At 43.0% G+C, this 504,191-nt stretch overlaps 7 protein-coding genes and 4 pseudogenes across 35 annotated transcripts; 5 read left to right on the forward strand and 6 right to left on the reverse strand.

Annotated features, from left to right (window-relative positions):
- Positions 1-226: 226 nt before the first annotated feature.
- TET1 (tet methylcytosine dioxygenase 1) lies at positions 227-148,508 on the reverse strand. 4 transcript variants are annotated; one of them, XM_050805188.1, is made up of 13 exons: positions 148,103-148,508; positions 134,011-136,046; positions 103,986-104,039; positions 57,063-59,358; positions 52,917-53,007; positions 52,256-52,349; positions 35,415-35,626; positions 28,738-28,888; positions 28,300-28,386; positions 20,731-20,820; positions 18,942-19,079; positions 14,360-14,711; positions 227-10,232 (listed from the first exon to the last, which is right to left on the reverse strand). In XM_050805188.1, the coding sequence occupies exons 2-13, from the start codon at positions 135,922-135,924 to the stop codon at positions 9,226-9,228; spliced, it is 6,486 nt and encodes a 2,161-aa protein (XP_050661145.1). In that variant the 5' UTR covers positions 135,925-136,046; positions 148,103-148,508; the 3' UTR covers positions 227-9,225. The 4 variants fall into 4 exon arrangements, with proteins under 4 accessions (XP_050661145.1, XP_050661146.1, XP_050661148.1 ...); XM_050805189.1 differs by lacking the exon at positions 28,300-28,386; XM_050805191.1 differs by lacking the exons at positions 134,011-136,046; positions 148,103-148,508 and adding an exon at positions 104,571-104,588.
- LOC126963175 (40S ribosomal protein S3a-like) lies at positions 26,068-28,384 on the reverse strand (annotated as a pseudogene).
- On the reverse strand, positions 114,582-115,288 carry LOC126963182 (protein GVQW1-like; annotated as a pseudogene).
- A 35,526-nt stretch (positions 148,509-184,034) lies between the features above and the next one.
- On the forward strand, positions 184,035-235,072 carry SLC25A16 (solute carrier family 25 member 16). 5 transcript variants are annotated; one of them, XR_007728969.1, is made up of 10 exons: positions 184,041-184,309; positions 193,099-193,191; positions 201,568-201,701; positions 204,896-204,959; positions 218,387-218,508; positions 218,754-218,820; positions 223,640-223,802; positions 225,697-225,765; positions 229,561-231,179; positions 231,296-235,072. XR_007728969.1 is itself a non-coding variant. In XM_050805241.1 (9 exons), the coding sequence occupies exons 1-9, from the start codon at positions 184,183-184,185 to the stop codon at positions 229,715-229,717; spliced, it is 996 nt and encodes a 331-aa protein (XP_050661198.1). In that variant the 5' UTR covers positions 184,035-184,182; the 3' UTR covers positions 229,718-235,072. The 5 variants fall into 5 exon arrangements, 4 of the variants coding, with proteins under 4 accessions (XP_050661198.1, XP_050661201.1, XP_050661200.1 ...); XM_050805241.1 differs by having other exon boundaries at positions 184,035-184,309; positions 229,561-235,072; XM_050805244.1 differs by lacking the exon at positions 231,296-235,072 and having other exon boundaries at positions 229,533-229,638.
- LOC126963178 (60S ribosomal protein L26-like) lies at positions 209,767-210,645 on the reverse strand (annotated as a pseudogene).
- A 6,481-nt stretch (positions 235,073-241,553) lies between the features above and the next one.
- Positions 241,554-307,173, forward strand: DNA2 (DNA replication helicase/nuclease 2). 5 transcript variants are annotated; one of them, XM_050805204.1, is made up of 22 exons: positions 242,843-242,919; positions 244,105-244,228; positions 244,860-245,042; positions 246,570-246,753; positions 249,110-249,255; positions 255,013-255,144; positions 265,276-265,495; positions 272,819-272,936; positions 274,712-274,874; positions 276,361-276,555; positions 282,071-282,301; positions 286,794-286,910; positions 286,989-287,098; positions 287,333-287,442; positions 288,647-288,871; positions 295,914-296,107; positions 296,200-296,289; positions 296,375-296,579; positions 301,246-301,335; positions 301,928-302,110; positions 304,348-304,494; positions 306,121-307,173. In XM_050805204.1, the coding sequence occupies exons 3-22, from the start codon at positions 244,912-244,914 to the stop codon at positions 306,187-306,189; spliced, it is 3,060 nt and encodes a 1,019-aa protein (XP_050661161.1). In that variant the 5' UTR covers positions 242,843-242,919; positions 244,105-244,228; positions 244,860-244,911; the 3' UTR covers positions 306,190-307,173. The 5 variants fall into 5 exon arrangements, with proteins under 5 accessions (XP_050661160.1, XP_050661159.1, XP_050661161.1 ...); XM_050805203.1 differs by lacking the exons at positions 242,843-242,919; positions 244,105-244,228 and adding an exon at positions 241,554-241,638; XM_050805202.1 differs by lacking the exon at positions 244,105-244,228 and having other exon boundaries at positions 242,704-242,919.
- LOC126963423 (uncharacterized) lies at positions 252,769-252,887 on the reverse strand (annotated as a pseudogene).
- A 6,117-nt stretch (positions 307,174-313,290) lies between the features above and the next one.
- On the forward strand, positions 313,291-377,400 carry RUFY2 (RUN and FYVE domain containing 2). 9 transcript variants are annotated; one of them, XR_007728967.1, is made up of 19 exons: positions 313,632-313,830; positions 315,723-315,896; positions 318,821-318,938; positions 321,422-321,523; positions 323,519-323,642; positions 323,835-323,896; positions 324,787-324,852; positions 332,723-332,792; positions 334,417-334,518; positions 334,655-334,771; positions 337,181-337,348; positions 338,757-338,854; positions 341,294-341,413; positions 355,739-355,868; positions 356,172-356,266; positions 364,777-364,825; positions 374,474-374,551; positions 374,642-374,883; positions 375,490-377,400. XR_007728967.1 is itself a non-coding variant. In XM_050805227.1 (18 exons), exons 1-18 carry the CDS (start codon positions 313,395-313,397, stop codon positions 374,783-374,785), a joined length of 1,821 nt encoding a protein of 606 aa, XP_050661184.1. In that variant the 5' UTR covers positions 313,291-313,394; the 3' UTR covers positions 374,786-377,400. The 9 variants fall into 9 exon arrangements, 7 of the variants coding, with proteins under 7 accessions (XP_050661184.1, XP_050661189.1, XP_050661182.1 ...); XM_050805227.1 differs by lacking the exon at positions 313,632-313,830 and adding an exon at positions 313,291-313,398 and having other exon boundaries at positions 374,642-377,400; XM_050805232.1 differs by having other exon boundaries at positions 313,528-313,678; positions 374,642-377,400.
- Positions 377,401-377,723: 323 nt separating this feature from the next.
- On the reverse strand, positions 377,724-388,600 carry HNRNPH3 (heterogeneous nuclear ribonucleoprotein H3). 6 transcript variants are annotated; one of them, XM_050805238.1, is made up of 10 exons: positions 388,381-388,600; positions 383,427-383,561; positions 382,763-382,901; positions 382,113-382,252; positions 381,530-381,616; positions 381,200-381,315; positions 379,613-379,748; positions 379,250-379,345; positions 379,073-379,165; positions 377,724-378,944 (listed from the first exon to the last, which is right to left on the reverse strand). In XM_050805238.1, the coding sequence occupies exons 2-10, from the start codon at positions 383,536-383,538 to the stop codon at positions 378,868-378,870; spliced, it is 996 nt and encodes a 331-aa protein (XP_050661195.1). In that variant the 5' UTR covers positions 383,539-383,561; positions 388,381-388,600; the 3' UTR covers positions 377,724-378,867. The 6 variants fall into 6 exon arrangements, with proteins under 6 accessions (XP_050661195.1, XP_050661191.1, XP_050661193.1 ...); XM_050805234.1 differs by having other exon boundaries at positions 382,068-382,252; XM_050805236.1 differs by having other exon boundaries at positions 382,068-382,252; positions 388,400-388,582.
- PBLD (phenazine biosynthesis like protein domain containing) lies at positions 387,696-433,993 on the forward strand. Of its 5 annotated transcripts, none has more exons than XM_050805250.1 (10): positions 387,696-387,831; positions 410,096-410,241; positions 420,376-420,475; positions 420,989-421,087; positions 425,044-425,153; positions 425,243-425,272; positions 427,644-427,732; positions 428,002-428,180; positions 431,223-431,285; positions 432,344-433,993. In XM_050805250.1, the coding sequence occupies exons 2-10, from the start codon at positions 410,158-410,160 to the stop codon at positions 432,454-432,456; spliced, it is 867 nt and encodes a 288-aa protein (XP_050661207.1). In that variant the 5' UTR covers positions 387,696-387,831; positions 410,096-410,157; the 3' UTR covers positions 432,457-433,993. The 5 variants fall into 5 exon arrangements, with proteins under 5 accessions (XP_050661207.1, XP_050661206.1, XP_050661208.1 ...); XM_050805249.1 differs by having other exon boundaries at positions 387,723-387,831; positions 410,099-410,241; XM_050805251.1 differs by lacking the exon at positions 387,696-387,831 and adding an exon at positions 388,649-388,740.
- A 50,072-nt stretch (positions 433,994-484,065) lies between these two features.
- Positions 484,066-485,547, forward strand: ATOH7 (atonal bHLH transcription factor 7). Its single transcript, XM_050803181.1, has one exon. It carries the CDS (start codon positions 484,499-484,501, stop codon positions 484,955-484,957), a length of 459 nt encoding a protein of 152 aa, XP_050659138.1. The 5' UTR covers positions 484,066-484,498; the 3' UTR covers positions 484,958-485,547.
- Positions 485,548-504,191: the final 18,644 nt, after the last annotated feature.

Raw genomic sequence — 504,191 nt, forward strand, 5'->3', positions numbered from 1 at the left:
ATCACCACGGGAATTACATAATTTACATAAAGTGTAAGGTTTCTGGCATGTAATAAGCATTTCATAAATGCTAGCCATTTTGATTTTATGGTGAGCACATGCATACGTTTAGTCATCTCCAAATATTACATCTTATAGTCCTTTGTAGTTAAAATGTGTGAATTTTATTGAATATTAAACCTTTTAAATGTGATTTTTAGGAGGAAAGAAAAATTAGACTATCAGGTGCAAAATAGAAGTATAAAATTTATTTAAAACCACCCACAAAGTTCTGTGTAATCAGGAATGATACAATTTGCAATAGTTTTTTTTTAAAAAAACTCATGACAAAGATTTAAAATATATTTTCAATTACAGTATTCATTTAGCCTTATTCAGTTAGAACAATTAAAAAAAACCTTTATGCTCTAAATAAATGACACACAAGGAAAATATAACAATTTCCACAACTACCTTTACATGTATGTTTCAACACTAATACATTTCAATGCATTTTGCTACATAAACATGAAATCATGTACAACTGCTGTGCACCAAAATTTAGCTTAATTAGATCTTTCAAGTAACATGCAATTCCAACTCACAAGTCTTCAAGTACTGCTAGTAAGTGTTCCCTTGTTTGCAGAGGATTAAATGTTGATCATGAATTGACATTATCTTAATTAAAATGATCACTTTCCTTTCTACATGGTGAAGTGCTTTTTCTTTTACTGCTTCCCCCATATGTTAAGAATGAAATCGGATATTTGTGAAGTTTTAAAAGCATTTCCTTGCTAAGATATTTCATTGTAAAGGATACTTAATATAGTGGGATGCAATAGGTAAAAGTCCCCCAAAGCAAAAATTCAAAGGTAAATAATAAATAGTAAACATATCCTGAAGAGAGAAAGAAGTCAGCTAAAAGACAGGAATATTAGCTTATGAAATTAGTATTTCTGTATTGGGAATTCAGTATTATTCTATTTCACCATGGTAAAGAATCTGCTTATATTTTACTCCCACCAATGATAGACATTCTGGCTTCTCCTTTGAATTAAGGTAATGGTACGCAAGTGAATTTACTTGGTAATTAAGCATATAGCATGAGAAAAAGATAAACTAGAAGTTAATGACTTTCTTCCTGCCAAATAGCTTTGCAAGTTTCTTGTTAGAGAACACTTCATGATTTCTTAATAACCTAACTAAATATGACCATCCACCCACATATCACAATGTAAAAACTGCCCTTAGTTTATACTATAAACCACTTCTGGAAAAATATTTATCTTAAAGCACCTATCACAATGTTATTTCATAAAAGTTAAAAAAAATATGAACATACATTGCAATAAAATATTTAATTTTTTTCAGGAGCTATTTTTGTAAAGTCCCAGTTGTCAACTATTTCATCATCACAAACAGGCATTGATGAGGACAGGCAGTTACTGAACTGAATCACCAAAAGGGGAATTTATTTGAATATCTAGAGTTGTTTGGCCTGTTTGTGTGTGTGACTCAGAATGTGCTAATTAGATAGCCAAAACATCCTACCTCTTTATATTTATAAAGATATTTATATTTATAAAGAGGTTATTTTAAAATTTACAAATACATCTCATTTTTCATTATTTAAAAATTTACAAATACATCTTATTATTTTTCTTAACTCTCTGAGCAAATCTCTGGGTTAGCCTTTGACCCACAGATTTTATGTGGCAAGAATCAAAGCAAAGCAAACAAAACGAATTCAATTAAGTGGGAGACACTACTATCTCTTAGAGAGGGAGTCTTGCTCTGTCTTAGAGATACCAACAATTTGGCTTTTTTTTTTTTTTGAGTTGGAGTCTCACTCTGTCACTCAGGTTAGAGTCCAGTGGCACAATCTTGGCTCACTGCAACCTCCGCCTCCCGGGTTCAAGCAATTCTCTGCCTCAGCCTCCCAACTAGCTGGGATTACAGATATCCGTCACCATGTCTGGCTAATTTTTGTGTTTTTAGTAGAGATGGGGGTTTCACCATCTTGGCCAGGCTGGTCTTGAACTCCTGACCTCGTGATCCACCTGCCTTTGTCTCCCAAAGTGCTGGGATTACAGGCGTGAGCCACCACACCCGGCCCAATTTTGCATTTTTACGATCAGGAATTGGGAACTAAATTGTTTACCTACCACATTTCCTTCAAAAACCCCTGCATTTCAAGATAACAAATACATTAAATTTTGATTGTGAGGTGCTTACCCTAGTTTTTAAAAAAAGTGATATTAAAAAATATATTATTTAGGAGATTTCTCCCTGTTTTAGTACTACAGGGATATTTTTTATAAAAAGAGCTTTTTATAAGGAGGAAAAAATATAAAACTTCATAAATCTAAGCCCTATTGTGGAATTTAGGTAATTTGGGAGACCTTCTTTAGTACACATAAGAAACTAGCTGGCTAAATAAATAATGGAAACAAAATACTTCAGAAGCATGTTTTTTGCAAATGAACAAATTTTATATTCTCAGATCAGGTGTGACAAAATTTCTACTCAGCAACATCCTCTCCAAGTCATTGTTCATGATGCAGAAATTTAGCAGTCTACCAGTAATAAATATTTTAGTCTCTGATTGATTGACTTGCTGTGTAACTTGGAGCCAGCCATTTACTATTCTTGCCATCTGCACATTCCTCACCTCTAAGATGGGAACAATGTTCTCCGTCTAACCCTCAGTAATGGGCAGAAAAAGCTCCACATAGTAAAGCAGTTTGATAATCTAAAACATTATATAGCATGAGGATTATACCTTTGATTACTACCGTTGCTTTCAAAATGGTTCCTAAATTTTAGCAGCAATTTTTCAGATAAAATTAGTACAGAGTGGAGAGAAGAAATATTAAAAATATTTCTTGCTTTTAAGCAGGTAGAGTTAACCCTCAGATTGCTGATAGGAGCATAATGCTTCTTCCGTTCTGTCCCTTAATTTCCCCTTCTTATGGTCAAAAGCGTTTCTGATGGTTTACTTGTGCCTCCTCTTCCAATTACTTTCAGTCCATTTCCTAATCCTTCTCACCCAGATTATAGAATAATCCCTATCCCTGCCAAAAACCAAAGAATTCCAATGGAGTAAATTTACATTAGATGTAGTAAAGCCATACAGAAGAACTTAGAATATTTAACTTCATACACAATTTTTACATAAAACACTCAAAAACTAATAAATAAGAGTTAAACATTGTTGGGATTGGTAAAGTAAGAGAGAGCACTCAATATTAACCTGTGGTCTTATGGCTGCTTAACTATTATTCCTAAAAATGGAATTTGCCTAAAACTGAAAAGAGTTGAATACAAGTTTGTGATTTCTTATGATATTACACCTAAAAGAACTTGCGGGACACAATGGAAAAGACAGCTTTACCAAGATGGTTGCTATTTTTTAAATGAACCACGTGTATTTGTGTAGGGGATCAGAAGAATTGGAGACAGGACAGAGAAGGGGAAGCAACAGATTTTTAATTTAAAGAAAATCAGAAAAATAACACTGTAAAAAGAATGAAAGTGCGCTTAGTGATATTGCAGCTTCAGTAAAGTGAGAAAAAAGAAAAATAACAAGTAGAGTGTCTAGTCAAGTGTTATAAGGTTCATACCTTGCCAAATGGAGAAGAAGCCAAATTAGTTTCCAACATTGTTTCTCCTAAAATGAAAATCTGACAGCTGTAAAATTTCTTTCTTATGAACAAGACAAGGGTCATGACTTACATAGCAGCTGCCAAGGACAAAATTTCTATTTTTAGGAAACCTAGCTTTATACTGTTAACGAAGGGTTTTCAAAGTTGCACTAACATAAATTGGTTAAATCAGCTAATGTTTTACATCTAATAATGACATTCCTACCTTGGACCTAGTTTTGCTCCAACATAAAAGACATCTATAGCTGAACAAACTAGAAGAAAACTCATGACCCAGGCAAGATCGTAAGTATTACAGTAAAGGTAGGAAAGAAGTACAGCTGATAAAGAAGTGATTGGCGGGGCGCAGTGGCTCACGCCTGTAATCCCAGCACTTTGGGAGGCTGAGGCGGGCAGATCATTTGAGGTCAGGAATTTGAGACCAGCTTGACCTACATAGTGAAATTCTGTCTCTACTAAAATACAAAAATTAGCCGGGTGTGTTGGCGGGCACCTGTAATCCCAGCTACTCGGGAGGCTGAGGTAGGAGAATCGCTTGAACTCGGGAGGCGGAGGTTGCAGTGAGCCGAGGTCACGCCACTACACTCCAGCCTGGGTGACAGAGCAAGACTCCCTCTCAAAAAAAAAAAAAAAAAAAAAAAAAAAAAAAAGAAAGAAAAGAAAAAAATAATTAATGATGGAATTTTAGAGCTAAAAATATTAAATGTTGCATACTATCAAATGAGAAATTAGAACATACTATAAAGGCCCTTAAAGAGAAGTGAAAATGAGGAGTGGCAAAATTAGGAATGTCTTTGGATTACTTGAGTAAAATATATCCCTTTTGAAGCAAACAATGGTATATGATTGGAAGCCCAGAAGAAACAGAGAATTAAAAAGTCATCCAGACACTGAAAGGTAGAAAATTAAAATTTGTAGCAAAAAAAAAAAAATAATAATAATATAAAATTTGTAGCTATCAATGCGCAAAAAAATAGTGATGATATCCTGCATAAAAGTCAGCTCTACCATCTCAGGAAGTAATAAAGGAACTCAGTTTCCACTTTATATATATAGGAAAAGCAAGAACATGCCAATAAATCTCAATACATTCTAAGAAAACACACAAATTTAATTTCTGATGAAGGACATACTGACTCTGACTTTCCGAATTGCATTCCAGAGCAATGGATGACATCATTTTCTAAAGCTGTTAAAACTTAGCTCAACATGGAGCATAATTTGATTTGGATAAATGCAGACTCCTTCAGCAATTATGTATTGATTACATTCACTTGGTTGAGTGTGCCACACAACTGGTGTTCAATATACTTATGGGCACGTTTAGGAGCTATGTGCAATAAAATAGTATTCCAATACATGTAGACAGCTACATCAAAATAAACTATGCTGGGACTTAATTGTGAGGCTAACTAGGCAAAGGGCATGAATGAACTCTGTAAGCATGGCTGGGTCGTATATACAGTGGAAATACTTTCCTTAATTATTTCAATCATCCACGCCTTTATAACTTCTTGTATATGCTTAACACTAGTTTCAGGGGAATTGAAAGTCTATACAGTATAAGCATTTGATACTTGTTTATTTCCCAGTGGTAAAATACCCTTTGGGTAAGAAAATCAAGTTTCCCTACAGTTCTCAACACAAAGTGGCCTTCATCAGTTTAAATTCTAACTACAATCTAGCATTAAGATTTACTCTCTGGGCCCCAGTGATTCAACTATGTGATTTCTCAGCTGTCTTCCATTGCTATGAAAGGCCACTACTATATGAACTTATTTCAAAATTCTGTTGACATAAATCTCTATAAAAGATCAAAACTCACAGTTGTATTAAATATAGATAAAAAAGATTTCCATGCATCAAGGTGTGAAATTGAAGGTAATAACTATATATCTATTAAAGGTCGCAAACAGCTACTGATTTAGTTGGCATATGCAAAGGAAATGCTATGCCCACTGTCAATGGAAGTTTCATGCAATAAAGTCCCACGTCCCAGATAAAAAGTCAATATAATTTTTGTTTTAAAAACTGGTCCAGGGTTATTTTCACACATGCTATTGTGAAATGGTATCAGTAGAAGTCCACTGTAATAATGTTAGAAAGTAGGTTAGTCGTGTGAATTAAATCAGTAGCTTATTTACACAGGGTATGTATTCAATTAAATATGTATTGAGGTTATGTCTTAAGTAAATTACTTATGGATCTCATCTAGTTGAAGTTCTATATTTAATAAATGAAATTATCAACATGCAGACTGAATAACAAAGATGTTGGAATGTTATTTAAGATGTAAACATGTTGCAATAATTTGCCTACAGCTATGCCTTTTCATATAGCCTCACTTTCCAGTAAAATGTATTTCAATTATGTTTATGACCTGGTCTATTGGGTACTTTGTAGATGAATTGGAAACAAGAGGTAGGTGAGACTGACAAGCACAAGAAAAAAAAAGGAATTTCAACAATGGCTCAAGAGCCATTAGAAATGGAATTTCAGGCCAGGTAGAGTGGCTCATGCCTATAATCCTTGCACTTTAGGAGGCTGAAGCAGGAGGATCGCTTGGGGCCAAGAGTTTGAGACCAGCCTGGGCAACAGAGCAAGACTCTGTCTCAAAAAAAAAAAAAAAAAAAAAAAAAAAAAAGGAATATCAAGTACAGCATGATATTTTGTAGGATTCTGCAATAGGCAGGAATTGGAATTATTCTCTCATTAAAGTTGGTAAGTTTGTAGCATATTATGAACTGAGTGGGCTAATGAGGTCATGTATCAGCGAATTCAATGATCATACTATGAACAAACACAGATTTAAAATCCAATTTAAGTGTTATAAGAGAAGTATAAGAAAAGGTGATCATTACAGTAAAACATAATAGAGGGGTAGAAATAATGTTAGATGACCAGTTTTATGAGAGAAAATGTCATTTCAAACAAATTTATTTCCTTGCTTCATGAGAAAGAGCATTCTAAAAGCGGTGTAGCCAGCATACAATCACAATGCTGCAGAACATCGAATAAGCTTTTAAAAAATCACAGGGCAGAGAATGGGATGGTAAATTGTTAAAATCAGGAAATAGAGTCCAACAAAGTAGGAATCCATTTGGTTCCCACAGTGGGGTAATCAGCTTAGGAAGTCCATTCATGATGTTAACTACAACAATGGAATGGAAACATTTCAGTTGATACTAGATATTTTCAAATACTTGTTTTGGTAAACTGCAACAAGCATCACAAATCCCAACAGTTCCAAAAATTAACATTGATGTTTCAAGTTTAGATTGTTAAGAAACCTATTCAGAGACAGATCAATTTGAATTACTGCATACGTTACCATGGATTATCTTGAAGATAATTTGTTACTTCTTTTAAAAATATTTCTGAGGGTAGTTTTTATTCTTCAAGTTTACTATGTCATAGGTGGTGATTCAAAGAAAAATAAAAGTGATATTTAGATTTTGCAGGCGTTCAATAAGTGTAGACTCGAAGAATGAGTAGATGAGTTGATGCATAAAGAGCCATAAAACTTTATCCATTAAATCTGGTGAAGAAATAATTTCTAGTGGGAGCTAAGGCCTAAAATCTAAAACATAATCTCGCAAGGGTGTATTCCTGATAGTCTAATACTAGTAAATATCTTGTTGAAGCAGCTGAAGCAATAAACAATCACTTATTTATATACTTATATGTATATAAGAAACCTTAGGCTCACAAAAATATACATGTCTTAAAACAGAAATCTAAGGCACACAAAATACTAAAACAAGTCAATGAATTACCCTATTTTACATATTCAACAAGCAGAAATCTACTTGTACACGATGGTCTATCAATGGACATTTTGTTATTTACAATCCCTTCATATTCCTTTACTTGGATTAGTCAAAAGCTCAAAACAGATACTTTGCACCATATATTATTTTAATAAGTTACAATGAGTTTTTCTTTAGAGAGCCTGCTGGAACTGTTTACTTTTGCACCAAAATTGTAAGTGTTAGCGGTTGTGGGCTTCCTATGGCATTTCCAAGGGAGAAGCACCATTAGGTTTTCCATACTCCCAAGGAATCTGACACTTTGAATGTTATAGCACCTCTGCATTTTAACAGAATCAAGTATTTCATTGAAAATTCTCCTTGTTCGAAACATGTTGTCCGGGTAATCCTTTTTGTTTTGCAATAAAATGAGTCAATAAAGTAATAGGAAGAAAATGGGAAGACTAAAATAAACTTAATGCCTACTTTCCTGTTACCTAGAACATAGGCAATTATCAGAAAAGATGAGTTATCATTTTCCCAAATCTAGTATGCTAAGATAAACAAATGAATTAGCTCTTAATGGACAAAGCCATGTTTACAGTACCATTCCTCTTGTTTGACTTGGGGTAGGGGAGGCATGTGATGATAGTAGGGAATTTGTTTTCAAAATATTTCAACAAGAATTTGTTTTTTCCTAATTCTGTATCAGACTTCAGTACAAAATATCTGTCTACTTAGTTTTTGTATTTTATCACCTTGAGACATTAGAAGCATTTGACTCTTCTGAAACCTATCCTGTACCATCATCTCCTTTTGGAAACACCTCTCATGGATTATACTAAGAACGGTGGGATGAAACTAAATTGAGGTTGTTCAATAAGAAGAGACCACTCTTACCTAGTTCTAAAAAAAAAAAAAAGTTAATCAATATTGGTGATATGCTTCCTAATTCCAATTTTAGAGATAATTAACAACTTCTCATTATCTAACTATTTTATATACTGCAAGTTGCTAATACTTGAAAGTGAGAGGACACAGTAAAAGAACACAAACCATATACATGATTAGAATACATACTGCAGTTAACAAGATGGAACTCTACACAGCAAGGATAAATGATTTCTCTTGTATGCAAATATGCACAAACAATAGACAATAGGATTCTTATACTATATTATTTCAAGTTACTTTTAAAAATAGAAAGTGCTTTTAAAATATATATTTACAATTTATGAACAGCCTCCAACCATTACTAACAACAATGATGTATTTTACACAGGAGAAATATTTTAAGAGAGAAAACATTTCATAAGTTTATTTCAAAGGAATATGCCAATTTTCTAGCAATGATTGGAAGATGTTGGAACGATGGCACCATGAAATAATAATTCAGCTTATTTTTAACTGTGTGGATGTGGTTAAGCACCAGAAGCTGTGTAGAGTTAACACTGTGTGTCTTGATTTTACATCATAGAACATGAACCTGTTAAAATCCTCTAAAAATGACTCTTGTTTCATAGTAAACAGACTTAATTTAAAGCACCAAACTGAGTGATTCTATCAAGGTTAATGCCTAACTGAAACATTTCTTTATGTATTTAAAACTATAAAACTTTTATTTTTGCTTAAAATGTGCACCTTCTACCAATTGTCAAAATATAGTCACAGTTAAGAATACCCACCCCGTTTTGTTATCATTATTATTTTTTTACCTCAGACTTGAAATGGGTGAGATGAAGATATAGTAAACGACAACATGACTTTCTTTTAACAGCACCTTGAAAAAATACACTGCACTAGCAAAGGCATTAAGAGGGGGAGAAAAGCCTTCAGACCCAATGGTTATAGGGCCCCGCAACATGTGTGAGAGCATAAGGGGACACGGTGACAACATTGTCATGGGTTAATGTTAATGCTTTATGAGAAGGAATTTGGTTCAATTCATTTACTTCAGAGGACAGTTCTGGACCTTCATTAGCTGCCTGGTCTTTTTGCTCTGAGGCCTTCATTTTCTTATTCTTAGCTTCTTTAGCCTCAAACTTAATCTTGTTTAGTTCAAAACCGTGTTGGGGCTTATTCAGGTTTTTGTGCTGGTAAAAGACAAGGGAGAGGCGGGTTGGATGATTACGGTTGGGGTGCTCAACAGGAGTGGTAGCGTGCAGCTCGCGCCGGGCACACTCAATCAAAACCGAGCCGTGAGCAGGTGCGATGGCCACCCCACCAATATTTGCATCCAAAAAGATGTGCTCACTGTCTGACCAATACTCATCAATGTGGGGCAACTTCTCCTCAGCAGGTGACAGGGGGTCATCAGATAGGGGTTCGTCTGATGGAGGCTCATCTGCTTCAGAATGCTGCTCATCTTCTTCCATTGGAGAAGAGTCAAGGTCTTGAGGAGAGGTGAGGAAGGAGGGCTGGTGGTTTGGCTGATGAGATGTTAGCGGCTCAGTCACACCAGTGGGAGGCTCAGAATTAACGAGGGGCTCCATCACAGGAACAGACAGGGTGGGGAGAGGAGCAGCTTCGCCAAGCTGTGAAATGCCAGGGCCTTCAACAGCGGCTGCATTGGCACCACTGAGTCTTCCCGAAGACATTGTACAGTGGGGAGCGCTGCTTCTTTCTGAAAACCCACACGAGGCTGCTGCATCATTCTTCAACGGAGCTGGTGTGGCTGAAGCAGTCTTCGGGGACCAGGAGAAAACTGGAGATGCCTCTTTCACTGGATGAGGAGTGGATGGCATCAGCGAATAAGTTTTAGTGTTGTCTGAACTTTTTAAGATAAAATGGGGTTCGGTTTCACTTTTTACTTCAGGTTGCACAGTCTCAGTTTTACTCCCTAAACAAGGACACCAAACGTGAAGAAAAATACAAATTACTTTTGGTAGGGGTTGTCTTTTAAAAAGTATTTTCAAAGACAGGTACAGAGAATTTTATAAGAAAACACTGATGTTGTGTTGGTCGGTTTTGTTCTGCTCATTTCAAATCACACACAAATTAAAAATTTTATGTAGTTTCGTATACTTTTTCATCTAGTAATTTTCCTTAAAGAACTCTTCCTTTGGGAAAGAGGCACAAATAAGTGCAAAAATCTAGCCAAAAGGATGGCTGGTCATTGTTTGAAATAGTAAAATATTAGAATTGACCTAATTTGGTAGGAAGTAAATAATACAACTAAATGTTGTAATATTGTGCAGGTATTATAATACAATGATATAGAGCAATATTTAACTATTCAAAGAGATATTTAGATACACTTAAGGCATAGTATGACCCTATATTTTAAAAAGTAAAAATAAGTAATAGTTTATAAATATTTCTTTTTTTTTTTTTTTTTTTTTTTTTTTTTGAAACGGAGTCTCGCTCTGTAGCCCGGGCTGGAGTGCAGTGGCCGGATCTCAGCTCACTGCAAGCTCCGCCTCCCGGGTTTAGGCCATTCTCCTGCCTCAGCCTCCGGAGTAGCTGGGACTACAGGCGCCCGCCACCTCGCCCGGCTAGTTTTTTTGTATTTTTAGTAGAGACGGGGTTTCACGGTGTTAGCCAGGATGGTCTCGATCTCCTGACCTCGTGATCCGCCCGTCTCGGCCTCCCAAAGTGCTGGGATTACAGGCTTGAGCCACCGCGCCCGGCCGTTTATAAATATTTCTAGGTAACAAAACCATCATAACTGTCAAAGTCCAAGATTAGGCAGAGAGAAGTCAAGCAAAACATTGTAGTTGAACATAAATCTTTGTGACCCTCAAAAGCAAGAGTATTTCAGCTTAGTGTCCTTCTCATTAAGGAAGTAGAGCATTACTCTCAAGATGTCAACTGTGGGTTATTTGCTCTGACACATCCACACAAATGTCACATCCAATGGGAATATTTTCCTTGGGGACATTCTCCCTGTTATGAAGTTCTTTTTTTTTTTTTTTTTTTTTTTGACGCGGAGTCTTGCTCTGTGCCCCAGGCTGGAGTGCAGTGGCGCGATCTCGGCTCACTGCAAGCTCCGCTCCCCCGGGTTCACGCCATTCTCCTGCCTCAGCCTCCCGAGTAGCTGGGACTACAGGCGCCCGCCACCTCGCCCGGCTAATTTTCTTGTATTTTTAGTAGAGACGGGGTTTCACCGTGTTAGCCAGGATGGTCTCGATCTCCTGACCTCATGATCCGCCCGTCTCGGCCTCCCAAAGTGCTGGGATTACAGGCTTGAGCCACCGCGCCCGGCCGAAGTTCTTTTTTTTTTTTTGAGATGGAGTCTCAATCTGTCGCCCAGGCAAGAGTGCAGTGGTGCGATCCCGGCTCACTGCAATCTCTGCCTCCTGGGTTCAAGTGGGTCCCCTATCTCAGCTTCCCAAGTAGCTGGGACTATAAGCACACACTGCCACACCTGGCTAATTTTTTGTATTTTAGTACAGACGGGGTTTCCCCATGTTGGCCAGAATAGTCTCAATCTCCACCATGCCTGCCTGGCTAATTTTTTGTATTTTAGTAGAGACAGGGTTTCACCACATTGACCAGGATGGTCTCGAACTCCTGACCTCGTGATCTGCCCGCCTCTGCCTCCCAAAGTGATGGGATTACAGGCGTGAGCCACCACGCCTGGCTCCTGTTGTGAACTTCTAAAAAAAATATTTGGAAGTGCAAAACTAGCAAATCTTAGGACCAAGAAAAGGTAAAGCAGCCATGTTTTAAAGTAATTAAAAATATAATACATTGATAATATAATAAACATTGATCAATTTCAGAAGCTCTGCAGTTCTCCTCTCAGATGCTACAACCTGGAGTCATGAGAGCTCTGACTTCTAAAGATAATGCATATGTAAGATCCAGCAATGGTACATCAGGAAACCTCTGCTGTTATCAGTGGCACTATTACTATAGAGGTTAAGAAGCCCACAGAAGGTAAATGATGGGAAGGAAAGACTAAATGACCGAGGGGTAGAATTACAAAAGAAACAGACATTATGGCCCAAGTATTGCACATTATGCTTACAAATATCTGGGACTATACATTTCTTCTCAGTATTTGTCTGTATTACATTTCTTTCAGCATTATATAAATGCCTGCACTGCCAACTCTGCGCATGTTATAAAAACAAATAAACAACTACTCATAAATGTAAAAATGAAAGAAGCTAAGGAATACATTATAATGTTAATTTTGAATGTCAGTATGAATTCATGTTTTTTTTGTTCCTTCTATAGGCTTATCAAAGAAACGGCTGATTTTAAATATGGGGCAGAATTATATAGATGAGCCTGGAACAACTTGTTACAGAAATTAAGAAAGCTATCAAAGACAATTGAGATTGTGGCAAAAGAACTGAGAAGCCGGCCTGGCGTGGTGGCTCACACCTGTAATCTCACCACTTTGGGAGCCCGAGGTGGGTGGATCACTTGAGGTCAGGCGTTTAAGACCTGTCTGGCCAACATGGTGAAACCCCATCTCAACTAAAAATACAAAAATTAGCTGGGCATGGTGGCGGGCACCTGTACTCCCAGCTACTCGGGAGGCTGAGGAAGGAGAATCACCTAAATCAAGGAGGTAGAGGTTGCAGTGAGCCGAGATGGTACCACTGCACTCCAGCCTGGGTGACAGAGTGAAACTCCGTTTCAAAATATATATTAGGTGAAAAGCTGATAAGAGCCAGGTGTGGTGCACACCTATACTTCTAGCTAATAGAGAGGTTCCCATGGGATCCCAGGAGTTTGAGGCAGCATTGTGCTATGATTGTGTCTGTGAATAGCCATTGTGTTCCAGCTTTGGCAACATAGCAAGACTCTGTCTCTCAAAAAAAAAACCCCAAAATCCAAAACCAAAACTAATGAGACTTTATAATCAACAAATCAAGCCAGGCGTGATGGCTCATGCCTGTAATTACACCAATTTGGGAGGATCATGTGAGTCCAGGAGTTCCAGATCAGCCTGGGAAACAGGTGAAACTCTATCTCTATAAAAAATACAATAATTAGCTAGGCACAGTGGCACACGCACTACAGTCTCAGCTACTTGGGAGGCTGAGGTGGGAGGACTGCTTGAGCCTGGAAGGTTGAGGCTGTGGTGAACAAAGATCACGCCACTGCATGTACTCCAGCCTGGGCTACAGAGCAAGACCTTGTCTCCACAAACAAAAACAAAACAATTGGCTGGGCGCGGTGGCTCAAGCCTGTAATCCCAGCACTTTGGGAGGCCGAGGCGGGCGGATCATGAGGTCAGGAGATCGAGACCATCCTGGCTAACCTGGTAAAACCCCGTCTCTACTAAAAAATACAAAAAATTTGGCGGGCGCCTATAGTCCCAGCTACTCGGGAGGCTGAGCTCGCAGTGAGCTGATATCAGGCCACTGCACTCCAGCCTGGGCGACCCAGCAAGACTCCGTCTCAAAAAAAACAAAACAAAACAAAACAAAAACCCAAAACAACAACAACAAAAAAAACAAAAACAGCAGCAACAACAACAACCCACAATACCACTGTTGAAAGTGGCGTTTAGTAATATTTGTTTAATTATTGCTTAAATTGAGGGTAAAGGTGATCAAGGACGGCATCCAGAAAGTCATGTCTCTTATCTATGCCAACAACAATGAGCAGGGCTTCAAATTAGATGGGGAAATTCACAGGAAAAATGATAAGAACATGTTAAAATTAGCTGGACACAGTGGTGTGTGCCTGCAGTTCCAGCTACTCTGGAGGAGGCTGAGGTGGGATTATTGCTTAAGCCAAGGTGTGCCAAGCCAGCCTGGGCAATAAAGTGAGACCCTTCCCAATGCCATAAAAAAGAATATGTGAAAGTTTAAAAAAGGATAAGTAGAAAAAATTACCAAGAAATACTGATGGGTCACTTTTTTGTTGACTTTTGCTTCTGGCATATGTAAAAATATATTCAGTGTCTTAGTTTCAACTCTAAACAAATAATGTGCAAGGCAAAATCCAAACACTTCTATCCATCAAAGTTGTGCAGAGATTAGCAGGTTCCACAAGGCTCACCTAAGGCTGGCAGTGACGAAGCCTTACTGTTGTTTGTTGTTGTTGAGTTATTCTTCCGCTTGACTCGGGGAATAGGTTTCTTCTCCACTGCCCTTATCTTATGCGCAAGAACCTCCGTCATCATCGCAGCCCTCTTCTTCCCAGAACGGGGAACAGGCTGAGTGAAACACGTTCTTTTTTTGCGGCGGGGTGCCAGGACCTCGATGGCCCCAGATTTGATCTTGGCTTCCATTCCCTCTTTGGAGCCAAACTCATCTGTGTCTGAAAGCTTATAAAGAGGTAGCACATGGAGCTGCTCATCTTGAGGAATAACGCCCAAAGAGCGGTTATCTTCTCGAGTTAAAGTACACACCTGACAGGGAGAAAAACATGAAAGGGGAAAGATATAGGGGCCATGCACATTCATTGTGGCTATTCCTACCTTCGTTTTGTTACCTTTGGGAAAGAGATTTGTATTCCCATTTTATATTCAGTTGGTTGATGATGGTATATTATTTTATATCAAGCCACCCAACTCTGTTCAATCATAGTAACTTCCCAGCTGTTTGTAGGCAGATCAGAGTAATATTTAGTTAATTTTCTAAGTAAATTATAATATTACAAAATACTTACCTATTTTTTTATATTAAACATTCTTGTTACATTTCATCTTACTTCATTGCCTAAATTAAGGAACGGCTATTGAACTGTGTTTATTGTGTTCATATTAACTTTTTTTTTTTTTTGAGACGGAGTCTTGCTCTGTCTCCCAGGCTGGAGTGCAGTGGATCGATCTCCACTCACTGCAAGCTTCGCCTCCCGGGTTCACGCCATTCTCCTGCCTCAGCCTCCCGTGTGGCTGGGACTACAGGCGCCCGCCACCGCGCCCGGCTAATTTTTTTGTGTGTTTTTAGTAGAGATGGGGTTTCACCGTGTTAGTCAGGATGGTCTCGATCTCCTGACCTCGTGATCCGCCCATCTCGGCCTCCCAAAGTGCTGGGATTACAGGCGTGAGCCACCGTGCCTGGCCCATATTAACTATAACTTATTAGGAAGATACGATTTTAGCTCACAGAGCACCCTATTTCCGGTATTTCAAGAATGTCACATTCCTTGATAGTGGGGACATAACTGATTTCTCTTTCCAGAAAGACTTACATGCTAACAGTTAAAAAAAATGTTTTTAATTTTCTGTTCCATTGTTGCTCTATTCCAGTGAGGAGCCATATCAATAAATATCAATAAATTTGCCTTTCTTTGGATATGAAATATTAATAGCCAATTTTTTAATCTTAAATGCAACCTATTTTAGCTCTCCTCCTTACATTAAAGGTTATATTTATTATAGAGAAACGAAAATACAGAACTAGAGACACTATAGTGATTCCTGACTTTTGATACCTAATATTAATATTCTGCTTTAAAAACTAATATTTTATTATAAAACTATTTTAATTGTAATTAATTTTCCTTAAGTGATCTGCCCACCTCGGCCTCCCAGAGAGCTGGGATTACAGGTGTGAGCCACTAGGCCCAGCTAAATTAATTTTCAAATATTAAAAATCCAGCAGAAACCTATCAAATGTTTTCTTTATTTTATATTAAAAACACATATCCTGGAGCTATAAAACCTTTCAATGAGAGCAAAGACTGGAGATAAAGGAAATAAACAGATTTGATTTCCAAAGCATTTTTGGATTCATGATAGAACTTGATAGATACCAAGGTAAAGCAAAGTTAAAGGTTAAAAAATTTCAGTTTTTTAAAAAAATATATCTATAGTCACATTTTTCAGCAAAGTCTAAAATATAAATATATGTTTCAGCCTCAAACTCCTGGGTTTGAGTGTTTCTCCTGCCTCAGTCTCTCGAGTAGCTGGGAATACAGGTGTGTATCATCGTGCATAGCTAATTTTTTTTTTTTTTTAATTGTAGAGACAGGGTCTCACAAAGCTGCCCAGGCTACACTCAAGATCCTGGATTCAAGCAATCCTTCCACCTCAGCATCCCAAAGTGCTGGGATTACAGGCATGAAGGCATGAGCCATGGTGCCTGGCCAAAGCCTGCAATATTAAACTGTCATGGTAGTAATCTGTTCATACTTAATAACAGTCATGCTGAAAATCAGAATGTCACATCAATAAATGTTTACTGGAACCAATTTAATTGGCCACAGAGAGACTAAGAAGCACATAAGGAGTTGACATAAGGAGCATAATTAGAAAGGATAGTTACCACAGGAGTAGAAAGTAAACCAATTAAAAAAAAAGAAAAAGAAAGAAAGAAAGTATGGTAAAACAGGGTGAAGGGAGAGGGAGTGGTAGAATTTCAAGAGTTCACATGTTTGAAGATGGGGGAATTTGGAGTGATGTCAAGTTCTGGATAAGACCCTCATTGCGTGAGTAATACAGGCACTGGAAGTCAAAGGGCACAGAGAGGAGAAACTGAAACTTAGCTTGACTCTGAACTGACTTCAACCTGATCACAGATATTCTGTAATTCAGGTAAAATGTCCCGGCCAAGTGATGGTGATGAACCACTGCCTGGTTCATATTTACCAGGCTGGATTTACATAACTTCAACACTTGGAAATAACATTGGTCTCAAAGATCTACAAAACATTTTTGTATACAGAAATGATATGCAAAAAAAAAAAAAAAAAAAAAAAAAGGAAAAAGGAAAAAAAAAAAGGTTATTGTGGCTTAATCTATCACTAATACTCTTCTACAGACAGACCAAGCAAGGAAGACTGCCTGTTGATAGATCCAATCATATACTTTCGATCACACTATAAGATGTTATAGCTAAATCTAAAAAAAAGGCCGGGCGCGGTGGCTCAAGCCTGTAATCCCAGCACTTTGGGAGGCCGAGATGGGCGGATCACGAGGTCAGGAGATCGAGACCATCCTGGCTAACACGGTGAAACCCCCTCTCTACTAAGAAATACAAAAAATAGCCGGGTGAGGTGGCAGCGCCTGTAGTCCCAGCTACTTGGGAGGCTGAGGCCGGAGAATGGCGTGAACCCGGGAGGCGGAGCTTGCAGTGAGCTGAGATCCGGCCACTGCACTCCAGCCTGGGCTACAGAGCGAGACTCCGTCTCAAAAAAAAAAAAAAAAAAAAAAAAAAAAAAAAAAAAAAAAAAAAAATTTTTTTTTTTAGGCCGGGCGCGGTGGCTCAAGCCTGTAATCCCAGCACTTTGGGAGGCCGAGACGGGCGGATCATGAGGTCAGGAGATCAAGACCATCCTGGCTAACACAGTGAAACCCCGTCTCTACTAAAAAATACAAAAATCTAGCTGGGCGAGGTAGCGGGCGCCTGTAGTCCCAGCTACGCGGGAGGCTGAGGCAGGAGAATGGCGTGAACCCGGGAGGCGGAGCTTGCAGTGAGCTGAGATCCGGCCACTGCACTCTAGCCTGGGCCACAGAGCGAGACTCCGCCAAAAAAAAAAAAAAAAAAAAAAAAAAAAAAAAAAAAAAATTTTTTTTTTAAATTGTATATTTTAAAGAGACGGGGTCTTATTGCCTAGGCTGGTCTAGAACTCCTGGGGCTCAAGCAATCCTCCTATCTTGGCCTCCTAAGTAGGTGGGATTACAGACGTGAGCCAACATGCTCATCCTGCAGCCAAGACTTAATGAAGGTTTCAGAATTATCTGGCAAACCTAAAACACTGGTGCAGCAGAAAAACAAAAGCAATTGCTCTCTATTGATCTCGCTTTACTAGATGACAGGAAGATAATTAGGTGAAGCAAACAGACAAAAAGACTATTACAAGATTTTCCACTGGGTCTTCTGCCTAATTTACGTATTTCTTAATTGACTTCAGGCGATGGACATGTGATGATTTATGTAACTATAAACATAGTAGGCATACCTGAATGCAAATATTGATGATAACTGGCATAGTTGCCTCACAAAAACCCTGAAGTGCAGATGGCAAAAGCAAATATTAAGTAACCTGCTCAACTTCATACCTATTAGTTTGATAGCAGAGAACTGTTACTTTAAAAAATTGGCTGGTCGCGGTGGCTCACACCTGTAATCCCAGCATTTTGGGAGACCAAGGCGGGTGGATCACGAGGTTATGAGAACAAGACCATCCTGGCTAACACAGTGAAATCCCGTCTCTACTAAAAATACAAAAAAATCGGCCGGGCATGGTGGTGAGTGCCTGTAGTCCCAGCTACTCGGGAGGCTAAAGCAGGAGAATGGTGTGAACCCAGGAGGCAGAGGTTGCAGTGAGCTCAGATTGCACCACTGTACTCCAGCCCGGGCAACAGAGTGAGACTCCATCTCAAAAAAAAAAAAAAAAAAAAAGTACTCCTGCCTCCCACCAAACACACCACAATTAAATATATAACATAGACTTTCAACAAAATGTTTGAGGCTGGTCCTGTTACTTTTTAGAAGTACAGAGATAATGTATTTAATGAAGACCTGCACTATACACTTATTTCTTATTTTTTAACTTTTTTTCTTTTTATTTATTTCTAATAGCACATAAATTAAGATTTCTCACAGTAATAATCATCATAGTATACTTAAGGACTGCAGCCTAAGCATATAGTGATGGAGCTTTTAGAATACAAATTCACACAGGTACATACCACAGTGCTTCCATTATTCATGTTGTGAATGTCCCTGTGGGGATGAGCACAGAAGTCCAGGCAAGCAGTGACCCCAGAGAAGGGACGACCTTCCTTACTGCCAAGCCGACATTCTCGGGCAACATTTTCGTATTCCACCTAGAAAAGAAAGCATGGAGCACAATCTTAAGAGAGAGAAGGGAATCACCTGCCTTCAGTAAAGAGTAAGAGTAAAAATAATTTCCTCACAAAGTTTCTAATTAATTATACTTTGTAATTTCTGAGACTAAGTGTATTATTGTCGTGAAGGTGTAGTTTAGCAACATTCGGGATAAAGCACTTGACAATACACGGAGTAAAAGGAAAATCAATGACTTTACAAGGGAAGGCAGGGTGAGGATACTAATTGTTGTTGGAGATGAAAAAGCAAGTAAAACAGACTCAATCATTCCATTAGAAAGAAAGACCAATAAGGCCGGGCGCAGTGGCTCACGCCTGTAATCCCAGGATTTTGGGAGGCCAAGGCAGGCAGATCATGAGGTCAGGAGATTGAGACCATCCTGGCTACCACGGTGAAACCCCGTCTCTACTAAACAAAATACAAAATATTAGCCGGGCGTAGTGGCGGGCACCTGTAGTCCCAGCTACTCAGGAGGCCGAGACAGGAGAATGGTGTGAACCCGGGAGGCAGAGCTTGCGGTGAGCCAAGATCAAGCCACTGCACTCCAGCCTGGGTGACAGAGCGAGACTCCGTCTAAAAAAAAAAAAAAAAAAGAAGAAAAAAAAAAGAAAGACCAATAAAAGCGCAAGTTTTCAATATCCATAAAAAGAAGATACACACACATTTCATGAACTATTCTAGAAAGTGAATTTGTAACTCCTTTTAAAATGAAAAGGTGGAGGCTGGGCGGGGTAGCTCATGCCTGTAATCCCAGCAGTTTGGGAGGCTGAGGCGGGCAGATCACTTGAGGCCGGCAGATGACTTGAGGCCAGGAGTTTGAGACCAGCCTGGGAAACATGGTGAAACCCCATCTCTACTAAAAATACAAAAATTAGCCAGGTGGCGCATGCCTGTAGTCCCAGTTACTCGGGAGGCTGAGGCAGGAGAACTGCTTGAACCCACTGGGAAGCGGAGGTTGCAGTGAGCCAAGAGGCTGACTCCAGCCTGGGCAACAAGAGCAAGACTCTGTGTCAAAAAAAAAAAAAAAAAAGAGTAGATCAATAAGTAGATTATATATATGTATGTTAGATATATATGCTATGTATGTATATATTTGTTCAAATTTGAAAATTTTTCTATTAACAATGACCTTTTTTTTTTTTTTTAAAGACAGTTTCGCTCTGTCACCCAGGCTGGAGTGCAGTGGCATGATCTCAGCTCAATGCAACCTCCGCCTCCTGGGTTCAAGTGATTCTCCTGCCTCAGCCTCTTGATTACCTGGGACTACAGGTGCACATCACCATGCCTGGCTAATTTTTGTATTTTTAGTTGAGATGGGGTTTCACCATGTGGGCCAGGCTAGTCTTGAACTCCTGATCTCAGGTGATCCGAATGCCTTGGCCTCCAAAATTTCTGGGATTAGAGGCGTGAGCTAATGAGCCCGGCTAACAATGACTTTTTAAAATATAAAACAGTCTGGCATATCTGTAATCCCAGCATTTTTGGAGGATGAGGCAGGAGGATCACTTGGAGTTTGAGCTTAGGAGTTTGCAGTAAGCTTTGATCATGTCACTGTACTGCTGCCTGGGCAACAAAGCAAGACCCCATCTCAAATTAATAAATAAATAAAAAGTTCATACCAATACATACCTGATTTTGGTAAGCTACTGGAGCATACTGCTTATAAATTGGAGCTAATCGTGTAGCCAAACTCTGTAAGTTATCTTCAAGGTTTTTTTCCTATAGGAAAACATAATCCATTAGTTATTTTATAATTGCACCTTTGTGTGTTTAAGGTACAACTGAACCATAAATCATGGGTGATGGTGGTTAATGCACAATTCATTCTTACCCTGATGAAATAGCTACCACAGAAAATCGCATTGCTTCTTTTCTCCATCTAAACTATTAGACATTGTTATGTTTTAATGAAGTCTTTTGAAATGAAAATTCTGTTGTAATTAGAAATTTAAATAGTGTTAGAGATAAATTACAATACTATTCATGTTGTGAAAAATAAATATTTATATTTATTCAATAGTATTGGGCACTTGGAATAAATGAAAACAACGTTCCTGCTGGCAAGGGGAAATGGCAAGTAATTTGGTTACAATGTTAACAATTTTCTATAACGAGAAGAGAGAGTACATATATAAAACACCTACTTTGTGTGACATACTGTTTCAAATGGAATCCATATGTCTTTATGAATTAAGCACGTGTCCTTATGGACCATGAAATAGGAATATTATGCATGATCTCTACAAAAGAGCAAGGTCAGGATAACTGAGAGGTTTAGTAAATACCTGCAGATCAAAGGAAGTAAGTGGGCAAGTGGTTGTCTACAGTTCTCTTTTCCACACTATAATAACTACAAATAGGCCGGGCGCGGTGGCTCAAGCCTGTAATCCCAGCACTTTGGGAGGCCGAGACGGGCGGATCACGAGGTCAGGAGATGGAGACCATCCTGGCTGACACGGTGAAACCCCATCTCTACTAAAAAATACAAAAATTTAGCCGGGCGAGGTGGCGGGCGCCTGTAGTCCCAGCTACTCGGGAGGCTGAGGCAGGAGAATGGCGTAAACCCGGGAGGCGGAGCTTGCAGTGAGCTGAGATCCGGCCACTGCACTCCAGCCTGGGAGACAGAGCGAGACTCCGTCTCAAACAAAAACAAAAACAAAAACAAAAACAAAAAAACTACAAATTGAAGAAGACTTGGAAGGACTATGAGGACCATTAACACTCAAGAAATCTGGATTGCTACTGATAGAGACGTCAGATTTTTTCAAAGGAAAACTATCACAAAAGTCTCTATTAAAAAAATCCATGATGACAGTATGAGAAATGAAACAGAGAAGGGAGCCTTTGGAAACACAGATAGTTGAAAGAACACTGAAAGTGTTTCAGAAATGATTACATTCTGCATCAACTTAGATATCTGGTAAAGGAACAGTCACCTCTTAGGAAATCAATTGGAAGGGTATAGAGGGCCAGGCGTGGTGGCTAACGCCTGTAATCCCAACATTGTGAGAGGCCAAGGTGGGTAGATCACTTGAGCTCAAGAATTTGAGACCAGTCTGGGGAACTTGGTGAAACTCCAGGCCGGGCGCGGTGGCTCAAGCCTGTAATCCCAGCACTTTGGGAGGCCGAGACGGGCGGATCACGAGGTCAGGAGATCGAGACCATCCTGGCTAACATGGTGAAACGCCGTCTCTACTAAAACATACAAAAAACTAGCCGGGCGAGGTGGCGGGCGCCTGTAGTCCCAGCTACGCGGGAGGCTGAGCCAGGAGAATGGCGTGAACCTGGGAGGCGGAGCTTGCAGTGAGCTGAGATCCGGCCACTGCACTCTAGCCTGGGTGACAAAGCAAGACTCCGTCTCAAAAAAAAAAAAGAAAGAAACTCCACACCTCTCCAAGAAGTAAAAAAAATTAGCCAGTCGTGATGGAGCCTACTTGTAGTCCCAGCTACTTGGGAGGCTGAGATGGGAAGGTTGCTTGAACCTGGGAGGCAGAAGTGGCAGTGAGATGAGATCATACCACTGCACTCCAGCCTGGGTGACAGGGCCAGATCTTGTCTAAAAAAAAAGAAAGTATAGAGAACATGGACTAAAAAGTGTGAGTGAGGCTTTTGCCTCATGTGCTCATGTGAGATTTGGTGGAAGGAGATGCCATCAACACAGAAAGGAGACAATTATATGAATCAATTAACCTTTGGTATGCATCAAATTATTATAAAAGCCAAAGTTATACAATAATTTAGACACAACAGTTCAATTATTTAGTGGTTTCTGACAACCCTCAATCTTAGCAACCGTAAAGTGTGACTCATAATCATTTTGGTTTCCTATTGATTTATATTGACTTGATTATACAAAAAAATTCATAGGATCCATTCACAGATTTGTCTGTTAATCAGGCTACTTTTATCCTACCCATTGTAGTTTAAAAACCAGGAAAGTCAGCTGGGCACAGTGGCTCATGCCTGTAATCCCGGCACTTTGGGAGGCTGAAGTGGGCGAATCACCTGAGGTCAGAAGTTCGAGACCAGCCTGGCCAACATGGTGAAACCCAGCCTCTACTAAAAATACAAAAATTAGCAAGGTATGGTGGCATGTTCCTGTAGTCCCAGATATTTGGGATGCTGAGGCAGGAGAATCTATTGAATCTGAGAGGTGGAGATTGCAGTGAGCCGAGATCATGGCATTGCACTCCAGCCTGGGAGAAAGAGGCAGACTCTGTCTCAAAAAACAAAAACAAAAACAAAACAAAACAAAAAACCAGGAAAGTCATGACCTTACTTTAAAAACATGCCCTAGCTAAACTCTCACACTAATTATTATGTTTATTTGGGAGAAACTTTAGAATTATGATTTAAATACCCATTAAAACAATTCTATTTATGTCTTCAATCATTGGAAGTATCCAGTGGGCTGGGTAACCCCGTTTTACTACCAGTGGAATAATGCAGAGAAATATTAACAGTTGTGTACTGCTATTGATATGAACACTGCAAAAGTCACATGTAAATTCTATACTTTTTGTATGCAGCATCAGGTTTAAATTCTTCAATATTCTCACATCACTTTATTCTATTTTGTAATAATATTTATTCTGTTATGGACCACACAGAGTCACAAGTCCTACTGAGGAACAGGTCAACTCAAATTACCTCATTTATTCTGTAGAAGCACTGAAATAAAGTAGACGACTAGAAGCAACTCATAGCTTGTACAGTTCACTGTGATTATTTTTCTTTTTTCTTTTTTTTTTTTTTGAGACAGAATCTTGCTCTGTCGCCCGGGCTGGAGTGCAGTGGCCGGATCTCAGCTCACTGCAAGCTCCGCCTCCCAGGTTTACACCATTCTCCTGCCTCAGCCTCCCCAGTAGCTGGGACTACAGGCGCCCGCCACTTTGCCCAGCTAGTTTTTTATATTTTTTAGTAGAGACGGGGTTTCACCGTGTTAGCCAGGATGGTCTCGATCTCCTGACCTCGTGATCCGCCTGTCTCGGCCTCCCAAAGTGCCGGCCCCACTGTGATTATTTTTCATTTTTTAGTTTTTTGAGATGGAGTTTCACTCTGTCGCCCAGGCCGGAGTACGAGTGCAGCAGCACAATCTCGGTTCACTGCATCCTCCACCTCCCAGGTTCAAGCAATTCTCTTGCCTCAGCCTCCTAAGTAGCTGGAATTACAAGCATGTGCCAGCATGCCTGGATACTTTTTTTCATTTTTAGTAGAGACGGGGTTTCACCATGTTGGCCATGCTGGTCTTGAACTCCTGACCTTAAGTTATCCACCCGCCTCGGCCTCCCAAAGTGCTGGGATTACAGGTGTGAGCCACTGTGCCTGGCCCTATTAGTATTATTTTACTATTACAGGCTTATTATTCATATTGTAAAATCCTGACTTTCTAATTATTTCATTAGAATGAACGTGCATATCAGATACAGGGGGAATTACGTATCAGATATGTTCCTATTGGTGGTCAAGATTAACTCCCTCTCCTACCTTATTTTGTGTGTGTGTGTCTGTGTGGTGGCGGGGGTACAGTGGTGCAATCTCAGCTCACTGCACCCTCGGCCTCACAGGTTCAAGCAATTCTCCTGCCTTAGGCACTTGAGTAGCTGGAATTACAGGTGCCCACCACCATGCCCGGCTAATTTTTTTATTTTCAGTAGAGACAGAGTTTCACTGTGTTAGCCAGGCTGGTCTCAAACTCCTGACCTCAAGTGATCCACCTGCCTTGGCCTCCCAAAGTACTGGGATTACAGATGTAAGCCACCACACCAGGCCTCTGTTAGCACTCTTGTCTGTATCTAATCTCTAGGACCATCATATCATCATCCATAGCTATAATTACCACTTAGACCATTTCTTAAGTTCCAGATTCCCATTATTATTGACCTGACATTCCCATGTAGATTTCCCTTAGGAATTTCAATACCAATATATCCAAAGTGAATTATTGATCCCCCACTCTACAAACCTGGTCCTATTTCCAGTGTGCCTGATGATAAAGATGAAACCCCTCCTTATAATTTAAGTCACCACTATCCCCTCCATGGATTGTGTTCATGGATAGTTGGCTCCTCTTGCTAAATCTACACTTGGTTACATTTAGTCTATTGTTCAAACAGCATCTAGAGGGATCTCATTCAAGGGCAAGTTTAAGTATGTCACTCTTCTCCTTAAAACTCTTTGATTCTGGCTGGGCGTGGGCCAGGCACAGTGGCTCACATCTATAATCCCAGCACTTTGGGAGGCGGAGGAGGGCAGATCATCTGAGGTCGGGAGTTCAAGACCAGCCTGGCCAATATGATGAAACCCCATCTCTACTAAAAAGAAAAAATACACATCCTGGCTAACACGGTGAAACCCCGTCTCTATTAAAAATACAAAAAAATTGGCCGGGCGTGGTGGAGGGCGCCTGTAGTCCTAGCTACTCGGGAGGCTGAGGCAGGAGAATGGTGTGAACCTGGGAGGTGGAGCTCGCAGTAAGCCGAGATTGCGCCACTGCACTCCAGCCTGGGCAACAGAGCAAGATTCCGTCTCAAAACAAACAAACAAACAAACAAACAAACAAACAAACAAGGCCAGGCCAGGCGCGGTGACTCATGCCTGTAATCCTAGCACTTTGGAAGGCCAAGGTGGGTGGATCACGAGGTCAGGAGATTGAGACCATCCTGGTGAAACACCGTCTCTACTAAATATACAAAAAATTAGCTGGGTGTGGTGTTGGGCACTTATAATCCCAGCTACTCAGAAGGCTGGGGCAGGTGAATCGCTTGAACCCGGGAGGTGGACGTTGCAGTAAGCTGAGATCAAGCCATTGCATGCCAGCCTGGGCAATAAGAGTGAAACTTTAAACAACAAAATAGCTTTATAAAATAGCCTAGGTATTAATTGGGCACCTGGCAAGGAGTAGGGACTGTCACTGATCTTGGGCCAAATATTTTTCCTTAAACAGCCAGAGAGGGCCGATTTTATCTTAATTTCTAAAAAGCTGCCTGACCACTGTGTCTCATGCCTGTAATGCCAGCACTTTCAGAGGCTGAGTCAGGCGGATCACTTGAGCTCAGGTCCAGTGAGTGAGCCGAGATCACACCACTGCACTCCAGCCTGGACGACAAAGCGAGACCCAGATTCAAAAAATAAAAATAAAAAAATAAAATAAAATAAAACTACATGGATAGTTTGCTGCTTTAGCCTTCATCTTCAAAATCGTCCCATCCGTTCTTAAAATGAGCTATCCATTTGTAAACTGCAGATTTCTTTATGACATTGCCCATAAGCTTTTTAGAAGGCATCAACGAATTTATCATTCTTCCACCCAAGCTTCACCAGAAATTCGATATTTGTTCTTGCTTCAATTTTAGCACAATTCATGTCGCTCTGATAGAGGCAGTTTATAAACTGACATGTTATCCTTCCTAGTGCTTCAAATGAGACTCCATTCAGGCATGTTACAAGTTAGTATTTTATTTTGGTAAAAAAATATTATGAAATCCATGCATAGTTTATTCATAATATGCATTTTCCTTGAATGTTTTGAAGATCCTTTATATTTATAAACTAACAGATACTTCTTTCCCCCCACAAATATGACTTTTTATTTGCCACTATTATAAGTCTGAACTTTAAACAGATTCTTGGACTGGTGGTTCATATCCATCAGCTCGTTCTACTTTAGCACCTGTTTCATCCTCAGCGGCTTTTCCAGAGCTACTACCTTCACAATAAGCTCCAGGAGTTTCCCCAATTCAAAGCTAGGCTTCTTCAGCACTTTAACCTTTCTAACAAAGACATCATGGAGAGGACAGATTGGCAAGAATTTTTTCTGTCTTTTCCAATCCTCAATTTATTGACCACTTCTTTCAAGTAATTTGTCTGCACCTCTTGGGTCATGATTTCCATCATCTTGTTCTGGATTTGGCCGAACCGTTGGTGCTAAGCATAAGAGGTCTTCCGTATCCGATTGTTGCATTTTTTAGTAAAACCAACACAGAACACATGAAGCAAGTAAGCACCAGTCGTCTTGATATTGACATGAGCTTCAATCATTGTCTGCCATTTCTTGACCATGGAACACATTTTGTCATGGGTAAGATCCATGCCAGGGAAGCTAATCAGGCAATTATTGCCCTGAACATCTTCAGTAATCAGCTTGAATTTTCTAAATGCAACTTTATCATTCTGCAAATCAGAAAGACTCACTTCAAACACATGACCCTTGAGGCCATCAGATTCAATTATGGTTCCTTGGGTTCTGGTGACTTGTGTCTTCCCAATATTTCTTATATTGAACACGGCAGATGCTTTCACATTATACTAATCTTTCTTAGAAAATGGATCAAGCACTTTCTTCTTGGCTCCCTTTGTGCCACCTTTCATAAGGGGCTTATTCTTGCCAACAACCATGGTGCTGCTCAGAGAGCCAAAAAGAGACAGATACTTTTATCATATAATATTTAGAAAGAAAACCTAGCTGGTTGGCTCAAGACAACCTCCCACCTCAGCCTCCTTAGTAGCTGGGACTACAGATCTCACCTGAGATCCAGAGTTCAAGACTAGCCTGGCCAACATGGTGAAACCTCATCTCTACCAAAAATACTAAATTTGCTGGGCATGATGGTGGTGCATGCCTGTAATCTCAGCTATTTGGGAGACTGAGGCAGGAGAACTGCTTGAACCTAGGAAGTGGAGGTTGCAGTGAGCCGAGATCATGCCTTTGCACTCCAGTCTGGGCAACAAGAGTGAAACTCTGTCTCAAAATAAATAAATAAAAATTAAAAAATCTGATTAAAAATGCATCATAGAGACTCTTAGAGAGTAACTACAATGATATTAACCTTTTAAATATTTTAATGTTACTGTTGGTACATGTAAGAAAGGAAGTATTGTTTTCAGATAGGTCTAATTATTTCCTTATGTCTATGTATGTGTATAGTGGCTTGTAATATAAAATGTTTTTACTCTTGGTCACTACTCAAAGATTAAAAGATATCAGTCTTATAGTTAATCAATATATAAATCCTCACTACACAAACAAAGCATAACACATTAGAATACTTAGTTCCTATTGGTGCCCCACCCCCTCCCACTGCCTACCCACCCACAAGCTGATAAAGGCTTATGGAGTTATAGGTTATTTTTATTTAAAATATATAAGTATTGAACTTATTTAACTTAACACCAAGTTTGACTAATTTCTTTGCTCACCATGGCCTCGTGTCCCGGACTGATTCGTTCCGGTTTCATATATCTTCTTTCTGGATTACGTCCTTTAGTAATTCTTTCATAGTAGGTCTGTGGGTAGTAAACTTTCTGAGTCTTTGAAATTTTGGCAAATGGGTTTTTCCTATTTTGGTTGAGTATAAAATTCTAGGTTCTTTTAATGATGATTTTGCTGGGGTGGGGTAGTAGAGCAGGAGGAGGAAGCCAGGGACAATTGGAATTTGGGGTGATAGCTAAAGTCTTTACCTAATTTGTTTAGAGTCTTAATTTATTTACTTATATAATAGAAATATAATTTTACTATTTGATTACTACTTTTCAATATTTAGTTGTTATAGTGTTTCAGAAAATGTTAAAGGAATGCACTTAAATATTCAATGTGTAATTCAAAAATAAATTATTTGAATAAAAAAGAACACTTACATGTAAGGGAGAGCTTGGATCAATTCTAAATCTCCTGGGGCTTGGGCTTCTACCAAACTTACAACCATTAAAGTACATACTCCATGAACAGCCAAAAGAGAATGAAGCTCCACAAGTCTCTGGATCAATTCCTTGACATGTACAGGTACGACTGTAAGATTGGAATTACAAGAGAGTGAATTGATGAAGCATTACAACACCTCAGACACAACATTCCAGGTTTATATAGTTTTAGAAGGTTGGATGGCTAAAGAACCGGTTATAACACTTATCTATTATATTACTTTTTTTTTTTTTTTTTTTTTTTTTGAGACGGAGTCTCGCTCTGTCGCCCAGGCTGGAGTGCAGTGGCGCGATCTCGGCTCACTGCAAGCTCCGCCTCCCGGGTTCACGCCATTCTCCTGCCTCAGCCTCCCGAGTAGCTGGGACTACAGGCGCCCACAACCACGCCCGGCTAATTTTTTGTATTTTTAGTAGAGACGGGGTTTCACCGTGGTCTCGATCTCCTGACCTTGTGATCCGCCCGCCTCGGCCTCCCAAAGTGCTGGGATTACAGGCGTGAGCCACCGCGCCCGGCCTATATTACTTATTTAAAGTAGTTTAATGTTAACAATAAAAAGCTAACTTTTGTTTTTTCAAGAAATCTGACTAGGGGACCAGGGCTAACTATACTTTATTATAACCAAATTTTTAGCAAAAATACTGGTCATGATTGCAATTCCAAATAAATGGGAATAAACTATACAGATCTAAAATATCCACAATATTGTTTGATTTGGAGATGTCTGAGATAGGGAAATAAAGAACCTGGGTTTTTCTTTTTTTTTTTTTTTTTTTTGAGATGGAGTCTAGCCCTGTCACCAAGGGTGGATTGCAATGGCACAATCTTGGCTCACTGCAACCTCCGCCTCCCAAGTTCAATCGCTTCTGCTGCTTCAGATCCCTGAGCAGCTGGGATTACAGGTGTGCACCACCATGCCCAGCTAATTTTTGTATTTTTAGTAGAGACAGGTTTCACCAGGTTGGCCAGGCTGGTCTCAAACTCCTGACCCCAAGTTATCTACCCTCCCGAAGTGCTGGGATTACAGGTGTGAGGCACTGAGCCTGGAAAGAACCTGGTTTTTAAATCTGGGTTTTAAATCCTGGATTTGTTCCATATCACAAATGAAAATTAGAACATTTTATTACCTCTTTGGAATTCAGCTGCTTTATATCTAAAATGAGACTGATATAATTTTCTGAGGATTGAAAAACAATATATATTTTACATAAAAACAGTTTCTTGGCAAGGTGTGGTGGCTCACGACTGTAATCCCAACACCTTGGGAGGGATCATGAGGTCAGAAGTTCAAGACCACCCTGACCAACATGGTGAAACCCCATCTCTACTAAAAGTACAAAAAATAGCCTGGCGTAGTGGCAGGAGAATTGCTTGATCCCAGGAAGCTGAGGTTACAGTGAGCCGAGATTGTGCCACGGCACTCCAGCCTGGGTGACAGAGCAAGACTCCATCTCAAAAAACAAAAACAAAAACAAAACAGTTTCTCAATTTTAAAAACTTTAAAAAGTGCATAATAGAAAAAAATGGAGCAGAAAACCAGTTTCATTTAATTAAATCTTAAGCGTATAACTTTTAGGGCATTTCTTTCTTTTCTTTTTTTTTTTTTTTTGAGACGGAGTCTCGCTCTGTCACCCAGGCGGGAGTGCAGTGGCCGGATCTCAACTCACTGCAAGCTCCGCCCCCCTGGGTTCACGCCATTCTCCTGCCTCAGCCTCCCGAGTAGCTGGGACTACAGGCGACCGCCACCTCGCCCGGCTAGTTTTTTGTATTTTTTAGTAGAGACGGAGGTTTCACCGTGTTAGCCAGGATGGTCTCGATCTCCTGACCTCGTGATCCGCCCGTCTTGGCCTCCCAAAGTGCTGGGATTACAGGCTTGAGCCACCGCGCCCGGCCATTTTAGGGCATTTCTAAAGCCTTAAACTAAACTATATGGTAAGAATGACAATGAAATTGGCATATATTCTTCTTGCAGTTATAAAACTGTATGCTCTTCCAATCCCATTGCTGGGTGTATACCCAAAGGAATATAAATCATTCTATCATAAAGACATATGCATATGAATGTTCACTGCAGTGCTATACACAATACCAAAGACATGTAATCAACCTAAATGCCCATCAATGACAGACTGGATAAAGAAAATGTGGTACACATACACCACAGAATAGTATGGAGCCATAGAAAAGAACATACTCGTGTCTTTTGTGGGAACATGAATAAAGCTAAAGGCCACTATCCTTATCAAACTAACACAGGAACAAAAAATTAAATACTGTATGTTCTCACTTATAAGTAGGAGTTAAGTATGAGAATTCATGGACAACAGACACTGGGGCCTACCTGAGGATGAAGGGTGGGAAGAAAGAGGATCAGAAAAAATAACCATTGGATACTAGCTTAGTAGTTGACTGGTGAAATAATCTGTACAACAAACCCCTGTGACATGAATTTAGCTAAATAAACAACCTGCAAACGCACTCTTGAACCTAAAATGAAAGTTAAAAAAGGATCGCAAGCTTTTAAATTCCATCAGAAAGAAAGGACAAAAATAACATTAAAAGAATAATTAAGTAAAAAATAAAATAAAATTGCATAATGCTTACAACTTAGTATACATTGTACTTATGTAGTGATTAAAATATACAAACAATAAAGAAACCAAATATTATTTTTAAAAAGTGAAAATAATATAAAAATTCAGAAAAAAACTATTTTTTATGTTTTCACTATGAAAGTCTGGAAAATGCCTGATATGTAACTTAACATCGCTTATAAGAAAGACTACAATGAGCTGGGCGCGGTGGCTCAAGCCTGTAATCCCAGCACTTTGGGAGGCCGAGACAGGCGGATCACGAGGTCAGGAGATCGAGACCATCCTGGCTAACACGGTGAAACCCCGTCTCTACTAAAAAATACAAAACAAAAAAACAAAAAAACAAAGAAAAAACCTAGCCGGGCGAGGTGGCGGGCGCCTGTAGTCCCAGCTACTCAGGAGGCTGAGGCAGGAGAATGGCGTAAACCCGGGAGGCGGAGCTTGCAATGAGCTGAGATCCAGCCACTGCACTCCAGCCTGGGCAACAGAGCGAGACTCCGTCTCAAAAAAAGAAAAAAAAAAAAAGAAAGACTACAATGAAATTCACTAAATGAGATGCAAATGGAATGGTTAAAAAATTTTGAATAGAAAGATATAGATATATAGAAAGATATTTATTCATATCATTGAAAACCAAATAGAAAGATATTTATTCATATCATTGAAAAAGACACGGGAGGAGAGAAAAATGTTGTTTTACTATGTACTACTGTTTTAAAAATAAAACACAGAGGAAATATGATAAGTTGTGAGATCTAAAAGAGCATCCTCAGATTATTTTAAATGGTCAACAACACCAATAGTGGGACAAATTGCACTCAGTGTAATAGTCCAGGTTACATTTCATTTTTTAAATTTTTTTTCTTTCGTTTCAGCCATCTTTGGCTATAGGTTGTATTTCATAGCCTGACTTGAGAAACAGAAGTCAAGAAGAAACAGATAAACCAAATTGATTAACAGTCTACAGAATTAGCCTTTTTGCTTCAAAAATTTCAACGTCATGAAAGACAAAAACTGAGAAAACAAAAAGGATTAAGGGAGCAAAAGGACAAAATAACTAAATGCATTGAATCATGGACAGGGGAAAATTATTGGGAAATGGATGATACTTGAATATGAACTCAGATGAGATCACAGTATTTTATCAAATTTAAATTTCCTGAATTTGATCATTATATAGGAATATACAAGAGAACTATATCCTCATTTTTAGGATAAATACATTCAAGTATTATTTAGGGGAAAAGACAAAGTCTACATCTAGCTCTCAAATGATTAAGAAAGAAATAAGTCAACAACAGTAACGTGTTTATATGTGTACATAAACAAATGTAACATAATGTTAACAGTTGTGGAATCTAAGTAAGGGTATATAAGAGTTCACCGGGCCAGGTGCGGTGGCTCACGCCTGTAATCCCAGCACTTTTGGAGGCTGAGGTGGGTGGATAATGAGGTCAAGAGTTCGAGACCAGCCTGGCCAGCATAGTGAAACCCCATCTTTACTAAAAATACAAAAATAAATAAATAAATAAATAAATAAAATAAAATAAAATAAAAAATTAGCCGGACATGGTAGCTGGCGCCTGTAATCCCAGGTACTTGGGAGGCTGAGGCAGGAAAATTGCTTGAATCCAGGAGGCGGAGGTTGCAGTGAGCTAAGATTGTACCACTGCACTCTAGTCCGGGCTACAATGTGAGAATCTGACTCAAAAAAAAAAAAAAAAGAGTTCACTGGGCTGGACGCAGTGGCTAGCACCTGTAATCCCACCACTTTGGGAGCCTGAGTCGGGCGAATCACAAGGTCAGGAGATCAAGACCATCCTGGCTAACATGGTGAAATCCCGTGTCTACTAAAAATACAAAAATTAGCCAGGCATAGTGGCGGGCGCTTGTAGTCCCAGTTATACTTGGGAGGCTGAGATAGGAGAATGGCATGAACCTGGGAGGCAGAGCTTGCAGTGAGCCGAGATTGTGTCACTGCAACTGAACCTGGACGACAGAGTGAGACTCCATCTCAAAAAAAAAGATTTCACTGGAGTATTCTTACATCTTTCTGTATTTGTGAACTGTTTTTTTGGGGGGTGGGTTGGGGGAAGACTTGGTCATGCTCTTTCAAGTGCACTGGCAAAATCATAGCTTACTTTAATGGCAAACTCCTGGCCTCAAGCCATCCTCCCTCCTCAGCTTTCAAAGTAGCCAGGAACACAGGCACACACCCCTATGCCTGGTTTTAAAAATGCTGTGTAGGGATAGGTTCTCAACTCCTGGTTTCAAAAAATCCTCCTGCTTTGATCAGGCATGAGCCACTACATCAGGCCCATGAAGTTCAATCTCTCTCTCTCATTTTTTTTTTTAAAGAGACAAGGTCTTGCCATGTTGCTCAGGTTGGAGTTCAGTGGCATCATCATAGCTCACTGCAGCCTCAAATTCCTGGGCAACAGCTACCTTTCTACCTCAGCCTCCTAATTACCTAGGACTACAGACATGTGCCACCATTCCCAAACAGTGTTTTTTAAAAAATACTTTTGTAGAGATGGAGTCTTACTATGTTGCCTGGTCTGGCTTTTAAACTCTTGGCCTCAAGTGATCCTCCCTTGTCGGCCTCCCAAAGCGCACGCCTGTAGTCCCAGCTACTCAGGAGGCTGAGGCAGGAGAATCACTTGAACCCGGGAGGCAGACGTTGCAGTGAGCCGAGATCGCACCACTGCACTCCAGCATGGTGACAGCAAGACTCTGACTCAAAAAAACAGAACAACAAGAACAACAAAACTTATCTCCTCTTACAACTATTCACTGGTGATTCATGAAATGTATGAGAGATTTAAATTTCAAAAATTTATATTTTAAACAAGTATAGTCATTTCTCACTTGATGTCAATAGGCTGTTGGAAACCGTGATTATAAGTGAAACCACATACATCAGTTCCCCGAATATCGCTCAATATTGCTACAATATTGATAAGAAAAATATTGGTTTCATTATATATTGCTTTGCTTAAAGTCACAAAAAAAATGCCTAAATACCACTCGAGATCCAGACCCAAATAAGGAAAAAGATGGGTATGTTTGATTGCATTAAAAACAAAACCTTTTGCGGGAGATAACATAGTTAAAGGAAAAACACAAACTGAGAAAAATATTTGCAAATTATATCATAGAGTAGAGAGAAAATAGATAAATGGAAGAATTCTCTGCAAAAATGGGCTAGGTTATTTAACAGATGGTTAAAACAAACTAACAAAAAGCCAAATGGTTCTTAATCATATGAAAAAAACACTCTCATTCATAAGAGAAATTCAAGTCAAAATCACCCTGATGTCATTTCTCTTAATAGGCAAAGACTCACATTTGCCAACATAATCATTGGTAAGACTACAGAAAAACAGATACTCTCTTACATTGAATAGAGGAAATGCAAAATGATATGACACTCCTGTGGAAGACCATTCTTTTAAGTCAAAATCCCTTTCCTCCAGACTCTTCCCAAAAAGGGAAGCAATGAAATAATATTCTTTCCTTTTTTGTTTCGAGACAGAGTCTTGCTCTGTTGCCCAGGCTGGAGTGCAGTGGCACGATCTCGACTCACTGCAAGCTCTGTCTAACAGGTTCACACCATTCTCCTGACTCAGCCTTGCAAGTAGCTGGGACTACAGGCGCCCACCACCTCACCTGGCTAATTTTTTGTATTTTTAGTAGAGACGGGGTTCCACTGTGTTAGCCAGGATGGCCTTGATCTCCTGACCTCATGATCCTCCTGCCTCGGCCTCCCAAAGTTCTGGGATTACAGGCGTGAGCCACTGCATCCGGTCACAGTGAAGTAATATTCTAAAGGAGAATGATTTAAACTGACCTTAACTCACTATAAAATATTCTCTCTGTGCAGAAATGTTCATTCTTTTTTAATTCCACAATACTCAAATCCTATTCTCTCATATAATATACATAGTTGGTAGCTAAATAACATTTTACCATTATGTAATAGAGATCTGAATGGCAAGGCAGTATACAGCAGATTTAATTACTTTTCATTGAGGGTGCATCTTCTGTCGGTAGGGTGCCCATTGTATGACTTTAGATTCTCTGTGAGCTCTGTGTATAACCTGTCAGCCATTGGAAGAGGGATGCCATCCCACACCATGATGAGCACCACCATCACAGCAGTTGGACAGTGGTGGCCTGTACGCTGCCGGACCAAGCAAAGAACTTTTTCTTCATCACTGCTTCTTCTTAAAACCTGAAAAAACAGAATATATTCATCTATGGAGACAAGTATGCCAAATTTGAATGCAATGGATATTCCTTTTGACGTTCTGCATGATTATATTTTAGTTTATTTACTTAATTTATACAATTTGTTCTACAGACGGGGTCTAACTATGTTACCCAGGCTGGTCTCAAACTCCTAGCTTCAAGCAATCCTCCTTCCTTGGCCTCCCAAAGGTCTGGGATTACAGACATGTGCCTCCATGCCCGGCCATATTTTAGTTTTTTTAAAGTTACTGCTTCTCAAGGGATAAAAGCCTATAGGACTTTCCACTGCCTCAACAGTTCCCTCTCCACGAGACTCATCACAAGAGTACCTCAGCCTATATGACTAACAAACAACAGGCAGAACAAAAATCTGTGATATGTGGTTATTATTTGTAGAAGTAGTAAAAGGCAGTCTGTGTTTTATTTCACTGCTGTTCTAGTTTGCACAGCAGACAAGAGAGGGCTTGGTAGAAAACTTAACTGCACTGAAATTCCACGAATGTCACAAAGGAACAAATGTGGATGATCGAAAAAACCATCTAATGTAATCAGATGGAAATAACCAAGAACTCTCAACATTAAAAATAAACTTGACAACTGAATTTTGGCCATCTGAGGAATGTCACAGATTTTCCTTTGGGTGACTCATTTTACTATCAAGAATTAATATACAGAAAGGAATGCCTCTGTGATTTTTGTGATTTTTACATGCTATTGGAAGGATGCATTATATGCTTTTAATTCATAAGACTAATGTGGTCTAGTTGACTTGGTGAATGCAAAATAGAAAAATTAATTGTAAATATTTATTTATTTATTTAATACTGCATCCAATTATTGGGATGTTAAAAAGGCTTCAGCAGTATTTAAAATTTGCTTAGTGGTCCGAGTGTTAACTACAAAAAAAAAAAAAAAAAAAGTCTATACAAATGTTGTCACCACATAAAACCATCCAACCATTTTAAACTGCCTCCATTTATCAAAAATTTACAAAGTGCAGAGATTGACCACATTAATCAGCACATAACCAGAACATGATGAAAATGCCCATCCATGTGACCAGAATGGACCAACCAATAGCATAATTTTTTGTTGCTATAATAATATTACAAAACTTGAGATGAAACTTCTTAAGAAGTTAGTTACCCAATATCACTTTCTTCTGTCACTCCAGATGGTTAACAATCATTGCTACCAAGTCATTCCTTGAGTAGAGTTGGCTTTAGGACCTTCCCCCTAGACACAATTATTTACATTAAATTTTTTTTCTGTATTTATATGTCCTCTTACAGCCAAATAATAACACACTACTTGCAAATAATCTCAAATACAAAATTATATATATTGTATCAAAATTATATTGGTTAATATTCAAGTTGTCAAAATTAACAACAAATTTATATTAATAACATTTTTGTATGGGAAATGCTAAAAAGCTTTTTACTGATGATATTTGTGCCTTTTCTGGATATTCCAAATTTCCATCAGTGTACAATAGAAAATTAAGCACAATGGTTAGGAGTCTTTAAATTCAAATCTGAGTTCAATAAACTGCTTAAATATTAAATCTGTCTGGGCCAGGCGCGGTGGCTCAAGCCTGTAATCCCAGCACTTTGGGAGGCCGAGACGGGCGGATCACGAGGTCAAGAGATCGAGACCATCCTGGCTAACCCGGTGAAACCCCGTCTCTACTAAAAAATACAAAAAATTAGCCGGGCGAGGTGGCGGTCGCCTGTAGTCCCAGCTACTCGGGAGGCTGAGGCAGGAGAATGGCGTGAATCCGGGAGGTGGAGCTCGCAGTGAGCTGAGATCAGGCCACTGCACTCCAGCCTGGGCGACCCAGCGAGACTCTGTCTCACAAAAAAAAAAACAAAAACAAAACTAGCCGGGCGTGGTGGCGGGTGCCTGTAGTCCCAGCTACTCAGGAGGCTGAGGCAGAAGAATGGCATAAACCCAGGAGGCGGAGTGCAGTGAACTGAGATCCGGCCACTGCACTCCCGCCTGGGTGACAGCAAGACTCCGTCTCAAAAAAAAAAAAAAAAAAAAAAAATCTGTAAGACCTCTGGAAACTAAAAATATTATTAAAATAAACAAAGGTCTAACTATATGCAGAGGAGTATAAATTCATGGAATAGACATTATTATAATTATGTCAGTTTTCCCAAAATTGATCTCTAGATTCAATGCAATCCCAATCAAAACCCTATCAGAGGGGTGTGTGTGTGTGTGTAAACTGACCAATTGTTCCAACGTTTATGGAAGAAAATGAATCTTGACCCCTACCTCACACTGATCAACTTGAATATAATGTATATCTAAACACAAAAAATAAAGCAATGAAGAATTTTAGAAGAAAACATAGTCATGACCTACGGGTGGGCAAAGCATTTTAAAATGGCTTACCAAATCTGCTAATTGAAAAGATAAAAAAGGCTGGGTGACGCAGCTCACGCTTGTAACGCCAAGATTTTGGAAGGTAGAGGTGAGAGGATTGCTTGAGGCCAAGAGTTCGAGGCCAGCCTGGGCAACATACTGAGACCCAGTCTGCATAAAAAATAAAATAAACCCGGCATAGTGGCATGTACCTGTAGTCCCAGCTACTTGGAAGGCTGAGGTGGGAGGATCCCTTGAACATGGGAAGCCGAGGTTTCAGTGAGCCCAGATGTCACCACTGTGCTCCAGCATGGGAGACAGAAACTCTGTTCCCCCCCAAAAAATATAATAAAAAAATAAAGAAGGCAAGCAGGAGGATTACTTGAGATGGAGAGTTCAAGGCTATCATCATGAACTTCAGCCTAGGCAACAGAGTTAAAAAAAAAAAAAAAAAAAAAAAAAGCAGGCCAGGCGCAGTAGCTCACGCGTGTAATCCCAGCACTTTGGGAGGTGGTTGGATCACTTGAGGTCGGGAATTTGAGACTAGCTTGGGCAACATGGTGAGACCTTGTCTCTTTAAAAAACACAAAAATGAGACGGGTGTGGACACCTGCCTGCAGTCCCAGCTACTTGGGAGGCTGAGGCGGGAGGATCCCTTGAATCTGGGAAGCCAAGGTTGCATTAAGTCCAAATCTTGCCACTGCACTCCAGCATGGGTGACAGAAACTGCCTCAAAAAATAAATAAATAAATAAATAAATAAACAAAGAAGGCAAGCAAAAGGGCAGGAGGAAATATTTACATTACATATACTTGACATAATATATATATACACACATTATATATATTTACATTGTATATATTTGGCATAATATATATGATACAACATACACAGAGAATTGCCTCCATAGAAAATTGGCAGAAAAAAATTGAATAGGCACTTCATAATAGAGAATACGGAAATAGATGATGAGCATATGAATATATGCCCAACAATATTCGTCACCTAGCAAAGTAAAACACAGTAAAAAGGAGCTACCCAGGACAGCACCGTGGCTCATGCCTTTAGCACTTTGGGAGGTGGAGGTTGCCGCGAGCCAAGATTTCACCACTGCACTCCAGCCTGCACGACGGGAGCAAGACTCCATCTCAAAAAAAAAAAAAGAAAAAGAAAAAAAAAAAGGAGGTACCTATGTTGGTGGAAAGAAGAAAGTGTTGTTATAAAGATACTATTAAATTTCCAAGAGGCAACTGTAGCTAAGATTATTCTTGAATACTCAATGCTTGGGACAGAAGCAGCTCAAAGCCCCATAGAGGTTTTTGTTATAGCAGGCAAATTTGGCTTCTAGTCATGTCACATCCATATAGGAAACAGAAAAACCAAGTAGTTAAATAGCTTTTTAATTACCCTGCTTACAAAAACCAGGAGAACACTGAAGGTATACACATTCTAGTTGTTTGTACAAAAATACACTATCTATTCCTAATGTCAATGAATACTGTGGTGACATTTAATTATTTTTCTACTATATTCACTAACTTCTTGCTGGTATACAGACTTCATAATTGTTCTACAGTCCTATTTGAAACAGATAATATGATATATGACTGGTATTAAAATAAAAGGACACAATTATTATAGCTATAATAGTCTTTCTAGAATATTTTTCAAGATAATCACAGAAAAATCTACTTGATTTTTTTTTTTTTTTTTTGAGACGGAGTCTCACTCTGTCGCCCAGGCTGGAGTGCAGTGGCGTGATCTCGGCTCACTGCAAGCTCCGCCTCCCGGGTTCACGCCATTCTCCTGCCTCAGCCTCCCGAGTAGCTGGGACTACAGGCGCCCACAACCGCGCCCGGCTAATTTTTTGTATTTTTAGTAGAGACGGGGTTTCGCCGTGGTCTCGATCTCCTGACCTTGTGATCCGCCTGCCTCGGCCTCCCAAAGTGCTGGGATTACAGGCGTGAGCCACCGCGCCCGGCCATCTACTTGATTTTTAAAGAGAGTAAAACAAGTAGATTCCTATATACTGAAGATACAGTAGCTTTACTACATACCAGGAATAACCAGATAGAAGTTTGATTTAAAGGCTGATATCTCAGTAAGGTTGTTAAAAAACAGAAAGATGCCAAAAACATAAGAATAAAACTATAAAAAATATAAAGAGAAGGTTATAAAAGAAAGTTCACTTGGAAGAACATGACAGTGTTCCTAAATGAGAAAGCCAACCCTAAATGTCTAGCCACAAATCTCTCCCGCAATCTATTCAAATTTAGCGTGTTTCTAAGGTTCATATGGAAGGGTAAATGCGCATCATGTCAGGAAAATTTGTTTTTAAAGAATTAGAGGGTACAAGCGCAGTTTTTTAACATGGATATATCGGGCAGTGGTGAAGTCTGGGCTTTTAGTATACTCACTTCCAAAATAGTGAACATTGTACCCAATAGGTAATTCTCCAACCCTCAAGAGAAACATTTTCTAAACAAATAAGGGAATTGCTCTTCTAAATTGAAGTTTGTTCTTTTAAAATTGTTCTTTTTTTTTGTTTTCTATTCTTTTTCTTTTGGAGGCAGTGTCTCACTATGTCACGGTGGCTGGAGTGCAGTGGCTTGATCATGGCTCACTGTATGCAGCCTTTAACATCATTTAAAAGCTCTCCGGGCTCATTTGATCCTCCCAGCTAACCCTCCCAAGTAGCTAGAACTACAGGCACTTGCCACTGTCCTTGGCTACCTTTTGGCATTTTTGGTAGGGACGAGGTCTGGCTATGTTGCCCAGGTTTGTCTCAAACTCCAGGGCTCAAGTGATCTGCGCATTTCAGCCTCCCAAAGTGCTGGGATTACAGGTGTGAGGCCCCACGCCCAGCCATGATAAAACCAGCCATGGTCTATTATACATATACATATTATACATATGTGGTCTATTACACATATTTACAAAAGTGTAATAGAAGATAACCTAAAAAAAGGTTATGAAGAGTGAATTCATGGAAGAAATTAAAATTAATGATTAGTAAAGACACCTACCTTTGCTAGTTACAATGCAAATTGAATCACGATGTCAAGTTTCACCTTAGGTGTACAATGACAAAAATTATCACTCTTAGCTTAGTATTTTGTTTCTATTTTTTTTTAACTATTAACAACAGGCCAGGTATGGTGGCTCATGCCTGTAATCTCAGTAATTTGGGAAGTCAAGGCAGGTGGATCACTTGAGGTTAGGAGTTCGAGACTGGCCTGGCCAACATGGTGAAACCCTGCCTCTACTAAAAATACAAAAATTAGGGCAGGGCACAGTGGTTCAAGCCGTAATCCCAGCAATTTGTGAGGCCAGGGCAGGCGGACCAGCTGAGGTCAGGAGTTTGAGATCAGCTTGGTCAACATAGTGAAATCCTGTCTCTACTAAAAATACAGAAGTTAGGCAAGTGTGGTGGTGCAACCTATAGCTCCAGCTACTGCGGAGGCTGACGTATGAAAATCACTTGAACCAAGAGGTTGCAGTGAGCTGAAATCGTGCTGCTGCACTCCAGCCTGAGCGACGACAGTGAAACTCCATTGCAAAAAAAAAAAAAAGAAAAAAAATTTTTTTAAATTAAAAAACCCACAATACTTTTTTTTTTTTTTTTTTTTTTTAAACAAAGGAAAGAAAAGAAAAAAGTTCTGGCCGGGCATAGTGGCTCATGCCTGTAACCCCAACACAGCAGGCCGCGGTAGGATTTCTTGACCCTAGGAGTTAAAGGCCAGCCTGGGCAATGAAATGAGACCCTGTCTCAACAAAAAAACACAGAAAACTAGCTGGCGTGGTGGTGAGTGCCTATGGTTTCAGCTCCCTGGGAGGCTGAGGAAGGAGGATTGCTTGAGCCTGGGTCGAGGCTGCAGTGAGTTGTACCACTGTACTTTAGCCTGGGTGACAGAGCAAGACCCTGTCTCAAAAACCAGAAAATTTTCACAGCCTAACTCTTAGTTTGAGTATACCCAAACTGCTAAAAATTATAATCTCTAAGCACAGGCTAAAATTGTAAGGGCTTTTAAAATTTGAAATATATCCATAATGTGTATATATAATTTTTAAATTTAAAAACTAATATTAGAAGGAACAAGATTACACAATTTTAAAAAATTTTAAGGTTTAAAAAGTAAAAAAGGCCAGCGTGGTGGCACACACATGTAATCCCAGCACTTTGGGAGGCCGAGGCGGGTGTATCACCTGAGGTCAGGAGTTCAAGACCAGCATGGCCAACGTGGTGAAACCCCATCTCTACTAAAAATACAAAAAAAATTAGTCGGGCTTTGTGGTGGGCACCTGTAATCCCAGCTACTTGGGAGGCTGAGGCAGGAGAATTCCTTGAACCCGGGAGGCAGAGGTTTCAGTGAGCTGAGATTGCATCATTGCACTCTCGCCTGGGCAACAAGAGTGAAACTCTGTCTCAAAAAAGTAATAATAATTTTTTAAAAAGTAAAAAGAAAAAAAAACTGGCCAGGCACACCTGTAATCCCAGCTACTTAGGAGGCTGAGACAGAAGAACTGCTTGAAACCAGGAGACAGTGGTTGCAGTAAGCCCAGATTGTGCCATTGCACTCCAGCCTGGGCAACAAGAGTGAAATTCCGTCTCAAAAAAAAAAAAAAAAAAAAAAAAAAAAAAACGTTAAATTAAAAACCAAACTAAGTTGAAGTATACAAGCTGTAAATTATAATTTTTTAAAAAAAGATTATTTTTTAAAAGCAAAAAATAAGTCCCTGTAACACAATGTTATTTGTAAGGTTTCCAAAGGGAACAGGGTGCTTTGTCAGTGCCACAAATGTAGCATACAAATTCCAGATCAGATTCAGATCTAGGAGCAACATTCATGTCAAGTGTAGCGGGATCGTATCTTTCCAAAGAAACGTCACTTTTGAGTTTTATCAATAATCATACAAGAGACAAAGTAGACTAAATTTTTCAAAACAAAATTATGGCGGCCAACCCCTCCCAAGAAGTCACCAGTTAACATCATTTAAAGCTATCTACATATTACAAGAAAATGAGACTTTTACAATACAATTCAACCTTTGTAAAGGGGTTAATGACTGAGTTCACACAACGGGGTTCTGAAGTTTTGGTAATGTCTTGATCTGGCCAATGGTCACATGGGTATGTTTACTTTGCACAACTTCACTAGGCTGTACCTTATGATATGCACACTTTTCTGTGTGTATGTTATACTTGAATTAAAATTTCCTTAAAAATGAACTCTATAAGCGAGTAAACAAACTAACATAAAAAGAGTACTAATGGGCCGGGCGCGGTGGCTCATGCCAGTAATCCCAGCACTTTGGGAGGCCAAGGGAGGTGGATCACTAGAGCTTGGGAGTTCAAGACCAGCCTGACCAACATGGAGAAACTACTAAAAATACAAAGTTAGCCAGGCATGCTGGTGCATGGCTGTAGTCCCAGCTACTCGGGAGGCTGAGGCAGGAGAATTGCTTGAACCTGGGAAACAAAGGTTGCAGTGAGCCAAATTCGTGCCATTACACACCAGCCTGGGCAACAAGAGCAAAATTCCCATCTCAAACATAAATAAATAAATAATAATAATAATAGTAAGTCAGTTTAATATTATCGACAGTTAACATTAACTTCTTGCTCACTGACTAAATTTTATCACTGACAAATAAAATGGCTAGCTCACATTAGGAAGATATCGTAGGCACCAAACAAGTAGCCCAGGGTACCACCTCATCTCTTTATCTTCCTGTCATGATAATATACAAGGAGGTGCCTTATTGGGCAGAAACAAGCAGCACTATGGTATAGTTCAAAGATAACCAAGGCAGGTAATTAGGTAGAACCTTAGAAGAACTAACAAAGACAACAAAAAAGGGAATGGTTTTGAAGATTGGATAAATGTATAAATCCAAGAAAGACGTTTTGAGGACTTTTGCATACTTTAGCTTCACCCCTAAACTTGGGTCACATCAGACAAGAGGGGTAAATATAACATTCTCTTGCTGGGCGCAGTGGCTCATGCCTGTAATCACAGCACTTTGGGAGGCCAAGGTGGCTGGATCACTTAAGGTCAGGAGTTCAAGACCAGCCTGGATAACATGGTGAAACCCCACCTCCACTAAAAATACAAAAATTAGCTGAGCGTGGTGACACATGCCTGTAATCCCAGCTACTTGAGAGGCTGAAGCTGGAGAATGGCTTGAACCTGGAAGGCAGAGGGCCAAGATCACACCACTGTACTCTGTCCTGGGCAACAGAGAGAAACTTCATCTCAAAAGAAAAAAAAAGAAATCACTTGTAGGTATTCATTGCCACACCTGCTCTATTGACTAATACACAATTCCACAGAGGGGAACTAATCATACGATGCCCAATGTGAAGCACTCAGGCATTGGAGCCAACGAGGCCATCCACTGTTTGACTCTTCTCCCTACTTCTGCCATTACCCCAGAAGCTCAAGAGGGGAAGTATACAGTTATACTCCTGCCTCAGCCTCCTGAGTAGCTGGGATTACAGGCTCACACCACCACGCCCGGCTAATTTTGTATTTTTAGCAAAGACAGGGTTTCACCATGTTGGCCAGCCTGGTCTTGAACTCCTGGTCTCAAGTGATCCACCCGTGTCAGCCTCCCAAAGTGCTGGGTTTACAGGTGTGAGCCACCGCGCCTGGCCAGCTGGGAAATTCTTAAATGTGATTTACTCATGACATCCAGCTAATTTTTAAAATACTATTTTTTTGTGTTTTTTTCTTGAGACGGGCTCTCATGCTATCACCCAGGCTGGAGGGCAGTGGTGCAATCTCAGTTCACCGCAACCTCTGCCTCCCAGGTTCAAGCGATTCTCCTTGAACATCTAAGGTGCATCTAAGAAACTACACTACCGCCGGGCGCGGTGGCTCACGCCTGTAATCCCAGCACTTTGGGAGGCCGAGGCGGGCGGATCACGAGGTCAGGAGATCGAGACCATCCTGGCTAACACGGTGAAACCCCGTCTCTACTAAAAATGCAAAAAATTAGCTGGGCGAGGAGGCGGGCGCCTGTAGTCCCAGCTACTCGGGAGGCTGAGGCAGGAGAATGGCGTGAACCCGGGAGGCGGAGCTTGCAGTGAGCCGAGATCGCGCCATTGCACTCCAGCCTGGGCGACTAAGCGAGACTCTGTCTCAAAAAAAAAAAAAAAAAAAAAAAAAAAAAAAACTACACTACCTTTTTCTTCAAAATCTACTGAAGTACAAGATAACTTGTTCCTGACAAGATCCAAAGTGACAGCAGAGAAAAAGAGTCAAAAATCTCTGCCAAAGAGTATAATTATGTGAGAGTATTAATGACCACCTGGCAAGGAAACATTTCAAGAGAAGAATAAAACAGTGTTGAGAACATAGTCAAAACAATGTTAAGAATGGCTCAGAAAATGGTGCTAGCCAGTTAGAATTTTCTGTTAGACTTTTTGTGTGTGATCATTAAAAAGAGAAGTAATAGATCTCTCTTTGAAACAAAGAAGACAAGAGGGCTGTTGCGGTGGCTCACGCCTGTAATCCCAGCACTTTGGTAGGTGGAGGCCGGTGGATCACTTGAGGTCAGGAGTTTGAGACCAGCCTGGGCAACATGGTGAAGGCTGAGGCAGGAAAATTGGTTGAACCTGGGAGGCAGAGGTTGCAGTGAGCCGAGATTATGCCACTGCATTCAAGCCTAGGCAACAGAGCAAGATTTAAAAAAAAAAAAAAAAAGGAAGACAAAAGAAACACAACTTAAAAAAAAAAACAAAAACAGGCGGGGGGCAGTTTAGGATAGAACTCTAAAACTACTAACAAATCTAATCGTATACATGAAGATTTTAAAAAATGAAAGCATGAAATGATGCTTGATATAGATTAATGTTTTATAACAAGTACATCAAAAATGTACACTATCCAAGATGAAAAGTAAATTTGGAGCAATGTAATTCACTGACTGCATGTGTGTATTCCATTTCTTAGTTCAAAATTTTTGACCTTCATTTCCTCCCTCACCCACATATAGTCCACCCAATTGCACTAGTGTCATTCAAAATAACCTCACGGTAAAGTTCTACAAACTATGTAGAATACAGACAGATATAATTCTCTTTTTAAATTGTTTTGAAATTTTTCCCACCTTCCTTCATGGACTTTTTTAAATTCCAATTTTCATTCAACCTCTACCTAAAGTTCAAGCGTGGGGTGGACAAATCCAGCAGATTCCCAGCTCTAATCTTCAGTTTCTCATGCCTCAGAAAATAGCTAATGAATACCACAGCCATACTATTTAAAGATACCAATTCAAATTCAAGATACTCAACTTTCCGTTCTCTCTGTAGGCAGGGCTCATTCTTTCACTCAGGCTCATTCTTTCACTCAGGCTCATTCTTTCACTCAGGGTGAGGGAGGAGTGTAGTGAGGGAGGAGTGTAGTGGCCCGATATTGGCTCACTGCAACCTCCTCCTCCCAGGCTCAAGCAATCGTCCCGCCTCCCGAGTAGCTGGGACCACAGGCACACACCACCACAGTCGGCTAATTTAAAAAAATTTTTTGCCGGGCACAGTGGCTCACGCCTGTAATCCCTGCACTTTGGGAGGCTGAGGTGGGAGGATCACGAGGTGGGGAGATGGAGACCATCCAGGCTAACACGGTGAAACCCCGCCTCTACTGAAAATACAAAAACAGCCGGGCGTTGTGACGGGCACCTGTACTCCGAGCTACTCCGGAGGCTGAGGCAGGAGAATGGCGTGAATCCAGGAGGCGGAGCTTGCAGTGAGCCGAGATCGCGAGATCGCGAGATCGCGAGATCGCGCCGCTGCACTCCAGCCTCAGTGACAGAGCCAGACTTCGTCTCAAACAAACAAACAAAACAAAAAAAATGAAAAAAACAACCAAAAAAACTTATTTTATTTTCATAGAAATGCAATAGTATTGCTTGGTTTTGTTACCAAGATTACACTTTTGAATCGTCATTAGTAGACAGAAAATTTTTCTTTTTTCTTTTTCTTTTTCTTTTTTTTTTTTTGAGACGGAGTCTCTCTCTGTCGCCCAGGCTGGAGTGCAGTGGCCGGATCTCAGCTCACTGCAAGCTCCGCCTCCTGGGTTCACGCCATTCTCCTGCCTCAGCCTCCCGAGTAGCTGGGACTATAGGCGCCCGCCACCTCGCCCGGCTAGTTTTTTGTATTTTTTAGTAGAGACGGGGTTTCACCGTGTTAGCCAGGATGGTCTCGATCTCCTGACCTCGTGATCCGCCCGTCTCGGCCTCCCAAAGTGCTGGGATTACAGGCGTGAGCCACCGCGCCCGGCCCAGAAAATTTTTCATTACGTTGCTCAGCAGCTGTGCTTTATTTCATTTCTTATCATTGGATTATTTTTGCATTTGTGAAAAGAGCCAGGTATACATTAGTATACACTAAGGTATTCTCATTCTGAGAAGACATATTGCACAAGAGAAAATAAGAGCAATTTAAATACACGTGCTTCACGAAAAATGCCAAATACCTCTTGTACCTAATAATCCTAAGGATTTAAATAGAATGTTGCTGCTGGGCATGGTGGCTCACACCTATAATCTCATGGCTTTAGGAGCCTGGGGCAGGCAGAGGCTTGAGGCTGGGAGTTCAAGACAAGCTTGGGCAACATAGCAAACCTCGACTCTACAAAAAATAAGAAAAAATTAACCAGGCATGGTGGCACACCCCTATAGTCCTCGCTACTTCACAGGCTGACATGGGAGGATCACTCGAGCCTGGGAGTTCAAGACTGCAGTGAGCTATGATTGTGTTAGTGCAGTGATCACCAACCTTTTTGACACCAGGGACCCATTTCATGGAAGACAATTTTTCCACGGAGGTGGGGCCAGGGGCAGAGGTTTTGGGATGATTCAAGTGCATTACATTTATTGTGCACTTTATTTTTATTACTATTACATTGTAATATGTAATAAAGTAACTATACAACTCATCATAATAAAGAATCAGAGGTAGCCCTGAGCTTGTTTTCCTAAAACTAGACGGTCCCATCTAGGGGTGAGGGGGGACAGATTCAGCATCAGATTCTCATAAGGAAAGCACAACCTACATCCCTCACATGTACAGTTGACAAGAGGGTTTGCAGTCCTATAACAATCTAATCTCATTGCTGATCTGACAGGACTCAGAGCTCAGGTGGTAATACTAGCAATGAGGAGTGGCTGAAAATACAGATGAAGCTTCACTTGCTGTCCTGCCGCTCACCTCCTGCCGTGAAGTCAGGTTCTTATTGGCCCATGGCCCAGGGGTTGGGGTCCCCTGGGTTAGTGCACTCTAGTTCAGGTAACACAGACAGATGGATATCCAAAACCAACAAATAAAATTTCACTAGGGAAAAATACTAAATAGAAAGTTGCTACCAAAATCTTTAAGCTACAGGGTTTATATTTGCCTTCTTAAGGAAAAAGAAAAACCCAAAAAACTATACATTACAATTATTTACATCACTGTTGTTATTATTATATTAGAAAAGGTTTTAAAGACAGGAAAAAGAAATCACCCCCAATCCCACCAATAAGCCTAGTTGCCTTTCCTTCAGACTCACTGTAGGAGAAGCCAACTGCCACATTACGAGGACATATTCGTTCCTTGCCACTTAATAGACAAAGGAGTGAACAATTCAGAAATAGCTAACAGATACAGCTCAACAAATCTGTAACAACTATCAGCCCCAGATATTGGGAACCAATTGTGTGATTTATTTCAAATATACAAGGTATTATGGATAGGCCAGACACAAAAGAACAAAACAAAATAAAACTGTACTGTTTGAGAAATATATAACTAGCAGGGAAAGGTGGAGAGCAAGAAAATTATTACCACAAAGCCAGGATGGGAGATTTATAACTGTGGCTTCTGAGAATCTAGTTGATTTTCTTTTGTTTTTTTGTTTTTTTTTTTTGTAAAGCGATGTGGGGTCTTGCTATGCTGCTCAGGCTGGAGTGCAGTGGCTGGCTATGGATTCACAGGAGCCACCATAGTACACTGTGACCTTGATCTCCTGGCCTCAACCTCTCGAGGTGATAAAAGACACTGTAGTTTCCTCCTTGCTCTCTTTTGATCCACTCACTCTGGGGGAAACCAAGCTGCTGTTTTATGAAAACATTTAAGATGAGGAGGAACTGAGGCCTCCAGCCAACAGCCATCAAAGAGTTAAGGTCTCCTGTAAGAGAGCTTGGAATTGGGTCCTCTAGCTGCACCACCCTCCCCCCGTCAAGTTTTCAGATGATTGCATCCTCACAGGAGCCTATGCCAGAGGCACCACTTGGATTCCTAACCCACTAAAAATGAAGAGATGATACCTGTTTACTATTCAAAGATGCTGAACAGTGACAGATAAAGAATACAGGTTTTATCAGTTAATTCCTTAAATACTATATATAAAACATAAGCCAGATAACACATCTCTATCTAAAATACTTATAAGTTTTCATGTTACTCATGGGCTAAAACCGCAGCTCCTCACTATGGCCTACAAAATCATTCACCTTTTTACCCCCACCCAGTTCTATTAACTATCTCCTTAATTTCGTTTTTCGTTTTTTGTTTTTTGTTTTTTTTTGAGACAGAGTCTCGCTGTGTCGCCCAGGCTGGAGTGCAGTGGCCGGATCTCAGCTTACTGCAAGCTATGCCTCCCGGGTTTACACCATTCTCCTGCCTCAGCCTCCCAAGTAGCTGGGACTACAGGCGCCCGCCACCTCACCCAGCTAGTTTTTTGTATTTTTTTAGTAGAGACGGGGTTTCACCGTGTTAGCCAGGATGGTCTCAATCTCCTGACCTCGTGATCCGCCCATCTTGACCTCCCAAAGTGCTGGGATTACAGGCTTGAGACACCGCGCCCGGCCTATTTTGGGTTTTTTTTTGAGACAGAGTCTTACTCTGTCGCCCAGGCTGGAGTGCAGTGGCTTGACCTAGGCTCACTGCAACCTCCACCTCTTGGTTTCAAGCGATTCTCCTGCCTCAGCCGCCAGAGTATCTGGGACTACAGGCTCGCGCCACCACATCCAGCTATTTTTTTATTTCGAGTAGACACGAAATAGTTTTACCATGTTAGCCAGGATGGGCTCCATCTTCTGACCTCTGGTGATCTGCCCCCCTCGGCCTCCCAAAGTGCTGGGATTACAGGTGTGAGCCACTGCGCCCAGCCTATCCCCTTAATTTCAAATGACTCTGCTTAGATTTTTTTAATGTACTCTTATTTCTTAACCCAAGACCTTTGTTCGTGCTGTTTTCTCTGCTTAGGAGTGCTACTCCCTGCATATCCTCTGCGTACTTAGCTCCTTTTTGTCACTACTTTCTCAGCTTAAATGTTACCTTCCCTGAAACGCATTCCCTGACAACCCACGCTTTTTTTTTTTTTTGGAGAGTTTTGCTCTTGTTGCCCAGGCTAGAGTGCACTGGCCTGATCTTGGCTCACTGCAACCTCTGCCTCCCGGGTTCAAGCGATTCTCCTGCCTTGGTCTCCCAAGTAGCTGGGACTACAGGTGCCCACCACCATGCCCAGCTATTTTATGTATTTTTAGTAGAGACAGGGTTTCACCATGTTGGCCAGGCTGGTCTCGAACTCTGACCTCTGGTGATCTGGCCGCCTCAGCCTCCCAAAATGCTGGGATTACAGGCCTGAGCCACCGTTCCGGCCAACAACCCACACTTAATGGGAAAACTCTGGAAACATCCCCATGGGAAGAGAGAAACAAAGTAAGGAGACCATCATTACTAAAGCAATATAAAATTAGAGTTAGTCTGTTGGACTAACTGTATTAGAGGATACACAAGAGAAATATGTACAAAAACAAGAAACATGTAAATTCTACCTTAAATAAATTCTATCTTAAAACAGTCCTCAAGGACAAAAGAAGGCATACGCAAATGGAAAGATGCAATATGTGGAATAGGAAGACTGAACATGAAAATATATGTAAATTCTCCAAATTCTATTAATATGATTCCAATAAAAATACCAATAGAATTTTATTCTTGTAATGAAACATGGTGTTTATACATTAATATGATAAAATAAACCAGAATGGTCAGACCACTTTTGAAAAATTAAAAGGAATTAGCCTATTAGACATGGAAACATTATAAAATCTAAATAGAGCAATCTCATGCTGATTAAAGACAATAATTTAACACAATAGGGAATCTACACATATAAGCAAATACACATCAATAATGAAGGGATGTACAATTAAATGAGTGGTGTTGGATAACTGAGTAGCCATCTGGAGAAGTGTACATAGCTACCAATGCTCTAAACCAGGATAAATATAAAATACTTCAATATAGAAAAATAAAATAAAATCATTAAAATACTACAAAAGGAAATGAGAGATTTATAACCTACAAGTGGTAAAGGTTTTTCTAATTAAGACACAATATCCTAAAGCTATAAAAGATGAAAAAGCTGATTACAGTTAAAAAAAAAAAAAAAACTAACTGGTAAAACCACAACAAACTGAGAAAATATATTTGCAACTTTCATCACAAATGACCAATTTTCTTGAAAATCTATCAAAAAATCTGGCCAAGCACAGTGGCTCACGCCTGTAACCCCAGCACTTTAGGGGACTGAGGCGGGAGGATCACTTGAGCTCAGATGTTTGAGACCAGCCTGGGCAATGTAGCAAGACCTCCTCTCTACTTAAAAAAAAAAAAAAAAAAACGGCCGGGCGCGGTGGCTCAAGCCTGTAATCCCAGCACTTTGGGAGGCCGAGACGGGTGGATCACGAGGTCAGGAGATTGAGACCATCCTGGCTAACACGGTGAAACCCCGTCTCTACTAAAAAATACAAAAAACTAGCCGGGCGATGTGGTGGACGCCTGAAGTCCCAGCTACTCGGGAGGCTGAGGCAGGAGAATGGCGTGAACCCGGGAGGCGGAGCTTGCAGTGAGGTGAGATCCGGCCACTGCACTCCAGCCTGGGCGACATAGCAAGACTCCGTCTCAAAAAAAAAAAAAAAAAAATTGCTGGGTTTGGTGGCAAGTGCCTATAGTCTTAACTACTTGGGAGACCAAGGTGGGAAGATTGCTTGAGCCTGGGAGATCAAGGCTGCAGTGAGGTGTGATTGCACCACTGCAATCCAGCTGGGGCAACCAAGACTCTGTCTCAGAAATTAAATAAACAAATGAATAAATAAAATAAAGCTCACTCTGGCTATTGTAAAAGTATAAATATCAGCTCTGGAATAACAAGCTTCAAAAAAATATATATAAACAGGAAATACTTACCCACTTAGCAATTGGACACCCATGAGAGCTTTTCCCTTCTTTACCGGTGTACACTACTATTTCTATCCTTATTGCGTTTCCTTTTTGACCATACCTGAGTATAAAACACAGTGAAGGGAATGTACTAATTAATTGCAATCTGTACTTGAAGGCTTTGGCTTTGAAGATCTTAATGTATTTAAGATATAGATGTACAGAAGCTCAAAAATCAAACACTCCTCATAATTTACTTTTGTTAAACATTTGCTTTTGTGTGGCAGGTATTTTAATTTGTTAACCAGTCCTACTCACTTATCCTTAAAGATCACTCTTTAAAAAATAGGCTGACTGCAAGACAAGCAATGGGAATGTAGGGTATGCAGTGTCAAGGGTGGTAATTTGACCTATTTCTACCATTATACAATAATATAAAAAGTACTTCTGAATTTATCAAAGACAATTAGTCTTGTTTTGTGGGTGCTCTTTTATGTGCCCAACAGCTTGTATGATGGGTGGCTCAGTAGGGACATGAGGACACCCCTCTTTTGTTGGGCCCTAAGAAACATCCAACCCATACTCCTGAATGTTTTTCAATCACGGCGTTTGTTCTTAGGGATGATTTATCTCCATTGAGTCAGATTCACAGTAAAAATGATTTTAACAGGGAAGCGTATTTCCTCACCTATTCTCCATGATTTCCCTGACAGCAGCAACACTTGGTCCTGCCCCAAGGTGTGTATAATATGGGCCTTTGTCTTTTTGTATAACTCGATCTGTGGAAGGAATAAGATTATTAGACCCAAAGCTTTACAGAATTGCATAGGGGACAGGAGAAGCTATTTTTATACTTTTTGTTCCCCCTCAATTCAGAACCACGAATCTTGACAAGGTTTTGGTAAGACTTGATAATTAAAGTCAAGGACAATAGCCCATGGAATTTAACTTTTAATGTTCCTTTCTTCCTGCCCCTAACGAATTCTTTCTTCCTCTGAAAATCAGAGGAGAAAAAAAATATTTTAAGATGTGGGTCATATTTATACTCCTATCTCCTGCTTAAAAAAAATCTGTATTAATTGAGGTGTGATATTAAAAGTTATCCAAGAACAATGTTAAAGGTTGCCCTCAGAATCCTATTAAAAAATTGAGCAATTTCATTGCAGACAATTTTATTCAACTACACACTTGCACAATTACAAAAGAATGTTCCTTGTTACCAATATTTGTAATATCAAAAAGAGCAAAACACTCCTAACATCTGTCAATAACATGTGGTTTAAATAAATTATGGGATGTTTATATAGTGGAATACAATAAATCGATTGAAACAATAATATTTATAAAACATTTAAAAATCCATGATATCATTATATTAGAAAACCAAGTAGAAAGATTGTTTTAAATGTTTGTAAAAATGGAAACAAAATTAAAATCAATAATGTTCTTTTGTATAGAATGGGAGTATGGGAAGATGTTTGCATCATATTTCTGCACCACTTGAATTTTTGTGAGCATGAATTTTGTTTCTTAAAAAATGCTATTTTTAACTTGGCCCCTTAGACTCATGTGTAACAAGAATTACTGGGGAATTACTGCATTTCATGAATTTCTAGCCATGAAATTCTACACCAAAAACAGCTGAGTCCACTGCAGGTACTTATTCAACTCTGAATGCCCAGCTGTCTATTTCTGTATGCTGTGACTAGTTATTTTGCATAAGGAAAGGGTCTTCAAACTAGACAATCATCCTTTTAGAACCATGCACATAGGAAAAGCAGTCTAGCTCAGGTATATAAACTTTAAAGGCTCGTATTTGTTGAACTACAGGCCTTATTTCCATTTGTAAGGATATTTAGAAAAGTGTTCTCTCCCCCAACCTTTTCCTTTTTTTTTGAGATGGAGTCTCGCTATGTCGCCCAGGCTAGAGTGCAGTGGCGCGATCTCGGCTCACTGCAAGCTCTGCCTCCCAGGTTCACACCATTCTCCTGCCTCAGCCTCCCGAGTAGCTGGGACTACAGGCGCTCACCACCATGCCCGGCTAACTTTTTGTATTTTTTAGTAGAGATGGGGTTTCACCGTGTTAGCCAGGATGGTCTCAATCTCCTGACCTCATGACCTGCCCGCCTCAGCCTCCCAAAGTGCTGGGATTACAGGCGTGAGCCACTGCACCCGGCCGAAAAGTGTTCTCTCTTATATAATTCACATTTATTAAGCACCAGAGTGTACGTTATAAGGATTGGTTTTGGAGTTGAGACTGCTGTCTCTGAGTCCCAGTTCAGTTACTGGACAGCTATGAAATTCTCTGTGCCTTGGTTTCTGCATTTGTATAATGGGGATAATAAGCCCTCCCTTTGAAGAGTTGCTGTGAACATTACAAGTCAAAGCAAGGCACAATATCAGACTTGTAGTAAGAGCTCCAGAATGGAAGCCATTATCATGATCATATTCTTCTCTCCTTAATTCAAGGACCTTGTTCTCCCAATTCAACTCCACTAGACAGCATTGTCACTCTTTCCAAATTGTGAGATTCTTCTCAGAACAGCCTATCCTTGGTAACTGGCACATGGTAGTTTGTCAAAACTGTGCGTTAGCTGGTGTGGTGGTTCACGCCTGTAATCCCAGCACTTTAAGAAGCTGAGGCACGAGGATCACTTGAGCCCAGGAGTTCAAGACCAGTCTGAGTAACAAAGTGAGACCCTATATCCACAAACAAACAAAACAAAAACCTAAAAAACATTATGTATTGAACAATGAGCAGAGAAATGGAAGGATATTATTTCAGAACAATGTGTACTTCGGAAAAACAAGAATTCAGTATTATTATTACTACACAACACTATTTTTTCTACTGTTGTTAAAAAATCAGTGTGAAGGCCGGGCGCGGTGGCTCAAGCCTGTAATCCCAGCACTTTGGGAGGCTGAGACGGGCGGATCACGAGGTCAGGAGATCGAGACCATCCTGGTTGACACGGTGAAACCCTGTCTCTACTAAAAAATACAAAAAAAAAACTAGCCGGGCGAGATGGCGGGCGCCTGTAGTCCCAGCTACTCGGGAGGCTGAGGCAGGAGAATGGCGTGAACCCGGGAGGCGGAGCTTGCAGTGAGCCAAGATCACGCCACTGCACTCCAGCCTGGGCGGCAGAGCGAGACTCTGTCTCAAAAAAAAAAAAAAAAAAAAAAAAAAAAAAAAAAAAAAATCAGTGTGATGTACTTATCCTTCCCATTGAACCACCCACTTCTAATAAAAACATCACCTTTGGTCAAGGCAAATCTTGAGTCTTTGTGATTTGGAGCCATATTTTAAGTAAGACTTCTAATAACTAAACCTATTTGGATGAGGTTCAAAACAGATTTTTTCACAAAAAATTTATTCTATCATAGTTGTATGGTAAACAAAATAATGGGGCTTCAAGCAGCCTAACGAACTTTAATGACACAATCTATTTAATTTCCCTATTTTTTACAGCTATATTAGAGTCAACAGGTTTCTTAGAAGAGTGCTTACCTGAAATTTGACCACACACAGTAACTAATCAGTACAGGATTCAAATTAAGCTTTCACATGTTTCAAATACTGAGGAAATTTCTCATAAGATCTGCCTGAGAATCTTTACCCAGCAAGATTTTCTCAGAGCTTTTAACACACTACTAAAACTAATTGGTTCAGAATGTTCTCTTTCAATGACTCCTAAGGCACAAAAATGTAGAAATACATTGGTTAGGGATCAGTCCATGAGTCAGCTATTAGCACATGACTCATGTTAGCACACTGGTTATTCTTTGATTTTTTGAAATAGGAAATCAGTATTAAACAAATTTGTTAATATGTTAAAATTCAAAAAGGTTTATGAATTCTTCAAGTGGCCAAGATTATGGAATTTCTTTATACGCAGGTACACTTTGTATTGCAGAGAAATAGAAATATATTATTTCAGAATATCAAGTGCTCTTTGGACAAAAAAGACAGTATTAGATCTTGTACTGGATAGAGCATAAAAGCACTAGACACTGAAAAAGACATAAACCAGCTTCAATTCTAGAGTAGGATGGCAACTGCCAGCTATATATTTTATAACTGTTAACTTATACATATGTTTTACATTCTCTATATGTATCTTCTATTTCACACACAAAAAAATATAATGAAAGGCTTGTAAGTTGAAATTTGTTTGAATATAGGAAAAATAAATAAACCGTAATAAACTATTAAGTTATCTCTTTTTTTTTTTTTTTGAGACAGGGTCTCGCTCTATTGCCCAAGCTGGAGGGGAGTGGTGCAATCTCGGCTCACTGTAACCTCTGCCTCCTGGGTTCAAGTGATTCTCCTGCTTCAGCCACCTGAGTAGCTGGGATTGCAGGTGTGCACCACCATGCTCAACTAATTTTTGAATTTTAAGTAGATACAGGGTTTCACCATGCTGGCCAGGCTGGTATCGAACTCTTGACCTCGAGTGATCCATCTGACTTGGCCTCCCAAAGTGTTGGGATTACAGGCAAGAGCCACTGTACCTGGCCTAGGAAATTCATTCTTATGCTACGCACAATAAATTGACAGACATTCAGCCTTGAGAGAAATATCAGCCTATTTTTCCACTTCAGCAGGTTTACCTTTTCCAAATTTGTTTTTCCAAATTATAAGTTGAATATTCCATTCTTGTGAGCAGAACCAAAAGGTCCCACAGAAAAATGGTTATAGATTTACTTAATCCATCTTAGTTAGAGTAAGAATGGGGAAAAAATATCACACAAAAAGAGATGAATCAGAATTTGCTTGTCATGATTGAGGTAATTTGTGCAGGTGAAATAAGAACACATCCACACAAGTACTCACCAAGACAGTTGCAGGTGGGCAGTTCAGAATCTTTAGTTACAGACACTAGGTTTTTTGTAGGGTTAGTAAAGAAGTTCATAGCATAATCATTAAAATTTTTCTGTGCACTGTCCACTGTGGAAAACTCTGATGTTCCAACACTGGATGAACACACTTCCTCTTCACTTTTGGTAGAAACCACTGTAATTCCACCTGAACACACTACATTTACATTCCTGAGAGTTAGTGCTGACTCCGGTAAGGGTGTTTCTTGAGAGATACCAGGCAAGGTTGGTAGTCTCTGATCCATGAGTTGCTCCTTAACAACCTGCTGAAACCGTATTTGGTCATCGCCTGCCATCACGTTAGCACACTGGTGAGGCGGAGAGGAGGGCTGGGTCAAAGGATGGGCTTTCTGATTGGCATTCACCGTTAACTGTACCTGAGAATTATAAGCTTTATCAGTGAATGCCTTCCCGTTGGATTCCGTTTTAAGATGAAATAAGCTGAGTGAATCCAATGGTTCAACCTTCATCTTTTCCTCTGCTGATTCAGGGTATCTCTGTAATTTTATCTGAGTGAGTGGAGGAAATACTGTTTTGGGTTGCATAATGGACCTCGTTTGAGCCAGTGGTTTCCATATTTTGGTTGAGGAAGAAATTTTCCCAAATACAGTAGGAAAATCATGGGGACAAAATTGCCCAAAATTTTGAAATTTCGATGCTATCCAAATGTCGCATATTGTGCCATACATGTAGGACAACTTTTCCCACTTCTGCTGATCATTTTCTTGATAACTTACAACTGTGGGCTTCTTTTTCCGCCGTTCTCTTGATGGGGTGGATTTTGTCTTTTTCTGGGTTGGGTTCTTTTGCTTTGTTAATGATGAACCATGATTATTGTGTACACTTGAAGGCGGTTTCTGTTGTATTGTGCCCTTCTCCTGATTGTATTTTTGCTGTGCATTACACGTGACAAGGCTTGTTGGTGTACTTTCAACATTTTTGTCCTCTGATTTTATGTAATTGAACTTAATTATTGAAGCAAGTTGTGTCAACTGTGTTGCAACGTCTTCCTCAATTTGAGTATGGGTTGCATCCTGGCATGATAGATCATCTGAGTCCAAATTTTTGCTGCTGTCCAGTAACTGGTTGCAATACTCCACTTCATTATTTCTTGGTGGCAATTGATGCAAATCATTGGAACAATTGTCAAGAGTTATTATCCCTTGAGCAATACTTTTATTGGTGTCAATCTTGGGTGAATTTGATTTTGGTATAAAAAGAGATAATGAATTGGTGACTTTTGAATATTCATGTGACTTTGTGGATGCTTGGTTAGTAGCTGAGCTGATATGTGAGTTGGCTTGCCCATTGAAAACCACCGTGTTGCATGAACTTTGTTTTTCCAAAGATGGACAGTGATGAAGTTTTTGTGGCTCTCCTTGTAAGTTTGGGTCTTGGAGGTCTTTTCTTACAGTGTAAAGGATAGCTTTGCAGCTATTAAGCAAACTGGCTGTTCTCTGCTCTGATTCTTCATCCTTCTCTGACTTTGATGGGGAGGAATTCTCTGACGGGGCTTCTGAGAGTTGAGTCAGGGCCTCTATGGCTACCACTTGCTCCAATGTTAATCTCCTATCTTTCATTAACGATAAGAGACTTGGTTGAACGGGAGATCCATCTTTTGGTTCTTTACTTGTTATATTCTCAGGAGTTTTTGGTTGATCACCTTCATTGTGTATACTAGCATGACGATGTATGTTGGAGTGTGAAGAATGTGGAATGGAATTGCAGTTAAAGCCAGGCTGCTGGAAAACTAAAACGTTACTTCTCCCCTTGAGATGATCACAACTCATATCAGTAGCAACGGAGCTCATAGCGTTATTATGGTTTGCAGTGTCTTTTAGGAATTTATAAGAACTGTTTTCCAATGTCTTGCCGAATTCTTCAATGTTGAATTTTTTAAATGAAACATTTGTTTCAGCTGGTAAATAGTGTACATGTTTAATGCCATTTCTTATGGTTTGTACAAACAATTTTGGAGATTTGGTTTGTTTCTTGTCAACTTCAGAGTTTTTCGATTTTTCAGCTTCTGGGACATTAGCACTAAAATCTCCTTTCACATGATCAGTTAAATGTGATTTCTTGTTTTGTGTCCACTTCTCCACCTCGATGCCTGTCATGCTGTCTTCATTTTTAGTTACATTTTCAACAGGATGTGGGTTCAATTCCAATTTTTGTTCTTCCCCATGACCACATCTACTGTAGTCCATGGATTCTGACTTGGGGCCATTTACTGGTTTGTTGTCAAAATCTGCCTGTAAAACACAGAAATTACTCATGTCATCTACTTAAATATCTGAATAACAGCCATAAGAAGATTAAAATGTAATAGCAAGTAAATGTAAAGCCCCTGTGGATACAGCCTAAAATATTATTTTCGCTTTTTACATGTTCAGTGAAGTCATAAAATACCAAAAGGGCATAATATACAAAAAGAAAAGACAACTAGGGTAGGCGTAGTGGCTCAACACCTGTAATTCCAGCACTTTGGGAGGACAAGATGAGAGGATCGCTTGAGCCCAGGAGTTCAAGACCAGCCTGAGCAAGATGGTGAAACCCAGTCTCCAGCAAAAATACAAAAAAAAAATTAGTCAGGTATGGTGATGCACACCTGCAGCCCCAGCTACTCGGGAGGCTGATGGTGACAGCATCGCTTCAGCACAGGAGGTGGAGGTTCCAATGAGCCAGAACTGTGCTACTACACTCCAGCCTGGGTGACAAAGTGAGACCTCTTCTCCAAGAAACAAAAGCAAAGGCCAGGGGTGATGGCTCACACCTGTAATCCCAGCACTTTGGGAGGCCGAGGTGGGCAGATCACGAGGTCAGGAGTTCAAGACCAGCATGGCCAATATGGGGAAACCCTGTCTGTACTAAAACTACAAAAATTAGCAGGACGTGGTGTAGTCCCAGCTTCTTGGAAGGCTAAAACACGAGAATCGCTTGAACCCGGGAAATGGAGGTTGCAGTGAGCCAAGATCATGCCACTGTGCTCCAGCCTGGGCGACAGAGCAAGACTCTGTCTCAAACAAACAAACAAACAAACAAACAAAAACAAACCCCACAGAACTATCAAAATATCATACCTGCTGATATTTTGATGTGTTCATTTTTCCCCCAAATAGTATTTTTAAAGTTAAAAAAAAATTAAAATAAAAAGTTTCTTTGTAGAGACAGGGTCTTACTATGTTGCCCAAGCTGTTCTCTAACTTGTGGGCTCCAGCAATCCACTCACCTTGGCCTCCAAGTAAAAATTTAAACTAGGCCACGTCTGTACTTGACCTAGGAGGCAGAGGTTGCAGTGAGGCGAGATTGCTCTGCTGCACTCAGGCCTGGTGACAGAGCAAGACTCCAACTCAAAAAATAAAAAATAAATAATAATTTAAAAAATTTAAACTATAGGCTGGGCCCAGTGGCTCATGCCTGTAATCCCAGCACTTTGGGAGGCTGAGGCAGGCAGATCACAAGGTCAGGAGTTTGAGACCACCCTGGCCAATATGGTGAAACCTCATCTCTACTAAAAATACAAAAAAAATTAGCCAGGCATGGTGGTAGGCACCTATAGTCCCAGCTAATCGGGAGGCTGAGGCAGGAGAATCCCTTGAAACTGAGAGGTGTTGGTTGCAGTGAGCCAAGATTGTGTCATTGCATTCCAGCCTGGGTGACTGAGTGAGACTATCTCTTAAAAAAACAAAAAACAAGCCAGGCGCGGTGGTTCAAGCCTGTAATCCCAGCACTTTGGGAGGCTGAGACGGGTGGATCACAAGGTCAGGAGATCGAGACCATCCTGGCTAACACGGTGAAACCCCGTCTCTAATAAAAAATACGAAAAAATAGCCGGGCGAGGTGGCGGGCGCCTGTAGTCCCAGCTACTCGGGAGGCTGAGGCAGGAGAATGGCGTGAACCCGGGAGGCGGAGCTTGCAGTGAGCTGAGATCCGGCCACTGCACTCCAGCCTGGGTGACAGAGCGAGACTCCGACTCAAAAACAACAACAACAACAACAACAAAAAACCCCACAATTTAAACTACTTTTACATCAGTAATGTTCATTAGACAATATCTATTTTATTTATTTATTTTTATTATATGTTTTAATTAATTAATTTTTTTTTTTCAGACAGAGTCTTGCTCTGTTGCCCAGGCTGGAGTGCAGTGGTATGATCTCAGACCACCGCAACCTCTGCCTCCTGGGTTCAGGCAATTTTCCTCCTCAGCCTCCCAAGTAGCTGGGATTACAGGTGCCCGCCACCACACCGAGCTAATTTTTGTATTTTTAATAGAGATGGGTTTCACCATGTTGGCCAGGCTGACCTCTGGTGATCTGCCCACCTCAGCCTCCCAAAGTGCTGGGATTACAGGTGTGAGCCACCGTGCCTGGACATACCTATTATTTTGACACAAACTGTTTTCAAATAGAACATACACATAGAAAGGTGTACAAATCACAAGTATACAGCTTTTTAAATTTTCACAAAATGAGTTGTTAAGTATACTTATAGTCCATTCTCATTGTATAGTAAGTTCACTGATTAAATACATAACAAGGTTATCATTTTTTCTGCTGGACATGGGCATTGGGTTATTTTTAGTGTTTGGGTCTTTAAAGTAACTGCTATAGTTTCAATTTCCTTCCTTCCTCCCTCCCTCCGTCCCTCCTTCCTTTCTCAGGGTCTCACTCCGTCAAAGGAAGGAGTGAGTGCAGTGGCACAATCACGGTTCACTGTGGCTTCAACCTCCCAGGCTTACATGTTCCTCCTAGCTCAGCGTCCCGAGTAAGCTGGGACCACAGGTACGTACCACCATGTCTGGTTAATTTTTCTGTATTTGTTGTAGAGACAGGATATCACCATGTTGCCCAGGCTGGTCTCAAAACTCCTGGATTCAAGTGGTCTGCTCACCTTGACCTCCCAAAGTGCTGGGACTACATGCATGAGCCACTGCACCCAACCTAATTTTTCTTATTGAGATGAATTTACATGACATGAAATCCATCACTTTACAATTGAAAAGTATACAATTCAGCTGGGCGTGGTAGCTCATACCTGTAATCCCAGCACTTTGGAAGGCCTAGACAAGCGGATCACCTGAGGTCAGGAGTTCAAGACCAGCCTGGCCAACATGGCAAAACCCTTCTCTACTAAAAATACAAAAATTAGCTGGACGTGGTGGCGGGTGCCTGTAATCCCAGCTACTCAGGAGGTTGAGGCGGGAGAATCGCTTTAACACGGGAGGCAGAGGTTGCAGTGAACCAAGATTGTGCCATTGTACTCCTGCCCGGGCAACAAGAGTGAAACTCAGAAGAAGAAGAAAGAAGAAGAAGGAGAAGGGGAAGGGGAAGAGGAAGGGGAAGAAGAAGAAGAAGAGGAGGAGGAGGAGGAGGAGGAGGAAGAAGAAGAAGAAGGAGAAGAAGAAGAAGAAGAAAAGTGTACAATTCAGTGGTTTTTAGTTTATTTGTACTGTTATGCAACCATAGCCATTCTCTACTTCCAGAGCATTTTCAAAACCCCAAAGAGAAATGCTGTGCCCTGTTTAAGCAATAGCTCCCTATTCCCTCCTCTAATCCTTATTTATCTACTGTCTTTTCTTTTTTTTTTTTTTTGAGACAAGGTCTCACTCTGTTCCCCAGGCTGGAGTGCAGTGGCACGATAACGGCTCACTGTAGCCTCGAAGTCCCAGGCTCAAGTTATCCTTCTACCTCACCCTCCTGAGTAGCTGGGTCTACAGGCGCCTGTAACCATGTCTGGTTAATTTATATTTTTCCTATTTTTTGTAGAGACAGGGTCTCTCTATGTTGCCAAGCCTGATTTTGGAGTGCTGGGCTCAAGCAAGTCTCCTGCCTCAGCCTCTAGAGAAGCTGCGACTACAGACTAATTTTGAAAAACCTTGAAACAGCTCATCAGATATACCACAGGAATTGAGACAGTGGAGTGTTTCCATTGATATTAATTGTAAAAAGAATGATAACTCCAATTACACAGTATATACACATTTGAAAACTTCATATTGTACACGATAAATATATACAATATTTCTTTGTAAATTCAGTAAAAGAATGAATGAAAAAACAATGAGCCAGGTGCAGTGGTATGAACCTGTAGTCCTACCTGCTGGGTAGGCTGAGGTTAGAGGATCCCTTGAGACTGGGAGTTCAAGGCTGCAGTGAGATACTATTATGCCACTGTTCCCCAGCCAGGTTAAAAAAATGAGACACCATCTCAATAAATAAATAAATAGGCCGGGAGCAGTGGCTCATGCCTGTAATCACAGCACTTTGGGAGGCAAATGCAAGTGGATCACGAGGTCAGATAGAGACCATCTTGACCAACATGGTGAAACCCCGTCTCTACTAAAACACACAAAAAAATTAGCCAGGCATGGTGGTGCACACCTGTACTTCCAAGTACTCGAGAGGCTGAGGCAGGGGAATCGCTTGAACCTGGGAGGCGGAGACTGCAGTGAGCAGAGATCACACCACTGCACTCCAGCCTGGCGACAGAGCGAGAATCCGTCTCAAAAAAATTTAAAAAATTAAAAAATGGTAATCTCTTGGGAATAGGAGACCACTAGACTAGGTTGCCTAAGGAGATGTGAACTGGCCTAGGTCACAAACATAGAAATTCAACACTATAACTGATCAGTGATGGAATCACTGCACTCCAGCCTGAGCAACAAAGTGACACCCTGCCTCTTAGGCAGGAGAATCACTCGAACCCAGGAGACAAAGGTTGCAGTGAGCCAAGATTATGCCATTGCACTCTAGCTTGGGGAGTAAGAGTGAAACTTCATCTCAAAAAAAAAAAAAAAAAAAAAAAAAAAAGAACAAAAATGCCTAAGATTAAACAGATTATCATGTTGCCAAAAGACACACTGTTTACACCAAGGTTCAGCAAACTTTTCTGTAAAGGGTCAGATAGTAAATATTTTAGGCTTCATGTGCCATACAACCTGTCACAATTACTCCTGTTGTATCTAGTAAGCAGCCTCACAAATATTATGCAAACTAATGAGTGTGGTAGTATTGCAATAAGTCTATTTATGGACACTAAAATGCAACCATCATATAAATATTACATGTCACACACATACACAAGAGATGTAAGAAAAGGAATATTCATGCCTGCAATCCCAGCACTTTGGGAGGCCGAGGTGGGCAGATCAGAGGTCAGGAGATCAAGACTGTCCTGGCTAACACGGTGAAACCCTGTATCTCCTAAAATACAAAAAATTAGCCGGGCATGGTGGCGGGCGCCTATAGTCCCAGTTACTTGGGAGGCTGAGGCAGGAGAATGGGGTAAACCCTGGAGGCGGAGCTGGTAGTGAGCCGAGATCGTGCCACTGCACTCCAGCCTGGGCGAGAGAGTGAGACTCTGAGAAGAGGACAGGACAGGACAGGACAGGACAGGACAGGAAAGGAAAGGAAGAAGGAAGGAAGGAAGGAAGAAAGAGGGAGGGAGGGAGGGAGGGAAGGAAGGAAGGGAAGAAAGAAAGGAACAAAGAAAGAAAAAGAATACTTAGTCCAGGCATGGTGGATCACGAGAGGTCAGGAGTTCAAGACCAGCCTAGCCAAGATGGTGAAACCCCCTCTCTACTAAAAATACAAAAATTAGCTGGACGCAGTAGCAGGTGCCTATAATCCCAGCAACACGGGAGGCTGAGGCAGGAGAATCACTTGAACCTGGGGGCAGAGGTTGCACTGAGCCAAGATTGAGCCACTGCACTCCAGCCTCAGCGACAGAGTGAGACTCCGTCTCAAAAAAAAAAAAAAAAAAAAAAAAAAAAAAACTTTAAAGGTAGAGAAAGTCTTCCAAAGCATGAGTAAAAGGTGAGACGCTATAAAATAAATGACAGGCAGGGCATGTCGGCTTCCGCCTGTAGTATCAGCACTTTGGGAGGTCGAGGCAGGCGGATCATCTGAGGTCAGGAGTTCAAGACCAGCCTGACCAACATGGTGACACCCCCATTCTACTAAAAAGACAAAAATTACCCGGCGAGGTGGCACATGCCTGTAAATCCCAGCTACTCGGATGGTAAAGCATGAGAATCGCTTGAACTCGGGAGAAGGAGGTTGCAGTGAGCCGAGATAGCACCACTCCACTCCAGCCTGGGCGACAGGCCGAACCTCCATCTCAAAAAAATAAAAAGTTACTAGTGTTTAACACTAATAGGATTGCAAAAAGAGAAGTCTTAGTTTTTGACTCGATACTTTCAATTTTACAGATGTGCATATCCAAGAACACTGAGAACTTCAATGTTTGTATTTATCTATAAGAAAGATCTTGAGGTCCTTCTAAGATTTGTGTACGTAAAGGGCGGGACACAGCAGCTCACACCTGGATTCCCAGCACTTTGGAAGGTCGTGGCAGGTAGACTTGACTCCAGCATGCTTGAAGTTTGAAACCAGCCTGGGTGACATAGTGAAGCTCGGTCTCTACTAAAAATTAGCCAAGCGTGGTTGTGCTCGCCTATCGTCCCGAAGCGGGAGGATCACGTGAACCAGGGAGCCGAGGGCGAACCACTGCACTGCAGCCTGGGCGACAGAGACCCTGTCTAAAATAATACTTCTTCTTCTTCTTCTTCTTCTTCTTATTATTATTATTATTATAGTAATCTCCGAGACGGTCTCGCTTATTATTATTATTATTATTATTATTATTATTATTATTATAGTAATCTCCGAGACGGTCTCGCTCTGTCGCCCCGGCTGGAGTGCAGTGGTGAGATCTCGGCTCACTGCAACCTCCGTCTCCCAGGTTCAAGCGATTCTCCGACCTCAGCCACCCGTGTAGCTGGGATTACAGGCTCGCACGACCACACCTAGCTAATTTTTGTGTTTTTAGGAGGGACTGGGTTTTGCATCTTGGCCAGACTGGTCTCGCACTCCTGACCTCAGGTGATCCGCCTGCCTAGGATCACCACTACACTCTAGGCAGGCGGATCACCACTACACTCTAGCCTGGGCAACAGAGTGAAACTCTGTCTTAAAAAAGAAAAATCTTCATAAGACATTCGCATTAATTAATGAGCTTAATTAAGAACTCTTGAGCTTTGTTATTAGTTATATTTCATATCTTTTTTTTTTTTTTGAGACGGAGTCTTGCCCTGTCGCCCAGGCTGGAGTGCAGTGGAGCTATCTCAGCTCACTGCAAGCTCCGCCTACCGGGTTCACGCCATTCTCCTGCCTCAGTAGCTGGGACTACAGGCGCCCGCCGCCACACCCGGCTAAATTTTTGTATTTTTAGTAGAGACGGGGTTTCACCATGTTAGCCAGGATGGTCTCGATCTCCTGACCTCATGATCCACCCACCTCGGCCTCCCAAAGTTCTGGGATTACAGGCAGGAGCCACCGAGCCCTGCCTGTTTCATATCACTTTTAAAAATTATCCTAAGACGAGAACTTGCTCTGGGACTATCCTACCCACTCTGAATCAAGAATAATGCTGAACTCCTTAGATCAAGTCTGGGTCTAGTAGTTCCCAAGCCTGCTCCATTTTCTCACTTTTCCAGATTCCCATTGTCTTGATAATCTTATACCCAGTCTAAAGGAGCAATGTGGTGTTTTATTCTGAAATGACCAAGTCATTTGAACAGAATCTGACTATAGCCCCTCCGCCACGAACACACAGACACACACACAGTAAACCGAGATGGCACCACTGCACTCCAGCCTGGGGGCAACAGAATGAGGCTCTGTCTTTAAAAAAAAAAAAAAGAAAGAAAGAAAGAAAACAACTGGCTACCCACCGAAGATTCACCTAAGGAGAAATCTAAAATGAACATTTAAGGCAAAAACAACAAAAATATCTTCAAAGAAGACCTGTACAACAGTTTTTCCCAAAGTTTTTCCAACAACTTTATTTTCCCAAAGAAGTGAAATGAACTAATTTGACTAATTCAGAATTTCAGCCATCAATTTATTTTTCCTTTTTTTGGGATAAAAAGAAAGCTGTCCGGGAGCAGTGAATCATGCCTATAATCCCAGAACTTTGGGAGGCCGAATCACCAGAGGTCAGGAGTTCAAGACCAGCCTGGCCAACACAGTGAAACCCCATCTCTACTAAAAACACAAAAATTAGCCGGACGTGGTGGCACGAGCCTGTAATCCCAGCTACTTGGGAGGCTGAGGCAGGAGAATCACTTGAACACGGGAGGCAGAGGTTGCGGTGAGCCGAGATTGTACCACTGCACTCTAGCCTGGGCGACAGAGCGAGACTGTGTCTCATACATACACATACACACACACACACACACACACACACACACACACACAGAGTAAAATAATAGAAAACAAAAGAATTCAGCTATTAAACCAAGTGTCGAATACCTAATATTCTTGGAGCTTTGCCTCTGATCTGTTTCCCTACTCTGACTATAGCCATCAGCTGAGAGATTCGAAGTCCATAGAAAGTCAGGGTCAAAGAAAGTGCTGCCCCAAAGGTGGGTCTGAGAAACTGTGTGGCCCTAGACTCCACTCTCCTTACCTTGGTGATACAGGGCCTCATGGCTCCTCCACATCTAGGCTGGATGGGAGTCACAGCAGAGACTTCAGAAGTTTCCAAAATCTCTTCACTAAAGCCAGGCTTCTTTTCTTTTCACTTTATCACCAGGGTGTAGTGCAGTGAGAGGATCCCAGCTCACTGTAACCTCAATCTCTTAGGCTCAAGGGATCCCCTGAAGCTCAGCTACTTTTGCTTTTGTAGAGACAAGGTCTCACTATGTTGCCCAGGCTAGTGGTGTCAAATTCCTGAGCTAAAGATATCCTCCTGCCTTGGCCTCCCAAAGTGCTGGGATTACTTTGATATTCTAATTTTCTCATTCCTACCCCCAACAAGAACTCCACCCTCATCTGGCCAGGGCGTCTTAGAACTCAAAAGAAATCCTTTCAAATCAGGGGTGGGGTGAAGGGCGGAGAGGAAGTTGAGCAGGTCGTTAATCGAGGGAGGGATCAAAAACCTCTATTTTTCTTTTAATGTGGAAATTAAAGATTGGCTCCAAATGTGTAGAAAATCATGACTGACCTAAGAGCTAATGCTCTCTGTTCACAGGTATTCTTGGCCATCCTCCTTTTTCTTTGGGGCTATGAGCCAGTATAATTTATTCCCAAAGGAGGAAAAACCTAAGACCATCCAATCTGCCTCAAACTGTCATTCTACTAATTTCCCTCCTTATTCAAATATCTTAAACTTCTACCCAAATTATAATTGAATTATCAGTCAGATTCAATCATTTCTTAAATACCACAGACTTAACTTGCTCACGACCCCTTAAGGGTCTGGTTTGTAGACCTCCAAGGAGAATTTTCACTTAAAACTCTCTAAAATGTAGATCTCCCTTGAAGCTTCACTGTCACACCTCTTGGCCCCTTGATGAACCTACTCCTGGAGGACTCTACTTTATTTTCACTTTTTTGTTGTTTTGATTTTGGTAGAGACTGAGTCTCAGTTTGTTGCCCAGGCTGGGATTACAGGCATATGCCGCCTTGCCCAGGCCCTAGCGGACCCTAAAGCAAAACCTAACTTCTCATTCTTCACACTTTCCACGAACAATCCTCCACCCATGCTTAAGGTTAATAACCAACTCTGGTGATTAGTGTATTATTCTTTTTAGTATCTTAACTATTTTATATATTTTTAAGAACATGGGTTTGGCAGGAATCAAACAACAAACTTTGGAGCAGAGCTAGTAATAACATGTATTAAAGAGGTTCATTGTGAGGATTACATGAATCAACATATTCCTATAAACTGTGGGTTGTTGTTGTTAAGAGACAGGGTCTTGCTATATTGCCCAGGCTGGTCTCAAACTCCTGGGCTCAAGCAGTCCTCTCACTTCAGCTTCCCAAAGTGCTGGGATTACAGGTGTGAAACACCAGACCCAGTCAAATTGCTGGACTTTAGTATATGTTGAAATGAACTGACTTATTTAAAGGAAAAATGCGTATTAGATAGTTCTTCCTTTTCTACTTGTCCTCCAACGTTTAAGAAAAACCTAGTAATTCTGGTCTCAAACTCACAATTAATAAAAGAATATTGGGCCAGGTACGGTGGCTTATGCCTGTAATCCCAGCGCTTTGCGAGGCTGAGGTGGGCAGATCACGAGGTCAGGTGTTCGAGACCAGCCTGGCCAACATGGTGAAACCCAGTCTCTACTAAAATATACAAAAAATACAGCCAAGTCTCTACTAAAATTACAAAAATTAGCTGGGCGTGGTGGCACACATCTGTAATCCTAGCTACATGGGAGGCTGAGGCAGGAGAATTGCTTGAACCTGGGAGGCGGAGGATGCAGTGAGCTATCACAGCACTGCACTCCAGCCTGGATGACAGAGTGAGACTCCATCTCAAAAACAAACAAACAAACAAGAATATTTATGAACACCTATTATTATGTACTGAGAATCTACTACTTGCCAGGTATCATTATGAACAGCACTTCATAGGAATTCTCTCATTTGCATCTCCTACTAAGTAATATCAGTATTTCCACTCACTGAACCTTTCTTATTCAGATCAGCATCAAAAGCCAGGCTTCAAACCAGAGGTCTAACAACAAGGTCCTAATGTCTAGCCCCCAGGCACTGTTCTAAAATTAACAATTCAGTAGTGAATAATAAGTGTTAACATTCACAATGAATTCCACTGGATACTAATGCTAACTAAGATGCACTGAATTAAAGTTACAATGAATGAATTAAAGTTACTTTTTTTGGTAGTTTACTTTCTTAGATTGTACGGATTATTAAATTTCCAAATCCACTGGCCTGTTTTATTCATTTGTGTGTGAAAGGATATTAACTGTGAGTTGTAGGAGTATAGCATTGCTATTCAAAATATTACCATCTTAAGTCCAAAATCAATATTTACAGTAACACTGAGCTCAGAGCAAGCTGTTATGGAAAACGGGTAAATTTGAACTCAATTTAGAATCCAATTCTTAACTAGGTGCGGTGGCTCATGCCTGTAATGCCAGCACTTTTGGAGGCCGAGACAAGAGGATTGCTTGAGTCCAGGAGATCAAGACCAGCCTAGGCAACATGGCAAAGCCCCATCTCTACAAACAATTTAAAAATCAGCCAGGTGTGGTGGTGTGTGCCTGAAGTCCTAGCTACTCAAGAGGTTGAGGCAGGAGAATCGCTTGAGCCCAGCTGGTCAAAGCTGCAGTGAGCTGAGAATGAGACTGTCTCACAAAAATAATCCATTCCTTGAGGATGTGGTCAAAGGTCGTAGTCCATTTTCCCTCCAAATATTTCTTGGACTACAACCCTCCTCATTTCTGCATAATCCTGATATGTTCTATATTTTTATCTTTTTCTTCATATTTTATCATTTCATATAACTGGGAGACTAAGATCCAGTGAAAACTTATTAGCATTAAAAAATACCCCAGGGCTGGACATGCCTGCAATCCCAGCACTTTGGGAGGCTGAGGTGAGCAGGTCATTTGAGGTCAGGACCAGCCTGGGGTTTCACCTTCAATATGGTGAAACCCCATCTCTAAAAAAATTTTAACAGTAACAGCAAAAACTGCAGTTACTTTTGCACCAACCTGATACAAAAATTAGCCAGGCAAGGTGGTACATGCCTGCAGTCCCAGCTACTCAGGAGGCTAAAGTGGAAGGGATCACTTGAGTCTGGGAGGCAGAGGTTGCAGTGAACTGTGGTCACACCACTGCACTCCAGCCTGGATGACAGAGGGAGACCGTCTCTCAAAAAACAAAACAAGACAACAAAAAATCCCCAGTATAAATTTCCATATTAATTTTTAAAAAACCAAATTAAAAGACCATACAATTGTAGATTAATCAGACAAGATTAAATCACACTAGTTTTACAAATGAGGTTTACGTTCACTCATACTGTAAAGGCTCAATATAGAAGGCAGACTTCAACAACCCTTTTTTTTTTTGAGACGAAGTCTCACTCTGTCACCCAGGGTGGAGTGCTATGGTGATCTTGGCTCACTGCAACCTCCGCCTCTTGGGTTCAAGTAATTGTCCTGCCTCAGCCTCACTAGTAGCTAGGATTACAGGCGTCGGCCACCACGGCCAGCTAATTTTTGTATTTTTAGTAGAGACGGGGTTTCACCATGTTAGACAGGCTGCTCTTGAACTCCTGACCTCACGTGATCTGCCCTTTTTTTTTTTTTAATTCAAATACCATTTAAATGCCCCTTAAGAGCTCAGGAGATTCTTCTTATGACAAATCTTGTTTTCTTAAGATAATTGTTTTTTCTTTTTTTTTGAAAGGGAGTCTCGCTCTGTCGCCCAGGCTGGAGTGCAGTGGCGCGATCTCGCCATCTCGGCTCACTGTGAGCTCCGCCTCCCGGGTTCCCGCCATTCTCCTGCCTCAACCTCCTGAGTAGCTGGGACTGCAGGCGCCCGCCACCACGCCCAGCGAATTTTTTGGATTTTTAGTAGAGACGGGGTTTCACCATGTTAGCCAGGATGGTCTGTATCTCCTGACCTCGTGATCCGCCCGCCTCGGCCTCCCAAAGTGCTGGGATTACAGGCATGAGCCACCGCGCCCGGCCAGATCCTGTTTTCTGCTAGGGTTTAGCCAGTATCAAGTCATCCTTCGTGGAATGCTCCCTCATGATCAAAGATAACTTTCAGGGACCTTGCCTAACTCCAAGCAGAAGGCCATCAGATAACTAGTTAATTCATGATCCGACAAGGCACCAATCAAGGTTTAGGCTTTTAGTTCTTTCACTGTTGGCCCTGTGGTCTTGAGTCTCTAGTCAGTTCCTCTAATGTTACCCCTTAAAGAAAAAAGTAGTGTCTATTTATGTCTCAGCTTTCTAAGAACATTAGCTGCAAGAATACTGAGTATTTATTTACCATCAGCACTTAGCTGGTGGTAATATGCACAGAAGTGTTTACACATTCCTAAGAGAAAAATCAGAGAGCTTTCTGGAGCCAAAGTTTGGAGATCTGTAAATCTTCCCCTGCTGGCTCTTTCCCCACAGACAATAACAAGCAAGTCTTTCCTATCTTAAGAAAACAAAACCTGGGTGGTGGTTCACGCCTGTAATCCCAGCACTTCTGGGAGGCTGAAGTGGGCGTATAAGGAGATCCAGACCATCCTGACTAACACGGTGAAAACCAGCTCTACTAAAAATAAAAAAAGAAAAGAAAGAAAACAAAATCTTCTGGGGATAGTTAGCTAATACCCTACCACATCGCACCATTTTACAACCAAAGTCCTCCAAATAATTGTCTGCAGTCACTGTCTGTATAACATGCACTCTTCGATCTACTACAATTAGGATTTTGTTCCCACCACTACATTGAAACTATTCAAGATTCACCAACGTAGTCCCCACTGCCAAATTCAATGAAATGCCAGAATCATCATATATATATATATATATATATATATATATATATATTCTTTTTTTTTTTTTTTTTTTTTTTTTTTGAGACAAAGTTTGGCACTGTTGCCTAGGCTGGAATTCAGTGGCAGAATCACAACTCACTGCACCATTGAATTCCTGGGTTTGAGCCTCCTCCTGCCTCAGCCTCCCAAGTAGCTGGGAATACAGGCACGCACCATCATGCCTGGCTAATTTTTAAATTTTTTGTAGAGACAAGGTCTCATTATGTTGCCCACGCTGGTCTCAAACTCCAGGGCTCCAGGGATCCTCCTGCCTCAGCCTCCCAAAGTATTGGGAAAAAAGGCTGAGTGCCCCCGCACCTGACTAGAATATATTTTGTTACTATTATTCACTTCTTTAGGATCCTCGCTTCAATTCTCCACTCTTTATTTCCCTTAGCTTTGCTGGCTCCCATGTCCACCTATAAACGATGGTGTTCCCCTTTGCCCTCTGTCCAATCTTTCCACTTGTCCACATACTTGGCATAAACCTACACTTATTTGCTGATAACTCCCCTATCAAGACAAGATCTTTCTCCTGAATTCTGAACTCAGTCAACCACCAACTGGATATCTTGGCCAGACACAGTGGCTCATGCATGTAATTCCAGCACTTTGGGAGGCCGAGGCGAATGGATCACCTGAGGTCAGCAGTTCGAGACCAACCTGGCCAACATGGTGAAACTCCATCTCTACTAATAAAACAAAAATGAGCTGGGCGTGGTGGCAGGCACCTAAAATTCCAGCTACTCAGGAGGAGGCTGAGGCAGGAGAATATCTTGAACATGGGAGGCAGAGGTTGCAGTGAGCCAAAATAGCGCCACTGCCCTCCAGCCTGGGCAATAGAGCAACACTCCGTATCAAAAGAAAAACACACACACACACAAAAAAAACAAAACTCAACCATGTCTAAAAGTTATGAGTAATCTCTTTCCCATACCTGCTTTAATCCCAAAACCCACTTAATAATAACCCAAAACTCCTCAAAATATCCCCATTCAGCCACCAAGTTCAGCAGTCGATCTATTTAGCACCTCTTCCATCCAGCCCATGTCCTCTACTCATACTCCTGCCTCAGTGCCTTCACTCAACAAATGTAGAGTACCTAAAACATGCTCTAGAAATGGTTAAGAAAATAAAAAAGATACCAGATTTATGGAGATCACACTCTAGTAGTTGTTCTGACAAACATTTTCCGAACCTAATCTTCTATCAACTCACACCCTTTCAGGATTAGTCTCAGAATTGAGTGTGGCTTTAAGTATGTAGCACTTCCAATCATTCATATTGTTTTAAGTAAGCACTGTCCAACAGAACCAGATGAAATTAATATTAATAATATACTTTTGGCTGGGTGCAGTGACTCATGCCTCTAATCCCAGCACTTTGGGAGGCCAAGGTGAGTGGATCATAAGGTCAGGAGATTCAGATCATCCTAGCCAACATGGTGAAATCCCCTCTCTACTAAAGTACAAAAAATTAGCCAGGTGTGGTGGCAGGGGCCTGTAGTCCCAGCTACTTGGGAGGCCAAGGCAGGAGAATCGCTTGAACCCGGGAGGCAGAAATTGCAGTGAGCCAAGATCACACCAAGGCATTCCAATCTGGTGACAGAGGGAGACTCTGTCTCAAAAAAATAATAATAATAAATTAAAAATAATAATATACTTTTATTTAAGGCAATATCAAAATATTATCAACATTTCAAAAATACAAACTAAATATTTGATTGTATTTCTATATATATTTTAAAGTATAAGTTACAATTAATACATCTCAATTTGATGCTAAATTTTTATTTATTTATTTATTTTGAGACAAGATATTTCTCTGTTGCCCAGGCTGGTGTGCAGTGGCATAATCTCGGCTCACTGAAACCTCTGTCTCTCAAGTTCAAGCGATTCTCCTGCCTCAGCCTCCCAAGTATCTGGGGTTACAGGCACCTGCCACCACACCCAGACAATTTTTGCATTTTTAGTAGAGATGGGGTTTCACCATGTTGCTCAGGATGATCTCAAACTCCTGACCTCAGATGATCCCCCCACCTCAGTCTTCCCAAGTGCTGAGATTCCAGGCATGAGCCACCGCACCCCGCATACATGCTAAATTTTTAGTGACTAAAATAAAATGCAGTGATACCGAAATGATGAAGTTCTGTTTTAGAGAAAAATGTTTTCTATTGCTTCAGTTTTCAAATTTAAATTGATTGAAATGAAATCACAAAGTCAATTTCTTAGCTGCCCTACCCAAATTTCAAACATTAGATTGCAGTTTTAAGGGGCTCCTTCTAATATGAAACTCTCATTCCTTCAGGCTGCATTCTGCATTTAGCACCTGGCTAAACATCAACATCACCAAGGGGGGCGTTTTAGAAAACCGCAGCCTCTGCATGAATTCCTTAGGTCTGGAGCCTTGCCAAATGTTATTTCAAGCAGCCTGGCTTCAAGTCCTAGTTATTCGACCCTTCCCCCATCCAACAGCCCCAAAATCACCCATTCATCTCTAAGAACTGGACAAAGGTGACAGTAAACTATGCATTTCTTAACCAGCTTCAGTTAGATTAAGCAACCCTCCCTTTACTATCTCTACACAGCCCTCTATCAAATCCATTGATTGTACTTACTGATTTGATTGCAATGCTATCCCTTCCTGGACTTCAAGGGCAGATCTTGGTGCTTGTCCCCAGGCTCAAAATTGTTTTATTTGGGAAACAACTGGGGAAATCTAAGGATGAACTTTGATAATGTAAAGGAATTGTAATACTGGCATAATCATGTAGAAAACTCTTATTATTAAGATATTTAAACTTAATGATGACACCTTCCAGCCATTCACACAGAGAAAAAGACTTGTTTTCTTGAGATAAGAGATATAGTGGCCTTTATTGCATTCTTCTCTCAATTTGTTTTTATGTTAAAAAACTGTCATTTCAGCCAGGCGCAGTGGCTCATGCCTGTAACCCCAACACTTTGGGAGGCAAAGGCGGGCGGATCACCTAAAATCAGGAGTCCGAGACCAGCCTGGCCAACATGGCCAAACCCATCTCTACTAAACTCTACAGAAAATTAGCTGGGCGTGGTGGTGGGCGCCTGTAATCCCAGCCGAGTCAGCCACGATCACACCACTGCACTCCAGCCTGAGCAACAGAGTAAGACTCTGTCCCCCCCCAAATAATAATAGTAATAATAATAATAAATGTTTGTATACTCATAAGAACATAACCAAATGTATGTTATTTGGTAGTGGGGTAATTACCAGGAACTTTTACTTTCTACATCATATATTTTGATGGTGTTTAATTAATTTATATAATGACACTAAATAATTTTATAATAAACCTGATTAATTTTGTAATCAGATAAAATCAAATACAAATTTTATGCAAAAAAACACTGTGTTTTGACTACATGCCCATGCCTAGGAATCTTTCCTCTGGGAATTTAGCCCAAAGAAATCATAATACTTAAGAACTACATTGTCAAACATCCATTTAGAAATGGTAAGACGTGGGCCGGGCGTGGTGGCTCAAGCTTGTAGTCCCAGCACTTTGGGAGGCCGAGACGGGCGGATCACGAGGTCAGGAGATCGAGACCATCCTGGCTAACACGGTGAAACCCCGTCTCTACTAAAAAATACAAAAAACTAGCTGGGCGAGGTGGCGGGCGCCTCTAGTCCCAGCTACTTGGGAGGCTGAGGCAGGAGAATGGCGTGAACCCGGGAGGCGGAGCTTGCAGTGAGCCGTCTCAAAAAAAAAAAAGGTAAAACGTTATATAGACGACTAAGTGAGACCAGGCGCTGTGGCTCACGCCTGTAATCTCAGCACTTTGGGAGGCCGAGGACGGCAGACCACCAGAGGTCAGGAGTTGGAGACCAGCCTGGCCAACATGGTGAAACTCTGTCTCTACTAAAACTGCAAAAATTGGCCGGGCTTGGTGGCAGTGCCTATAATCCCAGCTACTCGGGAGGCTGAAGCATGAGAATTGCTTGAACCTGGGAGGCGCAGGTTACCATGAGTCGAGATCAAACCACTGCACTCCAGCCTGAGGGACAAAGTGAGGCTCTGTCTCCAAAAAGAAAAAAAAAGAGTAAGAGAATGATTATCGTATCAAGACGAGCCTGCCCAACATGGTAACACCCTGTCTCTACTAAAAATACAAAAAGGAGCCAGGCAAGGTGGCGGGCGCCTGTAGTCCCAGCTACTCGGGAGGCTGAGGCAGGAGAATGGCGTAAACCCGGGAGGCGGAGCTTGCAGTGAGCCACTTGGAAGGCTAAGGCAGGAGAATTGCTTGAACCCAGTAGGCAGAGGTTGCAGTGAGTGGAGTTCGCACCACTGCACTCCAGCCTGAGTGAGAGAGTGAGACTCTGTCTCAAAAAAAGAAAAAAAAAAAAAGAAGTAAGTTTCTTATGGATTAGAAGGAAGACAATATGGGAGGGAGACATACATAGAGGATTCAACAATATTGGCAATGTCCTATTTCTTTTGTGCGTGTTTTATTTTTTGTTTTAAGACAGGGTCTCACTCTGTGAACCTGGATGGATTGCAGTGGCCGGATCACCGATCGCAGCTCCATGCAACTTCAACCTCCTGGGCTCAAGCCATCCTCACACCTCAGGCTGCAGAGTAGCTGGGACTACAAGCACATGCCACCACACCTGGCTGGCAATGCTTTCTTTCTTTCTTTTTTTTTTTTTTTTTTTGAGACAGAGTCTCTCTCAGCCGCCCCGGCTGGAGTGCAGTGGTGCGATCTCAGCTTACTGCCTCCACCTCTCAGGTTCAAGAGATTGTGCCGTCTCAGCCTCCCAAGTAGCCGGGATTACAGGCATCCGCCATTATACCCGGCTAATTTTTGTATTTCTTTTTAGTAGAGACGGGATTTCACCGTGTTGGCCAGGCCGGTCTTTAACTCCTGACCTCGGGTGATCCACCCGTCTTGGCCTCCCAGAGTGCTAGCGTTACAGGTGTGACCCACCGCGCCCGGCCGCTTTATTTCTTAACTGCATGGTGATTGAGTGTTCTTTTTACTTTTTTTTGAGACGGAGTCTTGCTCTGTGACCCAGGCCGGAGCGCAGTAGCGTGATCTTGGCTCACTGTAACCTTTGCCTCACGGATTCAAGCGATTCTTCTAACTCAGCCTCCGGAGTAGCTGGGATTACAGGCGTCCAGCACCACACCCGCCTAGTTTTTGTATTTTTATTTATTTATGTATTTACTTATTTATTTTTTGGAGACAGAATCTTGCTCTGTCACCCAGGCTGGAGTACAGTGGCGTGATCTTGGCTCACTAAAACCTCTGCCTCCTGTGTCAAGTGATTCTCCTGTCTCAGCCTCCTGAGTAGCTAGGATTACAGGCACGGACCACCACACCCAGCTAATTTTTGTATTTTATTAGTAGAGATGGGGTTTCACCATGTTGGCCAGGCTGGTCTTGAACTCCTGACCTCAGGTGATCCACCTGCTTCGGCCTCCCAAAGTGTTGGGATTACAGGTGTGAGCCAATATACCCATTCAAGTATTCTTTTTCTAATAATTCTTTTCTTTCTTTTTTTTTTTTTTTTTTTTGAGACGGAGTCTCGGTCTGTTGCCCAGGCTGGAGTGCAGTGGCCGGATCTCGGCTCACTGCAAGCTCTGCCTCCCGGGTTTACGCCATTCTCCTGCCTCAGCCGCCCGCCCCCTCACCCGGCTAGTTTTTTTGTATTTTTTAGTAGAGACGGGGTTTCACCGTGTTAGCCAGGATGGTCTCGATCTCCTGACCTCGTGATCCGCCCGTCTCGGCCTCCCAAAGTGCTGGGATTACAGGCTTGAGCCACCACACCCGGCCTTCTAATAATTCTTAACTGTACAAATGTCTTATAGACAGACTTGCATGAATATTTCACAACCTAAAGTTTAAGCCTCGGCAATAGAATGAGAATATCTCAAAATTAATAAATAAACAAATAATAAAATAATAAGGGGCCAGGTGCGGTAGCTCGCATCTGTAATCCCAGCACTTTGGAAGTCTGAGGGCAGATCACTTGAGCTCAGGAGTTCAAGACCAGCTTGACTAACATGGTGAAACCCCGTCTCTACCAAAAATATAAAAAATCAGCTGGATGTGGTGGCACGTGCCTATAATCCCAGCTACTGGAGAGGCTGAGGCAGGAGCACTGCTTGAACCCAGGAGGCAGAGGTTGCAGTGAGCTGAGATCATGCCACTGTACCCCAGTCTGGTGACAGAGCGAGACTCTGTCTCAGAAACAAAATAATAATAATAAAATAATAAAATATATATATATATAAAAGAAAAAGACAATAATAAATGTCTAGGCCCAGTGCAGTGGCTCACACCTGTTATCCCAGCACTCTGGGAGGCTGAAGCAGGAGGATCCCTTGAGGCCACGAGTTGGAGGCCAGCCTGGGAAACATAGAAAGACTCTATCTACATAAACAAACAAAATAAACAGCAAATAAATAGTATCTAGGTCCCAGCTGCTCATGCCACTGTACTCCGGCCTGGGAAACAGAATGAGATCCTGTGTCCAAACAAAACAAAACAAAACAAAAAACAAACAAAAAAAAAACGAGTAAAAAGAGAGAGACAAAGTAAAAAAGAAAGAGTTTTTAAAAGATATTAGACCATACAGAAAAGGACACCGTATTTTTCCTCCCCCTTTAAGTATTTCTTTTTTTTTTTCCTTTTGAGATAGGATCTCATTCTCACTCTGTTGCCCAGGCTGGAGTGCAGCGGCACAATCTCGATTCACCTCACTCTGGACCTCGTGGGCTGAAGTGATCCTCCCACCTCAACCTTCTGAATCCATGGGACTGCAGGCATGTAGACATCATGCTGGGCTTTTCTGTATTTTGTAGACACTGGGTCTCCTCATGTTTCCCAGGTCGGTCTCAAACTCCTGGGCTCAAGCGATCTACCTGCCTCAGCTTCCCAAAGTGCTGAGATTACAGGTGTGAGGCATTACACTTGGTCCACTCTTAAGTATTTCCTCAAGGATCATAAACAGAGAAATTCAAATCTGGGACTGCATTACTTCAATATTATGAATTCCATAGGCCCAAAAAGATTGGTGTTACAAAACTAAAAACAATTAATCTTAAAAACATACAATCAAAGGAAGGTTGCAAAGACCAACACAGCTGAGTGTAAGGCTTTTTATGAAAATAAGTAAAAATAACACCAGAAAACCATGTGATTTCCTGATATGCGAATACTGAAGGTTTTCTGTTAAAGTTACAGCCTGACCCTAAAATATCTTTAATCTACACCACTGTGGAATGTTGCCAAGTAGCCTTTTGTGACCTGCTTTTAAGTGACTTTGGTGCCTGCTAACAAATGAGATGATAGCAGCAAAAACTAATGGGACTTTTGAGAACACAAGGTTCCTGTGTGATGAAGCCTCGGCAGGCATTGTACATTTGAACATTAATAATAAAGCAAGTTCTACAAGGCTTCTTGGTATTTTCTTTGCAAAACTGATACAAACAAATCTGCTTGAGACAGTGCAATCATAGGGACTAGATATTGGATCAAATACAGTCAACAAAGAACCCTTGCCAGGAGTGGGCAAACGGCTAGTAGAAATTCAAATAAAACCTAAGACCTTCTAAATTTAGCAATTAATTGAAAACGAGTAAAATACAAGTGTTGGGCCAATAATAAATGAGACCGATAACTACAGGCTACTAAAAGGGAAGAAAATTTAACCGACGTAGTAAGAGAACATATAGTAAGAAAAAGAAGCCGGGCGCAGTGGCTCACGCCTGTAATCCCAGCACGTTGGAAGGCCGAGGTGGGCGGATCACGAGGTCAGGAGATCCAGAACATCCTGGCTAACGCGGTGAAACCCCGTCTCTACTAAAAATACAAAAAATCAGCCGGGCGAGGTGGCGGGCGCCGGTAGTCCCAGCTACTCGGGAGGCTGAGGCAGGAGAATGACGTGAACCCGGGAGGCGGAGCTTGCAGTGAGCCGAGATCGCGCCGCTGCACTCCAGCCTGGGCGACAGAGCGAGCCTCAGTCTCAAAAAAAAAAAAAAAAAAAAAGAAAAGAAAAGAAAAGAAAAGAAAAAAAGAAAATAAGGCCAGGCACGGTGGCTCATGCCTGTAATTCCAGCACTTTGGGAGGCCAAAGCGGGCTGACCACCTGAGGTCAGGAGCCCGGGGCTAGCCTGGCCAAAATGGCGAAACCCTGTCTCTACCAAAAATCTAAAAACACAAGAATTAGGCCGGGCGCAGTGGCTCACGCCCGTAATCCCAGAACTTTGGGAGGCTGAGGCGGGCGGATCATCTGAGGCCGGGAGTTCCAGACTAGCCTGACCAATATGGAGAAACCCTGTCTCCACTAAAAATATAAAATTAGCTGGGTGTGGTGGCACATGCCTGTAATCCCAGCTACTCGGAAGGCTGACGCAGGAGAATCGCTTGAACCCAGGAGGCGGAGGTTGTGGTGAGCCGAGATTGTGCCATTGCACTCCAGCGTGGGCAACAAGAGCAAGACTCCGTCTACAAAAAGAAACAAACAAACAAAAACAAAACAAGAAAAACCACAAGAATTAGCCAGGCGTGGTGGCACGCTCCTACAATCCCAGCCACCTGGGAGGCTGAGGCAGGAGAATTGCTTGAACCCGGGAGGGGGAAGTTTCAGTGGGTCGAGATTACGCCATTGCACTCCAGCCTGGGCAATAGATCGAGACTACATCTCAAAAAAAAAAAAAAAAAAGGAAAGAAAGAAAATATGTGTGTTAAAACTATTATATTATATTGCTTTATGAAAATATTTCACAAATGGGGATGGCAGGAAACATGTACACAAGTCAGCTGAAAAATATGGAAATGTCTGGGGGAGAATAATCCAAGGCTGAAATTCAAAGGAAAAGTGCTGGAAAAGGATTTGGGGTGGCAGCAGACAACACATCACACAGCAGTGTAGCTGTTATTAGAAAACAACTCCAGAAAATGAAATAATCTTCTTTATACATGCCAAGGAAAAGTCGCTTTGAGTTACTTTGGCATTGGTAATATTGAGTCTTGCAAGTGAGAGGTCAGCTAAATGAGTGTGGTGGAATCGTCAGGGATGGTCTGTTTCCATCATTTACACTGAATTTCTACACACCTTACCCTTGCCTGGTGTTCTTGCTGGATTTTACTAATTATGTGACAGATACACCAGAGGCTAACCCTGACTATGCAAGCTTAGTAGTTATGAAGTGGCCATCTGTATTTTCTGCTTAAGCCGTTGAGAGGATCTCAAAGGTAGAAGAGACCTTCAAGGGCATCGAGTCCATCTACTGATGCCAGGGGTGTACTCTGTTAACTCTATTAAGTGATTCCTCAACCTTTGCAAGTATCCAAAGCAACAGGAAACTAACTACCTCGAAACAGTATGTAATAGGCTGTTTCCTCCTCCCTTCTATCCAACAGTCTTATTTTTATACTTTAGAACCTGAGATGTCAAGTCAAAAACACTCTTCTCTTTAACCTTTCATATATCTGTCAGTAATAGTTTATAGCCCATAGAATAAAATAAATAGCTATAAGTTTATACTATACTAATATAACAAATACTTGATGAATAAAGAAATGGGAGAAAAAGGACAGCACTTTTTTACAGTAGAATTTCCATTAATAGATGTAGAAGGAATGGTAGAAACAGAAAATGACCATTTGGTGAACACCACATTAATAAGTGTTGGAGGCAAAGTAGATGCTAAATACAATTAAAGGACTTGCATAGTCTCCACATATCTCCCCACAATATATTAATATTTGTTAATTACAAGGGGAAACAGTAATTTTACAGAGGTGAAACCTGGCCAAAGATCTCTGTAAAACCCTTAAGCCAAGAGATCAAAGTTAACTCAGATAATGTGATTTTCTGACATGATACACAGCAGGGCACCTAACTCCTGTGGATTATTGCCAAAAATGCATATCCTAAATTTAATTATGAGGAAGTACCAAACAAGCCCAATTAGAGTAGCCAAGAGCACTAACTCATGCCTGTAATCCTAGCACCCTGGGAGGCTAAGGCGGGAGGGTCCTTTGAGGGAAAGAGTTTTATACCAACCTGGGCAACACGGCGAGACACTGTCTACAAAAATTCTCTTAAAACCAATTTCAGGGACATTCTACAAAATAACAGACCAAGATTCTTTAAAACTGCCAATGTCATGAAAGGCAAACACTGAGAAAACTATGTTGAAAAGAGAACTGTGGAACTGTTCAGCACTGAGGAACTGTGTGGAACTATGTTGGAGATCAAGGAGAAATGACAACTAAATGCAATGAGGGGCCGCGTGTGGTGGCACACGCCTGTAATCCCAGCACTTTGGGAGGCCGAGGCAGGCAGATCACCTGAGACTAGGAGTTCCAGACCAGCCTGGCGAACATGGCGAAACCGTCTCTACTAAAAAAAAAAATACAAAAATTAGCTGGGCCTGGTGTCAGACACCTATAATCCCATCTACTCTGGAGGCTGAGGCAGGAGAATTGTTAGAACCTGGGAGGTTGAGACTGCAGTGAGCTGAGATCATGCCACTGCACTCCATCCAGACTGGGTGACAGAGAAAGGCCTTGTCCAAAGAGGGAGGGAGGGAGGGAGGGACAGAAGGAAGGGCATAGGTATCCTACATGGAATCCTGCACCCAAAAGAGGACATTCGAGGGAAAATTGCCCAAATTTGAGTTACATCTTTAACATAGTTAATAGCACTGTGTTACTGTTAATATCCTAGTTTTGATTGACAGTGAGGTTATGTAAGATAACATTTGGGGATGTTGGGTAAAGAAATTCTTTGTACTATTTTTGCAATCATTTTATAAATATCAAACAACATCCAAATAAAAAAGAGACAAACATATAACTATCTTAGCTTAGAGCCCATACTCCCATTCCCACGACCATTTTTCTCCCTCAAGGCTTAGGTTTAAACAGAACTTTTATATATAGGGAAAGGATTTTACAATGTACACAATGTTGATCACTCAGTTCTTTAATCCCAAGGTTAGCCTTTGTGTTTTTCATTATAATTTGAAATTTCTTTGGTTTTATTAAAATCTCACTACAGAAAAAAATTGAAAATGCAACAGATGTAGAGAAGGTTTAAGAAACACCCCAAATCATCTACTCAGGGGAAACTAGTATTTAATCAGCCAGATTCCTTTTTATTTTATTTTATTTTGCTTATTTTTTTTTAGATGGAGTCTTGCTCTGTCACCCAGGCTGGAGTACAATGGTGCGATCTCAGCTCACTGTACCCTCCGCTTCCTGGGTTCAAGAGATTCTCCTGCCTCAGCCTCCTGAGTAGCTGGAACTTCAGGCAAACACCATCAAGCTCAGTTAATTTTTGTATTTTTAGTAAATACGGGGTTTCACCACGTTGCCCAGGCTAGTCTCAAACTCCTGAGCTCAGGAGGCTGAGGCAGGAGAATGACTGGAACCCAGGAGGTGTAGGTTGCTGTGGGCCAAAATCGCGCCATTGAATTCCAGCCTGGGCAACAAGAGTGAAACTCCGTCTCAAAACAACAACAACAAAAACACAACACAACACCTAGACTCAAGCAATCCTCCCACCTTGGCTTCCCAAATTGCTGGGATTACAAGCATGAGCCACCATGCCTGGCCAACCGTTTTTAACACCAAAACCTTAAGTACCCAAAGAAAAAGCTAAACTGAACACCACCAAAATTATGATACCATAACTAACAGAATGTGCAAACCACACATTTGATATAGGACTTGTGTGTAGGACACATAAAGTACTATTATAATTCAATAAACAGTCAAATGGCTCAATTTAAATATGAATAGACAGTTCTCCAAAGAAAACATACAAATGGCCAAGAGGTACATGAAAAGAAGCTAAATACCATTAGCTATTCAAGATACCAGTTTGCCACCTACTAGGTAGGAGGCTAAAACTTTTAAGATGGGCATTAACAAGTGTGGGCCAGGATGTAGAGAAACTGAACCTTTCATCCATTGGTAGTGGGAACGGAAAAGGATGAAGCTGCTTTGGAAAGGTCTGGCAGTTCCTCTTAAAGTCAAGCATAGAGTTAACATAGGAACCAGTAATTCCACTCTTGGTATGTACCCAAGAAGAATGAAAACATGTCCACACAAAAACTTCCACATAAATGACTATAGCAGGATTCTTCATAGTAGTTAAAAAGTGTGTGTGTGGGGGGAGGGGGCGTGGTGTACAAATGGCCAACAACTGGAGGATACAGAAATAAAATGAGTTATATAGGTAATACATACATTGAAACATTACTCAAGAAAAGTCGTGATATATGCTACAACATGGGTGAACTTGGAAAGTGAAAGTCTGTCACAAAGTATCATGTACTATGTATGCCAGTTTGAAATGTCTGGAATAGGCAAATCCAGGGACAGGAAGTATACTAGTGGTTGCCAAGGGCTGGGGTGAATGGAGGGATTGGGGAATGACAGCCAAGGAGAACAGGGTTACTTCGTGTGGTAATGAAAATGTTCTAAAATTGATTGTTGTGATAGATGCACATTGGTGAATGTACTAAAAGCCATTGAATTGTACACTTTTGCCGGGCGCGGTGGCTCAAGTCTGTAATCCCAGCACTTTGGGAGGCCGAGACGGGCGGATCACGAGGTCAGGAGATCGAGACCATCCTGGGTAACACAGTGAAACCCCGTCTCTACTAAAAATACAAAAACTTAGCCGGGCGAGGTGGCAGGCGCCTGTAGTCCCAGCTACTCGGGAGGCTGAGGCAGGAGAATGGCGTGAACCCGGGAGGCGGAGCTTGCAGTGAGCTGAGATCCGGCCACTGCACTCCAGCCTGGGTGACAGAGCGAGACTCCGTCTCAAAAAAAAAAAAGAATTGTACACTTTATTTTATTTATTTATTTATTTTTGAGACAAAGTCTCACTCTGTCGCCCAGACTGGAGTGCCTGGATCACTGCAATCTCTGCCTCCTGGGTTCAAGCAATTCTCCCTGCCTCAGCCTCCCAAGTAGCTGAAATTACAGGCCCCTGCCACCATGCGTGACTACTTTTTGTATTTTTAATGGAGACGGGGTTTCACCATATTGACCAGGCTGGTCTTGAACTCCTAAACTCAAGTGATCTGCCCAGCTCGGCCTCCCAAAGTGCTGGGATTACAGGCATGAGCCACCATGCCCAGCCTGAATAGTACACTTTTAATGAGTGAACTGTATGGTATACAAATCATATCTCAATGAGACTAGGGAAACCAGTCATCAAAACTCACTGAGTAATATACGTGTGATCTGAGTATTTCACATTATGTAAAATTCACTTCAAAAACTAATGACACCTGCACAGCATGGTAAATATAACTATCAGTGCATTGTGTACTGCAAACTTGCTGAGAGAGTACATTTCAAATATTCTCACCATAAGTTATTTAAGTTGATAAACATGTTAATTAGATTAATTTTCCACATTGTATTCATAAAAATGCAATGTTGTTTTTTACCCCATAAATATATGCAACTATTGTTTGTCAATTTACAATGAAAATAAACTTTAAAAATAATTCTGCCATTCAAAATGAATGAGTGTGGGTGAGTCCATTTGACTCACACCCGTAATCCCAGCACTTTGGGAGGCCGAGGTGGGCAGATCGCTTGAGCTCAGGGCAAAAAAGTGAGAGACACCTTTGTCTCTACAAAAAATATTGTGAAAAGCCAGGCGTGATGGCAAGCATGAGTGTTCCCAGCTACTTGGGAGACTGAGGTGGGAGGATCACTTGAGCCTGGGAGGCGGAGGTTACAGTAAGCTGAGCTTCTACCACTGCATACCAGCCTGGGTGATAGAGTGAACCTCTGGCTCAAAAAAAGAACAACGGAAGGGGTGGACACATGTGTCTATACTACACATATGTAACTATAGAGATATTTGTATGTATATAGACTATACCTAGAAGCATACCCACAAAACTGTCAAGACTATGCACCTCTGATATATGAGACTAAGATTGAAAGAAGGAACAAGTATACAGGAGAATGTTTACTTTTCCTTTGTACCTTTAATTCCTTTCAACAGTGTTGTCTTCTATAATTTTTTTTTTTTTTTTTTTTTTTTTTTTTTGAGATGGAGTCTGGCTCTGTCGCCCAGGCTGGAGTGCAGTGGCTGGATCTCAACTCACTGCAAGCTCCGCCTCCCGGGTTTACGCCATTCTCCTGCCTCAGCCTCCCGAGTAGCTGGGACTACAGGCGCCCGCCACCTCGCCTGGCTAGTTTTTTGTATTTTTTAGTAGAGACGGGGTTTCACCGTGTTCACCAGGATGGTCTCGATCTCCTGACCTCGTGATCCGCCCGTCTCGGCCTCCCAAAGTGCTGGGATTACAGGCTTGAGCCACCGCGCCCGGCCTGTCTTCTATAATTTAAAACTACTATTCAATGAATTCACTGAATTTCGTTTTACTTAATTATTTGTTTGCTTTTTAAGAGACAGGGTCTAGTTCTGTCATCCAAGCTGCAGTGAAGTGGCAAGATCATAGCTCATTGCAGCCTTGAAATCCTGGGCTCAAGTGATCCTCCCAGCTCAACTTCTGAAAGTGCTGAGATGACACCATGAGCTACCAGGTCAGGCCCAGATTTTCTTTTCAATCATACTGATTAATCTGCATTTTCTTTCATAACAAATTAACTTTGACTACACTTTGACATGTCGCCCTTGGATCATCAGTTGTACATAGGATTGTACTATACTTATGCTATTATAATAAGCTAAAAGTTTCACTCAGAGGTAATTTTTGTGTTTGTACATGCCCTGAAGGGCATTTTCTGCTATTTGTTTCCTATCTGGTACATAAATAAATCTTTTTTCTTTTGTTCACAGCTAGGTGGTCCCAGATTGGAGGTGTAGGTTGTCACTGATTAATTGGTTATCTTCTATTTTACTTTATCTCCATTGACTTTCAGCATTGGGCTTCTTTTGTTTGTATTAAGGTCCTGGTAAGATAAAGTTGTGTGGAAGATAAGAGCAGGAAGGGCAAGATAAAGAAGGAATGAAGTCTATGTCACATTCCCTTGGAATTCTATGCCTAGTTAGCCTCATTCACTAATACCTTTTTCTTTTTTCCAACATCCCAGTTACTACAGCCACATTTTACCACACAGTAACCTGACTCCAACTTTCTCAAACCAAACTTAGCCATTTTAACTACACTGTGTAATCGGATATTGATTGAGGGTATAAACTAGATTTCATGAGTGGAGTGACACAAGAAGCCATAAGCATTTTTCACTATTACTTAAAAGGTTTACTCCTTTACTCTTAAAAACTCAAGAGATACCATTTCTATGCCCTCCCCACCCCCAAAATTCAAAGCCAGGTATGGTGACTAACGCCTGTAATCCCAATACCTCAGGAGGATCACTTGAGCCTCCATAACATTATGTGTCTCCAGATATCATGCTGCAGATATCACAAACACACTTCTGTGATATTCTTGTGAAAATGCATAACTTGAATGTAATCATCAGCAAATGCAAAACTCAACTTGAGGGAAATTCTACAAAAGGAGGGAAATTCTTCAAAAATAGCTAACCTATACGCTTGGAAAATATCAGATAGAAAGACTAGAGATCTAGGAACTGAAAGCAATGCATAATGAGCATCTGAAGTACAAGGTATTAGGACAATTGGTGACATCTGAATAGGTTCTGATGCGTAAATTAGATAATAGCATTGTATCAATGTTAATTTCCTTATCAGTACATTAGATAATACAGCATTGTATCAATGTTCATTTCCTTAATTTGATGATTGTACAGTAAGCTAAGTAAGATGTCCTTATTTACAGGAAATACTCTAGTAAGGAGTTTAAAAAACACCTTTAGACTCGGCGTGGTGGCTCACACCTGTAATCCCAGCACTTTGGGAGCCCGAGGCGGGTGAGGTCTCCCAAGGCGAGTCCGATCTCCTGAGGTCGGGAGTTTGTAGACCAGCCTGACCAACATGGAGAAACCCAATCTCTACTAAAAATACAAAATAATCTGGGCATCAGTGGCACATGCCTGTAATCCCAGCTACTTGGGAGGCTGAAGCAGGAGAATCGCTTGAACCTGGGAGACAGAGGTTGTGGTGGGCCAAGATCGCACCATTGCACTCCAGTCGGGGCAATAAGAGTGAAACTCTGTCTCAAAAAAATAAAAAATAAAAAACACCATTCTTGCCCGGATATGGTGGCTCATGCCTGTAATCTTAGCACTTTGGGAGGCCGAGGCAGGTGGATCGCTTGAGGTCAGAAGTTCATGACCAGCCTGGCCAATATGGCGAAACCCCATCTCTGCTAAAAATACAAAAATTAGCCAGGCGTGGTGGTGGGCGCCTGCAGTCCCAGCTACTTGGGAAGCTGAGGCAGGAGAATTGCTTGAACCTGGAAGGTGTAGGTTGCAGTGAGCTGAAATCGTGCCACTGCACTCCAGCTTGAGTGACAGAGCGAGACTCCATCTCAAAAAAAAAAGAAAGAAAGAAAAGAAACACCATTCTGAAACTTACTCTCAAAGAATTCAGGATAAAAAACTATGTGTAGAGAGAGAAAAAGAAACCTCAGGGAAGGGTATAAGGGAATACTGTGTACCATGCCAAGAATACTGTGTACTATGCCAGGCTGGGCACGGTGGCTCACACCTGTAATCCCAGCACTTCGGGAGGCCGAGGCAGGTGGATCACGAGGTCAGGGGTTCGAGACCAGCCTGGCCAACATGGTGAAATCCTGTCTGTAATAAAAATACAAATATCAGCCAGGCATGGTGGCACACGCCTATAATCCCAGCTATTCAGGAGGCTGAGGCACGAGAACTGCTTGAACCCGGGAGGTGGAGAATGCAGTGAGCCGAAATCATAATATGTTGGAGTGCCAACATGGGCAAAAAAGTAAAACTCAAAAAAAAAAAAATGCCATACGAATTTTAAATTTTTACTGAAACACAAAAGAAAGAAGTGAGATGAGAACGGCTAGGTGTGATGGCTCACGTCTGTAAGTCCAGGAGTTTAGGAGGCCAAGGTGGGTGGATTGCTTGAGTTCAAGAGTTTGAGACCAGCCTTGGCAACATGACAAAACCCTGTCTCTATAAAATATACAAAAATTAGCCAGGTGTGGTGGCATACACCTGTAATCCCAGTTACTCGAGAGACTCAGGCACGAGAACTGCTTGAACCCGGGAGGTGGAGAACGCAGTGAGCACACCTGTAGTCCCAGCTATTCAGGTGGCTGAGGCATGAGAATCGCTTGAACCTAAGAGGCGAAGGTTAGGTCGCAGCGAGCTGAGATCGTGCCACCGTACTCTACCCTGGATAACAGAGCAAGACTCTTGTCTCAAACAATAAAGGAGTGAGAAGACAGGATGCTTTTTCATTTCAGAATTTAGCAAATCACATTTCTTGGGCAGTGAATTTGACTGAGTTTTTTGAAAAGTCAGGACAGAAAAATAAATTTTTTCCTTTCACCACTTTAGAAGGAAAACACAGTATTTATACTGTCTTTTATTTCTGACCATGAATAGCACATAAATTAATCTTTAGTATTTCCCCCTAGAAATTCTATTGAGCAGAAATTAGCTGTTAGACCTTATAGTATAATTGTATCATTTGTGATAACGTATAGCATCTTAGAAAATGTGGCCCAACTAAATCAGCATGGTCAGCATGGTCCTAAGCTGTTTTAGTGAAGTGATCAAATATCAGAGGCTTTAAATAAACCCTGGACAGGTGGATTAAATTTCTCATGAAATGTTCCAATCTTCAGTTCAGCTATTTTATACTGTCCGTTAAGTGAGAGCATAAACCAGATTTAATGGGTGGAGGGACAAAATTAACATTTTGAAATAACTTCTACTTATCTTAATCAAATAAGGTTCACCAAAATACTTCAACCAGTAATTTTTTTATTTTTATTTTTTTGAGACGAAATCTCGCTCTTGTCCCCCAGTCTGGAGTGCAATGGCGTGATCTCAGCTCACTGCAACTTCTGCCTCCGCCTCCCGGGTTCATGCCATTCTTCTGCCTCAGCCTCCCGAGTAGCTGGGTTTACAGGTACGTACCACCAAGCCCACCTAATTTTTTGTATTTTAAGTAGAGACAGGGTTTCACCATGTTGGCTAGGCTGCTCTCGAGCTCCTGACCTCAGGTGATTCACCCACCTCGGCCTCCCAAAGTGCTGGGATTACAGGCTGAGCCACCGCGCCCAGCCGACCAGTAATGTTTTTGTCAGTGCTTCCCCATTACTTTATCACCACTTTTTTTTTTTTCATGTTGTTTTCTCAAATAGGCATTCTTTTATCTTTATTCCCCGAAACCACCTGGGGTGGATGCAGCAGATCAGTTTAATCTCTGAATTTACCCAATTACATTGTTTTTTCCAATCTGCTAATCTCCTGTAATTAGGAACTTTGGACAGTCTCCAACAAAGACTCCAACAGTTAAACATAGATTGGACAACCTACCTGAAACCTACTGAAATTTACTGTCAGTTACCCAAATCAATTGACCTTCAAATCAAAAGATTTTATTACAAAATGGGACAAGTAGTCTATGTAACCATCACGAAAAGAAAGACAACTTTTATGTAGGTTTGGGTCCTTTTAAATGTAACATGTCAGAGAAAAATTAATCACATTAAAATAAATGTATTAAATATGTATCTTGATTTGCCATAGCAATTAATTAGAGACTATCAAGTCTGGAACAATGATTTGAGGAACTAGTTTTTCCTTTATACCAAGATGCCATTACACAAATTTTGTAGTTCTGACTTAACTGACGAAAGTGAAGCTATAATGTGTATGAATTCAATTATTCATTAAAAAGATAAATGCATTGAGTTGTAAACACAAGATATTCTGTTGAAACTATGGAGAACACAGAGGTGAATACTACTCTACCCTTAAAGATTTGTAATGATTAATAAAAGCAGCCAGGTGTGATGGGTCATGTCTGTAATTCCAGCACTTTGGGAGTCTGAGGTGGCCAGATCAGTTGAGCTCAAGAGTTTGAGACCAGCCTGGGCAACATGGTGTAACCCCGTCTCTATGAAAACTACAAAAATTAGCTGGGCATGGTGGTGTGTACCTGTAGTGCCAGCTACTTGGGGGACTGAGGTGGGAGGATCACTTGAGCCTGAGAGGTGAGGCTACACTGAGCCGAGATCTCGCCACTGCATTGTGGCCTGGGTGACAAAGTGAGACTCTGTCTCATAAACAAAACAAAAACAAAAAAAACCCACACGCATAAAATAATAAATGCAATTAAAAACCTAAGCAAATTAATAGATTAAAAAGGACTTTATTTTATTTTTTAGTTTTGAAACAGGATCTCAACACGTTGCCCAGGCTGGTCTCAAACTCCGGGGATCAGTGGATTCTCCAAACTTAGCCTCCCACACTGCTGGGATTATAGGACTGGGTCCTAGCATCTGCTGATCACATTAAAACAAATGACTGGCTGGGCCCGGTGGCTCATGCTGGTAATCCCACCACTTTGGGAGGCTGAGGGTGGTGGATCACCTGAGGTCAGGAGTTCGAGACCACCCTGGCCAAAATGGTGAAACCTCATCTATACCAAAAATGCAAAAATGAGCTGGGTGTGGTGGTATGCGCTTGTCATCCCAGCTAGTCAGGAGGCTGAAACAGGAGAATCACAAATCACTTGAACCCAGGAGGCGGAGGTTGCAGTGAGCCAAGATACAGCCACTGCACTTCAGCCTGGGTGACAGAGTGAGACTCTTGGCTCACTGCAAGCTCCGCCTCCCGGGTTCACACCATTCTCCTGCCTCAGCCGCTGGAGTAGCTGGGACTGCAGGCGTCCGCCACCACGCCTGGCTAAGTTTTTGTATTTTTACTAGAGACAGGGTTTCACCGTGTTAGCCAGATGGTCTCAATCTCTTGACCTACTGATCCGCCTGCCTCGGCCTCTCAAAGTGCTGGGATTACAGGCGTGTGCCATCGCGCCCTGCCGGAAATATTTTATTTTCTTTTTCCCTCCCTGCCTCCCTCCCTCCCTCCCTTCCTCCCTTCCTCCCTTCCTCCCTTCCTTCCCTCCCCCGCTCCTCTCCCCACCCCCTCCCCCAGCTACTCAGTAGACTGAGGCAGGAGAATCACTTGAACCCGGGAGGCAGAGGTTGCAGTGAGCCAAGATCACACCATTACACTCCACCCTGAGCAACAGAGTGAGACTCCCTCTCAAAAAAAATAATAAAGAAAGAAAGAAAAAGAAAAAAAAGAAAGAAAGAAAGGATCTCTGACAATTGGCCTAGGCTGGAGTGCAGTGGCATGATTACAACTCACTGCAGCCTGGAACTCCCAAGCTCAAATGATCCTCCCACCCTAGCCTCCTGAGTAGCTGGAATGGCAATCATTAAGCCACTATGCCCAACCCACTTGTGTTTTTCTTGAAGAAATGGAGTCTTGCTGTGTTGCCCAGGCTGGAGTGCAGTGTATTTTCACAGGAGCTCTCACAGCATACCACAGTCTTGAGCTCCATAGTTCAAGCAATCACCTTGCTTTAGCCTTCTAAGTAGCTAGGACTACATGAGTGTGCCACTGTACCTGGCTGAAATCCACATTTTTTGGAAATATCCCTTTTTTTTTTTTTTTTCCGAGAAGGAGTCTCGCTCTGTCGCCCAGGCTAGAGTGCAGTGGCACGATCTCAGTTCACTGCAACCTCCGCCTCCTGAAGTCAAGCGATTCTCCTACCTCAGCCTCCTGAGTAGCTGGGATTACAGGGGTCCACCACCATGCCCGGCTAATTTTTGTATTTAGTAGGCGGGGTTTCACCATGCTGGCCAGGCTTGTCTCGAACTCCTGATCTCGTGATCTGCCTCCTTCAGCCTCCCAAAGTGCTGGAATTACAGGCATAAGCCACTGGGCCCAGCCTAGTTCACTTAATATTTTTATGAATATAAATTACACCTTTACTTGTAATTATAATCACTATCAAAAAATTACTAGTTGGGCAAGGTAGCTCATGCCTGTAGTGTTAATACTTTGGGTTTGCTTGAGCCCAGGAGTTTGAGACCAGCCTGGGTAACATGGCAAAACTTCATCTCTACAAAAAACATAAAAATTAGGCGGGTTTGGTGGTGCACACCTGTGGTCTCAGCTATTTAGGAGGCTGAGGTAAAAGATCAATTGATCCAGGAGGTCAAGGCTGCAGTGAGCCATGATCACACCACTACACTCTAGCCTGGATGACCAAGCAAGACCTTGTCTCAAAGGAAAAAAAAAAAAAGTAAAAACAAAGAAAACCACAGAATGCCAAGCTGTTCTAAACATTTTTTTATTTTTATTTTTTATTTATATTTATTTATTTATTTATTTTTTGAGACGGAGTCTTGCTCTGTGGCCCAGGCTGGAGTGCAGTGGCACGATCTCGGCTCACTGCAAGCTCCGCCTCCCGGGCCCACGCCATTCTCCTGCCTCAGCCTCCCGAGTAGCTGGGACCACAGGCGCCCGGCACCGCGCCCGGCTAATTTTTTGTATTTTTAGTAGAGACGGGGTTTCACCGTGTTAGCCAGGATGGTCTCAATCTCCTGACCTTGTGATCCGCCCGCCTCAGCCTCCCAAAGTTCTAAACAGTTAACGTATTTTTATTTTTGTGTTTTTCTTATGTTTTGAGAAGGAATCTCCCTCTGTCACCCAGGCTGGAGTGCAGTGGGTGATCTCAGCTCACGGCAACCTCCAGCCCCTGGGTTCAAGCAATTCTCCCACCTCAGCCTCCCGAGTAGCTGGGACTACAGGCAACCACCACCATGCCTGGCTAATTTTTGTTAATTTCCTTTTTTTCAGTAGAGATGGGGTTTCACCATGTTGGCCAGGGTGGTTGAGCTCCTGACCTCAAGTGATTCACTGCCTCGGTCTCACAAAGTACTGGGATTACAGGCAATGAGCCACCGTGCCTGCCTTTTTTTTTTTTTTTTTTTTTTTTTTTTTTTTTTTTTTTTGAGACGTAGTCTCACACTGTCGCCCAGGCTGGAGTACAGTGGCGCAATCTCGGCTTACCGCAAGCTCCGCCTCCCGGGTTCACATCATTCTCCTGCATCATATCCTCCCACGTAGCAGGGACTACAGGCGCCCGCCATCAAGCCCAGCTAATTTTTTGTATTTTTAGTAGAGATGAGGTATCACTGTGTTAACCAGGATGGTCTGGATCTCCTGACCTCGTGATCCTCCCGCCTCGGCCTCCCAAAATGCTGTGATTATAAGCATGAGCCATCGTGCCCGGCCTTATTTTTTGTAAATACATAAAGATGGAGTTTTGTCATGTTGCCCAGGCTGGTCTCAAACTCCTGAGCTCAGGCAACCCACTAGTCTTAGCCTCCCAAAGTGCTGGGATTACAGGTATGAGCCACTGTGCCCTGCCTAACATATTTTAAATAATTCACCCAACAACTCCCCAATAATCCTATGATATGGTGTATATGTACATAAAATATTTAAAAATAAATAAAATATTTTAAAATGCTCTCACACTGTGTGTGTGTGTGTATATATATATACACACACACATATATACATATATATACATATATATATATAAATAAAATAACCAAACTCCTAGAATAAGTTTACTATTTAATATCTGGTTTCCTAGAATTCTGAAAATAATCTATGCTTTAATCAAATTCATGTGACATCACTAAATTTTACACATAGATGATAAAGACTTCAGAAGTACAGAAAAGGAGTTACTATTTAAAACTATGGGCCAACACTTGAGGAGGCTAGGGCAGGAGGATTGCTTAAGCCCAGAAGTTCAAGATCACCCTGAGCAACACAGTGAAACCTGGTCTCTGCAAAAAAAAATTTTAAAATAGTCAGTCTTGGCAGGGCACGGTTGCTCATGCCTGTAATCCCAGCACTTTGGGAGGCCGAGGAGGGCAGATCACCTGAGGTCAGGAGTTTGAGACCAGCCTGACCAACATGGAGAAACCCTGTCTCTGCTAAAAATACAAATTAGCCAGGCGTGGTGGCACATGCCTGTAATCCCAGCTACTAGGGAGGGTGAGGCAGGAGAATCGCTTGAACCTGGGAGGCAGAGGTTGTGGTGAGCCAAGATCACGCCATTGTACTCCAGCCTGGGCAACAAGAGCAAAACTCCATCTCAAAAACAAAAACAAAAACAATTAGGCTTGGTGGCACACACTTGTCATCCCAGGTACTCAGGAGACTGAGGTGAGAAGATCACAAGAGCCCAGTAGGTTTCTGCTGCAGTGAGCAGAGCCACTGCACTCCAGCCTGGGTGACAGAGTGAGACCCTGTCATAAAAACATATAAACCAACAAACAAAACTATGGGCCAGGGACGGTTGCTGATGCCTGTAATCCCAACACTTTTGGAGGCCAAGGCAGTAGGATCACTTGAATCCAGGAGGTTGAGACCACCCTGGGCAACATTTGAGACCCTTCCTTTATATTAAAAAACTTTTTTTAAATTAAAAAATAAATATGGCCACGCATGTTGGCTCATGCCTGTAATCTCAACACTCTGGGAGGCCGAGGTAGGCAGATCACCTGATGTCAGGAGTTGGCGGCCAACCTGGCCAACATGGTGAAACCCTGTCTCTACTAAAACTACAAAAAATTAGCTGGGCATGGTGGCACATACCTTTAGTCCCAGCTACTCAGGAGACTGAGGCAGGAGAATCGCTTGAACCCAGGAGGCGGAGGTTACAGTGAGCCAAGATCCCACCGCTGCACTCCTGCCTGGGTGACAAACCAAGACTCCATCTCAAAAATAAATGAATAAATAGGCCAGGCGCGGTGGCTCACGCCTGTAATCCCAGCATTTAGGGAGGCCAAGGCGGGTGGATCACGAGTCAGGAGTTCAAGACCAGCCTGGCTAAGATGGTGAAACCGCATCTCTACTAAAAATAAAGAAAATTAGCCGGGCGTGGTGGCGGGCACCTGTAATCCCAGCTACTTGGGAGGTTGAGGTAGAAGAATCGCTTGAACCTGGGAGGCGGAAGTTGCAGTGAGCTGAAATCATGCCACTGCACTCCAGCCTGGGCTACAGAGTGAGACTCCATCTCAATAAATAAATAAATAAGACACTATTGGCTGGGCATGGTGGATCACGCCTATAATCCCAGCACTTTGGGAGGCCGAGGAGGGTGGATCATGAGGTCAAGAGATTGAGACCATCCTGGTCAACGTGGTGAAACCCCAGTCTCCACTAAAAATACAAAAATTAGCTGGGTGTGGTGGTGTGCACCTGTAGTCCCAGTTACTCCAGAGGCTGAGGCAGGAGCCTCTGCTTGAACCCAGGAGTTGGAGGTTGCAGTAAGCCGAGATTGTGCCACTGCACTCCAGCCTGGTGACAGAGTAATACTCTGTCCCCCCCCCCAAAAAAAAGACACTGTTACCTCTGTTACCCACATTCTCTTGCATAGGCCATTTTGGTTGGCAAACCTTACCATCAAATGGTTGAAAATTTAATATATATATGTATATATTCTATATATAAAGAGAATATATACATATATATGAATGACATTGAAAGACATTCCATTATTAAAATTATTTCACTTAAAAATGAATTAAGAAGGCCAGGTGCAGTGGTGCATGCCTGTACTTTAGGAGCCTGAGGAGAATGGATCACTTTGAGCTCAGAGTTCTAGACCAGCCTGGCAAAACTGTCTCTACAAAAAATACAAAAATTAGCCGGGCATGGTGGCGTGTGCCTGTGATCCCAGCTATTTGGGAGGCTGAGGCTACAGAACCTCTTGAACCTGGGAGGCAAAGGTTGCAATGAACCAAGATTGTGCCACTCCACACCAGCCTGGGCAACAGTGAGACCTGTCTCAAAAATAATAATAATAAATAAATAATTAAGATCCAAACAAAAATTCAATAAAGTTATTAGTTGACTCTTTTTATCTGACTCATGAGAATATATTCTAGTCAGTAAATGGAGAGCTATACAGTAAAGAAAGTACAACTCAGAAACAGTATGAATCCGGCACTATCAAAATACAAACACATACCATATGAGCCTAAGTATTCAAGATACAAGGCATATGCTCTTTTGTGGACTAGGAAGAATTCAAGTCTTTTTTTTTTTTTTTTAAATAGCCTGAATGAAATTTTCCTTAAACCCGTCCAACTCCATTTGGCTTTTATTCACTTTGATTCTCTGTTTGGGATCATTCCTAGAAATCACAGAATGGACATGAGTCTTGAGTCACTGGAAATATACATGCTCCAGTGATCAATGAATGCCTGTGTTTGAGCTGGCTTAGTGAGAACTCAGCCCTGAAATCCAGTCTGATCTCCGGGCAAAATGCTGTATTACAATTTCTGGGTATACAAACCAGAAGCCCATGTGTGTCTTTGATTGTGTGAATAAACACTGATGGGTGAGCACACGTCCTTAACAGTTTTTGCCAGTTTATGACAAAATGAGTTCAATAAAGACCATGTGTTGTCATAAAACTAAATTATTAAATTTCTATGACCTTCCTGTGTTCTGATATTATCTTCTCATTAAAAAAAAATAAAGCTGGTATCCCCTTGTGAATACTTTCAACACCCACTCTGAATTTTTTCCTCACTGGCCCATTAAAACCAGAAGTCTGGGATTAGTTGCCTGGGACTATAAGGAACTATCACAATGATACGGTTTTTCTTTGTTTTGTTTTTTCCTGAAGGATGGTCAAGCTTAGTATTTGATCTAGTACTTAAATTTGCAACATGTTGCTACAAGTAATAGAATGTTGCATTATAACCCTCCCTTTAAAAACTCTAAAGAAATTACTTTACCAGTGATTTATTTTACTAACTGAAACAATGTTATAGACAAATAAGCAGAAGAAAATCATTAGCAACTATGTTGTCTTTCATTCCTAGGGTTTTTTTGTTTGTTTGAGAGGGAGTCTCCCTCTGTGGCCCAGGATGGAGTGCAGTGGCACAATCTCGGCTGACTGCCACCTCCGCCTTCCATGTTCAAGTGATTCTCCTGCCTCAGCCTCCCAATTAGCTGAGATTACAGTCACCTGCTACCACACCTGGTGAATATTTGTATTTTTAGTAGAGACAGGGTTTTACCATGTTGGCCAGGGTGGTCTTGAACTCCTGACCTCAAGTGATCCACTCGTCTCGGCCTCTCAAAGTGTTGGGATTACAGGCATGAGCCACCGCACCTGGCCTATTTATAGCTTAATAGAATTTTAAAATAAACAACGTAACTCAATTGTATCTAATTTAGTAATTTTAGCAGGGGAGGGTAGCTGTAATCCTAGCTACTCAGGAGAATGAGAAAGGACAATAGTTTGAGCCCAGGCGTTGAAAACCAGCCTGGGCAGCACAGCAAGACCTCAGCTCAACAAACAAACAACAAACAAACATAACCAGCATATAATTTAGTCCTTTTAAACCAGCACTGGTCTAGTATATATAAAAATAATTTATGGGCTAGGCATGGTTGCTCATGCCTGTAATCCCAGCATTTTGGGAGGCTGAAGTGGGTATATCACTTGAGGCCAGGAGTTTGAGACCAGCCTGGCCAGCCTGGCAAAACCATGTCTCTACTAAAAATACAAAAAAAAAAAAAAAAGAATTAGCTGGGCGTGGTGGCACATGCATGTAATCCCAGTTACTCAGTAGGCTGAGGAAGGAGAATCATTTGAACCCAGGTGGCAGAGGTTGCAGTGAGCCAAGATTGCACGACTGCACTCCAGCCTTAGCGACAGATTGAGACTCTGTCTCAAATAAATAAATAAATTCAATAAAAACAATTTATAAATTATTGGAACATTAAGTAACTTTCCCTGGATGATGTTTTCCTTCATCATCTCAGCAATTTTTGCTTGTTTCCTCACTGTAACCTCCACCTCCTGGATTCAAGTGATTCTCCTACCTCAGCCTCCCGAGTACCTGGGATTACAGGCATGAGCCACTGCGCCTGGCTAATTTTGTATTTTTAGTAGACATGGGGGTTTCTGTCTGTTGGTCAGGCTGGTCTCGAACACCCGACCTCAGGTGATCTGCCCGCCTCGGCCTCCCAATGTGTTGGGATTACAGGCATGAGCCACTGCGCCCAGCCCCACTTGTTCTTTATCAGCGTCATCAAGGAATGAAGGAAACAGAGAAGAACAAGTCAGTGCCAAACCCTGCAGGAAGATCCCTTAGTTTCCATTTTGCCTTTCTAAAATCAGCCTCTGGAGACACTCTCCTGGTTTAATATTCACTGACATTTCTTTATATTTGTTCACCCAGCTCTTCCAAATACTACTGTGATGATATTTTATAATTAAATAGCTAGAAAATATTCCTTACCAGCCAAAAAGACTAATTACAGAATGTAGAAATGCATCCCCTCAAGGATGCTCATGCTTATTTTGAAATAATTTTAGATTTACAGATGAGTTGCAAAAATAGTATAGAGTTCTTACATACTCCTCAGCCATCTTTGCCTAATGTTACCATCTTACGTAATCATGGTTCTAGTACTATTGTTCACCCTACCATGCTACCCCTGTGGTCAGTAGTCATGCTCAGCATGTTGTTTTCCCTTCCAGGCCTACATTCCACCTTCCATAACCCTCTTACACGTCCCAGAAGGCTGACCAGCGTGTACTGCATCAGAAGTCTCCCCTTTCACTCTGGCTCCCCATTGGGATCAACCAGTCAAAGCAGCAAGAGACTGGAGAGCAGGGCATTTATCCCACACCCACCCCCTCCTTGACTCCTTGCAAGAGCATCTCTTTACCAAAGGTTCCAGCCCATGCTTCCTCTACTCAGCTGGAGCTACATTACCTGGTTCCCAGTCACCATCCCCCTTCAGGCCTAGGATTAGTAATAGCTCTGGCTTCATTAGACCTGGACTTCTTCACCATCCTTAGTTCTTTCCTTAACCCTCCCCACACCATTTAAAGTAATTCATTTATATTAAACTCTGTTCAAACCCCCAATCGACTGTGCTGTCTGATTTTCTCTGGGGACAACGACTAACAATCTAACAAAATTAATATCACCTTAAAATCGACTTTCTTAAAGGGAATATACACTCCTACTTACCTGCCCCCACCACACACACACAAAGTAAAAGTTTTTGTTTGTTTGTTTGTTTGTTTGTTTTGAGACGGAGTCTTGCTCTGTCACCCAGGCTGGAGTGCGGTGGCCGGATCTCAGCTCACTGCAAGCTCCACCTCCCGGGTTCACGCCATTCTCCTGCCTCAGCCTCCCAAGTAGCTGGGACTACAGACGCCCGCCACCTCGCCCGGCTAGATTTTTTGTATTTTTAGTAGAGACGGGGTTTCACCGTGTTAGCCAGGATGGTCTCGATCTCCTGACCTCGTGATCCACCCGTCTCGGCCTCCCAAAGTGCTGGGATTACAGGCTTGAGCCACCGCGCCCGGCAAAGTAAAAGTTATTTACACAAAGGTTTCTTCCAAGAGGAATTCTAAACCACATCACTTAAAAGGCCAAGTTCATCATTCAAGGACTGGAATTAGACCACATCTCTACCTAGATCAAGAGTCAAGGAAATGCTTGTGTTTCCAATAATAACATTGCTAACAAGATGTCATCTATGTATGAAAATAACTAGTGATCACCAATAGGTTTGAATAGGAAGCTGATGCTGAGCCACCCCCACCCACCACTGGTGCACCATTAGCTGATACCCATTCTGGCCTTTAAAGTGCTTTGGCCAGAACTATCATTTCAGCTACAGGAAGAATCTCTAATCAGGATTTAGATCACTATTTAGTTTTTAATTTTGAAGTACAATAGAATGAATATAGGTATAAATAAGGATAATAGTTTCCTTTTTTTTTTGGAGACAAGGTCTGATTCTACCACTAAGGCTGGAGTGCATATAGCTCATGTGATTATAGCTCACTGCAGCCTCCAACTCCTAGGCTCAAGCGATCCTCCCTCCTCAGGCTCATGAGTAGCTATGACTACAAGTGCATGCCATCGCATCCAGCTAATTTTTAAATTTTTCATAGACACAGGATTTTGCTATGTTTTGCGGGCTGGTGTTAAACTCCTGGCCTCAGGCAATCCTCCTGCCTTGGCCTCCCAAAGTTCTGGGATTACACGGATGAGTCATCACACCTGGTGGATAATAGGTATGTTTTTAAGAGGAGAGGGATACAAGACATTCCAGCCAATTTCAGCCCCACAACTAGATTCAGTAGTTATCAGGTTCAGATCAGTGTAGGATGAAACAAGTCTCAAATTCTATACCCAACTTCTTGAATCACGTTCTTCACCTATCCAACTACTTTCTAACACATGATGAAAATGAAAAGTCAATCAGGATACCTGCAGCATCCACACTGACAAAGAGTAAATGATCCAGGAGATTTCACAGGAAGCAGACTAAATTTCTGGAATAATGCCAAATGTAAAGACAGCAAATTATGATGGAAGATCAAATCATAACCTGTGAGATTCCCATCACTGGTCCCCCAGGAAGCATCCTCCTAGAACGTTGAAGTCCTCACTCATAAAACCTTAAGCTGATAGTTGTATTCCTCTCCCACTCTCCTTCCCAAACACAGGTTTCATTTTCTTATGTCTCCTATAGGATTATATAATATTCTACATTTGCTCTATGAATTTTATACACATCAAGCTAAAATCCAGAAGTTTTTTTTTTTTTTTAGCATTTCTACTGTGAAGCAGAGAAACAAAGCTTTCTTTGGATGAGAAAAAAATTATGTCTAACAGAAAGTGTAGAAAAACATTTTTAAATGCCAACATCAGAAATTTTTTTCCTTTTAGAATATTTTCCTGCTCTTGTACAACAATTGCTAACTATAGAGGAACGTGAGCAACAATTTGGTTCTGCTTGCTGTTGCAGATGAAATGTGGCCACCCACAGGTACTTTTTTTCTTTTTCTTTTAAGTCAGAGTCCACTACCATGATTCCAAAAAGCAACACATGGTATATTTACTTTTTAAATTTATTTCAGGTGACAGGACACTCACAATCTAACAAAATAAACATAGAATTAAATTGCATTCTCAAAGTCCAATTCTACTTCCTAGCCAAGGCAGGAGAAGATATAGATACTAGGCTTGGTCTGTATTAGTTTTCTCCATGTAGTCTATCCCTTTCTCCTGCTAACCCCCATCGACAACTCCAACAAATGAGAGCCATTTATAAGAGTAAGACTACAACTATTTCTCACAAAATGCCTGAGATGGATATAGCCAAGACAGAAAGTATAGAAGGAGGTTTTAATGATAAACTTCTATCTTTGTTGGAAGGAAAAGGAGAAAAAGGGAGTTGATGGATCAGCACAAAGAAGAAAAACAGAAAAGGGTTTAATTTACCTTGAGAATAACCATGATTCTATTTGTCCAGGCCCAGTGAACATTTGTGTCAAGCAATTTCATTCATTTCACAGTGCCTAGCACATTGCTGACTGTGTGGTAAATATTAAATAAATACTTGTTGGTTGATGAAACTGGTACATGAAAACGCTGTATATACACAGGAAGCAGAAACTCAATGTGGTCAGGCAAATTTGAAAGCAGGGCAAGGTTTGGTTCTCCGTGTCAACATTTTCAAGTTACACACTGGGGCAACAAATGAAATAAAATTCTGCCACATTCATAGTTCAACATGTTGTTCCTCTTTGAGTGCTAAAACTTTATATGTAAAAAAGGAAAGCTAGGATTAGGTAAAACTATTTTAAATTAAATGTACACAAAATAATTAAAGACAAGTCATTTTATTGCTTAGTATTTCTTCATGAATTTAAAAGGTGGCTTGCAAAGGTTGCTTACATTTCTAATAGCAATACACCACTTGAAATCTTAAACACATAAGCACCTATTTGCTAGACTAAAGCTAGCCTTGAACTTTTAGTGATGCCATATGCTTTTAAATTAACCCTTCTAAACACTGTACAAATCTCATCACACAGACTGTGAGCTTATAACTGAATTAGGTTACCACTAAATACTCATCAGGCAAACTACAGAAAATAAAGAAAACATGCATATTCTTATGGCTCCATGAAAGCCAAAATTAAAGATGATATTATGAGAATTTGAGATTAAACAACTATAATTTGGCTGTAAGATCTCCACGACTTACACATTAAGTTTAACTAAAATCTCTAAGGACCTTTTTCTTTGGAAAAGAATCATACATTTTAAAATAGCCTTTAATGGACAGTCTATTAAAATCACAATGGATCATAGATGTCAACTTCAAATAGTGCCTTTCTTCTAAAGGGCTTAAGTTTACACACTGGTGCAACACCACAAATGCAGATGCTACAAAGGGAGCTATAAAGAAAAACAAATTTTATTCACAACCCTCTGCATACAAACTTTTCCTTCTGTAGACTTGTGTGGAGTTGAAAATAAAGGATGCTAATATGCACATTATGCAGCACATCAAAAAAAAAAAAAGAGAAAACACTTTAGTTGAGTGGAAATTCATCCATCTACTGAAAATCTGGGAGAATTCACATATACTGTACTCCAAATATACCCAAGTGCAGAAAAATACTATATGAAATGGAAAAATAATGAAATATTATTTAATCAACAGCTGATTACCTTTAAAACTTTGGGCTTCTTTTCCCTCTGGGGCCTCTTGTTTTCCTTTATAACCTAAAAAAAATCAAATTGCAAAATGAGCCTCTGTTTAAGAAATAAAATCAGCTCCCACATCCCCAAAATTTTTGGCTATTTCTCTGTAAAACTATTTACACCATTTAAAATCATCAACATGTTTGCTAGGCAGAACCTAAAGAGCGTATGTAAAATGTATACTTTAAAAGTCACTAAAAAAAATCTTGCATAAATATTGAGTAGGGAAATACCCTTTTTTCCCCTTAAAGTCTGTCTTAATTAGCCTCTGCATTCTTCACAGCGAAGCCCACGAGGTAGCCATCTTGCTTGCTTCTGCAGAGGAAGCCTCTACAGTGGAACAGTTCTGCAAACTGCTTTTTGGTATTATTATCATGGTGTTTAAAGGCAGCCCTGGCCTGCCAGCACTGTAGACGTGCTGGGCATGCCTTTTGCAAAAACAGCCCCACAAAGAGTGCAGCCAATGGCAATGCAGAGCTTAGCAACTCCAAAGTGATCTTCTCAGCCTAGCCCTTCCTAGACAAAGGATCTCCTGTGCGGCTCGGCTCTCACCACAGGACACAGGCAGCCACAAGCTGCGACATGGAGTTCGCTGCAGAGGATCTGGTCGCGCCGAAATCACAGGAGGCTTCAGCAAAAACAATGCACACAAATCCCCCAGGTCACCACCATTGGATCGATGGCAGAGCCTTCCTGATTAGTAACCTCTTGGCGGCTCCGAGAGCAGGTCTGCATGGGGGAGGGGTGCGCTGCTGTGCCTCCAATGTACAGGAGACATAACTGAGCCTAGGGGGGCATTTGGGCTTGCTGAAACTCTGGAAGGTATTGTGCATTTTTACTTTATAAGGCAAGGCTAAATATTGGCGATATTTAAGGCAGGGAGGTTATGTGAGGACAGTGTAGGCTCAGCTGTTGGGCTGCATGTCTCATTCCTCGGGAACCACACCTCTTTGCAGCAGGCGCCTTGCCCAGAAACACAGCAATTTGATTTCTGTCAATAAATGTCCAATGACAATGGCAAATTAAAAAATAACAGTAAAGCCACTGAAAAGGAAAAGGACAGGATGAGGACAAAAAGAAGGGGAGGAGTTTTCAAAATACACTTGCCACTCTGAGTGGCTAGAGAGAAAGGACTTTCTCTCTCTTGCTCTGGGCATTTCTGATGACCTTCATTTCCAAATAAAAATTCTCCCCTACCAGAAGGAAAATTAGGACTCATATCTTCGGGATAAACGGATACCTTTGGCTCTTCTGTCTCCCAAGATCAACTGTCACTGAGCATCTATATCCGCAGACCTGCCAAGCAAGTCCGTGGGGCCGGTCTGTGCACCAGACTCGCGGTCAGACAGAACCACCCACTTCCTAGGGATCAGGACCTGAGCCAGGGGTAGAACAAGCCACCATCTCCCAACACACACCTGGACTGCCCCCACACACAGTGGGTGGTAGGCAGTGGGACAGCTGGCACCACAGCTGGCACCTGCCAGACACTGGGAAAGCTGGACCAGGAGCCGTGCCCCCCACCACCCCTCTTAGCCACCTGGCATTGCAACAGCGGCAGCAGAGCAGGACAGCTGTGGTGAGCTGGCTGGTCTCAAGGTCACTGCCAAAATGCAGTGCAGAGGGCAGTCACAGTCCCATCACAGCCACCTTGACAGCTGCATAGATCTGGGGAAGACAGCCCTAGCTCCAGCCTTGCAGGGCCAAAGTTTCAGCAGCACATTTGGGGGATTGGCAGGAGGGCCTCCCCGGCTGCTCAGCCAAAGATGGGTTTTCCACTTGCAGTTGGATTCAGAACAGATTCCCACAACCAGAAATCGGGAACAGAGTGAGGGCCGGAAGGCCTGCATTTCATCACCCTTGATTCCTAGCCTTTCAGTTTGCCACAAAAGCATGCTTTTCATTTTGGAACGTGAAGTCCAGCATGCGCTGTTTTTCCACTTTTAAATTACCTCTCACTCACCCACTCCTCACCCACATTTTTAACAATCTCATGTAAGAAAAAAACTACTGGCCGGACACGGTGGCTCATGCCTGTAATCCTAACCCTTTGGGAGGCTGAGGCAGGAGGATCATCTGAGGTCAGGCGTTTGAGACCAGCCTGGCCAACATGAAACGCTGTCTCTACTAAAATACAAAAATTAGCCGGGCATGATGGTGGGTGCCTGTAATCCCATCTACTCAGGAGGCTGAGACAGGAGAATCGCTTGAACCCGGGAGACAGTGGTTGCAGTGAGCACCACTGCACTCCAGCCTAGATGGCTGAGCGAGACTCCATCTCCAAAAAAAAAAAAAAAAAAAAAAAAAAAAAAAGAAAAATAAAGCCTAATGGATAGAATATGGAGTTCTCAACTCTTCCTTCAACACTTGTAACAAAACCAATTGGACTCTGAATTATGCACATCAACCAGTGCAACTTTGAACACACTAAGCCCACACTACCTCTAAGAAGCTCTCTGTGAGGAATAAAGCAGCATTGAAACAGGCAGAAAAATCATCAAATACAGTAAGATTTGAAAATAGGTACTGGCCGGGCGCGGTGGCTCAAGCCTGTAATCCCAGCACTTTGGGAGGCCGAGGCGGGTGGATCACGAGGTCAGGAGATCAAGACCATCCTGGCTAACATGGTGAAACCCCGTCTCTACTAAAAATACAAAAAACTAGCCGGGCGTGGTGGCGGGCGCCTGTAGTCCCAGCTACTCGGAGGCTGAGGCAGGAGAATGGCGTGAACCTGGGAGGCGGAGCTTGCAGTGAGCTGAGATCGCGCCACTGCACTCCAGCCTGGGTGACACAGCGCGAGACTCCGTCTCAAAAAAAAAAAAAAGAAAGAAAATAGGTACAAAATCTTTTAGCTGTACATCCCCCCATTTTTGGTGATTAAAAAAAAAAAAACTGTGATGAAATATACATAACATGAAATTTATCATTAACTTTTTTTTTTTTTTGTTTTGAGATAGAGTTTCACTCTTGTCGCCCAGGTGCAATGGCATGATCTTAGCTCACTGCAACCTCCGCCTCCCAGGTTCAAATGATTCTCCTGCCTCAGTCTCCTGAGCTGGGATTACAGGCATGCACCATCACACCTGGCTAATTTTTTGTATTTTTAGTAGAGACGGGGTTTCGCCATGTTGGGCAGGCTGGTTTCAATCTCCTGACCTCCGGTGATCCGCCCGCCTCGGCCTCCCAAAGTGTTGGGATTACAGGAGTAAGCCACCGCACCCAGCCTCATTTTAACAACTTTTTTTTGAGACGGAGTCTTACTTGGTCACACCGAGGCTGGAGTGCAGTGGTTGCGATCTTGGCTCACTGCAACCTCTGTCTCCCAGGTTCAAGCAATTCTCCTGCCTCAGCCTTCCAAGTAGCTGGGATCACAGGCACCCACCATCATGTCTGGCTAATTTTTTGTATTTTTTAGTAGACACGGGATTTCACCATTTTGGTCAGGCTGGTCTTGAACTCCTGACCTCAGGTGATCCACCCACCTTGGCCTTCCAAAGTGCTGGGATTACAGGGGTGAGCCAACATGCCTGGCCCATTTTAACTATTTTTAAGTGTATTGTTCAATGACATTAAGTACATTCACAATGCTGTGCAACTATCACCTCTCCATTTCCAGAACGTTTTCCTCCTTGTAAACAGAAACTCCATACCCATTAAACAGTAACTCCTCATTTGCCTTCCCCCAGCCCATACTAACTTCCATTCTACTTTCTGTCTATGAAATGGACTACTCTAAGTACCTCCTATAATTGGAATCATATAGTATTTTTCGTATAGTATTTTTCTTTCTGTTTCTCTTTGCTTCACTTATTAATAGCATAATATTTACAAGGTTCATCCATGTTGTAGAATGTATCAGAATTTCATTCATTTTGAAGGCTGAACAATATTTCTTTGTATGTACATAACACGTTTTGTTTTTCCATTATTCTGTTGTTAGACATTTGGGTTGTTAGTACTTTTTGGTGATTGTGAATATTACTGCTATGAATATAGGTGTACAAGTAGGTATACAAGTAGTATATACCTCAGAGTGGAATTGCTGGATCATATGATAAGGCTATGTTTAACTTTCTGAGGAACTACCAAATTGTTTACCAGAGCAGCTGCACCGTTTTACATTCCCATCAGATATGCACAAGGGTAGCCCTACGTTTCTTGAAGTGCCTTGCATTTCAGTTACACATTATGCCTCTTCTCTTGAATGTTTGAATATAACTTTAAAAACATCAGGCCGGGCGCGGTGGCTCAAGCCTGTAATCCCAGCACTTTGGGAGGCCGAGGCGGGTGGATCACGAGGTCAGGAGATCGAGACCATCCTGGATAACACGGTGAAACCCCGTCTCTACTAAAAATACAAAAAACTAGCCGGGCGAGGTGGCGGGCGCCTGTAGTCCCAGCTACTCGGAGGCTGAGGCGGGAGAATGGCGTGAACCCGGGAGGCGGAGCTTGCAGTGAGCCGAGATCGCGCCACTGCACTCCAGCCTGGGCGACACAGCGAGACTCCGTCTCAAAAAAATAAAAAAATAAAAAAAAAAAAAATAAAAACATCAACATTTTTTCCAGGTTAGTTGTTCAACATTTAGTAAAGTGGCCATGGTATATTATGATATAATTGTATAATTTAAATCAATCAGCCAGGTGCGGTGGCTCAGGCCTGTAATCCTAGCACTTTGGAAGGCTGAGGCAGGTTGATCACTTCAGGTCAGGAGTTCGAGACCAGCCTGGCCAACATGGTGAAACCCTGTCTCTACTAAAAATACAAAAATTAGCCAGGAGTGGTGGTGCACACCTATAGTCCCAGCTACTCAGGAGACTGAAGCAGGAGCATCACCTGAACCTGGGAGGTGAAGGTTGCAGTGAGCCGAGATCGTGCCACTGCACTCCAGCCTGGGCAACAGAACGAGACTCCATCTCAAAAAATAAATAAATAAATAAATAAATCCCTTAGCTGTGTGTTCACTAAAATAAAATAAAATGAAACCAGGCTCAGAGGGTTAGGTGTACAGAATATCTATATTGGTGAGAGGTCTGTTTTTTAAAGACCCAAAGACAGGTGTTTTCACTGTATAGAACACTCATGAAGCCATACAACATTGCACTTGACAACCTAAGCAAACATCAAAGGCCTGTGTGCACTCTTCTGTAAAATTAGATAATAAATAAAGCCAAGGCTCATCCTAGCTATATATGAAAGTTAATGAACGTGACCAGAACTAACATTAACTTCAAATATCAAATTGACGCTTCACCATGAAGATCTATACTTGTTTGAACACAGAATGGATTGGTAATCTCTATCAGGTGTTTCAATTCCTATACTAAGTGATTTGATGGTCTGAGCTCTGGGCGAGTTTTGATGCGAGAGAATAGTCAGAAATTCTGAGCAGAGGCCAGGTGGCTCACATTTGCAATCCAAGCACTTGAGAGGCCAAGGTTGGAGGATCACTTAAGCCCAGGATTTCAAGGCCAGCCTAAGCTACATAGCGGAGACTGCATCTCTACCAAAAAATTAAATATTAGCTATGAAATAATTTCCAGAGGCCCAAAGAGGTAAAAATATCTCAGCTTGCATAGCAGGTTAGAACTTGACTTGAGCATGTACCATAAGATGTTTATTAATATACAGAAAAAATATGAAAATATATAGAACTTGAGTTGCTCCCCACTTCTAACCATCTATACAGCTCTCTCTACAAATTCTCTTCATTTTCAATATCCAACAAAACACATTTGTTGGCCGGGCGCGGTGGCTCAAGCCTGTAATCCCAGCACTTTGGGAGGCCGAGACGGGCGGATCACGAGTTCAGGAGATCGAGACCATCCTGGCTAACACGGTGAAACCCCGTCTCTACTAAAATACAAAAAAAATTAGCCGGGCGAGGTGGCGGGCGCCTGTACTCCCAGCTATTCGGGAGGCTGAGGCAGGAGAATGGCGTGAACCCGGGAGGCGGGGCTTGCAGTGAGCTGAGATCCGGCCATTGCACTCCAGCCTGGGCAACAGAGCTAGACTCCGTCTCAAAAAAAAAAAAAAAAAAAAAAAACACATTTGTAAATATCCTAAAATAACCTTAAAAGAAATATCTTCGGCTGGGTGTAGTGACATGTGCCTGTAATCTCAGCTACTCGGGAGCCTGAGGCAGGAGAATTGCTGGAACCCAGAAGGCAGAGTTTGTAGTGAGCTGAGATAGCGACACTGCACTGCAGCCTGGGCAACAGGACGAGACTGTCTCAAAAGAAGAAGAAGAAGAAGGAAAAAAAAAAAAAATATATATATATATATATATATGTTTTGGCCAGGTGCAGTGGCTCACGCCTGTAATACCAATACTTTGGGAGGTCACTGCAGGCCGATCACAAGGTTAGGAGTTCAAGACCAGCCTGACCAACATGCTGAAACCCTGACTCTACTAAATATACAAAAATTAGCCAGACATGGTGGCGCTTGCCTGTAATCCCAGCTACACCGGAGGCTGACGCAAGAGAATTCCTTGAAACCGGCAAGGGGAGTTTCAAGCAATTCGGCAAGTAAGCCGAAATCACGCCAGTGCACTCCAGCCTGGGTGGCTGAGTGAGACTATACCTCAAAAAAAAAAAAAAAAAAAAAAAAAGTGTGGGTCGGGTGCGGTGGCTCACGACTGTAATCCCAGCACTTTGGGAAGCTGAGGTGGGAGGATCACGAGATCAGGAGATCGAGACCACCCTGGCTAACACAGTGAAACCCCGTCTCTACTAAAAATACAAAAAAATTAGGCGGGCGAGGTGGCGGGCTCCTGTAGTCCAGCTACTCGGGAGGCTGAGGCAGAAGAATGGCGGGAACCCGGGAGGCGGAGCTTGCAGTGAGCTGAGATAGCACCACTGCACTCCAGCCTGGACGACAGAGCGAGACTTCGTCTCAAAAAAAAAAAAAGAATGTGTGTGTGTTATGCCCTCAGGATTAAAACTATGAATAATTCCAAAACTGTACTTCTCTTTCTGGGTATATGCACCTCTGGATCAACAAGAAACTCGAAGTACAAACTATTTAGATTAAAACAACAGCAGCATACTAGGAGAAATCTTCTTCCAGATTAGTCTCAGGAGTAATTCACCTTTCCTCAAGACTGAAGACCGAAACACAGTATCATTCCAATGTGTCCTGCACTCTCCTCTCCCAAGAAATCCTTTATTTTTCTTCTGATTTTGGGGGCTACAACTTTTGCAGTGATAACTGAAGATATTCCAAGTACCATCTATTATAAACTTCCAATCAATAAGAATAAGTACACACACGTACTATGTACCCATAAAAATTAAAAACTTTAAAATAATTTAAGGAATAAGAAAATAATGTCTCGTACCTTTCAGATTTTTTTTTTTTTTTTGATAAGGTCTCACTCTCTTGCCCAGGCTGGAGTCCAGTGCTCCAGTCATAGCCCACTGCAACCTCGAACTCCTGGGCTCAAGTGGTCCTCCCATATCAGTGTCCTGAACAGAACTGTGCTACCATAACAAGCTAATTTTTTTTCTTCTTCTTCTTCTTCTTTTTTTTTTTTGAGGTAGTGTCTTGTACTGTTGCCCAGGCTGGAGTACAATGGTGAGATCTCGGCTCACTGCAACCTCTGCCTCCCGGGTTCAAGCGATTCTCCTGCCTCAGCCTCCTGAGTAGCTGGGATTATGGGCACGTGCCACCACGCCTGACTAATTTTTGTATTTTTAATAGAGATAAGGTTTCACGATGTTGGCCAGGATGGTCTTAAACTCCTGACCTCAAGTGGTCAGCCCACCTCAGCCTCCCAAAGTGCTGGGAGTACAGGCGTTGAGTCACCGTGCCCGGCCTTTCTCATAGATTTAAAAAAGCTGGTTTGGTTTTATTTCCTGTGACACATAGGAACCCGAAAGACTAACACTGGAGAATCTCCTTGCAAGACTGTGTTGAGTACATAGTCAGAATGTAAGTGGTTGGTCCCCTAGCAGAGCCTTTCCTGATGGATCTCTCCCTGACCCCTTTCCCTGAGGCTACTCTTGCTCTTCCCCCACCCTCCCAAGCGGCCAGATCTACCGATTCCCTCCAGCAGTTCTACTTACTGCTGGTAAAAATAGCTGTTCCTTGGTGGCTCTTCTAAAGCAAGAATTGAGGAAAAAGTAGGTGAATAATCTTCAACAGTTACCGAGTCAAACTGTTGTAAGAATGGGGCTGAAATTATTGCCTCTCCCAAATTTCTCAACTCTTCTTTGTACCAACTAGAAAGTGGAAGGCCTACTCCCTGTGTCAGTCTAGATTCAAAATTTGGACAGAAAAATCCAATAACAGGGCTGGGCACAGTGCCTCATGCCTGTAATCCCAGTACTTTGGGAGGCCAAGGTGGGAGGATCATGTGAGGTCAGGAGTTTGAGACCAGCCTGGCCAACATGGTAGAACCCCATCTTTACTAAAAATACAAAAATTAGCCAAGTATGGTGGTGCATGCCTGTAGTCCCAGCTAGTCAGGAGGCTGAGGCAGGAGAATCACTTGAATCCAGGAGGCACAAGTTCCAGTGAGCTGGAATCTTGCAACTGGACTCTTGCCTGGGCAACAGAGAGAGACTCTGTCTCAAAAAAGAGAAAAAATAGCTCAGGCGCGGTGGCTCATGCCTGTAACCCCAGCACTTTGGGAGGCCAAGGCAGGTGGATTGCCTGAGGTCAGGAGTTTGAGACCAGCCTGGCCAACATAGTGAAACCCCGTCTCTACTAAAAATGCAAAAGATTTACTGGGCGTGGTTGTGGGCGCCTGTAATCCCAGGTACTTAGGAGGCTGAGGCAGGAGAATGACTTGAACCTGAGAGGCGGAGGTTGCAGTGAGCCAAGGTTGCACCATTGCTCTCCAGCCTGTGCAACAAGAGCGAAACTCTGTCTGAAAATAATACTACTACTACAAAAGTTAGCAGGGCATAGTGGCGCACACCTGTAGTCCCAGCTACTCAGGAGCCTGAGGCAAGAGAATCCCTTGAACCCTGGAGGCATAAATTGGAGTGAGCAGAGATCTCGCCACTGCACTCCAGCCTGTGCAACAGAGCGAGACTCCATCACAAAAAGTGAAAAAATTAAAAATTAAAAAAAAAAAAAAAGAAAAAACACTTTATTTTTTCCCTTCCGTTTCAGAGAACTTAAAATTATTGAAGAACCTTAAAAGACCCCAGGTCCAAAAATGTTTTCTTTAAAATGTATTAATTTGTTTTTGACAATGACCTTCCCCATTTAATAACCAAAACCCCTTAAAACAATGTAATATATGTTGAGCACCTCTTTTTTTTTTTGAGATGGAGTTTCACTCTGTCGCCAGGCTGGAGTGCAGTGGCGCGATCTCAGCTCACTGCAATCTTCACCTTCCAGGTTCAAGCTATTCTCCTGCCTCAGCCTCCCGAGTAGCTAGGATTACACGTGCGTGCCACAACGCCCAGCTAATTTTTTGTGTGTATTTAGTAGAGACGGAGTTTCACTACGTTAGCCAGGATGGTCTTGATCTCTTGACCTCGTGATTCACCCGCCTTGGCCTCCGAAAGTACTGGAATTACAGGCATGAGCCACCGTGCCCCGGCCTTGAGCACCTCTCTTATGCAGACATAGTGCTGAGTGTATAACTGGAGGAATGTCATTGTTGCCACCCACCCGGAAACTACCATCTTATAAGAGACACAAACAAATAACCACATATTCATGACGTAATGTAGAATGAGATGAGCCCAGGAGGTATATAGTACCCAGGAGGCTTCCCAGGGGAAGCAACATTTCCCTCTGAAACCCAAGGCTGGGCAGGTAGGAGTTGGCAAGATATAGAGGGATGGAAGAAAGCAGTGTGCCCCACATGGAGGTAACAGCACCCATAAAGACACTGGAGCACTGTGGTTGCTGAGGTAACATTCCAGTGTGGCTGCTAAGGGGCCATGGGGAGATATGCATGTCAATAAATATGCCACCACTTGGGTGGCAAGGTTATTGAGCATGCATATGAAGAGATACCAGCCTTTACTTCTCTACCATTCCCATTAGAATTATTTTTGTTGTTCTGTCTTTCAGTTGTCCATAATTGTTTCTTTGAGAAGCCAAGAATAATGCACCTGTTAAGATGATTATCAAATATACAAGTTACCTTTTCAAGAGGAGAACTAAAGAGAGGTGATTGGTTTGTCCCAGACCTGAAACTCTTTTGTTTTTAAGCTAGAAAACACCCTTTTATAACTAAGTCTCCTAATCAGAAGAAAGCAATTATTTTGAGAATAGCTATTATGTAGGCTGTATTTTGTTTTTTGAGAGGGAGTCTCACTCTGTCACCCAGGCTGGAGTGCAGTGGCACGATCTCGCTTCACTGCAAGCTCTGCCTCCCAGTTTCATGCCATTCTCCTGCGTCAGCCTCCCGAGTAGCTGGGACTACAGGCACCCGTCAGCACGCCTGGCTAATTTTTTGTATTTTTTAGTGGAGATGGGGTTTCACCGTGTTAGTCAGGATGTTCTTGATCTCCTGATCTCGTGATCCGCCCGCCTCGGCCCCCCAAAGTGCTTGGATAACAGGCGTGAGCCAGCGCGCCTGGCCTTTATGTGGGCTGTTTTTGTTGAGATGAGACCAGTTATTCAGAAAGGGTTTACTTCTTTAGTTTCTAAACTCATTTACTCGAGTTTCAAACAATTTATGGAGAAGCAAGATTTGACTGCCGACAAATGAGTTACTCTCTCAGCTGGATGACCCTGTACTGCACAGATGCTTCTGATGCTGGAAGTAGGGGATGCTCTTACTTTGTTCATTCCAGAAATAGAATACAGGACACCAGCTATGTTCAAGGACACTGCTTAATGGCTGTCGTTCTTACTGAATAGCACTTTTCCATGGAACATAACTCAGACAGAAAAAAGAGAGGAACCAAAAAATAAAAAGACCTATCATTGAACTCATAATATTTACAACAGTAGAACTCATAATATCTACAATTAACTTTCCAAAGTCTGCATGATTCTCCTAATATCCAAATAGTCAATGACACATTAGCTCTTTTTGTTTAAAATGCATAAATGGGATGTGGTGGCTCATGCCTGTAATCCCAGCACTTTGGGAGACCAAGGCAGGTGGATCACCTGAGGTCGGGAGTTTGAGACCAGCCTGACCAACATGGAGAAACCCCATCTCTACTAAAAATACAAAATTGGCTGAAGGTGGTGGTGCATGCTTGTAATCCCAGCTACTTGGGAGGCTGAGGCAGGAGAATCACTTGAACCTGGGAGGCGGAGGTTGCAGTGAGCCAAGGTCATGCCATTGCATTCCAGTCTGGGAAAGAAGAGCAAAACTCTGTCTCAAAAAAAATTTTTTTAAAAAGAAAGAAAATAACTTTATATTTTCTTAAATTATTTATTTATTTAGAAGCAGGGCCTTGCTCTGTCCCCCAGGGTGGTGTACACCAGTGCAGTCATGGCTCAAGGCAGACATGTGGTGAACTCCTGGGCTCAAGTGATCCTTCCGCCTCAGACTCCAATTCTTTTTATGTTTTGTAGAGACAGGGTCTCAATATGTTGCCCAGGCTGGTCTCAAACTCCTGGCCTCAAGTGATCATCCCACCTTGGCCTCTCAAAGTGCTAGGATCTTATACAAGATGAGTATATCCTTGGGGAGATCCAAATCCCAGTGATGGGACCATGAGCAAGTCAACCTCCAGTAGACTCAGTGAGGGGAAATGCTAACATTACAGCTATATGCAATATTGGATATGGAAAGCATGTAGTAGCTGGGCGTGGTGTCTCATGCCTGTAATCCCAACAATTTGGGAAGCCAAGGCAGGAGGATTGCTTGAGCCCAGGAGTTTGAGACCAGCCTGGGCAACATAGTGAGACCCATCTCTAAAAAACAAAAACAAACAAACAAAAACACTAGCCGGGCATGTTGGTACATGCCTCTGGTCCCAGTTACTCAGGAGGCTGAGATGGGAGAATCACTTGAGTCTGGGAGGTGGAGGCTGCAGTGAGCCATGGTCACACCACTGCACTCCAGACTGGGGAACAGAGCAAGACCTGTCACTCACACACACACACAAAAGAAAAGCATGTGTATGGCACTTGACTCTCAGTCTGTGCAACTGCAGCTATGGAGAACTATGGCTGTAACTAATTAAGAAAACGATGTACACGTAAACCATACAATGAGCAGTTAAAATTCATTTAATATAAAAATTGGAAGGCTGGGCATGGTGGCTCACACCTGTAATCTCAGCACTTTAGAAAGCCAAGGCAGGCAGAAGGCTTGAGGCCAGGAGTACGAGACCAGCCTGGCCAACACAGTGAAGCCCCATTTCTGCTAAAAATACAAAAAATTAGTGAGCATGGTGGTGCATGCTTGTAGTTCCCGCTACTTGGGAGGTAGAGGCATGAGAATTGCTTGAATTCGGGAGGCAGAGGTTGTAGTAAGCCGAGATGTCATTACTGTATTCCAGCCTGGGTGAAAGAGTGAGACACTGTCTCCAAAAAAAAAAAAAAAAAAAAAAAAATTGGAGATATTAACATTAAACATTACAGCATTTTGGGGCACTGGAACCTCTTCCAGATAAATAGAGTACTAAGGCTGGGGTCCTGTAAGCCCAGCACTTTGGGAGGCCGAGGCAGGTGGATCACTTGAACCCAGGAGTTCAAGACCATCCTGGGCAACATGGTGAAACCCCATCTCTTCTTATAAATTTCTTTTTAAAGTATATATATACACGCATATAGATATATACATCTAAGTATTAAACAAGTTTGCTGCTAGTGTCGGGATAGGCTAGCTCCATGCTAATTGCATCATAATATAACCTTACACTTACTAAGTTAAAGAGAATAAGAAACTTTCACTTCTACAGATAATGAAATTGATAATTTGGGAGAAACCTCCTGCTGAAGACAATTAGAAAAGTTGGAAAGGGCCGGGTGCGGTGGCTCAAGCCTGTAATCCCAGCACTTTGGGAGGCCGAGACGGGCGGAGCACGAGGTCAGGAGATCGAGACCATCCTGGCTAACACGGTGAAACCCTGTCTCTACTAAAAAATACAAAAAAACTAGCCGGGCGCGGTGGCCGGCTCCTGTAGTCCCAGCTACTCGGGAGGCTGAGGCAGGAGAATGGCGTAAACCTGGGAGGCTGAGCTTGCAGTGAGCTGAGATCCGGCCACTGCGCTCCACCCTGGAGACTCGGTCTCAAAAAAAAAAAAAAAGAAAAGTTGGATAGAACACAAAGTCATCTTCTTTTTTTTTTTTTTTTTTTTTTTTTTGAGACGGAGTCTCGCTCTGCCGCCCAGGCTGGAGTGCAGTGGCGGGATCTCAGCTCACTGCAAGCTCCGCCTCCCGGGTTCACGCCATTCTCCTGCCTCAGCCTCCCAAGTAGCTGGGACTACAGGCGCCCGCCACCGCGCCCGGCTAGTTTTTTGTATTTTTTAGTAGAGACGGGGTTTCACCGTGTTAGCCAGGATGGTCTCGATCTCCTGACCTCGTGATCCGCCCGTCTCGGCCTCCCAAAGTGCTGGGATTACAGGCTTGAGCCACCGCGCCCGGCCAAAGTCATCTTCTTGAAGGAATTGGAGAGTGAATCATTACCATGATAGTGAAGAATTACCAGACCATGATTCAGAGGGAAATAAGGTCCAGGGAGTGTAAAAACCTTTTTTTTTTTTTTTTTTTTTTTTTTTTTGGAGACAGGGTCTTCTGCCCAGGTTGCTGTGCAGTGGTGCAATCATAGCCTACTGCAGTCTCCATCTCCTCAGCTCAAGCAATCCTCTCACCTCAGCGTCCCTACTAGCTGGGACTACAGACACTCACCACCATGCCCAGCTAGTTTGTATATTTTTTGTAGAGATGAGGGTCTCAGTTTGTTACCTGGGCTTGTCTCAAACACCAGGGCTCAAGAGATCCTCCTCTCTCAGCCTCCCAAAGTGCCGGGATTACAGGTGTGAGCCACCACACCCGACCTATATATACACATTTTTTTTTTTTTTGAGACAGAGTTTCACTAAAAGTATTTTAAGTTAAATTAAAAATGGAGAGAAAGAGTTAAACACAGTTAAAGGAACACCTTAATATTAAAATACAGCAGCAGTAGAATGACAAACTCAAAGAGTTTAAGTATTTAAATCATGTTAACATCTTTGGTTTTTTGTGTGTGAAATGAACCTATAAGATGCTAACATCTCTCCAAATTTAACAAGTCTAAAATATGACAGCAATAACCTCAGCATGACTTATTCCTTAACCAGTCCACCTCTCAGTCTCACTATTCTCCATCCTCTGGGCCCTTCACCTTTTCCTCATTGCTTTAGCTCAGAGATATGGTAACTAAAATGAACACATACCGTTCAACCCAGGGATTCTAATCCCAGATCAACTATGTTCTTAAGCAAGTTACCTGACCTCTCTAAGCCTCAGAGTCTTACTTTATAAATTAAAGCAGAATGTATATTTCATAGGATTGTTGTAAGATTGTATAAGACAATGAGCATGTGTTTTCTTAATGCTATACTGCTCACTTAACAAATACTGAATAAGGCTGGGCATGGTGGTGCACACCTGTAATCCCTGCACTTTGTGAGTCTGAAGTGGGTGGATTGCTTGAGTCCAGGGTAACATGATAAAACTCCATGTCTATTTCTACATATAAAAAATAAATAAAAGCTGAGCACAGCGGCTGACGCCTCTAATCTCAGCACTTGGGAGACCTAGGCGGGTGGATCACTTGAGGTCAGGAGTTCAAGACCAGTCTGACCAACATGGTGAAACCCCATCTCTACTAAATATATAAAAATCAGCCAGGCGTGTAATGGTACGCACCTATACTCCCAGCTACTTGGGAGGCTGAGGCACGAGAATCTCTTGTACCTGGGAGGCGGAGGTTGCGCCACTGCAATCCAGCCTGAGTGATAGAGTGAGACTGTCTCAAAAAACAAAACAAAACCAACAAGATGTGTTTCTATTTCCCATTCTGCATAATGAGAACCCGAATGCTTATACCTCATGGGTTAGGGTTACTGTGAGCAATGAATACAGTAATGGAAAGTCTTATCACTGTGTCTGGCCCTCAAAAAAATGTCAGTTTCCTTCCACCTTCCTTTCCTTTGCCAGCTTCCTGTGTGTGTTTCAAGCAGTTTCAATTTTGTTAAAATTGCGTGTAACTAATTAGTAATGAAGTAATGTGAATTAGTAATGTACCTAATTAATAATAAAGGTTATTGGTTCTTTAAAAAGGAAGAAAAAAAGGTAGAACACTATTTTGATTTTCGTGTTTTATTAGTCTGTTTGTTTTACCAACTCATAATGCAGTATCAGGGTCTCTAGAAAATGGGAAATAAGGAAAGCAACTTAACTTCTATGTTGCCCAGTAGACAAATCTCTCTGCAATTCTGTAATAACTCCTGTACAAATTACTTACTCCTCTAAGGATAGAAGAAACCAACAGACACCCGCTTTTTTCTCTAAATCTAACCTATATCCACTCCATCCAAAATTCCATGGCTTGGATCAACTCTGGCCTTCCACTGTCTTGTCCTCCCACTTCCTCCTCCCTTGATCCTACTTTTACAGAAAACTCACCACAATATGGTGTTGCGTATGAAATATGATATGAAAATGAGCTGTATAGTGTAACTGTCTAGAACACAGTAGAAACACCAAAACCCTCTTATTATACAAGCACAAGAAAATAACTGTGGCATAGTCATCTCGCTGGAAACCACAACTATAACTCTGCATCACATGGGAACAGTGAAACCAATTCATTCATAAAGTATCTTAATCCTCCAGCAGAAAAATGCTTTTGCAGATACTGAGAAATGGTACATATGGAATACTTAGGAAGACTTAATTACTTTCCTCTACATAACATGAATAAAATGGCAAGATGGAAAACAGGTGAAAGTAATGAAATAAATACAAAAATCTCTTCAAACATATGTAATACCCACCACTTTTAAGCACCTATTGTATAGCAGACGCACTGCAAGACACTTTACAGACATCATCTCTGCTCCTCATGGCATCTCTGCTTTGCAATACGACTATCACAATGTTACAAGTAGGTCCACTCTCACACTGATTACCATATAGGAAATAACTAAATTCTTAGCAAACTGTTTTCTCCTTAACCATACAAACAATACTCAATTGCATTCCTTCAAATCCGTTAAAAAACTGATGTGAGGCTGGGCACGGTGCCTCATGCCTGTAATACCAGCACCTTGGAAAGCTGGAGGAAAGATCACTTGAGGCCAGGAGTTCAAGACCAGCCTGGGCAACATAGTGAGATCACATCTCTACAAAAAAATTAAAACAAAAACAAAAAACGTTAGCTGGCTGGGCGCAATGGCACATGCCTGTAATCTCAGCAACTTGGGAGGCCTAGGCGAGCAGATCACCTGAGGTCTGGCGTCTGAAACCAGCCTGACCAACATGGTGAAACCCTGTCTCTGCTAAAAATACAAAAATTAGCTGGGAGTGGTGTTTGGCACCTGTAATCCCAGCTACGAGGGAGGCTGAGGCAGGAGAATCGCTTAACCCCGGGAGGGACTAATTGCAGCAAGCCGAGATTGCACCACTGCACTCCAGCCTAGGCAACAGAGCAAGACTCCTTCTCAAAACGCAAAAACATAAGCCAGGCATAGTGGCACACACGCATAGTCCTAGCTAGTTAGGAGGCTGAGGCGGAAGGATCCCTCGAACCCAGAGGTTTAAGGTTACAGTGGGCTATGATCACCACTGTAGCCTAGCCTAGGGACAGAGCAACTCTATCTCAAAAACGTATTTTTGTTTGTTTGTTTTTTGAGATGGAGTCTGTGTCGCCAGGGTGGAGTACAGTGGCGCGATCTCGGCTCACTGCGACCTCGGCCTCCCGGGTTCATGCCATTCTCCTGCCTTAGCCTCCCGAGTAGCTGGGACTACAGGCGTCCGCCACCATGCCTGGCTAATTTTTGTACTTTTAATAGAGACGGGGTTTCACCACGTTGGCCAGGATGGTCTCGATCTCTTGACCTCGTGATCACCCACCTCGGCCTCCCAAAGTGCTGAGATTACAGGCGTGAGCCACTGTGCCCGGCCCAAAAAAATTTTTTAAGTGGTCTGATTCTTTCATTTCTTTTTATTTCAGGGAGTGGACATACGATTTACTTTCTCTGAAATCTAATACAAGCTATGGGTAATCTCACCATAAAAAATGCATATAAAGGCAATATGCTGCATATAATTCTGAGGGGGTGGGATCACAGACCATTGAAGCCTATCCAGAAAAAGAACCTCTGATGTAGAAGTTGCAGTTTTATGATTTCTAAATCATATGAAAGAATGATGTTGGAATCATTTAAACTAGGATCAAATTCATCTAGAAATACTTGGCCAGGCACAGTGGCTCACACCTATAATCCCAGCACGCTGAGAAGCTGAGGCAGGCGGATCACCTGACGTCAGGAGGTCAGGACCACCCTGGTCAACATGGTGAAATCACATCTCTATTGAAAACACAAGACCTGATGCAGCGCCTCACTCCTGTAGTCCCAGCACTTCGGGAGGCTGAGATGAGAGGATCACCTGAGGTCAGGGGTTCAAGACCAGCCTGACCAACATGAAGAAACCCTGTCTCTACTAAAAATATAAAATTAGCCTGGCATGGTGATGCATGCCTTTAGTCCCAGCTACTCGGGAGGCTGAGGCAGGAGAATCGCTTGAACCCGGGAGGCAGAGGATTCAGTGAGCCAAGATTGCGCCATTGCATTCAAGACTGGGCAACAATAGCAAAACTCCGACTCAAACAAAACAAAACAAAACAAAAACACAAAATAATAAGCTGGGCGTGGTGGCAGACGCCTGTAGTCCCAGCTACTACGGAAGCTGAGGCAGGAAAATTGCTTGAACCCAGGAGGCAAACGTTGCAGTGAGCTTAGATCTCACCACTGCACCCCAGCCTGAGCAACAGGGCGAGATTTTGCCTCAAAAAAAAAAAAAAAAAAAAAAAAGATAAGAGGGATATGTGCAGAATAAACTCATATAGTGTTGTTTTGGTGTACTAGCTGCTATAGTATACTACATATGGAATAAAATGTATGGTTTACAGTATACTTTTTTTGTTTTTTCCCTGAGACGGAGTCTCACTTTGTCACCCAGGCTGGAGTGCAGAGGCGCGATCTCAGCTCACTGCAACCTTTACCTCCCGGGTTCAAGCAATTCTCTTGCCTCAGCCTCCGGAGAATCTGGGATTACAGGCGCATGCCACCACACCTGGCTAATTTTTGTATTTTTAGTAGAGATGGGGTTTCACCATGTTGGCCAGGCTGGTCTCAAACTCCCGGCTTCAAGTGATTCGCCAGCCTTGGTCTCCCAAAGTGTTGGGATTACAGGTGTGAGCCACTGCACCCGGCCTGCTTGCTTTCTTTCTTTCTTTTTTTTTTTTTTAAACAAACATCGTCATATGAAAAATAGGCTGACTCATGTATTTGTAAGATTTTATTCACTCATGGCCGGGCGCGGTAGCTCACACCTGTAATCCCAGCACTTTGGGAGGCTGAGGCGGGTGGATCACCTGAGGTCAGGAGTTCACGACCAGCCTGGCCAACATGGTGAAACCCTGTCTCTACTAAAAATAAAAAAAAAATTAGCTGGGCATTGTGGGGTGTGCCTATAATCCCAGCTACTTGGGAGGCTGAGAGAAGAGAATTGCTTGAACCTGGGAGGCAGAGGTTGCAGTGAGCCAAGATCTCGCCACTGCATTCTAGCCTGGGCGACAGAGCAAGACTCTGTCTCAAAAAAATTTTACAGGCCGGGCGCGGTGGCTCAAGCCTGTAATCCCAGCACTTTGGGAGGCCGAGACGGGAGGATCACGAGGTCAGGAGATTGAGACCATCCTGACTAACACGGTGAAACCCCGTCTCTACTAAAAAATACAAAAATTTAGCCACTCGAGGTGGCGGGCGCCTGTAGTCCCAGCTACTCGGGAGGCTGAGGCAGGAGAATGGCATAAACCCGGGAGGCGGGGCTTGCAGCGAGCTGAGATCCGGCCACTGCACTCCAGCCTGGGCGACAGAGCGAGACTCCGTCTCAAAAAAAAAAAAAAAAAAAAAAAAAAATTTTACAAAGAGGCTGGGTGCGGTGGCTCACACCTGTAATCCCTGCACTTTGGGAGGCCGAGGCGGGCGGATCACAAGGCCAGGAGATCAAGACCATCCTGGCTAACACGGTGAAACCCCGTTTCTACTAAAAATACAAAAAATTAGCGGGTGTGGTGGCGGGCGCCTGTAGTCCCAGCTACTCGGGAGGCTGAGGCAGGAGAATGGTGTGAACCCAGGAAGCGGAGCTTGCAGTGAGCCGAGATCGCGCCACTGCACTCCAGGCTGGACGACAGAGTGAGACTGCCTCAAAAATAAAAAAAATAAAAAAAAAAATAAAGATGTTATGCACTCACTAATTCAATCATTTGTTCGACAAATATTTCTTGAGCACCTGTTATGTGCTGCTAGCACCCCCTAAACCCAAGGCTTGGGCTTTGGAAGTTAGCATAAGCATGTCTTTTTCTTTTTTTTTTTTTTTTTGGAGACAGAGTCTCTGTCGCCAGACTGGAGTGCAGTGGTTCAATCTCACCTCACTGCAACCTCCACCTCCCGGGTTCAAGCGATTCTCCTGCCTCAGCCTCCCAGGTAGCTGGGACTACAGGTGCACACCACCACACCCAGCTAATTTTTCTATGTTTAGCAGAGACGAGGTTTCACCATGTTAGCCAGGATGGTCTTGACCTTTTGACCTTGTGATCTGCCCACCTCGGCCTCCCAAAGTGCTGGGATTACAGGTGAGAGCCACCGTGTCCGGCCAGGCATCTCACTTCTAGTGCTCTTTCTGCAGGAGAACATCAGGACCTTCTTTCAAAACAGTGACTTGGTGTTAATGGTGCACAATTAAATCAGTAAAAAGCAAAATTTCTCTTTTGTTGCACTCATAGCAGACATGAAAATCTGATGATAATTAGCCAAAGCCTTCTGGATATGTCTTGAGCACTGGGTCTCATTGTCAAGGTAGTGCCCTGAATTGTTTAGATTAGTCTGATTCATTTGGAAGTTGTGTCTTATTTTAGTATGATAATAATACAAAAAGAGATGCTTTCTCCTATCCTTCCTGGTAACATTTGTGCCATTATCCATCATAGTCCCATAATGGCTGGCTACTTGAAAAGTACTTTTGCATCTTTGATATAGTCAATTCTTGAAATACCACTCTGGAATAAAAAAACCAAAAGGTTGACCAACAAAAAGAGATCTGAATTTAAGCTCTGTAGCAAAATAAACATGTACGATAATAGGGTGCTCAATATTACATCATAGTGTAACTTGGATTATGCTGACACTGGATGAAGATGTTGGGCAGTTTTTTTTTTTTTTTTTTTTTTTTTTGAGACGGAGTCTCGCTCTGTCACCCAGGCTGGAGTGCAGTGGCCAGATTTCAGCTCACTGCAAGCTCCGCCTCCCGGGTTCACGCCATTCTCCTGCCTCAGCCTCCGGAGTAGCTGGGACTACAGGCGCCCGCCACCTCGCCCGGCTAGTTTTTTGTATTTTTTAGTAGAGACGGGGTTTCACCGGGTTAGCCAGGATGGTCTCGATCTCCCGACCTTGTGATCCGCCCGTCTCGGCCTCCCAAAGTGCTGGGATTACAGGCTTGAGCCACCGCGCCCGGCCGATGTTGGGCAGTTTTACAAATTTTTCTTCCTAGAAAAGATAATACATACAAAATGATGGGTAAGATTTGAACTATTGTGACAAAATTTCAGAAATTAACACCCATGGGTCAGAGTCAGTCAACATGCTTTTATATTCACATACTTGGAGGTTATACACGAGTATCTACTAAACAACAAAAGTTTGGTGTTTTTTATTTTTTTTCCCCAAAGTCCAGTTCTGTGGTGCAGTATGCTACTGAAGTCTCAGTAGTGATACAAAGAGATTCCTTAAAGACATATTTAAGTACATATAACATCTGCCCTCAATTGAAAGAGTTGGTAGCAAAAATTGTTCCATATGCCATATGTAACATATGCCAAAATGAGATACGGCTGTTTGAAAACTGAGAAAAGCAATGGCCAAGAGAGGCTAGCCCCGCCCCCACTACCACCAAAAGGGATAAAATGATATGAGTGTGTCAAGCAATTCTGAAATGACAGCCCTGGAGCTAGACTATCAACACATGGAAAGATCTGCACATAAAATAGTGGATAGTCAGTGGTTCAATTTGTATCATACTAACACTACTTAACTTTTTAGCTCCTGAGACACAGCCCATGTAGGTATTACAATTTTTTTTCCAGTGGAATTTGCATTAGTTAAGAGGCTATCGTGGTAATGAATATGGCGCATTAGATGACTTAATAGTGTCATCTAAGCCCAGGTGCGGTGGCTTACCCTGTAAACCCGGCATTTTGCGAGGACAAGGTGGGCGGATCACCTGAGATTAGTTCAAGACCAGCCAGACCAACGAGGAGAAACACTGTCTCTACTAAGAATACAAAATTAGCCAGTCATGGTGGTGCATGCCTGTAATCCCAGCTACTCGGGGTAGTGCATGCCTGTAATCCCAGCTACTCGGGAGGCTGAGGCAGGAGAATTGCTTGAACCCAGGAGGTGGAGGTTGCAGTGACCAAGATCATGCCATTGCACAATAGCTTGGGCAACAAGAGCGAAACTCCATTTCCAAAAATAAAAAAAAAAGTGTCATCTAATATGCTGCTATTTAAACTAACCAAGTACACAATAGCCCTTTAATATTTTAGACAAAAAATACACTAACCAGAGTAAATATGAGAGATTATTTCAGTTTGACTAAACTTGCAAACTAATTGTCCAGTCATTCAATGAAAGTTAATTAAATGCATGATACTACACCAAAATTACCTGGCTAGAGATATATAAAGACCCTGTCTTTAGAGATACAGTCTACAACTTTAGATTGCTTTCCCTTTTTTTTTTTTTTGAGACACAGTTTCTGTCACCCAGGCTGTAGTATGATCTCAGCTCACTACAACCTCCACATCCTGAGCTCAAGCTATCCTCCTGCCTCAGCCTCCTGAGAAGCTGGGACTATAGGCACATGCCACAATGCACAGCTAATATTTTTGTATTTTTTTTGGAGAAACAGGGTTTCACCGTGTTGCCTGGGCTGGTCTCCAATGCCAGGGCTCAAGTGATCTGCCTGCCTCGGTCTCCTAAAGTGGTGGGATTACAGGCATGCGCCAGTCCCCCATGGCCAATTTTGTTTTCTTTGGCTTTCACACATACTAAAAATTACTTGTGAAAGTGTAGTCTAGCCAAAGCACCTACTCTCTTTATATATATATATATATTTTTTTTTTTTTTTGAGACGGAGTCTTGCTCTGTGGCCCAGGCTGGAGTGCAGTGGCGCAATCTTGGCTCACTGCAAGCTCCGCCTCCCAGGTTCACGCCATTCTCCTGCCTCAGCCTCCTGAGTAGCTGGGACTACAGGTGCCCACCACCACGCCTGGCTAATTTTTTTGTATTTTTAGTAAAGATGGGGTTTCATCGTGTTAGCCAGGATGGTCTCGATCTCCTGACCTCGTGATCTGCCTGCCTCAGCCTCCCAAAGTGCAGGGTTTACAGGCGTGAGCCCCCGTGCCCAGCCCAAAGCAGCTACTCTCTAATGTCTGCAAATAGCTCTACAATCCCCCCTTCCTTTTTTGTAACAATCTCTCACTGTTCAATAAACAGGGTAGTGCATATATTTCAAAATGCTAAATTACAAACGCACAGGAGGAAAACCCCAACTGAAAGCAAATTCCTAGATGACTGAGCGTGACAAAGCTAGCAGTTTTAATTATCTGTAATTCTGAATATCAAGAAGAGTAAGCTGAATTAGGCTTGACAGATGACAAATTAAGTTTTCTGGCCGGGCGCGGTGGCTCAAGCCTGTAATCCCAGCACTTTGGGAGGCCGAGACGGGCGGATCACGAGGTCAGGAGATCGAGACCAGCCTGGCTAATACGGTGAAACCCCGTCTCTACTAAAAAATACAAAAAACTAGCTGGGTGAGGTGGCGGGTGCCTGTAGTCCCAGCTACTCGGGAGGCTGAGGCAGGAGAATGGCGTGAACCCGGGAGGCGGAGCTTGCAGTGAGCTGAGATGCGGCCACTGCACTCCAGCCTGGGCGACAGAGCGAGACTCCGTCTCAAAACAAACAAACAAACAAACAAACAAACAAACAAACAAAAAGACAAATTAAGTTTTTTTCAAGACCAAAAGATACCTCTCAGAAGATTACATAACACGCTGTCATGCAATTAAAGAATGGGAGACTACAATGTAATAATCTATGTTTACGGGCTAAACATATTTTATTTCTTACAGGCAACCCTCAAACAAGAATAAATTCAGAGAGACTCCTTCAGAATTTTTCTGTATTTTCTGAGACACAGTCTCACTGTCACCAAGGCTAGAGTGCAGTGGAGTGATCACAGCTCACTGCAGCCTCAACCAATCTGCCACCTCAGCCTCTTGAGTAGTTGGGATCACAAGTGTGGGCCACCACCACGCCATATATATACACACACACACACACACACACACATATATATATATATATATATATTTTTTTTTTTTTTTTTTTGAGATGGAATTTCACTTTTGTTGCCCAGGCTGGAGTGCAATGGCACAATCTTGGCTCACCACAACCTCCATCTGCTGGGCTCACGCCATTCTCCTGCCTTAGCCTCCCGAGTTGCTGAGACTACAGGCGTGCCCCACCACACTCGGCTAATTGTTTTTGAATTTTGGGTAGAAACGGGTTTTCACCATGTTGGCCAGGCTGGTCTTGAACTCCTGACCTCAAGTGATTCACCTTCCTTGGCCTCCCGAAGTGCTGGGATTACAGGCGGGAGTCACCATGCCCAGCCTTCTACAAAAGATTTTTAAGCTGGCCAGGCATGTGCCTGTAGTACCAGCTACTGGGAGGCTAAGGTGGGCGAATGACTTGAGCCTGGAGGTCAGGGCTGCAGTGAGCCATGATCATGCCACCTCACTCCGGCCTGGGTGACAGAGCAAGACTCTGTCTCAAAATAAATAAATAAATAAATAAAATTGAATATAATAAAAATGCATTGGTTCATACTGAAAGATAAGATAAAAATAATAAAATAGGCCAGGTGAAAGAGTGAGACTCAGCCGGGTGCAGTGGCTCACGCCTGTAATCCCGGCACTTTGGGAGGCCGAGGCGGGTGGATCACCTGAGAACAGGAGTTTGAGACCAGCCTGACCAGCATGAAGAAACCCCATCTCTATTAAAAATACAAAATTAGCTGGGCGTGGTGGTGTGCGCCTGTAATCCCAGCTACTAGGTAGGCTGAAGCAAGAGAATCACTTGAACCTGGGAGGCAGAGGATCCAGTGAGCTGAGATCGCACCACTGCACTCCAGCCTGGGCAACAAGAGTGAAACTCAGTCTCAAAAAAAAGAAGGAAAGAGTGAGAGTCTGTCTCAAAAAAAGAAGACAGAGAAAGGAAAAAGGGCATGACTAGGGCCTGGAGACTGAGGCAAGAACGTGCACTGGGGGAATGTATGCAGTCGGATACTGCTGCAGCAAGTAGAAAGTGAAGATACACGAAGGCAGAAAAGACAGAAGTGAGTTTTGCAAAAATCTTAAAGGTCCTGTATTCCCTGCTAATGAATCTAGGCTTCATCTAATCATTCGAAGGCCCTGAAAGTTTTGCTCTATTTCTTTTGTTTTGTTTTGAGTGAAATATATCACATAAACAGAACACTACATGTAGTTAGATCGAAGAATCATGTTTTTCAGAAGGAAAACTTGAACTACCCTAAGGAGAGCTTATTATTCAGCTTCCTGATTTCCCTGGTGGCTAGAATGCTCATGATTATGTTTCCAGTGCATAGCCTAGGAGAAGTGCAATATATACTTGTTGATAATAAAGATAGCACTGAAATTATCCTGTTTAAGAAATAAAGGCCTCACTATAGCAGTGGCCAAGAAAATGGAGAGGTGGTAGTGTTCAGAACTTGTAGAACAAAAGAATTTGGATGGATGAACAAAGGAGGCGAAGATACTGAATATTCTATTTTGGGTGATCATGTGTTAATGGCACTGAACCAAACATGTAATGCAAGAGAAAGAGCAGGTTTGGGAAAGAATAGAACAAATGTGTTCATATCCATTAGAGATACAGTGTTTTTTTACAATGATGTCATTTGGCAATGCTACAAACCAGTAGCTTACAAGGGAGGTCTCTCTACTAGAGATATTGCTAAATGTTACTTTACCAATATCTTTAGTAAACCGTCAGTAACTGGCCACATTTTATCTGTTACCACATGTGTGAAGTGACTTGATTGAGTGAAAGAAGATTATACATTTCAGTAAGGTAATTATTATTATTATTTTTTCAGACAGGGTCTTGCTTGCTATGTCACTCAGGCTGGAGTGCAGTGGCACGATCATAGCTCACTGCAACCTCAGCTTCACAGGTTCATGCAATCTTCTCACCTCAGCATCCCGAGTAGCTGGGACCACAGGCATGAGCCACCACACTTGGCTAATTTTTTCTTTTTTAAAATTTTGGGGCTGGGCGTGATGGCTCATGTCTGTAGTCCCAGCACCCCAATTTAGACCAGAAATCAGCAATTAGCAACACTATTCAAAGCAAAAGCATCCCCTCGGTCCCCCAGGTGTATCCATCACTCAGCATCAAACAAGATCTTTCTCTATTTTGCTCCTAAAAATGTCTTTAACGGGCAGCTTTGTCCAAATCCCAGCTAAATGTAAAAATTCTTATCAGGACTCACTAAAAACTTCAAAATCTGTCCTTGCCATGGTCAGGGCTTTAAAAAAAGAATAAAAATATTATAAAGAATCAAAAATCAGCCAGGCGCAGTAATCACAGCACTTTGAGGCTGAGGCAGGCAGATCACCTGAGTCAGGAGTTCATGACCAGACTGGACAACGTGGTGAAACCTCATCTCTACTAAAAATGCAAAACTTAGCTGGGCATGGTGGCAGGTGCCTATAATCCCAGAATAAAAAAAAAAAAAAATAAATATAAAATAATAAAATAATAAAATAAATAAAAAAAAAAAAAAAAAAAAAATAAAAATAAAATAAAAAAAAAAAAAAAAAAAAAAAAAAAATAAATAAAAAAAAAAATTAATATAAAAAATAAAAAAAAAAAATAAAAAAAAAAAAAAAACTACTCGGGAGGCTGAGGCAGGAGAATGGCTTGAACCCGGCAGTTGGAGGTTAAGTGAGCTGAGATCAAGCCACTGCACTCCAGCCTGGGTGACAGAGCGAGACTCTTTCTCAAAAATAAATTAATTAAATTACATTAAATTAAATTTTGGTGTAGAGGCGTATGTCGCTATGTTGCCCAGTTTATTTATCTCAAAGTCTTGGGCTCAAGCAGTCCTCTTGCCAGCCACCACTCCCGACATGCCTTGGCCTCTCAAAGTGCTGGGATTACAGGCTCAGTAAGCTTTTTGACAAAGTATTTTAGAAACACTTTAAATGCCCATCAATACATGATTTATTAAATGTCTGATCTCTCATTTGCAGTGTCTCAGACAAATAAAAAATCAGCGTTATTTATTTATTTATTGAGACAGGGTCAGGCTCTGTCCCTGAAGCTGGAATGCAGTGGTGCCATCATAGCTCACTGCAGCCTTGAACTCTTGGGCTCAAGCTATCCTCCCACCTCAGCCTCTCATGTAACTGGGAATACAGGTGCATGCCAACATACCCAGCAATGTTTTTTTTGTTTCTTGTTTTTTGAGACAGTGTCTTGCTCTGTCACCCATGCTGGAGTGCAGTTGCGCAATCTCGGCTCACTGCAGCGCGCCCCTCCAAGTTCAAGAGATTCTCTTGCCTCAGCCTCCTGAGTAGCTGGGATTACAGGTGTGCATCACCATGCTCTGCTAATTTTTGTATTTTTAGTAGAGATAGGGTTTTACCATGTTGGCCAGGCTGGTCTCAAACTCCTGACCTCAGGTGATCTGCCCACCTTGGCCTCCCAAAGTTCTGGGATTACAGGCGTGAGTCAATGCACCCGGACCACCTATGTGGTTTTTTTTTTTTTTTAAATGAGGTCTTGCTATGTTGCTTATATTGGTCTCAAACTCCTGGCCTCAAGTAATCCTCTCCCCTCAGCCTCTCGAAGTGCTGGGGTTACAGCCGTGAGCCACCATGAGCAGCGAAAGTCAGCATTTTTTTTTTTTTTTTGAGATGGAGTCTTGCACTGTCGCCCAGGCTGGAGTGCAGTGGTGCCATCTTGGCTCACTGCAAGCTCCGCTTCCCAGGTTCACGCCATTCTCCTGCCTCAGCCTCCTGAGTAGCTGGGACTACAGACGCCCGCCACCACGCCCGGCTAAGTTTTTGTATTTTTAAGTAGAGACGGAGTTTCACCGTGTTAATCAGGATGGTCTCAATCTCCTGACCTCGTGATCCGCCTGCACTGGCCTCCCAAAGTGCTGGGATTACAGGCATGAGCCACTGTACCCAGCCAAAGTCAGCATTTTTAAACTGATAATTTAAGTCAAGAGTGAAATAGAAGGCCAGGAACAGTGGCTCATGCCTGTAATCGCAGCACTTTGGGAGGCTGACGCAGGCAGATCAACTGAGGTCAGGAGTTGGAGACCAGCTTGGCCAACATGGCAAAACCCTGTCTCCATTAAAAATGCAAAAATTAGCCAGGTATGGTGGTGGGCGCCTGTAATCCCAGCTACGCAGGAGGCTGAAGCAAGAGAGAATCACTTGAACTTGGGAGGCAGAGGTTGCTTGAACTTGGGAGGCAGAGGTTGCTTGAACTTGGGAGCTGAGATTATGACACTGCAGTTCAGCCTGGATGACAGAGTGAGACTCAGAAAAGAAAATGAAAACCAAAAAAGAAATAGAAACAGTTTACTGAATTTTAAGTTCACAATCCTTTTTTTTTTTTTTTTCTTTTTGAGACAGGGTCTCATTGCTGTCACCCAGGCTAGAATGCAGTGGCACCATCACTGTTCACTGCAGCCTTGACTTCCCAGGCTCAGGCGATCCTCTCACTGCAGCCTCCCAAGTAGTTGGGACTACAGGAACGTGCCATCATCCAGAGCTAGTTTTGTATCTTTAGTAGAGATGAGGTCTTGCCATGTTGCCCAGGCTGATTTCGACCTCCTTGGCTTAAGCAGTCCACCTGTCTGAGCCCTCCCAAAGTGCTGGGATTACAGACATGAGCCACCATGCCTGGCCTAAACCTCACAATATGTTTTTTTTTTTTTTTTTGAGACAGGGTCTCTCCCTGTTGCCCCTGCTGGAGTGCCGTGGTGCAATCTCCACTCGCTGCAACCTCTGCTTCCCAGGTTCAAGTGATTCTTGTGCCTGAGCCTCCAGAGTAGCTGGCACTACAGGCATGCACCACTACTCCTGGCTAATTTTTATATTGTTAGTAGAGATGGGGTTTCGCCAGGTTGGCCAGGCTGGTCTCGAACTCCTGGCCTCAAGTGATCTGTCCACCTCAGTCTCCCAAAGTTCTGGGATTACGGGTGTGAGCCACCGTGACCGGCCTCACAACATTTTTATTTATTCATTCATTTATTTATTTATTTTTATTTTTTGAGATGGAGTTTCACTCTTGTTGTCCAGGCTGTAGGTCAGTGGTGTGATCATGTCTCACTGAAACCTCTACCTCCTGGGTTCAAGCGATTCTGCTGCCTCAGCCTCCTGAGTAGCTGGGACTACCTGTGTGCACCATTATGCCCGGCTAATTTTGTAATTTTAGTAGAGATGGGGTTTCACCCCACGTTGGTCTCGAACTCCTGACCTCAAGTGATCCGCCACCTTGGCCTCCCAAAGTCCTGGGATTACAGGTGTAAGCCACCATGCCCGGCCACAATACTTTATTTATTTATTTATTTATTTTTGAGACAGAGTTTCGCTTTTGTGGCCTAGGCTGGAATCTTGGCTCACTGTAACCTCTGCCTCCTGGGTTCAACTGATTTTCCTGCCTCAGCCTCCAGAGTAGCTGGGATTACAGGCAACTGCCACCACAACCAGCTAATTTTTGTATTTTTAGTAGAGATGGGGTTTCACCATGTCGGCCAGGCTAGTCCCAAACTCCTGACTTCAAGTGATCTGCCCGCCTTGGCCTTTCAAAGTGTTGGGATTACAGGCATGAGCTACCACACCAGGCCTACAATACTTCTAAGTCCATCTATTCTACTATACCTGCATTCATAATAGACATAATAAACATAACTTTAATGTGTAATCTAAAAATCATAAAACATCATATTTGACAGGTGTTTCAAAAGGCCAAAAAAGTAATATTGAGTTTTAACCAAGCTCCCTAAAAGTTTTTAAATAAATTCTAAATCAACAGATCCTTTAACTACCTTAGGTTCATTAACTATAATAAGAACTAATGTTTGTATATTACTTGAGTTTACAAGCCATTTTCCTTTAATCCCAACAACCCTATGAGGTTAGTAGAGCAGGTAGAAATCACTCACCAAAAGTTGAGACAAAAGCTGTATTATTGCTATATCTCCAAAGCAAAGTTTCAAGATTAGGGATGCAACTGTATTCTTTGAAAAGGAAAGATGTTTAATTCCTCTGGTTTTTCAGGCTGCTATGGAGTTAATGAATTTGTTCCACTCTTAATTTTTAAATCTGTGACTGCCAAAAAAGACACACAACTAGCCAAAAGAGGCATAGGGGAAATCTTTGCAAAACCACATTTCATACAATTTCTCTACATTTCCATCAAATCCTGTAATGAGAAAAAACTGTATGTTCTAGTTTTCTGGGACAAATTCTAAAAATAAGCTAGCTAAGGCATCACTGCATAAGACATACTTCAGGTAGGTCCAGGAATTCTTGTATGGATAACTTAAAGTAACATTGTACCAAAGTAAAAATACGTAATAGTGAAACAATTCACGATTACACAGAGACACTAGAGGTGTCTCTGCATATAGATCACTACACCAAGTATCAGCTGTCTCCCCGCCCTTTGACTGTCTGCTTACCTCCAGAGGCACAAGGACAGATGGTTTCTTTTTCAGCTCCTCACATTTTCTTTTCTTACAGATCTGATGGCTGTTCTTTCTGTTCTTGCAGTAAGTACATTCACCACAGTTGGTCTTCTGCTGGCAGGGTTCACAGACCCCACATCGCTTTCTTTTCTTCTTTTCCAAAGTGGGTAGCAAAGTGGTATAGGAAGAAGAGGAGGTACTGACCATTGGCACTGGCATAGTCACCACTGTGGTGTTGACAACATGAACTGTGCTGGTTACACTGACCTGGGAGCTCCCTCTGTCTGATTTGCTGGGACCAGCCTGAGAGAGTTGGGCCACACCCAGGGAAGCATGGAAGAGTCCTCTCTCCGGGGCTAATGGGAACCCCTGAGTGTTAGCTGGCAGGAAGCTTATATGAACCTGCTTCTCATTTTCTACATTGCTTATAGCCATTACTGGAGGTAATGAATTTTTCTCTGAGATTGATGATGATTGAGGAGTGTGTCCTGAGCCCAAAGGCAAAATCTGTATAGCACCCTGGACTGCAAGTCCATATGAGACAGCGCCTTGGGGCTCAGGCCATTTGGAAGGAGCATTAAAGGTAGCAACTGGATTTGGAGAAACAGGAAGGAAGACAGGCAAGTCTGGGACAACACTCCCACTCATACCAAGAGTTTCCTGTTGGTCTAAAATAGTACCAAAGACCTCTCCTTGGACTGGAATAGCACCACGAATCTCTGGTAGATCTGGGGTCTCACCCAGGGCCTCACCATGAACTGGGTCAGCACCAGGAAGTTCCCATTGATGTGGGATAGCACCAAAGGCCTGTCCTAGGAAAGAGGTGGTATCAGAAACTTCCTGTTGATTTGCAGTAGCTTTGAAGGCCTCTTGATGATCTGGTTTAGCACCAAGGGTTGCTTGTTTTGAGCCTGCCAAGAGGAATTTTATTACAGAGGTAGGAGACGTAGACCCACCAAGAGCCAAGCAGTTTCTAAGGTTCAATTCAGGTATAACCTTATTAAGACTGGAGGTGGGGTAGCAATTATGTTCACTTTTAATGGGATCCAGGTAAGAATCAGATAACTTAAGAGATTCTACTCGTGAACCCAACTCTTCTAACTGAATGCTGGGGTTTCCTTGAGAGGTAACTTTGGGGGTTGCTCTTTGGGGAAAAGGAGCACACACTGTGTCCTGAGCAAACATTTTTGGGGAACCACTGGTATCATTAAATGTCTCTTCAGAGAATAGTCCTTCATCACAGCATGTCCCTTCCAGTGGCCCAGGAAGGATCTCAGCTGCAGGGCCACTGTGGGTAGGGATATTGATTTTGGAATCCTCAACTCTTTGGGACCAAGACTGAGTTGTCTCTTGGCTCTTACCTTTAAGTAAAGAGGGATTTTGTATACTGATTAGAGTCTCTATATCAGGAAGGACTTGGGTGTCTTGCATTGGAACCGAATCATTTTCTGAGTGCTTTACTCCCAAATCAGGGAGTATCTTATAATCACAATCATGTTGCTTTTCTAAACCCTTAGAAAGTGGAACCTTTTTGGATTTGGCTATGACCAGTGGGGGTTGGGAGAGTCGCCTGCTAAGAGAGGTGCTTCGTAGCGCCATTGTAAACCCATTGCAGGTTAAGGACTCTGGGTTCTGAAAAAGAACCTCAGTCCTATCCGAATTCATGCGTGCTGCTCCAGCTCTTGTCAGAAGGCTTCTGACTGGCATGGGTGGTTTAGGTTCTGTTTTTTTCTTAACATCTCTTTCTTGAATTAATTGCTTTAATTTTCCAGGGCTTAAAGTCTTGACTGATGCCACATTTTTGTTGGCTCCCTTGGTTGTCTTTCGTAGTTGGCTGTTTTTCTTTTTTTTGTTTACATCTTCCTTCCTGACTAATCTGGAAGGCCTTGCATGGCGGGATCGAGACATAGCTACAGAGTAGGAAAAAATGAAAGGGCACAGGAAACAGAGTCATTGGTCCTTTGGAAAGTCTCACTTCTGAGGAGAATCTGGATGCACTGCTCTTGAGCTCAGTCACACAAGGTTTTGGTCTGAAATAACAACAGAAAACACTGAAGTGAGTCTTTTTCCTATGCATTTCCCTATATGAAATAGAATATTCACTACTAATTATTTTATTTTATTTTTTTGAGACAGGATCTCATTCTGTTGCCCAGGTTGGAGTGCAGAAGCATGATCACAGCTCACCACAGCCTGGACCTCCCCAGGCTCAAGCAATCTTCCCACTTCAGCCCCCCAAGTAGCTAGGACTGCAGGCTCACACCATCACACCCAGCTAATTTTTGTATTTTTTGTAGAGACTGGTTTTCGCCATGTTGCCCTGGCTGGTCTTTAACTGGGCTCAAGTCATCCACCTACCTTGGCCTCCCCTAGTAATGGGATTACAGGTGTGAGCCAGCATGCCCGGCCACTTAAAAGCAAGGACCAAGAGCGGTGGTTCATGCCTGTGATCCCAGCATTTTAGGAGACTGAGGCAGGAAGATAACTTGAGGCCAGGAGTTCAAGACCAGCTTGGGCAACATAGGCAGACTCCATCTCATAAAAATAAAAATAGCAGCCAGGCGTGGTGGCTTATGCCTGTAACCCCAGCACTTTGGGAGGCCAAGGCAGGTGGATCATGAGGTCAGGAGTTCGAGACGAGTCTGGTGAACATGGTGAAACTCCGTCTCTCCTAACAATACGAAAATTGCCAGGCGCGGTGGCTCACGCCTATAATCCCAGCACTTTGGGAGGCCGAGGCGGGCAGATCACAAGGTCAGGAGATTGAGATCATCCTGGCTAACGCGGTGAAAACCTGTCTCTACTAAAAATACAAAAACTTAGCCGGGTGTGGTGGTGGGCACCTATAGTCCCAGCTACTCAGCAAGCTGAGGCAGGAGAATGGCGTGAACCTGGGAAGCGGAGTTTGCAGTGAGCCGAGATCGTGCCACTGCACTCCAGCATGGGTGACAGAGACAGACTCCGTCTCAAAATAAATAAATAAATAAATAATAAAAATTAAAATAGTGGCCAGGCGCGGTGGCTCACGCCTCTAACCCCAGCACTTTGGGAGGCCAAGGTGGGCGGATCACGAGGTCAGGAGTTTGAGACCAGCCTGGCCAACATAGTGAAACCCCGTCTCCACTAAAAATACAAAAAAAATTAGCCGGGCGTGGTGGTGGGCACCTATAATTCCAGCTACTCGGGAGGCTGAGGCAGGAAAATGGATTGAACCTGAGAGATGGAGGCTGCAGTGAGCTGAGATCGTGCCATTGCACTCCAGCTTGGGCAACAAGAGTGAAACTCCATCTCAAAAAAAAAAAAAAAATTGCTGGGCATGGTGGTGCGCACCTATAAACCCAACTACTCAAGAGGCTGAGGTAGGAGAATCACTTGAACATGAGAGGCGGAGGTTATAGTGAGGGGAGATTGTGCCATTGCACTCCAGCCTTGGTGACAGAGCGAGACTCCATCTCAAAAAATGAAATGGAATGAAATGAAATGAAATGAAATGAAATAACAGGGCTGGGCGTGCTGGCTCATGCCTCTAATCCCAGCACTTTGGGAGGCCGAGGTGGTTGGAACATGAGGTCAGGAGATCGAGACCATCCTGGCTAACATGGTGAAACCCCGTCTCTACTAAAAATACAAAAAATTAGCCGGGCGTGGTGGTGGGTGCCTGTAGTCCCAGCTACTCCAGAGGCTGAGGCAGGAGAATGGCGTGAACCCGGGAGGCGGCGCTTGCAGTGAGCCGAGATCGCGCCACCGCACTCCAGCCTGGGCGACAGAGTGAGACTCTTGTCTCAAAAAAAAAAAAAAATTTTTTTTTTTAAATTTTTCGTAGAGACGGGGTTTCACCATGTTAGCCAGGATGGTCTCCATCTCCTGACCTCGTGATCCGCCCACCTCGGCCTCCCAAAGTGCTGGGATTACAGGCGTGAGCCACCACGCCCGGCCTAAAAAAAATTTTTTTTAATAATTAAAATCATGGAACTGAGAATTGTTTACTGCAAAAGAAAATATAGTCAACACAGAAAGTACTAAAATATCCCAAGAGAATTAATGCAGAAAACCAAATATCTTTTGCTCTCACTTATCAGGTACTCATGGGTATAAAGATGGCCATAATAGACACTGAGGACTACTAGAGAAGGAGGGAGGGATGAAGACAAGGGTTGAAAAACTATCTGGTACTGGCTGGATATGGTGGCTAATGCCTGTAATCCCAGCACTTCGGGAGGCCGGGGCAGGTGGATCACTTGAGGTCAGGAGTTCGAGACCAGCCTGGCCAACATGGTGAAACCGCGTCTCTACTAAAAATACAAAAATTAGCTGGGCATGGTGGCGGGCACCTGTAATCCCAGCTACTCAGGAGGCTGAGGCAGGAGAATCACTTGAACCTGGGAAGCAGAGGTTGCAGTGAGCCAAGATCGCACCACAGCACTCCAGCCTGGGTGACAGAGCGAGACTCCATCTCAAAAAAAAAAAAAAGAAAAACTATTGGGTACTATGTTCACTACCTGGGTGACAGGAGCAGTTGCACCCCAAACCACAGCATCACACAATATTCCCATGTAACAAACCTGCACATGTACCCCCGAACCTAAAAGAAGAGTTGAAATTATTAAAAAAAAAAAAAAAAAAAAAACTAAAGTATCCTTTAAACCTTAGATTCACTATAAAGCTTCTTTAGTTGGCTCAACAAATGATTTAAGTTGATGAAGTTCCTCAAATAAGGTAAGCATGGGGTTTTCTCTGTATTAGAAACCACACCCCTTGTAGTTTCATGCATGATTTTATTGATTTTTATGTATTTTTTTTTTTTGAGACAGGTCTCCCTCTGTTGCCCAGGTTGCAGTGCAGTGACATAATCATACCTCACTGTAACCTTGAACTCCTGGCCCCAAGCAACCCTCTCTGCCTCCCAAAGTGCTGGGATTGCAGGTGTGAACCAGCATGCCCAGCCATTATATGTGTTTTAAAGCTTAAATCCCAATCTTTACAAATGTGGATACTTTAAAAATTATCTCTTTCCTGAGCACATCCCTATACAGGGAGAAGTATCATCTGTTTGACAGTAAAGCTGGTTAAACCAGAAGAAGAGGTTTATATAACGTAAGAAACTCTCCTCCCTGGAGATCCAACACTTCCTACCACATTCCAATTAACAATCCACAAATTTTGAGCTTTTCACATGCACACCAAAACAGCATAAAGTCTCAGGAGACAGTATTGACAAATTAGGTTACAGATAAGACACACAGGTCCAATACATCTGTTGAGTACCCGCTATGTCTAAGGAAGGCATTGTGGTGGACACTCCCCAAACCCAGAAATGTCCCTCTTTTCTTTCTCCTGACTCAATTCAAAGACTGCTGGTTCTAAAATTCCTTCTAAAAGATCCCACAAGTCTTTTTCTTTCTTTTTTTTTTTTTTGAGAGAGGGTCTCACCCGGACTGGAGTGCAGTAGTGCAAACTCAGCTCACTATAGCCTCAACCTCCTGGGCTCAAGCAATCCTGCCATCTCAGCTGCCCCAATAGCTGGGACCACAGGCATGTGCCACCATGCCTCCTGAGTAGCTGGGACTACAGGTGCCTAACACCACGCCTGGCTAATTTTTTGTATTTTTAGTAGAGATGGGGTTTCACCGTGTTAGCCAGGGTGGTCTCGATCTCCTGACCTCGTGATCCACCCGCCTCTGCCTCCCAAAGTGCTGGGATTACAGGCGTGAGCCACGCGCCCGGCCAGGAGTTTCGCTCTTATTGCCCAGGCTGGAGTGCAATGGCACGATCTTGGCATGTTGAGCAGGCTGGTCTCCAATTCGCGACCTCAGGTTATCTACCCACCTCAGCCTCCCAAAGTCTGAGAAAAATTAAAAATAGATTAAAAAAACAAACCCGGTCAGGCACAGTGGCTCATGCCTGTAATCCCAGCACTATGGGAGGCTGAGAAGGGCAGATCACCTGAGGTCGGGAGTTTGAGACCAGAGTGACCAACATGGAGAAACTCCATCTCTACTAAAAATACAAAATTAGCCAGTCGTGGTAGTACATGCCTGTAATCCCAGCTACTTGGGAGGCTGAGGCAGGAGAATCACTGGAACCCTCCCCGGTTGAATCTGTTTAAAAATTACTGATCTGACCCAGGTAATCCTGGGACGCACTGGTTAGTTTCAGGTCTAGAGATGATCTCACATCAAAAAGTCCTGGGTTTGAATCTGTGATCACCAGCTATGTGTCCAGAGAACTACTTAATAGAGTCCATGTTCCTTCATCAAAAATGAGGTAGTTTTGAGGTTTCAATAGGCTCCCACAGGAAAAACCTAGTGGCATTGGTTTCATCCTTGTGGTATCTGTGGTTGAGTGTAAGGGGACATGGGTAGCAGAGTAAAAAGATGGACGTTGGAAGTAGGCTGACCTGGGTTCAGTTTTCAGTTTATAAATATTAGTAGATTGTGACAAGTTTCTTGGTATCTTTATACCTATGTTTCTTCGTGTGTAATACAAAAGAAAGTCTAATAGTGTTGACCTCACTGGGTTATCATGAGAATAAAATGAAATAATATGTGTAAAGGCTTAGCACAGGGCTCGCGCATGATAGGTGTTTCATAAATAGGAGCCAAAAAAAAAAAAAAAAAAAGAAGGCTGTTTGCAACTTCAAAATACAAAAAAAAAAAAAGAGAGAAAGAGAAAATAAGTGGTAGTTATCATTATTATGGAACCAGTTTAACCCAGACTTTGTTATATTCTCCAGACCAAGATCTCCTTTTGGTTCTGTTCCCACCTTACGCACTAAGTAGGTTACACACATAAGAGTTCCCAGAGCACACTACATTTAGTCAATGTAATGTGTCTTTAAGACTTTTAAAATAGACATTAGCGATAACATCAAATACACAAAAAATAACATTTTGATAAATCTGTACTAAATACAAACACTAGGCCAGAGAATACTTCACTTGAATTCTTGGCATCTAAGCTTACTGCTTTCCCCTTCTTCCAAAAAAAAAAAAGTTTGGCTTGCAGTAATTCAGTCTTTGGCTGTGAAAAACTGAAGGATATTTTCTCCAAAGACCACTGCTTTTTGTACAACATTTTCAGAAAACAAGACATTCCAATTTGAATTTCCAAAAAGTCAACAAATACCTTTATCAGGATGCATTTTTCATTACAAAAAGCAATTCATTTTTTTTTTTTTTTTTTTTTTTTGAGACTGAGTCTGGCTCTGTCGCCCAGGCTGGAGTGCGGTGGCCGGATCTCAGCTCACTGCAAGCTCCGCCTCCCGGGTTCACGCCATTCTCCTGCCTCAGCCTCCCAAGTAGCTGGGACCACAGGCGCCCGCCACTTCGCCCGGCTAGTTTTTTGTAATTTTTAGTAGAGACGGAGTTTCACTGTGTTAGCCAGGATGGTCTCGATCTCCTGACCTCGTGATCCACCCGTCTCGGCCTCCCAAAGTGCTGGGATTACAGGCTTGAGCCACCGCGCCCGGCCGCAATTCATTTTAATCTCTCAAAATTCAACACTATCATTAAAAGCATGCTTTATCTCTTGTATCAAGATTATACTGCTGGCCGGGCGCGGTGGCTCAAGCCTGTAATCCCAGCACTTTGGGAGGCCGAGACGGGCGGATCACGAGTTCAGAAGATCGAGACCATCCTGGCTAACACAGTGAAACCCCGTCTCTACTAAAATACAAAAAAAATTAGCCGGGCGAGGTGGCGGGCACCTGTACTCCCAGCTACTCGGGAGGCTGAGGCAGGAGAATGGCGTGAACCTGGGAGGCGGGGCTTGCAGTGAGCTGAGATCCGGCCACTGCACTCCAGCCTGGGCAACAGAGCTAGACTCCGTCTCAAAAAAAAAAAAAAAAAAAAAAGATTATACTGCTAAAAAATTATTAGGAGTATATAATCTAGTCATTGCAATCAGCCACAAAAATTAAAATTCATATACGTAGGCAAGTAATCTGGGTATGCCAGAGGGTGTCATGGGATCTGCTTTGAAAGTGGTTTACAATTTGATCTCTGTCTCTCCTATATTCTTTTATATTTTTAAATTGAAGTGCTTTAGAAATTCAGACTTGTCAGCCGGGCACGGTGGCTCAAGCCTGTAATCCCAGCACTTTGGGAGGCTGAGACGGGCGGATCACAAGGTCAGGAGATCGAGACCATCCTGGCTAACACGGTGAAACCCCGTCTCTACCAAAAAAATACAAAAAACTAGCCGGGCGAGGTGGCGGGCGCCTGTGGTCCCAGCTACTCCGGAGGCTGAGGCAGGAGAATGGCGTAAACCCGGGAGGCGGAGCTTGCAGTGAGCTGAGATGCGGCCACTGCACTCCAGCCTGGGCGACAGAGCCAGACTCAGTCTCACAAAAAAAAAGAAAAAAAAGACATTCAGACTTGTAATTAAGATAATCTTGGCCGGGCGCGGTGGCTCAAGCCTGTAATCCCAGCACTTTGGGAGGCCGAGGCGGGCGGATCACAAGGTCAGGAGATCGAGACCACAGTGAAACCCCGTCTCTACTAAAAATACAAAAAAAAATTAGCCGGGCGCGGTGGCGGGCGCCTGTAGTCCTAGCTACTCAGGAGGCTGAGGCAGGAGAATGGCGTGAACCCAGGAGGCGGAGCTTGCAGTGAGCCGAGATCGCGCCACTGCACTCCAGCCTGGGCAACAGTGTGAGACTCCGTCTCAAAAAAAAAAAAAAAAAAAAAAAAAAAAAAAAGATAATCTTTATCATTCAAACCCTATCTCCTAAAAAACAGCCTGTCAAGGAAATAGAAAAGGTATGAACAACATGGATTGCGAAGATGTGGCCTCTTTAAATGGTAACAGCCTTTTTACGAGATCACGAAAGAGGCCAATGACCCCTGAAAAACCCAACTGCAGGGGAGAAAATCACTGAGTACCACCCAGCCAAGGAATCAGAGACAACCAGAAACAAAATAAGGACTCCTTCCGGCAAGACCCTGATTTTTATCACTCTTGGCTCCACTATTGAAACATAAACTTCTTTTGTGACAAACTAAGTTGTCCCAAGAGCCGAACTCATGGAGTAAGGGTAGCAAGCTTATCCTGAAATTTGTGGAGGCAAGGGGAAGAGAATGTAGTCCACTCCATTAAATAGGTCCACATTTAAATATGGAATTACCTCAAAGACCTCTGGAAATTAATTTCTTTTTTGTAAACATTATTAAATGATTTACTTCCATTTTTAGTGCTTCTATCATAGAGTATTCAATTCATACAAAAATGTGTGTGTGTCTGTGTGTGTGCATGCATATATATATATATATATATTTTTTTTTTTTTTTTTTTTTTTAACAGGGTCTTGCTCTGTCGCTCATGTGTATCAAGGATCACTGTAGCCCTGACCTCCTGGGCTTAAGTGATCCTCCCACCTCAGCTTCCCAAGTAGCTGGGACTACAGGCACGTGCCACCACACCAGGCTAATTTTTTCTTTCTTTTGTGAAGACTCACTATGCTGCCCAGGCCACTCTCAAACTCCTAGCTTCAAGTCATCTGCCCTCCTGAGCCTCTTAAAGTGCTGGGACTACAGGTGTGGGCCACCATGTCCAGCAAAAATGTGTATTTTCAAATAAATACTCACATGAACTAAAATATTTCCAGCAGTCAAATCTCCCCTGTGTACACTCTTCCCTAATTCTACTTCCATTTTTCATTTCTGATAAAAATTGATATTTCAATGCCTCTCAATATTCGTTTTTTTTTTTTTTTTTTGAGACAGGTCTTGCTCTGTTGCCCAGGCTGGAGTGCAGTGCTGTGATCACTAACTATAGCCTTAAACTCCTAGACTCAAGTGATCCTCCCATCTCAGCCACCCAACTACAAGCACAGGCCACCATGCCTGGCTAAGTTCTTTTTATTTTTTGTAGAGATGAGGATTGATCTCACTATGTTGCCCAGACTGGTCTCAAACTCCTAGCCTCAAATGATCCTTCTGCCTCAGCCTCCCAAAACACTGGGATTACAGGCATGAGAAAGTTACTTTTATTCTAACCTGGAATGTCTTCAAGAGTCTGTGAAAGTGCTGCAGAGATAGCTTCATGATAAAATGATATGAGAAGAAAATAAGACTGGAGACCCTGTTATTAAGTATATATCATTGGCCCAAGAGGGGAATCGTGTGCAATTAATGGACACCATCCTGTGAGTTCTTACTGTCATGGAAGGGAAAAACGAAAAACCATTTCTGTGATGTAAAACATTACTCAATCAACAGATCTTTACACCAGAGAGCACCAAGACCCCCAAACAACAATAGAACATTATTTTGGTCAGGCACGGTGGCTCACGCCTATAATCCCAGCACTTTGGGAAACTGAGGCAGGTGGATCACTTGAAGTCAGAAGTTCGAGACCAGCCTGGCCAACATGGTGAATCCCTGTCTCTACTAAAAATACAAAAATTAGCCGGGCATGGTAGCACATGCCTGTAATCCTAGCTACTTGGGAAGCTGAGGCAGGAGAATCACTTGAACCCAGGAGATGAAGGTTGCAGTGAGCTGAGATCACACCACTACACTCCAGCCTGGGCCACAGAGTGAGACTCTGAAAACAAAAAAAAAGGAAAACAATAGAACATTTTCCCCCATAAAATGTCTTTGTGACAAGGGAACTACAGAGTATGCGATCCAAAATTATAGGCCAGGAGATAATAACCCAACTAAATTTTTAAAATAATTACCTTGCTTAGAGAATGAAAAGCTGGCTCCTTAAAGTGTAAGGGTTTTCTGTAGAGAACTGGCGGGTGTGGTGGTTCTTGTCTGTAATCTAAGCATTTCGGGAGGCCGAGGCAGGCGGATCACCTGAGGTCAGGAGTTCCAGACCAGCCTGGCCAACACAGTGAAACCCTGTCTTTACTAAAAATACAAAAATTAGTCAGGTGTGGTGGCACACGCCTGTAATCTCAGTTACTCCGGTGGCTGAGGCAGGAGAATTGCTTGAACCCGGGAGGCAGAGATTGCAGTAAGCCAAGATCACACCACTGCACTGTAGCCTGGGAGACAGAGACTCAAAAAACAAACAAACAAACAAAAAAAACAACAAAAAACAAACAAACAAAAAAAACTAGTATTGATAGCAACATGTCAGAAAGATCCTCTCCCACCTATATCTGTCCTTTTTCTGGATTCCCCCAAAATCCTCTGGGCAAAAATGCTTAATTGATGTAACGATCCAGCCTTCATGTTAATTTAAAGTCATATTTCAATTCTTTCCACTACCAGCAGTGGCCAAAAACGTGGTATTTGCACACATAGAGCTAGTTGCAACAGACTGATTTCATAGTCCCTCCATTCAGCTCCACAGAACTTAAAGGCTCTTGCACTTGGCTGAGAAAAACAAGATTTAGAACATTTATTTTAAAAAGGCAGCACCCGGCTCAGTTTCCTCCAGCAACTAAGTTCTACCTCTAAACGAAGAGTAGGCAGGCAACTGCTTGCAGTTCCTAGATAGTTTTCTACCACAGGAAGTGTAAGAGCCCTCGGCACATGTAAAAGCTGTTCAGGGAAACTCACTAGAATGCCAGCACATTTAGTCAATGGCTCCTTCCATATGTAAAACACCCCTCTGCCCTGCAGAGAGGAAGGGGGAAAAGGGGGGGAAAGGGCCAAGAAAAGGGAAGGGAGACGTTAGAATGGACATAGAACGGTCCTTCCAAAGACAAGAAAGGCATAAAACACATTAGGAGGAAGTAGAAGAAAAAGCATGAGAAGGAAGAAAGTGCCCAAAAAGAAAACAAAAAAGGCCAAAAACGAAAGAAGGGAAAGAATTTTATAGTAAAAAACTGAGGAAGGGGAAAAATTACTTAGAGTAAAAACTGAGGAAGGGGTTCGACATCTATAGTAATAAAACTAGAACATTAAAAGACAACTGAGATCAAAAGGCCAAAGACTAAAAGACCAAGGGGAGAGGGGAAATCAAGTGTGCAGGAAAGGAAAGATACGGACGCTCAGAAGGTGGGGGAGGGGAGACAAATCAGATGGGAGAAGGAAGAGAAACAAAGGGCAGGGACAGTGGAGACCCAACCCTCCCACCCATCCATTCTGGAAGACCAGCCCGGAGAGCGATAGTTAACTCTCATTAAAATGGAAAGTGGCAGTCCCAGAGTTGTAAGCCTGGACTCCTCATCTTTGCAAAGAGAAAAGGACACTGTCTGCCATTTCCCGTATATCTTGATTCTGAAATTTGATTGAAACTACAACTTAGCTTTAAAGACAGAGAGGTTGACAAGCTAATTAAAACCCCTTAATTGGGGAAAAGGGGGACCCCTATGACCAATACCGATAAAATCGGGAAACACACCAAAAACCACCTAAGTCTTTTGATTCTTGGTTTGATTCACCTAAGTCTTTTGATTATTAACTCATACTAATCTCCTTATTTCCGTACCTATCTACATGTACCCCTGCCCCTGGTTTAATTGTAGTCATAAATTCGTAATATGCTCCAAATAACCGTTGCCCTAACTGGTTAAGAAGCTCCTTTTCCATATTTTTTCGTATCCTGAGGCCTAATTAAACCATTGCTTTTATTTTACTTTATATTGGGGGTGGGGACGCCGAGCACACTCAGGTCCAGGGGAGACCTGGGGCTGCTGCTATACAGCGCCGCTCTTCCCAGTGGCGCGCGCGGCTCACCCCGCCGGCCCAGGTCTATGTACCTAATCCTGTTCTCGCTCCAAGGTCTTAAAGCACTTTTCAAACATTTCTTCAAAAACCGGTCATTACTAGGACGTATTGTGCAGCTCGTTTAGTGCCCCAGAGTGGAACCAGGGCGGAGGGGAAGAGGCACCCTAAGAGACGTATGCAGAAAGGTTGGTTAATTTGGGAGAAGGACGAGTTGGGGGCGCGGGAAAGACTCCGAGGCTGAACCTTTAAATGTTCTTTTGGAGACACTTTAGTTTTTAGTGGATCAGAAATGCCCAGCGTGGGTTTCTCGTTCACGTGGAAAGATTACCAGCGCCGGTCAGTCCCCTTCCAGACCACTTCTTGTAGAATATATATATAGAGAGAGAGAGAGAGAGACAGAGAGAGAGAGAGAGAGAGAGAGAAAGACAGAGAGAGAGAGAGAGAGAGAGAGAGAGAGAGAGAGAGAGAGAGAGCCCGGGGCGAGCGAGAGGGGACCGGAGCCGGGGAGAGGGAAGGAGGGAAGCACAGAGAGGGGAAGAGCATTTTCTCTCTGGGGGCGGTAGATTGCGCGGCAGCCTCCTAGCCCTCGGGCGAGGACCAGGCCCCTCACGTGCTGCACGACTAGCCCCAGCACCAAGCTCCGCGCACCTCCCACCCTCAGGGCCCGCTCCGGGATCCCGCCAGATGGGGACTGATGGGATCGCAACGCCAGCGCGTCCTGCGACCCAGTGGTGTTCACAAATGAGTTTCTTAAATGCCATTTTGACAGAACACACTCTACTCCGTATTCCCTGCTTCCCTGATCCTTAACAACTCCAAGCCAACTCCTAGCAAGACTCCACCACTGCCTCCACTCCAAACGTTTCATCCCTGGAGCCGTCCTCCCACAACTCTCGGGGAGACAGGCGCCAAAGCGTTTCCCCATCAACCTGTCTCTCATATAAATATGGAGGGAGGAAGAAAACTTGTTTGGGGGTACGCTTGAGCACGGGACAGCCCGGGCTCCCCACTCACAACTTGCACAGACTCTAGCCTCTCCTTATCCCGAGGCGCCCGGACCTCCAACTCCCCAAAGGGGCCAGGGAACCACTGGCACATTCAGCCGTCTCCCCCAAGCCACACTTGCCCTCCCCCAGCCCTTTTTCAGCGCAGCCCGGGGTCAGAGCCCCAGTCGCCCCCGCTGCCCCCCACCCGGCGCTGTGTCGGGGCCTCCCGGGCGGGTGGCCGAGACCTCCGGCCGGGGGCATTGTTTACCTCCAGCAACAAAAGCGTCCCGAGCGTCCCAGGGTGGGGGGTCGCGGCGGGGAACGAGCCCACCCCTGCGGCCGCGGGAGAGCCAAGGACGCAGAGCCCTGGCCAGTCCAGCCCGCGCCGAGCGCCGCCTCCCGGACCCCCCTCGGGCCTCGGCGTCGGAGTCCTCCCTCCCCGCACCCCTGCCCTCTGCCCCGGCCCCAACTCACCGCTGGCCTGGTCACACTCCCAGGGCAGCACACGGCCCCCAGCTCCAAGCCTGCATCAGCCCTCGGGCAAACTTTCCAACTCGCGCTCCTCCCCACAACTTTGGAGCCCGGGGCCCCGGCGGGCGCGAGAGGCGCGGGCGGGTAGGGGAGGGCACCTACTGGCTCCCAGTACAGTCAAGGCCGGAGCCCCTGAGGTGGAAAGTCGGTTCCCAAAGGTCCACAGTGGAGAGGCAGGTAGGGCTGCATGACTTGGGCGGGGCAGGGGGGTGTCCCGGGGGGCAGACCCGGGAGTAGAGGGGCCAGCGGCTGCGCGCACAAAGCGGCGCCAGAGCAGACTGCGCGGCCACTCCCCGCCAGGTCAGCCCCCCGGAGCAGCAGTGTCTCCCCAGGACAGACCTCAGGGAGTGAAGCTGGGGCTCTGCCTTCGCTGGACCCTGCACAGTTGAGCGACAGGCAAAACGCGAGCTGGATTTACCCAAACTGGAGCTGGAATCCCTCCTCGACTCCCTCTCGACCCCCTCCCCTCCCCCTCGTTCTCCACCTCTCTCAACACACACACACACTCTCTCTCTCTCTCTGTCTCCGAAGAAGTAGTAGAGAGGTGTCAAGATTTTGTCATTACCTTTTTTCCCAGGAGAACTCTAGAAAAAGTTTTTAGGATCTCTAAATTGCATGTTTATAAACGTATGAAGAAGGTGCCAGGTCAGAGATGACACCATTGAGCAATATCTAGGTCGCCAGCAACGGAAAACCGCCCTCAACACCAAAGAGAGAAACCAGATGAGGGCTGTGTTCCCTGACTCTGGGCTGGATGTCTGCAAAGTTCATCATAATGTTTCTGTTAGCTATTTGGCCCTGGACCTCAGTGGTGGTCGTATTCACTTTATGAATGAAGAAATGAAAGTGCAAGAAGAGCTAAGTTTTCCGAATGAGGAGGAATAACCAGTGGCATTATGCCAGAATTAAGACTGACTAGGGCATCTGAATTTTTCTCTAAATGTTTGATGGCTATTGCTTCTTCCAGCAGTCATGACACAGACAAGGGAATCCAGGACTTTAATGGGGTCACTGTGGTAAGGAAAATGCTGTTCATGGAATCTTCATTCCTTCCAGGTCAAACTTCAAGTGAAGAGAAAGGATTCAGTCCCTCATTACCTTTCACACCATTCTACCCCCATTCTGCACTTAGATTTTATTCTTATACACATAAGCATAACCAGGCTGTTCTCGGAAAGATTCCTAAACTTTTAACCTTCTTCACGGATTGATTCATACAAATGTATTCTTACACTACAATGTAGGCATAGAAGAGAATTTACCTCCTACACAGAAAGAACAGAGATTCCAGGCTGGCAGAGCAAACTGATGACTGCACTCATGTTTTCAATGGCACAATCAGACAAAGTACCTTGGCTGAATAAAATCAGAAATGTGGCATTTGAAATCAATCTTTTTTTTTTTTTTTTTTCCTTGAGACGGAGTTTCACTCTTGTTGCCCAGGCTGAAGTGCAATGGCGTGATATTGGCTTACTGCAACCTCTCTCCCAGGTTCAAGTGATGCTCCTGTCTCAGCCTCCTGAGTAGTTGGGATTACAGGTGTGCGCCACCACACTCAGCTAATATATATATTTTTTCTTTTTTTTAGTAGAGACAGGGTTTCACCTTGTTGGTCAGGCTGGTCTCAAACTCCTGACCTCAGATGATCTGCCTGCCTTGGCCTCCCAAAGTACTGGGATTACACGCGTGAGCCACCGCACCAGGCCTGAAATAATTTTTTTTTTTTTGAGACGGAGTCTGGCTCTGTCACCAGGCTGGAGTGCAGTGGCCGGATCTCAGCTCACTGCAAGCTCCGCTTCCCGGGTTTACCCCATTCTCCTGCCTCAGCCTCCGGAGTAGCTGGGACTACAGGCGCCTGCCGCCTCACCCGGCTAGTTTTTGTATTTTTTAATAGAGACGGAGTTTCACCATGTTAACCAGGATGGTCTTGATCTCCTGACCTGGTGATCCGCCCGTTCTCGGCCTCCCAAAGTGCTGGGATTACAGGCTTGAACCACCGCGCCCGGCCTGAAATAAATTTTATATGACCTGTTGATGGTATAGTGGTTAGCATAGCTGCCTTCCATGAAATAAATCTTATGGACAAAAATTGACCCTTCTAAATCAATACTTCAAAAAGCTTACTTATTAATACCTTGTTAGAAACATTCTACCTAGGCCAGGCACGGTGGCTCACGCCTGTAATCCCAGCACTTTGGGAGGCCAAGGTGGGTGGATCACAAGGTCAGGAGATCCAGACCATCCTGGTTAACGGTGAAACCCCGTCTCTACTAAAACTTCAAAAAATTAGCCGGGCCGGTGGTGGGCGCCTGTAGTCCCAGCTACTCAGGAGGCTGAGGTAGGAGAAGGGCGTGAACCCGGGAGGTGGAGCTTACAGTGAGCGGAGATCGTGCCACAGCACTCCAGCCTGGGCGACAGAGGGAGACTCCCTCTTAAAAAAAAAAAAAAAGAAAGAAACATTCTACCTAGATTAAAAAAAAAAAAAAGGAAAGCAGGGAGAGTTTGACTTAAAAACTTGATTTTCAAGGCTGGGCACACACCTATAATCCTAACACTTTGAGAGGCTGGGGCAGGAGGACTGTTTGAGCCCAGGAGTTTCAGGTTGCAGTGAGCTTTGGTAAAGCCACTGCACTCCAGCCTGAGTGACAGGGCAAGACACTGTCTCAAAAAAAATCCTTGGCCGGGCGCGGTGGCTCAAGCCTGTAATCCCAGCACTTTGGGAGGCCGAGACGGGCGGATCACGAGGTCGGGAGATCGAGACCATCCTGGCTAACATGGTGAAACCCCGTCTCTACTAAAAAATACAAAAAACTAGCCGGGCGAGGTGGCGGGCGCCTGTAGTCCCAGCTACTGGGGAGGCTGAGGCAGGAGAATGGCGTAAACCCGGGAGGCGGAGCTTGCAGTGAGCTGAGATCCGGCCACTGCACTCCAGCCTGGGCGGCAGAGCGAGACTCCGTCTCAAAAAAAAAAAAAAAAAAAAATCCTTACTTTCAGGTGGGCATAATAGTGCATACCATCCCAGCTACTTGGGAGGCTGAGGCAAGAGGATTGCTTGAGCCCAAGAGTTTGAGGCCATCCTGGGCAACCATAGCAAGACCCATCTCCCTGCCCCCAAAGGAAGGAAAAGGAAAAATCCAACAAAACGTAATTTTCATGAAGAACAAAAGGAAAAGGACTATCATAAAATAGCGATATCATGGCTTTTGTCAATTAACTGGATTAACTTTAAAATGTATTGAAATACAAAAATCATACCACTACATAGAATGATGTCCATGGTAACACTAATTCCCCTAATGCACCTTGAGTCCCTACTTAGTGCCAGACACAGTTCCAAACTTGGGGAAACAAAAGTGAGCAAAAGGAAACCTCGGTCCTTGCAGAGCTTGCATTCCATCGTGTTGTAGGAGTTGAGGCACAGAAAATAAAGAAAACAAATGAGCAGAATATATAGTTTATCAGATAGTGATAGCACCGGGATAAAGTGGGGGAGAAAGGCAGGGAAGAGGACGGGGAATGCTGGGGAAGATTGCAACTAAAAAAAAAAATAGCCAGGTGCGGTGGCTCACGCCTGTAATCTCAGCACTTTGGGAGGCCAAGGTGGGCAGATCATGAGGTCAAGATCAACTCCATCCTGACCAACATGGTGAAACCCAGTTTCTACTAAAAATACAAAACTTAGCTGGGCGTGGTGACACGCACCTGTAATCCCAGGAACTTGGGAGGCTGAGGTAGGAGAATTGCTTGAACCCGGAAGGCGGAGGTTGCAGTGAGCCAAGATGGTGCCACTGCCCTCCAGCCTACAGCCTGGTAACAGAGCAACACTCTGTCTCAAACACACACACACACACACACACACACACACACATATACAATACACAGGGCTCAGGGCTCAGTGGCTCATGCCTGTAATTTCCTCACTTAGGGAGGCAGAGGCGGGAGGATCACTTGAACCCAGGAGATTGAGACCAGCCTGGGCAACTTAGTGAAATCTCTACTAAAAATATAAAAATTAGCCAGGCATGGTGGTGCATGCCTGTTGTCGCAGCTACTCCGGAAGCTGAGATGGGAGAATCAACTGAGCCTGGGAGGTAGTTGCAGTGAGCGAAGATCGCACCGCTTGCATTTCAGCCTGGAAGAAAGATCAAGACCCTGTGTCAAAATAAAATAAAATAAAATAATAAAATACCCAATGAGTGCTTCTAAAAGGATTCTAATTGCATGTGTGCTTCTAAAAGAATCGTGTGTGTGTGTGTGTGTGTGTGTTTTGTTTTGGGTTTTTCTTTCGAGATGGAGTCTTGCTCTGTCACCCAGGCTGGAGTGCAGTGGCCTGATCTCGTCTCACTGCAACCTTTGCCTCCCAGGTTCAAGCAATTCTCCTGCTTTAGCCTCCTCAGTAGCTGGGACTACAGGCACGCACCACCACGCCTGGCTAATTTGTGTTTTTTTTAGCAGAAACAGGATTTCACCTTGTTGGTCAGGCTGGTCTTGAACTCCTGACCTCAGGTGATCCACTTGCCTTGGCCTCCCAAAGAGCCAATGCACCTGGCCTGTTTGCTTTTGAGAGGGAGTCTCACTCAGTGGCCCAGGCTGGATTGCAGTAGTGCAATCTTGTCTCACTGCAACCTTCACTTCCCAAGTTCAAGCGATTCTTATATCTCATCCTCCCAAGTAGCTGTGATCACAGGCATGAGCCAATGCCCCCGACCAGGATTGTAATTTTGAATTCAGCAATCAAGGAAGACCACATTGAGTAGATCTGTAAAAAGTAAGGGAGGAAGCTGGAGGAAGATTTCAGGCTTAGGAAAAAAGCAAGTGCAAAGGCTCTGAAGGCTCAATTGTGTCTGCGTAAATAAAATATTTTCATCATGTTTCACAGTGGTGAAAAACTGGAAACCATCTGAATGTCCATCAGAAAAGGACAGGTCCCTCCCACTGGCCAAGTCTGGGACAATTTCGAGTTTGGGAAAGAGTTATCTTGGAGAAACAAACTGAGAGTCCTCAGCATGTAGATGATATTAAAAACCACCTTGGCAGCCAGCAACCTGATCGGGCTCCTCTATCAGGAAAGGGGCCAGATGTTTCCATAAAGTCTAAAAGGTTTAACAAGTCATGGGAAATTAAACTATAACATGAGGTGTCTACTCAAGGAGAAAAAAATAAAGTGCAATTCTTTCTGGACATCAATAACAAAGAATAAATGTTTAGGCAATTTTCCACTATCTTTTTTTTTCTAGATGGAGTCTTGCTCTGTCACCCAGACTGGAGTGCAGTGGCGCATCTCAGTTCACTGCAGCCTCCACTTCCCGGGTTCACACCATTCTCTTGCCTCAGCCTCCCAAGTAGCTGGGACTACAGGTGCCCGCCACCAAGCCCAGCTAATTTTTTGTATTTTTTAAGTAGAGATGGAGTTTCACCGTGTTAGCCAGGATGATCTCGATCTCCTGACCTTGTGATCCATCCGCCTTGGCCTCCCAAAGTGCTGGGATTACAGGCGTGAGCCACCGCGCCCAGCCTCTACTATCCTTATAATTAACTTACTCCATTTTCTCCCCCAAGTAACAGCAAGAATTCATGTCTTTTTTCCAGTCACCTCTTTTAAAAAGAGGTGTGAGGCCGGGCGCGGTGGCTCAAGCCTGTAATCCCAGCACTTTGGGAGGCCGAGACGGGCAGATCACGAGGTTAGGAGATCGAGACCATCCTGGCTAACACGGTGAAACCCTGTCTCTACTAAAAAAATACAAAAAACTGGCCGGGCGCGGTGGCTCAAGCCTGTAATCCCAGCACTTTGGGAGGCCGAGACGGGCGGATCACGAGGTCAGGAGATCGAGACCATCCTGGCTAACACGATGAAACCCCGTCTCTACTAAAAATACAAGAAAATTAGCCGGGCGAGGTGGTGGGCGCCTGTAATCCCAGCTACTTGGGAGGCTGAGGCAGGAGAATGGTGTGAAACCGGCGGGGCGGAGCTTGCAGTGAGCCGAGATCGCGCCACTGCACTCCAGCCTGGGGCACAGAGCAAGACTCCGTCTCAAAAAAAAAAAAAAAAAAAAAACAAAAAAAACTAGCCAGGCGAGGTGGCAGGCGCCTGTAGTCCCAGCTACTCGGGAGGCTGAGGCAGGAGAATGGCGTGAACCCGGAAGGCGGAGCTTGCAGTGAGCTGAGATCCGGCCACTGCACTCCAGCCCGGGCGATAGAGCGAGACTCTGCCTCAAAAAAAAAAAAAAAAAAAAAAAAAAAAAAAAAAAAGAGGTGTGAAAATTATGTCATAAGGGTATTGGAACTGCACTTATCTAACTCATCCAAACCTAACTCAGGTTCCCTCTAAAGTTATTTCTCATTTTACTATTGCTCTATCTCTAAAACAGCTTAGCTACTCTCCTTACTAAATTGTCTTGGTTAGTGACCTGACAGGGGTGGAAATTATATGTATAATATAGCATAACCTCCTCAAACACACATATACACACAGAGTTTCTTTCCTAAAGAATATAACCTCAGTGGGGTATCGTGGCTCACACCTGTAATCCCAGCACTTTGGGAGGCCAAGGCAGGTGGATCACGAGGTCAGGAGCTCACGACCAGCCTGGCCAAGAAGGTGCAACCCTGTCTCTACTAAAGATACAAAAATTAGCCAGGCATGGTGGTGGGCGCCTGTAATCCCAGCTACTGGGGAGGCTGAGGCAGGAGAATTGTTTGAACCTGGGAGGCAGAGGTTGCAGTGAGCTGAGATCACACCACTACACTCCAGCCTGGGTGACAGACCAAGACTCCGTCTCAAAAAAAAAGAATATAATCTCCATTGGACAAAATTTTAAAATTTGGCAATACTAAGTGTTAGGAATCTTATATGGTCCTAGTAGTATAAATTATATAGTAACTAAGGAAGACAGACTCATTATTTCCTATAAGGTGATCAGGGTCTGATTAGATAGAGAGAGAGAGAGAGAGAGAGAGAGGGAGAGTGAGAAATGAATTGGGGCTAGATGGCCCATGCCTGGGGACCAGCTACTTAGGATGCTGACATGGGAGGAGTTTGAGACCAACCTGAGCAACATAGGAAGACCCTAACTCAGTAAATAAATAAATAAAATAAAAAATAAAATAGGCTGGGCGCCATGGCTCATGCCTGTAATCCTAGCACTTTAGGGGGCTGAGGCGGGTGGATCACGAGGTGAGGAGTTTTGTGTTTTGTTTTGTTTTGTTTTGAGACGGAATCTCCCTCAGTCGCCCAGGCTTGAGTGCAGTGGCGTGATCTCAGCTCATTACAATCTCCGCCTCCCAGATTCAAGCAATTCTCCTGCGTCAGCCTCAAGAGTAGCTGGGACTACAGGCGCACATCGCCACGCCCAGCTAATTTTTTTTGTATTTCAGTAGAGACGGGATTTCACCATGTTGTCCAGGCTGGTCTCAAACCCCTGAGCTCAGGCAATCCACCCACTTCAGCCTCCCAAAGTGCTAGGATTACAGGCGTGGGCCACAGCGCCTGGCCACGAGGTCAGGAGTTTGAGACCAAGAATAAAGAAGCAGCAGAAGCCAGCAGTAGCATTGGTAAAGATCTAATGCTGTCAGATCGGCTAAGAATCCAAAGGAGAAAGAAAAATTTCAAGTAGAAAAAACTCAAGGAGGCCGGGCGCTGTGGCTTACACCTGTAGTCCCAGTTACCCAGGCGGCTGAGGCGGGAGGATTGCTTAAGCCCAGGAGTTGACGGCTGCAGTGAGCTATAACTGCACCAGTGGGCTCCAGACTGGGTGACAGAGCATGACTCTGCCAAAAAAATAAAATAAAATGAAAAAATTCTTAGAAAAGAGGCCATGCGTGGTGGCTCAGGCCTATAATCCCAGCACTCTGGGAGGCTGAGGCCAGTTGCTCACCTGAGGTCAGGAGTTCAAGACCAGCCGGGCCAACATGGTGAAACCCCGTCTCTACTAAAAATACAAACTATTACCCGGGCGTGGTGGTGGATGCCTGTAATTCTAGCTACTCGGGAGGCTGAGGCAAGAGAATTGCTTGAATCCAGGAGGTGAATGTTGCAGTGAGCCAAGATCGCACCATTGTACTCCATCCTGGGCAACAGAGTGAAACTCCATCTTGGGGTGGGGGGGGGAAGAAAGGACCCAAGGGAATGACCAGAGAACTACCAGAGGAGAGAACTTGCACTGAGCAGATGTTTAAGAATTGGCATTTATTGGTCACAAATTAAGGGAAAAAAGTTTTTTCTCTCTACTCGCACTGAATGCAGCTCAGAATATTTATCAAATGTATGGGGGTTTTCACACACACACACACCAAAACTCTCCAGCAGATGCCAACTGGGTATCCTCTAACTCAATTCAATTCTGATGCTATCTGGAGCCCGCAGATAGGGGCTCAGTCCCACAAGACTGCCGCCATTTTGAGACACCAATTACATGTCCCAGACAATGACCTGTGCTTCTGACTGCCTATAAATCAGGGGTCCCACTACCCTGCTCCTCGAGTTTGATAATTTGCTAGGATGGTTCACAGAACTCAGGGGAAATGCTCTACTTACGTTTACCAATGTATTATGAAGGACACAGATGATCACTCCAAGAAGACATGCAAAGGGCATGATTGTAGGAGGTGTCACAAAGCTTCCGTACCCTGACTGCGAACAACAACCTCCCAGCAACTCCAAAGGTTCAGCGACTCCCTGTTCAAAAGTCTTTATAGAGCGTCCTCTCCGGAACCCCTCCCTTCCCCACCCCCTCTGCCTTTCCAATCCTCTAATCACCCGTTGAGCAGCCCCAGCCTAAGGCTACCTTGGGACCCCACCCTGAATCACTTCTTTAGCATAAACTCTGGTGTGATGAAGGGGTTTGCTAAGACATTCCTAGCACTCAGGAAATTCCTACGGTTTTAGGAGCTGTGTGACAGGAGCTGGGGACTCAGACTAAATGTATTTCATATCACAGTAGTTCACTCCTTACCAGAGGTCGTCAGTGGTCTCATAAGATTCCATGGAAAATTGAAGAAATAAACTATATATATATATATATATATATTTTTTTTTTTTTTTTTTTTGAGACGGAGTCTCACTCTGTTGTCCAGGATGGAGTGCAGTGGCGCGATCTTGGCTCACTGCAACCTCTGCCACCCTGGTTCAAGTGATCTCCTGCCTCAGCCTCTCGAGTAGCTGGGATTACAGGGGCCTGCCACCCCGCCTGGCTAATTTTATTTTATTTTATTTTATTTTTGTAGTTTTAGTAGAGAAGGGGTTTCACTATCTTGGCCAGGCTGGTCTCGAACTCCTGACTTCACGATTCACCTGCCTGGGCCCCCCAAAGTGCTGGGATTACAGGCGTGAACCACTATGCCTGGCCAGCAATAGGTTTTAAAATACTTATTTTATCTTATTAAATAATAAAATAAATTTTAAATAAAATAAAATAAAAATTGCTAAAAATCAAGTTTCGGCCAGGTGAGGTGGCTCACACCTAAAAATACAAAAAAATAACTGGGTGTGGCCGGGCATGGTGGCTCACGCCTGTAATCTCAGCACTTTGGGAGGCTGAGGCAGGCAGATCACGAGATCAGGAGTTCAAGACCAGCCTGACCAACATGGTGAAACCCCATCTCTACTAAAAAAAAAAAAAAATACAAAAATTAGCCAGGCGTGGTGGTGCATGCCTGTAATCCCAGCTCCTCAGGAGGCTAAGGCAGGAGAATTGCTTGAACCTAGGAGGTAGAGGTTGCAGTGAGCCGAGATCGGGCCACCGCATTCCAGCCTGGGCGACAGAGCAAGACTCCGTCTCAAAAAAAAAAAAAAAAAAAAAAATTAGCCAGGTGTGGTGGTGGGTGCCTGTAGTCCCAGCTACTGGGGAGGCTTAGGCAGGAGAATCGCTTGAACCTGGGAGGCGGAGGTTGTGGTGAGCTGAGATCTGGCCACTGCACCCCGGCCTGGGCAACAGAGCAAGACTCTGTCTCAAGAAAAAGCAATAGTTTCTAGCTGTCATCCAGGCTGAAGTACCGTGTGTGATTATAGCTCACTGCAATCTCCACCTCCTAGACTCCAGTGATCCTCCTGCCTCAGCCTCCTGAGTAGTGGGATGACAGAGATTTCTTACTTACCTTTCTTTCCTTTCCTCAGCGTGCAATTTCTTTTCTTACTTGAAGTTTCTTCTCTATGTTATGTGGCTGCCCATTAGCTTGTATCCTTGAACCCATAGCTTCTATGTTACTTTATCTAAGCACCTCTTACTCCATTAATGAGTCCCTGTCTTTCTAGCATTGTCACAGTCTCCTCTTCATTAATTCCTTCTCCTCTGCTGTTTATAGGTCTTTTGTGCTTACCATTCCCAGGTGGTCCCTTTACTTGACCTTGTTTTCTTATTTCTTTCCCTGAGAATCTCTCCCGCAGCTCCTCTCCCCACCCCTCCCCTTCCCTTCTCTCTCTTTGACAAGGTCTCTTTTGTAGCCCAGGCTGGAGTGGACTGGTATGATCACAGCTTATTGCAGCCTCAGCCTCCCTCCCAGTTTCAAGTGATCCCCCGCCTCAGCCTCCCAAGTAGCTAGGACTACAGGCAAGGCTAATGCCCAGCCTAATGTTTGTATTTTTTAGTAGAGACAGGGTTTCAGCAGGGCGAGGTGGCTCACACCTGTAATCCCAACACTTTGGGAGGCCAAGGCAGGCGATCATCAGGTCAGGAATTCAAGACCAGCCTGGCCCACATGGTGAAACCCCGTCTCTACCAAAAATACAAAACTAGCCTGGCATGGTGGGGGGTGCCTGTAGCTGCCACCTCCCCACCCAGCTACTCTGAAACCTGAGGCAGGAGAATCGCTTGAAACCAGGAGGCAGAGGTTGAAGTGAGCCAAAACTGCACCACTGCACTCCAGCCTGGGCAAAAAGAGTGAGACTCATAACCAAAAAAACAAACAAACAAAAAAAAGAGACGGGGTTTCCAGGGTTTCACCATGTTGGCCAGGCTCATCTTGAACTTCTGACCTCATGATCTGCCCGCCTCAGCCTCCCAAAGTGCTGGGATTAGAGGTGTTAGCCACCACACCCGGCGTCTGACAGAGCCAGACTCTATCTCAAAAAAAAAATTTTTTTTTTAAGAGATGGGATCTTGCTCTGTTGCCCAGGCTGGTCATGAACTCCCAGCCCCAGGTGATCCTTCCACCTCGGACTCCCAAAGTGCTGGGATTTACAGCCGTGAAGCCATTATGACTGGCCAAGAATTTCTATTTGCTGCTTCTTTTTTCTACAATACTCATTTATTCCTGAGTCCACTGTTGCACTCTCCTAAGGCTATAGTCACCACATCTTCATTCTCCTTTGTTTAAAAATGCTTCCTCCCTGGATCTCTGTGACAGCTAATAGGCCACCTACATGTCCAACCAAATTGTCTTCACCATCTTCTCTCTCTACCTGCTCCCTCCTTTGGAGACTTCCTGGTACTGCAAGCCCTTCAAGAGTACTGGTCTCAGAAGACTTCTGAAGCTGAATTTCTAGTCCTGGTTTGTAGCTCTGGTATTACCACTAACCTCTGAAGCCACGTTTTGTGTTCCTGCTCTATTTTCCGTTCATTTTCACCTGAGTGTTGCTGAGACTTCCTCCCCTCTGACGCTTCATTTATGTTGTATGTGGTAACCTCCACACATGCCTATTCAGGCACTAAAAATGACTGAATGAGTGGCCAAGCAATGGCTCACGGCTGAAATTCCAGCACTTTGGGAGGTCCAGGTGGATGGATCGCATAAGCACAGGAGTTCTAGACCAGACTGGCCAACATGGTGAAACCCTTCCTCTACTAAAAATACAAAAGTAGTTGGATATGGTGACAGGCGCTTGTAATCCCAGCTACTTGGTAGGCTGAGGCAGGAGAATCACTTGAACCCAGGAGGCAGAAGTGGCAGTGAGCTGAGATCATGGTACCGCATTCCAGCCTGGGAGACAGACCTTGACAAGACCCTGTCTCAAAAAAAAAAAAAGTTATCTTAATAAAACCTATCTTAGTTACCTCATGAGTTTCTCCTAACATTTTCTCCGGCTTTGTGAATGGAGATGATGGAAATGTTGGGACAGAGGGACGGATGCAGATCTGCCTAGAATGTCCTTCTTCCTCCTGCCTGTCCTCTTCTTCCCTTATCTAACTTTCTTTTTTTTGTCTCTTTTTTTTTTTTTTTTTTTTTTTTTGAGACAGAGTCTCGCTCTGTCGCCGGGGCTGGAGTGCAGTGGTGCGATCTTGGCTCACTGCAACTTCCACCTCCCAGATTCAAGTGATTCTCCTGCCTCAGCCTCCTGAGTAGCTGGGATTACAGGCATGTACCACCATGCCTGGCTAATTTCTGTATTTTTAGTAGAGATGGGGTTTCACCGTGTTGGCCAGGCTAATGGCTAATCTCGAACTCCTGACCTCTTGATCCACCTGCTTTGGCCTCTGAAAGCACTGGGATTACGGGCGTGAGCCACCACGCCTAGTCTTCATCTTCTTCTTCTTTCTTTCTTTCTTTTTTTTTTTTTTTTTTTTTGAGACAGAGTCTTGCTTTGTTATCTAGGCTGGAATGCAATGACACAATCTCAGCTCACGGAAACCTCCGCCTCCCCAGTTGAAGTGATTCTCCTGCCTCAGCCTCCTGAGTAGCTACGATTACAGGCACGTACCACTGTACCCAGCTAATTTTTGTGTTTTTAATAGAGACGAGGTTTCACCATGTTGGCAAGGCTGGTCTTGAACTCCTGACCTCATGATCCACCTGCCTCGGCCTCCCATAGAGCTGGGATTACAGTATAAGCCACCATGTCCAGCCTATTTTTTGTATTTGTAGTACAGACACGGTTTCACCATGTTGCCCAGGCTGGTCTCGAACTCCTGAGCTCAGGCAATCTGCCAGCCTCAGCCTCCCAAATTTGCTAGCGCTACAGGCGTGATCCACCATGTCCAGACTAATTTTCGTTCTTATCAACCTGGAAAACTTGTCCTTATTCCTCAAAACCCGACTCACAGAGCTCCAAGTCTGTGAAACCTTATATAATTACTGAGGCAGAATTAGGAGCTCCATAGCCTTATGGATCTCTGAGCTGCTTCTGCAACATTTCTATGTCTCTCTCATTGCAATTCTCACACATTCTACTCCAGTTACTCACCAAATTGTATACGTTGCATGGGGTTGTCTTTTCTTTTTTTTAAGATGGAGTCTTACTCCATCACCTTGGCTCCCTGTAACCTCCACCTCCCAGGTTCAAGCAATCCTCCTGCCTCAGCCTCCCCAGTAATAGGGATTACATGTACATGCCATCACGCCAAGCTAATTTTCATATTTTTAGTGAAGACAGGGTTTCACCAGCTTGGCCAGGCTCACCATGGATCTCACTATGTTGCTCAGATTGGTCTCAAACTCCTGGACTCAAGCAACCCTCCTGACTCAGCCTCCCAAAGTGCTGAGATTAAAGGCATGAGTCACCATGCCCATTTGTGGTGTTAGATATTTAATGTATAGATTTGGTGGGCTGTAGAAAAAGACTTAACCAAAACATGTCCCGTTTTCATTTCATTTTATTTTATTTGAGGCAGGGTCTTGCTCTGTCACCCAAGCTGGAGTGCAGTGGTGCAATCTTAGTTCACTGCAATCTTGAATTCATGGGCTTAAGCCATCCCCTCCTACTCAGCCTCCCAAGTAGCCGGGACTACAAGCACATGCCACCACGCCCAAGTTTTTTTTTTTTTTTTTTTTTTTTTTTTTTTTTTTTTTTTTTTTTTTGCCGAGATGGGATCTCAATATGTTGCCTAGGTCAGTCTTGAACATCTGCCCTCAAGGGATACCCCTACCTTAGCCTCCAAGGTGTTGGGATTACATGCATAAGCCACCGTGCCTGGGCAGTTTTCTGTGTTTTTTTTTTTTTTTTTTTTTCTGAGACGGAGTCTTGCTCTGTTGCCAGGCTGGAGTACAGTGGTGTGATCTCGGTTCACTGCAATCTCCGCCTCCTGTGTTCAAACGATTCTCCTGCTTCAGCCTCCCAAGTAGCTGGGACTACAGGCACGCACCACCACACCCAGCTAATTATTTTGTACTTTTAGTAGAGACAGGGTTTCACCATGTTGGCCAGGATGGTCTTGATCTCTGGACCTCATGATCCACCCGCCTTAGCCTCCCAAGTTGCTGGGATTATAGGCGTGAGGCACTGCACCTGGCCGGGGCAATTTTCATGAAAAAAATATAATAATAACCATATTACTCAAGCCAAAATAAAAGATAAATCTGAAACTTTTTAAGTCCCAGCTTTCAACTGGGTGCAGTGGCTCATGCCTGTAATCCCAGCACTTTGGGAAACTAAAGGCATGTGGATTGCTTGAGCCCAGGAGATTGAACCCACCTGGGTAATATAGTGAGCCCTCCTCTCTACAAAACAAAAAAGGAGTTGGGGCTGGGTGCAGTGGCTCACAGCTGTAATCCCAGCAATTTGGAAGGCCAAGGCAAGTGGGTCACTTGAAGTCAGGGATTCAAGACCAGCCTGGCCAACATGGTGAAACCCCGTCTCTACTAAAAATAAAAAATTGGCTGGCCATGATGGCTCACGCCTGTAATCCCAGCACTTTGGGAGGCCGAGGCAGGTGGATCATGAACAAGGTCAGGAGTTCCAGAGCAGCCAAGCCATGATGGTGAGACCCCGTCTCCACTAAAAATACAAAAATTAGCTGGGTGTGGTGGTGCACGCCTGTAGTCACAGTTACTCAGGAGGCTGAGGCAGAAGAATCATTTGAACACAGGAGGCGAAGGTTGCACTGAGCCAAGATCACGCCACTACACTCAAGCCAGGGCAACATAATGAGACTCTGTCGCAAAAACAATGTGCAGCTCCTCATCTTTCATTCATCCCCCTCCTCAGAGATCATGATGGCTGACAAATTCTTGTGTATGCTTCTGGGATTTGTCATGTCATTTCTTCTGATATACTAAAATCCTGTACTTTATGTGGCTATAAAAGAGAATGAAGACATCCTGTTTCTTTATTATTATTATTGAGACAAAAAGTCTCGCTCTGTCACCCAGGTTGGAGTGCAGTGGTATGATCTCAGCTCACTGCAACCTCTGCCTCCTGGGTTCAAGCGATTCTCCTGCCTCAGCCTCCTGAGTAGCTGGGATTACAGGCGCCCACCACCATGCCCAGCTAAAACGGAGTTTCCCTCTTGTTGCCCAGGCAGGAGTGGAATGGCAGGATCTTGGCTCACTGTACCCTCTGCTTCCCAGGTTCAAGTGATTCTCCTGCCTCATCCTCCCGAGTAGCTGGGATTACAGGCACTTGCCTCCAAGACTGGCTTTTTTTTTTTTTTTTTTTTTTGTATTATTATTATTTTTTTAAACTAGAGATGGGATTTCCCCATTTGGCCAGGGTGGTGTCGAACTCCTCACCTCAGGTAATCCACCTACCTCAGCCTCCCAAAGTGCTGGGATTACAGGCGTGAGCCACTGTGCCCAGCAGATCCCCAATTTTTTTTTTTTTTTTTTTGAGACAGAGTCTTGCCGTGTTGCCCAGGCTGAGGTGCAATGGTGCGAATTCAGCTCACTGCAACCTCCACTTCCCAGGTTCAAGCAATTCTGCCCCAGCCTCTCCAGTAGCTGGGATTACAGGCAGGCAGCACCATACCCAGATAATTTTTTATATCTTTGGTAGATGGGGTTTCACCATGTTGGCCAGGCTGGTCTCGAACTCCAGACCTTGTGATCTGCCCGCCTTGACCTCCCAAAGTGCTGGGATTACAGGTGTGAGCCACCGTGCCTGGCTGTTCCCTAAAGTTTTTTAAATGAATAAGGCATCTGTAATATATGATGCTTATTTCTGATAAATATAAATAAATAAAAGTTAATAATGAGCCGAGCATGGTGTCTCACACCTGTGATTCCATCACTTTGGATGGCTGAGACAGGAAGATTGATTGAGCCCAGGAGTTTTAAACTAACCTGGGTGACATAGAAAGACAATGTCTCTAATTTTTATTTATTTATTTAGGCAGAGTTTCGCTCTTGTTGCTCAAGCTAGAGTGCAATGACACAATCTCGGCTCACTGCAACCTCCACCTCCCGGGTTCAAGCGATTCTCCTGCCTCAGCCTCTCGAGTAGCTGGGATTACAGGCACGTGCCATTATGCCTGGCTAATTTTTTGTATTTTCGGTAGACATGGGGTTTCACCATGTTAGCCAGGCTGGTCTTGAACTCCTGACCTCAGGTGATCTGCCTGCCTCGGCCTTCCAAAGTGTTGGGATTACAGGTATGAGCCACTTTGCCCGGTCGGCTTATTTTTATTTATTTTTTAAGACAGAGTTGGCCAGGCGCGGTGGTTCAAGCCAGTAATCCCAGCACTTTGGGAGGCCAAGACGGGCGGATTACGAGGTCAGGAGATCGAGACCATCCTGGCTAACACGGTGAAACCCCGTCTCTACCAAAAAAATACAAAAAATTAGCCGGGCGCAGTGGCGGGCGCCTGTAGTCCCGGCTACTCGGGAGGCTGAGGCAGGAGAATGGCGTGAACCCGGGAGGCGGAGCTTGCAGTGAGCTGAGATCCGGCCACCCAGCCTGGGCGACAGAGCGAGACTCCGTCTCAAAAAAAAAAAAAAAAAAAAGACAGAGTCTCACTCTGTCACCCAGGCTGGAGTGCAGTGGTGCAATCTCAGCTCACCACAACCTCTGCTTCCTGGGTTCAAGCGATTCTCCAGCCTCAGTCTTCTGAGTAGCTGGGACTACAGGCATGCACCACTGCGCCCAGCTAATTTTTAAATTTTTTTTTTTTTTTTTTTGAGATGGGGTTTTACCATGTTGGTCAGGCTGGTCTCGAACTCCTGACTTCCTGATCCGCCCACATCAGCCTCCCAAAATGCTGGGATTACAGGCGTGAGGCACTGCGCCCGCCTCTAAGTTTTATATTAAAGAAAATGAATTGGCTGGGTGTGGTGGCTCATGCGTATAATCACAGTAATTTGGGAGGCCAAGCTGGGTGGATAATTTGAGGTCAGGAGTTCGAGACCAACCTGGCCAACATGGGGAAACCCCATGTCTACTAAAAATTAAAAAATTAGCTGGGTGTGCTGTCGCACACCGGTAATCCCAGCTACTCATGAGGTTGTGGCAGGAGAAGCTACTCATGAGGCTGTGGCAGTTGAATTGCCTGAACCCAGGACACGGAGATTGCTGTGAGTTGAGATTGTGCCACTGCACTCCAGCCTGGGTGGCAGAGCAAGACTGTTTCAGAAGAAAACAAAATAAAAGAAAAATTAATGATCTGTGGTCTAAAAGAGACTGCATAATAGAAGACAAAGATAGCTAAGATCCGGCCAGGTGCGGTGGCTCACGCCTGTAATCCCAGCATTTTGAGAGGCTGAGGCGGGCGGATCACCTGAGGTCAGGAGTTCGAGACCAGCCTAGCCAACATGGCAAAACCCAGTCTCTACTAAAAATACAAAAATTAGCCAGGCGTGTTGGTGGGTGCCTGTAATCCTAGCTACTCAGGAGGTTGAGGCAGGAGAATCGCTTGATCCCGGGCGGCAGAGGTTGCAATGAGCTGAGATTGTGTCACTGAACTCCAGCCTGGGCACCAGAGCAAGACTCCATTTCAATTAAAAAAAACAAAAACAGGCTGATGTGGTGGCTCATGCCTGTAATCCCAGAACTTTGGGAGGCCGAGAAGGGTGGATCACCTGAGGTTGGGAGTTCGAGACCAGTCTGACTAACATGGAGAAACCCCGTCTCTACTAAATATACAAAATTAGCCGGGCATGGTGGCACATGCCTGTAATCCCATCTACTCAGGAGGCTGAGGCAGGAGAATCTCTTGAACCTGGGAGGTGGAGGTTGCAGTGAGCCAGATCGCGCCATTGTACTCCAGCCTGGGCAACAAGAGCGAAACTCTGTCACAAATAAATAACAAACAAACAAAAAAGATAGCTAAGGTGCAAGATAATACTTATTAAAAGATACACAATTTCCCCCCATTTCATAACATGTTGGGGTACGTGTCAAATGAGGGAAAGCTTTCAAAGAAGGCTTTTTAGGTAGTTTTTTTTTTTTTTTTTTTTTTTTTTGAGACGGAGTCTTGCTCTGTCGCCCAGGCTGGAGTGCAGTGGCCGGATCTCAGCTCACTGCAAGCTCCGCCTCCCGGGTTCACGCCATTCTCCTGCCTCAGCCTCCCGAGTAGCTGGGACCACAGGCACCACCACCTCGCCCGGCTAGTTTTTTGTATTTTTTAGTAGAGACGGAGTTTCACCAGATTAGCCAGGATGGTCTCCATCTCCTGACCTTGTGATCCGCCCGCCTCGGCCTCCCAAAGTGCTGAGATTACAGGCTTGAGCCACCGCGCCCGGCCTTAGGTAGTTATTGTTTTATATGGCCTGTATGGTAATTTTATGTTGTCTGTACTCAAAAGTCGTTTGTCATTTTGGGGATAAGAATAACTTTATTTGAAATGCTAATTCGCTGACTAACCCCGAGTCTGGGAATGCCTCCAAAATGTCTAGGTGATGTATTACTCTTTATATAGGATACCTATTCATTGTAAGTTTCACCTTTCCTTCAAAGCAACCCTTGGTACATCGTAGCCACCTACGAATTCCTTCCAGAGCACAGTTACCTTTCCCCAAGATCTAAGCCCTGGACCTGGGGGTTTGAGGTGAAGAGCTCTACCTGTCTGTAGCTGCCCAAGACCATGCTTCTGTCTGTAAATTCTCCCAATAAGTCATCCCGTACTGACAAACTGGATTTATCTGCCCCCTTCTTTAATTTCTCAGTTCTTCTGCATTTGAGGGTGGCTTTGCATATACAGCCCTTACATGAAACAAGTGGTGATCCAGCCAGGAGCCAGGAAACCAAAGCATGAGCAAGAAGAAAGAAGCATCCCTGGGGAAATCCTGGGGATTTGTAAAAAGCCATATGACTCACTGTGGTGAGAAAGGTCAGTGAGCTGCTATGACAGTGACTTGGCCACTGTTATGGTCTATTTCAGCGACCATAGAAGTACAGGTAGCAGCTACAGCAAATATCTGAAAGTTAGAAGAATTGCAATTAGAAAGGGATATAAGAACTTCCACGCCAGGCACAGTGGCTCCTGCCTGTAATCCCAGCACTTTGGGAGGCTGAGGTGGGTGGGTCACGTGAGATCAGGAGTTTGAGACCAGCCTGGCCAACCTGGTGAAACCTCATCTCTACTAAAAATACAAAAAAATTAGCCAGGCGTGGTGGTGTGAGCCTGTTATCCCAGCTACTCAGGAGGCTGAGGCAGTAGAATCGCTTGAACCCGGGAGGCGGAGGTTGCATTGAACCACCATTGCGCCATTGCACTCCAGTCTGGGCAACAAGAGTGAAACTCCGTCACAAAAAAAAAAAAAAGAAAAAAGACTTCCACATCTGTGTTAGTTTCTGGTTTGGCAGATAAGCTTGAAACACAGGAGGCACAGTTGGAAACCTTAGCTTGACACTTTGTACAGTTGGGAGGGAAAAAGCTGTGCTAATGCAGGCTGCCCTTGCCAAACCAGACTGGGATGCAAATATTTGGAATTGTTGGGAACCAGCTAGTGAGCCAGATAAAGACACAGAGGTTATCTGGGAGGTGGAGGATAATTATCATCCCCTTTTGAAGGCATGCAGCAGAAAGCAAAAGCCCAATATGTACATCCTGGCCATAAGCAACAGCCTTTGCAGGAATCTTCGATGATCCAAGATTACTCCTCAGAAGAATTATTAGAGCTAGCAAAAATGTCCAAACAGCTGCTGAGAGAAAGTTCAGCCACATGGATGGTGCGGCTATGGGACACTGGTAGGGATGGCATTTCTCTAGCAGAGAACGAAGCTGAAAAAAATGATTAATATAACCAACTCATCTCACTTTGAGACAGTGTTTGTATTATGCTAGAACTGTCTTGGGTAACCGTAGACTTGTGGACTGGGATTATAGCGACCATGAGAGAGGCTCAGTCAAATAAAAGAGACTTCTCTGGACACAGCTCACCATGGGAATCTTTGGAAGAAGCACAGAGCACTTTAAGAGAGTGGGGCATGCAGTAGGCCCAACACATTTTTTTTTTTTTTTCCCTGAGATGGAGTCTCACTCTGTCACCCAGGATGGAGTGCAGTGGTGTGATCTCAGCTCACTGCAGCCTCTTGCCTCCCTAGTTCAAGAGATTCTCCTGCTTCAGCCTCCCAAGTAGCTGGGATTACAGGTGCCCACCACCATGCCCTGCAAATTTTTGTATTTTTAGTGGAGATGGGTTTCACCATGTTGGCCAGGTTGGTCCCAAACTCCTGACCTCAAGTGGTCCTCCTGCCTCTGCTTCCCAAAGTGCTGGGATTACAGGCATGAACCACCTTGCTCAGTCAGCCACTGGGTCCAGCCCCGACAATTTGAAGGACCAGAAAAGACTGTGCTTACCACAGGCGTGAAAAGAAAATTGTTACAGAATGCTTCCCAAGAGTGGCATGGCCTTCTCTTATCCCTCTTGAGCCCCCTTATGGGACAAGATATATATAATGTGCGATAAACCATAGCTAATCTTGGAGAGACAGAACAAGGAAAAGATAAAGTCAGATTGGTTACTAGAAAATTTAATTTAATTTAATTTAATTTAATTTAATTTAATTTAATTTAAAAACCAAGTCTGCTAGACCAAAAAGGGAAGCCAAAAAAGCCCAATTAGGATTACCAGGAAACAAATGTGGTATAATTTGATTTCACCCAAGATAGAAAAAGATAAAATAGGCTGGGCACAGTGGCGCATGCCTGTAATTCCAGCACTTTGGGAGGCCGAGGTGGGTGGATCATGAGGTCAGGAGTTCAACTAGCCTGGCCAAGATCGTGAATCCCATCTCTACTAAAAATACAAAAATTAGCTGGGCACGGTGGCAGGCGCCTGTAATCCCAGCTACTCAGGAGGCTGAGGCAGGAGAATCACTTGAACCCGGGAGACAGAGACTGCAGTGACCCGAGATCAGGCCACTGCACTCCAGGCTAGGTGACAGAGTGAGACAAAGACAAGACAAAAAAAGGGAAAAAAGAAAAAGAGAAAACAGATCCACAGCCAAATGCAATGTTGGTGGGCCTTTGGAAAGACCTGACTCTTGACCAACAAATTAGGCCCCTCCCTAGTGCCCCACCAGGAAAGGGGAAAGTAACAAAAGAAACTCCATGTAAAAAACCCTAAACTTGGTCAGTCGCAGTAGTTCATGCTTGTAATTCCAGCACTTTGGGAGGTCGAGGCGAGCAAATCACCTGAGGTTAGGAGCTCGAGACCACCCTGGCCAACACAGCGAAACCCTGACTCTACTATAAATACAAAAAACAGCATGGTGGCATGCACCTATAGTCCCAGCTACTCTGGAGGCTGAGGCAGAAGAATTGACTGAACCTAGGAGGTGGAGGCTGCGGTGAGCCGAGGTTGTGCCACTGCACTCCAGCCTGGGCAACAGAGTGAGACTCTGTCTCAAAACAAAATAAACAAACAAAAAAAGAACCATCCTGGCTAACACAGTGAAACCCCGTCTCTACTAAAAATACAAAAAATTAGCCAGGTGTGGTGGCACACGCCTGTAGTCTCAACTACTTGGGAGGCTGAGGCAGGAGAATTGCTTGAACCCGGGAGATGTAGGTTGCAGTGAGCCGAGATCATGCCACTGCACTCCAGCCTGGGTGACAGAGGGAGAATCCGCCTCAAAAAAAAGAAAAAGAAAAAGAAAATCCTAAACTCTGCATTCCAAGATTCCAAAGGTGGACTCCTCTCCAGCCTGAAGACCAGGGATGGGGCCAAGGTTACCTCCACCTACAAGCAGTAGGGGGCAGCCATAGGTCCCATGTGGAGCTCACAATCTATTAGATTCCAAAAAACACACAGAGAACCTTGACTTTAGTGGACACAGGTGCAGAATGCAACTAAACCCATGTCATGTTAGATTTCCCTAAGGTCTTTTTTTTTCTTTGAGACAGAGTTTCACTCTTGTTGCACAGGCTGGAGTGCAATGGCATGATCTTGGCTCGCCACAACCTCTGCCTCCTGGGTTCAAGCAATTCTCCTGCCTCAGCCTCCCGAATAGCTGGGATTACAGGCATGCGCCACCACGCCTGGCTAATTTTGTATTTTTAGTAGAAACGGGGTTTCTCCATGTTGGTCAGGCTGGTCTCGAACTCCTGACCTCAGGTGATTTGCCTGCCTTGGCCTCCCAAAGTTCTGGGATTATAGGCGTGAGCCAACGCACCCAGATGCTAATGTCTTCTTCTCCTTCTTCTTTTTTTTTTTTTTTTTTTTTTGAGACAGAGTTTCACTCTTGTTGCCCAAGCTGGAGTTCAATGGTACAATCTCAACTCACTGCAACCTCTGCCTCCTGGGTTCAAGCGATTCTAATGCCTCAGCCTCCTGAGTAGCTGGGATTATAGGCACTGTCACCACGCCCAGCTAATTTTTTGTAGTTTTAGTAGAGACGGGGTTTCATGATGTTGGCCAGGCTGGTCTTGAACTCCTGACCTCAGGTGATCTGCCCACTTCGGCCTCCCAAAGTCCTGGGATTACAGGCGTGAGCCACCACACCTGGCCATTAGTGTCTTCTTTAGCATCCCTTTGCATCCTGACTCACAGGACCAATTTGCTAGGGTTTTTTTGTTGTTTGTTGTTGTTGTTGGTTGGTTGGTTGTTTCGAGACAGAGTCTCATTCTGTCGCCTAGGCTGGAGTATAGTGGCGTGATCTTGGCTCACTGAAACCTCCACCTCTCGGGTTCAAGCAATTTTCCTGTCTCAGCCTCCTGAGTAGCTGGGACTACAGGCAGGCACCACCACACCTGGCTAATGCTTGATTTTTAGAGGTGGGGTTTCACCATGCTGGCCAGGCTGTTCTGGAACTCCTGACCTCAGTTGATCCACCCATCTTGGCCTCCCAAAGTGCTGGGATTACAGGTGTGAGCCACCGAAGCCTGGCTGTTTTCGTGTTTTGTTTTTTGAGATAGAGTCTCCCTTTGTGGCCCATGGTAAAGTGCAGTGGCGTGATCTCAGCTCACTGTAACCTCCACCTCCCTTGTTCAAGTGATTCTCCTGCCTCAGCCTCCTGCGTAGCTGGGATTACAGGTGTGCGCCACCATGCCCAGCTAATTTTTGTATTTTAGTAGAGACAGGGTTTCACCATGTTGGCCAGCCTGGTCTCGAACTGCTGACCTCAAGTGATCCTCTGGCCTTTGGCCTTCCAAAGTGCTGGGATTACAGGCATGAGCCTCCATGCCTGGCCAATTTGCTTTTACTTGGGACAGCCGAGATGGACATTTCAAGTGTTGCCCCAAGGTTATTTACATAGACTCACTATTTGTCATGGTGTGATTGTTAGAGGTTTGACTCTATCTCCACCACCACTTGCTGTCAGATGGTTTCATTACGTTGGTAATATTATGCTAACCTCTGAAGATTTGTCAGTGTTACAGCAACAGCTTGACACTTGTGCACCCTTCTCCAATCCAGAGGATGGGCCATCAACTTGCAAAAGATACAAGGGCCAGGACCATCTGTAAAGTCTTTAGAGTGTCAGTTGATCGGTTAAGACACACCTTATCCCAGGCACAATCATTGGCAAAATATAAAAATTTTCCATGCCTAAAACAGGGAAACAGTTACAAAATTTCCTCAGTCTTTTGGGATACTAGCAGACATCATTCCACATTTAGCTTAATGTTTATATCCCCTACACTGACTAGTAAAGAAGGTATCCAGTTAGTGCTGGTATAGAAAACAAGAGGAAACATTTGAGAAGGCTAAAATGCTAGTGGTTCAGGTAAAAGCCTTAGGTTCCCCTTTTCCAGGATGGCGATGTCTTTAGATGTGACCATAAATGCTGAGGGGACCAGTTGGGCCCTCTGGCAAGTCCAACATGGGAAAGCAGTTCCTCTAGGATTTTGGTCACAGCTCTGGACCAATAGTGCTGAAACCCACTAATTCCCCACTTGAACAACAGATCCTGGGGGATGTAGCAAGTGAAACCCAGAACTGCTGCTTTGCCAATAATAGTAAGGCCGAGTCTCCTCGCCAGGCATGGTAGCTGAAACCTGTAACCCTAGCACTTTGGGAGGCTGAAGGGGAAGGGTCACTCGAGGCTGTGAGTTCCAGGCTGCAGATAGCTTTGATGGTGCCACTGCACTCCAGCCTAGGCGACAGAGCAAGACCGTGTCTCAAAAAACAAAAACAAAAACAAAACACACACACACACACACACACACAAACAGGTTTCCCTATCAAAGGCTGGATGGAAGTGTTGTTTGCCAGGACTGCCTCAGCTATTGCCCAGGCCTCCACTTTACAAAAGTGGCATGCATACCTGCAACAAGGTAGTGCCCTCTCCATGAGTCCGTTGAGAGACGAATTGCATGCTATCATTTTTTTTTTTTTGAGACGGAATTTTGCTCTTGTTGCCCAGGCTGGAGTGCAATGGTAAGATCTTGACTCACCGCAACCTCTGCCTCCCAGGTTCAAGTGATTCTCCTCCTGAGTAGCTGGGATTACAGGCATGAGCTACCACAGCCGGCTAATTTTGTTTTTGTTTTTTTTTTTTTTTGTTGTAGAGACGGGGTTTCACCATGCTGGTCAGGCTGGTCTCAGACTCCCGACCTCAGGTGATCCACCCGCCTTGGCCTCCCAAAATGCTGGGATTACAGGCGTGAGCCACTGTGCACGGCTGTGCATGCTATCTTAAAGCTAGTACACTATGAGACCAGGGCTGCCCCTATTGCAGAGTGTGTACATGGAGGCATGACCCTCATTCTTGAAAACACTTGGTACTGAGATGGGTTGAGCAGAGGTAACCTGTATGGATGGACACACAGTAGCTGCAGCTGCCCATACACAGGCAGATACCTTATAGTTTGAGAATGCAGCAAAGCAGTCAATAGGCAGAACTTTGAGCTGCACAATTGGTTTGTACGATGGCCATGAGCGATGGCCTATAGTTCTCTGTACAAATAGTTGCGCAGTATTCAGTGATCTTTGCCAGGAGTGGTGGTTCATGTCTATAATACCAGCACTTTGTGAGCCAAGATCACTTGAGCTCAGGAGATTGAGACCAGCCTGAGCAAGATAGTGAGGCCCTCGTCTCTACAAAAAGATTAAAAATTGGCTCTGTGTTGGCCAGGCGCAGTGGCTCAAGCCTGTAATCCCAGCACTTTGGGAGGCAGAGGTGGGTGGATCAAGAGGTCAGGAGTTCGAGACCAGCCTGACCAACATAGTGAAACCACGTCTCTACTAAAAATACAAAAATTCGCCAGGCATGGTGATGGGCGCCTATAGTCCCAGCTACTCGGGAAGCTGAGGCAGGAGAATGGCGTGAACCTGGGAGGTGGAGGTTGCAGTGAGCCAAGTCATGCCTCTGCATTCCAGCCTGGGTGACAGAGTGAAACTCTGTTTCAAAAAAAAAAAAAAATTGGCTCGGTGTTGTGGTGCATACTTGTAGTCCCAGCTACTAGGGAGACTGAGGCAGGAGGACTGCTTGAGCCCAGGAAGTTGAGGCTGCAGTGAGACATTATTGTGCCAGTAGACTCTAGCCTGGGTGACAGAGCAAGACCCTGTCTCAGTTAAAAAAAAAAAAAAAAAAAAAAAAAAGGACCTTATAACTTGGCTTGCCCGGTTGGTTGGAATGACTGGCACATACTGTGGGAAGCTGCCATGTGGAAAGATATTTGGGAAAAGCTACAAGAACTCACTGCAAATCTAACTATGTATCACGTTTCTGCACACCGGTCAGATTCAACCCCCATCCCCCACCCCTGTAACATGGAGGCTGGTACCATGGCAAAAATTAGAACCCTGGCTCCCTTGCAATTCTCTGAGCTAGCTAATTGGCACATAAATACAGTGGGCATCACAGTGTATGAGTGGAATGGCGAATAGCAAAGGGAGCAGGGTTGCCCCTCTGCTATGCAGATTTAGCAGCAGCAGTACCACACTGTTCGGTTTGCTCCCACCTGTGCCCCCGCTGCATTCCACATAGATCTGGACACATATATGGGACAGCCACTCCTGTGAGAGGCTTCAGATAGACTACAATGGACCTCCACCAGTAAGGTTGGGATAGAAGTACATACTAACATGGAGACACCACCACAGGGTGATTACAGGCCTTCCCTTGTAAAAGGGCAAACCAAATAGCCACCATTAAGGGCTTGGAACAACTCAGTGTAATATATGGATACTCTTGATGCATTTGTAGTGATGTAGGCACACATTTTACTGGGCATGATGTCCAAGATTGGGCACTTGAAAGGGATATAGACCAGAGATTTCATTTGCCATATAATCCCCAAGTGGCAAGGTTTATTGAAACAAAAAATAGCAATTTGAAGGCACACAGTGAATATTTTTGCAACCCAGAACATTGCATGGGGGGGAGAAGGTTTTGCTTCAGGCAAACCTTAATTTGGCCTTAATTAGAAACCTTAATTAGGGCCGGGTAAGATGGCTTATGCCTGTAATCCCAGCACTTTGGGAGGCCAAGGCAGGCGGATAACTTGAGGTCAGGAGTTCGAGACCAGCCTGGCCAACAAGGTGAAACCCCGTCTCTACTAAAAAATACAAAAATTACCCGGGCATGGTAGTGTGTGCCTGTAATCCTAGCTACTCAGGAGGCTGAGGCAGGAGAACTGCTTGAATCTGGGAGGGGGAGGTTGTAGTGAACTGAGATCGTGCCACTGCATTCCAGCCTGGGAGGTAGAGGGAGACAACATCTCAAAAAAATAAAAGAAACCTTAATTTGGGCCAGGGGTGGTGGTTCACATCTGCAATCCCGATGCTTTGGGACGCCAAGGTGGGAAAATTGTTTGAGGCCAGGAATTGGAGACCAGCCTGCTGGGCAACATAGTGCAATCCTGTCTCTACCACAAAAAAAAACAAAAAAGAGAGAGAGAGAGAGCGAGCTGGGCATGGTGGTGGCACGCAACTGGAGTCCCAGCTACTTATGAGGCTGAGGCAGGAGCATCACTTGAACCCGTGAGGTCTAGGCTGCAGTTAGCTATAATGGCACCACTGCACTCCAGCTTGGGCCACAGAACAAGACCCTATTTCCAAAAAATAAAGAAAAAAAAAAAGAAATCTTAATTTCGTTGAAATACATTCTGTGCTGGTATCATACCATGGACTCAGTACCACCACTGGGGAGGGTCTATTGACCACACTTACAAAAAAAGTCTGGGCTGGACGTGGTGGCTTATGCCTGTAATCCCAGCACTTTGGGAGGCCAAGGCAGGCAGATCACAATGTCAAGAGATCAAGACCATCTTGGCCGACATGGTGAAACCCTGTCTGTACTAAAAACAGAAAATTTAGCTGGGCATGGTAGTGCACACCTGCAGTCCCAGTTACTCGGGAGGCTGAGGCAGGAAAATCGCTTCAACCTGGGAGGCGGAGGTTGCAGTGAGCTGAGATCGTGCCACTGCACTCCATCCTGGGTGACAGAGTGAGACTCTGTCTCAAAAAAAAAAAAAAAAGTCTGACCAGATGCATGTCTACCAGTGCTGATAACAGGCCAACAGCAAATGTTATTTAGGACTCCCCAAGACCTTGATCCAGAGGAGGAGACACTTTTTTTTTCTTTTTTTTTTTTTTTGGGGACGGATCTCGCTCTGTCACCCAGGCTGGAGTGCAGTGGCCGGATCTCAGCTCACTGCAAGCTCCACCTCCTGGGTTCACGCCATTCTCCTGCCTCAGCCTCCCAAGTAGCTGGGACTACAGGCGCCCGCCATCTCGCCCGGCTAGTTTTTTGTATTTTTTAGTAGAGACAGGGTTTCACCATGTTAGCTAGGGTGGTCTCGATCTCCTGACCTTGTGATCTGCCCGTCTCGGCCTCCCAAAGTGCTGGGATTACAGGCTTGAGCCACCGCGCCCGGCCTCTTTTTTTTTTTAAGACGGAGTTTCGCTCTTGTTGTCCAGGCTGGAGTGCAATGGCATGATCTTGGCTCACGGCAACCTCCGCCTCCTGGGTTCAAGCTATTCTCCTGCCTCAGCCTCCCAAGTAGCTGGGATTACAGGCATGTGCCACCACCCCAACTAATTCTGTATTTTTAGTAGAGATGGGGTTTCTCCATGTTCGTCAGGCTGGTCTTGAACTCCTGACCTCAGGTGATCTGCCCACCTTGGCCTCCCAAAGTCCTGGGATTACAGGTGTTAGCCACAGCGCCCGGCAAGGGGAGGAGACACTTGAATGAGGGTTGGACTGGCAACTTACCCCAGGTTGAATAGGGCCTTTCTTGCCAAAGAGCAAGGGATTTCCTGGCCAGTGTAAGTGGTCTGCATTGATCCTGTTGGAGTCTGGGCCAAAATGCTCCACATGCCAATACATTGGAACAAGGCTTCTTTTAAAGAGAACCTCGGTCAGCCGTCTGACATGGTCTTTTGCTGCTCCTGTAGCCTTACACATAATACTGGCACCTTCGTCCCTTGGGCAACATGTTTGGTATGCACCCCCAGCCCATAATCCTCAGGCTGCCTGTGTCCTCACTAACAGAGATGAAACTACCACAGTCATTCTGCTTGATGGAGAAGAACTCTCCCACCAAGTATCCACTAAGCATTTGTATTTCCACTCATAGTCTTCTGTTCCTCCTGGTGCTCTGCCCTACAGAAGGAGAAATGAACCTCTTTCTAGAGTGTGTTTCTCTACCCTTTCTTTCTCCCAGTGGCTCTCCTCCTGGTTTGGCTACGGGTAAACGTGGTGACAAAGGCATTTTTAATTCTGTGCCTTATATTTAACCTATGATATCTTGTCTGTTGTATTGTTGCTGCAGTCTCTGCTTACAACTAGAAAACAAACTGAGGCAACATGTCACCCACGCCATGGAAATAACTCCCACAAAGCTCAGGGGCCATTGCAGAAGAAGTAGGTGCATCAGATTATAATAGATGCATTAGAGGGGTAGAGTGTGGGGACAAGAGTGATTTTATTTTGGCCAGGTGCAGTGGCTTACGCCTGTAATCCCAGCACTTTGGGAGGCCAAGACGGGTGGATCATGAGGTCAGGAGATCAAGACCATCCTGGCTAACATGGTGAAACACTGTCTCTACTAAAAAAAAAAAAAATACAAAAAATAAGCCAGGCGTGGTGGCGGGTGCCTGTAGTCCCAGCTACTTGGGAGGCTGAGGCAGGAGAATGGCATGAACCTGGGAGGCGGAACTTGCAGTGAGCCGAGATCATGCCACTGCACTCCAGCCTGGGCGACAGAGCGAGACTCTGTCTCAAAAAAAAAAAAAAAAAAAAAAATTAGGGGATGATGGCGTGCGCCTGTAGTCCCAGTTACCCGGGAGCCTGAGATAGGAGAATTGCTTGAACCCAGGAGGTGGAGGTTGCAGTGAGCTGAGATTGTGCCTTTGCACTCCAGCCTGGGTGACAAGAGCGAGACTCCATCTAAAAAAAAAATACACACACACAAAAAGTGTGTGTGTGTGTATATATATATGTATGTGTGTGTCTGTGTGTATACACACACACATATATATACACATACAAGAAAATTAGCTGAGTATGGTGGCTTGTGCCTGTAATCTCAGCTACTCGGGAGGCTGAGGCGAAACAGTTGCTTGAATCCAGGAGGCGGAGGGTGCAGTGAGTGGAGATCGCGCCATGCACGCTAGCCTGGTGACAGAGCGAGACTCCTTCTTAAACAACAACAACAACAACAACAACAATAATAATAATAAAGGACAGAAAAGAGATAGTGAATTATGGTAGGGATTGGTAATTTTATTTTATTTTATTTATTTTTTTGTTTTTTGTTTTTTTTTTTAGACGGAGTCTCGCTCTGTCACCCAGCCTGGAGTGCAGTGGCCAGATCTCGGCTCACTGCAAGCTCCGCCTCCCGGGTTTACGCCATTCTCCTGCCTCAGCCTCCCGAGTAGCTGGGACTACAGACGCTCGCCACCTCGCCCGGCTGTTTTTTTGTATTTTTTTACTAGAGACGGGGTTTCACCGGGTTAGCCAGGATGGTCTCGATCTCCTGACCTCATGATCCGCCCGTCTCGGCCTCCCAAAGTGCTGGGATTACAGGCTTGAGCCACCGCGCCCAGCCGGGATTGGTAATTTTAAATATCGTAGTTAGGCAAGGTCTATTTCAGGTGTCATTTTGTATAAATACTTGGAGGGGAGAGAAGAAGTTACAAGGAATATCTAGCAGTACAGGCAGAAGACATAGCACATGCATAGGCCCTGAAGGAAGCATGTTTGGTGTTTTTGAAAAACAACAAAGAGACCAGCATGACTGAGAGGAGTCCTAGCTGTGGAGGTCAGAGATTTAGTAGGAATTCACAAAGTCATTGTAAGGATTTCAGCTTCCTCTATGTAGAATGGGAAGCCATCAGAGGGTTTTTTTGTTTGTTTATTTTTGTTTGTTTGTTTGTTTGAGACAGAATTTCGGTCTTGTTGCCCAGGCTGGAGTGCCATGGCATGATCTCGGTTCATAGCAACCTCTGGGGTTCAAGCAATTCTCCTGCCTCAGCCTCCCGAGTAGCTGGGATTACAGATATGCACCGCCATGCCTGGCTAATTTTGTATTTTTAGTAGAGATGGGGTTTCTCCATGTTGGTCAAGCTGGTCTCCAATTCCCGACCTCAGGTGATCCGCCTGCCTCAGCCTCCCAAAGTACTGGGATTACAGGCGTAAGCCACTGGGCCTGGCCGCCATCAGGGGGTTTTGGGATGAGGAGTGATGAAATTTGGTTCAAGTTTTGGAGAATTGCTTTGAGGTCTGGCACAGCAGCTTGTGTCTGTAATCCAAACACTTTGGGAGGCCTACCCAGGCAGATAGTCTGAGCCCAGGAGTTTGAGACCAGCCTGGGTAACATGATGAAACACTGTCTCTACAAAAAGTACAAAAATTAGCCAGGCTTGATGGCGCCTGCCTGTAGTCCCAGCTACTCGGGAGGCTGACATGGGAGAATCACTGGCACCAGGAGGAGGAGTCTGCAGTGAGCCGTGATCTTGCCACTGCACTCCAGCCTGGGTGACAGAGCAAGACACTGTCTCAAAAAAAATTTTTTTTTAATTAAAAAAATTAGTTTTGGATGTGGTAAATAGATGCCAGTTAGATATACAGATGAAGATTGTGGAGATATGAATCAATGGAGTTGGGGAATAGAGTGAGAAGGACTAGAGATATGGGAGTTCTCATGATATGGATGTTATTTAAAACCATGATTGTGGCTCATGCTTGTAATCCCAGGACTTTGGGAGGCCGAGGCAGGCAGATCATGAGGTCAGGAGTTCAAGACTAGCCTGGCCAACATGGTGAAATGCTGCCTCTACTGAAAATACAATTAGTATGGCATGGTGGCACATGCCTGTAATCCCAGTTACTCCTGAGGCTGAGGTAGGAGAATCGCTTGACTCCGGGAGGCAGAGGTTGCAGTGAGCAGAGATTGCGCCACTGCATTCCAGCCTGGGCAACTGAGCAAGACTCTGTCTCAGAAAAACAAAAACAAACAAACAAAAACAAAACAAAACAAAAAAAAGCTATAGTTGGAGACCGGGCACAGTGGCTCACACCTGTTATCCTAGCACTTTGGGAGGCTGAGGTGGTATTACTTGAAGCTAGGAGTTCAAGACCAGTCTGGGCAACAGAGTGAGACCTTGTCTCTACAAAAAAATTAAAAAACAGGCTGGGTGGCCGGGCGCGGTGGCTCAAGCCTGTAATCCCAGCACTTTGGGAGGCCGAGGCGGGCGGATCACAAGGTCAGGAGATCGAGACCACAGTGAAACCCCGTCTCTACTAAAAATACAAAAAAAAATTAGCCGGGCGTGGTGGCGGGCGCCTGTAGTCCTAGCTACTCAGGAGGCTGAGGCAGGAGAATGGCGTGAACCCAGGAGGCGGAGCTTGCAGTGAGCCGAGATCGCGCCACTGCACTCCAGCCTGGGCAACAGCGTGAGACTCCGTCTCAAAAAAAAAAAAAAAAAAAAAAAAAAAAAAAAAACAGGCTGGGTGCAGTGGCTCACACGTGTAATCCCAGCATTTTAGGAGGCCAAGGTGGGCAGATCACCTGAGGTCAGAAGTTCAAGACCAGCCTGGCCAACATGGTGAAACCCCGTCTCTACTAAAAATACAAAAATTAGCTGGGCCTGGTGGTGGGCGCCTGTAATCCCAGCTACTTGGGAGGCTGAGGCAGGAGAATCGCTTGAACTCAGGAGGCAGAGGTTGCAGTGAGTTGAGATCATGCCATTGCACTCCAGCCTGGGTGACAAGAGTGAAACTCTGTCTGAAAAAAAAAAAAAAAAGAAATTTAAAAACAAATTAGCCAGGCATAGTGGTGCACGCCACTAGTCCTAGCTACTTGAGAGGCTAAAGTGAGAGGATCACTTGAGTTCTGGAGTTTGAGGTTGCAGGGAACTGAGATCTCGCCACTGTACTTCAGCCTGAGCAAAAGGCCTTGCCTCAAAAAAAAGAAATAAATAAATTAAAAAAATAAAAAATAAAAAAAGAGGGGTCGGGTGGGGTCGGGGGCAGTGACTCATACCTGTAATCATAGAACTTTGGGAGGCTAAGGATCACTTGAGGTCAGGAGTTTGAAACCAGCCTGACCAACATAGTGAAACCCCATCTCTACTAAAAATACAAAATTGGTCGGGCATGGTGGCTCAAGCCTGTAATCCCAGCACTTTGGGAGGCTGAGACAGGTGGATCACGAGGTCAGGAGATCGAGACCATCCTGACTAACACGGTGAAACCCCGTCTCTACTAAAAAATACAAAAAACTAGCCGGGCAAGGTGGCGGGCGCCTGTAGTCCCAGCTACTTGGGAGGCTGAGCCAGGAGAATGGTGTGAACCTGGGAGGCGGAGCTTGCAGTGAGCTGAGATCCGGCCACTGCACTCCAGCCTGGGTGACAGAGCGAGATTTCGTCTCAAAAAAAAAAAAACAACAAACAAAATTAGCCAGGCGTGGTGGCGCATGCCTGTAATCCCAGCTACTTGGGAGGCTGAGGCAGGAGAATTGCTTGAACCTGGGAGGTGGTGATTGCAGTGAGCTGAGACTGTGTCATTGAACTCCAGCCTGGGCAACACGAGGGAAACTTCATCGAAAAAAGGAAAGAAAAAAGCCACGAGCTTGGGCGAGATCTCTAAGAGCAAATATAATCATAGAAGAGAAGAGACGCATAGACTAAGCTCTGGAACACTGGAACATCTGCAAATGCACATTTTGCAGAGGCACATGCACAGAAAAAGACAGAGATCAGTGTCTGTAAAGGGAAGGCTGAAGTATTTAGTAAAAATATAATAGGTAATTTCTGAAAGGGAAGATAAAAGTTCAGTACAACTTTGGTCACAAAGATTGGGAATGAGTTTTGTCCAGGCTGGAACTGATGTGGGGTCCACAGTGAGAGAGAAATGCTTGTAAATGGTGGTTAATAAATAGAGTCTTGGACGCAGTGGGACCAGGGAGATGAACCTGGAAGTTTCCTCAGAGTTTAGGGCAGAGACTTGAGGTTGGTAGGAAGCAGAGCTCAGTGGAATTTGTAAAAAGTAAAATAGAGGTTCCTCTTCAACGACTTTCTTCCCCGTCTAATTAGGAATAAATAATAACTTCTCTTTCTTTATTTTGAGACAGAGTCTCACTCTGTCGCCCAGGCTGGAGTGCAGTGGCGTGATCTCGGCTCACTGCAAGCTCCGCCTCCTGGGTTCTCACCATTCTCCTGCCTCAGCCTCCCGAGTAGCTGGGACTACATGTTCCTCTTCCTTATTTAAAAGTGTTTTTACCTTTCTCAACATTCCACAAGTTACTTACTCCTTCCTTTGTTCCTCTCTACCTATGCCTCTTTTAAAAAGTTCTAAGTTACTAGCCAATTGAAACAAATACAAAATGTGAGGTCCTGTTCCAGTCAATGGAAACTAGACACAGCAGTAAGGTAGACATGACAGGTCATAAATGACCCTGTACACTGCTGGCGAGTGTACCCTTTCTGCAAAAAGTAAAAATGGCCTTACTAAATAAATTAAATTTATATTCAAGTGCTATTTATTTACGGCACCAAAAAACAAACATTTCAAACAAATTGGAGAACTAAGTGGAAGACAGATTCAGGATTGCCTGAAAAGGCAGAACTATTTGTGAAATGTATAGAGCCAAAAAGAAAGAATCACCTGCTTTAGCAAGATATTATATACATATATATATATATATATATATTTTTTTTGAGACAGAGTTTTTCTCTTGTCGCCCAGGCTGGAGTGCAACAGTGGGATCTCAGCTCACTGCAACCTCCACCTCCCAGGTTCAAGCGATTCTCCTGCCTCAGGCTCCCGAGTAGCTGGGATTACTGGCACCCACAGGCACCTACAACCACACCCGGCTAATTTTTGTATTTTTAGTAGAGACAGGGTTTCACCATGTTGGCCAGGCTGGTCTTGAACTCCTGGTGGTCTGCCAGCCTTGGCCTCCCAAAGTGCTGGGATTACTGTGTGAGCCACCGCTCCAGGCCTGGTTGTGATATATTTTTTAAAATATTTTGTAGAGGTGGTAGGGGTGGAATGGAAGCTTAGTGGGGACTTAGGGAGGGCAGAAACTGATGTTCAGTGAGGAGCTCTGACAAAGCAGAGCTGATTTGGTGGGAGATGAAAGCAAGTCCAAACATGCCTGAAAAAGCGAGAAGCCGCAGGTTAGAAAGGCTGTATCCTAGGGAGGTCAGAATACAGCTCGGAGAGGCGGGCGCAGAGGCTCACGCCTGTAATCCCAGCACTTTGGGAGGCCGAGGAGGGCGGATCCCATGAGGTCAGGAGTTTGAGACCAGCCTTGGCCAATACGTCAAAACCCCTTCTCTATTAAACATACAAAAATTAGCCAGGGGTGGTATCGCATGCCTGTAATCCCACCTAGTAGGGAGGCTGAGGCGAGAGAATTGCTTGAACCCAGGGGGTGGAGGTTGCAGTGAGCGGAGATCTCGCCACTGTACTCCAACCTGGGCAATAGAACGAGACTCTGTCTCAAAAAAAAAAAAAAAAAAAAAAAAAAGCGCGATAGGCGATTACTGGATTACTGGTCAGTGGTCAATATAGGTCAAGGGAAGAGATGGGAGAGAACTTTCTAAAAAAAGTTGTGGGCTTTTTTTTTTTTTTTTTTCCCCTGAGACGGAGTCTTGCTTTGTAGTCCAGGCTGGAGTGCAGTGGCGCGATCTTGGCTCACTTGCAAGCTCCGCTTCTCAGGTTCATGCTATTCTCCTGACTCAGCCTCCTGAGTAGCTGGGACTACAGGCGCCCGCCGCCACGCCCGGCGAATTTTTTGCATTTTTAGTAGAGACAGGATTTCACCGTGTTAGCCAGGATGGTCTCTATCTCCTGACCTCGTGATCCATCGGCCTCGGCCTCCCGAAGTGCTGGGATTACAGGCGGGAGCCACCGCGCCTGGCTGCTGCTGCTGCTGCTTCTTTTTTTTTTTTTTTTTTTTTCTGAGGCGTAGTCTCGCTGTGTCGCCCAGGCTGGAGTGCAATGGCGTGATCTCGGCTTACTGCAACCTCTGCCTCCTGGGTTCAAGCAATTCTCCTGCCTCAGTCTCCCCAGTATCTGGGATTATGGGCACCCACCCAACGCCAGGCTAATTTTTTGTATTTTTAGTAGAGACGGGGTTTCACCACGTTCGCCAGGCTAGTCTTGAACTCTTGACCTCAGGTGATCCGTCCGCCTGGGCCTTCCAAAGTGCTGGGATTACAGGCGTGAGCCACTGCGCCCGGCCAGGTTGTGGGTTTTAATGGGACGGTCTCACTGCCTACCGTTCCCTTTTTCCGTCCGAACAGAAGGGGCCTGAGCAGTAAACTGACAGAGGCTATGCCGGGTGAGGCGCTATGGGGAAGTTTACGAGCCTGGGTGACGCCCCCTTCCGCGTCCTGGCCCCGCCCCTCCCGCTTGAGCCCCTTGGCGCGTGACTCAGGTCCCGCCCCTGCTGTACGCCATCAGCTCGCGCCGTGCCGCCGGGTGTCACTCTGCCCCGCCGGCGGGGCGGTCAGCGTCCTGTCACCGCCTGTTCGGGCTATGGTCCCGTCCGGTGTTTTGTAAGTTGGCAACCTCGGCTGCTGACGCGACTCTGGTCCTGATGGCGGCGGCGGCCGCGGCAGCCCTGGCGGCGGCCGATCCCCCTCCTGCAATGCCGCAGGCGGCAGGGGCCGGAGGGCCCACAGCCCGCAGAGACTTCTACTGGCTGCGCTCCTTTCTGGCCGGAGGTGGGTCCATGCCACGAAGAGCCAGCCGCGCTCTGGGTGGCGGGGTCAGGATTGTGGGCAAGTGGGATGCAAGCGGCCTTTATGACATTCCTGGACTCTGGCTGCTTCAATGCTCTGCTAGACGTCTGCCCTGACCTGCTGTAACCTCTTTCTAGTAATCACTTGACTAATGACAGTCAGATAATGGGGAGTGGAACCTTTGGCTCTCCGGCAAAGGCTGGGGAGGTGGAAGGTCTGAATCAGGTACCCATTTTTCAGGGCTGGATAACAGGGAAAAGAGGAGGATCCCTTACAGAGACCCTGGGGTTTTAGTGAAACATGCGGGGCACTCCTTTCTTTTATAAAAACCACGAGTGACCCAGTGTAGACTTGGATTTTGCTGTTTGCTTAAAGGAAAACAAATATTGGAGATCAGCTTTTTAATGACGACTGGAAAATTGTGCAAAACTATCTAGAGCCAAAACTGGTTCCAGTGATTCTAGTAAACTGTGCCACAGTACTTGACAAGCCCTATTATTGGTGTGACTTTGGGATCAAAAAGTTCATATTGTCGCTTAGGAATTTCCTGGGCCTTCAAGCTCTACCCTTCTTTAATTACTTCTCTGGGTTGTCATTACTTATTTAAGATTCATAAATTTAAAAATTCCACATTGAGGTTGTGTGCAGTGGTGCACTACTGTAGTCCCAGTTACTAGGGAAGCTGAGGCAGGAAGACTGCTTGAGCCCAGGAGATTGAGGCTCCAGTAAGCCATGATCATACCACTATACTCCAGCCTGACCTACAGAGAAAGACCCTCTCCTAAAAGAAGAAAACAAACAAACAAACAAACAAAAGATAAAAATTTGCTGGGCAGAGTGGCTCACACCTGTAATCCCAGCACTTTGGGAGACTGAAGTGGGCAGATCACTTGAAGTCAGGAGTTTGAGACCAGCCCGTCCAACATGGTGAAACCCTGTCTCTACTAAAACTACAAAAATTTGTCAGGCGTGGTGGCACTCAACTACTCAGGAGACTGAGGCAGGAGAATCACCTAAACTGGGGAGGCGGAGGTTGCAGTGAGCTGAGATCCTGCCATGCACTCCAGTCTGGGCAACAGAGCCACACTCCATCTCAAAAACAAAACAAAACAAAGCAAACACTCACATGAGGATTTGTAGAAAGATCATTTCTGAAGACTGCAGCAGTATTAAGTTTTTGTTGTTGTTGTTGTTGTTTTGAGACAGAGTCTCACTCCCACACCCAGGCTGGAGTGCAGTGGCATGATCTTGGCTCACTGTAACCTCTGCATCCTGGGTTCAAGTGATTCTCCTCACTCACCTTCCCAAGTAGCTGGGATTACCGGGGAATGCCACCAGGCCCGGCTATTTTTTTTTTTCTTTTTCTTTTTCTTTTTCTTTTTCCAGATGGAGTCTCACTCTGTCAGCCAGGCTGGAGTGCAGCGGCACGATCTCTGCTCACTGTAACCTCTGCATCCAGGTTCAAGTGATTTACCTGCTTCTGCCTTCCAAGTAGCTGGGATTAGAGGCGTGCACCACCATGCCTGGCTCATTTATTTATTTATTTATTTTTGAGACGGTGTCTCACTCTGTCACCCAGGCTGGAGTGCAGTGGTGCCCTCTCAGCTCACTGCAACCTCTGCCTCCTGGGTTCAAGCGATTCTCCTGCCTCAGCTTCCCGAGTATCTAGGACCATAGGTGTGTGCCACCACACCCAGCTAATTGTGTATTTTTAGTAGAGATGGAGTTTTACCATGTTGGCCAGGATTGTCTCGATCTTTTGACTTCGAGATCCACCCGCCTTGGTCTCCCAGAGTGGTGGGATTACAAGTGTGAGCCACCGCGCCTGGCCCTAATTTTTATATTTTTAGTAGAAACAGGGTTTTACCGTGTTGGCCAGGCTGGTCTCGAACTCTTGGCCTCAAGCAATCTGCTCACCTCTGCCTCCCAAAGTGCTGGGATTAAAGGCGTGAGCCACCAATCCAGGCCTCAGAATTTAATTATTTTGTTCTTCTGCTGATAAAATGACATTTAGGCCAGGTGAGGTGTCTCACACCTGTAATCCCAGCACTTCAGGAGGCTCAGGTGGGGAGATCACCTGAGGTCAGGAGTTCAAGACCAGCCTGGCCAACATGGTGAAACCCCATGTCTACTAAAAATACAAAAAAAAAAAAAAGCCAGGCGTGGTGGCACATGCCTGTAGTCCCCGCTACCTGGGAAGCTGAGGCATGAGAATTGCTTCAACCTGGGTGGTGGAGGTTGCTGTGAGCCGAGATTGCTCCACTGCACTCCAGCCTGGGCAACAGAGCGAGACTCCCTCTCAATTAAAAGAAAAAAAAAAAGAAATGACATTTATTCACATGGAAATGAGTCCCAGCTATGTGTCTCCAACTTGCTTGGTATAAATCAGAGAACAAAAGATCTATCGCTGGGTGCAGTGGTTCAGGCCTCTATATCCAGCACTTGGGGAGGCTGAATCGGGTGGATAGCTTGAGCTAAGGAGTTGGAGACCAGCCTGGGCAACATGGTGATACCCAGTCTGTACAAAAAATACAAAAATTAGCCGGGCATGGTGGTGCCCACCTGTTGTAGTCCCAGCTACTTGGGAGACTGAGGAAGGAGAATTACTTGAACGCGGGAGGCGGAGGTTGCAGTAAGCCCAGATCGCACCGCTGCACTCAGCCTGGGCAACAGAGCCAGATTCCATGAAAGGGGAAAAAAAAGAGCTATCATTGTTGGCTAAGTAAAATGCACTTTGACAAACATGTTGTGTAATGACCACCACAGTCAAGATATAGAGTAGTTCCAAAATATTTCCACTTTTCCTTTTTTTTTTTTTTTTTTTTTTTTGAGACATTCTCGCTTTGTTGCCTAACCTGGAGTGCAGTGGCCTGATATCACTGCAACCTCCACCTCTCATGTTCAAGTGATCTCCTGTCTCAGCTTCCAGAGTAGCTGGGACTACAGGTGGGTGCCACCACTTCTGGCAATTTTTTTTTTTTTTTTTTGAGAAGGAGTCTCACTCTGTTGCCCAGGCGGGAGTGCAGTGGTGCAATCTTGGCTCACTGCAACCTCCACCACCCAGGTTCAAGCGATTCTCCTGCCTCAGCCTCCCAAGTAGCTGGGACTATAGGCATTTGTCACCACACCCGGCTAATTTTTTGTATTTTTAGTAAAGATGGGGTTTCACCGTGTTAGCCAGGATGGTCTTGATCTCCTGACCTCGTGATCTGCCCGCCTCGGCCTCCCAAAGTGCTGGGATTACAGGTGTGAGCCACCGTGCCTGGCCTAATTTTTGTATTTTCAGTGGAGACTGGGTTTCACCATTCTGGCCAGACTCAAATTCCTGACAAGTGATCCACCTGCCTTGGCGTCCCAATGTGTTAGAATTACAGGCATGAGCCACTGTGCCGGGCTTTATTTCCACTTTTCTTTGACATTCCTCTCCTCTCATCTGCAACCCCTGTCAACCACTGATCTGTTTTTCTATCTCTATAGTCTTGACTTTTCCAGAAAGATATATAAATAGAGTCATACAGTATGTAGCCTTTTGAGTTTGACTTCCATCACTTACCTTAATGCATTTAAGATTCATTCACATTGTCCAGGCTGGAGTGCAGTTGTGCTATCTCGCCTCACTGCAAGCTTCGCCTCACTGCAAGCTCCGTCTCCCGAGTTCACGCCATTCTCCTGCCTCCGCCTCCCAAGTAGCCGGGACTACAGGTGCCCGTCACCACTTCCGGCTAATTTTTTGTGTTTTAATTAGAAACTGTCAAAGTATTTCTAAAGTGTCTATTCCATTTTGTATCCCCACTGCCTTATTGGCACTTGATATTAAATGTGAGTATGTGTGTGTCTGTGTGTTCCTTTTTGTTTTTTTTTTGTTTGGAGACGGAGTCTCACTTTGTCACCAGGCTGAAGTGCAGTGGCATGATCTTGGCTGACTGCAACCTCTGCCTCCCAAGTTCAAGCGATTCTCCTGGCTCAGCCTCCCGAGTAGCAAGGACTGCAGGCACGTGCTACCACGCTGGCTAATTTTTTGTATTTTTAGTGGAGACAGGGTTTCACCTTGTTAGCCAGGATGGTCTCAATCTCCTGACCTCACCATCAGCCCGCCTCAACCTCCCAAAGTGCTGGGATTACAGATGTGAGGCACCATGCCTGGCCCTTCGCCTGGCTAATTTTTTTTTTTTTTTTTGAGACTGAGTCTCCCTCTGTCTCCTAGGCTGGAGTGCAGTGGCGCGATCTCAGCTCACTGCTCACTGCAAGCTCTGCCTCCCGGGTTCACGCCATTCTCCTGCCTCCGCCTCCCGAGTAGCTGGGACTACAGGCACCCACCACCGCGCCCGGCTAATTTTTTGAAGTTTTTAGTAGAGGGGGTTTCACTGTATTAGCCAGGATGGTCTCGATCTCCTGACCTCGTGATCCGCCCGCCTCAGCCTCCCAAAGTGCTGGGATTACAGGCGTGAGCCACCTCGCCCGACCTTTTTTTTTTTTTTTTTTTTTGAGACAGAGTTTTGCTCTTGTCACCCAGGCTGGAGTGCAATTGTGCGATCTTGAATCACTGCAACCTCTGCCTCCCGGATTCAAGCGATTCTCCTACCTCAGCCTCCCGAGTAGCTGGGACTACAGGCATTCGCCACCACGCCCAGCTAATTTTTGTATTTTTAGTAGAGATGGTGTTTCTCCATGTTGGTTAGGCTGGTTTCGAACTTCCGACCTCAGGTGATCCTCCTGTCTCGGACTCCCAAAGTGCTAGAATTACAGGTGTGGGCCACTGCGCCCAGCCTAATTTTTCTATTTTTAGTAGAGACAGGGTTTCGCCAAGTTGGCCAGGCTGGTCTTGAAATCCTTACCTCAAGTGATCCTCCCACCTAGGCCTCCCAAAGTGCTGGGATTATAGGCGTGAGCCATTGTGCCCGGGTGAATTGCTTATTACAGATTGTCTATCTAATATTTTTTGAACATGGATGACTGGTGGTAACTGAAACTGCAGAAAGTGAAATTGCAGATAAGGGGGGACTACTGTAGTGTGAAAGCAAGGTAAGACACTATTAAATAGGCTGGTTGTGGTGGCTCATGCCTGTAATCCCAGTACTTTGGGAGGCCGAGGCGGGCAGATCACGAGGTCAGGAGTTCAAGAACAGCCTGGCCAACATGGTGAAACCTCGTCTCTATGAAAGGTACAAAAAAAAAAAAAATTAGCTGGGCGTGGCAGCGGGTTCCTGTAATCCCACCTACTCAGGAGGCTGGGGCAGGAGAATCACTTGAACCTGGGAGGCGGAGGTGGTAGTGAGCCGAGATCATGCCATTGCACTCCAGCCTGGAAAAAAAAAAAAGATACTATTAAATAAAACTACTTATTGAATACATTCTAAACAATTTCTCTCTCTCTTTTTTTTTTTTTGAGACGGAGTTTCATTCTTGTCACCTAGGCTGGAGTGCAGTGGTGTGATCTCGGCTCACTGTGACCTATGCCTCCCGGGTTCAAGCGATTCTCCTGCCCCAGCTTTCCAAGTATCTGAGATTATAAGCATGTGCCACTACACCCAGCTAATTTTTGTATTTTTAGTAGAGATGGGGTTTCACCATGTTGGCTAGGCTGGTCTTGAACTCCTGACCTCAGGTGATCTGCCTGCCTCGGCCTCCCAAAGTGCTGGGAGTACAGGCGTGAGCTACTGCACCTGGCCTAAATAATTCATTATACAGTTAATTCGTACACAACTGAGAAGATAATATACAATATTCTAAAACCAAATGCATATTATTTTTAGTTTATCCATAATTTTGGATAGCCATTATTATGATTTACTCTTTTTTTTTGAGACAGAGTCTCACTCTGTCACCCAGGCTGGAGTGCAGTGGCGCAATCTGAGCTCACTGAGACCTCTGCCTCCTGAGTTCAAGCAATTTTCTGCCTCAGTCTCCTGAGTAGCTGGGATTACAGGTGCCCACCACCACACCTGGCTAATTTTTGTATTTTTAGTAGAGACAAGGTTTCACCATTATGGCCAGGCTGGTCTTGAACTTCTGACCTTGTGATCCACCTGCCTCAGCCTCCCAAAGTGCTGGGATTACAGGCATGAGCCACTGCACCCAGCCTTTTTTTGTTTTTTGAGACGGAGTTTCGCTCTTGTTGCCCAGGCTGGAGTGCAATGGCGTGATCTCGGCTCACCACAACCTCTGCCTCCCAGGTTCAAGTGATTATCCTGCCTCACCCTTCCGAGTAGCAGGGATTACAGGCATGCGCCACCACGCCGGGCTAATTTTGTATTTTTAGTAGAGACAGGGTTTCTCCATGTTGGTAGGGCTGGTCTCGAACTCCTGACTTCAGGTGATCCGCCCGCCTCGGCCTCCCAAAGTGCTGGGATTACAGGTATGAGTCACTGCGCCTGGCCAGCTATTATTTTCATTAGTTTGGATAAGAGAACTTTGATATGGAAACATAGTAGATATAATATTTGAGTATAAATATACATTTTATTTATTTATTTATTTATTTTGTTTGTTTTTTTAGACAGAGACCCACTCTGTTGCTCAGGCTGGAGTGCAATGGTGTGATCTCAGCTCACTGTTACCTCTGCCTCCTGGGTTCACACAGTTCTCCTGCCTCAGCCTCGCAAGTAGCTGGGATTACAGGCATGCACCACGATGCCCGGCTAATTTTTGTGTTTTTAGTAGAGATGGGGTTTTACCATGTTGGCCAGGCTGGTCTTGAACTCCAGACCTCGTGATCTGCCCGCCTCAGCCTTCCAAACTGCTGCAATTACAGGCGTGAGCCACCGCTCCCAGCCACAATTTATTTTTGGATATCTCAGAATGTGGATTTTTAAAGTTAAAATTTTATTTGTGTGTGTGTGTGTGTGTGTGTGTGTGTGTGTGTGTGGTTTTTTTTTTTTTTTTTCCTTTTTTTTTATTTTTTTATTTTTTTTTGAGACGGAGTCTCGCTCTGTCACCCAGGCTGGAGTGCGGTGGCCGGATCTCAGCTCACTGCAAGCTCCGCCTCCCGGGTTCACGCCATTCTCCTGCCTCAGCCTCCCGAGTAGCTGGGACTATAGGCGCCCGCCACCTCGCCCGGCTAGTTTTTTGTATTTTTTTAGTAGAGACGGGGTTTCACCGTGTTAGCCAGGATGGTCTCGATCTCCTGACCTCGTGATCCGCCCGTCTCGGCCTCCCAAAGTGCTGGGATTACAGGTGTGAGCCACCGCGCCCGGCCTTTTTTTCCTTTTTTTAAGATATAGTCTCTGTAACCCAGGCTGGAGTGCAATGGCGTGATCTCAGCTCACTGCAACCTCCGCCTCCCGGGTTCAAGAGATTCTCCTGCCTCAGCCTCCCGAGTAGTTGGGATTACAGGCAGCCGCCACCATGCCTGGCTAATTTTTGTATTTTTAGTAGAGATGGGGTTTCACCATGTCGGCCAGGCTGGTTTCGAATTCCTGACCTCAAGTGATCCGCCTGCGTTGGCCTCCCAAATTGCTAGATTACAGGCATGAGCCACCGTGCCTGGACTTGTTGTTTTTTAAAGACCGGGTCTTGCTCTGTTACCCAGGCTGGAGCGAAGCCGTGCAATTATAGCTCTCTGCGACTTCCAGCTATGGGCTCAAGTGATCCTCCAGCCTTAGCCTCTGAGTATTGAGGCATACCACCATGTCTCGCTAATTTTTTTTTTTCTTCTTCGAGACAGTTTCACTTTGTTGCCCAGACTGGAGTGCAATGGCGTGATCTCGGCGCACTGCAACCTCAGCCTCCTGGGTTCAAGGGATTCTCCTGCCTTAACCTCCCAAATAGCTGAGACTACAGGTGCCTGCCACCATGCCTCGCTAATTTTTTTTGTATATTTAATAGAGACGGGATTTTACCATGTTGGCCAGGCTGGTATCGAGCTCCTGACCCCAGGAGATCTGCCCGCCCCAACCTGCCAAAGTGCTGGGATTACAGGCATGAACCACTGCGCCCGGCCGATTTTTAACATTTTTTTTATAGAGATGAGGTCTCACTGTGTTTCCCAGGCTGGTCTCAAACGCCTAGTCTCAAGTAATTTTTCCACCTTGACCTCCCAAAGTGCTGGGATTACAGGTGTGAGCTACTGTGCCTGGCTTATTTTTCACCTTTTTATAAGAGGAGCCACCCATTTTATCAAGTCATTACTAGATGTACAATATTGTAGAGAAGTCTATATAGTTGATTTAGAAGCATGCCAAGCTCGAGGGGCTGGCCTGGACTCTGACCTATGCTAAAGCCCATGTATGCACTTTATTCTACTTTCATCTATACTTTTTCCCAGTGGCACATGGTAGGGTCAAAATACATATTTGCTGAATGTATAAATGAATGACTAATTTTATGGGTAAAAGTTGGTTGTTTCAATGAAAAAATGATCCAGAAGAAGAGGAGGTTACTTCAAACAGAACCTGGCAATCGGATAAATACCTTCAAGTGTCTGTCTCCATACAAATCTTCCAGAAGAAGAGGAGGTTACTTCAAACAGGACCTGGCAGTTGGATAAATACCTTCAAGTGTCTGTCTCCATAATCACATTTTAGCAAGATTCCCAGTGTTCCTCAGGTATTAGATGCTGATTTACACAATAAAACTTACTAAAGTAGTGTAATCATGCTCACTTATTAAGTTACAGGGAATGGGGACCAGGCATCTGCATGTCCATGCTGTAGGCAGATTTACTCATGGAGACTAAATTAGAGATTAGAGGGTTTGCTGGCTGAACAACTAATGATTTCTATCTGGAAAGAAATGGTACGCAATTTCTTCCTGACCTTTTGAAAAATTTTTAGGTATTGCTGGATGCTGTGCCAAAACAACAGTTGCTCCATTGGATCGAGTAAAGGTTTTATTACAAGCTCACAATCGCCATTACAAGCATTTCGGTGAGTTAATAGATGCTAAAGATAAAAATGAATGAAAATATTGTGGAAAGTGGGCAAAAAAGGGAATTTAAGTTTGGGGATGCAAAAAGTAAAGTAGAGGTTCCTCTTTAAAGACTTTTTCCCCATTTAATTAGGAATACATACTAACTTCTTTTAAAAAGCAAAATTTATTCAAAGACTTGTGCTAACATTCTTAAATATCTGCTAGCCATGATAAAAAAAAATCAAAGTACTTTATTTTCTTAGCTCCCACAATTTAGTGTAAATATTTGCCCTGGCATGCTTATTCTGCTCCAAGCAAGCATTAGGTCATAGCCTGTTCCTCTTCCTTATTTGAAGGTGTTTTGCAAGCATTAGTCACAGCCTGTTCCTCTTCCTTATTTAAAGGTGTTTTTTGACCTTTCACAGGATTCCACACGTTAATTTCTCCTTCCTTTGTTCTCCTTTGCCTCTTTTAAAAAGTTCTAAATTGCTAGCCAATCGGGACAAATATAGGATGTGAGGTCCCATTCCAGCCAATGGAAACAGGACACAACAGTAGGGTGGACAAGTCAGGTTATAAATGACCCTGTTTCTCCTTTGTTCGGTGTACTCTCATGGCAAAACTGCTGGCGAGGGTACCCTTTCTGCGAAAAATAAAAATGACCTTGCTAAGTACTTTAAATATATGTTCAAGTACTGTTTCTTTACGGCACCAGGAAACAAGCATTTCAAACGGGCAAATTTGCTCTTTGTTTTTTCTCTGTAGATTCAGGAACTTGAAAGGGGGCAATTAAAAAAAAAAGGAAAGGGGGCAAATTTTCCAAAGAATATTTTTCTTATCCATTATAATCCTTTCATTTGCAGTAGTGGTTATGTATATTATCATTTTAGGATGCTGATATTTTCCTAGCCCAAATCTTGGAATAATTGAAGTAAATGTTACGTGTTTATTGGGATTAATTAGTCACATTGTTCACAGGCACACATAACAACTCAGTCTGATTTTTTATTATTTATTTATTTATTTATTTATTTATTTATTTATTTATTGAGACGGAGTTTTGCTCTTGTTGCCCAGGCTGGAGTGCAATGGCGTGACCTCGGCTCACTGCAACCTCTGCCTCTCAGGTTCAAGTGATTCTCCTGCCTCAGCCTCCTGAGTGGCTGGGACTACAGGTGTGCGCCACCATGCCCGGCTAACTTTTGTATTTTTTAGTAGGTATGGGGTTTCACCATATTGGCCAGGCTGGTCCGGAACTCGTGACCTCATGATCTGCCCATCTCAGCCTCTCAAAGTGCTGGGATTACAGGTGTAAGCCACCACACCCAGCTTATTATTATTACTATTTTTTTGAGACAAAGTCTTGCTCTGTTGCCCAGAGGCTGGAGTACTGTGGCATGATCTTGGCTCACTGAAACCTCCTCCTCCAGGGTTCAAGCCATTCTCATGCCTCAGCCTCACGAGTAGCTGGGATTACAGGTACCCGCCACCATGACTGGCTAATTTTTGTATTTTCAGTAGAGACAGGGTTTCGCCATGTTGGCTGGCCTCGAACCCCTAACCTCAAATAATCTGCCTGTCTTGGCCTCCCAAAGTATTGAAATTATAGGCATACGCCACTGCTCCCGGCCAAAACATTATTTGTGTTAGTTTTTTTCTTTCTTTCTGAGATGGAGTCTTGTTCTGCTGCCCAGGCTGGCTCAGTCTCAGCTTACTGCAACCTCTGCCTCCTGGGTTCAAGCTATTCTCCTGCCTCAGCCTCCTGACTAGCTGGGATTACAGGCGTGTGCCACCATGTCTGGTTAATTTTTGTATTTTTACTAGCGATGGGATTTCACTGTGTTTACCAGGCTGGTCTCGAATTCCCAACCTCAGGTGATCTGCCCGCCTTGTCCTCCCTAAGTACTGGGATTAAAGGCATGAGTCACCACGCGTGGCCACTGTGCTTGATTTTTATAATATCGTTTTATAGAAAGATGTTTAACAGGGTGAATAACAATCAGTTATTTTTCCAACTGCATTTTAAAAGTGTCATTCTTACAATCCTGAATGGATATTTATGTAGTATATTAATTGTAATTCATTTTCTTGTCAATATTTTTTCTTTTCTTTTTTTCTCTCTCTCTTCTTTTTTTTCTTTTTTTGAGATGGTCTTGCTCTATTGCCCAGGCTGGAGTGCAGTGGCGCGGTCTCAGCTCATGGTATCGTCTGCCTCCTGGGTTCAAGCAATTCTCCTGTGTCAGCCTCCTATGTATCTGGGATTACAGGCATGCACCACTGCGCCCAGCTAATTTTTGTATTTTGGTAAAGACAGGGTTTCATTATGTTTGACCAGGCTGGTTTCTTATTTTTTATTTAAAAAAAAAAAAAGAGAGTAGGTCTCACTTGTTCCCCAGGCTGGTCTTCAACTCATGACTTCAAGTGATCCTCCTGCCTTGGCCTCCCAAAGTGCTAGGATTACTGCGTGGGACCTTACTGCCCAGCCAAAAAAATTTTTTTTTGAGACGGAGTCTCGCTCTTGTTGCCTAGGCTGGAGTGCAATGGCGTGATCTCAGCTCGCTGCAAACTCCGCCTCCCAGGTTCAAGCGATTCTCCTGCCTCAGCCTCCCGAATAGCTGGGATTATAGGCACCTGCCACCATGCCCAGCTAATTTTTTGTATAGTTAGTAGAGATGGGGCTTCACTATGTTGGTCAGGCTGGTCTTGAACTCCTGATCTCAGTCGATCCACCTGCCTCGGCCTCCCGAAGTGCTGGGATTACAGGCATGAGTCACCACTTCCAGCCCCAGCTGACATTTTTAATACTGAGGAAGTCTGTACTTTGAAATAGGAAAATTGCAACTATCTTCATATCCAGGAGTGAATTATCATTTATCTTTAATTTAGTTTTTATTAGACTTATTTATGTATTTATATATGTATGTATGTATTTATTTGCGACAGGATGTCTTAAATTTTTTGTAGAGACAAGGTCTCTCTATATTGCCAAGGCTGGTCTCAAACTTTTGGGCTTAAGCTGTTTGACCCACCTGCCTTGGCCTCCCAAAGTGCTTTGATTACTGGCATGAGCCACTGTGCCCTGCCTCTGCAATGAATTCTTCCTCACACAGTTTATTGCTCATGTATACAAAGAATCAAAATTAAATATGTGTAAGCCTAGCCAATACAGTGAAACTCCGTCTCTACTAAAAATACAAAAATTGTCCAGGCATGGTGGCGCAGACCTGTAATCCCAGCTACTGAGGAGGCTGAGGCAGGAGAATTGCTTGAACCCAGGAGGTAGAGGTTGCAGTGAGCCAAGATTGTGCCACTGTACTCCAGCCTGGGCGATAGAGTGAGACCCCATCTTAAAAAAAAAAAAAAAATTAAATGTGTGTGGTTGCATGTGCCTGTAGTCCCAGTACTCTTGGGAGGCTGAGGTGGGAGGCTTGCTTGATCCCAAGCATTTGAGGCTGCAGTGAGCTGTGATTGTGCCACTGCACTCCAGCCTGGGCAACAGAGTGAGACTCTGTCTCCAAAAAAGAAAGAAAGAATTAGACCTGTGAACTTGTTGAGAGATTATAAAAAACTGGAAAGGAAGGAAATTATTTTCTTTTGTTGTCTAGATTGAGGATAAAATGGAGAAGAATGATATTACCCAGTGTCTTGGGGTGTTTTACAATGACCCTGCGTATCTGTGTGTCTGAAGTGTCTGAACAGGATTCTTTTTTTTTTTTTTTTTGAGACAGAGTCTTGCTCTGTCGCCCAGGCTGGAGCGCAGTGGCCGGATCTCGGCTCACTGCAAGCTCCGCCTCCCGGGTTTACACCATTCTCCTGCCTCAGCCTCCCGAGTAGCTGGGACTACAGGCGCCCGCCACCTCGCCCGGCTAGTTTTTTTTTTTTTGTATTTTTTAGTAGAGACGGGGTTTCACTGTGTTAGCCAGGATGGTCTCGATCTCCCGACCTCGTGATCCGCCCGTCTCGGCCTCCCAAAGTGCTGGGATTACAGGCTTGAGCCACCGCGCCCGGCCTGAACAGGATTCTTTTATTCCTTTAACCTCCTCCCTGTGCTGATGTGTGTTGTTTTGTTTCCTGATTTGCAGTCATTAGGTTACATATTCATATTAGATTTCACGCTCTATAGGGCTACATGCTGTGGGTTACAGTGTACCCTGGTTACAGTATACCCTACAAGGCGTATAAAATTTGGAGTGAATTCCTGGAGTGCAACAGTGAACTATTATAGTAGTCTTTGGAATGTCCTCTATTTTTAATATATACAAGCCCCCTCAAAAAAATAAATCTGTTTTGGTGGCTTTTAATTTAATTTAATTTTTCTTTTTTGAAACAGAGTTTCACTCTTGTTGCCCAGGCTGGAGTTCAATGACATAATCTTGGCTTACTGCAACCTCTGCCTCCCAGGTTCAAGGCCAGATTCTCCTGCCTCAGTCTCCCAAGTAGCTCAAATTACAAGTGCCTGCCACCAAGCCCTAGTATGTTTTGTACAGATGGGGTTTCACTATGTTGACCAGGCTGGTCTCAACTTCCTGACCTCATGATCTGCCGGCTTCGGTCTCGCAAAGTAATCCTGTAATCCTGGGATTACAGGAGTGAGCCACTGCACCCAACCTTTTTTTTTTTTTTTTTTTTTTTAATGCTTTTAAGCATTTTATTCCAGGTACCTCTCTACTTTTTGTAGGTATAAGATAGTTTTTTAAAATTTTGCTTTTTTCGAAAATTTTTTTCATGTGTTTATTTATTTTGAGACGGAGTCTTGCTCTGTCGCCCAGGCTGGAGTGCAGTGGCATGATACCGGCTCACTGCAACCTCTGCCTCCCGGATTCAAGCAATTCTCCTGCCTCAGCCTCTCGAGTAGCTAGGACTACAGGCACATGCCACCACGCCTGGCTGATCTTTTGTGTTTTTAGTAGAGATGGAGTTTCACTGTGTTAGCCAGGATGGTCTCGATCTCCTGACCTGGTGATCTGCCCACTTCGGCCTCCCAAAGTATTGGAATTACAGGCGTGAGCCATTGCGCCCTGTCCATTTTTTAATTTTTTGAGATGTAGTTTCACTCTTGTCACCCAGGCTGGAGTGCAACGGTGCGATCTGGCTCACTGTAACCTTGGCCTTCCAGGTTCAAGCAATTCTCCTGCCTCAGCCTCCCGAGTAGCTGGGAGTATAGGTGCTCACCACCACACCTGGCTAATTTTTTTTTTTTTTTTTTTTTTTTTTTTAGTAAAGACAGGGTTTCATCATGTTAGCCAGACTGGTCTCGAACTCCTGACCTCAGATGATCCACCCACTTTGGCCTCCCAAAGTGCTGGGATTACAGGCGTGAGCAGCCCCAGCTGCACCCAGCCCCTAAAATTTTGCTTTTTTAAACATGATTTTTCACAGATGATAAAGATACGTTATTGGACAAAACTATTACTTCTACTCCAACTTCTTATAAAAAGTGTGACATTGCTTCCAAGGCATCAAAGACGTGTTTTTATTTTATATGTCTTTTATTTATGTATTTATTATTTTTTGAGATGGAGTCTTGCTCTGTTACCCAGGCTAGAGAGCAGTAGTGCGATCTTGGCTCACTGCAACCTCTGCCTCCTGGTTTCAACCTTAGCCTCCCAGGTAGCTGGGATTATAGGTGCGTGCCACCATGCTGGGCTAATTTTTGTATTTTTAGTAGTGACGAGGTTTCATCATGTTGGTCAGGCTGGTCTCATGGTGGCGCTTGCCTTTAGTCCCAGCAATTCAGGAGGCTGAGGCAGGAAGATTGCTTGGGCCCAGGAGGTAGAGGCTGCTGTGAGCTGTGATCACACCACTGCACTCCAGCCTGGGTGACAGAATAAGACCATGTCTCAAAAAAAAAAAAAAAAAAAACTGTATTAAAAAAAGACGGCCGGGCGCGGTGGCTCAAGCCTGTAATCCCAGCACTTTGGGAGGCCGAGACGGGCGGATCACGAGGTCAGGAGATCGAGACCATCCTGGCTAACACAGTGAAACCCCGTCTCTACTAAAAATACAAAAACTTAGCGGGGCGAGGTGGCAGGCGCCTGTAGTCCCAGCTACTCGGGAGGCTGAGGCAGGAGAATGGCGTAAACCCAGGAGGCGGAGCTTGCAGTGAGCTGAGATCCGGCCACTGCACTCCAGCCTGGGTGACAGAGCGAGACTCCGTCTCAAAAAAAAAAAAAAAAAAAAAAAAAGACAAAGGCCAGGTGCAGTGGCTCACGCCTGTAATCCCAGCACTTTGGGAGGCTGAGTCAGGCTGGTTGGTGTCAAATTCCTGGGGTCAAGCGATCCTCTCACCTTGGCCCCACAAAGTGCTCAGACTATTGGCATGAGCCACTGTGCCTGGTTGTACTTCTTATTTTAGATTAAAATTATTTTCCTCAAATTATAAGGAAGGAGTATATTTAAAATTTCTCCTTATCCCAATTTGTTTTGTTTTTTTGAGACAGAGTTTCACTGATTGCCCAGGCTGGAGTGCAGTGTCACAATCTTGGCTCACTGCAACCTCCGCCTCCCGGGTTCAAAAAGTTCTCCTGCTTCAGACTCCCTAGTAGCTGGGATTACAGGCACCTGCCACCACTTCCAGCTAATTTTTGTATTTTTAGTAGAGACAGAGTTTCATCATGTAGGTCAGACTGCCTTAGCCTCCTGAGTACCTGGGATTACAGGCGCAGGACACCATGCCTGCCTAATTTTTGTATTTTTAGTAGAGACGAGGTTTCACCATATTGCCCAGGCTGATCTCAAACTCCTGACCTCAGGTGATCCACCTGCCTTGTCTTCCCAAAGTGCTGGGATTACAGGCATGAGCCACCACGCAACGCCAGGATTCTTCTTAACAGAATGTTAGTACATTTAGATATCTGCTTATTGTGAGATACTTTTGGGATATATCTTTTGGATGTTAATAAGTACCTACAATTTTAATTACTGAGAAGGGCTGAAAAGGTTATTTGCAGTCTAAAATTTGAAATGAGCCTGGTGATTTACTTTCATATTTTTTTTTTTTTTTGAGATGGAGTCTCGCTCTGCCGCCCAGGCTGGAGTGCAGTGGCCGGATCTCAGCTCACTGCAAGCTCCGCCTCCCGGGTTCACGCCATTCTCCTGCCTCAGCCTCCCCAGTAGTTGGGACTACAGGCGCCCGCCACCGCGTCCGGCTAGTTTTTTGTATTTTTTAGTAGAGACGGGGTTTCACCGTGTTAGCCAGGATGGTCTCGATCTCCTGACCTCGTGATCCGCCCGTCTCGGCCTCCCAAAGTGCTGGGATTACAGGCTTGAGCCACCGCGCCCGGCCTACTTTCATATTTGATCAAAAGTTTGCTTGAAAAATTTGAAAGGGAACTTGAATTTAAATTGTTGAATAATGGAAGTAGTCATGTGTTTTTGAGAAGTCTGTATACTGCTTGTAGGATTAGTGACCGATGTTAATAAAGTAATAAAGATATCACTATATATAGATGTATCTATATCTATATTTTTTACTTGTCAGTTAGAAAGCTCAGAATATCACTGTATATAGATTACAACTGAGCCCTTTGTTTATCATTATTCCTAAAGTGTCCTAATAATGAAAATTTGCCCCCACACTTACAGAGTATTAATAGGTAATCTTTTTATTTGCTTGTTTTATTTAAAAGTCTCTTTATGTAAACAAACAAAACACATGTATCTGGGTAGGCCTCTGAAACCTGCCTTCATCCTTCCAGATAAGAGTAGATCATCTTCAGGGCCAGGCATGGTGGGTTACGCCTGTAATCCCAGCACTTTGGGAGACCGAGACGGGTGGATCATGAGGTCAGGAGTTCGAGACCAGCCTGGCCAACATGGTGAAACCCCGTTTCTACTAAAAATGCAAAAATTAGCTGGGCGTGGTGGCGGGCACCTGTAATCCCAGCTACTTGGGAGGCTGAGGCAGGAGAATCATTTGAACCTGGGAGGCGGAGAGTGCAGGGAGGCGGAGGTTGCAGGGAGCCCAGATCACACCGCTGCACTCCAGCTGGGGCAACATGAATGAAACTCTGTCTCAAAAAAAAAAAAAAAAAAAAAAAAAGAGTAGATCATCTTTAGTGCAAACCTAGACCTTGCATATATTTCTATTGTTAATATTTTTTAGATTGCTATAGTTTAATATAATTTGCTATTATTATAAATAGAATTTGTTGTAATTTGTAGCTGTTTCTACAGTAGGTTTTATATTATATGGGGTGTGCTTATTTATATTATTTGGATATATTTTGTATTTTTAGTAGGTTTAGCTGTTTTATAGAAATTACTATTCATGTAATCCCTTAAGCAAAATTATATCCCAAGTGATGGCACATTAATCTTTATCTGTGGTTGTCATGAAAAATTAGATTTAGGTAATTTTCTCTGTTTTAACAGCATTTTTCCTCTAAAAATAGGAGTATTTTCTGCATTGCGTGCTGTTCCTCAAAAAGAAGGATTCCTTGGATTGTATAAAGGAAATGGTGCAATGATGATTCGAATCTTTCCCTATGGTGCAATCCAGTTTATGGCATTTGAGCATTATAAAACGGTAGTTAAACTTTGATCTTTTCTCTTTTGCATTCTTGAATATTGTGCATGCTTGACCAGGCATTTGCTTTGGACATTTAAAAATATGTAAAAGTTTCATATTTTAAAATTTTAACTATTTTTTTTTTTTTTATTTTTGAGACAGAGTCTCGCTGCCCAGGCTGGAGTACAGTGACACTATTTTGAAAGGCTCACTGCAACCTCCACCTCCTAGGTTCAAGCAGTTCTCCTGCCTCAGCCTCCTGAGTGGCTGGGATTACAGGCCTGTGCCACCATGCCTGGCCAATTCTTGTATTTTTAGTAGAGACAGGACTTTGCCATTTTGGCCAGGCTTGTCTCGAACTCCTGGCCTCCCAAAGTGTTGGTCTTGCAGGCATGAGCCATGATACCGGGCCAAAAAGTTACTTTTGATATAGCAATGCCTTTTTAAAGGAATAAGACTTGTGATAGCTTAAGCTTTTAAATAGAAATTGTCTTTGGAGTTACTGATTCCAGAATTGTTAGTCAGTTATGAGTTATTTATTTATTTATTTTTTGAGACGGAGTTTCACTTTTGTTCCCTAGGCTGGAGTGCAATGACATGATCTTGGCTCACTGCAATCTCTGCCTCCTACATTCTTACAGGCATGTACCACCATGCCTGGCTAATTTTTTATTTTTAGTAGAGGCGGGGTTTCACCATGTTGGTCAGGCTGGTCTGGAACTCCTGATGTCAGGTGATCCCCCGCCTTGGCCTCCCAAAGTCTTGGGATTACAGGCATAGCCACTGCACCCGGCCAAGTAAATTCTTTATGTTCACTCCTAATGAATGAAAGCTAGAGTATCTTTAAAGAAGATAATAAATCCATAAAATATTAATATATTTTTAATGTGTTTCCCTTCCCTCCTTCCCTCTATTCTATTCTATTCTATTCTATTCTATTCTATTCTATTCTATTCTATTCTATTCTATTCTATTCTATTCTATTCTTTCTTTCTTTCTTTCTTTTTTGAGATAGTTTCTCTGTCTCCTAGACTGGAGTGCAGTGATGTGGTCATGGCTTACTGCAGCCTTAACCTCATGGGCTCAAGCAGTTCTCCCACTTCAGCCTCCTAAGTAACTGGCACTAGAGGCATGTGCCACCACCCCCAGCTAATTTTTTTTTTTTTTTTTTTTTTTTGAGACGGAGTCTCGCTCTGTCACCCAGGCTGGAGTGCAGTGGCCGGATCTCAGCTCACTGCAAGCTCCGCCTCCCGGGTTCACGCCATTCTCCTGCCTCAGCCTCCCGAGTAGCTGGGACTACAGGCACCTGCCACCTCGCCCGGCTAAGTTTTTGTATTTTTAGTAGAGACGGGGTTTCACTGTGTTACCCAGGATGGTCTCGATCTCCTGACCTCGTGATCCGCCCGTCTCGGCCTCCCAAAGTGCTGGGATTACAGGCTTGAGCCACCGCGCCCGGCCAATTTTTTTTTCTTTCTTTCTTTCTTTTTCAGTGGTGGAGAGGAGGCCTGGCTAATTTTTTTTTTTTTTTTTTTTTTTTTTGAGACGGAGTCTGGCTCTGTCACCCAGGCTGGAGTGCAGTGGCGCGATCTCGGCTCACTGCAAGCTCCGCCTCCCGGGTTTACGCCATTCTCCTGCCTCAGCCTCCCGAGTAGCTGGGACTACAGGCGCCCGCCACCTCGCCCGGCTAGTTTTTTGTATTTTTTAGTAGAGACGGGGTTTCACCGTGTTAGCCAGGATGGTCTCGATCTCCTGACCTCGTGATCCGCCCGTCTCGGCCTCCCAAAGTGCTGGGATTACAGGCTTGAGCCACCGTGCCCGGCCCGGCCTGGCTAATTTTTTAAAAAACATTTTGTAGAGGTGGGGTCTCACTGTGTTGCCCATGCTAATCTGGAACTCCTGGGCCCAAGCTATCCGTGGGCTCCAGCCTTTAGTGTGCTTTTTGTTACTCAATTGTAGGAGAGGAACACTGTGACTTTGGATTTTCTTATTAAATAAAATAGTGAAACTGGCTGGGCGCAGTGGCTCACACTTGTAATCATAGCACTTTGGGAGGCTGAAGTGGGAGGATCAGCTGAGGTCAGAAGTTCGAGACGAGCCTGACCAATATGGAGAAACCCCTTCTCTACTAAAAATACAAAATTAGCCAGATGTGGTGGCACATGCCTGTAATCTCAGCTACTCAGGAGGCTGAGGCAGGAGAATCGCTTGAACCCAGGATATGGAAGTTGCAGTGAGCCAAGATTGTGCCATTGCACTCCAGCCTGGGTGCATCACGAGGTCAGGAGATCGAGACCATCCTGGCTAACATGGTGGAACCCAGCTACTCAGGAGGCTGAGGCAGGAGAATGGTGTGAACCCAGGAGGCGGAGCTTGCAGTGAGTGGAGATCCCGCCACTGCACTCCAGCCTGGGCGACAGAGCGAGACTCCATCTCAAAAAAAAAAAAAAAAAAAAAAAAGAACAAGCAGCAGAGATGGGAGCAACATTCTAAGCTAGTCAGCCAGAGAGAATTGATACCATTTGTATATCAGGACTTCATTGTCTATAGAGCATTAAAAAAAATAAAAATAAAAAATTAGGCCAGGTGTGGTGGCTTACACCTATAATCCCAGCACTTTGGGAGGCCGAGGTGGGTGGATCACCTGAGGTCAGGAGTTCAAGACCAGTCTGACCAATATGGTGAAACCTCGTCTCTACTAAAAAATAAAAAATTAGCCAGGCGTAGTGGCATGTGGCTGTAGTCCCAGCTGCTTGAGAGGCTGAGGCAGGAGAATCTCTTGAACCTAGGAGGCGAAGGTTGCAGTGAGCTGAGATTGCACCACTGCAATCCAGCCTGGGACACAGAGCAAGACTCCGTCTCAAAAAAAAAAAAAAAAAAAAAAAAAAAAAAAAGTAACAATTTATTCCTACTACCCTCAGTCACTTGTTAAGGGCTTGTGTTCCTTAATACACAGTATCATATATTTAGCAATTCTAAGCTAGTTTGCTTCTGCAGAAACACAAAAAATTAAAGCAGAGACTGCAGAGGAAACATCCCCTTTGCTGTGATATAATACTGCCAAGCTGTATTTAATTGTGCTCATTTCGTTCACATTTATTATTAATTTTCTTTTTATTAGTCCTGTAACTCTTGAAATAAATCTTCATTATTAAACAGTAAAATGGGCAGCATTTAAAAAATATCTCATTTAATTCAGTGTTCTTGTTTTCTAGTTAATTACTACGAAGCTGGGAATTTCGGGTCATGTGCACAGATTAATGGCTGGATCTATGGCAGGTAAGAGGAGTTAGGTATATTTTATTTTTGACAAATTAATTTTCTGTTAAAATACTTAATTTGGTTTAGATTATATGAGTGGCATTGAGGAAAGCACAGGTTGCAGGTGTCCTGTGACTTGTATTTTTTCCTGGGTGCATCCTCAAAAAAAGTTATGTATTAAAATAAAAAGTGTGACATTGATTTAGTAGCACACATTTGTTGTTTTTCTATATTCAGTTATATATATGAAATTACCATACGCCAACTGAAAAATAGTCCTTTTACAGTAGAGGATAAGGAGTAGTCTCAATTTATAACTATGTGAAAAGCTTGCATTCTCTTTGACAGTTCTACTTTTGGAAATGTTTAAAAATTTTAAAAAAATTTTTTGAAGGCTAGTCATGTAATACAGTGTGAATGGAGAAAAAACAAAGAAAACTGTAACTGATTGTGATCAATGAGTTTTAAACATCACTGCACTTCACTTGGACCAGCCATTACTTTTCAAAATTTATCTTTTTTCTTTAAAAAAATTGTAACGAATTATGACTATAGTAATAACTACTCCTATACAGTAAAAATAGTTGCATTCCCTAGAGACAACCATGATTAGCAATTCCTTTCCTTCTCCTTTCCTTTCCTTCTCTTCCCTCTCCTCTTCCCTCTCCTCTCCCTTCTCTTATCCCCTCCCCTTCCCCTCCCCTTCCCCTCCCCTTCCCCTCCCCTTCCCTTCCCCCTCCCCTCCCCTCCCCTCCTCTCCTCTCCTCTTCTCTTTTTTTGAGACAGGGTCTGGCTCTGTCTCCCAGGCTGGAGTACAGTGGCGTGATCACAACTCACTGCAGCCTTCACCTTCTAGGCTCAAGCCATCCTCCTCTCTCAGCCTCCCAAAAGTAGCTGGGACTACAGGCACATGCCACCATATCCAGCTAATTTTTGTATTTTCTTTTTTTTTTTTTTTTTTTTGAGTCGGAGTCTCGCTCTGTTGCCCAGGCTGGAGTGCAGTGGCCGGATCTCAGCTTATTGCAAGCTCCGCCTCCTGGGTTTACGCCATTCTCCTGCCTCAGCCTCCCGAGTAGCTGGGACTACAGACGCCCGCCACCTTGCCCGGCTAGTTTTTTGTATTTTTTAGTAGAGACGGGGTTTCATCGTGTTAGCCGGGATGGTCTCGATCTCCTGACCTCGTGATCCGCCCGTCTCGGCCTCCCAAAGTGCTGGGATTACAGGCTTGAGCCACCACGCCCGGCCCTTTTGTATTTTCTTTATTTTTATTTTTTAATTTTTTTGAGACCTAGTCTTGCTCTTACCCAGGCTGGAGCGCAGTGGTGTGATCTCGGCTCACTGCAAGCTCCGCCTCCCGGGTTCACGCCATTCTCCTGCCTCAGCCTCCCAGTAGCTGGGACTACAGGCCCCCGCCACCACGACCGGCTAATTTTTTGTATTTTTAGTAGAGATGGGGTTTTCCCGTGTTAGCCAGGATGGTCTCGATCTCCTGACCTCGTGATCTGCCTGCCTTGGCCTCCCAAAGTGCTGGGATTACAGGCGTGAGTCACTGCACCCGGCCAATTTTTGTATTTTCTGTAGAGACGGGCATTTGTCATGTTGCCCAGGCTGATCTCAAACTCCTCAAATTCTCACCTGGCCTATTTCTGTTTTTTAAATATTCTTTTTTTTTTTTTTTTTTTTTTTTTGAGACGGAGTCTCACTCTGTCCCCCTTGCTGGAGTGCAGTGGCCGGATCTCAGCTCACTGCAAGCTCCGCCTCCTGGGTTCAGGCCATTCTCCTGCCTCAGCCTCCCGAGTAGCTGGGACTACAGGCGCCCGCCACCTCGCCCGGCTAGTTTTTTTGTATTTTTTAGTAGAGACGGGGTTTCACTGTGTTACCCAGGATGGTCTCGATCTCCTGGCCTCGTGATCCACCCGTCTTGGCCTCCCAAAGTGCTGGGATTACAGGCTTCAGCCACTGCGCCCGGCCAATATTCATTTTTTTTTTTTTTTTTTTTTTTTTTGAGACGGAGTCTGGCTCTGTCGCCCAGGCTGGAGTACAGTGGCCGGATCTCAGCTCACTGCAAGCTCCGCCTCCCGGGTTCACGCCATTCTCCTGCCTCAGCCTCCGGCGTAGCTGGGACTACAGGCGCCCGCCACCTCGCCCGGCTAATTTTTTTTTGTATTTTTTAGTAGAGACGGGGTTTCACTGGGTTATCCAGGATGGTCTCGATCTCCTGACCTCATGATCCGCCCGTCTCGGCCTCCCAAAGTGCTGGGATTACAGGCTTGAGCCACCGCGCCCGGCCAGCCAAAATTCATTTTTATGAGTTTGGGAGGTGGGACGTTAGTTCTTTTTCTTTGAGAGATTGCTAATATTTTATTTCCCAGTTTTAGATTTGACCTTTGGTTCTATGATTTTTTAAAAAAAATCATCTAAGATTTTTTTCCCTATACAGACGTTTTACATGGCCAAACATGTTAGTTTTTTCCTCTGTTAAACTTCTAAATTTTGTGTTGTGTGTAGAAATTCATTCCCCATTCTAAGTTAAAGACATTTAGTCATGTTTTTCTTTTTCTTTTTTTTTTTTGAGACAGAGTCTTACTATGTTGCCCAGGCTGGGGTGCAGTGGCACGATCTCAGCTCACTGCAACCTCTGACTCCCAGGTTCAAGCGATTCTTCTGCCTCAGCCCCCCAGTAGCTGGGATTACAGGCTCACGCCACCATGCCTGGCTGATTTTTGTATTTTTAGTAGAGATGGGGTTTCGCCACGTTGGCCAGGCTGGTCTCGAACTCCTGATTTCAGGTTATCCACCCGCTTTGGCCTCTCAAAGTGTAGGATTATAGGTGTGAGCCACTGTGCCCAGCCCTAGTCATGTTTCTTTACTAAAACTATTTGTTTTGGCATGTTGATCTTATGTTTACTTTTATAGAGGGAGTGAGGGATGGATGGAATAAGTTTTACATATGACTTGTCAGTTGTGCCAACATTATTCACTCACATAACTTTTTTGCCAAAAAAAGGTTATTTTAGAGATGGAGTCTTGCTCTGTTGCCCAGGATGGCTTAAACTCCTGGATTCAAGTGATCTTCCTGCCTCAGCCTCCCAAAGTGCTGGGACTAGAGGCACACACTACTGCACCCATTTGAAAATTCAAATTTTGAGTCAAATTCTCCCAACATTCCTTTCCTTTCCTTTACCTTCCCTTCCCTTCCCTTCGCTTCCCTTCCCTCCGCTTCCCTTCCCTCCCCTCCCCTTCCCTTCACTTCCCTTCGCTTCCCTTCGCTTCCCTTCCCTCCCCTCCCCTCCCCTCTTTCCCTCCTCTCCCCTTCTCTTCTTTCTCTCCTTTTTCTCTCTTTCCTTTTTTTTTTTTGAGATAGGCTCTTGTTCTTTCACCCAGGCTGAGTGGTGGGATGAGTTTGCACTCAGCCTGGCTGATAGAACTCTTGACATATAATATTTGGACACTCGACATGGAGTCCACAGGACAACATTATTAGGAAAGCTCTATGATTTGTCTTCAGTTTACAGAAGAGCAATGTTAGAAAGTTTCCAAATTTTACGATGTGTTATTTTGTATATCACTTTTTTTTTTTTTTTTTGAGATGGAGTCCCTCTCTGTTGCCCAGGCTGGAGTATAGTGGCACAATCTTGGCTCACTGCAACCCTCGCCTCCTGGGTTCAAGCCATTCTTCAGCCTCAGCTTTCCGAGTAGCTGGGATTACAGGCACGTGCCACATGCCTGGCTAATTTTTGTATTTTTAGTAGAGACACGGGGTTTCACCATATTGGCCAGGCTGGTCTCGAACTCCTGATCTCAGGTGATTTGCCCACCTTGGCTCTCCAAAGTGCTGGGATTACAGGCAGGAGCCACCGCGCGCATCCTGTATATCGCTTTGCAATTCTCGTTTTTCTTGTTTTTTTTTTTGAGACGGAGTCTCCCTCTGTTGCCCAGGCTGGAGTGCAGTGGTGGGATCTCAGCTCACTGCAACCTCTGCTTCCTGGGTTCATGAGATTCTTCTGCCTCAGCCTCCCGAGTAGTTGGGATTACGGGCATGTGCCACATGCCTGGCTAATTTTTGTATTTTTAGTAGAGACGGGGTTTCAATATGTTGGCCAGGCTGGTCTCAAACTCCTGACCTCAGATGATCTGCCTGCCTCGGCCTCCCAAAGTGCTGGATTACAGGTGTGAGTCTCCGCACCTGGCCTGGTTTCGAACTTCTGCCCTCAGGTGATCCACCCGCCTCAGCCTCCCAAAGTGTTAGGATTACAGGCGTGAGCCATGGTGCCTGGCCTATAATCAGGTTATAATCCTCCTGTTAAAAATTTAATTCAGGGCCAGGCACGGTAGCTCTTGCTTGTAATCCCAACACTTTGGGAGACCAAGGCGGGTGAATCACCTGAGGTCAGGAGTTTGAGACCAGCCTAGCCAACATGGTAAAACCCTGTCTGTGGTAAAAATAAATAAAATTAGCCAGGCATGGTGGTCGGCGCCTGTAATCCCAGCTATTTGTTTTTTTTTTTTTTTTTTTTTTTTTTTTTTTGAGACGGAGTCTCACGCTGTTGCCCAGGCTGGAGTGCAGTGGCGCGATCTCGGCTCACTGCAAGCTCCGCCTCCCGGGTTCCCGCCATTCTCCTGCCTCAGCCTCCTGAGTAGCTGGGACTACAGGCGCCCGCCACCGCGCCCGGCTAATTTTTTGTATTTTTTAGTAGAGACGGGGTTTCACTGTGGTCTCGATCTCCCGACCTTGTGATCCGCCCGTCTCGGCCTCCCAAAGTGCTGGGATTACAGGCTTGAGCCACCGCGCCCGGCCAATCCCAGCTATTTGGTAAGCTGAGGCAGGAGGATCGCTTGAACCTGGGAGGTAGAGGTTTCAGTGAGCCCAGATCGCGCCACTGCACTCCAGCCTTGGCAACAGAGCTAGACTTTGTATAAATTACAATTTATAGTTTTCTCCTGTGATTGAAATGCTTGAACTGGATCTTATGATTAATTTATGTCTGGTATCTTTGCTCCTCTACTTTTGATAAGGCTTCTAAATGTAACTTCGGAAATTTTATATTTGCTAAAGTAAAAAGTTGTGTTTTTTATGATCATTTTAACGTAGCTTATTTTAAAGCTTTTTAAAAACTTTTTTCCTGTCCCTCGTCCTACAACTACAATCCAATACATACTAAATCTCAGTTGGCCAGCAAAAGGAAACCTATAGATTGAGATCAAGGTTTGTATTTTCTTTTTTTTGTTTCAAGTTTTTACCAAAGCTTGTATATAAGATTACTTTATTCCTGCATCTTCTCAATTGTTTCTTCCTTGTATTTGCCCTTTTCCTTTCCTACTTGGTGAGATTTGGCTTTCTGTTCAAGAATCTTTTTGCCATCTTTGTCCCGTTTTAGCCTAGTGAGAACCACCTTGCTGTGGTGAACGTCTACATGGACAGTTGTGCCATTAGCCTTTTCCCGTTGCACCCATTCATTGTAGATGACATGTTTCTTCCTGTAAGCTTGGACTACTTTGCCAATTTGCTGACTTTTATAGTGTCCTCATACAACCTGACCTTCATCAAAACCTTTCGGATAGGCGTGGATCACACATTGTACTTCTGTCTCAGCTCTTTGGAAAGAGGGGAAGACATAATCTTCCTGCTAATGTTGGAAGTTGCATTGAAATGCCTTTTGCAGTTCTTGCCTCGATTGGAAGTCACAGAGGGATTGAATTTCATTTTGGCTGCTCCTGCTTCGGTGATGGCTGCAGAAGGGAAGAGAAGGGTTTGTATTTTTAAGGAAGGTCTCCTTTCCCCACATATGTTTTAGTTGTCTGAAATCCATCTGGCTCTGCCAGTTTCCATGGAACTAAACGTGACAAGATAAAGAGTAGAGAAAAAAGAAGGAAAGTGTTACAACCTAGAAGTGATGAGCTGAGTTCCGCTTGTTGCGCTCTTTGGTCTGCTCCTACTTGATGTTCCGGTCCAAAGCTTGGTGGTTGAGTGGACAGAACACTTGCTGGGATCCTGCCTGGCCTCCATTACTCACCTTCCCTTTGACCATGGGCAGATCACCCAAAACCTCTGTAACTTGCCTCTATGTTTGTTAAAGTGGAGCTTGTGGTTTCTCTCGCTCTCTTTCCCACAACCCTTCTTTTTCCCAATCTTTCTCCTCTATCTCAGTTGTTCTGAGGGTCAGTGTAAAGAATTGCTGTAAAAACAGTCTGAGAGATCTGAAGTCCTCCATGAACACAAGGGAATGTTATTAATCCTTCCATACCAGTGCATGCTTTTAAGTCAGCAACCTGAATTCTTTATTCTCCTTTTCGTTTCATTTGTAATGTAGGGAATATTTTAGTTGTAAATAATGGTGATATTCAAAATATTTAACAACGACTATGGCAAAGGCAGTAGCCGATCACAGCAGAGGCTGGACATCTGCAATCAGATGACTGTACGGTATACTCCAAAGATTATTAGAACCACATGCTCACTGGACTTTGAGAATCTCAAAGAGGCTTGGAGGCACCTTTCCCAAATAAATTTTGTTTTCTTTTTTTCAGAGACAGGATTTTGCTCTGTTGCCCAGGCTGGAGTGCAGTGGTGAGATGCTAGTTCACTGCAACCTCTAACTCCTGGGCTCAAGCAGTCCTCCCCGCTCAGCCTCCTGGGTAGCCGGGACTGCAGGCACATGCCATCGTGCCTGGCTAATTTTAACTTTTTTTGTAGAGACAGAAAAAAAAAGAGGTTATGTGGCTCACACTGGTCTTGAACTCCTGACCTGAAGCATTCCTGCCATCTCAACCTCCCAAGTAGCTAGGACTACAGACACATGCCACTGCACCTGGCCTTCCAAATACTTTTATATTTAAAAGGGAATTCTAGCCGGGCGCGGTGGCTCAAGCCTGTAATCTCAGCACTTTGGGAGGCCGAGACGGGTGGATCATGAGGTCAGGAGATCGAGACCATCCTGGCTAGCACGGTGAAACCCCGTCTCTACTAAAAAATACAAAAAACTAGCCGGGTGAGTTGGCGGGCGCCTGTAGTCTCAGCTACTCGGGAGGCTGAGGCAGGAGAATGGTGTGAACCCGGGAGGCGGAGCTTGTAGTGAGCTGAGATCCGGCCACTGCACTCCAGCCCGGGTGGCAGAGCGAGACTTGGTCTCAAAAAAAAAAAAAAAAAGGGGAATTCTAGGTTGGGCACAGTGACAAAATGAGACTGTCTCAAAAAAAAAAAAAAAAAAAAAAAAAAGAAAAAGTTAAAAAAAAAAAAAGGGGGAATTCTATCTCCCTTGAGCTCTGATCCAGAATTCAAAAGCAACAAGCTTCCTACATGTTTGGAAAAATTGCTCTTCTGAGCTGGTAGTCCAATTCTTGAATTTTTGAAAATTGGAATGTAGGTAAGTCCCAATTAATAGAATTTGAGTCCTGATTTGTGGGAGTGGGGGAGTGGCATGATGCTTAGACCTCTACTCTTAAGCCCTTTGGGTTTTTGACTTACATTGTACAGGTATTAGAGATCTGTGATTTCTATGTGAGAATCCTGTACAAAAGGCATATACTCTATAAACCCAGTTCTTTGGGAGGCTAAGGAGGGAGGATTGCTTGAGCTCAGGAATTCAAGACCAGCCTGGGCAACACAATGAGACCCCATTTCCTCAAAAATAAAAATAAAGGCAGGGCACGGTGGGTAATCCCAGAACTTTGGGAGGCCAAGGTGGGGTGGATCATGAGAGCAGGCGTTCAAGACCAGCCTGGCCAACATGGTGAAACTCCATCTCTACTAAAAATACAAAAATTAGCCGGGTGTCTTGGTGCACGCCTATAATCCCAACTACTTGGGAGGCTGAGGCAGGAGAATTGCTTGAACCTGGGAGGTGGAGGTTTCAATGAGCCGAGATCACATCACTGCATTCCAGCTTGGGTAACAGAACAAGACTCCATCTCGGGGAAAAAAAAAAATGTTAGAAGTAAGAAGAAAAAGATGTACAGTTATTCATTTGTGTTATAATGGTTTCTATTGTGGCTCATGAGTGTCATAACTGAATTTTTTCTACCTAGAACCTACTCTAAGAACATAATTTTAGTTGTCATACTCATCAGAGATTGCACACAACTATCGACAGGTGTATTTTGGTTGTTCATAACTGATATTTAGTCAACCTCAAAGTAGTAACGTGTTTCCAAGGGACAAACTATTGTAGAATTGGACTTCCTTGGACTCCTACTCCAGACCAATTTGCTTAGCTTTGTGGCTTAGCTTTTGTATCTATGATGCTTGGAGCCCTTCTTTTGTCTAAAGTATGTATTTAGAATCTATGTATTTTTGTTATACTTTAATCTCTTTGAATATGTACATGGACTCTGGATGCTGCTCCCACTATGTCAGCCTCAGATGGAGATGGAGGGTGGTGAGAAGCCATCTTTGAAAACAAATCCACTACCGTATTCATTGAGAAGTTGCAGAAAAGGATGAATTGATGAGGGTCTGTAAATGTCCTGTATTATGCAATTTCTAATATTGATTTCTTCTTTCCTTTTACTCTCTCTTTGTAATGTTAGTTCCTTTTTTAAGAAATCCTTTGTAGCTGGGTGGGGTGATGCACACCTGTGATCCCAGCAACTTGGGAGGCTGAGGTAGGAGGAACATTTGAGCTCAGGAGTTTGAGGCTGCAGTGTACAGTGATCACACCACTGCATTCCAGGCTGGGTGACAGAGCGAGACACCATCTCAACAAAAAGAAGAAAAAAAGTGTTTTGTGTTTCTTTCTGGAATGCAATAAATAATTCATATTTACCATACTTTCTAAATATGATCCCTAATGTAATTGCTGGTTAAAATATATTCTCAGGTTTCCCATAACTCCTGGGATTCTAGACTATAGAGACAGTAAGATGATGAGAATTTAGAGAAAAAAGTCTGACTTTGTTTAGATTCATCTTTATGTCCTCAGTTTCTTGACTTAAGGGAGGGAAAGAGAAGAGTTTGCACATTCATAAAAATTGAAAGCAAGTCTCAGCTTGATTGAGTCTCATTGCTTCCTGGTAGGTAAAGATATTCTACTATTTGTATTGGATTGTAGTTGTAAACTGAGGGAAGAAGAAAGCTGTTACCATCACTATTCAAGGTAAGTAATTTCTGATTTGCCTTATTTGTTCATCGAGGGCTTTTTTGGCCTTCTTAAAAGAACTGTTAGATAGAATAGTAAGGAGTGTGTGAATGGAGAAAAGAGGCCCAATGGGAGACTGTAGCTTCATGAATTGAAAACCTCAGTCACCCTCTGAATGATTGTTATGGATGTCAGTCTGAATACTAGCACCAGGCAAGCTGAATTCCCACGTTGTTACATATTCTTCTTCAGTAATTCTCTGATTGTGCTTCCCTTTTAATTCAAATTTGTAAGCTTTGATATGCAGGAAACAGATGGGGGGCAAGGGGATGCAAGAAGAGGAGACAAATAAATTGGTTCTCAAAGGAAAGGATAAAAAAGTACATAGTTTCAATAGAATACACTGGAGAATAATAGCTAACACTTATATGTAACCTTTACTATGTACCAGGAATTATTTTAAGCATTTACATATGTTAGCTCACCTAATCTTTACAAAACCCTGATTTAGGTACCCACTTATTATAATACCCATTTGACAGAAAACAGAATTGAAACCCAGATTAAGTAACTTGATCAGGGTCGTATATCTAGTTAGTGGTAGAGTCTAATTTGAAGCAAGGAGGTACACTCTAGAGTTTATACTCTTCTCTTTTTTTTTGAGACATAGTCTCACTCTGTTGTCTAGGCTGGAGTGCAGTGGCATGATCTTGGCTCACTGCAGTCTCCGCCTCCCAGGTTCAAGGATTCCCTGCCTCAACCTTCTGAGTAGCTGGGATTACAGGTACCCACCATCACGCCTGGCTAATTTTTTTTTTTTTTTTGAGACGGAGTCTTGCTGTGTCACCCAGGCTGGAGTGCAGTGGCGTGATCTCGGCTCACTGCAAGCTCAGTCTCCCAGGTTCATGGTATTTTCCTACCTCGCCTCCCCAGTTTTTGGTAGAGACAGGGTTTCATTGTGTTAACCAGGATGGTCTCGATCTCCTGACCTTGTGATCCGCCCGTGTCGGCTTCCCAAAGTGCTGGGATTACAGGCGTGAGCCACTGTGTCTGTCCCTAGAGTACATACTTTTTTAACTTTTGACCATTTTGGTCAATTCTGATTATAAGTAAAAAGTTAATAGTTTATTATTATTATTATTATTTTTTGAGACAGAGTCTGGCCCTGTCACCCAGGCTGGAGTGCAGTGGTATGATCTTGGCTCACTGCAACCTCTGCCTTCCAGGTTCAAGGATTCTCCTGTCTCAGCCTCCCGAGAAGAGTAGCTGAGAATACAGGTGCCCACCACCACACCTGGCTAATTTTTGTATTTTTAGTAGAGACGGGGTTTCACCATATTGGCCAGGCTGGTCTGGAACTTCTGACCTCAAGTGATCCTCCTACCTCAGTCTCCCAAAGTGCTGGGATTATAGGCATGAGCCACTGCACCCGGCCTATTTTTTAAATGAATACAAAGTTTTGCTATGTTGCCCAGGCTGTTCTCAAACTTTTGGACTCAAGTGATCCATTTACCTCAGCCTCCCAAAGTGCTGGGATTGAAAGGATTGAGCCATGGTACCCACCCACTCGAAAATAAAAATAGATAAGGGTATTTGGAAAGAGGGTGGGGTAGGGTGGAAGAGGGGTAAAGGGTTTTTTTTTTTTTTTTTCTTTACCTTTACAAATTTCTGGATATTCTTGTTTCCTACCAATTCATTATTTAACCACTACATTAACTCCCACAGTGACCTCCCCTCCCCTCCCCCTCCCCCTCCCCCCCCCCCCCTCCCCCCCCCCCTCCCCCCCCCCCCCTCCCCTCCCCCTCCCCTCCCTCCCCCCCCCCCCCCCCCCCTCCCCCCCCCCTCCCCTCCCCCCCCCCCCCCCCTCCCCTCCCCCCCCCCTCCCCTCCCCCCCCCCCCCCCCCCTCCCTCCCCCCCCCCCCCCTCCCCCCCCCTCCCCCTCCCCCCCCCCTCCCCCCCCCTCCCCCTCCCCCCCCCCCCTCCCCCCCCCCCCCTCCCCCCCCCTCCCCCTCCCCTCCCCTCCCCCCCCCTCCCCTCCCCCTCCCCTCCCCCTCCCCCCCCTCCCCTCCCCCTCCCCCCCCCCTCCCCCCCCCCCCCCCCCCCCCCCCCCCCCCCCCCCCCCCCTCCCCCCCCCTCCCCCTCCTCTCCCCTCCCCCCCCCCCCTCCCCCCCCCCCCCCCCTCCCTCCCCTCCCCCCCCCCCCCCCCCTCCCCTCCCCTCCCCTCCTCCCCCCTTCCCCTCCTCTCTCCCTCCCCCTCCTCCTCCTCTCCCCCTCCCCTCCCCCTCCCCCTCCCCCCCCCCCCCCCCCCTCCCCCCCCCCCCCTCCCCCTCCCCCCTCCCCTCCCCCCCCCTCCCCGTCCCCTCCCCTCCCCCTCCCCCCCCCTCCCCCTCCCCTCCCCTCCCCCCCCCCCCCCCCCCCCCCCCCCTCCCCCCCCCCTCCCCCCCCCCCCCCCCCCCTCCCCTCCCCTCCCCTCCCCCCTCCCCTCCCCCCCCCTCCCCTCCCCCTCCCCTCCCCCCCCCCCCCCCCTCCCCCCCCCCCTCCCCTCCCCTCCCCTCCCCCCTCCCCTCCCCTCCCCCTCCCCCCCCCCCCTCCCCTCCCCTCCCCTCCCCTCCCCTCCCCCTCCCCTTCCCCTCCTCTCTCCCTTCCCCTCCTCCTCCTCCCCCTCCCCTCCCCCTCCTCCTCCCCCCCCCTCCTCTCCCCTCCCCTCCCCTTCCCTTCCCTTCCCTTCCTTTCCTTTCCTTTTTAGATGCAGCTTTACTCTTGTCACCCAGGCTGGAGTGCAATGGCATGATCTCGGCTCACTGTAACCTCCGCCTCCTGGGTTCAAGTGATTCTCTTGCCTCAGCCTCCCAAGTTGCTGGATTACACGTGCTCGCTACCATACCCGGCTAATTTTTGTATTTTTAGTAGAGATGGGGTTTCACCATCTTGGCCAGGCTGGTCTTCAACTCGTGACCTCAGGTGATCTGTCCATCTCAGCCTCCCAAAGTGCTGGGACTACAGGCGTGAGCATGCCCAGCTCCCACAGTGATTTGCTATTAAACCTCCTTTTCCTTTCTTTTCTTTCCTTTTCTTTTCTTTTTTCTTTCTTTTCTTTTCTTTTTTCTTTCTTTTCTTTCTTTCTCTCTTTCTCTCTCTCCTTCTTTCCTTCCTTCCTTCCTTTCTTCTCTCTTCTCTCTTCTTTTCTTTTCTTTCATGGACTCTCACTCTGTTGCCAGGCTGGACTGTAGTGGCGCCATCTTGGCATACTGCAACCTCTGCCTCCTGGGCTCAAGTGATTCTCCTGCCTCACTACAGGCATGTGCCGCCACGCCCAGCTAATTTTTGTATTATTAATAGAGACTGGGTTTCACCGTGTTGGCCAGGATGGTCTCAATCTCTTGACCAATCCACCCGCCTTGGCCTCCCAAAGTGCTGGGATTACAGGTGTGAGCCACCACGCCTGGCCTATTAAACCCCTTTCAGCCAGTAACCAGAAAACTTGGAACATGGGAAAAGGAATTAAGAAATGGAGTTGGGCTAGGTGTAGATTACTTATTTTTTTTTTTTTTTTTTTTTTGAGACAGAGTCTCACTCTGCCGCCCAGGCTAGAGTGCAGTGGCGTGATCTTGGCTCACTGCAAGCTCTGCCTCCCGTGTTCACGCCATTCTCCTGCCTCAGCCTCCCGAGTAGCTGGGACTACAGGCGCCCGCCACCTCGCCCGGCTAGTTTTTTTGTATTTTTTTAGTAGAGACGGGGTTTCACCGTGTCAGCCAGGATGGTCTCGATCTCCTGACCTCGTGATCCGCCCGTCTCGGCCTCCCAAAGTGCTGGGATTACAGGCTTGAGCCACCGTGCCCGGCCTAGATTACTTATAATACCTAATATAATGTAAATGCTATGTATATATTTGTTATACTATATGGTTTAGGAAACAGTGACCAAAAAATCTGTACATGTTCAGTACAGATGCAACCATTGTAGACCTCACTACATTTTCCATCAATGGTTGCTTGAATCCGTGGATGTGGAAACCATGGATCAGGAGGACCTACTGTGTTTCCTTTCTGATGTCTTAACTGGGAATACATAAATAGTAGAATAATTGTTTTAAAAAAAATCTCATGATTCCCTTACACTGTACACTGTACCATTTTGGTGCTGACAGTATAACTTCACAGTGAGAACTTGAAAATATTTTTTGCAAACTGACCCTTCACTTACTAGGTTGTTTTTGCATCTAATGATATGGTATAATTCTATCAGTAATATCACCTTTGATTTTATTGGGTTTTCACCATTGCCATAATATTTAGAATAATACTAATGATAGAGGAATATATGTATACATCAAATTTTTTTTTTACCTTTAAGTTTCTACTTTCTTTTCAGGTATGACAGCAGTTATCTGTACTTACCCACTTGACATGGTTAGGGTCCGCCTAGCATTCCAGGTGAAAGGGGAACACACCTATACAGGAATTATTCATGCATTCAAAACAATTTATGCACAGGTATTTCATATTTACCTTCCTCATCTATAACATGCCCTTTTATACTTAGGAAAATATTTTGAATGTCATATAAATAATTATTCTTTTACTTATTGATGTTAATAACAATAATTATGAAAGCACATCTTTGTGTTTCAGGGTGGATCCCAGAATAATTTTTCTGTTATAAAGTGTGATTTTGTTCTTTGATGTTTATGATAATGAGCACAATGTAATCTCACTTGCAATTTTCCTTCACTCAAAAGGAAGGTGGTTTCTTTGGATTTTACAGAGGTCTGATGCCTACTATTTTAGGAATGGCTCCATATGCAGGTATGTTTCAAATTTGCCAGAATCCTAATTTGCATGTTTAAAATTTGTTACCTTTTTTTTCTTTTTTTTTCTGAAATGGTAATATAAAAAGATGCTGTCTGTTAAGTACTTTTAATAGGAAATGATTTATGCATGGTCACATAATAGTAATGTCTTGGATATAAAGATGACTATTTGTATATGATAAGTAGAAAATTACTTTACATCTTTTTCTTAATATCTGAGCCAGCTGTAGTCTTATTAACACACACTTACGTTAGATGATGTTAAACATTTAGTTTTTATGAACATGTTAATTAAAAATAGGAGTTGAAAAGTGGTTTTTGTCTCATTATAAATAATGAAGACTTATGGGAAATTTTGACAATATAGAAAAGTAGAAAGAAGAAAAATAAGGATACCTGTAGTTCTCTAGTCTCCATTATTACCTTGTTTTTTTTGTTTTTTTTTTTTTTTTTTTTTTTTTTTTTTTTTTTTTGAGGCCGAGTCTCGCTCTGTCGCCCAGGCTGGAGTGCAGTGGCGCGATCTCGGCTCACTGCAAGCTCCGCCTCCCGGGTTCCCGCCATTCTCCTGCCTCAGCCTCCCGAGTAGCTGGGACTACAGGCGCCGCCACCACGCCCGGCTAATTTTTTTGTATTTTTAGTAGAGACGGGGTTTCATTGTGTTAGCCAGGATGGTCTCGATCTCCTGACCTCGTGATCCGCCCGTCTCGGCCTCCCAAAGTGCTGGGATTACAGGCTTGAGCCACCGCGCCCGGCCTATTACCTTGTTTACAGTCCTGTTTTTTTTTTTTTTGAGGCGGAGTTTTGCTCTTGTTGCCCAAGCTGGAGTGCAATGGCGTGATCTCGGCTCACCGCAACCTCTGCCTGCTGGGTTCAAGCGATTCTCTTGCCCATGGTCAGGCTGGTCTCGAACTCCTGACCTCAGGTGATCTACCTGCCTTGGCCTCCCAAAGTGCTGGGATTATAGGTGTGAGCCACTGTGCCCGGCAGTCCTGTTTTTTTTTTAAACTAAACTTTTTATTTTGAGGTAATTGTGGATTTACATACAGTTGTGTTACAAGACAAAGTTGCAGCCAGTTTAGTTTAAACATCTCAGTTGGCTTTATTTGCAATTCTAGAATTGGGCAATACTTCATTTCATAAAAATAGAGTAAGAGTTGGAAAGACTAGACCCGAAGGAGTTGATTTTATATAGAGAAAGGGTTGAAGAAAGCAGAAACAGTGAACAAGCAGGTTGCTCAGTTCAAAGTTACTATCCTTGTAAGTTGGGGACAGGAATAAAATAGAAAAATCACTAGTTAACTTAAGGTTATATTAGGCTACCTTTTTTGTGTAAGTATTAAAGCAAAAGGAGCCGAGTGTGGTGGCTCAAGCCTGTAATCCCAGCACTTTTGGAGGCCAAGGCGGGTGGATCACCTGAAGTCACGAGTTCGAGACTGGCCTGGCCAACATGGTGAAACCCTGTCTCTACTAAAAATACAAAAATTAGCTGGCTTGGTGGCGTGTGCCTGTAATCCCAGCTACTCGGGAGGTTGAGGCAGGAGAATCATTTGAACCCAGGAGGCGGAGGTTGTGGTGAGCCAAGATCCCGCCACTGCACTCTAGCCTGGGCAAAAGAGTGAGACTCCATTTATAAATCAGTCAGTCAATCAATCAATCAAGCAGAGAGAAATTTACTATCAAGCTTATTCAAGATTGAAACTGGCCTGTTAGAGAAAGTAGCTGTCACTTCTTTCTCCTAATTTCTCAGGAGGTCAGGTAACAACTAGTTTTAGTTTGGTAGTATGGAACTTAAGCATGGGTGACTCTGTTTTGATTTTTAGTCTGGTCTGTTAGGGCCTAGTGTAGAAGCTTCGTCCAAAAGAATGGACACTCTCCTGGGTGACAGAGTGAGACCTTGTCTCTAAAAATCAAACAAACAAAAAAGCAACAAGGGCCGGGTGCGGTGACTCATGCCTGTAATCCCAGCACTTTGTGAGGCCAAGGCAGGCAGATCACCTGAGGTCAGGAGTTTGAGACCAGCCTGACCAACATGGAAAAATCCCATCTCTACTAAAAATATAAAATTAGCCGGGCGTGGTTGCACATGCCTGTAATCCCAGCTACTTGGGAGGCTGATGCAGGAAAATTGCTTGAACCCAGAAGGCGGAGGTTGCAGTGAGCCGAGATTGCGCCATTGCACTCCAGTCTGGGCCACAAGAGCAAAACTCCATCTCAAAAAAAAAAAAAAAAGCAACAACAACAACAAAAAAAAACAGTGCACTAATAGCAAACTAAAATGTGCTGTGGCCAGACATGGTGGCTCACACCTATAATCCCAGAACTTTGGGAGGCTGAGGCAGGAGGATTACTTGAGCCTGGGAATTTGAGACCAGCCTTGGCAACATGGGGAGAATCTGTCTCTACAAATAATTTTCTAAAATTAGCCAGGCTTGGTGTGAGGCGAGAGGATTGCCTGAGCCCAGAAGGTTGAGGCTTCAGTGAGCTGTGATCATGCCACTGTACTCCAGTCTGAATGACAGAGTAAGACCCTGTCCCAGTTTGAAAAAAAAAATTGTTTTTTAAGCTGTTCTAGTGGTTCAGAAATTCCAATTTTAAGGTAGTTGAATGTATCAATCTATTCTTTTATGGATAGTCTTTATTGTGTCAAGAAATATTTTCTTCTGATAATGATTTTTAACGTTTAGCATTTTATATATATGCCACTAATCTCTCTGGAAGTATTTATTTTCTTTGTTAAGGAAGTTGTTTTTTTTTTTTTTATCCCCTTCAGTTTTGACTTGGCACCATTTTATAGTATCTTCTTGGCTGGGTGCAGTGGCTCATGCCTGTAATCCGAGCAGTTTGGGAGGCCCAGGGGGAGTGGATCACGAGGTCTGGAGTTCGAGACCAACCTGACCAACATGGTGAAATGCCGTCTGTACTAAAAATACAAAAATTAGCCAGGCGTGGTGGAGCACGTCTGTAATCCCAGCTACTCAGGAGGCTGAGGCAAGAGAATCACTTGAACCCGCGAGGTGGAGGCTGCAGTGAGCCAAGATCATACCATTGCACTACAGCCTGGGTGACAAGAATAAAACTATGTTTCCAAAAAAAAAAAAAAAAAGTATCTTCTTTTCCCAGTCATCTTAAAAAAATAACATAATGCAGAGTTGTTGTTTTTTTTTTTTCTTTTTTTCTTTGACATAGAGTCTTGCTGTGTTGCCCAGGCTGGAGTGCAGTGGTGCAATCATAGCTGAGTGCAGTGGTGCAATCATGGCTCACTACAGCCTTGACCTCCCTTGGCTCAGGTTATCCTCCCACATCAGCGGCCTGAGTAACTGGGACTACAGACAAGTAACACACTGCATCTACCTCCTTTTAAAAATTTTTTGCAGTGACGAGTTCTCACTATATTACCCAGGCTGGTCTCAAACTCTGGAGCTTGAGCAGTCCTCCCACCTTAGCCTCCATTAGTGTTAGGATTAGAAGGATGAGCTGCCTGGGCTAGGGCAGTTTCACAATGAGTCTTTATATTTGGTAAGAGAAATCCCTTGTGAATCTTTCTTTTTTTTGAGACAGAGTCTCGCTGTTGCACAGGCTGGAGTACAGTGTTGTAATCTCGGCTCACTGCATCCTCTGCCTCCTGGGTTCAAGCAATTCTCTTGTCTCAGCCACCTGAGTAGCTGGGACTACAGGCGCACACCAACACACCCGGCTAATATTTGTATTTTTTGTAGAGATGGGGTTTCACCATGTTGGCCAGGCTGGTCTCAAACTCCTGACCTTGTGATCCGCCCGCCTCAGCCTCCCAAAGTGCTGGGATTACAGGCATGAGCCACTGAGCCTGGCCAATTCAATAAACATCACAATATCTCGAGTAAGGCTTAGTTGGGAGGAATGCTTGAATTTCATATCTATTTACTTTTTTCCCCTCCCTGAATTTCATTCCTAATTTTATTAATAAATAATGATTCTAGTAAAATCATGTAATGTTTAACAAGCACTATCTGCATACTATTTTTATTAGATTCTGCGTGTTTTGTGAATTAACATAAACGCTTCTGTCATGGTCACAATTCTTCCTTGAAGACAAACTTAGACACTTAATTAAAATAAAAATTCTTTTTCACTTCTTAATTTTTGCCTGTATCTTACATTATCACCATCACTGTTTTTTTGTTTTGTTTTGTTTTGTGTTTGAGATGGAGTTTCGCTCTTGTTGCCCAGGCTGGAGTGCAATGGTGTGATCTCGGCTCACTGCAAACTCCGCCTCCTGGGTTCAAATGATTCTCCTGCCTCAGCCTCCTAAGTAGCTGGGATTACAGGCATGCACCACCACACCCGACTAATTGTGTATTTTTAGTAGAGACGGGGTTTCTCCATGTTGGTCAGGCTGGTCTGGAACTCCTGACCTCAGGTAATCCGCTCACCTCAGCCTCCCAAAGTGTTGGGATTACAGGCGTGAGCCACCGTGCCTGGCCATCATTGTTATTTTAAATGTAAGTTGTCACATTTCCTTGTAATTAATAGTCATGAATTTAATGTTTCTCATGTGAAACCTTGGAAAACGTTATTTTTTTCACATATAAAGTGGCATTATATCCACTATAGCCTCCGTCAGTGCAGTAAACTGCAGTGGTGCATGAAAACCAAAGCTATAATTTTTTATTGGTGGTAATTTCGTCATCTTTCGGCTATTTATGTACACAAATCTTTCTATTTTAAATTAAGCCAAACACCAGAAATTAGGAAATGTGTTTATTATTTAAGAATGGTGTCTTTTTCACAGCTCATGTTACGTTAAGCATCATGGTGAATTTATTATTTTTTTTCAGGTGTTTCATTTTTTACTTTTGGTACCTTAAAGAGTGTTGGTCTTTCCCATGCTCCTACCCTTCTTGGCAGACCTTCGTCAGACAATCCTAATGTCTTAGTGTTGAAAACTCACGTAAACTTACTTTGTGGCGGTGTTGCTGGAGCAATAGCGCAGACAATATCGTAAGTTTCTTCACCAACTTAATTTAATCAAATTATGGTTACCCAATCCTGATTTTCAACATTGGTTAATCATTTATTTTTTCTAATAGATTATTCAAAAAGAGGATCCCTTGCAAAATATAAGTATCAATTTAATACATTTTTCCAGATGTGTGTGCACTTTAAGCATATTATAAATAATTACATGTTCGGATGGAGTAGTGCTGCCTGTTGTCTCAACTACTTGGGAGACTGTGGCAGGAGGATTGCTTGAGCCCAGGAGTTTGAGGCCAGTCTGGGAGATATAGCGAGACCTTGCCCCTAAGAAAAAAAGACAGAGGGCGGGTGCAGTGGTTCACGCCTGTAATCCCAGCAGTTTGGAAGGCCGAGGCTGGTTGGTTGGATCACAAGGTCAAGAGACCATCTGGCCAACATGGTGAAAACCCGTCTTTACTGAAAACACAAAAATTAGCCGGGTGGGCCGGGCGCGGTGGCTCAAGCCTGTAATCCCAGCACTTTGGGAGGCCGAGACGGGAGGATCATGAGGTCAGGAGATCGAGACCATCCTGGCTAACACGGTGAAACCCCGTCTCTACTAAAAAATACAAAAAACTAGCCGGGTGAAGTGGCGGGTGCCTGTAGTCCCAGCTACTGGGGAGGCTGAGGCAGGAGAATGGCGTGAACCCGAGAGGAGGAGCTTGCAGTGAGCTGAGATCCGGCCACTGCACTCCAGCCTGGGTGACAGAGCAAGACTCCGTCTCAAAAAAAAAAAAAAAAAAAAAAAAAAAAAAATTAGCCGGGTGTGGTGGCGGCCCCCTGTAATCCCAGCTACTTGGGAGGTCAAGGCAGAGAATTGCTTGAACCTGGGAGGTGGAGGTTGCAGTGAGCCAAGATTGCATTACTGCACTCCAGCCTGGGCGACAGAGTGAGACTCCGTCTCAAAAAAAAAAAAAAAAGGCCGGGCGCGGTGGCTCAAGCCTGTAATCCCAGCACTTTGGGAGGCCGAGACGGGCGGATCACGAGGTCAGGAGATCGAGACCATCCTGGCTAACACGGTGAAACCCCGTCTCTACTGAAAAAAAAAAAAATACAAAAAACTAGCAGGGCGAGGTGGCAGGCGCCTGTAGTCCCAGCTACTCGGGAGGCTGAGGCAGAAGAATGGCGTAAACCCGGGAGGCGGAGCTTGCAGTGAGCTGAGATCCGGCCACTACACTCCAGCCTGGGCGACAGAGCCAGACTCCGTCTCAAAAAAAAAAAAAAAAAAAAAGAGATTGCATTTGTATATTGTGTATTTAATTTCAGGCAGTTATCTGTATTATTAGTTTTAGCCCTTATGGAAAATTTTGTATTGGTCTACTGTATTCAAGGGGACTTGCTGCATAACAGTAGAGCAGTTCTCAACTGGTGGTGGTTTTACCGCCAGTGGACATTTGTTAATGTCTGGAGACATTTTTGGTTGTCACAGCTGGGAGAGTGCTACCGGCATCTAGTGGGCAGAGGTCAGGGAAGTGCTTAAATATCTCTAGTGCACAGGACAGTTCCCTACAACAAAGGAAGATCCAACCCAAAATGTCAGTAGTGCCAATGTTGAGAAACTATATATTAGTGTTCAACAGTGAAAAGCAACCAGTTTGTTTCTTCAGGAACTGGCATTTCATTTGGCCTTTAGGAATAAACAGAACTTGATATTACGGTGATGGGAGAGAAGAATCCTCTAATCAGAGGGATCACATAAGCAAAGATCTCTATATTGTTAATTGATTTTATTCATATGCCTATATCCTGACTCCTAGGTTAGACAGAACAATAAGAGCAGTAACACATTATTTCTTTGAGTTTATAGGGCTTTGTATTCAATAGTTGTTGAGTAGAAAACCAAAAATTTTTATTCTTTATGCCTTTTTTCTTCTTTTAGCTACCCATTTGATGTGACACGTCGGCGAATGCAATTAGGAACTGTTCTGCCAGAATTTGAAAAGTGCCTGTAAGTTCATCATATGTCATTGTTCATTTTCTTTAGGAAATGTAACATTAAACTCAGTAAGGAGGTATGACTCTAGTTTGACCAATAGTCTGTATCTTCCATTTTATCTCCCAAAGTTTATTTTGGAAACTTTATAAGATTACAATCAGGCAATCAGTTTCTTTTTTTTTTTTTTTGAGATGCAGTCTTACTCTGTCATCTGGGCTGGAGTGTAGTGGCATGGTCTTCGCTAACTGTAACCTCTGCCTCCCGGGTTCAAGTGATTCTCCTGCCTCAGTCTTCCAAGCAGCTGGGATTACAGGCACCCACCACCATGACTGGCTAATTTTTGTATTTTTAGTAGAAACAAGGTTTCACCATGTTGGCCAGACTGGTGTTGAACTCCTGACCTCAAGTGATCTGCCTACGTGCCTGGTCTATAATCAGGTTCTAATCCTCCTGTTAAAAATTTAATTTAGGGCCAGGCACGATAGCTCATGCCTGTAATCCTAGCACTTTGGGAAGCCGAGGAGGGCATATCACCTGAGGTCTGGAGTTTGAGACCAGCCTGGCCAACATGATGAAATCCCGTCTGTACTAAAAATACAAAAATTAGCCAGACGTGGTGTCGGGTGCCTGTAATCCCATCTACTAGGGAGGTGGAGGTTGCAGTGAGCCAATTAGGTGACAGACGGAGACTCCGTCTCAATAAAACAAAACAAACAAACAAACAAAAAAACAAAAGATTAAATTTAGGCTAGTCGTAGTAGCTCATGCCTGTAATCTGAGCAATTTGGGAGGCCAGGGTGAAAGGATCACTTGAACTCAGGAGTCCAAGACCAGCCCAGACAACACAGTGAGACCTTGTCTCTTAAAAAATATAATAATATTTTAGAGCTGTTTTTTTTTTTTTTTTTTTTTTTTTTTTGAGACAAAGTCTCACTTTTGTCCCCCAGGCTGGAGTGCAATGGCATGATGTCAGCTCACTGCAACCTCTGCCTCCTGGGTTAAAGCGATTCTCCTGCCTCAGCCTCCCTAGTAGCTGGGATTATAGGTACCTGCCACCATGCCTGACTAATTTTTTTATTTTTAGGAGAGACAGGGTTTCACCATGTTGTCCAGGCTGGTCTGGTACTCCTGACCTCAGGTGATCTGCCTGCCTTGGCCTCCCAAAGTGCTGGGATTACAGGCGTGAGCCTCCATGCCCAGCCAGTTTTTAAAAATAGTAATATAATGTGAGCTACATGTTTAACATTTTTGGTAGCCAAATTTTTTAAAAGTATAAAAAGAAATATTGCTCGGGAGGCTGAGGCACGATAATTGCTTGAACCCAGGAGGCGGAGGTTGCAGTGAGCCGAGATGGTGCCACTGTACTCCAGCCTAGGTGACAGAGTGAGACTCTGCCTCAAAAAAAAACAAAAGAGGCCTGGAGCAGTGGCTCACACCTGTAATCCCAGCACTTTGGGAGGCAGAGGTGGGTGGATCATGAGGTCAGGAGTTCAAGACCAACATGGCCAAGATGGTGAAACCCGTCTCTACTAAAAATACAAAAACAATTAGCTGGGCATGGTGGCAGGCATCTGCCATGCCGGCTACTCAGGAGGCTGAGGCAGGGAATTGCTTCAACCCGGGAGGCGGAAGTTGCAGTTAGCCAAGATCATGCCGCTTCACTCCAGCCGGGGTGACAGAGCGAGATTCTTGTCTAAAAAAGAAAAAGGGCCGGGCGCTGTGGCTCACACCTGTAATCCCAGCACTTTGGGAGGCCGAGGAGGGAGGATCACAAGGTCAGGAGATCAAGACCATCCTGGTCAACATGGTGAAACCCTGTCTCTACTAAAAATACAAAAAAATTAGCTGGGTGTGGTGGGGCGTGCCTATAGTCGCAGCTACTCGGGAGGCTGAGGCACAAGAATCACTTGAGCCCAGGAGCAGAGGTTGCAGTGAGCCGAGATCGTGCCACTGCACTCCAGCCTGGCAGCGAGACTGCGTCTCAAAAAAAATAAAAAACAAAAAAAAAAAAAAAGAAAAAGAAGAAAAAAAAAAATTGTGAAAAATATTTTTTGTTAAACCTAAAATGTTATCACCTCAACATTTCGTTGTTTTGTTTCTTTTTTTTTATATGAAGTATTTGAAATCCAGGATGTATTTTACACTCACAGCACATCTTGATTTGGACTGCCACATTTCAAGTGCTTAATAGCCATATGTGGCTAGTGGCTGCTGTGATTGTAAAGCACAGCTCCAGAGTTTTCTTTATAGTGATTTAAAATCATTCCATTTGATTGGTGATATGTTGTCTCTCAGGGGAAGAGCAGAACATTTGTTCATGAATTTGGATTGCCTTATTTATCCAAAAGATTTTTTTGGCCATGAGCATTGCCCTGTGCTTGTAGTATTCAGCTACTTGAGAGGCTGAGGTGGGAGGTTCACTTGAGGCCAGGAGTTTGAGATCAGCTTGGGAAACATTGTAAGACCTTGTCTCTAAAAAAATTTTTTTTAACTAAAAAAAACATTAACGAGGCATGGTGGTGGTATGTGCCTATAGTCCCAGCTACTCAAGAGGCTGAGGTGGGAGGATTGCTTGTGCCCAAGAGTTGGAGGCTGTCGTGAGCAACGATTGCCACTGCACTCCAGCCTGGGCAACAGAGTGAGAACCTGTCTTTTTAAAAGAAAAAAAAAAAACTGGCCGGGCGCAGTGGCTCAAGCCTGTAATCCCAGCACTTTGGGAGGCCGAGACGGGCGGATCACGAGGTCAGGAGATCGAGACCATCCCGGTTAACCCGGTGAAACCCCGTCTCTACTAAAAAATACAAAAAACTAGCCGGGCGAGGTGGCGGGCGCCTGTGGTCCCAGCTACTCGGGAGACTGAGGCAGGAGAATGGCGTAAACCCGGGAGGCGGAGCTTGCAGTGAGCTGAGATCCGGCCACTGCACTCCAGCCTGGGCGACAGAGCCAGACTTAGTCTTAAAAAAAAAAGATTTTTGAAAAGATTTCAGTCCAGATTGCCTGTTGAAAGGGGAAGGCCAAGCCCAAATTATTGGTTTGAAAGGAAAGGAACAACTCTGAAACAGGAAAGTCTTCTTGGCTGAAATCTGAAAGATAGTCCTTCAAGCTTTAGTTCTATAACCACCTGCTGTTGGTACTGTGCAACTTCAGCTATAATAAAGGCTTAAAGGGCAACTGGACATACATCCTTTAAAAGGATTGCATTAATATTTCAAATATAAGTATGAAATAGTGTTGTCCAATAAATGTCATAGACATAGTACAAACAAAATATGTTGTGCTAATGAGTCCTGAAATGTGATGCATAATGCTTGTACTTGTTTGGAATGATTTGCCTTTTCATTATGAAAAAAGTTTCGCTTGTTATAACATTTGTCTTCCTAAAGCTATTCAAGATGGCATTTAAGCTTCTTTAAAAATTGATATTATGGCCTGGGCGCGGTGGCTCACATCTGTAATCCCAGCACTTTGGGAGGCCGAGGTGGGTGGATCACCTGAGGTCAGGAGTTCGAGATTGCCCTGGGCAACATGGAGAAACCCCATCTCTACTAAAAATTACAAAAATTAGCTGGGCATGGTGGCATGCGCCTGTAATCCCAGCTACTCAGGAGGCTGAGGCAGGAGAATCACTTGAACCTGGGAGGCAGAGACTGCAGTGAGCTGAGATCGTACCACTGCAATCCACATTCCCACCTGGGTGACAGAGCAAGAGTCCATTTAAAAAAAAAAAAAAAATTGATATTATGGATCCTGAAATTGTTTCTTCATGAATGGGCATAGAGGTGTCATCATTTAATCATTGTCTTTCAGTACCATGCGGGATACTATGAAGTATGTCTATGGACACCATGGAATTCGAAAAGGACTCTATCGTGGTTTATCTCTTAATTACATTCGCTGTATTCCCTCTCAAGCAGTTGCTTTTACAACATATGAACTTATGAAGCAGGTTTTTCACCTCAACTAAAAAAAAAAATTATGGTTGGTTTTCCTTAATACATTCTCAGAGGGAGAAATGAAACGTTACTTTAATTGTTGGGGGAACATTACTTGAATGGGGATATTTACACTGTCACAGGAGCCACTGGTATTTTAGTACTTGATTATTTTTTCTTTAGTCACAAATCAGAAGTGCTTACCATACTTTTTGATGCCAAACATTATACCTTAGAACATTGAAAAAAATATTCCTAAGCTGATGCTGGCTAAACCGCTTTAAAGTTTTATTTGGAAGTAGAACTAGCTTTAAAACGGGGTTCAAGAGGTTGCCATTAGCTTTGTCATGCTGTTCAAAGTTTTTAATTGTTATCATGGTTTTTAAAAGACTGACAGTGTTTATTATTATTAAAATAAGCAGGGTTGGTTATATTGCAGTAGAATAATGAGAACTGAATTTTTAAGTTCTATAAAACAGCCAGCATTGACATTTTATTTTTGTTATCTCTCTTCTCACAATTATGCTCCACTGGATAATAGGAAAAACACTTCTTTCCTTCATTTTTTAAATAAAATTAATGTTGTATTTAAAAAGTAGCCATGTAGAGACACAAAAATAAATGAAGAAGCTGGGCATGGTAGGATGGGCATGTGGTCCCAGCTACTCTGGAAGCTGAGGTGAGAGGATCACTTGAGCCCTGGAATTCCATGCCAGCCTGTGCAACATCGTGAGACCCCGTTTAATAAATGAATGAACGACTAAGTCTTGCTCAATTGTTATTACTAGGTACTATGAGTGACTTACGTGTGTTTGAAAATGTCAGTGTGTTTCCCAGAGGCAGAAATAAAAATACTGAATATCTTTGCTCTCAAAAACAAAGTAGCACTGTAGATTTGTTTTTGTTAGATGATTCACTCTATACTAGAATATTTATTTAAGTAGACTGTGAAATATTTATTAATGTAGATGTGAATATCAAAAAATGTTTCTAAGGTATTATGATGCATCAACTAGTTCTTCCATGTAAAATAATTTTAGTGCAATATGAAGACGTAGAAATGTAAAATATGATTTGAATTGTTATCCTTTATATTAAGAAAATGTTTTAAAATGTAAGAATTCCATTTATTCTCTTTAGAGTGCTTTTATGATTTATTATAAATAAGCATGTCAGAAATGGGAAGGGAATATTTAAAGTTCTGTCTTCAGAAACAGTAATTTGTAGAATTGATGTGACTTTTTTTTTTTTTGAGACAGAGTCTTGCTTTATTGCCCAGGCTGGAGTGCAGTGGTGTGATCTTGGCTCACTGCAACCTCTGCTTCCCGGGTTCAAGTGATTCTCCTGCCTCAGTCTCCCAACTAGCTGGGACTACAGGTGCCCACCACCACGCCAGGCTAATTTTTGTGTTTTTAGTAGGACGGGATTTCACTGTGTTAGCCAGGATGACCTCGATCTCCTGACATCATGATCTGCCCACTTTGGTCTCCCAAAGTGCTGGGATTACTGGCATGAGCCATGGTGCCCGGCCCTTTGATATGACTTTAAAGACATTAGAAGTCTAGGCGTGGTGGCTCACGCCTTTATTCCCAGCACTTTGGGAGGCCGAGTTGGGTGGATCACCTGAAATCAGGAGTTTAAGATCAACATGGTGAAACTCCACCTCTACTAAAAATACAAAAATTAGCCAGTGTGGTGGCTCGTGCCTATAGTCCCAGCTACTCACGAGGCTGAGACATGAGAATTGCTTGAGCCCGGGAAGCGGAGGTTGCAGTGAGCTGAGATTATACCACTGCACTCCAGCCTGAGTGACAGAGTGAGACTCAGTCTCAAAAAAATAAATAAATAAATAAAAGACATTAGTAAACTAAGTTGAGGCCGGGCATGGTGGCTCTTGCCTGTAACCCTAGCACTTTGGGAGGCTGAGGCAGGAGGATATCTTGACCTCAGGAGTTCGAGACCAGCCTGGGCAACATAGTGAGACCCCGTTTCTTTCAAACAAAAGAAGGAAAACTAAGTTGAAAGTGTTATTTTTGCTTCAATTTTTATTTCTTTACATAAAAGGTTTCTTGTGATACCTGGGTAAAAATTTGATGAGCTGGTTTCATTTTGAAACTCTTTATTTTAAAAATAAGTATGTATCTTTGTATGATTTATAAGTGTACCAGTAGGTAGAAATACATGTGTTCTTGGCCAGATGTGGTGGTGCACTCCTGTAATTCCAGCATTTTGGGAGGCTAAGGTGAGTGGATCACCTGAGGTCAGGAGTTGGAGACGAAACTGGCCAACGTGGAGAAACCCCGTCTCTACTAAAAATACAAAAATTAGCCAGGCATGGTGGCAGGTGCCTGTAATCCCAGCTACTTGGGAGGCTGAGGCAGGGAGAACTGCTTGAACCCAGAAGGCACAGGTTGCAGTGAGCCAAGACTGCGCCATTGCACTCCAACCTGGGCGGCAGAGTGAGACTGTATTAAAAAAAAAAAAAAAAAGAAAAAGAAAAGAAATACATGTGTTCTTAAAACCATTTGTATATTTTCATTTGTAGACCACACTGTAGCTAATTATTGTTATTAAATCTTAAGATTTAAGTATATAAAATAAGTATCAGGCTGGGCACAGTGGCTCACACCTGTAATCTCAGCACTTTGGGAGGCCGAGGTGGGTAGATCACGAGGTCAGGAGATCGAGACCATCCTGGCTAACACGGTGAAAACCCATCTCTACTAAAAATACAAAAAATTAGCCGGGTGTGGTGGCACGCACCTGTAAGTCCCAGCTACTCAGGAGGCTGAGACAGGAGAATCGCTTGAACCTGGGAGGTGGAGGTTGCAGTGAGCCGAGATCGTGCCACTGCATTCCAGCCTGGGTGACAGAGCAAGACTCCATCTCAAAAAAAAAAAAGAGATACCTCAGTTACGTTATCAGTAAAAGGGCATTGCAAATATTCTTTTAAATAAAAATTTGCATTCTATATGTTATAAAATACAGAGGATATTAAAAATAAATTTTATCCATGTTTTGGCAATTTCTTTCTTTTAATTGTTTACATATTGAAGCACAAATGCTAAACATAAGTCAGAATGGAAGAATATTTAAAATAATGACTGTGTTTATATCTGATTTATTTCAGATAGATTACCCAAAGTGCATCTTGCCAGGTTATCTTCCACTTGAAGATTGACATTTTATTTCTTTTTTGATCTTTATTGTTCCTGTCTTCCACCTCTCAGTGGGTATAGCTCTCTGGTCTGTAGAATGGGACAGTGATCTGGTTTCCGGATTGATAAGTGAGGTATACCTCCTAGTCTTCAATGATTACCTGTAGAAGGTGGAGAAGTTACTGGATATGTTTAATAATATCTCATTACGTTCTCTTTTTTTTTTTTTTGACGACAGAGTCTTAACTCTGTTGCTCAAACTGGAGTGCAGTGGTGCGACCTCAGCTCACTGCAATCTCCACTTCTGGGTTCAAGCGATTCTCCTGAGTCATCTTTCCAAGTAACTGGGATTGCAGCCATGTGCTACCATGCCCAGCTAAGTTTTGTATTTTTCTTTCTTTTCTTTTCTTTTTTTTTTGAGACAGAGCCTCACTCTGTTGCCCAGGCTCGAGTGCAGTGGTGTGATCTCAGCTCACTGCAACCTCCACCTCCTGGGTTCTAGCGATTCTCCTGCTTCAACCTCCCAAGTAGCTGGGATTACAAGCACCCACCACCACGCCCAGCTAATTTTTGTATATTTAGTAGAGCTGGGTTTTGCCCTGTTGTCCAGGCTGGTCTTGAATACCTGACCTCAAGTGATCTGCCCACCTTGGCTTCCCAAAATGCTGGGATTACAGGCATGAGCCAGTACTCCTGTTCTCATTCCATTCTTCACCATGGTACTGACCATCCATTTATTCAGCACCAATTGTGTGCCAGACCTTGTGTCAGCATTATGGAGGACTTCCCTTGGTAGGCTTGTTAGCTGTACTTGCAATCTGATTTGGATTCCCAAATCAGCATATAACACCAGGTATTTCTCTAATAGAGTACGTGCCATACTTTATAACTGCCTGTTTATCAATGTCCTCACCTCCCAACATCTGGTTCTTTCAAGGGCAGGGAGCACTGGGTATGGTGTCAGAGTGGTACTCAGGGATGTTTACTGGTGGGTAGAAAGAAGGGTTAGTCCCTGTTTTTGAAGACTTTATGTTCTAGCAGGGAGAAATGAAGCACAAATAGTTCAAGAAATAAACAATTTAGAAATAAAGTCATTTGGTTTGTTTCGCAGAAATGTCTTATTGCTGATTTGCCAGCTTGAGTGGCAAATATATAATAAAACCTGGCCGGGCGTGGTGGCTCATGCCTGTAATCCCAGCACTTTGGGAGGCCGAGGTGGGCGGGTCACGTGGTCAGGAGATCAAGACCATCCTGGCTAACATGGTAAAACCCCATCTCTTCTAAAAATACAAAAATTAGCCGGGTGTGATGGCAGGCACCTGTAGTCCCAGCTACTTGGGAGGCTGAGGTAGGAGAATTGCTTGAACCCAGGAGGCAGAGGTTGCAGTGAGCCAAGATCGCGCCACTGCACTCCAGCCTGGGCGACAGAGTGAGACTCTGTCTCATAAATAAATAAATAAATAAAATACATAAAATAAAAATATATGTGTATATATATCATTAAAAAAATATATATATATATATAATAAAACCTATGAATAGTTTTTATGGCTGGGTGAAGTGACTCATGTCTGTAATTCTAGCCCTTTGGAAGGCTGAGCAGGGAGGATCACTTGAGCCTAGGCATTTGAGCCCAGCCTGGGCAACATTGCAAGACTTTGTCTCATTTTTTTATATAAATTTTTTTTTTAAATCCTATATACAGTTATTTATTTTTTTCCCAAGGATTATTCCCAAACTACATACAATTAATGGATTGCCTTGCAGAGTTGGATCAATAATACCTGACACACTTGTATAGCAAGCATACACTTTACACAGTTCCTCGCATCTATTCCTTGAATCCCAGACACCGTATTGGGCACTAGAAACCGGTGATAAATAATAACAGTTATGTACATTTCCTGAAGAATTATGTGGCATTCTTTGTTTTAACCACTTTTGATGCCTTAACTCAATCTCTATTACAATACTATGATATGAGTATCATTTAATATTTCTTTTTGGCAGATGGGAATAATCGAGGCCTAGGGAGATTCCTAGGGAGATTAAACTACTTGGCCAGGTTCACGTAAGTGGTGGATCTAGGATTCAAATTCAGCCGGTCTGAATCTAGAGCCTATTCTTTTAGGTATGATGCTATACTTTAATACAGTAATACACTGTTCAAATGAAACTGTAACGTGTTATTAAATTTGAACATGTCAATAAACATACCAAGCAATAAAATAATTACAGCTTGTGGAAAGTGCTTATGAAAACAGTAAATAAGCTACTTGAGAATGGTCAAGGAAAGGTTTCTTTGATGTGCTATATATACATTCAACAGACACATGGAGGATAAAAAGTAAACAGCCATGCAAAGAGTTCTGGGGAAAGACTGGCCCAGGTGAAGAGAAAGCCAGGTACAAAAACCCCAAAACAGGAAAAACTTTGGTTTGACAATGGAATTACCAAAAGACCAGTGTGACTGAAGTATTGTGCATGAAGGAGTAGCAATAGATGGGGTTAAAGTAATAGACAAAGGCGGCGGGGCATGGTGGCTCACACCTATAATCCCAGCACTTTGGGAGGCCGAGGTAGGCGAATCTCGAGGTCAAGAGATCAAGACCAGGCCAGGCACGGTGGCTCACCTGTATTCCCAGCACTTTGGGAGGCCAAGGTGGGCGGATCACAAGGTCAGGAGTTCAAGACCAGCCTGGCCAACATAGTGAAACTCCGTCTCTACTAAAAATACAAAAATTAGCCGGGTGTGGTGGCATGGGCCTGTAGTCCCAGCTACTTGGGAGGCTGAGGCAGTAAAATCGCTTGAACCTGGGAGGCGGAGGTGGCAGTGAGCTGAGACCATGCCATTGTACTTTAGCCTGGGTGACGGAGTGAGACTCTTATCTCAAAAAAAAAAAAAAGAAAAAAGATCACGACCATCCAGGCTAACATGGTGAAACCCCGTCTCTACTAAAAATACAAAAATTAGCTGAGCATGGTGGTGTGCACTTGTAGTCCCAGCTATTCGGGAGGCTGAGGCAGGAGAGTCGCGTGAACCCAGGAGGCGGAGATTGCAGTGAGCTGAGATCGCGCCACTGCACTCCAGCCTGGTGACAGAGTGAGACTCCATCTCAAAAAAAAAAAAAAAAAAAAAAAAAAAAGAAATAGACAAAGGCCAGATCATGTAGCCATCTACAGGAGATGGTAATGATTTTGTCTTTTATTCTAAATGCAATGGGAAGGCCGGGTGCAGTGGCTCACGCCTGTAATCCCAGCACTTTGGGAGGCTGAAGCGGGTGAATCACCTAAAGTCAGGAGTTTGATACCAGACTGGCCAATATGGTGAAACCCCATCTCTACTTAAAATACAAAAAATAGCTGGGCATGGTGGTGCATGTCTATAATCCCAGCTACTTGGGAGGCCGAGGGAGGACAATTGCTTGAACCCAGGAGGCGGAGGTTGCAGTGAGCTGAGATCACGCCACTGTACTCCAGACTGAGTAACAGAGTGAGACTCCGTATCAAAAAAAAAAAAAAAAAAAAAAAAAGAATACAATGGGAAACTATTGAAGATTTTCAGCTGGTGAGTATCATTGTCTGATTATGTTTTTACAAAGATCACTGCTTTGTCAGTGATGGTTTGCAGTTAAAACAGAAATAAAAGGCCGGGTGCGGTGGCTCACACCTGTAATTCCAGCACTTTGGGAGGCCGAGGCAGGTGGATCACCCGAGGTTGGGAGTTCAAGACCAGCCTGACCAACATGGAGAAACCCATCTCTACTGAAAATACAAAAATTAGCCAGGTGCGGTAGTGCATGCCTGTTATTCCAGCTACTCAGGAGGCTGAGGCAGGAGAATTCCTTGAACCCAAGAGGTGAAGTTTGCGGCGAGCCGATATTGCACCATTTCACTGCAGCCTGGGCAATAAGAACGAAACTCTGTCTCAAAAACAAACAAACAAAACCAGAAATGAAAATAAAAAAGACAATAGAGAAAATAAACCCCAAATCTCAAGAATGAGAAAGAGGACATCATTGTGGATTCTACAGATGTTTAAAAGATATTAAGGGCCAGGCGTGTGTGGTGGCTTATGCCTGTAATCCCAGAATTTTGGGAGGCCAAGGTGGGTAGGCAGCTTGAGCTCAGGAGTTGGAGTCCAGCCTGGCCAATATAGCTAAACGCCATCTCTACAAAAAATACAAAAATTAGCTAGGTGTGTTCGCACGCACCTGTGGTCCCAACTACCTGGGAGGCTGAGGTGGGAGGATGGCTTGAGCCTGGGAGGGGAAAGTTGCAGTGAGCCAAGATCAGGCTGCACTCTAGCTTAGAGAGTAGAGCCAGAACCTGTCTCAAAAAAGAAAAAAAAAAAAAAAAAAGAAAAAGAGAAATTTGATAATTTAGATGAAATGGAAAAATACTTTGAAAAATTCAACCAAGACTGACATAGATGAAGCAGAAAATCTGCATAGCCAATTAAAGAAAGTGAGGCCAGGCATGGTGGTTCATGCCTGTAATCCCAGCACTTTGGGAGGCCAAAATGGGAGGATCACTTGAGCCCAGGATTTTGAGACCAGCCCAAACAACATAGTGAGACCCTGTGTCTGTTTTTAAAAATATACCTGGGCATAGTGATGTGCACCTATAGTCTCAGCTACTTGGGAGGCTGAGGTAGGAGGATCAACTGAGTCTAGGGAGGTCAAGGCTACAGTGAGTTGTGATTGCAGTACTGCATTCCAGTCTGGGTGACAGAGTGAGACCCTGTTTCAAAAAATTAAGAAATTGAGTGCTGGGCGTGGTGGCTCACACCTGTAATCCCAGCACTTTGGGAGGCTGAGGCAGGTGGATCACCTGAGGTTGGGAGTTTGACAGCAGTCTGACCAACATGGAGAAACCTCGTCTCTACTAAAAATACAAAGTTAGCCGGGCATGGTGGCACTTGCCTGTAATCCCAGCTACTTGAGAGGCTGAGGTAGGAGAATTGCTTGAACCTGGGAGGCAGATGTTGTGGTAAGCCGTGATCGTGCCATTGCACTCCAACCTGGGCAACAAGCGCAAAAATCCGTCAAAAAAAAAAAATCATAATCAAAAACCTTTCCACAGGGCTGGGCGCGGTGGCGCACGCCTGTAATCCCAGCACTTTGGGAGGTCGAGGTGGGTGGATCTCAAGGTCAGGAGATTGAGACCATCCTGGCTAATATGGTGAAACCCCATCTCTACTAAAAATACAAAAAATTAGCTGGGTGTGGTGGTGGGCGCCTGCAGTCCCAGCGACTTGGGAGGCTGAGGCAGGAGAATGGGGTGAACCCAGGAGGGGAGCTTGCAGTGAGCCGAGATAGCGCCACTGCACTCCAGCCTGGGCGACAGAGCAAGACTCCGTCTCAAACAAACAAACAAAAAAACGTTTTCATGAAGAAAACTCCAGGGCTAGGTAGTGTATTGTACTAAATAGCTAAGGAATAATCTCACAAACTTCTAGAAATTAGAAGAGAGCACTTCCCAACTCATTTTATGATGCCAGTATAACCCTGATACCCAAACCTGACAATGTTGTTACAAAACAGAAAATTACAAATCAGTATCCTTCAAGAACATAGATGGGCTGGGTTTGGTGGTTCACAGCCATAATCCCAGCACTTTGGGAGGCTGAGTTGAGAGGATTGCTTGAACTTAGGAGTTCAAAACCAGTTTGGGCAACACAGCAAGAGCTTGTGTCTACTAGAAATAAAATATATATATTAACTGGGTGTGATGGCACACTCCTGTAGTCCCAGCTACTTGAGAGGCTGATACAGGAGAATCACTTGAGCCTGGCAGATTGAGGCTGCAGTGAGCTGTCATTGTGCCAGTGCACTACAGCCTGGGTGACAGAGCAAGATCCCGTCTCTAGAAGCAAAAACAAAACAACCAAAAAACCAACATAGATGGAAAAATTCTTAACAGCAGAGCAAATCAAATCCAGCAATACCCAAAACGTTTATTGTATGACCAATTTGGGTTTATCTTAGGAATGGAAAGTTTTTTTTAACATTGTGAAATCAACGGTAAAGCTTCTCATAATAGCAGAATAAAGGAGAAAAACCATACAGTCCTTCTATAGATGCAATAACTGCTTGACAAAATCCAGCATTGATTCGTTATCAAAATGAATCATATTTAGAACAGAAGAGGTCTTTCTTAATCTAATAAAGGACATATTGGCAGATTATATCTTTATACTTTCCAACAGTGACCAGAACACATCCCAATTCATATGGTTTTATTTTATTTTGAGATGGGAGTTTCGCTGTTGCCCAGGCTGGAGTGCAGTGGCACAATCTTGGCTCACTGTAACCTCTGCCTCCCAGGTTCAAGTGATTCTCCTGCCTCAGCTTCCCAAGTAGCTGAGATCACAGGCGTGTGCTACCACGCCTGGCTAATTTTTGTATTTTTAGTAGAGATGGGGTTTTGCCATGTTGGCCAGGCTAGTCTCAAACTCCTGACCTCAGATGATCCATCTGCCGCAGCCTCCCAAAGTGATGGGATTTCAGGTGTGAGCCACCAGGCCCCATATGCTTTTCTTATGTGTCATTGACACTCATCCCATCAAGAGGTAGGAACTGTGTCCCCCTTCCCTTGAATCTGACTGAGTGGGCCTGTGACTACTGTGATGTTATGTCACTTGCAAAGGTAGGTCATAAAGCTAAAACAAGGTCCACGTGGTCTTCTTGGAACACTTGCTCTTGGAATCCAGATAACATGCTGTAAGAACACCAAGCAGCTCCTATACAGGAATTATCAACTTGCTAGCCATCTGAGTAAATCATCTTCAAATTAGATCCTTCAACCCTTAAACTTGCTTCATGGAACAGAGACCAGCCTTCCCCACTGAGTCTTGCCTATATTGCAGATTCATAAGCTAAATGAATGATTGTTATTTTAAGTCACTAAATTTTTGAGTTTTGTTGTGTTCTGTTTTTTTTGTTTTGTTTTTTGAAATGGAGTCTTGCTCTGTTGCCCAGGCTACAGTGCAGTGGCACAATCTTGGCTCACTGCAAGCTCCGCCTCCCGGGTTCACCCCATTCTCTTGCCTTATCCTCCCGAGGAGCTGGGATTACAGGCACCCACCACCACACCCTGCTAATTTTTTGTATTTTTAGTAGAGACGGGGTTTCACCGTGTTAGCCAGGATGGTCTTGATCCCCTGACCTGGTGATCCACCCACCTTGGCCTCCCAAAGTGCTGGGATTACAGGTGTAAGCCACCGTGCCCAGCCTGTTGTGTTGTTAGTTTTGCTTTTGTTTTTATAAAGCATTGGGTAACCATAAAAGGCATCCATGAAAAACCTTCAGCTAGCATCATACTTATTGTTGTAATAATGAATTCTTCCTAAGGTCATGTAGAAAGTAAGGATGTCCAGTGTTACAACTTCTATTTAACCAGTGAACCTAGGCAAAATAAAATAAAATAAAATAAAATAAAAATATAAAGATAAGTGGAAACAAATTTTATAAATTTTATTCAAATAAAACTGTAAAACTAAATAGAAAATAAAATTTAAAAATGAAAAAGTAAAACTGCTTCTTTTCACAGATGACACAATTATTTACACAGAAAGTCTTTTTTTTTTTTTTTTTTTTTTTTTTTTTTTGAGACGGAGTCTCGCTCTGTCGCCCAGGCTGGAGTGCAGTGGCCGGATCTCAGCTCACTGCAAGCTCCGCCTCCCGGGTTTACGCCATTCTCCTGCCTCAGCCTCCCAGTAGCTGGGACTACAGGCGCCCGCCACCTCGCCCAGCTAGTTTTTTGTATTTTTAGTAGAGACGGGGTTTCACCATGTTAGCCAGGATGGTCTCGATCTCCTGACCTTGTGATCCGCCCGTCTCGGCCTCCCAAAGTGCTGGGATTACAGGCTTGAGCCACCGCGCCCGGCACAGAAAGTCTTAATGGATCTACAAACCAACTATTAGAAATTATAGGTGGTGCTTGCTATGGCAGCACATACACTAAAATTGGAACAATGCAGAAAAGATTAACATGACATAAATATTCATGAAGTGATAAGTCAAAGATAGCAAAATGAGGCCAGGTGCGGTGGCTCAAGCCTGTAATCCCAGCACTTTGGGAGGCTGAGGTGGGTGGATCACCTGAGGTTAGGAGTTTGAGAGCAGCCTGGCCAACATGGCAAAACCCCATGTCTACTAACAATACAAAAAAATTAGCCGGTGTGGTGGCAAGTGCCTGTAATCCTAGCTACTGGGGAGGATGAGGCAGGAGAATTGCCTGAACCCAGGAGGTGGAGATTGCAGTGAGCTGAGTTTGCGCCACTGCACTCCAACCTGTGAGACCCCGTTTCACACACACACACACACAAACACACACACACACACACAAACACACACACAAGAGAAAAAAGGATGGGCTGAGTGCGGAGGCTCACACTGTTCATCCGAGCACTTTGGAAAGCCGAGGATGGCAGATTTCTTGAGCCCAGGAGTTCTTTGCCTCAGCCTCCCGAGTAGCTGGGACTACAGGCTACACCTTGTTTTGTTGAAACAGCTCATAAAACATTGTACCACAGGTATTGAGACAGTAGAGGTATTTCTGTTGATATCAGGGACAAATACTAATAGAATAACTCCCATTCCAGTGTGTACATATTTGAAAGCCCATGTACATGATAAATATATTAACCTTTTGCCAATTTTTTTTTTTTTTTTTTTTCAGACCGAGTCACTCTTTCACCCAGGCTGGCGTGATCTCAGCTCACTGCAACCTCCGCCTCTCAGGCTCAAGTGATTCTCCTGCCTCGGTCTCCTGAGTAGCTGGGATTACAGGTGTGCACCATCACACCCGGCTAATTTTTATATTTTAGTAGAGACTGGGTTTCACCATGTTGGCCAGGCTGGTCTTGACCTCCTGACCTCAAGTGATCACCCACCTCAGCCTCCCAAGGTGTTGGGATTACAGGCCTGAGCCACCGCATGCGGCCCCTTTTGTCCATTTAAAAAATGAATAACAAAAATAAGGATAACCGTTATACCACTGATATTTAACATGGCTCTGGATGTTCTAGTCGATGCCTCCAGAACAGAGAAGTATATAAATATGAAAAATCGGTGCATACCACCGCGCCCAGCAAGGAAACATCTTTTAAAAATGGGAGACACCAGGCCATATTAGAGGCTCAATCCAATAGTGAGGGTGAGGCCGATGATACAAGAGAATGAGGCAATAATTGAAGAAGCGATGCCCTTGAGAATGTTTGAAGCCCTGGGATGCCAAGTGCAAGTGGAGCAATTGCCCTTTAACCAGAACACTTTGTCTGCTATTGAAAAAAAGTGGAAAGAGGTTATGAAGAGTGGTTCAGATATCAGAAGTTTTGCAGAATTTATTTATTTATTTTTTTGAGACTGATTTTTGTATTTTTAGTAGAGACGGGGTTTCACCATGTTGGCCAGGCTGGTCTTGAACTGCTGACCTCGTGGTCCTCCCGCCTCAGCCTCCGGAAGTGCTGGGATTACAGGCGTGAGCCACCATGCCCGGCTAGAAGTTTTGTAGATTTAGCCGTGGCATGATCAAGGAGTTCCTATCTGACAGTTTCTATTTTCTCAATGAGTTTTCCGAAGAAAAGGGGAGAGGCTGTTTCCCAGGGAGTGCGCAGTTCTGAAGGCTAACCAGGGACGCCTGGTTTTGGGCAACTACAAATGGTTGTGTTCAAACTAAGCGTGTGTCAGACACGGGTTGGAGTGTCAAGAGAGAAGGCAGGCGCGTTTAGTCTGCTTCAGATATGAAGACTCCCTGTATCCCCAAGGCGGCGGCCAGAGGCCTGCTGCTCAGGAGAGGCGCCCCACGTGGAACGTGCCGGCGCAGGAGGGGCGGCCTGGCGCAGGTCATTTGGGACCTCGGCGGGTTGGCGCATGCGCGCGAGACGCGCAGGCGCGCGCCCCTTTCCCTTTTCTGAGTTTTCTGTGTCACCCCGGTTCCGCTGGTTTTTCTGGCTATAGTTCGCCGGTTTTTCTGGCCATAGTCCCCGCGTCCAGCATGGAGCAGCTGGACGAACTGGAGCTGCTGATGGAGAAGAGTTTTTGGGAGGAGGCGGAGCTGCCGGCGGAGCTGTGAGCGGAGCGCGGGGGAGGGTGTGGGAACAAAGCGGGAGATTTGAAAGAAGGAGCGGGAGAGGCCGCGTCCGCACCTCCGCAGACTGACCGGGCCCAGGGCGCAGGGGCCCGGGGCAGCTCCCTGGGCACCCGACGAGCCTCCGGAGTCGGGGCCCGCCTCCCAAAGTGTTCTTTGGGGCCACCCTCAGCCAGAGCCTGGACTTTCCCTCGCCCAGCAGTTCATTGCTTCCCTTGATTTCACCCGTTTCCCTAATTTGAGGAGCTTCGGCCACTGAAATGTTTTTATAATAGGAAATTGCGACCGCCCTAGGCTTTTCTCGATGTTTAGTTGGATGAACTTATCCTTGGGAGATCTCTGCACCCTCAGCCTGGTGTATATAAATGATCAGAGGAAGTTAACCACGGTCATAATGTGGAATTACTTTCAATATAATAGCAATAATGCTAATTAGCGTTGAGGGATTTTTGCGTTTGGGCTTTTGATCAGCAATACCTTTTGAGAAACATCTTTAAGGCATCATAGCCAATCTTGGGAAATTCATGGCCTGAGGCTAGGTGGAGTACATGAATAAAGCGTTTGCAAAATAATAGAACGGTCACATAACAAAAGATAACTTGTAGGGTAATGTGAAAGGCATTTGGTGTTGTCACTGGAGAGGTAATGACTTTGGACTCTCGGTTGGTCCCTCACTGATGCCGCAGTCAAACGGGGAAGACTTAAGAGGTACTTAACAGGAGAAGGGCTGTTTTCTTGAGGAGAGATTATTATTTTGCATAATTTTAGACGGCTTGGACCGATGGATGAAAGTATTGAGAAATTGACTTACCCACTTTAAATATAAGGAATAAAGTTCTGAATTACTATGTAAAGGATTGAGCTAATTCGATACGTATTAAGCTTGCGTTCTGTCCAGTGAGATTTTATCGAAAGATTTCCGGCATTACGTTAGCAGGTTGGACTAAATTATTTCTAAGTACAATTCTGTGGCTCATGGTAGGACTTTCAGTGAACCACGGACACTACCCTTTTCCATAACATAAGACTCATATTTACAAAAAGGATCTTGTCCAAAACATCTCCTTTTACTTGTACTTTGGGAAGGCTTGCACCAATGGTAGAAATTTCTTGTTTAATAATATCCAATTTATACTTTCCTTTCTTTTTCTTTTTTTCCCCCCCAGAAACGGAGACTTTTTCTGTCGCTCAGGAAGGGGCGCAGTGGCATGACTGTATCTCACTGCCGCCTCAAACTCCTGGGCTCAAGCAATCCTTCCTCCTCAGCCTCTTGAGTAACTGGGACTACAGGTGTGCATCATCATGCCTGGCTTCCAGTGTATTCTTTTTTTTTTTTTTTTTTTTTTTTTTTTGAGACGGAGTCTCACGCTGTTTCCCAGGCTGGAGTGCAGTGGCGCGATCTCGGCTCACTGCAAGCTCCGCCTCCCGGGTTCCCGCCATTCTCCTGCCTCAGCCTCCTGAGTAGCTGGGACTACAGGCGCCCGCCACTGCGCCCGGCTAATTTTTTGTATTTTTAGTAGAGACGGGGTTTCACTGTGGTCTCGATCTCCTGACCTTGTGATCCGCCCACCTCGGCCTCCCAAAGTGCTGGGATTACAGGCTTGAGCCACCGCGCCCGGCCTCCAGTGTATTCTTAATCCTCATTGTAATGGGTATCCCACAGAACTCCTTACAGAAATTAAAATGGAAAATCTCATATCATGAGCATGTTTGAAATGGCATTACTTCTGGGAAGTTTTTATAATAGGAATTGTGTGTCTTTGCTCTCTTAATTTTACCTATTTTGGCTAAATGTCATTGCAATAAGCTTTTCAGAAGAAAGAAACCTAGAAAACTGGAAGATTGGTTTGTAGATAAAACAGATTGGATGGCTTCTTATTTCATGGTTGTGCTAAAATAGTTTTGTATGTGTGTGCTTTAGATTTCAGAAGAAAGCGGTAGCTTCCTTTCCCAGAACAGTTCTGAGCCGAGGAATGGATAACCGGTACCTGGTGTTGGCAGTCAGTACTGTACAGAACAAAGAGGGAAACTGTGAAAAGCACCTGGTCATCACTGCTTCACAGTCACTAGAAAATAAAGAGCTATGCATCCTTAGGAATGACTGGTAATTTTTATGTGACTTTGAGCACTGATTCGAGTCTTAAGGGTACCATCGTAAAACTCATCAAATGGCTTCTGTGAATGTTACTATAATTTAATTGTTTAAAAGAGAGTAGATTTGATCCTAGCCTAATTCTGCATGAAAATTGTATCTATTACTCTTGTATCTCAAGTATCATATTCCAAAAATTGACTTTTGTTGTCATTTGAAGATCATGTGGGCCAGACATGGTGGCTCACACTTGTAATCCCAGCACTTTGGGAGGCCAAGGTGGGCGGATCACCTCAGGTCAGGAGTTTGAGACCAGCCTGACCAACATGGAGAAACCCCATCTCTACTAAAAATAAAAAAAATTAGCGGGGCGTGGTGGTGCATGCCTGTAATCGCAGCTACTCTGGAGGCTGAGGCAGTAGAATCGCTTGAACCTGGGAGATGGAGGTTGTGGTGAGCCGAGATCGTGCCATTGCACTCCAGCCTGGGTAACAAGAGCAAAACTTGGTCTCAAAAAAGAAAAAGAAAAGAAAAGAAAATCACGTACGAAGAGCCTTATTAATGACTACTTCCTATTTCCCAGTACATTCTAAGATTGCAGCTTAAACGCATGTTAGTGTTAACTAAGAGCAAAATTAATTAACACATATGAACATTCTTAGGCCTTAGATTTCTCTACTCAGAATGTGGTATGTGAGGGGTGGAGTGTAGATGCAGAAAAGCTAGAGGTCTAACTTTGGCTCTTTGTTTAAGCTGTGAATTAGTTTGTTTTTGTTGTTGTTGTTGTTGTTTTTGGAGATGGAGTCTTGCTCTGTTGCCCAGGCTGGAGTGCAGTGGCGCAATCTCGGTTCACTGCACCCTCCACCTCCCAGGTTCAAGTGATTTTCCTGCCTTAGCCTCACAAGTAGCTGAGATTACAGGCGTCCGCCACCATGCCCGGCTGATTTTTGTATTTTTAGTAGAGACAGGGTTTCACTATGTTGGCCAGGCTAGTCTTGAACTCCTGACCTCAGGTTATCCACCCTCCTCGGCATCCGAAAGTGCTGGGATTACAGGCATGAGCCACCGCGCCTGGCCTAGTTTGAACTAGTTCAGTATGATTTTATTCTTGCTACACTGGGTTTGGCTTCATGCTTCAAGACTTATAGAAGCTGTAGATTTCCTATAAGTCTTAAGAAAGAATTATTAAAACAACCCAATTCATAATTGGAGCTATATATATTACATTAGCAAAGGTTTTTTGATAGCTTTTGCAATAGACTTTACTGGCACTAAGTTGTTTTTCTCTTTGGGATTTATAGAAGACTCTTGAGTATTCTCAGATGTGTTTGGCACGTAGAAAGGGATAGAGTGACTAGGAGTTGTTTTAGAAGACTTTATCCTGGTATTTTATTTTATTTTTTTGAAGACCCAGAAATTTAGAAATATTTTTTTCTTCTTCAGATAAAATACTCATTTATTTTTTTGAAGCCTCCCTAATGTGTTTAAATGTAGGAACCTAAGCAATGTATTTATACTTTAACTTTGCTTTATTTTCAGGTGTTCTGTTCCAGTAGAGCCAGGAGATATCATTCATTTGGAGGGAGACTGCACATCTGATACTTGGATAATAGATAAAGATTTTGGGTATTTGATTCTGTATCCAGACATTCTGATTTCTGGCACAAGCATAGCCAGTAGTATTCGATGTATGAGAAGAGCTGTCCTGAGTGAAACTTTTAGGGTAAATAATAGTAACAGTTAATGTTTCTGCAGGGTCTGAGAGTGTTACAGAGCACTTTTACATTTATTATTTCAGTTAATCCTCCCAGCAACCCTATAAAATAAATGGTATTAATTAGCTACATTTTATAGATGAGGAAAAATGGGCTCAGAGAGGTTAAGTGACTTGCCCCGCAGCCACATAACTACGAGGTGGCAGTGCGAGGACTAAAGGCCAGGTTCCTGAGTCCTTCAAATCTTGTTCAGGGCTTAATAAGTAATTATAGTAAGAAAATTAATTTAAATGATAAACTTTTAAATTTAAACACAGCTAGACATTTCCAAACTTGGCTTCATGTGATTCCCACTAAACTAAAAATAAATGTGTAAATCACTGTTTAAAAATGTATTTTGGTAGAAAAATTAACCAGGTGTGGTGGCATGCGCCTGTAGTCCCAGCTACTCAGGAGACTGAGGCAGGAGAATCGTTTGAACCCGGGAGGCGGAGGTTGCAGTGAGCCGAGATCAGGCTACTGCATTCTAGCCTGGGCGGCAGAGCGAGACTCTGTCTCAAAACGAATAACAAACAAATTGTATTTTGGGCTATTTCAAACATACTAAGAGATGATTGTAATAAACTCCCATGTACTCAACACCCAGCTTTTAATTTATTTTTCTTGAAACATGCAGTTTTATTTTAAAATAAGTCTCAAAAAAAAGTGTATTTGGGGGCTGGGCGCAGTGGCTCACGCCTGTAATCCCATCACTTTGACAGGCCGAGGTGGGAGGATCACGAGGTCAGGAGTTCAAGACCAGCCTGACCAACATGGTGAAAACCCGTCTCTACTAAAAATACAAAAATTAGCCAGGCATTGGGGTGCGTGCCTGTAATCCCAGCTACTCGGGAGACTAAGGCAGGAGAATCGCCTGAACTCTGGAGGCGGAGGTGCAGTGAGCGGAGATCCTACCACTGCACTTCATTCAGCCTAGGGGACAGAGTGAGACTCCATCTCAAAACAAACAAAAATGTATTTTGGGCTATTTCAAACATACAAAGAGATTATTGTAATAAACTCCCATGTACCCAACACCCAGCTTTTTATTTATTTTTCTTGAAACATGTACTTTTATTTTATTTTGAGTCTCACTGTGTCACCCAGGCTGGAGTGCAGTAGGTCACCAAAGCCTTGACCTCCCAGGCTCAAGCAATCCTCCCACCTCAACCTCCCGAGTAGCTGGAGCTATAGGCATGAGCTACTGTGCTTGGCCTGAATATTAAGTTTTAAAAAACTTTTTGGGCCAGGCGCAGTGGCTCACGCCTGTAATCCTAGCACTTTGGGAGACCGAGGTGGGCGGATCACGAGGTCAGGAGATCGAGACCATCCTGGCTAACACGGTGAAACCCCATCTTCGCTAAAAATACAAAAATTTAGCCGGGTGTGGTGGCAGGCGCCTGTAGTCCCAGCTACTCGGGAGGCTGAAGCGGGAGAATGGCGTGAACCTGGGAGGTGGAGCTTGCAGTGAGCCGAGAGAGAGAGCGGGCCACTGCACTCCAACCTGGGCGACAGAGGGAGACTCCGTCTCAAAAAAAAAAAAAAAAAAAAAAAGGGTCTAGCCTAATACAAGAGTTAATCAAGAAATGAAGTATGAAGTAGTTTTTCTTTTTGAGTAGAGAAAAATTCTTTGCCAAAAATCTCTGCTGTAGGTTAAAAAATATTTTTTTCTTCCCAAACATTACTGTTAAGTAGGTTTAACTTTTATATTTGAATAGTATCTTTTACTTACATGAGTTTATCAGCTATGCCTTTATTGACTTTTCTATTGGGTGGATTATCAAGTGAAATTAGAGTATAATACTTTAAATATTATTTGAGAATATTTTGAATTTTTAAATATTGGTTAATTTTTTTTCAAAATGGAGAACATTGATTTTAAAAGTAACTCATACTCAGCCTGGCCAACATGGTGAAACCCTGCCTCTACTAAAAATACAAAAAATAAAAGTTAGCTGGGCATGGTGGCACACACCTGTAATTCCAGTTACTTGGGAGGTTGAGGCATGAGAATCATTTGAACCTGGGAGGTGAAGGTTGCAGTGAGCTGAAATTGTGCCACTGTGCTCCAGCCTGAGTGTCAGAGCAAGAGTCTGTCTCAAAAAAAAAAAAAGTAACTCATGCAATAATAATTCAGACAATTCTGAATAGAAGAAAGTGAAAGTCACTTATAATTCCACCCACCAGAAAAAAAATTGTTTAATATTTTGGCATTTGTCTTACCAGTGCATTTTGGCTATGGTGGTTTAATAGATTAGATAATAAATATATACAATTGTGTCTGTTAATATGTTGTGAAATAAATTGTGTGATTTGTTTTTGTAGAGCTCTGATCCAGCCACTCGCCAAATGCTAATTGGTACGGTTCTCCATGAGGTGTTTCAAAAAGCAATAAATAATAGCTTTGCCCCAGAAAAGCTGCAAGAACTTGCTTTTCAAACAATTCAAGAAATAAGACATTTGAAGGAAATGTAAGTAGTTATAAGAGGAACTGCAGGTATAATTTTATTATATAACTTCTGTCCTAGAAACTATAAAGTATTTGTATAGACTATCCAATATAAATTAGTGTAATCTAAAATGCAGATTTCACAGTTCCAGTACACTGTTGGAACTCTGTGTAGAGTTTTTGAAATTGCCCAACAGGATCTTTTTGGGTAAAAATATCTAAATATTTTGTACATGTGCGTAACAGATTCCTTAACTACTTTCAGAGAATGTATAAAGAACTTTTTTTGCATTAGTTCTAGAAACAGTGTGATATACTGAGAATTATATGGGGTTGGGAATAAGATGAAACTAGTTTCAAAATACAGCTTTATGACCAGGTGCAGTGGCTCACGCCTATAATCCCAGCACTTTGGGAGGCTGAGGCAGGCGGATCACCAAGTCTGGAGATTGAGACCATTCTGGCTAACACGGTTAGACCCTGTCTCTACTAAAAATACAAAAAATTAGCTGAGTGTGGTGGTGGATGCCTGTAGTCCCATCTTCTCGGGAGGCTGAGGCAGGAGAATGGTGTGAACCCGGGAGGCGGAGCTTGTAGTGAGCTGAAGTCACACCACTGCACTCCAGCCTGGGTGACAGAGTGAGACTCTGTCTCAAAAATAAATAATAAATAAAAATAAAAAATGTAGCTTTACAGTATTTTTTTTTGGGGGGAGATAGGGGTCTTGCTATGTTGTCCAGGCCTTACTCAAACGACTGGGCTCATGTGTTTCTCCCCATCTCAGCCTCCTGTGTATCTGAAACAGGTACATGTCACCATGCCTGGCCTGCCTTACCAGTTTTTGTTTTGTTTTTGAGACGGAGTCTTGCTCTGTCGCCCAGGGTGGTGTGCAGTGGCTTGCTGTCGGCTCACTGCAGCCTCCACCTCCCAGATTCAAGCAATTCTCCTGCCTCAACCTCCCGAGTAGCTGGGATTACAGGCATAAGCCACCACACCTGGCTAATTTTTTTGTATTTTTAGTGAAGACGGGGTTCCGCCATGTTGGCCAGGGTGGTCTTGAACTCATGACCTCCAGTGATCAACCCACCTCGGTGTCCCAAAGTGCTGGGATTACAGACATGAGCCACCATGCCCGGCCTAAAATTTTGATACATATTACCAAATTGCTCTCTATAGACATTGTCCCAGTTTACATTTGTACTGGCAATATATGAGACTTTGTGAGACCGTATGGTCATCTACATCATTTTTAATCAACTGGAAACTGCCTGATTTCAAACAGCCTTTTGCAAGGATAACCTTCACTTTCAGTAGTCCAACTGTGTGTTTCTCTAGATCTTTTTGGATGCTTTGGTATTAGCAGTTGCTTCCTGGCTTGAAGAATTTCAGCTTCTCTTTCAACCTGCGGCTGCTATTTTGCTTAAGACAATTTTGGCAGAGCTAGCATTGTTAATTTTGTTTTCTCTATTGGACTGGCTCTCTCAGAGCTGACACAACTCTGCTCTGTCAGTCTTGGTAAGCTGGAGGTGGCAGAAACCTAGGAAAGTAACAGCTTATTAAATCTGGTATTAGAAATATTGCACAGTTATATGGTAAATGTGTAGTGTCCTAAAGTCTCAATGTCTCATGAATGTGTTATTATGCTGCTCCCTTGAGCAAGTGAGAAAAATTATAAGTTGTATCTTTTTTTTTTTTTTTGAGACAGAGTCTCGCTGTGTTGCCCAGGCTGGAGTGCAGTGGCTCACTAGGCTCACTGCAAGCTCCGCCTTCTGGCTTCACGCCATTCTCCTGCCTCAGCCTCCTGAGTAGCTGGGACTACAGGCGCCTGTCACCATGCCCGGAACAGTGCTGACCTATAGTTAGCACTGTATTTGTTGTTATCATCATGGTCTTTATACCTTAATGATTTTCTTTTTTCTTTTTGAATCTCGCTCTGCTGCCTAGGCTGGAGTACAGCACCGCGATATCCTCTCATTACAACCTCTGCCTCCCAGGTTCAAGCGAGTCTCCTGCCTCATCCTCCTGATTAGCTGGGATTACAGGCGTGCGCCACCGCGCCCGACTACTTTTTTTGCATTTTTTAGTAGGATGGGGTTTCACCATGTTTGCCAGGCTGGTCTCGAACTCCTGACCTCAGGTGATCCACCCTCCTCAGCCTCCCAAAGTGCTGGGATTACGGGTGTGAGCCACCACGCCCAGCCTATACTTTAATGAGTTCTTATCATCAGCTAAGTGCTTTACATACATTGTTCTATAATCCTCAGACTAACTATGTAAGGTAGTTATTATCTCCTCCTTACAGATGAGGAAACAGGCTTAATTAACAGTGACTTGCTCTTAGTCATATATCTGGTAGTGCAGAGTTAGGATTCAAACCTAGGTGTGATTTTTATATACAAACTGATAAGCCCCTACCACCCTAGAGTAGTTACTAAGATTGGGGAGCTTAAATATAAAGAAGGAACTGGAATAATCATCCTGGGAGGGTAAGTTTATAACAGCAGTTCTCAAAACTTTTGCTCTCAGGACCCCTTTACACTAAAAAATTATTGAGGACTGGAAAGAGCTTCTGTTTATGTGGGCTATATCTATGATTAATTACTGTACTAGAAATTAGAACAGATGTTTATTAATTCATTTGAAATTAACATGTATATTCATTTATTTTGTTGTTGTTATTGAGACAGTCTTGCTCTGTTGCCCAGGCTGGATTGCAATGGCATGACCTCGGCTCACTGCAACCTCCGCCTCCTAGGTCAGTCGATTTTCCTGCCTCAGCCTTCCGAGTGGCTGGGATTACAGGTGCCTGCCACCACGCCTGGCTAATTTTTGTGTTTTTAAGTAGAGAGGGGGTTTCACCATGTTGGCCAGGCTGGTCTTGAACTGACCTCAAGTGATCCACTCCTCTCGGCTTCCCAAAGTGTTGGGATTACAGGCATGAGCCACCGCACCTAGCCTAAAATATATATTCATTTAAAAATATCAATCTATGCTTGTTAACATAACATTTTAATGAAAAAAACTGTTGTAAAAAATATATAATGCATGTCATTGTTTTACGTTTTTTCAGTTTCTTCTTTCTTCTTTCTTCCTTATTTATTTTTTTTTTGAGGTAAGGTCTCTCTCTGTTGCGCAGGCTGGAGTGTTGTGATGAAATTATCACCCACTATAGCCTCAAACAATCCTCCAGCCTCTATTTTTTTCTTTCTTTCTTTCTTTTTTTTTTGAGATGGAGTTTTGCTCTTGTTGCCTAGGCTGGAGTGCAATGGCATGATCTCAGCTCACCGAAAACTTCCGCCTCCCAGGTTCAAGCAATTCTCTTGTCTCAGCCTCCCGAGTAGCTGAGATTACAGGCATGTACCACCATGCCTGGCTAATTTTGTATTTTTGGTAGAGACGGGGTTTCTCCATGTTGGTCAGGCTGGTCTTGAACTCCCCACCTCAGGTGATCCACCCGCCTCGGCCTCCCAAAGTCTTGAGATTACAGGTGTGAGCCACAGAGCCTGGCCGTTTTTTTTTTTTTTTTTTTTCCTTAAAGCTACAGCACCCAATATTCTCAGGTGGTCTCCCATCCAAGTAGTAACCAAGCTCAACCCTGCTTAGCTTCTGAGATAAGATGAGATCAGCTGCGTTCTGGGTGGTATGGGTGTAAACCAAGCCTCTATTTTTGCAAATGTTTTAAAGTATGACTTCATAGAAGATCGTGGATTCTTGTGTCTGCTTCTGCATTCAAAATATTTCTATATTTTATGTCATGTAGCCTCAGAAAATTCAACTGTACTGTCATGAAAGGAAAATGATAAATAATGTATTCATATTGTTATGACATAATTTTGACCTTGTAAGAACCCTGAAAAATTGATAGTTGGGTTTTTTTGTTTCTGCATATTTCTCACGTAAGAAGTTAACCTTCCTATATACTGTCCTTTGATGTTGTAAGACTGTTACTACCTTTCTGTCCATATGACCCTTTTTCCTCTTTAACGTTTCTACTTTCCATTGCTTGGTTTCAGGAGCAATATCTCAATTTTTTTTTTATATCCCAAAGGTATAACTGGGACTCTTCCAATTAGACCATGGTATGAATTAGAGCAAATTATCTGAAATTTGATGTCATGTCACTGTTTCAGTGTTATTTGGATTTTTTTTTTTTTTCAGACAGGGTCTCACTGTCACCCAGGCTGGAGTACAGTGGTGAGATCACAGCTCACTGTAACCTCAAACTCTTGGGCTGAAACGATCCTTCCGCTTCAGCCTACTGAAGAGCTGGGACTATAGTTCCACACCACCATGCTTGTTGTTATTTGGATGTTTTTTAAAAATTGTGGTTAAATACATATAAAAATCACTGTGTTAGGCTGGGCGTGATGGCTCACCCCTGTGATCCCAGCACTTTCAGAGGCCGAGGCAGGCAGATCACGTGAGGTCAGGGGTTCAAGACCAGGCTGGCCAACATGGTGAAACCCCATCTTTACTAAAAATACAAAAATTAGCTGGGCATGGTGTCGTATGCCTGTGGTCCCATACAGGCATACGACATACAGGCATAGTCACTGAGGGGACTGAGGCAGGAGAATCACTTGAACCTGGGAGGTGAAGGTTGCAGTGAGCCGAGATTGCGCTAGCTTGGGCAACAAGAGCGAAACTCCATCTAAAAAAAAAAAAAAAAAAAAAAAAAAGATTACCTTATTAGGTCACGCGTGGTGGCTCATGCCTGTCATCCCAGCACTTTGGGAGGCCAAAGTGGGCAGATTGCTTGAGCCCAGGAGTTTGAGACCAGCCTAGCCAACATGGTGAAACCCTATCTCTACTGAAAATACAAAAAAATTAGCTGAGCATGGTGTTGTGTGCCTGTAATTCCAGCTACTCTGAAGGCTGAGAGGGGAGAATCACTTGAGCTTAGAAGGCAGAGGTTGCAGTGAGACGAGATCGCGCTACTCTACTCAAGCCTGGGTGACAGTGTGAGACCCTATCTCAAAAAATAAGAAAGAAAAGAGATAAAGAAAAAGAAGAAAAAAAATTACAATTTTAACTTTTTGTGGGGATGTGTGTTTGTGATGGAGTCTTGCTGTCTTGCCCAGGCTGGAGTGCAATGGCGTGATCTCGGCTCACTGCAACCTCTGCCTCCTGGGTTCAAGCAATTCTCCTGCCTCAGCCTCCCAAGTAGCTGGGATTACAGGCATGCACCACCACGTCTGGCTAATTTTTGTATTTTTAGTAGAGACAGGGTTTCACCATGTTGGCCAGGCTAGTCTCCAACTGCTGACCTCGGCCTCCCAAAGTGCTGGAATTACAGATGTGAGCCACCGTGCTCTGCCTGTGTTAACCATTTTTAAGGGTATAGTTCAGAGGCAAAGTACATTCACCTTGTTGTGCAACCATCACCTATCTATCTCCAGAACTCTTTGCATCTTCCCAAACTGAAGCTCTGTGCCCTTGAAACAATAACTTCTCCTTTCCTCCTCCCAGCCTCTGGCAACCCCCATTCTACTTTCTGTCTCTGTGATTTTCACTGCTGTAGGTGCCTTATATGAATATTAGTCCTTTTGTGACTGGCCTATTTCACTTAGCATAATGTCCTGAAGGTTATTCAATGTTGTAGCATATGTCAGAATTTCCTTCCTTTTTGTAGCTGAATAATACTGCATTGTATGGAATATGCCACATTTTGCTTATCCATTTATTGGCTGATGAACAGTTGGGTTGCTTATTTGTGTTTTTGTCCTCATTTACTTTTCTAATATTTATACTTTCATATTTACTATCATATTTTTGGCAGGTACCGCTTAAATCTAAGTCAAGATGAAATAAAACAAGAAGTAGAGGACTATCTTCCTTCGTTTTGTAAATGGGCAGGAGATTTCATGCATAAAAACGCTTCGACTGACTTCCCTCAGATGCAGCTCTCTCTGTAAGAAACACATTTTGTTTATATAGTCTTCTTATTTTTAGACCAGGATGCTATTCTGTGTGTTGAATCAAAGTTTTTAAAAGATTGAGCAATTACAATTAGCTGTTTTGCTTGCTTACTTTATAAATTACTGTCCTAAGTATCTTTACATGACAAAAAAGAAACCAGTGAATAGAAAATTTTATTTTCATTATTATAAGATAGCTTATTTTTTATACGTAGATATGTATTTTCTTTTTCTTTCTTTTTTTTTTTTTTTGAGATGGAGTTTTGCTCTGTCACCCAGGCTGGAGTACAGTGGCACTGATCTTGGCTCCCTGCAACCTCCGCCTCCCTGCAACCTCCGCCTCCCACGTTCAAGAGATTCTCCTGCCTCAGCCCCCCAAGTAGCTGGGATTACAGGCGCCTGCCACCACGCCTGGCTAATTGTGTATTTTTAGTAGAGACGGTGTTTCACCGTGTTGGCCAGGCCGGCCTCGAACTCCTAACCTCAGGTGATCCACCTGCCTCGGCCTCCCAAAATGCTGGGATTATAGGCGTGAGCCACTGCGCTCAGCCTTTCTTCTTTTTTTTCTTTTTTGAGACAGAGTCTTGCTTTGTTGCCCGGGCTGGAGTGCAATGGCATGATTTAGGCTTACTGCAACCTCCGCCTCCCGGGTTCAAGCAATTCTCCTGCCTCAGCCTCCCAAGTACCTGGGATTACAGGTGCCCACCACCACACCTGGCTAATTTTTTGTATTTTTAGTAGAGATGGGGTTTTGCCATATTGACCAGGCTGGTCTTGAACGCCTGACCTCAGGTGATCCACACACCTTGGCCTCCCAAAGTACTGGGATTACAGGTGTGAGCCACTATGCCCAGCCTGTATTTTCTTATAAAGTAATCAATTTTTGGCATCCTAATTTTTTTCATTTGATTCTTTTTTTTTTTTTAAAATGAAGTCTCATTCTCTTCCCCAGGCTGGAGTGCAATGGTGTGGTCTTGGCTTACTGCAACCTCCACCTCCCGGGTTCAAGCTATTCTCCTGCCTCAACCTCCTGAGTAGCTGGGATTACAGGTGTGTGCCACCACACCTGGCTAATTTTTGCATTTTTATTAGAGATGGGGTTTCATCATGTTGACCAGGCTGGTCTCGAGCTCCTGACCTCAACTGATCCTCCCACCTCGACCTCCCAACGTGCTGGGATTACAGGCATGAGGTACTACGCCTGGCCTCATTTGATTTTTTCATGTGTATTTCTCTGTGTTACTAGCATATAGTCTGTGTCATGTGTTGACTGTCATATGGATGTGCTATGTATTTAGTATGTTTACCCATTTAATGCTGTTTGGCGTTACGTGTATTTTCAAGTTTTTTTTTTTTCCCTCAAAGTGGCATTATTATAATTTTATAGGGGAGATATGTTTTTTTCTGTTATTCATTCAGCAAATATTTATTGGGTGTCTAATATGTGCCAAGTAATGTTTTAGGTGCTTGGATCATGGTAGCAAAAAAGAAAACAAAACATACAACCACCTACTTTCTGGAGTTTCTATACTACTGCACAGGTAAACAGCAGGGGACCAGACCGTGATTAATGTAGTGCCAAACAATGAGGAGGGTAAGAAGAAAGGGAGAATAGGTAGGTAGTGATGGCAGGGGTATTCCATAGAATCTTCATGGAAGGCCGGGCGCGGTGGCTCACGCCTGTAATCCCAGCACTTTGGGAGGCCGAAGCGGGCGGATCACAAGGTCAGGAGATCGAGACCACGGTGAAACCCCGTCTCTACTAAAAATACAAAAAATTAGCTGGGCGCGGTTGTGGGCGCCTGTAGTCCCAGCTACTCGGGAGGCTGAGGCAGGAGAATGGCGTGAACCCGGGAGGCGGAGCTTGCAGTGAGCCGAGATCGCGCCACTGCACTCCAGCCTGGGCGACAGAGCGAGACTCCGTCTCAAAAAAAAAAAAAAAAAAAAAAAAAAGAATGTTCATGGAAGGCCTTTCTCATAAGGTAGCATTTGAGCAGAAGCTTAAAGGAAATGAAGTAGTGAGACATACAGCTGTCTGTCGGAGGAATGTTCCAGGTAGAGGAAACAGGGCAAAAGCCCTGTGGCTGACACATACTAGCTGTGTGTGCAGTATTTCAGCGAGTCAGTGTGATGGCTAGAGCAAAGTGCAGTAGGAGAAGAGCAGCAGTAGTTGCCCTGGAGCCTCATCATCCTGGTCAGGACTTGGATGCTGCTCTGATTAGAATGGAAGCCATTGGAGGGTTTTTTTTTTTTTTTTTTTTTTTTTTTTGAGACGGAGTCTCGCTGTGTCACCCAGGCTGGAGTGCAGTGGCCGGATCTCAGCTCACTGCAAGCTCTGCCTCCCGGGTTTTTACGCCATTCTCCTGCCTCAGCCTCCCGAGTAGCCAGGACTATAGGCGCCCGCCACCTCGCCTGGCTAGTTTTTTGTATTTTTTAGTAGAGACGGGGTTTCACCGTGTTAGCCAGGATGGTCTCGAACTCCTGACCTCGTGATCCGCCCGTCTCGGCCTCCCAAAGTGCTGGGATTACAGGCTTGAGCCACCGCGCCCGGCCCATTGGAGGGTTTTTATCTGATTTCCTTTTTTTTTTTTTTTTAAAACAGGCAGCATTTTATTTTTCTTTAAATGGGCACAACTTCCATGTATACTAATATTCTCAATGTTGTCTCAATATTTTCAATATTTTGTAACATTTTGTGATCTAAAAAGTTTGCTTTAAGGGTATCCAGGCATGGTGGCTCATGCCTGTAATCCCTGCACTTTTGGAGGTCAAGGCGCTGTGTCAGCTGAGCTCAGGAGTTTGAGACCAGCCTGGCCAACATGGTGGAACACCATCTCTACTAAAAATATGAAAATTAGACAGGCATGGTGGTGGGTGCCTGTAATCCCAGCTACTCGGGAGGCTGAGGCAGGAGGATCGCTTGAACCAGGAGACAGAGGTTGCAGTGAGCTGAGATCATGCCACTGCACTCTAGCCTGGGCAACAAAGCGAGACTCTGTCTCAGAAACAAAAGAAAAGCTTTAAGATTTGTGAGTCAGAAAGATTTGGAGTAGTTAGTTCTTTGGACCTATTCCCTGTGGTTCGAAGGATATAATGAGCCTGGATGTGAATCCCAGTTTGGCCATAATTTGGCCGTATAACTACAGCAAGCTCCGTAAGTTGTGTGTGCTAGTTTCTGCTTTGATCTCATTTACTTTTTTTTTTTTTTCTCTCCTTTTTTTTTTTTGAGACAAGGTCTCACTCTGTTGCCTAGACTGGAGTGCAGTGGTGCGATTTAGGCTCACTGCAACCTCTGCTTCCTCCTGAGTTCAAACAGTCCTTCCACCTCAGTCTTCTGAGTAGCCAAGACTGCAGGTGCACACTACACTGCCTGGTAATTTTCGTATTTTTTGTAGAGATGGTGTTTCGCCATGTCACCCGGGATGGCTAGTCTTGAACTCCTGGACTCAAATGATCCTCCTGCCTTGGCCTCCCAAAGTGCTAGGGTTACAGGCATGAGCCACCTTGCCTGGCCCTCTAATGGGATTTTCATATGTATTTTTAAAATATTTAGTAGTTTAGAAAAAGGCTTGTCTTGATGTTAGAGTTGAGTTTGTTTTTTTTGTTTTGTTTTGTTTTGTTTTTGAGATGGAGTCTCACTCTATCACTCAGGCTGCAGTACAGTGGCACAATCTTGGCTCACTCCAACCTCTGCTTCTCGGGTTCAAATGATTCTTGTGACACAGCCTCCTGAGTAGCTGGGACTATAGACATGAGCCACCACGCCTGGCTAATTTTTGTATTTTTAGTAGAGACGAGGTTTCACCATGTTGGCCAGGCTGGTCTCGAACTTCTGACCTCAAGTGATCCGCCTTTCTTGGCCTCCCAAAATGTTGGGATTACAGGCATGAGCCACTGTGCCTGACTGAGTTTGTTTTTCATATTTTTTATTTCTGTAGTGGTCGTAAATTTTTCACCAGCTTCCTACACTTAGAAAAAAGCTAGAGTGAGTAGATTGTTTAGCTTTTCTTGTGTTTTAAAAATAAATTTACAGCCGGGTGCGGTGGCTCACGCCTGTAATCCCAGCACTTTGGGAGGCTGAGGCAGGCGGATCACAAGGTCAGGAGTTCGAGACCAGCCTGGCCAACATGGTGAAACCCCGTCTCTACTAAAAATACAAAAATTGGGTGTGGTGGCATGTGCCTGTAATCCCAGCTACTCAGGAGGCTGAGGCAGGAGAACTGCTTGAACCGGGACCCGGGAGGTGGAGGTTGCAGTAAGCCGAGGAGATCACGCCATTGCACTCTAGCCCGGGCAACAAGCATGAAACTCTGTCTCAAAAAAAAAAAAAAAAATATATATATATATATATAATATATATGTATGTATGTACGCATGTTTCATTCTTTTCATTCTTTGTTATTTCTTTGGAACAGATTGACATAGGGGATGGATATTGGGCTTCACTATGATAAACTATGTTTATCAAGTAGTCATCCTTCACCTAGTTCCTTGCTTTGCTTTATAATATTTCTGTCATTCTGGTCTCTATCAATGTTCTGTGACACTAAGAAAGTTGATTTTATTGGCCGGGCGCAGTGGCTCATGCCTGTAATCCCAGCACTTTGGGTGGCCGAGGCGGGCAGATCATGAGGTCAGGAGTTCGAGACCAGCCTGGTCAAGATGGCGAAACCCCATCTCTACTAAAAATATAAAAATTAGCTGGGCATGGTGGCGGGCACCTGTAATCCCAGATATTCGTGAGGCCAAGGCAGGAGAATCGCTGGAACCCGGGAGGCAGAGGTTGCAGTGAGCCGAGATCGCGCCACTGCACTCTAGCCTGGGTGACAGAGCAAGATCCCATTTCAAAAAAAAAAAAAATGTTAATTTTATCTTCAACTGCTCCTAATTATTTATCCTCATTTACCCTCCTTTCTCCTCCCTCCCTTTTTTCCCCTTCCTTCCTCCTTTATTTCTTTTTGTCATTTACATTTGCTTGAAATTTTTTTTTTTTTGAGATGGAGCCTCACGTTGTCGCCTAGTCTGGAGAGCAGTGGCGCAGTCTTGGCTCACTGCATCCTCTGCCTCCCAGGTTCAAGCGATTCTCTTGCCTCAGCTTCCTGAGTAGCTGGGATTACAGACGCCTGCCACCATGCCCGGCTAATTTTGGCATTTTTAGTAGAGACGAGGTTTCACCATGCTGGCCAGGCTGGTCTCGAACTCCTGTCCTTAGGCAATCCACCCACCTCAGCCTCCCAAAGTGCTGGGATTACAGGTGTGAGCCACTGCACCCAGCTGCTTGACATTTTAAATTACGGTAGATGTCTATTTTTGTAGTTTTTTTGGACATGAGCTTTTCTTTTACTTTTTGTTAATTGTTTTAGCATCCTGTCTGCATGTTTGCTTGCTTGTTTGTTTGTTTGTTTTCCTTTGGTGGAGTCTTAACCCAAATGTGTTTTTTTCTTTTTGGTTAAAATTAACCCATTGTTTTTACAATGATAAGCATGATTCTCAGAATTCTGGGTTAATAAATTCTGCAAACATTTATTCAATGCTATATATGTGCCAAGGATTATACCAGGTACTGTTGTTGTAGGGATAACCAAAGCCCTCAGGAACTCAGTGTATTGGTGGTAGATGAAAATAATAAAAGTGAAGGGGTTTGCTGGTGGAGAAAATGTAGGTGACAAAAGCAGCATGGAACCCTTGGAGGTAACAGCATATAAGGGACAGAAGGACAGAATAGTATCTGTTGAAGGAGGCTTAGGATAGGTCAGCAAGGGATTTGCAGCCTGGAAGAAGGGCATCATAGATGCTAGGGAAAGAGGGTGGAATTCAGACTCATCTTTGACTTGCAAAGAATCTTTGAAATAAAATCCTACATTTTTTGGTCAAAATACAAAATTATATACATTTTATATACAATGCACTCATGCTGGCTTAATGATGGGGATATGTTTTGAGAAATGTGGTGTTAGGCAATGTCATCATTGTGTGAATGTCAGAGTGTACTTGTGCAAACCTAGATGGTGGAGCCTACTACACACCTAGGCCATATGGTATAGCCAGTTGCTTCTAGGCTACACACTTGTACAACATGTTACTGTACTGAATACTGTAGGCAGTTGTAATAACGGTTAGTATTTGTGTATCTAAACATATCTAAATATAGAAAAGATAGTGTGTTGCATTACCACCATAGCTAGATGTCACTAGGCAATGGAATTTTTTAGCTACATTATAATCTTATGGGACCACCATCCTATGTTGATAAAATCATTGTTATACAATGGATGACTGTATATATAATTTTTCAAGTCACACAGAACTTTTATTGAAATAGATGATGCATTATGCCATAAGGGAAACACCAATAAATTTTAAAGGATCAGTAGTATCTTAGAGACGATATTCTGCAACTGTACTGTAACAAAGTTAGAATAACTTTGATTCAAAGTTAGATAACAGGCCGGGCGCGGTGGCCCAAGCCTGTAATCCCAGCACTTTGGGAGGCCGAGATGGGCGGATCACAAGGTCAGGAGATCGAGACCAGCCTGGCTAATACGGTGAAACCCCGTCTCTACTAAAAAATACAAAAAACTAGCCAGGTGAGGTGGCGGGCGCCTGTAGTCCCAGCTACTCGGGAGGCTGAGGCAGGAGAATGGCGTAGACCCGGGAGGCGGAGCTTGCAGTGAGCTGAGATGCGGCCACTGCACTCCAGCCTGGGTGACAGAGCGAGACTCCGTCTCAAAAAAAAAAAAAACAAAAAAACAAAAACAAAAAAACAAAAAAAAAAAAACAAAGTTAGATAACAAAAGGATATCTAAAATTCTCATGGTTTGTAAACTAAGGAAATGTTGATAAATGTTTTAAAAGGTCAGTCATAAAGGAAATTAACACATTTAGAATAGGTGGTTACATACCAAATTTTGTAGACTATAGCTAAAGTAGTACTTAGAAATTAATTTTTGTTACCATTTAAAAAAATTGTGGTGGCTGGGTGTGGCGGCTTACGCCTGTAATCCCAGCACTTTGGGAGGCTGAGATGGATAGATCACTTGAGGTCAGGAATTAGAGACCACCCTGGCCAACATGGTGAAACCTTATCCCTACTAAAAAATACAAAAATTAGCAAGGCGTGGTGGTGCACGCCTGTAATCCCAGCTACTTGGGAGCCTGAGACAGGAGAGTTGCTTGAACCGGGGAGGTGGAGGTTGCAGTGAGCCGAAATTGCACTACTATACTCCAGCCTCTGCGACAGAGTGAGACTCCATCTCAAAAAAAAAAAAAAAAAAACTGTGGTAATAAACATATAGTGGCCGCGCATGGTTGCTCATAACTGTAATCCCAGCACTATGGGAGGCCAAAGCAGGAGGATTGCTTGAGACCAGGAGTTCAAGATCAGCCTGGGAAACATGGTGAGAACATAGCTCTACAAAAAAAAAAAAAAAAAAAAAAAATTGGCTGGGCCTAACAACTGATGCCTGTAGTTTCAACTACTTGAAAGGGTGAGGCGGGAGGATCTTTTGAGCCCAGGAGGTCAAAGCTGCAGTAAACTGTGTTCGTGCTGCTGCATTCCAGCCTGGGTGACAGAGTGAGACTCTGTCTCAAAATAATAATAATAGTAAAGCCACATTGCTTCTTTTTCCAGGGCATTGGATTTTAGTAACAACTTTAAAAGTTTTTTTTCCCTGTATTCTATTAGGTATAGATGTGACATTTCATAAATAATAAGTTTTGCCTTATTTATAAAAGCATATCTGAATATACACCATGAACAAATAACAGTGAGAGAAGATAAATATTTAAGAAATTTCAGACCAAGTGCGGTGGATCATGCTTGTAATTCCAGCACTTTGGGAGACCAAGACAAGAGGATTGGTTGAGTTCACCATGTTGCCCCACCTTTTGTAGACTCTGTCTCTACAAATTTGAAAATAATTAACAGGGTGTGGTGGTGCACACCTCATCCCAGCTACTTGGGAGGCTGAAAGAGAAGGATTGCTTGAGCCCAGGGGTCAAGGCTACAGTGAGCCGTGTTCATGCCACTGTTCATGCTTGGGCGACAGAGAGAGACCCTGTCTCACTAAGACAGAAAAAAAAAAAAGAAATTTTAGATAAATTATGACTTCTCTGAATTTCACTATTGTGTTCAACGATTCTGGAAGGATGCATATCTTCCATGAGATTATATATGAAGCATCTTGAAATAGTTTTTTTTTTATGAAAAATTGTATGGGGAGGAGGTAAGGGGGAGGGATAGAGGGATAGCATTAGGAGATATACCTAATGTATAATGGCTACAGCACACCAACTGGCACATGTATATATATGTAACAAACCTGCATGTTGTACACATGTACCCTAGAACTTAAAGTATAATAAAAAAAAAGAAAGAAAAATTATTTAAGACAGCATTTTTTTTTCTTGGAAAATATTCTCATTTGTTAAAAAATTGCTGTCCATGGCCAAGTGTGGTGGCTCATGCTTGTAATCCAGCACTCTAGGAGGCCAAAGCAGGTGGATCATTTGAGGTCAGGAATTTGAGACCAGCCAGGACAACATGGCAAAAGCCTGTCTCTATTAAACAAAAAAAGGAAGAAACAGCTGTCCAAAAAAAGAAATGGGGTTGACCATAATAATATGAACTAAACAAAAATCAACTAAATTATCTATTCTAACAATTAGAATTATTCTATTTTTAAAAATCTTCATTTTGATATGATAGGAAATGTTTTATTACTAGAAAAGTCATCTTTTTCATGTAAGATTTCCACTAGATTTAGTATTTTATGTGGCTGGCTTTGAATCTAAAAGTGTAAAATATTTTCCCAGTAGATAGTATTAATAAGAGGTAACACTTATCTTTCTTTTCTTCTAATCTCTTCTGCAGAATAAGTGTAACTGCTCTGAAAATGAGTAAATCTTAGATAAGAGAGGAGATTTGTAAGTTATTTCCACCTCTTCTCATTCCTTCAACATTTATATATTCCCTTTTTTTCTCCTTCCTGTGCTCATGGTTTATTTGCCAATTAAGAGATTAAAGTCAGAACCTTTTTATAATAAAAAAAATTGAGTACTTACTTTAAATATTGATAGTGGCAGACATGGTTTCGTTTAGTTATTAAGTAAAGAAAATGGGACACTTGGAAGTGACCATGAGCTCCTTTGAAGATTGTCATCTGGGGGTGTGTGGATGAAGTGTTGGGTGAATGAGCCCCAGACTTCATAGATGATGGAGATAGCCAATTTTTTTTTTTTTTTTTTTTTTTTTTTTTTGCTACTGAGTCTTGCTCTGTCACTCAGGCTGGAGTGCTGGAGTGCAGTGGCACGATTTTGGTTCACTGCAGCCTCTGCCTCCTGGGTTCAAGCGATTCTTCTGCCTTAGCCTCCCGAGTAGCTGGGATTACAGGCATGTGCCACTCTGCCTGGCTAATTCTTGTATTTTTTTTAATAGTGATAGGGTTTCGCCATGTTGGCCAGGCTGATCTTGAACTCCTGAACTCAAGTGATCTGCCTGCCTCGGCATGAGCCACCAGGCCCAGCAGACAACTCATTCTTAATCAGTGTAATCTAGTGTTATGTGAAGGAATACATCTCTCATTTTTTAGGGTGCAACCTCATGCAAGCCATTATATATACTAATTTGCATAATAATTGTATATCAGAATACTTAGATTGGAATTGTGGCTGTAGCAATTAAAGTAGCAAGACGGTTGTAATCTAGGCCTGAGAAAATAAGGGCCTGAGTTAAGAAGATTATAGTAGGAATGACTGAAAGGAACAGATGATAAATACTGAGAAAGACTAAATTCCATGAGCAGAACCTGTAGGACAGTGGTTCTTAAACTTGAGCATGCATCAGAATTGTGGAGGGTTGGTTAAACAGACTGCTAGGCCTCACCCCTAGAGTTTGTGTTTGAGTAGGTTTGGAGTGGGTCTTTGAGGATATACTTTTATAGCAAGTTCTCAGGTGATGCTGATGCTACTGGTCAAGGGATCACAGTTTGCAAATCACTGCTGTAAAAGTAGGTAGACTCTTTCCCTCCCCACATTCTCTGTGTGTAATAGACAGTCAGAGCCAGCAGATGTGAAATGAGCTAAGTGTTCTAATTAAGTGTTTTTGTGCTTTTTTTTTTTTTCAGGCCAAGTGATAGTAGTAAGGATAATTCAACATGTAACATTGAAGTCGTGAAATCAATGGATATTGAAGAAAGCATTTGGTCCCCTAGATTTGGATTGAAAGGCAAAATAGATGTTACAGTTGGTGTGAAAATACATCGAGGGTGTAAAACAAAATACAAGATAATGCCGCTGGAACTTAAAACTGGCAAAGAATCAAATTCTATTGAACACCGTAGTCAGGTATAAATGTTAATAAGAACATTGTCTGTTTTATACTTTTAAAGATGCAGTCTGCTTTGTATATTTTGGTTCAATTCAGGTCATTTTTATTTCAGTTTCATGTACTTTTCCATTTACATACATTTAGGGTACTCAACTTGTTTTATAAATATATACATGCTACAGTAGAAATGTTTATCAGCCAAGTAATGTAACAGCTGAATTTGTAAGCCAATGTTGCCAGATTCAGGCTGCCAAACGAATCTAAGCAGATGCTCCTAAGAAAAATAATTATTGGCTTGGTGTGGTGTTGGGAGGATCAGCTGAGCCCAGGAGTTCAATACCAGCTTGGACAACATAGCAACACCCCGTCTCTACAAAAAAATCAAAAACAAAAAAATTAGCCAGGCATGGTGGTGCACACCTGTAGTCCTAGCTACTCGGGAGTCTGAGGCCAGAGGATAGCTTGATCCCAGAAGGTTGAGGCTGTAGTGAGCCGTGATTGCCCCAAAGCACTTCTGCCTGGGCAAAAGAACAAGACCCTGACTCAAAAGAAAAAAAAAGATACAAAATTAGCCGGACGTGGTGGCGCATGCCTGTAATCCCAGCTACTTGGGAGGCTGGGGCAGGAGAATCATTTGAACTCGGGAGGCGGAGGTTGCGGTGAGCTGAGATCGTGCCATTGCACTCTAGCCTGGGCAACAGGAGTGAAACTCTGTCTCAAAAAAAAAAAAAAAAAAAAGAAAGAAAAATTGATGTAAATTTATTCTTTTATTTCCAACCTTTATGTGATTTTATATTGATTTTTATCTGAGATGAAATACAGAGATCTGTCTTACCATTATGTTAAATTCAAGTTTTAAAAATTATTTTAGGCCAGGCGTGGTGGCTCACCTCTGTAATCCCAGCACTTTGGGAGGCTGAGGCGGGCACATCACTTGAGGTCAGGAGTTTAAGACCAGTGTGGCCAACATGGTGAAACCCTCTCTCTACTGAAAATACAGAAACTAGCTGGGCGTGGTGGTGTGTGCCTGTAATCCCCAAGGCTGAGGCAGGAGAATCACTTAAATCCAGGAGGCAGAGGTTGCAGTGAGCCGAGGTTGCACCACTTCACTCCAGCCTGGGTGACAGAGTGAGAGTCCATCTTTAAAAAAAAGTTATTTAGCCGGGTGCGGTGGCTCACGCCTGTAATCCCAGCACTTTGGGAGGCCAAGGCGGGTGGATCACTAGGTCAAGAGTTGGAGACCAGCCTGGCCTCCGTGGTGAAACCCCTTCTCTATTATAAAATACAAAAATTAGCCAGGCATGGTGACTCATGCTTGTAGTCCCAGCTACTCTGTAGGCTGAGGTAGGAGGATCACTTGAACGCAGGAGGCGGGGGTTGCAGTGAGCCGAGATCATACCTCTGCATTCCAGCGTAGGCGACAGAGTGAGAATCCGTCTCAAAAAAAAAAAAAATTATTTAAAAAATTACGGTGGCTCACGCCTGTAATCCCAGCACTTTGGGAGGCCGAGGCGGGAGGATCACAAGGTCAAGAGGTCGAGACCATCCTGGCCAACCAATATGGTGAAACCTCTTCTCTACTAAAAATACAAAAATTAGCTGGGGTAGTGGCACACGCCTGTAGTCCCAGCTCCTTGGGAGATGGAGGCAGGAGAATCGCTTGAACCCGGGAGGTGGAGGTTACAGTGAGCTGAGATCGTGCCACTGCACTCTAGCCCGGGCGACAGAGTGAGACTCTGTCTCATAAAAACAAAACAAAACAAAACAAAAATTGGCCGGGTGCAGTGGCTCACGCCTGTGATTCCCAGCACTTTGGGAGGCCGAGTGGATCATGAGGTCAAGAGATCGAGACCATCTTGGCTAACACAGTGAAACCCCGTCTCTACTAAAAATCCAAAAAAATTAGCCGAGTGTGGTGGCAGGCGCCTGTAGTCCCAGCTACTCGGGAGGCTGAGGCAGGAGAATGGCGTGAACCCGGGAGGCGGAGCTTGCAGTGAGCCGAGATTGTGCCACTGCACTCCTGCCTGGGTGACAGAGCAAGACTCCGTCTCAAAAAGAAAAAAAAATTATATTTCTCCTTGATAAACAATTTTCTGTTGTCCTTCAAAATTATTTTTAATTTACATTAATTATAGTGATTTAACAAATCAGTTAACACTAAGTTGTGTTTTATTTTCTGATTATCGTTATCCCCTCTGCCGATCTCTGCTTTGTCTATCTGTAGTATGTCTTCATAGAAACTTTTTTATTTTTTATTTTTTTTATTTTTATTTTTTTTTTATTTTTTATTTTTTGAGACGGAGTCTCGCTCTGTCGCCCAGGCTGGAGTGCAGTGGCCGGATCTCAGCTCACTGCAAGCTCCGCCTCCCAGGTTCACGCCATTCTCCGGCCTCAGCCTCCCGAGTAGCTGGGACTACAGGCGCCCGCCACCTCGCCCGGCTAGTTTTTTGTATTTCTTAATAGAGACGGGGTTTCACCGTGTTAGCCAGGATGATCTCGATCTCCTGACCTCGTGATCCGCCCGTCTCGGCCTCCCAAAGTGCTGGGATTACAGGCTTGAGCCACCGCGCCCGGCCTATTTTTTATTTTTGAGATGGAGTCTTGCTTTGTCTCCCAGGCTGGAGTGCAGTGACGGATCTCGGCTCACTGCAACCTCCACCTCCTAGGTTCAGGTGATTCTCCTGCATCAGCCTCCCAAGTAGCTGGTACTACAGGCATAGGCCGCCATGCCCAGCTAATTTTTTTGTATTTTAGTAGAGATGGGGTTTCACCATATTGCTCAGGCTGGTATCAAACTCCTGAGCTCAGGCAATCCATCTGCCTCGGCCTCCCAAAGTGCTAGGATTACAGGCGTGAGCCACCAAGCCTGGCCTGTAGAAGCTTTTGTTTTTTTATTTTGTTTTATTTATTTATTTATTTTGAGATGGAGTTGCACTCTTGTTGTCCAGGCTGGAGTCCAATGGCACGATCTCGGCTCTCCACTACCTCTACCTCCTGGGTTCCAGCGATTCTCTTGCTTCAGCCTCCCGAGTAGCTGGGATTACAGGCATGGGCCACCACACCTGGCTAATCATGTGTTTTTAGTAGAGATGGGGTTTCTCCATGCTGGTCAGGCTGGTCTTGAACTCCTGACCTCATGTGATCTGCCTGCCTTGGCCTCTCAAAGTGTTGGGATTACAGGCGTGAGCCACCGCGCCCGGCCCATAGAAGCTTTTAAATCAGAAAAGATAAAACTAAAAGATAGTAACATTATTATATTTTTATGATATAATATTTGCTAAGGGAATAAATAATAAAACAAGAGTTGATAATAAATCAGATATTAAAGAGACTTTCTCTATTAAATCTTTCTTTTTTTTTTTTGAGACAGAGTCTCGCTCTGTCGCCCAGGCTGGAGTGCAGTGGCGCAATCTTGGCTCACTGCAAGCTCCGCTTCCCGGGTTCACGCCATTCTCCTGCCTCAGCCTCCTGAGTAGCTGGGACTACAGGCGCCCGCCACCGCGCCCGGCTAATTTTTTGTATTTTTAGTAGAAACGGGGTTTCACCGTGGTCTCGATCTCCTGACCTTGTGATCCGCCCGCCTCAGCCTCCCAAAGTGCTGGGATTACAGGCGTGAGCCACCGTATTAAATCTTTCTTGCAGGCTGGGCGCGTTGGCTCATGACTGTAACCCAACACTTTGGGAGGCCGAGGCGGGCGGATCACCTGAGGTCAGGAGTTTGAGACCAGCCTGGCTAATGGAGAAACCTTGTCTGTACTAAAAATACAAAAATTAGCCAGGTGTGGCAGCGGGTACCTGTAATCCCAGCTATTTGGGAGGCTGAGGCAGGAGAATTGCTTGAACCACCTGGGATGCAGAGGTTGCAGTGAGCTGAGGTTGCGGCGCTGCACTCCAGCCGGGCAGCCTGGGTGACAGAGGGAGACTTTGTCTCAAAAAAAGAAAAAAAGAAGTCTTTCTTTCTCTTCTTTTTCTTTTTTTTTTTTTTCTGAGACAAGATTTGGTTCTGTCACCTAGGCTGGAGTGCAGTGGCTCGATCTTAGCTTTGCAACCTCTGCCACCCGGACTCAAGCCATCTTCCCACTTCAGCCTCCCAAGTAGCTAGGACTAGAGGTGCACACCACTACGCCTAATTTTTTTTTTTGAGACTGAGTCTCATGCTGTTGCCCAGGCTGGAGTGCAGTGGCGCGATCTCAGCTCATTGCAACCTCTGCCTCCCCGGTTCAAGCGATTCTCCTGCCTCAGCCTCCTGAGTAGCTGGGATTACAGTCCCCTGCTACCATGCCCAGCTAATTTTTTGTATTTTTAGTAGAGACGGGTTTCACTATGTTGGCCAGGCTGGTCTCGAACTCCTGACCTCGTGATCTGCCTTCCTCAACCTCCCAAAGTGCTGGGATTACAGGCATGTGCCACCGTGCCGGCCTTATGCCTGACTAATTTTTGTATTTTTTGTAGAAATTGAGTTTTGCCCTGTTGCCCAGCCTGGTCTCGAACTCGTGACCTCACATGATACTTCCACCTCGGCCTCCCAAAGTTCTGGAATTACAGGCATAAGCCACTGCACCCAGCCTTTTGCTATTAATTGTGTACCAAATACTGAAGGTTTTCACAAGAACTTTACATTTGGGAATGAAAAGTAGGGTAACTTTGTTTCACCTATTATTAGATTTTGTGTAGGTGTTGGAAGTGGAAGAAAAAATATTTCCCCTTTTTAAAGACTTTAAATTTTTACTTTGATAATACAGAAATAACTGAAATTACAAACTTAAATACTTGGCTAAATTACAACCCTCTTGAGAAAGGAAAATTATGCCAATAGAAGAAAGGCTGTTTTTGAAGTCAAAGATCAGAAGGAATGTGTTTTGTGTATATGAGACTGAAATTTTTAAATTGATTTTTAAAATCACAAGTTTAAATGAAATCACTTTATAATGCTAAACAGGAGCTAAATATAAAAGCATTTTAGACTGGCACAGTGGGTCACGCCTGTAATCCCAGCACTTTGGAAGGCCGAGGTGGGCAGATCACTTGAGGTCAGGAGTTTGAGACCAACCTCACCAACATGGTGAAACCCCATCTCTACTAAAAAAAAAAAAAAAAAAAAAAAAAAAATTAGCTGGGTGTGGTGACATGTGCCTGTGGTCCCAGCTACTTGGGGGGCTGAGAATTGCTCAAACCAGGGAGGCAGAGGTGGTAGTGAGCTGAGATCGCGCCACTGCACTCCAGCCTGGGTGACAGAGCCAGACTCCATCTCAAAAAAAAAAAAAAAAAAAAAAGCATTTCAATATCTTAAGTGATATCTAGATTCCAAGACTTTTTTCCATTGAGATTGTTGCTCTAATTCGCCATTGCTTCAAGGTAAAGAATATTACTGTATTTAATTTTGTTCAGTTGGAGATTTTATTTTTGCAAGAAGTGCAAGAAAATTTTAATAATAAAGTAGTAATTCTTGTATTAAAAAAATGAGGAAATTTGCTAGAACAAGGCTTAAAAAATTGGAATTTATATTGCATATTTATTATGCAAGAGACAAGACATTGAAAAATTAATTATGATAGTTCATTATTATGTTGGGTATAAGGAAAAAACCAAGGTTCCCTGCTTAAAAGATTTGACTTTTTAATTTTGATAATAAGAAAAGGTTTAAGAAAGTTTTTTTTTTTAGATGTGGTCTTGCTATGTTGACTTGCAGCTAAAGCTGTTACATGAGCTAAAAGGACTATTTTTAACTTGTCTTAGATGGTTTCTCCCAAGAATTTCATGAAACCTAAGGTGGTTAATGACATTTCATACTCTGGAAAAACAAACTCTGTAGAGTTAGTATTACTTGTCATAGTAGCTATCATGTAAATGATAGTCATTTTTGTTTTGGTTCATTTATTTTAAATGGAGAAAATAGTGTCTACAGACTGTTAACTTCAAAATGTAAATCATAGTTTGATTAATTTCCTTCTTCAATTTATTGGATATCTAAGTATTTGCTTTCTAAGAAAATTCTCTATAGGATTCTTGGTTGTCCAAGTAAAACTGAGAAGCAGAACTATGTTTGTTTTGTGTAAATTAAATTTTTATTTTTTTTTAAGACAATATCCTTCTGTTACTCAGGCTGGAATGCAGTGGCACGATCTCGGCTCACTGCAGCCTTTATTTCTCAGGGTCAATCAATCCTCCCACCTCAGCCTCCTGAGTAGCTGGGACTATGGACGCACATCACCATGCCCGGCTAACTTTTTTTTTTTTTGAGATGTAGTCTCCTTCTGTCCCCCAGGCTGGAGTGCAGTGGTGTGATCTCGACTCACTACAATCTCCGCCTCCCCGGGTTCAAGCAATTCTCCTGCCTTAGCCTCTCAAGTAACTAGATTACAAGCATGTGCCGTCATACCTGGCTAATTTTTGTATTTTTAGTAGAGACAGGGTTTCACTATGTTGGCCAGGCTGGTCTCGAACTCCTGACCTCAAGTAATCTGCCCGCCTCGGCCTTCCAAAGTGCTGAGAGTTTAGTTATGAACCACCACGCCCAGCCGTACCTGGCTAATTTTTAAATTTTTCTACATACATCTCTTTTTGTAGAAATGGGGGTTTCACTATGTTTTTGTTTTTATGCTTTTAAATTTTTGTTGGCACTTAGTAGGTGTATACATTCATGGATTACATGAGATATTTTAATACAGGCATGTAATACGTAATAATCATATAATGGTAAATGGGGTATCCATCCCCTCAAACATTTATTATTTGTGTTACAAATAACCCAGTTATACTCCTTTAGTGATTTAAAAATGCACAGTTAAATTATTTTTGACTACAGTCACTCTGTTGTGCTAGCAAATACTAAGTCTTATTCATTACTCTTTTTTTTTTTTTTGTACCCATTAACCACCCCCACTTCTCCCCCTGACCACCCTCACTATCATTCCCAGCCTCTGGTAACCAACCTTCTACTATCTGTCTCCATGAATTCAATTGTTTTAATGTTTTGCTCCCACAAGTAAATGAGAACATACGAAGTTTTCTCTGTCTGGCTTTTTTTACTTAACATAATGACCATCAGTTGGTCTCACTGTATTGCCCAGGCTGGTCTCAAACTCCTGGGCTCAAGTGATCCTCCTGCCTTGGCCTCCTGAAGTGTTGGGATTGCAGGCCTGAGCCACCATGCCTGGCCTAGATTAAATGTTTGACATCAAATTTGTCGTGTTATCTTTACCAGTTTGGCTCATGTTACTTTTTAAATAGAAATAGCTTTATTGATCTTTTGACTTTAAAATTATGTGTTGGTTGCAAGACAATGTAGGGAAATACAAGAAGTTATAGTTTTGTTTGAGCAAATGTCAATGTTTGCACAGGTTGTTCTGTATACTCTCCTAAGCCAAGAGAGAAGAGCTGATCCAGAGGCTGGCTTGCTTCTCTACCTCAAGACTGGTCAGATGTACCCTGTGCCTGCCAACCATCTAGATAAAAGAGGTTGAGCTGTTTTCTTTTAGTTGTACTTCTTTGCCCATCCCCCACTTCAGCTTCTGGTGATACATATTTATACCTGACAATCTACTCACAATACTTACTAGGTTATAATTTGTAGCTGTGGGTTTTTTGTTGTTGTTTTGTATGTGTGTATTTTTGTTTTTGTTTTTTGAGATAGAGTCTCACTCTGTTGCCCAGGCTGGAGTGAAGTGGCACAATCTTTTCTCACTGCAACCTCCACCTTCTGGGTTGAAGCAATTCTCCTGCCTCAGTCTCTTGAATAGCTGGGATTACAGGCATGTGCCACCATGCCTGGCTAATTATACTTTTAGTAGAGATGGGGTTTCGCCATGTTGGCCAGGCTGGTCTTGAACTCTTGGCCTCAGACCTTGATCTGCCCGCCTTGGTCTCCGAAAGTGCCGGGATTATAGGCATGAGCCACTGTACCTGGCTAATTGTGGTATTTTTTTTTTTTTTTTTTTTGAGACGGAGTCTCGCTCTGTTGCCCAGGCTGGAGTGCAGTGGCGCGATCTCGGCTCACTGCAAGCTCCGCCTCCCGGGTTCACGCCATTCTCCTGCCTCAGCCTCCCGAGTAGCTGGGACTACAGGCGCCCACAACTGCGCCCGGCTAATTTTTTGTATTTTTAGTAGAGACGGGGTTTCACCGTGGTCTCGATCTCCTGACCTTGTGATCCGCCCGCCTCGGCCTCCCAAAGTGCTGGGATTACAGGCGTGAGCCACCGCGCCCGGCGATTGTGGTATTTTTTAAAAAGAATTTTAATAATATACTCCATAGTTAGGCCGGGCGCGGTGGCTCAAGCCTGTAATCCCAGCACTTTGGGAGGCCGAGGCGGGCGGATCACAAGGTCAGGAGATCGAACCACAGTGAAACCCCGTCTCTACTAAAAAATACAAAAAATTAGCCGGGCGCGGTGGCGGGCGCCTGTAGTCCCAGCTACTCAGGAGGCTGAGGCAGGAGAATGGCGGGAACCCGGGAGGCGGAGCTTGCAGTGAGCCGAGATCGCGCCACTGCACTCCAGCCTGGGCAACAGCGTGAGACTCTGTCTCCAAAAAAAAAAAAAAAAAAAAAAAAAAAATACTCCATAGTTGAAAACATTATTAATCTTTTAAAATTTTATTATGCAAAACTTTATTTCAAACTTTCTATTTTATATTAAAGAAAGATATTCTAGATAGCTGTATTTATCCTCAGCATTCAGCTAATACCAACTTCACGATGCTTACTAGTTATGAAATACATAGTTTAAAGAACTTATAAAGTGAACAGAAACTTAAAGGAAATGTACCAACATGTTGTTATTCTAGTATAGTGGGAAATATGAATACTGTTTTCTCCTTTTTAAAATGTTTTTATTTTTATTTATTTATTTATTTTTTTGAGACCGAGTTTTGCTCTTGTTACCCAGGCTGGAGTGCAACGGTGTGATCTCAGCTCACCGCAACCTCTGCCTCCCGGGTTCAGGTGATTCTCCTGCCTCAGCCTCCTGATTAGCTGTAACACAGTCATTCGCCACCAGTCCCGGCTAATTGTGTATTTTTAGTAGAGACAGGGTTTCACCATGTTAGTTAGGCTGGTCTCGAACCCTTGACCTCTGGTGATCCGCCCTCCTCGGCCTCCCAAAGTGTTGAGATTGCAGGTATAATCCACTGCACCCGGCCCTGAAATGTTTTTAAATCTGAAAGTTTTACATATGTAGTGAAAAATACATAATACACTTTATTTAATTCTTAAAAAGACATTAACCTTTTTTTCATAGAATTATTAAAGCTAAGAAACCAGATGGCATTCTCATTGTTTCACCGTATTAGCAAATCTGCTACTAGACAGAAGACACAGCTTGCTTCTTTGCCACAAATAATTGAGGAAGAGAAAACTTGTAAATATTGTTCACAAATGGGCAACTGTGCTCTTTATAGCAGGTAAGTATTGTCTACCAAAGGCATTATTTCTAGTTGAGTATGAACTCAACTAAATATATTTAAAATTGGTGGCCAGTCCAGCATTGGTAACATCATTTTCGTTATTTTTCCTTTATATTTTCCTTTGTGTGTATTATTTCTAAAATTAAGATAATAGGGGAAAAAAAAAAAAACAGTACTTTTTTTTTTTTTTTGAGACGGAGTTTTGCTCTTGTTGCCCATGCTGCAGTGCAATGGTGCGATCTCGGCTCACCGCAACCTCTGCCTCTCCGGTTCAAGCAATTCTCCTGCCTCAGCCTCCTGCGTAGCTGGGATTACAGGCATGCGCTACCATTCCTGGCTAATTTTGTATTTTTAGTGGAGAAGAGGTTTCATCATGTTGGTCAGGCTGGTCTCGAACTCCTGACCTCAGGTGATCCACCCATCTCAGCCTCCTGAAGTGCTGGGATTACAGGCATGAGCCACTACGCCCAGCTAATTTTTTGTATTTTTAATAGAGATAGGGTTTCACCATGTTGGCCAGGCTGGTCTTGAACTCCTGACTTCAAGTGATCTGCCTTGGCCTCCCAAAGTGCTGGGATTTTAGGCTTGAGCCACTGTGCTAGGCTGAAGTTAACATAAATACTTTTTTTTTTTTTTTTTTTTTTTTGTGACAGAGTCTCACTCTGTTGCCTGGGCTGAAGTGCAGTGGTGCAATCTTGGCTCACTGCAGCCTCTTCCTCCTGGGTTCAAGCAATTCTCCTGCTTCAGCCTCCCGAGTAGCTGGGACTACAGGTGTCCACCACCACTCCTGGCTAATTTTTTGTATTTTAATAGAGACGGAGTTTCACTGTGTTGCCCAGGTTGGTCTCGAACTCCTGAGCTCCGTCAATCTGCCCACTTCGGCCTCCCAAAATGCCAGAATTACAGGCGTGAGCCTCTGTGCTCGGCCTTACATAAACACTCTTTAAGGTGTTTTTTCAAGGGATCTCTTAATGGCAGAGGACTGTGAACCATAGGAAGTCTGGGCACATTTCTTTGAAATCTTATGTTTATTGTCAGTGTTTTGTATGCTGTCCTATAGCATGTTTGTTTCTATAGAAAATATTTTAATCTGGTATTAAGTAAAATCCAAATGATTCTCCATGTTTTTATGTGTACCTACGTCACTGAGCTGGGTGTACAGATTGTGATTTTTGAGAAATGAAGTTGTATTAAAAGCCAAAACTTGTTGCATATGGGAATGAAGATTAGAGTATACCCAACCTGAGTTGTTTGGGGGATAGTCACTGAAGGCAAAATAATGCAGTATTGAGTTTCTTACACATTTTGTTTTATAAAAAGCCATATGGCTTATAAAATGTTGAAATGACTTTTAAGGAAAATTAGGGGCTGTGGTTATGAGTTATGATGATCATATATGTGTTCTTATTTTGGAATTATCTCACTTCATGCCCAGCCAGGGAAATGGTTTATAAGCATCTCTAACTTGGAACTTTATATTTAGAGCAGTTGAACAACAGATGGATGGTAGTTCAGTCCCAATTGTGATGCTGCCCAAAATAGAAGAAGAAACCCAGCATCTGAAGCAAACACACTTAGAATATTTCAGCCTTTGGTGTCTAATGTTAACCCTGGAGTCACAATCAAAGGATAATAAAAAGAATCACCAAAATATCTGGCTAATGCCTGCTTCGGAAATGTAAGTAGTCCATTTATTACAGTAAGATTTCAGCAGTTTGGATTAGTTAGTGAGGTGGTATTTGGAATTTATGACAAATACAGGTTATGTAGCATGTTATAGATAAGTGATTTCATTTATTCATGACAACTGCAGATAGCTCTTAGTTGTTGCTAACAAGAGCACCATTCCTGTGTATCCTATGTGCTACAATGATTGCTAGTTAATAATAAAGTTTCAGTAGACTAGATATGCCTCAAGAAATATTGTTGTTTTTTTTTTTTCTTTTTTTTTTGAGACAGAGTATTGCTCAGTTGCCCAGGCTGGAGTGCAGTGGCGCGATCTCAGCTCACTGCAAGCTCCGCCTCCAGGTTCACACTATTCTCCTGCCTCAGTCTCCCAAGTAGCTGGGATTACAGGCACCCGCTGCCACGCCTGGCTAATTTTTTGCGTTTTTAGTAGAGATGGGGTTTCACCATGTTAGCCAGGATGGTCTCGATCTCCTGACCTCGTGATCCACCCGCGTTGGCCTCTCAAAGTGCTGGGATTACAGGCGTGAGCCACCGTGCCCAGCCAAGAAATACTGTTTTAAAAATTACTTTTCTTTGGGAGGCCGAGGTGGGTGGATCACCTGAGGTCAAGAGTTTGAGACCAGCCTGGCCAACATGGCGAAACCCCATCTTTACTAAAAATACAAAAATTAGCTGGGCGTGGGGGCGAGTGCCTGTAATCCCAGCTACTGTGGAGGCTGAAGCAGGAGAATCGCTTGAACCTGGGAGGCGGTGGCTGCAGTCAACCAAGATCGTGCCATTGCACTCCAGCCTGGGCAACAAGAGCAAAACTGTCTCAGAAAAACAAAAACAAAAAATTTGCTGGGCGTGGTGGCAGGCGCCTATAATCCCAGCTACTTGGGAGGCTGAGGCAGGAGAATTGCTTGAACCTGAGAGGCGGATGTTACAGTGAACCAACATTGCACCACTGCACTCCAGCCTGGGTGACAGAGCGAGACTCTGTCTTAAAAAAAAAAAAAAAATTACTTTTGTCGGGGTGGTGGGTCATGCCTGTAATCCCAACACTTTGGGATGCTGAAGCAGGTGGATTGCTTGAGCTTTGAGTTTGAGACCAGCCTGGGCAACATGGCAAAACCCTGTCTCGGCCGGGCGCGGTGGCTCACGCCTGTAATCCCAGCATTTTGGGAGGCCGAGGCGGGCGGATCACAAGGTCAGGAGATCGAGACCACCCTGGCGAACACGGTGAAACTCCGTCTCTACTAAAAACACAAAAAAAATAGCCGGGCATGGTGGTGGGCACCTGTAGTCCCAGCTTCTCTGGAGGCTGAGGCAGGAGAATGGTGTGAACCCGGGAGGCGGAGCTTGCAGTGAGCCCAGATCACGCCACCTCGCTCCAGACTGGGAGACAGAGCGAGACTCCATCTCAAAAAAAAAAAAAAAAAAAAAAAAAAACCCTGTCTCTACAAAAAATACAAAAATTACCTGGGTGTGGTGGTGCATGCATGCCTGTAGTCCTAGGCTGAGGTGGGAGGATGGCTTGAGCCAGAGGTGAAGGTTGCAGTGAGCTGAGATTGCACCAGTGCACTCCAGCATGGGTGATAGATCCAGACCTTGACTCAAAAAAAAAAAAAAAAAATTATTCAAAATCCTGTTAAAAGTTTTCAGTATATACTTTTTCATTGGTGATAACATTATAAACTTGAGTATATCTTAAAGTGAATTGTTATATAGTGTATATATTGGTATAATGCAAATTAGTGTGGCATTAACTTGATTTTTTTTTTTTTTTTTGAGACGGAGTCTGGCTCTGTCACCCAGGCTGGAGTGCAGTGGCGCGATCTCGGCTCACTGCAAGCTCCGCCTCCTGGGTTTACGCCATTCTCCTGCCTCAGCCTCCTGAGTAGCTGGGACTACAGGCGCCCGCCACCTCGCCCGGCTAGTTTTTTTTTTTTTGTATTTTTTAGTAGAGACGGGGTTTCACCGTGTTAGCCAGGATGGTCTCGATCTCCTGACCTCGTGATCCGCCCGTCTCGGCCTCCCAAAGTGCTGGGATTACAGACTTGAGCCACCGCGCCCGGCCTAACTTGATTTTTTAAATACTCGCTTTTAAAAAATTTTTTTTTAACTTTTTTGAGATGGAGTCTCACTCTGTCACCCAGGCTGGAGTGCAGTGGCACGATCTCAGCTCATTGCAACCTCTGCTGTCTGGATTCAAGCTATTCTCCTGCCTCAGCCTCCAAGTAGCTGGGATTACAGGTGCCTGCCACTGCGCCCGGCTAATTTTTGTAGTTTTAGTAGAGATGGGGTTTCACCATCTTGGCCAGGCTGGTTTTGAAGTCCTGACCTAGTGATCCACCCACCTTGGCCTCCCAAAGTGATGGGATTACAGGCATGAGCCACCTTGCCTGGCCTAAATACTCATATTTTAAATGTTTATATTTTCAGTAACTTTTGATACAGATGCAAATTTTCTAAAGGTCCATTTCATAGTCCTTGTGGGATTCACTTAAAAAAAAATAAGTCACTTGTAAAATTAGAATTTTTTTTTTTTTTTTTTTAAAGACCCAGGGTCACAGTCTACTGCCCTGGCTGGAGTATAGTGGTGCAATCATGGCTCACTGTAGCCTCGAACTTCTGGGATAAAGTTCACAGTCTTCCTGTCTCAACCTGAGTAGCTAGGACCATAGGTGTGCACCACCAAACTTGGCTAACTTTTTTTTTTAGAGATGGGGTCTTGCTATGTGCCCCAGGCTGGTCGTGAACTCCTGGCCTCAAGTGATCTTGATCACCCAAAGTGCTGGGCCACTGCATTACAGCTGCGAGCCACTGTGCCATGGCTAATTTTTTTGTTTTATTTTATTTTACATTATTGTAGAAACAGGGTCTTGCTATGTTGCCCAGTACAGTCTTAAATTCCTGAGCTCAAGTGATCCTCCCATCTTGGCCTCCCAAAGTGTTGAGACTATAGGTATAAGCCACTATGCCTGGCCTAGAATTTATCTTTGCATAGTATTTTTCTTTATGTAAAATTTCATTGGTTTAGCTTCATTTTTTCTTTGCAGAATGAATATTAATGATGTGACTTTAGAAATAATTGGATCATCATTTCCCTAATATTAGACTTTAACACAAGGAAACATTGCAGTGGAGAAAGTTTATGTAATTGTGGATAGACTGCGTATGTGTAGTGAGTATACTATACATATGTAACATTTATGTAAAATTTAATTGCTTTCATTTTTTTAATCTCAGGCCTTTTGTAATATGTAAAACTTTTTTTTTTTTTTTTAGACAAAGTCTTGCTCTGGGCCGGGTACGGTGGCTCACGCCTGTAATCCCAGCACTTTGGGAGACTGAGGGGGGCGGATCACGAGGTCAGGAGATCGAGACCATGCTGGCTAACACAGTGAAACCCCGTCTCTACTAAAGATACAAAATATTAACTGGGCATGGTGGTGGGTGCCTGTAGTCCCAGCTACTCCAGAGGCTGAGGCAGGAGAATCCCATGAACCTGGGAGGCGGAGCTTGCGGTGAGCCAAGATTGCGCCACTGCAATCCAGCCTAGTCAACAGAATGAGACTCTGTCTCAAAAAAACAAAAAAAAATAAATAAAAAAGTCTTGCTCTGTCACCTAGGCTGGAGTGTCTCGGCTCACTGCAACCTCTGCCTCCTGGGTTCCAGTAATTCTCATGCCTCAGCCTCCCAAGAAGCTGTGATTACAGGCACGTGCCACTACGCCTTACTAATTTTTGTATTTTTAGTAGAGACAGGGTTTTGCCATGTTGACCAGAGTAGTCTCGAACTCCTGGCCTCAAGCAGTCTGCCCACCTCAGCCTCCCAGAGTGCTGGGATTACAAGTGTGAGCCACTGCACCCAGCCAAATTTTTTTTTTTTTTTGAGATGGAATCTCACTCTGTCGCCTAGGCTGGAGTGCAGTGGCACAGTCTCGGCTCACGGCAACCTCTGCCTCTGAGATTCAAGCGATTCTCCTGCCTCAGCCTCCCAAGTAGCTGGGATTACAGGCATGTGCCACCACGCCTGGCTAATTTTGTATTTTTAGTAGGGATGGGGCTTCTCCATGTTGGTCAGGCTGGTGTTGAACTCTCAGCCTCACGTGATCTGCCTACCTCGGCCTCCCAAAGTGCTGACATTACAGGTGTGAGCCACCGCACCCAGCCTCAAGATTTTTTAAATGTAAAACTTAGTTGTTTTAGTTTCATTTTTTTCTTTCCAGAATGAATTATTATTATTATTATTTTTTGTGCGGGACAAATTCTTGTTCTGCTGCCCAGGCTGGAGTGCAATGGCATGATCTCAGCTCACCACAACTTCCGCCTCCCGGGTTCAAGTGATTCTCCTGTCTCAGCCTCCTGAATAGCTGGGATTACAGGTGCCCACCACCATGCCTGGCTAATTTTGTATTTTTAGTAGGGATAGGGCTTCTCCATGTTGGTCAGGCTGGCGTTGAACTCTCAGCCTCACGTGATCTGCCCACCTCGGCCTCCCAAAGTGCTGAGATTACAGGCATGAGCCACTGTGCCTGGTTATAATTTTTTTTATATTACATTTGGGAGCAGGTTATTATGTTTTGTTTTCTGTAATGGTATTATATGTATCAGCCCAAGAAGTCGGGGTATCTACCCTTCAGGGATCAAAGTGCCAATAAAACACCGTGTTTGGAGATCCCAGCCTGTGGGTGCAACAAAGGTGGTGTGCTCCCTAACACTTTCTTGCAAGACTGTTGTTGAGCAATTAATGAAAAACTAATAGAGGGCTGAGCATGGTGCCTCAGGCTTGTAATCCCAGCAACTTGGGCGGCTGAGTCTTGTGGGTCACTTGAGGCCAGGGTTTCGAAAGCAGCCTGGCCAACATGGTGAAAACCTGTCTCTACTAAAAACATAAAAAATTAGCTTGATATGGTGGTGTCTGCCTGCAATCCCAGCTACTCAGGAGACTGAGGCATGAGAATCGCTTGAACGTGGCAGGGGTCTGAGGGTGTCTCAAAAAACCCAGAAACTAATAGAATGTTTACTTAACATTTCTAACATTTTTACTGTAGGTTGTGGAAAATGTAAAAATGACAGGCTCAATATTAGTTTTTTAAATTTTTTTGTTTCTTTTTTTGAGATGTAGTTTTGCTCTTGTTGCCCAGGTAGTTGAGCAATAGCGCAATCTTGGCTCACTGCAACTTCCACCTCCCAGGTTCAAGTAATTCTCCTGCTTCAGCCTCCTGAGTAGCTGGGATTACAGGTGAGCACCACCACACCTGGCTAATTTTTTGTATTTTTTATTTTAGTAGAGATGAGGTTTCACCATGTTGGCCAGGCTGGTCTTGAACTTCTGACCTCAGGTAATCCACCTGCCTCATCCTCCCGAAGTGTTGGGATTACAGGCATGAGCCACCACACCCGGCCTCAATAATACTTTTTGGGAGTCAGATGAACAAATAAGTTGTTGGAAAATACAGACACAATACTTATGTATGTAATATAAACGGAAGTTTTTTCTCTTTGGTCTTTTCATAGGGAGAAGAGTGGCAGTTGCATTGGACACCTGATTAGAACCGAACATGTAAAGACAATTTGTGATGGACAATATTTACATAATTTCCAACGTAAACATGGTGCCATACCAGTCACAAATCTACTGGCAGGTGACAGAGTTATTGTAAGTGGAGAAGAAAGGTCACTGTTTGCTTTGTCTAGAGGATATGTGAAGGAGATTAACACGACAACAGTAACTTGTTTATTAGACAGGTAATGAAATGTTACTTTTTTTTGAGAATATCTTTATTGATATATAATTCACATCTGTGTAGTTCATCCATTTAAAATGTACAATTCACTGGTTTTTATTATATTCACAGCATTGTGCAGCCATCACCACAATTAACTTTGAGTATTTTCATCACCCCAAAAAGAAACCCCCAAGGAAGAAGCCCTATACCCTTTAGTAGTCGCTTCTCATTTTCCTCCAATTTCCCCAGCCCAAGGCAACCACTAACCTGCTTTCTGTCTCTGTAGATTTGCCCATTCTGGACATTTTATATAAATGGAATCATGCAATATGTGGTCTTTGGTGACTGACTTTTTTCATACAGGACACTGTTTTTGAAATTCATCTTCATGTTTTAACATGTATCAGCATTTCATTCTTTTTTTTTTAAAATAAATTGAGGTAAAATTCATGTAACATGGGCCGGGCGCGGTGGCTCAAGCCTGTAATCCCAGCACTTTGGGAGGCCGAGACGGGCGGATCACGAGGTCAGGAGATCGAGACCATCCTGGCTAACACGGTGAAACCCCGTCTCTATTAAGAAATACGAAAAAAACTAGCCGGGCGAGGTGGCGGGCGCCTGTAGTCCCAGCTACTCGGGAGGCTGAGGCCGGAGAATGGCGTGAACCCGGGAGGTGGAGCTTGCAGTGAGCTGAGATCCGGCCACTGCACTCCAGCCTGGGTGACAGAGCAAGACTCCGTCTCAAAAAAAAAAAAAAAAAAATTCATGTAACATAAAATTGATCATTAACCATTTTAATGTGTATTATTGAGTGGCGTTTAGTGTATTTCCAATATTATGTCGCCATCATTTCTGTCTATTTCTAAGACACTTTTATTACCCTAAAAGGAAACCTCATTCCTATTACGCAGTCACTTCCCACTCTCTCCTCCCTGAAGTCTCTGGCAACCACTAAATTGGCTTTGTTTCTGTATGGATTCATCCATTCTGGATATATGATATAAGTGGAACCATACAATATGTGACCTTTTGTGTCTTGCTTCTTTCACTTAACCTAATGTTGGAAAGTTTATTCATGTTTTAGCATATATGATACCCTCATTTTTTTTATGGCTGAATATATTCTGTTTTATGGATATACCACATTTTGTTCATCCGTTCACCAGCTGATGGACATTTGAGTTGTTTCCACTTTTTTGCTGTAATGATTAATATTGCTATGAACATTCACATGCATAGTTTTAGGTAGACATATTTTCATTTCTTTCATTTTCTTTGTAGTTACCTAGGCATGAGTCATGTGCTAATTTCGCATTTAACATTTCGAGGAACTACAAACTGCTAAAGTTTTGTTTAGTACATTATATTCCATAGTGATGATGTGGACGTAATCTTATCTAATTCTTACAACCGCATGTATAGCAGACAGCATAGATGCCATCCTGTGTTAGCTATAATGCTTATTTCTCCTTGCATGCTGGGCACTTACTATTTTGTTCTCTCCTTTTTTAAATAAAAATGTTTATTTTTGCCATTTATAGTTGTGATATAAGTATACCCATTTCAGTTACAACAAAGTGGCTGGTTTAAATAAAAATATGTAGGCGGGGCGCAGTGGCTCATGCCTGTAATCCCAGCACTTTGGAAGGCCGAGGTGGGCGGATCACAAGGTCAGGAGATCGAGACCATCCTGGCTAACATGGTGAAACCCGGTCTCTACTAAAAATACAAACAACTGGCTGGGTGTGGTAGCATGTGCCTGTAGTCCCAGCTACTCGGGAGGCTGAGGCAGGAGAATCACTTGAACCTGGGAAGCAGAGGTTTCGGTGAGCCGAGATCACGCCACCGTACTCCAGCCTGGGCAACAAGAGCGAGACTCAATCTCAAAAAAAAAAAAAAAAAGAGGTTGAGGCTGCAGTGAGCTGAGATCACACCTCTGCACTGCACATAGCCCGAGTGACAGAGTGAGACCCTGTCTTAAAGAAAAAAAAATTGTGGCAGAGAACAATATCCAATTCATTAATAATCCATATTCCCTCTTCTTTCACAGTCAGCTGGATTGTGTTTTCCAGCATTTCTTACAGCTAATACAGGCATGCCTGACCATTTCTTAATGGATAGAGGTCAGCAATTGGGACTCAGTTACATCTGAGTAACTGTAATGGAAATGTCCAGGCTTGTTCCCTACTGATCAGTAATCTTAGTTGAGTCATAACCACCCCTTGTCTAGATGTCATGATATATTCCAGTTGTCTGCTCAGATTTGTGTATCCTTTGCAGTATTTATTTAGTGTCTACCATGTATTAAGTACTTTGCAAATCCTTGAGGAATTTACGGTCTTGCGTGTAGACATACGTATTTTCTTTTTTTTTTTTTTGAGACACGGTCTCACTCCAGCCCAGGCTGGAGTACAGTGGCATGGTCACAGTTCACTGCAGCCTGGACTTCCTGGGATCAAGCAATCCTTCTGCCTCAGCCTCCTGCATAGCTGGGACCACACATGCATGCCACCATACTCGGCTAATTTTTAAATTTTTTGTAGAGATGGGGGTCTCACTATGTTGCCCAGGCTGGTCTTGAACTGATGGGCTCAAATGATCCTTCTACCTCAGCCTCCTGAAGTGCTAGCATTATAGGCGTGAGCTGCTACACCCAGCTTATTTTCAATCTAATATGATATGTGTTCAAATTGATAGGAACACAGAGGAGAAGTATTTAATTCAATTTTAGGAGGCTCAGGGAAGGCTTTTTTTTTTTTTTTTTTTTTTTTTTTGGAGACAGTCTCACTGTTGTCCAGGCTGGAGTGCAGTAGCGCAATCTCAGTTCACTGCAGTCTCTGCCTTCTGGGCTCAAGCGATTCTCCTGCCTCAGCCTCCCGAGTAGCTGGGATTATAGGCATGTGTCACCATGCCCGACTAATTTTTATATTTTTAGTAGACACGGGGTTTTACCATGTTGGCCAGTGATCTCAAGTGATCCTCCCATCTCAGCTTCCTGAAGTGTTGGGATTACAGGCGTGAGCCACCGTCCCTGGCCAAGGGAAGCCTTTTCGAAGAGCTAATTCTGAATCTTCATCCTGTGGATTAATAAATTAGTCTGGTGAAACAGTGTGAGAAGAGAATACTATACTGGGCAAACCTGTTGCACAAAGGTGTGATGTAGTGTGACATGAAGCATTCAGGAAAATGCAGGTGATTATGTTATTTCTGGAATATAAAATATAAGGAAGAGAGTTATTAGAGAGATCAGGTCATAGAATGTCTTATATACCATGTTAAAAAGTTTGCCATTCTGGGCCACATAGTGAGACCCCCATCTCTCCAAAAAATTAAAAAATTAGCCAGGTGTGGTAGTGTACATGTGTAGTCCCAGCTACTCAGGGGACTGAGGTGAGATAATTGCTTGAGCCCAGGAGTTCAAGGCTGCAATGAGCCATGATCATGCCACTGCACACTAGCCTAGGCAATAGAGCAAGACCCTCTCTCAAAAAAAAAAAAAAAAAAAAGTTTAGATTTTATTTATTCTGATGTATTGAAAGGTTTTAAACAGAAGAGTAGAAAATCATTGGATTTGCATTTTCCTTTGGCTACATTATAGAGAATTGAGTTAATTAATGGAAGAAAAACTAAAAGCAAACCTGGAAGCTGTTGCAGTGACCCAGGCTAGAGGCAACTGAGGCAGGGTAGTGTTGGCAGAGCGAATGGAATGACTTTGAGAAGTATTTAGAAAGTAAAATTGGCTGACGTTTGGATACTGATTGGGTATGCGGGTTGGGGAGAGAATGAGGGAGAGGGAAGGATCAAGACAGCAGTGCAAATGCAAATGCCATTAATTGTGATCAGGACCAGAGAAGGAGCATCGGGTTCAGCAGGGATGAGGAGGAGTTCTGCTTTGAAGGTACTGTGCTTTCATAGCCTGGGTTTAGCTAAGTGGAGAGATTTCACTGCCTACCAAATATCCAGACCCAAAGCTTGGGTGAGGAACCAGGTGGGAGAGGAGTGTGAAGTCAGGCCTAAAGATGGAATTTGGAATTTGGAGGTACGTGAGGGCCTGGGACCCTGGGGAAAACAACGAGAAAGAGTATTACAATGAACCAGGGAAGGAATTCTAGGGAATACCAGGGATTAAGGGACAGATAGAAGAGCGGGAGAAGGTGGCAGGAAAGAAGCCTGCACTCCAGGTTAGAGGAGGGAAGAGCCATGCATTCAGGATCACTCTGGGGATGGTGAACCCATGTTTGATTGCAAGGGTAAGTGAATTTTCAGCAAATGTTGCAGGTTCCCAATTATTAATTGCTTTGACCTTGGTGCCTTGTACCTTCCCCTTCCCTCTGCCTTTTCCCACCAATCCAGGGCCTCATGCTGTCCTTGATTGGCAAGTGTGACTGAGGACTGGTAGCTATTTTAATAGCTATTCTGGCCCATTTATTATTTTAGCAGATAGCAGGATATTTCTTATACAGACTATGCGAAACAGAAAACATTCATGCATATTTGTTTTGTTGTTTTAGAAACTTGTCGGTCCTTCCAGAATCAATTTTGTTCAGATTAGACCAGGAAGAAAAAAGTTGTGATATAGAGACCCCATTAGGAAATCTTTCTAAATTGATGGAAAACACATTTGTCAGGTTTGTAACAATGAGCAAATTTGAATTTCACTCCACTTTTCTAAGGAATATTACTAAAAGTGCTTTTTCACTTTTCAGCAAAAAACTTCGAGATTTAATTATTGACTTTCGTGAACCTCAGTTTACATCCTACCTTAGTTCTGTTCTTCCACATGATGCAAAGGATACAGTTGCCTGCATTCTAAAGGGTATGCTAAAATCACCATGTCTGCTTTGATTAATTTTTCTTGTTTCTATTTGATTTATACTGTGGTCTAATATCTTGATTAGACTTGCAATTACAATGTTTAGACCAAGACTCTTTGGAAATGGTTTTGTATTGAAGAATAGACTTGAATAGAGACTGCTTTTCTGATAAAATAATTAACTTTTCCTTTGAAATTCAACACTCTTTTTCCTGTTATTTTTGAATTTAAATGTAGGTTTGAATAAGCCTCAGAGGCAAGCGATGAAAAAGGTACTTCTTTCAAAAGACTACACACTCGTCGTGGGAATGCCTGGGACAGGAAAAACAACTACGATATGTACTCTCGTAAGATTATTATTCTTCTGCTTAGAAACGAAATATTTGTATCAGCTTCTCCTCAGTTCAGAGGATGTAATATTTAATATCAAAAGGGCTGAATTTTAATTCAAACTGTCATTGTTTCAAATGAACTTTTTGGAATGACATGAGAAATAGTAAAGCCGAATCACAAACAGTTGTAATCATGTTGTAGGTTTCTTGCATTTAGAATTTTCTAAGATCTCTTTCCGTTAGTGGTATGTGATATATATCACTGTATGTTTTCTTTTCCCTTTAAAGATGATGTTAGAGGCTGGGCATGGTGGCTCATGCCTGTAATCCCAGCGCTTTCGGAGGCTGAGGCAGGCAGATCACTTGAGGTCAGGAGTTCGAGACCAGCCTGGCCAACACGGTGAAACCCCATCTCTACTAAAAATACAAAAATTGGCCGGACGTAGTGGCGGGCGCCTATAGTCCTAGCTTTACTTGGGAGGCTGAGGCAGGAGAATCACTTGAACCCAGGAGGCGGAGATTGCAGTGAGCCAAGATCATGTCATTGCACTCCAACCTGGGCAACAAGAGCAAAGCTCTGTCCTAAAGAAAAAAAAAAAAAAGTTAGAGATTTTTCTTGGATTTTTTTTTTCCATGTCAGTAAATTTCTTTTTTTTTTTTTTTTTTTTTTTTGAGACGGAGTCTTGTTATGTGGGCCAGGCGAGGTGGATCATACCTGTAATCCCAGCACTTTGGGAGTCTGAGTCAGGAGGGTTGGTATTTGAGACCAGGTTGGAATGCAGTGGCATGATCACAGTTCATGCAGCCTCAACCTCCTGGGCTGAAACAGTCCTCGTTCCCGAGCCTCCCAAGTAGTTGGGACCACAGGGGTGTACCACCTCACCTGGCTAATTAAAAAAACATTTTTTTAAAAGAGATGGGATCTCACTTTGTTGCCCAGGCCAGTCTTGAATTTCTGGGTTCAAGTGATCCACTTGCCTCAGCCTCCCAAAGTGCTGGGATTACGAGCATGAGCCACCATGCCTGGCCTATGACATATTATTGATGTATTATTAATAACATATAATATTGTCATGTGATTTTTGTAAAATGTTTTGGCTTCATAATTTTTTTAAAATCAGCTCTTAGATATGGTTCTTGTTAAATTTATAAACATGTTAAAAATTATCTGGAATTAAAAGTAAGGCTGTTTTTTCTTTTTTCTCTTACCCATTATTAGGTAAGAATTCTCTATGCCTGTGGTTTTAGCGTTTTGTTGACCAGCTATACACACTCTGCTGTTGACAATATTCTTTTGAAGTTAGCCAAGTTTAAAATAGGATTTTTGCGTTTGGGTCAGACTCAGAAGGTTCATCCAGCTATCCAGCAATTTACAGAGCAAGAAATTTGCAGATCAAAGTCCATTAAATCCTTAGCTCTTCTAGAAGAACTCTACAATAGTCAAGTAAGCACAATTATTGTATAATAATACTAACAGTTAATGTCCACAGCCAGAATGAGGGGAGAAACTCTGGTGATTTTAGTCACATTGACTGAATTTGCACATGTTATATGTACTATACGACCAGTTTATTGCCTTATAGTTTGCTGTTTCCTTCTGAACTGAAATAAGATTTTGGGTTTATTATTTAGGGCTCTCTTCTAGTTTCAAATATCCTAGAAAACTGGTAATTATCAGGATTTCAGCCAGGCGTGGTGGCTCACGCTTGTAATCCCAGCACTTTGGGAGTCCGAGGTGGGCGGATCACGACGTCAAGAGTTCGAGACCAGCCTGGCCAATATAGTGAAACCCTGTCTGTACTAAAAATACAAAAAAAAATTACCCGGGTGTGGTGGCGGGTGCCTGTAATTCCAGCTACTTGGGAGGCTGAGGCAAGGATAATCGCTTGAACCTGGGAGGCAGAGGTTGAAGTGAGCCGAGATCGCGCCACTGCACTCCAGCCGAGGCGACAGTGTGAGACTCCAGCTCAAAAAAAAAAAAAAAAAAAAAAAAAAAAAAAAATCAGGGTTTCTTAGCAAGTTTGAATTAGAAGCAATGGTACTTAATAGTCTTGTGATGACTGTCTCTAGGCTTTTATATAGAACCTAACTTTTATTTTATTTTGTTATTTAATGTTTATTTATACTGGCAGTTCTTTTTTTTTTTTTTTTTTTTTTTTTGAGACAGAGTCTGGCTCTGCCGCCCAGGCTGGAGTACAGTGGCCGGATCTCAGCTCACTGCAAGCTCCGCCTCCCGGGTTCACGCCATTCTCCTGCCTCAGCCTCCCGAGTAGCTGGGACTACAGGCGCCCGCCACCTCGCCCGGCTAGTTTTTTGTATTTTGTAGTAGAGACGGGGTTTCACCGGGTTAGCCAGGATGGTCTCGATCTCCTGACCTTGTGATCCGCCCGCCTCGGCCTCCCAAAGTGCTGGGATTACAGGCTTGAGCCACCGCGCCCGGCCTATACTGCTGTCGCCCAGGCTGGACTGCACCAGCGCAATCTCGGCACACTGCAAGGTTTGCCTCCCGGGTTCACGCCATTCTCCTGCTTCAGCCTCCTGAGTAGCTGGGACTACAGGTGCCCACCACCACGCCCGGCTAATTTTTTTTTTTTTTTTTTTTTGAGACGGAGTCTTGCTCTGTCACCCAGGCTGGAGTGCAGTGGCCGAATCTCAGCTCACTGCAAGCTCCGCCTCCCGGGTTCACGCCATTCTCCTGCCTCAGCCTCCCGAGTAGCTGGGACTACAGGCGCCCGCCACCTCGCCCGGCTAGTTTTTTGTATTTTTTAGTAGAGACGGGGTTTCACCGTGTTAACCAGGATGGTCTCGATCTCCCGACCTCGTGATCCGCCCGTCTCGGCCTCCCAAAGTGCTGGGATTACAGGCTTGAGCCACCGCGCCCGGCCTTAATTTTTTTTTTTTTTTTAGATGGAGTTTCGCTCTTGTTGCCCAGGCTGGGCAATGGCGCCATCTCAGCTCACCACAGCCTCTGCCTCCTGGGTTCAAGTGATTCTTCTGCTTCAGCCTCCCAAGTAGCTGGGATTTACAGGCATGCGTGACCACACCATGCTAATTTTGTATTTTTAATAGAGGTGTGGTTTCTCCATGTTGGTCAGGCTAATCTCGCACTCCCGGCCTCAGGTTACCCTCCTGCCTCGGCCTCCCAAAGCGCTGGGATTACAGGCGTGAACTACCGCGCCCGGCTTTTTTTTTTTTTTTTTTTTTTTTTTTTTCTCTTTTAAGCGAACCTTCCATCAAGTAGCTGGGATTATGGGTGCGGCTGTAGTGCCTGGTTTAACTGATATTTTTGTCTTTAAAAAATTTCCCAAGAATTAGATTTAATAGATTGTTCCTTTACCTTTACCTCCTTTGTCTAATGCTAGCATATTTTTGTCTAATATCTGTTCCTGTTATTTATAAATTTAGAACTGGCTAAGGCCGGGTGCGGTGGCTCACGCCTGTAATCCCAGCACTTTGGGAGGCCGAGGCGGGCGGATCACAAGGTCAGGAGATCGAGACCACGGTGAAACCCCGTCTCTACTAAAAATACAAAAAATTAGCCGGGCGCGGTTGTGGGCGCCTGTAGTCCCAGCTACTCGGGAGGCTGAGGCAGGAGAATGGCGTGAACCCGGGAGGCGGAGCTTGCAGTGAGCCGAGATTGCGCCACTGCACTCCAGCCTGGGCGACAGAGCGAGACTGCGTCTCAAAAAAAAAAAAAAAAAAGAACTGGCTAAGATGTATATCGGGTTAACATTTTTATTAAATTAAATGTTTTATTTTAAGGTAATTGTAGATTCACATGTAGTTGTAAGAAATACTAGAGAGACCTTGTGTCGCCTTTATCCAGTGGTGACATCTTGCAAATCTGTAGTACAATGTCACACCCAGGATGTTGACATTGATACAGTCCCTATTCTATTACCACAAGATTCCTTGTGTTGCACTTTTTTAGTTGTATCCACTTCTGTCCTGCCTTGCCCCTCTTTAACCTCTGACAGCCATAACTCTGAGACTCTGATCTCCATTTTCATAATTTGGTCGTTGGAGAATGTTACCTAAATGCAGTAGCCTTTTGGGATTGGTGTTTTTCACTCAGCCTGATTATCCGGAGCTTCCCCTAGATAGTTGTATCTATTAATAGTTTGTTCCTTGTTGCCAAGTATTTTTCCAAAATATGAATGTACTGCATTGTGTTTAAGCATTCACCCTCTGAAAATCTGGATTGTTTCCAGTTTTCAGATATTATGAATAAAGCTGCTGTAAACACTCATGTTACAGGTTTTTGTGTAACGTAAGTCTTCATTTCCCTGGGATAAATTCCCAGTAGTACGATTTCTGAATTGATTAGTAGTTGTGTGTTCATTTTTTTTTTTTTTTTTAATCTGCCAAACTGTTTTTCTAAGTAGGAACATTTTACATGTATGAGTGATCTCCTCAGCATTTGGTGGCGATACTATTTTTTTTTAATTTTTTTCTGAGATGGAGTCTCGCTCTGGCACCCAGGCTGGAGTGCAGTGGTGCAATCTGAGGTCGCTGCAACCTTCGCCTCCCGGATTCAAGCAATTCTGCTGCTTCAGCCTCCTGAGTAACTAGGATTACAGGCATGTGCCACCACGCCTGGCTAATTTTGTTGTATTTTTAGTAGAGATGGGGTTTCACCATGTTGGCCAGGCTGGTCTTGAACTCCCGACCTCATGATCCACCTGCTTTGACCTCCCAAAGTGCTGGGATTAGAGGCGTGAGCCACCATGCCCAACTGATACTATTTTTAATTTTAGCCATTTTGGTAGGTGTTTGGAGATTTTAATTTGCATTTACCCAGTAGTTAAAATGTGTGTGTGTGTGTGTGTGTGTGTGTGTGTGTGTGTGTGTGTATGTGTGTATGTATGTTTGAGACAAGGTCTTGCTCTGTTGCCCAGGCTGGAGTGCACTGGTGAGACCACGGCTCACTGCGGCCCTGACTTATTGGGCTCAAGTGATCTTTCTGCCTCAGCCTCCTGAGTAGCTGGAACTATACAGGCATGTACCACCACGCCTGCCTAAATATTTTAAATTTTTTAATGTTGTCCAGGCTGATCTTGAACTCCTGGGCTCACGTGATCCTCCTACCTCTGTCTGCCTCCCAAAGCGTTGGAATTACAGGTGTGAGCCAGTGTATCCAGCCATAATGTGGTGGATTTTTTTTTGTTTTGTTTTTGAGACGGAGTTTCCCTGTTACTGCCCAGGCTGGAGTGCAGTGGCGTGATCTTGGCTCACTGCAACCTCTGCCTCCCAGGTTCAAGTGATTCTCCTGCCTCAGCCTCCCAAGTAGCTGGGATTACAGGCATGCGCCACATGTTTTTTTTTTTTTTTTTTTTTTTTTTTTTTTTTTGAGACGGAGTCTCGCTGTGTCACCCAGGCTGGAGTGCAGTGGCCCGATCTCGGCTCACTGCAAGCTCCGCCTCCCGGGTTTACGCCATTCTCCTGCCTCAGCCTCCGAGTAGCTGAGACTACAGGCGCCCGCCACCACGCCCGGCTAGTTTTTTGTATTTTTAGTAGAGACGGGGTTTCACCATGTTAGCCAGGATGGTCTCGATCTCCTGACTTCGTGATCCACCCGCCTCGGCCTCCCAAAGTACTGGGATTACAGGCTTGAGCCACCGCGCCCGGCCTTTTTTTTTTTTTTTTTAGTAGAGACAGGGTTTTACCATGTTGGCCAGGCTGGTCTCGAACTCCTGACCTCAGGTGATCCACCCGCCTCAGGCTCCCAAAGTGCTGGGATTATAGGCTTGAGCCACTGCACCCGGCCCATAATGAGGTTTTCATGTGCTTATTTGTCATCTGTATCTCCTCTTCATGTTTTTGCCCATTTTGGATTATATGCTTTGTAGTGTTGAGTTTTGAGAATTTTTAAGATGTATATTCTAATAGTAGCCCTTTAATGGATATGTGGTTTGCAGGTATTTTCTCTCACTCTATCACTTGCTTTTTATCCTCCTCATAGGGTCTTATGCAGAGCAAAAGGTGGTTTTATTTATTTATTTATTTTTTGAGACAGACACTTACTGTGTCACCCAGGCTGGAGTGCAGTGGTGTGATCTCCACTCACTGCAACCTCTGCCTCCCAGGTTCAAGCAATTCTCCTGCCTCAGCCTTTCAAGTAACTGGGACTACAGGCATGAGCCACCATGCCTGGCTAATTTTTGTATTTTTAGTAGAGATGAGGTTTCGCTGTGTTGGCCAGGCTGGTCTCAAGCTCCTGACCTCAGGTGATCCTCCTGCCTCAGCCTCCCAAAGTGCTGGGATTACAGGCATGAGCCACTGTACCTGGCCGCAAAAGGTTTTTTTTGAGGAAGTCCGGTATATAAATTTTTTCCTTTTATAGATTATACTTTTGGTCTCAAGTCTAAGAACTCTGTCTGGCCCCAGATGCTGAAGGTTTTCTTTTTTGAGACAGAATCTTCCTCTGTCACCCAGGCTGGAGTGCAATGGCCCGATCTTGGCTTGCTGTAACCTCTGCCTCCCAGGTTCAAATGATTCTCATGCCTCAGCTTCCCAAGTAGCTGGGACTACAGGCATGCACTACCATGCCTGGTTAATTTTTTGTATTTTTATTAAATACAAAATATAACCACCTTGCTCTGATGAGTACCCACATGGGCGGTTGCGCTGTTGGCCTACTCATGCTGCACCTGCTTGATGTAGATGACATATTTCTTTCTGTACACCTGGACTACCTTGCCAATTTGCTGACCTTTGTAGTGTCCTTGAACTACCTGGACCTCGTCATCCTTGCGGATGGACATGAAGTGGACATTGTACTTCTGCCACAGCTCCTTGGAGAGCGGGATGACATGATCTTCCTGTGCATGTGCAAGGAGGCATTGAAGTGACGTTTGTGGTTTTTGCTGCGGTCCAAGGTCACGAAGGGATTGAACTTCATGGTGACCCTCTGGCTACCAGCAGCCTCAGGCTTGTTTTGTTTTGTTTTGTTTTGAGACAGTGACTCACTTTGTCACCCAGGCTGGAGTGCAGTGGCATGATCATGGCTCACTGCAGCCTCGACCTCCTTGGCTCAAGTGATCCTCCTGCCTCAGCCCTCCAAGTAGGTGGGACTATAGATGTATGCCACCATGCTCAGCTTATTTTAGTATTTTTTGTAGAGACAGGTTTTCACCGTGTTGCTCGGGTTGGTCTCAAACTCCTGAGCTCCAGCAATCTGCCCACCTTGGTCTCCCAAAGTGTTGGGATTACAGGCGTGAGCCACTGCGCCTGGCCCAGTTATCATATTTTTAGTTCTAAAATTTCCATTTGGCTCCTTTTATCTTCTATTTATTGACCGAGACTTTGTTTTTTGATTCATATTCAAGTGTGTTCATAATCACTCGTTAAAATGTTGTTACCATGCCTACTTTAAAATCTTGGTCAGATAGTTCTGACATCTCTGTCATTCTGGTGTCGGCATTTATAGATTGTCATCTTTTTTCATTGAGCTTGAGATTTTCCTGGTTCGTCTTATAATGATTGTTTTTTTTATTGAAACATGAGCATATTTTATTGTGACTGAAAACTTCTGTTTTAGCTGGCTTCCTCTCACACTGCCGTGGTGGGGGAAGAGGGGGTACCATTTCATTACTGCCAGGTGGGAATCAGAGTCTGGGTTCCCCACTCAGTCCTCTTTGACCAAAATGTGAGGTTCCTCATTACCGCTGGGTCTGCTTGGTAGGGGTGGAAGTCTAGGCTTCTGATGTGGTCTCTACTAACATGTGGGGTTGGTACCAGTTACCAGTCATCAGGGATGAAAGACCTGACTCTACTTGGCTTTCTCTGACACCAGCCTGGTGGGGTGTGGGGCACCTTGTTACAGCCTTGAGAAGGGCAGAGATCTACCCTCCTCAGTGTTTGCTGGTGTCTGTGGTTATGGGGCTATACTTTTTTTCCTGCGATATGTGGCTAGAGTGGTTATTGTGTGAAAATTTTCTGTCTAGCTAGGCTTTCCCTTTCCTGTTCCTTCAGCTAAAGAGAGCAGACTTTGGTTGCAGCTGTTTTTAGTCAGCACCCGCTGGTGTTTCTGGGTTGTGGCTCTCTCAGTTCCAAATCTGGGATCTATGAGGCAAAAAGAAAGCCCAGGGAATCAACTACCATGTTGTTTCTTTGGTCCTAAGCTCCCTAGCTAGTCTGCCTTCTGTCCACCTTTCAGAGTCTTCTTTTGTTTGTTTTATATACATAATGCATAAGGATTTTAGTTGTGTTTGTGGAAAGAATAAGGCAAAGTACTCCATTTTCCCAGAAGCAATGTCCTGGTTGACATTAAGAAAAAAAAAACAACCTAACTAACTTACTGCCTCTTGAATGTTCCAGATTTCCACAGGGAAATATCCGAATGTGAGCATTGGAATTAAATAATATCGAAGAATTCCTGATGCCATAGAACAAAAACCTTTTGATCTTTTCATTTCAAAAATGAGAGAAACAAAGCTACATTTCTTTTACATATTAAATAACTGATCTGTTTTCCTTGTTTTCAGCTTATAGTTGCAACAACATGTATGGGAATAAACCATCCAATATTCTCCCGTAAAATATTTGATTTTTGTATTGTGGATGAAGCCTCTCAAATCAGCCAACCAATTTGTCTGGGCCCCCTTTTTTTTTCACGGAGATTTGTGTTAGTGGGGGATCATCAGCAGCTTCCTCCCCTGGTGCTAAACCGTGAAGCAAGGTAGGCAGACATTTAAGTGTTAATTTTGAACCAGATTCTTTTCAAGGAGTATATTTAGTACACTGATAAATCTGAATCTGATTTGTTGACAGAGCTCTTGGCATGAGTGAAAGCTTATTCAAGAGGCTGGAGCAGAGTAAGAATGCTGTTGTACAGTTAACTGTGCAGTACAGAATGAACAGGTATTTGTAACAGTGTTAGCTGGGAGTGGTTTTCATATTTGTTTCCGTCTGCCGAAACTAACATTATCTTTTGTAATTCCCTTAGTAAAATTATGTCCTTAAGTAATAAACTGACCTATGAGGGCAAGCTGGAGTGTGGATCAGACAAAGTGGCCAATGCAGTGATAAACCTACCTCACTTTAAAGATGTGAAACTGGACCTGGAATTTTATGCTGACTATTCTGATAATCCTTGGCTGATGGGAGTATTTGAACCCAACAATCCTGTTTGTTTTCTTAATACAGACAAGGTAAAAAAAATTTTTTTCTCTTTAGTTTTTGTCATTTTGTCTTATTTAAATTTCTCAGTTTGCATTAGCATATGCCCTGATTAGAGCTTATCAGTTAAAAGGCAAAACTAGGCCGGGCACGGTGGCTCACACCTGTAATCCCAGCACTTTGGAAGGCCAAGGTGGGCGGATCACAAGGTCAGGAGTTCAAGACCAGCCTGGCCAACATGGTGAAACTCTGTCTCTACTAAAAATACAAAAATTAGCTGGACATGGTGGCAGGCGCCTGTAATCCCAGCTACTCAGGAGACTGAGGTATGAGAATTGCTTCAACCTGGGAGGCAGAGGTTGCAGTGAGCCGAGATTGTGCCAATGCACTCCAGCCTGGGTGACAGAGTGAGACTCCATCTCGGGGGGGAAAAAAAGGCAAAACTAATGTACTTCTCACACTTCAACCCAAAATAGTCTTTTCTTTCTTTTTCCTTTCTTTTTCTTTTTCTTTTTTTGAGACACAGTCTTGCTCTGTTGCCCAAGTGGCACGATCTTGGCTCACTGCAACTTCCTCCTCCCAGATTCAAGCGATTCTTCTGCCTCAGCCACCCAGGTAGCTGGGATTACAGGCACCCACCACCACACTGGCTAATTTTGTATTTTTACTAGAGATAGGGTTTCATCATGTTGGCCAGGTTGGTCTTGAACTCCTGGTTTCAAATGATCTGCCTGCTTCGGCCTCCCACAGTGCTGGGATTATAGGTGTGAGCCAATGTGCCTGGCCCGAAATAGTCTTTCTTTCTATAGGTTGAATATTTTTGGGGGGAGGTTTATTCTGGAGGTCAGTAGATGTCAAAATTGACTTTTGAAGAAGGAAAGCCACAAAGTGAACTCAAGGATATAATTCTATTTCCTAGAAAAGAAATTTGCACTGATACTATCAAAGGGCTGGGTTTACAAATGGACAGTGAGTATAATAAATCGATGTCCTTTTAAAGACTGTTTTAAAAATAGACTTTAAGGCCGGGCACAGTGGCTCATGGCTGTAATCCCAGCACTTTAGGAGTCCGAGGTGGGTGGATCACCTGGGGTCAGGAGTTCGAGAACAGTCTGGCCAACATGACGAAACCCCATCTCTACTAAAAATACAAAACTTAGTTGGGTGTGGGGCGCCTGTAGTCCCAGCTACTTGGGAGGCTGAGGCAGGAGAATTGCTTGAACCTGGGAGGCGGAGGTTGTGGTGAGCTGAGATCACACCACTGCACTCTAGCCTGGGTGAAAGAGTGAAACTCCGTCTCAAAAAAAAAAAAAAAAAAGGTTTTATTTTCTTTTGGAACAGTTTTAGGTTCATAGCAAAATTATGTGGAAGGTACGGAGGTTTCTTATAACCTCCCTCCCCCACAAATGCACACGAAGACCTTTTTACAAACCAATCATTAAACAGAAATCTGCATAAGGACTTTTTTTTTTTTTTGAGACAGAGTCTTGCTCTGTCACCCAGGCTGGAGTGCAGTGGTGCAATCTCAGCTCACTGCAACGTCCACCTCCCAGGTTGAAGCAATTCTGCCTCAGCCTCCCAAGCAGCTGGGATTACAGGCAAACACGACCACGCCCAGCCAATTTTTTGTATTTTTATTAGAGACAGGGTTTCACCATGTTGGTCAGGCTGGTGTCAAACTCCTGGCCTCAAGTGATATGCCCTCTTCCACTGCCCCAAGTGCTAGGATTACAGCCGTGAGCCACGGCGCCTGGCCTTTCACAAGGACTTTAAATGACTTGATTCTTATTTCTGGGAACTAAGAATTAAGTTTTTACCCTATATTTCTACATTTTGCTTTATGTAGTGTTTCTCAGCATTGAGTTGGAAGTCTTTACATAAGTTCAAATAAAAATATAGTAACCATCTGGGCTTGGTGGCTCATGCCTATAATCCTGCAACTTTGGGAGGCTGAGGCAGGAGAATCACTTGAGGCCAGGAGTTCAGGGCCAGCCTGGGCAACATAGTGAGACCCTGTTCCTAAAAAAAAGAAAAAAAATTTCTTTATAAAATTATCTAGATGTGCCTGGGCATGGTGGCTCATGCCTGTAATCCCAGCACTTTGGGAGGCTGAGGCAGGCGGATGATTTGAGTTCAGGAGTTCAAGACCAGCCTGACCAACACGGTGAAACCCTGTCTCTACTAAAAATATAAAAAAATTATCCGGGTATGGTGCTTGCCTGTAGTCCCAGCTACTCAGGGGGCTTGAGGTAGGAGAATCGCTTGAACCTGGGAGACAGAGGTTGCAGTGAGCCAAGATCACGCTGCTGCACTCTAGCCTGGGCGACAGAGCGAGACTCTGTCTCCGAACTTAAAAAAAAAAATTATCTGGTGTGGCATTGTGCACCTGCAGTCCTAGCTACTTAGGAGGCTGAAGCAGGAGGATCACTGAATTCCAGAGGTTGAAGCTGCCGTGAGCTATGATTGTACCACTGCAATCCAGCTTGGACAACAGAGCAAGACCCTGTCTCAAGAAAATAAAATAAGGATATAGCAACCAATTATATGAGCATATTACTCTAAAATCATTGTCTCCTGTTATTAAGATGGATGGCTGGCGGCCGGGCTCAGTGACTCATGCCTATAATCCCAGCACTTTGGGAGGCCAAGGCAGGCAGATCACCTGAGGTCGGGAGTTTGAGACCAGCCTGACCAACGTGGAAAAACCCCGTCTCCACTAAAATTAGCCGGGTGTGGTGGCACATGCCTGTAATCCCAGTTACTTGGGAGGGTGATACAGGAGAATTGCTTGAACCCAGGAGGCGGAGGTTGCAGAGAGCTGAGATTGCGCCATTGTACTCTGGCCTGGGCAACAAGAGTGAAACTGTCTCAAAAAAAAAAAAAAAAAAAAAAAGATGGATGGCCGGCATGCCTGCAATCCCAGCACTTTGGAGGCCGAGGCAGGCAGATCACCTGAGTTCAGGAGTTTGAGACCAGCCTGACCAACATGGTGAAACCTCGTCTCTACCAAAAATACAAAAATTAGCTGGGCCTGGTGGCACATGCCTGTAATCCCAACTACTCAGGATGCTGAGGCAGGAGAATCGCTTGAACCCAGGAGGCTGAGGTTGCAGTGAGCCGAGATCACGCCACTGCCCTTCAGCCTGGGCGACAGAGCGAGACTCCATCTCAAAAACATAAAAATAAAATAAATGAAAAAGATGGATGGATGGAGCCAGCTTGATATATGTGTGTGTGTGTGTGTGTGTGTGTGTGTGTGTGTGTGTGTGTGTGTTTAATGCCCTTGTCTGCATTTCTCAAAGCTGGTTGTTAAAAATAGGGCTCTACTACATGTCTGTGATGGAATTTTCATCTCATAGATACTACCCTTAACAACTCAGGTTGAAGAATTTTATTTTATCTTAACACCTAGGCGTAGGCAGACTTTGGAAAACTGATTCAGATAAACTCATTTCATAAATGACTGCTTTCTTTTTTTTTTTTTTTTTTTGAGATAGAGTCTTGCTCTGTCGCCCAGGCTGGCGCGATCTTGGCTCACTGCAAGCTCCACCTCCCAGGTTTACGCCATCCTCCTGCCTCAGCCTCCCAGGTAGCTGGGACTACAGGCGCCTGCCACCACGCCTGGCTAATTCTTTGTATTTTTGGTAGAGACAGGGTTTCACCTTGTTAGCCAGATGGTCTCGATCTCCTGACCTTGTGATCTGCCTGCCTTAGCCTCCCAAAGTGCTGGGATTACAGGCGTGAGCCACCACACCTGGCCACAAATGACAGCTTTCATAAACCATGATTCTAGCTTACTAATTGTAAGTTGCATTTATTTCCTTCACCAGTGATCGCTCAGAATCTTTATTTTTGCTACTTGGATTTTCTCTTTTTTACCATCAGGATTCCAAGTAAGTTGTATTAAAAATAATCAAGTTTGCTTAGGGATGATGTAGGAGGAAAGTAGTCTTTGAAGAGATGTATCAGGTATGGCAGCAGTTTTATCTGCTCCGTTATTTGTATAAAAGGGGACAAGAAAATGGAAAGAGCATAGATATGAGACCCAGATCTAAGTTTGTTTGTTTCTGAGACAGAATCTCACTCTGACTCCCAGGCTGGACTCCCAACCTCCGACTCCCAGATTCAAGCGATTTTCCTTCCTCAACCTCCCGAGTAGCTGGGATTACAGGGACGTGCCACCACGCCCAGCTAATTTTTGTATTTTTAGTAGAGACGGGATTTCACCATGTTGGCCAGGCTGATCTCGAACTCCTGACCTTGTGATCCGCCTGCCTCGGTCTCCCAAAGTGCTGGGATTACAGGCATGAGCCATCGTGCCCAGCCACCCTAAGTTCAAATACTAGTGCCACAGTTTATTGTGAGGCCTTGGGAAAGTTACTTATTCTTTTCTGCCTTTGATTCCTGTAAAATGGGGGATAACAAAGTAAAGTATGTGAAGTTCAGTGTGTGATCAGCTTTCGTAGGTATTTTAGCCTCAGTCATAGCATGTTTAAGATAGATGGCCTCTGCGTAGCTTTCTGAAAGTGACTAATATTAATATAATTCGTTTTTGTTGATTCTTTCACCTTCATCTTTTAGACAAAGATATTTTTCATCTCCAAATCAGTAGTACAGTCTTAATGGCCACTTGCTTACTTATAGTACTCTTTACTTTAGAGATTGTATTATCAGCAGGCTGTATATTTTTCTACTTAGGTTCCTGCACCAGAACAAGTTGAAAAAGGTGGTGTGAGCAATATAACAGAAGCCAAGGTCATAGTTTTCCTAACCTCCATTTTTATTAAGGTAATTTAGAATTTTCAAGGCTAATAAATATTAAAGTACAGAATAATAGAATATTAGACTGTAAGAAACTTCTGATCTGACATTAACTCTCATTTATTAAGATAAGGGGATTGAAGCCCCATTGTTTTTATTTTGAGAAAATGTATCTAAGACATGTAATATTTTATAATGACATTTGGAGTTTTCATTTACGATAATAACTTTTTGTAATGTCAGCTGATTCTAATTGCGACAATACTGTGACTATTGTCACAGTAGGGATTGGGGATTGGAAACTTTTCTGTGAAATAAATAGCAGAAGGTGAAATGTATTTCTTTGTACTGTGTGTGTGTGAGCACTGTTTTAATGGCATATAATCCATTACATTGCCATGAAACTCTCAAAATTAAGGGAGCAATGTCTAAGGAATTATTTCATCATGGGAAATACGGACAAATTTAGAGCAAATTCAGTAATTGTATTCAGTCTTTGAGATAGGAAAGTGTTATAAATATCAGTTGGTCATATAATGTAAGCATTTAATTATTAAATTCAGACAAGTTTAACTTAATCAGGATTTCTTTCTTTTAAATTGTGTCTTTTTCTATTTAGGCTGGATGCAGTCCCTCTGATATTGGTATTATTGCACCGTACAGGCAGCAGTTAAAGATCATCAATGATTTATTGGCACATTCTTCTATTGGAATGGTCGAAGTTAATACAGTAGACAAATACCAAGGAAGGGACAAAAGTATTGTCCTAGTATCTTTTGTTAGAAGTAATAAGGATGGAACTGTGAGTTAATTGTGTTTGCTACTGATTGATTTGGGGCATTTCTCTCTCTTTAAAAAATTGTGGGCCGGGCGCGGTGGCTCACGCCTATAATCCCAGCCCCCTGGGAGGCCGAGGCAGGTGGATCACCTGAGGTCAGGAGTTTGAGGCCAGCCTGACCAACATGGCGACACCCCATCTCTACTAAAAATACAAAAATTAGCTGGGTGTGGTGGTGTGCGCCTGTATTCCCAGCTACTTGGGAGACTAAGGCAGGAGAATTACTTGAACCCAGGAGGTGGAGGTTGCAGTGAGCAGAAATTGCACCATTGTACTCCAGCCTGGGCAACAGAGCAAGACTCTGTCTCTAAAAAAATAAAAAATAAAAAATAAAAAAATAAATAAAAATTGTGGTTTAACATTGAGAACACGTGGACACAGAGAGGGGAACAACATATACCATGGCCTTTAGGGGCTTGGGGGTGAGGGGAGGGAACTTAACCGACGGGTCAATAAGTGCTGCAAACCGCCATGGCACATGTATACCTAGGTAACAAAATTGCACATTCTGCAGATGTATTCCATTTTTTTAAAAAAATAAAATTGTGGTTTAAAAGAACACATAAAATGTATATCTTACCATTTTTTTCTTTTCTTTTTTCTTTCTTTTTTTCTTTTTTGAGACAGCATTTCCACTTGTCACCCAGGCTGGAGTGCAGTAGTGCGATCTCGGCTCACTGCAACCTTTGCCTCCCAGGTGCAAGTGATTCTTCCGTCTCAGCTTCCCGAGTAGCTGGGATTACAGGCATCTGCCATCATGCCTGGCTAATTTTTGTACTTTTGTAGAGACTGGGTTTCACCATGTTGTCTAGGCTGGTCTCGAATCCCTGACCTCAGGTGATCCGCCCGCCTTGGCCTCCCAAAGTGCTGGGATTCCAGGCCTGAGCCACCGTGCCCGGCCCATCTTACCATTTTTAGGTGTACGGTTTAATTAGTGTTAAGTACATTCACACTGTTGTTCAACAATCTCTGGAACTTTTTCATTTTCAAATCTAACTCTGTATTCATGATTAACCACCCACTTTATTCTTCCCCAAGCCCCTGTAACCACCATTCTACATTCTATCTCTGAATTTGACTAATCTAAGTACCTCATATAAGTAGAATCGTACAGTATTTATCTTTTTGTGACTAACTTATTTCACTTAGCCAGCTAGTTCATCCTGTTGTAGTATGTGACAGGATTTCTTTCCTTTTTAAGAATGAATAATACTCCATTGTCTCTATGTACCACATTTTATTTATCCATTCATCTGTCAGATGGAATGGTTGCTTCCACCCCTTGGCTGTTGTATTTGAGGCCTGTTTCGTATAATATCTTCCTTGTATACTTTCAAATTTATAGATAATTGAGGTTTGATTTTTTTTTTTTCCCCAAGACAGGATCTGCCTCTGTCACCCAGACTGGAGTGCAATGGCACAATCTCGGCTCACTGTAATGTCCACCTCCCTGGCTCAGTGATTCTCCCATCTCAGCCTCCTGAGTAGCTGGGATTACAGGCATGCACCTCCACACCCAGTAAATTTTTTAATTTTTTTGTAAAGATGGCGTTTCGCCATGTTGTGCAGGCTGGTGGGCGACTCCCGAGCTCAGCAATCCTCCTACGTTCATCTCCCAAAATAGTTTTTTTTGTTTGTTTGTTTTCTTATTTTTACCTCTCCTTAGTTCATTTTTCTCAACTGTATAGTATATCCATATGGTTTTAAAATATACATAATAAAAGGTTTCCTTTGTACTCCATCCCTCATCTACTCAGTTCTTACCTCAGATAGTCTCCTTTTTTTTTTTTTTTTTTGAGACAGTTTCCCTTTGTCACCCAGGCTGGAGTGTGGAGGCATGGTTATGGCCCACTGCGTCCTTGCCTTGACTTCCTGGGCTCAAGCAGCCCTGGCTCAGTGATCCTCTCATCTCAGCCTCCTGAGTAGCTGGGACCACAGGTGCGCACCACCACGCCTGGCTAATTTTTGTATATTTTGTAGAGATGGGGTCTCACTGTGTTGCACAGGCTGGTCTTGAACTTCTGGTCTCCAGTGATCTACCTGCCTCAGCCTCCCAAAGTGCTGGGATTACAGGCATGAGCCACCATACCTGGCCTCATTCTATTCTTAAATTTGCACAGTTGTCCATTGTATAGGGGTGTGTTATAATATATTCAGCCATTCCTTTGAACTTGAATAATTGAAAATTATATTTCTTACAGGTTGGTGAACTCTTGAAAGACTGGCGACGTCTTAATGTTGCTATAACCAGAGCCAAGCATAAACTGATTCTCCTGGGGTGCGTGCCCTCACTAAACTGCTATCCTCCTTTGGAGAAGCTGCTTAATCATTTAAATTCAGAAAAATTAATATCCTTTTTGTTTTGTATATGGTCACATTTGATTGCACTGTTGTGAGTATTTATATACTTGTTTAAATTAAAACTCTATGTTGCATAAGCTGGTCTTGAACTCCTAAGCTCAAGCGATCCCCCCGCCTACGCCTCCCAAAGTGCTGTGATTACAGATGTGAGCCACGGCTCCCGGCCTATAACCTTTTTTTAACCCGGAACAAATGATTAGATTAAAATGGAGTATTATTTATTTTTTAAGATTTTTTTGTTTGTTTTTGTTTTTTAAATACAGGGCCTTGCTTTGCCACCCAGGCTGCAGTGCAGTGATATGATCAGAGCTCACTGAAGCCTCAATCTCCCAGGCTCAAGTGATCTTCCTACCTCAGCCTCCCCAGTAGCTGGGCCCACAGGTGCATGCCACCATGCCCAGATAATTTTTGTATTTGTTTTGTAAAGACAGTGTTTCACCATGTTGCCCAGGCTGGTTTTGAACACCTGGGCTTAAGTGATTCACTCGCCTCCTCCCAAAGTGCTGGGACTACAGGTATCAGCCACCACACTCAGCCTTTTTTTTCCCCAAGAAGTGGTGCCTAACTTCACTCAGGCTGGAGTGTAGTGGTGGGATCACTGCTTACTGCAGCCTTGACCTCCTGGACTCCCACCTTAGCCTTCCCACTACCTGGGACCACAGGTATGTACCACCATGCCTGGCTAATTTTTAAAATTTTTAGTAGAGAGGAGGTGAGCCACTGCACCTGGCCTTAAGATAAATCATTTTTAAAAAATGTGTATGGGCTGGGCGCGGTGACTTACGCCTGTAATCCCAGCACTTTGGGAGGCCGAAGCAGGTGAATCGCAAGGTTGAGATTGAGACTATCCTGGCTAACATGGTGAAATCCTGTCTGTACTAAAAATGCAAAAATTAGTTGGTCATGGTGACGTGCGCCTGTAGTCCCAGCTACTCAGGAGGCTGAGGCAGGAGAATCGCTGGCACCCGGGAGGCGGAGGTTGCAGTGAGCTGAGATTGCGCCATTGCATTCTAGCCTGACGACAGGGCAAGACTCCATCTCAAAAAAACAAACAAACAAAAAAAGTGTATGAAGTTCTTAGGCTTCATAAGAACTTTGTACTTCTTATGAAGGTATGAATTAGGCTAAGATAAATAGCTGAGGCCAGGCGCAGTAGCTCACGCTTGTAATCCCAGCACTTTGGGAGGCCAAGACAGGCAGATTACCTGAGGTTGGGAGTTTGAGACTAGCCTGACCAACATGGAGAAACCCTGTCTCTACTAAAAATACAAAATTAGCTGGGCATGGTGGCACATGCCTGTAATCCCAGCTACTCGGGAGGCTGAGGCAGGAGAATCTCTTGAACTCGGGAGGCAGAGGTTGCGGTGAGCCGAAATCGCACCATTGCACTCCAGCCTGGGCAACAAGAGCAAAACTCTGTCTCAAAAAAAAAAAAAAAGAAAAAAGATAAATAACTCTTATGGCTTAAGGGCGTAATTATTCATAGAATGCCATAAAGATCTGTATTTTTTTTTTGTGGTCCTGTAAATCAGATTACAAAATATTAAATAATAACGTCATAAATTTATGCCATTCTGTATTGTGCTAAATATTTCTTCCTTAATTTATTTTACATCATTGATCTTCCATCAAGAGAACATGGAAGTCTTTGCCACATATTGGGTGACTTTCAAAGAGAATAAAACACTATTTCCCTTGCCTTTTCATACTAGGGCAGTATCTCCTCTAGCTCGTGCCTATACAGAAAATTCTATCACCATACAAAATTTCATGCAGTATTTATGTTTTTAAGCACAGGTGTACCCAAAACTGTGAAAAGTCTAAATTTATGGGTTCTATACATGTATTTTTGCCTGACCTAGAGAAAAAGTTTGATAAATTTTTACCAGCTTTGAAGATGGATTAACTTTTGACTTTGGGCTTTAAACTTTTAAGTCAGACATTTCAGGACTAATTTGATTTTGTAGATATCATTGTAAGAACTTTATATGAAAGACTTGATAAAGGGATTTGATTTGTTTTCATCATTTAAGCACAGTCTTGTGATGATGAGAATGTAAGTGTGATTCTTTTCTGTATTTTGAGGTCCCTAATCCAAAGGCCATTTTGCTAGGAGTTTTTCTGCTATCAGATGTGTTTTCACTCTAAACCTAGTCTTTTATGACATGAATCGATTACTTCCTGTTAATTTTCTATCCTCCCTTACTATCCCCCTTTTTTTGTTTTCAGTATTCAGTATTTCGGTATTTTAGAGTGGATTTTGATATAAAAGAAAATAATTCTTACATCATCTTTTGCAACAAATATTGTTTTCTGAATTGATAACAAATTTAAAAAGTAGATTCCTATTTTCACATATGTTCATATGCCCCTATGTTTGGGGGCATCACTCAGTTTTCCCTTTTTGTGTAAAGATGTTTTGTAAAACAAAATAACCTCAAGATGATTAATTATTTATATGGGAACAGATTTTAACCTTTAAGGTTAAGGTTAACCTTTAAGGTTAAAATCTTGGGGTAACAGATCTTCTGGGGGTTGGAAATCTTCCATTTCTCTTGAGGGTTTTTTTTTAATGAATGCTAAATATGTTAAAATTTTTGTTTCTACCTCATGTGTTTTTTTAAATTATTACTTGAAGTTTTTTAATAAATTTTTTTACTAATGGATCTTACTGTGTCAATTATTAATACTGAATAGTAATTAAACTCAGGGTTATCATAGTGACAAGTGAATAGTTTAATAGTAATTAAACTCAGGGTTCTAATAGTGACAAGTGAAGTATTGATCATGCTGGAAAGCTGAAACCAAGCAGCACTGATATTATTAAGAGATTTATGAAGGGCACCCAGGATGGGCTTGTTCGTGGAGAGGTTATAGATCAGATAGGACAAACGGGAGAGGTTGCTGTGATGAAACGTAAATATTGGTTAGATATAATGAGAGTATAAATCAGGAAGGAATCTGATAGTAATTTCAGTTTCTGGGAATGAAATGAATAAGAAAGTCCTTTTGCTTCATTACGGGTTCATATGGCTGGAAAAGTAAAGCTCCATAGAAGAGAACCTGGGGATGTGTTCTTTGTTTCCTTTTTTTTTTTTTTTTTTTCTTGTTGATCTGTCTTGGTGATAAGAGTTTAGCCATTTAATTGTTTAAAAGAGTTAGGAAGCTGGGCATGGTGGCTCACGCCTGTAATCCCAGCACCTCGGGAGGCTGCGGCAGGTGGATCACCTGAGGTCAGGAGTTCGAGACCAGCCTGGCCAACATGGTGAAACCCTGTCTCTACTAATAACACAAAAAAATTAGCCGGGTATGGTAGTGGGCGCTTGTAATCCCAGTTACTCAGGAGGCTGAGGCAGGAGAATTGCTTGAACCGGGGAGGTGGAGGTTGCAGTGAGCCGAGATCACACCACTACACTCCAGCCTGGGTGACAAGCGCAAGACTCCATCTCAAAAAAAAAAAAAAAAAAGTATAAAGCCACAATGCAAAGGCAATGTGGCTGTTCCAGTGGCCCCTCTCCTGAATCAGTTCAGAGTTCCTGTCCCCCTCCCCCTGACTTCCCTTTTGCTGCTGTCTCCAATTCCTTTCTTTTCTCTTTATTCCTGGCTGTCTAACAGTGGGTTTTCCCCAGAGCTCCAAGTCTGGTTTGGTCCTCTTCTTTCTCCTTGGACAGTTACTGGCTTCACCCATCACCCATGTGGCTGTTTACTAAACCTGTACTACACCCTGTCTTCCAAGTTCTAGTTATATAGCTGCCTTCCAGCCAATGCCTTCAGAATATTCTGTGAACATTTTAGACTTAGTACAAAGAAATTGGAAATTTCCATCTTCATTTAATGCCTTCCTCCTGTGATCCCTATTTCTGTAAATGACATCATCTCACAGTTCTCTGTGCTTAAAGATCTTGGCATAATTTTTCTTTCTTTAAAACATTTTTGGCCTGGGTGCGGTGGCTCATTCCTGTATTCCCAGCATTTTGGGAGGCCGAGGCGGGTGGATCAGCTGAGGTCAGGAGTTCGAGACCAGCCTGGCCAACACAGTGAAACCCTGTCTCTACTAAAAATACAAAAATTAGCTGGGTGCGGTGGCGGGAGCCTGTAATCCCAGCTACTTGGGAGACTGAGGCAGGAGAATCACTTGAGCCTGGGAGGCGGAAGTTGCAGTGAGCCGAGATTGCGCCATTGCACTCCAGCCTGGCCAATAAGAGTGAAACTCCGTTTCAAACAAAACAAAACATTTTTCCCCCTCTAATTACAGAGCAGTACATATTTTAGTAAGAATTTCAAACACTACATATTTTAGAAAATGAAATTTCCTTTTTTTTTTTTTTGAGATGGAATCTAGCTCTGTCACCCAGGCTGGAGTGCAATGGCAAAATCTCAGCTTATTGCAACCTCCGCTTCCCAGGTTCAAGCGATTCTCCTGCCTTAGACTCCCGAGTAGCTGGGATTACAGGCACCTGCCACCATGCCAGCTAATTTTTGTGTTTTTAGTAGAGTCGGCGTTTCACTGTGTTGGCCATGCTGGTCTCGAACTTCTGACCTCATGATTTGCCTGCCTCGGCCTCCCAAGGTGCTGGGATTACAAGCATGAGCCACCGTGCCCGGCCAGAAAATGAAATTTATTTGTAATCTCATCCTTTAGTAATTACATAGTTTGGTTTATGATGATCTAGGCTAGTATTTAAACCAAAAATACCACACCCGCAATAAGAAAATCCATTTTACATCATGACTCAATGTAAATTTGTATATGCATATGCATCTGAAACAATACTGCCATAAGACAATATTTACCCTTTGTGATATACCCTGGTATGTTCCACTCTATTCCATTAAAAACAAAGTGTGGCTGGGCACGGTGGCTCACGCCTATAATCCCAGCACTTTGCGAGGTTAAGGTGGGCGGATCGCTTGAGGTCAGGAGTTCAAGACCAGCCTGGCCAACATGGTAAAACTCCGTCTCTACTAAAAATAGAAAAGTTAGCTGGGCATGGTGGTGCACGCCTGTAATCCCAGCTACTCGGGAAGCTGAGGCACAAGAATCACTTGAACCCGATTCAAGCAGGTGGAGGTGGAGGTTGTAGTAAGCCAAGATCATGCCATTGCACTCCAGCCTGGGTGACAGAGTGAGACTCTGTCTCAAATAAAATAAAATGAAAAATAAAAACAAAGCTAATTGCAACCTGTTAAAATTGCTTTCATGTCCCACTAGTAGGTCGGAACCCATGGTTTGTAACAGTGGTTATTCTTTAATGGGGTCTTTGTGTATTGGTTGTAACCATATGAAACTATTTTTGCTGTTCCTGTGCATGCCTATTCTGTTTCCCATTTGATCTGCTCTCTAGATTTGTCTGTTCTTCCATCACCATTTAGGCATCTCTACCCACTTAGAAAGACTTTAAGGTGCCACCTTCTCCAAAAAGCCTTTTCTGATTTTTCTCCCAGCCAAAAGAATTATCTTCATCTGCATACAGTACTATAATAGTACCTATATGGAGCTTCATAGTATTTACTGCTTTTATTTATTTATTTCTTAAGAGATGGAGTCTCTGTTGGCCAGGCTAGAGTGCATGGCAGGATCATAGTTCACTGCAACCTCAGACGCCTGGCCTCAAGTTGTCCTTCTGTCACAGCCTCCTGAGTAGCTGGGACTACCAGTGCACACCACTACACCCCGCTAACTAGAAAAAATTTGTTTTTAGAAACAGGGTCTTGCTATGTTGGCCAGGGTAGTCTGGAACTTTAGGCCTCACGCAATCCTCCTGCCTCAGCCTCTCAAAGTACTTGGATTACAGGCATGAGGTACCACATCTGGCTGTTTACTGCTTTTTTTTTCTTTTTTTTGAGATGGAGTCTCACTCTGTTGCCCAGGCTGGAGTGCAGTGGTGAGATCTTGGATCACTATAGCCTCTGCCTTCTGGATTCCAGTGATTCTCCTGCCTTAGCCTTCCAGGTAGTTGGGATTACAGGCATGCACCACCATGCCTGGCTAATTTTTTTATTTTTAGTAGAGACGAGGTTTCACTGTGTTAGCCAGACTGGTCTCGAACTCCTGACCAGGTGATCCTCCCACCTTGGCCTCCCAAAGTGCTGGGATTACAAGCGTGAGCTACCAAACCCGGCCTGTTTACTGCTTTTTTAAAGCAGCAGTTGTAATTAGTAGGATACTTTAATATTTATCAATATTTTTCATGGATATTTTCTCAAACCCTATAGAGAACCTAGCATAGATAGTCTGTGTTAGCATATGACCCCATGGCAAGTCATTGCCAGAACCCACATTTTCTGATTAGGAATTCTGCAGTTTTCCCGGCCACTATGTGTATCTCCCTTCCCCTGCACCGCCCGGCGTGGTAACATCTTCCAGGTGCTATACAAATGTTCAGAAGCATTACAATTGTCATTGTAAGAAAATCATGTCATGAGCCAGCTAAGGCTAAGGCTGAAAGCTCTGTGGCATGATGTGACAAGGTGGTCCATCTGGATTCAGTGGACCATATTGCTCATGAAAAAGATGACTTGTAGGCTGGGTATGGTGGCTCATGCCTATAATCCCAGCACTTTGGATGGTTGAGACAGGAGGATCACTAGAGGCCAGGAGTTTGAGACCAGCCTGGGCAACATAGTGAGACCCCATCTCTATAAAAAATAAAATAAAAATTAATGGTAGCTAAATAACTCATGAAACACAAAGATGGGAAAAGAAAGGCCAGGTGCGGTTGCTCATGCCTGTAATCCCAACACTTTGGGAGGCTGAGGTGGGTGGATCACTTGAGCTGTGGAGTTCGAGACCAGCCTGGCCAACATGGTGAAACCCTGTCTTAAAAAAAAAGGGGGGAACAACAGACACTGGGGTCTACTTGAAAGACGAGGATGGGAGGAGGGAGAGAAGTAGAAAAGATAACCATCGGATACTGGACTTAACTGGGTGATGAAATAATGTGTACAACAAACCCCCACGACATGAGTTCACCTATGCAACCAACCTTCACATATGCCCTCAAACCTAAAAGTTTAAACACACACACACACACACACACACACACACACAATAGTTTAGGGAAAAAAGTAATCACAATGCCCCCACCCACACATTGTAACTATTAACATTTTCAAGTACTTTACTCAGTCTCTTACCTATGCATTTATTTTTCTAACTATATATATACGTATATAGGTATATATTCATATTGCTGTATTTATTGGTAAACTAAAAACTGGGATCATAAGATGTATATATATATAACTTTTTTTTTTTTAATAAAAAGCACAAAAATACAAAAAATTAGCTGGGTGTGGTGATGAGCGTCTGTGGTCCCAGCTACTAGGGAGGCTGAGGTGGGAGGATCACTTGAGCCTGGGAGGTGGAAGTTGCAGTGAGCTGAGATCTTGCCACTACTCCAGCATGAGTGACAGAGTGAGACCCTGTCTCAAAAAAAAAAAAAAAAAAGAAAAATCTCTTGTAGCTAATAGGATATGCCTATCTAATTCTACTTGAGTCACTACTGGCCCTTAAGGTGACTAGGGCTCATAACCCTGGGAAATGTGAACCAAGATGGATCCAGGGATGAAGTCTGACTTTTTTTTTTTTTCTCTGACGTAATCTTGGTATTACAGGCATGCGCCACCACGCCCAGCTAATTTTTGTGTTTTTAGTAGAGATCAGGTTTCACCATGTTAGCCAGACTGGTCCCGAACTTCTGACCGGGTGATCCGCCCGCCTTGGCCTCCCGAGTAGCTGGGACTACAGGCGTGTGCCACCAGGTCTGCCTAAATTTTGTATTTTTAGTAGAGACGGAGTTTCACCATGTTGGTCAGGCTGGTTTCGAACTCCTGACTTCGTGATCTATCCAACTTAGCCTCTCAAAGTACTGGGATTACAGGCATGAGCCACCGCACCCAGCCGAGGTCTGCATTTTAGTGCTTGTGTGGATATTGCTGTAGCACATAATGAAATATTTTTGAATTGTTTTCTTTCTTTTTTCACTTTAGCTTTTTGTAATGAGTTTTATCAACTTGCTTTAGGACGGGCTCTGTGGCTCGGGCCTGTAATCCTAGCACTTTGGGAGGCCGAGATGGGCAGATCCCCAGGTCAAAAGATCAAGACCATTCTGGGCAACATGGTGAAACCCCGTCTTTACTAAAAATACAAACATTAGCTGGGCGGGGTGGCGCTCGCCTGTCATCCCAGCTACTCGGGAGGCTAAGGCAGAAGAATCCCTTGAACCCGGGAGGCAGAGGATGCAGTGAGCTGAGATCGCGCCACTGCACTCCAACCTGGTGACAGAGCGAGACTCCATCTCAAAAAAAAAAAAAAAAAAAAAAAAACCCAAAAAACAAAAAAAGTCGTAATTTGGGGCTAACTAGTTTTAGTAGGTTTCTGCCTGCTGTTAATTGCTTCAGATTTTCTAAATTCTTTTGGTCCCCTTTGTGTTTGTGAAGGTGAAGGGGCAGTAGTCAGGCGTGTTATTAGATCAGGCCCCGCCAGCCCGGTGGAAGCAACGTTTGCGTGTGGCCGGCCGCCCCTTGAAATCCGGCCTTCGCGCTCCGGCGAAGCCCCCGGGGCACGGGACCGAGGGCCCAGCACTCTGGCTCCTCACACCCGTGGTTTCCATCACGTTCCTTTCCTTCTTGCGGTCCCAGCGGATGCGAGGAGGCTTAGAGACAGGGGGCTTGCTCTCCCGCCCGCCAAAGGCTCCGCGGGTCCCCGCCCGACCTGGGGCGCCGCTCCCCCTGGGGCCGCCCGGGCGCCCTCCCGCCGCCGGGGGCGCTGTGGGCCGCAGCGGGCCTGGCTGCAGATGCGGTGGTGGCCGCCGAGCGCCTGGAGGGAGCTGCTGGCCAGGCCAAGGAAACCCCAACCCGAGATCGCACAGCCGCCGCCGCCGCCATGGGTAAGGCGAGCGGGCCGAGACCGAACGCTCGGCCCTCAGTCCCGGGCCGAGGGCTCCGGCCAGGCGGGGTGGACCGTGAGCTGTGGGAGACGCCGAGGCCGGCAGTCGGAACTGGGGCCCGAACCCGGGATGGGCGGGGACTGCCTGGGACTCGGGGGCTCCCGGGGTCGTCATGGCAACGTGCCCCCTCCCTTGTTCCGGCCCGTTCCCGCCCAGGTTCTGAGGCATAGTGGCCGAGGGCTCGAGGTGCCACGGCGTCCAGGAGCGAGGACTGGGCCGGGCAGGGTGTCACTCCGGAGTCGGGAAGCAGTCGGGGAGGGGCGATGACTTTTCAGGTTTGGGGGTGGCGGAGGGAAGACGCATCTCAGGTTTTGGCCTGGGTGCCTGACGCCGAGGGCGGGAGACGGGGAGTGCTGACGCGCAGGAGCCTGGGTGAGCCCGCCGCGATGGTCCTGGGGGCCCCCAGGCCTCTGGGCAGCCTTGCTGGGGGGAAGGGGCAGGAAGAGAAGCAGGGAAGGGGTTGGTCCTGGCAAGGTGCGGGCACTGGCCCTGGGAGTCCTCGCGCGCCTGCGGCCGGGTTTGGGGGTCACGTCCCGGCCGGAGGAGTCCTGGAGCGCAGCCGGGGCGTGGCCGCGGTGTGAGCGCCCCTCGGCGTGGGAACTGCCAGTGCCCAGCACCGATCTGCCTCCCAGCAGCTGCAAAACACCCTTTGTGTGGTTGTGGCATCGCACGTTAGGAATTATGATGGGCTGTGTTAAAAATGAGAGTTGCCACGGATTATGAAACATCAAGTGGTTTCACTCCTGAAAAGTAGTGGGAGTCAGACCACGATGTAGATTTAAAGGAATGTCGTGTGTGGACATTTTTCCACCAGGCAGTTTGGCCCCAGCAGTTGTGGCTGTTTGCATTTTAGGTTGCTTGGGATTCAGTGTCAGTCTTCATGCCTAGCTATCTAGAAATCAGAGCTAGAATACTAGATCTTTGGAGACTCTAGGTTTTGTTGTTGTTGTTGTTCAGTGAAGGAAAAACGGACACATTGATGACTTGTACATTTGTCAGAGATTATGAAGTGTTATATTAAGTGCTTTGTTTTTCCACACCTTAGTTTTGTCATCTGTGTTTGTTGAAGGTATTTCCACCAGTCACAACAGTGACGAGATGATGGGGAAGCGTCTGAATTTCTAAGTAAACAGAATAAAATTTGTGGGAAGGAGGACAATAGTTTTGTGAATTGAAAACATCTTGCTTGATGATACTGTGTCTTAAAAATATCAATTAAAAATCAGGCCTTTTGGAATATACATCTATTAACTTGATATTCAGACTGGCGCTGTGGCCTTCCTCAACTGTGTGGATGGCTGAGAAGCATTAATGTAAAACTGGTCTCTGCTTTTCTCTTTGAAAATAAAACAGTCATGCAATACAGAACTACAGTCAGAATGAAGAAGCCAGACAGAAAGAGGATAGACTGAAAGAATTGGACGGCTTCTCCTGTCTCCCCTTACTTGTCAGTGTATTTTACCTATCATGTTTGTTGTGGGTGACAGTGGAATCGTAGAATTTTAACTACCTTTATTTTATTGCCAGTTTATTCTGAACATTTTTGCCTTGGAATTCATCCGTAGATGGTACCTGCTATTCACCTTTTGCATGAGGCCCTTAAACATGTTGTCTTTCAGCCCAAATTTATCTCCACAGAAGATCATTTTAAAAACTCATTCTCTATGAAGAGGTACCAGGAAAGTTAAATAAATACAGGAGAATGACAGATTTGCAGGATCTTGAGAATAATTCATAAACTTTGGCTGGAGTGGTCATGGAGATTTTCTGTTTTCTTTTCTTTTTTTTTTTTTGTGAGACGGAGTCTCGCTCTGTCACCAGGTTGGAGCGCAGTGGCGCGATCTCGTCTCACTGCAACCTCTGCCTCCTGGGTTCCAGTGACTCTCCTGCCTCAGCCTCCCAAGTAGCTGAGATTACAGGTGCACACCACCACGCCCAGCTAATTTTTGTATTTTTAGTAGAGACGGGGTTTCACCATGTTGGCCAGGATGGTCTCAATCTCTTGACCTCGTGATCTGCCTGCCTCGGCCTCCCAAAGTGCTGGGATTACAGGCGTGAGCCACCGCGCCCGGCCGGAAATTTTTTACAGTATATGTGAGAGACATAAAGAGAAGTTAATCAAGGGTGTAGTTTAGCTGGGGAGAATTTGTCAACCAAGGAACAGCAAACTACTGTTGGTTTTTATAGGAGAAGGGAAGGGTTTGTGTATTTTTTTCATTGTCATGTCTTGCAAATGATGTTGGATTCCTTTCTTGTGTTTTCAGCTACAAAAGACCCCACAGCTGTAGAGAGAGCAAACTTGTTAAACATGGCTAAACTGAGTATCAAAGGACTTATTGAATCTGCCCTGAGCTTTGGCCGCACTTTGGATTCTGATTATCCCCCCTTGCAGCAATTCTTTGTTGTTATGGAACATTGCCTGAAACACGGTCTTAAAGGTATTGTGAGATTTAAAAAAATTAATTCATTTCAGAATTTCCCTTTTTCCATTTTAAGTGCCCTTGAGAATGGGTTATTTTTTGAGGCCATAATTACTATTACTATGAACTAAAAAATATTGAGTGGATTGATTTTGGGAGAAAATATCTCTTTATGTTTTCTAATAATGGTCTAATAATGATCTTCAGAAAATGCTTAGTTGTTAATGTTTTGTAAACAGAATATTTGATTTTTAAATTTTTTAAACTTACATAATCTGAACTGGTTTCTGTTTTCTAGAACAATTATAGAGTCATATTTTAAAGCTAATGATACTGTTATGAGCTCATTAATACTTCAAACCCTGTTGAAAAGTACATTGAAATAGTAGATTGTTGAAATAGAAACCTCCTAGATACATACACGAACATATGTAGAAATATCTTCTGGATGGAGTTATTGTAGAAATGTGAGCCATCCCTGAAGATGATAACAGCAGATATTGTATTCTACTATCAGCACATATTGAATTATTGTTACATATAAAATGTTTGTTTTATATTTACTTTAAAATATTAATTGCATAATAACTGTGCTTTTACTTATAATAATTGTTCACAGTTTTGGCCTCTAGTTCATATGATGAGTATCTATGTAGAGGGCTGTGTAAGAGTTGTACACTAGAGTGACTATTATAGAGTAAAAGAAGCTTGACTGGCCGGACATGGTGGCTCATGCCTGTAATCCCAGCATATGCCTGTGGTCCCAGCTATTCGGGAGGCTGACGTGGGAGGATCACCTGAGCCTGAGAAGGTCGAGGCTTCAGTGAGCTGTGATTTTACCACTGTACTCCAGCCTGGGCAACAGAGACCCTGTCTCAGAAAAACAAAAACAAAAACAAAAAAACCAAAGATTTACCTAAACCTTGTTTTAATAAAAAGTACTTCAAAACAAGAAGGAAGCCTTGACATCAAAATTTGAGAAAATCCTATGTGATGTTATTAGCATACTCGTTTCTTTTTCTTTAAAGACTTAAAGCAATTTCTTAAAATATATAAACACTAGCAAAATACACTCTTTTTGTACGTGAATCAAACAACAGAGAAGTACACAGAGCAAAACACGGTTTTTATTCATTCTCTTTTATTAATTTATCTAAAGGAAATTGGGCACCTGTAATCCCAGCACTTTGGGAGGCTGAGGCGAGTGGATCACTTTGAGGTCAGGAGTTTAAGACCAACCTGGCCAGCATGGTGAAAACCCGTCTCTACCAAAATATACAAAAATTAGCCAGACTGGTGATGTTCACCTGTAATCCCAGCTACTCAGGAGGCTGAGGCAAGAGAATCGTTTGAACCTGGGAGGCGGAGGTTGCAGTGAGCTGAGATTGTGCCACTACCCTCCAGCCTGGGGCTACAGAGTGAGACACTGTCTCGAAAGAAAGAAAATGGGAGAATTAGATATTCTCTTATCCCTTTTCTGTTTTTTTTTTTTTTTTTCTTTTCTTTTACTCTAATTGTACTCATGCTATTATTCTGTGACTTCCTTCTTTAAAAAAAAAAATGGCTGGGTGCAATGGCTCATGTCTGTAATCTCAGCACTTTGGGAGGCTGAGGCCGACAGATCACTTGAGGTCAGGAGTTCGAGATCAGCCTGGCCAGCATAGTGAAACCCCATGTCTACTAAAAATACAAAAATTAGCTGGATGTGGCACTGCATGCCTGTAGCCCCAGCTACTTGGGAGGCTGAGGCAGGAGAATTGTTTGAACCTGGGAGGCAGAGGTTACAGTGAGCTGAGACCGTGCCACTGCACTCTAGTCTGGGGGAGAGAGTGAGACTCTGTCTCAAAAAAAAGAAATAAATAAAAAATAATAATATAGCTTAGAGATCTTTCCATTTACATAGATGTCTATATCGGAATTATATCAGTATATATATGGCATATTTTATTTAACCATAACCATGCTCCTCTTTTTTTTCTTTTTTGAGATGGGGGTCTCACTCTGTCACCCAGGAGTGCATCTTGATTTTCCCCAAGCCTACTGAAATATAGTTTGCCAAATTATAGCCAAAATAGTTAAATTTAAAACTAGTTTTAGACTGTATTATCCTTTACTTCACAATATATGTTGAACCATGTCCTAGCAGTTATAGGCTTATCTGGATAAATCATTGTAAAGCTACTTTGTGTGTGTGATTTTTCTACCCCCGAGAAAAATTGCCTATCTTGGTTATCCTTGGGTGGTGTATATGATAGGCACCCTTTTTTGCAGGAGATCTGGTCAGTGATAACAAATAAATGTATGGCAATTTCATGGTTTTATATTGACTAAATCTCAGAATAAAATACAAGGAAAAGGAAATTAACAATTTTTCATATTTAAAATTAAAATAACTTCTTAGGCCGGGTGTGGTGGCTCATGCCTGTAATCCCAGCACTTTGGGAGGCTGAGATGGGAGGAACACTTGAGGCCAGGAGTTCAAGACCAGCCGTGTCAACATAGCAAAACTCCATCTCTACTTACTAAAAAAACAAAAAGCAAAAGCATTATTATAAAAAATAAAATAACTTTTTATTTGTGCTATGTTTATTTAATAAACTTATAAAGATCAATCAGCTAGGGCCACTAGCCTTTATTTTGGTACTGGTAGAGAATGAGTGCAGGTATTTTTCACTTTAATTGCCTGACTGCCTATTTGATATGAAAGAATGGTCACTGTGCCTTTTTATCATGCAGGAAAAAAATAGCAGGATGGGCAACAGGATCCTACTTGCACAGGCTCCGTATCCACTGGGATATGTAGTGGATAAAAGAGAGGAAAGGTCTCTGAATAATTGTATGTTAAGTTAGAAATGTTGAAACTAAATATTTAAAAATAAGTTACTACAGTTTTATATGTTGACATTGTGTGTATTATGTGTTTTATGTGTTCTTTTTTTCAGTAAGAAAATCATTTTTGAGTTATAACAAAACCATCTGGGGCCCTTTGGAACTGGTGGAGAAGTTGTACCCAGAAGCAGAGGAAATAGGAGCCAGTGTCCGGGATCTGCCTGGTCTGAAGTAAGGAGGCCTATTACTTGTTCATCCCTAGCCACAGAAGCGTATTCATTGTACCTCCAAAGTACCTCACACTCTAGCTTATTGTCTTCTCTTAGTCTTAAGTCCCCTTTTTCTAATCCTCTTCTAAAAAAATTATGTTCATTCTTTATGGCTCAACTCAAATCCCATTTCCTTTATGAAGTTTTTCTCAGCCCCTTCAATCAGAATTAACCACTCACTGTTCTGCCTTGTATTGTAGGAAATTGAAAGTCCTTTTAAGATAGGATATATCAATTATGCATCTTTGTTTTCTGAGTGTTAAATTAGTTTGACTGTAGTAGAAAGTCAGTAAGTGTTTGATAAAAGACTGATTTAGGCTGAATCCAGGGCACAGGCTCAGGAGATTCCAGTTCTCAGATAAGCCACTTATATACCCTAGGACTGGTGTAAATTACTGTGCTTCCTCTGAAAATTGGTACCTATAATGTCACCAGCCTGTTTCATCAGACAAATGTATGTAAAATATCCTAAAAGTTGGAGTATGTTAGCTAAGAACTCATAAGTATTGAAAATTTTTTATAGGTATAAAGTGTTAAGTCTCAGTTCTTACATTCTTTTTTTTTTTTTTTTGGAGACGGAGCCTTGCTCTGTCGCCCAGGCTGGAGTGCAGTGGTGCGATCTTGGCTCACTGCAACCTCAGCCTCCTGGGTTCAAGTGATTCTCCTGCCTCAACCTCCTGAGTAGCTGGGACTACAGGCACCCGCCACCACGCTGGGCTAATGTTTTTGTATTTTTAGTAGAGATTGGGTTTCACCGTGTTAGCCAGGATGGTCTCGATCTCCTGACCTCTTGATCCGCCCACCTTGGCCTCCCAAAGTGCTGGGATTACAGGCGTGGGCCACCGCACCCGGCCTACTTGGCTAATTTTTGTATTTTTAGTGGAGACAGCGTTTCACCGTGTTGGCCAGGCTGGTCACGAACTCCTGACCTCAAGTGATCCACCTGCCTTGGCCTCCCAAAGTTCTGGGATTGCAAGCGTGAGCCACCATGCCAGGCTGCTTTTGTTTTTAATAACAGATAGAACTTGGGTAAGAGAGGTATGAGATTTAATTTCCTAAATGCAACCGGATTAAAGAAACATTTGAAAACCAGTAAGCAGCACAGTGATTTCTCTTTAATTACTAGCCTGGCACCCTCTTAGCTTTGTTATGATTTCTAGAATTCAGATATAATGTTACCTATGTTTTTGAAGACATTATGGTGCTTTATTGTTGAAACAATTTTTTTTTTTGAGACTGAGTGTTGCCTTGTTGCCCAGGCTGGAATGCAATGGTGCAATCTTGCCTCACTGTAACCTCCGCCTCCTGGGTTCAAGTGATTCTCCTGTCTCAGCCTCCTGAGTATTTGGGATTATAGACACCCACCACCAAGTCCAGCTATTTTTTTGTATTTTTAGTAGAGATGGGGTTTCACCATGTTGGCCAGGATTCTTTCGAACTCCTGACCTTGTGATCTGCTCGCCTTGGCCTCCCAAAGTGCTGGGATTACAGGCATGAGCCACTGAGCCCAGCCTGGTGAAGTTTTAATATTTATTTTTAGAGGGCTAAGCCCATTCAGGCTAAATATTTCTTTTCTTTTTTCTGAGACAGTGTCTCACTCTGTCGCCCAGGCTTGAGTACAGTGAATCACTGTTCACTACAGCCGGTGCCTACTGGGCTTAAACAGCCCTCCTGCTTCAGCCTCCTGAGTAGCTGGGACTATAGGCACATACCTGGCATTTTGATTTTTTAATTTTAATTTTTTTGACTTAATTTTTTTTTTTTTTATAGAGACAGGGTCTTCCTATGTTGTCCAGGCTGTCCTCTAACTCCTGGACTCAAGTGATCCTCCCACCTTAACCTCTCAAAGTGTAGGGATGACAGGTGTCAGCCACCATGTCCACCTAAACATTTCTTATAGAAGTATTCTCACCACAGTCCTGCACTGCATAACATTTCATTCAATGATAGTGGTTCCATAAGATTATAATACTCTATTTTTACTTTACCATTTCCATGTTTAGATATACAAATACTTAACAATTGTATAGCAATTGCCTACAGCATTCAGTACAGTAGCACGCTATATAGGTTTGCAACCTAGGAACAATAGGGTATACTATATGGTGTAGGTGTGTATACCATCTAGGTTTGCAAATGTACACTCCATGATGAAATCACCTAACAACGCATTTTTCTGAACGTATCCCTGTCATTAAGCGACACACTACTGTGTTTAGAGTGATTTTTTCCAAGACATTAAATAGTACCTACATGTCCTACAGGAGGAGCAGATTTACCCAGCTCTCAGGGATTGGTCTGTGTGCTCAAAAAGATAAACCTATAAAAATGAAAACAAAACTATTATAAAAATGCCCTTCTTCCTTGTTAATGTGTACCTCTCGAGATAGAAGATGTGATCTTTGGGCTAGGGCTGTTTTCTGATCAATTGGTTCTTCTCTTTAGGACCCCTCTGGGTCGAGCAAGAGCATGGCTTCGATTAGCCCTTATGCAAAAAAAAATGGCCGATTACTTACGTTGCTTGATTATTCAGAGGGATCTCTTAAGGTTAGTACTATTAAGTCGTGATCTTTTCATTTTTAATTTTATTTATATGCTGTCTTCCAAAAAGGATTTAAGATGTAATATGAAAGGATATGTAACATATAATAAAATGATATAAAATAAAAGGAGGAGCAAAATGAGACAGAAAAACATGATGGAGGCATAACATGGATCAGGAACTAGCCTTATATATGAATACCATAAGCTTGTTATCAGCCAGGATGGGGAAATTTATATATATTACATTTCTTCCTCTTTGTTTAAAATTTTTTTCTTTTCCCCTGCCTGGAAACTGCTATATATAGTACATTTCTCAATTAGTTTTATTTTTCTGAATATGGTTAATTCTATGGATAAAAATTTGTGTTGGAATTTGGGGCTTTAATTTCATAGGCTTTTTGTTTTTTGGGTTTTTTTAGAATTTGAATATCCATATTATTACTTCAGCTGTATTGTGGGCACACTTTAAATTGAAGGCCAAACATTTATTTTGGCTGGGTGTGGTGGCTCATGCCTGTAATCCCAGCACTGTGGGAGGCCAAGGCAGGTGGATCATTTGAGGTCAGGAGTTCAAGACCAATGTGGTGAAACCCCGTCTCTACTAAAAACACAAAAATTAGCTGGGTGTGGTGGCACATGCCTGTAATCTCAGCTACTTGGGAGGCTGAGGCAGGAGAACTGCTTGAACCCGGTAGAGGGAGGTTGCAGTGACCTGAGATTGTGCCACTGCACTCCAGCCTGGGTGATAGAGTGAGGCCCTGTCTCAAAAAAATAAAATAAAATGAAGGCCAAACATTTATTTAAGACAGACTTTTAGAGCAAGGCAATCAGTTCTCCAAGGGAGTGGGCCCATGGTGGCCCTCCATTCATTCTTGTTCTGTTAGAGTGCCTCTCTGATGTTGTGGAGAATTTAGTCCTGGTTTTGGTTTTACTTGTGACTCTGATTTTACATTGTGGTTTTCCCAGTTGTTAAATGAGAATGACCATATGTTAAGTACCCACAGCTTCTCAGTATTCTGAAGGATAATAAAAGTGATTAAATAATGTACATGGGACTTATTAAAGAAGGCATGAAACAGTGATAACTACTTCTCTGAATGTATGTTGATGAGATTTAGTTTTTGGACCATCGTATTTCTTTCACAACTCTCTTTTTGAACAGTTTTTAGAATGTAGATATCCCAAAGTGTCTTTAATTTATAATTATCTATTAAGATTTATAATACACCTATCAAATGCATTGACTTGAACATGGGCTTTGAAATGTTGCATATGTTCATTTTCTTCGTTAGTCTTTATCCCAAGGTCTTAATAAATCTGAGGATTGAAAGTTTAACTTTAATAAAATATATCATAATCAGATCAGCAGCAGTCACTATATCCGCCTGAGTCAGAAATATCCCAGGGCTTAGTGTTGCCTCTCTTTATTTTTATTTTTTTGAGACGGAGTCTTGTTCTGTTGCCCAGGCTGGAGTGCGGCGGCGTGATCTTGGCTTACTGCAACCTCTGCCTCTTGGGTTCAGGCAATTCTCCTGCCTCAGTCTCCTGAGTAGCTGGAATTACAGGCATGTGCCACTACGCCTGGCTAATTTTTGTATTTTTAGTAGAGGTGGTGTTTCACCATGTTGGCCAGGTTGGTCTTGAACTCCTGACCTCAAGTGATCTTCCTGCCTTGGCCTCTCAAAATGCTGGGATTACAGGCATGAGGCACCGTGTCTGGTGCCACTTTTTCTTTTCATCCCTTTTTGCTCCTCTTTTCTCTCTCTCAAAACATTTTTTCCTCTTTTATCTCCTTCAGTCCTTTTGATTTTTCAATAGAGATATTTAAATATAAAAAATATAAAAAGTTATTCACATGTGTAAAGCCTAATTTGAAGGTACCTAACTGAGATGGCTTCCATTTCTGTAAGGCAGAAGATTAGGAAGATAACGGTGATTTTAAATTTTAGTTTTTGAAATAAATTTGTGATTTAAAGTCCTTATTTTTTAATTTCACAGTGAGTTTTATGAGTATCATGCACTAATGATGGAAGAAGAAGGAGCAGTAATTGTTGGGCTGCTGGTTGGCCTGAATGTGATCGATGCTAATCTGTGTGTGAAGGGAGAGGATTTAGACTCACAAGTAAGTGGAAGTGATTAGTGCCAAATGCAGAGTGTTTTCAGTTTGCACAGTTCCTCCTTGATCAGGTGTCATTTGAAGTTGTAAACAGGACTGTTAAACACTAAAGGAATATTAAGAGTGACATTCAGTAAAGGTACTTCTGATAAAGTATTTTCTCCCCTTTAAATAAAAAAAAATCTTTATTTACTTCAGGTTGGAGTGATTGATTTTTCTATGTATTTAAAGAATGAAGAAGATATTGGAAATAAAGAAAGGTATGCTTTTCATAAGTTATTTCACATATTGGGTTCTTTATATAGCTCTTTACAAATCATTATAAGATCCATCTATCTACAGTGTGGTTTTATTTTGTTGTTTTCCCCCCTGTGACTTCTTCATTTCATTTTCACTTCCATTACAAGCTTTACAAAGCAGATTATGGAAAATCACTTAGGAGAAGGAGATTTTATTAATTGTATGAAGTGGGACCGTTGGTTATAACTGTAGTTTCTGAGACCCATTTTAATAACTGTTTTTTGGAATAAAAGAGATGAAAGCTTATTATTTACAAGTTTGCAAATACTGGTTTACTTCAAGATCGAACTATGTTTTTTTTTTGTTTGTTTTTTTTTGTTTGTTTCTTTTTTGAGACAGAGTCTTGTTCTGTTGCCCTGGCTGGAATGCAGTGGTTCGATCTTGGCTCACTGCAACCTCCGCCTCCTGGGTTCAAGTGATTCTCCTTCCTCAGCCTCCCCAGTAGCTGGGATTACAGGCACCCGCCACCATGCCTGGCTAATTTTTGTTATTTTTAGTAGAGACAGGGTTTTACCACGTTGGCCAGACTGGTTTTGAACTCCTGGACTCAAGTGACCTACCTGCCTTGGCCTCCCAAAGTGCTGGGATTACAGGGGTGAGCCACCGTGCCTGGCCCTAATTATGTTTAAATTTAAAATACACTAATGGTATTGTTAAGTCTATTATTGACAAGTGATTTATTCAACAAAGGTTATAGATTCTTAGTACATAGCTTACTGTTATTCTTATGTTTTATTTTAAAGGCAAGACACTTTTATTATTTTAGTTTTATAATTTTAGATGATTTAGATTTTTTTTACTTAATAAATACCTTTTAAACTAGCACAAAGCTACTTTTTTCCTCATTTAGGAATGTTCAAATTGCTGCCATATTGGACCAAAAGAATTATGTTGAAGAATTAAATAGACAACTGAAGTAAGTATTATGGATACTTAGCACATTGATGAATATTGTCTTAGGTTTTTGTTTTTGTTTTTTTCCCTTCAGTTCAGCTTACCCTATTCCTTTCTTCTAAGAGTCTTTGAGAAGGGGTTGAGGGGATAGAGAGAAAATGGAAAGTAAGAATACAGATAATTATTGGAGATAATTCGTTTTAAGCAGAAAATGAGAGTCAGGTTTTTTTTTTTTTTTTGAGATGAAGTCTCACTCTTGCCAGGCTGGAGTGCAGTGGCGTGATCCCGGCTCACTGCAACCTCTGCCTCCCAGGTTCAAGTGATTCTCCTGCCTCAGCCTCCTGAGTAGCTGGGACTATAGGCGTGCACCACCACGCCTGGCTAATTTTTTTTTTTTCTTTTTTTTGTATTTTAGTAGAGATGGGGTTTCACCATGTTGGCCAGGATGGTCTCAATCTCCTGACCTCATGATCCGCCCACCTTGGCCTCCCAAAGTGCTGAGATTACAGGCGTGAACCACCACGTCCGGCCCGAGAGTCAGATTTTAAAAAAGAATCTTCATCGGATTTAAATAGAACTTAAAACTTATTGCTGTACCCTTACAAAAAAGTCTAGATAAGGTAAAAGTTTGTATCATTTTGATTATTCAAAAATTCATTTTTCCTACTTCAGAAGGCTTCATATGTAAATGTGGCTGTCTGTCATCATTCTATGGTGGAAGTTTTTGCCTTCTTACATCGTCAGCTGGTCTTTTTTTTTTTTTTGAGACGGAGTCTCACTCTGTCCCCCTGGCTGGAGTGCAGTGGCCGGATCTCAGCTCACTGCAAGCTCCGCTTCCTGGGTTCAGGCCATTCTCCTGCCTCAGCCTCCCGAGTAGCTGGCACTACAGGCGCCCGCCACCTCGCCCGGCTAGTTTTTTTGTATTTTTTAGTAGAGATGGGGTTTCACTGTGTTAGCCAGGATGGTCTCGATCTCCTGACCTCGTGATCCACCCGTCTCGGCCTCCCAAAGTGCTGGGATTACAGGCTTGAGCCACCGCGCCTGGCCGTCAACTGGTCATTGAAGCCATCAGTGAATACTCTTGTTGCGAATTTTTGAGACCTGTATGTAAAATAGTAAAATGCAGTTCTAATAGAAATATACGAGATGCAGCCAGGTGCAGTGGCTCATGCCTGTAATCCCACTTTGGGAGGCCGAGGCAGGTGGATCACCTGAGGTCAGGAGTTCGAGACCAGCCTGACCAGTATGGTGAAACCTCGTCTCTACTAAAAAATAGAAAAAATAGCCAGGTGTGGTGGCAGGCACCTGTAATCCCAGCTATTCTGGAGGATGAGGCAGGAGAATCGCTTGAATCCGGGAGGTGGAGGTTGCAGTGAGTCAAGGTTGTGCCATCGCACTCCAGCTTGGGCAACAAGAGTGAAATGTGAAACTCCGTCTCAACAAAAAAGAAAGAAAGAAAGAAATACATGAGATGCATAGGGTTTTTTTTGTTGTTGTTTTTGTTTTTGTTTTTTTTGAGGCGGAGTCTTGCTCTGTCGCACAAGCTGGAGTGCAATGGCACCATCTCAGCTCACTGCAACCTCTGCCTGCCCTCAGGGTTCTAGCTACCCCCAGGATTCTCCTACCTCACCTTCCCGAGTAGCTGGGATTACCATGCCCACTACCACGCCTGGCTAATTTTTTTGTATTAGTAGAAACAGGGTTTCTCCATGTTGACCAGGCTGGTCTCAAACTCCTGACCTCAGGTGATCCACTCACCTCTGCCTCACAAAGTCCTAGGATTACAGGCATTAGCCACCATGCCTGGCCTTTTTTTTTTTTTTTTTTGAGACAGGGTCTCACCCTGTTGCCCAGGCTGGTGGGTGGAGGGCAGTGGCACAATCAGGCTCACCACAGCCTTGACCTTTCAGGCTCAAGCGGTCCTCCTGCCTCAGCCTCCAAAGTAGCTGGGACGACAAGTGTGCACCACCATGCCTGGTAATTTTAGATTTTTTCATAGAGATGGGGTCTCATTGTGTTGCTCAGGCTGGTCTTCAACTCCTGGGTTAAAGCAGTCCTCCCATCTCAGGCTCCCAAAGTACTGAAATTATAGGCATGAGCCATTTTGCCCAGCCACATAGGTAATTTAAAACTTCTGGTAACTACAATAAAAATTAAAAAAAAAAAACCCAAAAAATTAAAAATATATTTTAGTTTACCCAGTATTCCCCAAATATTATTCCAACATGCAATCAATATAAAAAATTAGGGAACAGGCACAGTGTCTCACTCCTGTAATCCCAGCACTTTGGGAGGCCGAAGTTTGTGGATCACTTGAGATCAGGAGTTTGAGACCAGCCTGGCCAATATGGTAAAACCCTGTCTCTACTAAAAAATACAAAAATTAGCCAGGCATGGTGGCATGTGCCTGTAGTTCCAGCTATTCGGGAGGCTGAGGTAGGAGAATCGCTTGAACCTGGGAGGTGGAGATTGCAGTGAACCAAGATCACGCCATTGTACTCCAGCCTGGTGACATAATGAGACTCTATCTCAAAAAAAAAAAAAAAAAAATAGGCCAGGTGTGATGGCTCACGCATGTAATCCCAGCACTTTGGGAGGCTAAGGCAAGAGGATCTCTTGAGCCCCGGACTTCAAGGCTGTAGTGAACTATGATCGCACCACTGCATTCCAGCCTCGGTGACACAGTGAGACCTTGTCTCAAAAAAAAAAAAAAAATTATTATTAGCCTGGCATGGTGGTGCATGTCTGTAGTCCTAGCTACTTTGAGGCTGAGGCGAGAGGATCACCTGAGCCCAGGAGTTTGAGATCAGCCTGGGCAACATAATGAGACCCCCATCTCTTAAAAAACAATTATTATTGATAACATATTTTACACTCTTTTTTTTTGGCACTGTATACAAAGTCCAATATGTATTTTACCCTTATAGCACATTTCAATTTGGACTAGCCACATTTTAAGTGTTTAGTAGCCACATGTGGCTCATGGCGGCCATACTGGACAGCACAGGTATAGTGAGTAATATGTGCTATCTAATTAGAAATGAACTGTTCTCGTTAATTACATTTAATAATTAGTAAAATATCTTTCTTTGGGTGATAGGATTATGAATAATTTTTATTTTATTCTTTGTACTTTTCTATATTTTCTGAGTACTACTCAATGAATATGTATTATAATCAGAAAATACAATTAAACATTTTCCCATTTTAGGACAAGAAACTAATAAGCTGTGACTCTTGCTTTTCTTCTAAAATTGTAGAAATAGGAAAGACTTCATATCGATCTTTTTTAAATGGAGTTTTAATAGAAATCATAGGAAATACACGTATATTTTGTAATTTGTGTTTCTGAGATTGTATTTCTAAATGCAAACTTGTAGTTGCTTAATTATGTTAAAACTTCTAATCATTTTTTGGTAACAGGTAATATTAATATATTTATATGGCTCAAACTTCAAAAGGCACGAAAGGAACATAAAACTAAAGTCTCCCTCTCCCTGATCTTCATCCATCTAGTTTCCCTCTTCACAAGCAATTAATATATTAAGTTCTTGTGTATACAGAGATACTTTATGCTCATAGCAATAATATGTATATATATTCTCATATCTCTTCCCCCTCCCTCTTCTTGCGTATTAGGTAGCACACTTTCACACTACTCTATACCTTACTATTTTCACTTAACTTTTTTTTTTTGAGACAAAATCTCTTTGTGTTGTCCCTGGCTTGGGTGCAGTGGTGCACTCTCAGCTCGCTGCAACCTCCACCTTACTGGGCTTAAGCGATCCGCCCGCCTGGGCCTCCCAAAGTTCTGGGATTACAGGTGTGAGCCACCATGCCTGGCCAACAATTTATCTTGGGGTTATTCCACTCAGTTCAAAAGAATTTTCTTTTTTTTTTTTTGAGACAGAGTTTCACTCTTTCACCCAGGCTGGAGTGCAGTGGCGTGATCTCGGCTCACTGCAACCTCCGCCTTCCAGTTTCACATGATTCTTCTGCCTCAGGCTCCCGAGTAGGTGGGATTACAGGTACTCGCCACCATGCCCGGCTAATTTTTGTATGTTTAGTAGAGATGGGGTTTCACCATATTGGCCAGGCTGGTCTTGAACTCCTAACCTCATGATCCACCCGCTTTGGCCTCCCAAAGTGCTGGGATTACAGCGTGAGCCACCGCGGCTGGTCCAGTTCAAAAGAATTTTCTCATTCTCAGTTGTTTAAATCATGTGTGTTAATCAGTTACAGCAATACTGGTGTCTGACTTTTGTATACCTTATGTTTTATAAATGTTTCATTGCACCAGGAGCAGTGGCCCATGCTGTAATCCAGCATGTTAGGAGGCTGAGATAGGAGGATCACTTGAGCTCAGGAGTCTGAGACCAGCCTGGGCAACATGGTGAGACCTTGTCTCTATACACCCAAAACAGTACAAAAAATTAGCTTGTCATGGTGTTGTGCGCCTGTAGTGTCAGCTACTCAGGAGGCTGAGATGGGAAGATCACTTGAACTTTGGAGGTTGAGGCTACACTGAGCTGAGATTGTGCCACTGCACAATAGAAATCATATTGATCATTAAATCATTTATTTATTTATTTCAAAATAAATAAATAAATAAAGATAAAAGTGTTTCATTGCTTTTGGTTTTTCTTTTTTTTCTTTCTTTCTTTTTTTTTTTTTTTTTGAGACAGGGTTCTCACTCTGTCAATGCAGGCTGGAGTGCAGTGGCCTGATCTTGGCTCACTGCAACCTCTGCCTCCAAGCTCAAGCGATCCTCCTGCCTCAGCCTACCAAGTAGCTGGGAGCACAGGCTCGCTCCACGACACCCAGCTAATTTTTTTGTATTTTTGATAGAGCTGGAGCTTCAACATGTTGCCCAGGCTGGTTCAAACTTCTGAGCTAGGCCATCTGCCCACTTGGTCTCCTAAAGTGCTGGTATTATAGATGTTAGCCACTGCTCCTGGCTTTTCATTGTTTTTCTAATAAAGAGTAGTTATTGTACATTTAGACTATTTCAAAAGTATAGAAAACATATAGAAAAAAGTAGAATTCACTTTTTTTTTTTTTTTTTGAGACGGAGTCTCACGCTGTTGCCCAGGCTGGAGTGCAGTGGCGCGATCTCGGCTCACTGCAAGCTCCGCCTCCTGGGTTCACGCCATTCTCCTGCCTCAGCCTCCCGAGTAGCTAGGACTACAGGCACTCGCCACCGCGCCCGGCTAATTTTTTTTGTATTTTTAGTAGAGACGGGGTTTCACTGTGGTCTCGATCTCCTGACCTTGTGATCCGCCCGCCTCGGCCTCCCAAAGTGCTGGGATTACAGACTTGAGCCACCGCGCCTGGCCTGAATTCACTTTTTAATAGAGTCTTGGTCTTGTCGCCCAGGCTGAAATGCAATGGCGCGATCTCAGCTCATTGCAACCTCCACCTTCCAGGTTCAAGCAATTCTCCTGCCTCAGCCTTCCAAGTAGCTGGGATTACAGACATGCACCACCACACTGGGCTAATTTTTGTAATTTTAGTAGAAACAGGGTTTCACCATGTTGGTCAGGCTGGTCTCAAACTCCTGACCTCGTGATCCACCAGCCTCAGCCTCCCAAAGTGCTGGGATTACATATGTGAGCCACCATGCCTGGCCTGAATTCACCTATTATTCCTCACTCAAAACTACTATTGAGGGTTTGTTTTCAAAGTGCTTTTATTGATGATTATTGCATCCTCACATAAAGGCAGGGTGAATATTATTGTCCAATTTTGTAGAAAAGAAACTGAAGCTCAGGAAGGTTTTGCAACTTTCTTTTATTTTTATTATTATTTTTTGAGACAGAGTCTTCCTCTGTCACCCAGGCTGGAGTGCAGTGGTGCGATCTCAGTTCACTGCAACCTCGGCCTCCTGGGTTCAAGCGATTCTCCTGCCTCAGCCTCCCGAGTAGCTGGGATTACAGGCGTGTGCCACCACGCCCAGCAAATTTTTGTATTTTTAGTAGAGAGGGAGTTTCATTATGTTGGCCAGGCTAGTTTTGAATTCCTGACCTCGTGATCTGCCTGCCTCGGTCTCCCAAAGTGCTGGGATTATGGGTGTGAGCCACTGTGCCTGGCCAGTTTTACAACTTTCAAGGTGACACAATTAGGAAGTAGAAAAGCAGGGCCCTTAGTCTTACGTCTCCTAGACCTGTGTTTGTCTGTCGTACCATCAGGACATCCTGGTGCTATTTGTGAAAAACTCAAGTTGTCTACCTAAGAATGATTATGTCTTAAAAATGATTTAATATGATTGGAAAAACATTTTTCTTGTTTCACTAGTAAAATTAAAATACCAATACTTGTTTCCGAGGCTGGTATAAAATTTATTGTATCTATTATTGATTTTGCTGAAACATACTATATATAGAACGTTACATTTTATTAGAGAAGGTTTTGAGATGGTAGTATCAAGCAGGCCTTGGACAACATTCTTGTTTTTTTGAGATGGAGTTTCGCCCTTGTTGTCCAGGCTGGATTACAGTGGCATGATCTCAGCTCACTGCAACCTCTGCCTCCCAGGTTCAAGTGATTATCCTGCCTCAGCCTCCCAAGTAGCTGGGATTACAGGCTCCCACCACCATGCTTGGCTAATTTTTGTATTTTTAGTAGAGATGGAGTTTCACCATGTTGGCCAGGCTGGTCTCCAACTCCCGACTTCAGGCGATCCGCCTGTCTCAGCCTCCCAAAGTGCTGAGATTGCAGGTGTGAGCTACCACGCCTGGCCAACATTCTTAATAAAATATACAATAATGTCCAGTCTTGATTCATTTAAATAAAAATGCAAGAAACAAGTGTGTTCATCTGGCATAATCTGACCTTCGACTATTTCCTTTGAAAGACAGCGTGTTTAGCTGCCAGATACTTGTTACTAAGAACCTGATGCTGGGTATCTTGTCTTCATATTTCTCAAACCATGGTTGACTTTGGACGTCTCTAAGTTCTCATGAAAATGGATAGGGGAGGGGGGAGGGGGGAGGGATTGCATTGGGAGTTATACCTGATGTAAATGACGAGTTGATGGGTGCTGACAAGTTGATGGGTGCAGCACAGCAACATGGCACAAGTATACATATGTAACAAACCTGCATGTTATGCACATGTACCCTAGAACTTAAAGTATAATAATAATAAAAAATAAAAAAAATAAAAAGAAAATGGATAGGGGAAACAAAATGGAGCTTGAATTAAAGACCATTGTTTATATACTTCATCAAACCACATAATTATAAAGTAGACATTTAAAGTTCATCCTTTTAAATATAATTTTAACAATACTTAGTAATCTTTGTGTGAAATTTTTATTCCCAAATATTTTCAGTTAAATTTAAGAAGGACCCTAAGAAGACAATGTAAAAAAATGAGTAGGCTGGGTGCTGTTGCTCACGCCTGTAATCCCAGCACTTTGGGAGGCTGAGGTGGGTGGGTCACGAGGTTAGGAGTTCGAGAACAGCCTGACCAACATGGTGAAACCCTGTCTCTACTAAAAATGCAAAAATTAGCCGGGCATGGTGGCATACGCCTGTCAACCCATAGGCTGAGGCAGAAGAATTGTTTGAACCCGGGAGGCGGAGGTTGCAGTGAACCAAGATTGCGCCACTGCACTCCAGCCTGGGCAACTCCGTCTCAAAAAAAAAAAAAAAAAAAAAAGAATCAGTAGCACCAAATGGAATTTTAATAGAAATATTATTTTGCTACACTCTTTGTTGCCCTCCTAGCTAAATCAAGTTATCTAAGTTAATGAAATTTTCCACACCCAGAAATGTGGACAAGGCAGTTGGTGCCTGTCGGTAAACATAGTAAGTCTAGGATAACATATTTTTTTGTGCTTTTTTGAGTTTGTGTGATTTTGAATGAGTTTTTTTCTTTCTTAATTTCAGCAGCACAGTCAGCAGCCTCCATTCAAGAGTTGATTCATTAGAAAAGTCAAATACTAAGCTGATTGAAGAGGTATTGTTTAATGGATAAATGTATTTCATGGAACTAGTGTTTGTGATCCTTTTCCATTTTAAGTATGAGTGCATTAAACATATGCACACACGAACATACACTCATCATTGTGATGCGATACTTGTAATACAGTTGTAACTGATGATTATACGTTCTAGAGAAACTATATTCTTAGGCAAATCCTCAGTTATAAGAATCTGTGAGATACTACATTTGAAATACTCAACTTCTAAAAATGAGCCTCAGAGACTCTTCAGTAGATAAGCTGTGATTTTCATTTTAAAATCTGGATGACCTATATTTACCTAGTGTAATCACCTGTAGTTAGAAATTCTTGTTAAGTGCAGTAAACCACCATGGCACATGTATACCTGTGTAACAAACCTGCATGTTCTGCGCATGTATCCCAGAACTTAAAGTATAGTACAAAAAAATAATAATACACATTAAAAAAAAGAAATTCTTATTAAAACGATACCGTCCCTCTGTTCCACTGTTCCACTAGTCAGATTACTTTTCTTCACAGGCATCACTGCATGATCATGGTGACCTTTTTTCCACCATCCCATGTGTAAAACTCATCCCACGTGCTCTGGTTTGAGTGTATTTGAAGCAGACCCAGAAATTTATCTCAGCTCTCTTTTTTGTAGAGTTGCTTCTAGGTGTGTTGTTTGTTTTTTTTTTAATCTATTAAACCAAAGAATTATTACTTAACATATTTTCAGAAATATTTAGGCTTCTGTTATTTGTATTGTGAACCCTATTTTCCGTGTTAATTAACATTCTCATTTCTTTTAAAATTGGCCCAATTTTTCCAAACCAAGGAACACATGATAACTTACATGACTGCAGTTAAGAATGCATCTTTATTTTGATGGTTGGGCTCCTGATCAGGACCATTATAGAGCTGCTCACTAGTTTGCGCCTCTTATTGACTTTAGTAGGACTGTGAAGTTCAGGTTGATCCCTGATAAAGTGTTCAGAAATGTGTTAATTGCAAACCATCATTAGGGAATGGTCTCTGCTTTGCTTTCATAGGATCTCTCTTTCCATTCTGGGCCTCAGAGTCCCACCACTTAATCATGCATGTTTAACTCATGGTGAGAATTGTCTCTTGTTTGTCATAGTCACTTAAGTTCCTGTTACATGTCTAGATTTCATGGGGTGTCCTACTCAGTTACCACAAATGTCTGTATTACATTTTTCAATGATAGCACAACCTCCTTTCCTTATATGTGTTTTTATCTTTACACAAGTCTTTAAAGCCTTTGTTATTTAATGCATAATTCTCTATTTGTTTACTCAGAAACTTTGTATTCTGGACATACTGTAAATCATACAGTAAGCATAATATGTTTATTATAAGCATAACAAATTAGCCTAATGTGTTTCAACTATAAAAGGAAATAGGAATAGTTCAAAAGGAAATAAGAGTTTAATTTTTAAAATTGGTATCTTGGGATAATAATGAGCATATTTTTCTTATGAACGTTTCTTTGAATGTGACAGACCTTTTGCTAGTTGTGAGATTTTATTTTCTGTTGTTTATGGCCATGCACATAACCTGGAAAGCAAGTATAAGGGTGTTTAAAATCTTTTTTCTTGCCCGTTTCATAATTTTTAGTTAGCAATAGCAAAGAATAACATCATTAAACTCCAAGAAGAAAATCATCAATTACGAAGTGAAAATAAATTGATTTTAATGAAAACACAGCAGCACCTAGAGGTAAGTATAGACTGCTTTCAAGCAGACAATCTCATGTCAGAAATTACTATTTTTAGGGACTTTTGCATGAAGTAGGTATTTCTGTGCTGTATTAATAGTAGTGATTATAGAATGAAAAATTTTGTTTTCTTCCTAGGTTACCAAAGTAGATGTGGAAACTGAGCTTCAAACATATAAGCATTCTCGTCAGGGGCTAGATGAAATGTACAATGAAGCCAGAAGGCAGCTTCGAGATGAATCTCAGTTACGACAAGTAGGTTATATTGAAAATTATATTAGCAAAATCATCCTGGGAGTAATTTACTCTCTAGCAAGCACCATTTAAAATCTCTTTCAGCCTTATCCTTTTTGGTGTGGTATATAGCAAGTTCACCCCTTAATCTTCTCAAATTTTCTAAGCTTCCACTATATCAATGTTTTGTTGTTGTTTTGAGACGGAGTCTCACTCTGTCGCCCAGGCTGGAGTGCAGTGGTGCGATCTTGGCTCACTGCAGCCTCTGCCTCCTGGGTTCAAGTGATTCTTGTACCTCAGCCTTTAAAGTAACTGGGACTACAAGGCATGTGCCACCATGCCTGGCTAATTTTTGTATTTTTTGTAGAGACGGGATTTCACCATGTTGGCCAGGTTGGTCTCGAACTCCTGGCCTCGAGTGATCTGCCTGCCTTGGCTTCCCAAAGTGTTGGGATTATAGGCATGAGCCACTGCGCCCGGCGTATTATTGTTTTGAGACAGAGTCTCGCTCTGTCACCCAGGCTGGAGTGCAGTGGTGCGATCTTGGCTCACTGCAGCCTCTGCCTCCCAGGTTTAAGCAATTCTTGTACCTCAGCCTCCCAAGTAGCGGGACTACAGGCATGTGCCACCATGCCTGGCTAATTTTTGTATTTTTTATAGAGATGGGGTTTTGCCATGTTGGCCAGGCTGGGCTGGAACTCCTGGCCTCAGGTGATCCACCTGCCTTGGCCTCCCAAAGTGCTGATATTATAGGCATAAGCCACTGTGCCTGACCTGTATCAGTGTTTTTTAAACTGTAAGTTACAATATGATTGTGAATGAATGGGTTGTGACCAACGTTATAGTAAATGAAACAGAACAACATATTCAAATATTAGGAAAGTCATATTTAAAATTAACTTTTTTTAACCTTTGAAATTGTGAAATATAATGCCAACAGAAAAATATGAATATACAGCTTAATGAATTATAACGCAAATAACCTGTGTAACCACCACCCAGGTCAAGAGAATATTGCCCATCTTTTTAATCATCTTTTCTCTTTGTCTTTAATGTTAATAAATTTCTTTTCCTTTCTTTTTTTTTTTTTTTTTTTTTTTTTTTTTTGAGATGGAGTCTCCCCCTGTCGCCCAGGCTGGAGTGCAGTAGTGCGATCTCGGCTCACTGCAAGCTCTGCCTCCCAGGTTCACGCCATTCTCCTGCCTCAGCCTCCCGAGTAGCTGGGACTACAGGTGCCTGCTACCACGCCTGGCTAATTTTTTGTATTTTTAGTAGAGACGGGGTTTCACCATGTTAGCCCAAATGGTCTCGATCTCTTGACCTCGTGATCTGCCCGCCTCGGGCTCCCAAAGTGCTGGGATTACTGGCATAAGCCACCTTGGCAGGCCAATAAATTTCTTAAGATAAATCATAAGAAACTTTTTAATTCTTCTGATAAAAAATTCTTAAGTAATTAAACTAGTTGCCCAGGTGCGTTGGCTCACACCTGTAATCCCAGCACTTTGGGAGGCCGAGACTGGTGGATCACAAGTCAGGAGATCGAGACCATCCTGGCTAACATGGTGAAACTGTGTGTCTACTAAAAATATATATATAAAAAAAAAAATTAGCCAGTCGTAGTGGCAGGCCCTTGTAGTCCCACCTACTCAGGAGGCTGAGGCGGAGAATGGCGTGAACCTGGGAGACGGAGCTTGCAGTGAGCCAAGAATGCGCCACTGCACTCCAGCCTGGGCGACAGAGCGAGACTCCATCTCAAAAAAAAAAAAAAAAAAAAGGAAGGAAATTAAACTGTGCTTTGAGTTACTTTGGCCTTTACTTGTATAGACCACTTCATTTCCTTTTGTTTAAGGAAAATTAATATTCAATTTATGAAGCACAAAAATGATTAATTCTTGTACCAGTAAAAGAGTAATGATTAACAGAATATAGAAAATGCTTTCATTTTAGCAAAAACTGCATTTGAAAATATTTACTTATTTTTTGAGACAGGGTCTTACTCTGTTGCCCAGGTTGGAGTGCAGTGGTGTGATTTTGGCTCACTGCAACTTTTGCCTCCTGGGTTCAAGTGATTCTCTCACCTCAGCCTCCCTAGTAGCTGGGACTACAGGCGTGTGCCACCACACCTGCCTAAGTTTTTGTATTTTTTTGGTAGAGACGGAGTTTCACCATGTTGGTCAGGCTGGTCTCGAACTCCTGACCTCAAGTGATCCACCCACCTCGGCCTCCCAAAGTGCTGGGATAACAGGTATGAGTCACTGCACCTGGCCCTGCATTTCAAAATGTTTATTGTGTTGTTAGAGGGCCTGGTTGATTCCCTTTAGTGGACTTAAAAAGTGTAGTCTGTATATTGAATGGACAACCTTTATTAAAGTATATCTAATTTTTACATCCTGAAGTAGCATGTGAATTGAGGATATATTGAAATTGCAGGATGTAGAGAATGAGCTAGCAGTACAAGTTAGTATGAAGCATGAGATTGAACTTGCCATGAAGTTGCTGGAGAAAGATATCCATGAGAAACAAGATACTCTGATAGGCCTTCGACAACAGCTAGAGGAAGTTAAAGCAATTAACATAGAGATGTATCAAAAGTTGCAGGTAAGGATTGTTCTTAAATTTCATTTTATGGAAATTGAAAGTGAATATTTGTAGAAAGGTTTTGGTTTTTAAGAGATGAGCCCATTTTAACTGTGCCGTATTAGTTATGAAGGCCAATGTCTTTTTTTTCTAAATGAAAGCTCTTAAATGTAATGAAAAAGGTATCAACAAACAAAATATCCCCTGTCTATCCCTGTCTAAATTTTTAATGTTGAAAGGTTAAGAGTATGAAGATTAAATCTTTTGGGAAAACTCTCAATTTAAACTACAAAACATTTTTGTGAACTTCCTTTTACAGTGTAGTCCTAAGAAATATTTAATTTTGGTTGAAATGCTACACTATCATAATAGTAAATTTTCTTTTTTTTTTTTTGAGACAGAGTCTTGCCCTGTTGCCCAGGCTGGAGTGCAGTGGTGTGATCTTGGCGCACTGCAACCTCTGCCTCCCAGCTTCAAGCGATTCTCCTGCCTCAGCCTCCCTAGTAGCTGGGACTACAGGCATGTACCAATACACCCGGCTAATTTTTGTGTTTTTAGTAGAAATGGGGTTTCACAGTGTTGGCCAGGCTGGTCTCGAACTCCTGACCTCAGGTGATCCGCCCACCTTGGCCTCCCAAAGTGCTGGGATTACAGGCGTGAGCCACCATGCCTGGCCCATAATTGTAAATTTTCTAAGATGATATTGCTATTAAGTAGACTTGTTGCCAAAATCCTTTATTTAATTAATTTGAAAAATATCATATTTTACAAGAATGTATTCTGTCATCTTCCAAAAATATTGAAGGTGGAGTTTTTTTCTTTATTATACTTTCTTTTTTAAATTTTTTCTTTTTTTCTTTTATTTTCTGTAGAGATGAGGTCTCACTATATTGCCCAGGCTGGTCTCAAGAGATCCTCCCACCTTGGCCTCCCAAAGAGCTGGGATTACAGGTGTGAGCCACCACACCTGGCCTATTACATTTTAAATGAAGACTAATAGAGGCCAGGTGCCATGGCTCATGCTATAATCCTGGCAGTTAGGGAGGCCAAGATGGGAGGATTGCTTGAGGCCAGGAGTTTGAGACCAGCCTGGTGAACATAGCAAGACCCCATCTTAAAAAAAAAAAACAGAAACAAAAACGACTAATAGCACTAATACACAAAAATGACTAATACACAATTATTTTATGTATAAAGTAACTCTGTTCATTTCAAAGTAACAGTCCCATAGCAAAATGGTATAAGAAACTTATAAATACTCAGGTTAAAAGATGAGAACTCTACTTGGGAGGCTGAGAGGTGGGATAGCTTGAGCCCAGGAGTTCAAACCCAAACTGGGCAGCATAGTGATACCCTGTCTATTAAAAAAAACCACACACACAGGAAAAAAAAAATCAAAAGCACTGTAGCTTTTTTTTTTTATAAATAGGGTTCTGAAGATGGCTTGAAAGAAAAAAATGAAATAATTGCCCGACTAGAAGAAAAAACCAACAAAATTACTGCAGCCATGAGGCAGCTGGAACAAAGGTACAGCATTTCCAGTCTTAGTTTCTTTTTTTCTTTTCTTCTCCCCTTTTTCTTTATTCAGTTCCGACACCTGCCACAAAAACCGTTAGGAAGATATAGATTAGGACACGTTTTTTGTTTAAGCCCAGCAGGATTTTGTGTTTTTGTTTTGGTTGTTGCATGGAATCAAGTTGCTTTATATTATGCTGAATCATTTGAAGTTGTCATATTGTAGATTTTTCTTAGAGGCCTAATATCAGTAGTTTCATGTTATTCAATTACATAAAACAAATACACAAATAAAAACGTCAAAAAAAATAAAAATGAACAAACAGAGTGAGATTATCCCTAATTGATTTCCATGCATGTTAATTATCGTATTCTTTGCCATTCGCCATCTGTTTATATGAAATCAAGCATTCCGAATTGGTGGTTTAGTTTTGTTTCTTTGAGCTAGGACCCTCAACCCAACCGAAGATATAATTTTGTTTAAATTGAATTGTTTTATATTGGCATTTTTCACTTTTATTGTTGGAAAATGTAATGTATTTCCATTGCCCTGTCATGTTGGTGTCAACATATGTCTTTTATCATTGCTTTCTTTGAATCTATTTATGAAAAACATAACTATTAATGCTTTATTGACATGAATATTCTTTTATTGACATCCTCTTTCTTCTTTTTTCTTTTTTGTTTTCTTTATCCCCATTTTTACATTTTGGACATCTTTATTACCTTTTTCTGTCTTTGATTTCTTTCCATTCCATTATGAAGTGATAACGATTTGTTAACTCAAACTAGGACAATTGCAATGTCATTGGTGAAATGTGCCAGCAGTGACACGCAGGACCAGTACAAGCTGGTCAAAGATATATCTTTCTGAAGACCACTTGTATTTAAACAGACTAAATGAAAAGAGAATCAACAATTTTATAATACATTAAATAGAAAGGAGTCTATGCTACTAAATATTCTAAAAGGGTGTTAGGAACCCTGCACATTTCTTGGTCAGCTGCTATGGTAATACACTGCCATTAAGCAGAGTGGGTGCACTTGGATTTCTAGACATACATTCCTCAAACCTTGTGCACAAAGGGTGATTTGAGTATTGACCCTTTGGAGGTCAGGATTTTCAAATGCAGTTTTATCTTTTTAGCTACTTTTTGATGAAAAATATAAAGATTGTTTAAAAATAACTTAACCTTTGGTTTTATACTGCGTTGGCACAGATATTTTTTTCTCATTGGCCCACTCTTTGCCCAACGGTTCCCTTACTGATTTTTACATATGCTTCAAAATAACTTATAACCCAGACTGGCCAACATCCTGTGCTTCAGCTTCTCAGTTTTCCAGTTCTCCCTTGCCCTCTTCTGTGATAGCACAACTTCAAGGCCTACCTCACTCTTTTATTTTCCTTTTTGTAACCTTAGAGAAAAGCTTGGGTCCATCCCCAGCACCTGAATATTTTAATTTAATCTTAGATTTGGATATAACTTGAATGATAGCTCTCCTTTCCTTGGAAGCAGCATTTATACCCCTGAAATATGTGAGGGTTGCTCCATTGGTATGGTTTTAAGGAAGAAAGGAAGAGGAAGAGTTTTTTTAGTTAGTTGAACCGAAATTTCTCTTGTGATTTCCTGCAAGGAGTTAATATCCTTTGAATCTTGGTAAATATTTTCTTATAAAAATATTGAAGTTAAATGTAAGAAATCCTAGACGGCCAAAGAAGGCAGGGAGTGGAGCTAAGCACAGGAAAATGCAACGACTTACAAATAAAAACAGGAAAGATGAAAATATTTTAGCTAATTTTTAATATTAAATGGTGAGGAACAAAAATGATCTCTAGTGAATGATGCCAACTGGCACCAAATTCTTTTTGAATCTTAAACATGTATGCACACGTGCACACACACACATGCATAGAGCTTCGGCATAATTTAGTAAATGCATAAAGATGCTGTAAGAAGGAGTTGGCTCTCATTTGGAGTAATTGCAGGTCTTTGCTCTTGGCCTTGTAGCACACTTGATTCCTGGCATACACATCCTAGCTTAACATATAACAGTGTGGCTTCTTCACCTAGTGTAGGCATAAATCCTTTACTTTTCATGGTTTTGAAAAAAGGTAGTAACATACCTATTATGCTTTGAAATTTGATTCATTATGCTCTGCATAAGTGGTAAAGGCTGTATTGCTTTGCACTGTTAATTATGAACAAGAAATAAAACAAATTTGAAGATAGTATTCTGGGCATACTACATGTTATATTGACAAAAAAATCACAGAACAACTTCTAGACATTGTGTGACTCTTTCACGTTTGAGTTTGTGAGTTTTTCCCCAAACTTTGTTTTCATTTAGAAATGTTTCTATTTCCCCATTTTTCTTTTATTTGTCTTCTTCACCCTTTTACACCCTAGTTCTAGCCTCAGTTTTACCCAAAGTTGATTTGAATTACACCAGATTGCAGCAAGCAGAGAAGGCGCAGATGGAAGCTGAAGATGAGGATGAGAAATATCTACAAGAATGTCTCAGTAAATCTGACAGTCTGCAGAAACAAATCTCCCAAAAGGAGAAACAGCTGTGAGTATTTCACTCTTAGAAACAAATACTTGTGTTAACATAACCCCCTCATTTTTTTGCACATGATGATAGAATACCAATATTTTTATTTATCTAATGATACCAGCTAGCTTTTAGTGTTTACTTTCAAAAACAAAAAAAAGGCCAGGCGTGGTGGCTCACGCCTGTAATCCCAGCACTTTGGGAGGCCGAGACAGGGAGATCACGAGGTCAGGAGATCGAGACCATCCTGGCTAACATGGTGAAACCCCGTCTCTACTAAAAATACAAAAAATAATTAGCCGGGCGTAGTGGTGGGCGCCTGTAGTCCCAGCTTCACGGGAGGCTGAGGCAGGTGAATGGCGTGAACCCGGGGGGGGCGGAGCTTGCAGTGAGCCGAGATCGCGCCACTGCACTCCAGCCTGGGCGACGGAGCGAGACTCTGTCTCGAAAAAAAAAAAAAGAAAATATAATTGTAATAATACTTATGTTTTTACTCCCTTTATGATTTACAAAGTACTTTCAACTCTGTTTTGCTGTCTTCTTGCTCTAGGAGAGTTTATTCATTCTTCTGTTATTTAACATTAATCTGATGGTCATTATATTTCTAGGTGCTGAGTATAATAGGCTTTTGTAACTACAAGAAACTTATATTATTAAAGGACATGCTGTTTTCTGAGAATATATATGTATATATTTTTGAGATGGAGTTTCACTCTTGTTGCGCAGGCTGGAGTGCAATGGCATGTGACCTCGGCTCACTGCAACCTCCACCTCCCAGGTTGAAGTGATTCTTCTGTCTCAGCCTCCTGAGTAGCTGTGATTGCAGTTGCCTGCCACCATGCCCAGCTAATTTTTTGCATTTTTAGTAGAGACGGGGTTTCACCATGTTGGCCAGCCTGGTCTCAAACTCCTGACCTCAGGTGATCCACCTGCCTCGGCCTCCAAAGTGCTGGGATTACAGGCATGAGCTACCGCACCCGGCCGAGAACATTTTTTTAAAATCAACTTTTTTTTTTTTTCCTTTGAGATGGAGTCTCACTCTGTCGCCGAGGCTAAAATGCAGTGGCATGACCTTGGTGGCTCACTGCAGCCTCTGCCTCCTAGGTTCAAGCAATTCTCCTGTCTTAGCCTCCTGAATAGCTGGGACTACAGGCTTATGCCACCACACCCAGCTAATTTTTTGTATTTTTTAGTAGAGATGAAGTTTCATGATGTTGGCCAGGCTGGTCTCATACTCCTGACCTCAGGTGATCTGCCCACCTTGGCCTCCCAGAGTGCTAGGATTACAGGCATGAGCCCCTGTGCCTGGCCAACTTTTTTTTTTTTTTTAATTTTCTCTGATTTTTTTTTTTTTTTTTTTGAGACAGAGTCTTGCTCTGTCCCCTGGGCTGGAGTGCAGTGGCGCGATCTCGGCTCACGGCAAGCTCTGCCTCCTGGGTTCATGCCATTCTCCTGCCTCCGCCTCCTGAGTAGCTGGGATTACAGGTGCCCTCCACCACTCTCGGCCAATTTTTTTTGTATTTTTAGTAGAGACGGGGTTTCACTGTGTTAGCCAAGATGGTCTCGATCTCCTAACCTCGTGATCCATCTGCCTCAGCCTCCCAAAGTGCTGGGATTACAGGTGTGAGACACTGTGCCTGGCCAGTTGTCTTTAATTTTTTTTTTAACTTTTATTTTAGGTTTGGGGGTACATGTGAAGGCTTGTTACTAGGTAAACACGTGTCATGGGGGTTTGTTGTGTATATTATTTTATCACCCAGGTATTAAGCCCAGTACCCAATAGCTATCTTTTCTGCTCCTTTTCTTCCCCCCATCCTCCCCACTCAGATAGAACCCTGTATCTGTTATTTCCTTCTCTGTGTTCATAAGTTCTTTTTTTTTTTTTTTTTTTTTTTTTTGAGACGGAGTCTCACGCTGTCGCCCAGGCTGGAGTGCAGTGGCGCGATCTCGGCTCACTGCAAGCTCCGCCTCCCGGGTTCCCGCCATTCTCCTGCCTCAGCCTCCTGAGTAGCTGGGACTACAGGCGCCCGCCACCGCGCCCGGCTACTTTTTTGTATTTTTAGTAGAGACGGGGTTTCACTGTGGTCTCGATCTCCTGACCTTGTGATCCGCCCGCCTCGTAAGTTCTTATCATTTAGCTCCTGAACATTTTTTTTTAAATTGTGGAAATGGAGTCTTGCTATATTGTTCAGACTGATCTCTAACTCTTGGCCTCAAGCGATTTTCCTGCCTCAACTCTCGAAGTGTTGGGATTACAGAAGTGAGCCACCATGCCCAGCTTCTGAGAACATTTTTATTAGTACTTTGCATGATCTATATATCACCAACCAGGAAGGATGTTAGTATATGTCATTGTGCTGAAAAAAAGCAAGTTGCAGACAGTATGCCAAATGTGATTCAATTTAAAAAACAAAATTAAAACCATGTATGCATATATATTTATACATAGAAAATATTTTAAAGAATACAGGTTCTGGGGAGTGGTTATTTCAGGTGAATGCTGGTAGGTTGAGGTTGACAGGGACATTTTAGTTTTATTTTATAAATATCAGTATTTTTCCCCCAGTTAATATGTACCAATTCTGTTATTAAAAGAAAACAACAGTAAGAACAAACAAACAAAGCAACAATGGAAAGTAGTTATTTATTATATTAACAGATCATTAAAACAAGACCACATGCCGTGTATGAAGTATAAGTTGCTAAGCTGCCTTTATACCCATTGAAGTGTTTGTTAAGTTCTTCTCTATCCTTGGTGATTTTCTGTCTAGTAGTTTTAATTATTGAGAGAGAATTTGTTGAAATATCAAACTGTGATTGTGGATTGGTATATGTATTTTTTCAATTCTGTTTTTGCTTATTGTATTCTAAAGCTCTGTTATTTGATGCCTACATATTCAGGACTGTTAATATATCTTCTTGGTAGAGTGACCCTTTTGTCATTATATGATGTACTTCTCTGGTAATTTTTTTTTGCTCTGAAGTTAATTTTTCTGATATTAATATAGTTACTCCTGCTTTCTGTTGATTAATGTTTGTATTTTTCCTTTTTTTTTTTTTTTTTACTTTCAGTGTACCTTTGTAATGTTTGAAGTTTCTTTTTTTTTTTTTTTTGGAGAGACAGGATCTTGCTGTGTTGCCCAGGCTAGCCTTGCACTCCTAGCTTCAAGTAATCCTCCCATCTTTGCCTCCCAAAGTGTTGGGATTACAGGTGTGAGCCACCATCCCCGGCTTGAAGTTTCTTTTCCTTTTTTTTAAAGACAGAGTCTCACTGTGTTGCCCAGGCTGGAGTGCAGTGGCATGGTCATAGCTCACTGCAGCTATGACTCAAGCAATCCTAGGCTCAAGCAATCCTCCCAACCTCAGCTTGCAGAGTAGCTGGGACCTTAGGCGTTGTGCCATCATACCCAGCTAATTTATTTTTATTTTTATTTTTTAGTAGAGAAAAGGTCTTGGTATGTTGCCCATACTGATCTTGAACTCCTGAGCTCAAGTGATCCTCCCACCTTGGCCTCCCAAAGTGTGGGATTACAGGCATGAGCCACTGCTCCCAGCCTGAAGTTTCTTATAGACAGCATATAGTTCATGTTTTGTTGTTGTTGTTATTTGTTTTTTAGAGACAGGGTCTTGCTTTGTTGCCAGGTTGGAGTATAGTGGTACCATTATAGCTCATTGCAGCCTCTAATTCTGGGCTCAAGAGATCCTCCTGCCTCAGCCTCCTGAGTAGCTAGGACAACAAGCATGTGCCACTGCACCTGGCTAATAAAACAATTTTTTTTTTAAGAGATGGAGGTCTTGCTATATATCCTAAGCTGGTCTGGAACTCCTGGCCTCAAGTGATCTCTCTGCCTCAGCCTCCTAAAGCATTTGGATTACAGGCATGAGCCATCGTGCTTGGCCTGCTTCATGCTTTTAAAATCAATTCTCCCAACTCTGTCTTTTCATAGTATGTTTAGTCCATTTATATGTATTGTAATTATTGATATAGTAGAGCTTAAGTCAGCCATTTTGTTGTTTAATTTGTTTTTCCTATTTGTTGTTCCTCTGTTTAATTTTTCCTGCCTTCCCATAAGTTACATGAACATTATTTAGAATTCCGTTTTGATTTATCTGTAGCACTTTTGAATGCATCTCTTTGTATAGATTTTTGGTGTTTGCTGTGGACATTATATTACACATATGCTATTTTTCCACAGTCTGTTGGCATTAACATTTTACCACTTTGGATGAAGTGTGAAAACCTTACCTCTATTTAAGTATTCATACTTTCTCCCCTCTTTAATATAATTTGCTTAATGATCTCTTTTACATATATTGGGAATCATGTTAGACAATATTGTAATATGTTGTGCAACCATAAACAGAATTTAATGTTTAAATTTAATCTAATTTAGAAAACTTCATTATTCTTTTTTATTCCTGAAGCTCCAGGTTTTTTTGTGTGTGTCTGAACTTTCTTTAAACATTTTTTTTTTTTTTTTTGATACAGGGTCTTGCTCTGTCAGCCAGGCTGGAGTGCAGTGATGTGATCACAGCTCACTGCAGCCTTGATTTCCTGGGCTTAGTAATCTTCCCATCTCAGGCTCCTGAGTAGCTGAGACTATAGGTGCATATCACCACACCTGGCTAATTTTTGTATTATTATTTTTTTTTTTTGGTAGAGACGGGGTTTCTCCATGTTACCGGGAATAATCTCGGACTCCTGGGCTCAAGTGATCAGCCCACCTTGGCCTCCAAAAGTGCTAGCATTATAGCTGTGAGCCACCGTGCCTGGCCTCTTTTTTTTTTTTTTTAAAGAGAGAGGCGTCTCACTGTGTCACTGAGGCTGGAATACAGTAGTGTGATCATGGCTCACTGCAACCTCGAGCTCCTGGGCTCAAGCAATGCTCTTGCCTTTACCTACCAAGTAGCTGGGACTATAGGCATTAGCCATCATGCCAACTAATTTAAAAACTTATTTTATTTTATTTTTTTGAGATAGGGTCTTATTTCTCTCTCGCCCAGGCTGGGGTATAGTGGCGTGATCATAACTCATTGCAGCTTTGAACTCATGGGCGCAAAGGATCCTCTCGCCTCAGCCTCCTGAGTAGCTAGGATGGTAGAGCATACCACCACACCTGGCTAATTTTTATAGGGACAGGATGTTGCTATGTTGCCCAGGCTGGTCTTGAACTCCTGGCCTCAAGCAGTCCCTCTGCCATGATCTTCCAAAGTGTTAGGATTACAGGCGTGAGCCACTGCACCTGGCCTTAAATTTTTTTTTTTTTTTTTTTTTTTTTTGAGATGGAGTTTTGCTCTGTCACCCAGGCTGGAGTGCAGTGGCCGGATCTCAGCTCACTGCAAGCTCTGCCTCCCAGGTTCACGGCATTCTCCTGCTTCAGCCTCCCGAGTAGCTGAGACTACAGGCGTCTGCCACCACGCCTGGCTAATTTTTTGTATTTTTTAGTAGAGATGGGGTTTCACCATGTTAGCCAGGATGGTCTCGATCTCCTGACCTCGTGATCCACCCATCTTGGCCTCCCAAAGTACTGGGATTACAGGCTTGAGCCACCGTGCCCGGCCAAATTTTTTTTTAGAGATGAGGTCTTATTATGTTGCTCAGGCTAGTCTTGAATGCCTGGCCTCAAATAATCCTCTGGCGTCAGCCTTCTGAGTAGGTAGGATTACAGGTGTGAGCCACCATGCCAAGCTCTTTAGCCATTCTTTTCGGGTATGTCTGTTGGCAGTAAATTCTATTTTACCTTCATTTCTGAAGGATATTTTCATTGGGTATAGAATTCTGGGTTGGCAGTTCTTTTAGCACTAGAGAAATCTTACACCACTTTCTCTTGGCCTTTATGGTTTTCTGATTAAAAATACACTGTCATTTGAATTGTTTCTCTTTAGGCGTTAATGTCATTTCTGTCTTACTGCTTTCAAAAAAATTTTTTTTGGGGATTTAACCTATTTAGGATTTGATCAGCTTCTTATATCTGTAGGTTTATGTCTTTGTCAAATTTGGGAAATTTTCAGCCATTACTTTTTCAGATATATATTTTTTTAGTGTCAGTTGCCTTCTCCTCCCCTTCAGAGACTCTTGATACCATGAATGTTGGGTCTTTTTTTTTTTTGAGACGGAGTCTTGTTCTGTCACCAGGCTGGAGTGCTGTGGTGCGATCTTGGCTCTCTGCAACCTCCTGGATTCAAGTGGTTCTTCTGCCTCAGCCTCCTGGGTAGCTGGGACTACAGGCGCGTGCCACCATGCCCAGCTAATTTTTTTTTTTTTTTGAGGTGGAGTCTCAGCCTGTCACCCAGGCTGGAGTACAGTGGTGCGATCTCAGCCCACTGCAACCTCTGTTGCCTGGTTCAAGCGATTCTCCTGCCTCAGCCTCCTGAGTAGCTAGAATTACAGGTGCCTGCCACCAAGCCCGGCTAATTTTTTTTTTGTATTTTTAGTAGAGACGGGGTTTCACCATCTTAGCCAGGTTGGTCTTAAATTCCTGACCTTGTGATTCACCCGCCTTGGCCTCCCAAAGTGCTGGTATTACAGGCGTGAGCCACTGCGCCTGGCCTTTTTTTTTTTCCCGAGATGGAGTCTCACACTGTCGCGTAGGCTGGAGTGCAGTGGCATGATCTTGGCTCACTGCAAGCTCCGCCTCCCAGGTTCATGCCATTCTCCTGCCTCAGCCTCCTTAGTAGCTGGGACTACAGGTGTCTGCCACCACACCCGACTAATTTTTTGTAGTTTTAGTAGAGACAGGGTTTCACCATGTTAGCCAGGATGGTCGCGATCTCTTGACCTCATGATCCGCCCACCTTGGCCTCCCAAAGTGCCGGGATTATAGGCGTGAGCCACTGTGCCCAGGCGATCTTTTTTTTTTTGTTTTAGTAGTCCCACCAGTTCCTGTTCAGATTGGATTATTTCTGTTGTTATATTTTCAAATTCATTCATTCTTCCCTCACCATCTTCATTCTTCTCTTGAGCCCTTTCAGCAAGATTATTGTATTTTTCAGTCCTAAGATTTCCATTTGATCTATTTTCTTTTGTTGTTTGTTTTGTTTTTGTTTAGTTTTGAGATAGGATCTTGCTGTTGACCAGGCTGTAGGGCAGTGGCATGATCATGGCTCACTGTGAACTTGAACTTCTGGACTCAAGTGATCCTTCTGCCCAAGCTTCCTAGGACTACAGGCATACACCCCTATGCTTGGCTAATTTATTTTTGTTTTTATTTTTTGTAGAGATGAGGGCTATGGTATATTGTCGAGGCTGGTCTTGAACTCCTGGTCTCAAGTGATCCTCCTGTATTGGGCTCCCAAAGTGTGGGGATTATAGATGTGAGCCATGGTGCCTGGCCAGGCTCTTTTTTATGTTTATTTCCTTTCTTCTTTCTTTCCTCATGATTTTTCAGATGTGTCTTAATTGGTAGTGGGAGCATTTTAATGGTGGCTGCTTTAAAATTCTTGACAGATAATTCCACCATCTGGATCTATGATGTTAGCATCTGTTGATTGATGTTTCTCACCTAACTTGAGACCTTCCTGGGCCTTAGTATAACAGATGTTTTTCAGTCGCATCCAGGATACTTTGGGTAGAATAAGACTCTGGATTTTATATATTGTTTTGGCAGGCCTCCACTGAAACCACACTAGTAGGGGGATGTGGACAGTAACCCTTTACATCAAATGGAGTTGGAAGCCCAAGACCATTCCAGGTGGGATGGAATAGGGTGCCTAATAACTGCAGGGATTGAAATCTGAATCTTCCAGTCAGCTTACACTGATACTGTGGAGAAGGGGAGTGGTGCCATGTTACTGTTGGCGGGTAGTGGAAGTCCAGGCTCTCCTCTTGGTTTCTGCTGAAACCATCTTGGAAGAGAGAGGACGAGAAGCCTCATTACCACTGGGTGGAGGTAATCCAGGCTCTCAATTGGCTTTCACTGATACTGTGGGGGTGGTTAAGAAATGCCTTGTTAGGCCAGGCATGGTGGCTCACGCCTGTAATCCCAGCACTTTGGGAGGCGGAGACGGGTGGATCACCTGAGGTCAGGAGTTCGAGGCCAGCCTGGCCAACATGGCGAAACCCCGTCTCTACTAAAAATAGAAAAATTAGTGAGGCGTAGTGGCTGGTGCCTGTAATCCCAATTACTCGGGAGGCTGAGGTGAGAGAATCACTTGAACCTGGGAGGCAGAGGTTGCAGTGAGCCAAGATTGTGCCACTGCACTCCTGCCTGGGTGACAGAGCAAGACTCTGTCTCAAAAAAAAAAAAAAAAAGGAAAAGAAAAAAGAAATGCCTTTTTACTGCTGCATGCAGATTCAAGTCCCAGGTTACTCTTCCATTGTTACCAGTGAGGTTGCTTGAGAGACACTTTGTTTTATTTTTTCTTTGTTTTTTCCCTTAGATCCAGGGATAGACTGCATTAGTTTACTTTCTGTTTTTCTGAGACAGAGTTTTCGCTCTGTTGCCCAGGCTGGAGTGCAGTGGCGCAATCTCGACTCACTGCAACCTCTGCCTCCCGGGTTCAAGCGATTCTTGTGCCTCAGCCTCTTTAGCAGCTGGGATTACAGGCGCGTACCGCCATGCCTGGCTAATTTTTTGTAGAGATGAGGTTTTGCCATGTTGGTCAGGCTGGTCTCGAGCTCCTGACCTCAGGTGACCCACCTACCTTGTCCTCCCAAAGTGATGGGTTTACAGGCATGAGCCACTGTGCCTGGCCCAGATTAGTTTACTTTCTGTTGATATAACTGGGTACCTGAGACTGGGTAATTTAAAAAGAAAACAGGCTTATTTCTTACAGTTCTGGAATCTGGGAAGTCCAAGATTGGGCAGCCACATTTGGTCATCTTCTGGTGAGGGCTTTGTGCTGCATCCTAACATGGCAGAAGACATCACAGGGCAAGAGGAGTGTACTGAGAGTCAAACTGGCTTTTGTTTATTATTTTTATTTATTATTTTTCTTATAGAGATGTGGTCTCACTATATTGCCCAGGCTGGTCTTGAACTCCTAAAGTGATCCTCCTACCTTGGCCTCCCAAAGTGCTTGGATTACAGGTGTGAGCCACCATTCCTGGCCTACCAAACTGACTTTTATAACAGACCCATTCTTGTGATAACCCATTAGTCCACTACCCTGTTAATTCATTCATGAAGGCAGAGACCTCATGAGCCAATTACCTCTTAAAGGCCTCACCTGTTTGTTTGTTTTTGTTTTTTTTGAGACAAGGTCTGGCTCTGTTGCCCAGGCTGGAGTGCAGTGATACGATCTCAGCTTACTGCAGCCTTGACCTCCCCAGTTCAGGCAATCCTCCTGCCTCAGCACCCCTAGTAGCTGGGACTATAGGCACACACCACCACACCTGGCTAATTGTGTTTTTTGTAGAGATGAGGTTTCACCATGTTGACCAGGCTGGTCTCAAACTCCTGACCTCAAGTGATCCGCTTGCCTTGGCCTCCGAGAGTGCTGGGATTACAGGCGTGAGCCACTGTGCCGGCAAGGCCTTACCTCTTATGCTGTTAAACTGGGCATTAAGTTTCAATGTAAGTTTTGAAGAGGACAAACATTCAAACCATAACAGATGCCTTATTACTGCTGGGGGTTAGGAGGGTTCAGGCTCCCACTTGACATTTTCTGATACTACCACAGCAGGGTGCAAGAAGGTTACCTTATCATTGCCAGGCAAGAGTAGAAATCCAGGCTCCTCACTCAGCTTTTGCTGACTGAGGTTTGTTGCGGGGGCATGGGTTTTTTCTCAGGTGTTTTGCTGGAATAGGACATTTATTGTCCAAAGTTTTCTGTCTTGCTAGGCTATTTCCTGGCCCTTTGGCATGGGAACAGCTCTTCTTGGGGCTTTTTTTTTTTGTCTATGCCCATTAGTATTTAATGGGTTGAGGGCTTCATCAACACCTAATCTGACCTATATGTGAGACAAAAAGAAACCTGAGGTAACTCATCACCATGTTGTTCTTTGATTCCTGGAGTTCCTAGCTGATCAAACATCTTCTCTTTACTTTCTGAAGTCTTCTTTTGTTGTTGTTGTTTTGAGGTGGAGTTTCACTCTTGTTGCCCAGGCTGGAGTGCAATGGCGCGATCTCGGCTCACTGCAACCTCTGCCTCCCGGGTTCAAGCGATTCTCCTGCCTCAGCCTCCCAAGTAGCTGGGATTACAGGCATGTGCCACCATGCTCGGCTAATTTTGTATTTTTAGTAGAGACGGGGTTTCTCCATGTTGGCCAGGCAGGTCTTGAACTCCCGACCTCAGGTGATCCGCCTATCTGGGCCTCCCAGAGTGCTGGGATTACAGGCATGAGCCACTGTGCTTGGCCTTGGAGTCTTCTTATGTATATTTTACATATAATGTCCAGAGTTTTTAACTGTACTTAGTTGGAGGGATAGGGGTGCTTACTTCATCTTTTCCAGAACCAGAATTCTGTACTCCATTTAAATCTACCACAAATATAATAATTTGAGGAATTTGAGGAATTAATATGTAGAATTCCCTGGCTTTAGTCCAGGGTATATTACTGTGATTAAAAACCTACAGACCGAGCCTGGTGGCTCACGCCTGTAATCCTAGAACTTTTGAGAGGCTGAGGCAGGTGGATCACGAGGTCAGGAGTTCGAGACCAGTCTGACTAACATGGTAAAACCCCGTCTCTACTAAACATTTTTAAAAAATTAGACAGTCGTGGTGGTGGGCGCCTGTAATCCCAGCTACTCAGAAGGCTGAGGCAGGAGAATCGCTTGAACCCAGGAGGCGGAGGTTGCAGTGTGTCGAGGTCGCACCACTGCACTCCAGCCTAGGTGACAGAGCACGACTCCATCTCAAAAAGAAAAGAAAAGAAAAGAAAATCCATATTATTTCTACACTGTGAAAACTGTGAAACTGAAATCCACTCCCAAAGCCAAAAGCAGGGCCGGGCGTGGTGGCACATGGTTGTAATCCCAGTGCTTTAGGAGGCTGAGGCGAGAGGATTGCTTGACGCCAGGAGTTTAAGACCAGCCTGAGCAACATAATGAGACCCTGTCTCTACAAAAAGAAAGAAAGAAAGAAAAAATTAGCTGGGTGTTGTGGCACACACCTGTAGCCCCAGCTGCTCAGCAGGCTGAGGCAAAAGGATTGCTTGAGCCCAGGAGTTCAAGGTTGCTGTGAGCTGATTGTGCCATTAAACTTCAGCCTGCTGGGTGGCAGAGTGAGTTCTTGTCTCTAAAAACAGAACAAAACAAAAACCCCAAAACATTCAGAAAAAACAATTCCTCTTAATTTTAAGTTACAAGGAGCATTTAAGTCATCAGATTTATTAATGGTGCCCTGGGTTTGTTGTGTAAGTCTCTGTGCCTTGTCAAATGAAGCACATGAAGAACACGACTGGGATACTTGGCCCATCAGTAGAATAGTCTTGAAACTCTGGTACTCTGTTACTGAATTACCTTTCTAGTGTTTGACAAAAGCATGGGTAAGACAATCTGATATTCTGCAGTAATGCAACTTATTCTGTAGTGATAACCCAATTTTTTTTTTTTTTTTTTTTTTGGTCACAGTGGCGCGATATCAGCTCACTGCAACCTCCACCTCCTGGGTGCAAGCAATTCTCATGCTTCAGCCTCCCGAGTAGATGAGATTACAGGCACCCGCCACCATGCCCAGATAGTTTTTTGTTTTTAGTAGAGACAGGTTTCACCATGTTGGCCAGGCTGGTCTCAAATTCCTGACCCCAGGTGATCCACCCGCCTCGGCCTCCCAAAGTGCTGGGATTACAGTCATGAACCATAAATATATATATTTTAGAGTCTCACTCTGTTGCCTAGGCTGGAGTGCAGTGGTGCGATTTTAGCTCACTGCAACCCCTGCCTCCAAGGTTCAAGCGATTCTCGTGCTTCAGCCTCCTGAATAGCTGGGATTAAATGTGTGTGCCACCACGCCTGGCTAATTTTTGTATTTTTAGTACAGACAGGGTTTCGCCATGTTGGCCAGGCTGTTCTCGAACTCCTGACCTCAGGTGATCCACCTGCCTCGGCCTCCCAAAGTGCTGGAGTTACAGGCATGAGCCACTGTGCCCAGCCTGAAAATGTTTTCTAAGTTTATTGTTTAGTTTAAAATTTTGATTATAGTGGTTTTTATTTAGACATTTTAATTCTTTATGTACTTACATCTTCCTTTTTCTTTTTCTTTTTTTTTTGAGATGGAATCTTGCTCTGTCACCCAGGCTGGAGTGCAGTGGTGAGATCTTGGCTTACTACAACCTCCGCCTCCTGGGTCCAAGCGATTCTCCTACCTCAGCCTCCCAAGTAGTAGCACACCCGGCTAAATTTTGTATTTTTAGTAGAGATGGGGTTTCACCATGTTGGGCAGGCTGGTCTTGAACTCCTGGCCTCAAGAGATCTGCCCGCTTTGGCCTCCCAAAATTTTGGGATTACAGGCATGAGCCACCATGCCTGGTACATCTTCCTTTTTTCCTTTTATGGTTTTTGCTTTCAGTATTCAACATGTATTCTGACAATATATTTATATAACTTAAAAACAAAATTTTCCTTTGCTTTTTCATTCACTTTTTTTTTTGATTCTGGATGATGAGGCCATTCAACAGGGTACTGTGTGCTTTGGTTACTTCAGTGTTTGTAACATACACAGTAAGTCCTCACATTATGTAACATACACAGTAAATTCTCACTTAATGTCATTGACAGGTTCTTGGAAACTCTGACTGAGTGAAATGATGCTAAATGAAACCAGTTTTATCATAGGCTACTTGATGTGAAGAAGAGTTAAGTTTCTACTGCATAATTATTTTCACAAAAAATCACTAAACTGCTAACTAAAGACCTTCTGGTCTTCTAGTATTAAATATTGAAGTAAATGTGAGTTATACATACATTTAAGGAAAAATGAATAAAAACGAGTAAGCTCATTCTTTGCCCAATTATTACAGTTCGGGCTCACTGGTGGCCGGAGCCTATCCTGGCAAGTTGGGCACCCAGTGGGAACTAGTCTTCCACAGGACACTATTCCATCACAGGATGTACCCAAACACACCCACACTCAGGCTGGGACAATGTAGATAATGCCAGTTCATCTAATGTGCACATCTTTGGAATCTGGGAGGAAACTGGAGTACCTGGAGAAGACTTACACAGACATGGAGAGAACGTGCAGACTTCACACAGACAGTGGCCCCAGTGGGAATCAGTTTTTTTTTCTTGTCAATGTTATAAGGAAGTAACAGTTGAAGAGATGCTGTTCAAATTTTAAATTTGTAGTAAAATAGTATTTATCAATAATTTGTAAATTCCATTTTCAGGTACTCTTCTCTTCAACCTGAATTACAAAATCTAAAATTTATTCCACTGGAAAATATATGGCTGTATATGGAAATGCTAACTATGAGGAAATAAAAACTAATCTAAATATTAACACAAAAATATTAAAATAATGTACTCAACATTATAATGTTGCAATTAAAATATAAAGTATTAGTAACTGTAGTATTGTTAGTAGATAAATGCCTCACTTGTTATAACTGTTTATGAGAAATAATCATGGAAGTGATTTGTGTTCTTTTTTTTAGTCAGCTTAAAATGTGGAAATTCAACTATGTTTGCTTTGCCAGCTAGCACCTTTAGAATAATTCAGGAGTTTTGGTGGCAGGCCTATAGTCTCAGATGCTGAGAGGCTGAGGTGGGAGGATCACTTGAGCCCAGGAGTTGAGTCCAGCCTGGCAACATAGCAAGACCCTGTCTCCAAAAAAAAAAAAAAGAAGAAGAAGATTGCAGGAATGCTTTCAGAATTGGCATTTCCAGGCAGTGTGGACTTTCTCCCAATGTCTGCTTGGTTTTAGGTCTTTCATGTAATTGGTCAGCTTCCAACAGTAATTTGCAAACTAGCACTCTGCAGCAGGGCTGATTTTGCCGTTACTGAAGTTAAACTGATTTAGCAATTGCTATAATTCTTATATTGGAATAAAGTTTTTTTGTAAAATTTTTCACATGGCATAGAAGTGTAAGACTATTAGAATCTTATGTTCCTCCTCTTAGTTCCATTCCCAAGATGTAACCAGTTTTAATATTATGGTGTTTGCCTTTCCAAGGCATTTTCTATGCTTATGCAATATTTATGTCTATGGAATTAATTAATGATGTAAATGGTTTAGCAAGGATTGTTTCATGGCTAGCAAATGAGTCAATATTTTGTGGTTGGAAAACCCTGTGCTGCTGGACTTGTTTACCGAAAAATATTTGTGAAAGAAAATGTCTGAAAAATGCATTACAAAGGCCAAAGTAGTAAACCAAAAGGGTGATTTTAGTAAAGAATACATAACAACTGTCATGTGAGAAATAGCACTGAGCTTCTGTGTATTATTTGTCATTCAAGGGTGCAACTGGAAACTGACTTGAAGATTGAGAAGGAATGGAGGCAGACTTTGCAGGAAGATCTTCAAAAGGAGAAAGATGCCTTATCTCATCTTAGAAATGAGACTCAACAAATCATTAGTCTTAAAAAAGTAAATAGTGGTAAAACTTTAAAAATTCTATCTTGACAAATGTTAACTTATTTAAAAAGATAAATTATAATTTACATTATACCAAGGAAATGGATGTACTAGTCATCTTAAAAAGTATCAGTGAAGAGATTAAGTAAATGGAAAATAGTTGATACATATAGCAGCTAGGAAAGACCTTTGGACACAATTTGTTTCTTTTAAAAAGCTAAAGGATGTTTGTTTCTGATTAATGGTATATATACATTCTGGAGTTTCTTGTTTCTTTCTTTTAAATTGCATTTTCTGTCTTTTATTGTTCTGAAGGAGTTCCTTAACCTCCAGGATGAAAATCAGCAGTTGAAAAAAATATATCATGAACAAGAGCAAGCTCTTCAAGAACTCGGCAACAAACTTAGCGAGTAATTTCTTTTTTTCCTTCAACTAAGTAGTCATTATTGACTTTTATGAAAGATGTAAGTGTGCCAGATCTATTAGGGAGAAAAGTTTAGATACAGGAAAGATATGAACTAGGCAGGGCGCGGTGGCTCACGCCTGTAATCCCAGCACTATGTAATTCTGGGCCAAGGCGGGCGGATCATGAGGTCAGGAGTTCAAGACCAGACTCGCCAATATGGTGAAACCCTGTCTTTACTAAAAATACAAAAATTAGCTGCTTGTGGTGGCGTGTGCCTGTAATCCCAGCTACTTGGGAGGCTGAGGCACAAGAATCGCTTGAACCCAGGAGGTGGAGGTTGCAGTGAGCTGACTCCAGCCTGGCAACAGAGCAAGACTCTGTCTCAAAAGAAAAAAAAAAAAAAGAGAAAGATATGAACTATTAAACAAAACAAAAACTATAAAGATTAAAAAATGAGACTAGACTAGAGAGATTTTATTTAAAGTTTTACTCATTTTAGTAGACTTAGCTTTGAATATTTCCCAATAGATGAAAACTAACACTCTTGTTCAATTTCTTCAATATCAGAGAATTCAGAAGTTATTAATATATTTTTCTTAGAAAAACAGAAGCTGAGGTTTCAAAATATCCAGGGAGCTGTCTTTCAGATTGTTTTGAGAAGAAGCCAGCATCATGAGAAGTGGAGGTTGTTTCATGCCTCCCGGAGACAGGGCTTAACTTCATACAGTTTGGCTTTGTTGAAGTAAAATGTCATTGGGATCCTGTAAAGACAAGATGGAGAAATGGTGTTCTGCCTTTCTCACATTTCCTTTTTTTTTCAAAGACAGGGTCTCGCCTAGGCTGGAGTGTAGTGGTATAATCATAACTCACTGCAGCCTTGACCTCCTGGGCTCAAGCAACCCTTTCACCCTTCAGCTTACCAAGTAGCTGAGACTACAGGCATGCACCATCATGGCCTACTAATTTTTATTTTTATTTTTATTTTTATTTATTTATTTTTTTTTTGAGACGGAGTCTGGCTCTGTCTCCCAGGCTGGAGTGCAGTGGCCGGATCTCAGCTCACTGCAAGCTCCGCCTCCCGGGTCCACGCCATTCTCCTGCCTCAGCCTCCCAAGTAGCTGGGACTACAGGCGCCCGCCACCTCACCCGGCTAGTTTTTTTTGTATTTTTTAGTAGAGACGGGGTTTCACCGTGTTAGCCAGGATGGTCTCGATCTCCTGACCTCATGATCCACCCGTCTCGGCCTCCCAAAGCGCTGAGATTACAGGCTTGAGCCACCGTGCCCGGCCTAATTTTTATTTTTTATAGAGATGGATGGGGTCTTGCATGTTGCCCAGGCTGGTCTCAAACTCCTGACCTCAAGCAGTCTTCCCACCTCAGCCTCCCAAAATGCTGGGATCACAGGTGTGAGTCACTGTTCCCAGCCACATTTTCCTTTTGTTCCCCGCCACATTTTCCTTTTGTTCCCCATGGTCTGTGTTTTGGGTTAGCAGCTTTGTGCCTGATTGAACATACTACCAGATATTTGGAATAAGCTCAAGGAGGTTTAATTTAGTATTGAATGTACCACTGCCACATTTAAAAAATATAGTCACTTTAAATTTTTAAAATTTATTTTTATTTGATTTGAAACAAGTCTTTCAAGTTGCCCAGGCTGGAGTGCAGTGACGCAGTCACAGCTCACTGCATCCTTGATCTCTCAGGCTCACGCTGTTCTCTTATCTCAAGCCTCCGGAGTAGCTGGGACCACAGACGCACACCACCTTGCCTGGCTAATTTTTTTTAAATTTTTTGTAGAGTTAGGATCTTGCTGTGTTGCTCAGGCTGAACTCCTGGGCTCAAGACATCATCCTGCCTCAACCTCTCAGAGTGCTGAGATTACAGGTGTGAGCTACTGCGCCCAGCCCACTTTTTTAAATACGGAAAAGTAAAAATAAGAAAGCTACAGTGTCTCATAATCTCATTACCGATACAAATCTCTTTGATGTTTTATATGATTAGAACATTCAAATAGTACATAAAGGTTTAAGATAAAAAAGCAAGTACTTCCCTTCTCCTGAGTGTTAATCCCCAAAGTTTAGCTAACCTCAAACAATTCTATATGTAAACATCTTGTCATTGATTTAGATAAAATTAGTTAGATGGACATATATGTCATTTGTATATATTCAATTAAGTAGAAATCATACTAGAATGGAGACTTAGTTGCTAAAGGTGGGATTCCATTAAAAGATAATGCAACCAATTTCCAAGGACATAAGAAGGAGTAATTCACTAGAACCACAAAAGGAAATATTAGATCTCAAAAAGATAAAGCTGTTTTTGTCTTTACAGCTTTTCAGAGAACAATTCGCATTGTGGTTCTGATAAGCAAGATTTCAATTCCAATCTAGCGTCTATTTATTGAGCACTTTGAGGCAGACCCTGTGCAAAGTGCTTATTACCTTATTTTCCATTTATTTATTGACAGACACTGAGCTTCTACTATGTGCCAGGCACTATACTAAGTGCTAGACACTCAACAGTGAACAATCCTCACAATAAAAAATAAGCATCTTTGCATTTACTAAGATCATAACGGTTTAATATTAAAACCATGGAATAGTAAACCTAGGAATATGTGTTACTTTTCACCCATTCCCCAACTAATACTTTTTTGTGTGTGTGTGAGAGGGAGTTTTGCTCTTGTCACCCAGGCTGGAATGCAGTGGTGCTGTCTCAGCTCACTGCAACCTCTGCCTCCTGGGTTCAAGTGATTCTTCTGCCCCAGCCTCCTGAGTAGCTGGGATTACAGGTGCCCGCCACCACACCTGGCTAATTTTTAGTAGAGACAGCATTTTACCATGTTGGCCAGGCTAGTCTTGAACTCCTGACCTCAGGTGATCTGCCCACCTTGGCCTCCCAAAGTGCTGGGATTACAGGCATGAGCCACCACGCCCGGCCCCTCACTTCATACTTAATAGAGACTTTATAGTTCTATTACAGGCATGATCATATAAATGTCTAGATGTTGCCTTTATTTATTTATTTGAGGCAGGGTCTCACTCTGTCACCCAGGCTGGAGTGCAGTGGTGTGATCTGGGCTCACTGCAACCTCTACTTACTGGGTTTGAAAATTGAAATATTTACTCTTATCAGCTTATTATTGAAAGATTATTATTGTTATTATTATTATTTTTTTTTCCGAGATGGAGTCTTCCTCTGTTGCCCAGGCTGGAGTGCAGTGGTGCTGTCTCGGCTCACTGCAAGCTCCGCCTCCTGGGTTCACACCATTCTCCTGCCTCAGCCTCCACAGGCGCCTGCCACCACACCCGGCTAATTTTTTTTGTATTTTGGTAGTAGAGATGGGATTTCATCGTTTTAGCCAGGATGGTCTTGATCTCCTGACTTCATGATCCTTCTGCCTTGGCCTCCCAAACTGCTGGGATTACAGGCATGAGCCACCACGCCTGGCCTGAAAGATTATTTTTTTAAAAAAATTAAATAGAGACAGAGTCTCACTATGTTGCCTAAGGCTGGTCTCAAACTCTGGCCTCAAGCAGTCCTCTCGCTTTGGCTTCCAAAAGCATTGATATTACAGGTGTCAGCCACTACATCCAACTTGAAGGATTCTTTTTTACATTTTTATTTATATATTTTATATGGAGGTGGAGTCTCACTCTGTTGCCCAGGCTGATCTCAAACTCCTGGGCTCAAATGAGCCTCCCGCCTCCTCAGCCTCACAAAGTGTTGGGATTACACGTGTGAGCCACTACACCTGGTCTGAAGAATTCTTATAAAAAGATAGATTTGGGCCAGGTGCTGTGGCTCACGCCCGTAATCCCAGCACTTTGGGAGGCTGAGGTGGGCAGATCACTTGAGGTCAGGAGTTCGAGGGCAGCCTGGCCAACATGGCGAAACCTCATCTCTACTAAAAATACAAAAATTAGATGGGCATGGTGGCATGTGCCTATAGTCCCAGCTACTTCGGAGGCTGAGACAGGAGAATATGTATATATGTATATATGTATACACATGCGTACATATATACATATATGTATATACATATATACGTATAAACATGTATTTATATATGTGTGTGTGTATATATACACATATATGTATATATTTCCTTTTAAGCTTATTTTCATTTTCTTAATTATTAAATTAGACGTCTACTGTAATTATACAGAAGAATAGTAATTACTCAGAAGAAGAGTCAATGTTTAAAGCATTCCAAATCTATCTTTTTTTTGGAGACAGAGTTGCTCTGTCACCTAGGCTGGAGTGCAGTGGCGCAATCTCGGCTCTCTGCAACCTCCGCCTCCTGGGTTCAAGCAATTCTCCTGTCTCAGCCTCCTGAGTAGCTGGTACTACTACTATATATATTTTTATATATATATATATATACGTATTTATATATATAGTATAAATATATATATACTATATATATTTATATAAATATAAATATATATACTATATATATTTATATAAATAAATATATAATATATATTTATATAAATATAAATATATATTTATACGTATATATATACACACGTATATATATAAATATATATTTATACGTATATATATACACACACGTATATATAAATATATATAGTAGTAGTACCAGCTATATATGTAAATATATATGTATATATACAAAATCTCCTACCTCAGCCTCCCAAGTAGCTGGGATTACAGATGTGTGCCACCACATCTGGCTGATTTTGTATTTTTAGTAGAGGTGGGATTTCACGATGTTGATCAGGCTAGTCTCGAACTCCTGACCTCAAGTGATCTACCCACCTTGGCCTCCCAAAGTGCTGGGATTACAGGCGTGAGCCACCGTGCCTGGCTGAGAAAGGTATTCTTGTACATTATGGTTATTGGAATTGTAGCTGATGCTCCTTTCTTTAGGACACTTAGGCAATATGTATCATAGAGAGGCTTTTTTGAGTCCATATTTACGAATAAGGGCATTTAAATCAGAAATCTATCAATATCAGTAAATTTTCATAAAAAAGTATTTCCCAGGCCGGGCACGAGACCAAGTGTCGCTCTGTCATCCAGGCTGGCATGCAGTGGCATGATCTTGGCTCACTGCAAACTCTGCCTCCTGGATTCAAGTGTTTCTCCTGCCTCAGCCTCCAGAGTAGCTGGGATTACAGGTGTGTGCCATCACTCCCGGCTAATTTTTGTATTTTTAGTAGAGACAGGTTTTACCATGTTGGCTAGGCTGATCTCGAACTCCTGACCTCAGGTTATCCGCCTGCCTTGGCCTCCCAAAGTGCTGGAATTACAGGCATGAGCCACTGTGCCCAGCCAAGAAAACATTTTCTGTGGTGAATACCATTAAGCCATTTTAATTCCATATTCAATTTTTCTGTACAGCACAATTAAATCATCACTGTTGTGGCCACTATTCCCAACAGAGTCAGTTTTCCTGAGGCACATTTTGTAGATGTGAATTTAGCCAAGAAAATGTGATTATTATGTCAGTATTTTTACAGTGTGTAGTTTTACATTGATTATTTCCACCATAAGAGTCAATATGAGATAGGTGAAAGACTCACACTTCATTTTTATGTCTTGGAATGAAGAGCATTTTATAGGGCAAAGCAGATTTTTAATGTTCTGCTTCAGTAGTAGAGGCTTTAGTATCTGATGTATCATTTGATTCAGAAATTTCATTTATAAGAGAATTAATACTGATGTTTTAGTCATTCCAATTTTGTTGTTGTTGTTTGGTTTTTTTTTTTTTTTGGAGACAAGAGTCTCGCTCTGTTGCCCAAGCTGGAAGGCAGTGGTGTGATCTTGGCTCATTGCAACCTACACCTTCCAGGTTCAAGCAATTTTCCTGCCTCAGCCACCTGAGTAGCTGGGAGTACAGGTGCATACCACCATGCCTGGCTAATTTTTGTATTTTTGGTAGAGATGAGGTTTCACTATGTTGGCCAGGCTGGTCTGGAACTCCTGACCTCAAGTGATCTGCCCACCTCGGCATCCCGAAGTGCTGGGATTACAGGTAGGAGCCACCATGCCTGAACTAGTCATTGTAATTTTAATAAACAACTTTTGTGGTGAAAAATTTGAAACACGTTGAAAGATTAACAGTAGATAATAATTATATAAACTATTTTATATTCTTTTTCATTGTATATACCAAGTAACCATTTACTATAGTGATGTGGCAGATACTCAGTAACAAGTCAGTAGCTGCAAGCTGTTCAGGATATATTGTGAAAATAGCTGGTTATGGAAAACTATGTAGATAATTATTCCATTTAAAATATATACACAGATGTATAGAGAAGATTACCTCTGGGTAATGGGATCACAGGTAATTAAATATTGTTTTTTATAATTTGCATTTTCATTAACATATGTATTTTCTTTTTTAAAGAAGAAACAAAATTAAATTATACCAATTGGGGCTGGGCACGGTGGCTCACGTGTAATCCTAGCACTTTGGGAGGCCGAGGCGGGTGGATCACCTGAGGTCAGGAGTTTGAGACCAGCTTGGCCAACGTGGCAAAACCCCATCTCTACTAAAAATACAAAAATTAGCTGGGTGTGGTGGCGGGTGCCTACAATCCCAGCTGGTTGGGAGGTTGAGGCAGGAGAATCGCTTGAATCTTGGGGGCAGAGGTTGCAGTGAGTCGAGATCATGCTATTTCACTCCAGCCTGAGTAAAAGAGCAAAACTCCGTCTAAAAAAAAAAAAGTTATACCACTTGGTAGTAAGTTGATTCCAATACATGTATTTTCTTTTTTCTTTTTCTTGTTTTTTGAGGTGGTGTCTTACTCTGTTGCCCAGGCTGGAGCTCACTGGCACAATCTTGGCTCAATGCAACCTCTGCTTCCCCGGTCCAAGTGATTCTCCCTGCCTCAGCCTCCCGAGTAGCTGGGATTACAGACGCCCCTCACCACGCCCAGCTAATTTTTTTGGTATTTTTAGTAGAGATGGGGTTTCACCCATGTTGGCCAGGCTGGTCTTGAACTCCTTCCTGACCTTAGGCGGTCTGCTCACCTCCGTCTCCCAAAGTGCTGGGATTACAGGCATGAGCGACTGCACCTGGCCCAACATACATATTTTCAAAAGGTGGAAAAGTGCCAGGCTTGGTGGCTCACACCTGTAGTCCCAGCACTTTGGGAGGCCAAGATGGGCGGATCACTTGAAGTCAGGAGTTCAAGACCAGCCTGGCCAACATGGTGAAGCCCTGTCTCTACTAAAAATACAAAAATTAGCCTGGGAGTGGTGGCGGGTGCCTCTGATCCCAGCTACTCAAGAAACTGAGGCAGGAGAATCACTTGAACCTACGAGGTGGAGGTTGCAGTGAGTTGAGATCGTGCCACTGTACTGCAGCCTGGGTAACAGAATGAGACTTCATCAAAAAAGTGGAAAAGTATTTGCAGCTGTGTCTTTCACAGTATTTTCTTTTTTGTTGCTTTTTTTGAGAGATGGCGTCTCGCTCTGTCACCCTGGCTGGAGTGCAGTGGTGTGATCTTGGTTCACTGAAACCTCTGCCTCCTGGGTTCAAGCGATTCTCCTGCCTCACCTTCCCAAGTAGCTGGGACTACAGGTGTGTACCACTATTTCCAGCTAATTTTTGTATTTTTTTTTTTTTTTGAGACAGAGTTTCACTCTTTTTGCCCAAGCTGGAGTGCAATGGCGCGATCTCGGCTCACCACAACCTCCGCCTCCTGGGTTCAAGCGATTCTCCTGCCTCAGCCTCCCGAGTAGCTGGGATTACAGGCATGTGCCACCACCCCGGCTAATTTTGTATTTTTAGTAGAGACGGGGTTTCTCCATGTTGGTCAGGCTGGTCTTGAACTCCCAACCTCAGGTGATCCACCTGCCTTGGCCTCCCAAAGTGCTGGGATTACAAGCGTGAGCCACCGCGCCCGGCCTAATTTTTGTATTTTTAGTAGAGATGGAGTTTCACTGTATATTGACCAGGCTGATCTCGAACTCCTGAACTCAGATGATTCACCCGCCTTGGCCCCACAAAGTGCTGAGCCACCACACCTGGCTCACAGTATTTTCTTCCTTAGCACTTCTGTATTTGCTAGAGAAATAGCGTGCATAATGGTTAGCATGTGCCCTTTGGGGTCACAGACAAGGGTTTGAATCCTGGCTCCCCCAGTTGCCAGCTCTGTGACCTCTTACAAGTGACTAAACTTCATCAGACATTTCTTCATCTTTAAAATAGGTTTTTGTATAGATTACATGAGATATGCATGCAAAGGCACAGAGTAAACCTACAATAAATGATAGCTATTAATATTGTCATGATCACATGAAAATGCCAGTATTTCTTAAAAAGCAAGTTTTAAACCTAAAATATTTTTGCTTTAGGACATTTAGAAAATATAGGAGAATATGAAATATTCCACTAGCCAGAGAAGACCATAAAGATCATATACTATACATAATTTTGTATCCTATGAAATACCAATACCTACTGAAATACTGAATGTTCTATATTTAAATATGTGTACTGAAATTTGGACCTATTTGTAATCTTTTTAGATCAAAACTTAAAATTGAAGACATAAAAGAAGCCAACAAAGCATTGCAGGTGAGTAGAACGTTTTCCTAAACTGGGAAGGTATGTGAAAGTCTCCAATGGAAGGTAAAGCCCTGTGTGAATCTAATGTATTATTGATGAATCCCAGGATATATAGATGCCAAAGCACTGAATGAGGAGCTTGGATGCTGGGAGTTCATCTCTTCCCTGTACCACTAGGGTCACATTATTAATAACATTCCTTTAGAAACTGACCTTAGAGGCTGGGTGCAGTGGCTCACGCCTGTAATCTCAGCTCTTTGGGAGGCCGAGGCAGGTGGATCATTTGAGGTCAGGAGTTTGATATCAGCCTGGCTAACGTGGTGAAACCCCATCTCTACTAAAAATACAAAAATTAGCCAGGTGTGGTAGTGGGCGCCTGTAATCCCAGCTACTCAGGAGGCTAAGGCAGGAGAATTGCTTGAGCCCAGATGGTGGAGGTTGCAATGAGCAGAGATCATGCCATTGCACTCCAGCCTGAGCAACAGAACAAGACTCTATCTCAAAAAAAAAAAAAAAAAAAAAAAAGAAAGAAAGAAAGAAACTGACCTTAGAAATAATTTTACTTTCGGCCGGGCGCGGTGGCTCAAGCCTGTAATCCCAGCACTTTGGGAGGCCGAGACGGGTGGATCATGAGGTCAGGAGATCGAGACCATCCTGACTAACACGGTGAAACCCCGTCTCTACTAAAAAATGCAAAAAAAACTAGCCGGGTGAGGTGGCGGGCGCCTGTAGTCCCAGCTACTCGGGAGGCTGAGGCAGGAGAATGGCGTGGACCCGGGAGGCGGAGCTTGCAGTGAGCTGAGATCCGGCCACTGCACTCCAGCCTGGGAGACAGAGCGAGACTCCGTCTCAAAAAAAAAAAAAAAAAAAAAAAAAAAAAGAAATAATTTTACTTTCCTACAAAGTATGGCATGATAGAGTGAAATTGCCTATGAACTTGAGAATCTTGAGTTCCTACGCCAGTCTATTACTTACTTTCAGCAAGTCATGTATCCTTATTGAGCCTCAGCCTCCTCTTCGGAAATAGGCTGATGATTCTGCATAGGGTTGCTCTGAATATTGAGTAGGTTAATACATGTGAGTGAAAGTGGTTGGTACAGCTTACCAGTATGGTTGTGAATGTGTCTGAATCCTTGCTACAACATAGAAGAAAGGACAGTGTCTGTGTGATCACTTCAGTGACAGGTGGCTTCCTACCCAACAGCTTCATTTTTTAAAATCAAGAAGTGTTACATGATACTGGGTGTGGTGGTTCACACCAGTAATCCCAGCACTTGGAGGGGCCGAGGCAGGAGGATTGCTTGTGGCCAGGAGTTCAAAACTAGCCTGGGCAACATAGACCTTGTTTCTACTAAATAATAAGAAAAAATTAGCCAGGTGTGGTGGTGCAGGTCTGTAGTCTCAGCTACTTGGGAGGCTGAGGTGGGAGGATTACTTGAACCTGGGAGAGGTTGAGGCTACAGGGAGCCTTGATCACGCTACTGCACGCCAGCCTGGGTGACAAAAAAATGTTACATGAAAATCATTAAAAAAAAATAATACTAAGAAGATTTAACACCAAATAATAAACAATAAATAATAATAATAATGATGATGGTAGCAGTCTCTTGTTCTTCACTCCCTTGTCCTTTATCTGCCCTAGCTCCTGCCACCCAAAGGGAGCTACTTTCAGTTTTTTAGCTGTTTCTTCTGGCATTTATCCCTGTATTTCTAACTAATATTCAGTATGTACTATTTGCTGTTGATTCAGCAGTTTTAGACTTATATATTAACTTCTTCATATGGTGGATGTAGAGTTTTGCTCACTCTCATTTTGGTCTTTCCGGTCTCCCAGTATAATTAAGTAAAGTTTTTTGTGGCATTCATTTACTTTATATATATATTTTATTTATGTTATTTTATTTATTATTTTGTTTGAGATGGGGTCTTGCTGTGTTGCCCAGGCTGGAGTACACTGGCACAATCATAGTTCACTGCAGTCTCACACTCTTGGGCTTAAGCTGTCCTCTTGCCTCAGCCTCCTGAGTAGCTGGAATCACAGGCGCGTGCCACCTCGCCTGGCTAATTTTTACATTTTTTGTAGAGACAGTATCTGCTGTGTTGTCTAGAGTGGTCTTGAACTCCTGTCCTCAGGCAGTCCTCCAGTCTTGGCCTCCTGAAGTGCTGGGATTACAAGCATGATCCACCACACCTGTTTTATTCTATATATTTTTTTGAGATGGAGTCTTGCGTCTTCACCCAGGCTGGAGTGCAATGGCATGATCTCAGCTCACTGCAACCTCTGCCTCCAGGGTTCGGTGATTCTCCTGCCTCAGCCTCCCCAGTAGTTGGAATTACAGGCACCTGCCACCAAGGCCAGCTATTTTTTTTCTTTTCTTTTCTTTTCTTTTTTTTTTTGAGACGGGGTCTTGCTCTGTTACCCAGGCTGGAGTGCAGTGGCACGATCTCAGCTCACTGCAACCTCTGCCTCCCGGGTTCAAGCGATTCTCCTGCTTCAGCCTCCCGAGTAGCTGGGACTACAGGTGTGTCCTACCACACCCGGCTAATTTTTGTATTTTTAGTAGAGACAGTTTCGCCATGTTGGCGAGGCTGGTTGCAAACTCCTGACCTCAGGTGATTCACCTGCCTTGGCCTCCCAGAGTGCTGGGATTACAGGTGTGAGCCACCGCTTCTAGCCCCTACTCTGAATTTTTTATTATGCTATTTAAATGTTGTTCCTTGCTGAGCCAGGTACTGTGATTATGTTTTCTTACTTGAACTACTTTATTCTTCCTGTGGAGTTAATAATTGCCCTCTTTTTTTTTTTTTTTTTGAGATGGAGTCTGCCTCTGTTGCCCAGGCTGAAGTGCAGTGGCATGATCTCAACTCACTGCAGCCTCCACCTCCCAGGTTCAAGTGATTCTTCTGCCTCAGCCTCCTGAGTAGCTGAGATTACAGGCACGTGCCACCTGATTTTTGTATTTTTAGTAGAGATGGGGTTTCACCATATTGACTAGGCTTGTCTAGAACTCCTGACTTCGTGATCCGCCCACCTCAGCCTCCCGAAGTGCTGGGATTACAGATGTGAGCCACCGCACCCAGCCGCCCCTCTCTTTTTAAAAACAAATTAGTTGTATAACATTTGAGTTTTCTCATACCTTGAAACACGTCTATTAAAAAAAGCTTCTTGATAAAGTTTTCCACGTGGTAAAATATATCAGGTAATTGGTTAGGTCATTATTTTTTCTTGATGCCTTGCCTCCAACTTCAAGAGTTCTCCACTTTACTGCTCATGTTTCCCTTTGCTGGTATTCTCAGAATTTCCTTTACCTTCTCTCTTTGTGGGAGCTCCTCTTGCCTGAATTCTATAACTTCTCTCTTGGTATACTCCCTTATTTTGGGCAACACATCTTTCAGTAGCTTCCTGAAAATGGTGAATGAAGATAGAGATTGTAAGAATTTACACATCTGGAGACTGGGCATGGTAGCTCATACCTGTAACCCCAGTGCTTTAAGAGCCTGTAGTGGGAGAATTGCTTGAGGCCAGGAGTTTGAGACCAGCCTGGGTAGTATAGCAAGCCCTTGTCTCTACCAAAATTTAAAAAAAGAAAAAAATAGTAATTTGTGTATCTGAATATACCTTTATTTTATCCTCACGTATTTTTTTTTTTTTTTTTTAGAGACAGTCTTCCTCTGCCACCAAGGCTGGAGTACAATGGCGTGATCTCGGCTCACTGCAACCTCCCCCTCCTGGGTTCAGGCGATTCTCCTGCCTCAGCCTCCCAAGTAGCTGGGATTACAGGCACCCACCACCATGCCCAGCTAATTTTTATATATTTAGTAGAGATAGGGTTTCACCATGTTAGCAAAGCTGGTCTCTAACTCCTGACCTCAGGTGATCTGCCTGTCTCAGCCTCCAAAAGTGCTGGGATTACAGGTGTGAGCCACCTCGCCAGGCCGTATCCTCACACTTTTTAAGAAGATGGGGCCGGACGCAGTGGTTCACACCTGTAATCCCAGCACTTTGGGAGGCCAAGGTGGGTGGATCACAAGGTCAAGAGATTGAGACCATCCTGGGCAACATGGTGAAACGCCGCCTCTATTAAAAATACAAAAATTAGCTGAGCGTGGTGGCACGCACCTGTAGTCCCAGTTACTTGGGAGGCTGAGGCAGGAGAATCACTTGAACCTGGGAGGTGGAGGTTGCAGTGAGCTGAGATCATGCCACTGCATTTCAGCCTGGGTGACAGAGTAAGATTCCGTCTCAAAAAAAAAAAAAAAGATGGGTGGAGGCTGGGCGCAGTGGCTTATGCCTGTAATCCCAGCACTTTGGGAGGCCAAGGCAGGTGGACCACAAGGTCAGGAGTTAGAGACTAGCTTGGTCAACATGGTGAAACCTTATCTCTACTAAAGATACAAAAGAAAAAATTAGCCGGGCGTGGTGGGACATGCCTGTAATTCCAGCTACTTGGGAGGCTGAGGCAGAAGAATTGCTTGAACCCGGGAGGCGGAGGTTACAGTGAGCCAAGATCGCACCATTGCGCTCCAGTCTGGGCAACAGGGTGAGACTCCGTCTCAAAAAACAAACAAACAAACAAAAAAGATGTGTGCATACATGGATATTTGCCGAAACCATCATTATGTAAACTCTAAAAAAAAGTTTTGTGAAATATGCATATGAGAGTGCATATATAGTACAACTTAAAAACACTTGTGGGGTCAGGCACGGTGGCTCACGCCTGTAATCCCAGCACTTTAGGAGGCCGAGACAGGCAGATCACCTGAGGTCAGTAGTTCGAGACCAGCCTGACCAACATGGAGAAACCTGTTTCTACTAAAAATACAAAATTAGCCAGGCATAGTGGCACATGCCTATAACCCCAGCTACTCAGGAGCCTGAGGCAGGAGAATTGCTTGAACCCGGGAGGCGGAGGTTGTGGTGAGCTGAGATCATGCCATTGCACTCCAGCCTGGGCAACAAGAACAAAACTCTATCTCTAAAAAAACAAAACAAAACAAAACAAAAACTTGTGTATTCTCTGCTTAGGTTAGCGATAATAGAACATGACCAGTACCTTAGAAGCCCCATCTGCTTCTCAGTTGCACTCTCCTCTTTATAGTATCTCTCCTGTATTTTGTGTTGTTACTTTGTTTTGCCTTATACTTATTACTCACATCTATCTTTAACAGAATATTATCTGCTTTTCCCAGTTTTTTTATGTGGAAACTGGATTCATATGTGAGTTGATTTTTTTCTTTTCCATGCTATTGACCAGCTGAAGAGTCTGGAACAGCCATCCTAAACAGTTTTTCACATTCTGGATTTTCTCTGAATGTTTGTAGTATTTACTTGTTTCTGTCTACTTGTTGCCTGTGAACTGGAAGTTAAATCTAAAGCCTTGATTAGGCCAAGCACGGTGGCTCACGGCTGTAATCCCAGCACTTTGGGAGGCCGAGCCAGGTGGATCGACCTGAGGTCAGGAGTTCGAGACCAACCTGGCCAACATGGTGAAACCCCATCTCTACTAAAAATGTAAAAATTAGTCAGGCGGCCGGGCACGGTGGCTCACGCCTGTAATCCCAGCACTTTGGGAGGCCGAGACAGGCGGATCACAAGGTCAGGAGATCGAGACCATCCTGGCTAACATGGTTAAACCCCGTCTCTACTGAAAATACAAAAAATTAGCCGGGTGTGGTAGTGGGCGCCTGTAGTCCCAGCTACTCGGGAGGCTGAGGCAGGAGAATGGCATAAACCCGGGAGGCGGAGCTTGCAGTGAGACCAGATCGTGCCACTGCACTCCAGCCTGGGTGACAAAGCAAAGACTCCGTCTCAAAAAAATAAAAAAATAAAAAAAAATAAAAATTAGCCAGGCATGGTGGTGTGCGCCTGTAGTCCCACCTACTTGGGAGGCTGAGGTAAGAGGATCATTTGAACCCGGGAGGCGAAGGTTGTAGTGAGCCGAGATCCTACTACTGCATTCCAGCCTGGGCGAGACTCCATCTAAATAATAAAATAAAATAAAGCCTTGGTTGGATTCAGGTGTAACCTTCTGTGGGATATTTTTTCTGCAGGCATATTTTTAACATGCAATGGACTATTATTTGCTAATTTTTCCTTTAAAAAATAGCATCCTGTCATATTTTGTGTTTGATATTATCATTAAAAAATGTTTTTCTTTAATTAAAAAATTTTTTTTTAGAGAAAGTGCCTCTGTTGCCCAGGCTGGAGTGCAGTGACTCCATCCATCATAGTTCACTGTAAGCTTGAACTTCTGGATTCAAGCAATCCTCCCTCTCAGCCTCCTGAGTTGCTAGGACCACAGGTATACATCACCATACCCCACTAATTTTTATTTTTTAGAGATGGTGGGGGTCTCACTGTGTTGCCCAGGCTGGTCTCAAACTCCTGGGCTCAAGTGATCCTCCCACCTCAGTCTCCCAAAGTAGTGGGATTACAGGTGTAAGCCACTGTACCCGGCCTCATTATTGATTCTCTGAAGTTTTCTCAAATGTTGTGATATCCCCCAATTTCAATAAAAGGCACAAATAAGGGTTATTGGAAACCTTGTGTGTATGTTGGTTGGGTGGGTTGTTGTAGACTAGTAGGCCTCACCATAGAGAAATCTGCTGTGATTAGTGAACTATTGGGTACCCTCTGCTTATGTTTAGTATTTACAGTACTTTTCTCTGTAGCAGTGAGTTTCTCCAGAGAAGAATCCCATAGTATCCTATCTAGGGGGTGTAAGTCTAGCAGCTAACATCCTGGAATTGGGCAGAGAAAAATTGCTGTTTATTTGCAGAGCAAGAGGTTGTTCCGTTCTAGTCTTAGCTCTTCTGGTAAACGGCTGTTTCCTTGAGCAGGCAGCTTCAGTTCTCTAGGCTTTAAATTTTCTCATGTGTAAAATGAGAGGGCTACAGGTGCTCATGTCTGAGATCCCTTCACAGGGACACACTAGGCTTAGCTTAAAGTGAGCTTCTCTCCCTGGGAGGGCGGCAGGTAAGTTCAATGAAAAGAAGTCTCCAAAGGCCTAGTCTCAAGGTCTAGTCTCCAAAGTCCTAGTCTCAAAGTCAGCAAGGTTGTTTCAGAACCTAACGCTCTTACAAGCTGCTTCCACTAGGTGGCTTTGGGACATTTGGCAAATCACTTTCCTTTGTATGGTTTTCATCAAGTTAGATTATCTTTTAGGGTCCCTTCCTGCTGCTGCCTTTTTTTTTTTTTTTACCCTCAGAGACAGAGTTTCCTCTGTTTCCCAAGGCTGGAGTGCAGTGGCATAATCATAGCTCACTGTAACCTTGAACATCTGGGTTGAAGCAATCCTCCCACCTCAGCCTCCCAAGTAGCTGGGACTACAGGTGCATGCCACCACACTTGGCTAATTTTTTTTTTTTTTTTTTTAGAGATGGGGTCTTGCTATGTTGCCCAGGTTGGTCTTGAACTCCTGGTCTAAAGAGAGCCTCTCACCTTGGCCTTTCAAAGTCTCCAAAGTGCTGGGATTACAGGTGTGAGCCACTGCACCTGGCCCCCATCCTGCGTTTAAAAAAAAAAAATATATATATATTCTATGATTCAAGCCATCTGACTCTTTGCTGGTGTTTGTCTGATATGAACTATCTAGTTAAAAAAAAAAAAAAAGCCCTTATAATCCTGTGTTCTAAGGAGACTTAGGCTTCCTCACATGCAGTAGCCAACACTGTATTATCTCTGCTGTACAATAAGTGCTAGTTATTAAGACTGTGAATGAAACAAAAAGACCTGAAATTAACCTTGTGATCTTGATCTGTGAATGCTTAGTCTTTTTTTTTCTTCAAAGAATTCTGCTTTTGGAAAAGTCTTTTAAGAAAACTCATGTTTTTAGAAATGTGTCTATGGGCCTTTCTTTCTTAGAGAATTTTTCTCTCTAAGGTAATAGGGTTCCTGTGATAGGTAATAAAGGTTCCTGTGCTTCAGTAGTAATTTATAGGTTGCAGTTGCTCCATGTCCAAGTTGGAATCTTCTGTTATACTTGGGTTCTTTGGTCTGGGCTGTTTTAGGAACATGTTCTAGGAAATCAATCAGTATTGAGTCTCCTCCTTCATCTGGGTCTTCTCATTGTAAAGCTGATAATCATCTAACAAAGTTGCCTTCATAGGGGAAAAAAGGTCTTTCTAGCCAAGATTGGTTAAGCAAGCTGGTTAACAATGGGTCAAGTAGGCTGGGCGTGGTGGCTTATGCCTGTAATCCCAGCACTTTGGGAGGCCGAGGTGGGCGGATCACCTGAGATCAGGAGTTTGAGACTATCCTGGCCAACATTTTGAAACCCCATCTCTACTAAAAATATAAAAATTAGCTGGGCATGGTGGCGTGTGCCTGTAATCCCAGCTACAGGGAGGCGGAGGCAGGAGAATCACTTGAACTCGGGAGACAGAGGTTGCAGTGAGCCGAGATTGCACCACCGCACTACAGCCTGGGCAACAGAGTGAGACTCTGTCTCTTTTCAAAAAAAAAAAAAGGTCAAGTTGTTATAAATACTGCCTAAGACTACTTACATCCATTTTTTACTAACGTTTACATAGCAGCTATTAAATATGTTATAAAAGTTGAGGGAAATAGCCATGTAAAACTTAAGGTGAGGTCCTTTTTTTCCCCCACCTTTTTTCTGGAGACAGGGTCTCACTCTGTTGCTCAGGCTCGAGTGCAGTGGCACAATCATAGTTCACTGCAGCCTCAAACTCCTGGGCTTAGGCGATTCTCCCTTCTCAGCTTCCAGAGTAGCTGCAACTATAGGCTTATGCCACGCAGCCTGGTTAATTTTTTTGTAAAGATGGAGTCTGTGTTCCTCAGGGCAGTCTTCCCGGCCTCAAGCAGTCCTCCTGCCTAGGCCTCCTAAAGAGGTCTTATAAAATAATGAACTCCAATATCTGATTTCCCTAATTTCCTTCAAATTTTAGGGTCTTAAGGTATAAGTTATACATAATGCCAACCTATTGCATTTCACACAGTGAGAATTTATCTTTAAACATTGTTGGACTAGAATACCCCATTCTCCATGATGTGCTTATTTCACATCGCATGCCTGTATCAAAACATCCCATGTACCCCATAAATATGTAACTACTATGTACCCACAAACATTTAAAAAATAAAATGCTGTTGGAGTATTTTTAAGGTTCTTTTAATCTTTAAGTTTCTTTCCTGAAGAGAATTCCCATCAGTAACAGATTTTTACCTCTTTAAAGCATTTTTACATGTGTATATTCTAACATACACAATTGTATAGAAAGAGTAAAATGAACTATTGCCTATATTCAATATTTATCATGTGCAGTCCTGATTTTTCATTTTTTCAATTTTTATTTTTTAAGAGACAGACTCTATGTCGCCCAGCTTGGTCTCGAACTCTAGACTGCAAGCGATCCTCTCACCTCAGCCTCCCGAGTAGCTGGAATTACTGGTGTGAGCCATTGTCGCCTGGCTGCAATCTTGTTTTTATACTTAATCCACATCCCCGTCCCCCACCCAGAATATTTTGAGGCTAATACCATACATATTTTATCTACAAATATATACATCTCTCAAAGAAAATAACTTATTTTCCATTCTTCATATATCTATCCTATAAATAATGTTCTTGGGGGAAAAGTTTTCACATATAATTTTTAGCGTTACCAATTTGAGCATTAATATTTTCTTCCTACTAGGGACTGGTTTGGCTGAAAGACAAAGAAGCAACACATTGTAAACTTTGTGAAAAGGAATTCTCACTCTCTAAGAGAAAGGTAACGGAGGTAGGAAGTGAGTCCCAAAATTTGGGGTGCAAAAATGCTTCTTATTAAAGTTTTTTTTTTCCCCTCTGATTTATTTAATAGCACCACTGTAGAAACTGTGGGGAAATTTTCTGTAATGCCTGCTCTGACAACGAACTACCTTTGCCTTCTTCACCAAAACCAGTACGGGTTTGTGATTCCTGTCATGCATTGCTGATTCAGAGATGTTCATCTAACTTGCCCTGAGACTCCAGAACTAAATCCTTATGTATGAAATTACCTACAATGAATGTTATGATGTTGTATACAAAGGTAACCAGACAGCTCTTCTTAAGCGGCTTTCGGTCAGTATTTGGTACCAGTTTATCTTCTACATATTCAGATCATGGAAATTACAAGTTATATGATATTTCCTTCCCCATTGTTATTCAAAATGAATTTTCAACACAGCATGCTTAAAAATCATGTAACTCATTAAAAGGCCAGATAGCAGAGTTAACACAACTTGCCTTATCTTGTAAAGGCCTTTTTAAAAATAAGGCTTCAGATTGTTTTTTTCTTCTGAATTCTGTCAATTTGGTGGTGCCTGCAGTTCTCTTAATGCACTTTAAAGCTTCACAGTTCTGAGACTGGAAATGCATAAAACTTTTTAGAAGTATTAATATTCTAATTCAACAGATTTTCATTGTAAGATTTCAACTATATTTATTTGCCCTTTCTTCTCCCCCTCTCCCATTGCTTCTTTTGCATTAGACAGGGCCAATATTTTGTCCTACAGAATTTCCTCTTGGTCTTTTTAAAAATCAGTTATTGTGCTTGCTGCTGATTTTCAGCTACAGTGGGTTAAATTAAAAGAGGCATTATTTGGCCTCGGCCTCAACTTTTTTCCTTCTAATCTTGAAAGGAATTTACATATAACCATCTTTCTTTCTTTTTTTTTTTTTTTTTAGACGGAGTCTCTGTTGCCCAGGCTAGAGTGAAGTGGCGAGATCTTGGCTCACTGCAACCTCTACCTCCTGGGTTCAAGTGATTCTCCTGCCTCAGCCTCCTGAGTAGCTGGGATTACAGGCACACACCACCACACCCGGCTGATTTTTTATTTTTAGTAGAGATGGGGTTTCACCATGTTGGCCAGGCTGATGTTGAACTCTTGACCTCAAGTGATCCGCCCGCCTCAGCCTCCCACATATAACCATCTTTCTTTCCCTGATTTATAGATCTTCCCATATGCTGTTTCACTAAATTGCTATTTTTTAAGGGGTGACTCAGACCCCAATTCAAAGATGAAAACACAAATCCCTCCTCAGAAAAAAAAGTATGTAATAATAGGAGATATTACAGGCTCCTTATAAAGATCCTCTCCTCTAAGCATTAAAAGTGAGGAAAAAAATCAGAACTTTGCTTTGGTAATGTATTAGAGTTCGGTTCAAAAAATTTTGTATTAACATTTTCATTGGAGTAAATTTTAGGAAGCATCACATTGTAGTGGCCTACCTGTATACATCCACAGTAAAATTTCACCATGTCCATTGAGCACCTCTATGCCAAGGGCATTGAGATGATGAAATATATGTACTTGAGCTATTTCTTTTTTTTTTCGAGATGGAGTTTCACTCTTGTGTAGGTTGGAGTGCGATGGCACGATCTCCACCTCCCGGATTCAAGCAGTTCTCCTGCCTCAGCCTCCCAAGTAGCTGGGATTAGACATGTGCCACCATACCCAGCTAATTTTGTATTTTTGGTAGAAAAAGGGTTTCACCATGTTGGCTAGGCTGGTCTCGAACTCCTGACCTCAGGTGATCCACCTGCCTCAGCCTCCCAAAATACTGGGATTACAGGAATGAGCCACCGCACCTGGCCAGTACACTTGACCTATTTCAAGCTGACTCAATGAACACTAATCCAAGTTATATTGCTTATGGCATACCAAGAATTTAACTTGTATAAATTACCTCTGAATAGTCACATAAACACTATCACCATTCAGTATCCTATTTTTTACATTAATTTTTAACTGTGCACTTTAAGTTTGTGAGCCTATAAAAAATACATAGCAAATTTATGGATTAAGAGCATTGTATTTAGTGGTTAATCCTAGGTACCTCCCTGCCCACAAAGGAGTTGCTTATTAATACTGCAGGATCTTTTCCTCATGAATATATACTTCTATGAAATTTAAAATTTTCTGAATAGCCTAAGTATACTTGAAGATCTATTTTCTCCAAAACCCGTAAATTTCCAGTCAGCTTTTAAGGTGTCAGATGTCACACAGATTTTTAGATGGTCTTTCTCGAATACTGATAGAAATGTCCTCAAGATAGAAATTATATTCTTGAACCATTTTATATTGATAGGTGGGATGGGCTAACATTTTTATGATTATTGAATAAGCATAAATGAAAATTTTCAAATAGGCTTTTTTATTACTGTGCTTAGAACAAATTTTTAAATGTGACTTAAGTTGCTTAAATTCCAAGGCTGATTTCATTCACCAAACCAAGATTTTTAGTCACCCTTTAAGTTTCTCACTTTTCAAAACTCATGTATCACCACTGACTTTTTTTTTTTTTAGGCAGCTTTTATGACAGCAACTTGCTCCATGTAGTTTTGGCTTATTTAAAAACTATGCTAACTTTGGATTTTTTTGTTACAGAACTTTTAACAATCTGTATTTTGTGATTGTGAACTCGTATTCGTTTTACATTTCAAAACAGACTTAACATACCATTCCCTCACCTAGCAGTACTACCACAATATTGCTATCAATCATGGTGCCAAGGAATTACAATTGTAATTCTTCTAACCTATGTTTAAAAAATAAAATGTGAATTTTATGAATTAAATAAAGATTTGGAAAATTAGCCTGCTTTAAAAGGGCAACTTTGGTGTCATTAATACTGTATATACTTTTACTGCTTATGTTAAGAGGGTAATCCTGGGAAAATAAAACACATGTAACTTTCAAAAAAGACAAGTGGTGTATGCCCTATTATTTAAATTGCTCATTAAAGGAAGTGGGTACAAGCATTAAGATGAATCATAGCTTCCATCAAGAGGCTCCACATATATAGGCTGCCCCAGGGCTCCCTCTCCTAAATCGTAGACATCGTATGTAGTACCTTCTACCAATCTGATTTTTGAATTAGTAACTGACACAAAGCATTCTAGGACAGACGCCATACTATTATTATCTCCCACATTGACATTTATTAATAACATTTCTGGCAAAAACAAGTAACAAGTTCAAGAACTGATTTCACATCAACAGGTTTCATTTTGATCCATTAGCCAATTTGGAAAAAAGCCATATTGATCAAAGGGATTAAAATTAAAAAGCACCTTTTCCTTGCTACATATAGATTCTTTAAACTAAAACTCCAAGCAGATATCAGATACAAAACCCAACTGCAGGATTGTTTTAATTGACTATGACATGGACTTGTTGCTTACATTTTTTAAAAGTCATCATTTATACAGTTATTTAAAAACCATATGCTCTATTGGGCAGAAAACTTAAAATACATTTGTGAGAATTATACTCCATAGTAAATACCTATGTACTTATACTGAATTCTTGTGTCACTGAGAACCTTAACCCTACTCTTAAGACATCTTGCAATAACCTGCAACTATCAATTTTTTGGAGACATTTTTGGTATTTCGGTCAAGTGCTGAAGGGATTTTACTCCAAAATCTAGGGCTAGAACAAACTTCCAACACTCCCATACCCAGGTAACACAATTATGAATATTCAGAAATCAATACCTCTTAGATCGTTTCAGAGCTATGCCTGATAAATGACATTTGAAAAATAATAATATAGAAATAATTAGCTGAATTTATACTCCTGAAGCCACTTCATCTTGAGGCTTTATATTTACAGTGTTGTCCAGGAGGAATTAAAGAAAAAAGTTACACTAATTATTTGTCAAGCTCTATTCCAGATGTCTGCTTAAGACTTGCAGTTTATGCGAAGGTGAACCATTATCTTCTAAAATTACACCACACTACGTCTTGTAGAACTAATAGTAAAATACATCAACCCAAATCTTATGAAGGCAGCACATCTTTAGGAGTAACTAGTATATAAAAAGTATCAACATCAGTGGTTTGAATATAAAAATTTATTTTTAAGTCAAAGTATGCAACAAATAAACCTACAGAAAACAGATTTTCCCATCACAATCTGTTGCTTTACCAAATAATATTTTGAAAACACATTCCTTCAGTCATTATAAAGTTCTTAAAATACAAAAGAAATTAAATCTGTAAGAAAGTCTAGTAGACCAGATGCTGTTGTCAAGACTTGTATGTTGGTGTTTTTGCTTTCAGTACATCCCACGCCATCCACCTCCACTCATGCCACCTTGCCCGTAGTAACCTCCACTGCCTCCACCACCACGGCCTTAAGAAAAAGACATTAAGAATCACTCAGCAGGAGATATCTGTGCATAAAGTAATAAAAGTAATACCTGCACTTTAAAGTTTGCACTACATATGGGGACTAACACAAACTGAACTAGAGATACTCACCATAACCACCCAAGCCATCAGGAGTACCATATCCTCCACTGTAATTGTTTCCCATTCCCATTCTTCCAACTGATCCATAGCCTCCCTGATTATCTTTAAAAAAAAAAAAAGAAAAGAAAAAAAATTGAGACTCATTGATAAGTAGCTAACCCTGCATATTTTAAAAACTTTACATACCCATTCCATCTCTTCCGTAGCCTCCCATTCCAGAACCTCCCATGCCAGAGCCGCCTCCAGGAGTAGAATTCAAGAAGAGTTCAATATATCGATGTTCTTTAAGAAAAAAAGAGTAACAGGGGAGAAAGGAATGATGGATCAAATTCATCAATACAAGCTTTCTAAAAAACATCAGTTAAGTAATATTAAACAAAGTATGCTTATCAATTACTAGTACAGCGATATATAAAGCCCACAAAAAGCCATTATAGAGGTCAAATGGTTTTAGATCCCAACAATTGCCAAGCATTGCCTACACATCTTAGAGCCTCTTACTTTGTAAATTCACGTCTAGGAAATAAGCGTGCCAAAGACATCACTTACGCATGTTATTTTTATCTTTAGACATGGCAGCTACTGCATCTTCATGTGTCACAAACTCTACATCTGCTTCTCCTGTGGCTCTGCCATCAGCTCCAATATCAATATGAACTCGTATTGGATTTAGTGGTGAGAAGAACTAAATAAAAGAAAACACCTGTTACTTTTCTATTGAGAATATTAAAAGTAAATTACCACATACTTTGATTTTTCCTCATCAATTAGGAAATTGCCCTGCCAGACTAATAACTTAAGTCAACTACAAAGGTTCTGTGAATATACAGAGTATACACTTAGGGATAATGTAAAGAATTTACTGCTTTTAAAATAAGGAGATAGGCGGGATACCGTGGCTCATGCCTGTAATCCCAGCTACTCAGAAGGCTGAGACAGAGAATCGCTTGAACCCGGGAGGAGGAGCCTGCAGTAAGCCAAGATCACGCCACTGCATTCCAGCCTTGGGGAGACAGAGTGGGAGACTCCGTCTCAAAAAAATACAGAGAGAGAGAGAGAGAGAGAGAGAAATGGGGATATCATGATTTGGAACCATGGGGTTTGAATAAACCTACTATTTAAAACTATATGAAATTGTTCCCCAAAAGGTATCATTTGGTTCTAATCACAAGGTAGCCAGGTTTTAAACTATCATTAAAAGCACTTGGAACTCAGGCCAATTGATTCCCAGTAAGATCTAGAGCAAACTATTGCATTTAAAGCCAGATAGTACTTTTGGCTTGAATGGCCATTGGGTCTCTAATGTAACTACTCAACAGGTAAAGGAATGGTGTGACCGGATTCAGCCCGTCAACTGAAGTTTGCTGACCTCCTAACAAATCTGAAACCAACCAGTTTCACATCAATGACAACAGCAGTATCTGTTATTTTCAACTCCTCAGTTTCTAATCACTATCTAGCCTAGAAAGCCAAACCAAATCATTAATACTTATATATTCACTCTTTCAAAATCTAATACAGACCAGGTGTGGTGGCTCACGCCTATAATCCCAGCACTTTGGGAGGCTGGGGCAGGCAGATCACAAGGTCAGGAACAGCCTGATCAACATGGCAAAACCCCGTCTCTACTAAAAGTACAAAAAATCAACCAGGCACGGTGGAGTGTGCCTGTAATCCCAGCTACTCAGGAGGCTGAGGCAGGAGAATAACTTGAACCCGGGAGGCAGAGGTTGCAGTGAGCCGAGATCACGCCACTGCACTCTAGCCTGGGCGACAGAGCAAGACTCCGTCTCAAAAAAGAAAAGAAATGAAAACAAAAAATAAAACAAAAAAACAGTACAACAAAAGACACCAGCACAACATGGTATACAGTCATCACCATTTTATGCGGATCAGTCTTTCATTATATTCTTAACTGGACTTCATGAATGTAGCTTTTTACTTGCTTGAATCCTATGTAGGTTAACACACAATGGATACAAAAATATCCATCAGTGATTAGAGTTAAAGGTAGATCTATTTTTATATTCAAGGGATTTTGGTATTAAGCTATAAACACGAGACCATTAAGAATGCTTAAAAATGTAGATACCAGGATAAGTATAAATCCACTAATAGTTATTAAAAATTACTCACATTAGCAATGTCATTTTCAGTTGCACGAAAAGGCAACCCTCTCATATGTACGAAATGACCACCATGAAAACCTGAACTTGCATCACCAGCTCCACCATAGCCATGTCCTCCCATACCTAGAAAACACAATTTGCCAAGATTATAAACTCTTACAGATCTAGGTAGGGAAGTATACATACATACTATACAAGGTATAAAGCTCTGTATAGGAATGCACTGAAATTTATCTGAATTACCTTTCTTATACAAGTTTCCTATATTACCACTGAGCTTGCAAAGCAAATACTAAAATTTACCTATGAATAAAAATGTCTTTAATATTTATTTTACCTCTTCCATCTCTCATTCTGTCATCAAAGCCATCATTCCCATAGCCGTAATTATTATAGCCACCATAGTCATCAAAACCTCCATAACCTGTGTAATTTAAGGAGAAATACATGACTACACACTTTCCAGAGATAAATTTTATAATCCAGTTTACAAAAACATTTTGTGGTAAACAGTATGTGTAACTTGATTGCAAGTTTGCAATTTCCAACTTAAAGTCTATGAAAAAAGCAGTCAACATGTGATGGAAATTTAAACTCTCAAAAGGTTAAGTTCAGACATGTAAATTAAATTTCATCCTTAAGCAAAAAAAGGTCAAAATACGCCAACATCTAAATTTTAATTTCTGTGTAAGTTTTCTAGGTGCCAATATGTGCATCAATCAAGTCCCACAGCTAGCCATGGGAATCCATATTTTCATGAACAGGTTTTAAAACCTAACAGGTACTGAAATTACTGCCATTTCTGTATTTCTTGACAAAGTGTCAGGAACATTAAGAAAATGACAACAGAACCTTTGTTCATTAGATACACATACCACCATCATATCCATCACCTCCTCGTCGCATTCTGTCATACATACTTCCACGCCCAGCTCCATAATAACCCCCTCTTCCTCCTATTGGTCTATCATATGGTCCCGGTCGCTGTCCCAGCAATCTTCTTGGTGGATCATAAAATCCTTTGATTTCACTCCTGCTACTTCTGAAGATCTCAATATACCTATTTAAAAATGTTTTAAGGTACAGGTTTCAGCATAAATGTATTAGTGTAAATTAGATACTGGGCAAAATGCAGTAAGTTTTTCTACATCTAGATACATAACCCAATTTAAATTGCCTAAATACACCGTAAGTTAACAGTTTAAACCTACAAACTTAGTTAAATATTTAAGTTTTACAAAGAAATTAGTCACTGAAAACAATTCATAAAGTATAAATATATTTTTACTTTGTCTCTTTTAGTAAATAGGTGTTTTAAAGGAAATAGGTGATTATACAAAAGCATTTATCAACAACATCCTACAGAGAAATGGAAACAATCTACTTTTAATTTAACTATTAGCATTAATTCCCCACCCAAATCTGTAGTTTCCAAGTTAAATTTAGATTAATTATCAATTCTTTTAAACTACCCCAGAAAAATGTTATGGCTACCCCCCCATTTAAGCAATAGTGACCCACAACCCCCAAAAATAAAAATTTAACACCATCCCAAACTCTCCATCCCCACCTGTGCCCTATTCTTTCCTTGTGTTTCCCCAGAGCATTTTCTGCTATCTCCTTTGAAGCAAACTGCACGAAGGCCTCCCCTGTGCTTCTCCCCTGGTAGTCCATCGTCAATGTTATCCCATTTGGCACGATTTCCAACCCTTTAACCCAAGGACAAATAACCCCATCAAGGGGAACAGTGTTAAAGGCTGAAACATTCCCATCTGAATCAAATATTTAAAACAAGTCTAAACAAAACAAAACAAAAAAGCTTAGTTTCCCATCACCCCATAAATACAAATGAAAGATTTTTTTCAAATAATACTGGATTAAATAAATCTTTTTTGCGACCAGTGTAAAAACACTGTGTAATTACACATACTCTAAAAGCCCACCTATATTACACGAAAAAAGGCTACAAATCGAATATATGCTCCATATACTAATTCACGGTTCATTTCATCACAATTCTCAAATATGTTACTGCACATTAATTAGGTTTTACATATTCTACACATTCTGTATTGAATATTAATTGGAGCATATTATCTTAATACATTAACCAAGACTATCATAGTTAAACTTCAAAGTTCCAAAATCAAAATGGGTTTTACAAATTAAAAACAGTGAAACAATACAAATATAAAATTACAATATTACTAAACTTTGACTAATACTAGAGGTACCTTGAAAGAACTGAACTATTTCCTCTTTGCTGCAACCAAATGGTAGTCCACGAAGTCGTACTGTCCCATCACTAGCGTCATTTGGACCATTATGTTTCATAACCCAATCCATCTCAATACCGTTTGATTTAAATGCTATAAAAAATAAACAAGCACATAGAGCAGTCAATCAAAACATACTCTTGTCAAGAGGTAATGAAGAAACACCTCTCAGAGGTGCCACAAGAGGAAATGTAACATGGCGCCAACTCCCGTGACAATGCCATGACAAAACTGTAGACCACCTTTCATATTTTGGGGTAGGGAAAAAGCAATGAGACCTGAGCCCTCCTACGGAAAAGTACTGAATTTCTTAGTATCAATATTATGTATTGCCTAATTTTAAGAAAACTTGCATAATTCTACTACCAGAGTCTTCAAACTATTTGACTGTGTCCCCTGAATGCCAACTCTAGCCTTTCCTTATCTCTCAACTTTTGATTCACCACTTTTCAGGTTTTTATTCACCTGATTATTCAAATTCTTTAAAACTTATTCAGAAGTTGCATATAATACCAGTATCCACTAACATCAAAAACCTAAGTAAAAAATGCAATGAGTACTGACTCATGTTGGAAAAACATCACATAAGTCTAACCCTTTTAAATGCACTACAATTTTGAACACATCAAACTGTCTTTGAAGGGCCAACACTCTCACCTCTATTTTAGCCAAATCTAGTTTAAACTCACCAAGAGTAAGATTATAAAATGACTGAATTAGATTAAAACTGAGGTCAAAGGCTGCTCAAAAGTGAATGCCTTCCAACAGTACCTGTGTTTTTGAAGCCACTGGACAGTGTATAGAAACCAGTTTACTCAGCTTTTTAATCAAATAGATTTAAACACAAACTTTAAAAAATACATAATATACTTTTTAATAAAGCATAATAGGTACATCTAGAAGCCCCCCTTCCCCTCCTAAATGACTTCAGTTCCCAGTTCCCTTCCCCAGAGGCAACCATCCTTCCGTTTAAAATTACATAGTATTTACAAAAGAGGCGAATGCAGAAGTCCTTCAGCTGCAGAAACTTACCAGAACCTTACAAATTTCACTATGCAGCTGTAGGAATCCTACTCACCTGAGTATTTCAAACCTTTCCCTCACCACCTCCTCCCCTGTAAACAAAACAATTTGTTCATTTGATTCCTTTATGTTTGAAGATCATATTTCGTATCAACAGCATTCACTAATGCTTAATTTCATGTCATCTATTTGTTGGTGCAACTCTTAGGGGTGGCATCTGCAAAGGGTAAAGTTTTTTTTTCCTAGAATTCATGCATTTAAAATATGCACACAAATAAATAGTATGAATCCCTATTCTGCCGTTCACTGGTTACCTAAACCACTTAACCTCTGAGCCTCTTCAATTGTAAACTATAGCAGTGGTATCTATACCTCACTGCACTCTTCAAGTGCTTGGTCTGCCTCATGTTAAGCATTTACTGATGGCAACTGTTACTGGATTTTAAGGGGCCCTGCAAAAGCCAACAAGATATACCATACACGAAATATGTGAACCTTAAAGGACAGAAAACAATTCAAACCTCGAAGAGAACTGAGAATTGTTAAAAATTTTATTTCCCAAAGCCAGCGAAGGCTTTTAAAAGTTTAATACTGAAGAGTAGCTCTGAGAGGAGGAGGCCCCAACCCAGTTTGAAAAAAAAAAGTTCAGAGATGTTTTGAAAACGCCTAGCGTTTTATTTTTTTAAAATAGCACAAACCTAAAAAATAAGTGTTTCCCATAAAGGGGGATTTACACATAACGGAAAAAGTGGTACAGATCTACCCTCACTGGTTCATGAAAAATTTAAGAACTCTGCAAATTCAACCTTAATCTGTTGTGAAAGGATCTTAGTAGTTTGCATTTAAGGAGCAAATGCTTAAAAAAAAAAAAAAAGAAAAAAAGAAAAAATTACTTTACTCATAAATCTTACCAATTCACAAGAAAAAAATACCAGCAAGCCAATTGGATTTTTGGATCGGTCTGTACCAATTATAAGACCCAATGAAAACAAAAAAGTGTTATCGATGTTATCTATAATAAACACTAAACTGTTAACACAACTTTTAATCGCGTAAAACCCAACCAAATTCAAATTCGGAACACTTAATCTATTTTACAGGGTGACCCTGTATGCAAAGCACATACAATAATGAGAGCCTCACTCTACCAACCCCTTCAAAACTAAAAATCCTACCTACAAAACAAAAACAAGAAAAACTCTAAGGGCACAGGAAGAAGCAATCTGCTCTAATAAGGCTGTCAGAAACTACTTAAAACACTTTACTAATTATTCAGGATAATCCACCTCAACCTTTCTTTGCAACAATGTCATGGCTAATCACTACTCTGCTTTAAGAATTCTAGGTGCTAGTAACAATAAAATATACCACAGTTAAAATATGAGGATGGCTTTGGTCAGTTTTATGAGACTTTAAATATAATTTTTTAAACATTACACCAAGTGAAACAAGCCAGTCACAAAAGACTACATATTGTGTAACTCCATTTGTATTCATGATTGTCTGAGGCTTGACGGGAGGGAGAATGCCAGCAAGGGGAATGACCAGTAAAGGGTATTGGTATCTTTTTGGAGTGACAAAAATGTTATAAAATTAAATTGTAGTGACGGTCACACAACGCTGTCAATGTACTAAAATCCACTAAAATGTACATTTAAAATTGGTGAAGTTTATGGTATGTGAATTATATACCGAAGTCATTAAAGAAAAAACATCCACTAGAGAACAAATGAAATAGAGAATCCTCTTAACACGGAGGCACAGCTTATCTTCTGAAGTAATGCATAAACGACTTTATGCATCAATAAATAACTTTCTAAATGGCAGCCTAGTGGTCAAGAAATGAGAATGAATTTTATTTTTTGGAAAAAGTGCTGATGATCTAAGTTTAACAGAAAATGTACATCATTCCTTCCCAATGGGCTTGCTCTTTAAAAAAACAAAAACACTAGACACGCCCCTAACAGCTTAAGGAGGTACGGTCTTTAAAATGTTAGTTTACTATGAACCATGTTTTTATCTACTGCAATTTAGTCAGTTGTTTACCAATACAACGAAATCAAAGATAACATTATTTTAAAAAGACAGTAAGATGGACTTCCAGATAATGGCACAACTGAAAAAGAGGACAGAAAAAAGGTGTGTGTGTGTAGTCCAATCCAATTAGTAAAGCTATTTGTTACAGCATTTATAACTTTATAGGACAGTCTGGACTATCTTTTCAAAGGGCCACTCAAAGCTACTGTTTCAAGGTAAGATTTTCGTAAACTTTTCCTTGGCAATCTTGACAAAGCATCACTGAACATCTTCAACAATAGTAAGTTTTTGTTTTTAGAGCTGGAAAAGTAGGTAACAATATTCTTAAAAAGTTTTACATGAATTATCAGAAATTCTTACTCTCAGGCCTTTCCCGTCCCTTTTGCACTGTGTCTTCAATGAAAATTACGGATCCAGTTCTCAGGACCCTCATCCGAATCACACCACCACCACGTGACTGGGTTTACAATTTGTTTTTCTGTTTAATAGGCTTATTCCCTTGTTTAAAATACGATTACAGTGTATTATACTCCTACATTAAAAAAAAAAAAAGGCCTAGACACCAAAAGAAAATAAGCCATAACCGTATTTTGAAGTATTTTACTTCTAGAGCCTTAATGCCAAGAAAAAAAAACTGCACAAAATACAACTCTTGGAAGATTTAATATCGAAAGGAACTCAATTCCCATACATACACATCTACCATCACTGGGTTAACTGTTTCCCAAAAGTGAAACTTAAAAACAAAGTCTAATATAGATGCCAAACTACGCAAAACAATTGCTACATCACCCACCCCCACCCCCAAAGTTCAAAAAGCAACAATCACAGTTCACTGGGCCCAGACGACCTACTTGAAACATGCCCATTTCACATTCCTATTTGATAAATCACCCACTTTTCTGCTTACAAAAACACCCCCGAAGTCCTTATTAACGTTTAAACATGAAAAAAAAAAAACCCCTTTGGAAAATCAGTACGTACTCTTTTCGAAGTTCCAAATCTGGAATATAAGGGCCGGCTAAGCGTCCTTTATTCCTCCCAGGAGACTTTCCGTTTATCTAGCTGCCCTAGAGACCAGAGAGCTAGGGAGAGTACGCCCCTTCCCCCACCCCCCAGCAGCCAAGCCTGGCTTAAAACCCTTCGCCACCGGGCGGCGGAATTACAAAGGAGGCCGTCTGCCTCCTTTGTCCTGGATTTGAGAGTTGAGCACCTTCGTCGCCATTGGCTTTCCTCCCCCAGCTCCAGCCTCTCTCATCTTGGGAATCTGCGTCAGAAGTCACTCGCAGTCCCGTCAGCCCAGGTAGCCCTGCCGAGACTGCGGAGGAAGGGAGGCCACGGTGGGAGGCCAGGCCCATCCGGCGCCATTTCCATCGGGAGCGCGCCCGGCAACCCCGATCCTCCCTCCACCCAACTGCCCGGTCTTTCCCTGCTCGCTTCACTACCCACCCTCATCCCTTCCAGGGAGCTTTGACCACCCCCTCCCCTGGCCTTCTGAATCAGTTTTCGGAAGCTGGGAGACAAAAACTAAAAAGAGCGGGGAAGGGCGGGAAGCCGAGGTGGCCGCGCCACTGTACCCAAAATGGCGGAGGCCAAGCCAGCAGGGAAAGGGGGAAATGCTGGATGTCCCCTACTTCGGGCCTCGGCGTCGTCCACTGAGTTCCACCTGAGCAAGTCCTCCCATCGGCAGGCTGCCCTCCTTGAAGTGGGAGATGGTCCGGGAGGCGCAACCCCGCCGCTTCCAAGCGGCGGCCTCCGAGCGGCGACCACCGCACTACCCCCCAACCCAGCCCCTCCCGGCCTCTTTCGTCCTTCTCCCGACTCCGCTCTCGAAACCACCAGCCCAACCTACCCCCTTTTACTTCAGATACCCTGTCAGGCGATAGTTACGCCGACTCTGCTGCTCGCGGGGTCCAGTCGAGAGAAGGGAGAAGTTGTTTGCCTCGTGTAGCGCTCACCACAACGGTTCTCCCAACCGTCTCCAGCGGTGACAACCGCTTAGGGAGCTGCGCAGCACAGCAACTGCCTTGGGGGGATGGGAGGGAGCGAGCAAGAAGTGGGGGGCGGAGCGAGAACTGCGAAGGCGGCCGGCCCCACTCTCGCGAGACGGGAAAGTCAGGTTCGCCTGGCGCTGGCAGCACGAAGCGCGCCTGCGCGGTGGTGGGCTGCCCAGCTGTTGGGGGCGAGGTAGACAGAGCAGAGGCTGGTCCAGGTAAAGAGCTGTCGTGTGTGCAGTCTTTCTTGCTTACGGTAGAACCATCTAGTTTTCGGGGCATACCATTCTGCCGCCTCGGGGCGATGGCAATGAAAGTTCTGCCAGTGTGTAGAAGGAACTGTGCTGTCGCGGTCTGGAGAAGTTCTCCAGTGATCTGCCCCCACCGTGAACAAATTCCGTGAGGGCCCCGCCCTTGCTCGGCATCGACGGCGCGGAAAGGGCGCCACGTGGTTCGGCCGGCAGACGCGGGGCGGATTTTCTGGTCCACCATGTTTGCATTGTGCAATGAAAAATAGAAGTGGTTCTGGGCCGCGAAGATGAAAACGTCCACCGAGGCCGATTTCGGCTGTCGGGCTGGGTGTCCGCCTTCTTCTGGCCCGGAGCTGCTGGCCGTCCCCCAGCGCGCTTCGTCCCGGTGCGCCGCCCGGGACCCGGGTTTCTTGGGTGAATTCCTGTACACGTTTCCGTTCTCTCTGCAAATCCTTCCTCTCTTTCTCCTCTGGCCTTCGCATTTTCATCTCTCCCGCCGTCAGTGCCTCGGGGACTGATTAGCCTGTGGAGGCCGACGTTGGGTTGTTTTCTATAGTTTTGCGTTGTTGAAAATTGCGCTTCCAAGTGACACCTAATAAGTACATTTTGGTTTTGCAGTCATGCCACTAAGGTTCTTAATGACACATTATGGCCTTTTTTTTAAGTTCCAAAAAAGGCCGGCCGCGGTGGCTCACGCCTTTGAGAGGCCGAGGCGGGAGGATCGCCTGAGCCTAAGGGTTGGAGACCAGCCTGGGCAACATAGTGAGGCGCTGTCTCTACAAAAAATACAAAGATTAGCTGGGCGTGATGGCAGCGCACGGGAGTAGATGGGACTCCCGAGTAGTCCCAGCTACTCGGGAGGCTGGGCAAGAGGATGGTTTGTGCCCTGGAGGTTGAGGCTGCAGTGAGTCGTGATTGCACCAGTGCGCTCCAGCCTGGGCGACCTTGTCTCAAAAACAACAACAACAAAAAAAACCCGAATTTCTGCGCGAAGAGTTAAGGGGAAGCCTGGGAAAGAGATCAGTGCAAGTTCATCCTGGCTAACACGGTGAAATCCTGTCTCTACTAAAAAAAAAAAAAAAAAAATTAGCCGAGCGTAGGTGGCTTGCCCCTGTAGTCTCAGCTACTCAGGAGGCTGAGGCAGGAGAATGGAGTGGACCCAGGAGGTGGAGCTTGTAGTGAGCCGAGATCGCACCACTGCACTCCAGCCTTGGTGACCGAGCGAGACTCCGTCCCACACCCTCCCACACACAAAAAAAATCAGTGCAAGTTCCAGTGCAAGGCGTCAGGAAGATGGCATAATGTTAGAAATGTGGGTGAAGCTAGATTGTAGATAGTCTTCAATGTCTGGCCAAAAGACTTTGAACTTTGTGGTACAGACATTGGGAAGTCTGTTGGAGGTAGGGTGAGAGGTGTTAGCAACGTAGGAGGATGTATAATTTTTTCTCCCATGAGATCTGCGGTGTGTAGGATGTAAGACATTTTAAGGCTTTAATTCATCCTCAAACCTGCCTAAGACGAGTGTGGGGCAGTAAGAACATGGTGCTCACATACCCACAATGGCCCACTCCCTAAAAGTACTGAGTGGAAGGCAGAAAGGACAGTGTTATCACAATTAAAAGAGATGGAAAACCAAACAAGGATGCTGTGATAACAATGGCTCATATTTATTTTTCAGGGTTGTAAAGAGTCAGCAAATTGAGTATAGTGTGTAGCATAACCTACACACTGTACTCTTACAACCCTGAAAAATAAGTATCTTCATTTTATAGATGAAGTGCCTAAGTCCTAGAGAAGTGAAAATAGTTGCCCAAGGTCACACAGTTGAGTGGTAGAGCTAGAATTGGAGCCCATATGGTTTTACCCAAGGGCCAGGGTCTTAAAACACTATGAACCTTCGTGAGGTTACAAATATCTATAACTTAAGGAAACAGACATCGTTTTTGGAAAATTGAGGTTATGTCACCTAATTAACACTGGAGTTACCATTTCAGGAGACCTGTGGTTACTAGCTTATTGGCTGGAGACTTTTTGAACAGGCCTGAAACTTTATAGTCCCATTATCACTGACACTGTGAGTCCCAACCCCTCTCCCTCCTTTTAAAAAAATAATTGCTGTATTAATAAGACTCTAAGCTCCCACAATTCTGATGGAGTTCTTCCCTTGGTCCTCCTGGGTTCAAGTTACATGGCTATTTTTATCCTTTCGGTCTTTCAAACTGATTTGGTAGATAGAATTCTGTAATCTCCTTCACTCCTTGCTTGAATTCAATTTGTTTTACTGCCTGACTGAATTTGGCATTCCTGCCGCATATTTTGTGTGGTTATGGGTCACAATCTGAAAATCATTCTAATGACATGAATGATTTTTCACTACCAAACTGCTGCTTGCTTGCTTGCTTGCCATAATTTCTTTGGATTACGCACTCTTTGCCAATGTGCATGCTCAGTAAGGACTTGAAATTGGTTTACACATTCCCTTTGCCTTTTTATTGTTACAGTAGGAAGTTTTGAGTTAAAAAATACACTATATAGGCTGGGTGTGGTGGCTCATGCCTGTAATCCCAGCACTTTGGGAGGCTGAGGCAGGTGGATCACGTGAGGTCAGGAGTTTGAGACCAACCTGACCAACATAGTGAAACTGTCTCTACTAAAACTACAAAAATTAGCTGGGCATGGTGGCACATGCCTATAATCTCAGCTACTTGGGAGACTGAGGCACAAGAATTGCTTGAACCTAGTGGGGCAGAGATTGCAGTGAGCCGAGATCGTGCCACTGCACTCCAGCCTGGGTGACAGAACGAGTCTCCGTCTCAAAACAAAAAACAAAATGCTACATAGGCATAAATGTACATTTTATTTGGCTTCCTACTTTACTACTTCTCTTAAAACAACAACAACAACAACAAAATCTTGTCAACTATTCCCATTTGCAAGTTGTATCCTGTAAATAAGGCTTGGTGAGACTGGCTCACCACTGCTCCAGTGATCCCTACAGAATTGTTTCCAGACCTATCTCTGTGGAATTGTTTCCATAGAGATGGTTAGAACCAAGGACTCCCAGCTGCTTTTGGGACTTTCTTTGTCTTCCTTTCCATCATTCCAGTGCTTTCCTGTTAGCACAGAGATCAGAGGGACCCTGGAGAGGATCTTGTTAGAGACCATAATGAGAGAAAAGATGAAAAAGGAAAAGGAAATAGAAGTACCCATGCGACCCAGAGGAAAACAAGACAACGAACACGTGATCATGTGTTACACTATCAGGTTGAAGAGGAGAGGAAAATTCCGTGCAGAGCCTGAGAGAAAAAAAATAAAGAGAAATGGAAAGAGATTATACCCTTGGGGGGGAGGGAAGGCACATAAACGAAAATTTGGTTAAGATATTTGTTCACATATCCCCAATGGCATTGTAAAGTACCATAAAAACTGGATTATCATAATCTTTTGCCTATATGAAAAGCAAATAAGCTAAAAAATGTAACAAAATCCACTAAATCTCATCTAATTAAGGTAGTTAATACCTTTTAAACACTAAGTTTGTGTAAGACTGTGAAATGCTTATTCTTTGGTTTACATCCTATATCTATTGTCTTTAGAAAACACTGATCTCGGCCGGGCGCGGTGGCTCAAGCCTGTAATCCCAGCACTTTGGGAGGCCGAGACGGGCGGATCACAAGGTCAGGAGATCGAGACCAGCCTGGCTAATACGGTGAAACCCCGTCTCTACTAAAAAATACAAAAAACTAGCCGGGTGAGGTGGCGGGCGCCTGTAGTCCCAGCTACTCGGGAGGCTGAGGCAGGAGAATGGCGTAGACCCGGGAGGCGGAGCTTTCAGTGAGCTGAGATGCGGCCACTGCACTCCAGCCTGGGCGACAGAGCGAGACTCCGTCTCAAAAAAAAAAAAAAAAAAAAAAAAAAAAAAAAAAAACACTGATCTCCTTTACTATGGTTCAACATTGTTTCTCAAGACAAGGCTGAATTACACAGTTTATATTCTTGATATTTTTTTGTTTCTCTGAGTCACCTAAGTGTTCTTTGTGAATCTGGCAACCAAAAGACCTATTCAATCTTAATAATTATACTAAGTAAACAAATGAAAACTCAAAAGGAAGAAAGCACCTAAACACATTTTTTCTCTAATTTTTGAAAATAAACATTCTTTTTGTTCCAGTGAATTGCTGTGAAGGCTAGGGAAAGCGGCTTAAAAAGATAGCTACTTAAATAATTGAAATCAAATTATTATACTGCTTTTCATATGTCATAAGCACATTAATAACTTCGAAAATACAGCATTGATAATACGGTAATAGACCATTTCCCCCAACATGATTTTTTTTTTTTTTTTGAGGTGGAATCTTGCTCTGTCGCCCAGGCTGGAGTACAGTGGCATGATCTCGGCTCCCTGCAACCTCCGCCTCCTGGGTTCAAGCAATTCTCCTGCCTCAGCCTCCTGAGTAGCTGGGATTACAAGCATGCGTGACCACGCCCAGCTAATATTTGTATGTTTAGTAGAGATGGGGTTTCACCATGTTGGTCAGGCTGGTCTTGAACTCTTGACCTCGTGATCCACCTGCCTCAGCCTCCCCAAAATGCTGGGATTACAGGCGTGAGCCAGAGCGCCCGGCCCCAACCAGATTTTAAGCTTCTTGGTGGTAGATAAAAATATAGCTCTTGTTATTCATATACCTATGTTTTTCAGTCTACAGACAATAACGATGGTCACACTGGGGGCAGTAAGTAATTCATTTTCACTGCAGTCTTGCAAAGTTATTGTTTCATGGACCAAGAAATGAAAAAACCAGGAGATAAAGTAATGTTTCAAAGTTTACCAAAAAAGTAAATGGCAAAACTTAGACTTGACTTCGTAATCAGGGAGTCCCAGTTCTGACACTAGCTACCAGTGAATTGATTCTGAACCAGTTAACTTTTCTGAACCCCAGTTTTTTTTTTTTTGTTTTTTGAGGTGGAGTCTTGCTCTGTTGCCAGTGGCGCGATCTCGGCTTACTGCAACTCTCGACTCCCTGGTTCAAGCGATTCTCTTGCCTCAGCCTCCCGAGTAGCTGGGATTACAGGCGTGTGCCACCACACCCAGCTAATTTTTATAGTTTTGGTAGAGACGGGGTTTCACCATGTGGCCGGGATGGTCTCAATCTCTTGACCTCGTGATCTGCCCACCTCAGCTTCCCAAAGTGCTGGGATTACAGGCATGAGCCACCATGCCTGGCCACCTCAGTTTCTTAATCTCTAAAATGGGTTGTTAGGTTATTGGAGATTAGTAATTGAAATAATGTTAATTCTAGTTCCATGCTGTTTTATTTATTTGTGTTTGTCAGAGCATTGTTAATGAATCTGGTTCATTCCTGCTAAACTCATTTAATAACAGTGAATTTAATAGAATTTTTAAAGTAAGTACAGTATCCTAAGAACTATATTGGGAGCTAGGAAATTATTTCAGTGAAATCTGTAACTCATATGAACTATTCTGTGGGCAGAATAAATAATATTTCACATGTAATGTACTGCTGATTTTCCAATATAGGCAGATGCAGCTGTTATTAATAAATGGAAATTGATTTGAGAGCATTACTGAATTCCTAGTAGGTCAGCATATGTTTCCATCCATCCATAAAAACTACAAGTACAGCTTGGCACAGCGGCTCATGCCTGTAATCCCAGCACTCTAGGAGGCCGAAGCTGGCGGATCACTTGAGGTCAGGAGTTCAAGCTCAGCCTGGGCAACATGGTGAGACCACGTCTCTACTAAAAATACAAAAATAATTAACTGGGCATGATGCTGCACACCTGTAGGCCCAGCTACTTGGGAGGCAGAGGTTGTAGTAAGCTGAGATCGTGCCACTGCACTCCAACCTCTGCAACAACAAGACTCTGTCTCAAAAAACAAAAACAAAACAAAATAAAAAACCAAGTACATTCTATAATGTTGGATGAGCTAAAAAAAAAAAAAAGAAAAGAAAAAATGCAAGTACATAATGCGAACCTGTCCCTGACTTTCAAGAGCATACAGATACATTCCATTACATTAAACTATAGCAAGTGATAAAATAGGGTAAGCACAGAGTATTTGGGGAGCGTAGAATCTGGCCATTCACACAGTCTAGGGCTTCAGAGAAAGCTTTCTGAAGGAGACAACTCCTGAGCTAAGTGTTGGAGGATAAGTAATATTTAGCTGGGCAATGAAAAATAGGAAAAGCATTTACAGTTGAGGACGCAGTAAGATCCAAGGCATGGATGTACAAAATAACTTGGCAGAAGTGGAAACTCTAAGCAGGTGAAACATTGTAAAATAAGGAAGTAGATATGAACCAGATCTTGGAGAAGTTTGTGTGCTACCCTATGGAGCTTGAATTTTAAGATTGATGATCAATGTAGTGTTTTTTGGGGTTTTTTTTGTATTGTTTTTGAGATGGAGTCTCACTGTGTTTCCCAGGCTTGAGTGCAGTGGCATGATCTCAGCTCATTGCAACCTTTGCCTCCCAGGTTCAAGTAATTCTCCTGCCTTAGCCTCCTGAGTAGCAGGGATTACAGGCATACACCACCATGCCTGGCTAATTTTTGTATCTTTAGGTAGACACGGGGTTTCACCATGTTGGCCAGGCTGGTCTCAAACTCCTCACCTCAAGTGATCCACCTGCCTTGGCCACACAGAGTGCTGGGATTATGGGCATGAGCCACCACGCCTGGCCAGTGTAGTGGGTTTTTGTTTTGTTTTTTCCCCCGAGATGGAGTCTTGCTTTGTCATCCAGGCTGGAGTGCAGTGGCACAATCTCGGCTCACTGCAGCTTCCGCCTCCCAGGTTCAAGCAATTCTCCTGCCTTAGCCTCCTGAGTAGCTGGGATTACAGGTGCCTGCCACCACACCCAGCTAATTTTTGTATTTTCAGTAGAAACAGCGTTTCACCATGTTGGCTAGGCTGGTCTTGAACTCCTGACCTCGTGATCTGCCTGTCTCGGCCTCCCAAAGTGCTGGAATTACAGGCGTGAGCAACTGTGCCTAACCCAATGTAGTGTTTTAATTAGATAGTTCTGATTAAAGTGTGGAGAGTTGGCCGGGTGTGATGGCTCACACCTGTAATCCTAGCACTTTGGGAGGCCAAGGCAGGTGGATCATTTGAGGTCAGGAGTTCAAGACCAGCCTGGCCAACATGGTGAAACCCTGTCTGTACTAAAAATACAAAAATTAGCCGGGCAGTAGTGGCGCATGCCTGTAATCCTAGCTGCTTGGGAGGCTGAGGCAGGAGAATTGCTTGAGCCTGTGAGGTGGAGGCTGCGGTGAGCCGAGATTGTGCCACTGCACTCCAGTCTGAGCAGGTGAGACCCTTGTCTCCAAATAAATAAATAAATAAATAAATAAATAAATAAATAAAGTGTGGAGGGTAGATATTGGGAGGGTAAGAAGAGAGAAGGCTAGGAGAAGGACCAGTAGAGATGATAAGCGGAGGCTGCAGTGAGCCAAGATTGTGCCACTGCACTCCAGTCTGGGCAAGTGAGACCCTGTCTCTAAATAAATAAATAAATAAATAAATAAAGTGTGGAGGGTAGATACTGGGAGGGTAAGAAGAGAGAAGACTAGGAGAAGGACCGTAGAGATGATAAGCACTTAAACTAGAGCAATGGTATTAGGGATAGATACAGGAGGCTCTCTTTAAGAAATATTTGGCTGGGCACAGTGGCTCACACCTGTAATCCCAGCACTTTGGGAGGCCAAGGCGGGCGGATCACGAGGTCAAGAGATCGAGACCATCCTGGCCAACATGGTGAAACCCCATCTCTACAAAAAATACAAAAATTAGCTGGGCATGGTGGCACGCACCTGTTACACAGGCACCTGTTATCCCAGCTACTTGGGAGGCTGAGGCAGGAGAATCGCTTGAACCCGGGAGGCAGAGGTTGCAGTGAGCTGAGATTGCACCACTGCACTCTAGCCTGGCAACAGAGCAAGGCATGGTGGCGCATACCTGTAGTCCCAGCTCCGTCTCAAAAAAAAAAAAGAAAGAAAAAAGAAAAATTTAGGAGCTATTTATCAGCAGGGTTTAGTGCTTGAGTAGAGAGCCTGTGCATGGGTGAGTAAAAAGAGGTCAAGGATGAATTATTTTTGGCTTAGGGTTGGTTGCTGAGAATTGTAACTGACATAGGAAATATAGGAATATTGGGTGTGTTGATTTTGAGATGCCATGTACTGTCTGAGTGAATGTGTCTAGTAGGAAATTAATCTGCGATAGGAATGTAGATTTGGCATTCATTGACATATATTTTGCTTTTATACTTCAAAATAAGTTTTTTGGGATGGCCTTAGGCTAAGTAAATTTGCTGTGGAATCTGTTGTAAAAACCAGAATGAGAATTTATTATTTACAATGAAAAATATAACTGTCAAACAAATGGAATGCAAATTGTCCCACTGTTTTTGTGGGGGATACTTCTGAATATTCTACGTGAAAGGAAGTATACTCTATTAGTTATTATTGCCGTGTAACAAATTGCTCCAAAACTTAACAGCTTAAAACAACAAACTTTTATTATTTCACAATTTCTGTGGGTCAGAAATCTTGGGGCAGCTTAGCTGAATGCTTCTAGCCCAGGATCTCTTTTTCTTCTTTTTTGAGATGGAGTCTTCCTCTGTCCCTCAGGCTGGGGTGCAGTGGTGCCATCTCAGCTCACTGCAACCTCTGCCTCCTGGGTTCAAGCTGTTCTCCTGCCTCAGCCTCCTGAGTAGCTGGGATTACAGGCGTGCTCCATGAAGCCTGGCTAATTTTTGTATTTTTAGTAGAGATGGGTTTTCCCCATGTTGGCCCAGCTGGTCTTGAACCCCTGACCTCATGTGATCCACCCACTTTGGTGTCCCAAAGTGCTAGGATTACATGTGTGAGCCATCCCATGCCCAGCCTAGGGTCTCTTATAAAGGTATAATTAAAGCGTCAGCTGGACCTACAGTTATCTCAAGGGTTAACTAGGGTAGGATCTGCTTAAAAACTCACTCCCATGGCTATTGGCAGGCCTCAGATCATTAAAAAAAAAAAAAAATTTAGATTTTGGAATAGTTGTAGATTTACAGAAAAATTGCAAAGATATTACATAGAGTTCCTATATGTGGCTCACTCAGTTTCCTCTGTTAGCATCTTATATTTGGCTGGCACAGTGGCTCACACCTGTAATCCCAGCACTTTGGGAGGCCAAGGAGGGAGGATTGCTTGAGACCAGGAGTTTGAGACCAGACTGAGCAACATAGTGAGATCTCATTTCTGCTAACAATTTTTTTTTTTTTTTTTTTTTTTTTAATTAGCCAGATGTGGTGGTGTGTGCCTCTAGTCCCAGTTAACGGAGAGGCTCACTTGAGCCTGTCCAAGGTTGCAGTGAGCTATGATTCTACCGCTGCACTCCAGCCTGGGCAACAGAGTGAGGCCCTGTCTCAAAAAAAACAAAACAAAACAAATCTTACATTGATGGTAGTAGCTATGCTACATTTGTCACAAGTTATGAAATTACACTGGTCCATTACCTTTTTTTTTTTTTTTTTGAGACAGGGTCTCACTGTGTCACCCAGTCTGGAGTGCAGTGGTACAATCATGGTTCATTGCAGCCTCGACCTCCCAGGCTCAAGCAGTCCTCCTGCCTTAGCCTCCCAAGTAGCTGGGACTGCAGGTGTGTGCCACCAAGCCTGTTTTTTTTTTTTTTTTAATTTTTTGTCGAGACCAGATCTCTGTATGTTGCCCAGCCTGGTCTCGAACTCCTGGACTCCAGTGAGCCTTCTACCTCAGCCTCCCGAAGTGCTAGGATTACAGTTGTGAGCCACCATGCCCAGCTCTGATCCATTGCTATTAACTAAACTCCAAATTTTAGGTAGAGCTCAGTAGTTTTCCCCTAATGTCCTTTTTCTGTTCCAGGATCCCATCCAGGATACCACATTACATTATCATCATGTCTCCTTAGCATCTGTTGGTCAGGTATTTTGTGGAATATCCTTCAATTTGGGGTTTTTCTGATGTTTTTCTCAGAATTAGACAGGGGTTATAGATTCTTGGGAGGAAAACCACAGAGGTAAAGTGCCATCCTCTTCACATGGTAATAACATGACTCTTTACCTTGATCACCTGGCTGAGGTAGTGTTTGCTAGGTTTCTCCACTGTAAAGTTACTCTTTACTGTCTTTCCATACTGTGTTATTTGGAAGCAACTTACTGAGTGCAGCCCATACTCAGGGTCCAGGGGAAGTTAAGCTCCATCTCCTGGAAAGGAGATTAGGTAGTTAGCTAGATAAGCTATTTGGAATTCTGTAAGGAAGTTTGTCTCTTCTCCATTTATTTATGTAGTCTTTCATTTATGTGAGTATGGGTTATGGATATTAATTTTATCTTTGGGTTATAGTCCAATACTATGTTGCTTATTTTGTTATTCAAATTGTTCTTGCTTAGGCCATTGGGAGCTCTTCCAGGTTGACTCCTGTATTCCTTTTTATTTATTTTTTTGAGTACTGGCTTGCTTTGTAGTACTAGAAGAGATTCCAGCCTCACCTGCTCTTTTCCCTGCACTTATGCTACAATCAGTCATGTCTCCAGGAAGCTCCAGGTCTTTTTACTATTGGAGAATGTTGTTTAATTTCCACATTTTTTTGAATTTCCCAAATTTCCTTTCCCATCTGTTATGTAATTTCATTCTGTTGTGGTTGAGGGACATGCTTTTTATTATTTCAGCCCTTTACATTTATTGAGACTTCTTTTATGGGCTAACAAATGGCCTACTCTGGAGAATGTTTAATGTGCTCTTGAGGAGAAGTGTTGTCTGCTGTTGTTGTGGAGTGTTCTGTAGGCGTCTGTTGGGTCTAGTTGGTTTATAGTGTTACTCAAGTCTTCTGTTTCCTTGATGATCTTCTGCCTAGCTGTTTCATCCACTGTTGAAAGTAGGCATTGAAATCTCCAGCTACAGTCGGTTCTCTGTACCTGTGGATCCTGTATCTGTGGAGTTAATCAACCATTGATCAAAAATACTAAAAGAAGAAAGAAGGAAAAGAAAAAGAAGAAAGAAAAGAAAAAAAACCTAAAAATATTAAAAGGGGTTGGGGCTGGGGTCGGTGTCTCATGCCTGTAATCCCAGCACTTTGGGAGGCCGAGGTGGGTGGATCACCTGAGGTCAGGAGTTCCAGACCAGCCTGGCCAACGTGGTGAAACTCCATTTCTGCTAAAAGTACAAAAGTTAGCTGGGCGTAGTGGTGCGTGCCTGTAGTCCCAGCTACTCGGGAGGCTGAGGCAGGAGAATTGCTCAAACACCGGAGGCAGAGGTTGCAGTGAGCTGAGATCATGCCATTGCACTCCAGCCTGGGCAACAGAGTAAGACTCTGTCTCAAAAAAAAAAAATGGGGGGTAGATAGAGCACAATGGCTCACGCGTGTAATCCCAGCACTTTGGGAGGCTGAGGCGGGCAGATCACCTGAGGTCAGGAGTTTGAGACCGGCCTGACCAACATGGAGAAACCTGGTCGCTACTAAAAGTACAAAATTAGCCAGGCATGATGCCACATGCCTGTAATCCCAGCTACTTGAGAGGCTGAGGCAGGAGAATTGCTTGAACCCTGGAGGCGGAGGTTGCTGTGAGCCGAGATTGTGCCACTGCATTCCAGCCACTGCATTCCAGCCGGGGCAGCTAGAGCGAAACTCCGTCTCAAAATAAATAAATACATAAAAATAAATAATAGCTGGGCGCGGTGGCTCAAGCCTGTAATCCCAGCACTTTGGGAGGCCAAGACGGGCGGATCACGAGGTCAGGAGGTTGAGACCATCCCAGCTAACACAGTGAAACCCCATCTCTACTAAAAAATCCAAAAAACTAGCCGGGCGAGGTGGCGGGTGCCTGTAGTCCCAGCTACTTGGGAAACTGAGGCAGGAGAATGGCATAAACCTGGGAGGCGGAGCTTGCAGTGAGCCGAGATCTGGCCACTGCACTCCAGCCTGGGCGACAGAGCGAGACTCCATCTCAAAATAAATAAATAAATAAATAAATAAATAAAATAAAAAAGTTTGTGTCTTGTGGAAAGCATTTAGTTAGTTTTTTGTTTCGTTTTGTCTTTTTCTTTTTTTGAGACGGAGTCTTCCTCTGTCACCCAGGCTATAGTGCAGCGTTGTGATCTCAACTCACTGCAAGCTCCGCCTTCCAGGTTCAAGTGATTCTCCTGCCTCAGCCTCCTGAGTAGCTGGGTTTACTGGCACACACCACCACACCTGGCTAATTTTTTTTTTTTTTTTTGAGACGGAGTCTCGTTGTCTCCCAGGCTGGAGTGCAGTGGCGCCATCTCGGCTCACTGCAAGCTCCGCCTCCCGGGTTTACGCCATTCTCCTGCCTCAGCCTCCCGAGTAACTGGGACTACAGGCGCCCGCCGGAACGCCCGGCTGATTTGTTTGTATTTTTAGTAGAGACGGGGTTTCACTGTGTTAGCCAGGATGGTCTCGATTTCCTGACCTCGTGATCCACCCGCCTCGGCCTCCCAGAGTGCTGGGATTACAGGCATGAGCCACCGCGCCTGGCCAATTTTTGTATTTTTAATAGAGACGGGGTTTCACCATGTTGGCCAGACTGGTCTCGAACTCCTGGCCTCAAGCAGTCTACCTGCCTTGGCCTCCCAAAGTGCTGGGATTACAGGCCTGAGTCACTATGCCCAGCAAATTAGATTACTTTTTAAAATGCAGTGTACTGATCTTTGCCCTTTGTTTGGAGAGTTTAAGCACTTAAACGTAATTACTGATAAGGTAGAGTTCCTGACTGCTATTTTGATGTTTGTTTTCTATATGTCTCATGTCTTTGTTGTTCCTTTTACTCCTGCATTACTGCCTTTTTTAAGGTAACTTGATATTTTCATCCTATTTTTTTCCACTCTCCATCAGTTTAGTCCCAACTAGATATTTTCTTGTGTACCATTGTTATTTCTCTTTCCTTCTCCTCCCTCCCTCCCTCCCTCCCTCCTTCCCTCCCTCCCTCCTTCCCTCCCTCCCTCCCTTCCTTCCTTCCTTCCTTCCTTCCTTCCTTCCTTCCTTCCTTCCTTCCTTCCTTCCTTCCTTCCTTCCTTCCTTCCTTCCTTCCTTCCTTCCTTCCTTCCTCCATTTCTTCTTTCCTCTTTCTTTCTTCTTCTTTGAGACAAAGTCTCACTCTGTTGCTTAGGCTGGAGTACAGTGATATGATCATACCTCACTGCAGCTGTGAACTTCTGGACTCAAGCAGTCCTCTTGCCTCATCCTCCCACAGTGTTGGGGTTATAGATGTAAGCCACTGTACCCAACTCACTTCATTTTCTATATATTTTGAGTCATTTTCTAACGGTTGCCTGGAGAATTATATTTAACATTTAAGTTTATAATAATCTAGTTTAGATTAACAGAAACTTAATAGTATAAAAAACTGCACTTATATAGCTCCATTCCCACCTCACCTGTTTGTGATTTTCTTGCCATTCAAATATATCTTTTTACATTTTATGGGCATCAATACAGATTTATGACTATTGCTTTATGTAGTTGTCTTTTTTTTTTTTTTTGAGACAGGATTTCACTCTGTTACCAAGGCTACAATGCAGTGGCATGATCATATCTCACTGCAGCCTCCAACTCCTGAGCTCAAGGGAACCTCCAGCCTCAACCTTTCATGCCACCCTCCCTGGCTTTTTTTTTTTTTTTAAATAAAGGCAGGGTCTTGCTGTGTTTCCTAGACTGGTTTTGAACTTCTGGCCTCAAGCAGTTCTCTCACCTTTCTCCCAAAGGGCTGGGATTATGGGCACTAGCCACCTTGTCTGGTCTACTGGTGCTCTTTATTTACTTTATTTTTTTATTGTGGTAAAAACTACCTAACATTATATTTACCCTCTTAACCATTTTGAAGTTAAACTCAATAGTAATAAGTATATTCATATCATTGTGCAACGAATCTCTAAACTTTTTGTTTTTTTGTTTTTCATGGGACAGGGTCTTACTCTGTCACTGCCCAGGCTGGAGTGCAGTGGTGTGATCTCAGGTCACTGCAACCCCCGCCTCCTGGGCTCAACCAGTTCTCATGCCTCAACCTCCCGAGTAGCTGGAATAACAGGCACACACCACCATGCTCGGCTGATTTTTGTATTTTTAGTAGAGACGGGGTTTCACCATGTTGGCCAGGCTGGTCTTGAACTCCTGACCTCAAGTCATGCACCCTTCTAGGCCTCCCAAAGTGCTAGGATTACAGGTGCAAGCCACCATGCCTGGCCATCAGAGCTTTTCAAAACCACTTCTGGACATCTCATTCCCTTGCTATTTCTTATCAACTTTTGATTAGCCTATCATTTGCCTTAGCTATTATCCACTGACTTAGGCAGCCATGGTGCTATTAAACAGTTGCTGTTTGTTTTTGACAAACAACCCTGGAGGAGAGGCTGTTTGTGTTGGGTGAGCTTTGACTCAGGTCAATAAAGATAAGCCACAACTGGGCGTAGTGGCTCACGCCTGTGATCCCAGCACTTTGGGAGGCCGAGGCAGGTGGATCACCTGAGGTCAGGAGTTCGAGACCAGCCTGACCAACATGGCAAAACCCCGTCTCGACTAAAAATACAAAAACTAGCTGGGCATGGTGGCAGGTGCCTGTAATCCCAACTACTTGGGAGGTTGAGGCAGGAAAATCGCTTGAACCCGGGAGGTGGAGGTTGCAGTGAACCAAGACCGTACCATTGCATTCCATCCTGGGCAACAGAGTGAGACTCTGTCTCAAATAAATAAATTAATTTAAATTAAAAATAATACAAAAATCAACCTGGTGTGGTGTCGTGCTCCTGTAATCCCAGCTACTTAGGAGGCTGAGGCAGAAGAATCGCTTGAACCTGGCAGGCGGAGGTTGCAGTGAGCCGAGATCGCGCCACTGCACTCCAGCCCGGGTGACAGAGTGAGATTCTGTCTCAAAAAAAAAAAAAAAAAAAAGGCAAACCTTGTTAGTAAGGGTCTTCCAGGAAACTACCAGATGAGTCAAATGACAATTCTCTATGAATGCAGCTTTGAAGAGACTTCAACCACATCCTGTCCCTTCTAGTAGTAGCTATCAGGTGATTGCAGGATGGTGGTTCTCAAGGCTATCATGTAGTTGGGGGGAGAGGATCAACTAGGGGAAGAGTGACAGATAATGTCTTTTCCTAAAGAATATGTGGACCCAGTTTTCCTCATTAATTTCAAGATAGAGCAAAACTCCACCAGTGCTTTATAAAAAGATTCATAAGTCTTTAACTGTGAAACTGCAAATTCTAAGTTTAGGCTGGGTATGGTGGCTCACGCCTGTAATCCCAGCACTTTGGGAGGCTGAGGTGGGTGGATCACCTGAGGTAAGGAGTTTGAGACCAGCCTGGCCAACATAGTGAAACCCCATCTCTACTAAAAATGCAAAAATTAGCTGGGCGCAGTGGTGCACGCCTGTAATCCCAGCTACTTGGGAGGCTGAGGCAGGAGAATCGCTTGAACCTGGGAGGCAGAGGTTGCAGTGAGCCAAGATTGTGCCCCTGCACTCCAGCCTGGGTGACAGGGTGAGACTTTGTCTCCACAAATAAATAAATAAGTAAAAATAAAAATACAAATTAAGTTTAAAATATAAACCTCCAGTTCAATTTGATTGTTAAGTACAGCTTCCTTAATAGAGCAGCAGAAAGAACCTAAACAATTTGTGGCATATGGAAAAGGGCTTTTTTGTTGTTGTTGTCTTTTTTTGGCATGTGGTAAAGGTTTTACCACTACAAACAAAGTACTAAACCATGTTTTCTTATTTAGAAAGCATCTTAATATCAATTTATAACTATTTTCTGAAGTCCCTTCCAGGCCCTTGAGCTTTTGAGGAGCAAGAATGTGGATCTTAACACCAAAGTGTTTTCATAAAATTTGTTTGGTAAATGGTAAATCATGATGATAATATGAGAATCCTAAATTTTAGCAGAAAAGTGAAAAAATTCCCAAACATCAGGTGTTTGAACATAAATCCGGTTGAGGAATTCAGAACTAACCTATGAACATTTTAACAAAGGTGGTGTTCGGAGCTTCTGTGACGTCCAGGAAGTATGCATAAAAGTAAACACAAAGTAGTTGAACACTACATATATAGTATTTGAATAGATCTATATTAGTAGCTAGGTGAAACTAATTTAGAAGTTAATTTTCTTCAGGCAACAAAACAAAAAGTAGACAAATGGGATTACATTAAACTAAAAAGCTTCTGTACAGCAAAGGAAACAACAGAATGAAGAGACAAAGTATGGAATGGGAGAAAATATTTGCAAATTATACATCTGATAAGGGATTAATATTCAAAAAATATAAGAAACTCAGCCAGGCATGTTGGCTCATGCCTGTAATCCTAGCACTTTGGCAGGCCAAAGCAGGCAGATCGCTTGAGCCCAGGAGTTTGAGACCAGCCTGGGCAACATGGCGAGACCCCCTCTCTACAATAAATATAAAAATCAGTCAGGCGTGATGGTGCATGCCTGTAGTCCAGCTACTCAGGAGGCTGAGGTGGGAGAATCACCTGAGCCTGGGGAGGTCGAGGCTGCAGTGAACTATGATTGATTGCACCACTGCACTCCAGCCTGGGTGACAGAGTGAGACCCTGTCTAAAAAAAACGGCTGGCCTGGTGGCTCACGCCTGTAATCCAGCACTTTGGGGGGCCGAGGTGGGCAGATCATGAGGTCAGGAGATCGAGACCATCCTGGCTAACATGGTGAAACCCCGTCTCTACTAAAAATACAAAAAAAAAAATAGCCAGGCGTGGTGGCGGGCGCCTGTAGTCCCAGCTACTCGGGAGGCTGAGGCAGGAGACTGGCGTGAGCCCGGGAGGTGGAGCTTGCAGTGAACCGAGATTGGGCCACCGCACTCCAGCCTGGGGGATAGAGCGAGACTCCATCTCAAAAAAACAAAAAAAAAGATAAAGAAAAAAGGAAGAGAGAGAAAATAAAGAAACTCAATAACAGAAAGAAACTCAGTAACTACTGTTTAGAAGGACGGGGTTTCACCATGTTGGCCAGCCTAATCTGGAACTCCTGACCTCAGGTGATCCATCTGCCTTGGTCTCCCAAAGTGCTGGTATTATAGGCGTGAGCCACCGCGCCTGGCCAATTTTAGTTCAGTGCTTCAAAGTGAAAACACACTGAAAGCCCAGTGTGCTTTCAGCGGTATACGTTAATGGTGTGTACCCATGCAACCATTTTGCTTTTTATTTTCAGTATTCAATAAATTACATGAGATATTCAGCACTTTATTATAAAATAGGCTTTGTGTTAGATGATTGCCCAACTGAAAACCAATTTAAGTGTTCTAAGCATGTTTAAGGTGGGCTAGGCTAAGCTATATTGTTTGGTAGGTTGGGTATATTAAATGCATTTTCAATTTATGACATTTTTAACTTACAATGGATTTGTTGAGATGTAACCCCATCAAAAGTAGAGGAGTGTCTATATTTATGCAATAGAATATTATTCAGCCATAAAAAGAAGAAAATCCCATCATTTGCATCAACATGGGTGAACCTGGAAGGCATTATGCTAAGTGAAGTAAGCCAAATGCAGAAAGACAAATACTGCATAATCTCACTCATTGAGGAATCTAAGAAAGTTGACATCATAGAAGTAGAGAGTAGAATGGTGGTTGTCAGAGGCAGGGGTGGTTGGAGGAGGGGAGTGGGTGGGGAAATCTGGCCAAAGGATACATAATTACAGTAGATAGGAGGAATAAGTTCAAGAGATCTATCGTATAGCACCATGACTATAGTTAATAAGACAATATACTGTATTCTTGAAAATTGCAGAGAGTGGATGTTAAGTGTTTTAATCACAAAAATAATAATTATGTGAGGTGATGCATTTCTTAATTAGCTAGATTTAACGATTTCACAATGTGTGTATATATATATACACTTAAAAACATTATATTGTACATGATAAATATTATTTTATCTGTCAATTAAAAGAAACCATAAAGTAAAAAGAAAATTTTTCTTTCAGATTTTGATTTAAAACTTACTTACACTTTGTAATGCTTTTTGATACTTATTTTCTTTTCACCAACTGAAAAAAAATAAATGGTGTTTGGATACACTTTGAATGCCAGTACTCTATTATTAAGTGTATTTTCTTTCTTTTTTTCTCTTTTTTTTTTTTTTTTTTTTTTTTTGAGACAGAGTCTCTCTCTGTCACCTAGGCTGGAGTGCAGTGGTACAATCTCAGCTCACTGCAACCTCAGCCTCCCGGGTTCAAGCGATTCTCTTGCCTCAGCTTCCTGTGTAGGTGGGATTACAGGTGCCTGCTATCATGCCTGGCTAATTTTTGTATTTTTAATAGAGACGGGGTTTCACCATGTTGGCCAGGCTGGTCTGGAACTCCTGACCTCAAGTGATCCACCCACCTCAGTCTCCCAAAGTGTTGGGATGACAGGTGTGAGCCACCTTGCCTGGCCTACATATTTATATTTTCTTTTTCTTTCCTTTTTCTTGAGACAGAGTCTCGTTCTGTCACCAGGCTGGAGTGCAGTGGCGTGATCTCGGCTCACCGCAACCTCCAACTCCCTGTTCAAGTGATTCTTCTGCCTCAGCCTCCCTAGTAGCTGAGATTACAGGCATGCACCACCACGCCCAGCTAATTTTTGTATTTTTAGTAGAGACGGGGTTTCATCATGTTGGCCAGGATGGTCTTGATCTCCTGACCTCATGATCCGCCTGCCTCGGCCTCCCAAAGTGCTGGGATTACAGGCATAAGCCACCATGCCTGGCCAATATTTATTTTTTTCAAATAACTCAACTGATATTTATTAATGAGTAGCCTAGTTTTGAGGCGGAAGTCATAAGCAATAGTGAAGTGGCTTCTTTTTTTTTTTTTTTTTTGAGACAGAATCTCACTCTATTGTCCAGGTTGGAGTATAGTGGCATGATCTCAGCTCACTGCAACTTCCGCCTCCCAAGTTCAAGCAATTCTCCTGCCTTGGCCTCCCAAGTAGCTGGGGTTATAGGCATGAGCCACCACACCTGGCTAATTTTTTAATATTTTTGGTAGAGATGGGTTTCACCACATTGGCCAGGCTGGTCTCGAACTCCTGACCTCAAGTGATCTGCCTGCCTCGGCCTCCCAAAGTGCTGGGATTACAGGCATGAGCCACCGCTCCGGGCTGTGAAGTGGGCTCTTTTGTGCTAACAGCTACAGAATAACAGGAATTTGCGGTGACAGGAAAACTGTAAACAAACTAAGACTATTACAGAGGGACAAATATGTCTCACTCTCCGCAGGAACATCCATAGGCAGGTTTAATGACTAAGCTATTTGGACAAGAGATTTTCCTACATTTACATGGCACATGGAACCAAGATTAAAATTCAAGAGAATGGTCTCAAAACACACACACACACACACACACACACGCCCCATGCAGGCCAGGTGCAGTGGGGCACACCTGTAATACCAGCACTTTGGGAGGCCTAGGTGGGAGGATCACTTAAGTCAGGAGTTCTAGACCAGCCTGGCCAACATGGCAAAACCTCGTCTCTACAAAAAATACCAAAAGATTAGCCAGGCATGGTGGCACATGCCTGTAATCCCAGCTACTTGGAAGGCTGAAGCAGGAGAATGGCGCTTGAACCCAGGAGGCAGAGGTTGCAGTGAATGGAGATTGTGCCACTGCAATCCAGCCTGGGTGACAGAGTAAGACTCTGTCTCAAAACAAAACAAAAAAAAGAATAATCTAAGAAATGCAAATGAAAACAAGATATTTTAAAATCTATCAGATTGGCCAGGTGCCATGGCTCACGCCTGTGATCCCAGCACTTTGGGAGGCCAAGGTGGGCGGATCACGAGGTCAGGAGATCGAGACCATCCTGACGAACACGGTGAAAATACAAAAAAATTTAGCTGGGCGTGGTGGCAGGCGCCTGTACTCCCAGCTTCTAGGGAGGCTGAGGCAGGAGAATGGCGTTAACCCGGGAGGAGGCGGAGCTTGCAGTGAGTGGAGATCGTGCCATTGCACTCTAGCCTGGGCGACAGAGCGAGACTCCATCTCAAAAAAAAAAAAACTATCAGATTAGCAATTAGTCAGACACTCTCATATACTGTCTAAATTGGTATACTTTTTCTGCAGATAAATTTAACTGTTTAAGTTAAAACATCTGTACACTTTGACCCAGGGATTTCACTTTTAGGAATATATATAAAATAATCAGGAACACAGAACAAAATTTACATTCAGCAGGTTTGATCACTGCATTATCTTTATAAGTGAAAAATTAGAAACAATTTAAATATTCACCCAAAGGGATATGGGTAGACAACTTAGAGCATATCCATAAACATATTGTAAATCATTAAAATGATGTTTTTGAAGCATTTGGTGTCTTTGGAAAATACTCATGCTATACAGTATTTTCCAATTGTATTGGAATGGCCCTCCAATTATGCTATTTTATATAAGGGACTTGAGCATCTGTGGGACTATGGTATCCTCAGGGGGTCCTGGGATCTATCCCCTGTGAATGCAGAGGGGCAATTTACTGTTAAGTGGGTAAAAATTCTGATAAAAGCTATACATCCAGAACATTCATAATGTTATTGCTAATTTGTGCACTTATGGGTCTTTATTTTCCAAGTGTATTATAATCAGCATATTTTAAAATTAAAAAATGCATTATTTTAAAAAAGGGTAATAATATTCATTGGGAGACTGTAAGCAACATACATGCCTCTTGGACGTTTCATGGACTTCATTAAAAACAGAGCCTAAGCTAGTTCTGGCTACTCTAAGAAAGACTATGATTGTGCGGCTAAGTTCTATGTATAATACGAAAAGTCAGTACAAAATATGGGAAAAAAATCAATTTAGCCAGTATTTTAAAATGAATTTCATTTTAGAGGTTTTAAAAAGTTAGGGGATTGGCTGGGCACAGTGACTCACGCCTGTAATCTCAGCACTTTTGGAGGCCGAGGAAGGCAGATCACCTGAGGTCAGGAGTTTGAGACCAGCCTGGCCTACACTGTGAAACCTTGATGCTACTAAAAACACAGAAATTAGCCAGATGTGGTGGCGGGTGCCTGTAATTCCAGCTACTCGAGAGGCTGAGGCAGGAAAATCACTTGAACCGGGGAGGCAGAGGTTTCAGTGAGCCGAGATCAGTGCTACGGCACTCCTGCCTGGGAAACAGAGAAAGACTTTGTCTCAAAAAAAAAAGAAGTTAGGGGATTATACGACTTTAAATATAGTATGTTTGAATAATTGCTTGACTTTGTGTCTGGGAACCGTTCTTTGCGTCTGGACACCAAGTAAAACATTAACTTTTTGATTTTTTTTTTCCCAAGAAGAAGACATAAAGCAGGCTACCAGCAATTTTGAGAACTTGCAAAAACAGCTTGCAAGGAAAATGAAGCTTCCTATTTTCATAGCAGATGCATTCACAGCAAGAGCATTTCGTGGGAATCCTGCTGCTGTTTGCCTCCTAGAAAATGTAAGTGCTTGGTTTTGAATTACAGTACCTGCAATTCTAGATTCCTGTAGAAACAATTACTTATTTTAAAAGACTGGTTTCACCTGTTCGTTTACCAGTTTGGTTTGTGTGCTTTGCCATCATATCAGTAATGTTCATGTATGCAGGTTGATTTTGACCAAAGTATTTGATAAAAATGCCTATGCCTCAGGTACGTCCAGTGAAATGAAGATTCAGATAAAGAGGAACTAGAGCCGATTTTAAAAAAGGAGAGCTACAGCTACCTTTTAGCCATCAGGTTTTCATTTAGTTAGCACCAAGTGTTGAGGAGAATGAAATTAGATGAGTTCTGTGTGACTAGACATAGCCGATTTCACATTTAGCATGACAGATCCTAGCTGAGTATCTTTAACCTTACCTATAGCTCAGGCAATTAGAAATTCTTTTCAGGATCAAGAAAACGAGACATTTTGCAAGGAATTAAGTAGTTAAGTAGAGAGGTAGAAGGAATTAAGCTATAATATATAAATAACTTATTGAAAGACTCATTTTTAAAGTGGCTTTTTGATTAGGATAAATATTAATGGAATAGTTAAATGTTAATGGAATAGTTAAATATTAATAGAATAGTTAAAAAGATAAATATTAATGGAATAAATAGTTAAATATTGTTAATAGTTAATATTTAAATATTGACCCTCAAGGTCAAGGAATATTGACCTTGTGTTGGTCCCTAAGTAGTAAGAAACAAGGTAAGGTGTCCTTTCACTCAGAGCAGTTAGCACAGAAGTAGATTATCTGAAAATTACTTCAAGAGGACAGTTAGCAATTGATGATCTTAAATAAGTCATATTAAGTTGGGCAAAGTGTGTGTTGGGGCCTTCAAGGACAGTGAATCTCAACCTGGCTATACATGAAAATCACCCAAGGAACTTTGAAAATGCTGTCTTCTAGACCAATTACAGCAGACTCTGGGAGTGGGGGGCAGCAGTGTTTTGTTTTGTTTTGTTTTGTTTTTGAGATGGAGTTCTGCTCTTGTTGCCCAGGCTGGAGTGCAATGGCGTGATCTGAGCTTACTGCAACATCTGCCTCCCAGGTTCAAATGATTCTCTTGCCTTAGCCTCCCGAGTAGCTGAGATTATAGGTGCCCGCCACCATGCACAGCTAATTTTTTGTATTTTTAATAGAGATGGGGTTTCATTATGTTGGCCAGGCTGGTCTTGAACTCCTGACCTCAGATGATCCACCCACCTCAGCCTCCCAAAGTGCTGGGATTACAGGCATGAGCACTGTGCCCAGCCAGCAGTGTTTTTTTAAAGTTTCCCAAGTGATTCCAGTGTGCAATCATGATGGAGAACTGGGCTGGGTACGGTGGCTCTTGCCTATAATCCTAGTACTTTGGGAGGCTGAGGCAGGAGGATTGCTTGGGGCCAGGAGTTTGAGACCAACCTGGCGAACATAGTGAGACCCTGTCTCTGAGAAAAAAGAAAAAAAAAAAAAGGAGGACTGCTGAGGTGAACATTGTTTTCTTATTGCTGTTGTTGTGTTTTTTAATTTTTTAAAAATTTTTTTTATAAAACAGAAATGGGGTCTCGGTATGTTGACCAGGCTGGTCTCAAACTCCTGGATTCAAGTGATTCTCCCATCTTGGCCTTCCTAAGTGCTCAGATTACAGGCCTGAGCCACTGCACCTGGTGGAATATTATTAATTGACTCCTTTTCACACTTCTCCCTCAAGTGGAGCAGTAAGATGGCCATCCAAGAGTCCTTGTCTTACCTTAACTCTACATTCATTATGCAGACTTGAGCTGGTGTTTTCTCTCCACAAAATGCAGAAGGTAATAAAGTTAATAAACTTTGTCCATTATTACAAGAGCTTGGGAAGATTAATATGAAAACGATTAACCACATTCCGGCCGGGCGCGGTGGCTCAAGCCTGTAATCCCAGCACTTTGGGAGGCCGAGACGGGTGGATCACGAGGTCAGGAGATCGAGACCATCCTGGCTAACACGGTGAAACCCCGTCTCTACTAAAAAAATACAAAAAAATAGCCGGGCGAGGTGGTGGGCGCCTGTAGTCCCAGCTACTCGGGAGGCTGAGGCAGGAGAATGGCGTGAACCCGGGAGGCGGAGCTTGCAGTGAGCTGAGATCCGGCCACTGCACTCCAGCCTGGGCGACAGAGCGAGACTCCATCTCAAAAAAAAAAAAAAAAAAAAAAAAAAAAGAAAACAATTAACCACATTCCAAATCATGACTTTTCTTCAGAAACAATCTGGCAGACACAACTTCCTGTCAAGGAATTGTGGAATTGACTATAACTGCTTGTCAAAAGTCTTAATACACTTGCCCCATGTCCCCATGTAATATCCTTGAAGAGTTTTGACAGTAGTTTATATTGAATAGAATATATTCCATTTTTATCAGATAACAAGAATTGGATTATTCTCCAACTTACTCCTTTTATTTCCAGTAAATTCACCAAACATCAGATTTATAGGATTGATCTCTCTCTCTCTCTTTCTTTCTTTTTTCCTCTCTCTTTCTACCTATGTCTCCATTAAAACATATTTTGTGTGTTAATTATATATTTGGAAAAACTGGGAAATAAAAATTTAAGCAAAGAACTTGTAGTTTAAAACAACATGCTTTAGTATGAATGGAAGAAGGAAAAAGAAGATAAGGAAGTCCATGATTTGGGGACGCTCTCTAAAAAGTTTTCCAATTCACTTCTTTTGAGGCTTTTGGGCCTGTGAGACCAGGATAATTTCATGGCCTGTCAGGGACACCTGAATAGGTATCTAAAGATTAGTTTGCTAGGCCTCTTAGTCATGCTTTTCCGCTCTTTGGATGTGAGAATCTTGTCCTCCTGGAGGCGAAGGTAGCACTTTTCCTAATTCATAATCAATAAAAATTATAATAGAAGTATAAATGGTGGTGTCTGCCCTTGGGTTCGTTGTCCTGAGATGGTGGAGAGAATACAGGTGGCCACAGGAAAATGTCAGAGATAAATAAACGCTAAACCTTATAATATTGACCACAATTCATTCAGCCAGGCTCTGGGCTAGGAGCCAGAGGTACAAAGGTTAACAAGTGCACCCGCCCTTGAGGTGCTCAGAGTCTAGTGCGGAAAATGGGCATGTAAACTGATCATTATTCAGTAGTCACCACAGAGGCTAAAAGACCTGAAGGTACCAGGTACAAAGGTACCAGGACTCAGAGAATGGAATAATGTTAGGTTTTATGAGGTAAAAACACTTCAGATTTTAGGTAAAAACACTTCAGATTTTAAGTGCAGGGCTTCAGAGGAATTTTTTTTTTTTTGTAGCTTTGTTTTAAATTATTCAAAATTTGACCAGGATGAGACTAACCACAGGAAAACCTGCTGGATAGACTAAAGACTAGGTAGGTCATGGTGCTTTGAGCTTTTTGAACATTTGATAAAAGACTACTAAAAGTAAAGTAAAAACTTCTGAGTAATAAAGTTCAAGAGCTTCTATAATATTCTAAAGGATTTTTTGTTTGTTTTCAAGACAAGTCCGTTTTTCAACTTTTTTTATTTATTTATTTTTTTTGAGATAAGCAATCTTCCCACCTCAGCCTCCCAAAGTGCTGGGATTACAGGTGTGAGTCACCATGCCCAGCTGACATTTTTAAATTTTTAAATTTTTCACATGAGAAGCATATAACACTATATATTAGGTGAAAACAAAAACAGATTAAGGTCTAAGTGGAACATAAAACAAATATTTGAAAAAAATTTAATAAAAATTGTCTGGGTGCTGTGGCTCACACCTGTAATCCCAGCACTTTGGGAGGCTGAGGCAAGCAGATCACCTGAGGTCAGGAGTTTGAGACCACCCTGGCCAACATGGTGAAACCCCATCAAATTAGCCAAGGTTAAAGACCAGCCAAAAATTAGCCAGGTGTGGTGATGTATGCCTGAAGTCCCAGCTACTCCAGAGGCTGAGGCAGTAGAATTACTTGAGCCTGGGAGGCGAAGGTTGCAGTGAGCTGAGAAAGCACCACTGCACTCCAGCCTGGGTGACAGAGTGAGACTCTGTCTCAAACATAAATACATAAATAAATAAATAATTTAAAAAATTAATGGTGTCCTCAGATGCCTGACAATCCGTTTGACAATAGAGACCTTGTAGAAGCATGGAAAATGTGTAGAAGCAATGTAAAAACGAAAACAGACACATTATGATGACAGCTGGTAAAAAACTAGAGGGACCCATGACTAGCTGCTGGTTGTGGTGGCAATAACCAGTGGTGCTTTTCTTTTTAATTGTATTTTTTTTTTTTTTTCAGAGACAGGACCTTGCTCTCTCCCCTAGACTGGAGTACAGTGGCACGATTATAGCTCACGGCAGCCTTGAACTCCTGGGCTCAAGCTATCCTCCTGCCTCAGCCTCCTGAGTAGCTGAGACAACAGGTGTGCATCACCACGCTCAGCTAATTTTTATTTTTTGTAGAGACAGGGTCTTGCTCTGTTGCCCAGGCTGGTCTCTAACTTCTGGCCTCAGGGGATCCTCTTACCTCAGCCTCCCAAAGTGCTTGGTCAAGAGCCACTGCACCCAGCTTAGTGTTTTGTAGATTTTAGTTTACAAGTTTTCCACTTCCTTGATGGTTTTAGAACTTTCTCCATCCAGGTGTGTTGACTTTACTGGAATCTTGTCTACAGCAGAGGGACAAATGAACAATAAGGACTGATAAGTCAGGGCTGTCATATTCAGGCTGCCATATTTCAAAACTGCCACAAGATGGGAGTATTTTAAACCTTTACTCTGATTTTCTGATCATTCATCTTTGTGGGTCATAGGGTGATGGAGCCTCAGTATCCCAAAGCAGTGCACTGGAACTCAGAAAGGCAAACATCACTCCGTTTTTGCTGTTGGAAATTTGATTCACATGAGACGGCCAAAGGGAAATGGATATTAAAGCAAGGGAATTCATAACTGTTGGTTTGCGACTGTTTTGTGCAGTGTTTGAAAAGAAGCTTCTAGTGTAAAATGGAAAAATTGTTGGAAAGAAAAGCCAATATTTTGAACGAACGCATCCTCTCTCTTTTGTTTGTAAGGCTTTCAAAGTTGAAGTCTTTCCATGATTCACCATTGTCTTGACCTTTGGTTGCAGTGTAGGAATTCAGTGAAAGTCCAGCTGCCAGTGGTACATGTTGTGGGCCGCTACTGTTAAACTTTCCACGTGTCTGTGGTCCCTCAGGCAAATAGCAGGTGCATTTTTCATTGTCCTGAAATAGAAGTTACAGTTATATAAATTCAAATTGCAAGAAACGCAGTATACCAAGGTAGAGAGGATTAAAGAGCTGGTGGGCAGTGGAGTTTGCATCCTAGCTAATGTGTGAAAGGGCCCATTTGCAAAGAAATCTATTACCAATAGATGGTGAGCTTCACTACAACGTAGGTGTTTTAATACTTTTAAAGACTTATCCTAAAGGTCACAGGGAGCTATAGACAAAGAAAGTAAGGACAAAGATGGGAAATTTGGCCAGATCAGATAGAGGAAGGACTAGCAGGCACTTTAGGTTTCTGCAGGCAAGAAGGCAAGTCCAGGAAGGCCAGCAAAGGCTTTTCTTGATCACTTTTCGATTACCACTGAGACCTGTGATTGCAGACTCTGCACTAAGGGGCTAAAATACCTCCCAGTTTCTATCAGGTGTCGTGTGCATGGGCATCTGGACCAGTTTCCACAGAAAACATTCAACAGGCCATGGGAGGTGCTTGAGTTCAGTTGTTAACATTGTTGTCTTGTTGACTGGGACTTTCCAGCGGCCCCCTCTACTCCTCTACTTAGGTGGGATTTCTCACTTATCCAGACCCATAGGTGCCCACAGGTGGGACAGGTACTCATCCCACCACATTTTCATCATCCTATTTCTAGAATTCTAGAGTGTCCGTTATGTTAAAGTTTAATCTCTGATTTAACAAGAGAACAGGCGGGTGCAGTGGCTCATGCCTGTGATCTCAGCACTTTGGGAGGCCGAGGTGGGCGGATCACCTGAGGTCAGGAGTTTGAGACCAGCCTGGCCAACATGGTGAAATCCCATCTCTAATAAAAATACAAAAATCAGCTGGGTGTGGTGGCACGCACTTGTAATCCCAGCTACTCAGGATGCTGAGGCAGGAGAATCACTTGAACCTGGGAGGCGGAGCTTGCAGTGAGCTGGATCGCACCACTGCGCTCCAGCCTGGGTGACAGAGCGAGATTTCCTCTCAAAAAAAAAAAAAAAGAGAGAGAACAGAAGTGAGATCAAGAAACTTGCCTAAGAAGCTATCCTAATACAAAGCTCTTTGCACACACTTTTCTGTCCAAATCACCGAAATCTCCCCTCTTTTCTAAGTTCACCACAAGGCCTTATCTTTAAAGTTTTAGAGTATTTATTGTGAAAATCTATGTGTCTCAATTACATATTCTCTAGTATTGTTCACAGTTGCTGTCTGTGGCTGTCTTGACTCCCCACCTAGATGCTAGATCCATGGCTTATACACGAGGGTTTCTCAAACTTTAATGTGTACACGATCACCTGGGGAGCTTGTAAAAATGGAGATACTGATTCAGAAGGTCAGAGGCCCAAGATGGGGGGCCTTGGACTCTGCATTTCTAACAAATCCCCTTAGTTGTGTTGCCATGCTCCTGGCCCACACAGCACTCATTAATTGGTTGATTGCTGTTCTGTCTTAGAAACCTTTTGGGGGTCCATTTTCTCTGCTAGACATTGGTTTTCCCTGTCTGTAGCATGTTAAAGGGTTAATAATCGTTTGTCTTTGTGATGGGCAGGCCATGTAGTATGGCTGGTTAAAGCATGACTTTGAGCCACTCAAATAAAAAGCTAACATGTATCAAGTACCTACTATGTGTTGGGCACTGGAATGAGTTATTTCTCTTTCTCTCTCTCTCTCTCTCTCTCTCTCTCTCTCTCTCTCTCTCTGTTTCTTTCACTCTCTCTCTGGGTGAGCCGGGGCGTAGAGGCGCACACCTGTAATCCTAGCACTTTGGGAGGCCTATATGGACGTATTGCCTGAGCTCAGGAGTTCAAGACCAGCCTGGGCAACATGGTGAAACCCCATCTCTACTAAAATACAAAAAATTAGCCGGGCATGGTGGTCTGCACCTGTGGTCCCAGCTATTCAGGAGGCTAAGGTGGGAGAATCACTTGAACCCAGGAAGCATAGGTTGCAGTGAGCTGAGACAGTGCCACTGTACTCTAGCTGGGGCAACAGAGTGAGACTCTGTCTCAAAAAAAAAAAAAAGAGGGCTTATTATGTTTCCTGCCATGATTGATTGATTGATTGATTGATTGATTTTTCAGACAGAGTCTCACTCTGTTACCCAGGCTGGAGTGCAATGGCAAGATCTCGGCTCACTGCATTCTCTGCCTCCCGGGTTCAAGCGACTACTGCCTCAGCCTCCTGAGTAGCTGGGATTACAGGCGTGCACCACCACGCCTGGCTAATTTTTGTATTTTTAGTAGTGATGGGGTTTTACCATGTTGGCCAGGCTGGTCTCTAACTCCTGATCCAGGTGATCCACCCACCTCGCCCTCCCAAAGTGCTGGGATTAGAGGCATAAGCTACCACACCTGGCCCCTGCTAGGATTTTTATGTCAGCTGGTAGTTTTAAAATCATGACTGATTTTTCACAATAATCACAGTTTTATGCCCTATACAATTATATGGAACATGTTTCAAAAGATTTTGAATCAAAGACAAAGAGTGTTTAATTTGCATAACTCAGAGAAGTGAATTATGAATTTATTAATATAAAATTATAATTTTTCTGGGTTTCAGGAGATCAAGAGCAATAAATCTGGCCAAAATAAAAATGCATTTGTCTTGAAACTTCTTTAAAATTCTAAATCTAACTAGTAGATTTCAGTTAGAAAGAGTTTCAGGAGATCAAGAGCAATAAATTTGACCAAAACAAAAACGCGTTGTCTTGAAACTTCTTTAAAATTCAAAATCTAACTAGTAAGCGTTTTATTGATTAAAAATGGATTTTTCTTCTCAAAACAAAAACATATTTCAAGTCCACTTTTGTTTTTTGTTTTTGTTTTTGTTTTTGTTTTGAGACGGAATCTCGCTTTGTCACCCAGGCTGGAGTGCAGTGGCGCGATCTCGGCTCACTGCAACCTCCGCCTCCCGGGTTCAAGCAACTCTCCTGCCTCAGTCTCCCAAGTAGCTGGGATTACAGGCACGTGCTACCACTCTCGGCAATTTTTTTGTATTTTTAGTAGAGACGGGGTTTCTCCATGTTGGCCAGGCTGGTCTTGAACTCCTGACCTCGTGATCTACCTGCCTTGGCCTCCTAAGGAGCTGGGATTACAGGCGTGAGCCGACGCGCCCAGCTGGGTCCACTTTTTTCTTGAGTTGAGGAATGTGTGTGTGTGTGTGTGTTTGTATGCATGTATATATCTTCACAATAAACCTTGACTTAAGTGCTATTATTCCCATCTTAAAGGTGTGGAAACTGAGGCCATAAGATTAAATGACTTGCCCACTTTTACACTGCTACTAGGGCCTCACCCAGGATAGAAATTCAATTCTGTTTTCAAACCCACATAATTTTTTAAAACATTTTATTTTGAAAAATTAAAAACCTACAGAAAAGTTTCAAGAATGGTACAGTGAACATGCATATTCCCTTCCCCTAGATTCACTAGTTGTTACTATGTAAAAAATATTTTTTTAGAGTCAGGTTCTCATGATGTTGCGCAGGCTGGTCTTCAACTCCTAGGCTCAAGCAATCCACTCTCCTTGGCCTCCCAAAGTGCTGGGATTATAGGCATGTGCCTGGCCAGTTGTTACTATTGTCCACATTTGCAAAGCCCTCATTCTTTTTCTTTTTCTTTTCTTTTTTGTTTTTGAGACAGGATCTTGCTCTGTCACCCAGGCTGGAATGCAGTGGCACAATCATGGCTCACTGCAGCCTTGACTTCTGGGCTCAAGTGATCCTCCCACCTCAGCCTCCCACGTAGCCTGGACCATAGGCAAGCACCACCATGCCCGGCTAAATTTTTTATTTTTATTTTTTATAGAGACTGGGGGGTGGTCTTGAACTCCTAGTCTCAAGCAATCTTCCTGCCTTGGCCTCCCAAAGTGCTGGGATTACAGGCATAAGCCACCATGCCCAGCTAAAGCCCTTGCTCTTTTTTTTTTTTTTTTTTTTTAATCTTTTTTACAGAGACAGGGTCTTACTATGTTACCCAGGCTGGTCTTGAACTCCTGGACTCAAGCTATCCTCCCTCCTCAGCCTCCCAAAGTGCTGGGATTACAGGCGTGAGCCACCACGCCTAACTAAGCTCTCATTCTTAATCACTGTAGTGTTTATTAGGTATATTGTGGTCTTAGGATATTATATGATCTCTCTGTTTAATTTCTTCATTTGTAAGGGTATAAAAATATTTACATTGAGGGTTTTAAAAATGAGATTAAGTGAAATAATGTACTTAGTTTTTCAACAAATGTTTGTTGACCTCCTACTGTGCTGGGGTGAATACCAGGCATTGTTCCAGGTCCGGACAAAGCAAGACAGCACAGTCTGTACTCCAACAGAACTTAGAATCAGAGGTGGGGAGGCCAGACGATAAAGGGCATACCAGGCAATTTCAGGACATCTAAGCACTGGTGAGGAGACAACACCTTTAGACACAGTGGTCTGGGAAGGCTTACTGGAGGAGGTGACCCCTGGCCTGAAGCCCTTCCCACGAAAGGGAGTAAACCATGCAAAGACGGGGGAGGAGCGGTCCAGCCTGCCCAGAGTGAGTGCTGAACCTCTTTTTCACCAACAAAGCAAGGGAGATTGGGGTACTTCCTTGCATGGTGTTTGTTTTTAGAAGAGAGCACACTCTGTCAGCTAGACTAGATCTTAATGTGACAAAAGACAGGCCAGGCCAGCCGGTTTTTCACAGTCTACTCCAGCTTGTACATTTATAACTCTTCTTCACAGGGTACTGCAAACATGGGTTTCTGAGAACCAATCTTTATAAAAGTGTCTTGAATTCCTTGGTAATTATTTCCTTTTAAGCATATAACTTTTATTATTAATAAACTGCTTTTAAATTAATGGTAGTTGTTGTCCAAAGGAAGTCTGATCTGTGTTACTGAAACCTCAATGATCTTATGTTTCTAATTAAGGAATTGGAAGAAGACATGCATCAGAAAATTGCAAGGGAGATGAACCTCTCTGAAACTGCTTTTATCCGAAAACTGCACCCGACAGACAACTTTGCACAAAGTAAATATGCTTTTTTTTTTTTTTTTTTTTTTTTTTAAAGAACTGCTGTGTCGCCCAGGCTGGAGGGCAGTGGCATGATCTTGGCTCACTGCAACCTCCACTTCCTGGATTCAAGCAATTGTGCCTCAGCCTCCCAAAGTGCTGGGATTATAGGTGTGAGCCACCGCTTTACAATCATTCTTGAATGACACCAGAAATTATTTTTAGGTGGGGGGATGATCTTTAAGGAAAATGCCCCCTTATTATTTGCATGCAGACAGTAGATAGAGCGGGAGATTCTGATTTGGTTTTCAGTTCATCTGGGGGAGAGGGTGTTGGTGAACCTGAATGTTTCCATTCCAGATCTAGCACTGGGGAGCCCTACAATGCTTGCCTAGCCATCATTCCTCCTTTTACAACATGTTTTGGCTATTCATCATTCTAGAGAAATATTTAGGAAAGAAGAAAATGAGAAATCTGTGACCTGCTTACATGGGAATGATCTCATCTCTCTTTGGCTTTTCCTACCCTCAGGTTCCTGCTTTGGACTAAGATGGTTTACACCGGCAAGTGAGGTTCCGCTCTGTGGCCACGCCACCCTGGCTTCTGCAGCTGTGCTGTTTTACAAAATAAGTAATGTGATTTTCTTTAATGAATCTAACACTTAGCAAATGGCTTTTTTTTTTTTTAAGTTCTCACACAGACTTATTCTGATGGTCCAAAGTGACTGGTATAAAGACTTTGCAGAGTTTACTTCATGCTATTCGTAATGCAGAAACAAAACTAGCGACCTTCAATAGCACTTTTACCTTTCTGAGTATGTGCCCACCATCACTGGAAAGCTGCAGTCAGAATGCTATTTTTTAAACCGGAGATCTCTGGTCTTTGTGAAGCTTGCATGGGCAGAATTGTCATCTCATACGATATGAGATTGGGGACCAACAGGAACATTTCACTCCAATTATTTCCCCTCCCACATTGAAATTCATTTCACAGTAAGAGATTCTTCAATAAACTTTCTTTTTTTTTTTGAGATGGGGCCTGGCTCGGTTGCCCAGGCTGGAGTGCAGAGTTGGGATATCAGTTCACTGCAAGCTCTGACTCCTGGGCTCAAGCCATCCTCCCACTTCAACCTCCAAAGTAACTGGGACCACAGGTGCACACCACCACACCTGGCTAATTTTTGTATTTTTGGTAGAGATGGGGTTTTGCTGTGTTGCCCAGGCTGACCTCAAATTCCTGAGCTCAATTGATCCACCCACCTTGGCCTCCCAAAGTGCTGGGATTACAGGCATGAGCCACCACGCCCAGCCAATAAGAGCTTCTTTGCTCTGAATTTTAAAGATTCCTGGGCCCCCACTGTATATATACATTCACCTTAAGAGGAGTTGCAGCACCTTAATTCTGCCAGTTTCTATCTTAGCTGCATTTAGTTTAATGGACAAAGATCAGGGCCTTGTGGGGATGGGACAGAGGAGAGATTCCTGGGAAATGCCCTAAAACAGGAGGTGGAAGCAGCCAGAAACAAGCATAGACAGCAAACGGAAATGGAAACAAGGAAAGAAACAGGATAATACGACAGAAGGTCACTGTGGGGGTTGGGCAAAACCCCATCTCTACTAAAAATACAAAAATTAGCCAAGTGTGGTGGCGCATGCCTGTAGTCCCAGCTACTCAGGAGGCTGAGGCAGGAGAATCACTTGAATCTGGAAGGCGGCGGTTGCAGTGAGCTGAGATTGTGCCATTGCACTCCAGCCTGGGCGACAGGGCAAGACTCCGCCTCAAGGAAAAGAAAAAAAAGAAAGCAGGATTGAATAGAGGGAGAAATTGAACTGCAGAGTAGTAGCAACAAAGAAAGGCCTAGGCCAAATCCATGGGGAGCTCTAAAGCTGGACATTTTTTCAAGTAGTATAGTTCCAAGTAGAGGCAGAGATTCAGGCCTTTTTATCCTCCATGGACCAGTCCCCAAAACCTGGAAAAGATGTATGACTTTGGGCAAGGTAGCTCTACTCAGCCAAGGGTAACTCCAAGAGAGTGACTCAGTTGAGAGCTGTAGGCCACCAGCACTCTGGGCAAGCAGGGTCAGGGCCGGGTGTAGGCAGAGCCAGCAAGGCCCCAGGTTGCAGCTGAGAGCAGGTGCCTCCTTACATTTTGTACCCTATGGTACTTACTTGCCTCATGGAGTCCCAGTCCTGAGGCCATGGGTCAGACATAGAATCTGGATCAGCACCCACTAGAGAAGGGGAACTTTGGGCTAAAGGATAAGATGAAGCATCTGTGGGACGAGCTAGAGTGAGAGGAGGAGCATCCCAGGCAGAGGCTAGCAAGTACAAAGCCCCTGGGACCTGTCTATATGATTGGCAGGGATAAAGTTGAGAGGCCATATAATATAATTCAATATACATTTCAAAAAGATGATTTTGGTATCTGTGGATAGGGGACACGTGCAAAGGCAAGCAGACATTCTGAAATGTTTAGGAATTGAGTCTTGAAAAATAAGATTTACTGAAATTAAATTGAGTGTCTTTTGTTTTTTTGTTTTTGTCTTTTTTGAGATGGAGTTTTGCTCTTGTAACCCAGGCTGGAGTGCAATGGCAAGATCTCGACTCACTGCAACCTCTGCCTCCTGTGTTTAAGCGATTCTCCTGCCTCAGCCTCCCAAGTAGCTGGGATTACAGGCGCCTGCCACCACGCCTGGCTAATTTTTGTATTTTTAATAGAGATGGGGTTTCACCATGTTGGCCAGGCTGGTCTCAAACTCCTGACTTCAGGTGAACCACCTGCCTCGACCTCCCAAAGCAAGATTGAGTGTCTTTTGAAAACTGGACTCCACATGGGTTGGTTTGATGCTGAGGTTTGGAATAATAACACCCTGGAACCCCCCCATAGGGCAGTCTTAAGGTTAGATAAGATACGATATGAAAAAATGCTTTGTAAATAGTAATGTCTTATATCGATCATAATGAGAAAAATTAAGCTTTGTGTTTCCAAATGTCAATTTTATGCTCAATGAAAGTTAATAAGTCAAAGTTCTTCACCTTTGACATGTGATTTAAGTTTTACAGAAATATTAAGAGAGAGAAAAGAATTAGGTCACCATTCTTTGTTTTCACTAAAAATGTTACACACACTGATAAGTAGCCCAAGCTGCATCAGTAACAGGGGATGGCAGTATTTGTGGTGCATTCTTTAAATCACATTGCTGTGTAAAAAGTTTGGTTTATTTAGGATAAACCACATTTATTTCATATAAGACTGATATTTACAACTTAAATGTTTTGTTATTCCCTTGGCATATCTTAGACTAGAACAGGTTATGACTCTATGGTTGTTGCTGCAGGATATTTTAAAATCTGTATTAGAAACATTTTAGACTAGGTGCAGTGGTTCATGCCTGTAATCCCAACACTTTGGGAGCCAAGGCAGGAGGATCGCTTCAGTCTAGAACTTAGAGACCAGCCTGGGCAACATAGTGAGACCCTGTCTTTACAAAATATTTAAAAATTATCCAGGCATTATGGCTCATGCCTGTAGTCCCAGCTACTCGGGAACCTGAGGATTGCTTGAGCTCAGGAGGTTAAGGCTGCAGTGAGCCAGTCCCCAGCCTGGGCAACAGAGTGAGACAGTTCCTCAAAGAAAGAGAAAACATTATAAAAGGTAGGTTTAATGTATTAACCTCATTTTATAGATGAGGAAACCGAGATTTAAGGAGGCTGGCCAGGTGTGATGGCTCACGCCTATAATCTAAGCACTTTGGGAGGCTGAGGCGGGTGGATCACTTGTGGTCAGGAGTTTGAGACCAGCCTGACCAACATGATAAAACCTCGTCTCTACTAAAAATACAAAAATTAGCTGGGTGTGATGGTGCACACCTGTAATTCCAGCTTCTTGGGAAGCTGAGGTGGGAGAATCACTTGAACATGGGAGGCAGAGGGTACAGTGAGCTGAGATCGCGCCACTGTACTCCAGCCTGGGCAACACAGTGAGACCCTGTCTCAAGAAAATAAAAAAAGGGCCGGGCGCGGTGGCTCAAGCCTGTAATCCCAGCACTTTGGGAGGCCGAGACGGGCGGATCACGAGGTCAGGAGATCGAGACCAGCCTGGCTAACACGGTGAAACCCCGTCTCTACTAAAAACTACAAAAACTAGCCGGGCGAGGTGGCGGGCGCCTGTAGTCCCAACTACTCGGGAGGCTGAGGCAGGAGAATGGCGTAAACCCGGGAGGCGGAGCTTGCTGAGATCCGGCCACTGCACTCCAGCCTGGGCGACAGAGCGAGACTCCGTCTCAAAAAAAAAAAAAAAGAAAATAAAAAAAGGAGGCTAAGTTAGTAAGGGCACAGTAAGCAGTAAAGAGCTGGGATCTGAAGACTTGAAGTATGACGCCATATCCAATCAGTTTTGTTCTTGGTTCTCAAGTTAGAATCTAGTGAGAGTTTTCTCCATTCTAGACCCCAGCAACCCAAACCTCGCTCCATCATAGAAAAGGATGGCATTGCCAGAAAATCTAAGATAATGCAAAGGTGTTTGAAATGGACATGCACATATATGACAAAGTTGATTTCCTATTTCTTGATTCCTATTTTGTCCAGAAAACATGAATAGCACACTCACGTTTGTCACTCTGAGTGGAGAACTAAGGGCCAGACAAGCAGAGGATGGCATTGTCCTGGACTTGCCTCTTTATCCAGTGTACCCCCAGGTCAGCTCTTTGTGATTATTGCCCTAAGCCGTGTACAACTGACAGCTCTCCTGTTTTATAATAATTTTGTTTTTTTCCCCCCCATCTAGGACTTCCATGAAGTAGAGGACTTGATAAAGGTTGGTAAAAAGAATCAAACCTGAACCTAGTTATTTGTTGTTGTTTGCACACAAAGATTTGGTACCATTTGATCCCTAAAGATAGGCATTCTACCAATATAAATGTTACAGTGTTTCAGGTTTGAATTTTAATATTCAGTCTATTTGGTGAGAAGGTTGACCAGTTTTCCTTGGCTCCTGATTGTCAGTGCTGGCCCCATGGTAGGATGGAGGGAAGAGACACTGTTATGTGACAGGCTGAAAGGCACAAAAGAACCAATGGAGGTGGTGAAGAAGAGAGAGAATGGGATGTCTTAAGGAAATGTAAGTTTCTGGGAGGAGACCAGCCTCTAGGGAAATTAAGGGATGTTGAATTTCTGTACTTTTCTAGCTAGAAGGAGAGGAATGGGTCCTGAGCATGGCCATGCTAGTTCAGGTATGAAAGTTTTGGAGACAAGACAAATTTAAAAACAAACTGCTTTAAACATACTGGTAAGAAAGTGGAAAAAACCTTATAATGGTAGACCTTGTTCATGGTAGAAAGAACTTAACTTATCCTCAGTCAGCATTTATTAAATGGGATAACAAAGGGTTGTAAGTATTGCCATTTTGTGTTCTTCCCTAGAAACTGGCAGTAAGATTCCCAGCCGAGAATTAAACTTTTTTTTTTTTTTGAGACGGAGTTTGCTCTTGTTGCCCAGGTTGGAGTGCAATGGTGTGATCTTGGCTCACCACAACCTCCACCTCCTGGGTTCTAGCAGTTCTCGTGCCTCAGCCTCCCGAGTAGCTGGGATTAAAGGCATGCACCACCATGCCTGGCTAATTTTGTATTTTTAGTAGAGATGGGGTGTCTCCATGTTGGTCAGGCTGGTCTTGAACTCCTGAGCTCAGGTGATCCGCCCGCCTCGGCCTCCCACAGTGCTGGGATTATAGGCGTGAGCCACCGTGCCCACCCTTAAACTTTCAAATCAACATATGAACCCATGCAGATAAGGGCAGGGTTCGAGAGACTAAGGCTCTGGAGAACAGATGGGATCTGGCTGTAGGAGTTCCCATTTCTTGAGGAAGTGATGTTGATCAGCCCATAGTCACAGAGGCAGAAAACCCAAGTACCACCCAAGGCAGAAGGAATTCTGGATGTGGGAACTGGAGTGTCTTGGCCTCTAACAAAGATTAGAGAACCTGAAGCCACCTAGTGACTACCATACAACTACCATGTAATTACCATCTGCTGGGCCTGGCAGCTAGGGCTGGTGCCAAAGGATGGCTTGGTGGTGTGGGAAGGGGTTATCTCCTCATAATCCCCCTCAATGCCCCAAGCCACCCTCAAACAAACATACAAACAAATGATGTTCCTGGATTTCAGCAAGATTATGTGCAGTCAGGTAGAGTGAACCAGGGTATCTTGAGAACAGGTTATGTTATTGATCTGTCACATACAATCTAGTGAAAGTGTTGTGCTTGCCAAGCAGAGCAGCGTAAGACGAGCCCTCTAGTCCCTACTTCCAATCAAACTGCTAGCCCTGAGTCCTTGCTACGTGGAATGTTCTAATTGCTGCTGCAGATACTCCACATATATGATTTTATTTAAACCTCATAGCTCTAAGAGGTGGACATGAGGCCATCTCTAAAGATGGTGGACAGTAGGGATTTAGAGCTTTTTCTCTGACCTTCTCAGACCTGGGCCAAGATATGTGTGTGTGTGTGTGTGTGTGTGTGTGTGTGTGTGTGTGTGTGTGAGATCTTTGGCCTTTCTAAGTCTCTTTCCCCTTCTCTGTGGGGAAAATACCTACTTGAAGGAGTTGTGCATTGAGGCACATAGTAGGCACTTGTGAGCAATGCCTATTTTTTTTTTTTTTTTTTTTTTTGAGACGGAGTCTCACTCTGTCTCTCAGGCTGGAGTGCAGTGGTGCGATCTCAGCCAAGTGATTCTTGGCTCACAAGTGATTCTTGGTTCACCAGGTTCAAGTGATTCTCTTGCCTCAGCCTCCCAAGTAGCTGGGATTACAGGAGTGCACCACCATGCCCGACTAATTTTTGCATTTTAGTAGAGATGGGGTTTTGCCATGCTGGCCAGCCTGGTCTCGAGCTCCTGACCTCAGGTGATCCACCTACCTCAGCCTCCCAAAGTGCTGGGATTATAGGTGTGAGCCACTGCACCCGGCCGCAATGCCTGTTTTGAGGCTCACAGAGGCCTGTTTGGTAGCCAAGAGACTGACCATCCTTGGGGAACACCTTAAGCTCTGAAACTGCACTAACACTCTTGGGGACTGGAGACGATGGGTGTGTTTGGCTCACAGTGGATGTTCAATGAGAGGTCATTTCCTATTTGAGGGGATCAAGGACTTGGCCCAGGGCATGCCCCTGAGGAGTTTTTGGTCTGTCTCCACAGACTGCCATAGGCAACACACTGGTCCAGGACATCTGTTATTCTCCAGATACCCGAAAGCTCCTCCTCCGCCTCAGTGACACTTACAACAGGTAAGACTTTTGGTCGTATCAGCACTTTGGGGAGGGCTGAGTGCCCAGATTTATAGCTCTGCCTTGGTCTGGCTGTGCTGTGTCTAGTCAAACCATGATTTACGCCGCCAGAGCGTTTCTTTCCCCAGTAGGAAGACATTCCCACTTGTTCTTCCCTGCTTTCCTGCTGAGCTGTTTGAGCAAGCTGCACCCTGGCCTGTTTTACAGAATCTGTGTGGTGAGTGGGCTGTGAAATGGGTTTGTCCTAATCCGTCTCATTTACGAACCAGGTCATTTCTGGAGAACCTGAAAGTGAACACGGAGAATCTGCTGCAAGTTGAAAACACAGGGAAGGTGAAAGGGCTTATTCTTACCCTTAAAGGAGAGCCTGGTGGGCAGAGCCAGTCGTTTGACTTTTACTCCAGATATTTTGCACCGTGGGTTGGTGTGGCTGAAGACCCAGTGACAGGTACTTTTTACTTGAGCCCAGGCGAGGGTTAAACAATGGAAGAGGAGGATCACACATAGTTATTAAATGCACTTCATGTGACCTTTCAGGTGGCTTGGGTTTTGAGCTGCCTTATTCCTCTATCTTTCCCCATTCCTGCCATCCCTTCACTGAAGTCTCACATGAAAAACGTGAAATAGAGCAGGCAGATAGCAGGGTTAAACCTGAGTGTCAGGCAGCCTGGGTTTACACTCCGAGCTTCCTAGCTCTTGACCTTGGGCAAGTGACTTGACTTTTAAAGTTCTCAGTTCCCTGCTCTATAAATTGTATGTAATACCTGATAGGGGTATAACAACACAGTGCCTGTTAAAGGCTTAACACAGTGCCTGGCACATGGTAAGTGCCCAATAACTACTAGCTGTTATATTGTATTCTGTTTTTTTGAGATAGGGTCTCATTCCATCACCCAGGCTGGAATGGAGTGGCACGATCTCAGCTCACTGCAACCTCGGCCTCCCAGGTTCAAGTGATTCTCCTGCCTCAGTCTCCCGAGTAGCTGGGACTACAGACGTCCGCCACCACACCTGGCTATTTTTGTATTTTTAGTAGAGATAGGGTTTCACCATGTTGGCCAGGATTGTCCTGAACTCCTGACCTCAAATGGTCCCTCCTTGGCCTTCCAAAGTGCTGGGATTACAGGCATGAGCCACTGCACCTAGCCAACTACTAGCTATTTTAATATTAACAACAAAACTAGCTCCTTGAGCCAACACTTCTAGATTGTCTGCCACCTGGGAGCAGAGGGATGAGTCAAAGATGGGGAGAAATGTCATGACTCCTACTCTCACCCTCTTTGGAAACAGTGGGCTGCACTGCAAAGGACGAGAAAGCTTGATGTGGGAGGATGTGGGTGGGATGGTGAAGGGGCCACAGGAGGCTGGGCAGAGCCTTCAAGGCTCCGTTCTGGTAAGATGACAGGGCCTGGATGGCTCAGTCACTCTGTGAGGAACAAAACACGAAATTCAAAACTCAGCAAACAAGCACTTTTAAAGACTCAGGAAAATGCCCAACAATATCCAAATAGTCCAGCTTCCCCATGGAAGAAAAGTTCTGAGCAGATCTGCACATGCACAGCTGCTTCACAAAGATTTTAATTGGCACAGAGTGCAAGTTTTTTTTTTTTTTTTTTTCTGTAGTAATGCTTTTCTAGAGTGTAAAGGCCCTTGGACTTGGATTTTGATGACCAACCATCTGGGTTTGCTTGGGACTGAGGGGTTTCTCAGGATACGGAACTTTCAGTGCTAAAACCAGAACAGTCTCGCGCAAACCAGGATGGTTGGTTGCCGGTTGCCTTACTTGAATATCCCATAACACCTTTTTTTTTTTTTTTTTTTTTTTTTTGAGAAGGACTCTCTCTCTGTTGCCCAGGCTGGAGTGCAATGGCATGATCTCAACTCTCTGCACCCTCTGCCTCCCAGGTTCAAGAGATTCTCCTGCCTCAGCCTCCCGAGTAGCTGGGATTACAGGCACCTGCCACCATGCCAGGCTAATTTTTTGTATTTAAGTAGAAAGAGGGTTTTGCCATGTTGGCCAGGCTGGTCTCGAACTCCTAGCCTCAGGTGATCCACCCGCCTCGGCCTCCGAAAGTGCTGGGATTACAGGCGTGAGCCACCATGCCCGGCCCCATAACACTTAATAGGTTTTCCTAAATGAGAGGCTTTTCCTCCCCATCTTTTTCTCTGCAAAATATTTTTCTGTCAGTTATTGCTGTATATTTTGTTATTTCATTTTAAAATCTAATCTCTGATCTAAATCTAGAGTACAAACATGAAAAAATACCTCACTAAAAAAGAAGTTCTTTTGGCACCAAAAGCTCAGGAATGTTAGCTTGGTGGAAAATTTAGCCTTTTGGCCAGGTACAGTGGCTCATGCCTGTAATCCCATCACTTTGGGAGGCCGAGGTGGGAGGACTGCATGAGGCCAGGAGTTTCAGAGCAGCCTGAGCAACATAGGGAGACCCCATCTCTACAAAAAAATTAAAGATGTAGAAAGACTTATGCAAGGCTGGGCACAGTGGCTCATGCCTGTAATCCCAGCCCTTTGGGAGGCTGAAATGGGTGAATCACTTGAGGTCAGGAGTTCAAGAACAGCCTGGCCAACATGGTAAAACCCTGTCTCCACTAAAAATACAAAAATCAGCTGGGCATGACGGCGCATGCCTGTAATCCCAGCTACTCAGGAGGCTGAGGCAGGAGAATCACTTCAGCCTGGGAGGCAGAGGTTGCAGTGAGCCAAGATTGTGCCACTGCACTCCAGCCTGGGCGACAGAGCAAGACTCCATCTCAAAAAAAAAAAAAAAAAAGAAAAAGAAAAGAAAAGAAAAAAAAATTATGCAAAGGCCTTGATTCTCCTACCAAGGGCTAACAATTAGCTGGTAGACAAGACAAGAATTAAAACCTGCAGTCTAATTCAGCCTTAAGAAACTGTAACGACCAGTTACAGTGGCTCATACCTGTAATCCCAGCACTTTGGGAAGCTGAGGCAGGTGGATCTCTTGAGATCAGGAATTCGAGGCCAGGCTGGGCAACATGGCGAAACCTCATCTCTACAAAAAATACAAAAATTAGCCAGGCATGGTGACATGCACCTGTAGTTCCAGCAACTTGTGGGGGGCTAAGGTAGGAGGATGCCTTGAGAATGGGATGTCCACACTGCAGTGAGCCATGATTGTGCCACTGCACTCCAGGCTGGACAACAGAGCATGACTCTGTCTCAAAAAATAAATAAAATAAATAAAAATTAAATAAAAGAAAAAGACAAAGGGAAAGAAAAGAAACTGTAAGACCATTTGATACATAATTTGGCAGAGTTTATCCATAAATTCTATGTCTTCCTTTCTATCACCATTCATAATTCTATACCCTGTGGTGGCCTGGCCAACATAATGATTTAGGTGATCTAGGGTTTAGTCAAACTGGATAATTGATTGTAATTGCTTAGAAATTTAACACAAAATCGCCCATTTTCTTTGGGATTATCTCCTAACTTTTCACTTCTTTTGAGGGTCTGCACATGCTGTTCTCAGCAGCTACTGGTCCCAGCAGCTGGGGAAGAAAGAAATGCATGGTAGGACAGCTCTTTACCAATTTCTTTTTATTTGCCTAATTCAAAGCTAGTGTTCCTTCTCATATGTACTATCCCCTTGAAAATGTAATAAAATGTTACGTATCACCCATGTGAAAATGAAAGGTTTTAAAATTCCTTCACTCTTAAAGATCCTCCACCCCAAACATCCTTCACCTCTGTCTCCCCCAACATACAGAGACTGTACAGACACAGACACAGTAACTGCCCAATAAGTGTTTGTTGAATAAAATTAGCTGTATAACTTTGGCCCAGAGAGGTTATTTATAATGTGATGGGTTGAGACTGGATGATCACCAAGGTTCCTTACTGCTATTGCTCATCACAGGATTGAATCAAACAAATTACTTTGGAACCAAGTCCCCTAGTGATTAATGTATTGCTTAGAGGCAAAGAAAAATGATGGCAGCCGATGGAGGCTGCACTGCCCTGATCATCCAAGGAGTAGTCTGTGACCCTGATTTGTAGAGAATAGGGTGGCTATTCATTTTCCTTGGAGAGTCTAATTATTCTCCTAAGTACTGAGCTCCTGGAAGATTGAGGCTGTGCCTGTTTTGTCTGCCTGGCACACGTGGTTGCTTGAATATGTTATGAGTGAATGAACTCCCTCTGTCCTATTCAGCGCTGAGAAGATGGGGGCCTTCTCAGGAGGACTGAGACCACCCTTCTTCATCTTCTTAGAGTTATAGGCCTTCATCTATTGTTTCAAACATCTTTGCTTACTCCTAGAGAGAGCTGGGGAAGAAGCGATGAGTGGGTTGTGTCTGGGCCATTACAGGAATTAGTAGAGGAGGTGGCCCAGGAAAAGGCTCAGGACTGGAGTATGTGGAGCTGTGTGTTTTGTAGATCAAATTGAGTTTGTGGCTCTCTCAGTCTGCAAGAGAATGGGGATGGGAGTGGGCAGTACCATAAACAGATGAAGGAGTTTATTCTTGAAACTGATCTGGGAGGACTCTAAGATTTGTAATAAGTCTTTCACTATGCTTTGTTAATTTAAAAGGGTGAAAATACTCTTAATTTGACTTGTTTGTTTTCTTTAGCGTTTCAGTGTTCCCAACGAGGAGGAGAGCTGGGAATTTCACTTCGTCCACCTGGAAGGGTTGACATTAGAGGAGGTGCAGCTGTTGTTTTAGAGGGCACGCTGACAGCCTAGAGGTGCGCTGACTGCTGCTGTCTCTAATCACCAAGTATTTTCTGCGTAAAAAGAAATGTAAGGGACTGCCATTAGCAAATGTGCATAGTAGTCTACTTAATCCTCATGTTTAAAATTGAAAAATGGGCCAGGCACAGTGGCTCACACCTGTAATCCTAACACTTTGGGAGGCCGAGGTGGGCGGATCACCTTAGGTCAGGGGTTCGATACCAGCCTGGCCAACATGGTGAAACCCCGTCTCTACTAAAAATACAAAAATGAGCTGGGTGTGGTGCCGTATGCCTGTAATCCCAGCTACTCGGGAGGCTGAGGCAAGGAGAATCGCTTGAACCCAGGAGGCAGAGGTTGCAGTGAGCCAAGATCGCACCACTGCACTCCAGCCTGGGCGACAGAGTGAGACTCCATCCCCACAAAAATAAATAAATAAATAAATAAATAAATAAATAAATAAAAATTGAAAAATGAAGACATTTTAATGGAGATTTAATAATGCTTCCAGACTAATGAACTAATGGAGTTTTGGCTCCACTCATGAGTGTATTTGAAATGTAAGTAACCAGCTACAAAGAATAATGTCTCTTCATTTGATTATGACTACCAATCAAGAGAAGGAGGAATACATTTCTGAGGAGTGAAGCTAAATCATTTGAACTTAAATGAGTACCTGATTTTGCAGCCATTAAAATGAATCAATAACTATGTGGAAATAAAGAAAAAATATTTTATAATATAATACTAAGAAAGAAAGAGGACAGTAGGCCATAAAATGTTAGCAATGTTATGCTATGTCTATGTAGATAAGCATGGGCCATTAAAAATAGCAAACTGGAAACAGTTCATGTGTGGGGGGCAAGATTGGAAGTAATTTTAATGTATCTAAGAAGTGATTTCCTTTATTGTTGTACTCATGTACAAAGACTAAAGATCAGGACAAATCCAGAAAATAAAAACAAAACAGTATTTATTAGGCTACTTCCTGTCGTAGTGAAATTAAACACTAAAAGTAATGTAATCTCAGCTGGGTGTGGCGGCTCATGCCTGTAATCCCAGCACTTTGGCAGGATGAGGCAGGAGGATCGTTTGAGCCTAGGAGTTTAAGACCAGCCTGGGCAACACAGCGAGACCCTGTTTCTATTTAAAAAAAAAAAAGTAATGTAATTTCAATCTTTTTCTTGATATATGACTTGAGAATGATATTGTAAAAGGAATTCTTCTCTTCAATAAAATGGGTTTTAACATAACTTTAAATTCAGTTAAATCTACAATATTGAACACCTATAGTTGACTTAGGGATGGGGACTTTTTCACGTCATTAAGAGTGTTTGTTTAAGGTGATCTCACTGATGGTAGTTCTCAGCCATCTCAAAAACTGCAAGCTAATCAGTTAGACATTCTTTAATGACCCCAATTTTTTCACTTTAATTGCTACCATGTTTTCTGTTTTTACTAATTTTTGCTAAAGCATGTAAGAGTGAATTTATTATAGCAGTAATCTTGTGTTTCTCCTGATTTGCAATAAAGTCAGTCGTTCACCAGCTTTAATGCCTTAACTTAATGAGTAACCAGTGCCCCCCGCCCCCCCAGACCTCACAACTGATCACAACACTCCCATGGGTCATGATACCAAGGGTGAGAATCACCAGAGGGTTTTCCCCCAATTTTGGATTTTCCCAACCTGAGACTGAACTATATGAATAAGTTTATATAAATGCATAGTTGAGAGGGCCTGAATTTGATCAGATCTGAATGTGATCTTTCAAATGTGTGCTAAATTCTTTTTTTTTTTTTTTTTTTTTGAGACAGAGTCTTGCTCTGTCGCATAGGCCGGTGCCATCTTGGCTCACTGCAACCTCTGCCTTCCAGGTTCAAATGATTCTCATGACACAGCCTCCAAAGTAGCTGGGATTACAGGCACCGACCACCATGCCTGGCTAATTTTTGTATTTTTAGTAGAGATGGGATTTTGCCATGTTGACCCGCATGGTGGTCTCAAACCCCTAGCCTCAAGTGATCCACCTGCCTTGGCTTCCCAAAGTGCTGGGATTACAGGCGTGAGCCACTGTGCCCGGTGGTGCTATGTGCTTAATAGATATTTTTGGGAAAGAAATCTCTGAGATAACTCTGGATTCCTTTTCGCATGAAAGTTGTTATTTGTAGCACCTGACTTGACTTTTCCTCCTATATTTTCAAACCACATATTCGCTTGTGTGATTTTTGTTTGAAATTGTCCAATGGATAGTTGAGTCCAAATAGTCAGAATACTGATTATGCTGTTTTCTGTACAGATGCTGTTTATGTAAGAACACTGATTATGTTTACTGTGTTTCCTCAGCCTGCTGAAAATGGACTCAGGGGCTGCAACACACATGTGTGTGGGAAGTAGCCACCAGGGAAGCAGGGACCAGGGCAGGACAAGCACACCTGAATAGATAAACAAAACATCTATTTATCTTTATATAAATATGCCTACATGTATATAAAAATAAACATATTTAAACACTAAGGCCAGGCGTGGTGGCTCATGCCTGTAATCCTAGCATTTTGGGAGGCCGAGGTGGGTGGATCACTTGAGGTCAGGAGTTCGAGACCAGCCTGGCTAACATGGGGAGACCCCGTCTCTATTAAAAATACAAAATTAGCCGGATGCGATGGCAGGTGCCTGTAATCCCAGCTACTCAGGAGGCTGAGGCAGGAGAATCACTTGAACCCAGGAGGCAGAAGTTTCAGTGAGCTGAGATCACACCCTGCACTCCAGCCTGCGCAACAGAGCAAGACTGTCTAAAAATAAATAAATAAACACTAAAATCACATTTGGTCTTGACCTGTGCATGTGTAGTCAAATTCTACTAAATAAATACATTATGATGGGATTTTAATTCATCAAGCTGGGAAGCTTATCATGTCTTGATGATATCTATGATTTAAGTCCATTTTGCCATTTTGCTGACTCTTCTTATTTTGGCTTTTTAGTCACTATGCAGCTTTGTAATGTTTGTTTGTTTCTTTGTTTTTAAGAGAAAAGGTCTTGCTCTTTTGCCCTTGCTTGTTGCCCAGGCTGGAGAGCAGTGGGGTGATCATAGCTCATCGCAGCCATGAACTCCTGGGCTCAAGTGATCCTCCCACCCCAGCCTCCTGAGTAGCTAGGACTACAGGCATGTGCCTCCATGCCCAGCTAATTTTTGAATTGTTTGTAGAGACAGGGTCCTGTTATGTTGCCCAGTCTGGTCGTGAACTCTTGGCTTCAAGTGATCCTCCTGCCTTGGCCTCCCAAATGATTGGCATTACAGTCATGAGCCACTGTGCCTGGCCAGCTTTTTATGTTTTTATACAAATATAAAAAGTGACATCTCTGGGTAGCAACAGCAAAGAGCCTCTAGGGTATACAATGTACAGTGAGTTATCTGCTGATATGAGCAGGGCAGGTTTGAGAGCCCTAGTTCCAGATAGGTTTGTTCCTGCCTCTTCCACCTCTGCCCACCTCTTGCCTACCTGATCTTACTGAGAATGGCCGGAGGTGAATGCAGAGGGAGGTTGTGAGAGCTGTTTCTGCTTGTATTAGTCCTTTTTCACACTGCTGATAAAGACATACCTGAGACTAGGTAATTTATAAAGAAAAAGAGTTTAGTGGACTCACAGTTTTACATGGCTGGGGAGGCCTCATGATCATGGCAAAGGTGAAAGGCATATTTTACATGGTGGCAGGCAAGAGAGAATGAGAGCCAAGCAAAAGGGGGAGACCCCTTATAAAACCAGCAGATCTAGTGAGACTTATTCTGTACCACAAGAACAGTATGGGGGAAACTGCCCCCATGATTCAGTTATTTCCCACCACCAGATTTCTCCTACAACATGTGGGAATTATGGGAGCTACAATTCAAGGTGAGATTTGGGTGGGGACACAGGCAAACTATCATTCCATTCTTGGTCCCTCCCAAATCTCATGTTCTCACATTTCAAAGCCAATCATGCCTTCCCAACAGTCTCCCAAAGTATTAACTCATTTCAGCATTAACTCAAAAGTCCACAGTCCAAGCTTCATCTGAGACAAGGCAAGTCCCTTCCACCTATGAGCCTGTAAAATGAAAAGCAAGTTAGTTACTTCCCACATGCAATGGGGGTACAGGCATTGAGTAAATACAACTGTAACAAATAGGAGAAATTGGCCAAAACAAAGTGGCTACATACAGGTCCCAGACAAGTCTGAAATCCACTGGGGCAGTCAAATCTTAAAGCTCCAAAATGATCTCTTTTGACTCCATGTCTTAATCCAGGCCACACTGATGAAACAGATGGGCTCCCACAGCCTCAGGCAGCTCTACCCCTGTGGCTTTGCAGGGTATAGCCCCCTCATGGCTGCTTTCACAGGCTGATATTGTCTGTGGATTTTCCAGGTGCATGGTGCAAGCTGTTGGTTGATCTACCATTATGGGGTCTGGAGGACAGTGGCCCTCCTCTTACAGCTCCACTAGGCAGTGCCCCAGTGGGGACTCTGTGTGGGGGCTTGCACCCCACATTTCCCTTCCACAGTGCCTTAGAGGTTCTCTACGAGGGCTCCATCCCTGTAGCACACTTCTGCCTGGACAACCAGGCATTTCCATAAATCCTCTGAAATCTAGGCAGAGGTTCCTAAACCTTGATTCTTGACTTCTGTGCTCCTGCAGGCTCAACACCATGTGGAAGCTGCCAAGGCTTGGGGCTTGCACACTCTGAAGTAATGGCCTGAGCTATACCTTGGCCCCTTTTAGCCATGGCTAGAACAGCTGGGATGCAGGGCACCAAGTCCCTAGGCTGCACACAGCAGGAGGGTCCTGGACCTGGCCCACAAAACCATTTTTTCTCTCCTAGGCCTTTGGGCCTATAGTGGGAGGAGCTGCCACAAGGTCTCTGACATTCCCTGGAGACATTTTCTCCATTGTGTTGGTGATAAACATTTGTCTACTTGTTATGCAAATTTCTGCAGCTGGCTTGAATTTCTCCTCAGAAAATGGGTTTTTCTTTTTCTATTGCATCCTCAGACTGCAATTTTTTTGGACTTTTATGCTTTGTTTCCCTTAAAACTGAATGCTTTTAACAGCACCCAAGCCACATCTTGAATGCTTTGCTGCTTTGAAATTTTTTCAGCCAGATACTCTAAATCATCTCCTTCAAGTTAAAAGTTCCACAGATCTCTAGGGCAGGGGCAAAATGTTGCTAGTCTCTTTGCTAAAACATAGCAAGAGTCATCTTTACTCCAGTTCCCAACGAGTTCTTCATCCCTGAGACCACCTCAGCCTGGATTTCATTGTCCATATCATTATCAGCATTTTGGTCAAAGCTGTTCAACAAGTGTCTAGGAAGTTCCAAGCTTTCCCACATTTTCGTGTCTTCTTTTGAGCCCTCCAACTGTTCCAACCTCTGCCTGTTACCTAGTTCCAAAGTTGCTTCCACATTATTGGGTATCTTTACAGCAGTGCCCCACTCCTGGTACCAATTTACTGTATTAGTCCGTTTTCATGCTGCTGATAAAGGCATACCTGAGACTGGATAATTTACAAAGAAAAAGAGGTTTAATGGACTTACAGTTCCACATGGCTGGGGAGGCCTCACAATTATGGCAGAAGGTGAAAGCATGTCTTACATGGTGGCATGCAAGAGAGAATGAGAGCCAAGAAAAAGGAGAAACCCTTTATAAAACCAGCAGATCTCGTGAGACTTATTCACTATCACGAGAACAGTATGGGGGAAACCACCCCCATGATTTAGTTATCTCCCACCAGGTCCCTCACACAAGTTGTGGGAATTATGGGAGCTACAATTCAAGATCAGATTTGGGTGGGGACACAGCCAAACCGTATACTGCTTTCAAGTTTAATGTTGCTATTGGTTGAAAAAAGTGCTCCCAGTAAAGTTGGCATCCCATCTCTGGTGTATTGAATTAGACTAGGTTATGCTAAAGTATAAAATATCTACAAAATCACAGTGGCTTAAAATAACAAACATTTTATTTGACCTCAGTTGTCTAGTACAGGTCAGGAGGGGTGCTGTTCCTTGTGATCATGCAGGGGCTCAGGCTGATTTTTCATTCTGCCATCTCAATATGTGGTCTCTGTGGTTGTGGCAGCAGGAGGAAAGAGTGTATGGAGACCTTCCTGTGTTTTGCCTCAGAAGTGATAGGTGTCAATTCTGTTCACAGCCTTTGGCCAGAACTGGTCACATATCTCCACCTAACAGCCAGAAAGCTGAGAAATGTGAGAGCTCGTGGATGTATTCTGTGTACAGTAAATATAATTGCTATGCCTGGGAAAGATTTTCAGGCCACTCAGATGGTTCCCTCTAGGATGACATTACATGGGTAAACTTATAGCCCAGGGTATTAGGGGTACAGTCTCAAAAGCCTATTATGTAAATGCACCAAGAGTAAATCTTTCAGCGGCAAACTCACATTAACCTAGCACATAGAGACTGACATAAAGCCAGAACACCAATTTGTTATTTTACAATGAGAAATGTAACCACAGAATAGATTAGATCAGAGCATTTTCTCCCTATTTGCATATCTGTTTGGGAAACCAAATTGTAATCAGAAAGCTGCTTGGTGACCAGGGAGCCAAAACAAGGAGCAAAATGGACTTAAATGACAGATGTCATCAAGACCTGATAAGCTTCCCCACTTTGACAACACAATAGAATCCTATCATACTGCACTTACTTTAGTCGAATTTGACTACGTGTGCTCAGGTCAAGGCCAAATGTGGTTTTAGTGTTGATTAATTGATTGATTGATTGAGATAGGGTGTTTCTCTGTCACCCAGGCTGAAGTGCAGTGGCGTGATCATAGCTCATTGCAGCCTTGACTTCTTGAGCTCAAGCCATCCTCCCACCCCAGCCTCCTGAGTAGCTGGAACCACAGGCACATGCCACCACTCCTGGCTAATATTTTGATTTTTTTGTAGAGATGAAGTCTCACTATGTTGCGCAGGCTGGTCTCAAACTCCTGGGCACAAATGACCTTCCTGCCTTGGCCTCCCAAAATGCTGAGATTATAGGTGTAAGCCGCCACACTTGGCCTAAATATATCCATTTTTGATACAACTATGGTCCCTAGTTCAAGCAAACATCTCTGTCGGATACTCAACAAAACAGTGATTTGTTCTAGCATTGTAGAAAAAAAACTGGTAGTGCTATGCTTGTGAACTGGTGTATTTGTCTACTATGCTTTACAGGTTATTCATGGGACTTTCTTTCTTTTTCTTTCTTTCTTTCTCTCTCTTTCTCCTTCTTTCTTTCTTTCTTTCCTTCCTTCCCTCCCTCCTTCCTTCCTTCTTTCCCTCCTTCCCTCCCTCCCTCTTTCTTTTTTTCTTTCTTTCTTTCTCTCTCTCTCTTCTTTCTTTCTCTCTCTCTCTCTCTCTCCCTCTCTCTCTCTCTCTCTCTCTCTCCCTCCTCCCTCCCTCCCTCCCTCCCTCCCTTCCTCCTTTCCTCCCTTCCTCCCTTCCTTCCTTCCTTCCTTCCTTCCTTCCTTCCTTCCTTCCTTCCTTCCTTCCTTCCTTCCTTCCTTCCTTCCTTCCTTCCTTCCTCCCTTCCTTCCTTCCTTCCTTCCTTCCTTCCTTTTTGAGACAAAGTCTCACTCTGGCCCAGGCTGGAGTGCAGTGTCATGATATTGGCTTACTGCTACCTCTGCTTCATGGTTTCCAGTGATTCTCTTGCCTCAGCCTCCCGAGATGCTGGGACTACAGGCGCCCACCACCACACCTGGCTGATTTTCATATTTTTAGTAGAAACAGTTTCACCATATTGGCCAGGCTGGTGTTGAACTCTTGACCTCAGAAGATCTGCCTGCCTTTGCCTCCCAAAGTGTTGGGATTACAGGTGTAAGCCACCACACCTGGCCTATTTGTGGGATTTTCAAGGATAATCTTGGAAAACTTAATTTTTGCGTTATACACTATGGTAGCCTGCTTCCAAAATGGTTTCCAGTGATCCCCATCTTCTGCTATCAGGCCCTTAGGCAGTCCCCTCCCATATTGCACCAGGATTGGTCTGTGAGACCAGTGGAATATCCAGAGGTAAAGCAGTTAGGTTATAAAAGGCTGCACCTTCTGTTTTGGTCAGTTTCTGTCCGTCTACCTCCCTCTCTTGAATGCCTTTCCCTGTGGGAAGCCAGCTGCCTCATCATGAGCAGCCTTAAGAAGAAGCCCATGTAGCAACGAACTTAAGCCTTTGACCAACAGCCACATAAATGAGCTTGAAAGTGGACCTTCCCCGCTCTGGTCATCCTCAGATGATGCCATCCCACTGACACCTTGACAGTAGCCTTGTGAGAGACCCTGAACCAGAGGTACCCAGCTATGCTGCTCCAGATTGTTAACCCACAGAGACTGAGATAATAAATGTTCATAGTTTTAAGTAGCTAAATTTGACGTAATTTGTTTTGCAGCAAAAGAAAACGAATGCACATGCTGTCTTTATCTTTTATTTTTATTTTTTATTTACTTTTTTGGGACAGAGTTTCACTCTTGTTGCCCAGGCTGGAGTGCAATGGCACGATCTTGGCTCACTGCAACCTCCACCTCCTGTGTTCAAGCAATTCTCCTGCCTCAGCCTCCCAAGTAGCTGGGATTACAAGTATGTACCGCCACGCCTGGCTAATTTTGTATTTTTTAGTAGAGAGAGGGTTTCTCCATGTTAGTCAGGCTGGTCTTGAACTCCTGACCTCAAGTGATCCACCTCCCTCGGCCTCCCAAAGTTCTGGGATTACAGGTGTGAGCCACCGCGCCCAGCCTTTTATCTTCTTTTTTAGAGACATAGTCTTGCTCTGTGTTTATCTTTTTAATTTTATTATGAAAATTTCAAACATATGCAAAAGTAAAGAATAGTGTGATGAGCCCCCATGAACCTATCCCTCGGGTTCAACAGTTTTAGTGCATGGCCAGTCATCTATACCTCACTTCAGAGCCCACTTCTTTTCTCCCCTGGATTATTTTGAAGAAATCATACACTCTCATCAGCAAATATTTAAGTATTTATCTTTTAAATATAAGTACTCTTAAAAAAAAAGTAACCTTAACACTAGTATCACTTCTGTGATAGACCATTAAGGTGGTGTGGTGTTCATGCCCTTATGTGATCACCTCCCCTTGAGAGTGACTTGCTCATAACCAATAAGTACAACAAAGATGACGGAATGTATATGATTACATCTATGTATTGCATGGTTATGTTATATAAGATTGTAGCATGGTCGTGTTGGAGACTCCTTCTCCCTTGCTGGCTATAAGGATGCAAGTTACCATGTTGGGGAATATAAACCAAAAACTATCTGAGACAGGTCTCAATCAATTTAGGAAACTTGTTTTGCCAAAGTTAAGGACATGCCTGTGACAGTCTCAGGATGTCCTGATGACATGTGCCAAGGTAGTCCGGCTACAGTTGGTTTTGTACATTTTAGAGAAGACACAAGGCATCAATCAATCAATACATGTAAGATGTCCATTGATTCAGTCTGGAAAGGTGAGACAACTGGGAGCAGGGGCTTCCAGGTCATAGGTGGATTCAAAGATGTTCTGATTGGCAATTGGTTGAAAGGGTAGATAGGAATCAATAGAAAGGAATATCTGGGTTATGATAAGGGGTTGTGGAGACCAAGGTTTTATTGTTTTTGATTTTGGTTTTTTTTTTATTTTAAGTTTCAGGATACATGTGCAGAATGTGCAGGTTTGTTACATAGGTATACATGGGCCATGGTGGTTTGCTGCACCTATCAAAAATCTAGGTTTTAAGCCCTGCATGCATTAGGTATTTGTCCTAATGCTCTCCCTCTCCTTGCCAAGGTTTTATCATGCAGTTGAAGCCTCCAGGAGCAGGCTTCAGAGAGAAAGATTGTAAATGTTTCTTATCAGACTTAAAGAGTCTGTTCTATCAGTAATTCCAAAAGGGAGGAGGGTATAACGAGGCATGTCCCCTTCCCATCATGGCCTGAGCTAGTTTTTCAGGTTAAGTTTGGAATGCCCTTGCCAAGAAGAGGGGTCCATTCAGATGGCTGAGGGGCTTAGAATTTTATTTTTGGTTTACAGGAACCCAAAAGGAACTCAGGGTGGTCTCTCAAAGCTGAAGGCAGCCTGTAGACAATAGCCAGCAGGAAAATGAAGCTCTCAGTCCTATGAAAGCAAGGACCTGAATTTTGCCAACAACCTGAGTAAATTTGGAAGCAGGTCTTTCCCCAGTTGAGCATTCTTATGAGACTGAGACCTCAACCCTCACTAATACCTTGATTGCAGCTTTGAAGAGAACTCAGTTGTGCCTGGACTTCTGATCCACAGAAACTGTGAAATAATAGATGTGTGTTGTTTTCAGCTACTAAGTTTGTGGTAATATTGGTGCAGTAATAGAAAACTACTATCCAAAACATTGGAAGCAATTACTTAATATTATTGAATATCCAGTTAATGTTCCAATTCCCCAATTGCCTTATATATTTTTTTCTGCAGTTTTGTTTTGTTTTGTTTTGTTTTGAGACAGCGTCTGACTCTGTCACCCAGGCTGGAGTGCAGTGGCACAATCTTGCCTCACTGCAACCTCCACCTCCCAGGTTCAAATGATTCTCTTGCTTCAGCCGCTCAAGTAACTGGGACAACAGGCATGCGCCATCAGGCCTGGCTAATTTTTGTATTTTTGTATTTATTATTATTATTATTTTTGAGATGGAGTCTCACTCTGTCGCCAGGCTGGAGTACAGTGGCCCGATCTTGGCTCACTGCAGCCTCCGCCTCCCGGATTCAAGTGATTCTCCTACCTCATCCTCCTGAGTAGCTGGGACTACAGGTGTGCGCCACCACACCTGGCTAATTTTTGTATTTTTAGTAGAGATGGGGTCTCACCATGTTGGCCAGGCTGGTCTCAAACTCCTGACCTCAAGTGATCCGCCTGCCTTGGCCTCCCAAAGTGCTGAGATTACAGACATGAGCCACTGCGCCCGGCCTTTTCACAGTATTTTTCTAAGACATGCTGACTTTAGCCTGCACTTGCATGAGGTGTGAGTCCACTGTATGTAACCTGCCTCATAGCACAGTCTGGATTCTCCTTTCCATGCCTTAGCCTTTCTCTCAGATAAGAACTGCCTGGGCCCTGCCAAAGCTTGACTCCCTGAGCAAGATTTTCCAGAGCTTCCATGCTAACCAGTGCTGTCCTTCCACATGGATCAGATTATAGTCAAGCCATTCTGTTCCTTTAATGTTGCTAGACATTGCCCAATGTCCCAGGGAGGTGGGGGTGAGGGGGAAAATTCATTATTCTGCTGAGAACCACTGTTTTAAGTTTATCTCCCTTTTTTTCTTTCATTTCTTTGTTTGTTTTGTGGCTTAACTCTCAGAGGGTGAATTGTTTTCCTCTTTCCAAGTTCTTTTCAGGAGGGGAATCCCCCCTGCTGTCCATCCCTGTATCCTGCGAGATAGGTACCCAGCTGGGATCTGATTTCACAGCCTGGGGTCAGATTTGTTGTAAAGCAATCTTACATGGTTGGTAAAAAGCAATGTAAGACACCCTGCTAGAAGCTGGCAGGGCAGAGAGCTGTGGGGCAGGCTGCAAACGTGATTAGAGAGGGAGCTTACTGGGCTCTCAAGGGACTCACGCTAACTGTGGAGACCAGGCTCATCCTTTTATGAAAAGATAATGAGCTCTTGTGTGGGTCTGTGATTAAGGCCCACATATGGCACAGACACCAAGGGCGAAAGCAGGGGAGTATTGAAGAAAAGGGCTTAGAGAGATGAGGGTATGAGCAAAGATTCAGAGATGAACGCTCAGGGCATGTGTGGGTTTTGTCTAGGGTTTCTACATCTAGAAAGTAGTTGTTAGGTTCTAGGGGCACACAGAGAGAAATTTAAAAAAACAGCAATTTTTAAACTAACAATCCAGTTGAATAGATAACATGTAAACACAAGGACAGATAAACAATACTGAAAGTTATTCTTACTGGGGTTTTTTTTTTGGAAACTATTAAAATCTATAAAAAGAACTTAGAAATCATAGCAATGGTGAGTCATTCCCAGTATATGAGTAAATTGTAGAACCTTAGTTCTCCCGACGATCAGCATCAGCACCACCTGGGAGCTTGTTAGAAATGTGCATTCACAGCTGGGTGTGGTGGCTCACGCCTGTAATCCCAGCACTTGGAGAGGCTGAGGCAGGCAGATCACCTGAGATCAGGAGTTCGAGACCAGCCTGGCCAACATGGTGAGACCCCCATCTCTACGAAAAATATAAAAGTTAGCTGGGCATGGTGGCACTCACCTGTAATCCCAGTTACTCAGGGGGCTGAAGCAGGAGAATCACTTGAACCCAGGAGGCAGAGGTTGCAGTGGGCCGAGATCGTGCCACTGCACTCCAGCTTAGGTGACAGAGCAAGACTCTGTCTCCAAAAAAAAAAAAAGAAAGAAAAAGAAAAGAGAAATGCACATTCACAGGCCCTGTCCTAGACCAACTGAATTAGAAGCTCGGGGGAGGAGACCCAGTGATCTGTGTTGTAACAAGCCATCCAGGTGATTTTGGAGTATGTTTAAATTCGAGAACCGTTAGGTGTTTAGGCTTTCAGACTTAGCCACCATTTTCTTCACTCCTGAGTAACAATTGCCTGTGCAGTTCAATAAATTTTAAATGTATATTGCCCCATGATCTCCCTAACTATACCAACACACTTGCTACTTAATGCACTTTTAGAGAAGCTTTTATTTTTTTAAATTTTTTATTAGCTTCTAGCTCTGTTCAGCATAGAAAAATTAGCTGTGCTCAGGTGGGAGCTGTTCAGTAATGTGTTGGTAATAAACAGATTAGTTAATCAGCGATGATTTATTAATGATGAATTAATTATACCTGATTGTACAGTTCTGCTAGCTAAATGGAGCTTTAAAGGAGTTGTTTTATTAATCATCACGGTGCTAATTGCAGAGTCTTACAGAAAGATCACTAATTAAACATGCAGCCATATGCAGAGCAAGTTGGGTTGCTGAGACCTGCAAGAATAGAACATACTCATTTTTAAGGAAGCCAAAACAAACTTTATTTTATGCAATATTAGGGAATTGACTTGGCAATGTTAATTAATCACTGCACATTAATATTGTACTTTTTTTCCAGCAGGAATTGATCCATATATCAAAACTCATGTAGTATTCTTGTGAGATCTGTCATAGGGGAAGTATTGCTCAATATTTTCTGTTTACACATACGCAACCTACTATAACAGAGATCATTGGTTAATGGGATGGGACTTAGAGAAGAAAGAGTAAAAAATTACATACCAGGCCTTTGTACTTTATTCAGAGCATCAAGTGAGTGGGAGATGGTGAACTCCTAGAGACCAGAAACACTCCTGCGTGTTGAATCACAAAAAGAGGATTCATAGCCTTGTGCTATTGGAGCAAAGAAATAAATGAGACCGTCCAGTTGAAAAGGTATCAGATAAACTCAAAGACAGATAAATAACAGGGAAAGTGTTTTCAAATTTTAGCTCAAGGTAGATTAAAGAGGCAGTTCATGACTTTTTCTTGGTAACGAACATTTGTCACTTGGGGTTATTCAGCATCCAAACACCATTGTCCTGGCACCTGAAATTGGGAAATTCTCATTGTGAGTAGTCTAAGGAGGTAGTACCCAACTTCTATCATGGAAGCCAAAGTGGCCAGATGCCATCTCTTCCTGCAAATCAGAGACTGGGCATGCTACTCACACTCAACCAAATCAGAGACATTGTCCTGGGAATTTGGTAGCTTCTCAGAATAATGGCTGCAGAAACAGTATTTGTTTAATTTTGGTCTAGTAGGTAATGGAATCAAGTCTGTTGTATGAACATATGATAAATGTGTGATGATGATGAGGATGATGATAGTGATGACAAACTTCAAGCTTGTCTTAATTTTTCTGGATTCCTCCATCTTGGACATTTCCTATCCTGTTCATTGGTTTAGGAATGAATATGTGATACAATTCTGGCCAATGAGACATGAGGGTAAGTTTTCAGTTCAGGGAGTCAAGTGAGGAAAAAGGTGGGATGAAGCAGCATTTGACATGCATAGGTTTACTTAACCCCCTGATTTTCAGTAAGGTATCCCTCCTTCAGCTGTGCGTGGTGCCTTTGAGTCTTGAGATCTTCTGTTTTATATTCTCCAAAGAAAAAACCTCTAGTCTTTTTTCCCATGGTGGGGCAAGGAAATTGCCCAATGTGTGGGAGCTGTTCAGCACGTATGTATTATTTTAATCTATCATCTATCTATCTATCTATCTATCTATCTATCTATCTATCTATCTCTCTCTCTCTCTCTCTCTCTATCCATCCATCCATCCATCCATCCATCCATCCATCCATCCATCCATCCATCTATCTATCTATCTATCTATCTATCTATCTATCTATCTATCTATCTGTCATCTGTCATTTTTTTTTAGACAGTTTCACTCTTGTGGCCCAGACTGGAGTGCAAAGGCACGATCTTAGCTCACTGCAACCTCCTTCTCCTGGGTTGAAGTGATTCTCCTGTTTCAGCCTCCCAAGTAGCTGGGATTACAAGCATGCACCATCATGCCCAGCTAATTTTTGTATTTTTAGTAGAGATGGGAGTTTCACCGTGTTGGTCAGGCTGGTCTTGAACTCCTGACCTCAAGTGATCACGCCTGCCTCAGCCTCCCAAAGTGCCGTCCCCAGCCAATATTATATGTGTTTTAACATAAGTATACAATGTCTATCGGTCATTGAGATCAAGATATAGAATGTTCCCATCACTCTAAAAGGTTCTCTCGTGCTCTTTCTTGGCAAAATAAAACAAAGCAAAACAACTCTCCATATCTCACTCCCTAAAATTATCACTATTCTGAAACTTCTATCACTATAAATTGCTTGCTTTTTTTTTTTTTTTTTTGAGACAGGGTCTTGCTCTGTCACCCAGGCTAGAGTACCATGGCTGAATCATGGCTCACTGCAACCTCAACCTTCCAGGCTCAAGCAATTCTTCCTCCTCAGCCTCTCAAATAGCTGGGACTATAGTAGGTGCACGCCATCACACCTGGCTAATTTTAGTATTCTTTGTAGAGATGAGGTTTTACCATGTTGCTTAGGCTGGTCTTAAGCAATCTGCCTACCTTGGCCTCCCAATGTGCTGAGATTACAGATGTGAGCCACTGTGCCCAGCCTATTCTTTGGCTTTTATAAATAGATTCATAAAGTATATACTATCTGGTTTTGGTTTCTTTCATTCAACATGTTTTTTAGATTTATACATGATGGCGAGTTTATTCTTTTTTATTGCTGTGTAGCATTTCATTGTGTAACTATATTACTCTTTATTTTTACCATTTTTTGGTGATCATTTGGGTTGTTTCTAGTTTTCGGTTACAAATACATTCTTGTATATGTCTTCTGGTAGACATATACACGCATTTACTTTGAAGAGCATACTTAGGAGTATAATTGAGTAATAGGTTTATTATATGCTTAACTTTGATACTGCCAAATGGTTTTCTAATGCAGTTGAATGAATGTACACTTTTCACCAGTAACATCTGAGAGTTCTACTTGCTCTACATTCTCACCAGCATTTGGTAGTGTCACTCTTTAATTGTAGTCATTTTGGGAGAGAGTAGTGCTATCTCATTGTGGGCTTTAAATTGCATACCCCAGCGAGTTCTGGTGTTGAACAGCTTCATCATAGGTTTGTTAGACTTTTGGGATCTTCTTTTGTGAAAATGCTGGTTCAAATTTTTGTCTACTTCACAATTGAGTTGTCTTTTTTATTGATTTGTAGGGGTTCTTTATATTTTTTGGACATGAATCCTTCATCAGATGTATATACTGTGAATATTTTGTCCTAGTTTGTGGCATGGTCATTCACTTTTTTAATGGTATCTTTTAATAACAAATTATTTTAATAAAGCCTAATTTATCAATTTGATCTTTTATGATTAGTGTTTTTTGTGTTCAGTCTACGAAATCTTTGCCTTCTCCAAGAATACGAAAATTTCTCTCTCTGTTTTCTTTTAGAAATTATTTTACTTTTCACATGTAGATGTATGACTTACCTCAAAGTTATTATTATTATTTTTTTTGAGACAGAGTCTTGCTCTGTGGCCCAGGCTGGAATGCAGTGGTGTGATCTCAGCTCACTGCAACCTCCACCTCCTGGATTCAAGCGATTCTCCTGTCTCAGCCCCCTGCATAGCTGGGATTACAGGCATGTACCACCATGCCCTGCTAATTTTGTATTTTTTGTAGAGAAGAGGTTTCACCATGTTAGCCAGGCTGGTCTTGAACTCCTGACCTCAGGTTATCTGCCTGCCTTGACCTTCCAAAGTGCTGGGATTTCATGCGTGAACCACCACACCTGGCCCCTCAAATTAATTTTTGTGTATTGTAAAGTAGGGGTCAAGTTTCATTCTTTTTCTATGTGGATAACCAACTGCTCTGGCACTACATACTAAAAAAAACCACTTTCCCTCACTAAATTCAGTTCTTAAATCAACTAACTGTATCTGTAGGGTATTTTTCTGGATTTTCTATTGTGTTCCACTGGCCTATTTATCTTTGCACCAACATGCAGTCTTAATTTAATGTAACATTATAGTAAATTTTGATAGCTGAAAGTGTAAGTTAGCCAACTTTTGAGGATGATAAAGTCTTTAAAATCTTGCTGGGAATTTTATTTGGATTGCATTGACTCTATAGATCAATCTATAGAGAGCTGACATCTTAACAAGATTTAGTCTTCTAATCAATGAATTCTTCTTCCACAAGTTTTCTATTTCTCTTAGGAATATTTTGTAATTTTCAGTGTAGGACTTACACATCTTTCACTAGATTTATTTCTAGGTTTGTGATTTTTAAAAATGTTACAAATGGTAGTTTAAAATTTCAGGCTGGGTGTGGTGGCTCATACCTATAATCCAGCACTGTGGGAGGCTGAGGTGGGAGGATTGCTAGAGCTCAGGAGTTTGAGATCAGCCTGGGCAATAGAGGGAGACCTCATCTCTACTTAAAGAAAAAAAAAAAAATTAGCTAGGCCTGGTGGCATGTGCCTGTAGTCTTAGCCTGGGAGATTAAGGCTGCGAAACTGCAGCAACCTATGATTTTGCCACTGCACTCCAGCCTGAGTGACAACATGAGACCTAGTCTCAAAAAAAAAAAAAAAAAAAAAAAAAAAAAAGGAAAAAGAAAATTTCATCTTCCAGTAATTTATTATAAATATATATGCAACTGATTTTATATGTTTAGCTTCTTTTCAGTGACCTTAATAGAATTTATTAATTCTAATTGCTCGTACATTCTTTTTTTTGAGACAGAGTCTCACTTTGCCGCCCAAGCTGGAGTGCAGTGCGGTGATCTGGTTTGCTGTAATCTCCGTCTCTTGGGTTCAAGCAATTCCCCTGCCTCAGCCTCCCAAGTAGCTGGGATTACAGGCACACACCACCATGCTCAGCTAATTTTTGTAATTTTTGTATTTTTAGTAGAGACAGGTTTTCACCATGTTAACCAGACTGGTCTTGAACTCCTGACCTCAAGCGATCTGTCCACCTCAGCCTCCCAAAGTGCTGGGATTACAGGCGTGAGCCACTGCACCTGGCTGCTTATAGATTCTTTTGGTTTTTCTACATAAACAGCCATGCCATTTATGAATAACAAAGGCATTTTTACTTCTTCCTTTCTACCTTTTAGTAACCTTTATTTCCTTTTCTTGCCTTATTGCACTGGCTGAGACCTCTGGTACAATAGTGAATAGAAGTGATAAGAGTGAACATCGTGTCAGATGCAGTGGCTTACACTTGTAATCCCAGCACTTTGGGAGGCTGAGGCGGGTGGATCATGAAGTCAAGAGATTGAGACCATCCTGGCCAACATGGTGAAACATGGTCTCTACTAAAAGTACAAAATTTAGCCGGGTGTGGTGGCACACGCCTGTAGTCCCAGCTACTCGGGAGGCTGAGGCAGGAGAATCACTCGAACCTGGGATGTGGAGGTTGCAGTGAGCTGACATTGTGCCACTGTGCTCCAGCCTGGCGACAGAGTAGAGACTCTGTCTCAACAACAACAAAAAAAGAGTGAACATCCTTGACCTTGAGGAAAAATGTTCAATATTGAATAACGTCATTGAATACGACGTTAGCTGTAGCTTTCTTGTAGATATTGTATATCAGATTAAGAAATTTTTTTCGGCCGGGCGCGGTGGCTCAAGCCTGTAATCCCAGCACTTTGGGAGGCCGAGACGGGCGGATCACGAGGCCAGGAGATGGAGACCATCCTGGCTAACATGGTGAAACCCCGTCTCTACTAAAAAATACAAAAAACTAGCCGGGCGCGGTGGCGGGCGCCTGTAGTCCCAACTACTCGGGAGGCTGAGGCAGGAGAATGGCGTGAACCCGGGAGGCGGAGCTTGCAGTGAGCTGAGATCCGGCCACTGCACTCCAGCCTGGGCGGCAGAGCGAGACTCCGTCTCAAAAAAAAAAAAAAAAAAAAAAAAGAAATTTTTTTCTGTTTAGTCTGCTGAGAACTCTACTTCCTTCCTCCCTTCCTTCCTTCCTTCCTCTTTCTCTCTTTCTCTCTTTCTCTCTTTCCTGCCTTCCTGCCTTCTTTCCTTCTTTCCTTCTTTCTTTCTTTCTTTCTTTCTTTCTTTCTTTCTTTCTTTCTTTCTTTCTTTCTTTCTTTCTTTCTTTCTTTCTTTCTTTCTTTCTTTCTTTTTCTTTCTTTCGACAGGGTCTTGCTCTGTCACTCAGGCTAGAGTTTACTAGTGGGATCATAGCTTAACAGCCTTGAACTCCTGGGATCAAGCGATCCTCCCACCTCAGCCTCCTGAGTAGCTGAAATTACAGGTGCATGACATCATGCCCGGTTAATTTTTTTTTTTTTTTAATTTTGTAGTGATGGAGTCTTGCTATGTTGCGCAGGCTGGTCTCAAACTCCTGGCTTCAAGTGATTTCCCCACCTCAGAAGCCCAAAGTGTTGAGATTACAGGTGTGAGCCACCTTGCCCCACTGAACATTTTCTTTTGGTGCGAATAGATGTTGCATATTGTAAAATGTTTTTCCTTCTTTATTGAAATTATCCTATGGATTTTCTCCTTTATTTTGTTAGTGAGGACGAAATACCTTAATTTCAGATGTTAAACCAACCTTATATGCCTGAAATACATACTAATTGGTAATAATATTTTCTTATTTTTATGCATTGTTAGATTCTATTTGTTTATATTTTATTTACGATATTGAATATATGTTCATAAGTGATATTGACCTATAATTTTCCTTTCTCCTAATGTCCTTGTTAAGTTTTAGTGTCAGGTTATGTTGACCTCATAAAATGAGTTGAGAATTGATTCCTCTTTTCCTATTCTCTGGAAGAGTTTGTGTAAGATTTTATTCCTTAAATGTTTGGAAAAATCACCAGTGCAACCTTATTGGATACTCTGGTACTCAACCTAAATCTCTTCTAAGGTTTAATGCACCCTGTCTCCAACTGCTCAATTGTCTGATGCTGACAGCTCACAGCATGTTCCTCCTTGGGAGCTACCTTCAGCTGCAGGGAACTGCCTCACCCAAGATTAAGCTTATTTCCAGGGTGCTAAGATAGGAATACTGAAGCCTAGCCCCTTTCCTGAAATTGATTCAATTCTCAATGGTTATCTCAGCTCTAGGGCTTGCCTGAGGTCTGGGTTGCAACTGCATTGTGAGTCAGTTTTTATTTCTGGCCAATCCTGCTTTCAGTTTCCTACAGATGTGTCTCCCACTCCTGCATGAAATTCAACATCTAAGAATCTGTTTTCAGGGAAACCAATCTAAGACCAAACCATATGGGCTGGTGTTTTCTTGGTAGAAGCCTTTTAATAATTGATTCAATTTATTTAACAGTTGACCAGTTAATTTATTTAACTATTGAATAGTTAATAGTTGTATAACCATTCAAATTTTCTATTTCTTGTATCAGTTTTGGTAAATTGTGCTTTCCAAGGACTTTTTCCTTGGAAAGTCTCTGTTTTTAGTTTATTGACATAAGGTTGTTCATAGTATCCTTTCATATTTTTAATGTCTGTAGGATATGTAGTGATATCCCTTATTTTATTCATAGAGATGGCAATTTGTGTTTTCTTTGTTACAGATTAGTTGCTAGGAGTTTATCAATTTTATTATTATTCTCAAAAAATCAATTTTTGGCTTTGTGGATTTTTTCCAGCATAGATTTATTTTTTATTTAATTCATTTTTGCTTTTATCTTCTTGTTTTCTTTCTTCTCCTTTCTTTTGAGTTTATTTTTCTATCCCACAATGTTTAGAGAACACATACTGTTTGATTTCAATCCCTTGAAATTTGTGAAGACTTGTTTGTGGCCCAAAACATGGTCTACTTGGATAAATGTTCTGTGTGTATGTATTAGTCTGTTCTTGCATTGCTATAAATAACTACCTGAGACTGGGTAATTTATAAAGAAAAGAGGTTTAATTGGCTCATAGTTCCACAAGGAGTACAGGAAACATGGGTGGGGAGGCCACAGGAAACTTACAATCATAGTGGAAGGTGAAGAGGAAGGAATCACATCTTACATGGCTGGAGCAAGAGGAAGAGAGAGAAAAGGGGGAGGTGCTACACACTTTTAAGCAACCAGGTCTCATGAGAACTCATTCATTATCATGAGCAAGGGGGAAGTCCACCTCCATGATTCAATCACCTCCTACCAGGCCCCTCCCCCAACAATGGTGATTAAAATTTGACATGAGATTTGGGTGGGGACACAAATCCAAATCATATTAGTGTACTTGAAAAGAATGTGTATTCTATATTGTTGGTGCAATATTTTATGGACCAAGTTAGTTAATCATGTTTTTCATCTTCTATATCTTACTGATTTTTTTTTTTTTTTTTTTTTTTTTTTTTTTTTTTTTGAGACAGAGCCTCACTCTGTCACACAGGCTGGAGTGCAGTGGTGCGATCTCGGCTCACTGCAAGCTTCGTCTCCTGGGTTCATGCCATTCTCCTGCCTCAGCCTCCCGAGTAGCTGGGACTACAGGCACCCGCCACCACGCCTGGCTAATTTTTTGTATTTTTTTTTCAGTAGAAATGGGGTTTCACCGTGTTGCCCAGGATGGTCTCGATCTCCTGACCTTGTGATCTGCCCGCTTGGCCTCCCAAAGTGCTGGGATTACAGGCGTAAGCCACTGCTCCCAGCCTTACTGATGTTTTTGTATGCTTTTGCTATCAATTACTCATAGAAGTTGTTAAAATCTCTAACTATGAAGATGGATGTTATCCTTGTTTTTAGTGCTGTCAAGTTCTCCTTTATCTATTTTGAACCTGTATTATCAGGTACATATTAATTTTTTAATGTATACGATTGTGTTTATCTCTTGTAATATTTCTTGTGTTAGGGTCTACTTTGCTTTATATTAATAAAGCACAACTGTTTTCTTTTGGATAGTGTTTGCAGAGTTTATCCTTTTCATCTTTTTAAAAACTTTCAACCCATCTGTGTAATTTGCTAGGGTCTCAACTGAATGTTGGGTGTTCACTGAAGTTTCTCCACTTTGGCTAGATCCAAATCCCAATGTCTCCCAGCACTGTGAAAACTCCAGATCTCCACCCAGCACTCAGTCTTCTAGTCACTGTTCTTGCATGGCCCAGGAATTGGCCAAGACCTGAAAGAGGTTTCCACACAGACTTCTTGGTTTCCTTTTTTGTAGCACTGCTTCTGGCACCCTGTACCACCTTTAATCTCAATTGACTCCTCAGCCTTCAACTATGAAATCTACCTCTCCTCCCTACACCCCTACACCCACCTTAGGCCATAAAATTTTATTGGCTGACCAGGAAAAGAGACAGGGGTAAGTGTCCCTCCCATTCCCTCACCCAGGGGAACCCCTCTTCTGGAGGATGGAAGCCCAGAAGCCAGTGGACTCAGAGAACCTTGGAGGCAGGTGGGTTGTTTTTGGGCATCCTGGCCCAAGGACAGGCTTCAGTAAATGGTAATCTCCTCCTCCAGCTGTGACTTGATGTCCATGAACCTCTCGTGCTGGTTCTGCTGCTGGCTGTCAGCACCCACGTCGCCCTGCTGGGCTTCAACACTCCTGACCAGTGCCTGGATCTGTGCCAGCTTGGCTCCAAAGAGGGTCCTTGCTTCTTCCAATGTGCCTTCCAGGGCAGCCTTCATGCTGAGCTGCAACTGCAGCTCAATGTCAAAACCTGGGGGGTTCACCACAGGTCAGTGACCTTGAATTTGCTCATCTAGAGTTGCTCACGTGGCTGGCAACCTCCTGATTCAGCTCCTGGGACTGGCTGGTTAACCAGGCTTCAGCACCCTCCTGGTTCTGCTCAACCATGACCACCTATTTGCTTCTCAAGTCATTCAGGATCTAGGCTGGGTTGATGCCTGGAGTGGAATCTATCACCACACTGACTAGGCCTCCCACCTGGGCCCTCAGGGCACCAATTCCTTTCTGGTAATTTTTCTTCAGGTAGGCCAGCTCCTCTTTCAGGCTTTCCAACATCCCCATCTCCAGGTCAGTCCTGGCCAGGCTCACCTCGCCCAGCACCCTGCATAGAACGTTGATGTGGATCTCAAGGCTCAGACCCAGGGCCAGCTCCTTAAACTTGGTTCGGAAGTCATCTGCAGCCCGATGGGTGCTGTTGATCATCAGGACAATCCTGAAGTTCTCAGTGGTGGCAGTGAGAATCTTGTCCCGTAGGTCCTTGATGGTCTTAAAGTAGTGGGTGTAGTCACAGGTGGGCCCAGGCCCTTGCTTCTGGTACCAGCCACGGGCCTTCACCTCCAGCTCTCAGGTGACCTCTTCCAGGGCGTTCACCTTGGCCAGGTAGGAGGCCAGGCAGGTGGTTGTTGAGGGTCTACATGGTGATCTTCTCATTGCGTGCCAGCAGCCCGTTGGACCTGGCCAGGACATTAGCACAGCTGCCACTGTAGCCCCCATTGTCCCCACCATAGCCCACAGAGAAGGATGAGGACAAGAAGCCAGCAGAGGATACTGACACACTGCGGCCTGTTGGATGCTGGGCATGTAGAAGGTGTCCCCTGCCTCAAAATGCATGGAGCTGCCACTCAAGCCCCAGGAGGACGAGGCTGGTCTGTGACTGGTGACAGCTGCAGGAAGGCATGGCAAGGCAGCAGACGTGAGCGACTCTGGTCTGAGGAGCTTTGATGACAGGAGGAGCCTGAAGTCTACTCCTAACCCGTGAGACGCTCTTCTCCCGTGGCTGTGTTCCATGGCCCCACAGCTTGGCCCAGAAAATGGGAGAAAGCCAGGGTGAATGTGGAACTCACCTGTGTGAGTTCCTCTATGATCACAGCCCCTTCCCTCTGTGATCACAGCTTGGTATTGCTAACTGCTTAATGTCTGCAACCCTGGGTTTTCACATTTTGTCCAGGTTTTTTATTTCAATTTTATTTTTAACAGTCGGAGGTTAAGTTAAGTCTGATACCAGTTACTTTATGATGGCCCAAATTGAGCATTTTAATACCACTTTTTTTTTTTTTTTGGAGACAGAGTCTTGTTCTGTTGCCCAGGCTGGAGTGCAGTGGCCTGATCTCAGCTCACTGCAACCTCTGCCTTCTGGGTTCAAGCAGTTCCCCTGCCTCAGGCTCTCAAGTAGCTGAGACTACAGGTGCCCGCCATCACACTTGGCTAATTTTGTATTTTTAGTAGAAATGTGGGTTCACCATGTTGGCCAGGCTGGTCTTGAACTCCTGATCTCAAGTGATCCGCCGACCTCAGCCTCGCAAAGTGCTAGGATTACAGGGACGAGCCACTGTGCCCAGCTTAATACCACTTCTTTTTTTTTTTTTTTTTTTTTTTTTTTTTTGAGACGGAGTCTTGCTCTGTCACCCAGGCTGGAGTGCAGTGGTGCGATCTCAGCTCACTGCAAGCTCCGCCTCCCAGGTTCACGCCATTCTCCTGCCTCAGCCTCCCGAGTAGCTGGGACTACAGGCACCCGCCACCTCGCCCGGCTAGTTTTTTGTAATTTTTAGTAGAGACGGGGTTTCACCGTGTTAGCCAGGATGGTCTCGATCTCCTGACCTCATGATCCGCCCGTCTCGGCCTCCCAAAGTGCTGGGATTACAGGCTTGAGCCACCGCGCCCGGCCAATACCACTTCTTAAAGAACCTTCAAACAAGCCTGTTCTTCTCCACTGTCTAGAACTTTCTCGGGTAACTAGTGCTACCAATTCCTGAGCCTTTTCAGAATTCAATCATGGAAATTCTATTGGTTCCTGTGTTGCTCCACGGTCAGTGTAGCCTTGCTCCTCAGATCACTCGGTCAGCTACCACTTGTTCATGCCTTTACCTTCTACGGTTTTATTGTTGTTACCTCTCACTGTTCTCTCAATCTTGTGGACTATGTTTTCTAAAACATCTTTACCACATGACCCAGTAGTTATACTTCTAGGTATAAACCTAAAATAATAGAAAACAGTGGCTCAAAGGGCCAGGCATGGTGGCTCATGCCTGTAATCCCAGCACTTTGGGAGACTGGGGTGGGCAGATCACCTGAGGTCAGGAGTTGGAGACCAGCCTGGCCAACATGGTGAAACCCCGTCTCTGCTAAAAGTACAAAAATTAGCCAGTTGTGACAGTGCACATCTGTAATCACAACTACTCAGGAGACTGAAGCAGGAGAATCTCTTGAACATGGGAGGCGGAGGTTGCAATGGGCTGAGATTGCGCCACTGCACTCCAGCCTGGGCGACATAGCAAAACCCTGTCTAAAAAAATAAAAAAGAAAACAGTGACTCAAACACACACTTATATGCCAATGTTCATAGAGCATTATTCACAATAGTTAAAAGATGGAAAGAAGCCAAGTGCCCATCAATAGAGGAATGGTATATACATACAATGAGATACCATTTAGCTATAAAAAGGAATGATGTTTTGATATGTGCTACAACATGGACGGATCTCGAAAACACGCTAAATGAAAGAACCCAGACACAAAAGGACACATATTGCATGATTCCGCTTATATAAAGTGTTTAGAATAGGCAAATCCATAGAACAGAAAGTAGATTTCAAGTTACCAGGAGCTAGGAAAAGGTGAGAAGAGGAGTTACTGCTTAATGGTGACAGAATTGCTGTTTGGGGTAATGAAAGGGTTTTGAAAATAGTGGTGATAGTTGCACAACATTGTGAAGTAATTTAATGCCACTGAGTTGTACAATTAAGATTTGTTAAATGGTGAGGTTACTGGAGGCTGAGAAGGGCACAAGGTTGAGGGGATATCAGAAGAGATTTGTTAAAGGACACAAAATTACAGCTAGAGAGGAGGAATAAGTTCTAATGTTCTATAGCACTGTAGGTAACGATAACTACAGTTGATAATACATTATATATTTTCAAATAGCTGGAAGAAAGAATATTGAGTGTTCCCAACACAAAGAAATGATAACTGGGTTCAGTGGCTCACGTCTGTAATCCCAACACTTTGGGAGGCTGAGGTGGGTGGACTGCTTGAGGCCAGGAGTTTGAGAACAGCCTAGGCAACATGGTGAAACCCCATCTCTACTAAAAACATAAAAATTAGCTGGGCGTGGTGATGCATGCCTGTAGTCCCAGCTACTCAGGAGGTTGAGGCATGAGAATTGCTTGATCCCAGGAGGTGGAGGTTGCAGTGGGCCAAGATCGCACCACTGCACTCCAGCCTGGGCAACAAAGCAAAACTCTATATCAAAAAAAAAAAAAAAAAAAAAAAAAAAAAGATAAATGTTTGAGATAATGGATATGTTAAGTACCCCGATCTGATCACTATATATTATACATATCAAAACATCAATATGTAGTCCATAATATATACAATTTTTATGTATCAATTTAAAAAATTAAAAAATGTGTTAAATGGAAAAGTGTCAGTGAAGTGTCAATAAACATTCAGAAAAAAGATAAAAATGGCTTCAATGGTAAATGTTATATATGTTACCACAATAATGCATTTTAAAAAATTATGTTTATTCTCATTTTAGTGGATTTTAAGACTGAGCTAAATTAGATGCTTGTGTTTGTCATCTTTTCCTCTCTCTGTTATTATCATTTTTTCATTTAAAATAATCATAAACAACAGACATGTTTACAGAATAGGACAAAAACTTTTCTCACTAAACAATTTAAAAATTGAATTGCTAACCTAATGCCCCATCATCCCCAACTACATTAGTGTGTATTTCCTGTGAACAAGAGCATTCTCCCACATATATGAAATAAAACCATCAAACTCTGGAAATCAACTTGGACACATTATTGCTCACTTATCTTCAGACCTGATTCATGTTTTTAGCAATAGTCCTTAAAGGCAATATGCCCTTTATAGCAAAAGGATTCAGTCCCAAATTACACATGCTATTCAATTTTTCATATCTCCTCACTTTCCAATCTGAAATAGTTGCTCAGTCTTTCCTTGACATTCATGACATTGGCACTATTAAAGATTACAGGCCAGTTTGGTGTGGCGTGTCTCTCAATTCGAGTTTGGTGTGTCCTTGTGGTTAGATTCAGGATATGCACCTTTGGCAGGTCTATCAGAGGTGATACTGTGACCTTGTTGCATCCTATTAGGTGGCACATGATTTTGATGAGCCCCTGGTGCTGCTGATGACCTTCACTCTGATTTCTTTTTCTTTCTTTTTTTTTTTTTAAAGGCAAGTCTTGTTGTATTGCCTAGGCTGGAGTGCAGTGGTGTGATCATAGCTCACTGCAGCCGCCTCAAACTCCTGAGCTCAAGCAATCCTCCCACCTTGACCCCAAAAGTGCTGGAATTTCAAGCATCAGGCACCATCCCTGGCCCACTCTGATTTCTTGATGAAGGTGGTGTCTACTAGCTTTCTTTACTGTAAATTGCCTATTTCCCCTTTATAATTAATAAATGTTTTGTGGGGAGGTACTTTGAAACAATTTAAATATCTTTTTCCTCATCAAACTTTGAATTTATAATTTATATTTCTCCGGATTCATGGTTTTCTATATTATACAATGAACTATAATGTATTACTATTGATTTTTATTTTGATGTTCAAATTATCTCAAATTTGTTCAGGGAAAGCCTATTAAAGCTGACTTTTGTTCACATCATTCTTTGAGCACTTCTTTGCTTTTTGGAATGATAAGCTAGGTATTCCAGTGTATCTTGTATTTTTCAAGTACCAGCCCTGGAATCAGCCATTTCTACAAGGAGCCCTGATTCCTTCTAGTGCAAAATGGCAGCTTAGATGCCAGGATCTAGTTGTCAGATCTACTCATTGCTGTTGGATGTTGCTGCTCCATCCTCTCTCAGTGGACAGAGTTAGGGAATATGTGTTTTACACACACACATGCACTCCTTTATATTTATTTCTATATCTATCTATATATGTTGAAAGCCATGAATTCAAACGAATACCTCCAATTCTAATTCAACATGACCAGTCCTTTCTGCATTTGTAACTCCCTTCACCATCAGTGAGAAACCTAATTTCCATTATCGTTAATATATTTACTTATTTGATCAGTCTTCCTATACCTAACCCATCTCACATCTCTGCACCCCATACTCTGCAAGAGAGCCGTCTTATCCCTGCCTGGACTCTGATTTCCATTCCAAGCTACCACCATGCTTGCTTGCACAGATATTCTCCTCTCCCTGATTGGTTTCTGTCACCTTGGATCCCTTCTGTGTCTGTGTGTCCACAGTGAGGCGTATTCCACTCGTGTACTGATTTGCCTCCTTATCTCAGGGCTTGTATTGAATGCTGAGTGCTTAGTTTTCTACTCCTGTATTTGCTCAGAGATCCATCTGCAAATACTGAGTCTTTTTCCTTTTCCCCCCAACTCTCACTTCTTCCTTCCCCAACCAGTCCTCCTCCCTCCCCATCCTCTACCCCATGAAATTGTTGTTGGCAATGTGGTACATTCTTCCATTCTCTTCTCCATGTTCATATAATAATATATTAGCTTATGAACACGCTTACATATGATTCTTGTTTTATATATGTTTGTTTTAAAGTAATGGTGTCATGTTCTATAACCTTCTCTGCACCTCCTTTTTTCTGATGTTAACAGTCAACTGACATGACTCTTTAGCTCTTGCTCTAGCTTATTCTTTCTAATGTTTGAACTTTATTCCAAAGTATAGCTATACCACAATTTATTCAACCAATCCCCTCAATCTCCTATTGAAAACCTTCTTTCTTTCTTTCTTTCTTTCTTTCTTTCTTTCTTTCTTTCTTTCTTTCTTTCTTTCTTTCTTTCTTTCTTTCTTTCTTTCTTTCTTTCTTTCTTTCTTTCTTTCTTTTTCTCTTTCTTTTTTTCTTTCTTTCTTTTTTTTTTTTGAGATGGAGTCTCTCTCTGTCACCCAGGCTGGAGTGTAATGGCACGATCTCAGCTTACTGCAACCTCCACCTCCCGGGTTCAAGCGATTCTCCTGCCTCAGCCTCCCAAGTAGGCTTGGGAGGGAACAAACAAACAAACAAACATGCGCCACCATGCCCGTCTAGTTTTTGCATTTTTAGTAGAGAAGGGATTTCACCATGTTGGTCAGACTGGTCTTGAATTCCCGACCTCAAGTGATCTACCCGCCTTAACCTCCCAAAGTGCTAGGATTATAGGCATGAGCCACTGCACCCAGCCTTAAGTATTATTTTTATTAAACATTTTAATACTTGTTACACAAAATTTGCTATAAAATTTACAAAATTTTATTTATTTTAATTTTATAATTGTTTCAAAATTATTAGTGCAAACATTTGATAGATGATTCAAGTAATGCAAAAGTATACACAGTGATAAGTAAGTCTCCCTCCCAGCTCTGATCCCTAATCTACCATTCCCTTCCTCAGAGGCAACCACTCTCAAATTTTTATTCTCCTAGTTAAGTTTATACATGTACAAATGTATCAATGTGGGTATGTTTGTCTATGTACATATGTCTCTGTGCATATACATAGGTCTAACATTAATGGTGGCCTACTAATCACATTGTTTTGCATCTTAATTTTTAAATTTGATATATATTTGGGTAACGATTTTTTAAAAATTTTTTTTAGATGGAGTCTTGCTCTGTCACCCAGGCTGGAGTGCAGTGGTACAATCTCAGCTCACAGCACCCTCTGCTTCCCAGGCTCAAGTGATTCTCCTGCTTCTGCCTCCTGAGTAGCTGGGATTACAGGCATCTGCCACTGCAACTGGCTAATTTTTGTATTTTTATTAGAGATGGGGTTTCACCATGTTGGCTAGGATGGTCTTGAACTCCTGACCTCAAGTGATCTGCCTGCCTTAGCCTCCCAAATTGCTGGGATTGCAGGCGTCAGCCACTGTGCTCGGCGTGGGTAGCCATTATTAACCCCATTTTATAGATGAGGAAAGCAATGCTCAGAAAGGAAACTGACCTTCTTAAGGTCACTCAGTAAAGTGGTTAGGTCTGGATTGAAAACCAGGCTATATGACTGCAAACCTAATGCCCTTTCACACTTCAAGGACTACCCCTCAAGTATTGTTCTGGTTACTATTCTGTGTAACAAGTTACTCCCACAATTTAGAGGCATAAAACAACCATTTATTACACATACAGATTCTGTGGGTTGGGAATTTGTACAGGACATAATGGGGAAAGCTTGTCTCTACTCATCTTGGTTTCACCTGGGTGGCTCAAAGGCAGAGGTTGTGGTCATCTGAAGGCTTGTTTGCTCACATGTTTGGAGCCTGGGTTGGGAACACTCAAATAGCCGGGAGCTGAAACAATTAGAGCTCCTTGGGCATCTTTAATTCTATGTGGTCTCTTCACATGATGTTTCTAGCATGGAAGGTTTAGGATCACTGGACTCCCTCCCCATTGGCTTAGCTCATAAGGCACATGCCCTGAGGGAGCCAAGTGGAAGCTGTGTCACCTTTTGTGACTTAGACTCACACCGTTTCGCTTCTGCTACATTCTACTGTTGGAGGCATTTACAAAGTTCTATCGAGGCTCAAGGGACATGAATCCAACCTCTTGATAGAGAAGCATCAATATCACATTGTAAGAAGAGCATATAGGATGAGATATATTTAACTGCAGCTACCTTTGGAAAATAGAATCTGCCACATGAGTTTTGGGAAGTTTCTTATATTCTTGGGAAGATGGGAGCATAACTGGTTAGCAGGAACAAGGATACCTTCACTAAAAAGAAAACTTGGCCAGGTGTAGTGGCTCACACCTGTAATCCCAGTACTTTGAGAGGCCGAGGCAGGTGGATCACCTGAAGTCAGGAGTTTGAGACCAGCCTAGCCAACATGATGAAACCCTGTCTCTACTAAAAATACAAAAATTAGCCGGCTGTGGTGGTGGGCGCCTGCAATCCCAGCTACTCAGGAGGCTGAGGCAGGAGAATCGCTTGAAGCCGGGAGGCGGAGATTGCAATGAGCTGAGATCGCACCATTGCACTCCAGCCTGGGTGACAGAGCAAGACTCTGTCTCAAAAAAAAGAGGAAGAAGAAGAAAACCTGATGTAAATCTTGAACCTTTTTTATACTGAGCCAAGGCACCTCCTGTGATTGAACCATCATCACCAAACATATGGATGTGCTTACAGTTCATCATCAAAGACTTTTGAAAATGTTCTCAGACTATTGAGCCAGAAGATACTTTCAAGGAACCAGCAACATTTAAGTGTCAGCTTTCAAGGACTTTATGGCTCTTGAGCATGCTTTGCAAAGTAGATGGGCCAAATTGGATCCGTTTCACAGTCCTGCATCATTCTGAGGATGAAACAGTGTTCCTTGGCTTCATCTTCTTGGGGCAGTGACTTCTAGTCACTGTTTCCTGATGCTGCCAAATACTTCTGGGGAGGCCAGAGTGGCCACTCTCAGGGATGCATGGCCTATGACTTTGGGTAATAGTCAGCTGAAGTTATCTCAATACCTTTGGGCCACGTTATTTTAAGTTACAATAGACAGTTTGTGTATTTCATCAACCAACTGGAGGTACTTTCTAGCTAAAAATCACGATTTCAGCATAAACGAAAAGAAGAGGTAAGTTAAAAGTGAACACCTGTTCTTCTAATATTGCTCTACTGCAGATACCGGCCCTAGAGAGTTGGCAGATGGTTTTGTGTTTCTAAACCTGACCTTAGCAGCCCTTCATCAATCTTGAGCTGATTAATTCTCAGGAAAGAGAAGACTCCGGCTTCCCAGGGTACCCAAGACATCTTTGATTTAGTTACTACCTGAGACCAATTAATTAGGCCACACTGATTCTCTCAAGTTTTTCTAACAAAGCTAGGAAACATTGGGCACAGCCTGGTTGGAGCAGCTTTTTGTGAGCTCATTAATTACCCCAGTCATGGATACTCCTAAAAGATAAAGAAAAAAGCATCATGCTGCACCAGGGAAGATGAGTGATCTCCAAGGCTGGCAGCTATCCAGTGGTATGACTCCTACAGCCAAGGGGCTCCCAGATTTAAAAACTTCCACCTACAGAACTGAAACTATCAACCGCTTCTCCCTCAGCATCCTTACTCATTGCTGTCCCGGGTAGCTTGTTACTCTGTAGAGAGTTTGCCCCTTGGTTTTCTGGAACTTTTAATTTTTTTAATTTAGGGGCTTTACAGAAATTATTTTTCTTAAAGTCAGATAGGATGGTATTGGGTTTTTATGATATAGAAGTAATTCACAGTCAGCTCTCAGTTATCCTTTGGTTGGATTACCTGGGGATCTCTCTTACTTTTCTCCCCTACATAGAGCTCTTCTGCCTCTCACTTGGCTTGGTTTCTTTCCTAGCCATTCAGTCTTTGTTCTTCCAAGCGTTAGGGCTAAACTGAGAAGAGTAAGGGCCAGATCTGGGCATGTGTTGTTGATGTAATGAGAGGTGATTAAGGAGAAGTAATAGAACAGTACACCCACTTTTAAAGATTAGTATCTCCAGAACTCTGCCCCATTAAAAGATAACCAAAAGCTAACTTTTGCTAATAAGAACTTTCTCTCCATAACAGATGTTATTTTTGGCAGTGCATGCATTAATTTTAAAAAATTAATATATTAAACATATACAAAAGCAAAGCAAATTACTATACTTACCCTACCCTGCCACCAACCAATGAAGTACATGTTATGCCGTTTCAACACTTATCAACTCATGATCAATTTCATTTCATAGGTGCCCCCAAACTCAGGTGCTCTGTGCTCTGTGTTTGGGTTCACCCCCCAACCCTGTTTCCTCAGCTAACATGCCCAGAAGGAGGTGACCTAGGTGTGCTGGACTCCTGCTGTCTCGTCCTCCACTCCACTCATGAGGACTGAGGCTTGAGAACACCTCGAGTGTCACATTCTATTATACTTGATGGGGACACTCGAGGCGTCCTGGTGGCAGGCAGGACAAAAGGACAGCTGTGCTGGGCTGCCCACAAATTAGGGCATCTTTGGAGGTTGTCCTCCGATTCTCAATTAATTTTTAGGAGAGCTTTAATTATGCCACCAACAGTCCTCACTTGAACAATCACAAGCACTTCAGCTGGGGGGGAAAAGAGTGACTGACTGGATTTGCATAATCATTTACCCTAATTAGAATGTCAAAAGTTGGTGGCAAAGAGGCCTAGTTGTGCTGTGACTTAGGATCATTTTAATTTAGTCCAATTTCCCATTATTACAACTGCCTTCCTCTTTGCACCTCAGATCCTCTTTCCTTCTAAATGATTTGTAGCTAAACCAAAACTGAAACAATTAGTAACTCGCTTGTTAGGCTGAACTGAAGAAGTCTAAGGGGTTTCTTTCCTTAATTGGAAACACAATTTTAGTTTCCATCTAAATTTATAATTGCATGGATATCATTCAGAAGCCTACTCTCTTTGCGTGTGCGTGTGCGTGGGCGTGTGTGTGGAAGGGGGTAGAATCATCTTCAGGTTGTACTACAAGAAACAAATAATGTCTTTGAATAGTCACTTTATTCCAATGTTTGAACACAAGGATTGGTGTGTAATAATAGCTGTATAAGATATACTCATTAATAGAACAATATTATTTTAAATAATTTGTAAAGCTTCCATGATGAATGTTTTGGACTACAGGTTTGAAAGTACAAAGGCAGCTGAGAATAAGCAGAACTCCAGATCTCAGGCATAGAACCACCCTGACCCATTAGAGACTGCTTAGGCACGCATGGGTGATTTCTGGGTCCGGCTGGTGAGCTACTTACCCAGGTCCTAGTTAAATCAGGCATCCTCTGTTTTTCCGCCCTCATTCCCTTTTAACAGCAGGAGGCCACCTATTTAATTAGTTGGGGGTGGGAGCGTCTGTAATCTCCTGGGGATGGCTTCAGCCCCAGGGTTGGATAAGAGGGTGAATCCATTGCCGGGTGTGGCTGGCCTCTCCCCTGCAACATATGGGGAACCCACCACGTCTTCAGCCCAAGTTCCAGCAGCAAGCATTAGTGGAGAGGCCTTCCCTGCTGGGAACACACCCTGCAAAGCCAAGGGCAGGCGGCGTCACTACTAGAGGTCAAGGCAGTTCTTAGACCAAACAGCATCTGGCGAACTGTGCCAATTGGAAATCAATGGCCCTCCCTGGGTGGGTTTAATTTTATGGTTATTTGCACAAACTTACAGCCCCTAACGGGCAGGGGAGAGCTCCGAGCATCCTCCCAGGATTGTTGCAATGGAGTCGGACGTCTTCACAGTGCATCGATAAGTTGAATTGAAGAGTCTGTTTACTAGGGGTTAGTGTTGGAGCCTAGCTGTCATGCTAAGACAGAGTAAGGATGAGGTTAGCCATCATTTATCCAGGGCCTGGAGATTTGATCCTCAGTGCAATATGTGCAAGCCCCAAATGACTTACCACATTGTCTCTAGCCTGAAGAAGACACGGAGGTTCCTCTGCATGTAGCAACATTGAATCATTATGTTCAATTATGTTCAAAGTGCCAACTCCATTTTAAGCAGACCAGTTTTTCTTTATATAAGATTTTGTAGTAGTTACATATAAGATTTTGTAGTAGTCACATAAGATTTTCTTTATATAAGATTTTAGAGCAGTTAAGAGGTTGTGTACTGCAGTCAGGCAAATCCAGGTTCCACCACTCACCTGCAAAAGGTACGTAGGGCAAGTTTCTTAACCTCCCTGGAGCTCGCTTTCCTCATCTGTAAATGGGGATGATAATATACCCCCATCACTGAGCTGCTGAAAGGATGAGGTAAGATGATATGTTGAAGGGGCTTAATATAGTGCCTGGTACATTAATGCACTTTTTAATAAATCTTGGGTGTTAAAGATGACAATAATGATAATAATAATAATCCCAGCCATAGGATAGGCTTGTTAACATAGGCAGGAACAGTGGCGTTGAAGTAGTAGGGCTAGTTTAAAAACCTTCAACTTTTAACATTTTTACCATTGAACTCCATAGTCTTAAAGTTGTATGAAAATTCTTTAACTTGTTTCTTTCTCCCTTGCTCTGACTTGTTAAACTTACTTGTTTCTCATCAAAGAGATGAGGATCCAGTCAGCATGCTGTATTTTGATTCACCCTGAGATGAATGGGTTATTGCTCTGGAAGCACTTCATGCCAGTTCCCGGGTCCCATCCGAACCAGAACTTGGGGTACCTAGCAACAGCTATGGCAATGGCTGCTGTCATGTTTCTCAGGTGGATCATTCCCAGGTGAGAGATGGATAAGGAAGATCAAGTGATGGTCCATGTGGGAGAAAAGCTTTCATGTAGCTAGGGATGGGGTTGCTTTTTTCAGGGCCAGACATTGATGGAGTGTGGGCTGCCTGGCCACATGTACCTCAAGCTATCCTCTCTCCCATCAGGGGCAGTTTCATTGCAATGGATGCCAAGAGAATAGGTGCTCTTGAAGACCTCTGCCTCTGCATGGGGCTGGGTGAGGAGCATGGGAGAGGAAGGGCCAGATCTACCAGATGAGTAGAGAGCAGCGGCGGTGGGGAGGACTGTGCTACAAACCAGAATCACAGCTTCTGCAAGATGCTTGATTACTTTTCTTTTTTTTTTTTTTAATTAATCTACAGCTTCAGCTGGCTTCCATCATTGGGGCAGGATCCCTCTTTCTCTAGCAGGTCCTTCTTTCTCTAGTAGACACAACCTGCAGTGGCTTCTGGCTCACAACTGATCTCCCAGTGATTATGTTGGTGCTCCCTACCCTGTTCTCTGGCCAAAGCTAGAGACACCTGTCAAGCTGGCCAGCTACATTCTCTCTCCTGGCTATTTGAAAACGTGACTGAAATAGACAAGTCAGTTTGAGCAGAGTCGTCTCATGATAGTGCTCCAGTGCCAGGAGCAATAGCTCCCAAGGTTACCTTCATTTACGTCCTGACAGAGAATTGATGGTTTAAGCTTCACTTGATTTAGTGAGCTACTCCCAGTATCTTTCTCATAAATCCCTTTTTTTTTGCTTACATTAACCAAAGAGGCCGGGCGTGGTGACTCACGCCTGTAATCCCAGCACTTTGGGAAGCCGAGGCAGGTGGATCAGCTGAGGTCAGGAATTCGAGACTAGCCTGGCCAACATGGTGAAACCCTGTCTCTACTAAAAATACAAAATTAGCCAGGCGTGGTGTCGTGTGCCTGTAATGCCAGCTACTCTGGAGGCTGAAGCAGGAGAATCGCTTGAACCTGGGAGACGGTGGTTGCAGTGAGCCGAGACCAAGCCATTGCACTCCAGCTTGGGTGACAGAGTAAGACTCCGTCTCAAACAAAATAAGAAATAAAAATAAATAAATAAATACATTAACCAAAGAATGGTTGTTTTCTTTTTTTCTTTTTGCTTCTGAAAGATGCTTGAGTGATACTATTTCCCAACAAAAATTAAAAAAAAAAAACCAAACAGAGTGAGAATGAGTTTTGTACAGTAGGCTTGTGATGTTTGCAAATGGTTTAACCCAAAACCTCTGGATTTTCTTTTTTTCTTTTTTCTTTTCTTTTTTTTTGAGACAGTCTCGCTGTGTCACCCAGGCTGGAGTGTAGTGGTGTGATCTCGGCTCACTGCAGCCTCCACCTCCTGGGTTCAAGGGATTCTCCTGCCTCAGCCTCCCAAGTAGCTGGGACTACAGGCCGCCACGATGCCCAGCTAATTTTTGTATTTTTAGTAGAGACAAGGTTTCACTATGTTGGCCAGGCTGATCTTGAACTCCTGGGCTCGTGATCCACCCACTTCGGCCTCCCAAAGTGTTGGGATTACAGGCGTGAGCCACCGTGCCTGGCAGATCACCTGAGGTTGGGAGTTCGAGACCAGCCTGACCAACATGAAAAAACCCTGTTTCTACTAAAAATACAAAGTTAGCCAGGCGTGGTGGCACATTATTGTAAACCCAGCTACTCGGGAGGCTGAGGCAGGAGAATTGCTTGAACCAGGGAGGTAGAGGTCGAGGTGAGCTGAGATCACGCCATTACACTCCAACCTGGGTAACAAGAGTGAAACTCAGTCTCAAAAAAAAAAAAAAAAAAAAAAAAAGAGAATATCATAATGTAACATTTTCCCCATAAAGGGCACCTGAGCTGTAAGGCACAAGAGTGTAAGGCTGCACGGTGATGCAGGTGCCAGATGGTTAGCCAGCTGGATCTGTTCCTTGGCTAAGTGATTTGCATCCATATCTGGTAACCTGGGATTCAAATTTATGCCTACCCAAAATGCCCAAGTGGATTTCCTCGAGAAGAGGTGACTCTGGAATGTTAATTCTTCAAATACCAAGGTCCACTGTACCAGAAAAAAGGCTTCGGGCTCATCCAAGCTGCACAAACTTGTACAGCTAAGTACCTTCCTTTTCTTTATGAACCACAATGCCTTCAGTGATGAGCTGGAAATGAGTCTTGGCTATGTTACTCCTACAGTGAGGCAGGCCACGGATTTCCCACAGTTATCACTGGGAATGGCTTCTTCCATAATATCCATCATTGTAATTCATGTTTGGGCACTGATTCGAACTTGGAGGGCTCTGGCTTTGACTTCTCCAGAAAGCTTCATCTGAGGATCTGAATGTGAGGTTGGGTTCATTTATCTCTGACAGCTCTGGAGCTGGGCAAAATTCTGACCAAGAGACTGAAATCTTTCTCCTCCCTCCCTCAAATAGGGAGGCGTTCTATATGAGGTCATCGAAGGCTGGGTAACTTTGTAGCTGAGCTGAAGCTAGAATTCCTTGTAAGGGCCAGTTCATTTCCTTCTCTTCTCTGGCATGGAACTCATCCCCCCTGGGTGGCCATGACATAACCTATCCTCACTTCTGCAGGAGTTAGCATCGGCGGCACTGCTTTAGATTATCACACATATCACAGGATCTACCAAAACCTCCTCTAAGCTTCCAAGGGTTTTCATGCTTCCATGTCAGGAATTAGCAGTTACAACCTTCTCATGCCCTCCTGTCTTGAGGGCTCCTGTACCTTACATTTATCTCTCTAAGTCTCCTTTCCTTCCCCCTCCCCGCAACACACATGGTAGGTAACATCAGGACTGGGACCAGTCCAGCAGGGAGCAGCTAGGGATGTCTCCAGGCAGGTTGTGAAATCAGCAAAGAGTTGGAAGAATATCTGGGACCCCAGAGGGAGGCTCTGTGAGATTCACTGACCTGTAAGCAGGCCACCTCCGTGAGGCCAAGGCACTGATGGTGACCACCAGCACCTGAAGACACACACCGCTCCTCTTCTGAATTCTGTGCCCATTTCTGAAGCATCGCCAAATACAACCTTGAAATGGAAATTTTCTGCAGACTGATTTTTTTTTCCTAATTTCAGGAGCCCACATGATGATGATCGACTCATTCGCCCCAATCCTAGCACACAATTTTAAAATTTGGTGTAATGGCCGGGCACGGTGGCTCACGCCTGTAATCTTGACATTTTGGGAGGCTAAGGCAGGTGGATCAGCTGAGGTCAGGAGTTTGAGACCAGCCTGACCAACATGGTGAAACCCTGTCTTTACTAAAAATACAAAAATTAGCTGGATGTGGTGGCGCGTGCCTGTAATCCCAGCTACTCAGGAGGCTGAGGCAGGAGAATCGCTTGCACCCAGGAGGCAGAGGTTGCAGTGAGCTGAGATCGCACCACTGCACTCCAACCTGGGCGACAGAGCGAGACTCCATCTCAATAAATAAATAAATAATAAATAAATAAATGTGGTGTAATGGAGAATTCCAAACAGAGAGACTAGTACCATATAATGAACCACAATGTGTCCATAAACAGCTTTGACAATTATTAACTAGTAGCTGTCTGATTTTGTTCCACCAATACCTTCACCTATTTCCCCCTACCCTGAGTTATTTTAGAGTAAATCCTACACATTACTGTATACAGTTTCATTTATGTTTTAGTATGTACCCCTAACATATAAGGCCTTAAACAATGTAACCATGATATCTTTATTATATCTAAAATAATAATAATTCTTTTTGTTTTAGAGATAGGGTCTTGCTGTGTCACCCGGCTTGAGTGCTATAGAGTGATCATAGCTCACTGTAAGTTTGACCTCTTGCATTGAAGCAATCCTCCTGCCTCAGCCTCCCAAGTATCTGGGACTACAGGTGCATGCAACCTCACCTGGTTAGTATTTAAATTTTTTGTAGCATCAGGGTCTTGCTATGTTGCCCAGATTGGTCTCGAACTCCTGGCTTCAAGTGATCCTCCTGCCCCAGCCTCCCAAAATGCTGTGATTACAGGTGTGACAGGTGTGAACCACGATGTGCAACCTAATAAATCTTTTTTTTTTTTTAGATAGAGTCTTGCTCTGTTACCCAGGCTGGAGTGCAATGGCATGATCTTGGCTCACTGCAACCTCTGCCTCCTGGGTTCAAATGATCCTCCTGCCTCAACCTCCTGACTAGCTGGGACTACAGATGTGTGCCATCACACCCAGTTAACTTTTGTATTTTTAGTAGAGACAGGGCTTCACTATGTTGTCCAGACAGGTCTTGAACTCCTGACTTCAGGTGATCCTCCTGCCTTGTTCTCCCTAAGTGCTGGGATTATAGGCATGAGCCACTGTGCCCAGCCAATAATTCTTTATTATTACCAGCTATTTAGTCAGGGCTTAAATCTCCCTGATAGCCTCAAAAATATTTTTAGAGTTGGTTTATTTGAATCAGGATCAAACAAGACTCACACATTGCATTTGGTTGATATGGTTCTAGTCTCTTATTCTAATTCTACACATTTCCCTCCTTTAAAAAAAATGCAGTATATTTGTTGGAGAAACCAATCAATTGTCTTACTCAGTTTCTTAATCCTGGATTTTGCTGATTGCCTCCCCATGGTCTCTCTTAACATAATTCTCTCTCCCCTGAATTTCATACAAATTAATCATTAGATATGGAGACCTAATGAAATTCAGGTTCGATTTTTTAGTAAGTATACTAGATGCTGTGTTTTTCCATTGTGAGGCACATGATGTCTCATTCTGTTTTTCTTTTTAGTGGGTTAACTGAACAACAGTTAGAAGCATTCACATAGCAGAGGCAGGTTATTCATCGACATGTGCATACCACCAGGCCTTGGGTAATACACTATGGGGTAGGCCAGAGTTTGAATCCGACCCTGCCACCACTTCCCATCTCTCTGTTGGCACTTCCTTCATTTCCTGGGTTCCTGTATACACAGCCAAATTCTAGGCTGGCTGCAGACTGGATTCAGGGCACGATTCCCAAAATAATTGAGAAAACAGCAGAAGCAGGAAGGTCACTCTCACCTTTTCCCTGCCCTTCTCCCCTGAAGCAGGTCAAATGACTGGTGGGCAGGCCACCTGAGGTCGGGAGTTCGAGGCCAGCCTGGCCAACATGGTGAAACCCCATCTCTACTAAAAATACAAAAAAGTTAGCCAGACTTGGTGGTGCACACATGTGGTCCCAGCTACTCGGGAGGCTGAGGTGGGGGAATCACTTGAACCTGGGAGGTGATGGTTGTAGTGAGCCAGGATCAGGCCACTGCACTCTAGCCTGGGCGACAGAGTGAGACTCCATCTCAAAAAAAGAGAGGTGACCCCCTTATACCTGGAGGAAAGGAATATCCTTTTCTTTGAAGACACAAGGAAGAATCTGAACAAACAGGCCTTGCTAAGTTCCCCCAGTTTATCACCATTAGATCATACCCCCTTTGTGCAATCACATTTCTCCACAACTATCCACTTCTTCAAACCTGGCACACAAAATATGCAGGTTTACCTATATATGCAGGTTTACCTATATATGCAGGTTTACCTATATATGCAGGTTTACCTATATATTTGGTTTTGAGAAAAACCATAATCATAGTAAAGGCTCTAAAAAGTCCTGCAGTTAAAAAAAACCAAAAACAGTCATTGAGTTGGCTCTCCCTATCCATGGATTTTACATCCATGGATTCAATCAACTGTGGATCAAAAATATTTGAGAAGTCCGGGTGCGGTGACTCATGCCTGTAATCCTAGCACTTTGCGAGGCCAAGGTGGGTGGATCACCTGAGGTCAGGAGTTCGAGACCAGCCTGGCCAACATGGTGAAACCCCGTATCTACAAAAAATACAAAAATTTTCTGGGTGTGGTGGCGCATGCCTATAATCCCAGCTACTCGGGAGGCTGAGGAAGGAGAATCGCTTGAACACGGGAGGCACAGGTTGCAGTGAACCGAGATTGCACCACTGAACTCCATCCTGCCCGACAGAAGCGAGACTCCACCTTAAAAAAAAAAAATTTGTTTTTTGAGAAAAAAAATTGTGTCTGTATTCAACATGCACAGACTTTTTTCTTGTCATTATTCCCTAAACAATATGGTACAACAATAATTTCCATAGCATTTACTTTGTGTTAACTATCACAAGTAATCTGTGAATGATTTAAGGCATATGGGAGGATGTGCATAGGTTATATGCAAATACAACATCATTTTATATCAGGGGCTTGAGCATCCATAAATTTTGGTGTCCAAAGAAGGTCCTGAAGCCAATCCCAACAGGAACCAAAAGATGACAGTGGCTGGGCGCGGTGGCTCAAGCCTGTAATCCCAGCACTTTGGGAGGCCGAGACGGGCGGATCACGAGGTCAGGAGATCGAGACCATCCTGGTTAACACGGTGAAACCCCGTCTCTACTAAAAAAAAAAATACAAAAAACTAGCCGGCCAAGGTGGCGGACGCCTGTAGTCCCAGCTACTCAGGAGGCGGAGGCAGGAGAATGGGGTGAACCCGGGAGGCGGAGCTTGCAGTGAGCTGAGATCCGGCCACTGCACTCCAGCCTGGGTGACAGCGCGAGACTCCGTCTCAAAAAAAAAAAAAAAAAAAAAAAAAAAAAGATGACAGTATAGCTTTGTCTAAGCCAGAATTTTTTTTTTCTTAGTTGAAGGGTAGCAGTTTCAGGACACAATTTGGGAAACACACTTCGGAGGACCAACAAAGCCGAGCTGGATAAAGTGAGCAATGGGAAAAAGGAGGGACTGGGGTTTGAGTCAGCACTCTGGAATTACTCTGAACCACTCGATTCTGGGGACTTGTTGGGGATCCTGTCAGTAAGAGGTTCTTTTAATGGGCTTCTGCAGAAAACTTACAGGAGCGTTTCTTAGCCTGAAGTGGTTAAGCATATAAGCCAACTTTGGCTTCTGTCCTAGATGACTTACCTGAGTCATGCGTGCCACCAAGGAGCATGGAGGCATGGAACCAGTGTTACCTGGGACCCAATTCAGTGTTCCTCAGATAGCAGCAAAGCAAGCTTGCTAAAGTGAATCAAGTGACAAATTTTATGGCAATTGGGAGTAGCCACTAGGGAACAGGACACATGTGCTGAAAAGAAAGGTCATGAGTGTCACTTGTCACCTGAGCACTGCAGTCAGCAGGGATGTCATGACTGTCAAAGTGCTGGGTGCTCAGGTCCACCCCTGGTCCACCAAAGCCTCAAGAGCAGGCAGTCCCAGGGAGGTGAACATGCAAATAATGGCAGCCAGGGCTGGAGGAACTGACTCGGGGGTAAAATTGGCCTGTGAGCAGGATAGTCAGATGCTCAGTGGCAGAGGGACAAGGCAAACTGAGACTCTATTTTGGCACCAATGTGCAAAGATTTGATTTTCTGTGAAGAGATGCAGAGGCTCCAGGTAGGGTGCAGTGTGGGAGTAATCCAGTGGTGGGTGCTGGGGCTGGGAAGGTAGGTGTGTGTGGGTTAGGCAGGCCCCTAGTCCTCTGCTGAGAGAAGAGCAAGAGTCCAGGTCCTCAGAGGAGAGATCTCATGGTGGATGAGTGACCCCAATTACCCAAGCTGATGGGAACTTTGGGAACCCAAGGAGGAGGGCCTATGGGGGAAGGAGTTTTGCAGGAAGGTCCAAAGAAGAAGGTGAGGTTTATGCATCTTCAGGAGCCTTCGGCTCACTCCCAGGTACATCAGACAACACCTAGTGGGAAATGGGGCTCCAAGGAACCCTTGGACTTGGTTCACAGAATGAGGCTCATCTGTGCCTGCAGATTGCTAGATCCTGTGCCTACAGTTTAGCAGAATGGGGACCAGCTGGGCCTGACACAGCGGCTGCTTACAAATCTCAGCATATTTAATGAGCGCAACCAGGTCCCAGCTCCTTTTCTAGGAACTGGGTTGGGTGCACAGTGAAGAAGAAGGCCATGTTCCTGCCACCGAAGCTCTTACAGACAAGGGCCAGTGCAGCACAGAGCATGAGCTCTGTGGAGAAAGAGAGCTGGGTTCAAATCTGGCTGCTGTGTTGCTCAGTTTAACTAGGGCCTTGGTTTTCTTGGCCACGAAATGGGATTACAACTGTCCTCACTCAAAGACGGTTATGAGAATTGGAGTTAATACTGGGTGAGCCTTTAGTATTTCCTGAAGGTGCAAATATTGTTGTGGTGATGATAACACCATTATTTTTTTTTTAAGTTTAAGGTCAGCCTGAATAAGTAAGAACTTCAGTCAGCCAAGCAGCAAATATGTATTTATTGAACATTCTAGCAAGAACCAGACATCGAAAATTTGTCCCTTCTCTCAGAGAATTTCTAGTCTATTGGGAGAAGCAGGAAATAAACATATAAGAAGATATCAGCAATACCAGTTTTAAATATTCATGAGGGGAGAGATTTTTGCAGTTTGTTTAGCACTATCTCTAGGGCCTAAAACAATCCCTGGTGCATAGTAAGTACAATAAATATTTGTCAAACCTGGCACAGTGGCACACGCCTGTAATCCCAACACTTTGGGAGGCTGAGGCAGGCGGATTGCCTGAGCTCAGGAGTTCGAAACCAGCCTAGGCAACACGGTGAAATCCCGTCTCAAAAAAAAGAAAAAATTAGCTGGGTATGGTGGGCACGTGCCTGTTGTCTCGGCTATTCTGGAGGCTGAAGTGAGAGGATCACCTGAGCCCAGGGAAGTTGAGGCTGCAGTGAGCCATGATGTGCCACTGTACTCCAGCCTGGGTGACAGTAAAACCCTGTCTCAAAAAATGAAATAAAATAAAATAAGATTAAAAATTTGTTGAATAAATGAACAAATGAAAATCAGTTTGAAACAATGAAACAAGTTGGTATATAGTCACCACAGGAATAGAAAAGACTATACACTCATATGGCTTCCAGTTTGCGGTTCTACTTAACGATCGCCTAGGAATCTGATTGGGACAGATGTCTGGCCAGCTAGCCATGGTGTCTTTTTGCTTCCCTCTCAGTGGAGGTCAGTAGGAGGCAGGCGCACAGCCAAGAAGTAAGAGTCAAAAACAATGGTAAGGAGCGATGGGAATACAACCTCAGAATCAGAAGACCTGGGTGTCTGGACACTTAGAATAACTTGTTTAGCCAAGCTGCTGAAATTGCACAAGGAAACAAAAAAGCCTAAACCAACTAAAATAAACAGAAAACCACTTCCCACGGGGCAGGGAGCCGACATCAGCGGCTGGCCTGGGCAAGCGAAGCCTCTGGGCTTTAACTCTGAGCTGACTCAGATACCGCCTGAAACCTGGATGTATGAGAGCCATCCTTTGGGGAAGAAAGCCACCTGCTCACTGTGAAATAGCAAATGCCACCATTTCAGAGCAGAAACAAAGCAGCAGGTCTGTTGCCATTGCTTTTGGAGGGCATGATCTCTCTCGAAAGGGGCCATTAGCAAAAGGAAAAAGAGCTGTGTTGCTGGGGGCTGGGAGAGGCAATGTCTACTCTCTCCCTGTGTGTGGGGTCCCTCTACCCCAAGACAGAAATTAAAAGAATGATGTAAAACAAATATCAGTAACATTTATATTATTTTCCCATACTCTAATGGGTTGTCTTATGCACCTGTTGAGGAGCAAGACCCTGGTTTACTGCTCAGGGTAGGATTTTAATATCTGTTAAATGGGTCTTACCTGCAGAATTAGATTGTGAATTCCAATAGGCTAAAGGCTGTCTTATCACTGATGTTGCCTGGCACAGGTCTGAACAGATAGAAATAGTAATCCCTGTCCAAGAGACAAAGTCTCGAATCCTAGTGGACACATGGACACTGTGCAGAGGGTTTCTCTCCACTGGGAAGTAGGGATAGGTCTTGTGGCCTTACTGTGGTCTCGATGAAATATCCCTTGCTCCAGTCAGGGTCCAGTCAGGAAAGCAGAGCTACTCTGAGCATAATGGAAGAAGGAATTTCTTAGAAGGACAAGGCCTTACACAATTGGGAGAGGAGCTAGGGACATAAAGGTCCAAAAAAGAAGTTGCTGGCCGGGCACAGTGGGTCACGCCTGTAATCCCAGCACTTTGGGAGGCCCAGTTGGGCGGAACATCTGAGGTCAGGAGTTAGAGACCAGCCTGGCCAACATAGTGAAACTCCATCTCTACTAAAAACACAAAAATCAGCTGGACGTGGTGGTGCACGCTTGTAATTCCAGTTACTTGGGAGGCTGAGACAGGAGAGTTACTTGAACTCGGAAGTGGAGGTTGCTGTGAGCCAAGATTGCACCACTGCACTCCAGCCTGGGCGACAGCAAGTCTCCATCTCCAACAACAACAACAACAACAACAACAAACAAACAAACAAACAAAGAAGTTGTTGAAGGATTGGATGAGAGTCCCTAAGCAGCACTGGCTTGGGTGAATGAATCCGAGCATGCAAGGACTCTGGAAGCCAGGGATGTCCAGCTGCTGAAGCAAGGGCAGGGAGGTGACAGAGAAGTCAGGTGCTCTGTGGCTGCCACCTCCTTGAGTTCACATGAAGCATCTGGTGGCGGGCCTGGGGCTGCTGTTGCTCAGCAGGGCCAACAGTCGAGAGGGTGTGTGCTGGATGTGGAATAAGAAGACAAGCACAAACGGCTCCATCTGCATCTCTGTGTCTGTCTCTCCTGTCCCTCAACCTGCCGTCATCTCCAGAGTTTCGTGACTTTACTTATGCCTCCCATAGCTCATGCAACTGCTCGTTTGCCCAACTCAAATCTGGAGCCACACAGGGAAAAGCATTCTGAGAAATGTAGCTTTCAGCCTAAGTATGTCACAAAAAGCTTAGCACATCCTTAAGACCCATTCCCTTTGTTCTGGTTCTATATGCATAAAGCAACATCATGATTGTCAATTTGTCTTCTCAAATACCTCAGTACCAAGAAGGAAGGGGCCTGGATGGTAAATGCAGATATTTCAGTCACTGGACAATTAGAGCATCCCCTGAAAATGAACACTTTTAAATATATGTCTACAACTGTAAAACTGAACCTCAAACTCTAACGATATCACTAAACTTACTAACAAGTAAGGCTTTCCCTGAGCAGCCTTTTGGCTTCTGTCACTGACTTTTTTTTTTTTTTTTGAGACGGAATCGTGCTCTGTCGCCCAGGCTGGAGTGCAGTGGCATGATCTCGGCTGACTGTAACCTCTGCTTTCCAGGTTCATGCGATTCTCCCGCCTCAGCCTCCCGAGTAGTGGGGACTACAGGCCTGTGCCACCATGCCCCGTTAATTTTTGTAGTTTTTTTGTAGAGACAGGGTTTTGCCATGTTGGCCAGGCTGGTCTCCAACTCCTGACCTCAGGTGATCTACCCGTATTAGCCTCCCAAAGTGCTTGGATTACAGGCGTGAGCCACGGCACCTGGCCAGTCTCTGACATTTCAAACCAGATTGCTCCAATACCAAAGGCAAAATGAACTTATTTGAATTTTCCCTTCTCTCCCTGTCCCTGTTCTCCTTAAGGTACCAGCATTCAAGAGCAGAAAATTGAAGCAAAAATGAGCAGGAGTGGGTGGCTATTCCATATCCTGGAAAATTGCAGCAGGTTATTTTGTTTATTTAAGCAAGCAGCTATATTACATTTAATTGTATGCCAGGCATAGATCTAAGTGCTTTACAAAGAGAAACTAATTTAATCCTATTGTATGAGATTGATTATACTATTACTATTCCTCTTTTACATATAATATGAGAGGCACAGAGAAGTTAAGTTGGCCAAGATCATACAACCGAGATTCATATCATGACTTTATAGTTCGATGTATAAAAGTTTCAAAAATTATTCATTTAATTCAAAATCTTCAGAAACTGATGCCAAGTTCATTTTTATTATCTTTTTTTTTAAAAAAAAACATTCATAATATGTAATCCTCGCTGTCATTTAAAAGGTGACTTTCTTAGGGACCAGGCAGGGTCCTTTGCAGGCCCAGTCTTATTTAATGCGATCTCCCCTATGAGATAGGTATTATGACTCCTACCTTGCAGGTGGAGAAACAGGAGAAGTGACTTGTGTAAGAGCATACAGCTCAGCTAGTTGGTTGGGGGGTCCAGGATTCAAAATGGACTCCAAAGATGGTGTTATGTTTAGCCACAGTGCCAACAGGACTCTAAGATCCACTAGCAAGAAGAGTGAAGGCAGAGGGCAAACTGTGCAAGTCGGTCTGGCTCATGGCAACTAGAGGCTAAATCAAAGTGCCTAGCCAGAAGTCTCCAGCAGTGTGCCAAGTGACCGGAAGCTGGAGAACCTCCTGGGGTCCTTTGGTGAGCTTGGATTTTTCTGGTGATTGATCACTGAGGAGACCTGGGACAGGGCCCCCCATTGCTGTCATCTTTTTCTTGACCTCATGATTAGTCCCTGTCCCTTCTTTCTGTCCTTCACTGGCTTTTCTCTTCCCTGGACCTTTGAGTGGCAGGGAGCAGAGGTACAAGATTTGGCCTCTCCCTTCCTCTCTCTAAGCATATCAGTCCTTCAATCCTTTTGTGGGATTTTCTCCTCCTAGTAACTACGCAGGACATTATAAAGCTACAGGAACTTGGCTGGGCACAGTGGCTCATGCCTGTAATCTCAGAACTTTGGGTGGCCGAGGCGGGCAGATCACTGAAGTCAGGAGTTTGAGACCAGCCTGGTCAACATGGTAAAACCCCATCTCTACTAAAAATACAAAAATTAGCTGGGTGTGGTAGAGCACACATGTAACCCCAGCTACTCAGGAGGCTGAAGCAGGAGAACTGCTGGAACCCAGGAGGCAGAGATTGCAATGAGCCAAGATCGTACCACTGCACTCCAGCCCAGAAGACAGAGTCAGATTCCACCTTTAAATAAATAAACAAATAAGTAAATAAAGCTACAGGAACTGTTAACACACTGCACTTTTGGTTTTCAATAAAACAGGAGTGGACCTCAGCTTCATTGTTCCTTTGTCCTTTGTTGGCTTTCCTCTTAGTCTCTAGGGGACCCAGAGTCTCCTGACTGCTACACTCTCCATAATGAAGTCTCAGTCTTCAATATCCATAGTTTTCTCTGCAAATTTCAGAATTAATATTTTTTGCCAAGTGTTTTCCTTTCTCTCTTTTAATTGTGTGTGTGTGTGTTTGAGAGCTTTCATCTTAAAAATTAAACACAGTTTTGGATAATAAAGGAATGTTTACCCTTAAAACTATTCTACACATTTTATGTAATAATTTCTAACCATGGATCTTTTACCTCTAAAATAATATTTTCTATTTTTCCATTCCTTCTGCATGTGTAAACTCCTTCTTCCCTGGGCCCACCCCCAATTCCTGCCATCTCCTTATCTCCATCTGCCAGTTTTGATTTCTGGCCAACCACCAGATGTATGGTAACCACCAATTGAACTGGTAGGATCATATATTCAGTATGGAAACACTGTGGAAATTAGTCTGACATACATATTCTTCTGGCCCAAAAAGCTATGGAATTTTTTTTTTTTTTTTTTTTTTTTTTTTTTTTTGAGACAGGGTCTTGCTCTGCCACCCAGGCTGGAGTCAGTGGTGCAATCATAGTTCACTGCAGTCTTGACCTTGACCTCCTACACTCAAGCTATCCTCCCTTACAGGGATTCTCCATTACTCCCAGCTAATTAATTTTATTTCTGTAGAGACAGGGCCTTACATGTTGCATAGGCTGGTCTCGAATTCCTGTGCTCAAAGGATGGTGTGGGCCACTGCACCCAGCCTGTTTTTTAAGAAGTCATTCTGCATTCAAAATGTGCAGCTAGCTCCTGTTCCCTACAGGTGAGGGAACATGAATCATTGTCTGGGTTATTCAAGAGGAATGTGCTCATTCTGGCCAGCATTTATCATTTATCTAGTTTATTGTTCCAGTCACTCATTCCAGGTTATTTACTGACTACTTATTTTCTAGTGTCTAGTGTGCTAGACACTAGGGTTATAAAATAACTGATACTGTGCTTTATGCACAAAATTGCTAATCCTATTACTGAAAATTTTATTAGTGACTTGTCTGACTAGGAAGTCACGGGTAGATATCAGTTGGCCCATTGCAAAATGAGGGGCTTGTATTAAGTGATCTTATAATTTTAAAGCCTCTAAAATGAAAGTATACAGGAGATTTGACTTCTTGCCTTAATCTAATCATTAAATTGCTCAGTGCCTTTTAGTACAATGTTCAGTCTCTAGATTTCAGTCTCCTTCTCATCTGTAAAATGAATGATGGCCGAGCATGGTGGCTCACGCCTGTAATTCCAGCACTTTGGGAGGCCGAGGCGGGTGGATCACCTGAGGTCAAGAGTTTGAGACCAGCCTGGCCAACATGGTGAAACCCCGTCTCTACTAAAAATACAAAATTAGCCAGGTGTGGTGGTGCACGCCTGTAAATTCAGCTATTTGGGAGGCTGAGGCAGAAGAATCACTTGAACTTGGGAGGTGGAGGTTGCAGTGAGCTGAGATCGCACCACTGCACTCCAGCCTGGGCAAAAAGAGTGAAACTCCATCGCAATAAATACATAAATAAATACATAAAGTAAAATAAAATAAAATAAATTAAATGTACTAGAGCAGGTTAGAAAAACTGTCCAAGGAACTTTGTTTTGAGACAGGGTCATACTTTGTTGCCCAGGCTGGAGTGCAGTGGTGATCACTGCTCACTGCAGCCTCCATCTCCCAGACTCAAGTGATTCTCACACTTCAGCCTCCCAAGTAGCTGGGACTACAGGTGCATGCCACCACACCTGGCTAATATTTTTACAACATTTTTCACAGAGATAGGGTCTCACTATATTGCCTAGGCTGGGCTGAAGCAATCCTCCTGCCTTGGCCTCCCAAAGTGCTAGGATTATAGGCATGAGCCACTGCACTCAGCCAAGGAACTTTGTCAATAGATCTTTCTAGGATAAGAGGGTTCTGTGTTCAAGGAGGTCTCAGAAATGCTGGAGTCAATAGGTTTCTTTACTCCAGGATTTCTCAGAAACTTTACTGTGCCAATTTTGCTTCATGACTCTCCAAGAGGAAGACAGCAGATAATGTTTCCCAAATTTATTTGACAATGGAACCCTTTCCCCCAGAAGCATCTTTTTCATACTAATAATGTCTTTCAGAATACATTTGGAAAATGTCTTAAACATGCCCTCTAAAACCCTTTATTGCAGCAATTCTCTCTACCCTTGGATCAACTTCATATCACAGGTATCTGCTAGTTTATGTTCTAATATAACTGTTGTGTGCACAGTACTATTTCCTGTTTCTCTTCAAGTTATGCTTTCATTGTCTTTGGTACTTGGGCTACAATCTCATCAATCCTGGGTACGTGGCCTGCAAAATCATACATCTCATTAGCACTTTGGACAATAATGTCCAGAACAAATGTACAGTCCATTTTGCAGAGAAACATTCCACAGAGCAGCACAGAGGGAGCTCTTTGGAGGAAAGGGATGAAGTAAATGAATATGAAGAACAACAGCATTAATAGGGCAGAATTCCTCAGAAACACAGAAAAATATATTTGACATTTTGATGACTATATAACATAGTTTTTTCTGTCACAGGACTGCTGTTCCCAACCAAGACTGTTATGACTCAAAGTAACAGAGCTGAGTGGCTCCATGTAAAGTCTGTGTTCAACATCTGTCATGCTGGAGATCATTAATGTTCAATTGCTTCCTATTGTCTTCCTGTCATTCGACTTCATTTCATTGTCATTGCTTCAGCTGGGGGATTAATCAACTATTTATGGGAAGACAGGACTTGGAGTCAGGGCAGTCACAATGGGGTTATAGTCTGAGCAATGGTGGGGAAAGCAAGTCACGGTTAAAAGACTCCTGGTTTGTGACAGTTTGTTGATACTTTAATTAAATAAACATATTTGAGAATAATGTTGACATGTCCATATCTCAAAAGGAGAAAGAGCATACTTGCTCTTCCTAAAGAATCCAGTAAGGATTCTGGATTGAACCTATCTGGAGGTAGTTTTCTGGCTCATTATCCAGAGTACCCAGGATTGATGAGATTGTAACCTGAGTACCAAAGGCAATGAAAGCATAACTTGAAGAGAAACAGGAAATAGTACTGTGCACACAACAGTTACATTAGAACATACACTAGCAGATCGTCATTATCAATAGCAGAAATCATGCTTTGCTATTATTCCAGGGGGCAGTTGACACAACTGAAATGTTCAAAGATACAAACTATTTTCAAAAATTGTGCTTTAGGAACTATTTTTTAAAACCTCACAAGTTACTTAGATGTTCTCATTTTGCACAAAAATGTGCATTATGATTAGTTTTTTTTTATTTAAATGTTAAATGATTAAATGATTAGTTATCATCTCAGTGCATTTCCCACAAACATTTATGAACCTGTGGCACGGGAAATGAAGTATAAATACTGAATTAATTTGCCTAAGTATCTGAACTCAAGCAACCCAATTATATAATTAGAATAATATAAAGTGTTATACACACGTTAATATCTTTTGATATGTTATAATAATTCTTTCATAGAAAACAGCCAAATTATTTGCACAGTAAAATTCCATGTCTGCAATAATATTGGAACCTGCTAATTTGTTCCAATTTACTTAATAACTAAAATTAAAATGTCAGTATATTAGATCAGCGTTATGCAAAATTGTCACACTTCTCAACAAAGCTACATCATCTTATGCTACAGTCCCGATGTATCTCATAATGCCAAAACCGACATCTTCACACAGATGATTTCTAATAATTTACAAATCCTCGGTTAAGTTTTTGACACGTAAGCTGCCCACTGATATGGGAAAAGATAGACCAAGCTCTGCCCCAACCCCCACCTTGTTATTCTTTTGGGGACAGCCAGGCCACTCCAGATGGTGTGTTAGTTAGTGTTGGACATAGCTTTGGAGAAACTTCAACAGACTAAGGCTGTAATGTCAGGATTTTGCTGTGAGTCGCCCCCTCCCCCCCGCAGTTCCCAGGGTAGGAAGGTGCTGAGATAGAAGCCGAGGGACGCCCGCCCACCTGCCACCACCTGTTCCCTCCTTCAGCTCTCTGCTATAAATTCTCCTCCCTCCAAGACTCATCCCGCACTCTCCGACAGCTACTGCGCTAAAAGCGCTCCTTCCCTGAGCTTCGGGAAAGAGTTCATCTTCCTGCAGAGGAGTCTCAGGCTTTCCCAGAGGACTTGAAAGGCCTTCCTCGAACCAGCTACACCAAACTCTGCTGCAGAAGGTTTCCTTCTCTTTTTCAACTTCACGTTGAGAAAATGACTTTCTCTTGAGCATCTCAATTTCCCCTAAATTTGGGCAAGTGAAGAGATATCAGCCTGGTCATCCAGTAAGACAGAAGGCCGAGTCCCGCACTCCGCCCTGTAAACTATTTGATTGCACGTGAGTTGCTTTGTTTATGACTTATTTGCTCAGAAGAGCCACGTTGGGAAGCGGCTCGAGAAACCAGCCCACGCGCAGGTCCTGAGCGGGCGTGCGTGCCAGGTTGGCGCCTCGCTGCTTGGCGCCAGGGATGAAGTCCTGCAAACCCGGCAGCCCGCCGGCGGGAGCGCGCGTTGCACCCCCGTGCGCGGGCGGCGCCGAGTGCGCGGGCACGTGCTCCGGGGCCGGGCGGCTGGAGAGCGCGGCGCGCAGGCGCCTGGCGGCCAACGCGCGCGAGCGCCGCCGCATGCAGGGGCTCAACACGGCCTTCGACCGCTTACGGAGGGTGGTTCCCCAGTGGGGCCAGGATAAAAAGCTGTCCAAGTACGAGACCCTGCAGATGGCGCTGAGCTACATCATGGCTCTGACCCGGATCCTGGCCGAGGCCGAGCGATTCGGCTCGGAGCGGGACTGGGTGGGTCTCCACTGTGAGCACTTCGGCCGCGACCACTACCTCCAGTTCCCGGGCGCGAAGCTGCCTGGCGAGAGCGAGCTGTACAGCCAGAGACTCTTCGGCTTCCAGCCCGAGCCCTTCCAGATGGCCACCTAGGGCGCGCGCCTCCGCGGCGGTGGATGCCCGGCAGCCGCTCCGAGCCGCGGCCCTGCCCCAAGTAGCCCAGAAGCCTCCGGCAGCCCCGGATTCTAAGAATGCGTTCCTCGAGGAAAATCAGTCAATTCTCAGATTACCTTTATTTGCATCATCAGACCTATGGACGCAATAATTTAATTGCCTTTCTTTTCCCCTCCTTCTATTTTGTAGATTTCATTAATGGATCTTGTGAATGGGTTGATTGCTGTGGAAATAATGCCCCCTTTCCCCTTTTCTGGGCTACTCTGAGGGAAAACAATCTTAGGAAAAAAAATAGGATTAGGCTATTCTGTTCCAGTCCTCAGAGAAATAATCACTTTCTTAAACTTTGTGAGTTTGTCCTGTTCAGGTGAAGTTACGGTATCCATTACTTGTGTTTGCTCACGATAGAGCTACCTTCCTGTTGTGTAAATGCGTTTTTGCTTTAGTGCATTGTGTGTGCATGCATGAAGTAGAAACACTTTTTTTTTTCGGGGTACAGTACATGGGTATCGGTGCTCTGTATTTTTTTAAACTGTGTACACATTATTATAGATTTTATAAAATATAAATAAAAACGTGGATTTGTTTTTCATGCTAACTACCTTGCCAGTTTCCTGATGGCGCTAAAGAACTCTTTGGAGGTGATGATATAGAATGCTTCCCTGAGCAAAGATGTGGAATGTTTAAACCTAATACGACCAATAAACAAATGTGCTGCTCTGTAGTACTTCCTCAAAAAGCTGATGAGAGTACATGTAATTAATTTGAACATTTTCTCTGTCAACTTGTAAATTTTTTGTTGATTTTTTAAAAGATTAAAGTGAAATATTTAGCTTTTAAGTAACTAGATACACAGTTCCTCAATATTTTATTACCCACATTAAGCAGATTACTAAGTCCTTACAAGTACCCAAATGTATGTAGTTATATGTATACAGTAATGTATATATACACATATATACAGGAACACGCACATGTATTTCTAAAACTAACACATAAATTAAAAATATTGCCTTTGGAAGTGATTTTCTTTTTTTTTTCAGACAGAATCTCGCTCTGTCGCCCAGGCTGGAGTGCAGTGGCGCGATCTCGGCTCACTGCAAGCTCCGCCTCCTGGGTCCACGCCTCCCGAGTAGCTGGGACTACAGGCGCCCGCCACCATGCCCGGCTAATTTTTTTGTTTTTTGATATTTTTAGTAGAGACAGGGTTTCACCGTGTTAGCCAGGATGGTCTCGATCTCCTGACCTTGTGATCTGCCCGCCTTGGCCTCCCAAAGTGCTGGGATTACAGGCATGAGCCACTGCTCCCGGCCGGAAGTGATTTCCTTTTAATCAGTACAAGTTGGACAATGAGGGCTTCACTACCATCAAGACCAATCAAAATGGGAGCAAAATAATAAACATGGTATTGATCTGAATTACTTTTATTAATTTGCTTAACCATTGCATGAATAAACCAAGCCTTCATGTAAAGAGTGACTTGGTGAAGAGTGGTACATGCATTTAGGAGAATGTCTTACTCATAATTAGGAAAAGCAGGACTCTAAGTTATCTATGCATTTGGAATTTGTCTTGTCACAAGTCAACAAAAAACACCAATCACTCCCAAAACTCTTTTATTTTGGATTCCAAAGTCTAACCTCAGACACAGCTGCCTCTTCGCAGTTTATCTACAGACTTTATTACAATTTTTATTTTCTTAGTTATCCCTATCAAAATCCATTTGGTTTGTAATGAGGGAAAGTGTCTTCCCCAGCCCATACCTACATTTACACTTAAAAAAATCACAAGTGGGCCAGGCGCAGTGGCTCATGCCTGTAATCTCAGTACTTTGGGAGGCCGAGGCAGGTGGATCACCTGAGGTTAGAAGTTCGAGACCAGCCTGACCAACATGATGAAACCCTATCTCTACTAAAAATACAAAATTAGCCAGGCGTGGTGGCGTATGCCTCTAATCCCAGCTACTCGGGAAGCTGAGGTAGGAGAATCGCTTGAACCTAGGAAGTGGAGGTTGCAGTGAGCCGAATTGCGCCATTGCACTCCAGCCTTGGCAATAAGAGCAAAACTCCGTCTAAAAAAAAAAAAAAAAAAAATCACAAGTGTATTTTCAGAAGCCCTTAGGGAGTTTGAAGCTGCATTTCCCTTTCCAGGTGATATCTGTTAATAAGAAACAGAGGAGAGCTCAGAACTTTGCTTACTGCAAATTTGATAGTAAACTGAAAATTTAGAAACTGCAAATTCGATAGTGAAATGTTTAACCTCTTGACTTCAACAACTCTTAAAAGACGCTGTGTAATCTAGCAGACAAACAACACAATTCTAGAAGTGATGATGCCAGGACCCCTTTCTAGTCACAACTCCACTCTGCAGTGTGCACTTGGGTCAACAGCAAGATTCAAGGCATTTGCCTTCCTCGCTATTAGGGCACAATAGTCTACTTACTCAGATCTCCTGAAAAGCTTCATTAGTAACTCCAGTAAGTGTGCAGAGTTTGAGAATGAGCAAAATCGGTGCTTTTGTCAGAGAACATCTCAAAAATATATTAAGATCATTAGTCATTTTCCAGGTAGGGTGTCACATCTCCCTCTCTGAACTGTAAGTACCTTGTGAAAGAGTAGTATGCTTTTCATTATCTGTCTATGGCTTCTAGTATAGGGCTTTGCACAGAAAAAAAATTATTTTTTCAACAGATATTTCATTTTTGGCTACTAATTTAACAACACTTTCTTAAGAAATAAAACAATTTAATTAAAATGATGGGATTCTAATCTCATACTTCTTCCCTAACCTCACTCCTCCAAAAGAATGGGAGTCTGTCTTTGAAATATTAAGCCTTTAGCTGTCTACTTCTGTGTTTTGAAGATTTCTGGAAGCAACTTAGCTCTTGCCAAATTTCTAAACTTTCCACTCCACTCAATGTACTATTTTTTTTTTCCTGGAAGACATTTGAGGGAACAGTAAATGAGCCTCAGTGATAAAATCCAATCTTTGATGAAACTCTTCAAACTGTATGTTGAGAGATCCATTGTGGTTTATGAAGTAGGAGCTCAGATAAAACCAAGTCTAAAATCTTTCTGCAGTCAAGATTCATCTATCATGTATGTAATAGAATTTAGATTACCAAGCAACCTAAAACTTGCTATAGTATTTTATACTGTTCATCTTGAAAATTCATTTTCTTTCTAGTTTGACAAGACATTAAAATTCAAAAATATTTTTGTATCTGCGCTCCCTTTTTTCAACAAATCAACAAATATTATCAAGTACCTACACATACCCAGTCTTATGTGACACCATTCTTGTCCTTAGCTAGACAACCAAAAGAGAACACACATGTTCTAATCAATAAGTAGTCCTAAACAGAGTTTAGCCGAATCCTTCAATAGTGTAGTACCAGGGATATGTGCTATAAAAGCTCCTAAGAGAGGGGCATTAAATAATAAAGGAAGACCTCCTCTGAAAGTTTAACTAGCTATTATTATATGTGGGCACTCCCTGGGTGCAGGCTAGAGACTGAGCTCCCAAACCCCAAGGTCAGAACTCTTGAAGAACCACATACAAATGAACGGGACTATCAAGATGGGAAAGGTGACTGGGCACCGTGGCTCATTCCTGTAATCCCGGCACTTTGGGAGCCTGAGGCAGGAGGGTAACTTGAGGCCAGGAATTCAAGACCAGCCTGGGCAGCAAAACGAGACTCTATCTCTACAAAAAAATTAGCTAGGTGTGGTGGTGTGCATCTGTAGTCCCAACTACTCTGGAGGCTGAGTCGGGGGAGGATTGCTTGAGTCCAGGAGTTCCAGGTTGCAGTGAGCTATGATTGTGCCTCATCACTCCAGCCTGGGTGTCAGAGTGAGATCACAAAACAAAACAAAACAAAAACAAAACAAAAAAAGATGGAACAATCCAGCATTAATCTCATTACCAAAAACTGGTTATACTGACTTCTTATACTTTCTATTTGTAGATCTTAAGAAGATGAGGCTAAACATCCAATATAGCCAGCTTCTTAATGAGTTGACATTTATACTAATGAAGATCTAAAATTTCTGCTAGATATGGCCCAAATGGGGGTGTATTTAGGTTGTGGTTAGTGGAGCTGCAAGATTCAACAATTAAGGTTCAATTCACTTAAATTTTGCCATATTACAGTAAAAGCAAAGTGCTATTTTGGTACTGAATTTGGCTAGTATCTACTCTCTGTCTAGACATCACTGAAGGTATCTCTTTTCTACACCTATGGGTGAAAGAAATTTCTTTCTTTTCTTTTCTTTTTTTTTTAAGATGGTGTCTCGCTCTGTCACCCAGGCTGGAGTGCAGTGGTGCAATCTCGGCTCACTGCAAGCTCCACCTCCTGGGTTCGTGCCATTCTCATGCCTCAGCGTCCCGAGTAGCTGGGACTACAGGCGCCCGCCACCATGTCTGGCTAATTTTTTGTATTTTTAGCAGAGATGGGGTTTCACCATGTTAGCCAGGATGGTCTTGATCTCCTGAACTCATGTTCCGCCCATCTCGGCCTCCCAAAGTGCTGGGATTACAGGTATGAGCCACCGCACCTGGCCAGAAATTTCAAAGTACATATAAGACTATAAATATATGATCTGTTGTTGCATATGTACACCTTTTTCCTTCTCTGGTTATACATATACTAGTGGGTACAAATGTTAACAAGTATTATATTGAATTTACATAGGATTTTTAGATTGCTATTTCAGATGAATAGTGTATCCCCAAAATACCGAAGCTGAAAGACAACAGTCATACATCGCTCAACAATGGGCATACATTCTGAGAAATGCATTGTTAGGTGATTTCATCGTTGTATGAACATCATAGAGTGTACTTACACAAACTAGATGGTCTAGCCTGCTATATACCTAGGCTATATGGTATAGCCTATAGCTCCTAGTCTATAAACCTGTGCAGCATGTTACTGTACTGAATACTGTGGAAAATTGTAACACAATGGTAATTATTTGTGTTTCCAAACATAGAAAAGGTATAGCAAAAATACAGTATAAAAGATAAAATATGGCACACCTATATAGAGCACTTACCATGAATGGAGCTTGCAGGAATGGAAGCTACTCTGGCTGAGCCAGTGAGTGAATGGTGAGTGAATGTGAAAGCCTAGGGCATTACTGTACAGCACTGCAGACTTTATATAAACACTGTACACTTAGGCTACACTCAATGTATAAAATATTTTCTTTCTTTAATAATAAATTAATCTCAGCTTATTGGTGATTTTTTTACATTTTCAAACTTTTTGACTCTTGTAAAAGCACGTTGCTTAAAACACAAACACACTGTGCAGCTATACAAAAATATTTTATTTCTATTCTTATGCTATACAATTTTTTTAAATTAAAATTTAATTTTTTTTTTTTACTTTTTAAACTTTTTTTGTTAAAAACTAAGACATAGAAACACACATTAATGGCCGGACATGGTGGCTCATGCCTGTAATCCTGGCACTTTAGAGGGCTGAGTTGGGTGGATCATCTGAGGGCAGCCCAGCCTGGCCAACATGGTGAAACCCTGCCTCTACTAAAAATACAATAATTGACTGGGCATGGTGGCACATGTCTGTAGTTCCAGCTACTCAGGAGGCTGAGGCAGGAGACTCGCTTGAACCCTGGAGGCGGAGATTGCAGTGAGCTGAGATCGCACCATTGCACTGCAGCCTGGGTGACAGAGCAAGACTCCATCTCAAAAAAAAAAAAAAAAGAAAGAAAGAAACACACATTAACCTGGGCCTACACAGGGCCAGGGTCATCAGTGTCACTGTCTTCCTCCTCCACATTTTGTCGCACTGGAAGGTCTTCAGGGGTGGTATCAGGCCTGGAGCCATCTCCTATGATAACAATGCCTTCTAGAATACCACCTGAAGAACATGCCTGAGTCTGTTTTACAGTTACCCATTCTTTTTACAGGTAGAAGAAGTATACTCTAAAAGTATGTTAAAATAGACACATAAACCAGTAAGATAGTTGTTTATTTTCATTATCAAGTATTATGTACTGTACCTAGTTGTGTGTGCAGTTGTTTGAATATATATGAGTGGCAGAGCAGTTGGTTTGTTTATAGTAGCATCGCTACAGACATGTTGAGTTATGTGTTGCGCTATGATGTTACGTTACTGTATTAGTCCATTCTCACACTGCTATGAAGAAATACCAGAGACCGGGTAACTTATAAAGAGAAGAGGTTTAATTGACTCACAGTTCCACATGGCTGGGGAGGCCTTGAGAAATTTATAATCATGGCAGAAGGCACCTCTTCACAGGGTGGCAGGAGAAAGAATGAGTGCCAGCAGGGGAAAAGCCAGACTCTTATAAAACCATCACATCTCGGGAGACTCACTCATTTTCAAGGGAACAGCATGGGGGAAGCTGCTCCCATGATTCAATTACCTCCACCTGGTCCTGCCCTAGACACATGGCGATTATGGGGATTACAATTCAAAGTGAGATTTGGGAGGGGACACAGAGCCAAACCGTATCAGTTACCTACAAATTCACTAGGTGATAGGAATTTTTCAGCTCTGTTATAAGCTTAACAGACCACTGTCATATGGGTGATTGACTAAAACATTGTTATGCAGCAAATTACTGTTCTGGAAAACAAGAATTTACCCATCTCATATACTAAGTATATTGTTTAATTTTAAAATTTTCTGTATATTATGCTGTTTTAACACTTAAAAAAACCTTTCTGGGCTGGGTGTGGTGGCTTCTTCCTGTAATCCCAGAACTTTGGGAGGCTGAGGCAGGAGGATCACTTGAGCCTTGGATTTGAGGCCAGTCTGGGCAACATAGTAAGACCCTGTCCCTACAAAAAATTTAAAAGTTAGCTGGGTGTGGTGGTGTGCGCCTATAATCCTAGCTACTTGGGAGACTGAAGTGGGAGGATTGCTTGAGCCCGGAAGTTTGATGTTACGAGTACCACTGCACTCCAGCCTGGGTGAAAGAATGAGACTGTTTCTTAAAACAAAACAAAACAAAATAACAACAAAAAACTTTTCTGGTTGGAGAGAGACTGCCCCTCTTAAGGCTGGCCAGTTTTTAAGGATAGCAAAGGACCCAGAGGAAAGCTTGCCTTTAGTATGCAGACTAACCAATCCAGAGATCTGGCCTGTACATACCAGGAGGTAATATTCACCTGCCTTAATTATCTCAGGGCCAGATACCAGGTAGCTAGGGACCTCTCCTTAGAGCCTGTCTGAATTATTTAAACAAGCCAATCCTGCCCTGCCTTGCCTTCCTCACAGGAACTCCAATAAGGGCCGTGGCCTAGGCTCTCACCCTGCTCCAGGCCCTTCTGCCTCCTGATCGAAGCTGGTGCTTCCCCATGTGGCCCTGGATGGTGTGATATGCCTCCTGTTTCTAGGATCTGTGAATACAATAAAGTTTGTTTTCTTGAGCCTTTCCTATGACTCCTCTCATGAACACAACTGACTGACATCACATAACAGAACACAGAATACTAAGAGAGTGGGAGAAAAAAAAAAAGCAAAACAAGCCCAACAATTAATTGAGAATAAATAAAATTTTATTTAATGAATAAAGAAACAGTCCACCACATCCTCTAAATTGCCTTTAAAAACATGCAGCTTATATTAAATTCTGATTCATAAATTTAATTTTTATTCTTCTAATTGCAAAATTTCCAAACCAAACACAATCCCAACAAATCCTTAAGAAAGCACGACTAGGGAACAGCAACGGGTGTCATGTAGATGACGTGTTCTACCAGAATACAATACCATGTGCCTTCTGAGGAAGGACGTGATTTATGCTCGCAGACATTTTGGCTTAAATGATCACTGGTTTTCAGTTCCACGGAAGGTCTTCACATGCATGATGTGGAGGAACAGGGATAAAAGCCAAGATCTGTTAATGGCTTTCCAGTAATAAGAGGCGAAATATACAGTTTATACAATGCACACATTTCAAAATAGCCACTATAATGGCTTTTGCATTAAGATTTCAACAATCAAAAAAAGTACTCTAGAAAATAAGTTGACTCCAGCTTCCTGAGATGGAAGCATACCATATTTGCGAGCCTTCTGGGGCCTGATGTGTTTTCAAGTGGGAAGAACTCATGCAAGGAAAGGGAGAAAAAGCGTTACAAGGTGTCACTTGATTTGGATTGAATTAAGTCAGCTGTGGGTGCTCCACGACTCCTTACTTGAAGTGTGTGTGTGTTTGTGTGTGTGTGGGTGTGCAAGCACACATACATCATTTGTCAGTCTTTATGTGAATCAACAGGATTAAGTTCAGACTTGATGTAGCTGAGAATGCAAAAACAGAGACCAAAGGATATGCTTATTTTTGAGGGTCCACGTATACCAGGTATTCTAAAGCTGATTCATTTCAATGTAAGGCCACTGAGACGCTGGCATGGGATGTTTTTTCATTAGGGTTGGGACAGCACTGTGGAGTTGTCCTGAACTACTTACGCCAGAAAGGAATACAGAAACTCCCTTGCTGCACGGTGGAGTCATCATTTCCACTAGCTTCAATCATAGACGCAGGAGTCAAAATTCCCCTAGGCTATTCTGCCTATGCTGAAGTAAATTTCCCTGGAATCTCCCTACAGAAAGCAGACAGGATATTTCTTGAAATCTATTTGATTTTTCTTTAGGTTTGTCCATTTATTTCTTTGCTGCATGCCATCTTGGAAGACAAAATCCCATCACTGTACTACCCTTCTAAGGAAGCACAAAGTAGTGGGCAGGAAAGAAATGTGAACTTTTTTTTTTTTTTTTTTTTTTTTTGAGACGGAGTCTCGCTCTGTTGCCAGGCTGGAGTGCAGTGCCGCGATTTTTGGGTCACTGCAACATCCGCCTCCCGGGTCAAGTGATTCTCTTGCCTCAGCCTCCCAAGTAATTGGGACTACAGGCATGTGCCACCACATCCAGCTAATTTTTGTATTTTTAGTAGAGATGGGGTTTTGCCATGTTGGCCAGAATGGTCTCGATCTCTTGACCTCATGATCTGCCTGCCTCGGCCTCCCAAAGTGCTGGGATTACAGGCATGAGCTGCCACGCCCAGCCAGAAATGTGAACTTTTTAAACAAGTTAACTATTTACTCTGGAGAAAAATATTTTAAACATTGAAACATTTTTTAAAATATATATTTTAAAAAACTGCTACCACTTTTTTGCGGGGAAGTTGTCTAAACTCTTCATAAATATTTATTTATGCATTTATCCTACCCTCCATCCTCAGAAAACCTCAGTACTTTGCTTATTTTACAGATAAAGAAACAGAGACCCCAGAGTTATGAAAATATTAGAGAATCTATCTAACCTCATTTGAATGACTAAAATCCTCCTTAGAATTCACCTAGGAATTTACAAACTAAGAAGCTTTCCTAATGCTATTAAATATTCTACAAATTTTTATCTGGACAGGGAGATAATGAAAAGAGAAGATTAAGTCAACAAATTTAATGCTAATGATTGCAAAAACTATGTGAAAATCATAAAAGAGGATAAGGTGTCTCTGAAATCAAAATACTGGAAACATTTTTTACTAATGTTGTGTTAAAATATAGTTGCATTCAAATCTTCTCATTTGAATTATTTTAGGATTTTTACTGCGCTTAAAACATGCAGTAAAACTTTTATACTGTATACACATTTAGTCATCTTTTGGCAGTGACAATTATAGTCAATACTAGTATACATTCACTGGATTCTTACAACAGTAATTGTGTGGAAAGTACAGGAATCTGTCTCTTGTTTGCTGATAACTCATTGAATCTATGTAGAAACATCGGATTTTTTTGAGTTTTGGAATATTGTGTAATTAACTTTTACCATGCTAGCTATATAAAAATAATTTATGTTTCTTGTGAGTATAAAAACACCTCTTATTGTAACAAGACTATATTCATATCTCTATGAATTTCCAGTTCAAACTGTGCTTCCCCATCTTTAAATCCCATTTTTCAATATGTCTTTGTTTTCAGTTAAGAAGCATTTAAGAATGAAAATCAAAATCCAGTTATCTTTCTGTTGCTCCAGAAATATTTTAACCAGGTTATAACACATGTAGTAATTTATGCAATATAAATAAGACTTGTTTATAAAAATTACTTTTAAATGTCAAGTAAGGCCCAGGGCAGTGGCTCACACCTGTAATCCCAGAACTTTGGGAGGCCAAGGTGGGTGGATTACCTGAGGTCAGGAGTTGGAGACCAGCCTGGCCAACATGGCAAAACCCCATCTCTACCAAAAATACAAAAAAAAAATTAGAAGGGCGTGGTGGCATATCCCTGTAATCCCAGCTACTTGGGAGGCTGAGGCATGAGAATCTCTTGAACCCAAGAGGCAGAGGTTGCAGTGAGTTGAGACTGTGCCATTGCACTCCAGCCTGGGCAATACAGTGAGACACTGTCTCAAAAAAAAAAAAAAAAGAAATCAAATACATTTGCACATTTAAAAATTCGGGAGACTGAGGCAGGAGAATTGCTTGAACCCTGGAGGTGGAGGTTGCAGTGAGCCGAGATTGCGCCACTGCACTCCAGCCTGGGCAATACAGCAAGACTCCATCTCAAAAAAAGAAAAAAACAAAACAGAAAAAGAATTGGTCCAATTGCTTCTTGACCTTTTAGCTAAGACCAAGTGTAGTATCTGCTCTTATCGGTTCTATGAAAAAAAAAAAATTGGTTCATTCATTATCAAAAAGTAATCTTTAAACCTGGAAACTATAACTACTTTCTACGTTTTAAAGAAAAATGTACATTTATTTCAGCCTTAAAATACTATTGTCAAATAATGTTGAAATATTTTAATTTTTTTATTAGAGAAACAGTTTCTATTCACTTATATGTTAAAATCACCTAGCAAATTAGTGTTTATAGCAGTATAGCCATTTTCAATACTCTCAGCATTTATGACACAATTCTCAGAGGATTGAAAAGTGTGCTTTTTCTTTATTTATTTCAAGTTCAAGGCTATTTCTCTTTGGAATTTGAAGTGGCTATTATGTACATATTAACCAAAGGCAGCTTGTTTACGGCTCTATAATACCAAGTATGCTAACTAATATAATTAGACAGAAATAAGAGGCAAACATATTTTTAGCAAATAGGCAATTTTTTTTGCACTGCACAGATTTTTAAAAACATGATATTAGCAACTTTTTAGCATACTGATGACCACTGCATTGTCAAAGTTTAGAAGATGCTTGGCATTCTTCAAGCAATGCTTCAGTAATGAACTTTCTGAAATATTGATCCACTTAAAACAAGAAAAAGCTATTAGTGATTAAAAGGACTTTGACTCTATTGAAGTCTAAGTAACTGTTCATCTACTGGTAAGGCATGTTGATTTTCAACTCAACCATTAGTGGAAATATTTTCAATGCAGGTTACCCAAGGACCCTGGAAGGGACCCTGAATAAAGGCTATTATGAGTAAATTTGCCTACATTTATGGTTTCCCTGGCAGTTTTGAGTTTACAACCAACTTATTAATAGCCCATATGCAAATAAACTCAAGGTCCCAGCTTGGAAGGTACTTTGGGAGCATGTGGAGGAGAAGGAAGAAAGGAAGAGGCTGTGATCAGCAGGAACACTTCGGGTGTCTGAGTCAGTTTCCTCTATTTCCCCTCACAGCTTGATTTTCTAAAAAATTCTGCCAGCAATTTTATTAAACAGAAGTGGATGGGAGGGAGAAAGCAATTGATTTTAAAAATTTAGCACCTCTGTGAAGTTAAAAGACTCTTGGGCATTTAGAATTTGTTCAGTTGGACTGCTTTCTTCTGGATACCAAGCCAAGATGCATGGAACTGGAGAGTTAGGTCATTGTGGAGCAGGAAGGACCCTGGCAGGCCTTGGGGAAGGGATGAGATGGGACACGTTAGAGCAGTGAGATTATAGAACATGGGGCACAGGGCACCTGGGAGATAAACACAGAATGAAGGCTAGATGCAGAAAGGATCATAGACACTCTAGCTTTGACACATCACAGGCACCAAAAAAGAGGAGGAAATAGTCTTTCTTCTCTTATTCACTGCTTTGTCTGGTTCCCTGTTCTGGGGACCATAACCCAATCTAGTGTAATAGGTACAGGTATGCCTTGGAGATACTGAGAGCTCTGCTCCAGACAATAAAGCAAGTCACATAACTTTATTGCTTTCCCAGTGCATATAAAAGTTACATTTATACTGTAGTCTATTAAGTGTGCAATAGCACTGTGTCTAAAAAACAATGTACATACCCTAATTAAAGAATACTTTGACAGGGCACGGTGGCTCATACCTGTAATCCCAGCACTCTGAGAGGCCCAAGCAGGAGGATCGCTTGAGCCCAGGAGTTTGAGACCAGCTTGGGCAACACAGTGAGACCCTGGATCTACAAAAACTTAAAAAATTTAGCTAGGTACTGTGGTGAGAGCCTGTAGTCCCAGCTACTCGAGAGGCTGAGGTGGGAGGATGGCTTGAGCCTGGGAGGCAGAGGTTGCAGTGAGCAGAGATGACACCACAGCACTCCGACCTGGGTGACAGAGCCAGACTCTGTCTCAACAACAATAGCAACAACAACAATGAACCAACCAAAAAAACTTTACTGCTAAAAAAAAATGCTAACAATAATCTGAGTCTTCACAGAATCATAATCTTTTTGCTGTCAGAGGGTCTTGTCTTGATGTTGACGACTGCTGACTGATCAGGGTGGTGGTTGCTGAATGTTACAGTGGCTGTGCCAATTTCCTCAAATAACAGTGAAGTTTGCTGCATTGGTCGACTTTTCCTTTCATAAATGATTTCTCTGCAGCATGCAATGCTGTTTAATAGTACTTCACCCACAGTACAACTTCTTTCAAAATTAGAACCAATCCTCTCAAATCCTGCTGCTCCTTTATCAACAAAGTTTATGTTATACTCTAAATTGTTTGTTGTTATTTCAACAATGTTCATAGCATCTCCACCAGCAGTAGTTTTCATTTCAAGAAACCACTTTCTTTGCTCAGCCATAAGAAGCAACTTCTGATCTGTTCAAGTTTGATCATGAGATAGCAGCAATTCAGCCCCATCTTCAGGCTCCACTTCTAATTCTAGTTCTCTTGCTATTTCTGTCCATCTGCAGTGACATGTTCCATTCAAGTCTTGAACCTCTTGGTCATCCATGAGGGTTGGAATCAAATTCTTCCAAACTCCTGTTCATGTTGATATTTTGACCTCCCATGAATCATGAATGTTCTTAACGGCATCTAGAATGGTAAATTCTTTCCAGAAGCTTTTCAATGTACTTTGCCCAGATCCGTCTGAGGAATCACTGTCTATGGCAACTATAGCCTTAAGAAATGTGTTTCTTAAATAATAAAACTTGGGAGTCAAAATGACTCCTTGATCCATGGGCTGGATCAAGAATGGATGTTGTATTAGCAGGTGTGAAAGCAACATTAATCTTCTTGTACGTGTCCATCAGAGCTCTTGGGTGACCAGGTGCATTGTCAATGAGCAGTAATATTTTCAAAGGAAACTTTTTTTCTCAGTCTCAACAGTGGCCTTACAATATTCAGTCAATCACACTGTAAACGGATGTGCTGTCAACCAGGCTTTGCTGTTCCATTTATAGAACACAGGCAAAGTAGATTTAGCACAATTCTTAAGGGCCCTAGGATTTTCAGAATAGTAAATAAGCATTGGTTTCAACCTAAAGTCACCAGCAGCATTAGCCCCTAATGAGAGAGTCGGCCTGTCCTTCGAAGCTTGGAAGCCAGGCACTGACTTCTCCTCTCTAACTAGGAAAGTCGCAGACGGCATCTTCTTTCAATACAAGGCTGTTTCATCTACGTTGAATATCTGTTGTTTAGTGTAGCCACCTTCATCAATGATCTTAGCTAGATCTTCTGGATAACTTGCTGCAGCTTCTACATCAGCACTAGCTGCTTTGCCTTGCGCTTTAAGGTTATGGAGATGGCATCTTTCCTTAAACCTCACGAACCCACCTCTGCTAGCTTTCAGCTTTTCTTATTTTATTTTATGTTATTTTATTTTTTTGAGACGGAGTCTTGCTCTGTCGCCCAGGCTGGAGTGCAGTGGCACGATCTCAGCTCACTGCAAGCTCCGCCTCCCGGATTCACACCATTCTCCTGCCTCAGCCTCCCAAGTAGCTGGGACTATAGGCGCCTGCCTCCACGCCTGGCTAATTTTTTGTATTTTTAGTGGAGACGGGGTTTCACCATGTTAGCCAGGGTATTCTTGATCTCCTGACTTCGTGATCTACCCACCTTGGCCTCCCAAAGTGCTAGGATTACAGGCGTGAGCCTCACGCCTGGCCTTACTTCCAACTTTTCTTCTGCAGCTTTCTCACCTCGCTCAGCCTTCACAGAATTGAAGAGAATTAGGACTTTGCTCTGACTAGGCTTTGGCTTATGCGAATGTTGTGACTGCTTTGATCTTCTATCCAGACCACTCAAATTTTCTCCATATCAGCAATAAGGCTGTTTTGCTTTCTTATCATTTTTGTGTTCACTGGAGTAGCATTTACTTCCTTCAAGAACTTTTCCGTTGCATTCACAACTTGGTTAACAGGTACAAGAGGTCTAGCTTGTGGCCTAGCTCAGCTTTTGACGTGTCTTCCTCTCAAAGCTCAATCATTTCTAGCTTTTGATTTAAAGTGAGAGACGTACTACTCCTTCTTTCACTTGAACAGTTAGAGGCCAATGTAGGGTTATTAATTGTCCTAATTTCAATATTGCTGAGTCTCAGGGACTAGGGAGGCCCAAGGAGAGGGAGAGAGATGTGGGAACAGCCAGTTGGTAGAGCTGTCAGAACACACAGAACATGTAGCGATTGAATTTGCTGCCTTCTGTGGGTGCAGTTCTTGGTGCCCCAAAGCAATTATAATAGCAACATCGAAGATCCCTGAACACAGATCACCATAACTACATCATAATGTTGAAATTTTGAATTGTTGCCAGAATTACCAAAATGTGACACAGAAACAGGCAGTGAGAGCACATGTTCTCGCAGGGTTGCTACCGATGTTCAATTTGTAAAAACTGCAGTATCTGCGAAGCACAGTGAAGTGAGATGCAGTAAAAGGAGGTATTTCTGTGCTATAATCAGTCATGAATTAGACGGGGTTCTCTGGATTCACTTGGGAATCTAGCGTTGGGTGATATGTGTATAAGGAAATATAGTCTCAGTTTTAAACAACCACTTTACAAATGAGTATGTGGAGCACAACCCGTTTATCATTTGAGGATTATGCAGGTGAGACCGTCCTTACCAAAGTCATCTTTTGACTCCTCTGGGAATGATTCTTCCGGATACGTGTCCTTCAGGGCCTTAAGTCTACTTGCTGCTTGTCTACTGACCATGTTTTCTTATTGAATGCCTACAAAAGTTAAGTGATGAATAAAAAGAGAAGGATGCATTTAAACCAGTTCTGCTATTTGGAAATTCTGAGTAAATCCTTAGTTTGGTGAAGAGTGATATATCTCAAAACGGCAGTTTTGGTTTAAACGGTGCATTTTCTTTCTCCATTTTTCCCTCTGATCCCCAATGCCATGACTAGTTAAGTTATGAAAAGCCCTTCAGTTGCTTGAAGAGAAGGGTGCTCATGGGATCTGCATAGATTTTTGAAATAAATGGCGAGGCAAATTGCATCAACTTTCCTTCTTTCCTTGGTCCATTTTTTGCAGGTTTCTGTGCTTCCTTTGGGGGTTTCATGAATGCTGCATGTCTAACGAATGTAGCACAAAATAGTAGGGTCTAATAAAGCCAACGTTGTAAAAGCCAGTGTGTGTGCTTATTCCTATTTTCCGGGCACATACTGCACGTGTAACCAGGGCAGTACCTTCCTCATGGATTCCAGCACTACAGTTTTGTGCCATCTGCATCCCCTCAGACTTTTACAGGTAAGTTCTATGATCAAATCATGGTAATGAAATGATTCTTCTCAACCTTGGTTGCTCATCGGAATCACCTGGGAAGCTTTAAAAACTACTGATGCCTGTGTCACAACCCCAGGGCTATTGATTCAGTTGATTTGAGAAATGGCCTGGGTGTTGAGATTTTTAAAAAATCTCCCCAGGAGATTTTAATGTGCAGGAAAGGTTAACATTCATTGCTTAGACTGAATACACTTTATATAGAAATAAACTTACTTATATATGATTTAAAATTCCATTTAGGTCGATAAATATTTATTGAGTGACTACTCTATATAAGGCATGAAGACAAACACCTGACACAGTCCGTACCAACAAGTAGCCAAAACCTAATGCAAACAAGAGTGGGCTAGTGCAAGAGGGAGGGCAGGCAGGTACACAGAGGCTGTGTTCTGTACAAAACACTGTAGAGGCCAGGTGCAGTGGCTCATACCTGTAGTCCCAGCACTTTGGGAGACTAAGGCTGGTGGATTGCTTGAGGTCAGGAGTTCGAGACCGGCTTGGCTAACATGGTGAAACCCTGTCTCTACTAAAATTACAAAAATTAGCCAGGCATGGTGGGGGGTGCCTGCAATCCCAGCTATCTTGGGAGGCTGAGGCATGAGAATTGCTTGAACCCTAGGAGGCAGAGGTTGCAATGAGTGAGATCACACCCCTGCACCCCAGCCTGGGCGACAGAGTGAGACTCTGTCTCAAAAACAAACAAACAAAAAAACACTGTAGAAAGTAATCTTTTCTTCCTCCAGACTCAAGGAATTTTGTATAAGTCTTCAAAGAAAGTAGAATTCTATTTGGTTGGAGATGTATTTGGTTCTATTTTAGGAGATCCTAAAATATATCAGAGGTAATGGCATTTGAGATGGACTTGAAGGAACTGATAAGGCTTCCGTAGGTGGAGACTGAGGAGAACCTTCCAGGCAGAAGCAGAAGAAAGGCATGTGGCTGGAAAGCGGGGTCTTGTGTGTGGTTTGCTGCTGTGTTGGGTACGTTTTCTGAGTAATGGATGAAAAGCTTTGGGATCATATTAGGGTAGCACAGGGCAGGTCAGCTGGTACCTGAGTTGGCTCCAGGTAGCCATTAGGGGTTTGAGCACTTGAAATAATATTAATATAACTGGAGCAGTTACTGAGTAGGGAGAAACAGCAGGACTAGAGGCAGGAAGACCAGAAGGAGTACGTTATGGCTGAAGTCAGAAGTATTGAGGTCAAGTGGCCGGACCTGGTGGCTCATGCCTGTAATCCCAGCACTTTGGGAGGCCAAGGCAGGCATATTACTTGAGGTCAGGAGTTCAAGACCAGCTTGGCCAATATGGTGAAACCCCGTCTCTTCTAAAAATACAAAAATTAGTTGTGTGTGATGGCTCATGTCTGTATTCCCAGCTACTCGGGAGGTTGAGGCAGGAGAATTGCTTGAACCCGGGAGGCAGAGGTTGCAGTGAGCCAAGACTGTACCACTGCACTCTAGGCTGGGTGACAGAGCAAGACTCCATCTCAAAAACAAACAAACAAACAAACAAACAAAAAACAAGACTATTACTGAGTGCAAGTGAAGGAAGTAATGGAAGTCTGAACTGGAGCACTGCAGGGGAAAGGAAGAAACTCCTGACTATAAGAAGAATGATAGAAGTAGAATTAGCAGGACTTGTCCATTGATAGAGTAGAGGAAGCAAAAACTGACTTGGATGTTTCTTATTAGAATTATGAAGAACGTTGATGGTGCCATTAACAGAAATCATTAAACTGATTAAGGAATGATTTATAAAGGGAAGATGAATCTGATTTTGGATATGTTGAAAACAAACATCCAATGGAACTAAAATTTTTATTCAAATATTCCTCATTGCAATTGAATTCTAATTGGATTCTTTTTTTAAAGTTAATATTTTGTAGAGATAGAGTCTTGCTATTTGCTTAGGCTGGCCTCGAACTCTTGGGCTCAAGCGATCCTCCTGCCTGGGCCTCCCAAAGTGCCGGAATTACAGGCATGAGTCATCGTGCTGGGTTGAATTCTAGTGGAATTCTTAAAGCAGGGCCCTGATTTGTTTGACACAGTGATTCTCAACAAAGGGGTATTCTGCCTTTTAGGGAACATATGGCCATGTCTGGAGACATTTTGGGCTGCCACAACTTGGGGAAGAACAACTAGTGGGTAGAGGCCAGGGATGCTGCTAAACATTCCACAATGCACAGGACAGTCCGCCATAACAAAGAATTATCCAGTCCAAAGTGTCAGTACCCTTGAGGTTGGGAAACCCTGCTTTAATATAATCTAATAGCTCAAATTTCAGGAATTGTTAGGCCTGTTAATATTTGGGAGTGAGACAGTGTCATCTAGTGGCCAAATGTAATATTTATCCTAGTTCTCTGTTGAACACTAAAGGCAAGAGAAAAAATTCAGAAAGCTAAGACACAGAGATGAAGAACATCCTTTCATGGGAGAACTATCTAGGGTTTACAGAAGTAGGTGTGATGGGGAGGTCTTGTGTACAATCTAGAAGCAGTCCTGGAGTTAGAAAGTGCTCTTTAAGCTGGACACGGTGGCTTACACCTGTAATCCCAGCACTTTGGGAGGCTGAGGTGGGTGGATCACTTGAGGTCAGGAGTTCGAGACCAGCCTGGCCAACACAGCGAAACCCCGTCTCTACAAAAAATACAAAAATTAGCCGGGCGTGGTGTTGCGTGCCTGTAATCCCAGCTACTTGGGAGGCTGAGGCAGGAGAATCACTGGAACCTGGGAGGCGGAGGTTGCAGTAAGCCAAGATCGTGGCATTGCACTGAAGCCTGGGTGACAGCAAGACTCCATTAAAAAAAGAAAGAAAGAAAGATAGAAAAAAGTACTCTTTGCTTATAAGAGATCTCATAATAGAAGTCAATATGGAAACAATATTTTACTGGATTCCATATGAAATGCATTCTATTCCATTACGGGTGCCTATATTGCATTACTGTTACTGAATACATTAAAAAACAGAATCTAATAATCCTGCTGAATAATTGAAATAGTTATTGCTTGGGGATGTAACCTATGGCATTTTGTTTTATTAAGAAATAAAGATTGAAAAGACTTAAAGTTATGAAAAAATAGAATGAAGAGCACTAGAAACTTCCACTTTGCTTCAAGAGACAGCATTCTGCATGCCTCAAATATTACCTTCTCTAGTAGGTTGTGAGCTCTCTGAGGGCAGGGACTGTGACTTATTCATATCTTTATATCTGCCTCAGTATCTAGCACAGCATCTCATACAGAGTAGACATACAAATGATTTCTCGAGTGAATGAATTTATTTTTATGCTGGAAA

This window comes from Macaca thibetana, chromosome 9 (assembly GCF_024542745.1).
Source record: "Macaca thibetana thibetana isolate TM-01 chromosome 9, ASM2454274v1, whole genome shotgun sequence".
Taxonomy (NCBI): domain Eukaryota; kingdom Metazoa; phylum Chordata; class Mammalia; order Primates; family Cercopithecidae; genus Macaca; species Macaca thibetana.

Coding starts and splice junctions, on each gene's coding strand:
- TET1 (XM_050805188.1), bottom strand. CDS start 135,924: ATGTCTCGATCCCGCCATGCAAGGCCTTCCAGATTAGTCAGGAAGGAA. Junction 104,040..134,010: donor CTGTCCTTGTGCCTCTGGAG/GTAAGCAGACAG, acceptor GATTTTTTTTAG/GTTATAAAGGAAAACAAGAG. Junction 28,387..28,737: donor ATCCAAGCTCTCCCTTACAT/GTAAGTGTTCTT, acceptor TACTACCCACAG/ACCTACTATGAAAGAATTAC.
- SLC25A16 (XM_050805241.1), top strand. CDS start 184,183: ATGGCGGCGGCGGCCGCGGCAGCCCTGGCGGCGGCCGATCCCCCTCCT. Junction 193,192..201,567: donor TCGCCATTACAAGCATTTCG/GTGAGTTAATAG, acceptor CTCTAAAAATAG/GAGTATTTTCTGCATTGCGT. Junction 218,509..218,753: donor TCAAAACAATTTATGCACAG/GTATTTCATATT, acceptor TTCACTCAAAAG/GAAGGTGGTTTCTTTGGATT.
- DNA2 (XM_050805201.1), top strand. CDS start 244,035: ATGGTAGAAATTTCTTGTTTAATAATATCCAATTTATACTTTCCTTTC. Junction 282,302..286,793: donor GTAACTTGTTTATTAGACAG/GTAATGAAATGT, acceptor TTGTTGTTTTAG/AAACTTGTCGGTCCTTCCAG. Junction 302,111..304,347: donor GAAGTAATAAGGATGGAACT/GTGAGTTAATTG, acceptor TATTTCTTACAG/GTTGGTGAACTCTTGAAAGA.
- RUFY2 (XM_050805232.1), top strand. CDS start 313,528: ATGGGCGGGGACTGCCTGGGACTCGGGGGCTCCCGGGGTCGTCATGGC. Junction 356,267..364,776: donor CTCGGCAACAAACTTAGCGA/GTAATTTCTTTT, acceptor TAATCTTTTTAG/ATCAAAACTTAAAATTGAAG. Junction 374,552..374,641: donor TCTCACTCTCTAAGAGAAAG/GTAACGGAGGTA, acceptor TTTATTTAATAG/CACCACTGTAGAAACTGTGG.
- HNRNPH3 (XM_050805234.1), bottom strand. CDS start 383,538: ATGGATTGGGTTATGAAACATAATGGTCCAAATGACGCTAGTGATGGG. Junction 382,253..382,762: donor AAGGAAAGAATAGGGCACAG/GTGGGGATGGAG, acceptor ATTTTTAAATAG/GTATATTGAGATCTTCAGAA. Junction 379,749..381,199: donor CTGAAAATGACATTGCTAAT/GTGAGTAATTTT, acceptor TCTTTTATTTAG/TTCTTCTCACCACTAAATCC.
- PBLD (XM_050805250.1), top strand. CDS start 410,158: ATGAAGCTTCCTATTTTCATAGCAGATGCATTCACAGCAAGAGCATTT. Junction 420,476..420,988: donor GACAGACAACTTTGCACAAA/GTAAATATGCTT, acceptor TCCTACCCTCAG/GTTCCTGCTTTGGACTAAGA. Junction 425,273..427,643: donor AAGTAGAGGACTTGATAAAG/GTTGGTAAAAAG, acceptor CTGTCTCCACAG/ACTGCCATAGGCAACACACT.
- ATOH7 (XM_050803181.1), top strand. CDS start 484,499: ATGAAGTCCTGCAAACCCGGCAGCCCGCCGGCGGGAGCGCGCGTTGCA.